Source organism: Bos taurus, chromosome 5 (assembly GCF_002263795.3).
Source record: "Bos taurus isolate L1 Dominette 01449 registration number 42190680 breed Hereford chromosome 5, ARS-UCD2.0, whole genome shotgun sequence".
Lineage (NCBI taxonomy): Eukaryota > Metazoa > Chordata > Mammalia > Artiodactyla > Bovidae > Bos > Bos taurus.
The window spans coordinates 67,265,687-67,831,230 of NC_037332.1; the positions used below are offsets into that span (position 1 = coordinate 67,265,687).

General features: G+C 42.6%; 9 protein-coding genes, 1 long non-coding RNA gene and 2 other non-coding genes across 28 annotated transcripts; 6 read left to right on the forward strand and 6 right to left on the reverse strand.

Moving 5' to 3' along the window:
• Positions 1–7,379: 7,379 nt before the first annotated feature.
• On the forward strand, positions 7,380–179,551 carry STAB2 (stabilin 2). 2 transcript variants are annotated; one of them, NM_001206679.2, is made up of 69 exons: positions 7,438–7,666; positions 11,760–11,893; positions 14,575–14,690; positions 28,465–28,550; positions 29,346–29,415; positions 39,980–40,075; positions 44,706–44,831; positions 46,100–46,296; positions 48,107–48,240; positions 52,689–52,822; positions 54,410–54,492; positions 55,913–56,062; positions 57,557–57,700; positions 58,730–58,786; positions 58,941–59,066; positions 64,726–64,779; positions 65,053–65,133; positions 67,232–67,384; positions 69,078–69,140; positions 73,028–73,114; positions 73,927–74,013; positions 75,649–75,760; positions 78,809–78,989; positions 81,802–81,895; positions 83,089–83,247; positions 87,551–87,646; positions 89,906–90,001; positions 93,193–93,240; positions 94,727–94,863; positions 95,293–95,407; positions 97,598–97,675; positions 99,937–100,035; positions 100,123–100,230; positions 105,684–105,815; positions 108,570–108,698; positions 109,947–110,003; positions 111,051–111,146; positions 112,609–112,804; positions 114,294–114,389; positions 120,289–120,334; positions 121,494–121,570; positions 125,016–125,141; positions 125,727–125,800; positions 126,831–126,902; positions 128,748–128,867; positions 131,108–131,155; positions 132,169–132,252; positions 132,753–132,899; positions 134,123–134,263; positions 137,380–137,439; positions 138,712–138,888; positions 140,455–140,544; positions 143,605–143,751; positions 145,017–145,073; positions 146,208–146,334; positions 149,341–149,490; positions 151,385–151,489; positions 154,014–154,121; positions 156,379–156,572; positions 157,653–157,794; positions 162,329–162,462; positions 164,495–164,660; positions 164,804–164,910; positions 169,164–169,283; positions 170,058–170,198; positions 173,447–173,554; positions 174,374–174,502; positions 175,436–175,552; positions 179,013–179,548. In NM_001206679.2, exons 1-69 carry the CDS (start codon positions 7,589–7,591, stop codon positions 179,061–179,063), a joined length of 7,650 nt encoding a protein of 2,549 aa, NP_001193608.2. In that variant the 5' UTR covers positions 7,438–7,588; the 3' UTR covers positions 179,064–179,548. The 2 variants fall into 2 exon arrangements, with proteins under 2 accessions (XP_059742124.1, NP_001193608.2); XM_059886141.1 differs by lacking the exon at positions 83,089–83,247 and having other exon boundaries at positions 7,380–7,666; positions 179,013–179,551.
• LOC112446718 (uncharacterized) lies at positions 65,389–78,864 on the reverse strand. Of its 2 annotated transcripts, none has more exons than XR_003034781.2 (3): positions 78,072–78,864; positions 76,062–76,184; positions 65,389–65,587 (listed from the first exon to the last, which is right to left on the reverse strand). It is a non-coding gene; the product is annotated as an uncharacterized lncRNA (long non-coding RNA). The 2 variants fall into 2 exon arrangements; XR_009494563.1 differs by lacking the exon at positions 78,072–78,864 and adding an exon at positions 78,019–78,056.
• Positions 179,552–181,277: 1,726 nt separating the features above from the next.
• On the reverse strand, positions 181,278–245,655 carry NT5DC3 (5'-nucleotidase domain containing 3). The gene is made up of 14 exons (XM_002687532.6): positions 245,397–245,655; positions 227,012–227,196; positions 218,687–218,761; positions 218,167–218,222; positions 212,503–212,593; positions 211,412–211,546; positions 209,170–209,230; positions 208,324–208,426; positions 208,080–208,181; positions 205,340–205,421; positions 204,100–204,186; positions 198,920–199,060; positions 191,407–191,471; positions 181,278–186,306 (listed from the first exon to the last, which is right to left on the reverse strand). Exons 1-14 carry the CDS (start codon positions 245,596–245,598, stop codon positions 186,054–186,056), a joined length of 1,638 nt encoding a protein of 545 aa, XP_002687578.1. The 5' UTR covers positions 245,599–245,655; the 3' UTR covers positions 181,278–186,053.
• On the forward strand, positions 182,359–182,431 carry TRNAC-ACA (transfer RNA cysteine (anticodon ACA)). Its single transcript has one exon. It is a non-coding gene; the product is annotated as a tRNA-Cys (tRNA).
• A 1,863-nt stretch (positions 245,656–247,518) lies between the features above and the next one.
• Positions 247,519–323,511, reverse strand: TTC41 (tetratricopeptide repeat domain 41). The gene is made up of 15 exons (XM_024992522.2): positions 323,283–323,511; positions 319,304–319,484; positions 317,145–317,359; positions 310,272–310,432; positions 306,052–306,493; positions 302,862–303,101; positions 297,171–297,369; positions 295,917–296,095; positions 286,710–286,849; positions 279,288–279,459; positions 272,471–272,618; positions 271,419–271,571; positions 266,970–267,103; positions 248,294–248,423; positions 247,519–248,202 (listed from the first exon to the last, which is right to left on the reverse strand). The coding sequence occupies exons 1-15, from the start codon at positions 323,509–323,511 to the stop codon at positions 247,542–247,544; spliced, it is 3,384 nt and encodes a 1,127-aa protein (XP_024848290.2). The 3' UTR covers positions 247,519–247,541.
• A 10,877-nt stretch (positions 323,512–334,388) lies between these two features.
• HSP90B1 (heat shock protein 90 beta family member 1) lies at positions 334,389–353,128 on the forward strand. The gene is made up of 18 exons (NM_174700.2): positions 334,389–334,534; positions 335,536–335,638; positions 336,325–336,466; positions 337,228–337,344; positions 338,389–338,720; positions 343,721–343,832; positions 344,058–344,177; positions 345,538–345,654; positions 347,386–347,523; positions 347,612–347,689; positions 347,818–347,883; positions 348,308–348,577; positions 348,846–349,091; positions 349,593–349,729; positions 351,281–351,359; positions 351,450–351,605; positions 351,880–352,002; positions 352,826–353,128. The coding sequence occupies exons 1-18, from the start codon at positions 334,486–334,488 to the stop codon at positions 352,853–352,855; spliced, it is 2,415 nt and encodes an 804-aa protein (NP_777125.1). The 5' UTR covers positions 334,389–334,485; the 3' UTR covers positions 352,856–353,128.
• An 826-nt stretch (positions 353,129–353,954) lies between these two features.
• Positions 353,955–366,593, reverse strand: UQCC6 (ubiquinol-cytochrome c reductase complex assembly factor 6). 9 transcript variants are annotated; one of them, XM_024991327.2, is made up of 5 exons: positions 366,511–366,593; positions 361,566–361,614; positions 360,956–361,156; positions 360,229–360,346; positions 353,955–354,356 (listed from the first exon to the last, which is right to left on the reverse strand). In XM_024991327.2, the coding sequence occupies exons 3-5, from the start codon at positions 361,012–361,014 to the stop codon at positions 354,249–354,251; spliced, it is 285 nt and encodes a 94-aa protein (XP_024847095.1). In that variant the 5' UTR covers positions 361,015–361,156; positions 361,566–361,614; positions 366,511–366,593; the 3' UTR covers positions 353,955–354,248. The 9 variants fall into 9 exon arrangements, with proteins under 9 accessions (XP_024847095.1, XP_059742059.1, XP_005206535.1 ...); XM_059886076.1 differs by having other exon boundaries at positions 361,060–361,156; positions 361,432–361,614; XM_005206478.5 differs by lacking the exon at positions 361,566–361,614 and adding an exon at positions 361,432–361,565 and having other exon boundaries at positions 361,060–361,156; positions 366,507–366,593.
• A 212-nt stretch (positions 366,594–366,805) lies between these two features.
• On the forward strand, positions 366,806–387,656 carry TDG (thymine DNA glycosylase). Of its 2 annotated transcripts, XM_024991735.2 has the most exons (11): positions 366,806–366,977; positions 372,312–372,499; positions 376,707–376,849; positions 378,786–379,030; positions 379,930–379,999; positions 381,364–381,499; positions 381,704–381,786; positions 381,867–381,961; positions 384,350–384,521; positions 384,939–385,064; positions 385,701–387,656. In XM_024991735.2, exons 3-11 carry the CDS (start codon positions 376,756–376,758, stop codon positions 385,829–385,831), a joined length of 1,152 nt encoding a protein of 383 aa, XP_024847503.1. In that variant the 5' UTR covers positions 366,806–366,977; positions 372,312–372,499; positions 376,707–376,755; the 3' UTR covers positions 385,832–387,656. The 2 variants fall into 2 exon arrangements, with proteins under 2 accessions (XP_024847503.1, NP_001077165.1); NM_001083696.2 differs by lacking the exon at positions 372,312–372,499 and having other exon boundaries at positions 366,818–366,977; positions 385,701–387,653.
• A 564-nt stretch (positions 387,657–388,220) lies between these two features.
• On the reverse strand, positions 388,221–430,222 carry GLT8D2 (glycosyltransferase 8 domain containing 2). The gene is made up of 10 exons (NM_001046266.1): positions 430,111–430,222; positions 411,307–411,353; positions 409,879–409,971; positions 403,433–403,604; positions 398,087–398,204; positions 396,566–396,650; positions 395,867–395,979; positions 393,142–393,308; positions 392,028–392,140; positions 388,221–388,652 (listed from the first exon to the last, which is right to left on the reverse strand). Exons 2-10 carry the CDS (start codon positions 411,323–411,325, stop codon positions 388,480–388,482), a joined length of 1,053 nt encoding a protein of 350 aa, NP_001039731.1. The 5' UTR covers positions 411,326–411,353; positions 430,111–430,222; the 3' UTR covers positions 388,221–388,479.
• Positions 430,223–445,754: 15,532 nt separating this feature from the next.
• Positions 445,755–490,896, forward strand: HCFC2 (host cell factor C2). The gene is made up of 15 exons (NM_001192948.1): positions 445,755–445,924; positions 447,610–447,758; positions 449,153–449,313; positions 459,931–460,139; positions 460,884–460,968; positions 463,050–463,156; positions 463,265–463,453; positions 470,005–470,172; positions 470,695–470,747; positions 476,430–476,607; positions 479,665–479,868; positions 480,413–480,486; positions 482,372–482,509; positions 484,007–484,192; positions 487,560–490,896. The coding sequence occupies exons 1-15, from the start codon at positions 445,762–445,764 to the stop codon at positions 487,872–487,874; spliced, it is 2,379 nt and encodes a 792-aa protein (NP_001179877.1). The 5' UTR covers positions 445,755–445,761; the 3' UTR covers positions 487,875–490,896.
• A 12,544-nt stretch (positions 490,897–503,440) lies between these two features.
• On the reverse strand, positions 503,441–521,601 carry NFYB (nuclear transcription factor Y subunit beta). Of its 6 annotated transcripts, none has more exons than XM_059886699.1 (9): positions 521,539–521,590; positions 518,858–518,944; positions 513,337–513,557; positions 510,902–510,995; positions 508,738–508,868; positions 506,573–506,770; positions 505,268–505,349; positions 504,497–504,576; positions 503,441–503,897 (listed from the first exon to the last, which is right to left on the reverse strand). In XM_059886699.1, exons 3-9 carry the CDS (start codon positions 513,436–513,438, stop codon positions 503,865–503,867), a joined length of 720 nt encoding a protein of 239 aa, XP_059742682.1. In that variant the 5' UTR covers positions 513,439–513,557; positions 518,858–518,944; positions 521,539–521,590; the 3' UTR covers positions 503,441–503,864.
• Positions 512,067–512,139, forward strand: TRNAE-UUC (transfer RNA glutamic acid (anticodon UUC)). Its single transcript has one exon. It is a non-coding gene; the product is annotated as a tRNA-Glu (tRNA).
• Positions 521,602–565,544: the final 43,943 nt, after the last annotated feature.

Here is a 565,544-nt window from a genome sequence, read left to right on the forward strand (position 1 = left end):
AAAGAAAGTGGGTTTCTTTTTAGTATTTTCTATATCTGGAATATAAATAGCTGTTGAACTGTTTCAATGTTACCATAAGATAAAGCTGAGACATTACTTTGACAACAAAGTTCCCTCTAGTCAAAGCTATGGTTTTTCCAGTAGTCATGTATGGATGTGAGAGTTGGACTATAAAGAAAGCTGAGCACTGAATTCAATGCTTTTGAACTGTGGTGTTGGAGAAGATTCTTGAGAGTCCTTGGACAGCAAGGAGATCCAACCAGTCCATCCTAAAGGAAATCAGTCTTGAATATTCATTGGAAGGACTGATGCTGAAGCTGAAACTCCAATACTTTGGCCACCTGATGCAAAGAACTGACTCATTTGAAAAGACCCTGATGCTGGGAAAGATTGAAGGTAGGAGGAGAAGGGAACAACAGAGGATAAGATGGTTGGATGGCATCACTGACTCAATGGACATGAATTTGAGTAAACTCCAGGAGTTAGTGATGAACAGGGAGGCCTAGCGTGTAGCAGTCCATGGGGTCGCAGAGTTGGACACAACTGAGCGACTGAAATGAACTGAATAAGATGTGAAGGAGAGAAGAAAAGATTTTATGCTCCGGCCAAGATATTTCAGATGCCAAGAATTCTACCCAATGAGTACACAGGAAGAATATCCAGGATAATCATCAGCAAGCTATTTCTATTAAAAAAAATGAATTCCACTGAAAATGCCTGCTCGGCATAAAATCCTCAAGCTATGGCACAAGCTAGTTCTCTCTTCTCCTGGGAGACTACATTTAATACTGCTTAAAATTACAAACTGCGATTTTGAAAGTCTGTTTTGTTCGTTCTGTTTGTTCCACCTTGGCCAAAATTTAAATTCATCAGCGTTCATGTTAGGCTTGGAAGGGTCTGAGTAGGGATGAGCGGCGTTTCCGGAGAGTTCTCCCTGATTTTGAAATCATGGGTTAAACCCATTTCACCTGTCATCTGCCTTCACTAATCAAGATCGTTTTCATTGTTGTTACAAAACTCACAAGTCCTCCAAGGAGCTTATGTCTAGAGAGTAAGATATCTGCCAGATTGTTTTCCAGCAACTTGAAGTCATGGGCAGCTGCTGCTGCTGCTAAGTCGCTTCAGTCGTGTCCAACTCTGTGCGACCCCATAGACAGCAGCCCACCAGGCTTCCCCGTCCCTGGCATTCTCCAGGCAAGAACGCTGGAGTGGGTTGCCATTTCCTTCTCCAATGCATGAAAGTGAAAAGTGAAAGTGAAGACGCTCAGTCGTATCCAACTCTTAGCCACCCCATGGACTGCAGCCTACCAGGCTCCCCTGTCCATGGGATCCTCCAGGCAAGAGTACTGGAGCATCCAGTTCTAATTGAGCTGGTTACGACCAGTTTGGAGAAGGCAATGGCACCCCACTCCAGTACTTTTGCCTGGAGAATCCCATGGACGGAGGAGCCTGGTAGGCTGCAGTCCATGGGGTCGCTAGAGTCGGACACGACTGAGCAACTTCACTTTCACTTTTCACTTTCATGCATTGGAGAAGGAAATGGCAACCCACTCCAGTGTTCTTGCCTGGAGAATCCCAGAGACGGGAAGCCTGGTGGGCTGACGTCTGTGGGTCGCACAGAGTTGGACACGACTGAAGCGACTTAGCAGCAGCAGCAGCAAGACCAGTTTGGACCACCCATCAGCCAACTGGGCATGCGCGGGTCTGCCTATGACCTTTTGAACTTGCAGATAGCAGTAACCTAGGAGCCTGGTGGGCTGCAGTTCATGGGGTCGCTAAGGTCGGACACGACTGAGCGATTTCACTTTCACTTTTCACTTTCATGCATTGGAGAAGGAAATGGCAACCCACTCCAGTGTTCTTGCCTGGAGAATCCCAGGGACGGGGGAGCCTGATGGGCTGCCGTCTATGGGGTCGCACAGAGTCGGACACAACTGAAGCGACTTAGCAGCAGCAGCAGCAGTTACACCTGACCTGAATGTCGATTACCACACCTTCCAATCACCTCTCCCCGTGCTCTCTATGCCTTGGACCGCCCTACTTCGTTATTCATTATCCCATAAATAACCCTGGCCTGTTGCCTTTGGGAATGCAGATTTGGGATTTCTTCTCCAGTTTCCTCTTTAGCCACCCTTTTGAATAAACCCTCCTGTTTGCTGAAAAACCTCAGCACCAGCGTTTTGGCTAACAAACATGATTCAGTACCAGTTTCTCATGCTGAAAGGTTTCAGGGATGTAGTCTTGTTTTCCCGTTTCTACATTTTTATTTCCCAAAGCACCATTTTCATTTGGAAAAATTCTAGGAGTTCTTGGAGATATTGAAGCTACGTAAAGCAACTTTTTCCGTTTTCTAGATAGCTGCTCAAGAGAGACCAACAGGTAGCCACCGTTCTGAGTTCTTTTTCTTCCTCAGTCTAGCAAAAACTGCAGAGAGAATGAAAAATAAATCTTGACCAGAAAACTCACCTTACATCTCAATTTCTGGCCTTTTTTATTCCCCTGCAAAGCAAAAGATACAGTTGATTTCCCAATAAATGATTAGGTTTTTTCTGCTTCGGAAGCATCAGCTCTAACTCTGTTGGCCGCTTCATGCAAGTCCAGAAGCACCTTGTTCAAGATTCAAGATCCAAAGCAGGACCTGTGGATGATGGCTCAGCATCTACCTGGGGCTTCACACTGCCTTCATTCGTCTCCCTCTCCATCAGTCATAGTCTTGTGACCTTGGACAAGTGAGTTAACCTCTGTCTGCCTCAGTCTCATCTGCAAAAGGGGGATGTGCATGTGTGTTAAGTCACTTCCATTGTGTCCGACTCTTTGTGACCCCATGAACTGTAGCCCACCAGGCTCCTCTGGCCATGGGAGTCTCCAGGCAAGAATATTGGAATGGGTTGCCATGCCCTTGTCCAGGGGGTTTTCCTGATCAAGGGATCAAACCTGCATCTCCTGCATTGACAGGGGGATTCTTTACCACTAGCACCACCTGGGAAGCCCAAGTGAGTTAAAAATTGAGTGCCTGGCATGTGTAAAAGTTTTTGTGTGTGTTTGTGATGGTCATGGTGAGGATGATGATTCTCCCTTCTTGGAAGGCTGCTCAAAGCACATGTGAAACATTTTATTAGTTGAAGTGGTGGTGGTTTAGTCACTAGTGTTAGCCACCAGGGAAGTTAGTTCTTAGACAGTAGGGAGTCTGCCTGCAATGTGGGAGACCCAGGTTCTATCCCTGGGTGGGGAAGATCCCCTGGAGAAGGAAATGGCAACCCACTCCAGTATTCTTGCCTGAAAGTCCCATGGACAGAGGAGCCTGGCAGGCTACAGTCCATGGGGCTGGAAAGAGTCGGACATGACTGAGCGACTTCACTCACTCATTCACAAGACTCCTACTGCCTTGACCCGTAGTCACTCAGTCATGTCCAACTCTTTCCAGCCCCATGGACTGGAGCCCACCAGGCTCCTCTGTCCATGGAATTCTCCAGACAAGAATACTGGAGTGGGCTGCCATGCCCTTCTCCAGGGGATCATCCCGACTCAGGAATCGAATCCAGGTCTCCCTCATTGCAGGCAGATTTTTTTATCATTTGAACTACCCAGGAAGCCATTAGCCACTAAGTCACGTCCAACTCTTTGTGACCCCATCGACTATAGTCTGCCAGGCTCCTCTGTCCATGGGAGTCTTCAGGCAAGAAAACTGGAGTGGGTTGCCATTCCCTTCTCCTGGAGATCTTCCCCACCCAGGGATTGAACCCAAGACTGTTGCAGTGCAGGCAGATTCTTTATCTCTGAGCTACCAGAGAAACCTGGTCAAAGTGACCAGGGACTAAAATCTCAATAACTGGCGTGATGTAGAGAAAGGAGCACTAACAATTCAGAATCCTACAGCCATAGGGGATACTTCACAGTGTAACCCAGGAAGTGTCCCCGCCCCTCTGTTGCCTTTTCCAATATGGAACAGTCTCCAGATTCCAATCAGGAAATTAACCCTCTCTCTCACAAGGAAATGATCACCCCTCATGTTGTCACCATTGAGGGCAGATCACAGGGAGCGGGGTGGGGGTGGGGGTGCTGGTAAGGAGGTGAGTGCCAGTCGAGGCGGACATGAGGAGGAAGCAGGAGAGAACAGAAGAAAGCCATTCCCAGGCCTTAAATAGCTGCCAACATCACAGTAGCGGATACTGGAGGGAACAAACTGCCTGTGAAGTACTGTTGATTAAAAATCCTTGTCTGAAAACAACTGTGATGGCTAGAGACAATTTATAACAATCAGCAAAAAGGAACAGGGTCCACTATAATGAAAATGACATCCCACCCCATGAGGCACACAGAGGTCAGCAGAACTGGGTCAACACAAGACAGAGGAAATTCAGAGCCACCTCGCAGCTCTGCTGGGCTAAGGGTAGAGACGTGTGTAGAAGTCATCTATGACATCAGCTGATTTTAATAATACAGTAATATTAAAAATGGCTGAGCACCTCACCTAGGGGTAGAGATTTGTGTAGCAGTCATCTATGACATCAGCAGATTTTAATAATACAATAATACTAAGAATGGTTGAACACTGCACCATTTTAACCACTTATTCATTGCATGTGTATTGCAGAGGCAGTGGTAGAGATTTGAAATAACTTGAAGAATCTTTTTTCACAGCAATCAAATGAGCCTAACAGAAATAAAATTAATAAACCTATTCAACTGCTAAACAAAGCCAGGTATTTAGAAATGTTTCTGATGCAATTAATAAAGTATGTGAACAGGTCCTGGACTGCGGAATCCCCATGGCCACTGGCAAGCTAATTTCTAAACCCTAATGTTGAAGTATTTAAAGATAGCATATTCAACCTGCTAAAGTCTAGGATAGTATCTCCCTTAAAAAAAAAAAAATGTAATAGAATGTAGACCTGGAGGTGTGAAGGTTAGTGTGCAAAGAGAGAAAACTCTCTTGATCTAAAACTTTTAGAAAATACTGCTTTCAGCAAAGTGAAACTCTTTGGTTTTATTACTTTATGTTTTACTGAAAGATTTCTCAAAAACTTGAAGGAGCTAATGAGCATGGTCAATCCATAAGAAAGGTACAGCAGAGGCAGGGTGTTCCAAATTATCTAATAGAATTCTTCTCCATTACCCCCTGAAGCATCTTCCACAACCATTTGCTGCTGCTGCTGCTGTCGCTTCAGTAGTGTCTGACTCTGTGTGACCCCATGGACGGCAGCCCACAAGGCTCCCCCGTCCCTGGGATTCTCCAGGCAAGAACACTGGAGTGGGTTGCCATTTCCTTCCCCAGTGCATGAAAGTGAAAAGTGAAAGGGAAGTTGCTCAGTCATGTCCAACTCTTTGCGACGCCATGGGCTGCAGCCTACCAGGCTCCTCCATCCATGGGATTTTCCAGACAAGAGTACTGGAGTGGGGTGACATCGCCTTCTTCATCCACAACCATTCAGGAAATGCAAATATGGGTTCATTCCCCCTCCCCCCACACACACACAGAAATCCAACCCATTCCTAGGCACAGACACTAATCCATGTTCTTCAGAGAGAAAAGAATCAGAAAAAAATACTTTCAACTTCTTCCCCTCAAGTATTAGTTAAGGTAACATAGCTCTGTTAACAGGTTAATCTCAATTTCATTGACTTTACACAATAAGAGTCGATTGTTAAGCAGCTGTCGCCCATGCAAGTGGAATCATCTACAAAGCTTTGTAGATTCTAAATGAGGTTGAAATACACTGAACCAAAGGATTGTGAGGACTTCCTCATCTGGTGTCTTCTCATTCAGACCTCTGGGTTAGCCTCTGAAGGGCTTATCTGTACCAGAAGTTTCTTGGATTACTGATCAATATAATGTAATGTTGTTTCAAACATCCAGAGGGAAAGATTTTGTACAGTTAGGATTATTTAACCAAAACTAGTCTTTAACTGTGAGTCTCCCAATTAACTCAGTGTCATGAGATATACCCTAAGCCTGTTTTGGTAATTGTTGTTTTTCAGTCACTCAGTCATGTCCAGCTCTTTACGACCCCATGGACTGCAGCATTCCAGGCTTCCCTGTCCTTCATTAACACCCAGAGTTTGCTCAAACTCATATCCACTGAGTCAGTGATACTATCCAGCCATCTCATTCACTGTTGCCCCTTTCTCCTCCTGCCCTCAATCCCTCCCAGGATTAAGATCTTTCCCAATGAGTCAACTTTCCCGTCAGGTGGCCAAAGTATTGGGGCTTCAGCTTCAGTCCTTCCAATGAATATTCAGGGTTGATTTCCTTTAGGATTGACTAGTTTGATCTCCTTGCTGTCCAGGGAACTCTCAAGAGTTGATTAGCCCAGACTTTATCCTTTGTGGTGCTAGGTCTGACATTTTTCCATCATGTCAATGAGACTGGAGCACCACCTGCTATTTATGTGTTAAGTATATTTTTAGGAAATAGAGGATAGTGGTTAATAGTACTAGCTCTGGAGTCACCCAGTTTGAAAACTAGATCCTCACCTACTTGCTGTGTGACCTTGGAAAAGTTGTTGCCTAACCTCTCTGCCTCAGTTACCTCATCTGTAAAATGGGGAGAACAATTCTATTTCACCAAGAATTGTGAGGATTAAATGGGTTAATCCATGGAGAAGTCTAGCAGAGTGAGTAGTAAATAGTAAGTCTTCAACAAATGTTGGCTATAGTTGTTTTTCTTATTTTCAAATACAGATCTCTGCTCTATGCTGCTGGAGTTACAAAAGTTAAAGGCTAGGCCTGCTCCTCAAGAAATTAATAATTGGTCATCGGAGACAGACATACAGTGAATTGTGGATGGAGGTGACTGGGCTTTTGTAGAATGATGTGCAAAATGCTGGGAGGGCCTCCAAGATGAATAATAGAGGAGCAGGACAGAAGCCTTCCTGGAAGAGGTGACATTAGACTTGGGCCTTGAAGCATAAGATGAGACCTGTAGACTCAGTTATTTGCTGCTAAAGTGACTTGGAAGAGGCCAAAGGATGAGTCAAAAACTCAACCAATGGCATCTTAAAAGAGACATTTCTTTGTGATAGAGTTTTCCACCACCATCACCTAAGTCAAGGACCAGCCTTCTGCCACATCCCCTCCACACCTGGAACTGTGCCCATTTATGGGTACCCCCATATATACTGCCTGATGACAAGCTCGGAACTTTGCATTCAGAGACAGAGGCTTGCAGTTTTCCATGGTGTGGTTGTGTTCATGTTGGCAGGGCCTGAGGTCAGCAGGAGGCAGGACCAGAGGAGGATGGGCAGAGCAGTGGGAGGCAGGAGCTTTTTCTTGGGAGTTTCACAAGGCACAAAAATTCCGGATCATGTCTCTGCCTCGGCCCCTTCAGGATATCCTGTCATTGAGCCAGGACATGTATACAGTTGAGAGTGGCCGATTTCACCACGACCCCTAGATTGGCCATTTTTCCTGTCTAGAGGCAGCTCTCACATATCATCTGTTACAATCCAGGAAAAAAAGGAGAGGAAAAGATTTAAAAGCAAACACTGAAATGAGAAGGAATTCACTGGGCGTTAATCAAGCTAAATTTAAGTAGCTACACAGTCCTGACAGGTGCCTGACGCGGAGAAGCAGCGAATATTTCCTCACCATGCTACAAAGTGTAATACTTTTCTTTCTTGGATTGGTGGTACAAAATCTCTGCTTCCTGTCCGAAACTGCAGAACAGGTAAGATGAAACTTATGTTTTTTAAAAGTTTGTTTACCTTCACGGTTGTGTTTGAAACCTTTTCCTTTCCTATGTGGTCATGAGTAAAGCGTACTCTCTGGGCTTCACAAAATAAAAAGCTTATGGTGAATAGGATGCTAACAAGGATCCATCTGTCTGAAGGGGTACTAACCCAGTTGGTTCTATTCTGTGCTAAAATGTGATCACTGGGATCTCTGATTTTAGTCCTAACATTCCTCTCTCCATTGTGGATTTTGCTGTCTTTTCTGTTTGTTTTAATGAATCCCTCCCATTACATCATTCTGAATGTTGAAAATAACAATGACTGTAGAGAGATGAGTAGAGAGGAGCTCTGGGGAATTCCAGGTCAGGTCATAACTGATTGAGAAACACAAGGTCACCAAAATGCCGGGAATCCATCCATCTACCTACCATGAGTTGTAGTCAAAGGACCCAGGGTAGTGGAATCAATGGCCTGATGAAGGACACCAGCACGCCTGCCTGTCCAGCAGATTCACATGAGTTGTCATCATACAGCAGGTTCAGAACCAGCTCTGCCGCAAGTCTAGGCTAGAGGAGGGTATGTGAGGGACCTCCCTGGCAGTCCAGAAGTTAGCACTTAGGGGCCATTGGTTTGATCTCTGGTCAGGAAACTTAAGATAACATAAGCTGTGCAGCCAAAAAAATATAGGAGTGTATGTGAGAGATGATCTAAGTGACTTATTTAAAATGCATTTCACAAGTTAGGATTTCTGCTTTATGACTAATAAAACATAAGCATGACTCTGCATCTGTGCCAGGCAATTTCTTTACATACATATATATAGATATAGATATAGATATATAGATATATATATACACATACATACAGTCTTTTTTCATATTCTTTTCCATGATGGTTTATCACAGGATATTGAGCATATCCTGTGCCATGCAATAAGACATTGTAGTTTATCCATTCTCTGTATACTGGTTTACATCTGCTGATCCAAAATTCCCAATACACCCCTCCCATATCCCCCCCACCCCCTTATCAACTACAATTCTGTTCTCTATGTCTGTGAGTCTGTTTTGTGACAGGCAATTTTTTATTTTATTTTATTGAAGTATAACTGATTTACCATGATGTGTTAATTTCTTCTGTACAGCAAAATGACTCAGCTATACATATCTATTTTTTTCATATTTTTTCATTATGGTTTGTCATGGGATGTTGTATAGTTCACTGTGTTACACAGTGGGGCCTTGTTGTGTACCATCCCACAGATAATAGTTTGCCCCTGCTAATCCCAACATCCCCATTGTTCCTCCCCGTGCCAGGCAAACTTTATCAATACCAATTTTACTCCAGTTGACTATACTCTGATAACGTTTTTCACTAAAATGTTGGAAGACAGCATATGGGTTAAGTGCTCCAGCTCTGAGATTAGATAGGGGCAAGATTGAGCTGGGGCTTTCTTGTTGAATCAAGATTGAACTAACAGCTATTTGAGGACCAGTGACTGGACTTCTGTAGTGATTCAGATGGTAAAGAATCTGCTTGCAATGCAGGAGACCCGGGTTCAATCCCTGGGTCAGGAAGATCCCCTGGAGAAGGGCATGGCAACCAACTCCAGTTTTCTTTCCTGGAGAATTTCATGGACAGAGGAACCTGGTGGACTACAGTCCATGAGGTCACAAAGAGTGACTGAGTGACTCACACTTTCACTCCTTTTTCACTCTCTATGCTCCATGGCTTACTAACTGTTGAACTCTGAGTGTGTTACTTAGTCCCTCTAAGCTTCAGTTTCTCCCATGACATTGCTCCACAAACAACAGTAGCTGAGTTTACTCTTCAGATAGGACCATATGAGAGAAATAATGAGCCTTTCCACTTGAAAAGAATCATTTGAAGGTCAAGGGATTTCTTGAAAAGACAGTATTAATTCTGGCTTGCTAAGATAGAAAAGACAAAGTAATGTCACCCCATATACTTATCTAAATGGTAAACCCTAATGTAAAGAAAATCCTGTTTAAAAAATGTAGATGCGCCCTAACCATTAAAGGGAAAGAATTCAAGCCATATCTAAAAGTGGCTTTTATTTGTCCACAAAGAACATTCCAGTGCTATTTTGGTTCATAATGATCACCAGATGAAACCTTCCAGTAAAAACAGATGTTTGTTTTCCATATGACACTATAGTGTGTAGGGAAGAGCAATGGCTGATCAAGGAATCAAAATCACTGACAGTGTGACCTTGGCTGAGTCACTAAACCTCCCCTACCTCAGTTTTCCCCCTGCTAAAGTGAGGATAATGATACTTCCTCTACTTACCTCTACAGTGGTCGAGATCAAATAAGATGGTGTCTTTGGAAGCTTGCATGACCATAAATTTCCCTGTAAATGTAAGCTTTCTTCTTATGCAGCCCTTACATATTTCAGTGAATTTAGAAATAGCTATGATGTTCCCACCACCCCTAGCCTAGTGCCAGACCCAAGGGATGACAAAGAAATAGGAGAAAGTGGTCCTCTCCTGCAAGGGTCTTTCTAATGGAGAGACCACAAAACATTCTTCACTGACCAGCCATAGGGAGAGGAGGAGTTGAGAGAAGAAAGATGAGTGTGGTTTTGTGGACATGGTGACACAGGGTATTAAAGGAGACAAAGTTTGGGTCACCAAGGGAAGAGGAAAGAACACTCTGATCAGTACAGGCAACAGGCCAAACACAGAGGTAAGAACAGAGAGCAGCAGGACTTCCCTGGTGGTCTAGTGGTTAAGACTGCGTTTGTGTGCAGGTGTGCCTGCTCAGTCATGCCTAACTTTCTGCGACCCCATGGACTGTAGCCTGCCAGGCTTCTCTGTCCATGGAATTTTCCAGGCAAGATCACTGGAGTGGGTTGCCATGCCCTCCTCCAGGGGATCTTCCTGATCTAGGGACTGAACCCATATCTCCCATATTGTCAGGTGTATTCTTTACCACTGAACTGTGCTACCTGGGAAGCCTCCAGTGCAGGAAGCATGGGTTCAGACCCTGATCAGAGAACTAATATCATTGAATGCTATATGATGTGGCCAAAAAAAAAAAAAACAGAGAAGCATCACAGGAACTGACGTTTATGGTCTGTGACATTCCAGATACTGGGCCAGGTGATTTGCACGTGTTATACCACTCAGTCTCAATAACCTGTAGAGTGGTTATCAATATCCCCCCTTTACAGATGATGGCAAAGAATAAGGAATTCATTTGAGACTATATACTTAGCAAGATACAGAGCTTGATTCCAATCTTAGGTCTTTTGAGTCCCAAGTTCAGTCTTTTTTCATTGTACAAAACTGCTGCTTAAGTTTGATAGGGAGATGAAGGAAACTTGAGAAAGAGGGGGAAATCCATGGAAGATCAGTACCAGAATCATGGATGAGGGACCCTGAAGACAAGGCCAAAGTGTGTCTGCATCATTCACTTTAGCAGTGAATTCTCTGCCACCTGCTGTTGCCAAATTTTTCCACAGTCATTCATTCAATCAACAAATCATTACTAAACTCTACTGTGTACTAGACACTGGTCCACGTGTTCAGAGTACAGCAGAGGACAGTATAGAAAATCATCACCACGCTCGTGGAGCCCACTTCCTAGCTGGATCGTAATGAGATTGTAAACGTCTTTGGAGCAGGAACTGTATGCTTCATTTAGCACCTGTACCACATTATGCCTATGGAATCGATGCTGAAAGAATATTCTTGAGACCTGTCGATCAATGAACGATTAACCTTGAAGAACCCGCTTACAATTTCCCATTTGAAAAGTGTACCCTGTGGTATACTTTCAGTTTCCCGTTTGAATATATGTAAATAGTGACATTGCCCTATTTTGCCAGACTCCAGACTTGAGATCCATGATGGCAAAGGCATGGTACCAGCAGCAGCTTCCCATGGCAGACACTGATCCCTGTTGATCCCAACACTCCTTTCAGATGGAAAGACTGGCCAGTCATCACCTGTCAACCTCATTGCCATTCCTGTCACTTCGTTTACATGAAGCTAATGGAGGAGATTGGCCAATCCAGGCTCTGCTAGTGGGATTTGATTTTTTTTTTTCTTTTTTGTTTTCACAGGGAAAAAGATGTGATAAGAAGTCTCTCCTTACAATTAGAACTGAGTGCCAGTCCTGCTCAGTCAACTTTGGAATGAAGTGCCCAGATGGTTACACCAAGATTACCAATGGCACTCCGGGGATCAGAGATTGCAGGTACTCATCATGAGATACTGTATATGTGTGCTGGAGTCTTGGAAATTAAGGGATTGTGAATCCAAATGGAAACTTCCCGACTTAAAACTACAAAGCATTTCCATGATTTTTTCTTGTTCTAAGGTTACATTGAGCCCAAACTTCAGCAACTTTGAGTTGTGAGTTGTGAGTCTAAAAATTATATTACGATTCACATTTTCATACAAAATTGACTACATTGTGTTGCACAGAAATATTCTTCTCTCATCTTGCCCTTCTTTATTTTGAACATCTGGGGTTTGTTTCCTCTGGAAAGAGTTCTAGTCAGAGCATGTTAAAAACCTTGGGTCTTCCTTTGAAACTAATACAACATTGTAAAGCAACTATACTCCAGTAAAAATTAATTTTTAAAAATACAATTTTAAAAGGCTTTGGGTCTGATAGTCATCTTACTAACCAGCTTTGCGCCCTGATACTATAGAACCCAGAGAAGGGAGACAGATTTGTTGCATTTTAGGTGAGTGTTGCATTCTTGAAGACCTCTTTTTGACCTTAAAACTCTCATAATTCAAATTTAATCCTTACAAATGATAACAAGCATTTCTGCCCACCAGCTCATGAATGCAGCCAGGCAGCTCAAATGCAAACACAAGTTTTAATTTACTCAGTCTCCTAATTTAAAAATTAAACTATTCAACGAGTTTGCTTTTAATTCAGGGGTGAGGGACTGGAAAATTTTTGTATAAAATGAAACAATTAACTCTGTTATATTACACTATTTTAAATTCATGTTTGCTTAATACAGCTGTGCATCATTACATGCTAAGTCACTTTAGTCATGTCCGACTTTCTCTGAGCCCATAGACTGTAGCCCACCAGGCTCCTCTGTCCATGCGATTCTCCAGGCAAGAATACTGGAGTGGGTTGTCATGCCCTCCTTTGGGGATCTTCCCAACCCAGCGATCAAACCCAAATCTCTAAAGTCTTTTGCATTGGCAGGCAGGCTCCTTACCACTAGTGCCACCTGGGAAGCCCTAATGCAGTTAACGGTACTATATTCTAAAACCCCAAGTCATCATTTTTAATAGAAGTTTCCCAGCATTAACTGGCCTGGTATTAGCAAGGATGTGCAGCAGTTGACCACTCAGTTACTAAAGCGGGCACACATTTGCAACCAGATTCTCTGAGAAAGTACATCAGAAAGATTTGGGGCTCAAAGTTAAAATTATAGGGGGACTTAGAATATTCTTTATACTGTACTCTTCACGACCAAAGTGGGCACTGGGTTATGTGTCCCCGCCCCCACTTCTTCCCCTTCCCACAAACACAAAGAATATGATTATTGCACTCACGCTGTCTATTTTAGAACTGGGGACTTTGACATGTCACTCATTTATGCTGAAACAAATCCAAGGCTGGTTTTTTTAATATAAAATTTTAATTGAAATATAGCTGATCTACAGTGTTAATTTCATGTAGACTGCAAAGTGATTCAGTTATATACATGTATTCTTTTTCTTTATGGTTTATGACAAGATACCGAATATAGTTCCCTGTGCTATACAGTAGGTCCTTATTGTTGATCTCTTGTATATATAATTGTGCATATCTGTTAATCCCTCCTAATTTACTCCCCCCCCCCCACTTTCCCCTTTGGTAACCATAAGTTTGTTTTCTATGCCATGCCTGGTTCTTGAGGGGACATTTCATTTTCTTTTGTGCTCTCCATTTCCCCTTCTTTGTGAAGAAATGTCCATGCCAGTATGTTCAGCCTTTCAAAGAAATAATCAACTCTATCTCCAACTTGAGTGCCCACAAAGCCAGTAGCTCTGCAGTTAATCAGCAATGTTCCAGGAACTGGTTTAGGGATACAGCCTTGAACTCAGCATCACACTATTCTTAATGGCCCAATGAAAAGAAATGACAGGAAGAATGCTCTAGATACACTGCAGTCATGTCCTGGAATAAGCCATCCATGCAAAGATCTCTGTAAATAGACAAATGTTTAACCTCTGTAGTATATCTGATCCTCAGCTGGTACAAAAACTGTTCTAAGGAACTCATGATTCTCTCTCAAGGAAACCATGGCAAATATTGCTCCCTACCACAATGGCACCCCACTCCAGTACTCTTGCCTGGAAAATCCCATGGACGGAGGAGCTGGGTAGGCTTCAGTCCCTGGGGTTGCTGAGGGTCGGGCACGACTGAGAGACTTTCCTTTCACTTTCACTTTTCACCTTAGAATACCTCTCACAGAAATTTTCCATCTATAGCATCTGCAAAAAATTTACAAGTCCTAAATGATCAGTTTATTTTGAAACCACAGATACTGTGCATCACATAACGCTTGAACTTTCCCTTCTTTTACTGGCTGCCAGCACAGTCAGAGACAAATCTGACTAGTCTACATCTAACATATGCCTAGAACCTAATATTATTTCTTTCATCAATTAACTTTATTTCTAACAGTTTAGATATTTCACCCTTATTTCATCCTTCCCTGATTTTTTTCATCCAGCTCTTACATTAAAGATGAATCACGATCAAGCTTTATTTTACCTAGGAAGCAAAATGTGTTCAATCTACATATTTTAAAATATAGGCAAGTGTAAAGACCTGAATAAAAACCTATGGCAACCTCACTGCCCAGAGTTCACTGAGTTGCTGTAATCATGGGTGAACACTCACTGTTTCCCTTCAAGGTACACCTTTGAGGTCAGAGCATACTCCCTCTCTCTCCCCGGATGCCGCCATATCTGTAGGAAGGACTATCTCCAGCCTCAGTGCTGCCCAGGCCATTGGGGCCCAGACTGCATGGGTAAGTGGCCTGCCATATTTCTTTGATATTTGCTTCTCAATGTCTCATTGTACAGGATATCAAGAGGAAGGAAGCCTGATAAAAGAGACTGTTAGCATCTTTTTCTAGAAGTTCCTTTTCCATCCATATGTGGAAAACCTTTTCAGCCCTGTCAGCTTTTATATTGATATCTGCTTTTTTCTCTTTAGGGATCTCTCTTTAAGACAATTCCTTTACAAGCCAGAAAAGGGGGCAACTGAAAGGATATTCATTTTTATAAAAGACTTTACTAGCCATAGAAATGGAGAAGGAAATGGCAACCCACTCCAGTACTCTTGCCTGGAGAACCCAGGGATGGAGGAGCCTGGTGGGCTGCCGTCTACAGGGTCGCACAGAGACAGACACGACTGAAGCGACTTAGCAGCAGCAGCCATAGAAAGGGAGTAAGAATGCCGGACTAGTATGATCTCAATACAATTTTCTTTAAGAAGACATTTGATTACAGTATCTCAAAGACTGTAGTTATTGTTTAGCAACCAAAATAATAATTAACTCTTCTGAAAAACTTGTCTTAGGATGCAATAGCAAACTCTGTAATGACCAGGTTCCACTGTAAGAAAAACCACCGGCCAAACCTGAGTCAGTGGTATGGTTTGAACTCCTGTGGTCCAACATAACATTTCTCAGCTGAAACTGAACTTCTTTTATAGTACAATTTTTTTTATTTATTTAATTTTTTTTTACTTTTTTTAAATTTTATTTTATTTTTAAACTTTACATAATTGTATTAGTTTTGCCAAATATCAAAATGAATCCACCACAGGTATACATGTGTTCCCCATCCTGAACCCTCCTCCCTCCTCCCTCCTCATACCCTCCCTCTGGGTCGTCCCAGTGCACTAGCCCCAAGCATCCAGTATCATGCATCGAACCTGGACTGGCATCTCGTGAAACTGAACTTCTATCTTGATTAAAGATGTTGACCCTCAAGCAGTGACTAAGTCCCTGATAACAACATGCTAATTACATGAGATCCCTTTTGGAGAGGGAAGGATAGTAAAAATCAGGCATTTTTATTCATGAATTTACCATTCATTTTCCATCTTCTAAAATGTAATGAAAACATCATAAGGATCTACTTAAAGGGAGAGATTAGTTCTCTTTTGCTTTGTGTTTTCTCATTAAAATAACATGAGCAAATTGTACATAGCTTGTAAAATTTAGAAAGATATAAAGAAAGAGGAAAAAGTAGTGACTTGTATTCTATCACACATAGAAAACTATAAATACTTTGGCTTATTTCCTTGTTCCTTTTTCTCCCCATATTGCTTGTAAATAGTTGAGCCCATATTATATGCATAACATTGCCTGTTTTTTTAACTAGTGATTAAATGAACAATAATTTCAATTTACTCAATACTGCTGACATTAGGTACTAGAGAAGTACTCGGCCTATGTAATCTGATTTAATTCTTAAAACAAATCTTTAAGTTATACTTTCTTATCCCCATCCTTCCTATGAGAAATACAATTTAAAGATTGTCTCTTGCCTCTCTCTTTGGAGTCAGTAAATAAAGCACATTCAAGTTCAGGGCTGCCTGTCACCAAAGTCTGCTCTCTTTCTACTCTGTCCCACTGCCTGGAGCAGAATTTGTCTTAAAAGAATAAAAAAGGACTTCCCAGTATATTTCTAATTTCTCTTTTTTTCTACAAGTATTTTTTATTTGTTCCCATGGTTTTATTAATTGTAATTGTTGTACAATATTATATAAGTTACAGGTATACAATACAGTGATTCACAATTTTTTAAGTTTACACTCCACTTATAAAATACTGTCTATATTCCCTGTGTTGTACAGCATATCCTTGTAGCTTATTTCGCACCAAATGGTTTGTACCTCTTCATCTCCTACCTCAATATTTGCCCTTTTTCCTTCCTTCTCTCCCACAGGTAACCACTACTTCATTCTCTATATCTGTGAGGTTGCTTATACTGACTAGTTTGTTATAATTTTAGACCCCGAATATAAGAAACATACAGTATTTGTCTTTCTCTGACTTATTTCACTTAGCATAATACCCTCCAAGTTCATCCGTGTTGTTGCTAATGGAAAAATTTAATTCTTTTTTTATGACTGAGTCATATTCCATTATATATACCATACCTTCTTTATCCATTCATCGGTTGATGGAATCTTGGGTTGCTTTAATATATTATCTTGGCAATTGTAAATAATGCTGATATGAATATTGGGGTGCGTATCTCTTTCAAATATATACCCAGGAATGGAATTGTTGGATCATATGGTAGTTCCCCGGTGGCTCAGACAGTAAAGAATCTACCTTCAATGTGGGAGACCCGAGTTTGATCCCTGGGTCGGGCAGATCCCCTGGAGAAGGAAATGACAACCCACTCCAGTATTCTTGCCTGGAGAATCCCATGGACGGAGGAGCCTGGCAGGTTACAGTCCATGGAGTCGCAAAGAGTCAGACACTACTGAGCTACTTCACTATGGTAGTTTTGATTTTAGTTTTTTGAGGAACCTCCAAAATGGTTTCCACAGTGGCTATACCAATTTACATTCCCACCAATAGTGTACAAAGGTTGCCTTTTCTCCACATCCTTCCAACATTTGTTGGCTGTGTTCTTTTTGATGATAACCATAGTGCCAGGTGTGAGGTGACATGTCATTGTGGTTTTGATGTGCATTTTCCTGATAATTAGTGGTGTTGAGCATTCTAATTTTTCTTCTGTTTGGTAGGTCCCTTCAGCCCTCCCAGTCAATTTCTGGATCACGCTCCTTACCCTGGGAAGCTCGGGGTTTAGGGTACCCTGGCCCTTCTCTGTTAACCATTCTGCTCTGTTTCACCTTAACATGTTGGCACCTTGTGTTCTAAGAGTTGGTCACATCAGAACGAAGCAATTAACCCAGACATCCAGATGAACTTTCTTTTAAGCACCAGATAGGGTCATGGTCACATCCGGTTCACAGAATCATCCTCATAAAATTGAATTTTGTATTTGCTTTTCTGTTTCTAATCCACAGAAACTAATGTGATCTTAAGTTAATTAGACACACAGTAGACGAGAAAAGGCTTTGTCTCAGATGCAGTAGTGAAAGTGAGCATATCCAGTCTAGTGAATAACAGACCACAGCCCAGAGAGCAAAAGAACCCAGGGCCCGCTACCAGAAGTTTGAGGTTTGAACCTATTCCCCTCATCACTAATTTGGGCAAATGATTTGCTGCTTCTCCAACAGTCTCCTTAGCTATCAAATGAGGGTAGAGAGTCCTACCTTACAAAACTCTAGGAGGGATTTTAAAACATCAATATAGACAAAACTACTTAATAGAGTTCCCTGGTGGCTTAGACGGTAAAGTGTCTGCCTACAATGCAGGAGACCTGGGTTCAATCCCTGGGTTGGGAAGATCTCCTGGAGAAGGAAACGGCAACCCACTCCAGTACTCTTGCCTGGAAAATCCTACGGACAGAGGAGCCTGGTAGGCTACAGTCCATGGGGTCACAAAGAGTCGGACACGACTGAGTGACTTCACTTTTCTTTCATGACACAAAGAAAGCTTTGTGTAAACATTTTATGTATGAATAAATGAGAGAATCAGAGTCAAACAGACCTCTGATCATGAAAGGCAGATAAAATGACTCCCTTTCTCTGAGCTCCTTTGAAACAACGAGGCATTCATAAAACAGTCAACAGGATTCAAAATCTCTGGTGGGTTTCATGCATCACACTGGCTATACCAAAATTGTGGCAATACTTGCACCTACAATAGAAGGAGTCACAGATTTCCTTGAATGTTCAGGCCTTTCCTTGTGATAGGTCTCAAGGCCGGAGAAGCAAAATGTGGAAACCAAGGTCAGGACATTTTTCTGCTGTTGTCTCGTTGGGGCAGAAGGGCACTCCCGTTTATCTTCATCTTCCAAACATACCAAACATCTCAAAAGGCTTCCTTCCTTTGACTCAGGAAAGAGATAAATGCTCTACTTGGCTGTGTATTTCACCTCTCCCATTTTGCAGTGATGACAAGTGAGATCTTGATTATTGCTTTACATTGCTGAAAGGATAAGGCCATTTCAGAGCCACTGACATATGTCCATCCTTCTTTTTGAGGAAGTGCAAGCCCTGGAACAGGCTTCTTTCCAAGGCAAGGGAGGAATCCACTTCCTTCTCAATGCGTCTGACAAAGACATTCACAGTCAACACCTCTGGGTTACTTTTAAAATTATTTTCATAGTGCCTTATTCAAAATTAGATAATTCGATAATAAACTCTGAAAACTTAGAAAACACAGAAAAGCACAAAGAAAAAACTGGCTCATTTTCTAAAATTAGGAATAAGGCAGGAATTCTCCCCTGGGGGAAAAAAATATGTCATCCTGATGTCAGGAAGATGTTTCTACTCAGGTTTACCTTGCTTTTCCCTCATTAAAACTTGTACAGCCTTATCAAAACTGTGTATGGGAGTCTCTTCCCATAAGCACAAAAACATTTTTAACCTTGAAACTTAATCACATTTGAACAACCAATATTCTATTTCAGAGGAAATGGATGTTTCAATTTGAACATCCCAGTTCTTTTTTATCCTACTATGAACTTTAGCAGATTTGTTCAAAATCTCAAGAGCGTCAGAAAAACAATGTGGGTGCAGGGTTACACAGAAACTCAATTGTTTCAATCTGATTATTTCATCTAGAAATGGCCTTGATGCTTTGTGAAGTCAATGTCATCAAATTAGGCACATTTATTTTTTTGCCTCATGTCACTGTATCTTCAGACTTCTTATCCTTTCCTCTTGTATGTTTCCTGCCATTCACTGCCTGGGTTGCAAATAATGGACTACGTGGATTAGAAAGCACTCTGTGAGGCATGTCCTTCTTGGCTGTGAGTGACAAATTCACACTGAGTTCGCACAAGGAAGCTAGTTTCATATCAGTTTCCCAGGCAGACAAATCCAGCTAGAGCTGTCAGTGGAATATTCACCATTTTTACGAAGCAGGACATAGCCTCTGTCTAGCACTGTGCAGCAGGCTTTGAAACAAAGACAGTGACACAAGTGGCCACCTCTGGAGTTCCTTGAGAGATAAAGGGAGGTCCCTGGCCTCTTGCTGGCCAGGAAGTTCATTATCTGCCTTTGAAAGAACAGAACGTCTGATGATTTGCTGACACCTTGTCGGGGTAAGCCTCCTGCATGAGCAAAGTCACGATGTGAGACCCTCAGAGCAGTGCTGACCAAAGGGAAATGTGATAATGACCGAAAATAGCTTTATCAGCTGCCTGAGCTCTCCCGCAGGTTTCAGAAACATGCCTTGAGAACAAATTCTAGAAGAGCTTTTTCAAGGGTGGTTGCTGAGAATGTCAAGTCTCACCAACTTTTTTTCCCTAATGAGGGCCTGTTGTTGTTGGTTCAGTTGCTCAGTCGTGTCCCTCTTTGCAACCCCGTGGATTGCAGCACGCCAGGCTGCCCTGTCCTTCACCATCTCCGGAGCTTGCTGAAACTCACGTCCATTAAGTTGGTGATGCCATCCAACCATCTCGTCCTTTGTCATCCCCTTCTCCTTCTGCCCTCAATCCCTCCCAGCATCAGAGTCTTTTCCAATGAGTCAACTCTTTACATGAAGTGGCCAAAGTATTGGAGTTTCAGCTTTAGCATCAGTCCTTCCAATGAACACCCAGGACTGATCTCTTTTAGAATGGACTGGTTGGATCTCCTTGCAGTCCAAGGGACTCTCAAGAGTCTTCTCCAACACCACAGAAGGGGCCTGAGGTGATAGAAAATGACTTGATAAGCAGAAAAGAAATGTACACTTTTAAAATTTTGATTTTAAAACCAAACAAGTTGTTTTCACAAATTGTTAAAACATTCGACATAGGACAACAGATGAGGATTCTCCATACTCTCACACTCCTGCTAGCTTTTTTCCAGAGTTCCTTCCAGGGTTGGCCAACTTATAAAATTCAAGCATTTCTTGAGCCCTTGCTGTATGCTGCTCATAGTCTTCTACATGATAAACCCAGTCTCTACCCACAAGGAGCTCACAGATTGAGAGACAGGGATGCAAAAATAGATGAGGGAAAACAGACACACCTGAGAGTCCAGGTGAGAACCCTGGTCCTTTGGGGCTTTTGAGGCCTTTTGCAGCTTGCCCAAGGAGAGCCAGCTAGTAACTGCAGAACAGAACAGGAAACAAGGGCCATCTTCTGCAGAGCCCCAGCCACAACCCATTCCTGTCTCCTTACCCAAATACCTGGTTGTGCTGCCAAGTCAACCGCTGGGAAAGCAGCCTGTCCCCCATGAGCCTCCTCCTGGAAAACTTGCTTCCACTGTTAGCTGGGAGCCTGTCACCTGTCTGGAGCTGATTCCTTGACACCAGAGTCCCCCCTAGTTCCAACCTGGCACTAAGAGGCAGTGTGGCTTTACAAATGTTGTAATCACTGAAGTTAAATTGCCTTTACCACATTCTCCTTCTGGGACTTTGCTAGTTACTTACCCTCCCTGCCCAGTTGCCAGATTTCTCAAATAACACTAGAGGATACCCAGTTAAGTCAGTTGCAGATAAACAGCAAATAGGCATACAGTATTTGGGACATGCTTATTCTAAAAAATTATTCATTGTTTATCTGCAATTGAAATTTAACTGGCATCCTATATTTTATCTGGTAAATGAATCCTTTGGTCTCAGTTTTCTCATCTGTAAAATGGAGATGGTAGTGGTAATATGCATGGGTGCTAGGTTGCTTCAGTCGTGTCCGACTTTTTGCGACCCTATGGACTATAGCCCGCCAGGCTTCTCTGTCCATGAGATTATCCAGGCAAGATTACTGGAATGGGTTGCCATTCCCTTCTCCAGGGGATCTTTCAGACTCAGGGATTGAACTCTCACGTCTCCTGCATTGGTAGGCTGGTTCTTTACCACTAGTGCCACCTAGGAAGCCCTGGTGGTATTATGCCTACCTCCAAAGGCGGTGCTGAGGACTAAGGGAGCTGGTACACATAAAGAACCTAGGATGTGCCTGGCGGATAGTAAGCATTCAGAATATGCTACTTACCAATTCTGTTTCTGTGGTTCTCAGATCACTGGCTGGCCTCTTTAGTTCAGGAGGTGTGTCTTGGTTTAGTTTTATATTCTAAGCTACTGATCTTGTATACTCCGGCTTGGTGTTAAGGACTCAAAATCTTGAGTTGGGCCTGATTGCAATGGCAACTCCAACACTTACCAGACCTGTGATCTTGGGCAAGTTACTTACCTCTCTGAGCCTCAGTTTTGTTATCTGTAACCTGGAAAGGAAGATAAGGATGAGAGTTTCCTGTACAGTTGTTTTGAGAATGAAACCACACATGCAAACTGCTTAGCAATAATATGTATTCAACAAGTTCTCTCCATCTATTGTTGAGCTGATAACTACCTCCCCACTTAGGACATTTCTGTGCATCTCATTTTTTATACGGCTTGTGATCCCTTGGGTTTATTATTTTCCTTCCCACCAGTGTCTGCCTTTCTGTGGACCCCCTGGGTCACCCTGATGCCTCAGGTCAAAGCAAAGGCCTGCCCTTCAGAAATGTGGGGACAGTAGTGGGTTGGCCTGCTGAAGTTGCTTTAACAGAATACCATAACAACAGACATTTATTTCTCATAGTTCTAGGGGCTGGGAAGTCCAAGTTCATCATGCCAGCAGTTTTTGGTTCCCAGGGAGGGTCTTCTTGCTGGCTTGCAGATAGCTGCCTTCTCTCTGTGGCCTCACATGGCAGAGAGAAAGCTCTGGTCCCTCTTTCTCTTATAAGGGCTCTAGACTCATCATGGGGTTCCCACCCTCATGATCTCATTTAAACTTGATGTCCCAAAGCCTCCCCTCCTAGTGTCATCAGGTTGGAGGTCAGGGTATTAGCATATGAACTGGGGAGCACAGATATCCAGTCCATAACAGTAAGCAATCACTTTGCCCTTTAGCCTGGTGGGTCACAAGCCCCCAGCTGAGATGGCTGGCCAGAATGAGGAACATGCTACAGAGAAAGCCTCATGTCCCCTGAAGAACATGTGATGCTTAGGCTCAGGAAGACTCCTGGAGACAGCCAATTCCAGCCAGCAGGCGACCCACCCTTAGCCCTGCCATAGGCAGACACTCAGTGGACACCGCATGGATCAGGCTGCTCATTTCAGAGAAGGAGTCATCAGGGCACCTCTTGAGAAATCAGCCTGAAGCACCGAGGTTGCCTTATCAGCCCCTCCCTGCACACAGGCCCTTTTCTGTCCTCACTAAATCTTCACTTTCTGGTGAGGACATGGAGGAAACGTTACCAGCTTTGAAGATAATTGAGGGCACTTAGTGAAGGTTTAACTGATTCATTAAATGAATGACTTATAAAATATTTAAGCCATTTAAAGTAATTATAAGCAATTCATTCAGAGAAGCACAATCACCTCCTGAACATGGATAGTTTTACAACTACACTGGAGTATTCAAATGAAAAAATTTAAAGGTTGAAGGTAGGAAATTGTTTACCATGTGTTTAAAAACAGCCGTTTCTGACTCTAGTGTCTTAATTTGTTTTCCTTTCCAGTGAGTATAAACTATGGAAGTAGACACCCCTGAGGTCTACATGGAAGTAAAGTGTGTTTATGGGGACATTGACTACTTTTTCCAAACCTGTCATTGAAGAACATGATCTGCTAATGGATTTTTCATTTATGCTTAAGTCATAATTTACATACAGTAAAATTCTCCTTTTTTGATGTAAAGTTATACACACTTTGATGAACCTAAACAGTTATGTAACAAGGACCACAATCATGATAGAGAACAGCTAGGTCACTCCCCAAAATACTCTTTGTAGTCAAGTTCTCCCTCAACCCCCAACCCCTGGCAAATACTGATCTGTTTTCTGTGCCCGTCACGGTGCCTTTGCGATTCCTATGACTGGAATCATACAGTATGTACCTTTGTGAGTCTGGTTTCTCTCACTTAGCACATGCATTTGAGATTCATCCATGTTACAAGATCAGCAGTTCATTCTTTCCTAATGTTTCATAGTCCACCATCATCTACCCAGTTCATCTATTCACCAGCTGAAAGACATTTGGGTTTCCAATTTGGTGCAACTAAGGATAAAGCTGCTATGAACATTCACATACAGGTTTTAATGTAAATATTAGTTTTCATTTCACTTGAGAGTAAATACTTAGAAGTGGGAGTCCTGGATTGTATATTGAATGTATTTTAACTTTATAAGAACTGCCAAACTCTTCCAAAGTGCCTGCATCATTTTTTCATTCCCACCGACCACATGTGAAAGTTCAAATTGTTTGGTATCCTTGATAGCACTTGGTATAATCAGATTTTTTTTCTTAATCTCAGCCAGTCTGATCAGAGGCATTTTATTGCAGCTTGTTTTAATTTCTGTGGTTCATGTGCTTATTTGTTATTAATGTATCATTCAGGTTGTTTTCTTACTACTGAGTTCTTAGGGTCCTTTAACTATTTAAGATATGTCTTTTATTTGGTATATGACTTATAAATGTTTTCTCAAAGTCTGTGGGTTGTCTTTTCATTCTCCAAACAGTACCTTTTGAGGAGCAAAAGTTCTTAATTTTGGTGATGTCAAATATTTCAATTTTTCTTTCATAAAAATTGCTTTTTGTATCACATCTAGAAATCTTTGCCTAACCTAATATCACAGAGATTTTCTTCTATATTTCCTCCTAGAAGCTTTGTAGTTTTAGGCATTACTTTTAGGTCTATCATCCATTACAAGTTAACTCTAGCATGTGACTCGTGGTCTGAATCAAAGTTCATTTATTTTTATACAAATATCTGATAATTCCAGCATCATTGCCTTTGGGCCCTTGTATAAAATAAATTAATCATCAATATGTGGATCTATTTCTGGACTCTATTCTGTTCCATTGATCTATGTGTTTATGCCTTTACCTTACCACACTATCATGATTACTGTAGCTTTATAGTAAGTCTTAAAATTAAGTAGTGTAAATCTTCAAAATTTGGTCATTTTCAAAATTAACCTGGTTACTCTAGTTCTTTTACTTTTCCATATAAAGAATCAGTTTATCAATTTCTACCCAAAAAATCCTTCTAGGATTTTAAATAAAATTGCAGTGACTCTATAAATCAGTATCAGTTCAGTTCAGTTCAGTCGCTCAGTCGTGTCCGACTCTTTGCGACCCCATGAATCGCAGCATGCCAGGCCTCCCTGTCCATCACTAACTCCCGGAGTTCACCCAGACTCACGTCCAGTGAGTCAGTGATGCCATCCAGCCATCTCATCCTCTGTCGTCCCCTTCTCCTCCTGCCCCCAATCCCGCCCAGCATCAGAGTCTTTTCCAATGAGTCAACTCTTCGCATGAGGTGGCCAAAGTACTGGAGTTTCAGCTTTAGCATCATTCCTTCCAAAGAAACCCCAGGGTTGATCTCCTTCAGAATGGACTGGTTGGATCTCCTTGCAGTCCAAGGGACTCTCAAGAGTCTTCTCAAACACCACAGTTCAAAAGCATCAATTCTTCAGCGCTCAGCCTTCTTCACAGTCCAACTCTCACATCCATACATGACCACAGGAAAAACCATAACCTTGACTAGACAAACCTTTATTGGCAAAGTAATGTCTCTGCTTTTGAATATGCTATCTAGGTTGGTCATAACTTTCCTTCCAAGGAGTAAGCATCTTTTAATTTCATGGCTGCAGTCACCATCTGCAGTGATTTTGGAGTCCAAAAATATAAAATCTGACACTGTTTCCACTGTTTCCCCATCTATTTCCCATGAAGTGATGGGACCAGATGCCATGATCTTCATTTTCTGAATGTTGAGCTTTAAGCCAACTTTTTCACTCTCCACTTTCACTTTCATCAGGAGGCTTTTGAGTTCCTCTTCACTTTCTGCCATAAGGGTGGTGTCATCTGCATATCTGAGGTTATTGATATTTCTCCCGGCAATCTTGATTCCAGTTTGTGTTTCTTCCAGTCCAGCATTTCTCATGATGTACTCTGCATATAAGTTAAATAAGCAGGGTGACAATATACAGCCTTGACGTACTCCTTTTCCTATTTGGAACCAGTCTGTTGTTCCATGTCCAGTTCTAACTGTTGCTTCTTGACCTGCATACAAATTTCTCAAGAGGCAGGTCAAGTGGTCTGGTATTCCCATCTCTTTCAGAATTTTCCACAGTTTATTGTGATCCACACAGTCAAAGGCTTTGGCATAGTCAATAAAGCAGAAATAGATGTTTTTAGGGACAACCTAAAATATTGACTCTTTTAATCCATAACCACAGTGTATCTGGGATTTTTAAATTATTTTTGTCAGTGTTTTATAGATTTCATCTTACAGATTTTGCACAATTCTTGTTGTATTCACACCTGAGTTTTGCCTTTGGTGTTAAGTTTACTTATATACTTTTATTTCAGTTATCAGCAGTTTCGTGTTAGTTTATAGAAATGTAATTGATTTTTGTTTATGTGTCCTGTGTCCTGAGAACTTATAAATTCATGTATTAGTTCTAATGAATTTTTGGAGATTGTTTTGAATTTTCTATGTGGAAAATCTTATTGTCTGAGAATCAAGAAAATTTTCATTTCTTTTCCAATCTGTATCCATTTTGAGTCTTTTTTTCTTACCTTACTGCACTGACCATGTTATGTTCTTTATACCATTGGATTCAGTGGGCATAATATTGTTTAGAATTTTTTAATGTTCAATATTTGTTCTAGATTTTAAAGAATTTACATCTATGGGGGGCTTCCCTGGTGGCTCAGATGGTAAAAGCATCTGCCTACAATGCGGGAGACCTGGGTTCGATCCCTGGGTTGGGAAGATCCCTCAGAGAAGGAAATGGCAACCCACTCCAGTATTCTTGCCTGGAAAATCCCACGGACGGAGGAGCCTGGCAGGCTACAATCCATGGGGTCGCAAAGAGTTGGACATGACTGAGTGACTTCACTTCACTTCATTAGGGACGTTGGTCTGTAGTTTTCTTGTGATGTATTTGTCAGGTTTGGGAATCAGAGTAATGATGCTCTTTGTATAGAATGAACTGGGAAGTGTTCTTTCTTCTTCAACTTTTTAGAAGAGTTTTTTTATAATTGATAAGATTTCTTCCTTAAGTGTGAGGTAATATTCACCTAGAATCCATCAGCGTGGAGTTTTCCTTGTGGGGAGGATTTTAACTTCCAATTAAACTTCTTAAATAGATACAAGGATATTCAGTTTATCTATTTTCACTTAAATGATCTCTGGTGTGTGTGTGTGTGTGTGTGTGTGTGTGTGTGTGTGTGTGTGTTAGTCACTCAGTCGTGTCCGACTCTTTGCAACCCCATGGACTGTAGCCCGCCAGGCTCCTCTGTGCACAGGACTTCCCAAGCAAGAATATTGGAGTGGGTGGCCATTTCCTTCTCCAGGGATTGAACTCAGGTCTCCCAAATTGTAGGAAGATTCTTTACCACCTGAGCCCCCAGGGAAGATCTTTGGTAGTTTGGAACAATGAATTTATTCACCTCATCTACATTGTCAAGTTTTTTGGCATAAAGTCATTCCTAGTATCTGCTTCAGATCAGATCAGATCAAATCAGTCGCTCAATTGTGTCTGACTCTTTGCGACCCCATGAATCGCAGCACACCAGGCCTCCCTGTCCATCACCAACTCCTGGAGTTCACTCAGACTCACACCTATTGAGTCAGTGATGCCATCCAGCCATCTCATCCTCTGTCGTCCCCTTCTCCTCCTGCCCCCAATCCCGCCCAGCATCAGAGTCTTTTCCAATGAGTCAACTCTTCGCATGAGGTGGCCAAAGTACTGGAGTTTCAGCTTCAGCATCATTCCTTCCAAAGAAATCCCAGGGCTGATCTCCTTCAGAATGGACTGGTTGGATCTCCTTGCAGTCCAAGGGACTCTCAAGAGTCTTCTCCAACACCACAGTTCAAAAGCATCAATTCTTCAGCACTCAGCCTTCTTCACAGTCCAACTCTCACATCCATACATGACCACAGGAAAAACCATAACCTTGACTAGACGAACCTTTGTTGGCAAAGTAATGTCTCTGCTTTTGAATATGCTATCTAGGTTGGTCATAACTTTCCTTCCAAGGAGTAAGCTCTGCTTATTATCCTTTTAATGTCTCCAAGATTTGTGGCAATGTCTCCTCTCTCATTCCTGCTATAATCTGATGAAAAATAATTTCTAAATGAAGGCATTAGACTGAGATCATCCTAAAGTTACAGAGTATACCTTTTGATCTTGTGTCCCCAGTGTTAATTGAAATCTAGAATATAGGCTCCATGTGGGCCGGACGCCTGGCCTTCCACCAGCTGCCCAGGGCTGCACTTTCCTCTGAAGCAAGTCTTGGTCCACTTAAATGTCCAGACACTCACTCCTCGCTAAGCTTGTTCACAGCAGACCCTGGCTGAAGCACTATGGACCCTGCCTGGTGCCCTGCCCATACACAACATAACCATCCCCATGCAAAGACCCACTGACTCATCACCTCCCAGCAGCCTAAGAAGCATAAAACCCCTGGGGTTGTAACAGGGATGAGTTAATTAGTTGATTGTAAAGTCAACAGCAAATGTTCAAGAAAGGGCAGAAGGTCTGACAGGTCCTAGTACAGTCCCTGACTACATTGTGATTCCTTCCTCTCCCCTAAGTAACCTTAGATGATGCCTGCACGGTCTTCAATTATTTCTTATCCCTGGCACCTAGCAGATGCTTCATGCATCTTTGCAGAATGCTTGCGTGCAGTTTCAAATGAATATATCTGCTCTTTGATTCCCCAGAGTGCCCGGGAGGAGCAAGGTCCCCCTGCAGTGGCCGGGGCCGTTGTGCTGAAGGCATGGAAGGAAATGGAAGCTGCTTATGCCAGGTAAGTTCAAAACAGTATTCTCCTCCTTCCTGACTCTGCTGTCTCCTTACCTGTTGTCCCTCTGTAAACACACACTGGGTGAAGACTCTAAGAAGCAGCGATGTTAGTGGGGGTGAGTGGGGGAAGCGTATGCATGTTACAGGCTGGGGGACCTTAGAGCAAGTCAGTTAACTGCTCAGCCTTAAGTGAATCCATCTGTAAAATGAATTTAATAATAATACTGAAGCAATTATACTTGTTGAAAAACTGAGATGAGAACAATGCAGGGCTCTAGAAATTGTGTCATTGTTACCCTTCAAAGTCACCACTATTGGCAGACTAGTCTTTGAAGCTGTACTCAGACCCATGGTGAGCGCTTGGTCTGCCAATTGAGGAATTTCTTTGCTATCCCATGAAAGGGACTTTTTGCAAGCTTCAAGCCTTACACTATGGGAATACAAAGAAACCCTCTGAAAAGAATTGAGCTCAACTGTCTTTAGAATTGCAAAACTGAGAATGTATTCATTTCACCCTTGGGTGGATTTAGGATGTGGCCATCAGTGCTGATTCTCTAGTTATACCTTTGAAGCAACTTTCTTCAGAAGAGCTCCAGATTCTTAGCTCCAGACTGATTCAAGGAATGAATGTACAAATTATAACACAAAAAAAGAGCAAAGAAGAAAGAGAGTTTCAGGACAGGCACAGAGGGAAGATCCATTTGAGAAATGAATGCTGACCGGAGAGTCAGAAATCTATGGTCTTCGTGGGTAACACAGATTGCTTGGGTCTAACACCCTCCCCTCTGGTGTCCTGCAGGAAGGATTCAGTGGAACAGCCTGTGAAATCTGCGCTGCTGACAACGTATTTGGGCCCAACTGTTCAGCAGGTATGTCTCACTTTGGTGTCATCAAATGCATTTGTGAAGGTCCAAAGTCGGACATGGTTTATACACCTCAACACCCCGGAAATAAAGTTCCTTGTGGGGGAATGCAGAACAATTCTCCAAACCAAGGCTGCACAGACAAGACAACAAGTTGACAACAAATCTTTTAAAAGGCAGTCTGAAAGGACAGACACTATGTCTGTGGTCGGCACTTGCAGGCAGCCACTCAACAAGAATGCTTCCTGACAAACTTGGGGGTATAGGATTACCTCGCTTTAGGCTCCAGGATCCAACATCCACCAGTTGTTTTCCTGCCCAGCTACTCCCTGAGGTCTTTCTAGACTGTGGTCTCAGCACTGACCTTCTCCCCAGGGGCCTCTATATCCACCACAGGTCCCAACACATTCTAACCTATCCCTTCCTTTCGGGAGTTCACAAACACCTGAGGTCATCAGAGGTTGTTGGTCCCATTTTGCAGATTATGGATTTGTCCCCAACATGGGTTTATCCACTCCCTCATTGTTGGTTCTCCCCAAAGCTGACCCATTCTGCAAACGTTCTCATGTAAGTAGCATATTTGAGAGGGGACCCAGGGAAACACTAAGAAAGTGACATAGAGGAAATAAAGGGTGTGCTGTCAAGCCAGAGACCAGCGTGGATGACTAGAGCTTAATCCCCTGGGGAACTCTGGAGTCTGCAAAGAACACTCACCTTGGAGTTACCTCACATGAGAGGAGAGGGAGCCTTGGGGTGGTGGGCAGAATAATGGAACCCCACTTCCTCGCCACCAAAATGTCCACATTCTAATACCATGGACCTGGGAATCTGTTGCCTTCCATGGCAAGGGGAAATTAACGTAGCAGATGACAGAGGATGAGATGGATGGATGGCATCACCGACTCAATGAACATGAGTATAAGCAAGCTCCAGGAGTTGGTGATGGACAGGGAAGCCTGGCATGCTGCAGTCCATGGGGTTGCAAAGAGTCAGACACGACTGAGCGACTGAACTGAACTGGAATTACAGTTGCTAATCATCTGACTTTACCATGAAGAGATTATCCAGGATTATCCTGGTGGACTCAATGTTATCACAAAGGTCCTTAAATGTGGAGGAGGGAGACAGAGACAGAAGATATAGATATGTACCTTCTGATGTGTGAAAGACTCCAGATGTGATGAGATATAAGAGTGGCAAGATGGGAGAAAGGCTCCATCTTGCTGGCTTTGAAGGTGGAGGGGGCCACGAGCCAGGCAGTGTGGGCAGCATCTCAAAGCTGAAAAAGGCAGGGAAAGAATACTCCCCTCCAGAAAGGAGTGGAACCAGCAACACCTTGATCGATCTTAGTACAACTGCTTTGGGTTTCTGACCTCCCAAACTGTAAGACAGTAAATGTGTGTGGTTTAAGACACTAGGTTTGTGGCAATTTGTTACAACAGCAACAGGAAGCTAACACATGTAGTCATTAGGGCAGAGTCATTCATTTCCCGGCACTTCCAGCCCCCAGTGAAGCAGCCGGTGGAAGAGCCATCCCAGAAAGTGTCCACAGGCTACTGCTGCTGGAGGGGAGCTGAACACATGGACTTTGTGAGGTCTGAGAATGGGAGGCATTGTAGGCATGGTAGGGACAGTGTCTGCCAGAGCCTTAGTCTCCCTTAAAAGGATAGGTCAGGTCACCTTTCTCCAACACCACTTTGGTTTGGCTTTTATGGAAAAATCATATTTGGTAGGTACTGCATTGATTTAAATATTTTTGGCAAAAAAAATACAGACATCCCACCCCTGTAAGTTTGTGCACTCTATAGCAAGTTTCCTTTGTAATAATGAAGCTATTATCTCCCTCTAATCCATGGGGTCCATGGAGGCTGATGCTGTCTTTATCTGCTTCTGTCCTGACCCAGAAGCATGGGTGTTGGGAGGCATGGTGTCGAGGTGATTAGCTTTAGACTCAGACTGGGTTTCAGTCCCAGGGCTGCTGCAAATTGTGGAAACCTTAAGTTTACTGAGCATGCTTTCTGCATCTTCTTCTGTAAAAATAGAAACAACATTGCCTCCTTTAGAATTATCATGAGGATCTAACAAGATAATCGGTGCACAAGTGTTAGCAATTATTATGACTATGATTAATACCTACTCTTTCCTAGTGTTCCCTCCCAATCTTATGTTTTTCTTAACCCATCACTTTATAAAAGAGTATTTCATAAGAGTGTTAGCAAAACCAAATTTAAACCAGATGTTAGCATTCTGAGTGTTTCTTTAACATTATATTGGATTGGCCAAAATTCCTGAATGACCTTTTTGGCCAAACTAATACATTAAAAGACAGTAAAATGTAATCAACCAATTGTTTACCAAGAACATGATAAACAAATTGTCCCTTCTTTGCCACAATACAGTTTAAATCACATATTTTAAATAAATACTGAAATGGGAAGAAAGAAGCCCACACTGCTTACTTAGCAAGAAAGCCAAGTAATTGTTTGTGGATAAAATTTAGAAAAATGAGCTCATGTCACTTCCAGGAAACTGGTGTTGGTTGCTAATGAGCATAGACATACATGGAAATTCCAAACATTTTTTAATTAAAAAAGTGGCCTCTCTTTACACCTCTTTGTGCCATGGGGAAAGGGCAAGTGAAAGGGAGCAAGGTGGTTTGTTGAAAATCCAAATTTTTGAGCCAGAAAATTGGAAACCTAAACTGAGATTTGGGAGATAAGACTCCCAGTTCTTAGTTCCAACAGAACTTTGTAAGATGATGGAATGTCCTGATCTTCATTATCCAACACGGTAGCAAGGCATGTATGCATGCTAAGTTGCTTAGTGAAAGGGAGCAAGGTGGTTTGTTGAAAATCCAAATTTTTGAGCCAGAAAATTGGAAACCTAAACTGAGATTTGGGAGATAAGACTCCCAGTTCTTAGTTCCAACAGAACTTTGTAAGATGATGGAATGTCCTGATCTTCATTATCCAACACGGTAGCAAGGCATGTATGCATGCTAAGTTGCTTCAGTTGTGTCCAACTCTTTGCGACCCCTTGGACTGTAACCCAACAGGCTCCTCTGTCCATGGGATTCTCCAGGCAAGAATACTTGAGTGGGTTGCTGTGCCCTCCTCTAAGGGATCTTCCTGACCCAGGGATTGAACCTGACTCTCTTATATCTCCTGCACTGGCAGGCAGGTTCCTTACCTCTAGCCCCACTTGGGAAGCCCCTTAGCTCATGTTACTCAATTTAAACTTAAATAGCTTCAAGTGGAGGAGAAGGCAATGGCACCCCACTCCAGTACTCTTGCCTGGAAAATCCCATGGACAGAGGAGCCTGGTAGGCTGCAGTCCATGGGGTCGCTAAGAGTTGGACACGAGTGAGTGACTTCAGTTTCATTAGAGAAGGAAATGGCAACCCACTCCAGTGTTCTTGCCTGGAGAATCTCAGGGACAGGAGAGCCAGGTGGGCTGCCGTCTATGGGGTCACACAGAGTCGGACACAACTGAAGCAACTTAGCAGCAGCAGCAGCCTCAAGGGGCTAGTGGCTCCCATATTGGATAGTGTAGCTCTAGACCATAGTGGCCAAGGGAGCAGGCTTCAAGTCACGCAGGCCTGAGTTTGAAACTAAGCCCAGTTGCTATGGGATTTGAGGCAAGCTATTGAACCTCTCTATGCCCTCCTCATCTATAAAACAGGAATAATAATACCTGCCTCATGGGATTAACTTTTAGAAAAGCTCTTAGCAGCATGTCATGAGCACTTGGTGAAAGCAAGTATTGGTATTAAGTGAGGACAAGAGCAGTTCTACAGTAAGGAGAGCATTCATTCACCTGTGACTGCAGGATGGCTCAGTGATGCTGACCATTTCCCATTGGCAAGAACTGGGGGAACCTGCGAACCTTTTTAGCCAAGCATCCACTGGGTGCCAGTGTTGTTCCACCCACTGAGGCACTGGCCATTGGCGGTGGCGATTCTGCCTGTAAGTAGGACAGCTATGAGTTGCAGTTTTATTTTTAACACTGACTTTAACCTGCTGCCGGAGCATTCTCGTACCTGATTCTTGATGTGCTCAGAGGTAATTTCAAGCTGCATTTATCAAGGGTATTCATCTCAACCACCAAGGCCCTCACCTGCTCAGTGCCTCACCCCAGGTTAAGGCAGAATACAAAGCCCCCTCTCTCTCACATGATCCCAGATCTGTCCCACAGTCATGCCTTGTTAATAATAGCTGAATGCCTGCTGGGCACCAGGCAGTGCACAAAGCTTGACACACAGAATCTCTTTGGAACAGCTCTGCAAGCTGGGTTCCTTGAGTTATGAATGAAGAAGCAGCGAGGTTGCTCAAGGTCCTGCAGCTACTTTAGGAATAGAGGCAGGGTTTGACCCCAGGTGTCTTACTCCAGAACCTGGGCACCCAACCACTGCACCATTCAGCCCCTGGCACACATCCACCTTGCGTTAGACCCCTTACAGGCGATGGGCATCCAAAGAGGGGGAAGAATAGCTCCCCACCCCCAAGGATCTGGAAATGTGGGTGATGCTTCTGAGCCAGTGCGCACCACACATGCAGGATGCTACAGGAACACAAGAGGGCAGCCTACTCTGCCAAGGGGCGTGGCACAGGGGGCTTTGTGCCCTGTCCCTCTGACCCCAATGGTCATGGCTTTGGCTGCTTTAGGGTCCCATACCCCAAGGTTCACATGTCTCTACAGATTTGCTGTAGCTGGTTTCACAAATGCCCAGGGCTCTTTCAGTGACATTTGGGAATCCCTCTGCCACTCATATCTCCTTCCCAAGGACACTTTCTGGGCAGTGACTGGCAGCAATGGGTGTCAGAAGCTCCTGAAAGCTACTGTGCCAGGTCAGTTAATCCAGTATAGAGATCGTGCCAGAGGCCAGGACACGGGGTGCCTGAAAGGGAAGCTTAGGGAGGAGGACAGCCCTTTGTAGTTAGCACTGAGGTTGAGAGCAGGGGCTGAGTCACATTCGACTCCCCTCTCCTGCCCTTGCACCCCATCCACTGGGTACATGACAACGTTTAGCACGTGCGGCATCACTGTATCTTTGAGAGTCTGGCCGTGCCACTGCACTGTGAGCAGCTTGAATCCAGATGTTGTGAATGACTTATTTGCATACCCAGTGCCTAACCCAGTGCCTGCCACTCAGTTGGAACTGGGTAGATATTTTTTTAATTGAACTAATTTACATCTTTGCTACCAAGTCCATAGAACACTCCCACGTCAACCCAGTTATCTCCACGACCAATTCGACTTCCCTCTGGAACTCTGTTCAGAAGGCTACAGCCAGAGGTTGACATCAAAGTGCTTTGCTAATATGGAAACCATGATAAATTGATTTTTGAAGGGAAGATGATAATTGCAAATCCATTTAATTCTTCAATCATTTGAATAAGTTCTGGAGCTAATTGTCTCCCATTTTGTATATGTAGCATGGGGTTAATTGTCGTGTCTCCCTGGGTGCTGTGAGCGTCAGATGAGATCATGCCTATAAAGCATGTGACAAAGTGCCTGAAGGAGAGGGAGGGCTTGATAAAGGGTCAGGCAGGGCCAGTGCTAGGCCAAGGTGATGAGGAACATGTCTTAGGTGCAAAATTTAAGGAGGCATCAAAAACTCAGTAATTGAGAGAAATCGTTTTTTAAGATTAGGGTGGCTGTGACAAACTGTGGCACACCGGGTGATTTAAAGACATGAATGTATTGTCTCAGTTCTGGAAGCGAGAAGCCCACAATCTGCATGTAAGCAGGGCCAGGCTCCTTTGGAAGCCTCTAGGAGAGAGTCCTTCCTGTCTCTTCCAGCTTCTGGAAGCCCTAGGCACTTCTGGGTTTGTGGGCACATCACTGCAGTCAGCGCCGCGGTCTTCACTCGATCATCTTCTTGCTGTCTGTGTTCTTGCCTCCTCTTATAAATCATATTGGACTGAAGCCACTCCACTCCAGCAGGACCTCATCTTAGCTACTTATATCTACAGTAATAACTCTACTTCTAAATAAGGTCTCGTTCTGAGGTCCTCGGAGTTAGGACTTTGGAGGGGATGAAATTCAACCCATGACAATGATATTTTTAAATTATCAAGCAAAGCATCAAAATGTTAAAAAAAGAGAGAGAGAGAGAGAGAAGCAGGATTCCACTCTGCATTTGAAATCCCCTGCTTCGCTGTCCTCACCCTAACCCAGCAGGATGCTGTCTTTATTCAAACTGAGCTGTGCAGTTGTCAGTATTGTTATAAGGTGCTCTAAAAGATGTTGTAGGGAAGCAGAAGGCAAGGGAAAGCCTTCCGTGGGATTCTAATGGAATAGAAGAGAAAACTAGAGAAAGAGAAACAGAGCCCCCGACAGCTGTCGGCCACTTGCTAGCCTAGTTGTTCGCAGCCAGGCCGTGGTGTGGCTCTGCTGAGCATATGCAGTGTCACAGAGTGTCACCATCCATGATGCCTCTGTCTGTGCTGGAACAAGACAAAAACTAGGCCACCAACTTGTCATGCCTGAATAGAGAAATAAACAGCGACAGAGGGCAACCCAACCGCCATCCCTCCTGGTTAACACAAGTGGCTACTGCTACTTCTCCAGGACCGCCGCACCCCACCCCCACCCCAGCACTGCCGATTTGAACCACTGCTGTGTTCCTGGTGATATTTGGCGGGCACCACAAAATGAATAGTTGCAGCAGAATGTGATAGTGAACAAGGTACAAAGAAAGTATTGCTGGAGCCCAGAGAGACACAGGTTCTGTTCTGGCACCTCTGAGATGGCACCACAGAGGAGAGGGGCTCTAGCTGGCCTGGAAGATGAGGATTTCAACTGCATGCAGAAGGGAGCACAGTGGAGGCCAAAGCATGGAGTTGTGAAGTACAGAGTGCGTGTCCTGCCACCTCCGCTGGGCACGATCTTTCCCAGGACAGCTCCACCCCCATCTCTCCCTGGACAGCCTTCCCATTTCTTCCTGGCCAGCCGTCATAGCCATTGACTCATTGCTTGTTGTGTTCAGTCAGTAAGTCTTGTCTGACTCTTTGGAACCCCATAGACTATAGCATGCCAGGCTCCTCTGTCCTCCACTGTCTCTAGGAATTTACTCAAATTCGTGTCCATTGAGTCAGTGATGCTTTCTAACCATCTCATCCTCAGTCTCCCCCTTCTCCTCCTGCCCTCAATCTTTCCCAGCAACAGGGTCTTTTCCAATGAATCGGCTCTTCACATCAGGTGGCCAAAGTACTGGAGCCTCAATATCAGTCCTTCCAATGAATATTCAGTGTTGATTTCCTTTAGGATTGACTAGTTTGATCTCCTTGCAGTCCAAGGGACTCTCAAGAGTCTTCTTGAGTACCACAGTTCGAAAGGATCAATTCTTTGACACTCAGTCTTCTTTATGGATCAATTTTCACACCTGTACTTGACTACTGTTATGTCGTATGGCTTGTATGTCATATCTTATGTCATAGCATTGATCGCGCCATGTTGTGATGGGCTGCTTTCTCCTGCCTTCCAATTGTGAGCTCTTTGTGGGCAGGGACTTCGGGTCCTCAGTCCCGAGCACAGCACCCTATGCATCCATGTTCAATACCTGTTTTGAAGAAGGTGAGCTAGTGAGTCTTCCCATGCACTTAAATACTAGGATGTATAAAATGAAATGGTGAAAGATGAACATGAAAATTGTTAAAGATTGGAGTCGGCTTGGAGAGGACCTTGTTTTCCAAACAGGAATTTAGATTTCATTAGGTTAGCAACTGGGAGTCATTGAGATATTTGAGGGAAGATCACCTTGATGCCATTACTGATCAAATGAAATGGAAAACATGCAGAGGTGAGAAGTCAGACAAGAAGTCCAGGTAAAATGCTACTGCAATAGTCTGGGCAAAATAGGATAGAACCTGCAAGAGAATGGTTCCCATGGAGATTGAAGCTCAGAGGATTAAGGGGGATATGTAACAAAGAATGCAAAGGATGTGAAGGTTTATTAGATATTTGGAATACTTAAAACTTAATTCATCTGGCTTTTCTGGCATGATTAGGATTTAAGCTGGTGTGTTCTTAATAATGTTTCACTTGAGCTAATGTTAAATTGACTTATGTATACTAAACACATGCATTGTAGTCAGGATAGTGGTCCCCTCAGAGATATCCATGTTCTAAGTCCTGAAACTTGAGAATATGGTAGGCTACAGGCAGAGGGAAATTGAGATCGCTAAATAGGTGATTTAAAATGGGAGAAGTTGCCTGGATTATCCAGGTGGGCCCAATGTGGTCACAAAGGTCCTTGTAAGTGGAAGAGGAAGGCAGAAGAGAGAGGACCAGTAGAGATGGCAATTTGAGAAGGATTTGGCCTCATGTCACTAACTTTGAAGATGGAGAAAGGGGCCAGGAGCCCAGGAATGCTGGCAACCTCTAGAGGCTGGAAAGGCAAGGGAGCAGATTGTCCTCTAGAATCTCTAGAAGAAATACAGCCCAATGAATAACTTGATTTTAGTCCAGGGAGACATAGTTCAGACTTCTGACCTTTGTTGTTCAGTCGCTAAGTCATGTCCAACTCTTTGCAACCCCATGGACAATAGCATGCCAGGCCCCTCTGTCCTCCACTATCTCCTGGAGTTTGCTCAAATTCATGTCCATTGAGTCAGAGATGCTATCTAACCATCTCTTCCTCTGCCTCCCCTGTCTCCTTTTGCCTTCAATCTTTCCCAGTGTCAGGGTCTTTTCCAATGAGTTACCTCTTTGCACCAGGTGACCAAAGTATTGGAGCTTCAGCATCAGTCCTTCCAGTAAATATTCAGGGTTGATTTTCTTTAAGATTAACTGGTTTGATCTTGTAGTCCAAGGGACTCTCCAGAGTCTTCTCTGGCACCGCAATTTGAAAGCATTAGCCCAAGGAGACATACTTCAGACTTAAAACATACAGAACTATAAAATAACAAATGTGTGTTGTTTTAAGCCACTGACTTTGTGGAAATTTGTTACAGCAGCAAAAGGAAACCCATACAATACACTTCACAGGGGGCTGGGCAGAGGATGCTGGTGACTCAGTCAGACAGTAAATCTTTCTACAAATGAACCACAAGCTGAGTGCTAAAGAGATGAATATTTATTTCAAATGTGCTTCATTTCTCATTCCTTTAAAAAAAAAAAAAAAAAACTTTATTTGGCTCCGTCAGGTCTTTGTTGCAGCATGCAGCTTCTTCATTGCTGAGCATGGGCTTCTCTCTAGTTGTGCCGGGGCTCAGTAGTTGCAGCACGTGGACTTAGATACCCAGCAGCACATGGGATCTTAGTTCCCTGACCAGGGATTGAACCTACATCCCCTGCATTGGAAGGCAGATTCTTAACCACTGGACAACTGGGAAGTCCCTCATTTCTCATTCCTGAAGGGATCTGTCGCAGGGCTGAAAAGTCATCTGTTTCAAGCTAGTCAATGTGGCTTAGTTTTTCTCTAGCCTTTAAAATTTCTTCTTTATATTTGCATTGCCCTCATCATTTGGGGAGTAGATTTCCTGTAGATTCCTCCTGCCAACAGCAATTGAGTCAGTAGCAATTCTCTTTTAAATGTGACAGGTGTGTATATAAGACATTATATTGAGGTATCGGGAGATGAAGTAACTAACTTGAAAGCAAGGAATAGCACTCCAGTACCTGTGATATGCCACCTGTGCTTTATATACATGTCCTCATTAAACTCTATAGAAATCCCATGAAGTGGGCATCATTTTCTACATGTTATAGAGGCTCGGCAGTAAAGAATCCTCCTGTCAATGCAGAAGACTTGCAGGAGATGCGGGTTCAATCCCTGGGTTGGAAAGATCCCCTGGAGCAGGAAATGGCAACCCACTCCAATATTCTTGCTTGGGAAATCCCAAGAACAGAGGAGCCAGGCAGACTGCAGTCCATGGACTTGCAAAAAGAGTCAGACACGACTGAGCAGTCACACACACATAGACAAATATAGTAAGTCCCCTTCAGGCAAGTTGTGAACTTTCAAAGATGTGAACATGCATCTGGTTCCAGTAAGAAACCAGAAACCGTGCCATGAAATTGCAGCTTGCCCTCCATCTCCTATTGCTGACAATCCTTCAGCTCTACTATTTCCCACCTACTCTCCCTCCTCCAGTCAGTAATTCTTCTTCCCTCTTCACTCAAAGCCAGCCCTTGTATGCCATCTGCTGTACTATACTATTGTACTTTTCAAGGTAGTGTACTGTAAGATTTTAAAAGCTTTCTTTATTTTTGTTTTGTATTTATTATTAGTGTGAAAATTATGATAAACCTATTATAGTACAGTATTATATAGCCTATTGTGTTAGTTGGGTACCTAGACTAACTTGGTTGGACTTACGAACAAATTGGACTAACGAACGTGTGCTCAGAAAGGAACTCATTTGTATGTAGGGGACTTACTGTAAACTGAAGCTAATAAAAAGAAGCCAAGAGTCAAGCCCAGGTCTCTAGGGCTTCACACCCATGGTTTTCCCCACTTCATCAAGCAGAATCTCAGTCTACACCATCTGAAAACAGTACCCTTCCAGAATCTCTGGAGGAAGTCTTTATCAGGTAACGAGAAGTCCCCATTTTCTGTCCACAGTGTGCAGCTGTGTGCATGGAGTATGCAACAGTGGAATACACGGTGATGGGACCTGTGAGTGCTACTCTGGGTACACTGGCCGCAACTGTGATGAGCGTAAGTATCACTAGTTTCCTTTACTCCACTGGGCTTCCCTGGTGGCTCAGATGATAAAGAATCTACCCTCAATGCAGGAGACCTGGGTTTGATCCCTGGGTCAGGAAGATCCCCAGGAGAAGAGAATGGCTACCAATTCCAGTATTCTTGCCTAGAGAATCCCATGGAGAGAGGAGCCTGGTGGGCTATAATCCATGGGGTCGCAAAGAGTAGGACATCACTGAGTGACTAACAGTTAATATATCACACAAATCAAATACACAGATGTATGCATTTTACTTGTGTGTTCATGTACTGGGGCCCTAGGTGGGTGATGTGCATCAAATGTTTTGCTGGAATATCGTCAAAAATTTTAAAAGAAAGGACAAAAAGAGAGGAAGGGAGAGGGGGAGAGGTGGGGGAGGAAGAAGAGGGGAGAGATAGTATGGAAGATGGGAAGTCCCAGAAGGTTTGGGAACAACACAGTGACATGGCTGCAGCCATGTTTTAGGAAGGCCCAAGCTGGTGGCAGTGTGAAGATGGGATGGAGAGGAAGACGCTGGGGCCATTTCAGCCAGTTAGGTCCCTTGTAAGGGAGATGAGGCGTGTTCTCACTTATAGGTCTCAAAGACAGAGCGCATCAGCAGGAAATGGAGGCTCACCAAGGTTAAATGATTCACCAAAGTTCACAAAATAATGAAGGGCTGGGTGGTACTCAAGTCACTGAAATTCTCTACACAATTGATCCCCTTGGGCTCAAGCAAGAGATAGAGGTCACAGGGTGATTGCAACAAGGGAAGTTTAATGTAAAGAATTAGTAATAGGAGAGTGGCTATAAATACACAGATTAAACCACAGGGCTGATGGGGCATAACAGAGAAGGTGACAGCCATCCCCAAGACTGGGTTCAAATCCTGTTGGAGAAGGTATGGTGGCAGCCCGCTTGGTAGGGGAGAAGTTTGCTGGTTTGCTAAACCAGCATGGGAGTGCAGTCACCCGGCAGGCAGGCGACAGCTGCCAGGGCACCGACGGGCTAAGGCTGAAGGGCACGGAAACATCATGGACACTGTGACCTGAGAATTTGGGGATGCTCTGGCTTAACACGGCAGAGATTTATTTCTTACTCAGGTAGCAGTCCGATGTGTGTGTTCCTGGCTGATACCAGCTCCCACCACATGGTGTTTAGGGATCCAGAGCTTTCCACTGTGTGTGTCTGTCAGTCTATAGAACCTCAGAATGCTCTGCACTGAGCCACAGAAGGAGGGATAGAGTGTAGAGAAAAAGCTGCTTATAAAGTCTAGAATGGTACATAGGATGGCCAATATTCCATCAATGTAAGCAAGTCGTATAATCCCACATGGATGCAAAGGAGGGGGGGATTGAAATGTGACTCTGAAAAGGCAGCCCCTTCCCAGCAACAATTTGACTTTATGGAAGAGGTGAGGGGATATTCTGTATGAATTTTTTAAATTTTAATCTTAATTGAAGGATAATTGCTTTACAATATTGTGTTGGTTTCTGCTGCACATCAGCATGCATCAGCCATAGGTATACATATTTTCCGTCCCTCCTGAGCCTCCCTCCCACCTCCCACCCCATCCCACCCCTCTAGGTTGTCACAGAGCACAGGTTTGAGCTCCCTGCATCATACAGCAAATTCCCAATGGCTATCTATCTATTTTACATATGGTAATATGTCTGTTTCCATGCTGCTTTCTCCATGAGTTCCACCATCTCCTTCCCCACATGTCCACAGGTCAGTTCTCTATGACTGCGTCCCCATTGCTGCCCTGCAAATAGGTTCATCAGCACCATCTTTCTAGATTCCATATATATGCATTAATATATCATATTTGTTTTCCTCTTTCTTACTTCACTCTGTATAATAGGCTCTAGATTCATCCATCTCATTAGAACTGACTCAGATGCATTCCTTTTGATGGCTGAGTAATATCCCATTATACATATGTACCACAGCTTCTTTATCCATTCATCTGTTGATGGATATCTAGGTTGCTTCCATGTCCTAGCTATTATAAATTAGAATACTTCCTAACACCATACACAAAGATAAACTCAAAATGGAAAAGACCTAAATGTAAGATACTCTCTCTGAATTTTTGATTCAGCCAGCCAGTATTGGGAGACAAATGTGTACCTCACATTTGTGCACATCTTGAGAGTCATTACTTTGCCAACAAAGGTCCAGGATGTGAGAGTTGGACTATAAAGTTGAGCGCCAAAGAATTGATGCTTTTGAACCGTGGTATTGGAGAAGATTCTCTTGAGAGTCTCTTGGACTGCAAGGAGATCCAACCAGTCCGTCCTAAAGGAAATCAGTCCTGAATATTCATTGGAAAGACTGATGCTGCCGCTGAAGCGCCAATACTTTGGCCACTTGATGCAAAGAAGTGACTCATTGGAAAAGACCCTGATGCTGGGAAAGATTGAAGGCGGGGGGAGAAGGGGACAACAGAGGATGAGATGGTTGTTTGGCATCACTGGCTCAATGGACATGAGTTTGAATAAACTCTGGGAGCTGGTGATGGACAGGGAGGCCTGGCATGCTGCAGTCCATGGGGTTGCAAAGAGTCAGACATGACTGAGCAACTGAACTGAGAGTCATACACTGACTACCCTTTGTTCCAACATCTTTCTGAGGATGTCTGCATAGCGACCAGCCTTGGAATATATAAGACCTCCCTTGGGAGCAAATACACGCACACTTACTGCCTGTTAATGGATTGCCTCTCAGCTCCAAATTCACCCTTCTTGCCTGCTCTGTGAATATAAAGTAGGCTTTGAAATATTTCTCATTTGCCTGCCAGCAAGATGTGAAACCTCACCAATAGAGGGCGCTAAAGGGACACCAAAGGAGGAAGGGTTTTCTTGTCTTGTTTCTGGCTTAGCACGCTCACCAGGTTCCTGAAGAACACAATTTTGCTCCACTGCTCAGCCCTGCACAGTTTCTCCAGCACTAGCTTCCTGCGGGGATTAGGATGCTCCAGTATTTGATATCTGCATGCCTTGTCTGGTGATTGACTCAGGCAGCAGCAGCATCAACCAGGAGTCCTGGACAGTGAGGCTGGTGCCCCAGTTCAGGAGTAGGCGTGCTGTTCTGCACACCCTCCCCTCAGCCGCATCCACACCAGGGGCCCCGCAGGACTGGCCACCTGGAGAACTGACCACCCACCTTCATGCCACACAGCTGGCTCCTGAAGCCACCCCGCCCCACTCACACACAGGAGTGCACCATGCTTCTGAGAGCATGGGCTTCTCAGCTCCTACTTCCAGTAACGTCCTGAGGTGAGCAGCCTGCCCAGGCGCCAGGGGAGCCCTAAGGCTTAGCACCTCCCCGTGGATGATCTTCCCTGGAGCCCCAGAGGGATGGAGTCCAATAAGTCTCACCATCGGACACCTCAGCAACCTCTCCACTATAGAAGTGACCAAGATCCTTTCCTTTCCAGTGACATCTGTGTCTCAGCTCTGGAGGGAGGAGGACTTGCTCTGATCTTAACCCAAGAGGAGTGATGGCTCTTTTTCTCCCTTCTTTCCAATTCTTTTTAACTCTCAGGGGCCATTTTAATCTGTTCATGAATCTTTATACTAAAACTTTCCCTGTTTAAATAATTGTGTGATTTCTATCTCTTACCCAGGCCCTAACTAAAACATTGCCTATTATTTAAGATAAACGAACAAAACTGCATTTCACTTCCCTAAGTCAGGGCATGTCTTCTGTAATGACACCTGTTCAGGTCTCAGTCTGGCCCTCTTTGCATTGCCTGGTGGGAACTGGGGCTTGGAAGAACTGGTTCAAAAATGCTGACCCTCTGGCTACTGTGGGTGATGTGAGTGATAAACTGTCCTTTATCTCTGACCCCGGCATGTCATATCTTCTAGCAGCATCCGTGTTACTGTGTCAGTCCCAATTGTTTGCTTTGCAAGCTGGCTCCTTATGTCAGATTCTTTATCATTTTTAAAAAGCCATCTAAGCACCATCTGTTGATATATTATAAAATACTATGCAGTCATTAGAGATCAAAGTACATCCTTAAATACGTCCATGCTGCTGCTGCTGCTAAGTTGCTTCAGTCGTGTCCAACTCTGTGCGACCCCATAGAGGGCAGCCCACCAGGCTCCTCCATCCCTGGGATTCTCCAGGCAAGAACACTGGAGTGGGTTGCCATTTCCTTCTCCAATGCATGAAAGTGAAAACTGAAAGTGAAGTTGCTCAGTTGTGTCCGACTCTTAGCGACCCCATGGACTGTAGCCCACCAGGCTCCTCTGTCCATGGGATTTTCCAGGCAAGAGTACTGGAGTGGGGTACCATTGCCTTCTCCAAAATACCTCCATAATGTTAAATTAAAAATTAAGTTCTTAAATATTTTAACAGGATTCCATTTTGTTTAAAAAATGTCTTATATGTAAATGTATTATGTTGGGTTTTGCCATTGATTATTTTGAGAGTGGGATAGGAGAATGAAACTAAAAAGACAGCTAATTTTTGCCTTACAAATCCTGTATTTTTTTAATTATTACAAGGAATCTGTGGTCACTTTTGTAATAATAGGAAATATTGTATTTGTTGAGTTGTTTTTTTAAGAACTGGTTGTACTACTAATGCAATTACCTCAACAATCTTCCTTTCCAGCCATCCTGGAATGTGCAGCCTTGCTCTGCCCAGAAAATTCCAGATGCTCACCTTCCAGCAAAGATGAAATCAAACTAGAATGCAAATGCCTTCCCAATTACAAAGGCGATGGCAAACACTGCGAGCGTGAGTAGAACCTCCATCCTGCAGGTTTATTCATTAAGATGGTTAGATTCCTCATCAGAAAAATGCCTCACAGCCTTCTTAATATTAACACAATGAACACTTCTATTTTTCTCGGTGCAGTTGAATGATATATATTAAAAATTCTAGGCAAAATGCTCATCATGTGGTAGCTCTTCAATAAATGATCATTTCTCCTGTTATCAAAGTGTATCTATAGATTTTTAGGGCTTCCCTAGTGGCTCAGACAGTAAATAATCTGCCTGCAATGCAGGATACCCAGGTTTGATCCCTTAAATATATATGTTTTTGCTTTATATTACCTGAATCAGTGTTAGGATAGGATGTACTTTGTTTGCTTCTTCCTTTCTCCCTTCTTTCCATGCTCTTTCACTTCATGAGAGGTTATAATCGGTTCTGAACATGCTATTGGAACCAGGCCATCTGTGTATACATCCCAGATCTGCCTGTTAACTGACAACATGACCTTGGACGAATTCTTGAATCTGCCTGTGCCTCCATTTTCCTGTCTATGAAATGGGCATAATAGTGGTAACTACCCTAGAGGATTGTAAGGCTTAATTGAGTTCATATATGTCAAATGCTTAGAAAAGGGCCAGTACATATTACAAATTCTATAAATGTTAGTGCTTTCTTTCATGCCACTTTATATTTAAATCCACACATAGCATGGCATAATAATACATCATCACAGTACTGGTAGTTATCTGAGGTCACTCAGTCGTGTCCAGCTCTTTGCGACCCCGTGGACTATAGCCTACCAGGAGGCTCTGAGGAGCCTCTCAGTCCATGGAATTTTCCAGGCAAGAGTACTGGAGTGGGTTGCCATTTCCTTCTCCATCATTCCTGCAAGGCATATATAAATCAATTTGGTAGGTGGAGGTGATCCAGAAGGTAAGATGAAATGTTTTTTACTCTCTCTTGAAACTGTTAGGTTGCCTGTGCAGCTTCCCTGGTGGCTCAGACGGTAGAGAGTCCACCTGCAATGCGGGAGACCTGGATTCGATCCCTGGGTTGGGAAGATACCCTGGAGAAGGGAATGGCTACACACTCCTGTATTCTTGCCTGGAGAATATAATGGACAGAGGAGCCTGGTGGGCTACAGAGTCCATGGTGTCGCAAAGAATCGGACACAACTGAGCGCCTTTCACTTTTCACTTGGTTGATTTCCCCTCTCCCTCCCTCACAGTTGATTTCCCCTCTCCCTCCCTGCATGTGGTAACCACCTTATTTGGTCATTGCTTCTCCAGCCATCAATCCGTGTTCACAAAATATCTGCCACCCTCATGCTCGGTGCACCTACCTGGGACCAAATCAGCACAGGTGCACGTGTCAAGAAGGCTACCGTGGGGATGGCCAGGTGTGCCTCCCGGTGGACCCCTGCCAGGTTAACTTCGGAAACTGCCCAACAGAGTCCACGGTATGCAGATACAGCGGGCCTGGACAGGTGAGCTAAGGGTGTCTGGAACTGACGCGAACAGGAGGAGGACCACCCACCAAAGGCCAAACTGTGCAGGGGTGTAATTTGTCATCTATGCTCTCCCACTTCTCCCTTTCCATGCTCAGGTTGGGCTTCCTCCCCAGCCAGACCCCCACATGCTTGGGGTCAACCTCAGTGAGCCCTAATCTACCCTCTGAACTTGCCTTTGCGCAGCTATCTAGTCGAAACTTCACTGTCTCTTCTATCCCCGTCCCGTTTGATGACTGACAAAATACATACATATGACTCAAATTTGACTAAGAAATTCATTGTTAACTGTTAAGTGAATATGTAATTGACTTTCGCCCACAATCCTCCATTCTCTCTAATGTCTTTTCAAAGTGATAGAGGACTCTAAGGACCAAAAAACTGTCCCCCCAAAAAAGATAAACGCTGATAAAATGTTAGGCAGCATGGACAGATTTGTAGGGAGCAATGAAGATGCCCTGCAGTAAGCCATATGTGTTTCTCTAAATCACATCATGACCTTGCCACGTAAAATTCAGCCTGGTCAGGAGACCTTTGCTGCAGAATCCTGATAAGAGATACCTTTCCCCAATATCTCATTTACCCACCAAATAGTGGGTGCCTACTGCAGCCATGTGATCTTCCCTGGTGGCTCAGTGGGTAAAGCGTCTGCCTGCAATGCGGGAGACCTGGGTTCGATCCCTGAGTCAGAAAGATCCCCTGGAGAAGGAAATGGCAACCCACTCCAGTACTCTTGCCTGGAAAATCCCATGGACAGCGGAGCCTGGCAGGCTACAGTCCATGGGGTCGCAAAGAGTCGGACACAACTGAGCGACTTCACTTTACTTACTGCAGCCATAATTGCACGTGAAGTGCCCAGTGGAGGAAATCCATCCATACAGGAGACTACAGCTGCCTGAGGGAAAGGAAAGGCTTCAGTGCCTGACCAAAACCAGCCACAGGTCCCCAGCAGTCTCATCTGCATGCCCTGGGGATGCTCCTAGAGTGCCCTGCAAAGAATCCACCAGATCTCATCTCTAAGAAGAAGAATACATCTCACAACATTTCTGCTATCGATTTCTGAGGCGGGTTGGCAAGAAATTCAAAGGGCTGAATTCCCATCTTCTAAATGAGATCCCTCGTGGGAAAAGTCATGTTACATTGTGAATCAAGGCCCCGTACCTAGGGAGTGAGATTAAAAATATATCTCGTCCCTTAAAAAAAAAAAAGTCCCCAGGCTTATTTTCAAGTCTTAGAAACATCGTTCACACAGAAACATTGTTCACATTCATTTTTCCAGAGCAAGTCATTCCTCAACCTGGGCATGATTAACACTTTGAACCTGAGACCTCTTTGTTGTAAGGAGTGTCCTGTACATTGCAGGATGGTTAGCGGCATCCCTGGCCTCTCATGACACTGGCCCCTTCTCCTGTTGTTACAATCGAAAATGTCTCCAAGCATTACCAAGGTCCCTTGGGTTGAGACTCCCAGTTGAAAACCACTATTTTAGAGAAATAATACATCTGAATGTCGATCTCCACCATCTAAATCTAAAAGCAGGAAATATGGCACCAGGGAGGCCCAGGGTTAGCAAACCAGGAAACTGAAAGGTGAATTACAAAGTGTATGAATTCCCAAATGGATGAGAAAACATGATTTCCAATTTTAGATACAATGATGAATTTTAATTTCAGCCCATGCTCTAGACCTACCCCAAGTCAGCTTGCATGCCAGGATAAAGACAGGAATTTAAGAATGTCAGCCTAAGTGACTAATGAAAACCATTCTGTTCTCTTCCCATCTGCTGAAGGCTTACTGCGAGTGTAAGCAACATTACCGCAACTTTGTCCCTGGAGTGGGATGCAGTATGACCGATGTGTGTGAATCTAACAACCCCTGCCACACGCATGCAGACTGCACCACCATCGCACCAGGCCAAACCAAGTAAGTCTTTTCAGTTCCACCACGGTGTTTCCAAGACGGGGAGGTGGTGGCCAGTCAATGCCAAAATGTCCTTGAAGGGCAGGAAGTGTGTCTTATTCGGCCTTGCATCCACCCCCACCCCCACATAGCACAATGCAAGGAGCATAGTAGAGGCTCAGTACGTCTTTGTATAATCAATGAATTGTTCAATAATGATTTCCTTGATAGTGATCTTGACACCCTGAAATATTGACCTGATCTGAAAACATGGTGTAAAGTGGTCAGAGCATGGGAGAATGAAGCCATTGCCACTGGGAAAATGAATGTCCATTGCAATGACAGGAGTGTGACCTCTAATGCACATGTCATCTATGAAACAGTGCTTGGCAGTGGTGCAAAACAAGGGGAAAGTGAAAACTGGGGAATGTGAACATATAAAAGTGGTGCTTTCTGGACTCCAGGTTTCAAAAGAAGGGGTTTACCTTGAGTAAAAAATATTTGCATGAAAATTCCTGAGACAGGCACAGTTTCCCTGGTGGGAAGATGGTACTTGGAATTTAAAGACCTGGGTTGAAGTCTCCACATTGGTATCTGTCAGATTCATGACCTTGGGAACATGATGTAGTCTTTCTAGCTTCAGTTCTTCCATCTATAAAATGAGCGGTGATGTCTGCTTCATACAGTAGTCGTGAAGATTCATGACAGAATGTTCTGGAAACTCCTCTTCAGCTGTGTTATGTTTTATCAGTGGGTGAACTAAGGCTAGAACCCAAGTCTTTTTGTCTCCGAGGCAGAGGCTTGCATCTCAAGGCTACTCTTGGTTCTCATTGTCACCACCATCTGCAAAAAGCCCATTCTGCTGTAGTGAGCTCAGAGCCACGGTAGACATAGAACAGTTTCTGTGCTTCCTCTAACATACCTTTTATATATGGGTCTTGAATGGGTGGATTTTTCCCAGGTTTGATGGTCACTGTGTTCTTTCTGGGCAAGTAAATGGATCTGTACACTCTGTGCAAAGAGAAAGAGCGTGGGTATCAGAACCCCTGGGTTCAAACCCAGCTCTGCCACCTCCCTTAACCTTTCTGACTTGTTTCTTCTGTCACAAAAGGGGAAAACTTTAGCCTCCAAGCAGGGCTGGGATGAGGATTAAATAAGATTGCATTCATCCATCTGTGAGAGGAACCTGGCACACAGAAAGCACTCCATACACACCACGCACACACAAACCCCTTCCAGACGTACACACAGGCACACACACATCCGCAGAGCACGTTCTGTGCTGAAACCCAGGTTCTGACAGTGATCACAGCACTGGCCAGCTTACATATTTTGTACTATCTTCTGAGAAAACTTGAGAACACTTTAAACATTTTATTTCTTCTGCATTTGAGAAGATAAAATAGAAAAATGAAACTGGAACATCAGAATAATAGAAGTTGCATTAAAACTTGTGTCTAGAATGTCAGTGGAACTAATCATCAATGTTAGGGGTCTGTGTGTCACTAAAAAGTCTCCTTGACTACCACCCTCAAAAGAAAACTATCCTCAGCTGGGAAGTTGTTTTTGTCATTGTTTAGTCACTGAGTCATGTCTGACCCTTTTGCAACCCCATGGACAGTAACTTACCAGGCTCCTCTGTCTGTGGGATTTCCCAGGCAAGAATACTGGAGTGGGTTGCCATTTTCTTCTCCAGGGGATCTTCCCAACCCAGGGATTGAACCCACATCTCCTGCATGGCAGGTGGATTCTTTAGCCACCAGGGAGCCTCAACAGGGACGAAGCCTAGGTTAAAGGCTGGCTGAGTGACATTGATAAAATATGGGGCCATCAGTAATTTAGTTCACCCAGAAGAGGGATTTATTTGGTCTATGCCTTCTCGATGTGGTAATCAGTCTATGCAGAATATTCTGAATCATGCTGCATTGGTCATAGAAGATGAGCCATGCATTGTCTCTTCTGTCAATAGCCCTAATGTTGTTAGTAAACCCATTTCACAGATGAGCAAACTGGGGCCCAAAGATGTTAAGTAATCTTTCTCATGTCGTCATCAATTATTTGTTTTCAGGCTTATTTCCAGCAACATGATGCTAAAAGAGCAAGATATCTGTTGTTATTGTCTTTATAGCCTTCTCGCCTAGCACAGTTTCTAGATTTCAGTAGGTACTTCAGAAATAACTGGCTCATCAATGAGGCACTGTCCCAGATGCTGGAATACAAGGAGAAGAAATAAGGTGGGATCCAGATTCTAGGAGCACTGCCAGCTAGCAAAGGGGGAAACACCTGACGGGTCCATTCTAGTAGGAACAGTTGTGGTAGGGGTACCAACAGGATGCTTCTGTGGGGAAAGTGCTGAGAGGTCAGGTAAGGCTGCCCTGAGCAGGTCACACCTGGGCTATGAGAATGGTCCTGGCAGGACACCCACCTGAGAAGAACAGAACAGTCTAGAAAAAAAGGCAAATTGTTGCTAGAATTTTGCATGAACAGCAGGAAGGAGACATAAGCAAGATTCCCCTCTTTGAAGTCTTCCATGCCTGCTAAGCACTTAAACTATATCCCATAGATCAGAAGTCTCCAACCTGTCTGGCACCAGGGACCAGTTTCATGGAAGACAACTTCTCCATGCACAGGGGTGGTTTCAGGATGATTCAAGCACACTGCATTTATTGTGCACTTTATTTCTATTATTATGACATCAACTCCACCTCAGATCATCAGGCATTTAGATTCTGGAGGTTGGGGACCCCTGCTGGAGAATTAAGCACAGAGATGCCAGATTGCCATCTAGGACAGACCACCCAGGGCTTGTGTGGAAGACTGACTTAATGGGAGGGAAACTCAGGTCAGAAAGACCAATTAGGGAGTCATTGCAGCAATCCAAGCAAGGGATTTGTTCAGAAACATTTTTTCAGCAAACATTGAAGATATATATCTTTGTGCCATGGGACTGATTTAGAAACATAACTGGATTAGCAAGAACAATTTCTTTGAAATTGTTCTACATATGAGTCATACCTGTGGTATGCTTGCTCACCCTTGCATCTCTCCTCTCTGAATTGTTCTTCCCCATCTCCTGTTTCTCACTTATCGCCAAGATCCTGGTGAATGTCACCTTCCTAAGCACCTTGCCAATTTCAGCCAGCCGCCAGCCAGTCTTTGCTAGGGAGCAGTGGTTTGCTAAAGCTAGGGCTTATTGAGTCCTGAGAGCCGATGATTAAATTCTCAGGAACTTGCTGGCTGGTTAGTGTCATGGTAGTTTGAGATTGGCCGAGGCGGGAGTGTGAACCATGGAAATTGTCAAAGGCTGCAAATCAGAGCTATTTTTTCCCCTGGAGATTTGGGTGTTTAACATCTACCAGGACACCACTGCTAGTACATCTTTAATTCCATTTCTCTTTTGCGAACCTAAACTATTATATAAAATTCTGTGACTTTCCTTGTTTATGTATTTCTGTTTATTTTACAATTATTCATTAAATACCTACTATGGACCAAGGCTTGCACTGGATCTTGGGTTTATAAGAATGAATGAATACACACATTGCCCTTGTCCTCACTTTTTTCTCAAATCAGAAGGGGAAGTAGATCTTAATCAAATAACCACTCAGATGAGGATAAAATTACAACTGGAACTGGTGCTGCAGAAAAGAGCCACTTGGTGCCACGAGCTACATGGCACACTAAGGGGGATATGGCACACCAAGTGTGGGGGGGATGGAAAATCAAGGAAGGTTCCCCTAGGAAGGGATGGTTGAGCAGAGATCTCAGAAAGGAAGAGGAGGGGAAGAAGCTTTCAAATAGGTCCACACCTCTGACTCTGTACTTGAGGCCAGCTTCAGCTTATTCTAATTCTGTGCTTCTGCAGTAGGGACTGAGACCCTACATTTGTAGCAAGTCCTAATGGTTCTGATGTACATGGGCTTTTGGTCATGTTGTTATTCAGTTGCTAAGTCATGTCTGACTCTTTGCAACCCCCTGGGACTGCAGCATGCCAGGCCTCTCTGGTCCCCACTATCTCCCTGAGTTTGCTCTTGCTCATGCTTAGAAAAAATATTGAAAACAAAGAGTATACAAAGAAATCTAGTGTAGCCGGCCAGGCTCCTCTGTCCATGGAATTCTCCAGGCAAGACTATTAGAGGGGGTTGCCATTCCCTTCTCCAGGGGATCTCCCCAACCCAGAGATCAAACCCAAGTCTCCTGCATTGCAGGCAGATTCTTTACCATCTGAGCCACCAGGGAAGCAATGTTTACATATACGCACATAATGTATTAAGTATCCATTTCTTGTGGGCTGCTGTGTGTTAACCAGAACATTAGGAAGGCTCAACTGTGTTCATCCCACTCTTCTGGCCTTGTCTCTATCCCACTCTGAGCATCATCTTCCCCTTCTGCACAGTGAGAGGTTTGAACTGTATGATCTCAACATCCAATGACTTTGGGACCCTGAAAATATGTTTTCACGCTCTCTGTAGATGCACTTGTCGGAAAGGTTACGTAGGCGATGGCTCAACCTGTTACGGAAACATCATGGAGCTACTCAGAGAATTAAACACCGAACCCAGAGGAAAATGGCAAGGAAGGCTGACCTCTTTCATCTCGCTCCTGGGTATGCAGGCATGGGTGCACATTTCCACAGAAAAGGCAGCCTTCTGGTGGGCAAGGATATCTGAGACACACAATCACTCAGAAAGGGGTGTGCAGGATAGGCAAGCCTCTTATCTAGCAGGATCAGCCCTTTCTAGGAAGGGCAAGTGGAAGGAAATGGACAGACAGATGTCCCAAGGAGACAGGAGTTAGTGCCAAGAGATCCAGTAGTGCAGCAGCTGAGGCAAAGGTCCTGGGGTCACCACTGAGTAATAGGTCTGCAACAGCAGTGAGATAGGCAGCTACAGACGTCAGGATGGATACCATCCTCTTTCCCTTGACCTTATGGGTCCTCCAGATGGGAAACAACATTGACAGGTAATACTGGCAGGCGGTATTCATGCTCTTTAGTGGAGGTGCTGTTTGAATGTAGGGCATAGTCTTGATGGCACGTGACCGACCGTCTCACTCATCGCTGGGTGTTTAGCATCCTTTCCCACCCGAACCACTAACAATCTAGAGTGACGCATTTTCCAACAGCCCCTGGACAAGGTGACAGCCAAAAACACCCTCCTGCATGTCCAAAAGCCCCCAAGAGGTCATTACCCCTCCCTCACATATGAAATAGAGCCGATTACAGCATTAGACAAGATTTTCAACAAGACACAAATTTTGGTGATCAACAGAAAATGGGCTTGAGCAATCAAACAAATCTTTAACATATCAGTCTCTAGAACTGACCAGTCAGCAAGCACAATTTCCCAGAAAGAGCACAGACAGGGAAGAAAGTGTTCTGCATGGATCGGTGCTGTGTTCTCAAGGCAGATAACATGCATCCTACACAAACAGCTTGCTCTTTGCAAGACACCCCATGGGCAGTCTGGCATCACTGGTGGGCCTCTGGGATCTCTCTCCTTCCTCTCTGTGCTTTTAGAATATCAGTGAGAGCAGACAAAGGGGGCAGTGTCCTTTGCAGGCTGTATAGACCCTCAGGCATTTCTCTGGACAAAGCCCAGTCACCCTTCACCTGCCTGGCCTACAAGGTGCTAGGACACGTGGTCTCGTGTGTGAGAGCACAGAGCCCAGCCTGCTGTCCCAGCTCCCCAGGAACATGGAAACAAGACCAGCTATGAAACTGGTAGAGCCCAGTACAAATGAAAAGACAGGGGTTCTTTGTTCAAAAAGTATTGAGCATGTCACAATGGCAGCCGCAAAGCGTTAAACCAAGCATGAGGCTCTTCTGAGCTCTTCCATCTCCTGGATGAAACAAGAGCTACATCTTTACTCACTAAGATGGTAACAGCTTGAAAAATCAGGCATAGGGGCAGAAGGTGGCCAATGATTTTTGTCACATGACCCTCAAAGAGCTTCTCATCCCAGGGTATCTTTGAGCCAAGACGGTGGTTGCAGGGAAAATCACGCAGTTGTGAGGAACATTTCACATTCTTAGCATCTCACTTCCTCTAGGGCCTGCATAATACCAGTTAGAACAGAGAAACTCAGGAGTCAGAAGGTCTAAGTGGACCACAAGGGTCATTGCCTGATTTTACTCCTCATGTGCCACTGACCCATTTGCTGTTTTCTTTCTTTGTGTATTTCGGCTCCTAAGACAAAGCCTATGCCTGGCCACTGAGTAACCTGGGACCATTTACTGTGCTGTTGCCGACAGACAAGGGATTAAAAGGATTCAATGTAAGTATTTAAAATAACTTTATTTTATAAATAGGAGCTAAGGCAAAAAAAAAAAAACCTTAGTAGACAGTATCCTCTTTATCTAAAGTAGGAAACCTCCATTAAAATTAAATCTACTGATGACAAGGATGGCAATTTCTTTTGTAAACTTTTTGTAAAATATGACACCTTTAGGGATTGTATACCGATTAGGAGTGCACAGCTCAATGAACCGTCACATGTATCTAGCAAGACCATTTGCAGCTCCCTACAAGACCCCCCAGTGCCCTCTTCCAATCATTACCCCTCAAGGGTAATCCCTAAGGGTTCTCAGCTGCTGTCACATGCTAAATAAGATTTGCTTTATGCAAAACTGCTCACTCACCACAGGAGGAATTAAACTTACGTACCAGCTAGGTATTTGTTTCTTTAAAATCACCATAAATGGCAACAAGGATAGAGGAAACTAGAAGAGAAGTGTAGTCTTCAATGGGAGCAGCCGCTATCTCAGATAATGCCCACCAGTGGGAATGAAAACCACAGTACCTGGTGTAGGTGCCCCATTGTGGTAGTATCAGCGCCATAGTTAGATACGGTTTAGTGTAGATAGTGAACATACTGATTCATATGGAATTGGTTTACCTTAATCCAAGATATTTTGTGATTGTAATGTGTGCTGAATTAAATCAACACCCAGAGAGTTTCAGACTCTCTCCTCCTAATATGCCACCGCCATTCATCTGCCCAAGATGAATATGTCATTAATCTCTGAAGATGCACTCACATCTCCCCTGTGGGGTAGGAGAGCTAGTGGATGTTGAAGGTGCCTGCGCTAGACACTTTGCATGTGATCGCCGGTTTAATATAGAGATTGAATTTACACAGGATTTTTTTTTTTTTTTTTTACTATCAACTAGGTAAGAAAAAATACACAAAGCAATAAAAAATAGGGGTGGGTAACAGAGCCTAGATTGTTGATTATATAATATTGACAAAGTGTCCATTTGGTCCAGTGGATTTAAAAATTCTTAATTTTTCTATTCAAAATCTCCATTTGTCCACTCTACCTGTTTTTTTACACAACTTCATATTTCATTCCCAACTGATTCCTGGGCTCAAGATGACTGATTCCTTGACTCTTGCCACCCACCTTGGTCCTTCTGGCCCCAGTGCTCCCCACTGGTTCCCTGCTAGAGCATGCCTCAGAGTTTGAGAGCGTACCATGTATCAGCTCCCACTCTCCAAATTTCTGCCCCCTTTACGACCTGGCCCAGGGGAGTTTAACTCTGGGATAGTCGTCTGTACCTGAAAGAGCCCAGACTCAAGTTGTACACTCACTTTGACGTTCTTGATGATGAACAAGTCATAGCCTGAGTCCCAAACCTCATTTTTCTCCTCCAAACCTCCATAGAGATGGAAGAAATAGGCTTTCTTTTCTCAGGTAAATGAATTTTTGCTGGATAACAAAGCTGCTCAGTACTTTGTGAAACTCCATATAATTGCTGGGCAGATGAGCACTGAGCAAATGAACAACACAGACACCTTCTATACTTTGACGGGGAAGTCCGGAGAGATCTTCAGTGAAGATAAGGTAAGGGGCTCTCTGATCTTCACTCTCCGAACCAAAGCGTCCACTGAGTCGATGGCCACAGCGGGCGCTCTCTTGGTGTCCAGGGGTCATGAAAGGTTATGAAGAACTTCTTTCCTTGTTCCTCATTTGTCACAGTACTTCCCTACCTAGGACAAAAACAAAGAGCCAACACTGGAAAGGCTCAGGTGCAGGCGATGCACTGTTAACAGAAATGGGATTGTAAAGTGATTTTGCCCTGGTCTGAATTAGTTTTCAAGGCAACCATCATTCAACTGCCAGCAGGAAGGAGAAAACTGACAGTAAACCCATTTCCTAGAAGCATCAGCACAAAGCCAGATCAGCACTCATCTTAGAAAAGGAAATGGATTGTTTGTTTTAGGTGGCCAAGTATCCACCCTCTCCAACTCAACACTCCATCTCTCCTAATGCCGTTAATTCTCTTTTGTTTGTTTTAAAATAATTTTTTGTGACTTTACTGAGCTGAAGGGCACATGGTCAATCAACAGACAGTGGTGGCAGGGGATGGGGTTGGGGGTGGTTATGACCTATCTGGTTGCATTTCACCAAATATCAATAGTTGATAGATCAGTGAGCACTTAGTACATGCAAGATACTGGGGTAAATCTCTATTTGTGATATTTAAGGCTCACAACAATCCCGTGAACGTTTTTCCAGTGGGAAAACTGAAAGGTCACACAATAAGGGCCAAAGGCACGATTCAAACTCAGGTCTGCCTGATCCCAAAACGTGAATCATTGTAACTTTTTTTTTTGGCTGCCCTGGGTTTTTGTTGCAGTGTGTGGGATCTTTGTCACAATACACATAGTTTCTGTCATTGTGATGTGCCGGTTTAGTTGCCCTGCAACGTATGGGATCTTAGTTCCCCAACCAGAGATCAAACTTGCACCCTTTGCATTAGACGGCTGATTCTTAACCACTGGATCCCCAGGGAAGTCCCCCAAAGCCTGAACCCTTAACCAGTATGTTGTACAGTGTGTATAAGGATGCATGGATGGGTGGGTGGGTGGATGGATGGATAGATGAGTGGATGTATGGATGCAGATGCGGTTTCCTTTCTCACAAGGACATGTATTCATTCATTTACCTATTTATTCAGCACATATTTTTTATTGTGTGCCTCTTCTGTCTGAAACACTAAAGTAGGTAAGTAATGAGTTTACAATAAATTGAAGAGTTTGGGGTCCCTTTGTAGCTTGCCGTCTTTTGGGGGGAGACTATACAGTAATTCCTTATTCCCATTTAGCAATCATTGATAGTCAGAAGTGACTTCATATGTTATCTCATTTGAGCTCAAGGAAAGACCTGTGAATTCAATGGGGCAGAAACCATCATCCACGTTTTAGGTTAGGGAACTTATCCAAGATCATACAGCCAATAAATGACAGAACCCAAGGATTTAAGACTTCTTCTAATCCAGTGCTCGATTTTCAAGGACACACATTAATTTAGTTTTATTTTTCCTTGGTGTTTTAGGACAATCAGCTAAAGCTTAAACTCTATGGAAGCAAAAAGACGGTAAAAATTATACAAGGGAATATACTTGCTTCCAACGGGCTCTTGCATATCCTCGACAGAGCCATGGACAAGGTGGTGCCCACGTTTGAGAGCAATACTGAGGTGAGAACTTCAGGTAAAAGTAATGTCAAGTCAAATCCATCTTCCCTTGTTCCTCAGAGAGTCATGTTCATGAAGAAATGCAAGCCAGCACCATGGGCTTGTATTTCTGTTTTTAGTAGAATTCTGACACCTCTGTGGAGAAAGAGAAAGGCATCGCCTGAAGTGACTTAGCAGCAGCAGGTGTAGGAAAGAGGTTGATTTTGTGATCTTTTTCATAGACACACCTGATAACTCAGACCAATTGTCACATAAATTTATCCCTTGTGCATTATGGAGGAAGACGTATCTTCCCTGTGATAAAATTAATTCCCTCTGATCTATTTGATGATGGCCAAAGACTATCCTGGGGCTTCCCAGGTGGCTCTAGTGGCAAAGAACCCACCTGCCAAACGCAGGAGACATAAGAGATGCAGGTTTGATCCCTGAGTTGGGAAGGTCCTCTGGAGGAGGGCGTGGCAACCCACTCCAGTATTCTTGCCTGGAGAATCCCATGGACAGAGGAGCCTGGCGGGCTACAGTCCACAGCGCTGCAAAGAGTCAGACATGACTGAAGTGACTTAGCACGCAAAGACTTTCAGAACATGCAGATCTGAACTACTGTTGAAATAAACACAGGAAGCACATGTATAATGTGTTGTGGTTAGCCAGATCCTTTTATAGATGTCCACTTTCCTCTTTATTTACCCTTAGCTTTCCATCAGAAAAGTGAAAGTGTTAGTCACTCAGTCGTGTCCAACTCTTTTACCTCATGGACTGTGGTCCACCAAGCTCCTCTGTCCATGCAATTCTCCAGGCAAGAATACTGGACTGGATTGCCATTACCTTCTCTAGGGGATCTTCCTGACCCAGGGATCAAACCCAGGTCTCCTGCATTGCAGGCAGATTCAGATGATTCTGAGCCACTGGGGAAGCCCATAGATGTCCACACTTCCATGAAATCCTGTCATCAGTCTTTTCATGTTAAAGCAGCTGTTTCCTAAACCACCTCCCTTTTTTGTACTGAACTTTAAGCAAAATGTCTCTTTTTAGCAAACCATAATGACCATGCTACAACCAAGATACAGCAAGTTCAGATCTTTGTTAGAGGTATGTACTTTTCATGAACTCCTAGAAAGTTTTTTATGTCTAGTCCTTGGTACAATAAAATTAGCAGGGGGTATCAATTATAAATACTTTCTGGGGAATTCATGTATCTATCTGAGATAGGTTACAGATACAAATTTTCATTTCTTAAATGCAGAAAACCAGTGTGGGACATGCCTTAAATGAAGATGGGGTTGGTGGACCATACACTGTCTTTGTTCCAAGTGATGAAGCATTGAATAACATGAAGGATGGCACTCTTGATTATCTCCTTTCTTCAGAGGTATTGTATCCTGTGTACTCTAATGGTGTCATGACAGCATCACTGCTTCAGTCTGTACCTATACAGGCTTTTTCTAAATTAAGGACAACAAATAAGTAGCACATGTACCACTTACATTTCTGCAACCAAGGCAGACATCATTAATCAATCACAGTGCTCTGGAACTAAGCCTAGATGTGGCTACAATCTCCCCAGTAGAGTTCCATGTCACTATAAGACCATTCTATGTCCTTTCTCTTCTAAGACTTCTCAATAGCAAAATCATAAATTTTAAGTTCCCTACAACTCTAAAACCATCTAAAAATGAAGCCTGGCAGGGCATTCTGTGTCAAGTCTAGGTTAAACGTAAAAATAATGTTATTTTTAGGGGCTCCCAACTCTTTCTATGGCTTTCAGTTCTCTCCACAATAACCCTCTCCTTATACATCATAAACCTTCAACTCTCGCATGTCCTCCTCAAGAAAGGAGATTTGTTTTACTCTTTCAGTCTAAGGTAAAAATAATGGACACCATTTAAAGTGTTTCCTCTTTCAGGAATAACAGCCTTAAATGGAAAAGAAAAGTGAAAGTTGCTCAGTCGTGTCCGACTCTTTGCAACCCCATGGACTGTACAGTCCATGGAATTCTCCAGGCCAGAATACTGGAGTGGGTAGCCTTCTCCAGGGGATCTTCCCAACCCAGGGATCAAATCCAGGTGTCCCACATTGCAGGCAGATTCTTTACCAGCTGAGCCACAAGGGAAGCCCAAGAATCCTGGAGTGGGTATCCTATCCCTTCTCCAGTGGATCTTCCTGACCCAGGAATCGAACCGGGATCTGCTGCATTGCAAGCGAATTCTTAACAACTGAGCTATCAGGGAAGCCCAACTGAAAAGAAGGTTAGCTAATTATGGAATTTTTTATTAGAATGACAAATAGTGAAATTATAAGAAAGGCCACAAGCTTTTCCCCAGTACCCTGAGGTCCTGCCACCATCTTGGAAATGGGGCAAAACTACTTGTGACCTCGCATAGATCGGTGTTGATTACACAGAGGGTCTGAGTCTCTTAGAGTAGTGATCCTCAAACTTCAGCGTGCTTAAGAATTACCCAGGGAGGGCTTCTCTGGTGGCTTAGTGATAAATAATCCTGCCAGTGAGGGAGACAAAGTTCAACCCTGATCCAGGAAGATCCCACATGCCACAGAGCAACTAAGCCCCTGTGTCACAACCGTTAAGCCTGTGCTCTAGAGCCAGGGAGCCACAAAAGAGAAGCTACTGCAGCGAGAAGCCTGCACACCACAACTAGGGAGTAGCCCCCACTTGCCCCAAGAAATGCCTGTGCAGCGACAAAGATCCAGCACAGCTAAAAATAAGTAAATAGTTTTTTTTAAAATAAGAGAATTACCCAGGGAACGTGTTAAATAGGTAGATTACAGAAAATTCTGATTTCATGGCATTGGAAATAGACATTTTGGTAAGCACCAGCTTTCTAACTCCGATATCAAGTCACACTGCTTTTGGCACTTGAAGCTTGTTGCCTGAATGATGCAGAGGGTCACATGGACACATCCCTTTCTGGAATACTTTCAGGTGTCTACGAGGATATCCCGATCCAGAATGCCTGCATACTTAGTCACTTCAGTCATATCTGACTCTTTGCAACCCTATGGACTGTAGTCTCCCAGACCCCCCTGTCCATTGGATTCTCCAGGCAAGAATACTGGAGTGGATTACCATTTCTTCCTCCAGGGATCTTTCCAACCCAGGGATAGAACCCGTGTCTCTGCCTCCTGCATTGGCAGGCCAGTTCTTGACCACTAGTGCCACCTGAGAAGCCCTGCATCCAGAATACTTTGCATTAAAAAAAAAAAAAAAGGTATCAAGGAAATAAGTCAGAAGGTAATCTCTTATGTTACAAGCAGATGTTAAACATATTTAGAGATTTGTTACAGGTTTTCATTGAAAAAGTCGTATTTCCCAGTGCCTTTAAAATAGGATGCTATTTTAAAAATATGATTCACACTCAGGTTTCCTGAAACCTAGCTATTATAGGAAAGCTCTTAGTCTTCTCTTTAGAACTCATACTCATATTTAATTTTAAAAGCCAAAGAAGTAATAATTTCTCCCCTGGGAATCTATTAAAATTCTGAGATTATATGGTTTTTCTTTGATACAGATACTTTTTAATAAGAATAAAGGAGTTCTCAGAAACCAAATCAGGTGAACTTAAAATTAAAACCTTTTAGCTAGAATAGAAAAAGTCACCCTTGCTGCTTTTCTGTCAAGCACTTTTGTTCGAGAAGCTTCTCTCTTTCTGTAACTCCTTCCAGCAGTGACTGGGGCTGCCTCACTCAGGCTCTTGAGAATAGAATGTAACTCTTCCCATCTCCTAGACAAACCTAGACAACATATTAAAAAGCAAAGACATCACTTTGCCGACAAAGGTCTGTGTAGTCAAAGCTTTGGTTTTCCAGTAGTCATGTACCAGTCTGAGAGTTGGACCATAAAGAAGGTTGAGCATCAAAGAATTGATGCTCTCGAACTGTGGTACTGGAGAAGACTCTTCAGAGCCCCTTGGACAGCATGGAGATCAAACCAGTCCATCCTAAAGGAAATCAGTCCTGAATATTCATTGGAAGGACTGATGCTTAAGCTGAAGCTCCACTACTTTGGCCACCTGAGTCAGAGGGCTGACTCATTGGAAAAGACCCTGATGCTGGGCAAGATTGAGGGCAGTAGGAGAAGGGGGTGACAGGGTGAGATGACTGGATGGTATCACTGACTCAATGGACATGAGTTTGAGCAAGCTCCGGGAGATGGTGAAGGACAGGGTGGCCTGGTGTGCTGCAGTCAGACACGACTTAGCGACTGAGCAACAACAACAACTTCCCAGCTCCACTCAGTGAAATCACATCAGTAGCTTGAACTCAGTCCCTGGTAGGAATATTGACACCATGGAAACTGGCCAGTACTATAAATCAGGGCTTATTTTTTCCTTATAGAATGGATTTAACAGCACAGCACTGCTCCTGGCTCTCAATCTCATTTCTCTCAAAGGCAATATCTTACTTCTCACAAAGAACATATAACTTCAAGTCTCTCAATCCTGAGTCTCAAATTGTTTTTCCACTTCCAGTTTCTAGGTGAGGAATAGAATCATCTTTTCTACCGCTTTCTCTGGTCCAGAGCCAATGTGGGTCAAGATTCCTCAACCTATAGGAAGCTCCCTCTTTCTCCACGAATCTTAATGACATCCTTCAGTTTTAACTTCAGAGAGGAGCCTCAGCTAGAGACAATAAGCTCCCCATCAGTTAGGCCAATGAAATGAAAGGTAGACTGGTTTCATTAGAAGGATGTTTTCCAGTTCTCCTTTGGAAATGCCTTGTTTCCTTCCCAGTTATCTTTCTGCTTCTCCTTGAAGCAAAATTTCAGTCCTGAACTATCTGATCCCTGCAGAGACCATAGCTACTGATCACAAGCCCCAGCGTATGACTTCATCACTGAACTAGATAGAAATAAAAGCAAAGGGAGCAAGAGACCAGCCCCTGCCAATTCACAAAGACCTTGTGAGCAAAATGGGACAAAAAGAGGTGAATTTACAGAGTTCAAAGTCGTAGTCACTATTTGGTAGAAAAACTCTCCCTTTCTGTCTCTGGCACCAAACAACTCAGTTTTGTGGTTTGTTTGTTTTCACTTAAAACAGCAAGTAGGAAGTGAATGTCCACATAAAGGAAAGAATGCATTGCACCAACAAGCTCTCCAACAGCATCACCTGTAAGCGAATCCTGTGGATCTAAGCCATCTGGACTAAACTCTGGCTGGATAATGGCCCCCAGCCAGATAAGTGGCAGGTTCAGACAATAGTAGAGTGATGCTGATCAACTCTTTGTCCCTTTCATTCTCCAGTTGCCTATAGAATGGGTCCGATGCTAATTAAGTCTTGAGGCTTTAGAAGTGGATAATCCAGCTGATAAAGTCTTTCCTATAAAATAGAGGGCTGGAAGGGGTCCAAACCAACCCTGTTATTTTGCAGTCTAGAGGTGTGAGATGCTTGCTCAGGGTCACACAGAAGAAGAATCAGGACTAAACTCAGATTCCCAAGGCCCAGCTCAGTGACCTTCTCAGGACCTCTTCCCTCCTCCCTTTAATAACTTGCTGGCACAGATGTTTATGCAGGTCCTGCTGTGCTGACTGGGGACGCAGTGATTAATAAGCCAGACAGACCCAGTTCCTGCCCTCTGGGAGTTTGAAGTCTACTTTGGTCTGGTATTTTCAAGGGTCCCCACTTTTCCCCACCCTTTCTGCCACTGAGCATTCAAGCTTGTATTGGCATTGCTTCTGCCTGCAAGTCCTCACTGCTAGGTTCCATAAAGTAGTTGTCAGGGAAAGTTAAGATGCAGAAGCTAAGTGATTTGCTCAAGGTCTTATGGTAACAGAACCAGGGTTACAGAAACCGTCACTTCCAGGGCTGGCCAGCTGGTGGTCAATTTCAACATTCTTACCAGTCACCCTGCCCTGTGCTTAATGCTGTTGACCTATAGATATGGTGGCCTTCCAAGTGTTCACACCAGGACAATTTTGAGAGTGAATGGGGCTGCCAGGATGATTGCTGTAAACCAGGGTTGTTCTAGACAAATGAGGATATGTGGTCCCTCTGCTTACAGGTAATTCCCCTGACATAGGGGCCAAGGGGAAGTGCAGAGAAGAATCTGGGTGAATGGAACTTGGGTTCAGCAGGGCTTTCTTTCTGCCTGGGACCTCACACTGTTGAAACATGTCCCTAGCAGGTCAGCCTCTTGGAGGTTATTATGATCTCAATTTGTGATCCTTTACCTTTCTAAGACACAGTAGCTATGTCTGTGCCACTGAAGTAGCAGAATTCAGGGCTTCGAAGCTTGTAACCCCTGGGTCTGACTCAGCTGGGAGATTACAGTCATGCTGTAGTCGACTGCCACTGCCTTCTTCCCCCAGAGAGTGGCCCCTGTGTGCCTTAATTCTGTCCACTGTCTCCAGGGCACCCCTCTAGGGACTGCTCATCCTGCTTAGAGTCCCAAGACTCTTTCTATTTCCTGAAGCATGAGAAACCTTGGAAAGGGCCTTGAAGGTGAGATGAACATGTTCCATAAGAACACAGAAGAAAGAGTCCTGGTCACACATTCCTAACAGGACTGTATGTTCCTAAATAAACAGTACATGGCCTGATGAGCCCACAGTTATTTATGGAGTGAGTGAAACAGAATCACAAACTGAGGCTGTCTTAGAAAATCTAGAAGGTAGCCTTAGACATTGAGAGAGGTGATGGAGCAGAGTAACTGGGACCTTGAGTTACTTCTCAGGCTTATAGTCTAAGTTATAAATAGCTTTGCAACCTTGGACGTGGCTTTAAAACTCAGTCTTATCACACATAAAATGAGTCAGTAGCATCCCCACCTCACAAGGCTGTTGGGAGGACTAAATGAGAGGTGCACATAATATTATGGGAACAGCCCCTGCCTGTCACAAAGTAAAAATGTTAGTTATTTGGGGAATGGGTTTTTCTCACCCTGGATTTCCCAAGAAAGATTATGGGTCATTTATTTTTATTAACCAAGTGACCAGAGTCACTTGAGAAATTTTATACAAGAGAGGGAAATCTGTGTTTTCCTCAATGATTTAAAGAAGTATTTTGATTCCTTTGCAGGGATCTCGGAAGCTTCTGGAACTCATCAGATACCACATTGTCCCATTTACTCAGGTTGGCCCTCCTTTCCTGCCCTATTTTTCCCCCTGTTTTCAAGATATCTGGTCTTAAATTTCAATATTTTAGTGCTAGAGAATGTGGGACAATTATTTATTATCTTAGCTCTGAGTGCATGCTTATGTGAATAATGAACCTGTCATCTAAGAACTCTTCCAAACCCATTGCAGAAAGCTCCCATTACTTATTTCATAAACTTTCAAGTTATTTTTTCCAGTGAAGACTCTGGGTACTGCTCTCAGTATCTCTATTGTTTTCTTGTTCTTGCAGCTGGAAGTGGCCACACTCATTTCAACCCCTCACATCAGGAGCATGGCCAACCAGATCATAAGATTTAACACGACCAACAACGTAAGTGAAAACTCTGTCTCTGGTGTCATTGCTCACATGTGTTTTTTCCTCTGCTTATGGCTGTCCATCGGGTTATCCTACCTCAACACTAATTCACAGGCTTCGGCTCTTTGTGATTGCTTCATTCATTCATTATGGCTTTCCGCAAATATCTGCTGAGCAACTCCAAGTGTGTGAGTCTAAACTAGAAACCAAGGATAAAGATGTGGAAAAGATAGGCCTACATTCCAGCAAGGAAAACAACCCTTAAGCAACTAATTAGTGACCAGTTAGTTATTTAGCTACAATTATAACAGGGCTCCCATGAGGAAGTTAAGAGGGCTCTGGAGCAGCAGAAGCAGCAACAGGAGTAGACAGCAGATCCGGGGTTCTAGAAGTCCTCAGTCAGGAGATGATGCTTCAAAGGATGAGTAGGAGCAAGTTCCAGGCAGAAGGCAAAGCAGGTGCAAAGGTCCTGAGGTGGGAGGGAACATGACTTATGTAAGAACCTCAAAGAAGGCAGTGTTATTCAGCTAACTTCTCAGGGTTGTAATATTAGCAGAAATCTGGCAGCAGAGAGATTATGTCTCCTGTTGGTTCACTATGGATGGTGATGGTGATGCCCCTTCAACCTTTCAACAAGTTTCTGTTGGGTGCCAAGAATGTGCCATGCCCTCAAGTTTGGAACAAACAGATAAAAGTCCCTGGTTGCATGGGACTTTCATTCTAGTAAATAAGATGATAGATCATAAGCAAATTAAATATATCGTATATCAGAGTAGTAAGTGTTAAGGTAAAAAAAAAAAAAAAAACAGCAAAGCAAAGATGGGAAATAGAAAGTGGGAATGGGGCTGACATTTTAGATACAGTGTCTAAGAAATCCTCATGGACAAGAAAACATGTGAGGAAAGACCTGATGGAAATGAAGGAATAGGCACTGTGAGTACCTGGGGGAAGAGTATTCCAGAGAGAGGAAACAGAGAATGCAAAAGTGCAAAGCAAGGAGCGTGCCGGCCTGATCAAGGAACAGCAAGGTCCTCGGGGCCAGAACAGAGGGACAGGAGGAGTGAGGTCGGAGGAGGTCCAGGCGGTAAGAGGGAGAAGGAGAGGTGTGGTCAGGTCACACGTGGCCTAAAAACTCAGGGCAAGGATGAAGGCTCTTAGTTTAAAAGAGATAAAAAGCCACTAGAGGATTTTGAGCTGTGGAATGATGTGATCGGACATACATCCGGGGAGACTATTTAGGAGGGAATGTAATAACTCAGAGAAGAGGGGCAGTGACGAGCGGGGAGTCAGGGAAAGGGGCAAAATTAGAGGTACACATTACTGGGCAAAAGACAGGCTTAAGGATGTATTACACAACCTGGGGAGCGGAGTCATTATTTTCTAATAACTGTAAGTAGAAAATAACCTGTAGAATTTGTGTCAAAGTGTTTTAGTTAAATAGAAGGAATAATGGTAACTGAGAGCAGAGTGGTAGCTGAGACCTGCTAAGGAGTGGTTGAATTCCGAAGGTGTTTTGAAGGAGACCAGCAGAATTTGCTGAGGGATCCAATGAGGGATGAGGAAAGAGGAAGCCAGAGATGTTTCCTGAGCTTCTGACTGGAGCCACCAGAAGGATGGTGTTGCCATTAGTATCACCCAGTGAGATTTGGAAGGAAAGTAGAGATCAGAATTCTTTGCCAATTTGTTCATTTTCTGCTCCCTCGCCTACAACATAAGCAGGAACTTGTCTGAGTTTGTTCACTGATATCTCCTGAGACCCCAAAGTAGAGTCGCTCCAATGTATCTGAACAAACGGATCTCCATTTCACCATGGGGGTAAAACAGTTTGCCCAAGGTCTCATAGCAAATATATCATAGAACTCAAATAGTTATACCTCCTCCCCAGTCCAAGGACCATTTCTGCAAGGACATCCTTGCTTAGAATCAGTTGAGAATTCATTCAACAGATTCATCTCTCCCTGTCAGCCAAGCCCTTCTAACCACAGTCCTCCCCTCAGCAGAAAGTTAAGTGAAGTTGAAGGCTCTTTCAGGAAGCTGCCACCATTCAGATCTGCCTGGGGGCTACCAGCGCTCCTCAGGCAGAAAGATGAAAGATGGTGTTGTTTCTCTCCAGGGACAGATTCTGGCAAATGGTGTGGCACTGGAAGAAATGGAGGTCGCTGCCAAAAACGGCCGGATTTACACGCTGACTGGAGTCCTCATACCTCCCTCCATCATCCCAATCCTGCCCCATCGATGTGATGAAACAAAGAGGGAGATGAGACTGGTAAGGAAACTAGGGAACTCAATAAGGGAACCCTAAAGAGCCCTCACAGAGCAGACCATTCCGTCCTCCTGATTCTGAGGGAACTGACAGGGAGAGTCTCACACGGGAGCCTTGTTCTAAAGGATTTTCTGTCTTCATGAAGAGGCAGCGGGACCTGAGGTCCTATTTCATTGAACACAAACCAAAATTCCTGGGGGAATTTCCACACTAACCGTTGCTACCCTGGTATATTCATTTTCTAAAGCTGCCACAACAAGTTACCACAAAACAAGTGACTCAAAGTAACAAAAATGTATTCTCTAAACAGTTCTGGAAGCCCGAAGTCAAAAATCAGGGTTTCCTATTTCCATTGCAACTTTTTGGCTCAGCTGGTTTTAATCAGAACAACTAAATTTCAACAAGCTTTTGAACAACCCGGACCAGAGCCACCCCACAACAAGGCGGGGAGTCACAGCTGCCCTTGTCTTCCACAGACTTCCTTCCCTGAACTTGAACAACAGCTGCTCAGGGTGGGAGAGCTCTAAACAAGTCTAACTGTTGACTCCCATCAAGTCTTTCCTGCAAATTGTTCAAGAGCTTATTCTCCATTTCCCCCCAAAACAGAATCAAGATGTGGGCTTGAGCCACAACCCAAAGAATTTTAGTTAAATAAGAAGAGCTTCCCCATAGCTGCCTTAGAATGAAGTCTTCTTTTACTGTTTTATCTGGATTTAAATCAAACCAATGTGCTCTGGTTTAGGGTTGTTCTGATTAGATCTATTAAAAGTAGCAGTGAATTCTCTAGAAGGTATTGAGGGCTAGTAAACAGTAGGCATAGCTAGTCCCTTCTAGAAATCTGTTTTCAGAACCCATAGCTGCCTTTGGGCATGTATACTTAGATTTAGAGGTTTAATTAATAACTCTCTATACCAGTTAAGATCCCTGCCAGATACAGAATTTATCCCAGTGGTTCAAATGAAGAGACTTTAATTAAGAATCTGTGACAGAGGGGTGGGCAGGGCTGAGGAAACAAGCAAGTGATGCTGGGCCATCCAAGGAGAAGCAGTGGCAGGAAACCAATACAACAGAGGATCAAGGGTGGGTAGGAGCGGGAATCACCTGCGGCCACTGGGAGCAGGGCAAAGGGAAGAAGAGGTGTCCACCAGGAGCTGGAGGGATGGCACTCGAGCAGAGAGGGAGCAAGAAAGAGATACCTTGACCCTGTCTTCCTCCTACCCACCGATATCCTGCTGGCCCCTCACCCAGACCAACTGGAAACTGGTGAGGAAGCCCAAGGTTGACCTGCTGAAGCAAAGAACCCAGTAGCGAAAGTCAGAGGGACTTGAGTGTGTAGTCAATGCTAATGCTTTGTCCTTGGGACAGGTGGGCAACTGCAGTGTCCCCTCAGGGACAGGGGCCTCCCTACATGGCTGAGGGTTGACCAGAAGCCTGAGGCCTGCAGACAGTCTGAACCTGAAAGAGGATGAGGAAGGGGCTCGTCTAAGCAGACCTAGTTACTTCTCCCAAACCTCTCTGGAGTTGACATCACTCGTTCTCTCTAGGGAGGAGGCAGTAGGGGCAAGGAGAGGGGCCAAGAGTGGGATGCTAGTGGGACCACCTTTCTAAGGGGCATAAGGAGACATAAGGCCAGATGCAGTGGCCTGCTGCTGCTTCTTATAGGGACCCCTGCACTGACCCCTGTCCTTCCTTCCAGGGCACATGTGTGAGCTGTTCCCTGGTTTACCGGAGCAAATGTCCGGCCGACTCCGAGCCCACAGTGAGTGTGACAGCTTCAGAGAAGCACACATCACCCCAGCAACCCCACGGGTGTGATTTCTCATCCTTCCCACCTTCCCTCTTAAAAGATAATCATTCCAACTAGGATTGGTTCTTAGCCTGCTCTGTCTGGGGGTACGGTAGAAAGATAGCTCACAGATCTGTGTTTGAGTTCTTGCTCACTTATCCAAGGTAAGTTGCTTCACATTTTTACTCTAATTTTCTTATCTTTGAGTAGTAATAATAGCAACATCCACAGCAGAAGCAGGATTAGCATAGATAAAAACCCAAGTGCAATGCCTGGATCAAATAGCCACTCAGTAAACATTCCCTCTCTAATCTTCCTCTTAAATAAAATCCATTGTTTGTTTAAGAGAGACAAAACTTTACCTCCACCCTCTTGAGGTCTGCAAGACCCTGGCTGGGCCTGCAAATTAAGTTGACATAAGATAAATTAACAGGAGAAAAGCACAATTTTTTTTTTACACATACATCAGTTGAGTGACTCAGTTGTGTCCAACTCTTTGTGACCCCATGGACTGCAGCACGCCAGGCCTCCCTGTCCAACACCAACTCCTAGAGCTTGCTCAAACTTATGTCCATTGAGTCCGTAGTGCCATCCAACCATCTCATCCTCTGTCATCCCCTTCTCCTCCTGCCCTCAATCTTTCCCAGCATCAGGGTCTTTTCAAATGAGTCAGTTCTTCACATTAGGTGGCCAAAGTATTGGAGTTTCAGCTTCAGCATCAGTCCTTCCAATGAATATTCCAGACTAATCTCCTTTAGGATGGACTGGTTGGATCTCCTTGCAGTCCAAGGGACTCTTGAGTCTTCTCCAACACCACAGTTCAAAAGCATCAATTCCTCAGCACTCAGCTTTCTTTATAGTCCAACTCTCACATCCATACATGACCACTGGAAAAACCATAGCTTTGACTAAATGGTCCTTTGTCGGCAAAGTAATGTCTCTGCTTTTTAACATGCTGTCTATGTTGGTCATAACTTTTCTTCCAAGGAGCAAATGTCTTTTAATATCATGGCTGCAGTCACCATCTACAGTGATTTTGGAGCCCAAAAAATAAAATCTGTCACTGTTTCCACTGTTTCCCTGTCTATTTGCCATGAAGTGATAGGACCAGGTGCCATATCTTCGTTTTCTGAATGTTGAGTTTTAAGCCAACTTTTTCACTCTTCTCTTTCAGTTTCATTAAGAGGCTCTTTAGTTCTTCTTCGCTTTCTGCCATACGGGTAGTGTCATCTGTGTATCTGAGGTTATTGATATTTCTCCTGGCAATCTTGATTCCAGCTTGTGCTCCATCTAGCCCAGCATTTCGCATGTACATAGGAGTTTCCATTGGAGAAGGAAATGACAACCCACTCCAGTATTCTTGCCTAGGAAATGCCATGGACAGAGTCTGAGCCTGGTGGGCTACAGTCCATGGAGTCGCAAAGAGTTGGACATGACTTAGCAACTGAACACAGGAGCTTCCATAGGAGAATGAAGACCCAGAGAAATAGCAAAACCCAAGTGTTTATAGAGTAGGTTGAACAAAGATAGGTAACTGTGGAAAAGTAACTAAAATGTGAAATATATTTCACAATATATACCTATATCAAGTCATTATCACTATGTTATATGTCTTAAACTTGTGTACAAGTTTTTTGTATCTGCTATTTTCAAGTGCCTTTAGCTCAAAATAATCCATATGGCACATTTGGAGGGGGCATGTTCTGCTACACTTCATTGGTGTCTGCTCTTCCCAGGCATCTTTCTGGAGAGAAATAAATGAAATATCAAGAAAATGACACTAGAACCATCAAAACCTTGTGATGCTTCATTGAATTCCACACCTTGTCTACTGAGGAATATAGAGTGGGTTAAGGAGCATAAGGGCTTACCTGGCAGCTAAGTGGTAAAGAATCTGCGTGCAATGCAGGAGTCCCAGGTTTGATTCCTGTCAGGAGGATCTCCTGGAGAAGGAAATGGCAACCCAGTCCAGTATTCTTGCTTGGGAAATCCCATGGATGGGGAGACTGGTGAACTACAGCCCACGGGGTTCTAAAGACACAACCTAGCAACTAAAACAACAACTATAGCTACACCAGGGGGCATAATGATGAATAAGATATTATTTCGTTTTTGTCCTGAGAAGTTCTAATCTAAAAAGGAAAACAGACCATGGTACAACGATCCATAATTCATAGGCCAGGTAAGTACTCTACTGGTTGTTAAAGCAACAAATTTGAAGATAAAATTGATGACAGAAATTCCTGCCTCTAAGTTTGTCCTAAGAAAGACCTTCCCAACTAGAGAGTTCATCCCACACTAGAATAGATGGCTAAAGAGAGTGATGAGTTTACACAATCCTACTGTGGAGCACTTCATAAAGAAACAAACACACACACACTAAAATAGGCGTAAGTGTTCAGATATTTGCTCCGTGAAGCCGGCGCCCCTGCGTCCTGCAGGATGCTGTCAACCAGTGGTTGTGGAGAGGGAGGGGGGAAGAGGAGACTGTGGTGACTGGCATCCCAGTGATTGCTATGTGCCAGACACTGTTCTAAATGCTCTGTGCAGCAAGCCTGCAAGAGAGGCACCTTATCATACCAGTGTATAACCTGAGAACTAAGGCGAGGAGACTTAACAGCCCTCGCACAAGGTCACACAGCTGATGGGCACAGACCATGAGTCTACATTGCCTCTGCCCAAGGAAAGAGAAGCAGGAGAGGAAAGGAAGAAATGAAATGCATGGGTCAGAGCCCAGAGAGCCCCAAACTGCCCCTCCCAGGCTCCTGTGGTCTGTATTTGGCTAAGTATCCTGACAGCCAAAGAGAGAGTTGAGTACTTCTTCCTCAGTGACCTCAGAATTCCTCCAGACATCTAAGATTTTAGGATTTTACTGACTGTGGAAGTTTTCATTGCTCTCTTCCTGTGTAAGAGACTAAGATGAGGAGTACCTCGATACTAGTTTTTATCTAACATAAAATTTGAGCCACGGATTAAATGCTCAGGATTAAAGTTGAGATCAGCACTTTTGCCCCATTTCACAGATTAGGCAGCTTGAGGCCCAGGAGGCAGTATGACTTGCCTCTGAGATCCTAAAGTTAGTAGGTGGTAAGACCCATTCTCTCGACTTACCACTTACCAGTAGTGTTTCCTAGAAAGAAGATTTAACCAGTCCAGACCTCAGTTGCCTCATCTATTAAGAAAAGGGATGAGAAATAGCCACACAGTTAAATAATGATGATCTCCTATGGGCAGTGTGTCTGGCCCTAGGAGGTTCTCAATAAATGGTAGTTCTCAGTCATTCTGAGTGGGTATCAGAGGTTAGAGAATGGTAGGAAATCTGCCCCTATAATCCACAGACTGCACTGTTTTGTTTGGTAGATCTTTGTACAAACTAGGATGGAAATCTCTAATAGCTCCAGAATTTCTGAATAGGAGGTTTTGTGTGTGTGCGCTAAGCTGCTTCAGTCATGTCTGACTCTTTGCAACCCTGTGGATGGTAGCCCTTCAGGCTCCTTTGTCCAGGAGGAGGTTAGAGCTGGTTATTAATTGGAAGGAGGGCTAAACCACACCCACGATGCACAGGAACATGTTCCCAGATCGATCAGCAATGTCTGCCAGGACACAAGAGGGGACAAAAGGTACCTATGCCCCAGGTCACCATGCAAACCCTGGCCTGTATTCTCCCAACAAGGAAACAGAGGCCTAACAGGTGACTGAGTTCTGCCTGGACCCGTGTGAGCTGTGTACTTTAGTGCTCTATGCTGGCATCGATGGTAAACTGGAGGAAATACATCATCTAGTCTATAGAGAAGCCAAGTGATGTCCAGATGACCTCAAAATGCAGACTGCAATGCTTTTTCTTCTTGACTTTCTTCCAGACACTCTTTGTTCACAAGTGTATCTACACCGGCCGAATCAGGAGCCCGAAGAATGGATGTGCCAGATACTGTAATGCCACCGTGAAGGTGAGGCGTGTGTGTGTGGCCGAGGACCTCATCCAGGCCACCAAGGCCCATACAGAAGCCAGCAGGCTGGGCAGTTCTTAGGCCCCAGGGTCTGTGAATCAGAGGTTGCCAGTGGGAGCTTGACCACATTTTCCTGCAAAGGAAGCTTTGAGCAGAGTTCCCTGCATCTTTGCATCCATCCCATGGTTCCTATGGCTCTTAATACAGAGCCCACACCCCTGACACTCCCCTGCCTGGTGCACACTCAGCAGTGCCCCTGGCGTGGCTCTCACCTCATTCCCACCTCAGCACGTGTGCCTTTGCTAGTTCCTCCCTCAGAATGCTTCTCCAGGTTTTCTCGGGGCTGACTCATCTCTCAAGTCTCCATTCCGCCATTGCTTCCTCTGTCACCGCCCAATCCACATGGCCCCCCAGTGTCCCCATACCTCTGTCCCCAGCCACCACTTGATAACAGCACTTCATTTTCCCAGCACATACCACTCTCTCAAATCTTTTTTTTAATTTATTATTTGTGTCTTCCCTGACTAGCTGGAACACAGGCTCCATGAGCACAAGCCCGTGTCTCTCTTGCTCGTACGGTGCCAGAGCCGGGCAGGCAGCCAGGGGCAGCCCTCAGGAGGTTCACGGTGAACTGATGGCTGAGCACAAGCCACGCTGTCATCCACCCGAGAAAAAGGCATTCTCCTGGGGAGGGGAGGAGGCCGATACTGTTTGTGATTGTAATCGAAATGAAAATGAATAAAATGAATTTCCTTTGAGAAACTGGCACTCTGCTTTGGATTCAAAAAGGCAACATGCATTTTGTTTTTCAGATTCCAAAATGCTGCAAAGGCTTCTACGGGCCAGACTGCAACCAGTGCCCAGGAGGCTTCTCGAATCCGTGCTCCGGGAACGGGCAGGTGATGAGGGCTGAGGCTTACTTTTTCACAAAGGCTGAGGTTGACCTGTGTTGTTGTTGTTCAGTTGTTCATCGGACTCTTTTCAACGCCATGGACTGAAGCACGCCAGGCTTCCCTGTCCTTCGCTATCTCCCAGAGTTTGCTCAAATTCATGTCCATTGAGTCTGTGATGCCAACCAACCATCACATCCTCTGTCGTCCCCTTCTGCTCCTGCCCTCAATCTTTGCCAGCATCAGGGTCTTTTCTAATGAGTCAGCTCTTTGCATCAGGTGGCCAAAGTATTGGAGCTTCAGCTTCACTATCAATCCTTCCAGTAAATACTCAGGATTGATTTCCTTTAGGATTAACAGGTTTCACCTCCCTGCAGTCCAAGGGACTCTCAAGAGTCTTCTCCAAAACCACAGTCCAAAAACATCAATTCTTTGGCACTCAGCTTTCTTTATGGTCCAACTCTCACATCCATACATGACTACTGGAAACACCATAGCTTTGACTAGACAGACCTTTGCCAGCAAAGTAATGTTTCTGACCTGTGTTAAGTCAAAAAAAAGAATTCTTAAAACCATTAAACCAAGAAATGATTCAATGCCAGTCACGGTTCCCAGGGAACAAAAGAAACAGATGAGTTGCTAAAAGAACAGAAGATGTCTGCAGGAGAAGGAATCTTTCCTGGGGGAGTGGCAGGGGGCAGGGTGTCCGGCAAGGTCCCTTCTGGCCCGCTTTCCTTCTGCTGAGGGCATGACCTTGAACAACTCAGCAAGGCTTTATGGACCCCACTTTCCTCCTGTGGGAGATAGAATTGTTGGCCTGTATTGATGTTCCAAGATTTTTTAGGATCAAAATTTTGTTATTCTTTAAAAAAAAAAAGAAAAACTGCTCAGTGAATGCTTTTTTAGCCCATCTAAAAACCTGGCTTAATGAAGTGTAAGAGCCAGAACCTGACTCATCTAGCATGGAGGCCAGGGCTGAACAAACAAAGGTAAAGAGGCTGTGGTTCGTTTGGGGAAATTATGAATCTGCACATATAAGAAATCCATGTCAAAAATATGCCTCTTTCAAGGGGAAGGAAAAACTGCCTGAACACCAAGGGGGACACCACACAGGCGAGGGTAATAGGGCGAAGCTGCTACGAATTAACCTCTGTAGCTGGGAGATCTGTTTGGGGCCACAAGCCCTATTGTGATGCATGTCAATCAATACAAATCTAACCTTGAAATTGCTGGAGAGCTAGGGGGCAAAACTCGCACACTGAAGGGACAAACTGCCATTTGGAGTCACATAGCTGAGCACGTGAGAATCTGCAGAGAAAGGCTGGCCTTCATTCTGAAGGTTGGAGGTTTATCAGTCTGACCCTTAAGCATTGTGTAGAGGTTCCAGCTGTGACTGGCCCCCCTCAAATGACTTCCTGTAAAGTTCTGAATCCTGGCTTGGGATTCCTATATGTCACTGTCTTAGCTTTGTACCTAATACCCACGGCTCCACTTTCCACAAGGGTTCCCAGAGAGTCATTTCAAGCAGAACTGAATCTGAGTCAAAGAAGCAGGTCAGGAAACAAGCATCCGGGACTCCTGGCCAGGGGCAGGGGGTGGGAGGTGTGTTGTCCTGACGGCCAGGGGCCCTGTCTTTGTTCCCAGTGCACCGACGGCCTTGATGGCAACGGGACGTGTGTTTGCCAGGATGGCTTCCGAGGCACCCAGTGCCAGTTCTGTTCAGACCCCAGTAAATACGGACCTCGGTGTGACACAAGTAAGTGTCGTTTCCAGAGCTGCCTTCTGCTCCTTAGCCAGGGTCCCCATGGCTCTGTGGTGCAATCCTGGTGTTGGGTGCCCCTTGGCTTGGTGGGTGCCCCTATCACAGGGCAGTTCTTAAGCCCTTGGGTCCCAAATGCTAGCATGTGCCAGGTTGCTGAGCCCCCTCACAGAGCTCTGAGATAGAAGGCCTGAGTGGTACCCTGGGGATTTGCATCTCTTAACAAGTGCCCTGGGATGTCAGCACCACTGACCCAAGAGCACCTTTAAAAACCAGTCATGTAGGGTTTCCCATGTACCTGAACTGATCATGGACTTCGTAGCAGCACACAGCCTCCCCACCTTTCAAGCAGTCGTCTTCCGTCAGCTCCTCCCTTTGCTAAATGTGTGGCCTTGGGTTAGTTAGGCCTCCGTTTCCTCATCTATAAAATGAAAGTCATATCGGTAACTACCTCATAAGGCTAGTACAAGTTATAAATGGAAAACACTTGCCCGAGAACAATGCCTGGCACCTAGTATGCACTACCAATATTATTATCTGTTATTGTTATTCTTATCTATTATTGTTATTCTTATCTATTATTGTTATTCTTATCATCTATTATTGTTGGCACTGTTGCCGTTATGCTAAGTTCAGTGACATAAATGTCAGGAAACTCAGAGAACATGTAGAAAGGTCTACAGTACTAGGTATTGAAAAATATACAGCTATATAATCTTAGAAAATACATTGTTCTTAAAAATAATACAATGTGAATATATAAGTATATAAATAAAAATATACATCTCTGTGTATCTAAGCTAAGATTAGAACTCGCTGGGGAGAAAAAAATGGCTTCCTTGGTGGCTCAGTCGGTAAAGAATCTGCCAGCAATGCAGGAGACCTGGGTTTGATCCCTGAGTCAGGAAGATCCCCTGGAGAAGGAAATGGCAACCCACTCCAGTAACCTTGCCTGGAAAACCCCATGGACAGAGAAGCCTGGCAGGCTATAGTCCATGGTTCAGAAGAGTCGGACACAACTTAGTGACTACACCACCACCACCACCAAGCTGAGATCAGAACTTGATGGGGAAAAAAAATGAATAGTTCAGAGCTTGCTGTGGAATCAGACCAACATGAAGTTAAAGCTCCATTCTGAAACTTACTGGCTCTGTGACCTTAAAGGAATTCCCTGGTAGTCCAGTGCTTAGGACTCCGTGCTTTCACTGCTAAGGGCATAGGTTCTATCCCTGGTCAGAGAATTAAGTTCCCATCAGCCACGTGGCACAGTAAAAAAAAAAAATCTGAGACCTTAGAAAGAGTCTCTCACTGAAGCTCAGTTTCCCCATTTATAAAACGGAGACAATACTGTACCCACTTCGTAGGTGGCTGATTAAGTTGGATCATAATTGAGGACTATAGCCCAGAGCACGTACCTAGCAAGTAATCAGTGAATGAAGCCGTTCTTACTACTATCACTGCTAACTCCACTCATCTGTTACAGAACACACAGCCCCTCTCCTCTCTTACTGTATCTGATTTTCACAGCTACCTCTCAAGAGGGATGGGACACCAGAGCCCAGCAGAGTCAGGGCTGCCGATCCTAGTCCAATGCTCTTTTTGCCAAATAAGGTTTCTGAGGGGAAAGAAAATAGGGGCTTATTCCAAAGCCTGTTGATAGAGGCATTTTTATGAGGCTAGCAGGCAGGATGCTAAGGCTGGGAAAAGACTGGTAGGCTTCCTGCTCCAAAGCCTCTCGTCCAGGTTTGTGACTGCCCACCACCTCACACTGGGGAGCTTCCTCTTCTTTCTGGGGTCTTGTTCCTTGCTAACTAAGCCCTGACTTTCATAAAAGTTTATGGAAAGTCTTTTTTGTTTTAAATCTCTTCCAGCCCCCACTCACTATGTTTCTTTTTCCTGGATGCTGGCTCCAAGCCCCCACACTAATTCCTCTCCCCGCAGTCCCTTCTGGGGCAAAACCACAGATTCCTTCATTTCTGATCATATTCAAACCCCCAAATCCTTGCCACCTGCCTTTGAGAATCTCTAGAGTGTGAGCCTGACTCTGATAATTGCTGCTTTTGCAGCAATTTTTAAATATTTGTAATCAAAAGCAAAATCAGCAGCTAAGATGATAACAGGCAGGCGGAAATGCCAGTCGATTTACTGATCTACTGTTAGTGACTCATGGTCACTAACTGGAATGGAAGTTGAAGGTCTGAGTTCAAGTCCCTGTATGGGAAAGTACCAGCAAGTTAGGCAAATTAGACCATCACCTCTCTGGGCTCAGTTTCCTCATTTTGAACATGGGAATGGTAAGAGTACCTACCTCTTGAAGCTGGTGACTATGAATGAGAGTGGTTTGGTTGCTAAGTCATGTCTTTGTGACCTCATGAACTGTAGCCCGCCAGGCTTCTCTGTCCATGGGATTTCCCAGGCAAGAATACTGGAGTAGGTTGCCATTTCCTTCTCCAGGAGATCTTCCTGACCCAGGGATCAAACCCAGGTCTCCTGCATTGCAGGCAGATTCTTTTACTGCCTAAGCCACCAGGGAAACACCGTAATTGAGAGGGTACAGGTTGAAGACTGGTTCAGTGCCTAGAACAAGGTCAGTGTGCAAATACTGGCCATGAGTGGCACTGGTCTGCTATGATAGAGTGGAGAACAATACATAAGCCGCACATCAGAGGCTGTGCTGGCAGGAGAAATCACTTCTGTTTACTCCAGAACATCTTCAAGAGAAGGCAGAAAATGTCAGACTAAACTCTCCAACAGGAAGTAGGTGAAAATTGAGTTCCTTGGCCTCTTTCGTTCATCACACTCCCCCTCCCACTGCACCGCACACGCAGACATACACAGCAGTACCGAGGTCGAGCTCTTCTCTCTGAAAGCTGTCCTGGCACAGGGACAAAGATGCTCCCAGAGTCTTCCCAGGCTCAGCCACCAGTTCTGTCCTGACAGGAGTGAGGAGATGGGGGTTGAAGATGGGGGACTTCCTCTGTGGCCCATGTGCCCACTGCTAAGCTTGTCCCCAAGCCCTGAATGGCCCTTTTCCTTCTCCCTCAGCATGTCCGTGCATTTTCGGAACGTGTGATAACAGGATTGACAGCGACGGCGCCTGCCTTCCTGGGAGCTGCAGGAACGGCTCTGCGGGGAGATTCTGCCACAAGCAGACCTCAGCCTGTGGGCCCTACGTGCAGTTCTGTCACATCCATGGCACCTGTGAATACAGTGATGGAACGGCAAGGTAGGCGCAAGGCAGGCGTGCCACCCTGTTACCTGCAGACAGACCCAACCCATGTCTAACTTCTCCATAAACAAAGGCCTATTCTCTCCAGCTGCCAGCATGGCTTTAGTGGAGAAAAGCTCAGACTGAGATGGGTTCAAACTGTAGCACTTCCTACTTTTGAAACTTAACCAGCTGTGTGACCTTGGGCAGTTACTTAACCTCTCTGAGCCTCACTTTCCTCATCAGTACAATAAGGGTGATGTTGCATACCTGGCAGGGCAGTTGTGGAGGTTAGATCAACTGAATGCCCAAGCACCCAGCACCAGGGCTAGTACATCATAGGTCTTCAGTCATGGAAACTGCAATAATTACCATCACTCAAGTAAAAGAAATGAAGATTTACCCACCAACTTTCCAACCCTTTAAAATCTCTTTTACTTCCTAAGATCATTAATAATAACTCCCATATTAAAGACATCTTACAGGAAAACTGGGTCTTTGGATCACCAGTTGATGTCTTAATGTTGTCTAAACTATCGCACAATTGCACTCATCTCACATGCTAGTAAAGTAATCCTCAAAATTCTCCAGGCCAGGCTTCAACAATACGGGAACCGTGAACTTCCTGATGTTCAAGCTGGTTTTAGAAAAGGCAGAGGAACCAGAGATCAAATTGCCAACATCCGCTGAATCATCAAAAAAGCAAGAGAGTTCCAGAAAAACATCTATTTCTGCTTTATGGACTATGCCAAAGCCTTTGACTGTGTGGATCACAATAAACTGTGGAAAATTCTTCAAGAGATGGGAATACCAGACCACCTGACCTGCCTCTTGAGAAACCTGTATGCAGGTCAGGAAGCAACAGTCAGAACTGGACATGGAACAACAGACTGGTTCCAAATAGGAAAAGGAGTACGTCAAGGCTGTATATTATCACCCTGCTTATTTAACTTATATGCAGAGTACATCATGAGAAATGCTGGACTGGAAGAAACAAGCTGGAATCAAGATTGCCAGGAGAAATATCAATAACCTCAGATATGCAGATGACACCACCCTTATGGCAGAAAGTGAAGAGGGACTAAAAAGCCTCTTGATGAAAGTGAAAGTGGAGAGTGAAAAAGTTGGCTTAAAGCTCAACATTCAGAAAACGAAGATCATGGCATCCGGTCCCATCACTTCATGGCAAATAGATGGGGAAACAGTGGAAACAGTGTCAGACTTTATTTTTTGGGGCTCCAAAATCACTACAGATGGTGACTGCAGCCATGAAATTAAAAGACACTTCCTCCTTGGAAGGAAAGTTATGACCAACCTAGATAGCATATTGAAAAGAAGAGACATTACTTTGCCAACAGAGGTCCATCTAGTCAAGGCTATGGTTTTTCCTGTGGTCATGTATGGATGTGAGAGTTGGACTGTGAAGAAGGCTGAGCGCCGAAGAATTGATGCTTTTGAACTGTGGTGTTGGAGAAGACTCTTGAGAGTCCCTTGGACTGCAAGGAGATCCAACCAGTCCATTCTGAAGGAGATCAGCCCTGGGATTTCTTTGGAGGGAGTGATGCTGAAACAAACTCCAGTACTTTGGCCACCTCATGCGAAGAGTTGACTCATTGGAAAAGACTCTGATGCTGGGAGGGATTGGGGGCAGGAGGAGAAGGGGACGACAGAGGATGAGATGGCTGGATGGCATCACCGACTTGATGGACATGAGTCTGAGTGAACTCCGGGAGTTGGTGATGGACAGGGAGGCCTGGCGTGCTGCGATTCATGGGGTCGCGAAGAGTCAGACACGACTGAGCAACTGAACTGAACTGAACTGAACATATGCAATGGGCTGGGGGGAGGAAAGTCAGAGAAAATTTTCCTCTCTGGGAATATATGGTTCAAAAGCAGCACCTACACAAAAAAATTTCCTGGAAAATGCAGACCTGAGGAATTCTTGGCCTCATTTTTGCAGCACTTTTCTTAATTTGGGCTTCCCCTGTGGCTCAGCTGGTAAAGAATCTGCCTGCAGTGCAGGAGACCTGGGTTCAGTCCCTGGGTTGGGAAGATCCCCTGGAGAAGGAAAAGGCTACCCACTCCAGTATTCTGGCCTGGAGAATTCCATGGACTTTATAGTCCATCACGTCACAGAATCAGACACTGAGCGACTTTCACTTTTCTTAATTTGGAGTTGCCTAGTTAAGTGCATCCATCCCTGTTTATGGCCAACCTCCCCCACCAGTCTGCAGGCGGCATAGGGAGAGACTGGCTTTGCTCCTCCATGGTGGTACAACAGAAATGCATCTCCCTAAGGGCTTATATGGACTTCCCTGTGGCTCAGACAGTAAAGCATCTGCCTGCAATTCGGAACACCTGGGTTCAATCTCTGGTTGGAAAGATCCCCTGGAGAAGAGAATGGCCACCCACTCCAGTATTCTTGCCTGGAGAATCCCATGGACAGAGGAGCCTGGCAGGCTATGGTCCATAGGGTCGCAAAGAGTCGGACACTACGGAGCAACTAACATTTTCACGTTCACACATAGCTTTATAAAGATGTTAAACTCATTTTCCAGATAAGGAAACAGGCTCCCAAAGGTTAAGGGACTCACCCAGGGTCCCACAACCACTGAAAGGTGGGGCCTGGATTCCCGGCCAGCCGTGTCTGACTACAGAGCCAGGAGTGGCCATGACCACTATGCCATTTGCTCCCCTCATAAGGGCAAAGCGTCAGAGTGCTGAGCCATGAACCCGTCCACCTCTAGCTAGCTGGTCTTTTGGGGAGTGGGGTGGGGATAGTTGCTACTTATATTTCTGGGGCTGACTGTGTGCTCACTCTTCTTTGCAGCTGTGTTTGCAAACCAGGATACGAAGGAGATGGAAGCTTCTGTGTGGAGATGGACCCTTGTTCAGGATCAATCCCAGGGGGCTGCAGCCGCTATGTGAGTGTTGCCCTTTATCTCCAGGCTGCCGGGTGTTTTAGGAAATCCTGAAGGAAGGCCTTCCAAAGGCAGTGTTGAATGACTTCCTGGCATGAGGCATATTTGCTTGAACCCTGCATTTTAAAGATGGTGCCAGGTGCTTTCTGTGACCCTCCACTTCTGAAATCCATGTGTGCTTGGGGTCCAGGACTCTCGGGCTCCTAAAAATACAAACAGAATCAGATAGTTTAGATCATTAGTCATAAACTTGTGATTCAGACGTTACAACTTACAAGTGACTTTCATGTAACATGATCTCATTTGCTTCTCTCACCAACCCAATGAAACAGATGTTGTTTATTGCCATTTTACTGATCAGGAAACTGAGGCTCGGGGACATCAAGTGACTTGCCTTAAGACCTATTGGTGTCAGCGGTGTACCCCAAACTGACCATCACTTTCATTAATAACTCTGGAATATCACCACCACCACCTAGCCAAGGTCACCTCCATTCCTTCCCTACAGTTTAATAACTGCTGTCCCTGCTGCTTCTCTATAGCCACAGCCAGAGTGGATCAGATCCTGTTTCCCCTGCATGCTGAAACCCCTTCGGGAACTTGCCCTGGCTCTGACGGTGAAATCAGGTGCAAGTGCCTTGCCCAACTCCAGACTCCCTTTGGACAAGCCTCACCCACTCAGCCTCATCTGCACAGCTCTCCTTGCACTTCTCACTCTGTCCTTCAGCCTCCTGGTGTGGTCATCCTGAAAGGCCTGGAACTCGTACAGATAGGAGCTTGGGTTAAAACATCCTATATACCTGGGTTTATGCCCCTTTATGGCTGTGTGACCTTGGGCAAGTCACTTAGCTCCTCTGAGCCTCAGTTCCCTTATCTGTAAATAGAGATAATCACAGTACCTTTCTCAAGATGAAGGCTTACACCTGCAAAACATTCAGAACCATCCCTGACTCAATAAATGGCAGTGATGTTAGCAACGCTGGCCATTAGCTGGCCAACAACAAGGCAATTTGTTCTTTAAATCATCTTAGCTTTTCCGTCGATCTCAATGCAAGTGTGTATTTTAATCATTTCCTTTGTACTCCATGCAAATATATACCTCTTCAGGGGACCTCTGAAAATCTTTCTTTTGCACTTAACGATCATGTGGCTGGCCTGGGGTTTCAAAGGCTTTGTTGCTGCTTTTCCTCTTGTAGGCAGAATGCATCAGAACTGGCAGGGGGACCCACACCTGCGTATGCCGTGAGGGATGGACCGGGGATGGAAGAGATTGCTCAGAGATCAACCCTTGCTTGCTGCCCAGTGCTGGCAGCTGCCACCACAATGCGACCTGCTTGTATGTAGGCCCCGGGCAGGTAGGCGTGATTAGGTGGAGGGCAAAGCGGAAACACGATTCCTGCAGTGGATTTTCTTTTTTTCTCTAAACACAGAAGTACTCTGGCTAGAACTTACTGCAGCTCTTTAATCATTTGTAACAGTGGGAAGGAGTTAATTGTCACAGCAAACCTATGACTAGGCAGTTATTTTCTTTTACCTTTTGATCCCATTCACCCACACCCCACCTCTGGCAGCCACCAATCTGTTCTCCATATCTGTGAGCTTGGTTTTGTTTGATTTTTAGATTCCACATATACGTGAGATCATATGTTGTTTGTCTTTTTCTCACCTGTTTCACTTAGCATAGTGTCCTCAAGGTCCATCCATGATGTTACAAATGGCAAGATTTCACTCTTTCTTTGGCCGAATAGTATTCTAATGTATACATACACCACATATTCTTTATCCATTCATCTGTTGATGGTCAGTTTGGTTGCTTCCATGTCTTGGCTATTGTAAATAAAGCTGCAATGAACATGGGGGTGCATATATCCTATCAAGTTAGTGTTTTTGTATTTTTCAGATAAATATCCAAAAGTGGAATTGCTGGAACATATGGTAGTTCTGTTTTTAACTTTTTTGAGGAAACTCCATACTATTTTCCACAGTGATTGCACCAATTTGCATTCATATCAATAGTGCACAAGAATTCCTTTTCTTCACATCCTCGCCAACACTTTATTATTTCTTGTCTTTTTGATGATAGCCTTTCTTGCAGATATGAGATGAGATACCTCATTGTGGTTTTGATTTGCATTTCTCTGATTATCAGTGATGTCGAGCATCTTTTCATGTACTTATTGGTTATCTATATGTCATCTTTGGGAAAATGTCTGTTCAGATCTTTTACCCATTTTTTTAAATTTGGTTGGTTTTTCAGGGATTTTTTTTTGGTTTTTTTGGCTGTTGAGTTATATGAGTTCTTCATATATTTTAGATATTAACCCCTTAACAGATTATGATTTGTAACTATTTTCTCCCATCCCATAAGTTTCCTTTTCATTTTATTGTTGCTTTTCTTTGCTATACAGAAGCTTTTTCATTTGATGTAATCCCACTTGCTTTTTTTCGCTTTTGCTACCATACAGGTACTATTACATAAAAAAGAAGACTGAGGCATGGAGAAGTTACATACTTTGCTCATGTTACACAGAAACCAAATTGTGGTGTGAAATTCACACCCAGACAGTCTGACTCCGGAACTTCCCTCTTGGTCTTCCCTTGATCTCACTCTGTATTTCTCCATAACACTCTACAGTTTGTTGATCACTTTCACTTAACCTCATTTAAGGGACACTGAGGCAGAATGAGCTACTTCTTAGAAATTAATTTCGCTCCAAGTGAGGTGATGACAGTGTATCATGACTGTAGCCATGAAGAAGTCCTAATCATAAAAGAACTCACTGCATTCTTATCTCTTGCCAACCATTTGGCCAACAATTCCATTCATTTTGGACTCACCAGAGTTGCCACATTGCACTTGAGGAAGAAAAACAATTTCTTGGTATCAGTATTAGTTTGCTAAGACTGCCGTCACAAAATATCACTAACTGGACGTCATAGAGCAACAACACTGTATTGTCTGACAGTGTGGGAGGCTCGAGGTCCAAGATCGTGGTGTCAGCAGGTTTGGTTCCCTTTAAGGGCCGTGATGATGAATCTGTTCCATGCCTCTTGGTGTCCTTGGCTTACACATGCATCACCCTGATCTCTGCCTTCATGTTCACATGACCTTCTCCCTCTGTGCCTGCCTATGTACAAATCTCCCCTTTCTGTAATGACACCAATCATGCTGGATTAGGGACCCACCTTACTCCAGTGTGACCTCATCTTAACTAATTCATATTAACAATCCTTTTTCCAATAAGGTTACATTCTGAGTTGCTGGGAGTCAGAACTTCTACATAAGAGTGAGGAGGTCTGGAGAGGGACACAATCCAACCTGTATAGTATCTGTTCCCTTCTGTCTATCATCCTTTCTACAAACAAATATGAAAAACTTCTAATGGGGGTGATGGAGGAAGAGAAAGGACTTTTTAGGGTGTTACGTAAGAAATAAAATAGGCTGATTCTAGGATTGCCCTCAGTAATGTTACTAGTTGCCTTGAAATCTTGTAGATATTCCAACTAGGCAAAAGTCCTAATTACCATGAATGTTCATTTTAAAAGACAGACCATGTTGGGGTCAATATATTAGTCTTGGGGGTGCAGGAAGGTGCTACCCCAAGAAGATTAAACACTCTTGTTGATAAGGTCTTGCCCTAACTTGTAAAGTTGTATAGATGAGCATATATTTACATATATAAATGAGCATATATTTACATATAAGATACCCAATTTACCTTATAAAGCATATACAGCAAATAATACTTAAACCCTTAAAGATGAAAATTCATAAATAGAGGTTCTGTTCATTTCTTCTCACAACTTAGTGGGTCATCTTGTATCACCTCTAAATGTAACCACTCTCTAGACCAGCCCCTCAGTAAACCTCCTCCAATCAAAAGCTCCTGCTTTCCCACCTCCGTTCTTTTTTCTCTAACATGTGACCTCAGTTTGCATGGACTCCCCACTCCCCCCACCCTCTCTTAAGGTCCATCCACACCACACTTCCCAGAAGAATCTTCCCAGCTCATCCCCCCTCCTCTGAACAGCTCTGGTCTTCATCACAGAAGCATCTCATGTGCCACTTCATCCATAAAACTTACAGCATCTCTTGTTTTCCAGTGTTTGTTAAAGATCGGATTCTTCTTACTTACTTGGTATGCTTTGTCCTCCTCGCTTCAGAGAAAGCAGCTTCAAGGTTCATTGCTGGTTCCATAATGGTCACTCAGTACCTCTGTTGAAATGATTACTTCTTTTTAAGTTGAGTTTTTTAACTTCAAAATAATGTTGGAAGACATTTGGGAATAAAAGTGAAGAGAAAAATTAACACCATTCACAGTGTACCCGCAGTCACCATTTGTGTGCTGATGTATTTTTTCCTTCTGGTCTTTTTAATGCAGAGGTTTTTACTTTCCTCTCCATTGTTGCAATCCATTACATTTTTGTTTGGTTCCTGTTCTGTACTTAGCACACACATTTCCCCATTTTGTCATACAAGCCATCACTATCATATTTAATAACTGCGTGATCGGGGCCGCTGCTTCCTTGTAGTTTGTATGCTACACAAAGTATCCAGCCTATGGGGCAAGCCGGGGCTGAAACCCAGCCTGCACCCTGCTCGCCAAGGTGTGGACCCTGGTGTGGACCCAAACCTTCCCAGAAGAAGGGGGGCATTTTTTTTTTTGCATGATGAAACTGCCTGCCTGCTGAGCCACTTGCCATGTGTTGTTCACGTAGAGATGGTACCTTCCTTACTCAGATCTGCCTGCTCAGAGGGGATGACTGTTCAAAATTACACAGTGTGCCTTATAGACCAGCAGTGGCCTTGTGCGTGGATTTCCACTAAGTGGATGCCTCATAACTTACTTCATCTTTCCCTCTTAGCTGAAGGGGCCAATTTTTTCAGTGGAATGTTCTTTAGGGTCTCTCTGAGATAAATCTCCATATGGTCCCTCTAGGGTAAGGAATTCAAAAAAGAAGTAACAACCAGCAAGAACCTACTGTATAGCACAGGGAGCACTGCTCAATGTTATGTGGCAGCCTGGATGGGAAGGGAGCTTGGGGAAGAATGGATACATTTGTCCCTATGGCTGAGTCCCTTTGTTGTCTACCTGAAACTATCACAGCATTGTTAATCAGCTCTGCTGCTGCTGCAGCGGCACTTCAGTCGTGTCCGACTCTGTGCGACCCCATAGACAGCAGCCCACCAGGCTCCGCCGTCCCTTGGATTCTCCAGACAAGAACACTGGAGTGGGTTTCCATTTCCTTCTCCAATGCATGAAAGTGAAAAGTGAAAGTGAAGTCGCTCAGTCGTGTCCGACTCTTAGCGACCCCATGGACTGCAGCCTACCAGGTTTCTCCATCCATGGGATCTTCCAGGCAAGAGTACTGGAGTGGGTTGCCATTGCCTACTCCAATACAAAATTAAAAGTTTTAAAACCTTTTTAAAGGTCTTTTAAAAAGGAAAGTAACAAGGAGCTTTAGACTGGGAAATGTAACATAGAATGCGGAGACCAATAGCTCTGGAGTCAGAGAGTAACAAAGACATTACTGGTGTTCTCTAAAAGGGTCAAACAGCTATGGTTTCCATACTTCATTTCTTGGTGCTGTGAGAGGGCAAGGTATGAAAGTCTGTTGTTTTCAATAGTCTCTTTTACTTTGCTCTTTGAATTACAGAATGAGTGTGAGTGCAAAAAAGGATTTCAAGGCAATGGGATTGACTGTGAACCAATAACATCATGCTTAGAACAAACTGAGAAATGTCATCCACTGGTGAGTTACTTGATTTTTCTCATTAGTACTTTAAAACAATTACTTGAGAAAGAAAGAAGTTTGGATTATTTTTTACCTGGGCCCAGTAATGAACAAAATCTCTCTTACTCCCAAAGGGAGTCCCTAAGTAGAATGTGAGTAATTATTGCAAATTTCTCTCCATTCCAAAGCATGGAAGAATCAACACACAATTGCCAGAAAAGATTCCCAGATAAATCTGAATTTCAAATAAATGACAATCCTTCAGGACAAGCAGGACCCAAATATTATATCAGTTCAGTTCAGTTCAGTTGCTCAGTCGTGTCCAACTCTTTGCAACCCCATGAATCGCAGCATGCCAGGCCTCCCTGTCCATCACCATCTCCCGGAGTTCACTCAGACTCACGTCCATCGAGTCAGTGATGCCATCCAGCCATCTCATCCTCTGTTGTCCCCATTTCCTCCTGCCCCCAATCCCTCCCAGCATCAGAGTCTTTTCCAATGAGTCAACTCTTCACATGAGGTGGCCAAAGTATTGGAGTTTCAGCTTTAGCATCATTCCTTCCAAAGAAATCCCAGGGCTGATCTCCTTTAGAATGGACTGGTTGGATCTCCTTGCACTCCAAGGGACTCTCAAGAGTCTTCTCCAACACCACAGTTCAAAAGCATCAATTCTTCGGTGCTCAGCTTTCTTCACAGTCCAACTCTCACATCCATACATGACCACTAGAAAAACTATAGCTTTGACTAAACGGACCTTTGTTGGCAAAGTAATGTCTCTACTTTTCAATATGCTATCTAGGTTGGTCATAACTTTTCTTCCAAGGAGTAAGCGTCTTTTAATTTCATGGCTGCAATCACCATCTGCAGTGATTTTGGAGCCCAAAAAGATAAAGTCTGACACTGTTTCCACTGTTTGCCCATCTAAACAAAAAATTATTCATGACTTATCTAAAATTCATTCTTGGTATTTTTATTTGCTAAATCTGGCAATTCTAAATCAACAGAATAGTTGAAAGGGTAACTAGATTCTCATTTTGAATGTCATAACAGAGTTTAACCCAAATTACTGGTGAAAATGCCCATTCAAGGATAGGTTGAGCCTTGTGTCTAAATTAGGGAAAAGCAGGCACAGATGTTAGAGCTGGTCATGGTCATGTTTTTAAGAGAACATCACTAAGCACCCAGCATCAAAACCGATGAAAACACTTAATCACAATGCTTTGGGTTGCAAATAACAGAATCCACAAAAATCAACTTAAGCGAAAAAGGAATTTGTTGGACACATGCCCCAAGGGTAGCTCCATAGGCAGGAATTACAAAACTTCCCAAGGGCTTAGAATCAGGATCAAGGCAGCTTTTTCCATCAATCCTCTGAGACCACACAATTTCTCATTTTGCTATTCTCTGTGCTTTTACTTTCTCTGTATCTGTCTCTGTCTCGTTCTCTCAAATTTAAGTGCAGTTTTTTGCATCTTGGAATATCTGACTCCCCATTCTTAGAGGGCATCTACCAGTGATGCCCACTAACTCAACAGCATCCCATGTCCTAATTCTTACTCATAGGAGAAAGGATCTGACCAGGGTCTGGACCAGAAAGGTTCCAGCCCAGCTGGGTCCAGGTGTCCACATATGAGCCAGTCAGTGCTTGCCAGGGAGTAGGATGACATGAGCAGGACTACCAGACCCAGCCCTAGTATATGTGGGGAGGTGGGTGATTTTCAAAGAAGAAAAAATGGGAGATGTCCCTACAGTATCTGTTACCCAAGAGTCATAAGAGCACTTCACAAAGCTGAAGAAACTCCAACAGTCTTAATTTAAGGCTGACTAAGCCCTGATATTCCAAACATGATAGGTTATTGGAACTTCCACTTCATTCCAAGCTGTGGAAGAATGAGCATAGGGTTGCCGATAAAGTGCAAGACACCTAGTTAAATTTGAATTTCAGATACACAGTGAATTCTTTTCCAGCACAAGCATGCCCCCAAATCGTATATGGGACATACGTATACAAAAGCCTCTTTGTTTGTCTGAAATTCACATTAACCATGTGTCCTGATTTCTGCTCACTAAATCTTGACAGGGATGAAAAGAATCTAATTGTGATTCCATAAGAGCTATACCAAACCTGCAGGAAGGGCTGAGGGCCTGTGGGTTACTTCTAGTAATCTTTCAGTCCTGAATTTCACTGTAGACAGAGCCCAAGTATTCACAGGTACATCTCAGATCTAATGCTTTACTTAGGAAAGCAGATCACTTCTCTCATCTCCTTTGTATCAGGCAACCTGTCAGCTTACTTCCTCCGGCATCTGGAGTTGTGTTTGCCAAGAGGGCTATGAAGGAGACGGCCTTCTGTGCTATGGAAATGCTGCAGTGGTAAGTCCTCTGAGAGCAACTTCAGGACAGAATCATAAAGACAAAAATCTTCCAGTTTAAAAGAAAAAGACAAACACTCTTGGCTAGGATGCCTTTAAAGTTCTCTACCAATCACGTGCTCCAGGAGATTCTGTCTGAAACAAGCAACTTCTCACAAATGGCATATGTGCTCTATGGGTCACAAATTTTCTACAAATTGGAGGGAGGGAACTTTTATTTGGCACCTTCTGTGTACCAAAGCAGTCTTGTCTTCTTTTTCTTGCCATTCTGCCTCTTTCCAGTCCCAGACTTCCCAAACGAGCAAATAACTGGCACCTGCTGAGTTCCTGGGCAATCCTGTCCAGGTTGTAGGCCTTCTATAGGTATCCAGAGCACGCTGTGCTTACCCTTATCTAGGGTATGTGTGTGTGCACCTGTATGCACCTTCTGTGTACCAGCATCTTACTAAATCCTTAACAGGCAGCCACACTTCATTTAAACCTCATCACAACCCTCTGGGCTTACGCTGTTATTATGCCCATTTTACTGATGAGGAAACTGAGAGCCTAAGCAAACTTTCCTCAGCTCACTCAGCTGTCTGTGTGCAGAGCCCAGCTCTTAACCATCAGCACAATCTGTCAATATAGGACACACCCCACTGGACTATCACCTCTGGAGGGCAGGTCTTTGTCATGTTTCCTACTTCATTCCTACTGTTCATAAAGATCTTTTGCAATGAGAAAGTAAGTTGGTGAATTTTCTCCTCACTCACTTTTTGCTCAGCTCACTGGCGTTTAGTTCCTGCGCCTCCTCTCAAGAGGAACCACTGGTCTCACAGTGCCAGGGCTGCGCCTGCCCTAACATGCTCTTTGATGGCTGCAGCATCTGACCATGGCCGCCCTGCTGTCAGGGTCCTTCCCACCCTTCACTGCACCTGTTTCTCCTCTTCATCCCATTAGGCCCATCTCCCAACACCCATACCATGGAGCTTAAACCCAACATTTTCTCTGCACTGTCCATGGCCACATTTTCTAAAATTTTAGAACCCTAAAATCCTGCTCTCACAATGCTTTTCTCCTCCCTGGGAAAACAAGATCAAGTCCAAGTCCTCCGCCTGGCACTGCGAGGACCTCACAGGGCCTCAACTCAGTTTCCTTCCAACCATTTTACCTGAGCTGTCACCTTCCCAGTTCAACACCAGCTCTGTTCCCCTCCCCCACAGACCCTGCCTTGGGTCTTTCTCCCCTGTGTTCAGTTCCAGCTCGCACCCTCCTCTCCCTGAAGGGATTACTCGAGCACCTCAGTTCTTGTATCACTTACTAAACTGGTTTACTTTTTAACCAGGGTTTACCAACTTACTCAATAACCTCAACTACTTTCAAAAAGTAGTTAAGACATCTCTGAGATATATTGTCTTTTGGTAAATTTGCACATGCTGCTGCTGCTGCTGCTAAGTCACTTCAGTCATGTCTGACTCTGTGCGACCCCACAGACGGCAGCCCACCAGGCTCCCCCATCCCTGGGATTCTCCAGGCAAGAACACTGGAGTGGGTTGCCATTTCCTTCTCCAGTGGGTGAAAGTGAAAAGTGAAAGTGAAGTCGCTCAGTCGTGTCTGACTCTTTGCGACCCCATGGACTGCAGCCTACCAGGCTCCTCAGTCCATGGGATTTTCCAGGCAAGAGTACTGGAGTGGGTTACCAAATTGTTATTGCCATTTTCATGGTGTTCAATAGTTTTTAAAATGTTTTCACATACATTAATGCATGTAATGTTCATAATCCCAGGAGCAAGCTGTCATTATAATCATTATTCAGGTGATGCTCTTGCATTCTCAGAGAGGTTAAGCCCAAGATCATACAGCTGGTAAATGGCAGACCCGGGAACTGAACCCAGCCTTTTTAAACTCAAAGTCCAGAGCTTTCCTTACTCTATCACACCTTCAAATGTCACTAATCTACTAGCCTTCTGGGTTATCTTTTCAAATCTTAAAATCCCCAAAACAGCTATAAGTTGCATAAGGTCAGGGGCCAGCTTTTCTCTTTCATATCTTACGGCCTCCCTCACTCCAACCTGGTGCCAATTGTGATGGTTCAGTATATATGTTCATTAACAAACCCCATGGTGGATAAGGAGAAGGCAATGGCACCCCACTCCAGTACTCTTGCCTGGCAAATCCCATGGATGGAGGAGCCTGGTAGGCTGCAGTCCATGGGGTCTCGAAGAGTCAGACAAGACTGAGCGACTTCACTTTCCCTTTTCACTTTCATGCATTGGAGAAGGAAATGGCAACCCACTCCAGCGTTCTTGCCTGGAGAATCCCAGGGACGACGGAGCCTGGTGGGCTGCCATCTATGGGGTCGCACAGAGTCAGACACAACTGAAGCGACTTAGCAGCAGCAGCAGCATGGTGGATTAGTTAGAAATAACAGTGGCTAAAACTTACTGTGTCCTACATGCCAGCCTCTATTCTAAGCACTTTAAAAACATTAACCTTTCCAACTGCCACATCAACCCTAACAGTCAGAGCTTTTATCATCCCTATTTTACAGCTGGGAACATTGAGGCCCAGAGAGATGAAGTAGCTTGCCTAAGGCAGCAGCCCCCAGCCTTTTTGGCTCCAGGGACCAGTTTCGTGGAAGACAGGTTTTCCACAAATTGGGGATGGAGGGATGGTTTCAGGATGATTCAAGCATGTTACACTTATTGTGCACTTTATTTCTATTATTATTATTCAGCTCCACCTCAGAGAATCAGGCATTAGATCTCAGAGGTTAGGGACCCCTGACCTAAGGAACTATGAAAGGGCCAAACCAGAAAGAAAACCCAGGTGGTTTGGTTCCATGTCCCAAGGCCCTGCTCAATGCTGGCTCTGAAAGCGGGCAGTTTACTGAGCCCTGTGACCCTTCTGAGGGACTGGGTGGCCATGTCCTTACAACCAAAATAGATTTGGACAAACTTGAGGTTGTTGTCTCATTTGAATTTTCTGGAAATACTCCTTTACCTTGAATATAGAAGATAATTTGAGCCAATAAGCATGAAAGAAACTGCATGGCTCTGGCAACATGGGGATTCATCCAGCCTGGGCATCATTCATGTCGACATGGGCAAGGCTGGCAAGGATGATGCCCAGAGCTGCCCAGATGTGCCTCTCACTGATCCTCCTCTGTGTTCTCTCTCCTCTCTCCTCCCTCTCTTGCACGAAATGAATAAGGAATTGTCCTTTCTCTCCGCTGCAGCTGTATTTAACCAGTGGATAAATGTGAGTACCTTTGTTGAAAATAGGATTGGAAATATATATAATTTTAGAGATACGGACCGCATGTAATAGAAGACTGAAAATGGTGGGGGAGGGAAGGCAGTCATCTAGAGCAGTGGTTCTCAGCCCTGAGTCCACTTTAGAACCATGTGGAACACACGTCTTTCAATAGCCATGCCTAGGCTCCCACCCCCAGATGCTCTGATCTGATTGGCAGAGGTTTGACCTGGGCATCCGTGTATACCAGGAACCTCACAGGTGATTCTAGCATGCAACCAGGGCTCAGTACTTCTAGTCTAGGATAAGCTGGGGTGATCGACTTTTCAACCAACCTGAATATATATGTATGGCTTCATTCTTCATTGAAAAAAAAGGTCTTTTTATAAACTCAATATACTTCATCATTAGTAATTTGCCAAGTTAGATTTGGCATTTATAGCTACAATCCTAGCACACTTCATGTGGGTTTTGCCCTCAGCCCAACATGTCCTGAGGAACTGTCCCCTCTCCCTTGGAAAGTTCTAAAACCAAGAATCTGATCTCCAGCATCCCCAATTGTCTGAATCTCTGTCATCTTTGCCCAAGTGGCCCAAGATGGCAGGCTCAGCAGCCATTGTGACAAGTGTTTAGTCCCGTTTAAGAAGACAGGTGCCAAGACACGCAGTGTGTGGTCAGCGGCCACTGAAGGACAGCTTCCTGTTGCTTCCACGTGGGGTCTCTCCTACTCCCATCACGTGGGAGAGGAGGGCCCTACAGCAGGTGCTGATTTCCATAGGACCCACCCACATGCGTGAGTTTGCCCATGGTGTGCTGTATCCCGCTCATCCCAGCTTGCAAGAGCACAGCTTTCCCAGCCCCTCTTTCAATGCTGTCGTGATGGCAGCTGGAAATCAGCCGTGATGGGAGAAGTTACACCACAGAAATCAGCAAGCATTGCAAACCAGGGCTTTTGTTTGTTTTTTCTGGAGAGCCAGTTGTTAAACATAAGCCCGTCAAAGCTTCTACCCAGAACTTTTAATACTTCTAGGCAAATAGATAAAGTTTGATTTCAGGCCTCCAGTCTCTCTCTCTTGCTGAAACTGTTTCTGGAGTCTTCCTACCATCCTTATTCCAAAGGCATCCAAGGATTCTCAGGGTCTCTGCACACATGTGTGCACATACACACACACACATGATCCTGTCAAGACTGTTCTCTGCCTCTTCGTTTAAACTAAAGGGTAAATGACAGATAATGATTTGAAGTGTGACCTGATTAGGAAGATATACCTTTTGTCAAGGCTCACACATTTAAATAAAAGTAATGAGTCTCAGAAGGAATGTGGAGGCATCAGTCAGTAGGTGGGATGGATTTGGGAATGGAATCCCTAGGACCTTCCCAGTATCTCTGAAATGATATCACATGGGATATTGGATTTCTGCCAAGGATTAAGTCAGCCCCGTTTGTCCTCTGACATGAGTCAGGCCACTTTCTTTTCCTTCTGGGATTCAGAATGCTTCCCTACAACACCTGTTGTCGACCACCTCAAATCTTACTGTCCTTGTGCCCTCCCGACAAGCCATTGCGGACATGGACCAAGAAGAGAAAGCCTTTTGGTTGACCAAGAGCAACATCCCTGTCCTCATAAAGTACGTATTATGTATTTTGTTCTTCACGATGTCTTACTAGCATCAGTGTGAATGAAGTGCAGTGGAGGTGGGCCCCATGGGCCTTGAGGTCCATGCAACTGAACATGTTCTAGGGCTGCCGCTGCCCCGCTCTTTCCCCCAGGATGGAAGTAGTCAACATGACTGACAGCCAACTCTGCTAACTGCTTTTACATACAACCTAGTTAATCCTATCTGTGAAATAGACATTATAATTATTCCCATTTTACAGATGTGGAAACCAAGGCACAGAGTGATTAAATAACTGACCCCAGAGGCCATGGCCAATAGTTTCAAGAGGAGATTTTGAATCTGGTAGTCTGGCTCCAGAACCTACCCTCTTAACTACTCCCGACACCACTGTCTCAAGCATCAATATCTCATTACAGCCCTTATGGACTATTGTTATAGGTACCATACACTACTGGGCACATACGGAGTGGCCGATCTGCAGGCCCTGTCACCTTCTGACATGCTGGCAACATCTTTGCAGGGCAACTTCCTTCAGCTGGTGAAGGCAGATGGGGTAAGAGAGCACCGTATTGGGTCTGTTCAATGGAAACTTGTGACATATGTTCATATCATACTTTGAAGTTTTTATGTTATGGAAATTTCCAAACATGAGCAAAAATAGATGGAGAATAAACCTCCATGGTTGGCATCACCCAGCTTCAACAACTATCAACATATATTGATACACACACTCACAGAGTTACTGTATAGCAGGGCTCCTATAAGATGAGGCTCTCTCCCCACTGGTTGGCCACAGGTCTTCTATTAGACCACAGACTGATCCAGAAAGACAAATATTTCACTTCTTCTGGGTGAAGGCAGTGGAGTTTCACAACTTGGATTTTTATGTGTGGCTAAGAACTTGTTATTGGTAACCTACTTATTGAGTCATTAGAGATCACTACAATATTATACTAAGTTAGGGTCAGTCAGTCAGTCTGCAGATGTTTACTGAACACCTACTGTATGTCAGGAACTGATCAGAGGGCTGGAGACAGGATAGTGCACAGGAAGAGGGGAGCCCTATAGATGCTCACCTTCTGGCATTTTCTATAGCATTTCAAGGACTTGGATTCGGTTTTCTATAAGGAGGTCTGGCTGCCCTGCTGAATGCAGCAGTGATTTAAAGCTCTTTCTATGAACTGCACAAAATGAGGATAGATGGTCTACTGGGAAGTGAGAACTACCCCATCAGTGGATTGTGGGCCACGGTCAGAATGCTCTAGAATTGCAGCTCTAAAGCATTTCTGCCTTCCTACCCATCAGCAGTGGTGCTGTGAAAAGGTTCTATCTATTTAGGTATTACATAAACGTATGTGCTTCATCAGAATAGTCCTTTTAGAAAGCAGGAAAGAGTTACATAGGGCCGCATGGTCTCTACATTTTGTTACAATAATTCTAGAACCTTACTTGCATATATCAGTCAATGGGTGGTTTTCCACTAGTGTTTTAAATCATTGACTCTCTGAGCAAGCATTAACTGAACACTCACCTTGGGAAGGTTCGTCCCAGGGTTGTAGCTTCAGAAGTAAATCAATTAAGACCTGTGAATTAGAGGCGGTAACTATCAAAGACACAATCATAATGAATTCTTTCTTATGTCTGATATAAATGTCCCCCTGTAACCAAGAGAGAGGTGCAAGGTGGCCAGTGTTATTTGCTTCAGGACCTCTGCTGATGTGCCTAGGATGAGACAAGTCCCCTCAGGATCCAGGGTTCCCAGGAAGAATTTCAAAGTGCAGTGGTGGGAGAAGAGGAGAGGAACCCCAAGACAGCAGAGGCCAGTTGTGTCATACTTGGTTGGTGGCTGCATGAGCCTGCATTTAGGCTTGCTCACCTCCATTCCCCATGCATTTCATATTCCTGTAAAGTTGGTAACTGTCTGCATTATTTTGCTAAGGCTGCTGTAACCAAGAACCACAGACTAGGTGGCTTAGACAACAGAAATTGTTGTCTCAAAGTTCTGCAGGCTGGAAGTCCAAGGTCAAGGTGTGGACAGGGTTGGTTCTGTCTGAGGACTGGGAGGTCAGGCTCTCTCCTTGGCTTGCAGATGGCAGTCCTCGTGTTCACATGGTGTTCTGCCTACATAGTTCCTATGTCCAAATTTCCTCTTCTTATAAGGACACTGGTCATATTGGATTAGGGTCCACCCTATGACCTCAATGGATATGAATTTGAGCAAACTCCGGGAGATAGTGAGGGCCAGGGGAGCCTGGCATGCTACAGTCCGTGGGGTCGCAAAGAGTCAGACATGACTAAGTGACCGAGCAATGACAACGACCTCATGTTAACTCAGTTACCTGGTATAAAGACTTTGTCTCCAAATAAGGTCACATTCTGAGGCACTGGGGGTTAGGACTCCAATATGTGAATTTGGGGGACACAATTCAACCCACCATGCTATCTACAGTGCTTTTCCAACTGCAGGGTCTGTTTAGTGAGCCTCAGCCAGCACTTTTTTAATGAAATAGAATGGAGTAGAATCAGATGCCTCCCACATGGTAGAGGAAATTATTATTTCATTTCAGTTGTGTGTGTGAGAGAGAGAGATCAAATGGCTCACAGTTTTAAGATATTTCTAACTGTACGTCATGGTCCAAAAGTGAGAAGGTCACTACTGTTCAAAATGTGGAAACCCTAGAAATCACTCAGTCCCCGGGTGTACTCTATAGGGACTCACCTTCTCACTGTGGTGCATTTACAGAACATCACAATCGAAGGAGCATCCGTCATTGACGGCGACAATGCAGCCACAAATGGAGTGATACACATCATCAACAAGGTACAGAATCGCTCCCTCCTGCACATCTGGCCTCTCCTCCTTGTGTTATTTATCCTCCTACACAGTATCATTTGTGGGGTGGGGGGGGAGTACTTAGCCTTAATATAAAAGTAACCTACTTCATTATTTTTATTTTAAAACCGTTTAGAGGCTCTACTCATTCAGTAAGACTCAGTTATTCTTTACTTATGCCTGTATCCTGCAGTGGGTTCATATAAAGTGTAGTCGTGTATATCTCTTATTTATGAGACCATCTTACAAGGCGCCCAAGAACCTTAGTATTAGGAAGTCCATAACCCACACGGGACTTAATCAAGAACTGGAAGAAAGGCAGCTATGTATGTGTCACTGGTCCTCTCCTGTCTGCGTTATTGTGCCCAAGAAAAAAAAAAGGAAAATGGTAGAAAAGATATTGTGGAATTTTTATTTTCTCTTCAAATGCAATTCAACAGTATTCAAGGCATGACATAGAAAAAAATTAAATGGAAAATGAGTTTTTAGACTATCCTATAATTTTTAGTTACTATGTTAAGAACTTCATTTAAATTTAAAGTTAGAATTTAGGGTATATTGGAAAATTTTGAAAAGTAGAAGATTAGAAAAGACAATTAACTAATTGCATTTTAACTAAAATTACTCTCATTTGACACTTATATACTCCCTTTTTTTATTTCAAGTTACAGAATATGTTAACAGTTTCTGTTCAGGAAAGGGAGACTTCTTATAAGACTTCTGAGTGCAATATTTTGCAAAGACCTTGCAAGTCTCTTGTATTAACAAGAGGCATAAAGAAATACATTTTATGAGCAAGTGGTAGGTCACTTGCAGAGAACCATGCTGAGTTTATGGCTTCATTTATCAGAAAGCAACATTACCAAGAGTGCTTTTTTTCTCCAATCCTGGCTTTTCAAAGTACACTTTTTTAAAAAAAATCATGAAATTACCTCTTCTTATCATTTATATTTTTATTTCTGATGAACACAACCCCATCAGTAAAATGGCACCCCAACCCATCTCCTATACTGAGTGTTATTATCATGGGACCAATTCAAAGTCCCACCTCCTCCATGAAAGCCTTCCCTGATCTCTACAACCCACATCACCGAGATTAACATAGTGGCAAGCACGTAAGTCCTAGAATCATACAGGATCTGGGTTCAGGCATTCAGCTAACTCTATAACCTTGGGCAAGTTACCCAACCTCTCTGAGCTTCATTTTCCCTCCCTTTGAGGATTGAGCGACACCGTCTCTCTCAATGTGTGCTGCCTAGTGAGGCCACAGTAAATCTCAGTTTTATTCCCTTTTCCTTCCCCTGAAATCCTGTGGGATTTCTGATATGGAACCCATCTGACATAAGTGCACCCCTGTCTGATGGCCTTTATGGACTAGGTCACGCGCACCGTTCTTGTGTGACGGCTCGTCCTGAGGGGCGGAGCTGCGTCTTCTCTCTGTCCTGCATCAGCATTACCACCTCACCTGACATGCAGTAAAATCGGAATGATTGACAGCCCGTTAGGTGCCAGGCATCATGCCAAGTATCATGCATCCCGTTTGGTTTTTACAACAACCCTAAGAAAGTATGTACCATTCTCCTCACTTGCCAAATGGGACACATGAGGCTCCTATGGCTAAGCAACTGGGTTGAAGAAGAAATTTGTGTGAACACAAAGGTTCATGGATGTGTGTCAACTGATTCAAGTTTGCTACTTAGCCTCTGGGTTGCACTGGCTCCTCGAGGAGCGCCTTTTCTATCTATCCATTGGATTCTGTGGTCCCTCTTGTCAGGGCCACCACAAACAGCTATGCAGGCTGTTCCCTGCCTAGAGGGGCCTGGTCTACAGGTGGAATGGGGCTGAAATCCAACCCACTTCATGCCCCAAGCTATACACTCCTGTTTAGTCTTGCAAACTATCAGAGAATGCCTTGTTTCAACTTGAAGTGGCCTCAGGATCACATGGGGTTCCCTGGCGGTTCAGTGGTAAAGAATCCACCTGCCAATGCAGGAGATGTGAATTTAATCCCTGGGTCAGGAGGTCCTCTGAAGGAGGAAATGGCAACTCACTTCAGTACTCTTGCCTGGGAAATCCCATGGACAGAGGAGCCTGGTGGGCTATAGTCCTTGGTGTCACAAGAACAGACACTACTTAACAACTAAACAACAACATTATAATTACATACTGTTGTGACATGAACCAGTATATTGGAGAGCAGGAAGCCCTACCAACACAAGTTAACAGAATTTTGGGACTTTCTTTCCCAGGTTCTGATTCCCCAGAGAGGTCTAACTGGCTCCTTACCAAACCTGCTCACCCGACTGGACCAGATGCCTGACTATTCCAGCTTCCGGGGCTACATCATTGCAAGTACCACATCCTCTGCATGACCCTCTGCTCAGGTTACCTGGGAACAGAAGTCCCTCACGTGCTCCTGTCTCTCTCCATCACAGCAATATAACCTGGCGACTGCGATCGAGGCTGCTGATGCTTACACGGTGTTTGCTCCAAACAATGATGCCATCGAGAGTTACATCCGAGAGAAGAAGGTCACAACTCTGGTAGGTATTAGCAGTAATAACCCAGGAAATTATTTTCCAGAAATTCAAGCACTTAAAGTTTTCAGTCGATCTACCATGTACCATGTCACTCTTTCATCAAAACTGCCTTGTGAGTATCCACTTATTTAACAGAAACTCAAGCAGAGACTCTGGAGAAGGAAATGGTAACCCACTCCAGTATTCTTGCCTGGAGAATCCCATGGATGGAGAAGCCTGGTAGGCTACAGTCCACGGGGTCACAAAGAGTCGGACACGACTGAGTGACTTCACTTTCACTTTCACTTTCAAGCAGAGACTCTCATACCCAAACCTCCCCCAGGCCAGAGCTGCTCATGTATTTCATCCGTACCCCTGGAAGCACACACTCAGGCTCATAGACACAAAGATGCAGTCTCCCCAGGAATCTGGAAGCATCTTCATTGCCACCCCTCCTCCCCTCCCTGGCTTCTCCCCTGTCCCGCACAGTGAGCTGTCAGCACAAGGGACCTAGAGGGAATGGACTGTCTCCATCTTCCTCCTAGTCGCCCCATCTCTGTCTGCCCTGATTCCTAACATCTGGAGATAAACAGTCAAAACTTTTTCAAAGGACTTTGTGAAATAATACTGGGTTGGCCAAAAGGTTCATTTGTGTTTTTCTGTGACATCTTATGGAAAAACTCAAACGAACTTTTGGGCCAACCCAATGAAAAGCTCCAATCCCTTCACTCTCTGGCTCAAAACCCTTAGGTGGCTCTCCATTTCCTCAGTGACTAAGTCCAGACTGTCTCCCCAGGTACTTACAGCCTCCACAAACTGGTCACAATTACCTTCTATTCAGTGCTGGTAGCAGACTTTCCATTTAGAAGGATCCCAGGGGTGTCCCACCCCCAGCCCCATAGCAAGGGAACAAGTTTAAAGTTGTAATTGCACAGCAAGTGTGCTGTTTTCACTTCTAACTTAATATGGGGTAAGGGATGCTAAGGAGACAGGGCTGGTACTTGAAGTCCCGCTAAGCCGCTGTTGGTCCACTGCTCTCTCCCTACCCATTCTCTGCAGACACCATGTGGTCTAACCAGAGTGATGTCATATAGACCTAAAGATGGAAAACGTGTGTTTGCTCCTGTCTACACACACACACACACACACACACACACAGGAACCCTCCAGGCTCTTCTGTCCATGGGATTTTCCAGGCAAGAATACTGGAGTGGGTTGCCATTTCCTCCTCCAGGGGATTGTCCCCACCCAAGGATTGAACTGGGTCTTCTACACTGCAGGCAGATTCTTTACCAACTGAGCCACCAGGGAAGCCCCCACCACACACACACACCACCACCTCATTCAGGAGGGCTGCCCTTCCTCCTTCCTTGCCTCCTGAATCCTCTCCATCCATCAAGTCCAGTCTCACCTTCCTCGGGAAAGCTGGTTCTAGCCCCTTCAGTTCAGTTCAGTCGCTCAGTCATGTCTGACTCTTTGCAACCCTGTGGACTGCAGCATGCCAGGCTTCCCTGTCCATCACCAACTCATGGAGCTTGCTCAAACTCATGTCCATCGAGTTGGTAATGCCATCCAACCATCTCATCCTCTGTCGTCCCCTTCTCCTCCCACCTTCAATCGTTCCCAGTATCAGAGGCTTTTCAAATGAGTCAATTCTTTGCATCAGGTGGCCAAAGTATTGGAGTTTCAGCTTTAGCATCAGTCCTTCCAATGAATATTCAGGACTGATTTCCTTTAGGATTGACTGGTTGGATCTCCTTGCTGTCCAAGGGACTCTCAAGAGTCTTCTCCAACACCACAGTTCAAGAGCATCAATTCTTCAGTGCTCAGCTTTCCTTATAATTCAACTCTCATATCCATCCGTGCTGCTGCTGCTGCTGCTGCTGCTGCGTCACTTCAGTTGTATCCGACTCTGTGCGACCCCATAGACAGCAGCCAACCAGGCTTCCTGTCCCTGGGATTCTCCAGGCAAGAACACTGGAGTGGGTTGCCATTTCCTTCTCCAATGCATGAAAGTGAAAAGTGAAAGTGAAGTCGCTTAGTCGTGTCCAACTCCAGCGACCCCATGAACTGCAGCCTACCAGGCTCCTCCGTCCATGGGATTTTCCAGGCAAAAGTACTGGAGTGGGGTGCCATTGCCTTCTCCGATCCATACATGACTACTGTAAAAACCATAGCTTTGACTAGATGGACCTTTGTTGGCAAAGTAATGTCTCTGCTTTTTAATATGTTGTCTAGGTTGGCCACAACTTTTCTTCCAAGGAGCAAGTGTCTTTTAATTTCATGGCTGCAGTCACCATCTGCAGTGATTTTAGAGCCCCCCAAAATAAATTCTGTCACTGTTTCCATTGTTTCCCCACCTATTTGCCATAAAATGATGGGACCAGATGCCAAGATCTTCATTTTTTGAATGTTGGGTTTTAAGCCAGCTTTTCCACTCTCCTCTTTCATTTTCATCAAGAGGCTCTTCAGTTCCTCTTCACTTTCTACCATAAGGGTGGTATTATCTGCATGTCTGAGATTATTGACATTTCTCCCGGCTATCTTGATTCCAGCTTGTGCTTCATTCAGCCTGGTATATAAGTTAACTAAGCAGGGTGACAATATACAGCCTTGACGTACTCCTTTCCCAATTTAGAACCAGTCTGCTGTTCCATGTCCAGTTCTAACTGTTGCTTCTTGACCTGCATACAGATTTCTCAGGAGGCAGGTCAGGTAGTCTGGTATTCCCTTCTCTTGAAGAGTTTTCCATAGTTTGTTGTGATATACACAAAAGCTTTGGCATAATCAATAAAGCAAAAATAGATGTTTTTCTGGAACTCTCTTGCTTTTTTGATGATCCAATGGATGTTGGCAATTTGATTTCTGGTTCCTCTGCCTTTTCTAAATCCAGCTTGAACATCTGGAAGTTCATGGTTTACATACTGTTGAAGCCTGACTTGGAGAATTCTGAGCATTACTTTTGCTAGCATGTGAGATGAGTGCAATTGTGCGGTAGTTTGAACATTCTTTGGCATTGCCTTTCTTTAGGATTGGAATAAAAACTGACCTTTTCCAGTCCTGTGGCCATTGCTGAGTTTTCCAAATTTGCTGGCATATTGAGTGCAGCACTTCAACAGCATCATCTTTTAGGATTTGAAGTAGCTCAAGTGGAATTCCATCACCTCCACTAGCTTTGTTCTTAGTGATGCTTCCTAAGGCCCACTTGACTTTGCATTCCAGGATGTCTGGCTCTAGTTGAGTGATCACACCATCATGATTATCTGGGTCATGAAGATCTTTTCGGTATAGTTCTTCTGTGTATTCTTGCCACCTCTTCTTAGTATCTTCTGCTTCTGTTAGGTCTATACGATTTGTGTCCTTTATTGAGCCCATCTTTGCATGAAATGTTCCCTTGGTATCTCTAATTATCTTGAAGAGATCTCTAGTCTTTCCTATTCTATTGTTTTCCTCTGTTTCTTTGCATTAATCACTGAGGAAGGCTTTCTTATCCTCTTTGCTATTCTTTGGAGCTCTGCATTCAAATGGGTATATCTTTCCTTTTCTCCTATGCCTTTCACTTCTTTTCTCAGCTATTTGTAAGGCCTTCTTAGACAGCCATTTTGCCTTTTTGCATTTCTTTTTCTTGGGGATGGTCTTGATCACTGCCTCCTGTACAATGTCATGAACCTCTGTCCATAGTTCTTCAGGCACTCTATCAGATCTAATCCCTTGAATCTATTTGTCACTTCCACTGTATAATTTTAAGGGATTTGGTTTAGGTCATACCTGAATGGTCTAGTGGTTTTCCCTACTTTCTTCAATTTAAGTCTGAATTTGGCAATAAAGAGTTCATGATCTAAGCCATAGTCAGTTCCCAGTCTTGTTTTTGCTGACTGTATAGAGCTTCTCCATCTTTGGCTGCAAAGAATATAGTCAATCTGATTTTGGTATTGACTCTCTGGTGATGTCCATGTGTAGAGTCTTCTCTTGTGTTGTTGGAAGAGGGTATTTGCTATGATCACTTCGTTCTCTTAGCAAAACTCTATTAGCCTTTTCCCTGCTTCATTCTGTACTCCAAGGCCAAATTTTCCTGTTACTCCAGGTATCTCTTGACTTTCTACTTTTGCATTCCAGTCCCCTATGATGAAAAGGACATCTTTTTTGGGTGTTAGTTCTAGAAGGTCTTGTAGATCTTCATAGAACCATTCAACTTCAGCTTCTTCAGCATTACTGGTTGGGGCATAGTCTTGAATTACTGTGATATTGAATTGTTTGCCTTTGAAACAAACAGAGATCACTCTGTCATTTTTGAGATTGCACCCAAGTACTGTATTTCGGACTCTTTTGTTGACTATGAGGCCCTTAACTGGCCCCTTAGCTGCAGATAATCTCTTCTGCCTCTGAGTTCAGACCATCTGTACACCCCATAGCACTTCTACACCTCATATAAGGAAATGTCTTTGCAGGTGAGTAGGTCTTAGTTCTCCAATTAGATGAAAACTCTGGGCATTAGATTTTTGTAACTGGAATGTTGAGCGAGCAGCACTCCTGGAACAGAAGTGGAAATCATCTTTTCTTTGTCTCCCCACTCCTCCCCCATCCCTTTGAACATGTGTAGCAGAGAACATTCATTAACTGCCCTGGGATAAAACCTCAGGCAATCTCGCAGAAAGGCTTATCACTTTCAGCCACAAACACAATCTCAATTAAGTAAAAATTAAAAAAAAAATTTTTTTTTAACCAGCCCCTTGTAGTTATCAACATTTTGAATTGGATTTAAAATTAAATCTTCTTTCCTCGCTTGTCCCATGCTGGTACTTTGTCCCAATAGGACATTAGAGGAGGGGGCTTGGTCCTTGCACCAATCAGAGTCTATCAGAGTGTGGGGAGGGGGATAGATTGGGAGTTTGAGATTGACATGTATTCACAAGTCTATTTAAAGTGCCCTTCCATGAAAAAGATATTAGTATAGAAAGGTAAAAATTATTACTAAAAAAAAAAAAAAAATTAGGGTCCATCAGGAGACAGAAACCATACCAGGAAAAATTTAATATTATGAATTGTTTATTGGGTATAAAGCTATATAAATATAATTGAAAGGTAAAATAGAGATAGCATAGAAGCATCTATAACCCCAAAGGCTGGGAGAAGAAAAGAAAGAGGTCAGGACAACTAAAACTTAGAAACATGGAGGGGCCCAGAGAAGCAGTGACTCAGACCTGTGAGGGGCAGGGCCCATTCGTCTAGTGGCTCTGATGTTGGAGGAGGGTCCCTGGGGGCCCTTGGAGAAGGCATTGCCAGGCTGGTGCTGGCGTCTTGAAGAAGAGGGGAACATGATAAAACCACTCTGGGAGTCACAGGTCTCTGCCATTCAGATTCAGCTGCCACTGCAAGCGTGATGAGATGCAGCTGGGATGATGCCCAGTGAGTAGCCCAGTGAGTGCCCAGGGACTGGTGGACCTGTGGGCTGACTTTCCCTTCTGTGTGTCATCCAGGAGGAAGACATACTCAGGTATCACGTGGTCTTAGAGGAGAAGCTGCTGAAGAATGACCTGCACAATGGCATGCACCGGGAGACCATGCTGGGCTTCTCCTACCTCCTCGGCTTCTTCCTCCATGATGACCAGGTGCGATCCTTCCTCTGAAAACACAATGGGCGTCCTAGCTCTGCCATCCGCCATCACTTTCGCATTGGATAATCTTCATGACCACTTCCTCAGCCTTATCCACAGCAGACAGCTGTCTGTGTTCCACCACAAAGTAATGACTGGGCCAGACTGGGAAGCTCCTCCTTGTCCACCCCATCACCAGCCCTCAGACCATCAGTGTGGTCTGACTGGTCTGGGGATTGAATCCCAACAGTCACAGGGCCCTTCAGTTCTGCTTCCTAATAACAGACAGTCCCCAAGCCACCTCCAAGATGGCAGGGAACCTGGCAGCCAAACGTAACCCCCCAAAGTGGCATGGCCCCAGGGTGTAAGGAGCCACCTGACATGTGAAGGAAGGATCCAGCAGCCACATGAATGAACAATATTACCATTGCTTGTTCATACAGACTGCAGACCTAGGGCCAACTGCCCCCACCCCAGTATCCCAGTATTAATCTCACACAACCTCTAAGCACTTAAAGTGTTTAGAATTTGTAAAAAGAATTGAGACTAAATACATATTTTAAACATTTCAGTATGCAATTCTATGTACCTATGTCAAATAACCAGTGAAACAATCAATTGGAAAATTCAATAAGAAATTCACTATGTGACTCTGGTATAAATTCTCACAAGAAAAGGTAATAAAAACTAATGATTATTTAGGAGAAACTAAGCATTATATTAAAATGATGAAAATTTAATCCCAAATTTTTAAGCGGTAATATTGTTCCCTGTAAAAAAGTGAATTTTTTTTAAAAAGCACAATTTTAGAATCAATATTCTCAGTGTTATCATCACTGAAGCCCAAGTGAATTTTGTGTACAGTTGCTTTTTTTCTTAACATGCTCAGGTTTTGGGTTGTTTTTTTTTTAAGTCTTTCTGGTTTTTCATTACTTAGAGAATAATCGAACGCCAAATATTTCCCTCTGACTCCTATAAATAATCTTACCTATTGTGTAATAATTTTGAGGAGATCCTTTTAAATACATTTCCTTTTTTTTTTTCCAGGTAAGGCAATTTTTGTTGATAAGGACCTTATATGTTTGTTTTTATCTTTGTTATCGTTTATTTCTTCATGTAGAAATGAATATTCTGGTTAGTTGAATCAGTTTTGATTCTGTCATGTTTATTTTCCATGTGTTTGAAAAGTCTTTGATCTAGAGCTTTTTTTTTTGTCTTTTACAATAGAGACTTTATCTTAAATAGTTCTATCTTACAATAGAGGTTTTGCTTTTATTGATAACTCATTCACTCTCAGGACAACAGAGATGTGGGAAAATGCTGTCTAAATGAAGAGATTTGTGTTCAGATCAAAATTCTAATGTAGCTTGTAATTCTTCAAGTATATCTCATAATAAAAATGGTTCAGATTTTTTTATGCCAAATCAACAGTATTACAACATCAGAAGTTCTGACATTTTGATATTTTAAATCAGCTCAGCCTCTTGGAATTCTGCAGATTTGTTTTGTGATCACCCTTTGACTCCACAAGTGAGGCCCCTGCTGCTTCTCCAAACCTCCACAGGCCCTGGACCACTTCTGTGCACCTCAGTCATGATTCTGCCCAACATCCCACGGAAATTCACTTGAGTCCAAGTAAATCATCAGGGACTTTAACAGTCGGTGGAAGTTCAAGTTTAAACACTTAATAGCGTCACTTCACTCTTGATGCATTGGGGAGTTTGGGAGATGGTAATCATTTTTAAATGCTCATTAGATATGAAGTTGACATCTGTTTAGTACAACAAAGAATTCCCTCTTCTCCCAACCTCAGCCCTGCTACAGCTATACACACACACAAGTATGACCCCTCAGGTTTTCAAACAGCCATTTGTTTTCAGTTATATTAATTATACTCAGGAATGAATTAATGGCTTTACTTATTTTGCACTAAACAATCATTAAGATATCCTCCGATTTAAAAAAATCAAAACCAAACAAGTTATAACTCAAAGTTGAATTTAAGTTAGAAATTTAGTTCCCATGTCTTACACACTTACTGACACACTAGGCAAAGACGGTACAAACAAAGACAGTACAAACGTCCTGCGGACACCAGAGAAGCCCCAAGGAAAACATGATACGGTTAATGCAGACCTCTGAGCAGTCGCCACACCCTAGAAAGTGGTCTATCTGGTAGAACACATTTTTGCAAACTCTAAAACACTCAAATACTATTTTTACTCTCGTGTAACGGTAATTTAGTCTTACTGAGGGGTGCTTGCAAGGTAACCAGGAAGCAGAGATATGCTAAAAGGGTGCTAAGTTTCATTCTCTATGTCTTGGCTGTGGAAGGCATCTACACCTCTGAGGCCACCAATAACTAGCACAGCTGAGCACATCCTTGGAGACATATTATCAATGGCACTAACATAGTGATCGTGATTCAGAATTTTTTGAACAGTGAAAACTGATCATTTGGATGATGGAGAGAAAACTTAGAGATTATCAGGAACAACCTCTTCTTTTTACAAAGGAGGAAATTGAGGTTCAAAGAGGAAAAGCAACTGGCCCAAGGTCACACAGATAGAAGGCACCAGGTGCAGAACTGTCACTCAGACTCCCCTCTCCTAGGGCAGAGCTGTCTCCTGTACAATGTGCTGTACCTGCCAGGTGAATATTGCAGAATCTCCTAGGCTAGCGTCATGTTGACATCCTCCAATCCCTATCGTCCTTATTTCCCTTAAAACCACTGTAGTAAAAATTGATAGTTAACCTTCCTGTTCACAGCTCTATGTAAATGAGGCTCCGATAAACTACACCAATGTAGCCACTGACAAGGGAGTGATCCATGGCTTGGGGAAAGTGCTGGAAATTCAGAAGAATAGATGTGACATTAACGACACTACTATCGTACGAGTAAGTTCTATCCAAGACCAATGATGTAACTAAAGAGTGTTGGCTTATTTTTTATAATTTTGAAAGCCTGGGACTCATCTATCAGAGTATCTCAATTCAGTTCAAAAAACCACTAAAGGAACATCTCTAAGAGCATACTTGGTTGTGGGTCTACAGAAATAAATAAGACATGACCCTTGCCCTCAATGGGCTCACAGTCTAGTGCCTTGTGTGCCTTGGAAAGGCTGCCTGAAGGGTTGTGTTGAGCAGGATTTCAAAGCCATGGTCTTCCTCAAGAGGAAAATGTGTCATGCCCAGCATAGGCATAGGGAAGGAGCCCTGTACACCCATGGGCAGGGTTGGGCCCACCATCATCTACCAGGAGAGAAAATATGGAAATGGATCATTTCAGTATAATATAGGACAAGTAACTGAGACTTTTTACTCCATGAGATGGTATAGGTTCTCTCAGTAATAATGATAACTGTTAACATCTGTTGGGCACTTTTTATGTGCTAGGCACTGCTCCAAACATTTTACATGTATTAACTCATGGAATCCTCACAACACCCTACAGAGTAAGCACTATCACTCTGCCCATTTTGCAGATGGGGAAAATGAGCCATAGAGAGATTAAGTGACACCCCCAGGTTCACAGAGCTACCAAGTGGCAAAGAAGGAGTTCAAGTCCAGGCAGTCTGGCCCCAGAGCGAGAGCTGTGAATGACCAAGCTATACCATCCATAGGTGCCAAGTTAAGAACTAGTCACATTGGCCTCCTCCTGTTTTGCAACAGGCTGATACTTTTAAAATGTTTGTTATTCTTCACCTGCAAATCTTTGTCTCATGACAGTGGGTATTATCTCCATGCTGACCTCTCAGTTGGACAGTGTGCCCCTAGGGCTGGGGGCACTGTGGGTGATGCATTCTTTAATCTCACAGTCTGGCCCAATTCACTAAATAGCGGGTTTTCAATAAATGAGAGTTGGTGTTAAAGGAATTAGGATTTAATTGAGTTAAGACTCGCACATGTTACAAAATTACATGCATCTGAAATGTATAGTGGAGAAAGTGATGCTCCAATGTCCATGACCCGAAGTAGCTGAAGTGTTTGGCTCAAAGGACAGGAAAGAGGTTAGCCAGATGAGCTTCTGATTTGCATTTCTATAGCCTGAAACCTTCAGCCTCAAGTCTGGAAAATATTTGCAGCCTTGTTTTGATTAAAAGTAATAACCATGAAATACTCACTTTGCCTCTGTGTTTTACCAAGGGAAAGTGTGGAAAGTGTCCCCAGCCGCCCATCTGCCCATTTGGAACTAAACCGCTAGTAAGTATTTCTTTGATATCTTCTTTGATAAAACTGTTTCTGGATCACAGGAAGGTCTGAATTAGAAAGTGAGTCTCCAGCACACCTCATTTCACTGCCCTCCTTCCTTCACTGGGTTTTAATTTAATCTCACCTTCTTAATCTTGTATGCATCTTTCTAAAGTCTTGAATCCACTGTTTTGAACCAAAGCAAATTTGAACCAAATTTTTATTAATAAATAAATAGAAACAGGAGCTCATCTCAATCAGCGCCCAATGGAAGAAGGGATTTTTCAGTTTCTACATCTTTCATATCCCAGTAGCTGGTTGAGGACAGGAGCAGGAAATCTTATCAGAGGAAGTGGACTTCACAGAAACACTGTTTCAAGCCTTGAGGAGTCCCACCTTCCTGATTCCCTTTATGGTTGAAGTTATAACTAACTTTCGCAAAGAAACACATGACAGACTTGGGGGGCGATACACATATCTCTGAATGAATGACCTGTCTATGTTTCTTATACCTGTTTACAGGAAAAAAGTGCTTCAGAGGATCCAACAATTACAAAGGATCAACACACACGCACCTTCCATGGCACAATCGCAATTTATGACAATAACAATGCTGACTCTTCTTACTTGAGTTTGCATTTACTCTTGTATAAGTCTTTGTAAACAGCTTTAATCCTGCCTCAGACCAGGCAACCATCAACCAATAAATAAAAAGAAACTAAGTCTCAGTTCAATGTGGAGGGTTGGGAAGATGCTTTTATCTGAGATACTCTATGATTCTTCCTAACCTGAATTAATCTTCTAAAGAAAAGTTCTGTTTATGGAGTATCACTTTAAGGGATAATTATCTGCATTTTGCCACCTAGTATTCTGGCAGCCAACATTTCAATGTTGCATTTTCTTTTTTATGAAGCAGCTCCAAGAAGCCAACCCCCTCCCTTTCCAGAACATTTCAATTAGAGAGACAGCAATGTATCACCCACCCCCTTGCTTTCAGAGATTGGAAAGCTTTGTCCTAACTGAAAAGCTAATATTAATATAATTGCTGTTATTTCATAGGGCCAAGAGATGAGGAGATGTCTCTATACCATTTATTTCATGGGCAGGCGATCCCCGTTCTTAGGGTGCCAGCCAAAGTGTGTGAAAACCGTCATTGTGAGTATAACAATTTAATAAGCCTTCTAACAATGGCAGTAATATTGAGAAACATGATCATATGCTATACTTTTCAAAGTGCTTTTGCATGGATTCCTTCTGCCATCTTGCCTTCCTTCTCATTATTTTTAAATATTTATTTATTTAGCTGCATCAGGTCTTAGTTGCAGCATATGAGACCTTCACTGCATCATGTAGGATCTTTCGTTGTGGCACATGGGCTCTCTAGTTCTGGTGCATGAGCTGAGTTGCCCCATGATATGTGGGATCTTAGTTCCCTGACCAGGGCTGAAACCCACATGCCTTGCATTACAAGGCGGATTCTTAACCAGTGGACCTCCAGGGAAGTCCCCTCATTATCTCCATTACAGTGGTCACTCAAAATAGCCAGAGTAGCACTAAAACTCAGGATAGCCCTACAAGTCAGTACATTGGTGACAGCTGCAATTTTCAGTCTCATGATGAAGAAACAGAGGGACCAGGAGGCTAAGAGGATCTTCCTGTTCTCACAAGAAAGGGAAAGAGACAGGAAATGGGCAACTCCCTAAAGCAAGAACAGGGGCGCCTGGTCATTTAGAAAAGTGGAACCCCAGGGCTAGGGACCTCTCGGCTGTGGCTTTGGAATCTGCAGGTAAATTCTCTATAACATCCTGTCCCGCTCCTTTCACAGAAGACACAGCCTCTGCCAATCCTAGAGGCAAGTGATTCAGCTGTTAAGTTGTGGAGCATGCAGCTGCAGGAGATGTTGTGTTTTAGTGCACTCAAGAATAAAAGCAGGCCCAAGCAAGCAGATAATCCTGCAGGGCTTCCCGGAAATAAGAGTCATTATAGAACATCAGGGGTCTCACCTGCCTCCCAACCTTCAGTACCAGATGAAATAACACAACACACAGAGGCCAGGTTTGGGGATGGCCAGGGCCCCTCCCAGGTGGCTCAGTGGTAAAGAATCCGCCTGCAATGCAGGAGACATGGGTTCCATCCCTGGGTCGGGAAGATCCCCTGCAGAAGGAAATGGCAACCCGCTCCAGTATTCTTGCCTGGGAAATCCCATGGACAGAGGAGTCTGGCAGACTACAGTCTATGGAGTCGCAAAGAGTCGGAGACCACTTAGCGACTAAACAACAACAGGGCCCATTTGGCATCACCTACATGACTCTTTCTTCCTGCTGCCCCTCCTCCCTTCTCACTTTTCTTCACCCTCTCTTCCTGCTTGCCTTTTTCCTTCAGGTCCTTCCTAGCTCTTCAGCAGAAGCTTCCATGCTGGTGCTGGCACCCGTGGAAATTGCATGCCCCCTGCCCCGTTCTTGGGGGATGCTGTCCCCGTCCCTTATAACCATTCCACATGTTTAAGGCTACGGGCACGCATCCAGTCCCGCCTGCAAGATGTCCACACTGTGGCTGGACACGTCCAAAGGACAGCGGTATGGCCCTGTCCCCACCCAGCCTGGCCCTTCTGTTTCAGACAAGAGAATGCTGCGCGGGCTACTTTGGCCCCCAGTGCCAGCCTTGCCCAGGGAAACCTGAGAACGTCTGCTTCGGAAATGGGATCTGCTTGGACGGAGTCAATGGCACAGGCGTGTGTGAGTGTGGGCGGGGCTTCAGCGGGACGGCCTGTGAGACCTGCGCTGAGGGCAAGTACGGCATCCACTGCGACCAAGGTGCGTACCCCACCACCCCCAGCGGGCTCCCCAAACCAACCGGAAGTGCAGGAGGAAAGAGTCTAAATACGTGCTCCCTAACCAGCTGGTGTCCAGGGCAGGCTGGAATCCACACCCCACCACCTCGCCCCCGCCGCCATTATCATGTAAATTACAAGAACTTCCGTGTTGTGTAATTTGCACTGGCAGAAACTCCAAACATTTTCTGTACTGACTAACCTGCATCTACCAGCCCACTCCAGTCTGCTCATTGACATTGTCCAACCCACCCATGTTTCTGTATTAGTCTGTGGGCCCTGGTCTCTGTGGTTACACTCAGTTTTGGACATTGTGTGATTGTTTGAAAATCAACTCTGTGCACATTATCTCATTTAATCCACACGGAAACCATATATACTGGAGTGTTCATGCCCCCTTTTTACAAATGAAGACTTAAGGCAAAGAGGTTGAATGACTTCCCCCAACGTCACACCTGGTGAGATTTGAATGCACACCCTGCTGCCCTCCAAAGCCTTGTTCTTGAATCAGGCCCTTTATGTGATGGTCACTCTATTGATCCACACAGCCAGCCACATGCTTTATGTTGTTTTTACGAAAATTGTGATCTGTTTTAGCTAAGTCACCTGCAGTCTCTCACCCTGACTTTCTTGTGGCCAGGGGCACACACTTATGAGGGGGCTGACAGGAAAGAAGGGATTTTCTAATCCATGATGGGAAAACAAAGCATTTTTTCTACCTTCTATTGAGAGTCATGCGTGTGACCTGGCTATCACTGTTTTCTCATCAGCCAGCCCAAGCCAGACAAAATCAATATATAATTGAATCATTATAATTGGGCTGTATAATATGTAATTGGCATTACTGTGCTGATTTTTTCTGTGTTATATGGGAGAATTATATACTTGCATTTATGCAGGATTTCCTAACCTAGGATCCACAGATGATCCTCACAGGGCCCAGCAAACCCCCAAGGCTGAATGCTTTTTTCTGAGAAAGGCATCCTTAGCTTTCTTCCAGTTCCTAAAGACACTCACCACACTGCTGCATAACAAAGGAATCTGCATTTCTGTGTAGTCAATGAAGGCAGTGCCTCGCCAGGTTTATAGGATCCTAGCAGACTTCTCTCTGAAACCTACTCCTAGGGAATAAACATGGTTCCATCCCAAGGGATCCCACATAACCTTGGCTCCTCTGATAACCTGAGCCAAGGACGCTCTCACACTGCTTGGGTCACTGCCCCGCAGTGCTACACAGTCCCCAAAGGGTGGTCTTTGTTGAAGCACAACCTGTTTCACCATTTAGCACACTCCTATGCCCCCTGCCCTTCCTGGGAATCCAATCCCTTCCCGCACCCACCCATTAGTGACACTAATTATCTGGAAGTGGACTGGAGAATTCAAATGCAGAAGTGAACCTTTGTAGTAAATCAAAAGTGAGTTATTGAACACAGGTCAAAAACCTGACAATGCATGGCTGTGTTTCCACTTAGTGTGTACTTGTGTCCATGGGAGATGCAATCAAGGACTCTTGGGTGATGGTTCCTGCGACTGTGACGTGGGCTGGCGAGGAGTGAAATGTGACAGTGGTAAGAGCCAACCTTCTGGTACTTGTGATCTGTTCTCTATTTTTTCCTCCTAAAACGGAAATGGCATCTTCATTTCTTTCTTTGGCAATAATTCCTACTGGCAGCAAAAATAGTTTGTAAAATAAAAGCATTAAAAAGAAAATAAAAATTATTCATACTCCCAAGGCAGGGAGAAAACTATCATTAGTATTTCATATTGGCCTTCCAGCCTTTTTCTAGGTATAGACATGTGTATGGGGCCATGCTCTGCACACAGTTTTGTGAGTCTCTCACTTCACATAATATATATGATCAATATCTTTTCATGTGAATAAATACATAGAGAAATATCATTTTTTCTTAATTTCTATATAATATCCGATCATCAGACTGTGTTAGTGGCTCAGTCGTGTCTGACTCTTTGCAACACCATGGACTGTACCCCACCAGGTTCCTCTGTCCATGGAATCTTCCAGGCAGGAATACTGGAGTGGGTAGCCATTCTGTTTACCATGTTCTTAAAATTAGTTTTCTGCTATCATAAACAATGCTGCAAAGACTATTTCATTCATATATATATATATATATATATATATATATATATTCATGCATATGTGTGTATATATTCATATATATTTGCATTTATCTTATTAATCCATTTGGTTAGATTCCTTGAGATGGAATTTCTGAGTTAGCAGTTGGTACTTTGGGGGAAAAGTTTGCTACTTATTGCCAAGAGATTATATCAATTTATTTCCCACTCTCAGTAGGGTCTGAGCCAGTCCATTTTCCTGAACCCTCCCCCTTCCTACTGCACTGATGATTCCTTATGTGTCCCTGTGAGAGTGATGAGGAGAGAAAATTTCACACAGAAAGAAGCTTATGGAAAAGCCCAAAGATGTGGGGGAGTTCTGCACATCTACAGAACCACAGGATTGCAGGATGAGAGGAATATAGGGGCAAAGAGGAACGTGGAATGAGAACAGGCTAGAAATGTGGGCAGGAGTCAGGTCATGGAAGCCTAAGGGTGATGGACCTTCTGCTGAAGCTTCCTGTTGGGAAGCCTTTTAAGGGTTTTGAGCAAGTCAGCAGTATGGTGTGATTTGTGTTTTAGAAAGGTCATTCTGACACTGGACTGGAGAAATTACCCCTGGAAGCAGGTATCAGAGAGTCCCCCTCTTCTGGGGCGGGAGCTAGAGAGGAGTCACAGGTGCCTGACAGCCCAATGAAAGCTCCAGGGATATGGAGTTATCAGAAAGAGTGTCTTTGCCCAAAACTTCAGGTGATGCTAAAAATCAGGGTAACACAGATTTCATTGAAAAGCTAAAGTTGGAAGTGTAAATGGTCGCAAGCCAAGGAGATACCCTAGAACAGATGTAAAATGCTGGTGTTCCAAGCAAGGGTTTAGAGGGTCTGGGAGAGGGAAGTAGGGAGCAATGGGGTCACATAAACAGGAAGACAGCCTGGGGGAATCCCTGAAATAGAGCAAGACAAAAGTGACAGCCAAGGATAATCAGGAGGTCATCTGTTGTATCATAAACTATCCTCGTGTGCACAGGAGGACCAACAACGTTTAAAGGACAGGGAACAACCTGGAGGCTGCACAGGTTTTCAGGAGGCAGTTAACAAAAATCTGAACCAAGGTGGTGGCCTGACTGTGGCAGGGAAAATGAAGACACTTAATTGCCAAATGAGTTAAAATCAAGAGCACGAGGTGACTAGAGATACAGAAGAAAGGAAGAGGGAGGGAGGGGTCCACTGTGTAGATGATGGGCAAGTTCTGGAAGAGTCCAGCTTAGGGGCAGGAGGGTGAGATTGAGGGGCGGGAGAACACCCAGGTGGAGATTCCCAGGAGGTATTAGCTCACTCATTCATTCATCAGACACATGGAGCTCCTGCTGGAGGACACGGCAATGAGTAGTGTGTGGTCCCTGCCCCAGCAGCCGGCAGTCTGGGGAAAATGTGGGTTTCCAGACAGTCACTGTAGAGCAGATGTGAGTGTGTGGGTGGAAGTCTCAAGAGTGAGGCCAAGGCTGGAGACATAGGTGTCATTAAGCAGGTGGAGGTGTATTTGTGCCATGAGGGGAAGAAAGCGGGGCCAACGATGAACCACCAGACTCATCTTCTTCCTGCTTTCTCTACTGTGGAGAAAGACCCCAGTCCACCCCCGCCTGCTCACCCAGTCTTGGAGCCACCCTCTCAGCCTCCCCCTGCTCTGTCCCTAGTACCATAGGTGAACTATTTCAGCTCCTTCCTTCTGCTGTTCCTCTCACCAGTACCCTTGTGATCCATCTCTTTGCCTTCTGTCACATTTTCCTCCATTCCATTCTTCACGCTGCTGCCACACAGAACCATCTAAAGCATAGATGTCTTGGTCTGTTCAGGCTATAACAAAGTACCATAGACTGAGTGGCTTATAAACAACAGAAAGTTATTTTGTTCTGGAGGCTAGCATTCAGAATCAGGGTGCCAGCATGGCTGGGTTCTGGTGACGGCCCTCTTCTGGGTTGTAGAGGGCTGTCTTCCCACGTGATGGCAGAAGGGGCAAGGGAACTCTCCAGGGTCTCACTTATAAGGACATTAGTTTCATTCATGAAGATTCCACACTCATGACCTAATCACCTAAGTCCCCACCTTCAAGTACAAACATATTACAGATTACATTTCAAAGTATGAACTGGGGACAGGGGACATAAACATCTTGACTAGTATTATTTCCCACCCACGCCCCAGGACTTAGTGACCTGCTGTGATTCTCCATTGCTTCCAGGAGGAGAAATTTCATTGCCTATAGGAAAAACACCTTAGGAGGGTGTTCAGTTCAGTCACTCAGTCATGTCAGACTCTTTGCAACCGCATGGACTGCAGCACCCCAGACCTTCCTGTCCATCACCAACTCCCAGAGTTTACTCAAACTCATGTCCATTGAGTCAGTTATGTCATCCAACCATCTCATCCTTTGTTGTCCCCTTCTCCTCCCACCTTCCATCTTTCCCAGCATCAGGGTCTTTTCCAATGAGTCAGTTCCTTGGATCAGGTGGCCAAAGTATTGGAGTTTCAGCTTCAGCATCAGTACTTCCAATGGATATTCAGGACTGATTTCCTTTAGGATGGACTGGTTGGATCTCCTTGCAGTCCAAGGGACTCTTAACAGTCTTCTTCAACACCACAGTTCAAAAGCATCAATTCTTCGGCTCTCAGCTTTCTTTATAGTCCAACTCTCATATCCATACATGACTACTGGAAAAACCATAGCTTTGACTAGATGGAACTTTGTCAGCAAAGTAATATCTCTGCTTTTTAATATGCTGTCTAGGTTGGTCATAACTTTTCTTCCAAGGAGCAAGCATCTTAATTTCATGGCTACAGTCACCATCTGCAGTGATTTTGGAGCCCCCAAAAATATAAAGTCTCTCACTGTTTCTACTGTTTCCCCATCTACTTGTCATGAAGTGATGGGACCAGATGCCATGATCTTAGTTTTCTGAATGTTGAGTTTTAAGCCAACCTTTTCCCTCTCCTCTTTCACTTTCATCAAGAGGTTCTTTAGTTCTTCTTCACTTTCTGCCATAAGGGTGGTATCATCTGCATATCTGAGGTTATTGATATTTCTCCCAGGAATCTTGATTCCAGCTTGTGCTTCATCCAGCCCAGCATTTCTCATGATGTACTCTGCATATAAGTTAACTAAGCAGGGTGACAGTATACAGCCTTGATGTACTCCTTTCCCAATTTGGAACCAGTCTGTTGTTCCATGTCCGGTTCTAACTGTTGCTTCTTGACCTGCATACAGATTTCTCAGGAGACAGGTCAGGTGGCCTGGTATTCCCATCTCTTTCAGAATTTTCCACAGTTTATTGTGATCCACACAGTCAAAGGCTTTGGTGTAGTCAATAAAACAGAAGTAGATGTTTTTCTGGAACTCTCTTGCTTTTTCAGTGATCCAGCGGATGTCGGCAATTTGATCTCTGGTTCCTCTGCTTTTTCTAAATCCAGCTTGAACATCTGGAAGTTCATGGTTCACATACTGTTGAAGCCTGGCTTGGAGAATTTTGCATCACTTTACTAGCGTGTGAGATGAGTGCAATTGTGCGGTAGTTTGAGCATTCTTTGGCATTGCCTTTCTTTGGGATTGGAATGAAAACTGACCTTTTCCAGTCCTATAGCCACTGCTGAGTCTTCCAAATTTGCTGACATATTCAATGTAGCACTTTCACAACATCTTTTTAGGATTTGACATAGCTTAAGTGGAATTCCATCACCTCCACTAGCTTTGTTCTTAGTGATGCTTCCTAAAGCCCACTTGACTTTGCATTCCAGGATGTCTGGCTCTAGGTGAGTGATCACACTATCATAGTTATCTGGATCATAAAGATCTTTTTTGTATAGTTCTTCTGTATATTCTTACCACTTCTTCTTAATATCTTCTGTTTCTGTTAGGAGGGTGTAGTACAAAGCTATTTGCCAGTTGGCACTTGCCCAGTTTTCCAGCCTGATCTCCAGTGCACAGTCTGTACAAGGAGCACAATCTGTACAAGGAGCTTCAGCCTAGTAATGGAAATAAATGTTCAGTCATATTCAAAAAATTGCAATATAAGAGTGCAGAGTAAAGCACCTCTCCACCAGACTAGATTATCCTTTGTTCGAATGCAAACTCCCCACTCCCGAGTCATGTCAGACATCGTTAATTGGTTAATTGATCATTGCACTCTTCCCTCTGAGGTCAGATAGGGGCGCCACATCCTTCTCAAAAGAGCACACCACGTGGTCTCTATCAATTAACTGAATCAAAGGTCTAGAGCAGATTCCAGCAAGGGGGTCCTAAAAGGTGGCTGGGATTTCAGAAACAGAACAGAGAGAAAGAGATTTCCGGACTCAGGGACTAGCGCACATAAAGGCACAGAATGGCACTGCATCCACCTAGTTCATCGGAGTCTGTAAATGTTCCCTCTCACAGAAGCACGACCACTCTCACAGCCAGGCCTCTGTTTCAGGACCTTCTATATAATTTGGCCAGGCCTAACAGGATTTCTTTCCCAAAAGCTCTTAGCCTGAGCAACCAGCCCAGTGGGTACTTTTCCATCATCTCTAACAATTTCTTGCCTGATCCTCCCCTGCCAGGAAGTATGTTAGCTGGGCATCCAAGAATAAGAATGTAATATTGTTCCAGGAAACTTAGGAATTCATTCAGCAAATAGGTGGTGAGTACCTGCTGCATGCCAGGCTCTGGGCTATTTTTGCACATGCAAAACAACAACAACTTAATTATAATTAGGTATTTGCTTATTTGGGCTTCCCTGGTGGCTCAGCAGTAAAGAATACACTTGCCAGTGGTGATGGGGGTTGTGGGTTTGATCCCTGGATTGGGAAGATCCCCTAGAGAAGGAAATGGCAACCCACCCCAGTATTCTTGCCTGAGAAATCCCATAGATTGAGGAGCCTGGGGAGCTACAGTCCATGGGGTCACAAAAGAGTAGGACATATCTTAGTGACCAAACAAGAAATTTGCTTGTTTATATCACTCTGTAGCAAAATGATGGAAAAAAAGAATAAGGAACATAGAAGGTATAAACATTGGGTTGGCCAAAAAATTCATTTGGGGCCTTCCTAAGCTCTTACAAAAACCCACATGAACTTTGTGGCCAACCCAATAAAATAGGAAATTAAACCCCGGGGAGCAGTGTGCAGCCTCACCACCTAGCACACAGGAGACACTCCATCGGTGTATTTGACCTTCAGATTTGTCTCAGCTTCCTAGAAACCAAGGTAAAAGAGAACTTACATGGTCACATAGTTCCCATGATGTGTACCAGTTAACTTGTGAGGAACTAAATCATTTCCTATCACCAAGTACTAAAAGAATATTCTTGAGTGAGATTTATTTTAAAAAGTCTGACAGCATTTGGTTCTCTTTTTGCAGCGATCACAAAAGACAACTGCAACGGGACCTGCCACACCAGTGCCAAGTAGGTGCCCTCTGGCCACCTTTGGGAGTGATGCAAAGGAGATTTTTCCTAATAGTATGTGTTCACCAGACCCCATCTTTAGGGAAGAAGCTTCCTGAGACCATTTCTGAGGATTTATGATCAGATCAGATCAGATCAGTCACTCAGTTGTGTCCAACTCTTTGCGACCCCATGAATCGCAGCACGCCAGGCCTCCCTGTCCATCACCAACTCCCGGAGTTCACTGAGACTCACGTCCATCAAGTCAGTGATGCCATCCAGCCATCTCATCCTCTGTCGTCCCCTTCTCCTCCTGCCCCCAATCCCTCCAAGCATCAGAGTCTTTTCCAATGAGTCAACTCTTCGCATGAGGTGGCCAAAGTACTGGAGTTTCAGCTTTAGCATCATTCCTTCCAAAGAAATCCCAGGGCTGATTTAAGTAAAAACTAAAAATGAGGCCACCGTCAGTTTGCCAGATCCAGCCTTTTGAACAAGCTGCCCCCTGTGCTACCTGACACGTTGGCAGAGTGCCAGTTGTTACCCCCGTTCAAGCCACAGGGACCCTTTCACAGAAGCAGAGGGAGCCTGGTGGGCCTCCATTTCATCAAACCTTACTTGCAATTCACAGCCAAGCCTTCTGTCTTCATAAGTGAACTTCATATTCATAACACTCAGAGGAGCTAATGGGTTAATTCATTAAGAATCCAGAAGCTGGAGTTAGACTTGAATCAGCCTCTGTCGTTTCCATTGATTGTATAACCTTGATCCACTTATTTAAGGCCTCTAAGCCTTGGTCTCCTCATCTGTAAAATGGGAAGAATGATAGACCTACCGGTTAGGGCTACTGGATATTGTGTAGGTTACGTCAAATAGTGTGTGAAGTATAGGTTTGAGCACATAGGATGCTCTCTGAAGATGGGCAGCTGCCCTCCGTATCCTTGGACCAATGCCTCCATGTACACACTCTGTTGTTTGCCTGACAAGTGACTGCAGTTTTAGCTGCCCATGGCAGGGCTGTGCTAGGGATCAACTCTCCTCCCAAGCCTTAGGGAGGACCTCTGAGTGCCTCATGGGGCAGGAGCTGGGATCCTAGGGGGAAGGGTATTGTGAGTCCCATCCAGGCAGGAGGCGGGATGTTGTGCATTTTTCTGTAAACACCACTTGCCCTTTCTCTTGGCAGCTGTCTTCTCAATCTGGATGGCACAGCCTTGTGCAAATGTGCAGCAGGGTTCCAGGGGAATGGGACCATCTGCACAGGTAAGTAAGGAATTTGCTAGGTGGAGGGTAACCCAAGCTATTGAGAGATCTGTGTTTCTGCAGACTAACTGGGCAGCTGCAGGACTTCCCTGGTGGTCCTGTGGTTAAGACTTCATGCTGCCAATGCAAGGGGTGTGGATTCGATCCCTAGTCAGGGAACTAAGATCCCACTTGCCATGTGATGAGGCCAAAAATAAATAAATGGACAGCTGCTAATGAGCAGTGATGGGGAACCGGATGTGGTAGGGTGGCTGACCTCATTCAGGGGCAGGACACCTACTATTCACGGATTAGATGTGTTGGTTTTGGAACGTCCGGGGCCACTGCCCTGGTTCTCTTCTCTAAGTCTTGGCCACAATTGGAATCACCTGGAGAGCTTTAAAAATCATGGATTTGGCTGACCAAGGGTGTGGCATGGGCATGGGGACTCTGAAATGGGACACGAAGAGGCTTGAGCCCTGGTTCTTTTTCCCATTCCCCACATGGCCTTGGGTGGTCTCTAAACTACCCTTAAAGTAAACATAAAACTATGTCCCTTGCAGAGCAATTTGGGATGAAATGACCTCTCCACGTACAACAACAGAATGAGACAGCTGTCAAAAACAGCCCCGATGTTAGACTCCTTGGGTTCAAATCCATGTTCTTACACTTTGTGTTACCTGGGGACAGTTGCTTGACTGCTCTTTGCATCATTTTGTCATCTGTAAGTTGTAGGTCATAAGAGAATCTTGCTCAGTGGATTGTTGGATGGCAGCATGACTTAATTAATACCTGTGAACATTCCTGGAACAGAGCACTCAATAAATATGAGCTAACGCTCTTATGGTGACCAATACATATTCAGTGCTAGAAAAAAATGGAAACAGCATCATTTTCTCTTGACACTGTGTCCACGAGGGCTTCAGTCCAGACTGTGGTGGAGCTAGACAATGATTGCACCAGTTTGCTTTCTTTTTTTATTAATTAATTAAATTTGGGCTTGCGTTAGCTTTTTCTGGTTGTGGTGAGTGGGAGGCTACTCTCTAGCTGTGGTGCACAGGTTTCTTATTATGGTGGCTTCTCTTGTTGCAGAGCACAGGCTCTAGCACATGCGGGCTTCAGTACTTGTGGCACACGGGCTTAGTTGCCCTGCAGCACATGGAATCTTCCCAGAGCAGGGATTGGACCCATGTCCCTTGCTTTATAAAGCAGGTGGACGCTTAACCACTGGATCACCAGGGAAGTCCTCACCAATTTGCATTCTAGACCATCTGACCCTGGGGATTGTCTCAGGTGTTCCCTGAAGTAGGATGTGTTCAACATACCAGTGAAAACAATGGAAAGACAAGTAACTGTGATTTCTCTTGCCCCCTGTTTTTCGGGGAGATAGCAAAACGGCAGCTGTTATAAACAGTCCTGTCGTCAGACTCCCTGGGTTTAAGTCTATGTTCTTATAGTGTATGTTACCTGGGGACAGCTGCTTGACTTCTCTTTGCATCATTTTGTCATCTGTAAGTTAATATAATGCTCAATATTTCTATAAAACTTTCATATACATTATCCAAACCTGTGCATAAGCTTGTATGGGTGTACCCCAAAATTCATACTAATTAAGTCATTTGTCTAAAGTCACATGTTGAATGAAGGGCAAGCCAGGACTCATACACACACCTTGGGACTCCAGATCTTAGATCTACTTGGAATTGATTTTTGTATACATGCCTGCATACTCAGTCTCTTCAGTCTGTCCGACTCTTTGCAACCCTATGGACTGTAGCCCGCCAGGCTCCTCAGTCCATGGGATTCTCCAGACAAGAATACTGGAGTAGGTTGTCATGCCCTCCTCCAGGAATCGTCTCCACCCGGGGATCGAACCCATGTCTCCTGCTTTACAGGTGGATTCTTTACCACTGAGCCATCAGAGAAGCTCTTTTGTGTATATAGTGAGGTCCAAATTCATTCTTTCACATGTGGATATCTAATTGTCTCAGTATCAATTTTTAAAAAGATCATTCTTCCTGTGATGGAAATAACATATTGGCACCTTTGTGGCAAATCAGTTGACCACAGATGTTTGAGTTTATTTCTGGACTCTTAATTCCATATGGATCCTTCTGCCAGTTCCACTCTGTCTTTATTACTGAAGCTTTGTAGTAAGTTTTGAAATTAGGGAATGTGAGTCCTCCAACTCTGCTCTTTTTTTTAAAGATTGTTTTGACTGTTCTGGGCCCTTTGAATTGATATACAAGTTTTAGAATAATCTTGTCAGTTTTTGCAAAGAAATCAACTGGGATTTTGACAGATTGTGTTTAATCTGTAGATCAGATATAGGGAGTAATGTCACCTTAACAATATTAATTCTCTCCATCAATGAACATGGAACGTCTTTCTATTATTTAGGTTATCTTTTCTTTCTTTCCACAATGTTTGCAGATTGCAGAGTGTTTTATAATTTGTTAATGGAGTCCATCTTTTGATGCTATTGTAAGTGGACTTGTTTTCTTAATTTCATTTTCAGTTTGCTCATTGCTATGGTCTAGAAGTACAATTGATTTTTGACTGTTGATCCTGTGGCCTACAACATTGTTGAATTCAGTGATTCACTCTAATTCTTTTTAGTGGATTCTTCAGGATTTTCCATAGCACATCATGTTATCTGCAAATAGAAATGCCTTTACATATTTTCTAATCTGAATGCCTTTTATTTCTTTCTTGCCTAATTGCCCTGACCAGAACCTTCATTCAACACAGTGTTGAACAGAAGTGGTAAAAGCAGACCTACTTGCCTTATTCCTAATCATGGGAGAAAGCATTTGGTCTGCCATCATTAAGCACGATCTTAGCTGTGGGTTTTTCATAAGTGAAAAATGTCCTCTATCAGGTTAAGGAAGTTGCCTTCTATTCCTAGTCTATTGAGTGTTTTTATCATTAACAATATTGAATTTTGACAAAAGGCTTCACTCCTTATACTAGGATGATTGTGTTTTTGTCTTTCATTCTGTTGCTGTGCTCTATTACATTAATTGACTTGGGGGTTGTTAATCTTGTATTCCTATATTAGTACCTCTTTCTTATAGTATGTAATCACGTTTATATATTTCTAAATTTGACCTGCAAGTATTTTCTTGAGGATATTGAATCTATATTCATGAAGGATATTAGTCTATAGTTGTTTTGTGATAGCTTTTCCTGGTTTTGGTATCAGAGTAATACTGGTCTCATAGAATGAGTTGAGAGTCTTCCCTCCTCTTTCAGTTTTTAGGAGAGCATGTGAAATTTTGGTATTTATTAAATGTTTGGTAGAATTCACCAGTGACATCTAGTGCTTTGCATTCTTTTGAATTATCTATATTTAATCCAATGCCTGCCATTTTGAAGTAACTTCTATTTCTCAATCACTCAAGTAAAAACACATCAATTTTCCCCCTCCTCCTCTACTGCTCTGTGTCATCTTTCTCTTCTATAGCAATCAATGCCTGTGAGATCAGCAATGGAGGTTGCTCTGCCAAGGCTGTCTGTAAAAGAACCACCCCAGGAAGCCGGGTGTGTGTGTGCAAGGCAGGCTATACTGGCGATGGCATCGTGTGCATAGGTAGGTACCACCTCTCACCTGCGATTTCCAACTGCCTTTAGTTTTGACCCCTCGGTCAAGGTGCTGTCTGATCCTTCCACTTGCTTTCCATTTACTTGTTTTCCCTTGGCTGCTTATAAGCAATCGGATAGGAAATGCTTTCACACCAAGCAAACATCCTGCTTCCCATCAAAATGTCCTCCTAAATTGAGCATCTACTGATGATTCTTCTCTGAGCAAATTACACTGTGATGGTTATAAATGTGTTTTTTTTTTAAATTCCTACGTCTCTTCATTCATAACATGCTGAATTAGACTCCAAAATCTATTATTTCAAGTTCTTGGCTGCAAACACTCATATTCATTCAATAGAGGGACAGAGTCAAGCCTGCAGATACGCCTCTGCTGGCACAGTCCCGTCCCAGAGGAGTCAGTTTTGAGAAACCACAGCCAGCACCCTCCCTGTTGGGTTCTTTCAGCCACAGAGTTGCCAAGAAAACCGACTCATGCTTTGACACCTGCTCTGCTTGGTTGGATCCATCGAGATGCCTTTACTTAAAAATAAGGCTCAATTCTCATGCCAGGTGTGGGATTTTTGTTTTAAAGAGATCAACCCCTGCTTGGAGAACCATGGTGGCTGCCACAGGCATGCAGAGTGCACACAGACGGGACCCAACCAGGTGAGCTCTGTCTCTCTGGGGGGTTACATTTTCCTAGGAGCCAATTCCTGCAGATACAGACCCAGGACTGAGGGAGAGGGGCTGAGAACAGACCTCTAGGGAGCAACAGGATGAAATAAATACATTAGAGGGAATTCTGAAACAATTCCCCTAGAGATGGTTGTTTTGGAAAGAGGAGGAAGGTAGGAGGAGCAGGGAACAAAGGGTTCATGGGAAAAAGGCCTTTCCTAAAGTGGGGCTTCCCTGGTAGCTCAGCTGGTAAAAAATCCACCTGCAATGCAGGAGACCCCGGTTCAATTCCTGGGTCAGGAAGATCCCCTGGAGAAGGGTTAGACTACCCACTCCAGTATTCTTGGGCTTCCCTGGTAGCTCAGATGGTAAAGAATCTGCCTGCAATGTGGGAGACCTGAGTTCAGTCCCTGGGTTGGGAAGATCCCCTGAAGGAGGGCTTGGCAACCACTCCAGTATTCTTGCCTAGAGAATCCCCATGGACAGAGGAGCCTGATGGGCTATAGTCCATGGGGTCACAAAGAGTCGGACACGACTGAGCGACTAACACAGCACAGCGCAGTGGGAAGAAGTGGGCATGTGCAAACACCACATGGCTCCAGAAACATGAAGGTCTCCAGCCACACTCTCCTTTCTTTCAGCTTTCTGATGCCCAGAATCTTACCATTTTTCTTGGGCTTGAGCCTCTGAAATACATGTACAACAGCAGAAGATAACGGTTTTAAGCCCTCTCTTGGTCACATACTCCCCAGCGCTGTGGCCAAGGCATTGCCTTCCTAGGGAGAAGGTTAGGTGGGGTGGGAGCATGTGAGGACTCCACATAAAGGAGGGGAGGGGTTGAGGGGCGAAAAGACTGGGTAGGGAAGCTGGAGGCTCAGGAACCCGGACTCTGCCTCCCTCGGTCCCTGTCAAACTGTGAGCAAGCGGGAAACTGTGCATCAGAAACTGGACAGATGATGATGGAGTGAGAGCCAGCAGGACCTGACTGTGAAATGCCCCGTTCTGCCTTCTTCCTGGACAGGCTGTCTGTAACTGTTTGCCGAAGTACACTGGAGATGGGAAAGTCTGCACCCTCATCAACGTCTGCTTGACCGTGAGTACCGCCCCCTCCCTGCATCTAGGGTATGGTGTTGAGGTGCCCTCCATCAGAGCTGCTTCTGGGCCATTCCTCATGTCCCAGTTGCAGAGTTGGAGACACTGCAGTCTCTGCCTCCGTCTTCATGTGACCTCACCTCTGTGTCTGGATCTCCTCTTCCAGTGAGGACACTAGCAGACTTAAGACCCCCTGATTAATCTAAGACATCGCATCTCCGAGATCCTTCATTGCATCTGCAAAGACTGTTTTTCTAAATAAGGTCCCATTCACAGAGATCAGGGCTTAGGATGTAGACATAGCTTTGGGGAGGACATAATTCAACCCACCCCAGAGCAGGAGGAGAAGGGGTCTCTGGCCCTGGTCACAGAACAAGCACATGGCAGAGTCAGAACTTGAACCCCTGTCTGTCTGACTCACAGGTCACACCCTTGGCCACTTCTCGTGCTTGTTCCTCCACGAGGCTCTGATCCCCAGCAGAGGCCCAGTTCATACACCTTCCCTCCTCATCCATATCTCTGCCCACCTGAGAGTCTCCTGCAAGCATGAAAACAGCACAGATACTCCATAATTAAAGCCCTTTCTCTCCAGACGAGGTCCCTACTGTCCCCCATGACGGTCTGTCTATTTTACACCAACTACCTTCTGGCTGGTGACTATTACTTTGCTATGATGGATTAGAGTTTAGCCTTTAGCTGAGAAGTGTCAAACAAGATTGATGCCTTCCTAGTTAACTGCCGGGTGCTGATAAACTTCCCATTTGGCAACTCTGGACTGATCTCTTCAGGGCTGGAGATCTGCTGGGATGGACTTGCCATCTTGAGATATGGGCACACCTCAGAGACATTGTGGCTTCGGTTCCACCACCAAAATACAGTGGCTATTACAATAAAGCAAGTCACAAGAATTTTTGGTGTCCCAATACATAAAAAGTTATATTTATACTATATTGAGATCTGTTAAGTATGCAATAACATTATGTCTAAAAAAATACAATGTATGTAAGCCAACCATACTTCAATTTTAAAAAGAAGACAGTAAGAGTTAAATAAATAAATAATGTATTGGGTTGCCCAGAAAGTTCATTAGGATTCACTTGTGACATCTTATGGAAAAGCCCAAACGAACTTTTTGGCAAACCCAATACATACCTTAATTAAAAAAATACTTCATTACTAAACATTGCTAACCATCATCCAACAACACAAAGTCATCACAAACTTCCAATCTGTAAAAATCACAGTACCTGCAAAGTTCAGTAAAATGAGGTATGCCTGTGTAAGGCTGGGTGAGTAGGATGACTCTTACAACTTTAGGGAGATGGAACACAAATTCAGGAAAAGAGCAAATAATGCAAACCAGTCAGTTCAGTTCAGTCACTCAGTTGTGTTCAACTCTTTGCGACTCCATGGACTGCAGCACGCCAGGCTTCCCTGTCCATCACCAACTCCCAGAGCTTACTCAGACTCATGTCTGTCGAGTTGGTGATGCCATCCAACCGTCTCATCCTCTGTTGTCCCCTTCTCCTGCCTTCAATCTTTCCCAGCATCAGGGTCTCTTTTCCAATGAGTCAGTTCTTCGCATCAGGTGGCCAAACTATTAGAGCTTCAGCATCAGTCCTCCCAATGAATATTCAGGACTGATTTCCCTTAGGATTGATTGGTTTGATCTCCTTGCTGTCCAAGGGACTCTCAAGAGTCTTCTCCAATACCACAGTTCAAAAGAAACCAGTCAGAGAGTAAGACAAAAAGTGAATGTCAATACAGAATTGCTTTGTGAGCATTGGCAGGGCTGGCAAGCTAACTGGTCTGATTCCTATCCCCCACTCCTTGGAAATTTTACCAGAATAATGGCGGCTGTAGTGAATTTGCTATCTGCAACCACACTGGACAAGACGAAAGGACTTGTACTTGCAAACCAGACTACGTTGGGGATGGGTTTACCTGCCGTGGCAACATCCATCAGGTAACGCAAGGCATGTTTCTGTAAAGTGAACTCTACTTTCCTCCTTGTGTGAAGAATCTAAGGCACTGAGAAGGGTGCAAGAGTTTTGTTCCATATAAAACTAAAATGTGAGGGAGGTCCCTGGAGGGACCTGGAGGTCTAGTGGTTAAGACTTTGCACTTCCATCAAAGGGTTTGATCCCTGGTCTGGGAACTAAGATCACACATGCCACACAGTTCAGTTCAGTCATTCAGTCATGTCTGACTCTTTGCATCCCCATGGGCTGCAGCACGCCAGGCCTTCCTGTCCATCACCAACTCCTGGAGTTTATTCAAACTTGTCCATTGAGTCAGTGATGCCATCCAACCATCTCATCCTCTGTCTCCTCCTGCCTTCAATCTTTCCCAGCATCAGGGTCTTTCCCAATGAGTCAGTTCTTTGCATCAGGTGGCCAAAGTATTGGAGTTTGAGCATCAGTCCTTCCAATGAATATTCAGGACTGATTTCCTTTAGAATGGACTGGCTGGATCTCCTTGCAGTCCAAGGGACTCTCAACAGTCTTCTTCAACACCACAGTTCAAAAGCATCAATTCTTCGGTGCTCAGCTTTCCTTATAGTCCAACTCTCATATCCATACATGACTACTGGAAAAACCATAGCTTTGACTAGGCGGACCTTTGTTGGCAAAGTAATGTTTCTGCTTTTTAATACGCTGTCTAGATTGATCATAACTTTTCTTCCAAGGAGCAAGCGTTTTTTAATTTCATGGCTGCAATCACCATCTGCAGTGATTTGGGAGCCCAAAAAATAAAGTCTGTCACTGTTTTCATTGTTTCCCCATCTATTTGCCATGAAGTAATGTGACCAGATGCCATGATCTTAGTTTTCTGAATGTTGAGCTTGAAGCCAACTTTTTCACTCTCCTCTTTCACTTTCATCAAGAGGTTTTTAGTTCCTCTCCACTTTCTGCCATAAGAGTGGTGTCATCTGCGTATCTGAGGTTATTGATATTTCTCCCGGCAATCTTGATTCCAACTTGTTCTTCATCCAGCCCACCATTTCTCATGATGTACTCTGCATAAAAGTTAAATAAGCAGGGTGACAATATATAGGCTTGATGTACTCCTTTCCCAGTTTGGAACCAGTCTGTTGTTCCATTTCCAGTTCTACATGTTCCATGTCCAGTTCTACATGTTCCATGTCCACACAGCATGGCCAAAATGTAAAACAAACAAACAAAACTATAAAACATGGAAATTTTATCTTCCCATGAGAATTCACTTGATCTGGCATGCAGTGATTCAGATTAACAGTTCTCAAGTCAGAAAATGCCTGGGTATGAATTCAGCTCAGCCAGTTATTATGGTAATGTGACTTTAGGCAGATTATATCATCTCTTTGTGATATATCTGTTTTCTAGCCTTTAAAAGAAAATAATGGTAGCATTCCAAGCAAGTTGTTATACGATTTCAATGAGACAACGTGTGTAGCAGGCACAGAGTATATAGTAACTCAAAGACATGGCCATGATGTAGGCTGTTGTTGGTGTGTGTGTGCGTGTGAACACACCTGAACATCTGTACTTGGTAGAGAGATGCTTGGATGTGATACCTGTAGATTTCTACCTATTATAAAGTGAACATCCTATTATTTGGTTTAAAGAGGGACCAGAGCATTCTGGCTGATTGAAATATTCTTGTTAGTAGAGAAAATAAATCTTCCATAAACCTATGAAAGATTTTTTAAATACTTGAACTTGCAAAAATGCTCTTAAAGCTCAGGTACTTTTATAAATGGCTGAACCTTTCCAAGGTAAATCAGATGGTGACTCCAGGAAGCTTTTAGAGCTCACGGTATATCCGCATCATCATTCTGAACATCAGTCGTGAGCCTACAGATGAGACTTGTTTAAGAAGCCTGCCATGGCAGTGTATTCATGTGTGCTCAGTCACTCAGTTATGTCAGACTCTTTGCGACCCCATGGACCGTAACCCATAAGCAGGCTCCTCTGTTCATGGGATTTCCCAGGCAAGAATACTGAAGTAGGTTGTCATTTCCTACTCCAAGGTATCTTCCCAACCCAGGGATCGAACTCACATCTCCTGTATTGGCAGGCAAAGTCTTTACCACTGAGCCACCTGTTAAGCTCTAAAAAGATAGTAGATTCTCTCAATCTTGGAGAAATTGCCCTGTGATAACCCTATATTGTTCTTGTGTTTAATTCAGAGCCATTAAGTGGACCTTTTTGTCTTTGTTTCCAGGAGCTTCCCAAGAATCCAAAAACATCTCAGTTTTACTTCCAGTTGCTGGTAAGAATGCATATGTATGTCTAACTAGAAGAATTGGGTCTCAAACCCCTGATATGGGTTAAAGATATGAGTTAAATCTGTAACCTCTGGAGTAGGTAAAGATAGAAGACAGTCCTGGAACCTACATTTCTGCAGTACTCTCTGTGTTGGTCATCTGTGAACTTCTCAGGCCCCAGGTGGGCAGCATACAAGTGGAGTAATGGTTGCCCTTGCCCGTTGCACATGTGAGAATGTATTTTATGAAAAAACTGCCATCCAACCCGTTTAGACAAGAAGCATTACTGGGGCAATCAGCTAACTCTTTGGGTGAAAATATTAAGTTAAATCTTACATCAGAATACAGTCCAGAGATACTGAAGAAAAAGAATAAAAATCTAGAAGAGTAAAATCTAATTACTTTACAATATTGTATTGGTTTCACTAGCCTCCAATTAAAATAAATCAAATTATTTTTTTTAAAATATAGATTAAAATCTAGAAGAAAATATAAGTAACCATAGGTCCTTAACCTTGGCAAGAACATAGAACAGTTGAGTAAATTGTCCTATTACTTAACATTTGCATTCTTATCTCAACCATAGAAAACATTTAGTGTGTGAAAGAGACACACTGGCAAAAAGTTATCTGGAAATAACAGAGATCTTTCTAGGTGGTGGGATTATGGGTAGTTATTTTCTTTTTTATACTATATTTTCAAATCTTTCATACCAGTCAACATATGTCATTCTACAACCAGATAAAAATAAACATTATTTCCATGTCTAAGGAAGTAGGTGATTCTGAATCTAAGGCTAAATGAAACACGAGTCTCCCCTTTTGGTTTTTCTCTCCCCTCTGCCATCATGTACTCTCTCTCCGTTATTTGTCTGAGCCCCTGCCTTTACTTACGTTACGTATTGGGTTGGCCAAAAAGTTCATTTGGGTTTTCCCATACGACGGTACAAAAAAGCTTGAACGAACTTTTTTAGCCAACACAATACATGGCATGTGGCCCCCACCTGCCTTCCCCACAGGAACATTCTGTGCGAGACCTGGTTGGCCCTGGCCCCTTCACCGTCCTGGCACCTTTATCTGCAGCCTTTGATGAGGAACCCCAGGTAAGCATGAAGCTAGAGGCAGGTAGGTAGAAGAGTTTTGGGACTGGAACACAGTCTTTGGGCATCACCCTGGAACCAACACGAAAGACATTTCTAAACAGGAGATTTAGAATCAGCTGGAGGTGACCACCAATGAAAGGGGTTGCCTGTCAGTGTGGGAAGCCCCATCATTTAAGTGGATTTGGGGTCACCACTAGCATAGACTTCTAGAGGACATCCCTAAGTAGGGTAGGAGGTTGGGAAAGACCAACCATTCTTAAATAATTTAAACCCTGATAGACACCCCTCAAAAAAAAAAAAAAAAAAAAGGGAATGCTAGATTAATGGGATATAAATAGGTTCTTTTCTTGCAGAATTTATCAGAGCCTTTACTATCTAACATTCACTTGGACTCTTCATGCTGGATTATCCATTAATATGTAATAATGTAGCAAGCATTTATTGAATGTTTCCAACCAGAGGGCTGCTAGCTCTGGCTGGAACCCTCGGATCTATTGCAGATTAAGGACTGGGACAAAGGGGGCCTGATGCCCCAGATTCTTCGGTATCACGTGATCGCCTGCCACCAGCTTCTTCTGGAAAACCTGAAATTGACCCCAAATGCTACTTCTCTCCAAGGGGAGTCACTTGTCATCTCCGTGTCTCAGGTAGGAGAAGCCACTTCAGGAAGGTGCTCATTTTCCTTGGGCCCTCTCTCTTTCCTCTTCCTTAGAGCAGTAAGAGTAATAATAATAATAACAACTAACACACTCGGGAATGACTGCTCTATCCCGGCTACTATCCTAAGTGTCTGATGTGTGTGTGCTAAGTCACTTCAGTCATGTCCAACTCTTTGAGACACATGGACTGTAACCTGCCAAACTCCTGTCCATGCGATTTTCCAGGCAACAATACTGGAGTGGGTTGCCATGCCCTCCTCCAGGGGATCTTCCCACCCAAGAATCAAACCTGTGTCTCCTATGACTCCTGCATTGCAGGCAGATTCTTTATCCCTGAGCCACCAGGGATATGTACTAACTGATTTAATCCCCATAATGTAGATATTATTATTTTCCTCAATTTAAAAATTAGGAAACTGAACTCAGGTTAAGTAGCTTTTCCAAGATCACACAGCAAGTCAATATTAATATTAGAGCTGGAATTGAAACTCAGAGGCAAGGCAGCTTCAGGTGGTCAAGAGAACTGCTTTCAGCAATAGCTGGGGAGGGATGAAAGCTTTTGTTCAAAGCCTTGACCAAGCTGATGCCTTCCCTCACCACAAAAAGAAACACATGGTGACTGTGGAATTCATGACAAAGGGGGAAAGTGTCTGGTGGGGTCAGAAGGGGGGTTGCTAGAGAAGACATATGAAAGAGAAGGAAGGCAATTTTGATCAGCTTATTATTTCATATTAGAGAATCGCAGTGAAATAACTGTTCTGGTTAATTGTTCAATCACTGAGTTGTGTCTGACTCTTTGCAACCCCATGGACTGTAGCATGCCAGGCTTCCCTGTCCTTCACTGTCTCCCAGAGTTTGCTCAGACTCATGTCCATTGAGTTGGTGATGCCATCCAACCATCTCATCCCCTGTCGCCCACTTCTCTTCCTGCCCTCCATCTTTCCCAGCATCAGGGTCTTTTCCAATGAGTTGGCTCTTCACATCAGGTAGCCAAAGTATTGGAGATGATTTGCTATTAACTTCTCCAGGTGAAAATTATATTCTTGACATATGCTTAAGTAATTTGGATCTTCAGATTTTGCTCACAGCTCTACTTGAACATTCACTTTCATGATGATTTAATATGTTCACAGAATATTTTGGAAGAAGTGATTTTGTGTCTATTTCTCTATGTGCTCATTTCCTCTTTTTTCTTTTTTGGTTGATTTCAGGACATGGTATTGATAAATAATAAAGCCAGGATCATATCCAGTGATATCCTCTGTACAAATGGAATCATCCACGTCATAGACAAACTGCTGTCTCCCCAAAACTTGCTTATCACCCCTAAAGATGCCTCTGGAATGATTCTGGTGGGTGAACTCATTGTCAGACTCTTAGCATGGAGTGACTCACAAGATGTAATTTATTATCTCAATTCTGCTTTTGAGGCATTGTTCAAGACAGTTAAATTTTGCTGCTTCAATCTCAAGTTACTATTAAAAACCTCACTGGGGCTTCCCTGGCAGTTTAGTGGTTAAGACTCTGCACGGGAGATGCTGGTTTCGATCCCTAGTCAGAAATAAGATCCCACAAGCCACATGTCATGCTACCCCCCAAAAAACAAAACCTCATTAATACTGTTCTTGCGTGCACACTAAGTCGCTTCAGTCATATCCGACTCTTTGCGACGCTATGGACTGTAGCCCGCCAGGCTCCTCTGTCCATGGGATTCTCCAGGCAAGAATTCTGGAGTGGGTTGCCATGCCCTCCTCCGGGGGATCTTCTCATACCAGGAATCGAGCCTGAGTCTCTTATGTCTCCTGCATTGTCAAGCAGGTTCTTTACCAGTAGAGTCACCTGAGAAGCCCATAAGAAATACTATTCCTAGTAAGAAGTAAATAGGTGAAAGTAAATAGTTGAATGGATTTTGTAAATTATTCTTTAGTTTCCACAAGGGCAGGTTGTGCATAGATTTGGAAGATGGAGAAATTACATAGATGGATGATAACGATGATGAGAGAAATGATAGATGATCCACAGGTAGGTAAGCACGTAGGTAGATAAACAGATAGATGGACAGATACCATTAAAACTAAACCAGGAGTAAAACATCTTCTCAATGGACAGAAAAGACACTTTCAACTTTTTTGTTACTTATTAGTGTTGGGTTCTTCATTGCAGACAGCTGAATCCACTGTACCTCATTTAAATAAAAAGGAGTTTCTAAAGATGTTAAGTATATCACCAAATCTCTTGGAAAGCAATAGAGCCTAATTCAGACACTACACAGTTCAGTTCAGTTCAGTTCAGTTGCTCAGTCATGTCCGACTCTTTGCGACCCCATGAATCACAGCACGCCAGGCCTCCCTGTCCATCACCAACTCCCGAGTTCACCCAGACTCACATCCATCGAGTCAGTGATGCCATCCAGCCATCTCACCCTCTGTCGTCCCCTTCTCCTCCTGCCCCCAATCCCTCCCAGCATCAGAATCTTTTCCAATGAGTAAACTCTTCCCATGAGGTGGCCAAAGTACTGGAGTTTCAGCTGTAGCATCATTCCTTCCAAAGAAATGCCAGAGCTGATCTCCTTCAGAATGGACTGGTTGGATCTCCTTGTAGTCCAAGGGACTCTCAAGAGTCTTCTCCAACACCACAGTTCAAAAGCATTAATTCTTCAGCGCTCAGCCTTCTTTACAGTCCAACTCTCACATCCATACATGACCACAGGAAAAACCATAGCCTTGACTAGATGGACCTTTGTTGGCAAAGTAATGTCTCTGCTTTTGAATATTCTATCTAGGTTAGTCATAACTTTCCTTCCAAGGAGTAAGTGTCTTTTAATTTCATGGCTACAGTCACCATCTGCATTTTCACCATCATCTGCAGAATCACCATCTGTGATTTTGGAGCCCCAAAAAATAAAGTATGACACTGTTTCCACTGTTTCCCCATCTATTTCCCATGAAGTGATGGGACCAGATGCCATGATCTTCGTTTTCTGAATGTTGAGCTTTAAGCCAACTTTTTCACTTTCCACTTTCACTTTCATCAAGAGGCTTTTTAGTTCCTCTTCACTTTCTGCCATAAGGATGGTGTTATCTGCATATCTGAGGTTATTGATATTTCTCCCGGCAATCTTGATTCCAGCTTGTGCTTCTTCCAGCCCAGTATTTCTCATGATGTACTCTGCATAGAAGTTAAATAAGCAGGGTGACAATATACAGCTTTGACATACTCCTTTTCCTATTTGGAACCAGTCTGTTGTTCCATGTCCAGTTCTAACTGTTGCTTCTTGACCTGCATACAAATTTCTCAAGAGGCAGATCAGGTGGTATTCCCATCTCTTTCAGAATTTTCCACAGTTTATTGTGATCCACACAGTCAAAGGCTTTGGCATAGTCAATAAAGCAGAAATAGATGTTTTTCTGGAACTCTCTTGCTTTTTCCATGATCCAGAGGATGTTGGCAATTTGATCTCTGGTTCCTCTGCCTTTTCTAAAACCAGCTTGAACATCAGGAAGTTCACAGTTCACATATTGCTGAAGCCTGGCTTGGAGAATTTTGAGCATTACTTTACTAGCATGTGAGATGAGTGCAATTGTATGGTAGTTTGAGCATTCTTTGGCATTGCCTTTCTTTGGGATTGGAATGAAAACTGACCTTTCCCAGTCCTGTGGGCACTGCTGAGTTTTCCAGATTTGCTGGCATATTGAGTGTAGCACTTTCACAGCATCATCTTTCAGGATTTGAAATAGCTCAAGTGGAATTCTATCACCTCCACTAGCTTTGTTCGTAGTGATGCTTTCTAAGGCCCACTTGACTTCACATTCCAGGATGTCTGGCTCTAGGTCAGTGATCACACCTTTGTGATTATCTGGGTCATGAAGATCTTCTTTGTACAGTTCTTCTTTGTATTCTTGCCATCTCTTCTTAATATCTTCTGCTTCTGTTCGGTCCATACCATTTCTGTCCTTTATCGAGCCTATCTTTGCATGAAATATTCCCTTAGACACTACACAGCTGGGGACAAAGCTGGGGACAAAGCAGCTGGGGACACTTGTGAAGGGAGGACACCTGACTTCCCCACAGGGCTGCCCAGAACCAGCTCTGCCTGTGCCCTCTGTCTCCAGCCCCATCTCTAGGAAACAAGAGTCTGCACACCAGATGCCTCCAGCCCTGTGACCATCAGAAGATCTAATATCCCTGCTAGCAGCCACCACTTCCTCGTGTCATGTCTTTCTACCTATAAGTTTTGTACAAGCACTTCTGCTTGGGGGATGCCATATCACATGTGGGACTCTAGCTGCAGGGCAGTCTGGGAAAATGCAGTGCTTAGCCATCCAGCCCCTGTGTTACAGAAAGGCAGGCGTACAACCTAGAGTCTCCTATGTTATCTTCCCCTCATTTTATTCAGTTGAGCGTTTGTTAAAGTGCTTTGTGAACTGTACGAATAAAAGTTTCATTCCCATTCTTACTATCTTTGCAGCAAAATCTTACGACAGTGGCCATGAACCACGGCTACGGCAAATTTAGCAACTTGATTCAGGTAAAAGCCTAGGAGAAAAGTTGCCTCGGGGGATGTAAGCTACCGTAGTTTTTGTTTGCGGCACTAGCCAGCTGTTGTGGGGTTTTAAGGAAGTCTAATGTTCTGGAGAACAAAGTCATACTCTGCCCCTCCATCCCCCAAATGTTTCCTAGCTGAGTTAGAAGTTGAAGTATTTGAGGCTAGAGTGAGGGAAAGGAATTAGGATGTGCCCATTCCTAAAACAGGGGCTTCATGTCTGGAATGATCACCCCCTTTACTGAGATGGGGAAAGCTGAAAGGCAAAGATGGGAAATCTCTGCCCGTTAGACAGGCAGAAATTACATTTCAAACCACGTTTTTCTGACTTCAGAGACAAGTCCCACGAATTGTGTAGAGAAACTTCTTGTTCAAAGATTTCAGAGAATAATCAGGAAGGAGCAGGTTCTTCCACGACTTCCTCCACCACCTACCCCAGCAGTCTCAGGAGGTCTCTAAGAACCCTGGGGTCCCCATAGCACAGACTGCAAAACCTCTGTGCAGACCAGCAATTTCCAAAGGGGTCTCGGGCTCAGACTGTCTGGGGAGCTGTTTAGAAAAGGAGATTGGAAGGTGCTCATAATAAGACTCTCCAGTGATCTTTGCCCACCCACCCACTCCCTAAACCTTCTAATGCCCCCACCCCTGGGCATCAGGTCTGCTTGAACACAAGCTTTTGTAGCAAGTTAAAAGTCTCTCTGGGTCTCAAAAAGAGGGAATAATAAAGCTTACTTCATAGGGTTGTTGGGAAAACTACAAGAAAAAATGTATATGATGTACAAGAAAAAATGTAGAAGATTCTCAAAATGATTCTTTGCCAGTCACCTGGCAATTTCTTTTTTGAGTCTATGTGATCTAGAAATCCTCTAAATATATACAAGTATCTCAATATTGTATAGGTTTCACATTTTTAAAGGAAATGTGGGGAAAGTGCTAAGTGGGTCTTCCAGAAATTAAAACGTTTGGACAAGAGTAGTGGCAAAAAAGAGTCTTGCTAAAGTGTGTTTCCCTATTAACAAAGTCCAGAATTGGCCTTTCTGTTTTACTTTCTAAGAAAATGAGAGTCAAAATGACGGGAGTGTGAAGAAAGCCTTCAGTTTCAGGCTGAATCTCGTTTAAACTAGCCAAAGGCCTGAGAAGCCCCATGGCGGGCACAGAGAGGGCCCCAGGCTGGCTTTTGCTCTGGCCCTTGGGTTCCAGAGCTAGTGCTTCTTGGCTGGGCTTTGGGGCGCACCTGACCAACTCCTTGTGTTTCAGGACTCCGGCTTGCTGAGCGTCATCACAGACCCCATCCACACCCCAGTCACACTTTTCTGGCCCAGCGACCAAGCCCTCCAAGCCCTGCCCCGTGAACAACAGGATTTCCTGTTCAACCAAGACAACAAGGACAAGCTGAAGGAGTACTTAAAGTTCCACGTGATCCGAGATGCCAAGGTATTCTGTTTTCACACAGACGGGAATGGCAAGGTTGCCCTCGAGGTGATCAAATCCAGGAATTGTCTTTACCTCTCAGTCTCCATGGTGTTGGGAGGTCTGAGCATCCCCTGCCCCCACTGTGTCCTCCTCTGACTGGCTGTGGGGAACTGACCACAAGAGTATAGCTCATCTGGTTCTGTTTCTCCCCTGCCATTGTTTTATTTCCCCTAACTTTAACCAATACTCAAAAGCATCCTTCCCCTCTTCTACTGCAGACCAGCTCCCTCCCTTCCCTAGTTCACAAGGCAAAGTGTCTCAACAATTCCCAAGTTTCTCCCAGATGGACTCTTTCTCCCCCATTTCCAGAGTTTCTAGGCAAAGGATGGATTCATCCAGCTGTGACCAGTTGTTGGCTCGTGTACCAATCTACTGTGATTAGGGAAGCAGGATCTTGCAGAAACATGGCAGCTCTTGCTAAAACCCTGTCCCTCTGAATCCTCCTCCAGGACCCTGTTTCCTCCCAGGAGTGAGACATCTAATCCAAGAGGGCCTATTATCCTCACTTTGGTTAATTTGTAGGTCCTGTGTTAGTTTCCTAGGCTGCCATAACCAATGACCACAAACTGGGTGACCTAAAACAGTAGAAATAAATCCCCTCAGAGTTCTGGGGACTGGAAGTCTGAGATCAAGGTGTTGACAAGGTTGTTTCTGCTGGAACTCCTGAGGGAGAGGCTGTTCCCTGCTTTCTTCCTGGCTTCTGGTGGTGTCCAGACATTCTCGGCATCCCAGGCTTGTAGCTACATCCCTCCAGTCTCTGCTTCTGTTGTCACATGGCTGGCTGTCCTCTCCCTGTGTGTTTCTATGTCTTCACATGGCACTCTCCTCTTCTCTCTTCTTCTTAAGATGACACCAATATCTTTGGATTAAGGGCCCACTCACTTCCCTGGTGGCTCAGACATTAAAGAATCTGCCTGTAATGCAGGATATCCGGGTTCGATCTCTGGATCAGGAAGATGCCCTGGAGAAGGGAATGGCTACCCACTCCAGTATTCTTGCCTGGAGAATTCCAGGGGACATAGAAGCCCAGCAGTCCATGGGGCCACAGAGAGTCGGACATGACTGAGTGACTAACACTCTCACTACTCTCATGTGGCTTCATCTCAACCAATTACATCTGCAATGATCTCATTTCCAAGGAAGATGACATTTTGAGGTAATGGGGACCTAGACTTCAGTGAAACTTTTGAGGGGTCACAATTCAACCCATCGCAGTGCCCTAATGCAATTTCCCTAACCCTGGTCTGCCGCAGGCTTCATGCAGCAACACAGCACCTTCCATGGACTTCTGAACACAGAAGGGGAAGGAAGGGTGACTGAAACAGGCCGGAGGAGACTTTCCTACAGAAAAAAAGTCCAACTTCCTAGAGAATCCATACTTATTCTTCCTTTTGATTCTATCTGCTGTCATTTTGAAGCTGGAATTTAGAACTCAGAAAAAAAACTTGTATCTAAATTTGGTTTGTTAGCAAAGCTCCTTCTTCAACCCAAATTCAGGGTATTAATGTGATCCCATCACCCCTACAGGTCTTGGCAGTGGATCTCCCCAAATTTGCTCCCTGGAAGACCCTGCAGGGTTCTGAGCTGAGTGTGAAGTGTGGAGCTGGCAGTGACATCGTGAGTATTATCACCCACAGCAGGGGCGGGGGCAGAGAATGCATGCCCCAACCGTTGCCACTTCCAGGAGATGTTTCATTTTTTCCCACATTGGCAGCAAGTTCTTTCTCTCACTGCTTTTATGACTGTATCCCCTGAATAAGTGAATATGCAAACCCTGATAAATCCTGGCCAGCCCAAGCCCTCACCAGGTGTCAGGGAGCCCCCCTTACACTTGTAGAAAGTAGCTTCTGATTGATTTTTCAGAAGATTTATTTTCTGGTGTGAGACACTTCCCTGAAACAAGAAAGAACACTGTCATTCCTTTCCCTTCCTTCCTGGCCCCTCTGCAACCTCCCCTCCAGCCCTCTCTTGGCAGTCAGAGCCAGCTCTGGGCTATATCTAACTAGATCAGCAAACAGAGAGAAAATTTGCAATTTTCACCTTCTTTGGCTAGTTCCTGACAATATTACCTTCCTGTAATTCCACATGATAAGTAGATTTGGTGGGATAATAGTAGCTACATCCTGTATCTTATATTTAGTGGAAAATGACAATGGCTTAAATATATAAGGGTTTCAGTTCAGTTCAGTTCAGTCGCTCAGTAGTGTCCGACTCTTTGCGACCCCATGAATTGCAGCACGCCAGGCCTCCCTGTCCATCACCAACTCCTGGAGTTCACTCAGACTCACGTCCATCAAGTCAGTGATGCTATCCAGCCATCTCACCCTCTGTCGTCCCCTTCTCCTCCTGCCCCCAATCCCTCCCAGCATCAGAGTCTTTTCCAATGAGTCAACTCTTTGCATGAGGTGGCCAAAGTACTGGAGTTTCAGCTTTAGCATCATTCCTTCCAAAGAAATCCCAGGGCTGATCTCCTTCAGAATGGACTGGTTGGATCTCCTTGCAGTCCAAGGGACTCTCAAGAGTCTTCTCCAACACCACAGTTCAAAAGCATTAATTCTTCAGCACTCAGCTTTAGCTGTCTTTAAAAAAAAAAAAAACTACAGTAGCCAATCCAGCTAGTATGATAGCTCACTGAGGGAACTCCTTCTGTCTTTCTGCTCTGTAGCATGTATTTCTAGCCTCACAGTCACCTCAAGGTCCAACATGACTGCTGGAGGTCCAGCCATCACATTTACTCTCTAGGCAGGAGAAAGTGAAAAAGCGATTTACCTCCAAACTGAGTTGGTTACCTTCAAGGAGCCTTCAGAGAAGTCTCAAACAACATTTTGTTTACATCTTCTGACAAGCAAGAATCCCTCTTGATGATTGGATTGGAATGGCATTAAATTTGTTTCTGAATCCAAAGAGTGTTAACATCTTTACATCCCAACTTCTGGAAAGTTATCCCAATGTAGTTATACTCTTGAGATCAGCTACACTACCTCCATAGAAACTGGACACTTATCAAAAGAATATCAACTGTTCATCCTGAGTGCTCAGAGAAAGCAATGGCACCCCACTCCAGTACTCTTGCCTGGAAAATCCCATGGATGGAGGAGCCTGGTAGGCTGCTGTCCATGGGGTCGCTACAAGTTGGACATGACTGAGCGACTTCACTTTCACTTTTCACTTTCATGCATTGGAGAAGGAAATGGCAAACCCACTCCAGTATTCTTGCCTGGAGAATCCCAGGGACGGGGGAGCCTGGTTGGGCGCACAGAGTCGGACACAACTGAAGTGACTTAGCAGCAGCATCCTGAGTGCTAATAAGGCTTTCAGAGCACTTTGTATTCAGAGTACCATTTAGTTAAACTTTATATGCAATGTAATCATTAATCCTATCTACCTGGTGAAAACAATTAAACCTCAGTGAAGTTTAGGGACTGGCTCATATAGTGCAAGAGTGAAAGTGCAGGGATTCACAGTTTTCTAGTGTTCTTTCCACTGAATCACACTGTGTGCATCCTATCAAACACTACTGAGCTGTCTTTTTCTTTTCATAGAACTTTCTAAAAGCATTTTGCTTCCTGTTTGTTGGGGGGTGGGGTGGGGAATATACCCATCAATTTACTAGCTGTGTAGACTTTAGGAAGAGATGCTCAAGGATTGTTGCAAGAATTAAACAAAACAATGTGTCTAGAACATGATTTAGACAATGTCTTGTTGTTCAGTCAATAAGTTGTGTGACTCTTTGAGATCCCATGGACTGCAGCATGCTAGGCTCCTCTATCCTTCACTATTTCCCAGAATTTGCTCAAACTCATATTCATTGTGTCAATGATGCCATCCAACCATCTCATCCTCTGTTACCCGCTTCTCATGCCCTCAATCTTTCCCAGCATCAGGGTATTTCCAATGAGTTGACTCTCTGCATCAGGTGGCCAAAATATTAGAGCTTCAGCTTCAGTATCAGTCCTTCTAATGAATGTTCAGGGTTGATTTCCTTTAGGATTGACTGGTTTGATCCCCTTGCAGCCCAAGGGACTCTCAAGAATCCTCTCCAGCACTACAATTCAAAAGCATCAATGCCTAGTGCATGTGAAAAAGAAGTTGCTATCAATATAAGGTTAAAGCCCGTCACTGTATATTTTGGAAGGGAAGTGGTACTGGAGCTTTGCTAGGTGCTGGCACTAAATAAGAAAACTGGGTAACTGCCCATGAAGTGGCCGTGTCAACCAAGTTTGTCCTGAGCCAGGGTCAGGCCACATCTGCTCCACCTTGTCACCCCCACCACTACCATCTACACTTTGATGGAGCAGTATTGCCGAGTGGCCAGGAGTAGGGGGCTGAGGCTGCCAGCCTGGGCGTGAATACCCACACCAGCATTTTACTGATCGTGTGACCTTGGTGAGTTACCTAACCACTCACTGCCTCAGTTTCCTCATCTGTAAATGGGAATACCGGCAATAGTAGCCACGTCATAGGGTGGCTGTGAGGATTGAAGGAACTTGCATAGGTAAAGCACAAAGAACAGTACTTGGATATAATACATTCTAAGCATTTGTGATGTAGACATTTATATCAATACGTATCAGTTCTTTCTGACTCTGGTAGGTTCTGGCCACATTTCATGGCTTGAGAAGAGGAGAAGTCTGAGGATCACAGACTGTTCACCCTCTCTCTCTCCCTGTCTTGCAGGGCGACCTCTTCCTGAACAGCCAAACGTGCAGAATTGTGCAGCGGGAGCTCTTATTTGACTTGGGTGTGGCCTACGGTATCGACTGTCTACTGATTGACCCCACCTTGGGGGGCCGTTGTGACACATTTACCACTTTCGATGTCTCGGTCAGTCCTGAAAACACTACTGTAGAAAGAGACCCTTGGGCCAACAAACAGCCCTTGTGACCTAGCGTGGACCCCGCTCTGAAGACTCAGAGGGCTGGTCCCCAGCGAACATGGGAACCAGGGGCTCAGGAGGCCATAGGACAGGGCTTTTCAGATTCACCATCAACAAGCATCTACTCAGTCCCGTACAGACCTTTCCCATTCTCATTTATCCACCCACCCGTTCATCCCCTCACCATTAAGCGAGCAGCTGTTGGGGACCAACAGTATGCCCTGTTCTGCCAGTCATTTTCTAACCCACCCATCCACTCAGTCATTCACTTATCCATTCAACAAGCAGTTTTTGAGCCTCTGCCAGAATAAACCAGGTGAAACTGCCATGTTTGACAGAGTATGGCTACAAAAATGACCGTGTCATATGGTTCTAATATCTAATATATGTGGCCCATACTTCCATTCACTTGCTCAGGCAGTAACACTGGTTGGACCTCTGTCCTGGGCCCTGCACTGTGCGAGGCACATGTGCATTTCACACTCGTTCATCCATCCAGTACCATTTATTGAGTGTGACCTTTGAGCCTACTATTTGGCCCAATGCCCATCTTACCCCTATCCAACAATAGAAGTAGTGATCATCAACTCCGTTATGTCAATTTGGAAATTGAGTCTCAAAGAGATGAAGTGACTTAAATGGCAAAGTCTGTGACCAGTTGATTTCTATACCAGGTGACTTATAGGCATTCAATAAATACCCAAATTACTAGAATACCAATCAGCCAAAGTAAGGGATGAAAAAACAGTTGTTAACTTCTTAACTTCCAAAGTACATATACGCACATTTTTTTTTTTCAGTTAATCATTTTTCCTCACAAATCCCCTGAAAATCAATAGCAAGAATTAGTATCCCTATTTTATAGGTTAGAAGACTAAGGATCAAAGAATGTGATTCACAAAAATTTCACAGCTGATCTCTAAGGGAACTGACACTTGTATCCACATTTCCCATGGCTGCTGTGCCATGTGCCATGTGCGCCTGCCCTGTTGCCCCTTCATCTAATAGGGAACTTATCACCTCAAAGAGCTAACCAAGGAGCTGAGGTCCAAGACAGACCTTAAGAATTCTCTATGGCAAAATTGCAGTGCATTTGTTTTTATATTCTTAATCATAGCTTGAGTCTTAATCAAGATTAAGTTCTTAGTCAAATAATCTTTGCTTTGTTTCCTGATATTCTGGATTTTTAAGTGTTTCTTTTCTTGCATACTAGGGGAATTGTGGAAACTGTATCTTTACTCCCAGTTGCCCCAAGTGGACTAAACCAAAGGTAACTATGAACACGGTGATAATGTTTGGAGAGTGATAGGTTTGTTTCTTTATTAGACCCCAGTTTCCTTATAGGTATGGGTGTGTGTGCATCTGTGTGCATCTGTGAGTGTGTTATAACTGCATGTAACTAATTCATGTCTTTCTTTCAACAATCAGGCCACTGGGATGAGAGGTGAACATTCTTAGCCCAGGGAAACTGTCAGCCCACATTTAAAATCTAGAAGAGTCATGAGATTAAAGACCTAGAAGGGGTTACAAAAACAATGCTAATTATAAAAAATAATAGCTGCCTTTAGTTGGTTGCTGCTTATGTCCCTGGCTCCGTGTTGAATTCTTTATTTTGACATTATCCCCTATTCCCATTATAATACTGAAAAATATATTACTACAATTTATGACAAATGAGTCTCAGAGAGGGTAAGCAATCAGCCCAAGACCACACAGCTATAAGGAACAAAGCTAGGATTAGAGCCTAAAATACAATGTAAGAGTAATGGTTAAGACAATTAAATTCGGAGTCCACAGTTATGGGGACAAATTGCAGTGGGTGATCTTTGACAAGTCACTTAATCTATACGCCTTTGCCCCTGCACATGGAGCTAATAATAGTTCTGTGTGTGATTATTAGGAAAGTAAGTTTTCAAATGTGGGTACAGAGCCTGGCACATAGTAAGTACTAAATATTGGTTTAAGCACTTACTCCAAAGTCAAGCTCTTTCTACCCTACTAGTAACACGTCTAACAGAAACACCCCTACAAAAATGAACTGTAACCCCATACCCTCTCTACTGATGATCTTGGGGGCTTGCCAGACCTCTCTCCTGATAGAAATCTACCTCTTCCCCACTTCCTCCCCAGGTAAACTCATCTTTTGCAAACAGCTCTAAAGGCCCCCAAGTCCTTCTTAAAATGGGGCAAAATCTTTTTTCCGTGGACTCCACCTCTGTCCCCTCCCCCATTCATTTGCCTCTCTATGCCCCTGAGAAACGAATTCCCTGCACAGGGCTCATGGCCATTTGAGGCCTATTTTCTACTTGGGCAGTACCTAGGATCCTCCACTGGGGGAAGACTAGAGCCAAGAGCCCAAGTACAGGGATGGAAGGTGGAGGGATGGTTGGATCTCTTCCTTTAGGGCCAGAAGCAGAAGTGTCTGTACGACTTGCCCTTCAAGAGGAACCTGGAAGGCTGCAGACAGCTTTGCACTCTGGTGATACAGCTCCCCAAGTGCTGCAAGGGCTACTTCTGGCCAGACTGTCAGGGTAAGAGTGCTCTTATTATCTTGTGATTCTGAAGTGATTGCACAATCACTATGGAGCATTTGAAAGTACCAGAAGTATAAAGTGGAAGGTGAGGATGGGGGAGCAAGGGAGTATATTGTTCTTAATGATTCTACTAAGAAAAGATCCAAAAGCAATTATTCTAAAGAGTTGTGTAGCTTTCCTTCTCCATTTTTTTTTTTCTTATCATATTTGGTTTTTACAGAGTTGAGATTCTGCTGTACAAAGGTTGTAAATCATGTGTTTTCTGCTTAATGTTATAGAATAAGACATTTCCCATGATGCTAGAAACCCTATATTTTATTTTTGAAATGATACTGATTCCAGTCTATGATACTGATAAGCACACTAGTTTAAATGCATCTAAGGACATCCAGCTCAGCAGGGTGCTATATCAATGTGGTATATGTGGGCCACTATTTCCTAAAAACTCCCCTGATAAAAGATGTATAACATCACCCTTCCTCCCTAAGCTCGCCCTTTCAGGAAAGGGCTCCTGAAACCCCTGGGTCTAGATACAACTTCTACCCAATAATGCAGCAGCAACAGCATAACAAATGCCATAGAACTTCCTGACCACCATGCACTGTTTTAAATGAACACATTTATTGAGTGCTACTTCCCATACAGGGCTTCCCTGGTGGCTCAGTGGTAAAGAATCCTCCTGCCAGTGGAGGAGACGCAGGTTCGATCCCTGGGTCAGGACGATCCCCTGGAGAAGGAAATGGCAATCTACTCCAGTATTCTTGCCTGTGAAATCCCATGGATAGAGAAGCCTGGCAGGCTATAGTCTAGTCAGTCGACTTGAAGACCAAAGAACAAAACAATTTCCCATATATGGCAATACATCTGAACCTCTCAACAAACCCTAAGAAGCAGCTTCCATTGTCACCCCCATTTTACAGATGAGAAAGTGGAGGTGCACATTGAATAAGAAGCAAGTCCAAGTTCCCCCATTGTGTCTCCAGGAGCCATGATTTTAGGTATAATGGGCTTTCCTGGTGTCTCAGTGGTAAATAATCCATCTGTTATATAGGAGACATAAGAGTTCAGTTCAGTTCAGTCACTCAGTCATGTCTGACTCTTTGCGACTCCATGGACTGCAGCATGCCAGGCCTGCCTGTCCATCACCAACTCCCAGAGTTTATTCAAATTCATGTCCATTAAGTCCGTGATCCCATCCAGCCATCTCATCCTCTGTCGTCCCCTTCTCCTCCTGCTTTCAGTCTTTCCCAGCATCAGGGTCTTTCCCAATGAGTCAGTTCTTCACATCAGGTGGCCAGAGTATTGGAGTTTACACTTCAACATCAGTCCTTCCAATGAATATTCAGGACTGATTTCCTTTAGGATGGACTGGTTGGATCTCCTTGCTGTCCAAGGGACTCTCAAGAGTCTTCTCCAACACCACAGTTCAAAAACATCCATTCTTCAGCACTCAGCTTTCTTTATAGTCCAACTCTTACATCCATACATGACTATTGGAAAAACCATAGCTTTGACTAGATGGAACTTTGTTGGTAAAGTAATGTCTCTGCTTTTAATATGCTATCTAGGTTGGTCATAACTTTTCTTCCAAGTAGCAAGTGTCTTTTAATTTCATGGCTGCAGTCACTATCTGCACTGGTTTTGGAGCCCAAAAAAATAAAGTCTCTCACTGTTTCCACTGTTTCCCCATCTGTTTGCCATGAAGTGATGGGACTAGATGCCATGATCTTCGTTTTCTGAATGTTGAGTTTTAAGCCAACTTTTTAACTCTCATCTTTCACTTTCATCAAGAGGCTTTTTAGTTCCTCTTCACTTTCTGCCATAAGGGTGGTGTCATCTGCATATCTGAGGTTATTGATATTTCTCCCGGCAATCTTGATTCTAGCTTGTGCTTCATCCAGCCCAGGTTTCTCATGATGTACTCTGCATATAAGTTAAATAAGCAGGGTGACAATATACAGCTTTGACATGCTCTTTCCCTATTTGGAACCAGTCTGTTGTTCCATGTCCAGTTCTAACTGTTGCTTCCTGACCTGCATACAGACATAAAAGATGTGGGCTCAATCCCTGGATGGGGGAAGATCCCTGGGAGAAGGAGATGGCAATCCACTCCAGTATTCTTGCCTGGGAAATCCCATGAACAGAGGAGCCTGGCAGGCTACAGTACATGGGGTTACAAAGAGTTGAACTCGACTTAGTAAATCACCACCATACTTTATTTATCATGATCCAGTTGAGAAAATTCCAGGCTGAGAGTCTACACAATTACTCAACCTTCAGTCCATTCTCCATCACTAAAGCATAGACCATTCACCAAAGTCAGTGCCATCCCATACGTTTGTTCAGTGCTTTATATTTTCAAATGCTGCTGGTTACAGTATTTCATTTGATCCTCATAGTCACAACATGGAATAGGGCAAGGGGACATCATCATCACCATCTTAACATCATCCTCATCTTAACTCTAGAGTTAAGAAAACTCTGAAGCTCAGAGCAAATTCATTATTCAGCCCAGACCAGCAAGCCCAGGTCCACGTGTGTGCTCAGTCACTTCGAATGTGTCCGACTCTTTGCAACCCCATGGACTGTGTAGCACACCAGGCTCCCCTGTCCTGGAGATTCTCCAGGCAAGAATACTGGAATGCATTGCCATTTCCTCCTCCAGGGGATTGTCCTGACCCAGGGATGAAACCCACGTCTCTGATGTCTCCTGCATTGGCAGGAGGTTTCTTTGCCAAATCCAGGTCTCCTGACCCCCAAATACAGCACACAGTTCAATACATCACCCTTCCAGTCCTATCAGATACATTTAAACTATCAGCCAGTGGCTTACCCTAAACATCCAGTGACACTATATGGATGTGTCCCCAGGAAAACAGACCTCCTAGACTAATAGAGGACAGAACCCACAGCTGAGGTCAGGTTAGCAGCACATTTACAAAGGCACTGAGCTGCTCTGGGCCTAGGGAGACTGTTCAGTCACTGCTGTTTCATCTCTTCCAGCCTGCCCTGGAGGCCCAGATACCCCATGTAATAACCGGGGTATCTGCCTGGATCCGTACTCACCCAGCAGACAGTGTCAATGCAACAGCGGCTTCAACGGGACAACATGTGAGCTGTGCTGGCCGGGGAGATTCGGGCCTGACTGCCAGCGTACGTGGCATCCCCTCCACTGAGTTTTCGCCTGTCATCAGCTGGGCGTGCATCCTTGCCTGATGCGTACCATCCACCTGGGCTAGAAGCATCCGTCCTCTTTTTTCCCAGCCTCCCATTTGCCTGCTCTTTTTTCCTCCTCGGATATTTTCCCAATTTCCATCCACCAATTGAAATTCACATCCCCAGGAGCCACCCAGGCAAGCTGTAGCCAACCAATGCTCATTCAGTCATTTGACTACCATGTATATGCTGAGTCTTTACTAATATCAATAGCTCACGTGTATGAAGTGCCTGCCATGTGCCCGGCAGGTATGTAGTAGCATCTTATCCTCACAACAAGCCTTCGAAGTGGGAGCTATTATTATCTCTCCTTACAGATGGATAAGGTGAGGCACAAAGAGCCTAAGTGACTTGATCAAAAGCCAGGAATAGTTCTAAATTGTAGGGGTACAGGGTATGAGAAGGGGATAGAATCTCAGCTTTCAAGGAGTTACACTCAAAGGGAAGAAATAAAAATAACAGAAACAAAAATAGACATAAAGGTACAAAGAGAAAAAGGCAGGTGAAGGAGATCAAGAAAGAAAGGAAATACAACTCCAGAAAACATCTCACAAAATATTTGAGTAGAGACCTAGCCGAGATGAGGACTTCGGTGGCTCAGACGGTAAAGTGTCTGTCTACAATGCGGGAGACCCGGGTTCGATCCCTGGGTCGGGAAGATCCGCTGGAGAAGGAAATGGCAATCCACTCCAGTACTATTGCCTGGAAAATCCCATGGACAGAGGAGCCTGGTAGGCTACAGTCCGTGGGGTCGCAAAGAGTCGGACACGACTGAGCGACTTCACTTTCACTTTCGCTTTCTAGCAGAGATGAAGGGGCCAGGTGTGGGGATATCCATAATAGCTCTATCCAGTCAAATTTCAGTGATGCTGGAAATGCTGCCTAACTCTGCCATGAGGAAGCCACTAGCCATGTGTGGATATGGAACACACAGAGTCTGTGACTGAGGGGCTGATTTTTGTTAATTTTAATTAGTTTATATTTAAATAGCCATGTATGATGACTGGCTGCTCTGTGGGACAGTGCAGACTAAAGGAATGACTTTGTGGGAAGAGAGGCAAGTGCAAAGGCCCTGAGGTAGGACAATGTTCAGCATGCAAGGCCCAGCCAAGCGGCCGAGGTAGCTGAGCAGAGTGGGCAAAGAAGAGAGAGGGAACACAGAGGTGGGCTCAGAAGGTCGCCAGGGGCCAGATAATATGGGGGCTGCTTGGCCAGAGACAGATCTTCAGCATCTCATCTAAGTGCGGTGGCGGCCAGTGAAGGATTGTGAAAGGGCCACCCCAGCTGCCCTGTGCAGAGAGTACCATGGGAAAGCAGGAGCAAAAGAAGGGCCGGCTTTGGGGACGCTAATGCCCCAATCCAGGTGAGAGATGGCAGTGCCTTGGGCTAAGGTGTTGGTGCTGGAGGTGGTCAGAAGCAGAAGGAATGTTTCTTGAAGCTTTGACTTTTAAATGGATTTCTGTTAGGAGGCCCAGATAAGGTTCCCTTCCCTTTCTGTTCTATTTCATACCCCATGACACCCTCTACTTCTGTAATTTACAACACTCAGCATATTTATCATTACATGTTCAATAGCCCATTACCCCTAGACTGTAAGCTCCCTGAGAATAGGGACCTTATGTCTTATGTTTTCCACTGTAACCTCATTGCCTGGTAGCCTGTGCCTCATGGTAGCCACTAAGTTTATTTTTTGTAAGTTTGAATGAATGAATGTGAATAAGCACGGGGCCTCCCACACTGACCACACAGCCAGCACATGGCCAGTGAGCTGGCAGATTGGACTTCAATCCCAGATCCCTGCTGACTGACCACATTCCAACTTGCTCTACAGCTTGTGGCTGCTCAGACCATGGACAGTGCGATGACGGGATCACAGGCTCTGGAGAGTGCATCTGCGAGACAGGGTGGACGGGCCGCTTCTGCGACACCCAGACAGGTCTGTTGTGAGGGTGATTGGCTGCCAGCAGCCCCTCGCTGCAGCAGACCTTGCCAAGAGCAGCCGACTGAGGGTGGGGGTCTGAGTGACATCTGAAAAAAACAGCTGAGCAGGGGTTCACTTATCCACGAGGAAAGATGGCTACGCGGCCCTGGGGTCAGGAGGTCTGGGGACCCAGAGGAAACGAGATGAAAAGATTGAACGCAAACCCAGGAAACCAGCCTGCAGTCCTGTCTGTCATGGAAGGACCCACCTCAAGCAAAGGACTATTGGGCAGGAATGGTCCCTCAGGATCACTGCCCAGGTCTGGTTGTGTGTGAACACAGAGTTGGAGGGTTTCATGGAAAATACAGTATTCCGTGGAGGCCAGGATCTGACCCTGAACTCTGCTACTTACTAGACAAATGGCCTCAGCAAAGCCACCCTCTCGGAATCTTGATATACTCGTCCGTAAACAGAGAGCCTCTTGCACGGCTTGTAGGGAAGGACTGTTGTGAGGGTCAGGGTCATGGGTTTGGAGCGCCAGTGCATGTGGGCACTCAGGAACAGTAGCTGCCAGTATCATCGTCAGTTACTGTCATCTTTGTCATGACCTCAGTCCTTACTGAGCTGTCAGTTTTCTGAGTTCTCCCTTGCACCCTGAGCCCTATGTTCCAGTCAAAAGGTCTAAGGTGTGAAGGTTGATGATCCAGTTGTCACTTCATCGTCCCTGGGGGCAGAAGGGCGTGACCAAGCTTTTCTTTTGAGTAACAGCAACCCAAATAGCCAGAATCCTGGCAGTCCTCATAACTTCAGTCCCTCCCCCTCCTTCCCTCCCTGCTTCTCCCCCTCCCCCTTCTTCCTCCGCTCTCCTCCCCCTCCTTCTCTCCTAACCATCCCATGGCTTCATGCTGCCCCTGGATACTGCAGCCCCTTTCAATTACCAAAGCCCCAGATTAGTGGTACCTAAGAAGGCCCTTGAAATTCCAGATGTTCAAGTTGGATTTAGAAGAGGCAGAGGAACCAGAGTTAGAATTGCCAACATCCATTGGAGCATAGAAAAATAAGAGAATTCCAGAAAAATATCTACTTCTGCTTCATTGACTACACTAATGCCTTTGACTGTGCAGATCACAACAAACTGGAAATTTCTCAAAGAGATGGGAATACCAGACCACCTTACCTGCCTCCTGAGAAATCTGTATGCAGGTCAGGAAGCAACAGTTAGAATCAGACATGGAACAATGGACTGGTTCCAAATGGGGAAAGGAGTAAATCAAGGCTGTATACTGTCACCCTGCTTATTTAACTTCTATGCAGAGTACATCAGGCAAAATGCTGGGCTGAATGAAGCACAAGCAGGAATCAAGATTGCTGGGAGAAATATCAATAACCTCAGACACACAGATGATACACCCTTATGGCAGAAAGCAAAGAAGAACTAAAGAGCCTCTTGATGGAGGTGAAAGAGGAGAGTGATAAACTTGGCTTAAAAACATTCAAAAGATGAAGATCATGGTATCCAGTCCCATCACTTCATGGCAATGAGATGGGGAAACAATGGAAACAGTGAGAGACTTTATTTTCTTGGGCTCCAAATCACTGCAGATGGTGACTGCAGCCATGAAATTAAAAGACACTTGCTCCTTGGAAGAAAAGCTATGACCAACTTAGCATATTAAAAAGCAGAGACATTACTTTGCCGACAAAGGTCTGTATTGTCAAAGCTGTGGTTTTTCCAGTAGTCATGTATGGATGTGAGAATTGGGCCATAAAGAAGGCTGAATGCCGAAGAATTGATGCTTTTGAACTGTGGTGTTGGAGAAGACCCTCGAGAGCCCCTTGGACTGCAAGGAGACGAAACCAGTCAGTCTTAAAGGAAATCAGTCCTGAATATTCATTGGAAGGACTGATGCTGGAGCTGAAGCTCTAATACTTTGGCCACCTGATGTGAAGAGCTGACTCACTGGAAAAGACACTGATGCTGGGAAATACTGAAGGCAGGAGGAAAAGGCGGTGACAGAGGATGAGATGGTTAAATAGCATCACCCACTCAATAGATATGTGTTTAAGGAAACTCCGGGAGATAGTGAAGGACACGGAAGCCTGGCGTGCTGCAGTCAATGACATCACAAAGAGTTGGAGACAAGAACAAAGAAGACCCTGGAATTTCTGCTCCAATTTAACCATCTCTTCTGGAATCCCGTGCTCTCAGGGCCAAAGAGCTAGTCTGCAAAATTCATCCTTGATGGCAGACTTTGAGGTATAAAGTTTTCACTGGTTGCCCCTAAGGTTAACATCTTTGCATTTTGATCTGGATAACATGGCAGAAATAAAGTCTTAATACAAAAGAATAATTCTGGAATCTCAGAATCCCAGGCTGGGAGGGACCTTAGTAAATCACCCCATTATGACCCATCTTGCAGCTGTAAGGGGGCACTTTAGAAACACAGGGGCAGCCAGATGGCATCTTGGAAGATGCCTTAGCTGGATCCCAACGCCTCACATCACGGTGGGAGATGAATTATGACTTCTTTCTTTTCAGCTTTGGCTCCCGTGTGCACGCCTCCTTGTTCTGCTCATGCTACCTGTAAGAACAACAACACATGCGAATGTAACCTGAACTATGAAGGAGACGGAATAACGTGCACAGGTAAGTCCCGTCTGTGCACGGGTGGACCAGCAGCGGGGTGCAGGGGTGGAGTGGAACTCAGTCAGGGGACCTGGGCTCCGTCCCAGCCCTTCTGCTTCCTGCTTGGGCTGCTTCAGCAACACCTACCCTCTCTGTGATGGGTTTGCTCATGCCTAACCTGCCCACTTCCCAGGCCATGACTTTGAACTTGCTTTGCAAACTGCAATGCACTTCGTTTTACGGTGTTTTTGTAACTTTACAAATAATCCAGTCTTATTTTATTGAGAAAATATTCTATAGTATCTTAAGACAGTGCTTCCCTCAGATACAACTTAGCAACTAAACAGCAATTGTATTTTTTTTTCAAGTAGGTCACGCATTTTATTTCTTTTTTTTTTTTGATTCATTCTTTTTTTTTAATTTTATTTTATTTTTAAACTTTACATAATTGTATTAGTTTTGCCAAATATCAAAATGAATCAAAACAACAGTGAAACCTACACTTACTCTCACCACTCAGTGAGAATCACTCTGCACACAGCTATGTCTGTCTCTAGTAGTTAGGATATGGGTTCAGCCACACAGAGATCCAAATAAACAGTGGCATAAACAAAGCCGGTGTTTAGATATTTATTTTTATCTTGTTTAGTACTTTGGATGGAGGTATCCAGAGCTAACATAGGGTTTCTCTGTGAAAGTCTGGGGCCCAGACTCCTTCTGTCTTGTTGCTCTGCCATTGTTCACTCACCTGGCCTGAGATGGCCACGACCAAAAGCACATCCCAGGAAGCAGAAGGAAAGAAAGTCAGGGTGGGGGGAAGCAAACCTCATTCCCTTTAAGGACATACCTAGAGCTTTCCATGTGGCATGGCGCTAGTGGTAAAGAACCCACCTGCCAATGCAGAAGACGCGGTTCAGTCCCTGGGTCAGGAAGATCCCCTGGAGGAGGAAATGGCAACCCACTCCAGTATTCTTGCCTGGAGAATCTCATGGACAGGGGAGCCTGGTGGGCTATAGTCCATGGGGTCACAAAGAGTCAGACACGGCTGAGGCAACTTAGCACACACAGAAGTTGCTAAACTCCTGTCTGCTCCATCACATTGTCTAGAACCTCATTCTCTGTCACACCTGGGACAAAGGAACCTGAGAAATAGAGTCTTCAGTTGGCCAACCATGAGCTAAGCTATAAATCTCAGATAGAAAAAGGAGACAGGAGATATTAGGGGAAAACTAGCAGTCTCAGACACATGTACCTTCTGTTTTCATGAACATTAATGAAAACATGAATGTCCCTATTCATATAGGGACAGATACTTTCTTTACAGAACTGAGATCTTGCTATTCCCGCTACTTTATAATCTGCCACAAGGCAGTCCAGAATTGGCTTAGCATCCTCAGTGGCAGCAAAGACCTAGGTTCTGTCTGTCCGCTCTGCCAGCCTCGGGCCTTCTGTCCTCATGTTCATGCTCTCAGCCAGAGAGGCAGAGGAGAGAAGCCAAAGGGCTTTCCAGCTACTCCTGGGCCTGGAGCTAATCTATTAGTAAGTTGAAATTTGGGGGCTTGTGAAAACAAAGGTTAAGAGGCAACACAAAAGAGTGGGGGAAATGTGGGCTTTGGAATCAAACCACCCTGGGTTTAAAACCAGCCCCTCCACGTTGTAGCTAGTTTGCCTTTGATGGTCAGTTAAGCTCTGAGTTTCAGTTTCTTCATCTGTAGAATGGAGGTAACAGTGTCTGTGTCACAAGGTGCTCAGTAGTGCCTTAACCCTACACACACACACACACACACACAACTGTGTCCTATGTTAAAAACCCAAACTCATTAGAAAACTACTATCAAAATGGAGCCTAGAAGTTTATGATTAAAAAGGGCAGAGGTGGACAGATATCCCCAGGCCTGGTCTATCAGGGCGGGGTCCCCAGCCTCCAGAATCTAACACCTGATGATCTAAGGTGGAACTGATGTAATGATAATAGAAACAAGGTGCACAGTAAACGTAATGAGCTTGAATCACCCTGAAACCAACCCCCGGCCCCTGGGAAGATTGTCTTCCATGGAACCAGTCCCTGGTGCCAAAAAGGTTGGGGACCATAGTGTTAGGGTGTTAGCCACAGGACACTAGTGTTGGCAGAGGTAGCACAGAGGCCACCAGGCACCGGGAGAGGCGGCACTGACATGTTGGGGCCCATTTCCTTGCCTGGTGCACCTGGTCCTGGGGTGACCCACACCCTGATCTGAAGCCCCTGTTACACAGAGTCTACCTTTCTCTGCTCTTGCAGTTGTGGATTTCTGCAAACAGAACAACGGCGGGTGTGCAAAGGTCGCCAAGTGCTCCCAGAAGGGCACGAAGGTCTCCTGCAGCTGTCAGAAGGGCTACCAGGGGGATGGCCACAGCTGCACGGCGATTGACCCCTGTGCAGACGGCCTCAATGGCAGGTGTCACGAGCATGCCACCTGCAAGATGACTGGCCCGGTGAGTCTCTGTCCCAGGGAAATGGGGGGTGGGGTACCACCTGTGCCTCCCTCAGCCTGGCTTCTCCACTCAGGTCACCACTGGCCTCTTCCTAAGCCTTCTTCCCACCCAAGTCTATTTCTCTATTTCTTGATAAGTCAACAAGCTAAATACAACATGGAACCTGATGCAGGAAAAGGACCTTCCTGGAAAAACTGGTTAGGTCCACTTAAAGTCTATTGTTTAGTTAATAGTAACACATCAACACTAGTTTTTTAATTTTGACAATGAACTGTAATTAGGTAAGATGTTAACATTAGGAAAGACTGGGTGGAGAGTATAAGGGAACTACTCTCTGCATCTTTTTTTTTTTAATTTTTTTTTTTTGCGTCTTTTCTATAAATCTAAAATTATTCAAAATACAAATCAAAAAAGTAAGAAGTGGCAGGAAAAGTGCACTCACACCTTTTTAGAGTGCAGTCAGTGCCCTGTTGCCCCTTTCTCTGATGGGAAGGGAAGACGGTGGGAGATGATGTCCATTAGGGCTACAAATGTGAACTCAACAGTCAGGCAGCCTCTGAGTCTTGGCTCCTGGCCTGATATGCTGTGCAGTCTGGGGCTGGCTGCTTAACCTCTCTGAGCCTCAGTTTCCTTAGCCACAAATTATGAGCCTTATAATAATGCAGACCTCACAGGATCGTTCATGGGGATTAAAGGACATCATTCATTGGCTCAACAAATGGTCATCAAGCACCTACTGTGTGCTGTTGTAGCTGTCAGGGATGTAGCGATCAAAAGTTTATACGTGATAGAAGGAAGAGGCATGCTCAGTTCTGAAATCAGTCCAGTGTGATAAAAGGGATCAGGAGACAGGGAGGGTCTCTCTGAGGAAGTGACAACTGAGCTGAGATGTAAAGGAGGACACTCCATCCTGAGTCTGGACAAAAGCAAGACAGAGCAGTAACTCAACTCCCACTGGCCAGGAGGGGCATGTTGCTCATCCTTCTGAGCATCTCCTATGCTGGATGGTAGCCCGTGGAGCACATGGGATTCTGGGGGCCCAGAGAAAAGGCTCTTTCATCTTTCCTGTTCTCCCCCTAGGGCAAGCACAAATGTGAATGTAAAAGTCATTATGTGGGAGACGGGCTGGACTGTGAGCCAGAGCAGCTACCCATCGACCGCTGCCTGCAGGACAACGGGCAGTGCCATGCCAATGCCGACTGTGCCGACCTCCACTTCCAAGGTCAGAGTGATCTTGACCCAAAGTGCCTGATCTTAAGGGTTGGGGAAGGAAGCTCTGTAAGAGCAAAAGGGAAAAGTCTTAAAAACTGGGACCAAACAGCCCATGCATTGCCCAGGAAGTAGTGGGCTTCTGCAGTCCAGGGGCAGAGTACACTCAGAACTGGACTGTGAATGTTAGAACTAGGAGCTCGCTCGCAGGTTGGCTACTATACTCACTCTTCCCTGGTTGCTTAGCAACCCTTGCCACTGTGGATTGGAAGTGAATCTGAGGAGCATAGTTTAAGATATTAAATAACAAAGAGATAGTGCCTCCCACAAGCAGAGCAGCAGTTTCTTAGTAGTTGTTTTAATAATAGCACATCAATCAGCATATATACTACATTCATTTCCATGGATGATTTGAATGGTTTATCATAAACCCACAGGTAGAATCACACTAAGAATCATAACACACAATAAAAAGCCAGGTAGCACTGCAGAGATGTGGGTAGTGGGGCATCTTGACCCCTGATGGAGAAAAGCCATTTGGGACCCATGAGTGGGGTTCTGAACATGGGGCAAGGAGTGACCGCAGTGGTTCAGAAGGCGATTCAGAGCATCGTGCATTGTGGCTGATCGGGATTTACTGTTTGTTTTATAGACATGGTAATTTTAGTGGCGCAGCTTTCTGACATCTCAGTAATAACTGTTAATTTAACACCTGCTATGTACTGGCTTGGTCTGTTTGGGCTGCTGCAATATAGCCCAGGTGGCATATAAACAACAGAAATTTATTTCTCAGCTCTGGAGGCTGGAAACCTGAGATCAGGGTGCCCACGTGGTGGGGTTCTGCTGAGGACTGTCTTCCAGGTTGCAGACCACTGACTTCTCCTAGTGTCTGCACAAGCCGAAGGAACAGGGAGCTCTCTGGGGTCCCTTTTATAAGGACTCTGCCCACTCATTGTGGTTCCAACCTCCTTACCTAATAATCTCCCAAAGGCCCCGCCTTCATCATTGGCCATTGTTAGCATCATGATGCTAACAACATCATTGTTAGCAAATCAGGTCTCACTGCTCACCACTTACAAAATCAATATTCACAAACGTTGGTCGAAAGGAAAGGTACCAGCAATCTGGGTACGTGGTGGACTCAGTGTCCCCCTCCCCAAACCAACCTCCAACGAGTCTGCTCGGCCATGAAAGCTTTGAAAGGGAAACAGGGACGTAATCTCAGTTAATCATTGCGATGAGCGGGGACAGAGTTGTCACTATCCCCCACTGTGTGCAGGTCGACTTCTTATGATTTTTCTGTAGATGCTCTCTTGTTCACACAGTCGGTTCATGAAATGACTGAAGGGGAAGCTGGGGAAGGGGAAGCTGGGGAAGAGATCTGGTCATCTGTTAATTACTTATTCTTCATTTCTACTTCTTCGATCTACAGAAGAAACCAACACATTAGGGGAAGGTATTATGTGATCAAAAGATTTGAAAGCTGGTCTAGGGTTGGAGATGGGTAGAACTTGGGGATGCCTGGTTTAAGGTTAGTGACAAGACAAGGGGGCCTCCTGCAGAGAGCTCTGCCTGCCAAAAGCTGCTTGCTTACATGAGATAAATTGCTATCGTCTGTCTTACTACTTTTCTTCCCCCAGTTTTATTAATCTTAAAAAGGCTTCAACTACACTGGGAATCTCCTTTAAAAAAGAGACTGTCACATATTGTCATATATCCTATGTATTTCTCCTGCTTATATACCCTCTATTTCATCCCCCAAATGAGTTGGAGGTATCTTAGGACTTAATACATATTATGGACTAAATGTTTGTGTTCCTCACAAATTCATGTGTTAAAATTCTAACCCTCAAAGTAATGATATAAGCAGTCTTGGGCAGGAAACAGCTCCCCGGGGGCTACAGTGGAGGCTTAAAAGATGCTTGAGCTGATTAAGCAGAGAGGAGCTGGCAAGGCATTTCTGCTGGGAGGACTCGTGGACAGCAGAGAATTATCAAGGGTAGTTGGGAAGGATGAGGCAATGAGGGGGTATGGTGTATTATCAAGGCTATGACCCCAAGGTAGCAGGGTCTCTACTGGGAAGAGGAATGATACCAGGAGAGAAGGGCACTCTGTAGACATGGAGAGTGAAGAAAAGGAAAGGATCCACCATAATGTAAGGTTTCCATCTCGAGAGGTCAATTCAATGGTGGTATTAAAGCAATCTGGGAGAGGGGGACCCAAGAACTTTGAAAGCTTGGTTGGGGACATTCTATGTTCAAAGTGATTGTGGATCTTCCAAGTTCTATCACAAGGTGATGGTAGGACTTCAAAGCAGAGATTCTGTAGGCAGTTGCTATGTAGGATGGGGTCAAGAATGATCAGCTGGATAAGAGATGTTGACTCATGAGTCATTTGCCAGGAGGAATGTGGAATTAAGTGATACTTGGGTTTTTTTTTTCTTTAGAGCACAGTTCATTTAGCCAGTCCTGCCTGTTTCCACAGCTCACAGAATCTATTCATTGCCTAGAGCATTACCCATCTTCTCCCGGGGGCTTCACTCTTCTACTTTATTATGAATACCAAGAAAATTATGGTAGTGATACTGAGCGACCAGGAGTCACATCTGGATCCACCTTCTGTTGTAGCTGAGTGGTTACCCTTAGCAAGACAAGACAGCATTGGGATAATGGCCCAGCCGTCCTGGTGGGCAGGTCACAGAGTCATCCCACACTCAGGGGGACATGCCTAGTCTCACATAGTTCAGAGGAGGGCAAACCAGCATAGCCTTTGAGGCAACAAGTTTGGCAATGTGTACGGAAAGCAATACAATAATTCATGCCAAGACTCAGAGCACCATTTCAAGGGACACATCCTATAGGAATAATCTAAGAATTGAATAAAGTTAACCTGGTGGCTCAGACAGTAAAGAATCTGCCTGCAATGCAGGAGACCTGGGTTTGAACCCTGGGTCAGGAAGATCCCCTGGAGAAGGGAATGGCAACCCACTTCAGTATTCTTGCCAGGAGAATTCCATGGATAGAGGAGCCTGGCACGCTATAGTCCATGGGCTCACAAGGAGTCGGACACTACTGAGTAACTAACACTTTCACTTCACACCACCCCAGCATTACCTAACATCACAAAAAAATGAGAAATTACAAATTGGTAAATGATGATTGAATATACTGTTATATCCTCTCAAAGACACAATTAAGAATTGTCATGGCAAGGATACGAGGCTAAACACCTGTCCATTCCTCCCCAAGCTGTTCTGTTGGTGAGTGTTTATGTTCCAGATCTGGCTGACAATATTATATGGCCGTGGAATGAATATACCATTGGCTATGATCAAAGAAGAAAATCTTGTGCATTTCCTGTTGGTAAAGAATCTGCCAGTAATGTAGGAGATCCTGGTTCAATTCCTGGGTTGGGAAGATCTGCTGGAGAAAGGATAGGCTACCCACTCCAGTGTTCTTGGGCTTCCCTTATGGCTCAGATGGTAAAGAATCTGCCTGCAATGCGGGAGACCTGGGTTCAATCCCTGGGTTGCGAAGATCCCCTGGAGAAGGGAAAGGCTACCCACTCCAGTGTTCTGGCCTGGAGAATTCCATGGACTGTATAGTCCATGGGGTGACAAAGAATCAGACATGACTAAGCGACTTTCACTTTCACTGGTTTGGTCTCCACACTTCCCCTGCAGGGGGCATAGGTTTGATCCCTAGTCAGAAAACTAAGATCCCACAGACAGAGCAGCCAAAAAGAATAAAGAAAACCTTAATCTTAGCTCTTTTTGGAGGGTAGAATGTACCCTTTTAGTGGCATCTGATAATGAACTTGACAATATAAAAATGTGACTTGGTTCTTGATCTATTTCAGATCTCTGCATTAATTGGTTTAAAAGAGATATCATATATTTTAAAGATGAATATTTTCTAGTATCTAAGGGGTAAATGGCTAGAAAACTTTTTTAAAGGCATAATGGCAATCAGAAAATACGTGTGTTCTGTGGCAGAAACTCATTTTAATGTATTTTTTTTTCATGGCTGTGAAGTTCACAAAAAGTGTTCAACTAAAAGTATCAAGGTAAAATCATGTTGTCAGAGAAAATGTATAATATTGGGAAAGAATCCTCAGAAAGAATGTTATAAGAAAGACTTCTAAAAACTATACATGCAGCATACTGCCGTATTTGTGATATACGTGACCCGCAAATGAATAGAAAAAAGACTGAAGGGGTGAAATTACATCAAAATTAAAAGTTACAAAAATGAAAATTCTGGACCAGAAGTACATCAAAATGTTAGCCATGGAGTAATGATTATTTCCAGCGAGCAGGAAGATGGGTGCTTTTTATTTCTTTTCTTTACTGTCTGGCCCCATTTCCACCTTGAACACTTGCTACTTTCATAGTTAGAAAAGAAATAAGTATTTTAAATGACATCTCAAAGGAAAGTGACATCCCAAGAAACTCTGGGATGTGGCCAGCATTCCACTTTGAAAATCTCTGCTGGGAGAACTGTCAGCTGAGGTGTGGGGCTGAACAATTCCTCTCCTGCCGCTTCTAGATACCACCGTCGGAGTGTTCCATCTACGCTCCCCGCTCGGCCAGTACAAGCTGACCTTTGACAAAGCCAGAGAGGCCTGTGCTCAGGAAGCTGCAACTATGGCAACCTACAACCAGCTCTCCTATGCCCAGAAGGTGGGTTGCCAGTCTGTGGGTGCCATGCAGGCAGGGTCTTCTGGGTGCATATGGTGGGTTTGCCACTTTCTCTTAACACAGGGGAGTCTTTGGCTGTTGCCTTCCTGGATGGGGGAGTTCAGGGAGCTCCCGAGCATGTCCACTGGGGGTCTGTCATGTGTCAGCACAGAGTGGGTGCTTCACTGACATTATCGTCCATTCTTACAACATCCCTGGAGGTAGGTGTTCCTACTGCCATCTTACAGATAGGGCAACTGAGGTTCGGAAAGGTAACATGTCCAATGTCACCCAACCAAGAAGTGGCAGATCCAGGACTCAACATACCCCGACTCCACAAGTCTGCTCCCAATCATGACATGCAACCACCAAGGCAGAGGCACTGACTGGAAGTGTGCACCTCACGGGTGGAAACCAGAAGAAGATCAGTTACCCACAAGCCTAGGGTGTCCCTGAGCCCAAAGGCAGCCAAGTGTCTCTGGAATAGCCCAGGTTCCCTATGCCTGGGGGCATTGCAAAGGGCGTACAGAGAAATTGCCCCAGCTGTCAGCCAGGTAGGAAATGAAGCTCTGTCCAGAGCTCTCTCAGCCTCTAACATCAGAAGCCCAGCCCATTTGGAAAGGTCAGCAACTCGGAGTAGCCTACCAGTGAGTGCTCACAAGATCACTGCCCATCCTCGTGATTTTACTGCCCTTCCTCCAACCTCCATCACGACCAGATCTTCAGACCTGACATTTCTTTACAAGGAACAAAGCCCTTGATGCCAGGACCCAGCATCTTGGAGGGTCAGAATTTCTTGTTTCTCCTTCTTGCTCGAGCTTCCCAGGTGGCTCAGCAGTAAGAATCCACCTGCCAGTGCAGGAGCTGCAGGAGACTTGGATTTAGGAATCTCTGAGTTAGGAAGATCCTCTGGAGGAGGAAATGGCAACCTGCTCCAGTATTCTTACTGGGATATTCCCATGGACAGAGGAGCCTGGCGGGCTACTGTCCATGGAGTTGCAAAGAGTCAGACACTACTGAGCAACTGAGCATGCGGACACATGCCTGCTTGTTCATTGTGTGACCTCAATCAAGGCATTGAAACCCCTGTCCCACCTGGCATGTTTATAAAGGACTAAAGATAATAAGCCACACAAGGGCTTCCCTTGTGACTCAGCTGGTAAAGAATCTGCCTACAATGTGGGAGACCTGGGTTCAATCCCTGGGTTAGGAAGATCCCAGGGAGAAGGGAAAGGCTATGAACTCCAGTATTCTGGCCTAGAGAATTCCATGGACTGTATAGTCCACAATGTCGCAAAGAGTCAGACACAACTGAGCGACTTTCACTTCACTTCACTTCAGAGGAAATAAGACAGAATGACTGACACACATGGGAACTCAGGTTTTAAGATTAAGAGCTCTGGAGTAGAGAGCCTGGGTTTGAATCTCAGCCCTGCTACTTGCTGGCTCTGTGACTTGGAGCAAGTTACTTAACCCATTTCGCCTCTATTTTCTCAATTATAGAGACCTTTTTTTTTAAGGTTCTATCGCAAAGGGTTGATGTAGGTGATAAAGGTTTTGACACATGAAAAGTGCTTGCAAAAGGACCTGGCCCAGGATAAGCTCTCAGTAAGTGTTGGGATGATGATGATGGTGATGCTGGCCATGATGGTGGTCATGATGAGGATGATGATGGTGAGGATAGTGATGGCCATCAACTGGAGTTCCATTGACCCATAAGCAGAGGAATTTGCACCTAGGGGTAACTAGCTATTTGTAAATCCTTTCTCAAGAGCAGAGGGAATAAAAATGGGTATGAAGGACTTGAGCACTTACAGGGAAGAGAAGGCACCACTTTCATTCATCCAGTGGCTCAATCAACAAAAATGTAATGAACACCTACTATGTTCCAGGCACAGGGGTACAATAGACAAAATGAGCCATAACTCCTGACTCCATGGAGTTTTCAGTCTGATGGGGGAGTCAGACATTAGCCACAAAACTCCACAATACATATGAAATCACAGCTGACCAGCATCCATCTTTGTCTCTACAGGCCAAGTACCACCTCTGCTCAGCAGGTTGGCTAGACAGTGGGCGAGTAGCCTACCCCACATCCTATGCCTCCCAGAACTGCGGCTCTGGTATCGTTGGGATAGTGGACTATGGACCAAGAAACAACAAGAGCGAGATGTGGGATGTCTTCTGCTACCGGATGAAAGGTAATGGCCCCAACCTTGCTTCAGATTCCAGGCCATGCAGCTGCTAAGCCTTCCTCAGCTGGGCTGGCCAACCTCCCAGCGTGAGATGGGGTAGCCAAGACGCCTGCCGCACCAGTGTGACTCTGTGTGTTTCTGCCTTCCAGATGTGAACTGCACCTGCAAGGTGGGCTACGTGGGAGATGGCTTCTCGTGCAGTGGAAATCTGTTGCAGGTCCTAATGTCCTTCCCCTCACTCACAAACTTCCTAAAGGTCTGTACCACATCTGTTCGCTTTCACCTTGGGGTGGAGGGGTGAACTCAAAGCAGATATGAGAGAGTCTAGTCCTTGAGAGAAGGCGGAGGCTCACAGTCACGGTTGAGAGTGTGGACACAGCCGCACTGCCCAAATTTGACACTTAGATTTGCCACTTACTTGGTGCGTCACCTTAAATGAGTTGCTTTCCCTTCTGGGCCTCAGTTTGCTCATCTGTAAAATGGAGATGACACAATCTCATAGGGTAAGGTGATAAATAAATGACTTGATATTTGTAAAGTGCTTAGCCCTGTGGCCAGCAGATGGAAAATGCTATCCTGGTGTTAGCTGGTAACTCATCTATCTGTTTGCGACTACAGCAGCTTCAGAGTCTGCCCTGTAGAAATAAGTTGCTCTTCTGTCTTCATGGACAGGGTGGGGCACAGTTAAGTCTGCCTGGTGATCACCCAGTGGCCAAATTCTCAATATATAGTCAACTTGCATTCTTCACTGTACTTTTATCTTTAAAAAAAAAAAAATTTAGTTTTGCCCATGCTACATGGCTTGCAAGATCTTAGTTCCCCAACTAAGGATCAAACCCACACCCTCAGCAGTGAAAGCACTGAGTCCTAACCATTAGCCCACCAGGGAATTCCTGCACTGCATTTAAAGTCACTTTAATATGCTACAAGTCATGTCCAATGAAGAGAAAGTCCCTGTTAGAGAAAGAATTGGTGTTGACTATGAATATGAGAGTTGGACTATGAAGAAAGCTGAGCACCAAAGAATTGATGCTTTTGAACTGTGGTGTTGGAGAAGACTCTTGAGAGTCCCATGGACTGCCAGGAGATCCAACCAGTTCATTCTAAAGATCAGTCCTGGGTGTTCTTTGGAAGGAATGATGCTGGGGCTGACACTCCAGTACTTCGGCCACCTCATGCAAATAGTTGACTCATGGAAAAGACTCTGATCCTGGGAGGGATTGGGGGCAGGAGGAAAGGGGGATGACAGAGGATGAGATGGCTGGATGGTATCACCAACTCAATGGACGTGGGTTTGGGTGAACTCCGGGAGTTGGTGATGGACAGGGAGGCTTGGCATGCTGCAATTCATGGGGTCACAAAGAGTTGGACACAACTGAGCAACTGAACTGAACTGAACTGAACTGATGGGAAGACTACACAGAAGAAATATATTAAAAAGATCTTCATGACCCAGGTAACCATGATGGTGTGATCACTCACCTAGAGCCAGACATCCTGGAATGTGAAGTCAAGTGGGCCTTAGAAAGCATTACTATGAACAAAGCTAGTGGAAGTGATGGAATTCCAGTTGCGCCATACTGTTAAAGTGCTGCACTCAATATACTAGCGAATTTGAAAAACTCAGCAATGGCCACAAGACTGGAAAAGGTCAATTTTCATTCCAATCCCAAAGAAAGGTAATGCCAAAGAATGTTCAAACTATTGCACAATTGCACTCATCTCACAATTGCACTCATCTCATACACTAGCAAAGTAATGCTCAAAATTCTCCAAGCCAGGCTTCAACAGTTCATGAACCATGAACTTCCAGGTGTTCAAGCTAGATTTAGAAAAGAGATCAAATTTCCAACATCCATTAGATCATCAAAAAAGCAAGAGAGTTCCAGAAAACTATCTACTTCTGCTACACCAAAGCCTTTGACTGTGTGGATCACAATAAACTGTGGAAAATTCTTCAAGAGATGGGAATACCAGACCACCTGACCTGCCTCCTGAGAAATCTGTATGCAGGTCAAGAAGCAACAGTTAGAACCAGACATGGAATAACAGACTGGTTCCAAATTGGGAAAGGAGTACATCAAGGTTGTATATTGTCACCCTGCTTATTTAACTTATATGAGTACATCATGTGATATGCTGGGCTGGATGAAGCACAAGCTGGAATCAAGATTGCTGGGAAAAATATCAATAACATCAGATATACAGATGACACCACTCTTATGGCAGAAAGCGAATAAGAACTAAAGAGCCTCTTGATGAAAGTGAAAGAGGAGAGTGAAAAAGTTGGTTTGAAACTCAATATTCACCAAACTAAGATCATGGCATCTGGTCCCATCACTTCATGGCAAATAGATGGGGAAACAATGGAAACAGTGAGAGACTTTATTTTCTTGTGCTCTAAAATCATTGCAGATGTTGACTGCAGCCATGAAATTAAAAGAGGCTTGCTCCTTGAAAAAAAAAGTTATGACCAACCTAGACAGCATATTAAAAAGCAGAGACATTACTTTGCCAACAAAGGTCCATCTAGTCAAAGCTATGGTTTTTCCAGTAGTCATGTATGGATGTGAGAGTTGGACTATAAAGAAAGCTGAGCACCAAAGAATTGATGCTTTTGAATTGTGGTGTTGGAGGAGACTCTTGAGAGTCTCTTGGACTGCAAGGAGCTCAAACCAGTCCATCCTAAAAGAAATCAGTCCTGAATATTCATTGGAAGGGCTGATGCTGAACCTGAAACTCCAATACTTTGGCCACCTGATGTGAAGAACTGACTCACTGGAAAAGACCCTAATGCTAGGACAGATGGAGAAGGCAATGGCAACCCACTCTAGTGTTCTTGCCTGGAGAATCCCAGGGATGGGGGAGCCTGGTGGGCTGCAGTCCATGAGGTCACACAGAGTCGGACACGACTGAAGCAACTTAGCAGCAGCAGCTGGGACAGACTGAAGGCAGGAGGTGAAGGGGATGACAGAGGATGAGATGGTTGGATGGCATCACTGACTCGATGCACATGAGTATATGCAAGCTCCAGGAGTTGGTGATGGACAGGAAAGCCTGGTGTGCTGCAGTCCATGGGGTCACAAAGAGTCAAACACAACTGAACAACTGAGCAACTGAACTGAACTTATCAAAGAACTGAGCTTTGATATTAATAACAGCAATAATAACAATAGCTAACATGTCCTGTGCATTTTCTTCACACGAGGCATTCTCTGAGGCCGTTCAGGTTACTTTTCACTTGCTTCACAAAACATAAGCTCCATAAGGGAAATTATTTTCTCCGCCTTGTGGCTAGCATATAGTAGGTGCTCAGTAATACTTGTTACACAGAATAAATCCTTATGCAACCTTATGAAGTCACTTTTGCCATTATTTCCATTTTGCAGATAAAGAAACTGAGGCTTAGCAAGGTCAAGGACACAGCCAAGGAGAGGGGACAGAGCATAAGTACAGGGCTTGTAGGAACAGGGCAGAAGCTAGACCCAGGACCCCAAAATAGTGAGTCTTTGTCCACAGACCACTTAACTAGCCTAAAAACTCAGGGTTACTGTAAATATTCTAAAGATGAACACCCAAACCAATGTTTGTGCTGTGTGGGAGTGTGGCTTGTGACAGCATCTCAGATAAGACTTTGTAGAACAAAACCCACTGGCTGTGTGCCCTTCAGCAAATTCTCAACTTCTCTGGGCAGCAGCAGGGCTCTCTGCACGATGACAGTGCTGAAGTGCATAGTGCGATTTCTTAAAATCTGTTCAGTGAATATTTATTGAGTACTTAACAATGTGCTTGAGATATATCAGTGAACAAAACAGACAAGAAACAGAATAAAGCGAATAGTATTGAATGCTAGAAGGTGATCTAGACTATGGGGGTGGGGAGGGGACCCACAGGGTTCCCATGTTGCCTAGAGTGATGAGAGAAGGCCTTAGTGAGAAGGTAAGATGTAAACAAAGTGTGGACAGAAGAGAGGAAGTTAGCCATGCAGATTTCAAGGAAGAATATTCCAGGCGTAAGGAACAGCCAGGCAAAGGATGAAAGGCAGGACGTTGCTGAGCAAGCCTGAGGAACGTCAAGGAGGCCAGTGTGGCTGGGGCAGGGTGAGCAAGAGGACAGCTGGGTGCAGGGTCAGAGGAGCAAGACTCCAGGTGGTTTGGGCCTCGTGGGCACTGTAAGGACTTTGGCTTTTCCTCTGGGTGAAGCGGGCGCCTTGCAAATTTTTGGCAAAAGAAGACTCCGGAATTCACTTAAGATTTCAAAGCCTACACAAGCTGCCTTGTTGAGAATGGCCTGTGATCTGGCTGTGTCTTAGGACCATAAGATTTATCAAGGAAAGGAAAAATCCTCCTAAAATTTTCCCAAGGGGCAGTCAGAAAGATGAGCAGATGAGTGGCAGCCTGAGCTGGGGTGATCATCAGGAATACTCCAAAGGGGTGATGCCGCCCTCTCCAGCCAGTCCCTCCCTAAACACCACGCTGACCCTTCTGACCACCTCCTTCCTATCCCCAGGAAGTGCTGGTGTATTCCAACAGCTCAGCCAGAGGCCGGGCATTCCTGAAACACCTGACTGACCTGTCAATCCGAAGCACCCTCTTTGTGCCCCAGAACGGTGGGCTCGGGGAAAACGAGGTGAGCTGGGTTCCTGGTATCTGCGTTTAGTGCTTCTAGGCAGTATCAGTTATCACCTCAACGATGCAGTGTCACAAATGACCCCACAGTGCAGTAGCTACATTTATGTGGCTCACACAGCTGCAGATCAACTGGCAGTTCTGGGCTTGGCCAGGCATGCTTGCGTGTCTGAGCTGGGCTGGCCATCAGCCGATCTAGCCTGGCCTGTCTGGGACTCTGCTCCACAGGGCTCTCAGGCTTCAGCAGGTTATCTCAGGCATGTTCTTCTGGCAGAAAATGCCAGCACTTTCTAAGACCCTGTCTGGTCTCATTTGCTAACATACCACACACCCAAAAAGTCACGTAGCTGAACCCAAAGCCAGAGTGGGAGGCCCTCAGAGTTATAGGGCAAAGGGCAAGGATACAGGGAGAGGTGAAGAACTGGGGCCAGGGATGCAACTGATCTACCACACCAACCTCCTTCGTGTCATGGCACACAGAGGAGCTGGCAGCGTTTATTAAGTCTGCCCACAGGCTCCGACAGCCTCGAGCCCTTATCCCACTGAGGGCTGAGAAAAGCAATACCTCTGCTCACTTGTTACCCACTCGAGACCCACTCCTCTCAGGACATCACTGGGAAGCTTTGCTTAGACCATTAAAATGACTTCCAAGTAGAGGCAGAAAAGTCAAGGCCTTGAGAAGTGATTTTTTTTTTCTGTGTCATCCTTATCACGAAAATGAAAAAATATTGCTTGACTTTTAAAGACCATTCTTATGTCTCTCCTCTCCTCTTAGACCCTGTCTGGGCGGGACATAGAGCACCACCTCTCCAACATCAACATCTTTTTTTACAATGACCTTGTCAATGGTACCATCGTGCACACGAGGCTGGGAAGCCAGCTGCTCATCACCTCCAGCCAGGACCAGCGCCAACTGGTATGAAAAGTCTTCTGGGCTTATTGGGAGAAATGGAGATAATAAATGCAAAGTTTCTAGCATAGAGTAGGTGCTTAATAGATGGCAACGCTTATAATGTGAAAGAAAACTCTAAAGCTACAGTAAGATGGTACTGGCTGAACACCAGAACACACCATACTGACTGTCAGGCAGCCCCTACTCCTTGAGCACTAAGCCCCTGGTGACCGCCAGCCCCAGAAGCTGATAATGAGGACCTATAAATGAAACCATTCTAAAGCTGTCTGATTCTCTGCCTTTATTTCTGTCAGATTTTCAGCCTATCCCAGGTATTAACACGTGAGCCTTGAAGTCAAATGACCTTAGTATGTCTGCCGCCCACTAGCTCTAGGACTTTAGGTAACTTGTCTGAACTTCTCTGGGTCCCAATTTCCTCATCTGAAAGACAGGGGTGTTGGTGATGTGTTGATGATGGCGATAGCAGTGATGATGCTTATGATGGTAACAGTGAAATTATTTTGATAATGGTGGTGTTGATAATTGCAATGACGATGGTGGGGATGATGGTGGTGGTTGTGATATTAGAAGTGGTGATAGTGGTGGTGGTAACATGACCATGATGTTCAAATCAGAGGCTTCTAAAGTATTCTTTCAACTGAAGTCTAGTTGATTTACATGTTGTATTAGTTTTAGGAGCACAGCAAGATGATTCAGTTTTTTATAGATATATTCAGGTATATACGTATTTTCAGGTTCTTTTCCTATATAAGTTATTACAAAATATTGACCCTCTGACCAATTGGTGGCTCAGACAATAGCACAGGGAACTATATAGTTCCTGTGAGAAGGAACCTTGGAGAAGGGAATGGCTACCCACTCCAGTATTTTTGCCTGGTGAATTCCATGGACAGAGAAGCCTGGCAGGCTACAGTCTGTGGGGTCACAAAGAGTCAGACACAACTGACACTTTTTTCACATTATGTATGTTAATCCTGTACTCCTAATCTATCCCTCCTCCCACCTTTCCATTTTGTTAACCATTCAGTTCATTTCAGTCGTTCAGTCGCATCCAACTCTTTGCAATCCCATGAACCGCAGCACGCCAGGCTTCCCTGTCCATCACCAACTGCCGGAGTCTACCAATATCCATGTCCATTGAGTCGGTGATGCCATCCAACCATCTCATCCTCTGTCGTCCCCTTCTCCTCCTGCCCTCAATCTTTCCCAACATCAGGGTCTTTTCAAATGAGTCAGCTCTTCGCATCAGGTGGCCAAAGTATTGGAGTTTCAGCTTCAACATCAGTCCTTCCAATGAACACCCAGGACGGACCTTTAGGATGGACTGGTTGGATCTCCTTGCAGTCCAAGGGACTCTCAAGAGTCTTCTCCAACACCACAGTTCAAAAGCATCAATTCTTCAGCGCTCAGCTTTCTTCACAGTCCAACTCTCACATCCATACATGACCACTGGAAAAACCATAGCCTTGACTAGACAGACCTTTGTTGGCAAAGTAATGTCTCTGCTTTTAAATATGCTGTCAAATTTTAACCATAAGTTTACAGAAATAGTCTATGAGTCTATTTCTGTTTTGGAGACAAGTTCATCTTTTTCTTTTAGATTCCATATATGACACATTCAAAATTTACCTTTCTGACTTACTAAGATAATCTGGGTCCATCCATGTTGCTGCAGATGGCACTATTTCATTCTTTTTATGGCTGAGTAATAGTCCATTGTTTATATGTACCACATCTTCTTTATTCATTCATCTGTTGATGCTCATTTAAGTGGCTTCCAAGTCTTGGCTACTGTAATAGTGCTACCATAAACATTAGGCTGCATGTATCATTTGGAATTATGGTTTTCTCTAGCAATTTGCCCAAGAGTGGGGTTGCAAGATCATGTGGTTGCTCTAATTTTAGTATTTTGAGGAAACTCCATACTGTTCTCCATAGTTGTTGCGCCAATTTATATTCCCACCAGCACTGTAGGAGGGTTCCCTTTTTTGCACACCCTCAACAGCATTAATAATTATTTGTAGACTTTTTGATGATGGCCATTCTCACTGGTGTGAAGTGATACCTCATTGTGGTTTTGTCAGATCATATGCTTTTATGGAGATTCAGTGATTCAGGGATTTTGACATGTGATAATGGTATCTGACATGTAGCAAGGGCTAAATGAATATTTTTTATAAACACTGAGTATTTTTTAAATTTTATTTAGTTATTTTTGGCTGCACTGGGTCTTCGTTGCTGCACATGGGCTTCTCATTGCAGTGGCTTCTCTTGTTGCAGAGCATGGGCTCTGGGGCACACAGGCTTCAGCAATTATGGTGTATGGGCTCAGTATTTGTGGCTTGCAGGCTCTAGGGCACGGGTTCAGTAATTGTGGCACCTGGGTCCAGTTGCTCCAAGGCACGTGGGATCTTCCTGGGCCAGGGATCGAACCTGCGTCCCCTGCACTGGAAGGTGGACTGACTTCTAATCATTGGACCACCAGGGAAGCCCTAATGAATACTTTTAATACTTACCTAATAAATGATCTTTATTATTGAAGATCAGTACTTTAGACCAGTACTTCTCAAACTTTAACAGGCACTTAAATCACTTATGAGTTTGTTAAAATGCATATTGTAATTCAGCAGGTGGGTTGTGGGGCCCCAGGTTCTGCATTTCTAATCAATTCCCGGGTGTCTGCCCACACCACAAGCCAGTGGCTCACACTTTGATTAGCGAGGAATTAGCTCACTTAACATCCCTTTCTTGTGTGGTGTGCCCACACCACAAGCCAGTGGCTCACACTTTGATTAGCGAGGAATTAGCTCACTTAACATCCCTTTCTTGTGTGGTGTGATGTTCACAGCAGTGGGTCTGGAATTGGGGCATGGGGTTTGCCACCTACTACCTATGTGATCTTGGTATGTGTGATCACGAACTATGTGATCACACCATTTTCCTTCTGACCCCTCATCTGTTAAACAAGAGGGCTGGATAGAATGACCTCCTGGGTTCTCTGCAGCCCAGAACAGTTTGTTGGCACAAGAACTACTAATGTACTGTTCTGGGCTGTCCAGAGGGCGAGCACAAGCCCCATACTGCCCATCAGTGAGGATGGGCCTGAAACCCAGGCTCCCGGACCTCAGGGAAACTGGACAACTTTCTTCCATGGAAGGGCTGCTGCTGCTGCTGCTAAGTCTGCCCACATGGAAAGAAAGAATCAGATAGTCAGAGATATCTGATAGACAGCCCTCTTTTCACCTCCTTAGGAGACCAGGTTCGTGGATGGAAGAGCCATTCTGCAGTGGGACATCTTTGCCTCCAATGGAATTATTCATGTCATTTCCAAGCCTTTAAAAGCTCCCTCTATCCCAGGGGTGAGTATACAGCATTCCTGGTAAGGAGGAGCCTCGATGTCCACTCCCCAAGTAGCGAGCTACTCCTGGGAGCCCTGCCACCCCATCCATGGCAGCTGGCCTCAGGGATGCCCAGCCCGCATCCAGTGTGTCAGTGACATAACACGTGTCAGCACCAATATTTGCTGAATGAAAAGGGCAGGAAGTGCCAGTGGAGAAACCACTGGAAGGGGAGTGAAAATCCTGAGCCCCTCCACCTCGTAACCATGTGAATTCAGACAAGCCCCAGAAACATCATCGAGCCTCATTTTTCTTATCTGCAAAATGGAGGTCAAAATGCCTTCTTCCCTGGATTCTTGGAAAGACAATGAGTTAATGTAAAATAATAAAGACAGTTCCTGGCACTTGCTTTATAAGAGTTGGTCAGCTGGCTGTGGTCAGTTGGTGGTGATGTTAGTTTTCTAACTTTGTTCTAAAGGTATGAAGCTCCAAAACCAGGCTGGCTTCAAAGCCCACCTCTACCACTTACGGGCTGTGTGACACTGGGCAAGTGCTTACCCTCTCTGTGTCTCTGTTCTCCTGTATAAAAATGGAAACAGTAGAAACTGTTCTTATCTCTTTGTGTTATTATACATTTAATTGGATTATTTTATGTAAGGGGGCTTAGAACAGACCCTGGAAGTAGTAAGGGCTAGAAACATATTGACAGCTTTATCATTATTTTTATCCCAGCCGGCACAAGATGCCTCAGGCAAGCCAGAATGGGGTGGGCTCCAGGAAGCATGCCTCTATGGGGAAGTCACTAGTTCTGGTACCAACCGCTGCCCTTTCTGTGTGTAGACGCCAGGCCACACCGGCCTGGGAACAGGGGTGTTCTTTGCCATCATCCTGGTCATCGGAGCCATTGCTTTGGCAGTGTACTCCTACTTTCGACTAAACCGGAGAACGATTGGCTTCCAGCATTTTGAGGTAAGACAGAGAAAAACAGGACCATGGGGATGGGGGTCCATTCTGAAACCCAGCTCCAGCTCTGGGCTACTCCAGCAGACCGGCTGCTTCCTCGATGAGCACTTGGCACACTTTTCCTGTCTCCTGGATGGGGCCTCTGCCCCGAAGAGATCAGCAGTGGCAGCTCCAGGGCCCTCTACCTGGCTGAATCAGAGGATGGAGGAGGGCGAAGGGCAGCCAGTAGCCCTTCATGCCACAGGTGTGGCTTGGAGCCAAATTCACCAGGGGCCCAGGAGGCCACTCACCTTGGAGGAATCACAAGACAAGCTTCAAAGCTGACTCTGAGGGTGGGGACACGTTGGGGGTCTGCACAGCCAGAGGCCTCAGGTCACAGCCAGTGAAACACACTGGCCCTATTTGAACAGCTGAACCCACATCCAGGTCAGTGGGTCTTAGTTCACCATGGGAGACCCTGCGGGCCGGATACGGCTGCAGCCCCCAAGCAGTAGGTCACTTCCTTCTGGCAGATAACCTATACAAGGATTATATACACCACATTTAACAAAAGTGCCATGCTGCACGATTCCTTTTATACTAAGTTCAAGGATAGGTAAAACCATTCCAGGTGATGGGAGTCAGAAAAGCAGTTTACCATGGGTGGGACCAGATATTGGCAGGCAGGGGGCATGAGGGCACCTCCTGGAGGATGGAGATGCCCTGTATGCTGATTTGGGTGGTGGTCACACATGGGTGAACATATTTAAGAAGTCATTGAGCTGAACACTTAAGATTGGTGCATGATATTACATCTAGATCAGATCTCAATAAAAGGACAACAGAAAAGTTCCCGGAGGTGGAGGTGGGGGCGGGGCTTGCCTTAGCTTCCGACTTGGCTGCGACACCCTACCTTGGGGACTTCGTGGTGCTCAGCCCTGTGCTTGTCTGTCCGAGCAGTCGGAAGAGGACATTGACGTTGCAGCTCTTGGCAAGCAGCAGCCCGAGAATATCTCGAACCCCATGTACGAGAGCACAACTTCAGCAACCCCGGAACCTTCCTACGACCCGTTCACAGTGAGTTTGTCTTTTCATCTAAAACAGGTTCAGCTGAGGTTGGTGGGGGGCGGCGGGTAGGGCAATGATGTCTTTCAGCAGACCTGTGTAGAGCACTGCGCCAAGAAATCTCACTTCTAGGACACGTCTCCAGGCTACAAGCCTAGAAGCAAGCTGGGTGAAGCCCTGTGGTCGTTCTGTGTTCTGAGCTCTCCTGGGTGGATTGTGGATTGCAGAGGCGTCCATCGGTTAGATCTAGAAAAGAACTAGGGGTTGCACAACCCCAACCTTGGGACCGGGTGAGAGGTGACAAGGAGAAGAAACCTTGGGCTGAATTCTGCCACAACCACTGACGAGGTAGCAGGCTCAAAGGAAGACCTGAAACTGCTTCAACATTTACACTGTTGTCCGGGATTCTTCTGCCTGTTGTCAGAGCTGCTTCTTACTTTAGGAGCTACGTCTCTTTGACGAGGTTTTTTTTTTTTTATCTAGGGGCATGGGTCCTGCTCTGGTCTTCCAAGAAAGGGCCACTTGTTTCTAGAATTAGTGACCCTTGAGCTTGGATGGAGCCGCCACTGACCGCAGCGCTGTGGCAGGGAACCCATTCACATCAAATGTGCGAGACACACTCTGCCTATGTTACCAGGTCTGGACTGAGAAGCTAAGAGTGAAATAAGAGAAAACATACTGGTCTTTGCCCCAGAGCTCATAAACTCCTCTGATTTCTTAAGTGGTGAGAATACCAGGGGCATCTTTTGTTCTGAGATTCTGGGTTGGCTCCTGTATGCCTTCTGGTCACCAGAAAGACCAAACCATGATTCGAAGGTTGGGATTTTTCAGTTCAACCCTTCACTCTCCAGAGGGAGAGGCCAGAAATGTAGCTGATAGTCGATGTGAGGAAGTCTCCATAAAAATTCCCCCCCCTTTTTTTAAATGTGTGTGTAATCTATTATAGATTTCAGTTTGTAGTTACCGTGATGTTTTGTTATAGCAGTCCATATATAAACAAGATTATCTTAACTTGCTGGTCTTTTAATTTCAAATACATTTCCCATATCCTGCATTTGTGTTCTCCTCATGACTGCTGGTTTTGATATCACTTCTGTGTGATATCCATCCTTTACTGGATGTTTGCCTTTACCAATGAGCTTTTCTAGTCATAATTTTGTTTCTAGTTGTGGCCTTGTCCACTTAAGAGTAGTTCCTTTAGCATTTGTTAGAAAGGTGGTCTGGTGGTGCTGAATTCTTAGCTTTTGCTTGTCTGCAAAGCTTTTGATTTCTCTGTTAAATCTGAATGAAAGCCTTACTTGTAATTTTGGTGTTTTCATAAGAGGTGAGCTCAAATCCTTCTATTCTACCATCATCCATAAATCCCAGTGGTAGGGGGTTCAGACATCTTCCAGGGTGGTGAACATATCCACACTGGGAGGGTGATGCACCTGAAGTCCACGGGGCAGTGGCTATACTGAATTTTTATAAGTTGGCATTGAAACATTACAGCATTCTATTGTACCATTTTAAGCTTATAGAATGCAACACTTGTTGTTATTTTTCTAGTGAACCAAATGCAACTCTCCCATGGTTCTCAGTGCCTGTGGTAACGTAGATTTAATATATTTGCAATACGGAAAATAATCAGATCATAAGTCCTATTGCTTTTTAATCAAACCCATGTAAAAGTTTCTAGTCCAGATTCAAGGGCAAGTTCAGTTAAGCTGCATTTATTAACCATCTATTTCTATAAGCCTTGTGATATGGAAATCAACCTCATTTTAAAAGCAAGGGGAGTCCAAATGCTTGGGGCTGGTGCACTGGGACGACCCAGAGGGATGGTATGGGGAGGGAGGAGGGAGGAGGGTTCAGGATGGGAAGCACATGTATACCTGTGGTGGATTCATTTCGATATATGGCAAAACCAATACAATATTGTAAAGTTTAAAAATAAAATAAAATTTTAAAAAGTAACATAAAAGCAAGGGGAAAAATTTCATATTCTGTTCAGGGCTCTCCATGGCCTCTCAGCTGTCTGGCTTTTCTCGGGGCCCCATGAGCACTGTCAATGGAATACTCACCTGAGGCAGGTGAGAGTACCCTAAGAGACAGGACTCGGTTCAACCTTCCTAATCAGACCAGGTGGCAAAAATATTCCAGTTACAGGAATCCTAAGCTGAGGGCACCAGCCCCAAATCTGCTTTATTCTCATGCCTTTTATACTGAAGGAGCAGATGTTGCCTCTAGACGACCTGGAGCCAATCCACACATTGTGAGCATCCATTATGTGAATGGACAGAGCTGCGGTCTGATCAGAGCCACAGACAGCAGGAGGTTCAGGAGGCCGCCTCTGGACTGTTGCTTCTGATCAGACCCAGTTCAGGATGAACTGTCAACCGGAAAGGATTTTTTTTGTAACCAGAGTAACAGCCATGTTTTGTGGGGTGGTTTTATTTTCCTTAGAGTAGTATCTAACTTAATTCACACACCTCCCTGTCAGGTAAATATTATTAGGCCCCTTAATACATGAGAAAAATTCTGCAGAGGTGAAATGACTTGTCCACATGTTCAGGCCGAGACCATACCCCATCTTCAGGCCACGAGCCAGGACAGCAGCGTGAAGCCACCCTCGCTCCCACCGGATGTATTCACAAGAGACTGCAGGAAAAATAGTGTTTTTAGGCTGAAAGAGAGGAAAAGTTTTCCTTGACCCTCTGATGATTCGTGGCTGGGCCTGAAAAGTAAACTGGTAAAGACAGACTCACAGAAGAACATATATATTTTATTGAACATTTATGTGTACATGGGAGCCTTCATGAGAAAATGAAGACCCAAAGAAGGGACCAGAACAGGAAGCCTTTGCACCTTTTAGACTAAATGTGTGAGGAATTGACGAGAGAGCTTTGGACCTAGAGGTAGTAAATGGTGAAGAAGTCACTAGGAAGATAAGGGTTAGTGAACAAGGTTTGTTTGTACAGGTTTCTTGGCCCCCAGCTCCCCAGAAGTGATGCATCTTCTTTCCTCTAAAAATTTCATGAGGGAATTTTATTACCTGTTTCAGGGGAAAAGGGTAGGGGGCAGAGTTAGTCAGAGTGACCTTCCTGCTTCTGTCATGTAAAAGAATTCCTTCAGTTTGACATATAACAAGCCAAGTTACTGGATTGGGGGTAGCATGTCCTAAGGGCTTTCCCCAGGGCTTCAGTGGTAAAGAATTCACCTGCCAATACAGGAGATACAGGTTCAATCCCTGGGTCGGGAAGATCCCCTGGAGAAGGAAATGGCAACCCACTCCAGTATTCTTGCTTGGAAAATCACATGGACAAAGTAGCCTGGTGGGCTAGTCCACGGGGTCACCAAAGAGTTGGCCATGACTTAGCAACTAAACAACCAGTGTGCCCTAAACCCGCCAAGGCCTAAGACCAGTAGCCAATATTATGTTCAACCTCGAAGGATGCACCTTCTGCCTGGTTCACAGACTTCTCTTTTCCAGGACCCTGCCGACCAGCTGCTGGACAGCAGTGACCCCCTGGGGGCACTATGAGGGCTGGACCTGCCCCCTCCAGACATCACCGCTGCCACCTGGGTCCCCAGAGCCACCTCAGAAAGGCCATCAACTGTGAATCCTCAGCCCCAGTTGACTGTGGGAAATGTAAGCTCCTTTAACATTTCAAAGTCTGGAGCACTCAAGCCATACCTCATCGCTTCAGTTGATCCAGGGGATATTCTGTTTCTGTGGGTGAGAGACCATATTAAGCCTACCCACCACCCAGGGGACTGCTCCCTCCCTGACCCTCTGCTATCTTCCCTAACCTTCAGTAGCACCTTTTACCTTTTGCCCAGCACTCTAGTGACCTTGTCTTATTTCCCTGTTAAGACTGTAAGCTTCCAAAAAAAAAAAAAAGACTGTAAGCTTCCGAAGGTAGAGACCTTCCTCATTCGTCTTTTTATCTTGGCACCCAGCACAGTGTGTGGCATGTGAAATGTGCTCAATTATTGGTTACAGAACAGAAATAAAGTCAGTGGAACAAATCCAGTGTCTGGGAAACAAATCAACCATTTGCCATAGGAGGGGTCAAACTCTGAAGGTAAAATCAACTCATTAGGGCTCATTAGGGCTGTTAGTTAGCCAACATCTGCATTATGAGTGCTTCTTTCTTAATTCTGTTTGGTTTGCTTGTTTGTGTGAAGAAGACATAATAACCACAAGGAGATACCACTTCACACCCACGAGGACGGCCATCCTTAAAACACAGACAATAACCAGTATCCTCGAGGGTGTGGAGAAACTGGATCCCTTCTACTTTGTTGGTAGGAATGTAAAATTGTGCCCCTACCGTGGAAAACAGTCCAGCAGTTCCTCAAAAAGTTAAACATAGAATTACCATGTGATCCAGAAATTCCACTCCTAGGTACAGACCCAAGAGAAGTGAACACATGTCCATACTACAACTTATAGAGGTAGCATTATTAGTATTATTCATAATAGCCAAAACATGGAAACAAGCCAAGTGTCTACTGACTTACAAATGAATAACCAAACTGTGTCTTGCCACACAATGAAATAGCATTCCTAAAACAGAACTAAGTAGATACATGCAACACCATGGATGAACCTTGAAAATATGATGCTCAGTGAAAGAAGTCATCAGACACAGAAGACCACATACCAGATGATTCCATTTATATGAAACGTCCAGAATCGGGCCAGTTCTTCTCCATGCAGGACTCTGTGCAAGGCTGGATGTCCACCGGACCCTCAAAAGGCCCGAAGTGGCCTCTCCATCACTGTGACAACCAAGTGCCTCCAGCCCACCCGCCACCCTTTTGCAAGCTACCCCGGGGGTAGCACTGGCCAGGCTCGGGAGCCCCCTCTGGGCAATGGAGATGGGAAAGGCTGGGATGAGCAGATCTCAGACCCCCCTCCATCACCCTCACGGCCCAAACAACTTTGTTCCAAATCATCAGGGTTTTTGCTGAGCCAAGTCCAAAGTTCATAAGCCCCTGGAGTCTCAGAAGCTTCCTCACAACTCCAGGAAAGGGCATTTATTCAGGCAGAGGAATGATTTACCACCTCCTCTTGGACAACGTGCCGTGATAGGGCAATGCTGGCTCTCCAGGAACTCGCTCCCCAAGGGGACCGTGGGACGGGTTCATTAGTGAGTCCACCAACTCCACCATCAAGGGGACAGAAAGGCACATGATTAAGAGGAAAAACAGCAGGCACCCACGAGAGGAATGAAGGAGATGAAGGTCCTAGCACAATAGAGGTCAAGGATATTAAGTTTAAACACATTCAAACAGTTTAAAAAGGCTCTTCAAAATATAAGTATATCCAAACCCAGCAGTGAACTGACTTCACAACATGCACTCCTCATTCAGTATTAATATTTTCTTCCCTTAAAACACTGCTTCCAATTTTCCATTCTCCCAGTACTTTGCAGACAAACAGGTGGATCGCTGTCTTCTCCTTGTTTTCAAGGAGGGAACTGTCTGTGAGAGATAGAAATTCTAGGTGGGTCACCTGCTGCCACCTAAGGCCAAATTCACACCCGTTTTCCTTCTGTGGCTTCACTACATGGTCTTCAAGCTCTGAGAACAGGCAGGTGTGCTCTCCTGAGGGTGGGGAGACCAGGGTGGTAAGGAAGGAACCATCAACCTTTTGCCCCTTTACTCAGGGATATTCTTTTTTGGGTACATTAGAATGTGATATGACTTTTGCCACTAACTGAAGCACACAAAAGCAGATGACTGGGAGTAAACTGGACAATACAATTCAAACTTTTATTTGGCAGTAAGTTCGACATCATGTTAACATAAAATCAGTATTTAGAATAAATAGCAAATTCACATTCAGGATAAATAGCAAGTCTACCTAATTTGCATTTACCATGCCTGAAATTAAACAGGCACCATCTGTCCTTCTACTAAATAATTAGAAAACAGTGTCCTAAGTCAGAGTTCAAGGCTGCAGTGTAGAAAAGTACAGAGCAGTGTTGTGGGTCGGTTCCAGAGAGCAGGCATGAGGTGGGGAGTCTCACACGGGAAGTTTACAGGGAACTGTCCTTGGGATGCACACCTGGGAAAAAGGAAGGAGGGGTGGGGCAGGAAGGAGCTGATGGGCCTCAGAGTTGCTCCAGGGAGGGAGTCTGAACACACCCTTCATCCTAGGCAGGACTCTTCAATAGGGGGAAGCTCCCAGAGAGGACCTACAGCTGCAGACAGTGAGCCAGCAGCAACCAACCCCCACAGCAGCTGGGGGATAAAGTCCTTCAGGGTAGCCAAGCCCATCACAACGCTACTAACACAATCACAGATGAGCACAACGAGAGGTATATTCAATGAGTGCCAAGCCTGGCCGCTCAGTCACACAACTGAGAATCATGCCATGTGCCGGAAACACAGTATGTTACCACTGGCCACATAAGTGAATATGTCCCGAGAGAAGCTCCTAGGGGAAGTGCGAGCTTACCTACAGAACTTCTTTCCACTGGCTGCACACAACTGTGTTCTGTGGTTGCTTACCACCCTGCACACTTTCAGCAAAATCATCTCATCATGGCCACCCACACAATCTGTTGATGTGGGGGTCAGCAAACCACCGCCCGAGGGCCAAATCCAGCCTGCAGCCTGTCTTCAGAGGCCAGGCTGCCCTGGACCACAGGCAGGCCCAGTCCCAGAGGAGGGGCTGCAGCAAACGGCCTGCAAAGCCAGAAGTCTTTCCTGTCCGGTCCTTGCCAGGGAAAGTGTGCTGAGCCTTACATCAGGGAAACTTCACTCCCTTTTTCTTCCTCCATCCACTAGGGTATTAAAGGTAAGCTAAGCTAAACTTGGGGGCTTCCCTGGTGGCTCAGATGGTAAAGCATCTGCCTACAATGCGGGAGGACCCAGGTTCAATCCCTGGGTTGGGAAGATCCCCTGGAGAAGGAAATGGCAACCCACTCTAGTACTCTTGCCTGGAAAATTCCATGGAGAGAGGAGCCTGGTGGGCTACAGTCCATGGGGTCGCAAAGAGTCGGACACTCTAGTACTCCTGTCTGGAAAATTCCATGGACAGAGGAGCCTGGTGGGCTACAGTCCATGGGATCACAAAGAGTCAGACACGACTGAGCAACTTTACTTTTCACTTAAGCCAGGCTTGGAGCCTAGCTCCCATATGCTAACGGAGAAAAGAAAGGAAATTAGTACAAAAGGAAATCAGTACTAAGCCAGCACAACACAGGCTCCGTGGTAGTTGAATGGAGCAATCAAGGAACCCTCCCTGCCTCTACCCAGACTGAGTCTGAGAGCATATTCCAGACCAGGGCCCCCAAGTGGGTCTTTGGCAACAGATGAGCATTTGGCAGAGCAGATCCAATTCCAACGTTTAGCACACTCTACGGCTTTAGAGGCCTTTGGGGAGGAAAAGGGGCGGGGGAAGCTATTTAGTTCACCCAAAGCTAAATTAGCTAGCAGGAAAGAGGACTTTGCATTTCTCCTTGGCACTAATTAAGAGAACCAATGCCTTCAAAGCAACTAGGAATTCAGTCATAGATGGGCCTGAATCAGTAACAGGTGGTTTATGTTAGCTGGCAGTAGTGGAGCTGAAGGGAATTTTTAAAAGAAAAAAAAATTTTAAAGGCTATGTTAGGAGGAAAGTGGGAGCTCTCCAAACTCCTAAAATATATTAAAAGCCAGGTTTCATCTACTTAAAAAAACGATTCTGGAAAAAACAGTTGTGCAGGTCCCTTCCAGGACAACCGGCTACAGCTATGGTGAGCCTTAGGGGCACAGATAGCCGCCCCTGGACTATGAATTTTTGTTCACATCCTTCCGGGAAAATCAGTCTAACTGATGCTAAAAAGGGAAAATATTTTTCAATGTGCAAGCTAATTTTATTCTGCTCACTTTCCAAACTGATCTTTTAAGTGGTAGAAAATAGACTCCCTTCCCTTGCACCCAAATGCATTCATCAGCGGGCTCACCAGAGGCTAAACCAGGAGGAACAGAATGCTGTACAGGGTGCTGAATCCCGGCTGAGTCATGACAGTGACAAATTAAAATGAACAAGCACAGACAAAGAGAAGCCCTCAGTCCTTCATACAGAGATGGCCGTCCTGACCCTGACTGTGCGCTGGCCCCAGCGCATGCTCAGTGGGTCCTCCGCAGACAGACTTCAATACCGTCATGTGCCATGGCCTTCAGTTGTTGTTCAGTCGCTCAGTCATGTCTGACTCTGCGACCCCATGGACTGCAGCATGCCAGGCTTCCCTATTCTTCACTATATCCTGGAGCTTGCTCAACCTTAATTGGTGATAAGTCATTAAAATTCCTTATTCACACACCTAGAAAATGTATTTCTCGCCCCAGGCTTGGGTCTCCTAACCCAGACATACATGAAAGCAGTAAGAATAGCTGTACTGAGTTGTTGTTGGGTAACAACTTTCTTGAGTAAACAAAACACCCTATCACTGGCACGTAGGATATATCCAGTGAATACCTGATTAGAAAGAGTTTTAAAATACCTACTTCCTCAACCAGCTTCTCCAAAGCAGAAACTATCAGCCCAAAGCACCAGCATATCCTCTGAGGACCCCAACACTGAGCAGTTCTGGGCGCCTCCTGCACCCCTGAAATGCCAGTCTCCAATGCACTCTGATGCTTAAAACCCCCAGGCACTAACAAACAGCCAACAAAATGCCTCCTGCAGCCTGAAAAGGGAATGGACACCTGTATTTATAATAAAGGGAAAAAAGAAGGCCAACTGGGCCTATTAGGTCTAGAGAGTCACCTTCACTATTTTAGTTAAATATAAGAAAAGATCACAGGTATGCCTGGTGGCTCAGTCAGTAAAGAATCCACCTGCCAATGCAGGAGATGTGCATTCGACCCCTGGGTCAGGAAGATCCCCTGGAGAAGGAAATCACAACCCACTCCAGTATTCCTGGTTGGGAAATCCCATGGACAGAGGAGCCTGGTGGGCTACAGTTCATGGGGTTGCCAAGAGTTGACTAAACAACAACAGTCCCATTAAAACACTTCTATAGCGTTAAAAAACTATAGCGTTAAACATTAAAAAACTTCTATAGCGTGACTTAGCATAGCATAGCATAGAAGTCACCTAATTTCTGCACTCAGGCAGGTAGCCTGTGGCAGGCCAAGCTCACATTTCCTCAACAGCTGGCTCCACACAAATTCATTAAAAACGCTGAATAAGCGAGGAGTCTCTCCTCAAGCCCCTTTCCTCTGCCCCTGCATCCTCCAGGTTTAAGGACAGGTGCCACTTGCCTTGTCCTCAGAAATGGGAACACTCACTCAGTGAGGCTATTTCCAACTCTGTTTCTCTCAACGTCAATGTCCTTGATCTGCTCCCACCTTAAACACAGACACTACAGAAATTCCCAAAACAGACATAAACATGGCAGGAAAGCGATCTACAGGGAGAAGGTGGGAGACAGCTAAGCAGAGAGGGCCACCTCCCTCGCTCTGGCTGGATTCAAGCCCGTCTCCTCGGCTGATGAATCACTGCCCTCCAACGAGGAGGGTTTCTGGTAACACACAGTTTAACAAGATTGCAAAACACCTGGGGGCTGGGGGGTCGCCACACGGCACTAAGTTACGAGGACATTTTTCTTCGTTTCATTTTTCATCCTCCAATGAGCAGGTTCAAGCAACACACGTGTGGTGGTAGTGTCAGGGGTTATAAAGTCCTGGGATACCCACCACAAACGCACTGGTTCCTCTCGCTCGTTGGCATGTAGCAGCCTCATTCTACAGTCTGTTCTGCTGGCAGGACATTAAACCAGAAGCTTTTCTCTCCTTGTCCTCCTTTTCTGAGAGAAAAGAGTGAACCTGCCCACCACTTGGGACACCATGGTCCTTCCCCCGTGTGGGGCAAGACAAAGGAAATGGATACTGAGGACAATCAAGGCCAAGGACTTGCAACTTCTCCTGTTCCTTCTCACATAAGACCTCCAGGGAGGCTGAGTCTGCTGTTAAGGGAGGCACCAGTGTGCCAGAGCCCTAGTACCAGGTGTGTGGGAACCAGCTGCCGACTGGGCTCCATCTCAGTTGCTGACACCACGGTACCCCATCCAAGCGCCCACTAAAGCATCAGCAGTTCACCAGGGATGCACGTCACTGGGTCCGGCACTGTCTGTGCGTGTTCAGCATTTTCCATGCACTTTCCACAGAAGAGTTAAGAAGAGTTTCAAAACATCACCTGCTGGAATACAGAGCAGACATCAAGAAGACTCCCCATCCCAGGAAGTCCGATGCTGGATACAGTACCTTGGGAAACAAGAAGGCTGATCACAGGGTGTCGACAGGAGGCCAGCCGCTGTCCCCTCCCCACGTGCATAGGAGGGCGGGCTCTGCGAGCTGTGAGCTCCCTTCTCCACGAGCTTCGGGGTATCCTCCATAATGTACAAAACAGGTATCACTAAGACTATCTGTATCATTTCCAAAAGGGACGCTCACATCCCCGCAGAGTCTGCCCAGCGTGGGGCCATCACCGGTCCTGGCTTTTGGTGCCCAGGGGTTTGGGGGCCGCCAGCTACTTGGCCTGGGCCTCTTGCAGCAGTGGCAGCCGGGCGGCCGGGGGCCGATCAGACCAGGCGGGCAGCTCGTGCTGCAGTGGGGTACGCCGGGGGTAGAAGGTGTGGCTGACGTCGTAGTTCAGCAGGCAGCTCAGGGACGCCATGTAGATGTCGGCAAACCGTGACAGGCGCCGCAGGAAGTACGTGGGGTTCTGGTCTGTGCGGAACAAGCTCCCAAACTGGGCATTGAAGAAACCTTTGGTCATTTCCCTGAAGAGGCGAGAGAAGAGCAAAGCAACAGTGTGACTCCCCGAAGGTCTGCTTTTAGTTACTGACATCAGATGACACCAAAATCACTGTTTCACAGAGAAGAGATACATGTAGGACCTTCCCGGCAATCCAGTGGTTAAGAATCCACCTGCAGATGCAGGGTACGTGCCTGTGATCCCTGGTCTGAGAAGATTCCACATGCCGCTGGGCAACTAAGCCCACGTGCCACAACTACTGAGCCCACGCAATGCAACTCCTGAAGCCAGAGCACCCTAGAGCCTGTGCTCTGCAACAAGAGAAGCCACTGCAATGAGAAGCCCGCACACCGCACCTAGAGAAAGCCCGCGCATAGCAACAAAAACCCAGTGCAGCCAAAACCAAATTTATTTAAAGATACATTAAAAGAAGTTATACATATATATCTATATAAATGAATCACTTTACTGTACATCTGAAACTAACACAATGTTAATTACACTCCAATATAAAAGTTAAAAAAAGTTACAAAATCCATAAAAATTTTGAATCACTATGTTGTATACCTGAAACTAATATAATATTGTACATCAACTATACATCAATAAAAAAAATTTTTTAATCACTGTTTCATATGCTTCAGTTCAGTCGCTCAGTTGTGTCCGACTCTTGCAACCCCATGGACTGCAGCACGCCAGGCCTCCCTGTCCATCACCAACTCCCGGAGTTTACTCAAACACATCAATTGAGTCAGTGATGCCATCCAACCACCTTATGCTTGGTGGTCCCCTTCTCCTCCCACCTTCAATCTTTCCCAGCATCAGGGTCTTTTTAAATGAGTCAGTTCTTCACATCAGGTGGCCAAAGTATTGGAGTTTCAGCTTTAATATCAGTCCTATCAATGAATATTCAGGACTGATTTCCTTTAGGATGGACTGGGTGGATTTCCTTGCAGTCCAAGGGACTCTCAAGAGTGTCTTCCGACACCACAGTTCAAAAGCATCAATCTTTGGTGCTCAGCTTTCTTTATAGTCCAACTCTCACATCTATACACGACTACTGGAAAAACCATAGCTTTGACCAGACAGACTTTTGTTGGCAAGTAATGTCTCTGCTTTTTAATATACTAACTAGGTTGGTCATAACTTTTCTTCCAAGGAGTAAGCATCTTTTAATTTCATGGCTGCAGTGATTTTGAAGCCCCAAAAAATAAAGTGTGCCACTGTTTCCACTGTTTCCCCATCTATTTTCCATGAAGTGATGGGACCGGATGCCATGATGTTAGGCATGTTTCTGAATATTAGGCTTTAAGCAAACTTTTTCACTCTCTTTCACTTTTATCAAGAGGCTCTTTAGTTCTTTGCTTTCTGCCATAATGGTGGTATCATCTGCATATCTGAGGTTATTGATATTTCTCCTGAAAATCTTGATTCCAGCTTGTGCTTCATCCAGCCCAGCATTTCTCATGATGTACTCTGCATATAAGTTAAATAAGCAGGGTGACAGTATACAGCCTTGACGTACTCCTTTTCGTTTTTGGAACCAGTCTGTTGTTCCATGTCTAGTTCTAACTATTGTTTCCGGACCTGCATACAGATTTCTCAAGAGGCAGGTCAGGTGATCTGGTATTCCCTTCTCTTTCAGAATTTTCCACAGTTTGTGGTGATCCACACTGTCAAAGGTTTTGGCATAGTCAATAAAGCAGAAATAGATGTTTTTCTGGAACTCATGTGCTTTTTCGATGATCCAACAGATGGTGGCAATTTGATCTCTGGTTCCTCTGCCTTTTCTAAAACCAGCTTGAACATCAGGAAGTTCACAGTTCACGTATTGCTGAAGTCTGGCTTGGAGAATTTTGAGCATTTCTTTACTAGCATGTGAGATGAGTGCAATTGTGCAGTAGTTTGAGCATTCTTTGGCATTGCCTTTCTTTGGGACTGGAATGAAAACTGACCTTTTCCAGTCCTGTGGCCACTGCTGAGTTTTCCAAATTTGCTGGCATATTGAGTGCAGCACTTTCACAGCATAATCTTTCAGGATTTAAAACAGCTCAACTGGAATTCCATCACCTCCACTAGCTTTGTTTGTAGTGATGCTTCCTAAGGCCCACTTGACTTTGCATTCCAGGATGTCTGGTTCTGGGTGAGTGATCACACCATCATGATTATCTGGGTTGTAAAGATCTTTTTTGTATAGTTCTTCTGTGTATTCTTGCCACCTCTTCTTAATATCTTCTGCTTCTGTTAGGTCCATACCATTTCTGTCCTTTATCGAGCCCATCTTTTCATGAAATGTTCCCTTGGTATCTCTAATTTTCTTGAAGAGATCTCTAGTCTTTCCCATTCTATTGTTTTCCTCTATTTCTTTGCATTGATCACTGAGGAAGGCTTTCTTATCTCTCCTTGCTATTCTTTGAAACTATGCTCAAATGGGTATATCTTTTCTTTTCTCCTTTGCTTTTAGGTTCTTTTCTTTACACAGCTATTTTAAGGCCTCCTCAGACAGCCATTTTGCCTTTTTGCATTTCTTTTTCTTGGGGATGGTGTTGATCCCTGTCTCCTGTACAATGTCACGAACCTCCATCCATAGTTCATCAGGCACTCTGTCTATCAGATCTAGTCCCTTAAATCTATTTCTCATTTCCACTGTATAATCGTAAGGGATTTGATTTAGGTCATACCTGAATGGTCTAGTGATTTTCCCTACTTTCTTCAATTTAAGTCTGAATTTGGCAATAAGGAGTTCATGATCTGAGCCACAGTCAGCTCCCGGTCTTGTTTTTGCTGACTGTATAGAGCTTCTCCATCTTTGGCTGCAAAGAATATAATCAATCTGATTTTGGTGTTGACCATCTGGTGATGTCCATGTGTAGAGTCTTCTCTTGTGTTGTCGGAAGAGGGTGTTTGCTATGACCAGTGAGTTCTCTTGGCAAAACTCTATTAGCCTTTGCCCTTCTTCATTCTGTACTCCAAGGCCAAATTTGCCTGTTACTCCAGATGTTTCTTGACTTCCTACTTCATATGCATAGGACTCAAATTAGCCTAGAGCAGCCCTGACTTCTAATTGGGAAAACAGTCTGTTCATCCATCAAAATGGTTCTGACCACATTCCCCACTTAGGCCAGTGGAGAGAACACAGCTGAAGGCTCCAGAGGCAAGGTGAGAGCCCCTAAACATGCACACCGCATTTCCCAAACAAAAATGGAAGGTGAAAGAGCCACTTCTGAAGGTCCACAGAAATGGAGAATATTCTCAGAGTCTCCAAACTTCCCTCATCTACAGAACAAGATCAAGGCCCCCTTCTAGTGAGGTTATAGTGAGAACTCCATAAGGTAAGAGAAATAAGAGTGTATCATAAACTTGAAAGTACTTTATATCTAAGAGATTAAGCATTCTATTACAGCAATGTAAGCACACCTCTGGCATCCAATACAGAGCTTCAAGCACCTCCTTGAAGCCTGAATTATAAGCATATATGCATCATATGCCCATCACCCTCTCACCCAACATTTCAGACCAATAATCCCATTATAATAACCAATACACTCCCAATAACCAACACGTTGAGAGGGAGGAGGATCAAATCAGTACAGCCGTGGCTTCTGCAGCCCAGAGGAATGGACTCTCCCTGCTTTCCAGGCACACCAGTCCCACCAGACTGCCCACTGCTCAGAGATCAGAACCAGGCAGTGAGTGCTACCTCCAAACCTTAGAGACAGCTGTGCTGCCTGGGAAGGAGGCGTGGGGGGACCACAAGAGCAGAAATGGCCACATCAACACTGCCCACATACACAGCACCCTCTTCTACAGGGAAGCACAACTGTCCACAAGGCCTCTTGAGAATAATTCTCCTTTAAAATCTTTACCATCTAGCCTGAATTAAGTGCCAAATGCTCTGAGCCAAGCCATGGCTCAGATGGTAAAGAATCTCCCTGCAATGCAGGAGACGCAGATTCAATCCCTGGGTCAGGAAGATCCCCTGGAGAAGGGAATGGCTACCCTCTCCAGTATTCTTGCCTGGAGAATTCCAAGGACAGAAGAACCTGGCACACTACAGTCCAAGAGGTCGCAAAGAGTTGGACACGACTGAGCGACTAACACCCTCACTTTCACTTTTCATACACATACACACACATATACTAGACTATTCAGTTCAGTTCAGTTCAGTCGCTCAGTCATGTCAGCCATAAAAAAAAAAAAAAAAAAAATAATGTCATCTGCAGCAACATGGGCAGACCTAGACATTATCACACTAAGTGAAGGAAGTCAGACAGAGAAAGACAAATACCACATATCACTTATATGTGGAATCTAAAAAATAAAACAAATGAACTTATTTACAAAACAGAAACAGATTCACAGACAGAGAAAACAAATTTATGGGTACCAAAGGGAAAAGAAGAGGGGAAGGGATAAATTAGGAGTGTGAGATGAAGAGATACACGCTACTATATAAAATACATACACAAAGAGGATTTACTTACTATATAGAACATGGAACTCTATTTGATATCACTGTTCAACATATTCAGTCTTTCCTATAATGGAGAAGAATCTGCAGCTGTACACTTGAAACTAACACAACACTGTAAATCAGCTATAGTTTAATAAAAAGAAAAAACAACTCAAGAATAACTATTCCCTTAAGACAAACACCCATCTGACAGCAGACAGCTTTCTTCATCAATCAGCATCATGATTTGAGTGACTGCACATACCTAACACAGCAGTGTTACAAATGAACACCAGCACTGTAGGAGCCCCAAGGATTCACTGCGGTTCACAGCCACCTCCAACACTGTCCCACTGGCCACGCTGGGCTGCTGGCTGCCCAAAGAGGGAAGTTAAGTGGGACAGAAGGAGGGATGGATGCGGGGAGGGACAGACAGACAACAAACTCAGGGGTGGGCAGAAGGTGGGAGGGAGCTCTCTGCTGCCTCGAGGAAATGTCACTCATCACTAACGGCAGCTGGCTCATTCTGGATCCTGGGGGTCACAGTCACCCCTGGCAACTAAGTAAGGCTGTTTCGAGTCCCACCTCTGGCTGGCCTTGGGGAAGGCGTGTGGGCTGAGTGCACGGGGCCACAGTGAAGGATTCACTCCGTTCACAACAGGCCACTCTTACCTCATATCCTTCCTCTCCTTCTTCCACTCCTGCAAAACCAGCTGTGATTCCGCATCTCTGTGAACCTGCAGGACACAACCCAATTACTGAGAAGGTTCTGGATATGAATAAACTCATTAGGTAGTGAGAATTTTCTAGCAGGTAGTTCTTCTGGGAGGAATTTTATTCAGATCTAAGAGATAGGGACTTGCATGAAATAATACATTTTCAGACTTCCCAGCTGCTGCCCTTCTTCACCAAACGTAGACATAATACAATGACGCAAACAGGGATGCAAGGTCCCTGTTAAACTAGAGATATTAAAGAATTATTAAAGGCTTTGTATGAGCATAATACATATTATTATGTAGGGCAAAGGTTAATAGAGTTTTTCCAAAAGAACACGCTGGTCATAGCAAATACCCTCTTCCAACAACACAAGAGAAGATTCTACACATGGACATCACCAGATGGTCAACACTGAAATCAGATTGATTATATTCTTTGCAGCCAAAGATGGAGAAGCTGTATACAGTCAGCAAAAACAAGACCGGGAGCTGACTGTGACTCGGATCATGAACACCTTATTGCCAAACTCAGACTTAAATTGAAGAAAGTAGGGAAAACCACTAGACCATTCAGGTATGACTTAAATCCCCTACAATTATACAGTCAAAGTGAGAAATAAATTTAAGGGACTAGATCTGATAGAGAGAGTGCCTGATGAACTATGGACAGAGGTTCGTGACACTGTACAGGAGACAGGGATCAAGACCATCCCCAAGAAAAAGAAATGCAAAAAAGCAAAATGGCTGTCTGGGGAGGCCTTACAAATAGCTGTGAAAAGAAGGGAAGTGAAAAGCAAAGGAGAAAAGGAAAGATATAAGCATCTGAATCCAGAGTTCCAAAGAATACCAAGGAGAGATAAGAAAGCCTTCCTCAGCGATCAAAGCAAAGAAATAGAGGAAAACAACAGAATGAGAAGGACTAGAGATCTCGTCAACAAAATTAGAGATACCAAGGGAACATTTCATGCAAAGACGGGCTTGATAAAGGACAGAAATGGTATAGACCTAACAGAAGCATAAGATATTAAGAAGAGGTGGCAAGAATACACAGAAGAACTATACAAAAAAGATCTTCACGACCCAGATAATCACGATGGTGTGATCACTGACCTAGAGCCAGACATCCTGGAATGTGAAGTCAAGTGGGCCTTAGAAAGCATCACTACAAACAAAGCTAGTGGAGGTGATGGAATTCCAGTGAGGCTATTTCAAATCCTGAAAGATTATACTGTGAAAGTGCTGTACTCAATATGCCAGCAAATTTGGAAAACTCAGCAGTGGCCACAGGACTGGAAAAGGTCAGTTTTCATTCCCAAAGAAGGGCAATGCCAAAGAATGCTCAAACTACCGCACAATTGCACTCATCTCACATGCTAGTAAAGTAACGCACAAAATTCTCTAAGCCAGGCTTCAGCAATACGTGAACCGTGAACTTCCAGATGTTCAAGCTGCTTTTAGAAAAGGCAGAGGAACCAGAGATCAAATTGCCAACATCCACTGGATCATCAAAAAAGCAAGAGAGTTCCAGAAAAACATCTATTTCTGCTTTCTTGACTATGCCAAAACCTTTGACTGTGTGGCTCACAATAAACTGTGGAAAATTCTGAAAGAGAAGGGAATACCAGACCACCTGACCTGCCTCTTGAGAAATCTATATGCAGGTCAAGAAACAACAGTTAGAACTCGACATGGAACAGACTGGTTCCAAATTGGGAAAGGAGTACGTCAAGGCTGTATATTGTCACCCTGCTTATTTAACTTATATGCAGAGTACATCATGAGAAATGCTGGGCTGGATGAAGCACAAGCTGGAATCAAGATTTCAGGGAAAAATATCAATAACCTCAGATATGCAGATGACACCACCCTTATGGCAGAAAGTGAAGAGGAACTAAAGAGCCTCTTGATGAAAGTGAAAGAGGAGAGTGAAAAATTTGACTTAAAGCTCAACATTCAGAAAACTAAGATTATGGCATCTAGTCCCATCATTTCATGGGAAATAGATGGGGAAACAGTGGAAACAGTGTCAGACTTTATTTCTGGGGGCTCCAAAAACACTGCACATGGTGATTGCAGCCATGAAATTAAAAGATGCTTACTCCTTGGAAGGAAAGTTATGACCAACCTAGTTAGCATATAAAAAGCAGACATTACTTTGCCAACAAAGGTCTGTCTAGTCAAAGCTATGGTTTTTCCAGTGGTCCTGTATGGATGTGAGAGTTGGACTGTGAAGAAAGCTGAGTGCTGAAGAATTGATGCTTTTGAACTGTGGTGTTGGAGAAGACTCTTGAGAGTCCCCTGGACTACAAGGAGATCCAACCAGTCCATTCTAAAGGAGATCAGTCCTGGGTGTTCATTGGAAGGACTGATGCTGAAGCTGAAACTCCAATACTTTGGCCACCTCATGTGAAGAGTTGACTCATTGAAAAAGACTCTGATGCTGGGAGGGATTGGGGGCAGGAGGAGAAGGGGACGACAGAGGATGAGATGACTGGATGGCATCACCGACTCGATGGACATGAGTTTGAGTGAACTCCGGGAGTTGGTGATGGACAGGGAGGTCTGGCATGCTGCCATTCATGGGGTCACAAAGAGTTGGACACGACTGAGTGACTGAACTAGAACTGGAATACATGTATGTCCACATAAAATGTGTGTATTATATGCGTGTCATGTATCCGTTATTCATGTGTGTTACACATATAAATATATACCTAATACACACTACCTAGCAGACCCATTTATATATATCATAAATATATGTCCTATACACACACACACATAAAACATCAGTGAGTGGAAACAGCAGATGTAACAGTGCATCCACAAATTTCAAGCATGTAAAAACATGTGCATTTGGAAATTAACATGAAATTTTTTCTTTAATTTGTTCAAGGGTAACAGTTATAATTGGCTTAATCTTTTTCCTCAATATTATTTTATTAATACCTTTTAAAGTGTTTAAGAGAAAAAAAACTGTTTTTGTAAAAGGCAAGAAGGCAGAACACCTCAACCAGATGGAAAGTGGAGAATTCTCCAGGTGGACTGAAATGTGAGCAAAAGGCAAAAAGAAAATGACAGCTGTACGCACCCTAACATGGAATCTCACAAGTCTCTCTCCAAGCCTCCTAGGGTTAAACCGAACACACGAACCAGAGCCAGAGGTGCACGTGACTGCAGGGGCCAGGCAGGGTTGGGGCAGCCTCAGGACCCGGAGGAAAATGCCAAATGAGCAAACCATCTGCTTTGACATGGGAGCCAAGGCCCTTCTGTTTATCACGTATGCCCAGATCAAGAGCTTGCCCAAGTCACCCGCTACAGGCTGCTGCCGCTCAAATCAAAACCCTGAGCTTGTAATCTCGATTTCCTGCCTGCCACTGTTGTCTACACCAGCAGGAAGCAGCCACCTCTGAATGACCACTGGATGTGTGTTACTGGAGCACCAGAAGACTGGTCCCTTCTGGGGGTGTCAAGGCAGGTCCTATGAGTTTGATTTCAATAAGCTCTCATATTTTAAGTCAACAAATCACTCACCATAGAATTGAGGCACTACAAAATGTAAGACTAGATCAAAACTGTGGTAGGGTGCCACAGAGAATTTGTTTATACATATATATATAAACATAAATACACATACACACACACGTATGCACACAAACATACCTATACAGATACACATGCATACATATGGATATACATGTATACATATATGCATACATATATACACACAGGTACATATTCAGCACCTCTGTGTGGCAAGTGCTGTGCTAGATACTGAAGATATAAGAGAACGAGATGCGGACCCTGGCAGGGGGCACCCAGGTAAGCAGACCAGGACAAAACAGTGTGACACTGCACAGAACGGGACACCAGTCTTCCTCCCACCTCTGCCCACCTCTCGGCCCACGATCAGGGCCCCTGTGTCCAGTGTGAAGGAGCAGCTTCTCCCTGCGCTTGCAGGAGGAGGATTCTCTGACTAGCGACCAGAAGCAAGATAACCAAAGTGCACTAGTGCTTTCTCCTTTGGGAAGCCAGCAGCCATAGGCCACGTGACTGCGCCTCTCCACTCTCCCCTCAGCAGGGCCCCTACCCGAGGGCGGGCTACACAGACATGAAGAGCCAGCTTGGGTCTCCAAGTCTACGGCACCTTCTCCAGCTCAGCTTTTCCAGAACAGGGCGGGGCCAGGGATGCGGGATCATCTCCAGCAAAGCCCAAGACTGCTGAAGGGATAAGCGAAGGAGGAAGGCCCCAGAGAGCTGAACCAGGGAGCACCCCCTCGAGCAGGGGGCACCTGAGCTCTGGGTGTGTGCACCGCAGCCCAGCCTCCCCTCACACCCTCCCATCCAAGGCCCACCCACGCCCACCCACGGCTCCCTCCCACCTGCCCTTTCTTCATCGTTTATCATCTCTCCCAAGTGATCAACCTCCTCCCCTGGAGTCTACCCATCAGCTTTTAAACATGCTGAAGGCTCTTCCATTAGAAGAAAAAGCAGTTTCTCCTTGAGCCACCCCTTTCTCCAGCTTGGATCCTCCTACAAGGCCAAACTTTGTAAGACAGCAATCTTAGGAGTCTGATACCTACTTTAAAATACTTCAAACACTGGGTTTACTTAGCTATAATTAACCTTTAAGTGATACCATGCACTCAAGGATGGGGACCTGGCACGGGAAAAGACTAACCAGAAGCCCACACCAGAAGCTGATCCTACAGACACCTCAGCCACCTTCAGCCCCTCTCGTTCATTAGCTCACTCAGCCATTTATGGCTACAATCTATGAAAATATACTGTACAGGCTAGCCCACTCCTGCATGGGCAGAATTATTGCCATCTAGCCAGAAGGCTGATAACCTGTACCAATGGAGACCAAATCCAGCCCACTGCCCACCTTTCTATCATCCCAATGAGCTCAAGAATGGATTTTCCTTTTGAAGTTGTTGAAAAAAATTCAAAAGAAAAATAACTTCATGATGCATAAAAATGATATGAAATTAAAATTTTAGTGTCCCCCAATAAAATGTCAGGGATACAGCTACAACTGGTTGCTCACATATTGTCCAAGGCTGCTTTCACGCTACCAGCATGGAGCTGAGACCGTACGACCTGCACGACCTCACACAATGGCTAGCTAGCTTGTTGCAGAAGTCTGTCCAACCCAGGCTAAATATGGCTCTAACATGGTTACCTAAAAGACTTAATACCAGCACATCATCCATCAGCATGACCACCATGAACAGTACCACTCAGGAGGGCACTTCAAGGCTAATGAACAAAAATTCTTCTTTATAGCTACTTCCTTAAATCCAAAAATTAAATACTTCCAGTTAATTCATCAGACCCAGCTCCAGGTAACACTTTTGGCTTCCAAAATGAAAAAGGAAAAAAAAAAAAATCATACCCAAGTTCAAGGACCAATTTCTCTTCTCAGAAAATAGTGTCCAGATAATGTGCTATGTGCCCATTATCAGAAAAAGAGGAGCTATAGAAACGTCTGACACAGAATCACTGGAATAATGTATAGTTTTCTAGGTGAACGCAGGGATCGGGGGAGAGGAGAAAGGGAACAGGAAGCACAGTGAGAAATGCTGCTCATTCGGGTAATTTTTTAATCATCAATCACCTTCCTCTACGTCCTAGAGAATCCACCCAGACAGAAAGCTGGAAAAGGAAACCAAAGCTAAACCATCTACCTGCAGGCTGCATCTGTGTATCTGACCAGCTGCCTGCATCACAGAGAGACCGCACCTAAGGGGAGGGCTCTAGCTATACACGAAAGCTCTAAACCGCCAAGTAAAACAGCACTTCCATGCACTGCCCCAAAGCAGGGACTCGGGCACCACACAACCCAGGTTCAAGTCCTTGCTCTGTTGTTTTATGACCTTGGACATGTTACCTAACCTCTCAGACACCCAGTTTCCTCATTCTAAAGTGGAAAATTGTACACAGGACAGCTGGGACGAGTGAGGAGTAATGTTGCAGAGCAAGCGCTCAGCACAATGCCTGGCATCTAGAGAGTAACTATTATTACGTGTGACCTATGCACAGACTTGAAGCTGCATTAACCCAGAATCCATGCCTTTTATTTTTAGACAAACACCTCACAGACAAGCACAGGGAGGGAAACAGAACCAGTCCTCGTCAGAGGCGAGCCAAAGAGCAACACAGCCAAGACGAGCTGGAAGCAAGGCCCGGGGGACGTGCGGGGCCCCATGCCCTGGAAGGTGTGTGCCCTGGAGTGAGGGCCTGGCACTCCCTGCATCCCTGCCTGAGCTTGCTGCCAGCTGGGCCAAGCAAGGCAGTTCCCTGGCCCATTTCCAAAGCAGGCTGGCAGGCTGTGGGCACCAGGCCATGGCCAGAGGCTACAGGTGTGTTAGCCAACAAAGCAGGCATCCACGCCCCTTATCCTAAGAGTCAGCATTCACGCTGAGACGCTGAGAGCCAGGCCAGCTAAATCAGGTGAGAAAGCAAGGTGTCTCATGAGTCTTGGCGGGGCGGGGTGGGGGGAGAGGTGGGGAGGGGGGCAGTCACAGCTGCAACAGAGGGCATAGTCCATGGGCCAGGAAATTACCAAAATGACTTTCCTCACTATCTGCCTAAAACTGGCTATGTAACTCACAGAAAGAAAAAAAAAAAAACCACCACTGAACTCCAGTGAGCCAGCAAACTGATCCAAAGTCAGATGGAAGCTGCAGGCAGAGATCTCGATTCTTGCTCTGAGACTCTTCCCAGCAAGCCGTGGTGTCCGGCCTGAAGTGTTCATTCCCTTTCACAGATGGGGAAACTGAGGCCCAGAAAGGAGAAGTCCCACAGCAGGCAAAAGGCAGCAGGAGGACTGGACCCAAACACTAGGCAGAGGTTCTCGAATCCCACTACCCACAGAATATCTCCCAGTGGGGCTTGGGTGGAGAAGTAAGGACTCTGGAATTCCCCACATGGGCCCCACAAAACTTTCTCCAAATGGCTTTGGCAGTCATTTTTAAAATTCTCTTTAGGGAAAGTGGCAAGATTCTTTCAGGGGCAAAATCACCCCAGTGGTTATTCTGCAGGATAGCTTCTGCCTCATACTTTAGGACCTCAACTGAACAGAAAAATATCTGAAATAACTCTGATCAGTGGACTAACCTCAGGCTTAAAGAAAAAGTAGGGGAGGATTTCCCTGGCGGCCCAGTGGTTAAGAATCCACCTGCCACTGCAGGGGACACAGGTTCAATCCCTGGTCCAGGAAAATCCCACATGCTGAGGAGGAACTAGGCCTCCTATAAATGTGCCACAATTATACTGAGCCTGTGCATTCTAGAGCCTGTGCTCCACAACAAGAAAAGCCACCGCAATGAGAAGCCTGTGCACCACAACAAGAGAAATTCCGCACGTAGCAATGAAGACGGAGCAGAGCCAAAAACAAATAAATAATTCTTTTAAAAAAAAAAGAAAGAAAGAAAAAGTAGAAGAGAAAAAGAATTCCAAACCTGCATCTGCTCCAATAACCCGGTCAGGGTCTGTAGCCAGGCCACAGTTTGAATGTACTGCTCCGTGTTCATGGTTTTGAGCTCGGATCTTAATTCAGGGATAATCGCACCCGTTCGCCAGCCATGCTTCAGGGTCAAGTCCTGATTGCAAAGATCACAAAAAGTCAACATTCATCACAACAGAATTGAAACCATTTCATTACCTTTCCCAGACACAACAGGCATTCACTGAATTAATTTTAATTGTAATGGTTGGTCATTAACCAAGCTGAACTCAATGAATTACACTTAATTAAAGCCAATTTTGCCCCAGGCTTTGGCCATTCCCCACCCCCTCCAAAGAAAGTTTCTGTTCCAGAAATAATTGCTTGAGTCACAGCCCCCACAGAAACACAGGATCTTGAATCGTTAACCACAGTCTCTAAAACAACAATTAGGTCAGGGGCAGAAGGAGGGTAAATTGAAATGCTTCTGAAGGTTTTTATTCAATCCACCCACAGAAGGCTGGGGAACACCCATGGCATGCCAAGCCTCCTGGGTTATGAAAAATTTCAGACTTGGAATGATCATTCAGGACCAACCAACATACATGATCGTATCTTCATTCCAAATATTTTACTCCTGTGATATGACAATAAGCCAGAATATCTGATATAAGTTCAGTTCAGTAGCTCAGTCGTGTCCAACTCTTCGCAACCTCATGAATTGCAGCACGCCAGGCCTCCCTGTCCATCACCAACTCCCAAAGTTCACCCAAACTCCTGTCCGTCGAGTCGGTGATGCCATCCAGCCATCTCATCCTCTGTCGTCCCCTTCTCCTCCTGCCCCCAGTCCCTCCCAGCATCAGAGTCTTTTCCAATGAGTCAACTCTTCGCATGAGGTGGCCAAAGTACTGGAGTTTCAGCTTTAGCATAAGTCCTTCCAAAGAACACCCAGGACTGATCTCCTTTAGAATGGACTGGTTGGATCTCCTTGAAGTCCAAGGGACTCTCAAGAGTCTTCTCCAACACCACAGTTCAAAAGCATCAATTCTTCGGCGCTCAGTCTTCTTCACAGTCCAACTCTCACATCCATACACGACTACTGGAAAAACCATAGCCTTGACTAGACAGACCTTTGTTGGCAAAGTAATGTCTCTGCTTTTTAATATGCTGTCTAGGTTGGTCATAACTTTCCTTCCAAGGAGTAAGCATCTTTTAATTTCATGGCTGCAGTCACCATCTGCAGTGATTTTGGAGCCCAAAAAAATAAAGTCAGCCACTGTTTCCATTGTTTCCCCATCTATTTCCCATGAAGTGATGGGACCAGATGCCATGATCTTCGTTTTCTGAATGTTGAGCTTTAAGCCAACTTTTTCACTCTCTTCTTTCACTTCCATCAAGAGGCTCTTTAGTTCCTCTTCACTTTCTGCCATAAGGGTGGTGTCATCTGCATATCTGAGGTTATTGATATTTCTCCTGGCAATCTTGACTCCAGCTTGTGCTTCTTCCAGCCCAGAGTTTCTCATGATGTACTCTGCATATAAGTTAAATAAGCAGGGTGACAATATACAGCCTTGATGTACTCCTTTTCCTATTTGGAACCAGTCTGTTATTCCATGTCCAGTTCTAACTGTTGCTTCCTGACCTGCATATAGGTTTCTCAAGAGGCAGGTCAGGTGGTCTGGTATTCCCATCTCTTTCATATAAGTTATGTCCTGGCAAATTTAAGATATACAATCACCATACTGAATGGCTGTTCATTTTCTCATTTGACAAACATTTATTAAATACTACTGTTTGCCAGGCCCTGTGCTAGAAACTGAGAATAAAATAGTGAACAAAAATAACAAACCTCTGCTCTCATGGGAAATACGGACCAAAAAAAAATAAGCAAGCCAATACACAATGGCAGGTGGTAAGAAACACAATGGACAAAAATCAAGCAAAATAAGGAGTTACCATTTTATAGAGAGTAAGAAGGCCAGGCTAACAAAGGGACATTCAAGCAGTAAAAGTACGTAAATGTATGGGAAGAGAAAAATTCTGGCTGGAAAAAGGTCAAGTGCAAAGATCCCGGGGCAGGAACATGCTGGGAGCAGGGTGTGCTAAGAAACAGCAAGGCAAGCAACCTAGGGCAGAGAAGGAGAGAGGGCAGAGGCAGGAGGTGCCTTCAGAGAGGGAGGAGAGGTTGGGGAGACAGAGCTTGAGCACAGCAACTGCAGGAAGCCAGGCGTTTACTCTAAGGGAGAAAGGGATACTTCTAAGGAGAGCGCTTTTAAGGACAGAAGTGGTATATAGTTTACTATTTTGAAAATTCACCCTGGTTACTCCCCTAAAGCTAGAATCCCTGCTCTACAAGTCCTAAGGATGCCTATCTTCTTCCATGGTTGAATTTCTTTAAATCTTTCAATAATTCTCTTTCTCCTAAAATATATGAAACCCTACATACAGCACAGTTTTCTAAATATTCCCAGTGGTGGCAAACTTTTCAAGATGCATCTTATTTCTGACAATAGGTAAAAAGTCAACTGGAACACTCCTAAGACTAAAGTACATGACAATGAATTAATGATAATGAAATTAATTTTCTCCAGTGCCTCAAGCTGGCTCTCAAATATATCCCAAAGGGGGCATCTAAATTTATTTTGAGAAACTGCAGCAACATTGGAAGCATCTACATTCTCAAGGGATTCCTTTGACGGGTAATATTCATTGCCCACATAATCTCTGACACATTAATCAATTCTGGTCTGATCACTCCAGGATGGATCCAAATATATGCTGTCTACAAGACAATTTATTTTAGATCTAAGAACACACAGAGTTGAAAGTGAAAAGACTAAAAAAGACATTCCACACAAATAGTAACCAAAACAAAAGTGGCTATCCTAGTATCAGGCAAAACAGACTTTGGGTCAAAAATAGTTACAAGACACAAAGAATGACATTACATCATGATAAAAGGATCAATTCACCAAAAATATATAACAATTAAAAGCACATATGAACCAAACATCAGAGGTCCAAAATATATGACGCGAACATTAACAGAACTGAAGGGAACAAGAGACAGCTTTACAATAATAATAGGAAACATCAGTAGCCCACTTTCTATAATGGATAAAAATAGGAGACAGAAGAACAAGAAATACAGGACCTGAACACCACCACAGATCAATTAGAACACTCCATCCAACAAAAGTAGAATACAATATTTTTCTCAAACGCACATGGAGCATTCTCCAGCAGCAGCTGTATTTTAGGCCACAAAACAAGTCTTGATTAATTTTAGAAGACTGAAATCATATGAAGTATCTTTTCTTATCACTAAGAATGAAACTAGACATCAATAGCAAAAGGAGAAACTGAAAAATTCAGAAATATGTGGAAATTAAAAGACACACTCTTCAACAACCAATAGGTCAAAAGAGAAATCACATGGAAAATTAGAAAACTTGGGACAAGTTAAAATGCAAACACAACATACCCAAGTTTATGGGATACAAAAAAAGCAAGACTAAAATGAAAATTAACACCTCTAGCCATTTAGATTGAAAAACAAAGATCTCAAAACAACAACTTAACTTTAAACCTAAAAGAACTAGAAAAAGAACAAACTAAACTGAAAGCTAGCAGCACAAAAAGAAATGGTAAAGATCGGAGCAAAAATAAATAAAATAGAGAATATAAAAAAAACAGAGAAAAATCAATAAAACTAAGAATTGGTTTTTCAAAAAAAAATTCAACAAAATTGAAAAACCATCAAGTTTGATAAGAAAACAAGAAGACTCAAATTACTAAAATCAGAAATGTAAGTGCTGACATTACCACCAATTCTACAGATTAAAAAAAAAGATTATAAAAGAGGACTGTAAACTACTGTATGCCAACAACTTGAATAATCTAGATGAAATGGACAAATTCCTAGAAACACACAACCTACCAAGACTGAATCATGAAGAATTGGTAAATCTGAACAGACCTCTTACTAGGAAGAAGACTGAATCAGGAATCAAAAACCTTCCAACAGTGAAAAGTCCAGAACTGGATGGCTTCACTATTAAACATAAAAGAATGAACACCAATCCTTCTCAAACTCTTCCAAAAACTGAGGAAGACGAAACAACTCATTCCATGAGGCCAGCAACACTGTGACATCAAGTTTTAGCGTGGAAAGCTGAGAACAACACTGATGGCTGGGCCCCAACCCCAGAGCTTCTTTATAACTCGGTAAGTCCGGGGTGAGGCCAAGAATGTGCAGTTTGAGCAAGTTCCCAGGTGATGCCAATGTCACGGGGACAACACTGGACAAACAACTGCAGTGTGAAGCTTCGCACGGCACTAGGACCTGTCTCTGTGCGGGGGACCTCACGGGGCCAAGCACCCACATGCCTCCAGGGTCACAGTTATCTCCTCAAGGCCCACAGACCACACAGCAAGAGCTATGTCTTGTGACGCCATGGCACTTGGTCGGACATCCTGGGAGTGCCAGCATCCTGACAGGAGCACTTTAGGTTTCTACTTTACTAAGCACTTTTGTATACAGTCACGTATTTCACTCTTCGTATAAATGAATTTTATTTATATATAAATATATATATATATATATATATATATTCATTCCACAAGGAACCAAGGGTGGTAATAAGTGTGACTCACTCACTCCTGTGCCAATTATAAATTAAGTCATAATTCAAGTCCTGGGACACTCCAGTCATTCCAAAGGGCATGAAAGCCTCATTTTCACCTACTAGCCATTTCCTAGAAATAGCTATTGTACTTTTTACATTTTGTACTCTTTCAAAATGACTATCAGGCAAAAGAAACCCAGACTGATGTTTACAAGCTTTTACAGACCATTTGTATGTTTCTGATGCTTAATAAAGAAAGGAAAAGGAAAAAACACTGTCATTTATTTCTGACCTTTTTAAATGGAAAGACTTTTTTCTGAGTAAAGATTTTTTTCTGATAACCTGAGTAAATTGTTAATTTCCATCATTTTCCCAAAATTCCTCTACTTCATGACTCTGATTCATTTGGTTTGGTAAAATATGAGAAATTAAAGAAAAAGCAGCAAGAAATGTGGCCCAGTCCTCATTTTTATGAAAGCATGAAAATAGTCTTAAATAATAAATAAACTCCTCAATAAGTGGGCCTAACACTGTACCCAACAAAGAAATAGGAAATAAGATTTCTCACCGCCAGGTCACTATATATGTGGTCACCAAAATACAACACTTTGGAGCCCCTCCATCCAGTAAGCTTCAAAAATTCATATAAATTGCCCTGCAATAACAGAAAAATACAGGTGTTATATTGCATTATATGACAGATAAAAGGCCTGTACACCCCATGGCCCAAGATATCTACTTTTTTTTTTAAACTTAAAATATTTTTGCTTTTACAGTTTAAGTATCGAAATATTAAGATAAAAAACATTTATGTGAAATCTTTGAGCCCTTTCTTCTAAGTCAAATGCACTTTTCAGGAGGGATTCATATTGTATACCTTCTTAAGGATCTTTTTTTTACATTTAATATTCTGTAATTTATTGACCATGTCAATAAGTATTCGCCTGCCATGTAATTTCAGCAGCTGAGACCTACCCATGATTCGTTTCATCAATTATCTGATACTAGACATTTACCTTCCTACCTATTTTGTAAGTAACATCATGATAAACATTCTTTAGCAAAGCTTTAGCTACCTCTTAATAGTGTTCTTCAGCTAGCTACATCTTAATCATTTTCTTCCCCTAGCTTCCTAGATGGGGAATGGCTGTATCCAAGCTAATCTTTCAGGCCTAGAAAATATACTTAGTGCCAAATCCATCAGTCTGTTACATATACAACAGGTATAAGCCAGTTGGACAGTATATAATACAAGGAATGTACTACACAGTTCAAAAAAAACTATATCATGCTCTTCTGTAATTTTATGTTATAAATATTATACAAATATAAAATGTTAAAAGGATAAAATTTAAAAAACTAATTTCAGTAACACAAAAATGGACAGCGATTCAATCATTTACTCGACATGGGAGAGCTTTACGTGAAACCAAAATATATCAAAACTGTACCTGAAACACAGTTCATCAGGAAATAATTACTAATTGGGGCAAGACGCCATGTGATTAAACACTTCTTAAAGAGAAACTTCCATTTTACTACCGGCATTCTAAATTTTATATCCTACAGAAAAAATGCTTAAAAATATATTTTTTTAAAGCTGCTCAATTCTGAGTTAATTCACACAGAGCACATTGAAAATACATTGACTTAAGCTTAAATTCTGCCACCAAGTTACAAACAGTCGATTCAAGCAGAGCCCCCAGGACTGTGCCTGACTACGTGAGCCTCAGTGAATGCCAGCTGTGACATCCTTATAACTGATCACAAAGCACAGCGACTAAGAGGACAGACGGGTCACGAGATACCTGCTTGTAAATCTGGCCTTTCTGCAGCTTGTAGATCTTATCCCAGAGTAAGACACCTTTCTCATTCACCTTTCGGAAAGGTCTAACAACAGAAACAGGAAACGTTACCATGTGTGGTGGCAGTGCAGGCTGTGTGCTGGATGAAAGACTCCACGGTTACTCCCCGGAGAGAGAAACGAGCCCCACAACCCAAACCAAACCCCACCACCACGTTCCCCAGCCTCGTGCAAAACATCCCGTGCTGCAGACCACGGGACCCAGAAAGGGCTAGTGAAAAACTAACGCCAGAGTCAGATGAATCTGGAAAACACTGTGCACTAGACATGTCCCTCTTTAAAAGTTACTGGTGGTTCTGAAAAGCCCTCCTACAAAGAAACTTTCTTTAACCCAGATTTTCCAACCTTATTCAACCATGCAGACAACATTTTACCAAAAATAAAGCTTATAGAAATACTGCTTATTACATTCATCCAGCTTTGCATTTGAAATGCAGCCAGTCTAGATACAAGACACATCAGAGAATCGGGCATATTATTTTATGATGGAAAATAGGAAAAACAGAACAAAGGCCTCATTCCTCAACCTGGGTGTGCTACTCCAAAAAAAACACAAGGTTTATTTGTCCTTTTTCTTTATTTAGGTAATACTTATTTGAACTGCTTTTCTGGTGAGAAAAATATAAACTCACTGCAAAAAACATCTGGAAAATGTAGACAAATACAATAAAGAAAAAGAAAATCATCCATAATTCCAGTACCCAGGTAGAAACACATGAGTTCAGTCCATATCTTTTGGTCTTTATGTATCTTTCTCTTTTTTATGAATATAAAATGAGGATCATTTCTGGATACTGCTATGTATCTTCTCTTCTCCAAGGCTGTGAGCAATTTCCCATGTGATTCATACATCATTTTTTACAGTCAGGAGATATGTTCACTGCCTTTAAAAAAAAAAAACCTCATTTTTAATGACTGCATACTATCCTCTCATATGGATGTTTCTTCACCTTCATCATCATAAATAACAGAAGGATGAATACAGGGAGAGGATTTTTAATCCAGACATCTAGAGTGAGAGTGAGTGAGCCGTGCTGGGTTCCTCCAGGGAAAATCTAATAATCTAAGACATCATCCTGCCACTGTGCATAAACATGACACAGGAGGGAGGTCCATGGTGAAAGGGGAGATGAGGTCCTTCCCCTGACCACCTCCCTGAGATCCAAAAAGAAAAGGCCAGAGAGCATTTTATCAGTGACCAAGCAGCCAGGCAGTGATTACAGCTACAGGCACATCTACATCTAACTCTAAAACGTACAGATTGAACATTCTCTTAAATTCTCAGTCTCTGCACATGGTTCCTGGTTTTGCCTTTTCTTCCAGGAGTCACTGTGACACTCAGGAAACTGGAATTTAGCATCACAAGAGGAATTTAATCCACTCAACACTGACTACAGGACACCGAATTATCAAGCTTTAAATCACCTAGCATAGGAACTTCCCTGGCAGTCCAGTGGTTGAGATTTTTGCCTTCCGATGAAGAGGGTACAGGTTCGAGCCCTGCTCAGGAAACTAAGTTCCCATGTGCCTTGCAGCCAAAAACCAAAACATAAAACAGAAGCAATACAAATTCAAAAAAGATCTTCAAAATGGTCCACATCAAAAAGATCTTGAAAATAGAAAAAAGAAAAAAGACACATCCCATCATGGATATAGTGTTACTGTTAAAAAATAAATCACCTAGCAGAGCAGGGAAGACTGCATGGTTACCTATTGCAGGACAGAGAAATGTAGGTAAAAGTGTTTCAAATGTGGGCCATTACTACACAAATACGAATCATTCTTATAATCCCAGTGCAGTACCTCGCAATGCCACTGACATTTGGGGACGATGACTTCCCTGGTGGCTCAGATGGTGAAGAATCTGCCTGCAATGTGGGAGACCTATGTTTGTTTCTGACTTGGAAGATCCCTAGGCGAAGGGGATGGCTACGCACTCCAGTATTCTTGCCTGGAAAACTCCATGGACAGAGGATCGTGGCAGACTGAGCTACAGTCCATGCGTCACAAAGAGCTGGACACAACTGAGCGACTAATACACTCTTGGTGAACAGGTCAGTCCAGGATGTTAAAAAGACATTTTAGGACACTTGACCCTACCCTCACCCCACCCACCACTAAATGCTAAGAGTGCAACCCAAACTCCCATGCCTCTATTTCCCAAAGCTACCATGGCAGAAAGTCTTTATCTAAGTCTGGGTAGAGATTTACTCCATTTGATGCAAAACCTGTGTAGCAGAGAAGTTTTGCAAAATCTAAGGACACTTAGTGCACCATTTAGAGTTCTATTTAAGGAGCTACTCACCAGGTGGTTTGTTGTTGCTATTTTGTTACACTTCACAATGCATCCACAGAGAGAGATCTAATTTACTATGTAATGTTAAGTTTGGATTCTAACTGCTGTCCATCATTTTCTTAAGGACTGACTCATAGGACTGACTAGCCTGAGTTAAATTGAGAACTGTTTCAATAATAAGCTATCTGCTATGTACATACTCATCCTACCTTTATTCCAATTACTTGTTAGGAGGTTAATGTTAAGTATCAAAAGCTATAATGTCAGATGCTTGTGACTTTCCAATTGTATTTCACCAAGACACATTATCACAATATCACCAAGACACAGTTCAGTATTCAGAGTATCAGATGAATAAAATCTGGTCTCTAAAAAGACAGACACTTACCGCCGCTTATCGTTAAAGAAGTTGGGCTTCTCAGCCTGAACGATGACCACATCAAACAGGTCCCTCCAGTCTTTTCCAACAATATACCTCATCCCTTTGTCCCTAGAACAACATGGCAGCCAGGTTAGCCTAACATTAAAGGGATTAACTATTCTTGCGATTTTTTTCTTTCAAATTTTCCACTATTTAAATACACAGAACATCGGAAGTGAGCCAGAAACTAGGCAGGAAACACAGAACTTACACAAAGCTACTGGGGCTGTTGGTGATAAGAAACATCTTCTTGCCATGATCAGCCAGCTTGGCCAACACCGCACGGGTCTGCTCAGCATAGCAGATGTACTTTTCTAAAGAGCAAGAGGAAAACGCACACAGGGTTTCAGGGTGAAGTCAGCCAATCTGCAAGCACTTCCTAAAGGGGGCAAATGGATCCAGCACTGTCTGGGGCCTTCAAGACGCCTGGTTCAAGTCAGTATACTGGTGCCCAGTGAATCAGAAACCAAGACCTTGCCTCTTCAGTCTAAGTGGGAAAAACTTAAGTGGCTGTCACTGCCTGCTCCTCTAGAGTCAGGATTATGTCAACTTCTGAGACAAAGGGGAGGGAGACATGTGAGGTGCAAGGAGGCAAGGTCCCTGCACTGCACGCAGAAGAGGTACTGCGGGGGCTTCCCTGGTGATCCAGTGGTTAGGAATCTGCCGGCCAACGCAGGAGACACAGGTTCGATCCCTGGTCTAGGAGCTAAAATCCCCCATGCCACAGAGCAACTCAGCCCATGTGCTACAACTACTGAGCCTGCGCTCTAGAGCCCGTGAGCCACACTGAATCTTGGGTGCTTTACAGCCCTTGCTCCACAACAAGAAGACACTGCAATGAGAAGCCGTCAAACCCCAACCAGAGTAGCCTCCACTCGCCACAGCTAGAGAAAGACTGAACACAGCAATGAAGACCCAGCATAGCCAAAAATAAATTTTTTTCTTTTTTAAAGAAGAGCTACAGACCCTGCTCAGCACCTGGAGTGATATGCCTACAAAATTATACAACAAAAGGAAATGCTGATCTTTTGTTATGTACATAACATCTGGTACATACCAATATCTGCTTCAATTGCTCTGTACATGATTCCTTTGGTGTGCACGTCCCGAATTGAATCCTGTCAAAAGATAGGTTTTTAATCGGTCTGAGTATAACTGGGATAGTCTGAGCGAGAGGACAAGCGAAAGGTCATGTAGGATAATGTCTGTCTGCAGAGCCTGGCAACCAAGGCACTAAATGAAATCTACATTCTGGTCCATTTATCATGGACAGGAAGAAACTTAAGTTTCCATGGTGATAGCAGCAGGTTCCAGTGCAATTTTCAAAAGAGTCACTTGGAGGAGGCAATTTATGTGAACAATTCTGAATGAAGTCCCACAGGATGAACAGTCATTTATATGCCGAATGAGGACCAGGTAATTTCAGGTCACCAGACAAAGGGAAGGACTGCTGCTTTCCTCTTTGCACCCTTCTCTGGACCCCAACAACAGATTCTGTGCCCTAAAAAAAGAGGCAGAGACCAGTCGGATAGGATCCTCCTCTCTTCAGTGCTACCAAAAGGCAAGGAGCTGTCAAGGAGCTCAGAACGCAGGCAGAGCTTTGATCCAGCAGGCAGACACAAGGAAGAGCCTGGCAGAGCGGCAGCCTGATGCCTAGCACGTGTCAAAGCACAGCCCTGCTCTTAGGGGGGCTCTGAGCAGGTCTACTACATAGGTGGGCATTCCTGAAAGCACATCGAAACTTTCTGGAGCCTGTAGCAGAGGACTGGGCTGCAGGAAAAACTGGGCCATAAGAAATCCCATGGAGAGAGGAGTCTGGCGGGCTACAACTCATGAGGTTGCAAGAGAGTCAGACATGACTTAGTGACTAAACAACAACCACAAAACCTTGGAAAACTGATAGGTGCTTACTGTCAGGAACAAGCATCTCCTGATTGTAAACTCAACCTCAATTACCTTCCAGCAGAGGCCTGTTTCAACGGCACATCGGCAGAAGGCAGTGGTTAAGAGCAAGCCGATGTGCAGCTTCCTGGCCTGAAATCCAGGCTCTGCTACTTACTAACTGGATGTCCTTGGGCGACTTACTCAGCCTCTCTGTGCCTCAATTTCTCTATCTGTAAAATGAAGGCGATGATATCTCATGACATTCTTGTAAGGATTTGATTAATTAATAGGCATATAGTATTCAGAAAAATAGTGCCTGGAACACAGTACCTGAACACAGAACATAGTGCCTGAATACACAAATGTAGAGGTAGTTAACACTTCATAGTAAAAACTGAACTTTGTAGTAAACAACTTTCCTCTTGAATGCTAAGGGTTACATAACTCCAGTAATTCTTAAAACTTCTTAAAGATAAAGTATCTGTGTGAGCCTAAACAGAGAATGGAAATTAAATATTTAAATTTAGTTAAAACAATACCAAACTGGTATTGAGAAACTGTAATTCACCCTGTATTTTCTAAAACCCATGATTTGAGGCAGTCAATATTTAAACCTACCCATGAACACATAATAAAAACACTGTAGTATGTATATACAGATCTTCTAAAAGTCTGCATGCTCAGTCTCTCAGTTACGGCCGACTCTTTGGGACCCATGGACTGTAGCCCGCCAGGCACGTCTGTCCATGGCATTTTCCAGGCAAGAATACCAGAGCAGGTTGCCATTTCATTCTCCAGGGGATTGTCCTGACCCAGGGATTTAACCCTCAAATCTTGAGCCTCCTATATTGGCAGGTGGATTTTTTATCACTCCACCACCTGGGAAGCCCCTTTTAAAAATACAGATATTTAAATTTTATATATATAAAGATGCTTAGAAATATGCATTAAAAGTATATATTAAATAAGCAATATATAAACACATTTTTAAGTGCTGAAAAAAGCTCAGACAGCTTAAACAATGCATCTATAAACACAGGTAAATGTGAACATAAATTAAAATACATAAATACAAAATTATTTAAATGATGTGGGTATGTATATGCACACAGAAGTCTAGGTAACAAGTACCCTCTTCTTTTAACAAACAATTTGACTCATTTCTAATTCTCCTAACCCCTTTCTTAGGATTTCCAAGGTTAAATGGCAAATAAAAGAGATTCGAGACGAAGGACGATCTCAAACACCCAGCCGACAATGGAAGCCAGAGGATTTCCAAGGTTAAATAGCAAATAAAAGAGATTCAAGAGGAAGGACGATCTCAAACACCCAGCTGACAATGGAAGCCAGAGATTCTATTACTTCTGAGGAGCTGGAAGAGGTGCAGCATGGTGACCCCCCCATGTCTACACAACCTTGACATCTTTGTACAGGTGCACAGGTTCATAGTCGATGTTGTTCTTCAGAAAGTACTCGTTCACACAGGACAGCAGAGTCATCTCGGGCAGGGAGAAGATGTCCATGAACTGCTTCATGGTGTTTCCAGAACTCTGCAGACAGGGAGGGAGGCTTTAGCAAGGGAGCCAACACCACAGCAGACTTTACATCCACCCGGGGGATCCTGGTCATCAACATCTGGCTCCCTCCCCACAAGGAAAGAAAAACTCTAAGTAAAAAAGTTCACCCTGTTTCTTGTCCTTCATGGCAGAGCTGATGTCTCACTCTAAGTGCAAATGGGCTTTCCAAGGAAATGCCCTGACTTCCCCTCAAAAGTCTAGCCAGCCTTCCCTTTCTGTTCTCCTTTGGGTTCCATCCAATTTTCAGCTCACACTCTTTCATCATACACAGAGGAAAGGCAGTAAATTGATTTTTGCCCATGTGAATGACACAAAAAGCCACTAACTCTCCTGAATTTGAGCACCACCACTCCCACCCCGTCAAAAGCCCACATGGGAGCTTGGAAAAGAGCCTTTCCCTGAACACTTGCGATTTATAAGACTAAGTTTACCAGGTGACTAGGCATCTTCCTTGCATTTTGGTAACATAAATAAGAGACTGCATCTAACAGGACAAGAAGCAAAAATTCTAAGGCAAAGAGGACCACAGAAGTTAGAAAGGCAGAGGCCTCCCTTAGGCACAGAGCAGTGTGCTGCCTGCTCTTAATCTCAGGGGAGGCAGCAGCTGCTACAGTGACGACCCCAGTGACTCCTCCAGAGAGTGGGGACACGCCTGGGGAGGTGGTGGCAAATGGGGGAGGGCTACAAGGAAGGTGCAAAGAGCCTTCAGCAGGTAGGGAGGAAGGGCCGAGAAAGGAGAACCATGAAAGAACCCAGGAGCGACTCGAACATACTCACCTATCTCAAATCGAGGGTCTCTCAAAACACAACCTCAATTGCCTTCTTGAGTCCTTGTGAGCAGAGTCTAGTAGTTTAAGATCCTAAAGCTACCAGGCCACATTTTGTAAAGGAAAAAGATAGGTTACTTTAAATAAATAATTTCTCATTACCTTCCCATAGAAGTCGCTCATCTGTTCCAAAGGCACATGGGAACCCTCGTACATCTCAATGACCTCCTCATCGGGGACCACACTGAGGCCTCTGGGAAATCACAGGCAGGGCAGTTAGCATCAATTAGAGACAGACAGCAGCGATATTCAGACCTCCAGTGACTGCTGAAATTTTTCAACTGAGGTGCAAGACGCTGTTGTCACAAGGAAGCAGGAGGAGGTGCCACTGGTAACTGCTACAAATAACAGGCATGGTGCTGCTACTATTACTACTACTATCGTTCTGCTGGAAATGAGAGCAGGAAAGACAGTAGCTGACACCACATGGTACCCACTGAATGCCAGAAGTGAATTCCACAGTCATTCACTTCATTCTCAGCAGTCTAAGGAGTGAGGCACTATTATTCTTCCCAATTTCCAGCAGAAGCCACCAAAGCATAGAAAGGTCACAGATCCTGCTCCAGGCACCAAAGTAGAAAGTGCTGGGTCAGGACTGGCTCCTGGGCTCTGCAACCACCACATCACACTGCCTCCTTTAACAAGGCACACGGTCTCCTAATGACTTGCTTCGGGTGGGTTTTTTTTTAATGTTTTAACTACGTTAGGGGGAGAGGCTGGTCTGTCCCCATCACTCTCCTGCCCTCCGACGCTCTACCCTAAGAAGATTAGTGCTGACGCAGAAAGAGTCAGGCAGCAGGCTCAGGCGGACTAACCCCCACGGTCAGGATGCCGGACACCACCTCTAGCAGGGAATGATCCCAAATGCTGTATCACAGTGAGGGCCAGGTTCCCCATCTGTAAAAAGCAGAGGTAACATGCACCACCGGCCTGCTTCTGCGGGCTGCACCAGAATCTGTAAATGAATCCAGCTCATCCGAACAGAGGGAACAAACACTATGGCGTGAGTGGCCCAGATTCTACCCCTGCCTCTGGCGCCTGTGCTGCGAGCAGGTGCTTTCACCTGCAACTTAATGGTCTCAGACGTCCTCCCCTGGAATCGCCTCTAGAGCACTGTGAAGGGAAACGTCTGCTCCCCGCCCCCTTCTCTAAGGAGAAGGCACCAGAGAAACAGACACCAGTGGTGAGGAAACCACAGAATGAATGATGGCAATACCAGGCCGTGCTACAGTCGGTGTAAAAATAACTCAGCTCGAATTTCAGTTACTCATACAGCTTATCACACAAAATCACTGGTCAATATTTAAGTACATATAAAACATAATTTATATTTGACATGTAACTTTAATGAAAACATCATCTCGGCCTCTTTCCTCCATTCTCCACTCTTGTCTTACTTTTTAAAATATCCAAGGAGATTCACTGATGTTTTGCGTCCGACCTTGATTAACTTGAAACAACTACTGGCCTTTGAAAACAAAAAAGCACTGTGCTTCCCTTCCATCTTTACTCCAGAAATCAGATAAGACACCGGGACCACACCAGCTTCTTCTAGACAGTGACCCTGGAAAACCACTCTGGCTAAAGCAGCAGCAGTAAGCAGTAAACACCCTGAAGGATCTAACACCTAGAAAGAGACTCAACACAGTAAAAAGGAACTCTGCTGGGTGAATTACCTTTCTTTCCCCACACGAGGACACTTCCAGTCCTTCAGCAGCCACTGCCACCTCCAGGACACATGTCCAGGCATGTGGCCACAAAAACCACAGCTTTAAGGTCCACATAACCAAGTATCAGCTCAAAAGATGCACTGAACTCAGTGGGCCACACTCAGCTGAATTCTGCTGCAGGCAGTACCCACAACACACAGACCTGCTGGAGCCGGGCTCGGATGGACAGTCAACTGCACCTGCATGTGGCCTAAACCAGAGCTGAAGTCACAATGAAAACTACTTTACACACCCCGTGTGTTTCTGAGAAATACAGGGTAGGAGCACAGATCTGAACGAGTCTGCCCTGGGTTCAAGTCCCAGCTCCCTCAACTGCTAAGGGATTACCTGGACGAGGAACAAGTAATTTAACCTCTTTGGGTCTTAGTGTCATTTTTTAAATGAGCAGCAAAACCAGTACCCAATTCCTGGTGCTGCTGAGAAGATTAAATGAGTTGCTATAAAGAGAACGGCACCCAGTGCCTGAGAAGCGCCATCCAGGTTCCGCACTATGGCTACGGTGGGAACAACCCTAGCTTTTCACCAGATTCCTAAAGAGACTTAAAATGTGGGTGCTAAACAGGCCTGTGGTGGGAAGTCAGTCTCCCCCTCGGCCCAGCAGTGCTCACGTGCACAGCCCACATGCAACCTGAAAGCCACCCAATGGAGGGGACGCAAGGGCACGGGGCTCAGAGGGGAGCGAGGCTGAGGTGTGAGCGCTCTTCCCCTCCTTCTGCTCACTCATTATCCCTTCAGAGGGCCGAGAGGAGGAAAGGGACATTTTCCCAGGTGCCGCTGGGAAAGAACTCACCTGCCAATGCAGGAGCTGTAAGAGACACAGGCTCGATTCCTGAGTCAGGAAGATCCCCTGGAGGAGGAAATGGCAACCTACTCCAGTACCCTTGCCTGGAGAATCCCATGGACAGAGGAATCCGGTAGGCTACAGTGCACAGGGTCACAAAGGGTCAGATATCACTGAAGCAACTTAGCGCACATGATGTTCCAAGCCTGCTCTAGTCCAAACAACCAGCCACCCTGAGGTGGGTGTTGGAATCATGCCCATTTTAGAGAGCAGCAGGGGTAGGGTTCACACTCAGGAAGTGTGACTCCAGAGCCACACGCACACCCCTGCTGCCTCAGCCGCCACACCCCCTTCTCAGCACTGAGGCCCCAGCGATCTTCCCAGGACCTCAACCTGAGCACTCCTTCCCTTTTAAATGCCTCAGTGGCCCCTCCTACCTAGTCCAATCCATACCTCTAACATAATAGACAATTTATCTGGAGAAGAAGGAACAAGGTAATTAGGAGCCACAGGATGGTGTGGCCCAGAAGAGAGGAAAGAAAGACCATGTCAAGCTGAGAGGGTGAGGAGAAGCCTTGCCACCTGTCAGCCATGCAGAAAGATGAGTGAGATTTCAAGAAGCAGAAAGGAAGGAAAACCGCATCCTGGAAGAATGCCAGCCTGCACAGATGCAGAGCAGTGAAAAGGAGAACTCAGAGGAAAGGTATTTATCTGCTATTTGCACAAATCTGGCATCCACTCCCTCTGAGACTGGCTGAAACTGTTAGAAAGAATAACTCCCTTTCTCTGCTTGACCTGGAGCTGAGGGTGGAAGCCTGGTACTGCCAGGGTTCACCACGTGGAGGTGCCTGCTGTGAGCAAACCCAGACAGGAGGAGTGTCAAGAGACAGAAAGAGCACTGACAACAACCATTTGGGCCTCTGGAGCCAGCTACACCTGCAACCAGATCTGTCCCTGGACTACACCATTAGTGAGTCCAGACTGGGTTTTTGTTTATGCCAGCTTGAGTTGTGTCTCAGTCACTTGCAACCAAGAGTTTTAACCAATCAAGGAAGTGAAGGAGCTGTGTATGGAAGAGGAGAAAGCTAAGGGTTTGTTTAGAGAAGGTTGATGGAATATTTAAGAGATCTGGGCTCTATTTCTTAGACAATGGGGAGCCATCCAGGATTCAGAAGAGACAAGGGGGTTATTGAAGGCAATGCTTTAGGTAAATCAGTCTAGCAAAACGTCCAGTCTGTGGGCTGTGCTGCAAAAAACCACAGGAGCCCAGGAGAGAAGGGGTAAGTGTCTGAGTCCAAAAGCAGATGGCAGACAGATTCGAAAGATCCGCTGAAGACTACCAGGTAACCCTCAGACATTCAGAAACGCTGCACATGGCCCAAGAGCACAGTCAGGAGCCAGACTGTCTGGGTCTGAATTCTACTTCCGTGTGGCCTTGGGCAAGTTACTGATTAACATCTCTGGGACCAATAGCAGTACCTACCTTATAAGATTATTTTGAGGATCAAATGAGTTAACTCAAAACCCTTACGGCAGTATCTGTTGCACTGCAAAACTCAACATTGTTGAGTTGCTATTTATTATTACTACTACTATTATTATTTGCATCATCACCACCACCTCTTCTCCCTCTTGAAACACCATTAAAATGACAGTAAAAGATAAATTGCTCAAAAGGTCAAAGGAAATGAGAGCAAAGACATCAGCACATAAGACATTTCAACATGTTTTTGGAAAACAGTTGGTAAAAGGAGGCCCCTTACTCAACAACATTGAGAACAGAGCCTGCAATGGGACCCCAAAGAGAGGAACTCATGAACCACCACAGATCCCCAGAAAGACTCAGCCATAAGAGGCACCAGGAAGCTACTGTAGGATGTGCTCTAGCAAAATGAGGGAGTAAAGTTAGAAAGAGGAAGAGATGAGAGCCAGGAAACAGAAAAAGTAGCAAACTTAAGTCCCTGGATGAGCAATCAGAGCAGATCAGAGTAGGAGGCAGTAGTCAAAAAAAAAAAAAGTGAGAGATTATGTAAAACATTTGAGTTGTGGGGAAATAAATGCCTGCTTGATATCTGTGAAGGAACATTTAGGGAAAAAACTAGATAGCTACATAGGAAACTAAGCAAATAAAAACTGAGGTTATTATTAAACCTAGGAAAAACCAAATGCTGCACAAGAAAGAGAACAGTGCACTACTTGCTTAAGAATGAACACGACCTGTGGAATCATAATGCAAACAAGATGGTGAAGCAAGCAGAGAGGGATCGTAATGAGGTTAGGAAAATGAGGCTGGAGACAGGGCTGCATGTGCGGGAGGGCCAAGTCCTCAGTCCTCACAGCAGGGACAATGTCCAGAATTAATAAGTTAGGAAACAGAAGTATGAGCACATTATTTAGGAACAGAAAGAAAATACCAAATATTTATACATATGTATAAATGTATAAATATTTATACATATGGTAAAGAACCTGCCTTCAATGTTGGAATCCTGGGTTTGATCCCTGGGTTGGGACGATCCGCTGGAGAAGGGAAAGGCTACCCACTCCAGTATTCTAGCCTGGAGAATCCCATGGACAGAGGAGCCTGGTGGGCTACAGTACATGGGGTCACAAACAGCCAGACACGACTGAGTGACTAACACTTTCACTTTCACATACCTATATACACACACACACAAACCACAATCCTCAACAGCATCCCCAAATTTGAGAATTAGAAAAGGCAAAACCCTTTATTTCAAAGTTACAAAGATCTCTCACTGAGCTCAGTACTTCTACTAATTCTAATAAACAGGAAGAAAAGAGACAATGTTCAAACTACTCAACTATCACGGTGGGAACAACCTGCCTCCACCATCCTTCCCCACCTCCTCTGCAGGACCCTCACTCAGGGGGCCACCATCGCCTCTGGAGAGCTCGCCCTCCCCAGAGTCCTCCAAAGTGGCCCCCAGTGGCCTGAGCACACAGCCATCGTAGCCTGGGTCACTGTGGACTGCACGCACTGGTTTCCTTGTGTGGATTCCCACCTACATTCCAAGCCCCTTGAGGACATCCTCACAAGCCAAACCATTAGCATCTAACACGGTAGTGGCCCGATCAATGTTCCTGAATGACGGATGGAGCGGGCAAATGAATGAATGCTTTACAGATACACACTGCAGGCCCCCAACACTAAACAGTGAGGGAGTCTTGAAAGCCAAAGCACTTTGCTTACTTGAAGGGGAGGGGGTTAAATTTACCTCCTCCTACTCTTACCTGTAGACGGTTCCCAGCTGGATATAATGAAAAGCATCGATCTTCATCAAGACCGCCTTCAAAAACACAAGCACATGCAGGTAAATTAACGCACCACAAATTGCACATTTAATGAAAGTTCCAGGTGTCACTGTGAATCCTATCAACATTAAGTCATCATACACAAAGAAACACTGTATGTTTTTGAAAGGTTTGCTTGCTAATTAAAGCACTGTGCAGCCCATTAAGGAAATGACCTGTCTGCAAAAAAAAAAAAATATGACAACCAGCTTCTCCTCAAAACATCGAAATTGACTATTTGGACATAAGTAGTATTGCCCAGAGGCTAAATGCATTCATGCTCTTCCAATATACAGTCTCCTGAAAAAGACTTCATCCAAAAGTGTTTTGCACTTTTAGTTCTGCAGCCCCAGAGAATATAATTTCAAATCAATTCATGCATGCAGCAAAGAAAAGCACCAAGAATACATTTTATTCCCGAACGTGCTAAACTGTAGAAAAACATGAGAATTACACCTACCCGCTGCACGTCATAATGCAGTCCACGAATTGCAAAGTTTGGGTCATACTCATACTTCCTGATTTCCACGGGATACTAAGAAGGAAGAAAGGAACTGGTTTTAGCTAATGATGTACTAAGGTCGAGGTCAAGATAGCATCCACACTTGGCCTTTGTTCGGAGGTTGAGGAGGCTGGTGCACCTGGGTAGGAAGCTGTGGTCAGAAAAGATGGACCGCAGCTGGCCTCCTGCTTCAGGCCAAGTGCCTCCGGGCCACAGAGCCCCCTCCTCTTTATCTGCCCACACACAGGGAAGGCCTCAGCCCCCCAACCTCCCCAGTCTTATATTCTCCCCTCAGCTGCAGGAATCCCTTGGCCATCCATACAGCCTTCCTCCCCCTGGGGCCAGAGACATCCTCTCTCAGCACATGGTTCCCTGTTATGGCTCCAATGCTGGTTCAGAACGCGTGGCCTGGCTCCCCTGCTATTTCCTAGTCATAAACTTGTCCCTCCCACTACACAAAAATCCCAGCCCCTTCTTTTTTTTTTTTTTTCCAGCCCCTTCTTTATCCACTACTTTCCTCTCTCCCCAGATCTCAGAAGTAGAATACCAGTGACCCCACTGGTAGCAGGCCCCACCATGCCCATTAACAGAAGGGACCTCAGAGACTTCTAATGAGACAACCTGGCCCAGGCCACACAGCAGGGATGTGGAGGGGCATGGGGGTCAGGGTCTCCCCACTGCCCCTGCGCTCAGAACATGGACCTACCAGCCAGAATATCCACTCCTGAGTCCAGGGAGGCTGTGTCCCCACGATCTCCCAATCATGATGGAATCTGCTTATGTAAAGGCCTAGACAACCATCAACCAGCACAGCAGCCCCTCTGCGTGACTGCACTGCCATCTCCTCGTGCACAGCCAAGGTCACGCGTGTGCGAGAACACCTCCTGGAATCACCAGGCTGACCCACACGCAATGAGTAATTCCAGCCAAACTGCAGGGAGCGCTGAGTCAAATGTCACATTTGAGCTCATTTATCTAACACCCTTCACATGTGCCAAGAAATCACTCAATGCTATTTCCACTCCTGGGCGTTTCCAAGAATCCTGCACACAGTGTATGGTCCTTCATTTTTACTAATACACTTCACACACAGACACACATACACGGAAACTCTGGTTGGGAACACTGTTAACAGTAACATCTAGTCGAGGAAGTCAAAGACGCTCCCATCAGCCAGGAAGTGACACATTTCTCCAATGACCTATGGCTAGATTTTCTGGACTCATAGAGCTTAGAAAGTGCCTACCAGCCAGAAAAACATGACTCACCCAACGTGTCATGAAAATGACTGGTGTCCCTGACAGCAGAAGAACTATAAACAATAAAAGACCTTTACTTGGGGTTTTATTAAAAAATCTTCTGATTTGGGCTTTGTCTGGGTTTCCTTCAGTTCCTAGATTTGTTCTCATTCTGAGTGCAATCTGGACAGGCTAGTGTGTGCAGGCAAAGATCAAAGTTTCCCCTTAAAATGCTACAGAACTGTCCTTTACAGCTTTAAGTAAAGTTAATACTAAAATGCTGCAGAGAAACCCAGCAATTCCCTGTGCATAATTTCTAAAATTCTGTAGCCTGTCCACATGGCCCCCTTCCTGGATAATCAATCACGGAGCTCTGGAAAGAGCTGCGAACCTCCACATTACAACACTGCCTGTGAGTTCCTGAGGTCCCAATGCCTATAAATATGATATATCTGCTTTTCAGAGGTCTCAGTTTGATATTTAAAGTAACCTAAATTATGAGTCTAATTAGAGGAGAGCAAAAGCGTATAGAAACAAAGTTCTCCAAGATCCACAAAGAATATGAAGCCAGGACAAAACTACCTGCATCATGATACTCTCTTAACAGGTGGAATTCAACGAGTATGTCAAGTGTTTACTGAGCATGTACCTTGTGCCAAGGCCTAGGAATGCAGTAGTGAACAAAACTGACACCATCAGGACTTCCCTTGCGGTCCAGTGGTTAAGACTCTGAACTTCTGCCACAGGGGGCATGGGTTCGATCCCTGGTCAGGGAACTAACATCCTGTATGCTGTGCGGCATGGCCAAAAAAATTAAAACAATAACAACATATCAAAAAAAAATTTTTTAAACTGACACCATCTCTGCCCCTAAGAAGTTTCCATCCTATGGTGGGCAGGCAAAACAAATCAACACTTGTACAGTGCTTCATAGTGGTAAGTAAAGGGTTTGGAAATCTGGCGGAAAAAAAAAAATAAAGAGCAAGGCTTCAGGCTACCCGGAGCCAGGCAGGACATTCCACCAGAGGAACTGGAAAGCACAGAGGCCCAAAGGTAGGAGCGTGTGTGGCGGTTCAAGGAGTAGCCAGGTGCCTGCTGTGGTTGGAGCGCAGTGAAAGCAGGTGGGAGGAGGCGAGGCGGGTGAGGAAGCCAGGGTCCAGGAGCACTGGAGGCCTTCAGTGTCACTCCAAGCGTGATGGGAAGGCTCGGGGGGATTCTGAGTCCACAAGTGAAATGACTAGTGTTTAAAGGTTCACTCTTGCTGCCGAATGGAGAACAGACTAAGGGGCATGAATGGAAGCGAGGGGCCTAGTTTAAGGCTACTGCACCATCGGGTGGGAGGTGATGGTGGCGTAGACCAGGGTGGAGGCAGCGCGGGAGGTGAGAAGTGGATGGAGGCAGGACATATTTCCATTGAATATTCTTCTGAATGAGTGAAAAGAGAGCTCACAGCTGCAGAGACTAACTTCCTCTCATACAGTGCAGCACCCGAAGGGAGATTAAGAGTCATCCCTGGTTCGGGAAGATTCCACGTGCCATGAAGCCACAATTACTGAAGCCTGCACCCTAGAGTCCGTGCTCCACAACAAGAGAAGTCACTGCAACGGGAAGCCTGCGTACCACAACGAAGGGTAGCCCTCCCCCGCCCACCCCACCCCACCCCACCCCTACCACCCCATCCGCCCCCCTCACTGCAGGGACAGAGAGCCTGCATGCAGCAGTGAAGACCCACCACAGCCGAAAAAATAAATAAATCTTTAAAAAAAACTCTCACTCTCTTTTAACAAAAGACGAGAGAATGGATAATTATGAAGAGGCTGGAACATTCACATCTGCTTTTAGGGAAGATGCTAAATTGCAAACTTGCTGCTCTATTACTGGGCATCTCAAAAGCAGATGTCTCTCATCTTCTCAAGTACTTTTAGTCTTTAGCAGAAAAAAAAAAATGGAACCACACTCAGTGCTTCCAACAGCATCGTGGAAGAATCATTTCAGATCCAAAACCAGAGAAAAATTTGCATAAGCATAATTGCCTCTATTAATATGTCTGATATAATTAGTGTTAGGACATACTTCTTTTATTAAAGCAACAAACAGACATAATGGGAATGAAATTTCAACTATCTTAAATCAAGAAGCTTTTCCAATCAGAATGAGTATACCTTTATTTCATCCCTCTTTGCCCTCAAAGTTCATAAATTTTTAATCTTCATGAATATTTTATTTTTATGTGAACAATAAACCCATAGGATAGAAAGAAAAGGTGTTACTAATCCCACAAGGGCCAATGTAAACAGAAGACAGCATCTGTGCCTTGCAAACAGACAGACTGAAGTTCAAATTCGAGGACTTCCCTGGTGGCCCAGTGGTTAAGACTCCACCCTTCCAATGCAGGGGGCACAGATTTGACCCCCAGTTGGGGAACTAAGATTCTACACGCCATGTGGTTTGGCCAAGAAATAAATAAATCAATGAATTTTTTTTTGTAAGTTCAAATTCTGGTTCTGCCTTCTTTCTTGTCTTGTGGCTTTGAACTACTAGCTGGACTCTGTAAGTCTCAGTTTGCTCAACTGTAAAACAGAGACACTATCTGTCTGCAGGGCTGTCACGCAGATTAGCAATAACAGTAACAACAGCTAATAACAGTAGTAATAGTTAACCTTTAATGAGTGTTTTCTATGTGCCAGGCACTTCACATAAATCAACTCCTTTAATTATGACAATAACATTGTGAGGAAAGTACTACTGCTGTGCCCATTTCACAGAGGACAATACTGAGGCCCAGAAGCATTAAGTCTGTTACTCAAGATTACCTAAAGGATAAGTAGTAAAAGCCAGGATTCAAAATCCAGAAGTCAGGCTCCAGAGCCTGTGCTTTTGGCACTGAGCAGACAATGAACAGACGGGGTGCTGTTAGCATAATGACTTTCATTTTATAAGTAATATCACAGCAATGATATTTTATTTTTTTTAATGAGTTTTATACGTAATGTCACAGCAAACACTGCAGACGACCTAGAATTCAAACACCAGCTACGGTGCAAGACCCCTTCAGCTCGGAGTGCAAGACTCTCCAGCAGGGAGGTGGAGAGATGGTGGGGCGAGCTGGCAGACAGGCCAGCAAGGGCAGGACCACCTCACTCTTACTGTGCTGCCATCCTCAAAGTCAAGGGAAAGGTCCGTAGGTTATATCGAAGAGAAGGGAATCTCTTGAACAAATGGAGACATGCAGCTGGGTGAAGAGTAGCTAGATGAGTTTACCTCTGATCGAGTGGCCATAACTAAAGAGAGCCTGGTGGATGAGGGAATGTTACTTTGGGCAAGCACCATTTCTGCATTGTGAATAAGGACAGATGAGTTTCTTATTAATCCCACTGACAGCCAAAAGCTGAGGGGAATCAGGAAATACACTGCATCAAATGGCAAGGACCCAGAACTTATGGACCCTTTAACAACAGTACTGAAGGTCTGCTATCCAGAACCAGGAAGCCGATGGTCACCCCCTGTTCCACACTAGTCAGACCCCACCTGCAGGAACAGCTTCAGTTTGGAGCCTCATACTTGAGGGGGATAAACCAGAGGACACACAAAATGATGAAAAAGAAAGGAGGTCAAAGGGGAATGGCTGGGAAAACCAAGAATAATCCAACTGGGAAAAGAGAAGACCGGAGGGCATAACAGTCCATTATAACACCCAGCCCGTGACTCAAATAGTCAGGTAGAAAACATTCGTGTTCATGATTTAGGTTTCTAGGCTACTCATGTCCATCCTTGCTCACCCCCAGCCCACCTCTGTGGATAAACTCCTTCCAGACTCCACTGAAATGTCACCTTCTTGGCTCTTTCCTCAGGCAGGAGGAATTCCTGCAGAGAAATTCTCTCAGGCAGAGAAAACTGTTCAAACCATCCTCCACACAGGTCTAGCTCTCTGTTCAGATGTCTGTAGGGCTCCACCAGGTGGTTCAGTTCAGTTCAGTCGCTCAGTTGTGTCTGACTCTTTGCGACCCCATGAATCGAAGCACGCCAGGCCTCCCTGTCCATCACCAACTCCCGGAGTTCACTCAGACTCACGTCCATTGAGTCAGTGATGCCATCCAGCCATCTCATCCTCTGTCGTCCCCTTCTCCTTCTGCCCCCAGTCCCTCCCAGCATCAGAGTCTTTTCCAATGAGTCAACTCTCCGCATGAGGTGGCTAAAGTACTGGAGTTTCAGCTTTAGCATCATTCCTTCCAAAGAAATCCCGGGGCTGATCTCCTTCAGAATGGACTGGTTGGATCTCCTTGCAGTCCAAGGGACTCTCAAGAGTCTTCTCCAACACCACAGTTCAAAAGCATCAATTCTTCGGCGCTCAGCCTTCTTCACAGTCCAACTCTCACATCCATACATGACCACTGGAAAAACCATAGCCTTGACTAGATGGACCTTTGTTGGCAAAGTAATATCTGTGCTTTTGAATATGCTATCTAGGTTGGGCATAACTTTCCTTCCAAGGAGTAAGCGTCTTTTAATTTCATGGCTGAAATCACCACCTGCAGTGATTTTGGAGCCCAAAAAAATAAAGTCTGACACTGTTTCCACTGTTTCCCCATCTATTTGCCATGAAATGATGGGACCAGATGACATGATCTTCGTTTTCTGAATGTTGAGCTTTAAGCCAACTTTTTTACTCCCCTCTTTCACTTTCATCAAGAGGCTTTTGAGTTCCTCTTCACTTTCTGCCATAAGGGTGCTGTCATCTGCATATCTGAGGTTATTGATATTTCTCCCGGCAATCTTGATTCCAGCTTGTGTTTCTTCCAGTCCAGCGTTTCTCATGATGTACTCTGCATATAAGTTAAATAAGCAGGGTGACAACATACAGCCTTGACGTACTCCTTTTCCTATTTGGAACCAGTCTGTTATTCCATGTCCAGTTCTAACTGTTGCTTCCTGACCTGCATACAGATTTCTCAAGAGGCAGGTCAGTAGGTGCCCAATATGCTACTGGAGATCAGTGGAGAAATAACTCCAGAAAGAATGAAGGGATGGAGCCAAAGCAAAAGCAATACCCAGCTGTGGATGTGACTGGTGACAGAAGCAAGGTCCGATGCTGTAAAGAGCAATATTGCATAGGAACCTGGAATGTCAGGTCCATGAATCAGGCAAATTGGAAGTGGTCAAACAAGAGATGGCAAGAGTGAATGTCGACATTCTAGGAATCAGCCAACTAAAATGGACTGGAATGGGTGAATTTAACTCAGATGACCATTATATCTACTACTGCGGGCAGGAATCCCTCAGAAGAAATGGAGTAGCCATCATGGTCAACAAGAGAGTCCATAATTCAGTACTTGGATGCAATCTCAAAAACGACAGAATGATTTCTGTTCGTTTCCAAGGCAAACCATTCAATATCACAGTAATCCAAGTCTATGTCCCAACCAGTAACGCTGAAGAAGCTGAAGTTGAACGGTTCTATGAAGACCTACAAGACCTTTTAGAACACCCAAAAGATGTCCTTTTCATTATAGGGGACTGGAATGCAAAAGTAGGAAGTCAATAAACACCTGGAGTGACAGGCAAATTTGGCCTTGGAATACGGAATGAAGCAGGGCAAAGACTAATAGAGTTTTGCCAAGAAAATGCACTGGTCATAGCAAACACCCTCTTCTAACAACACAAGAGAAGACTCTACACATGGACATCACCAGATGGTCAACACCGAAATCAGACTGATTATATTCTTTGCAGCCAAAGATGGAGAAGCTCATACAGTCAACAAAAACAAGACCAGCAGCTGACTGTGGCTCAGATCATGAACTCCTTACTACCAAATTCAGACTTAAATTGAAGAAAGTAGGGAAAACCACCAGACGGAGGCTTCATAATTTAGCTGCCCACAGGACAGACACCTCCACTAGACTGCTGGTTCTCCAAGGGCAGCACCTGTGTCCTACTCACCTTCACCCTGCCTGCTCCATGAGAGCTCAGCACAGAAGAGACACTGAGTCAAGGATGAAGGAATGTGTGAAGGGACAAATGAAGGAAAAAGCAGGTATCAGTGGAAGAACTCCCCAAGTTCAGAACACCTCTGGGAGGGATGCCCTCCAGTCACCTCTCTTGGAATGCTGTGGGGCGTTTTCAAAGGGCGCTGGTCCAGACGACCTCTGAAGATGCTTCTCATCCTGGTTCCTGAAATGTATTCCAACTAGACTAGAGAAAACCACGTTCAGTTTAGAGTGTTTCTTTCTTCCTTCTTTATTATAAGCTCTCAGCAATACTAAGCATCAGAAGACATTGAAATATTCCTTATCTAAGAATGCAATTCAGTTCAGTGATGAGGGCAGAACACTGCCCATGATTTGAAGAATTCCTTCTAACCAGAAATTAACAGGCTGCCCCTTCATTAGACTTTGGGAGGACGTGTGTCACTTGCTCTGTGAGACAGCATAGTGCAAATGACCACGGCTGAATCTCCACTAATGAGTAACTTGGTACAGTCTTCTATCAGAGACATCTAAAGATTTTTTTAAACATACAACTACCTTCCAGGTACAAAGTTTCAGTTAGGCAAGATAAATAAGTTCTGGAGATCTATTATACAGCATAGTACCTAGAGCTAACAATATTGTATTCTATACTTGAAATTTGCTAAATGGGTGTATCTTAGCTAAGCACTGCACCACACACACATGCATACACCCAACAATAACAATAAAGGGAGCAGGAGGAAACTTAGGTAAGTGATGGATAGTTTATGACCTTGATGGTGATTTATACACTTATCCCAAAACTCAATGAGCTTTATATATATATATGTGTGTATATACATATGTATGTGTATATATGTGTAAATATATATAGCTTTTTACATGTCAATCATAACTCAAAAAAGCATTTTTTAAAAAAAACTATTTTCCAGATAGTCATTTGGAATGGAACCACATCTACTCGTACATTCAGCAACAATTTACTAAGTAACATCTACTGTGCCGGGCATGAGGCCAGGTCAGCTCAAATCCCCACGGGGGGCGGGCGGGGAGACTGGAAGTCCCTGTGCTCTTACCCGGTGTTCGTTGATGAGAAGGTCCCGAGCAGCATTAAATATCAGTGTGTGGAGGTGTTTTGAATAAAACACCAAGGTGTAGTCATAATCAAAGCCATAGATTTCAATGTCTGACAGGCTCATCTCATTGTTTGAGAAGATGGCATCTGGATTTAACAAGTTGTTCATAATCGAAGGAACCAGTTCTAGAAGTAAAGGGGGAGAAAAGACGTTACACCCTATGATAAATAAAAGTTAGCATGAAGTAAACAAAATGAGTAAATTACAGCACAAGAGTAATTAGCTTTACCTTGAAAACATGATGCTAAGTGAAAGAAGCCAGTCACAAAGAGTTGCACACTGTAGGACTCGATTTAAATGAAATGTCTAGAACAGGCAAACCCCTTGAGACAGAAACTAGATTGAGTGGTTGCCTAGAACTGGCAGGATGGAGAGAAACAGAGTGAATGCTAATGGGCATAGAGTTTCTTTGGGGGGTGATGAAATGTTTTAAAGTTGATTGTGGTGATGGCTGAACAGTGGCTTTGATGACACTAAAACCCACTGAATGGGAAACTGAGTGAGTGAATTGTATGGTAGGTACATGACATCCTAATAAGACTGTTATAAAAAATAATTTGCTTCGACATCACAAAAAGATTTGTTTTTGTTTATAAAAGAATATATGCCAGTTACAGATTTTAGAAGATAGAGAACCATGTAGATAATTAAGTATCACCCATCATATATCATCCAGAAAAAAAATTGTATGTATTTGCTACTGATATTGTTCTATGTATACAGTGTACATAGGTGACCTCACACTGTACACACATCTTTGTACTCCACTCTAATATTCTATCATAATGTGTTCTATCATGCAGAGTTTCTGAGAATATAACTTTAAACCATCATATACGACTGGTATATTGCTCCAAATCAGCCTTTTACCCATACACATTTATGACTTTTCCTATTTAAGAAACAAAAGCAAAAAAAAAAAAAAAAAAACCCACAGTAATAAGTACCTTCAGATGTTCACCTTTGCCTTTCTGGTGATTTCCTCCAGATAGATTATTAGAAATATAATTAACCCCAGGATACCATCAGGGTCCCCTGGATTCAATGTTAGTTTCGAGTTCCTGTTTTAAGCACTTCTATTTGTAAGGATTGCTATTTCATGACTTGTATTCTTTCTTGCAGGTTTTTCAAAAACTCATCTTGCTATACAACTTTCATGAGTTCACCACACCCTTTTAAAAATCTAAGATGCAAGATGGGAGGTCAGTGACTTTATTTTGCAACATCTTGAAACATTTTGCTATTTTACCATCGCAGGAATCATTTCACCACTGTGCGTAAGGAAGGTGCGGGTGGGTGTGTACTCAGTCGCTTAGTCATGTCTGACTTTTTGCAACCTCCTGGACTATACTGCAGGCTTCTTTGTCCATGGGATTTTCCAGGCAAGAATACTGGAGTGGGTTGCCACTTCCTTCTCCAGGGGATCTTCCCAACCCAGAGATTGAACTTGTGTCTCCTGCATTGACAGGAGGATTCCTCACAAGTGAGCCACCTGGAAAGCCTATTTCATCATTATCCCTCAATTATTCCCAACCATGATTTTTAATCTGCTTGCCAATGCAGAAGACATGCATTCAATCCCTGGGTTGGGAAGATTCCCTGGAGAAAGAAATGGAAACCCACCCCAGTATTCTAGACTGGAAAATTCCATGGACAGAGGAGCCTGAGGGCCTGTCCATGGGGTCACAGTGTCAGACACAACTGAGCAACTGAGCGTACACATACACAAGAAAGCAAGAGAATGACAGGAACTTGGCCAAGATATTGCAAAAGTAAAAGAAATTATCACTACAACATCACCCTTCAGTTTCCTCATCGCCCTGCCTGAAGTATCGCATCATTTTCAGGAAAGTATATCAAAGAAGTCTGAAGATACCATCTTTGCTGTCATTTCCTTAGCTTTCATGAAACACAGTTGAGAATTCACTGTGTGGAATTCTATTTTCCACCCAGAGTGGCAAAAAGCATAAACCTGTCAGAAGAAAGCACTTCACAATTATCAGATGAGTCAAAAGATGAACACAAAGATATAGAAAGCAACTCTCTAGAGTCTAGTAATGATGGAGAAATTAATCACATAAGTGAAACAGACTATGAGTCTTCAATAACCACATCCCAGATGAAATTTAGGATCAGAGGCTGCATACTATATTTTTAAAGACAATGAAATATGATATTGTCATCCAGTCATTTCACAAGTAGTTATTTAACACAAAGAACCTCCTCATGCAACATTCTGTGACAAGCACACAGACCATCCCATTTTGCTAAAAGGATATGGGACAGCATTCTCTCACTTTTTACAATGCTTGTGCACCAAAAATTTACGTGAAGCAGTTCATCAATAGACAAATGCTGAAGACAGGTGACTTCATGGAAATAGGTACAAAACCACCAACACATGCACACAGAAAGTGAACTGGCCACATCTTATGAATGAATTGAACTGTGTGTATTCTACTGCTCTTTACATTAATAAGAACCACTTCTGACTCCATCATAAGAGCTAACACTTATTAAGGTCTTATATTTATTAAGATCTTAACCATGTATTAGGGGCTTCCCTGGTAGCTCAGATGGCAAAGGATCTGCCTGCAGTGCGGGAGACCTGAGTTTGATCCCTGGGTTGGGAAGATTCCTTGGAGAAGGTGATGGCAACCCACTCCAATATTCTTGCCTGGAGGATTCCACAGATAGAGGCACCTGGCGGGCTACAGTCCAAGAGATCGCAAAGAGTTGGACATGACTGAGCGACTTAACTTTCTTTCTTTTTCTTTCTTACCATGTATTACATACTCAGAAGCACTTTGTATCACCTCATTTAATCCTTATGACAACCTTAGCAAGCAAAAGCTCTATCATCTCCATCTGATGTAGGAAAACATTAGAGACACACAGAAATTATACAATTCACCAAAGGACACACAGCCACTAAATGGCAGAGGTAGGATTTGAACCTGGGAAGTCTGGCTTCAGAATCTATACTCTTGATGCTCTTCTGCAAGATTAGGGGAGTCAACAAGCATTTGAGAAGCAAGTATTTATTTTCTAAATAAAGTGGAGTCAATCTTTCATCATTTTAATGCTTACCACAGAGTCTACAGTGTTCTGTCCTTCCCTCTGCTCACCTTTTTCTCACATTATCCACTTCTAAAGAGCCACCTGAAATATCCAAAAAGTACTTACTTTCACAGGGTGACAACTCTAATTAGGGGGCCATATGAGCCACAGTGACATATTCTGAGCATTTCAGAAGGCTCCTTAACACCGGCAGGGTTGGATCCCTTTGAGAACCTAACAGAAGCCATAGAATTCTCGCCCCTCAGAAAAACACAAACACAAACCTTGTGGAAAACTTCAGGGAGCTTGACTCCGAAGCCTATTCATGGTCGCCAAGAAAGATGCCACATTACACTAACTTTAAAACCAAGCCTTCACATCCCCACACAGCATATCCAGACCAAAGACAGCAAATGAAGGAATGAACGAATGAATGAATTTCTCTCCCATTGACAACCTAGATATGACTGAGTCTACTGAAAATCACAGTCAAGATTCACCAACGATTTCATTTCTTCATTAGTTTCTTTTGTCAAAATCAATGAGATAATAACCCTGGTCTTGTTTTTCTTTTTTACATATAAGATTCATCTGAAGACAGGAAACACATTTTAAGAAACTTGAAGGCAGACAGTTCACAGGAACTAATCCTGAGGAAGGGAGAAACCAGTGGCTCTTCAGCATCCAACATCGAAGAGCATCTGGCCATTATCAACAGGTCACTGCCCAGAATGTCACTTTCCGAATAGGACTGCATGGCACTGTCCGAACGAAGTCAGTGAAACAGGATCACTTACAGAATGACCAAAAGCTCCTCTTTCACAAATGACCTTTCCAAGGGAAGTTCTCACAGCCTGCTGCCATTAGAAGTTTCTATTTAGAACTGGTGCTGGCAGGAAAATCTTTCCCCCTTTCTGCTACCTGAGAAGAGTATGCAAGGCCCTCAAGGAAACACGACTATGCTGGAACACAGTGCTGACAGTCAGCACATCTCCAGGGGCTGCCCAGGAATGAATTCTCCACTGGCGGGAAAGCCCGCGGTGTAGCCATCACATGAACATCACCAGAAAGCGTGCGTGTTTAATTAGTCATCACTTGAAATAAACACCAGGAACATCAGTAGCTTAAAAGGAGCTCAACACCCCATGCAACCACTTCAAGAAAGTGCTAAGAATTAATGCAAGTCATTACAAGGCAAAAGCAAAGAATGCCAACCACTCAGACAGAGAGAAACGGTCTGTCTAAACTGTGGACTCCAAACATAAACAGAAGGGCCCTTGACGAGTCAGTTATGTACTTGCCCAAAGCAGAGACAAGAGTGGGTACGAATTAAGAGAGCGAATTTCTTTTGCACTCAATAGATAATAAGAGCAAGATGCCACAATGAGGACAAAGATGTGGAGAGACAGTTCTGTCACTCTGCCCAAAGCCCCAACCATAGCCAAGTTTCAAGGCAGCCACCCTGAACCGGGAGGTGACTGCCTTTCCTCGGGCAAGGCAGCAAGCTGGGCAACCCCCGCACACTCACAGGTCACCCACTTGCTCATCCCATGGAGCACTGGGACACCCAGTGGACCACCTACAGGAGTCATCTGTCAGCTTTCTGAGACTCTGTTTTTGCTTATTTTTATGGTGGTAAAAAAAGCATAACATAAAATTTACCATTTTAACCATTTCAGTGTACAGCACAGTGGCACTAAGGTGATTCACACTGCTGTGAGACCATCACCACCACCCATCTCCAGAACTCTTTCATCTTGCAAAACTGAAACTCCACACTCGTTCAACACTAACTCCCCGTTCTTCCTCCCCCAGCCCCTGGCAATCACCGTTCTACATTCTGTCTCTAGGAATGTGACTCATATAAGGAGAATCATAGAGCAGCTGTCTTTTGGGGCTGGCTTATTTTATTTAGCATAATATCTTCAAGATGCATTCATGTTGGGGCATGGGTCAGAAGTTTACTCCTTTTTAAGCCTATGTAATATTCCATTTTATGTCTATCCACATTTTGTTTACCCATTCACCCACTGAAGGACATTTAGACTGCTTCCACCCATTGGCTATTGTGAATAACGCTGCTATGCACATGTGTGGACAAATATCTCTTTGAGCCCCTGCTTTCACTTCTTGAGGGTATATATCCAGAAGTGGAATTGCTGGCATATGGTAAACTGGATTGTAATTTTTTGAGGAACCATCATACTGTCTTTCACAGCCACTGCAGCATTTTCTGTTGTTTGGAGTCCTGGTTTTCTTGTTTGTAAGATCACCACAGAAGAATTCCTCCCTTGCCTTAATTTTATCTTTACTACTGACAGAGAAAATGAATGAAATCAGAACTTAGGTATAGAAGTCAGACATTTTCTACCTATTTAAGGAAATATTGTTAAACTGTATAAATATCTAAGTTTGGGAAATACAATCTTTGCCAAGTACTTCATGATGGTACTTTTCTGAATCCTGTGATGTTCAGAAATGCACGATGACTCTTCTTAAAAGGTCTCCAGTCTAACAGAGCAGCGTATGGGGACAGTGCTGAGTAGAAATCTATGGCCTGAGTCACGTCAAGAAATACTCATAATGTCCTCAGAAAGGCAACATGACTGTCCCTCAGCCCTTGGGGACACAACCCTGGGAAGCTCTGAAGGGATCCATTTCCTGTTCTCAGCACTGTCCCAGGAACAAGTCAGATAAAATCAGGAGGAGGGGCATAAGGGATGAGCTGAACCAACTGAGGTCCTCCAGGGAGCCTGTGGTGGGTGGTGACAGGGTGCCCTGGCCTTCTGTGTCACCCAGTGTTGCTGGGCCACCTCGTGCTCACTCACATTCTCTCCTTCCAGGCACTTGGGGATTACAACCCTCTCTTCACCCCTTATCCTGGCCACCAACTTCTGCTCTGGCCAACGGGCTGTGGGCAGACGTAAGGCACATCACTTCCAGATCACAGCACGCTCCCTCCCCCACTCCATCTATCACAGAGCCATGCACAAGGCTTCCATGACACATGCAGCAGGGGATGGAGGAGACCGACAGGCCTGGTAGGCGAGGTCACCACACGGAGCACAACTGCCCTGGAGAGGAGCCTGAGGCTCCAGAAAACAGCACAGGAGAGAGAAATAAACCGTGGTTACAGCTGCCTATATTAAGCCACTGAGATTTCCGGCATCACTGGTCACTGCAGCACGACTGAGCCTAACCTGGCTGACATACCTTCTATTTCTCCAGTATGCTCAATTTTCCTGAGAAACTACCCCAAGCCCAGCATTCAGACTGTGTGGTCTTGGGGAGGTTCTGTTTCTGACTCTAAGAGGAAATACGTGATCCAGACCTGGTCAAAGAGATCCCCAGAGTTACCAACATGGATTCATCTGGGACAGCCACAGAACACCCTCTAGCCAAACATCTTCGAATGTACCCTAAAGCCACAGGGAACCAACTGAGTCCAATCAAGAAAATTTCTGGATTTATAAGGGAATTTCAAGAAAGAAACATTCATTTTTCCCAAACATGGACCTAAGAGGATATAAATCTGGAGATATGAGGAGGTCACCTCTAGGAACCTAAAAAAGAGGCCAGTGGGAAAGAGAGCAAGGTCAAGAGACAGAGAGAAGCCACCCGACCACATTATCTGAACTTGGAACAAGTCACACTTGAAGCTGAACCAACCCACAAAATATCTTTCCAAGTTTCCCTTGTAATTAAATCAGTTTGACTCAGGCTTTTTTATTTTTTTAATATTGCCTGTAGCTGAAGGACTCCTAACTAAAGGTTCATTTCAAGGATATTCAGGTTCTCAAACTTCTTACTGCCTACAAATTTCAACTTTTGACGTGGCATCAAAGGCAGTCCCCACTTAGACTTTTAACTGTCTTCCCAATCTGAAATCCTCCTTCATATGCCCTATTTTCAACAAGATGGGCCATCTACTAATCTGTGTTTTCCAGAACATACTGTAACTGAATACCAGCTTGAATAATATTCTGTCTCTTTGCCTAACTAAACAAACACTGCTATGCTGTATGGGAAGGATGTTAAGTAAGATTCTCTTTCACACTATGCTGTAAAACTAACACCATGTGAATGAGTTATGGTTTTTTTTAACCATTAAAAAGGTAGGGAAAACATACGGATTACTATTTATTTCATCTAAGAACAGAACATAACTTCCCAATGTAAAAGCAATAGAATAAATCACAAAAGAAAAATATCAACAGATTTACAGTATAAAAATTGTAAACATCTGTGTATCAAAAACAGGGAAGGGTTACATTAGACAAAAAGATAAACAGCAGACGACTAATATCCTTAGGGTAATAAGAAGTCATACAAATCCAAAAAATAAAAAGATAAGAGTCTCTCTCTTACAGGAAGGGAAATTATGGAGATGCAGACATAAAGAACAGACTTATGGACACGGGCCATGGGGAGGAAGGAGAGAGTAAGACAAATGGAGAGAGTCGCACGGAAGCATATACAGTAACACACGAAAAATAGACAGTGGAAATCTGCTGTATGCCTCATGAAACTCAAATCAGGGCTCTGCTACAGTCTACAAGGGTGGCAAAGGGTGGGAGGTGGGGAGGAGGTCCAAGAGGGAGGGGACATATGTATACCCATGGCTAATTCATGTTGGTGCGTGGCAGAAAACAAACCAAACTGCAAAGCAATTATGCATCAATTAAAAATAAATAAATTTTTTAAGAAGGAAATTAAATGGCTTATAAACATAAATGCTCAACCATTTCAATTATTTTTTAAAGAGCAAATTAAAACAATTGGATAGTTATGAGCCGCTCTCTCTGAAAAGGGATTACAAATGGTTTTAGTGTCTTTATTTCAACATTTTTTTCCTATAATAAGCATGTGTTGCTTGGTTAAACAAAACTAGGATGCAACTTTTCTCTGATAAGACTGCTGTTGTTATTTGTATGTGGTTTCTTTTTGTTTTTAATGACAGAACACAGAGTGAGTATTGGTGCTAAGACTAGGCAGCCTCATTCCCTGCTGTTTGAGAATATAAGTTGGTTCAACCTTTCTGGAAAGAAGGCTGGTGATAAGTACCAAGAGCCTTTTAAAAATATTCATACCCTTTGACCTAGTAATTCTCCTTCTAGGAATGCATGCTAAGGACATATTCAGAGATACTGTCAAAGATTTATATGAAAGATTTCACTGCAGTTATATTAAAAAAGCAAAACTTGGAAGAAAACATACTCTACTTGGAGGCCCAAACATACACATCTCAGATACCTGAACTCAGGAACCACACATGGCAACACGAAAATGTTGAAAGAGAAAAGCTGAAATGCATTTGAAAATCCTTGAAGTTCAATTTTTTGGTAATGCAAAATCCAGAATCCTAGAGACATTAAGATGACATTTTTCTATAACTAATTAGTTTTTCTTTTTGGAATATATCCTAGACATCAAGCTGGTCGCCTAAAAAAAAATTTAACAAAAAAGAATATAAAGATATGAAGTCTCTTAGGAAGAAAAGGAAGAAGCAAAGTGGGAAAAAGAAACAACTTTTTTCATGGAGAATTTTAGAGCTTCAAAAAACAGAAGGAAAGTCTCCATTTTTCCCCATTTACAGTCAGTCTTCCAAATCCTTAGGTTCCACCTTCACAAATACAACCAAATGCACATAGAAAATATCCCCAAAAGAAAAAATTCCAGAAAGTCCCAAAAAGCAAAACTTGAATTTGCCACATGTCAGAAACTATATGCATAGCCTTCACACTGTACTCACAACTATTTACACAGCATTTACATTGTATTTACAACTATTGACATAGGATTTATATTTATTAAGTATTACGAATAATCCCGGAGAAGGCAATGGCACCCCACTCCAGTACTCTTGCCTGGAAAATCCCATGGACGGAGGAGCCTGGTAGGCTGCAGTCCATGGGGTCATGAAGAGTCGGACACGACTGAACAACTTCACTTTCACTTTTCACTTTCATGCATTGGAGAAGGAAATGGCAACCCACTCCAGTGTTCTTGCCTGGAGAATCCCAGGGACGGGGGAGCCTGGTGGGCTGCTGTCTATGGGGTTGCACAGAGTCGGACACGACTGAAGTGACTTAGCAGCAGCAGCACAAATAATCCAGAGATGATTTAATGCATATGTTACAACGTGCCAGGTACCATATGGACTTCCCTGGTGGCTCAGTGGTAAAGAATCCGCCTGCCAATGCAGAAGACCCAGGTTCAATCCCTGGGTCAGGAAGATGCCCTGGAAGAGGAAATGACAACCCACTCCAGTATTCTTGCCTAGAGAATCCCATGGACAGAGGAGCCTAGCAGGCCAAGTCAATGGGGGTCACAAAACAGTCAGACATGACTTAGCAACAACAGGCACCGTGTGAAGCATATACATGGACCCACTTAACATGAGACACTAGTTATCCTCACTTTACAGCAGGAAAATGAAGATGAAACAAGATTACCAGCTTGAGGTCATAATTAACTGCTTGCAACATATCTCGATGCTTCTCCATCGACGAAAGTGAGGGCAAATTTTAAATATTTGTTCTCTCAAATCTTAACTTCAGTTTATATTTCATAATACTCCTATATTTCATGAATATTCATAAATATTCAAAATCAATTACAAATTAGTTCGTATTTACTTAACACAGCTTCAAATTCTTTTAACGTTCACAGGTAGATTGAAAACAAGGGTTCAAAATTTCTTTTAAAACTATACATACAGATTGAAAACACATTTTAAAAAGTGAAGGGACTTTTTGTTTCTAACATGAAGCAGTATTTACATCTCCCCCAAATGTTTCCACAAATGAACTCAAGGTTCCATACCCAAATTATAAACACTTAAACTTCTCATCTACAAATGCCAATTAAAAATAACAAGAAAAAGGCAACCCCCACGATAGGTGATTTTCTGTTAGCAAACCACCACATTACAACTTCCTTCTGACAAGTAAGACTTGGGAAAGGCCAATCAGTTCTGCCACTGACAATTTCACATTCTCTGAAAAATGTTAATTTGTTCTGGTGTAACTAATATGTTAGGGAACAATATGACCACAACACAAGTTTCACAAGTACCTTTAGAATATGCTTTCCTGTCAACAAATGTTGCTTGATATGTGTTCACTTAATGTACTTTCTGTTGATACTTTGGCCACCTGATGCGAAGAACTGATTCATTTGAAAAGACCCTGATGCTAGGAAGGCAGGAGGAGAAGGGGACAACAGAGGATGAGATGGTTGGATGGCATCACTGACTCAATGGACATGAGTTTGAGTAAACTCCAGGAATTGGTGATGGACAGGGAAGCCTGGTGTGCTACAGTCCATAGGGTCGCAAAGAGTCAGACACGACTGAGTAAGTGAACTGAACTGTTGATAATTACAGTCAGAGAAATAAAATTGCATGGCAAGTATGACCTGCAATCAGACAATTCATAAGAGCACAATACTATTAGTCTTTAGAGATTTTAAAACAACCATTTTTATACAGATGGTCAACAGGCATGTAAAAAGATGCTCAACATCGCTAATATTGGAGAAATACAAATCAAAACTCCAAGGAGGTACCATCTCACACTGGTCAGAATGACCATCATCAAAAAGTCTACAAGTAACAAATGCTGGAGAGGGTGTGGAGAAAAGGGAGCCCTCCTATCCTGTTGGTGGGAATGGAAGTTGGTGCCATAACTATGGAAAACAGTATGGAGGTTCCTTAGAAAACTAAAAAAAGATTTACCTTATGATCCAGCAAACTCACTCATGGGCATATATCCAGAAAAAACAAAAACTATAATTCAAATAGATACACGTACCCCTCTGTTCATAACAGCACTATTCACAACAGCCAAGACATGGAGGCAACCTAAGTGTCCACAGACGGACGAATGGATGAGTAAGATGTGGCGCCTCTATATAAAGAAACACTACTTGGCCATAAAAAAGAACAAAATAATGCCATTTGCAGCAATTTGGATGCAATGAGAGATTCCTAAGTGAAGTAAGTGAGAAAAACAAATACCACATGATATCACTTACACAGAGAATCTAAAATACAACACAAACAAATCTATCCGCGGAACAGAAACAGACTCACAGACACAGAACAGACGGTGGTTGCACAGAGGGGGCAGGGGGGGAGGAAGGGATGGAGTGGGAGGTTGTGGTTAGCAGATGGTTACAGTAACAAGGTCCTGCAGTAAGGACAGGGAACTGTATTAAATATCCTATGATTAACAATAATGGAGAAGAATGTTTAGAAAAAGAATGTATATATGTATAACTGAATCATTTTTTTGCACAACAGAAATCAGCATACATGACCACTGGAAAAACCATGGCCTTGACTAGACGGACCTTTGTTGGCAAAGTAATGTCTCTGTTTTTCAATATGCTATCTAGGTTGGTCATAACTTTTCTTCCAAGGAGTAAGCGTCTTTTAATTTCATGGCTGCAGTCACCATCTGCAGTGATTTTGGAAAAAAATAAAGTCTGACACTGTTTCCACTGTTTCCCCATCTATTTCCCATGAAGTGATGGGACCAGATGCCATGATCTTCGTTTTCTGAATGTTGAGCTTTAAGCCAACTTTTTCATTCTCCTCTAACTTCATCAAGAGGCTTTTTAGTTCCTCTTCACTTTCTGCCATAAGGGTGGTGTCATCTGCATATCTGAGGTTATTGATATTTCTCCCGGCAATCTTGATTCCAGCTTGTGCTTCTTCCAGCCCAGCATTTCTCATGATGTACTCTGCATATAAGTTAAATAAGCATGGTGACAATATACATCTTTGACGTACTCCTTTTCCTATTTGGAACCAGTCTGTTTTTCCATGTCCAGTTCTAACTGTTGCTTCCTGACCTGCATACAAATTTCTCAAGAGCCGAAGAATTGATGCTTTTGAACTGTGGTGTTGGAGAAGACTCTTGAGAGTCCCTTGGACTGCAAGGAGATCCAACCAGTCCATTCTGAAGGAGATCAGCCCTGGGATTTCTTTGGAAGGAATGATGCTAAAGCTGAAACTCCAGTACTTTGGCCACCTCATGCGAAGAGTTGACTCATTGGAAAAGACCCTGATGCTGGGAGGGATTGGGGGCAGGAGGAGAAGGGGACGACAGAGGATGAGATGGCTGGATGGCATCATTGACACAATGGACATGAGTCTGAGTGAACTCGGGGAGTTGGTGATGGACAGGGAGGCCTGGCGTGCTGCAATTCATGGGGTCGCAAAGAGTCGGACAGGACTGAGCTACTGAACTGAACTGAAGAGCTTCTTCTAACACTTTGTACTAATCCCCACACTTCTTTCCACAACTTAATATCCTTAGTAGCCCTGGCAAAGTAGCCAAACATTCTAAATAAACCAAGCTCTGAGATGACCTCTGCAGGGGGAAAATCCACCAGGCTACCCAACTGTACAGCTGGAGTAACTTCTCTTGAAGGCACAGGAACGTTCCATCCTGTACCTAACAGGACAGGATAATTATCTGATCAGCACACAGGGACACCCAGGCTTAAGTTCAAAGAAGTCACACACAACATATAAATAACTGAAAATAACAGACCACACACAGGTATATTCATATCTTTAAATTACAGTCACATAGTGATTTCTCAGACTTTCACCATTTTAGGACAAGGTTTCTCAATCTTGGCACTATTGAAACCTGGAGCTTGATGGTTCCTGGGGGAGGGTGTACTATACTTTGTAGGATGTTTAGCAGCATCTCTGGCCTCCCCACTTCCCTTCCCCGACCCCGGCCGGAGGCCAACATCACCCTCTTTCTCCCAGTTTCGACAATTAGAAATGTCTTCTGATACTGCCAAACATCCACTGGGAGTCAAAATCCCCCCTCCCTTGCTCCAGGTGAGAGCCATAATTCTATAGGAAATTTTTGCTAGAGGTAACCAAAAAGGAAATGAACTAGCATTTCTTTTCCTAACAAAACAAAGAACCTTTTCTTCAGGCTGAGTTTGACTTCAGATACATAACTATTACATGTCCAGAAATCTCAAGTTTAAAAAAAAAAAGGAACAAATTCCAAGTGAGGGACATCCTACAAGGTATGTGACCAGTATTCCTCAAAACTGTCAAGGTGATGGTAAACAGGGAAACTGAGCCACTGTCACAGCCAAGAGGGGCCCAAGGAGACATGGTAAGTAAATGCAGTGTGCTATTCTGGATGGGATCCTGGTGGAGAAAAGGAAACTAGCTTAAACATTAAGGAATTCTCAACTAAACAGGGACTTTGCTTAACACTGATACATACTGACCATGGATCAGTATTGGTTAACTGTGACAAATGTACTCATTTTATACCCAACTCAGGTGTGAGTTTTTTCCCCAGGCCACTAATGCGTGGACACAACAGGGTGTCCTACAAGACAACTCACTTCTGACACCTCCTGCAGAGAGCGTCAGACCCTATAGGTTAAAGGCTCAGTCCTACAAGACCACCCCAGCCCAACTTCAATCACCAGTGCTGGTGGTCACCTGCGCCTCTGACAGGCCGGCGATAGATGGGAGGGTCCACTGACTACTCCTCAGATTCAAGTAATTGACTAGAGTGGCTCACAGACCTCAGGGAAACATTTTACTTTCTAGATCGCTGGTTTACTGTAAAGGGATACAACCCAGGCAGAGCCCGATGGAAGAGATGCACAGGGCAAAGTTTGTAGACAGCACAAGGAATTTCCATGTCCTCAATGGATGTACCACTCTCCCCACGTGAATCTCCATGGCAGTCCTGTAGGACTGAACCCTTGGAGGATCCGACGCTTTCCCCAGCAGGTGTCAGGAGTGATCTGTGTGGAAGGACACTCAGATGTGTCCAAGAATTGGTGGCCTGGGGAAAAACGCATATCTGAATTGGGTGCAGAATCTTTTAGATACATTTGTCACCCAGAAGCCCTCAGAACCTGTCCTTCTGGGTTTTTATGGAGACATTTTTGGAGTCGTCTTCATTACGCAGGCATTTATGGAGTCTTCATTACAAGGGCAATGATTGAATCATTGGCCACTGGTGATCCATTCATTCTCCAGCCCCTCTCCCTCCCTGAGGAGTAGGGGGACTAGAAGACATAAGTGCTAAATCTCCAATCACAGGGCTAGGTCCCCCTGGCAACCAGGCCCCCCTCCTTGGTTGCCTAGGAGTACTCCAAAAGTCACCTAATTAATATAACAAAGGATACCTTTATCCATCTGTATACTTAGGAAATTCCAAGGGTTTAGAAGCTCTGCGCCATATTTCTGATTTTAAAAAATCGCAATATCACCATCCCATAGTCATGAGGTTTACAGAAACATGCAATTTTCCTGTAAATCTAAAACCGATCTAAACAATAGTCTTTTTTAATTTGGGGGGAAAAAGGAGGGTGGGAGAGAAAGAGTAAAACTAAGGGTAAAAATCATCTCCTCCCCAAGCAGGCTTCATTCTGGGAGTCTCTTCAAAGAGAAGACACCTGAAAGGATTTTCCAATTAAGGCAAGAGATCAAACACCAGAAAGCAATAATCAGGAAGGGAGAGAATAAAATTTTGTCCTCTAGGAAACTAGGGGGATGGGAGGATCAGGGGGTAGGTTTTTGTATGAACATCAGTATCTCCTCTGAGTCTTTACTTCTATACACACACAGTGTCAAGCATTTCCTGCATATCCCCTGGGGCTGGTTATTTATTAATATCTTCCCCAAGCTGGACCGACACTTATCTGTTTACCAACTTCCCCATCCGTACAAATTGGGTCCTCCTCCCTTGGCCCCAGCAGGTGCTCAGCCTCTAAGGGCCCCTCCCACTCAGTCCTGTCCATCTATGAAATCAATAGCTTTTAAGCCCACTGAAAGTAAAAAGTAAAAGTGAAGTCGCTCAGATGTGTCCGACTCTTTGCAACCCCATGGATTGTAGCCAACGGAATTTTCCAGGAAAGAGTACTGGAGTGGGTTGCCATTTCCTTCTCCAGGGGATCTTCCTGACCCAGGGATCAAACCCAGGTTTCCCTGCAGGCAGAGGCTTTACCTCTGAGCCACCAGGGAAGCCCTAAGCCCACTGCTACCTGCGTAGTAAATGTCTGGTGAATACAAATGCTTGGTGAATGAATGCAGGTTGGGCACATGTACAGACTTCAGCTAAAGTGGTGGTGCAGACCCAGACAGGGTGAAGGAAGAAAGTCCCTGTGTCCTCTGTGGTGAGACAGGGACCACGTGGGCACATGCTGGGAGGTGAAGACAGGACCCTGAATATTGATTCACAGACCTGTAACACTGAAAAAGCTCACATATTATTTACTCCAGCGGCCTCATTCTATAGAAAGACGACTAAAGAGATTAGGTGACTTGTTCAACGCCGCATATGGTGCTCCGCTAAACAAAAGGAGACATAGACCCTAGTGCTAACTAGCCCATCTCCACAGTTTACTAAGCATGACTAAGACTGAGTTATTTACTAACTAGCCACAAGAGCTACTATCCCCTGAGTGTCTGCCAAGCCTACTCTAAAAATCCTCGCTTTATCCCCACTCCAGTATTCCTGGGCTTCTCAGCTGGTAAAGAATGTGCCTGCTTTGCAGGAGACCTGGGTTCAATCCCTGGGTTGAGATCCCCTGGAGAAGGCAACAGCTACCCCCTCTAGTATTCTGGCTTGGAGAATTCCATGGACTGTATAGTCCATGGGGTCACAAAGAGTCAGACACGACTGAGCAACTTTCACTGGCAAATGAGAGCTGGAGGATTGAGTGATAAAGATCAGATTCAGGCCAGAGTTGGGCTTTGGTGTGGGATAATCCCAGGGGATCTGGAGTAGGTCAACTTGAGGAGATTTTGAGATTTGTTAGCTCTGGTGTTAAGTTCCTTTTCTCTGACCTCAGTTTCCCCAAGCAGATTCTTTACCAGATGAGCCACCAGGGAAGCCCAAGATACTGGAGTGGGTAGGCTATCCCTTCTCTAGAGGATCTTCCCAACCCAGGAATCAACCCAGGGTCTCCTGCATTGCAGGTGGATTCTTTACCAGCTAAGCTGCCAGGGAATTTCATTCACCAGGCACTGTTCTAAATACCTTTCATGATGGACCCACTCATTCCTCACCACAGCCCTCTGATGTGGGCACAACCAGCATCCATCCCCATTTTACAGATAAGGAAACTGGAGCTTTGTGATGTCCCCAGAGTCACAATCTACAGCAGCAAACCTTGTCTGTAAAATCGGAATGGCAAAAATTTTGCCTGTAGTGTCACATGACAGAGAAGGCAATGGCACCCCACTCCAGTACTCTTGCCTGGAAAATCCCATGGACAGAGGAGCCTGGTAGGCTGCAGTCCATGGGGTTGCAAAGAGCCAGACATGACTGGGCAACTTCACTTTCACTTTTCCTTTCATGCACTGGAGAAGGAAATGGCAACCCACTCCACTGTTCTTGCCTGGAGAATCCCAGGGACAGCGGAGCCTGGTGGGCTGCCATCTATGGGGTCGTACAGAGTCGGACACGACTGAAGCGACTTAGCAGCAGCAGTGTCATATAAAACACACAACTGCCATTCAACCAAACAATGGCATTTAGAGAAATGAAAACGTGTTCACACAAAAACCTGTACACAAAGGTTTACAGGCGCTTTATTTATCTGTCATGATCAAAAACTAGGAGCAACCTTGTAGCGAACTGTTCCGTATCTTGACCCATGCTGAATACACGAACCTGCATGTGATAAAACTGTGTAGAACGAAATACACACTCATAAGTAGAGTAAAACTAGGAGATTCTGAATAAGATCTGTGGGTTGTATCAATGTTGATACACTGGTTGTGATACTGTGCTGTTATTTTGCAAAATGTTGCCAGTGGGAGAAACAGGTTAAAGGTTATGCTAGATCTCCCTGTATTAATTCTTACAACTGCACAGGATACAATTATCACAACTGAAAACTTCAATTAAAAAGTCTTGCCTACCCATCAGGCTTGATGATCTTTTATATTCCTTTCACTTAAGATCTGCAATTCTCAATGTCTCAAAAGCCAATCTTCTTGCCACCCACACCACCTCAAAAATCCATGCAAAATTAAACTCTGAGCAAAGGAAAACTAAGACAACAAACCCTATTTCACAGAATTTTGCACTGCTGGTCACTTTGAGTTCCCTCAGAAAATTATCTTGTGTTCTTTCATGACTTCTGGACAAAAGATGGAAAATGTGATTCTACAAAATGTTCTCTCCACTAAATATTTTCTCCCTCTCTCTGCCATCTCCACTAGCACACATCCCCCCGCCCCAACACACACACACACAAAATATGAGTACAAAAATTTCTATTCTAAATCCTCCCTGAAAAAGCAGCACGCATGGATTATCATTGGCCCTTTACACCAGTTCCCAAATGATGAGCTGCTACTGCAAGGCAGGCGGGAAACAGGACAATGGCTGTGGGCCTGAGACAGACTCAAGATGAAGACTGCACCTTGGCCAGGTTTCTTAAACTTGAGTCTGGCCTCTCTCATCTATAGGATGAGGATGTGGCACCTCCTTCCTAGGTATGGGGAAGAATTCCGGGACACAATTTATGTGTCTGATATTAGTATTTACTGGGTCCTCTTTCTATTATCCGTGTTTCCCTTACCAACAATCAAATCAAGCTCATTTTCTGACCACAAAGAGGTCACGCCCTGGAACACCTCCTCGCTGAAGTTAGTAGATAACTCGGGACACTCCCAACCTGGATCCCTCTTATTACAAGTACGGCAAATCTTACCCTATCCTCTAAAACAAAGAAGGAAGATAAACCAGCCTCCGGACCCTGGGCACCTGCCCAGCAGCCGGAATCCAGGGTAACTCGCCGCCTGCTGGACTCCGGCGGTTACTATTATTGCTGTTTATTAATAACAATACCTAACGATGCGTGGCGGTGACCGTCTCCCAAAAGATGTGCGTGGAACCCCCCAGGAGGGTCCAAAGCGCTTTCGATGTGGATTTCTGGCTAAAAAATTCTCAGGAATTTATAAAGAGGCTTTCCCGACAGGAGAAAGGCAAGAGTTGTAAAGTTTCTCTGCAGGCGCGTTTTTCCGCGTTTCCCGGAATCGCACTGCAGAGGCGTTGTCGCCCGCGGTTTTGGTTGGGGACGACCGAGGGTGAGGATGGGGAGGTGGGGTCTGGCGGTCAGCAGCGGACCTCGCGGCTCCGAGGGTGCCGGCTTCCCGGATGGCCGCGTGGGACGGTACCTGGCGCCCCAGCCCGGCGGAGAGGGACCCCACACGTCCAGAGGACTCGGGGGCCGCAACCCCACTCACCTTCCGTGCTCCTCTTCGCCTCCCGGTAGCGCTCCCATAGGTAGCGCTTCATGTCCGGGGCGGTCCCAGGTGCTGTGCACAAGGGCCGTGTGGGGCCCGTGCGCGACCGCCCCCGGGCCGCAGTCCGGCAACCATCCCGCAGGGCGGTCACTGCCCTTGCACCGGCTCCACGAGCCGCCGCTGTTACCGCCGCCGTGGCCATGCCTGCCGCCGCCCGGCCGCGAGTGGTGCCCCAAGGCCGGTGCTCCGCCGGCGCTCTGCCCAGCGGGCGGGCGGTCCCTGCGTCTGAGCACGTGGCGGCGCGGCCCGCCCCTCCGGCCGCCGCGGGGGCGGGGCCTCAGTTGGGGCGGAGTCCTGGAGGGGCGGGCCGGAGTCCTGGAGGGCCGGGCCGGGCCGGGCCGGGACCTGGGTGGGGCGGAGTCCTGGAGGGGCGGGCTGGGGCGGGGCCTGGGTGGGGTGTCCTGGGGCAGGACGTATTTCGCCAGGCAGGGCAGCAGCTTCCAGACACCCGAGACCACTAGCGAAACATGCTACAGTCACTTCTTGATCGTGTGACGCGCAGAGGTGGCTGTGCGGTAGCGTGAACGTCCCATCAGCCGAGGTCACATGAAATGGAGTGACTCTTTGCTGGCCCTGGACCACGAGTCGGGATCCCGGCGCCCTATGGCGACCCCGCAGCACCTTCCTGTGACTGTCCCCCGACCCTGGCTGTACGGACAGCGCGCCTCTGGCCCTGACTCCAGGAGGCGACCTCTCTGCATTTATGACCTCCACGGCCTGGACCTCCCCTGGATCGTGGGGACGGGTCTGGGAGGTCCCGCGTCCCTGGCTTGGATCCTTCCGGTGCCACCGAGGAGCCAGCATCTGGGCCCAGGTCCCACACGTAGGCCGATGCGCCTGACGGACACCCCCCCCCCCACCGCTGCATAGCCTGGCAGGCCAGTGCCCCCCGCCCCCCAACACACAAGATTTCTGGCTCGCGAGGGAAGCCCTCGGGACATCAGTCCCCCTGCTCCAGCAAACGCTCGCACGGCGCGGTGGATGGGTCTTCTCTCAGACCTACAAGTCTGCACCTGTTGTGTGCGTTACGGTTCCACCAAAGCCAAATAAACAGTAAACCTCACGACACGACGTTTCAGTGTCGACTGAATCAGACTTGGCCCCTGCGGGAAAGTCTGATGCGGCCCACCCAGAACCCAACTGAGAATCCCTGGACTGCGAGGGCTCGCCGAGCTACCCGGGGTTTCAGTGCAGTGCAAAGCAAACCACACTACCACCTGTGACATAGGTGGGGCACGATTTAAGACAAATAACCCAAAGCATTCCTGTATGCTTAAGTTGTGGGCTGAGGGGATCAATTGTTTTCATGGGAAAAGGTGGGCTCTGGGCTAGATCGTGACAGACAGTAATTACTATTCACTGAAGGCTTGCAATGTGCATTTTCTCATGCAGTCCTCTCAGAAATCCTAAAAAGTTGGCACTATAATTTCTCCCATCTTCTAAGTGATGAAACTGAGGTTAAGTGCAATAGTGCTGTTAAAGTCGCACAGCTAAGCCCATTCTTTCACTTGGATTCCTAATGTAATAGGTAGGATTTCGCTGGGTGATAAGCAAGAAGGAAGTCAATAATTAATCCTCAGCAGTTAACAGGTAATATCTTACAAATCACCGATAAAATGAGAGGCAATTAAAATGTTTAAGATAGATAAGGTATCAAATCTGTGGACTCTAGTACTTTAAACTAACTTTATGGTTTTAGTTTATTCCAATTTATGTCTTTCCTTATGTTACTTAAGAGATGCAGTGACAGCAATTATAAATTTTGTGTACATGAAACATTAATTCATAAATTCATAGACAAATGATAGTAAAAGTAACACAATTAGAACTTTAGAAACATTATCTCCACATATTTTTAGATATGGAACCCTGTGATATCAACAGTTTTCTACTTACCACAGAAATATGAATGACTTAAAAAGTGTTCTTTTTAGCTACAGTCAGTTACAATATTTCAAGGGGCTAAAAAATAAAAATAAAATCCCCGACCTTGATTATCACCAGAAAATATCTCATCGAAGAATTCTAAATAATGACAAGTCGAAAAAACTTACACAGAAGAGCCCATGAAAATCTTTATTAGTATCATTTGAGGTCTTCCATCAACTTTGTTTCAAACTGAGATCTTCTCTGCAAAAAACACTTGTGAGAAACTGAACTGTAATCTGGGCTATGAAAAAGCCACTTCTCTGAGATGAGCTCAGATACAGATTTCCAGGGATTATTTGCGCTAAGAGACTCTACCAGGGGATGCTGGTAATTTGCATTAATTAGGCCTTTTTCACTCTCACTTTTAGCTGACAAAATCTGTTGCCATGAAAGCTTTACTACACCATCCATTTTACCCAAAGGTAAAGTTTTAGAGGAATAATCTTTCTTTTTCTTCACTGCTGCTTTTTCCGGGCCATTCCATATTTCAACATTACTCTGTGTCTTCCATCGAGTCTTTTCCACAGCCGAAATGGAAACAATGGGTCTCAAGAGCTTTTTTCCTTGTCCTGAAGCATGTTTTGATTTATCTGAAATTGTCTCAGCCACCAAGTCCAAGCTTTTAGCCCCCTGTAGCTTATCTGCTTTGGTGCACATTGCTGAGCTCACCGTGTCTGAACTCTGAGCACTATGATAGTTTAATTTAAGCAAGTGCTCCAAAAATGAGGCGCCATGCCTAGGACCTTCAGAAGACTGCTGGCTCAAACCTTGAGGCCAATATCTCCTACCCCGAGTCCGCTCAATTTCCCTTAGAAGGCTGCAAAGGAATGAAAGTTGTCAAGAGGTCATTTACAGGACAAGAATAACCTGAAGTATACTTCTTGTTGAGACACAGAACAGAAACTCACTGTAGGATCCCAGGGATCGATGAATGAGAATATCCGAGGTAGGTGGCCCTTAAATCAAGTGATTTGTACAAATAGCCCACAGCCTCCATCATGACTTGATGACAGGAGTCACTTACCAGTAACTGACCTGCTAGATATTTGAAAATGAGAATATTAGAAATTTTTAAAAGACTCCTGGCTTCAAACATTTAAAGGGAATAAAAAGTATTCTTAAAAGTGGCACTGGAACATTACCTATTGTAGTATTTTTGCCAAAAACGTTTAACCTGAGTCTAATATCAGAAAACAATCAGATACAAATTCAAGACATATGGGACAGGGAGGGGAGGGTAAAAACTGACCTAGGCTCTTCAAAGATATCAATGTCAATGAAAGGCAAAACAAGTCCTACTAAAATGTTCTTAACTAAAGAAGGCAACCAAATGCAATGGAAGATCCTCAACAGAATTCTGGATCAAAAAGTAAACAGCTATAAGGAACATTTAATGGGACACTCTGGAATATTTGAATATGAACTGTAAGTAAGATAACAGTCTTGTGTAATGGTTAAATTTCCTGTGTTTGATAATTCCCAGTGGCTCAGCAGGTAAAGAATCTGCCTGCAATACAGGTGACACAGGAGATGCAGGTTCAATCCCTGGGTCAGGAAGATCCCCTGGAGAAAGAAATGGCACCCCACACCAGTATCCTTGCCTTAAAAGTCCTATGGACAGAAGAGTCTGGCGGTCTACAGTCCAAAGGGTCTTGGAAGAGTAGGACAGGACTGAGCCACTAAGCAAGCAAGAACTTCCCTGGTGGCTCAGACAGTAAAGGATCCACCAGCATGCGGGAGACCTGGCTTTGATCCCTGGGCTGGGAAGATCCCCTGGAAAAGGGAAAGGCAACCCACTGCAGTATTCTGGCCTGGAGAATTCCATGGACAGAGCCTAGTGGGCCACAGTCCATGGGATCACAGAGTCAGACACAACTGAGTGACTTTTACTTATGTATGGGAATGTCCTATTCTCAGAAGACACATGCTGAAGTATTTAGAAATAAAAATGTCACATCTGTAACTAACTTTCAAATAATCCAGAAAATACATATATATTTGTGTGTGTGTGAAAGGAAAAATACAAATGTGACCAGAATGTTAACAATTAGTGATCACAGATGGAGTATGTAGGTGTTCATTACACAGTGCCCTCTGCCATTGTCAACAATTAATATAATTCTCTAAAATATGTGAAAAGTAAAAAAAAAAATTAGTCAATTTGCAAGTGGTGCTCATTTATTCATTTTACCCATTTACAAGACTGCTTTTAAGGGGCTAAATTGATATTGTTGATTACAAACATAATGTAAGGCCAGTGCCTGTAGGGCACATTTTTATTCTAAATACTTCAGCATTTTTATTTCTAAATACTTCAGCATGTCTTCTGAGAATACGACATTTCCCTACATAAGTGAAAGTCACTCAGTTGTGTCTGACTCTTTGTCATCCCATGGACTGTAGCCCACTAGGCTCTGTCCATGGAATTCTTCCAGGCCAGAATACTGCAGTGGGTTGCCTTATCTGGATACTTGATAAGAGACTGAAAGTGAAAAAGTGTTAGTCACTTAGTCATGTCTGACTCTTTGAGACCCCATGCACTGTAGCCTGCCAGGCTCTTCTATCCAAATAATTCTCCAAGCAAGAATACTGGAATGGATAGCCATTCCCCTCTCCAGGGGATCTCCCTGACCCAGCGATCAAACCCAGGTCTCCTGCATTGCAGGCAGATTCTTTACTGTCTGAGTCACCAGGGAAACCCAATACAAGACTATTGAGTATTTAAGGGTAAAAAATACTGACAGATGGCCTAGCCAGCATCCCTGTATTAATACTAATAACAATAAACACTGCAATTTATGTAATTACCATCTATCCAGTGTGTGTAATCCTATAAGGTACAAACTATCATCACTTGTCTTTTTTTTTGTCATTATTAATGTAGCTCAGTCGGTAAAGAATCTGCCTGCAGTGCAAGAGACCCAGGTTCGATCCCTGGGGTGGGAAGATCCCCCAGAGAAGGAAATGGCAATCCACTCCAGTATCCTTGCCTGGAAAATCTCATGGACAGAGGAGCCTGGTGGGCTGCAGTCCATGGGGTCGCAAAGAGTCAGACACGACTGAGCAGCTAACACTAACATTAACACTCTCTTTAACAGGACACACATCCACAGGATTCAAAGATGAAAACGTATAAAGATGTGAAATAAAAAGCATCTCTCCCATCTTGGTCCCCATCTGTGCAGTCTTCTCCAAAAACAGGTGTTCTTTCAAAGAATATTTTGTGCATGTCACTGGCTTTTAAAGATGAGAAAACTGAAACAGGTCTAGTCATTCACTCCGGTTTGTGGTCAAATGGACAGACATTGGGGCAGCCTCATCCACCAGCCCATGCCCCTGACTCTATGTGAGGCCCCCTCTTCCCCACTCCTGGACTGACCTTCTGCATATCTGCACTGTGACTCTGTCTGCAGAGAGGTTCTCTCTGTAGCTCTGCTGCAGGGGTCATAGCACAGATCTCACAGTGCTTCTGCTGCTAATAGGGAGTTTCAGCTGTTGGCTCCACTTAGCAATCAATGGCTATTTTTCTTCTTTGGGAATTATTTTCATGACCCTCTATGAGGTTCTCAGTTGCCCCAACAAAGCTCAGCAGAAAGCACTTGCAAATTTCCCTGCTCAGGATGACCACGTTGTATTGGCCATGCGTGCGTGAGTGCTAAATCGCTTCAATCCTGTCCGACTCTTTGCAACCCTACTGACTATAGCCTGCCAGGTTCCTCTGTTCATGGGTTTCTCTAGGCAAGAATACTGGAGTGAGGTGCCATGCCCTTCTCCAGGTGGTCTTCCCAACCCAGGGATCAAACCTGCATCTCTTCCGTCTCCTGCATTGGCAGGCAGGTTCTTTACCACTAGCACCACCTGGGCCTGAACACGCCTTAAAAGGTCAAGTAGAAAAGCACAGAGCCAGAATGTCTCAGGTGCTGGCAGCTGAGCAAGAACTCATTCCTAGAGTTCCTGTGGATGCTGATAACCAGCACACAGACTGTTCCTTCTGCCCGAAGGCCCTTTAAGAGGTTCTGACTTGCTGGGAGGTTGAAACTGTCCCCCAGACCAGCTGCTGATGCCCCTGACACACTCTTTCATGCCTGTGCTCCCCACACTCCCTTTTGGCCACATACTTTGGCTCCTCAGGCCCCTTTACCCTTATGACCCATCTGGACCTGTATCGACAGCTTTGACCTCAGAACTTTTTTAAATGCAACCTATCTCTTTCTGGCAGCAAGCAGAGTAGTTGCCAGGAGTGGACATTCTTAGCTCAGGCCCAACCACAGTTCACCCCATCTTCCCCCAGGGGTGGTACCAACTGGACAGCACTATCCAGCTCGGTCAGTCCTTTCAATCCAAGTAAGAAGAAAGACCGGGATGAGTTCATTTGCATACAAAAGAGGTCACTGAACCTCCTGCCTACTTCAAATTTCCATTCTGGGGATCTCCCTGGTGGTCCAGCGGCTAAGACTCCAGGTCCTCAATGTAAGGGGTCCAGATTCGATCTCTGGTCAGGGAACTAGATTCCACATGCCACAACTAAGAGTTTGCATTGCCACTGCAAAGATGGAAGACCCCAACTGCTGCAACTAAGACTCAGGACAGCCGAATTAACTAATTTATTAATTTAAAAAATTTTTCATTCTGGATGGGGAGGGAACCTAACTTTCATTGCAGACTCTGTTGGTCGTTTTACATACAGCGTCTCATTAAGTCTTCAGAATAACCCTGTGGGCAGAGATGATCATCCTCTTTCTGCCATTAGACAATTGAGACTCAGAGAGCTCGTGTCCACAAGCTCAGAAAATAGCAGAACTGGGATTTAAACCCAGGTCCCGAGATCCAAGGACCATAACTTCTAGAAAAGGGAAAAGAGAACATTCTTCTCCCTCTCACATTGGTTCCTTAGGAGATTTTCTGTAAAACCACAACCAGGAAGGAAGCGTCCGTTACCTTTTCCACTGCGTACCTCCCAGCCACATCTGCCCTGTTTCCAAGGGAGAGTGAATTGGGGATGGGAGTGACGGAAGGTCCTAGGACCTAGCTTCCTTGAGAATCTGTTCTTGTATTTTAAACAATAAATTTTCCTAGTTCCCCCACCTTTTTTTCAGTGCTTAATAGTAAAAAATAAAGTGGCATCATTATTATTTTAGTATTTCCTCTGGAAATACATCTTTAGTATTTCCTCTGGAAAAAGAAAGTAAGATACCTTCTCCAAAGGCAGTCCTCCTCTTTTTAAGTAATCTTCTAAGGTACAACTTCTTCTAACCTTTAGTCTACTGAAATTTAAGCCTGTTCCTCTTGCTTCATATGGCTGGATGGCATCACTGACTAGATGGACGTGAGTCTGAGTGAACTCCGGGAGTTGGTGATGGACAGGGAGGCCTGGCATTGCTGTGATTCATGGGGTCGCAAAGAGTCAGACACGACTGAGCGACTGAACTAAACTGAACTAACTGAATAGGTAGAGTTTTATACTGCCAGTCCTGTGTTCATTTCCTCCCCAGGGCACACAACTATAATTTAGGCTGCTGTCACCAGGTAACAAGCGAAATTGCAGGGGTTTGTGGAGAGCCTCAGGAAGTTTTCCCTGAATGAGTACAGCCTATGGACCCTGCCCACCAACGAGCTTCCCCACTGTGCTTGGAGCAAATAGTTAAGAAGTGGAAACAATCACAGCCTATATTCTCTATCCAGAAGACAGGCTGCCGACATGTAATGAGAAAGGAGAATTATGCAGGATTTCAAGGTTCTCTGTTTAAACGTTCCTTTTGTTTCATAAGTATGACTAGGCACAGTTGGGCCCATGTAAGTATGACTAAAGTTTGTTAGAAGTCTTTCCATTTGAGAAATGAAGCTTGTTGACTCCTCCTTTCAATAAATGTGTGTCTATAAACAGACTAGGGAGGGGAAAAGCTGTCGATCATTGTCCCAAATGAAGTAATAAAAGCTTGCAATGGGATGTTTCCTTGCACTGTATTTCCACCCTATGCTGCTGCTGCTGCTAAGTCGCTTCCAGGCAAGAGTACTGGAGTGGGGTGCCATTGCCTTCTCCGTTTCCACCCTCTAGAAAACAATAAAAAGTTATGGGGATGTGGGGGTGGGGGAGGGGAGTGGATCTTTCCCTTTACCCTCCCCACTAAGGCCACTGGCTAGTCTGCTCAGAGGGACCTGGAAGCAGATGGCGGGCAGCGCCCTCTATCTTCTGCCCCAAGTACAGAGGGAACTCACTCTTCCAATTCAAGGGGCTGGGCCTCTGCAGACCCTATCTCTGGGGAGAAGGAACAGATGCATTGTTCTCTTTTACACAGCTTTTGTTCCTATCACTCTACCAAAATTTATGGTTCCCTATGACCATTCTTGGAGAAGGCAATGGCACCCCACTCCAGTACTCTTGCCTGGAAAATCCCATGGATGGAGGAGCCTGGAAGGCTGCAGTCCATGGGGTCACTGAGGGTCGGACACGACTGAGCAACTTCACTTTCACTTTTCACTTTCATGCATTGGAGAAGGAAATGGCAACCCACTCCAGTATTCTTGCCTGGAGAATCCCAGGGACAGGGGAGCCTGGTGGGCTGCCGTCTATGGGGTTGCACATAGTCGGACACGACTGAAGCAACTTAGTAGCAGTAGCAGCAGCAGCATGACCATTCTGCTGCTAAATGCAATGGTGTGTCTTAGATCTGGTGGTCAGTTCTCAGCCCCCTCCTTTCTTGGCATCCATGATTTTACTGATTCTCTGCTACCTCTAGAGCCATTCCTCACTTCTCGCTACAACACTTTCCTCAGCCCCTTTCTTTTTTTTCCACTTTATTTTTTTAATTGAAAGATAATTGCTTTACAGAATTTTGTGGTTTTCTCATCCCAGGGAGCCTAGCTTGCCCCCCTGAAGGCCTGGGGTCTTCTGCTGTCACCTAAAGGTTGTTTTGTAGAAGTTATTCCATATCTTGAGTTTTTGATGTGTCTGTGGGGAGGCTGGTGATCTCTCTGTCTTACTCCTCCACCATTTTCTTCCGTCTCTTTGGCCCATCTCCTAAGTTCTGTCTCCTGCCATCTTCTTGTCTTATATTCTTCTTGGCTCTTTCAACTCTTCTACAGGGTTTGCCCATCACCTGCGTACTAAGGACTTCTAAAGGTTTTTCTCCATTTCAGTCTGCTAGCTTCTAAGCACCATATTCTGCCTACTGAACATCTCCACTCAGATAAGAGATTCAAGTTCAACAGGCCCCAAATTAGCTCATCGTGGCTCCCATTCCACCTCTCAACTTTGTGCTTCCTGCCTTGGAATGCCCACAGCTCCAGCCACCCAGCTGCACTGGCCATGGATATAGCCATAAACTGGAGAAGGCCTCTGACTAGTCCCTTTCCCTCACCTGCTATATACCACATCAGGCACTGAGCCCTGTAGGATTTATCTACTAAATCACAAATACACGCTTTTCTATTTATCTTGGCCCTCTCTTAGTGAACACAGGAGAGTTTCCATTCTCCTCTTGATCAATTCCATCCTCTATTCAGCCTTGAGAGTGCTGGATCTAAAATGCAAAATCTAGGGACTTCTGTGGTGGTTCAGTGACTAAGACTCCAGGCTCCCAATGCAAGGGGGTGGGGTTCAATCTATGGTCAGGGAAATAGATCCCACATGCCACAACTAAGACCCAGCACAGCCAAATAAATAAAAATAAATAAATACTTTTTAAAAATAGGTAAGATTCTTCCCCATAAGACCACAAACTCCCAGACCCCAAAAACAGTAGAAAGAGTTCAGAATTTCAGGTCAGGTGCCTGGGTTCCAAGTAATAAGTCTACTGCTTACTAGCTGCAAAGTTCTGGAATGTCACTTGGTCTTTCTGAGCCTCGAGGATTCTACAATAATATCTAACTGATAAGATGCTCTGATAAGCTGTATTGGGATAAGTCATATGAAATATCTTCTATTTCCTCAGCTTTAAAATTGCTGAGTCATATCTAGAGTCCGTTTCAGGTTTAAAAGTTTAAGCTTATAAGGGATATTTGACATTCTCTTGCAACCAAGAGCATTTACAAATATACAACCATTGTATTGTATAGTATATAATATGTTATTGTACTGTATAACAATAATGTTAAAAATCATTCAACATATATAACATGTAAAAAAGAAGCTCTGCTAACAGACATAAACTGGATTGCTGGATTAACCAAGGGCCCTCTATTTCCTCTGTAGGACTTTCCACTCGATGCCCAGGACACATTAAAAGCCTGCACCTATGGGGCTCATCTCCACTGTGCTAGCATGCTTCTGCTCCTAACTGTGCAATTCTAACATAAACAGGACTCAACTGCATTTGTTAAGTCAGTTCACTTCAGTTGCTCAGTCATGTCCAACTCTTTGCAACCCCATGGACTGCAGCATACCAGGCTTCTCTGTCCATCAGAAACTCCCAGAGCTTGCTGAAACTCATTTCCATTGAGTCATTGACACCATCCAACCATCTCATCCTCTGTCCTCCCCTTCTCCTCCTGCCTTTGTTCTTTCCCAGCATCACATCTTTTCCAATGAGTCAGTTCTTCGCATCACGTGGCCAAAGTATTGGAGTTTCAGCTTCAGCATCAGTCCTTCCAATGAACACCCAGGACTGATCTCCTTTAGGATGGACTGGTTGGATCTCCTTGCTGTCCAAGGAACTCTCAAGAGTCTTCTCCAACACCACAGTTCAAAACCATCAGTTCTTCGGCACTCAGTTTTCTTTATGGCCCAACTCTCACATCCATACATGACCACTGGAAAAACCATACCTTTGACTAGACGGACCTTTGCCGGCAAAGTAATGTCTCTGCCTTTTTTTTTTTTTTTATTGAAGGATAATTGCTTTACAGAATTTTGCTGTTTTGTCAAACCTCAATATGAATCAGCCATAGGTATACATATATCACCTCCCTTTTGAACCTCCCTCCCATCTCCCTCCCCATCCCACCCCTCTAGGTTGATACAGAGCACCTGTTTGAGTTTCCTGAGCCATATAGCAAATTCCCATTGGCTATCTATTTTACATATGGTAATGTAAGTTTCCATGTTACTCTTCCTATACATCTCACCCTCTCCTTACCTCTCTCCATGTCCATAAATCTATTCTCTATGTCTGTTTCTCCACTGCTGCCCTGTAAATAAATTCTTCAGTACCATTTTTCTAGATTCCATATATGTGTGTTAGAATACGGTGTTTATTGTTCTCTTTCTGACTCACCTCACTCTGTATAATAGGTTCTAGGTTCATCTACCTCATTAGAACTGACTCAAATATGTTCCTTTTTATGGCTGAGTAATATTGCATTGTGTCTATATACCACAACTTCTTTATCCATTCATCTGTTGATGGATATCTAGGTTGCTTCCATGTTCTAGCTATTGTAAATAGTGCTGCAATGAATAATGGGATACATATGTCTCATTCAATTTTGGTTTCCTCAGGGTATATGCCTAGGAGTGGGATTGCTGGGTCATATGGTGGTTTTATTCCTAGTTTTTTTAAGGAATCTCTATACTGTCTTTCATAGTGGCTGTATCAGTTTACATTCCCACCAACAGTGCAAGAATGTTCCCTTTTCTCCACACCCTCTCCAGCATTTATTGTCTGTAGACTTTATGATGAGGGCCATTCTGACTGGTGTGAGGTGATATCTCATTGTACTTTTGATTTGCCTTTCTCTATTAAAGAACGATGTTGAGCATCTTTTCATGTGTTAGCCTTCTGTATGTCTTCTTTGGAGAAATGTCTGTTTAGGTCTTTTTCCCACTTTTTGATTGGGTTGTTTGTTTTTCTGGTATTGAGTTGTATGAGCTGCTTGTATATTTTGGAAATTAATCCTTTGTCAGTTGTTTCACTTGCTATTATTTTCTCCCATTCTGAGAGTTGTCTTTTCACCTTGCTTATAGTTTCCTTTGCTATGCAAAAGCTTTTAAGTTTAATCAGGTCCCACTTGTTTATTTTTGTTTTTATTTCCATTACTCTAGGAGGTGGGTGGTAGAGGATCTTGCTTTGATTTATGTCATTGAGTGTTCTGCCTATGTTTTCCTCTAAGAGTTTTATAGTTTCTGGTCTTACATTTAGGTCTTTAATCCATTTTGAGTTTATCTGTGTGTATTGTGTTAGGAAGTGTTCTAATTTCATTCTTTTACATGTAGCTGTCCAGTTTTCCCAGCACCATTTATTGAAGAGGCTGTCTTTGCCCCATTGTATATTCTTGCCTCCTTTGTCAAAAATAGCCCATAAATGCATGGGCTTATTTCTGGGCTTTCTATCTTGTTCCATTGGCCTATATTTCTGTTTTTGTGCCAGTACCACACTGTCTTGATGACTGTAACTTTGTAGTATAATCTGAAGTCAGGAAGCTTGATTCCCCCAGCTCCATTCTTCCTTATCAAGACTGCTTTGGCTATTTGGGGTCTTTTGTGTTTCTATATGAGTTGTGAAATTTTTTGTTCTAGTTCTGTGAAAAATGCCGTTGGTAATTTGATAGGGATCACATTGAATCTGTAGATTGCATTTGGTAGTATAGTCATTTTCACAATATTGATTCTTCCTACCCAGGAACATGGACTATCTCTCCATCTGTTTATGTCATCTTTGATTTCTTTCATTAGTATCTTATAATTTTCTGTGTACAGTTCTTTCGTCTCTTTAGGTAAGTTTATTCCTAGATATTTAATTGTTTTTGTTACAATGGTGAATGGGATTGATTCCTTAATTGCTCTTTCTGATTTTTCATTGTTAGTTTATAGAAATGCAAGTGATTTCTGTGTATTGATTTTGTATCCTGCAACGTTGCTAATTCACTGATTAGCTCTAGCAATTTTCTGATACTATCTTTAAGGTCTTCTATATACAGTATCGTGTCATCTGCAAACAGTGAGAGCTTTACTTCTTTTCCAATCTGGATTCCTTTTATTTCTTTTTCTTCTCTGATTGCTGTAGCTAGGACTTCCAGAACTATGTTGAATAACAGTGGCAAAAGTGGACACTCTTCTCCTGTTCCTGATCTTAGTGGGAACGCTTTCAGTTTTTCACCATTGAGAATAATGCTTGCTGTAGGCTTATCAAATATGGCCTTTACTCAGTTGAGATAGGTTCCTTCTATGCCCATTTTTTGAAGAGTTTTAAACATAAATGGGTGCTGAATTTTGTCAAAGGCTTTTTCTGCATCTATTGAGATGACCATATGGTTTTCATCTTTCAATTTGTTAATATGGTGTATCACATTGATTTATTTTCATATATTGAAGAATCCCTGCATCCCTGAATAAACCTAAATTGATCATGGGTTTTTTGATGTGTTGCTGAATTCTATTTGCTAAAATTTTGTTGCGTCTATGTTCATCAGTGATACTGGGCTGTAGTTTTCTTTTTCTGTGTTGTGTTTGTCTGGTTTTGGTATCAGGGTGATGGTGGCCTCATAGTTTGGAAGTGTTCCTTCTTCTGCAATTTTTTGAAAGAGTTTTAGAAGGATAGGCATTAGCTCTTCTCTAAATGTTTAAAAGAATTCTCCTGTGAAGCCATCTGGTCCTGTACTTTTGTGTTGGAGATTTTTGATCACAGCTTCAATTTCAGAGTTGTTCATAATTTATATTTCTTCCTGGTTCAGTCTTGAAAGATTGAACTTTTCTAAGAATCTATCCATTTCTTCCAGGTTATCTATTTTATTGCCATATAGTTGTTCACAATAGTCTCTTATAATCCTTTGTATTTCTGCACTGTCTGTTGTAACCTCTCTTTTTTCATTTCTAATTTTGTTGATTTGATTCTTCTCTCTTTTTTTCTTGATGAGTCTGACTAAGGATTTGTCAATTTTGTTTATCTTCTCAAAGAACCAGCTTTTAGAGTTTTATTCATCTTTACTATTGTTTCTTTCATTTCTTTTTCATTTATTTCTGCTCGGATCTTTATGATTTCTTTCCTTCTACTAATTCTGCTTTTTAATATGCTGTCTAGGTTGGTCATAGCTTTTCTTCCAAGGAGCAAGCATCTTTTTGTTTCATGGATGCAGTCACCATCCACAGTGATTTTGGAGCCCCAGAAAAGAAAGTTTGTCACCTTTTCCATTGTTTCCCACCTATTTGCCATGAAGTGATGGGACCAGAAACCATGATCTTAGTTTTCTGAACGTTGAGCCAGCCTTTTCACTCTCCTGTTTCACCTTCATCAAGAGGGTCTTTAGTTCCTCTTCACTTTCTGCCGTAAAGGTGGTATTACCCTTATTTGTTAGTCTAATTTTGGTAATTGACCTAAGTATGGTACACACTAGTAACATAAGACTGTGAAGTGAAAGAGAGCTGTTTTCTATGAAAAATAGTCTGAATGTTTTGGAATTATGAACAAGAAAACCGTAAAAGATTGAAGGCAGAAAAAGTCAACCGTTGAAAGGATCCTGCCCAGAAGTATCATAACTGCCTGAAGTTCTCATCCTCCAGAAACCCAAACTAAAAACTGTGGATGAGGCATTTTGAGAGATATGACATTCAATTCCAATCAGAGGACCCATTAAAAACAAAGATCTAACTTCAAATTTTAAAGTTGAGGCAAAGAATTACATGTATATGTTTAAGTTAAAATGAAAATGTAAAGTTTGTCGGATTCAGGGACCTCCTGCTAGCAAGAAGGGGACTCTGGCTGAGCCAAGCATTTTAAAATCAAATGAGGAAAAGAGGACTGACTCACCCCATTGAAAGTCACCCACTAGCGCCTTTGTTTAAGCTCTTCCAAGTATGACTGAGATACTTGGCATTTCTTCTGTAAAAGATTCCCAGAGAGAGGGGAGTAACAGAATGTTCATCTACCATACTTCATCCAAAATACACAATTCCATATACAACACTCATTAGGACAGAATGGAACATGAAAGCCACAGTTGTTTTTTCCTCCCACTGAAATGATTTCTCAATATGTGGATGTAAACATTTGTAAGAGAAGAAGAATTGAAGAAAAAAAGATTGTTCTGTGTCAAAGGTGGCAGAAAACAATCACAAAAACCCTCTCTCCATATCCGGGTTTGTCTTAAGTGTCTAGGACTAGCAGTTTTAGGAGATTAAGGTTTGTTCTTGAAACTGGATCAAAGTGGAGAGGAGAAGAGCTATAAAAGAAATATTGAACATAAAGAGATTTCATTTTTGAATAAGTGCCTCATGAAAATGTGATCAGAAGAAGAAATAAACCTGAGGATTATCACCCTCTCAGGAACCCACCGTTTTACTATGTCATTTGCATGCTTAGTCACAGTCTTGTCCAACTTTCTGCGACCCTATGGACTGTAGCCCGCCAGGTTCCCCTGTCCATGGGATTTCCCAGACAAGAATACTGGGGTGGGTTACCATTTCCTCCTCCAGGGAATCTTCCCAACCCAGGAACTGAATCTGTGTCTCTTATGTCTCCTACATTGGCATGTGGGTTCCTTACCACTACTGCCACCCGGGAAGCCAATTTCTTTTCCAATATGTGCTCAGTATAATCTCATGTATAAAATTGTCATGAGCATAATTAAAACATGAATGATCATTGCTGGATGCCCACTATTTTTATACCCCTTGGAAGATTATATTGTAGCCTATACATTGATTAAATGTAATAAAAGACTAAGGAAGATGCAGGTGCCAAGACTTTCAAGCTAGTAATTATCATCATTAATCTATAATCCAAACTGATATCTAAAATGTCCCCTAAAGATTATTGTTCTCAATAGGCTAAAATATAATTACAGTCACTTCTTTTAATGTTGTTATCCTGGAGCAGAGCCATCACTTCTATAGGAAAGCCAGGCAAATTGTGTAACCCCCTAGAAAGAAGCTGTCTATCCACTTCCCTCACACTTCCTGTACTGATAAGAGCACAGTGATAGACCCACACAGCTAGTACTCTTTCTGATGCTTTGAAGATACAAGGAATAAATGACAAGACTCTTGCCCCTGGCAGTTCATAGTCTGTTTGAAAGGTCAAAATACTCACAGAAATAGAAATGGGGTCAAAAATGGGTTCTTTGAGCTCCTTCATGACACTGGACATATAAGACGATTTGAGCATCTTGTGTGAGAAATCTCTGGTGATGACGATGCTGGAGGAATGCAGGACTCTAGGTTCCTAATACTCCCTGGCTTTGCAAAAACCCTGCAGCTCTTAAGGCAACATCCCAAGTCACTGACCCAGCCCTCAGGGCCTGTGACACCTCTCTGGTATCCCCCTAGTGCACCCTCTCCCCTCTACATTAGTTTCTGCATCCCAGCCCCATTGGTCCTTTTTGTTCTTCCCAATTTGCAAATTCTGTCCTCACTATCTAGATGACTCCTTTCCCTTCCCACCACTTACCAAGCAAGTCCTCCTCCTCCAGATTCAGTTTCAGCATCACTTCCTAAGAAGCACCCTCCACCCATGCCCCTCCATCTAACAGATCGAGGTCCCCCGTTAGTACTTGTACTTTGCCATGATAGCACTTTGCCAAATTGTAGCCCAACCATTGTGTGTTTAGCTATCCAACCGCCATCTCTATTGTGGCATTTTCCACAATTGCAGCTAAACAGTCTTGTATTTATTAATGGTTGTGTGACAGCTTGTTGGCCTCAATGTGAGCTCAGTGAAGATAGTGTGGGTCTACCTGTCCTTCTCACTGCTCTGTCTCCAGGAATTAAAACAGAGATTGTCATCTAACAATCTCACTGGCCAAACTCTACTCAGGCTCTCTGAGCTTTTTCAAGTAGGCTTGACTTTGGGGCTTCTATGTTCATCTCTATAGAGTCCAATTCTTCCAATCAGGAAGAATCCTGCTAAGTAAGTTTAGCCCTCCTCCAACCTGATCACCCTTGGTATCTAGGCAGATTTCTCACCTTCCACCACTTGCCAGGTGATGTCTGAAGCCAAGCCTGGCTTCATGCTTGGATAGAGGAGCCTAGTGGGCTACAGTCCATGGGGGTCTCAAAGAGTCGGACACAACTGAAGCGACTTGGCATACAAGAAAGCATCATATACCATAGTTCTCTTTTTTCCTCAATGAAACAACTCTTAAAGAGGATTGCTTTGATGACTAATGTTCAGTAACACTTTTACTACAGAGGCCTCTTGACTTCTTTAAAAATGACTAGTGATGAATCCCAGCCACATGTGGCTCTGGCTTCCTTCTTATTTTATGGAGTCCCTTGGGCACACTCCCTGTAGATAGGCTTTTTTCATTAAAGGTAGATCAAGGGGATCACTGGGGCTTCCCTGATGGCTCCAGATGGTAAAGTATCTGCCTGCAATGCAGGAGATCCAGGTTTGATCCCTGGGTTGGGAAGAACTCATGGAGAAGGGAACAGCTACCCACTCCAGTATTGTTGCCTACAGAATTTCATGGATAGAGGAGCCTGGTGGACTATGGTTCAAAGGGTCACAGAGTCAGACACAACTGAGCGACTCACACTTTCACTTTCTCAAGGGGATCACACTATGCCACCCCAAAGTAGGCCATGCTGACATGGGACATATGAGCCGAGTTATTTGAGTTCCTAGGATCCCTTCTGTGCCTGAAACCAGAGCCTGTCACAAGGACTCAAGTGTTGTAAGTCCCCTCCCTGGGGCAACAGGAAGCCAGCACCACACCCAGCCAGACATTGTCACAAACTGCCATATCATCTATTCTCCTAAGGATCTATTTATGCTTCCAAAGAGTCATCTGCCCTCCCATGAGTGCCCTTTCCCCGCCTCCCTCTCCCCTAAGTTAGTACACAGATCGCAAGTTCAAGCCACCTCTTGGAGTTGTCATTCCTGAGTGTGTGTGCAAGTGTGATGCACACACAAATAAACTTCTGTTTGATTTTTCTCTTGTTAATCAATCTTTTAGCTTCCCTGGTGGCTCAGCTGGTAAAGAATCTTCCTGCAATGCAGGAGACCGGGGTCCAATCCCTGGGTTGGGAAGATCCACTGAAGAAGGGAATGGCTACCCACGCCAGTATTCTGGCCTGGAGAATTCCATGGACTGTACAGTCCATGGGGTCGCAAAGAGTCAGACACAACTGAACAACTTTCAGTTCACTTCACCTCAATCAATCTTTGCTGAGGCTAATTTTACAGGGCCCCAGCAGGAGAACCTAGGAGGGTAAAGGAAAAAAAATTTTTCTCCTTTAGAGTTTTGGTGACAAACGTGGAATTCTATCATCCAGGGCTCCTTACTAGGTCCAAAAGCTGCAATTTAGAGATCCTGGGCCTCTGACAAAAGTCTGTTGAAGACAATATTTCTTAACAAAATAGGCTCTCAAATTTCTGCCCACAGAGTCAGGTGGAATTAGGGTGGTGAAAGTCAGTCTTTTCAATTTAATTTTCAAGCTCAGCCAGGGACCCTGAGAGGATGGAGGAAAAGTTTTTCTACCTCCACGTAGGAAAACCAAAAATATGTCAAAGAACAAATGATTCCAAGGTCTCTATAAACAGTCTATTTCCCTCCCAAGGTCCTCCTCCTCTTGTACTGAAGATACACATCAGCTCTCACCACCAGGGACTGCAACAAAAGCACAAGAATCCTGCCTTGACAGCTGACCTAACCACCCACAGTGTTCCTGTAAGCCTGGAGCAGGCCTTCTGCAAAAGGAATCAACTTCAATCACCAGTGGGAGAGAAAAATAATAAAATGATGGCGAGAAAGTGCTCCTTACAGAAAAATACTTCCTCGGAACCACACTGAACCACACTGAAAATGGACTGCAGAACTGAAACATACCATGAAGACTTATTTAAGACATCACCAAATATGACAACTGCCATTACAGAGGCCCTGTTGCTGCTGCTGCTAAGTTGCTTCAGTCATGCCCAACTCTGTGCAACCCCATAGACAGCAGCCCACCAGGCTCTCCCGTCCCTGGGATTCTCCAGGCAAGAACACTGGAGTGGGTTGCCATTTCCTTCTCCAATGCACGAAAGTGAAAAGTGAGAGTGAAGTCTCTCAGTCGTGTCCGACTCTTAGCGACCGCATGGACTGCAGCCTACCAGGCTCCTCCATCCATGGGATTTTCCAGGCAAGAGTACTGGAGTGGGTTGCCATTGCCTTCTCCACAGAGGCCCTGTTATCAGAAAGCAAATGAATACATTATATTTTCATCATAGACAAGTCACCAAAACTGAGAACAAAACATAGGCAACCAGATCAGGTAAACTAGTTCCTTTCCCACTAACATTCTCTAGATTTGCATCTACATTTTCTCTTTACAAACATAAATCTTTCTTTCATGTACTCAGCATGGAAACCCTTACCTGAAAAAAAAAAAGTATACACACACACATGGGCACACTCATTCCTAAATCTACAGAGTGAAAACAGAAAATATTCTTTCCCTGCAGATATCAAGAATTTTAAGCCTTTTTTGTCAGTAAATGACTAGGCTGAAAGCAATCCTGTTTTATTGTAATATGGATGCCAATCGTACCTGCTGGGGAAAGTGGCTGGTTTAGATCAGGGTTTCTTTGTCTCAGCACTATTCTCACCTTGGACTGGATAATTTTCACTGTGGGGGCACTTTCCTGGGCACGCATGATGTTTAGCAACCACTCCGGCCTCCACTGACTAAATGACTAACACTCTCCACCCCCAGCCATGACATCAAACATTTCTCCAGCTTTTTTGTCCTGAGGGTCAAAATCAGCCTGTGTTGAAAACAACTGTTTAAAGCTGAAGTAGACTGTCCTGTGGCGATGAGATTTCAGAGCTCTGAGAGTGTTTCACAATTTTTCTAGTTGTGGCATTTACAGAAACTGCAATTTCTAGTGCAGCCTGCTAGAAGAAATCAACAAAGCTGCCCAAGGGCGAAGAGATATCTATTTGACCATCATTGAACCCTCTCTCTAAGTGAACCTACTCCTTGGAGGCACAAAGGTTGGCAAGTGCTGTCTATCGGAATCACATCCCTGATTCCCCCCAGCCCACCTTCCTGCGCTGGCCTGTCTCCAGCTGACTACCAACCAGCATTTGCAGCCTCCAATTCAACTCTCATTCTCCTCCATTCCCAGGTTTGGTGGTGATGCTGTAGGAACATGACAGAATTCAACATGTGACTATTTCCAAAACATGGGAATGGGCTACTGAATGCAATAAGTACTGAGGCAGTAAAAGATGTGGTCCTGTTACCCTTGTCTCTGGCAACAGCAGAGCCTGGAAAACAGGCCCTTTGTCTCAGAGGCTCTCAGTTCTTCAACAGTGGCCCTTAAAATGTAAGTAAATTCCACCTAACTGAGCTAGTAGGGCTTCCCACAGGGTGCTAGCAGTTAAGAAACCACCTGCCAGTGCAGGAGACAAAAGAGACAGAGGTTCGATCCCTGGGTCAGGAAGATCCCCTGGAGGAGAACATGGCAACCCACTCCAGTATTCTTGCCTGGAAAATCCCATAGACGGAGGAGCCTGGTGGGGTACAGTTCATGGGGTCATTTGTTGATGTTGGCAATTTGATCTCTGGTTCCTCTGCCTTTTCTAAATCCAGCTTGAACACCTGGAGGTTCACAGTTCATATACTGTTGAAGCCTGGCTTGGAAAATTTTGAGCATTACTTTACTAGCGTGTGAGATGAGTGCAATTGTGTGGTAGTTTGAACATTTTTTGGCATTGCCTTTCTTAAGGATTAAAATGAAAACTGACCTCTTTCAGTCCTGTGGCCACTGCTGAGTTTTCCAAATTTGCTGGCATATTGAGTGCAGCACTTTCACAGCATCATCTTTTAGGATTTGAAATAGCTCAACTGGAATTCCATCACCTCCACTAGCTTTGTTTGTAGTGATGCTGCCTAAGGCCTCCTTGACTTCACATTCCAGGATGTCTGGCTCTCACTAGGTGAGTGATCACACCATTGTGACTATCTGGGTTATGAAGATCTTTTTTGTATAGGTCTATGTATTCTTGCCACCTCTTCTTAATATGTTCTGCTTCTGTTAGGTCATACCATTTCTGTCCCTTATTGTGCACATCTTTGCATGAACTGGATTAGTGCCGTTATAAAAGAGACCTCCAGAGAGCTCTCGGGCTCTTTCTTCCACTATGTGAGGGCCTGCCAAGAAAACAGCTGTCTCTGAACCAGTAGATAGGCCTTGAGCTCAGTTGCTCAATCCTGTCCAACTGTTTGCAACCCCATGGAAAGCAGCCCACCAGGCTCCTCTGTCCACAGAATTTTCCAGGCAAGAATAGTGAAGTGGGTTGCCATTTCCTACTCCAGAGACTCTTCCCTACCCAGGGATCAAACCCACATCACCTACATTGGCAGACAGATTCTTTACCACTGTGCCACCTGAGAAGCCCAAGATAGGCACTCACCAGACATTTAATCTGCTGACACCTTGATCTTGGACTTCCAAGGCTCCAGAACTATGAGAAATAAAATTCTGTTGTTTAACCCACCCAGTCTATTCTGTTATAGCAACAGACTAAGACACTTATCTAATGAGGGAAAGTAAATAAGCAGCAAAAAAAAAAAAAAAGAGAGAGACAGAGAGAGAAAGTTGAAAATAATATGGAACAGGAGTTGCTGACTTCAGAGATGAAGACTGTTTAAAAATAAGCAAAGTATGCAAGTGAGATGGAGGGGAAAGTCATCTGCTTCTAATAGAAATATGTCAAAGCAATTACCTAATTTACACAAGGTATCACTTAGGCTAATGCTCAGTTGATTCCTTACGAGTGAGGAGTTGGCCAGAGTGCCCGCATTTTCCTTTATTTTTATCACTTGTTTATAATATTCAATTGCTTGCTTCCTTTGGAATCTAGAAAAGAGAAATTTAATCAAAGTTTTGCATCGAAGAAGCATGGCGTTCATCCATGTATCCAACAAACATTCATGGAATGCTGGTGCTGGGCCCCAGGTGCAAAGATAAGGAAGACTAACCTCTGCCCTCAGAGAGTGTCCCCGGGCAGAAGGAGAGATTGGAGAGTGAAACATAGGACCAACCACTTGTTAAGAGTATTGAGTGGGAACCTAGGAGTTTGGGACTTCAATATTGAAGCATTTTCATTAAGACTGACGTGGTTCAGGGACTTCCCTGGTGGTCCAGTGGCTAAGTCTCTGTGCTCCTAATGCAGAAGCCCAGGTTCGACCTCTGGTCAGGGAACTAGATCCCACATGCTGCAACTAAAGATCCTGCATGCTGCAAATAAGACCCAGCACAGCTTAATAAATAATAAATAATTTTTTTTAAAAAGAGTGATATGATTAAATTTGCTTGTTAGAAACTTCACCTGGGTGCAAGTGAAGTAGCAGATGACAATTTATGCAGTGAGACCAGTTGGTCCAGACAAAGAATGATGAGGGTCTGAGCTAATGCAGTGGCCACAGATGTGACAGGAGACCTGCTAAGACTTGGCATCACATGGAAGGTAGTGGGCCTGGTGCCAGGAGCCCTGACATCCTCTTGGGCAGTAGGATGACGAGGTTAGGAGCTAGAGCTCTGAAGTCAGGCGGGCTTGGCAGTGACACAGTGGTTAGGCATCAAGGCTCCTAAACCTTGGTTTTCTCATGTTCTCAATGAGGATAACAGACCTGTGGTGAGGATTAAGTGAGAAAATGTATGGAGTGTGTTTAGCATGGTGACTGATTATAATAAATATCACCCAGATGAATCATTAAGATGCTGCCCTGGGGTCTGCACTGGGTGACATGGGAGAAGATGCATTTTCTCATGGAGAGGGGGTGGATGTGTTCACTGTTGATAATGTTCACTCTGAACTGCCCTAATATGCTGGCTACCTGAAGGGAGAGGGCCAATGGATGCACATGTGTGCAGCTGATGATGGAGGTCTGAAGAGACAGAGACAAGAAGCCATCGCCTTACTGAATGCTGGCTGCAGCCCGAGGCACAGGCAAGGCTGGGGCACTGTGACTGAGACATGCAGAGTTCAAGAACTGAACCCAAGAGAACACTGCCATCTGGTCGAGAGTTGGGAAAGAAAGAGAAAACCCACAAGAGAACCCGAGAAGGTGTCATCAGAGAAGATGGCCATGATGGAGGGTAGCTCAGAAACCAGGAGAGCACAGTTTCAGGAATGACTGATGCTGTCAAACGCTCCCAGAGCAGAGGACCCTCAAGATCAAAGTGCAAAGACACAGAACTAGGATGTTCCTGATGACATTCATAAGGATGGACAAAACAGAGCTGGGTGGAGGGAGAAGGTGAATGACATCAACAGGAAGTGAGGCAGTGGAAACACTTGTCTGTGGAGGGCACACAATGAAAAGACGGCTGCTGCTGAATGGATTCAAAGTTGAGAGACAGCAATGACATTGACTTCACTGAGAATACATCCCTGTTTCTCTTATGACCCTTTGTTCATCTTTCTCCTTCCTGGGGTACAGGGGGTTACTTCTAACTCTGTGATTTGACCTCATGTATCCATCCCTACCTATCCCCACTCCCCAGGGCCCTCAGGACCCTCGGATTATTTCTGTAGGGCATGAGAGCTGTTTCAAGAGCCCCTGACCACCAGGAGACAGGATCTTCATATGTCTGAGAGGTGAGCTGAGTCCCACTGCAAAATATTTCCTGGTCTTAACCAATGTGGAAAATGAGGTCACCTGAGGACAACCTTCAGCAAGGAAAAAGGCTTCTCGGTCGTTTCAGAAGGTTGACCATTGACAATGACGTCTGGAAAGAAGGACACCAAGTATGGTCAGCTCCTCCAACGCAGAGGCCACGCGCGTGGAACAGCAGCAGGGTTCAGGGTCCCGTGAGTCACGAGCCGCCAGCCCTGGATTTGAGATGGGGCAGCCCAGGCCTAGCGATGACTCAGTCAGTATGCTACGTGTTTAGATTTCTCTTTTACGAGGCAATGGTTCTACTGTCAAGCCTTTTGCTTCTCTAAAGAAAGGCCTGTTCTCTACTCGCAGTCCTGGTCTTAAGAGGAACAAAAGGAGGTTTATGTGGTGTCAAGTGCCTGAAAAATTCCCTGCTGGGGAGCAAAATAATAATACTAAGAACTCAATTTATCAACTCTTTCAGTGTGCCAGGCATTCTGCTCAGCACTTCACACAGAGGATCTCTCAGTTCTCAGCATCGTTCTGCGAGGAAGAGACTGTCACTGCTCTCATTTAACCAAGAAGGAGATGAATGAGACACCAACACGTTAAGTATGTGCCCAGGCTCTCACTGTTACCAGGCGGTAGAAACAAAATTTGAACCGAGGCAACTGAACCCCAGAGCCCAACATTTCAGCACTGCTATAGAGCACTGGTAACGACTCTTAGAAGCACCTTTACTGGAGCTAGTCTTTTTTTGTTGTTTATTGGAGGATAATTGCTTTACAATGTTGTGTTAGTTTCTGCTGACAAGAAAGTGAATCAGTTATGTGTATACATCTCTCCCCTCCCCCATGAGCCTCCCCACCCCCCACCCCAATTCTCTCCTTTTAGGTCATCACAGAGCACTGAGCCAGCTTGCTGTGCTGTCCAGCATTTTCCCATTAGGGACTACTCTTTGAAAGGTAAATACTCTTGGAAAGGGCTTCCCAGGTGGCTCACTGGTAAAGAATCCACCTGCCAATGCAGGAGATGTAGGAGACACAAAATCCCTGGGTCAGGAAGATCCCCTGGAGGAGGGAATGGCTACTCACTCTAGTATTCTTGCCTGGGAAATCCCATGGACAAAGGAACCTGGCAGGCTGCAGTCCATAGGGTCGCAGACAGTCAGACACTATTGAGCATGCACACCACTCTTGGAAAGGGTTAATAGTGATCTGCAGTTCAATGCCAGAGATGACTCATGTCATATTCTTCTTGGGAGCAAAAGCCAGAAGAGGTCCTCTCCCTGGTGTAAGTAACATGCTCTCCAGGATGGCAGACAGTGGAAAGTGAAAGGCAAGGCAGGGAATAGGGAGGAGAGGGAGAGGCTGCAAAAGCAAAACCTCAAAACTTTATAATTTCACTTAGAGCATCCCTGACCCTTCAGTCAGCTCACCTGTGTGTGAAACAGTGCAGGCCAGGCCGAAGGAAGGGTGTGATGGACTCTCTGTGGACTCACAGAGAACCTTCGCTCACACCAGCCTGTCAAAGGAAGACGTGGTCTTGCCTGGCAGGTCCTAACAGGAATTGGACCCTGAGGGTGATAGCTACAACCTGCTTTAAAACACAGGTGCTGACAGAGTCTCCTGACCAAACTCTACGCAGGCTCTCCTGAGCAGTTCCCAACTGGACCTCAACTTCTGGCCTTCTGTGTTCATCTCTGCCTTGTCCGGCTTCAGCAAGGATCCTGCTCAGTCAGTTCAGCCCTGCTTGATACCTGATTACCGTCCTTCTCCGATTCCTCACCCTCACTGTCCCACAGTGACCTCTGCTCCCCCCGACCTGCCTTAGCAAGAATCCTGTTAGATCAGTTTACCCAGAGTCTACCCCCACCCCGCCCTTCATGTCTCCTCTTAGTAACTGTCCATCCACTATGGATCACCCCCCTCCTCCACCCAATCCTTCTTGATTCAGAGCTGAGTCCTGTCTGTCTCAACTGCAGAACCCCACTTCGGGGGTCCATATGCCTCTCATGAAAGGTCTGAATAAAGGCTGCCCTACCTTTCTTTAACAAGTTCTATGAATACAGCTTTAGCAGTGCCTTGTATGAGGAGCTGAGGAAAGCCCCACACATGGCAAGAGAGCAAGAGGTCTTCCCCAGCGAGGAGGGGTATCAGGACAGCGCAGTGTGAGACAGCAGCAGGCTCTTGAACAAAACAGACCAGCAGGCATGATGCTACAGACCCACACTCCACAGAGGCCTCAAGCACAACCCCTTTCCTCACAAGACCCAGGAGTGATACTGGGAGTGTGACCCCGTACTCCTTTTTACTTTTCCTCCTGCCAAAACCTCTACATGGTTTGTGAGCTAAGAGTGCCTTTCAAATTCATGATGCTCAGTGTCCTAACAAATAGATCAGGGCGAAATCTCAGGCCTGGTGAGTCTCTCATTTTCTGGACAAGGCTGGAGCCAAAGAAGTGAGATACCCCTATGAGTGAGTACAGATCTCCCTGCCAAACGTGGGCTTTTTTTTAGGGGGAGCGGGGGGAAGGAGACACACGACTTGAAACATTTCATAAAAACTTACCTTTCACTGTGTCTCAGTGGGAAAAACAGTAAATCTGCTAAAAATTCCATAATTTCTCCGACTAGGATGCTTTTCTCACCAAACAAATTTCTCCTGATATTTAAGCATTCCTGAAGTTTCATTTTTGCAAGACAAGCGTTTCCAGCAGCAAATCTGAAAACAAAATGCACACGTGTGTGACTTACCGGGCACGATACATGTTGGCTACCTTTGTTGTGCTTCCAAAACCAAATCTCATAAACGTCCTTTGTATTCAAGACACAAAACAGCACAATAGTTTGCATCAGCAGAGATTTGAGGCTTTCAAAGTGATTGATAAGATGTGCATACATCATGAGACACTGGGACACTATTTTCCTCCTTCCTCTCAAGCCTCCCTTCCACCACCACCCCAATCCCATCAGTCTAGGTCATCACAGAGCACCGAGCTGAGCTCCCTGTGCAAAACTGCAGGTTCCCACTAGCTATCTATTTCACACCTGCTAGTGTATACATATATGAATGCACTCTCTCGACTCATCCCACCCTCTCCTTCCCGAACTGTGTCCACAAGTCCATTCTCCACATCTGCATCTCCACTGCTGCCCTGCAAACAGGTTCCTCTCTACCATCTTCCAGATCCCATATATGTGCATTAACATTCAATATTTGGTTTTTCTCTTTCTGACTTACTCCACTTTGTATGACAGACTCTAGGTTCATCCACATCTCTACTATTGACCTTTAGGGTTGGACAGTTTGTTGTGGAGGGTCCTGTGCCGTGTATAATGTTTAGTAGCATTCCTGGCCTGTACCCGCTAGCTGCCAGGAGCAATGCCCCCAGTCATGACAAGCTAACATGTCTCCAGACCTTTGCCAAAGGTTCCAGGGGGAAAAAATTGCCCATGGTTGAGAATACTGAACCCGAGGATAGAAATGCTAAAATTCAGCCTTTCTTAACCCAGTCAGTCAGGTGGGACATGGATGGGCAAGTATGGATTAAGTAGATTAATTGTAACAATAACAGCTAGTACAGAAAACTAAGACATTTTTCAAGAAAAACACATGCTTACGTTAGAACACCTTCAGTGTATTTCATGGTGGCCTGGTCGCAGGGATTGCTGTCCAGTAAGCTGGAAATTTCGGTAGCACATTGCAAAATATGGTTTTCTTTTAAGTACTCCTCAGATGCTGACTTTGCCAGGTTGTTCAGTACTCTGCCTGCAGGGAATAAATTTTGGCAAAGAAGATGATGCTCCAGGCTTTTTCCTACAGAAGAGTTAAGAAGTCACTAGGCAGAGCATTTGGTAGCATTTCTTCATCGCTGCCAATAGTTGGGTTTTTTCCTTAATAAATCAATTACTGATCTACATTGCACAGGACTTGGTTTTCAAGTAACAAATTTTGTATGTGGGCAGCAGTTATGGGGCCAAGGAACAAAGACAATAGATTGAAACCGAATTAGAGTCTATTTTACAAATGAACAGGTCAGAAATAGAGAATATGGATGTGGTGAGACCAACTATCATCGTGGTAACTGAGTTCTACAAAAGGCAGCTGGTACAGGCTTGAATAAGGAACAACAAAACATTACAGCCTTATGACAGAAACACATGAATAAGCCCCATAAACCTAATTAATAAATAATGTGCTGTACCTAGATACACATCAAATGTACCCTTTGCAAAGGCCTAAGATTTTGCTAGTTATTTTGAGTTAGATATGCTAACAATAAGAGACTTCTAAAAAGTAGAAGGTTTTATGGTTTTCCAAAGTGGAAATGAAAGTCACTCAGTCATGTCCAACTCTTTGTGACCCCATGAACTATACAGTCCATGGAATTCTCCAGGCTAGAATACTGGAGTGGGCCGCCATTCACTTCTCCAGGCAATCTTCCCAACCCAGAGATCAAATCCAGGTGTCCCACATTGCATGCAGATTCTTTACCAGCTGAGCCACCAGGGAAGTCCACGGTTTTCCAAGCCACACTCTGTAATACTGAAGTGAAGTCGCTCAATCATGTCCGACTCTGCGACCCCATGGACTGTAGCCTACCAGGCTCCTCCATCCATGGAATTTTCCAGGCAAGAGTACTGGAGTGGGTTGCCATTTCCTTCTCCAGGCCACCTTCCCGACCCAGGGATCGAACCCGGGTCTCCCACACTGCAGATAGATGCTTTACCGCTTAACCGTCTGAGCCACCAGGGAAGCCCACACTCTATTATGCAAAGAGATAAAACTATAATTATGCTTCCAGAAGGTGTTATTAGAGCATTGCTAGCAGTAAACAAGGCAGATTTAACTCCCTATACTATGGAATTCAGCTTTAACTATAAAAGATTACCATTAAATTATCAAAAAAGCATCCCATCATCAATAGCACTCCATTCGTTGCCCAACTGGCTCTAGGAGGCCAGTCCCGGAACCCACAGAAGTATCCCTGGTGAAAGGTTGTTGTTGAATCACGTGAATACACCAGGATTCTTGGCCCCCGGAGGAGAAGAATTCAATCCGGGGCCAGAGACGAGGCTTGATCGCTCAGAGCTTTTGTGTAATAAAGTTTTATTAAAGTATAAAGGAGATAGAGAAAGCTTCTGACATAGGCATCAGAAGGGGGCAGAAAGAGTACCCACTTGCTAGTGTTAACAATGAAGTTATATAATCCAAAGAATATCTGGAGGTTGTAAAGACCTCATCAGACCTACTCCCATAATTTACATTTTAAGATAACACGGTCCTCAGGCAAGATACATCCTTGTAAAGACCAGGTCTACTCCCATAATTAACATTTTAAGATAACAGAAGGTTGAATCCAAAGACTGTCCTTAGGCAGGATACATTATTGTTATATAATCCTAAGGAATGTGGAGAAAGAAAAAAAGTTTGTCCTTTCTTCCTCCTTGAGAATTCCAGACCCCTCTCTCCTTGGGGACCCCTAGATTTCCTATCAACCTGCCTAGGAAATGACTCTCTCACTGGTTTCCACATGGCTTTCCTCCGCTCACCAAGGTCCCAGCATGCCTGAAACCAGGCCTGCCTGCATTAGGATGATGACTTAGAAGCCAGCCTCTACATGTGGAGCATTAGAGCTTTATAAAGGCCAACACTAGAAGAGATTCTGCGCAGCAATGAGTTGTGCAGACAGGTCTTAGGGCCAGATGGGCCCAGATAAGTAGTCAGATAGGCCTCTCAGACTCCTGGCACCAGAGGTGCCAGCGCTGGGAGCTGACGTACTTTATTTCATCTCTCTGACCTTCAGTTTCCTCATCTGTGAAATGGGAGTAACTGTATGTGTATATATATATACACACATATATATACCTCCTATATATATATCACAGGAGGTATACCAGAAGACAAAAGAGATCAACATGAAGTGCTTTGTACATGGTAAGCACGAAACGAATGTTAACTATTACTGTCAAGGTGGATTTACAGGTGAAATGCAGAGAGGGTAAGTAACTTTCCCAAGGTGACCTTAAATCTTACATCAGACTGTGAAGATATCTGTAATTCTCCACGCCAACCTGTACCCAACTCTCCCCTTGGCCATGCCACCCGGCACCTCCTCCCATGCAGAGGTCAGAGTCTCTTTCTTGGCCCCAGACTGAAGCCTGGCGACTTGCTGTGACCAACCACATGCAGAGTAAGAGGGTGCTGTGCCAGTTCTCAGTTGAGGCGTAAACATGGGCTCTCACTCTTGGAATTCTGCGGGCCCCCAGGGGAGCAGGACTGGGCTATTTCCTGAATGATGAGCAGCTCGTGCCCAGAACCCTGTTGCCACCAGACATCAGGGTGAGGTGTTCTGAGAGTTGGAGCCCACTGGCCCTGCCAGCTGGGTTGCAGAAGCTTGCATGAGCCCAGCCCAGACGAAGGGGATCCGCTTGGTGGCCCGTACACACGGGCAACAACAAGCGGTTGTTGGTTTTTGACCTGTTGAGTTTCAGGGTGGTTTGCTATACAACAGAAGCTAATTGACATAGCTATTTAAATACGACATAAGTCTAGAGTCCTTATTCCTTGTCTGATTGTAAACCTTTCCCAGCATCAGAGTCTTTTCAAATGAGTCAGCTCTTCTCATCAGGTGGCCAAAGTATTGGAGTTTCAGCTTCAACATCAATCCTTCCAATGAACACTCAGGACTGATCTCCTTTAGGATGGACTGGTTGGATCTCCTTGCAGTCCAAGGGACTCTTAAGACTCTTCTCCAACACCACAGTTCAAAAGCATCAATTCTTGCCTCCTTTGTCAAAGATAAGGTGTCCATATGTGCATGGATTTATCTCTGGGCTTTCTATTTTGTTCCATTGATCAATATTTCTGTCTTTTTGCCAGTACCATACTGTCTTGATAACTGTGGCTTTGTAATAGAGCCTGAATATACAATGGATTAAACACAATCTCTTTAACAAGTGGTGCTGGGAAAACTGGTCAACCACTTGTAAAAGAATGAAACTAGAACACTTTCTAACACTATACACAAATGGATTAAAGATCTCAACGTAAGACCAGAAACTATAAAACTCCTAGAGGAGAACATAGGCAAAACACTCTTCGACATACATCACAGCAGGATCCTCTATGACCCACCTCCCAGAATATTGGAAATAAAAACAAAAATAAACAAATGGGACCTAATTAAAATTAAAAGCTTCTGCACAACAAAGGAAACTATTAGTAAGGTGAAAAGGCAGCCTTCAGAATGGGAGAAAATAATAGCAAATGAAGCAACTGACAAACAACTAATCTCAAAAATATAAAAGCAACTCCTACAGCTCAACTCCAGAAAAATAAATGACCCAATCAAAAAATGGGCCAAAGAACTAAATAGACATTTCTCCAAAGAAGACATACACATGGCTAACAAACACATGAAAAGATGCTCAACATCACTCATTATCAGAGAAATGCAAATCAAAACCACTATGAGGTACCATTTCACGCCAGTCAGAATGGCTGTGATCCAAAAGTCTACAAGCAATAAATGCTGGAGAGGGTGTGGAGAAAAGGGAACTCTCTTACACTGTTGGTGGGAATGCAAATTAGTACAGCCACTATGAAGAACAGTGTGGAGATTCCTTAAAAAACTGGAAATAGAACTGCCTTATGATCCAGCAATCCCACTGCTGGGCATACACACTGAGGAAACCAGAAGGGAAAGAGACACGTGTACCCCAATGTTCATCGCAGCACTGTTTATAATAGCCAGGACATGGAAGCAACCTAGATGCCCATCAGCAGATGAATGGATAAGAAAGCTGTGGTACATATACACAATGGAGTATTACTCAGCTATTAAAAAGAATTCATTTGAATCAGTTCTAATGAGGTGGATGAAACTGGAACCTATTATACAGAGTGAAGTAAGCCAGAAAGAAAAACACCAATACAGTATACTAACACATATATATGGAATTTAGAAAGATGGTAACAATAACCCTGTGTACGAGACAGCAAAAGAGACACCGATGTATAGATCAGTCTTATGGACTCTGTGGGAGAGGGAGAGGGTGGGGAGATTTGGGAGAATGGCGTTGAAACATGTAGAATATCATATATGAAATGAGTCGCCAGTCCAGGTTCGATGCACGATACTGGATGCTTGGGGCTGGTGCACTGGGATGACCCAGAGGGAGGGTATGGGGAGGGAGGAGGGAGGAGGGTTCAGGATGGGGAACACAGGTATACCTGTGGTGGATTCATTTCGATATTTGGCAAAACTAATACAATATTGTAAAGTTTAAAAATAAAATAAAATTTTATAAAAAAAGCATCAATTCTTTGGCGCTCAGCTTTCTTTATAGTCCAACTCTCACATACATACATGACTATTGGAAAAACCATAGGAAAAACCATAGCTTTGACTAGATGGACCTTTGTTGGCAAAGTAATATCTCTACTTTTTAATATGCTGTCTAGGTTGGTCATAACTTTCCTTCCAAGGAGTAAGCATCTTTTAATGTCATGGCTGCAGTCACCATCTGCAGTGATTTTGGAGCCCAAATACATAAAGTCTGACACTGTTTCCCCATCTATTTTCCATGAAGTGATGGGACCGGGTCCCATGATCTTAGTTTTCTGAATATTGAGATTTAAGCAAACTTTTTCACTCTCCTCCTTCACTTTCATCATGACGCTCTTTGGTTCTTCTTCACTTTCTGCCATAAGGGTGGTGTCATCTGCATATCTGACGTTATTGATATTTTTCCCAGCAATCTTGATTCCAGCTTGTGCTTCTTCCAGTCCAACATTTCTCATGATGTACTCTGCAATAAAGTTAAATAAGCAGGGTGACAATATACAGCCTTGACGTACTCCTTTTCCTATTTGGAACCAGTCTGTTGTTCCATGTCCAGTTCTAACTGTTGCTTCCTGACCTGCATATAGGTTTCTCAAGAGGCAGGTCAGGTGCTCTGGTATTCCCATCTCTTTCAGAATTTTCCACAGTTCGTTGTGACCCACACAGTCAAAGGCTTTGGCATAGTCAATAAAGCATAAATAGATGTTTTTCTGGAACTCTCTTGCTTTTTCCATGAACCAGCGGATGTTGGCAATTTGATCTCTGGTTCCTCTGCCTTTTCTAAATCCAGCTGGAACATCTTGAAGTTCATGGTTCACGTATTGCTGAAGCCTGGCTTGGAGACTTTTGAGCATTACTTTGCTAGCGTGTGCGATGAGTACAATTGTGCGGTAGTTTGAGCATTCTTTGGCATTGCCTTTCTTTGGGATTGGAATGAAAATGGACCTTTCCCAGTCCTGTGGCCACTGCTGAGTTTTCCAAATTTGCTGGCATATTGAGTGCAGCACTTTCATAGCATTATCTTTTAGGATTTGAAATAGCTCAACTGGAATTCCATCACCTCCACTAGCTTTGTTCGTAGTGATACTTCCTAAGGCTCACTTGACATCGAATTCCAGGATGTCTGGCTCTAGGTGAGTGACCACAGCATCGTGATTATCTGGGTCGTGAAAATCTTTTTTGTACAGTTCTATGTATTCTCACCTCCTCTTTTTAAGATCTTCTGCTTCTGTTGGGCCCATACCGTTTCTGTCCTTTATGGAGCCCATCTTTGCGTGAAATGTTCCCTTGGTATCTCTAATTTTCTTGAAGAGATCTCTAGTCTTTCCCATTCTATTGTTTTCCTCTATTTCTTTGCACTGATCGTTGAGGAAGACTTCTTATCTCTCCTTGCTATTCTTTGGAACTCTGCATTCAAATGGGTATATCTTTTCTTTTCTCCTTTGTTTTTCACATCTCTTCTTTTCACAGCTATTTGTAAGGCCTCCTCAGACAGCCATTTTGCTTTTTTGCATTTCTTTTTCTTGGGGATGGTCTTGATCCCTGTCTCCTGTACAATGTCACGAACCTCCGTCCATAGTTCATCAGGCACTCTGTCTAATCAGATCTAGTCCCTTAAATCTATTTCCCACTTCCACTGCGTAATCATAAGGGATTTGATTTAGGTCATACCTGAATGGTGTAGTGGTTTTCCCTACTTTCTTCAATTTAAGTCTGAGAGTCAAAAAATAAAAACAAACTTAACAAGTAAATAAAAGCATAGAGCCTAAAAATAAAAATAATAGATAAATTAAATAAGAGCAAAAGGACAGTAAGTGGAGAGGTGGGATTTGAACACAGAAAGGCTGGCTTCACAGCCAGTGGTCCCCTTAGTGCTCAAAGCAGTATGAGGTGTGTCACAACAGCCTCCCACATGCCAAAAGGATGGTCTGTCAAAGGAGGAGTGCTCAGGGTCAACCCTCACACGCCCACCAAAAAAATCAAGCAAACACAGCTCGCATGCCCAGTTCCCTGTCTTCATGGTTTGTAAGAGCCCAGGAGTCTGACTCTGAACCAGAAGAAGTGATGCCCTCTCCATGTGCCCACCCTACCTTTTTGCTTCACCAAGTCCTGGTTGTCTTTTAAATTTCTGGATGAAAATTCCAGCAGGTTGAACCACGCTTTCTGGAAATACTGGAAGCCTTCCTGAGTCATCCCTACTTCCAGACAGAGCTCCCCAATAGCATTCTGTACTCTGGGAAGCATTTTGGTCATGGACTGACTCTACACACAAGGAAAAAGAACACACTCATGAGGGGACACAGCATTAGACCAGGCACAGCCACCAGATACCTGCCGGAGAAAGCTCATTACATAGTGAATTCGCAAAAGATGGCACACTTCACAGCAGGTCTCGGGGAACTGTAAATACTTACGGAGTGATTATTACAGTGACACATTTATGGGGAGACACTGCAAACCAAAACTAAGCTTTGGAACATGTTTTCACAAGTTGTTAGTTAATGGTAATTTTTTTTGAAGGTGAGAATAACATGGTGATGTCTCACATCTATTAAAGCTCACGGAGGAGGTGTTATCTAAAATTCAATCGAACACCTAAAATCACCATCTGCATGACTCTTGAATTCAATTGTGACCAGAGATCTGCTAACTTTATAGGGTTTTGTTTGGTTTGGGTTTTTTTGATTATGTTTTTGGGTTTTTTTTTGTTTGTTTTTTTTGTTTTTTTGCTGAATTGGCTCTTAGTTGCAGCATGTAGAGTCTTGCGTTGCAGCACACGGACTCTCTAGTTGTGGTGCATGGTCTTAGTTGCTCTGGGCAAGTGGAATCTTACTTTCTTGACCAGGGATCAAACCCACGTACCCTGCATTGCAAGGCAGATTCTTAACCACTGGACCACTAGGGAAGTCCCTGTTAACTTCATGTTTGATACATTTTTGCTTAAAGACATGAACTTCAATTCTCCTTCCTGGTTTAGCATGTTTATTTCAGGGATACTTAAACTTCATTACCGTAAATCAAACCTCTATCAAAACCTTATCAATACATAAGAATACACTGCTGCTGCTGCTGCTAAGTCACTTCAGTTGTGTCCGACTCTGTGCGACCCCATAGACAGCAGCCCACCAGGCTCCCCCGTCCCTGGGATTCTCCAGGCAAGAACACTGGAGTGGGTTGCCATTTCCTTCTCCAATGCATGAAAGTGAAAAGTGAAAGTGAAGTCGCTCAGTCGTGTCCAACCCTTAGCATGGACTGCAGCCCACCAGGCTCCTCTGTCCATAGGATTTTCCAGGCAAGAGTACTGGAGCGGGGTGCCATTGCCTTCTCCTAAGAATACACTAGTTGGTTATAATCTTTTTTAGAGCTAGTGATGAGTTATCTTATTATTAATATCTCATTTCAGAAGACTTTATATTAACAAGAGTATCTGTGAATATGTTTGGCAATTAATAGGTCCTATTCAAATAGACAGCAGTAGCATTATCAATGGTTATGTAATACTTCATGCTGTACTGAAATGTACTCACTGACTGAGCCTGTCTCCATCATGGGAATTCTTTCTGCTCTCCTGTACCAATTGAAAGTTACCTTCTGCGGCTTAACCCAGAGCTTTCCAGTAAGTGTCCTTCAAACAGGTTACACCTACTCTGAAATACTGACCTCAGTCCTGAAGGCAGCTATGAGTGGTGTGGAGTCCCTGGGCACATAGCCCTGTAGTCTTTTACATTCCCTCATGGGTATCTTTCAAAGAGCCCCCCTTCTCAGCAGCCGTCCTAGATCTCAGCCCTAATGTTCACACTGTCCATCCTCCACTTTAAGATGGCCTGCATGCTGACTTTACTGAGATCAAGACTACTCTGAAAGATTGCCCTCAGATATTGATTAAGATTATGACTGGGTACAAGTAACAGAAAACCCATATTAACAGTGGCTTGATTTCTCTCTAATGCAACCATTAGGAAGTGGATGACACACCATAATGTCAGAGACATGGTTTCTCTTATCTCACTGTTTGACCTTGCCTGACCTCCATTCCCAAGGATGCCTCTTGGTCTAAAATGGCTGCTCCATCTCCAGCCATCACATCCACAATCCAAACAGCAGCAAGGAGAAAAGAGGAAAGGAAAGCCACACCCTTCACTTCATGGAAACTTCTCAGAAGTTATCCTCAGCACCTCGATTTAAATCCCATGAGCCAAAACTTAGGCAGGTACTCATATCTTGCTTCAACAGATGATAGAAAATGTAGTCTTCTTTCCCGTCATTTGATGAGGAGGGTGGGGACATAACTTACTATGAAAGGGGGACCAGATATTGGGAAATTACAGTCTCTGGTATACCTCACTTCCCTTTTCTTTTCAATTTAAAATTAGCAGTGCTTTCACCCATTTTCTTCCTTCCTGTCTATTCCAGAGGAAGAGATACCCAACCTCCTTACCAAGGGCCTGCTCCTTCCCTAGCTCTTGGGAGTCAAGTCCTCCTCACCACGTCCCCACCAGCATCTCCAATCCACCCCTCTCTCTGGGTCATTTCCTGCTCCACACAAATACATATCAAACCTAACCTGATCAAACCTAACCTGAACCTGGTAATATCCTGATTGTTCATCTTTTACCTTTTACTGACACTTCTCAAATGGGTATCTGTTGGGGGCCAGAGTGAGGTACTCCGCCCGTGACAAAGGTCATGAGGAAGGAGGCTCAACATACGCAAAGGCGGGATCGAGCCTCAGGAGTCCCCCTGGAACTCCTCGAGCATCTACCCCCATAACCAGAGCCTGCCTACTTTACTACTTTGTGCTCTCACCTACATCTCTGACTTTACGGGGGGCTGTTCCCCACCACCTCTTTCGGAGAAGGAGTTAACCTAGAGCTCCAGTCAATAAAAACTCTTGGGTGTGACAAGAGTGTTTTAACCTACAAACTCCTCTGAAGGTTCTCTAGCCTGCCTGACAGGCTCGTCCGGCCACATGTGATTGCTCACAGCCTCCCAACCGTGAGAGGCACGAGATGCTTTAAACCCTCTAAAAACAGGTTCCTTAGAAAAGTTAGAAAACTATAAGTATAGTGGGCTAATTAGAAATTGTGTTGGTGAAGGGTTTTTCATTTGTTGAGCCAATGTTTGTTGCTAAGTCTCCACATCCCCTGCCCTTACACATGTTAATGAGTATATAGAAGAAATAAGTATTAACCTTTGATATTAATCACGTTAGACCTTAGGCTAAGTAAATTCTTTCCTTAACTAAAACCCACTACACCCTCACCCTATAGGAACGTAACTTTATTTGGGTGGTGTCTGTTTTGAGAATAATCAGCCCTGGAGAAATAAGTGTCCTGGTTGACTGACTGCTGTCACAAGGAGAGGGTCGTAAATTGTCAGCAGGCCCCCCTGGCCAGAAGATGATGTAACACCCCTAAGACCTCTGTATACATTTGTATGAAGCACCTGACTTTGATAAAAGTCAGGACTGCTGACCCCGTGTGACTTTTGCATAACATCTCAGCGTATAAAAGTAGACCATGGAAAATAAAGAATTGGGATCAGTTTCTCGAAATACTGGTCTCCCCATGTCGCTCTCTCTCTCACTCTGGTTGAGTCTCCATCTGGAGCGCGGAACCCGCCATGCTTACTAATTATGCCTGGGCTTCTAAGATCCGACCGGGGAGGCCTCAGTGTCTCCTCTCCTTCGGGAGAACGGAAGGATGCCTGCGGCCTACATAAGTGGTGCACACTTCTTGTCTTGAAGTTTTATTGGTCTCCCGCGTAAACCAAGCTACTCAGCCTCTTTTCTCCACTGAATTTTCCTACTGAGCTATCCTCATTCTATTACTCTTTATATCCTTAATTAACATTTAATTAAGCAATTGTTTCCTGATCTTCGCCTACGCCGTCTCTCCTTCGAATACCCTGGATCAGCCGGGGCTGGACCCCGGCAGGTATCAATACATGCACATTCCCATTTCATTACCACACATTCACCTCTTAAGCTCTGCAGAATGGTTCTTCCCACCACACCCCGCTTCTATCTCAGGGGTTACCACTGACCTTCAATCACCAGGCCCAGGGTCCTTCTTTCAGTCCTCATTTATCCAGACCTCTAAGCAGCAACTGATGCTATCAGCCACTCCCTCTTTGATTTGGGGGAACAAGGCTGTCCTGATTCTCTTCCAATATCTCACTCCTGTACAGGTTCTTTCCCTTTCCTCCTTTTAAGGGTAAGTAATTTCCCAGTAACCAATTCCTACTGTCAATCAGAGATCCTGTTTCCTCCTGTGGTTTCAGCATCCACATGTATGCAGACATCTCTCCAGTCTCTTTCCAGATTTCCAATCCTGCATTTCCCAGCTGGCTTGACACTCCACCTGGTTATCTTTCCTGAACTGCAGACTCAGCAGTGTAAATTTTAAAAATTCATCATCGTCCCTCCAAAACCAGCTTCCTCTTTGAATTCCCCCAAGTCCATCAACCAGACGCAAATCCTCAGGGTTTCCTTGGTTTCTCCCCATGTCATGGCCATGTTTTCAATCAGTCTGAGTGGGGCAGAACCCCCTATCCCAGGGAGAATGACAGCTCCCAACACACCACCAGGCCATGGTGGTCCTTTCTCCCCAACCACATTGCCAGAAATACTAATTGGTCAAATGCAACTATATACCGTCAGCATCTTCTTTACGAAGACATGCCTTTTATTTCCCTCTTGCTCCAGACCATCTGCTTCTTGAGGGCAGAGACCCCATGCGCAAGAATTGAGCCTTGTGGTTTGTGGGTATTCAGTAAACATTTGTTGATCTGCACAGTGATTGTGAAGCATTCTTGGGCCATGGTCTGTACTGGCTACCACCTATGGAGCCCTGACCAAGCGAAACTCTCACCATACATGACTTCAGTGGATATTTACAGAAACCCTAGGAAATGGGGATTATTACTTCTCTCTTACAGGCAGGGAAGCTGAGGCTCAGTGAGGTTACATCAATCACCCGAGTTCACATGGCTAGCAAATAGGAGAACAAGGGTGTCCAACACAGACTAGCCTGTCTCCAAAACTCTGCTCTACACTTTTTCTTAACAAGTGAGCCTCTGATGCACAAACAGAGGCCCCTTCACACAGGCATCCTTTAGTTTTCCTGTGGCCCAGTGCACCTACTGGTAAGTACTAAAGAGAGGGTCATGAGACTTAGTTTCTTAGTAAGCATACTTACTACTTTAAATCAGGGTTTCTCAGCTTCAGCACTATTGACTTCTGTGCCATATAATACTTTGCTCTGGGTGGGTGTGGGCTGAGGGGCAGGCTGGTCTGGGCAGTGTAAAACGTGTAGAGCATCCCTGGCCTCTACTCACTGGGTGCCATTAGCAACCACCCCTCGCAGGTTGAGACCACCAAAAATGTCTTTAACATCGCCAATCTTCCTTCAGAAACAAAGCTGTCTCCCAGTGGAGATGCTTGCATCAAATTTTAAAATAACCTAATCGAAAGAAATTACAAAAGTGGTGTGGTACAGAATGTATATAGCACAAATAACAAGCTCTTTCCCCTCAAAAATATTCAGCACATGTTTCAAAGAAGTTGTTATTGCCAAAAATAGTTTTAGAACTTCTCTTTTGGAAATGCCTTCAGAGCCTAAAAATAATTCTTTTAGTCTCCGTGGTAGTTAGTCCTAAAGCACTGTTGCAAAAATATTTTGAGAATAAAATCATAAGATTGATGCCTCCGAAAGGAGTGCTCTGAAGTGGGAAATCCTCTCTGAATGTCTCAGCTTTGTCACACTTCCTGAGCAGCCACCACCTCCCTTCACCCCACCTACTCCACAGGTTACGCTTCATCACTGATGGAAATGCTGGCAGTGACTTCTAGCTAGACTAGGAGCTCTATGAGGGTAGAAACTGTGTCTGCCTCACCTGCTGCTATCATCCCAACCCCCAGCACAGAGCTCAGGCTGGGCAAGACCCTCAGTGAAGGTTTGCTGAGTGAATGTCTGAGTGACCAGGTGAATGAATAAATGAATGGCCAAATGAGAGAACGAGTGAGTAAATAAGTGACTGGCTAAGTGGATAGATGACTGAATGAATGAGGGAACGAGTGAGTGAGTGGATGAATTAGCAAATGGCTCAGTGAATAAATAAGGCAATGACTGGATGAATGAGTAAATGGAGGACTGAGTGAGAAAATGAGTGAGTGGGTGAGTGAGCGACTGACTGAGTGAATGAATACGTGACTGACTGAGAGAAAGGCTGAAATCAGGCCCTCAGTGATGACCTAATAACATAATTGGTGCTTTCCAAGAAGACACGTCAGTGATGAAAACTTAGACCTCATGACGAAAAAAATTTGCTGCAGGGGGAATTCCATAATCATAAGATATCAGAGAATCACTGGACTCTACTCTGTCAAAATGCAAGAGAGGTCGAGATAGCTCAAATCAAACGCATTATCTGTAGCCTAGGCCTCGGTTACTTTTTAACCCATGGAAGGTAATAAAAAGAGCTTAAGACCTCATTATGTGCACACATTGTGAGAAGTGCTTTGTGCACCTGCTTATTTCACCCTGTTAACAGCTCAGGAGACAGATCTCAGAACCCTCAACAATGAAGAACTCTGAGTCAGAGGTTCACATTCTTGCCAAAGTTGCACAGCATTAAGTGCCAAAGCACTTTAAATTTGGGTCAGTCTGTAAATAGCCCAGGCTCCTGCACTACTCCAATGCTACCTTCTAAGGACACAAAGTATTGCAAATTCAAGTTAGCTCATTGATTCATTTGTCACATTTACTAAGCACTGAAGAGGTTGTAATACAGCATGGAAGATAAATAAGCACGGCCTCTGCAATAAAGGGGCTTGCAGATCTAGAGTCTTAGGCATCTCTTTAGATGGAATTCCTTTTAGAAAGATGTGTGTTGATGGGACACAGATAGACCTTTATGAGAAGGTGAAGGCCTTTGTTTTCAAGCAAAAATAGCTTTGTCTTGGGTTATACTACCCTTGGTCCAAAAACTACTACAACTGGTAAATAGTTTCTAAAGGGCCATTAAATGTCATCCTAAGAACAGTTATAGTTTTATGTTATGAGTGAAAGTTTCATTGTGTTCAACAAGCCCAAAAGTTTCTATTTTGAGAAATGTAAATCAATAATAGGAACAAGATAATCAACCTTCCCCAACATCTTTCTGAAAAGTATAACCAACTCTTTAACCAGTATTTTATTAGTTTATTTCAATCACTACTCACTTCACCCCTTGTTTTTTACATTCCTCTTCTCCAAAATGACACCTAGGGGTATTCATTCATTCAGTCGTACCTCCCATCTATTTATTGCTTGTCATCACTAATACACAGTTTGGCGCACAGATTAAAATCAAAGATTCTTCACTGATCAACATAAGTAATGATTATTTATTATTCATTACTTCATCTCTTTGTGGATGAAATTGCAAGTGAACAAAGGTAAATGATACCTGAAAATATCTAACATAAATTGAATACAGTAGAGGATTTTAAAAATTATTTCCCAATTTACCTGCAGTAACATGTTCTCAATGCTCAAGAATAACTCTTCCGCTTCACTGGTCTTGCCCAGAAACTTCAGAAATCTTGCAATAAAAAATATTAATCGGCATTTGTCAGCAGCAGTAACCTTAAAAAGCCTGCATTCCAACACTAGAATAGAAAGAAAAGTCAATAATCCTAAAGCATATTTGGAGAGGAACAAAGAATGCCTATCATTTAATCTTGATAAAAGAGTTAAACATTAAATACTTATCTCTATTTCACTGTTTTTCTCTCAAAGGATCAGCACACCTGCTTTTATTAATATTAAAGTTTACATATATTACTGAGTATCTTAAACTACCACATGAAAAATAAGTCAAGGCCTTTGACTAACTTCCATAAGTAAATTTTGAAAACCAAGGAGTCAAAAAAGCGTATTTCTATAGCTCAATCCATATGTTGTTGCCATTTGTATTCGGGAGTGATTTTCGGGCAATAAATAAAAGGCATTTAAATTTCTTACACAATTCTGCCCTCTGTTGCAAATGTCTTGAATTACTGGCTTTAGCAGAAAGAACAAAATGCTAGAAGAACAAAATAGGGAGCATACATGTGTGTGTGCGCGCACGCGCGCGCACGCACGTGCACGCGTGTGTGCTCACACACAGTTACACCTTATCATGTGCTTAGTCATTCAGTCGTGTCTAACCCTTTTGTGACCTCATGGACTGTAGGCCACCAGGCTCCTCTGTCCATGGAACTTTCCAGGCAAGAATACTGGTGGGTTGCCATTTCCTATTCCACACCTTATCATATACAAATGAAAAAAATACAGAATTTTTGAATTTGAAGACTCACATACATGGTAGCACAGAGTCATCATTTTCAGAAATTCTCTTTCCAAACATTCCAGGATCTAAATGCTACATTTGTCCATTTGTTACATTTCAAACTGTTGTGCCTAATGTGTCTGGAACAAATAAATTCTTTTTTGCAAACAGACAGATCTTTTATTAAACAGTCAATGGATAGTACACTCCAAAGACCTCGGATGGGCCAACCCCAAAGGCTAAAATAAATATATTCTTATTCCTCATCTGTTTCTGTGGACAAACTGTTGGCCACCCAGACCTCGGGTATCCTCTTGCTTGCTTTCTGCCAACTTTTTGGTGGATCCTCATTCATGCACAGAATAAATGTTCTGTGAGCATCAACATGTCAGGCAGCATTCCAGGCTCTGAACACCAAGCAAAGCAAACAAGGGTGTAGGCCTCAGCATTGGGCGGCCTCCAGGAGCCTCTGAACCACAGCTCTGGTACCTCAGGCTGGGGAGCAAAACTAAACAGAGCCAGGGGAGAAAGAGCGCTGAGGGCCGGAGTCCAAGATGCCTGTCTGCGGTGGTTATCTGAGCAAAGTGGCCTGAGGTGCGTAAGAGAACTGAGGGGTTCAGCTAAGTGATGGGGGAACCCTAAGAACCAGAAGTAGCTGCTCAGAGCGGACAGAAAAGGGCAGTGTGGGGGGCTTCCCTGGTGATTTGCTGCTGCTGCTGCTGCTGCCGCTAAGTCGCTTCAGTCTTAGCAGACTCTTAGCGGACAAGTCTAGGCAAACAACTAGGCTCCCCTGTCCCTGAGATTCTCCAGGCAAGAACACTGGAGTGGGTTGCCATTTCCTTCTCCAGTGCATGAAAGTGAAAAGTGAAAGTGAAGTCGCTCAGTCGTGTCCGACTCTTAGCGACCCCATGGACTGCAGACTTCCAGGCTCCTCCGTCCATGGGATTTTCCAGGCAAGAGTACTGGAGTGGGGTGCCACTGCCTTTTCCGTCCCTGGTGATTTACTCAGTGGTAAAGAATCCGCCTGCCAATGCAGCAGACATAGGTCTGATCTCTGATCCGGGAAAATCCCTCATGTCATGGAGCAACTAAGCCTGGGTGCCACAACTACCAAGCCTGTGCTCTAGAACCCACTCCAGTGTTCTTGCCTGGAGAATCTCAGGGACAGGGGAGCCTGGTGGTCTGCTGTCTATGGGGACTGCCCGAGTCCCCATAGACGTGTCTGCTAAGAGTCTGCTAAGACTGAAGCGACTTAGCAGCAGCAGCAACAAGAGAAGCCGCCTCAAGGAGGAGCCATGCACTGCAACTAGAGCGTAGCCCCTGCTCACCAAAACTAGAGCAAAGCTGTGCAGCAAGGACCTAGCACAGTCAATAAAAAAAGAAAATTATAAATCACCTGCCTCCATCCACTAAAATAAGACCATGTTTTTTAAAAGGGGGAAAAAAAGAAAAGAGTAGTGTGGACACAACTAAGGGATGAGATCCTGCCCACAAGTGGGCCTCTTACACACTCCAGGGGGCTACTGAGTCCAGGTTCCCGTCAAGAGCTCGGGTTGGGAAGGATGCTGTCCATCAATAAGGTACTATTCAGCATCTCCATCGTGCTTGGTGCTATTCCAGGCACTGGAGATACAGCAGTGAACAGGAGAGAGGAGAGCCCTACTCTTCAGGAGCTTCTACTGCAGCAGCTGAAAGAGTGAGAGTCAGGGTAGAGGGGAACAGAGATCCAGGATTAAAAGAGGAAACAAGGCAAACTCTGGCAGCTGTGATAGTTATGCCAAGAATTCAAACACGCTAACACAACAGAGAATGACCACGTACAACGTTCAACTCCAAGGCCACCCTGAGACGGTGACACTGCGGCTGAGATCTAAAGAACCAGAAAGAACCGGCACTACAATGAGTGGGAGAAACATTCCAGGCAGAGGGAAGAACATTCCTGGCAGAGGGAACAGCTGATGCCAAGGCCCAAAGGCAGAATGTACTTGAAGGACAGAAAGGCCAAGGAGGCTGGCACCCTGAGGCCAAGGGGAAGAATCATACGAAAGGATGCTACCCAGGCACGCAGGGGCCAGGCTGTACCAGGCAGTGTAGGCTAAAGTGAGGTGTTTAGATTTTAGTATAAGTTCAACAGCAGGCCAGTGGAATTTTCTTAATCTGCAACGTGACATGATCTGGTTTATGTTCCTAAAAACTCATCTTGACGACTATGCAGACAATTGATTTTGTAGGAACAACAGTGAAAGTAGGGAGGGGGGTTGGGAGGTCGAAGGGGAGGGGATGTAGGTATATAAATAGCTGATTCTCATCACTGCAGAGACTGACAACATTATAAAGCAATTATACTCCAATAAAAAACAAAAAATGGAAGTAGGAAGACCAGTTAGGAGGCTGTTACAACAGGCCAAGGGAGAGGTGATAGTGACCAAGGCTCACTAGAGTGATCCCATTGTAGACCTGAGGTTAACATGACCCCTCTAACTTCAACAGCATCCTGAGAGTCCCAGCTAGTGCAATAAGATAGGAAAAGGAAATAAAAGATATACACATTCAGTTCCGTTCAGTCGCTCAGTCGTGTCAGACTCTGCGACCCCATGAATTGCAGCACGCCAGGCCTCCCTGTCCATCACCAACTCCCAGAGTTCACTCAAACTCGTGTCCGTCGAGTCGGTGATGCCATCCAGCCATCTCATCCTCTGTCATCCCCTTCTCCTGCCCCCAATCCCTCCCAGCATTAGAGTCTTTTCCAATGAGTCATCTCTTTACATGAGGTGGCCAAAGTATTGGAGTTTCAGCTTTAGCATCAGTCCTTCCAAAGAACACCCAGGACTGATCTCCTTTAGAATGGACTGGTTGGATCTCCTTGCAGTCCAAGGGACTCTCAAGAGTCTTCTCCAACACCACAGTTCAAAAGCATCAATTCTTCAGTGCTCAGCTTTCTTCACAGTCCAAATCTCACATCCATACTTAGTTGTTATTTAAAAAAAACTTCTGGAACTAGAAAGCAATTATAGCAAGGTTATAGGATACAAGATTAATATTCAAAAGTCATTGCTCTCTTATGAAACAGCAATGAACGGGAATTAGACATTTAAAACATAATAGCACACCAAAAATGAAGTACTTAGGTATAAATCTAACAAAATATGTATATAATCTATATGCATACTACTAAATTCTGATCAAAGATATTAAATAAAATCTAAATAAATAGATGCAGCTTCCCTAATAGCTCAGTTGGTAAAGAATCTGCCTGCAATGCAGGAGACTCCAGTTTGATTCCTGGGTTGGGACGATCCCCTGGAGAAGGGAAAAAGCTACTCACTCCAGTATTCTGGCCTGGAGAACTCCCTGGACGGTATAATCCATGGAGTCATAAAGAGTTGGACAGGACTAAGCAACTTTCACTTTCATTTGGGCTTCCCTGGTGGCTCAGACAGTAAAGCATCTGCCTGCAATGCAGGAGACCCAGGTTCGATCCCTGGGTTGGGAAGATCCCCTGGAGAAGGAAATAGCAATCCACTCCAGTACTCTTGCCTGGAAAATCCCATGGACGGAGGAGCCTGGTAGGCTACAGTCCATGGGGTTGCAAAGAGTCAGACATGACTGGGCGAAAAATAGATATACCATGTTGATGGATTGGAATACTCAACACTGTTAAGATATTTGACCAATAGATTCAATGCAATCCCATTAAAAATCTTCTATAGATGTCCAACCAACTTTTGACAAAGTAGCAGGAACAGTTCAATAGAGATAATCAACAAATGGTGCTGGAAAAATTGAACATCCATGTGTAAAAAGAAATTAATCTAGACACAGACATTACACTTTTCACAAAAAATTACTCAAAATGGATAACAGACCTAAATATAAAATGAAATATTAGAAAACGTTTAGAAGGAAATGCTGAAGAAAGGTCATGTAACCTCGGATTTGGTGATGACTTTAAACACAACATCAAAAGCACAATTCATGAAAAAACATTGTTAGACTTTATTAAAATTTAAAACTTCTTCTCTGTGAAAAGTACTATTAAGAGACTGAAAAAACAAGCCACATATTTGTGGATAAAATATATGTTTTATAAAATATATATCTGATAAAAGATTTCTATCCAAAATATACAAAAAACTCAAACTCAACAATAAGACATGTAAAGATGTTCAACATTGTCATTAGGTAATTGCAAATTAAAACAACAATGGAAGGTATCACCACATACTTATTAGAATGTCTAAAATTTAAAAATTGACATACCAAATACTAGCAAGGATACAGAAAAACAGAAACTCATTCATTGCTAGTGAGTCTGGCAGTTTCTTACAAAGGTAAACACGGTCTTACCATGAATCCAGCAATCATGTTTCTAGGTATTTACTCAACTGATTTAAAAACTTGCATGCAAATGTGTATAGCAAATGTTTGTCCTTCAATAAGTGAACAGGTAAACTGTGGTACATTTGTACCCTGGAGTATTATTCAGCATTAAAAAGAAATGAAGTGTCAAGCCATGAAAGGAAACTTAAATGCATATTCGAATCACAATTGTGAATAGGATTCCTGACAGCTTAGAGAAAGGCAGTAGTGGTAGAGGTGGACACGTTTGAGAAACATTTAAGAAGTAAAAATTGCCAGGACTCAATAATAAAATGCATTTGGGGAGAGGAAAAGGAGAGATAAGTGTCAGGATTACTCCCACGTGGTAAATTGAGAGACAGCCCTGAAACAGATCCTGTTTTGGAGAGACGTTCATGAGTTCAGTTTTAGATGTGTTGGGTTTGAGGAGCTTTGAAGGCATCAGCCAAGTGGAATTAAGTAGGTAGCTGGATAGATGGATTTGGGACTCAGAGGATACGTGTAGCTGGGCAAGTAAATCTGTGAGTCATATGCATATGAACTATCACGAAAGCCATGGACACAGATAATATTCCTATGGTGAAAATAACAATGAGAGGAAAAGAGCTTTAAGGAATTCTAACAGTTGGGAGCCAGGAAGAAGAGGAGGAACGAACAAAAGAAACAGAAAAGCTGCAGCCAGGGAGATGGAAGATGAACCAGGGGATGTATTACCAATAAAACCAAGACCAGAATGTTTATTAGAGGAGGGCCAGGTCAAAAGTATCCACGGATGCTAACAAGTAAGTCAGACAAGGACTGAAAACATTCTTTGGATGATCTGTTCATGATTTTCCGTATTTTTATTGAAGTGTTCATCATTTTCTTATTGATTTTAAAAGCATTTTTACATATTAGAAATATTAATCCTTTGCCTGTTGTATATGTTACAAATATTTTTCCCAGTTAGCACTTGTAGTTGTGTTTCTGCTCTCCTCAGGGTTGATTTGTGTTATTTTACACGTAGAAACTTCATGTGTTTATGTTGGCAGATTTATCAATTATCTTCTCTTTCATGAGTTACCCTTTTGCTTTCTTGCTTAGACTCATCTACATTTTCTTATAGTGTATAGTTTTCTTAATATAAAACCTCACTTTCTTATATTTAATTCTAATCCTCCTGGAGTTTATTTTGGTGCAATATTTCAGATAACAACTTTTTACCAAATAGTGTATCATTATCACAACACTATTTATTCCATAATCCATCTAATTTGAAAAGCATCTATCATTTACTATATTTTTTACATCTGCAACTGAATCTGAGCTTTCTATTTTGTTCCACTGAGCTATTTTTGCTCCCAGTAGTATTTTAAAAACTATTATTGCTTCATAATATGTTTAAATAACTTGACATTCAAATTGCCCTCATTATTTTAAGCTCTTATTCTTGTATATTTTTTCTCCAAAAACTGTGGAATCATTTTGAAAATTCAAAAATGACTTCATCCCATTGGGATTTTAGATAAAATCATCTTATGTCTATATGCCTGAGTCAGGAAGATCCCCTGGAGGAGGAAATGGCCATTCCAGTATTCTTGCCTGGAAAATCCCAAGGATAGAGGAGCGTGGTGGGCTACAGTCCATGGGGTCGCAAAGAGTCGGACATGACTGAGCGTGCACACACTCACACATCTTATGTCTATAAATCAATTGGGGAAGAATTAATAGCTTTATAACACTGAGTTGTCCTATCCTAGAATATGGTATATCTCCCTACAAACTGAAATCTTATTTTCTGTAATTCTGAAGTTGTTTATAAAAATAAAGATTTGCAGATTTCTTATTAAATTTATTCTTAGATATTTCATATTTTCTATGGCCATAGCAAACTGTATCTTTTATACTTTAAATTTTTCTGTAGAGCTATTTTGGCCCACAAAATATTTAGAGATTCTGAAGGTATCAAGGTCAAAGCTTCACACATTTGTCATGACAAGCTGATGTTCTCCCATTTACTACAAACTTCTGACAAGATCCAGTAATGTAATGCATTTACCCTTTGCCCTAAAACCCGCCCCTTAAATTTAAAAACATATGACTCTCCTCAACCCCACCACAGCCACCACCTGGAGGGCATCCAGCCATCTAGTGGTCAAGATGGAGCCAGGCTGGGACTCTTCCTTCTGCCGTGTCTTCCTGCCTTTGGCACTGTCCTAAAAATGTGATGGCAGCCAGAAATGGGTTTTCTTTACTTTGATGTGACTTAGGACTCCAGCCAAAACCCAAAGTATCATGTCAAAGGGAACCTATAAAAACTGACCTGACTATAAAAGTTGTCTTTTTGAGTCAAAGACCTCTCTTCCAGCCCATCAATCAGAGACGCAGCTTTCCCAGCCAGCGCCGCTGGGTACCGTAGCGCGACCAGGAAGCATCAGCCAAGAAGTGAGTCCCAAACTCAGGACTGCACATCGTTCCACCAACCCAAGAAATCAGGTGTCTTGTTCTCATCGGAGCCACCAGGGGGAGCCAAACCACACGAGAGGGAGGGATAACGAAGGAGCCGGGCCGGCGCTCCTTAATGGACAGACAGCCTGGTGGAGGCAGGAGAGATGTCTTCGGCTCTCAAACTAAAGCCACTGGGCACTCTTAGAAAACTCTCACTTTTTAAGGAACCTACCAGAAGCAGGTCGGGGTCAAAAGTATAAGTAGCCTATTTACCTTCCACATGGAAGATGAGTGGATCAGACAAATTTCAAAATTATATAAATCATACACGGTCATAAGAACAAAATCTAGATGTCTAAGGACAAAAGAAGATAGAGTATTGCCCCAATCCTGGTGGCTCAGGGGTAAGGATTCCACCTGCAATGCAGGAGCTGCAGGTTTGATCCTTGGGTTGGGAAGATTCCCTAGAGGAGGGCATGGCAACCCACTCCAGTATTCTTGCCTGGAGAATCCCATCCACTGAGGAGCCTGGCAGGCTACAGTCCATGGGGTCACACAGAGTCAGACATGGCCAAAGCGATTTAGCAGGCACGCACGCAACTCCCCAATCCATTCCTAGCTATCCGAGACTTACCTCACCCTGTCTAAGGCTCGGTTCCCTTAACTTCAAGAAAAATATTAATAGTATTATAAAGGTCTTATGAGAATTAAAATAATACATACAGTATATTAAACTTATAGCCTGGCCTATGAGAAATGCTCAAAATTTGTTCTTATGATCACTAGATGATAAACCCCACGGGGTTTTTTTAGAGCAGGGATTCGTTCTTTTGAACTCGTTCTGAACTCATTTGCCTTGTTCGCTGCTCTGTCAGCAGTGCCCTGTGAGTCCATGTCCCAGGGAAGGCACACAGTTACTATTTGCTGAAAGCAGGAAATAAAGGATGAGAGAGTGAGAGAGAGAGAGAGACAAGAGGGGCCTACTGTGGATAGCAAAATAAAAAAAGAAGAAAATTAACCAAAGTGTTGTCTAAACCCAAGTCAATAGACAGAAAGTCAAAGAAGAACTGTCCCAGTGTGGACTGAGGCCACACTTGACAGCAATTGCATGTTTCCAGCACTGAGTGATGGGTAGATTAGTGGTAACATCAGTAGACAGAGGAACTATAGAGGGCAAGCTTGAAGCAGGTCAATCTGAAACAGTTTAGGCTTTGCATCTCTTTAATTTGCACTGGTCATTCAGGAAAGCCATTGGTCAAGCAACAAAATTATTAGCAGCTCTCGGGAAAGGGGGCATGGACCCTGATACTACAAAAGGTCACAACTCCAAACACAGATAAAAAAGGAAGGTGTCAGGGGTGTGGCTAAAGCCATGAGAAAGTAGAGAGAAAGAACACGACTAACGCTTGGAGAAATAGCCACCACAAGACAACAAAGAGGAGCCATTTCCAATTTCATACTAACTCTGCCTATCTCCAGAACTGTGGGTTTAAGTGGTGGGGAGAAGGGCTCCGAGGTCTGGTGAGTTGATCAGAATGATGTGTGAATACAGAACAGTAACCCTGGGCCACACTACAGCCCAGCAGAATGGACCATGGAGACATTGGTACTCACTGTACCTGAGAGCGTACATCTCTTCTTCATTTTCTGGCACTGATCTGCTTTGATCTTGGCCGCTGTGAGCAAATAGGCTTCAGTAGCATCATATCCCACTTCTGATAATACATTCCAGTAGTGGATGAGGTGCAGCCTTGTCCAGAAGCTCGGGCTTTGGGTCTTTGTTATAAAGTCGGTGATGCTTGTAACACAACGTATTAGTGGAGGTTGTTTTAGTATTTCATGCCTTCAAGGCAGCTGTTCTGTTTACCACATCCCATTAGCCTCTCTGTAAACTTCTTCGCTAATGTGACTTTAGTAGGTCACCAGATAAACCAGCTGAAGCCAATGCCAGTCCTCTGGCCCCTCCTCAGGCCAGGATCCCTGAATCTGCCAGCAGAGCCAGCCCCTCCCTCTTCTGAGCTCACCTAGGTCTGTGTGAAGCATTTCCCACCATGGATAGCAATTCTCTGGCTCCACACCTTCCCTTCTAGAAGGAGAGCCATAGCTCCTTCACTCCTGAATTCCCAGGACCTGGAACAGCCTGGGAGACAGCAGGGGTCAGTGAGAGATGTCTGCTGAATGAATGTGCAAGGGGGACAAGGAGAAAGGGGAGGGACGGAAGGAAGTGGGGTGGAGGGGAAGAGAAGGAAAGAAACAAGGGAAGGAGGCAGGAGGGCACAGCAGGAGAGCACAGTCTAGGCTTCATCCTTGCTCAACTCCAGGTCCTCCTCTCCTCGGAAGCCTCTTAACTTTGAGGGGAATCCAGGGAAGTTGAGAGAGGAAAAGAACCCTCTGCAGAGCCAGATGGGGCAACCCCAGGGATCCACAGGCCATAGATCAAATGATGGTCCCATCTGAATGAATGAACTGGTGTTGAATGAATATATATGAATGGGTGTGTCTTGCTCAAGGGCATTATGGTACCTTAGTGCTGCTACTGCTGCTAAGTCATTTCAGTTGTGTCTGACTCTGTGCGACCCCATAGACAGCAGCCCACCAGGCTCCCCTATCCCTGGGATTCTCCAGGCAAGAACACTGGAGTGGGTTGCCATTTCCTTCTCCAATGCATGAAAGTGAAAAGTGAAAGTGAAGTCGCTCAGTCATGTCCGACTCTTCGAGACTCCATGGACTGCAGCCCACCAGGCTCCTCTGCCCAGGGGTTTTCCAGGCAAGAGTACTGGAGTGGGTTGCCATTGCCTTCTCCGTACCTCAGTGCAGGGCTTAGCAAAAGGAAGAGAGAAATCTGCCAAATGTAACATCAAAACGAGACTCACCTGGGACTTGAGAGGAAGCTGCTCAGATCTTCCCAGCAGCCGCTCATCTTCAAGTGCCAGGGAAGCTCCTGATACACTCTCCAGAAATCAGTTTGCCTTTGGAAGTATTTGACCAAAATTCGGTGGAAATGTGTTTTCTTGTGATTCGTTGGGTCCTGGAAGCTATATGGACTGCTCTCTCTGACGGGAGTGATGACACCTATTCACAGATCAGTTACAGAGTCACTCTGCTGTACAGCAGAAATTAACAATTATTTATGAAGTAAATCAACTATACTTCAATTTTTTTAACAAAATATAAATCAGTTACAGTAGAATGCATCTGACTTTTTAAGACTGTGAAAACACTATAGCAAACAGATAACAGTTCGGTGGCCATATTCAGACAAAAAAAGTCAAAGTATCTGGGGGAAAAAAAACTGAAACATCACAAATGTATCCTCTTATAAGGCATTAAGAGTTTACCAAAGAATTAGTTACAGCTATGATCACTGACCTAGCTTTTGAGAAACTCTGTGAGCATGTTGACTTTTCATGTTGAGTCTTCCCCCTCCCCCAAGGAAATATTTGTAACCTACTTTGCAGTTTTAAATGTATACCATGGTTACTGCTTAAATAAGCACTTTGAAATATTAGAGGGCATGCATTTTTGGAGAAGTTAATCTCCTGCCTGCAGCTCACATAGGGCAAGGGGTAGCCAAGCAAATTAATTGCAAATTGGATGTTTGAGTCAAGATTATGATACTGAGTTTCCAAATAGAAAGGGTTCCAATAGATCATACCCCCCATAAACAAGCTTCTTAAAAACAAAACGGTTTTGTTTAGTTCAGTCTTGGTGATATATAGCCTTGAAAACTGAAGCAGAAGTATTTTTAATTTTCTGCTTGACACTTTTTCTTGCAAGATAAATGAGACACACAGCTGGACGACACACCAAGCCCAGCTCTTCAGAAGAAATGTAACCAAAAAAAGAAGCCCATTGTTCAAGTTATCATCCTGCATTTCTTGTGAAATGAATTCTAGGTCTTCTACCCACTTGGAGAGATGCCATGCTAGCTGGTCTAAAATGTGCTGATGTGCCTAGATGGCATGTGTGGTGCTTAAAAGACCCCTGGAAGACAACTCCCCTCCCACACAGGGTGTGGAGAAGGCATTTTTGTGGGTAGGAAATTGGGAAAGTGGCATGGAGAATGAGAGAAAATGAGAACTAGGACAAATGCCACCCTGAGTCCAAGATTTGGAGTGTTAAACGCAATGTGTAAAGTGCACAAAATGTTTTCCTATCAAACATTGCATTTAATTTTACTCTTTTACAGAATAATCTCTTGAGGAGGATGTGGAAACCCCTGTGCTGGTGAATTTTACATGTTCACTGACAGGGCGAAGGGAAGTCCAGATAGCTGGTGAAACTTTATCTCTGGGTGTGTACTGTGAGGGTGTTTCTGGAAGAGATTAGCGTTTGAATCAGTAGACTGAATAAAAAAGATGGCCAGTCTTCACACCAAAGCAACTGGGATGCGGGCCTGCACAGTTTGCTCTCTCTAGAATATCTCCTGCCCTCAGATCTCAGCAGTCCTGGTTCTCAGACCTTCATTCTCTGACTGGGATTTATACCACTGACTCCCCTGGTTCTCAGGCCTTTGAACTTGGACTCTAACTGTATGTACCAGGGGCTTTCCTGGGCCTCTAGCTTGTAGATGGCAGATAACAGGACTTCTCAGCCTCCATGATAGCATGAGCCAAGCCTTCCTAACAAATCTCTTTCTATAACTCTATCTGTCTACTGTTGGTGCTGTTTCTCTGGAGAGCCCTGGCTAGGGACTTCCCTCATGGTTCAGTGGTTAAGACTCTGTGCTTCCACTCCAGGGCACACAGATTCGGTCCATGGTCAGGGAATGAAGATCCCGCATGCTGTGAAGCATGGCAAAAAAAAAAGAGAGAGAGACAACCCTTGCTAATACAGTTCCCATATAATAAACAAAACCTGTTTGAAATCAGAGAGACCAAGTGGCTTGTCCCTGGTCAGCACATGATCTGGGTGAAATAAAATTCATATTTTATGGCAAGACAAGGAAAATTTAAACACAAAAGTTCTCTACCCTCAGGCCTCCTCTCTCCCTGCTCTGTGCATAGTGTGTCTGCATTATGTACCAACCAGACCTCCCCCATCGGCAGGAAAACCTGCTCAACATTCTCCTGGCATCAACAAGACAGCTCCTTAAAAGATAACATTCCTTCCTGATCTTGTAAAGGGGTCACATGGCCCACCACAATGGTGCTTAGATCTGGATTATGTAAACTGTCAATAATATGTCTTTTGATACCACTCCAATATTCTTGCCTGGAGAATCCCATGGACAGAGGAGCCTGATGGGCTATAATCCATAGGGTTGCAAAGAGTTGGACACGGCTGAAGCAACTTAGCACAGCACCCATTTACACATATATGCAGAATCTAGAAAAATGGTACGGATGAACCTGTTTGCAGGGCAGGAAGAGAGATACAGATGTATAGAGCAGACATGTAGACACAGAGCAGGAAGTGGATGGTGGGACGAATTGGGAGAGTAGCACTGACATGTTAATATTACAGTCATGCTTGTGCTCAGTCGCTCAGTTGTGCCCGATTCTTTGTGACCCTATCAACTGAAGCCCGCCAGGTTCCTCTGTCCATGAGACTTTACAGACAAGAATACTAGAGTAGATTGGCGTTTACTCCTCCAGAGGATCTGCCTGACCCAAGGATTGAACCCGCATCTCCTGAGTCTCCAGCATTGGCAGGTGGATTTTTCTACAACTGAGCCACTTGGGAAGCCCATCCTGGGAAGCCCATATACCCATTACCATGTGTAAAATAGATAGCTAGTGGGAAGCTGCTATACAGCACAGGGAGCTCAGCTCAGTGCTCTGTGATGACCGAGAGAGGTGGGATGGGGGTGGGTGGGAGGGAAGTTCAAGAGGGAGGGGATATATGTATATGTATAGCTGATTCATTTTGTTATACAGCAGTTCAGTCATGTCCGACTCTTTATGGCCCCATGGACTGCAGCACGCCAGGCTTCCCTCTCCTTCACCATCTCCTTGAGCTTGCTCAAACTCATGTCCAATAAGTTGGTGATGCCATCCAACCATCTCATCCTCTGACATCCCCTTCTCCTCTTGCCTTCAACCTTTTCCAGCATCAGGGTCTTTTCCAATGAGTCCCTTTCTCCCATCAAGTGGCCAAAATATTGGAGCTTCAGATTGTAAAGAAATTATACTCTAATAAAAAAATACATTTTTTATGTATTTTTATGTATTTGATGCTATACATCAAAATCACATTTGATGTATAGCACTTTGTTTCAAAAAACTTATATAACTGTGCCTGGTGACGGACTGGGAAGTCTGGTGTGCTGCAGTCCATGGGGTCACAGAGTCGGATACGACTGAGTGACTGAACTGAACTGAACAGGTGGAACAGTTCTCAGAGTCTTCTGAGATGCTCTTTCCGGGTTTTAATCCTCAAATTTGACTTGAATAAAATTTTTCAATTCTTTCTTAGATCGACTGATTAATTTTTCATTGACACTTCTAAATATAGAAGGATTCAAACCTTCTGACTTAATGTCAGTGCTCTTCCAATTACATGTGGGATGTGAGGAATGGCTTGACCACGGGATCATCTGTGTTACAAAGTTCAGTGTAGTTCTCATAGACAGACTAACTGGCTGACACTTACATTGTCTCTTACGGGCCCCCCAGGTGGCACAGTGGTAAAGAATCCGCCTGCCAGTTCAGGAGACCCAAGAGACACAGGTTCGACTGCTGGGTCCAGAAGATCCCCTGGAGAAGGAAATGGCAACCCGTTCCAGTATTCTTGCCCAGAAAATCCCATGGACAGAGGAGCCTGGTGGTCTGTATAGTTCATGCGTTCACAAAGAGTCCGACACAGTTAAGGCTAGATTTCACCGTGTGGATGAACATCCCCCCAATTCTCAGTGGCTTAAAAGAGCAAAGGTTAATCATGTCCACCGCATGTTGGCTGGAACCCCAAATCCAGGTGGATCTCCTCAACCCAGGATGGATGGAGCAGTCGCCATCTTGAACATGGCCAGTCAGCACTCACAACTCATGGGCAGAATTAGCCACAAGCACCACTCAATAAGAGGCAGAGTATTAATTTCAAACAAAAGCAGCCTGCAGGTATATGTGTCTAAGAGACCAGTTTGCCTCAAAATGACTGACTTGACATCTGGACAAAAGACGTAAAAACGTAGCCCTTCACCAAAATATCACAGCAGACAAATGCTGTAGCTCCAGGCTTTGGGATATTTTTCATCCTTTAGGAATGGGCTTGCTTCTTATGCCAAGGCTGCATGGAAGTGAATTATCGAAACTACAATTCCTGGTGCTTCTAACAAAAACTAGTATTCACAGCCTGATTCTGAAGCAAGCAAACTTGCAGTTCTAACCACAGTGAATAGTGCCAGCAGTGCTTTATTTGGGGCTCATGTTACAGAGGAGTACAGCATGAACCCACAATTTTACCAGTAACACCATGCCCCTTCAATCCCTAGGCCTCCAAGAATGTTACTGTTCTTGGTCAGATGGAGAGATTGAGAGCCTTGTAAACCATCATAAAATGGAGTGAATAGAAAAGCTGACACTACATCCGAGAACATCCTCATTCCTCACCCTGCTCTTCTCTGCCTTATGTAACTTAAGAGATGGTGGGAATGATGTCAATGTGGGAGGGGAAAAATAAAAAGGATTCATGTGGGCTTTTTGAAAAAAAAAAAAAAAGTAAGAGAGAACACAGTAAACTGGAAAGGAAATTTAAGCTTAGAATCTTGCCAGAGGCTGTCATTTAAAGGGTTTTAAAGTCCTGAGACGTGAGGTCCCCTGTGTGAGCGATGCTCAGAGAGTGCTCTGACTCCAGGTAAGGTTCTGTGACTGCTGTTTCTCCGATTCAGATCTGCAGTTCTTTTCAGGAGGGGATAAGAATTTTATTTCAGAACAAAGGCAGAGACTGCTAATTCCACCCTAAATCCATTTCCCTCATCCTTCTTAGTGACAGAGTCCCACTTTGGTTGAGGGGAGCAATACACCCAGTTGAAACCTCTGTCCCCAAACTCCCTTGTAACTGTGTGCTGTGCTTAGTCGCTCAGTTGTGTCCGACTCTTTGCGACTCCATGTAACTAGCTATGGCCAAATGACGAAGTCCCGGGTCAAAGAGACTTAAGTGAAAATGTTGGTGGAAAACTTCTAGGAAAACTCCTTAAAAGGAAACGCAAGCCCTTCTCCCACACCAGCCCCTGTCCTTCCTATTGTTTGAAATATGATGGCTGGAGCTCCAGCAGCCATACTATTTCCAGTAGTCATGAACATGAGGTAACCTTGAGAATGTAAACCAGTGTAACAGATCAGGGACAGGGAAGGAGCTGGGCTCCAGATGACTCTGAAGAGCAACAGCATAGGCTTGGACTGCTGACCTCCAGAAGTCTTTTAAATGAAAGAATAAACCCTGGTATATTAAGCCGTTGAAATCATGTCTCTGTTACAGCCACATACAAATCTTAATTTATACAACCATTTTAATGCATATTTATAGACTCATTTCTACTCAAGAAATCCCAGCTATAACTTTCCCTTGGATGCGACTCTCACCTCCCCTTAGCCAGCAGGTGTCTGCACAGATTATAGCCTTACCCAGCAGCTTGTGTTCCACGGCACTTCGCAGGGACTGGTGCCGGAAGTACAGGAGGCCATTGGGCTTCTCCTGGAGCCAGTGTCTGGTGGCATTGCGGAAGGCAGCCCAGTGCAACGTGGTCACTTTGTAATGCCCCTTGTAGCCCAGCATGTCCAAGAGCTGGTATATCTCGTCTTCGGCCAGCCCACAATGTGAGATGCTCAGCAGACACAGGGTGTCAGACACCCAGCCGTCCAACCCTGTGCAGACAACACACTGATGATGGTGACAAAGGACGGCTCACACATGCCAGGCATCATTCTACATGTTGTGTGTGATCAACCAACTCATTTCCTTCCATCATCCTTTAGGTAGATACTATAACCGCCCCATCTTACAAATAAGAAAAATGAAGCCCAGAGAGGTTAAGTAACTTAGCCCATGTCACACAGAAACCAGTGCAGAACTGGGATTTGAATGCAGACGGTGCGGCTACAGAATCCACGTTCTTGACCATTGAATTATTACCTACATTGTCACAATGAATCCATCCGTGTCAGCTATGGTTACCAAGTGGCAAGCTTGCCAGTTCTGACACTTAGCATTTCCCCTGAGCTGTCTTTAAAGATTTCCAACATCAGATTTGCATGTACAGGTATGAGAGGCTTTTCTGTCTGGCTGCTGCCTACTGCAAATTCATACACACCACACAAGCCAGCCACCTGTTACTCACCTGACCCCCTAGATGTTTCCACCGTAGTAGGATCTCCCACTGGATCAACCAACTCTAAAGAGAGCCTTAAGACCACGGAGAGAAATGAGAGCAAGGTCTACCATTCGAAATGGATTTCTTATGCTAGGACTGGGGAATGAGGCCCCAGATGCCTGCATCCTTTCAGCAGAGGCAGTTGTTCAGACTGATGTGCACAAGCTTCCTCTGAGGTTTGCCCCAGTTGAACTAAGCTCTCCCGGACCTGTGGTTGAACTTGGCGGGCCTGAGTCGGGTTAGCAGACAGCACTGGGAGGAGGAAAATTGCCTATAAAAGGAACAGTCCCTATGGGGTGCAGGGTGGGGAGGACCCGGGCTTTCCTGCACAATCCTGGAGACATGGGTCTAGCCAAGGGCACAGCTGTGGGCAGTTTTGTCTGATTCTTCCTGTGGGACAGAGACCTTGTTTTCACCTCTGTGCGGGTCAGGGAGGGCACACTAAACTTGAAGTTAACTTTCTCTGCAGAAATGCAAGCTCTAGAGCAAAAAAAAGGGTGGGGGGAGGTACGGGATAATATGCTGGAGCAACAAACAATGTGCCTTTCATTCCCAGTATATTCTGCTTCTCTCTCAGAGCTCCACCTCCCCATCCCTGCTCCCTTCTAATTCACTTAAAAGACAGCTGTCACAGCAGAAATGAAGAGAGAAAAACTCAAGTTTCAAGAGACTTTTGAGGCTCACAGTAGAGCCCATGGCTTGTGAGAATAAACTTGGGTTTTTGAAAGCCTGATTGTTGAATATTGAACCACAGATTCCTGGCCAACTCTTGGAATAATTTTTTTTTAACCACAAAGAGCCTCAGACAATTACAGGAAGATGCAAAGAGGACATTTTTTTCCCACCCAGGAAGAAAAGAGATTTTGCTGAATTCAAAAAAGTGTTAAAAAAGAGACAGATCACCTATTCCATTTTTCTAGATGATCTCTCTGCCTCTCTTTTAACACCTTCCTAAGTTCAGCAAAATTTGCAAAACAGACACACAGTCATAGAGAACAAATGTGTGGATGCCAACAGGGAAAGGGAGGTAGGTGGGAGGAAGTGGGAGTTTGGGATTGACATAAATTATTGATACTATGTATATATAGATGACTAATGAGAACCTACTGTTTGGCACAGGGAACTCAGTGCTCTGTGGTGACCTGAATGGGAAGAAAGTCCAAAAGGGTGAGAATATATGTATGGCTGATTCATTTTGTTGTACAGTAGAAACTATCACAACATTGTAAAGCAACTATACTCCAATAAAAATTGATTTAAAAAAGAAAGAGAAAAGAAAGCAATAAAGTTGCTCAAGTGGGTTTCTGAACAGGGGCCAGAGCCCTCCCTGTGAAGAAAACCAGCTTGGAGCAGAGACAGACCGGCCTCTGGATGCATCTGAGACTAGATGAGAGAGAGGACCTGAGCTTCCAGAAGCTCTACAGATTTCCCAGTGCCACAGGAAGAAGTGGGGAGGAGAAATGGCTAATGGGGACACCGGGGGAGACCTATAGGCCCCGGACCTCTGAGTGGCGCAATGCACGGCCACGTTCTCTGTCGGGCACGTAGATACCCACAAGACTGGAGGCTCTAGCAGAGGGAAGGAGTGAGCCGACGATGCCCGTGAGGATGAGGGCACGTGGCAGCAGATGGTGGCATAGATGGAACCGCCCCAGAGCAGATGGGAACACAGGCATGCCCGAGGATGCCAAAAACAGGGCACGTCAGTGTCCATGGACCATCTGGAGCCACGACCACCTCAGTGGAAGACAGCGGGGACAGGTGACAACCAAGGTGACCCAGCACCAAGGCCTTCAGATCTGAGCTCACCCCAGCGGGGTCACGGCGAGGACACAAACCCTCACACAGCTGAAAAAATCTTGAATCGACTGAAAATACACTAAACGGACGAGCTTAACCAGAATTAACCTAGATTCTGCCATCAGTGGGACTGTAGACTCAAAAGAGAGATTAAATTGAATCACAGAAATCATAAAGGCTCATTTCTTAGACCTCTGAGAAATGTGACTAAAATCTATGCTTAATGTATTTCTCCTTATGATCAACACACAGAGCTCCCTGGGTGGGGCTGCCAGATTTAGCAAATAAAAATATAGAGCCTCTAGCTACATCTGAATTCAGGTAAACAATAAATCCATTTTTGGCATAAGTATATTCCAAGCAATATTTGGGATATACTTATATACAAGATTATTTGTTACTTATCTGTAGTTTAAATAATTTTTAGTATATTTCCCATGCAATATCTGGGATATACTAAAAGATAATTTGTTGTTTATCTGAAATTCAAATTAAACTGGGCAAACTGTACTTTCTCTGACAATCCTCTCCCTCAACCTTCCTCCCTGGAGACGAAGGCAGGTGTGGGGTGGGGGTGGGGGGGTGGGGGGGGATCTTCCTCCCTGTGGACTCAGACCAGGTGGTTAATACTGCTTTATGCCTACCTTCTCCTGAAGCCACAGTGTCAGAATTTGCCTTTTTTTGTTTCAAAGTCCAACTATAGTCTTCAACCCAGCGTTTCAGAATCAACGCCCAGAGCTCCTGAATCGAGGCCACCCCCAAGTACTCCTTCAGGCACTGGAACTCGTTTCGGTAGATTCTGCATTCTTGGTATTCATTTGCCAGGATTGTGAGCTTTAAAGGACTTAGGTTTGTCTTTTTCCTCAAGCTGTATCTGCTCTGTCGGAAGGGGTCTCTACTGGTAAAAGAGAGATACTCCCTAAAGATGTGTAGCTGGGCTTCTTTGTCCACTGCGCTGACGAGCTCCACTGTCCTCACGTCAGGGCGGGCACACAGCGACTTGTAGGACAGGCTGGAGGAGACGGTGCTCACGATCAACTTGCAGTGAGGAGACAGCGAGCCTGGCAGCCAGGAGATATCTTTCACCTGATGAAAAGAGTCAAAGACGGTTGAAAACTTCACAACTTTAAAACTACTTTGCTGGTGTAGGTGGTGGAGAAAAAGGAACCCTCCTATGCTGGAGGAACCCCTCTCCACTATGGAGAACAGTATGGAGGTTCTTTAAAAATCGAAAAATAGAGCTACCACATGATCCTGCCCCCCCCCCCCGCCACTACTGAGTATATATCTAGAGAAAAACATAATTCAAAAAGATACACGCCCCCCAGTGTTCACAGCAGCACTGTTTACAATAGCCAAGACATGGAAGCAACCTAAAGTCCATCAACAAATACAAGGATAAAGAAGATGTGGTACATATGTACAATGGGATATTAGTCACTCATAGAAAGAGTGAAAAAAAGTCATTTGCAGCAACCTGGATGGACCTAGAGACTGTAATACTAAGTGAAGTAAATCAGAGAGAAAAAGAAACAAAATATGATATCACTAGTAACTGGAATTTTAAAAAAGAAACAAACTGATTTATAAAACAGAAACAGACAAGATATAGAAAATATACTTACAGTTACCAAGGAGGAAGGAGGGAGGGATAAATTAGGAGTTTGGGATTAAAATATACACACTACTACATATAAAATGGATAACTAACAAGGACCTACTGTATAGCACAGGGAACTATATTCAATATCTTGTAATAACCTAAAATGGAAGAGGATGCAAAAAAGAATATACATATATATGTATAACTGAATCACTTTGTTGTACACCTGAAACTAACACATTGTAAATCAACTATATTTCAATTTTTTAAATTTTTAATAGATTCAGTGGAATGTAGTAAGAAAGTATAGGGTAACGATTGAGGTTCCAGTTATTAACAGTAACTTGGATAGCAAGCAATATGGTGCTAAGACAATACCAATTCACACTCCATATTGACAGATTCACCTCTCCATTAGGGATTTGACAGTACAAATGCAGACTCTGAAGAGGTTCCTACAAGTAAGTACTTTAACAAAATCATAGACTTCTGAAGAATGACCTACAGTGTTGGCCAGAGTACAAATTGAAACATTCAACTGAAAAAGAAGATACTATCCTGTGCTGAAGAACTGTCATTTTGGGTAGCAATACTATCATAAATTAAATGGTTTCATTTGGAATAAAAGGAACACCTAATAAAATCTTTCTTGATTCCTTTAACAAACAGCCTTTCCCATCCCTCTTTGCCTAATAATAGCAACTCTCATGGAGAAGGCAATGGCACCCCACTCCAGTACTCTTGCCTGGAAAATCCCACGGACGGAGGAGCCTGGTGGGCTGCAGTCCATGGGGTCGTTAAGAGTCAGACACGACTGAGCAACTTCACTTTCACTTTTCACTTTCATGCATTCGAGAAGGAAATGGCAACCCACTCCAGTGTTCTTGCCTGGAGAATCCCAGGGTCGGGGGAGCCTGGTGGGCTGCTGTCTATGGGGTGGCACAGAGTCGGACACGACTGAAGTGACTTAGCAGCAGCAGCAGCTCTCATATCCTGACTGCTTACTCTGAGCCGGGCACTGTGTTGAGTGTGGACCAACTGCACTGGTTACTTACATTTTTAAAATCTTCTGTATCTTACGTTGTTTCCACATCTCTCGGGGGAATTTACAGATCCAGGGAAATTGCTCCTCCCAAGGCCAGCCAATTCCTGGGAGCGGTGGGCAGATTGCATGAAACATACCTTCTGTGTGCAGACAAGCCAACCCATGACCAACCACACCCCGACTCACCTTCTTATTCAACTTGCTCACCAAGCCAGTACTTCCTCTGCCCTAAGTCATCCAAGGGTCAGGTGCCAGACAGTGAGGGAAAGCCCCTATGCCCCAAAGTCCACTAGAATGATTCAAACTCACAATCCGAGACTGTGTCCTCTGCCCTGCCTTGCCTTTCCCATGAAAACCCCCAAAGTAATTTTGTTGTATATTCTGATCTGCCTTATCTATACTGATTTTTCCATATATCAAATGCCATTGATTGGTTGCTATCTTTAGTTTTTCTTCTGTTTAAAGGGATACTGGATCAATGGCACCTCTAATGCTTTTTAGTGTCAGTCATTGCTTTGGCCCCGGGCTCCTGTCTTCTGCCTTCTGACACCCTAATATTTCCCCCCAGAGCCCTGCGTGACAAGGCATGTCTTCTCTCCAAAACTGTAAATCATAAATAATTCTTTCAATGCCATTGGTTTCTCCATGACATCAACTCAGTTATCCCCCTATAAATTAAATCCTAGGTATAATTTTATTTCATTAACTCATTCAGTCCCCCTAACAACCCTCCAGAAAGGCCGAGGAGGAAACTGAAGCACAGAGGGCCTAAACATTTTATCAAATTCATTACGAGGGTAAGCAGCAGAGCTGGGATTCAAACTAAGGGTCTGGCTGCAGGGGCTGGCTCCTCACCACTGCATTGATGCCTTAGAGAATTGCCTGACAGTCCCTCCTCCTGAAGAGCTCTCCCTGTTCCCCTCTTCCAGGAAGCCTTTTCCAAAGGTCAAATGCTTTCGTTAGAGGCCTTCACAATACTACGTACTGATCCCTGCCAGCACTTAGCACAGATGTAATTTTATATTTATTTATGTGATGATATTACTAATATCTGCCATTCCCTGCTAGAATGAAAGCTCTATTTCTTAGACTATGTCTGTCTGCTTACAGTGCTTTTCCCATGGTAAGTGGTCAATAATTATTTGTTGGATGTATGGTGGTCACCATGTACTGAATTAAAAAGCAGATTACAAAATAATATGGTATATAACTTCACTTATATAAGCGTATGTATGTGTATACAGCTATCCATAGAAAAAAGAAGGTTTAACAATGGTGAGGCTGTGAGGATATTTAATTTTCTATTTTCTTCTTCTTTTTTATATGTTCTATGAGAAATATACGTGAATTACACAATTTATAATTATGCATGTATAAGTTTTATAGAAAATGCTTCACAAAGTAATGACTAATACTAAAAAGCATTGGAGGTGCCATTGATCCAATATCATGTCAAACAGAAGAAAAACTAAAGATATAAAAAAAAAAAAAAAAAAAACTAAAGATAGCAAACAATTGATAGAATTTGATATATGAAAAATTAAGTATAGATAAGGCAAATCAAAATATACAAGCTAAAGAATATAATAGGGGCCCGATAAATGTCTGATTGAAGTATAAAATAGCAGGGCAGAACTGTGCAGCAGTAATGGCCAGTTTCTAGAACCAGGCTTCCCATGCTTGAATTCCAAGTCCACCATCACCTTAGGACCTTCAGCAAGTTGTCTAATATCTCCAAGTCCAATCCCATTTATATAAATAGGGATGATGATCCCAGTCTATCAAGGATTGCTGTGAGAATTCAATGTAAATATCTCTAAAGTTTCTAGAATAATGCCTGGCTCGTTGTGTTATGTATTTGTTTCGTAAAATATTCAGAAGTAACTAGAAGCAGCATTGCCTATAACTATAGATATGCAATGCAAGGGAATGGTATTGTGTACATTCTAAATCAAGCCGTTTTCCAACAAGGACCTACTGTATAGCACATAGAACTCCACTCAATATTATGTGGCAGCCTGGAGGAGAGGGGGGTTTAGAGGAGAATGGCTCCATGTATATGTATGGCTGAGTCCCTTCTCTGTTCACCTGAAATTATTACAACATTGTTAATTGGCTATATCCCAATACAAAATAAAAAGTTCAAAAAAATTAATTAAGGGGTTTTCTTTTTATTAAATAATAATAAAATGGATATTATTTTGAAAAGAGATTACCTTCTCTCCTGAAATCCCATATATACCAGCCAATTCTTCAATTCCATCCAGTACAAGTATACATGGCTTTACATTGATGGAAGCAATGAATACGTCTAAAAGAAGTGAAAAGGCCAAGATATTTGCATCTTCATTGAGAATATCAGTTTCAAGCTGGGTACCTACAGCATAGAAATGTGCTCAAATTAGGTATATGTTAATGGGTTGGGGAAGCAGAAGGGGTTGGGAACAAGGAGTGCTACCCACAGCTGTATGACACATACAGATGGTGTAGGATGGTGTGTGCATGCTCAGCCACTCAGTCTTGTCTGACTCTTTGTGACTCCATGGACTGCCCGCCAAGGTCCTCTGTCCACAGGATTTTCCAGGCAAGAATGCTGGAGTGGGTTGCCATTCCCTTCTCCAGGGGATCTTCTCGACCCAGGGATCGAACTCAAGTATCCTGTGTCTCTTGAATTGGCAGGCAGGCGCTTTACCACTGAGCCACCTGGGAAGGCCATATGTGTGATGAGCAGTCTCAAAATATTCAACCCTAAAGAGGTAATGATATTTACCACCACGTGTCTCCTACATATTTTGAGGATTTTATATAAAAAATATTATGTATGATCCAAAGCGCTACTCTCACTTTCCAAAATGCAAAAATTGATCATGTTACAAAGAACTGGATGGGAAGAATGAGAAGTCAGGCTATGTGATCTGTGAAGCTTCTGCACCGCCTTAAGATCAGTTCCTGTTTAGAGGTCACAGCCACCACTCTGGGGGTCCAGCTGTGTGAGTGCATGCACACACACACACACACACACACAATATCTCCCACCCACCACCTAGTTTCTTTGGTCCTGGCTCATTTTAAACCTAACACAACTGATCCTAAATAACTCTACCCTTAGTAATGGACTCCAGACCTTGGATTCTGGAAATTACTAGGAAGAATTAAGTTATGAATCAGCAAAGACTAAAGGAAGTAATTTGAGAGGACCAACTTGCAGGATGTGATTAAGTGACACACTAGCAGCAACCCAAAATGGTAATCACCTACCTAATATTCTAAGAGCACTTTGGGACATACAATTTCTGCCTTGCTTTTAATTTTCAAAACTAATATTTTTCAAATAAATTAAGACCTGTTAGGATCTAGAAATCAAGTTATGCAAAGAAACTGGACTGGATTAAGTTTCTTAAGTATATGAAGATTTAATCTATTTAAGAATCCACCTGCCAATGCAGGGGATACAGGTTTGATCCCTGATCCAGGAAGATCCCACATGCCTTGGAGCAACTAAGCCCACGCGCCCCAACTACTGAGGCTGTGCTCTAGAGCCTTTGAGCCGCAATACTGAGCCCACATGCTACAACCACTAAAGCCCACGTGCCTAGAGCCTGTGCTCTGCAACAAGAGAAGCCACCGCAATTAGAAGCCCATACGTTGCAACTAGAGAATAGCTCCTGCTCCCCACAACTAGAGAAATCCCTGGGGCAGCAACAAAGACTCAGCACAGCCAAAAATTCATTAATTTTTAAAAAATTTACTCTATTTTGTCCAAGCAGGGAGAGTAACTGTATTACACAGAAGCATAACTGTGCTAACATCAAGACAGACCTCTTGGGGAAAAACAATGAGATGTTGATGAAGCCCTCAGCACAGCATCTGGCCCCCAGAAAGCCTTTGATAAAAGGAGCTCCTTGTTAGTTAGGGCTGCTGCTAGGGTCTGGAGTAATAGAGTGAGGAAACATGAAAAGAGGAAAGGCGGAGGCTCTTCTCTGACCTTCTATGAAGCCTGTCATGAGGGGGACGTCAGCTGCAGCTGCCTAGCAGGCAAGGGCACTTGGGTCAGAGACTTGGCCACGGGTGGGCAGTTCTCCTCTGCTAGATCGCTATTTCCTGGCCAGCAGGGGTGGGGACGGAGGAGCAGAAATGTCAGCTTCACCCAGGGGAGTTTTAGCGTCCCCATGATGGGGAGGGAGGGCAGGGCTCACAGCCCACACAGGCGCTGCAGCTGCGGACAGCTGAGTTGGGTACAAGAAAATGCTCTCTGCCTGCATCTTCATGTGACCTCTCAGGCCTGGCTGTGCTCTCAGCAGTGGCTCCTCCTCTTCCCACGTCCACCTCCCTCAGGTGAAAGCCAGCTTCCAAGCCAAGGTGGTGATGCTAAACGATGCTGGAGCCAGCCAGCCCTGCTCATCCTGGCTTCCCCTGAGCTTCCGTGTAGCATGCATGCGTGCTCAGTCGTGTTTGACTCTCTGCGACCCCACGGACTGTAGCCTGCCAGGCTCCCCTGTCCGTGGGATTTTCCAGGCAAGAATACTAGAGTGGGTTGCCATTTCCTTCTCCAGGGGATCTTCCTGACCCAGGAATTGAACCCACATCTCCTGCGCTGCAGGTGGATTCTTTACCATGGAGACACTGGAGAACAGCTACCAACTCTCTTGCTTTCCATCCTTGCACCCCTTAGTTTAGATAATGAATAGGACTTTCTTGTTTCCCTCAGCTGTCCCCCACTCCCTGCTTCTTTCTCCAGTTCAGCTCAGAGGAATAATAACAAAAGCAATAACAGCAAACTATGCCAAGGACCCATTTAAGTTCTTTACATGTATCATCTGTTAACCCTGACACAGCTTTCTGTAGGTACTATTATTCCCATCCCCATTTTAGAGATGAGAAACTGAGGCACAGATTGCTTAAGTGAACTGCCTAAGATCACACAGCTAGTAAATAGTGGAGCCAGAACTGAAAATCCAGGCGGGCCAAGTCCAGAACCACTGCCTTCCCATTAACAAGGAGAGGTGGTGCCTGACTGTCAAGTGTTCACAGGCTGTTAATGAATTTATTCTGCTTTGTCAGCTTAAAGATTTGTTTGTTTGAAAGACAGCAGCTGTTTTTATTAGGCGCTTTCCATACCTAAAAAGACACTCAAGAAAACAGCAATTTATTTGGGGAATAAAATCATAATTGCATGTGTACAGTTGAGCATCTAATCATCAGCCTTGCCAGAATGAACACCTTTGGGATGAGCCTGAGTGGTACTAGTCGCTTTCACTTAGAATCAGACACACCTGCTGCTACTGATTTTGACTTTACCCACTTAGCACACTCTGAGAAATGCAGCCACTAAAAACTCACACCCACGTGATCACTTTATTTACTCACAGACACACCTACACACACACACGCAGAAGGGAACACATATTTGTCCCTTCATCCAGAGATGATCTACACCTATCAAAACTCCCCCAGGGCCCCGACACTCGCTCAGTACCCAGAGGCTCATGTGGGTACAAGCCCTGGGTGAGAAAGGATGAAGTCTCCAAAGCAGGAAGGGTCAGACACATACAAACATGCAAATACACAGAAGGCACCTAATGATGATAATAATAATATCTAATATCTGTTGGTGCTGTGGTTTCCCTGGTAGCTCAGCCAGTAAAGAATCTGCCTGCAAAGCAGGAGACCCCGGTTCAATTTCTGGGTTGGGAAGATCCCCTGGAGAAGGGATAGGCTACCCACTCCAGTATTCTTGAGCTTCCCTGGTGACTCAAATGGTAAAGAATCCACCTGCAGTACAGGAGACCTTGGTTCGATCCCTGCAATCGGAAGAGCCCCTGGAGGAGGGCATGGCAACCCAGTCCAGTATTCTTGCCTGAAGAATCCCCATAGACAGAGGAGCCTGACGGGCTACAGTCCATGGGGTCACAAAGAGTCAGACATGATTGAGAAACCAAGCACAGCACAGCACTATATGCCAAGCATTGTGTTAAGTGTCTTTGTTTCTCAGACTTTATCTTAGTTCATCCTCTCAACTACCTACAAGACATCTTTTTCCTTCCTATCCATATTTCACAAATGGGAAAACTGAGCCAGAGAGAGTTAAATAACTCGCCCAGGTCTCACAGCTAATAGAAGCCATCGGGCTCCCCAGCTTCTCCTAGAACAGAGGTGGATCCCATAGGATTGTTCTCTCTGTCCACGTAAGCCTTGCATCTTCAATCTCTCCTGACCAAAGCAGAATTCTTGATTACCCTCGAAACCTGCTGCCCCATCAACGTTGTCCCATTTCAGTGAACCACCCTGACTGTCCACCTAGTTTCCTTAAGCCGAAAACTAGGAGAATCCGTAATCTCTCCCTGTCCTTCAGTTCTCACATTCAATTCCTCAGTGTGCTCCCATCCATCCCCTTGCTCCTCCGCTCCCCCAAGCTATCACCTCTTCCCACTTGGACCACTGTGATAGCCTCTAACAAGTGTCACTGCCACCATGCTGACTCCCCCACACCTATTTCTACACAGGAGACGATTTTGAGCTTTGACAAATACCAACCAAATCATGCCAGTTCCCTGCTCAAAATCCTCCACTGGCCTCCCACTGCACACAATAGAATCTAACCCAAGATCCTGTTCTACAAAACTCAGATACAAAGTGGCCCATCCTCTATCTTATCCTGCTTCATCTGGTAGCACTCCCCTCATCCCCCACCAGAGTCTGGACACACTGCCTCTTTACCTTTCTGACTCACTCCACTTTGTTTTCAGCTTAGGGACCTTAGTTGTCCCTTCTGTCTGGAATGTTCTGATCTCCTCATGGCTGGCTCCTTCTTGTCTGTGAGATCTCCCAAGAGTGTAGCAGAGATGGCCGCCTGTCCTGTGAAAGTTTATGCTCCCTCTTAAAGACGGTGAGGGTAGCTTTCTATTCCTACCTGACTCCTTCCCAGTGTGGCCATGGGAGCCTAGGGTGGCTGACTTCTTGCCAAAAGAATGAGGGTGGAAGTGACTCGTGTCACAACCTGGCTGAGACTTTTAAGGAAAGGTGTGCCTTTTCCACTCGATTTCCTCTTCCTCTAGCCAAAAGCAGATGACTCTGAGGCCCTAGAAGATGACACAGCCTCAAGATGGAAAGAGCCTGCGGCCCCAAATCACCACGTGGGAAAAAGCCACTCGTTCTCTAACTAGGAACCCTGAACTGAACTGTTGCATGAGCTAGAAATGGCTCAGATGGTAAAGAATCTGCCTGCAGTGCAGGAGACCTGGGTTCGATCCCTGGGTTGGGAAGATTCCTTGGAGAAGGGACTAGCAACCCACTCCAGTATTCTTGCCTAGAGAATCCCATGGACAGAGGAGCCTGGCAGACTACAGTCCATGGGAGTCTCAAAGAATCAGACACGACTGAGTGACTAACACAAACACGAGCTAGAAATAAACTTCGAGAAGCCACTGAAATGGGATGTATAAACAGCAGCCAAAGTTATTCCAACTAATACAGAGATACAGTTCATGACCCCTCAACCTCAACAGCCAGCCCATCGTCTCAGCACATCACTCTGTGTGGCATTCATCATTATTTGAAACATCTCTTGATTATTGGCTATCTGCCTTTCTCAACAGAACATTAGACCTATGGGAGTCATGATCTTGTTTGCCAGACTAGTGTTATGTCCCCATAACCCAAACCAATGACAGGCACAGAACAGGCAACCAATAAATACTTTGTAATGAATGAGTGAGTAAACATGCTTAGTAGAGAGCTACTGAACTGACCGGGAGGAGCAATAGCTGAAAACGAAGAACTATGGCAGCCTCTTGATGAAAGTAAAAGAGGAGAGTGAAAAGTTGGCTTAAAGCTCAACATTCAAAAAACTAAGATGATGGCATCTGGTCCCATCACTTCAAGGCAAATAGACGGGGAAACAGCGGAAACAGTCGCAGACTCTTTTGGGGGGGCTCCAAAACCACTGCAGATGGTGACTGCAGCCATGATATTAAAAGCTGCTTACTCCTTGGAAGGAAAATTATGACCAACCTAGACAGCATATTAAGAAGCAGAGACATTACTTTGCCAACAAAGGTCCGTCTAGTCAAGGCTATGGTTTTTCCAGTGGTCATGTATGGATGTGAGAGTTGGACTATAAAGAAAGCTGAGCGCTGAAGAATTGATGCTTTTGAACTGTGGTGTTGGAGAAGACTCCTGAGAGCCCCTTGGACTGCAAGGAGATCCAACCAGTCCATCCTAAAGGAAATCAGTCCTGGGTGTTCATTGGAAGGACTGATGTTGAAGCTGAAACTCTAATATTTTGGCCACCTGATGTGAAGAACTGACTCATTTGAAAAAACTCTGATGCTTGGAAAGATTGAAGGTGGGAGGAGAAGGGGGCAACAGAGGATGAGATGGTTGGATGGCATCACTGACTCAATGGACATGAGTTTGAGTGAACTCTGGGAGTTGGTGATGGACAGGGAGGCCTGGCCTGCTGCAGTCCACAGGGTCGCAAAGAGTCAGACACGACTGAGTGACTGAACTGAACTGAACGGAACCTGAGCAATAGCTGAGAGGCATATCCTGCCTTGGAGCCCTTGCAACTGTTCCCATTGACTGGAATGTTCTCCCTGAGATAATCTGCCTGGCTCCCTCTTTCAAGTATTTATTCAAATGTCCCTTCCTCAGTGAAGCTTGCCCAGACGATACCTTTAAAGTCCTAAAATCCTTACACATACACACTGCCTACTTTCTTTCTCTGATTTATTTTTCTTCATAGAACTTAACCTCTTCCAAACATTCTATATTTTTTAGTCATTAACTCTTTGTCCCCTTTGCTCTCCAATAACAGGAAAACCCCATGAGGCTAACGTATTCTGTCCACTTTTTTCACGGTTGTATCCCCACTGGCATATAAGGCACTCAGTTCACATTTGGGGAAGGAAAGAAGAAAGAAAGGAAGAAAAGAAACAATTCTGAGAGCAGAAGAGGTGGGCGGATACATAGGCAAGACTATATAAGGGTTTAGATTGGAACAAGAGAAAAATAGCCTCGTGGGCAGAAGACAGAATGATCACTTTTAAACAAAATTTTTCTGAATGAATTTCAAAGTCTAATTCCATTACCATAGTGTTTGTACTGCAATTCTGTGATGAAGTAATGGATCACGGACATGATGTCACTGCTTTCACAGGTGCTGCCCACAAAATGAGGGATCAGCACCATGTTCGGGTATTTCGTCTTGAAACAGTTCACCCAGTTGGCAAGTAGAGTGGACTTGCCACAACCACGTTCTCCAGACAACAGCAAAATAGACTTGTAAGCTGGAAGAGGATTTATTCTGAAAAACAAACGGGGGAAATGTAGTCAAGAATAACTACCCAAAAAGAGGGAGGGAGGGAAATTTTTCCTGCATACATCTGTCTCTAAGAGATGAAATTCTAGTCTCTCTGGGAGGGAGCTTCATGAGGGAGGGAATACATGTATATATATTGCATGTGTGTTCAGTCATGTCCAGCTCTTTGCAACTCCATGAACTATAGCCCGCCAGGCTCCTCTGTCCATGGGATTTCCCAGGTAAGAATACTGGAGCAGGTTGCCATTTCTTTCTCCAGGGATGTACACATATAGCTGATTCATTTCATTGTACAGCAGAAACTAACACAACATTATAAAGCAATTATATTCCAATCTTTTAAAAGTTAAAAGAAATTCCAGTCTCTCCACTGTGAACTCACTTGCTTCCAAACAAGACATTCTCTCTCTGGGTTCAGCTCTGTCCTGTATAAAATTAGGAGAGTGGAAAGATGGTAACCTTGGAAGGCTCCTCCAACTACCATAGACTCTAGGGTTGTCCAACATGAACCTGGGGTTATGTCAAGGGCCCAACCTGCCCAAAGATCCTGGAAGGGAGACTCTGCACGATCAGGAGAGAGAATAAAAAATCAAAACACTCATATGCCAAGGATTCCCATAATCCTGATGACCATGACATTAGAAATGCAACAAAATGACCACAGTTGTCAGTGACTCTCTGAGCAGTAGCCAGCTGCTCCATGGGGGTGTTTTGGCTTGTAATAAGGAATAAATGACTTCTCTGAACTGGCGTGAGCACAGTATAACTTGTCTTGTTGCACAGTCTTAGCCACTGGACCACCAGGGAAGTCCCCCGAGCACCATGTTGTTTTAACCAAATAAACTGTCTTCCTCTTGGCATGGGTTCCCGGAACCATAAGAATGTTAGTAGCTCTGCAGTCATAGTGGGTGGTGAGACTGGGGCAGAGACGGTGGAGCATAGCCCTGAGCCACCGTGGGTTTATCTCAAATCCTGAAACCCTCACAGAATAAATGATACCTGTGGTAAGAACTTGAGGATGAGAATAGAAGAAATAAAACAGTCCAAGGAACCTCCCTATTTCTAGGGTTGAAACTGGGAAGGACACCACAGACAACCCAGCTTTCTTCATGCCCCAGCCTTTTCATGCCTGTGGGTGGTGAAGAGAATACGTCACCACCCAGAAAAGGAAAAGATATGGGGGTCTGAATGAAGAGGATACTGAGAAAAAGTGAAGGAGTGCAAACTTTGGGTGAAGTGAAGTGAAAGTCACTCAGTCGTGTCCGACTCTTTGTGACCCCATGGACTATACAGTCCATGGAATTCTCCAGGCCAGAATACTGAAGTGGGTAGCCTTTCCCTTCTCCAGGGGATCTTCCCTTCCAAGGAATCAAACCAGGGTCTCCTGCATTGCAGGTGGCTTCTTTGTCTGAATGAAGAGAACACTGAAAAAAGTGAAGGAGTGCAAACTTTGAGTAAGGTAACTCAATTCCTTGCTATGGCCCATAGTCAGCCATTAACAAGTGTTGGCTGAATATCTTAATAACGAGCTGATGATGTATGTGGAAGTTCTTTGTAAATTATGCAATACTGTACAGATGCATTAGTCATGTTTCCTAATCCAACTTTTTCTCCTTAAAATCATTTCATCATTGTCAGGAATAACTTAGACAAACTTCAGACTATGGGATTAAAACAGAAGGCGAGCTCTCTGTCCTCCAGGGTTTATAATCTTCTTGAGGAGACTGGAAGAAAGAACTGAAACAGTCAGGAAAATTTAGCAGTTGCAGAGTGAGTTCTGATGAGGAGATTCTAACCCAGAGGTGGCTTTTTTAGGAAGCCTGTCTTACAGGCAGGGGCAGAAAGGGGGAGGGAAGGAAGATATTCCAAATTGGAGGAGTCTATTCACTAAAGTCAGACTGCTTTGCTTGGGATTTCTTGACGTCGTACCTGAGAACAGAGTCTAAGCTGGAGCCTGCTGCAGGACTGTTAAAATCAGATTCCATATCCTTTAAGGCAAATCTTTCCAAGATTTCAAAGATCCTGCTAGACTCCTTGGAAATAACAAACACTTCCTTGCACTTCTCAGTGAACTCTTCATGATAGAAACGTTCAAAGTTGTGCTTAAAGTCTTTAGAGACAAAAAGATATATTTTAATGTCTTAGATTTGTAGTTTAGCATTTTCCATTTCACATGGTTATTATGAATGCCCAGGGAAGTGTCCTGTGTCCCTACCACCATCTTTCTATGTTAGCACAATATTTCATAACCCACTCTACGTTGTAATGCAAGGAAGCTACAGGCAAGCAATGCTACTTGTATCTGAAATCCTACTTAGGATTCCAAGTTATTTCATGATCTCACAATGAACAGGGCAAAAGAAAAAAAAAAAAAACTGGATTTGCTACATATATTCTCTTGTATTTTTAGATTGTTAGCTAAGTATAAGTTACCTAATTCAATCTCATGGCATATGTGTTTCTATCTAGGGCAATGGTTGGGGGAGGGAGTGGGGTGTATTTTTAGGATAAGATGCCCTAATACAATGATAACCATGAGTACAGTTTCAACTCTGCCATTGGGCAAGTCCCTTAAACTCTCAGGTAAAATAAGTGGCAGCCAGACAACTGGATCTCTGAGATTCCTTCTAGCTTCAATTTAATGTGTTTCTAAACTCATTGTTAAAGCCAAGGCATTCTGGACTGCCAAAATGTACCCCCATCTCTAGAGATACCTACATCTTCCAGAGTTTGGGAATGGGTTGTTTTTTAAATGAGGCAGGAGAATGAACATCTCTGGTTTAACCTGGTAAGGTCTCAAGACATCTTATACTTCCATAGTTAACTGGGCTGCCCTCTGGTTCAGGTAAGGGCTGGAACAGACCTAGAGGACCAACAGTTTGGCCAAGGTCAGCTGCAAATTTCAAGATCTTAGAGAGAATTGGAGACGATCCCACAACCTAATGGGTCTCTTTAGCTCACCATGAACCTCACTCACCAGTCTCAGTTAACTCTAAGGACCTCAGAAGTGCTTCTAAAAGTCAAGAGTGTGACTGCCTTATGATAACCATCAGCTACCCATATGGCCTATTTTTACCCCAGCTATGAGATTTTGGAACTATGTGGGCAATTAAAGGGTACTGAAGATCCAAAAGAAAAATAATTTATCCTTCTATTCTAAAGATTTTTTAATAGTTCACCCATTCTGTACCTTCTACTGCAGACATGTAGTCCATATATTACATATTTAAAACTAAAGTCTAAAACAAACTAACCTTTCAATAGTAACCAACATCAAAGACTAAGGAGAAAACTATAGAAAAACAATTTGTCTCTCACCCAAATACACAGAAAGGTTTAATTCTTGAACATGTTAGTAAACATTAACTGACGGATGCAGTTCACACTGAGACTAGTCAAAAAATATCATTATTAACTATACTTCAGGCTTTAGTAAAATATATACTATATTCTCCCAGGACTCATTTTTTTCATGATTCACCCATTAGCATAATATATGTCAGGCACTGTTTTCGGGTGCTTGCTGCTGCTGCTGCTAAGTCGCTTCAGTCGTGTCTGACTCTGTGTGACCCCACAGATGGCAGCCCACCAGGCTCTCCTGTCCCTGGGATTCTCCAGGCAAGAACACTGGGGTGGGTTGCCATTTCCTTCTCCAATGCATGAAAGTGAAAAGTCAAAGTGAAGTCGCTCAGTTGTGTCCGACTCTTAGCGACTCCATGGACTGCAGCCTACCAGGCTCCTCTGTCCATGGGATTTTCCAGGCAAGAGTACTGGAGTGGGTTGCCACTGCCTTCTCCATTTCGGTGCTTAATATACGTTATTACTCACAAGGTGATTAATGCTAAGCAGAAATCAGAAGAAATCTAGGCTTACCAATATTATGTCATTTCCCCAAGGTCACACAGCTAGAAACTGAAAAATCTTGGATCTGAGAACATGTCTGTCTTTGGACATTCTAAAACTCCAAGGCTGTAGTGAATACTGAAGATATTTTGGCACTGCTCAACACCCTATTGAGCTACAGACTATCATTTCAGGTCCCACCTTGTCTCAACTCTCAATTCATGTTAATGTAGTGGGTCTGACTCCCTGCACCTCCAGAGGTGGCACAGGACCCAGGATTAGCCAAATCAGAGAATCATATCACATCAATCACAATACCAGTGATTGAGTCAGATACAAGCATATAGTCCAAGTCCCGCTAATCAGGAACAGAAAGACTTAATGGTAGGACTTTGAGTCATTTACTGCTGGACTCGAACCTGGAGCTACTACAGCCATCTTCCCTCCATAATGGAGAAGCCAAAGAACTGAGGCAGCAGGAGGACAGCAGAGCCATCAGAGAAACAGTGAGAAACAAGGGCCTGGAATCCTCCTTTGAGCAAGTGGATGCAGCTTGAGCTGAACAAGACCTATCCCTAGGCTTTCAAGTTATATAAACTAATAAATTCTTTCTCTTGAAGCCATTGTAAGTCATTTGCAACCCAGAGTAATGATCGATACAATATTCTTTTCTAGGACCCCAAAATGATTTGGTTTGTAGGTGGAGTCTAGTTTGACCAGCACAGGTGGGATTTCACATCTCACCCCCAACAATGAATGTGAATGACTTTAGGTAGGTCAACTCCCTCCTATTCAGCTGACCACAGATCCGCTCCCTATCATATTACAAGGACTCTGCCTGCCTGGTCCCTAAAGCATGTGAGAATGCACCATCCTCATTCCGCATTCCCACACTACTTGGGCCCTTACAATGGTAATTCATAATCTTTTTTGTGTCATTAAACCTTTTTGATCAAAGACAGTGTCTTCCTTTGATCGATGTCTTCCTACGTCCACCAAACACACATATGCATTAAAACATTCTATTTTTCATATAATTTCATGGCATCGCAGATCCCTCCCAAAGTCTATTCTAGGTGAAGAATCTATTCTAGATTCTAGGTGAAGAATCTCCACCCTATTCTGATGGTGTTCTTCCGTTTTTAATCTGTATGTGTCTACAAGACACTGCTTTCAAAATAACTATAATCATTTCAATATGATGTCAGGTAGTGCTTTTCAAACTTTGATGCATATGCAACTCACCTGTCATCTTTATTAAAATGCAAATTCTAATTCAATAGACCCAGAATGCATTTCTAGCAAGTTCCTAGGTGATGCTGAGACTACCAGTCCATGGATTACTGACTCCATGAGTAGTAAGGGTGAAAGCAAATGAGCATTGTTTTGAAGTCAGAAGGACCTGGGTTCAAATTCTAGAATGATCCCTCACTGGTGAAGTGACATTAGGTAAGTCACTTAACTGCTACACAGCTTTCATTGGTTCATCTGTAAAACAGCAATTATAGCATCTACCTTGCAGGTCTAAATCTTAAAGATTAAAAGTGATAACATGCAAAAATCACCTGACAATAAAAGTTCTCTTCCCTTTAGATTAGGGTTTCTCAACCTTGGCATTATTGACATTTGCAATTGAAAAATTCTTTATTATGAGGGGCAGTTCTGTGCACTGGAGGATGTAACAGTGACCCTGACCTCCACCTGGTAGATACCAGTAGCACACCCCCAACTGTGACACCAAAAATGTCTTCAGATGTAACCAGAAGTCCCCTGGGGGTAAAATCAGCCTTGGTCTAGAACCTCTGCTCTGGATCTACACATTAACTGCCAAACATTTTAGGTCTTCCCCAAGCTCCTTGACTTCCTAAATCGTCTTCCATGACCTACTATTTACTCTTATTCTCAGTTTCAAAAATCTTCATATGAAGTGAATGTTACGGGAATATGCTAACAATTTTAAATGCATAAATAACATTTCAACCATTTTAAAATTCCGTTCACAAGGAAGACACACAAAACACATGACCCTATGACAGTAGACTTAGCTATCTCCATATTTACTAACCTGTATTTTCCGTCATTACAGTGGCTGGGCAAAGTTTCTCTATCACGACCAACCAGTCCTTGAGAATCAGCTCACCCAACTCATGGAGATCTCTATACAACCTGACAGGGAGCCCTTTGCTAATAATCTTGGCCTTCAGCATTCCGATCTTTAATCTCTCCTCATCGTCGGTCGGACAACCCGAAGACAGCATCTCCTCTTTTTCCTCATCCCAAGTCTTCAGTGGCATGGTTCCCCTCCTAAAGTAAAAATACTGAAATTGAGACTCATTCAGAAATGCTGCTTGGATGACCTCTAACTCCATCAGACTGCAGGTGGGATACTCCAGGACCCAAGGATAACCATTTTTTGCAGCAACATAGAGATTCTGTTCCACTCTGGATAAACTTGACAAGTCAGTTGCCTTGGAGAACACGACAGGTGAGTAGTTACGGAGAAAGTCCCCGTATGTTTGACCCAGCAAGCAGATGAAAAAAGGAAAGCAGCTGTTCACGTAGTCAAGACAGAGCTTCAGGTGTTGTGACTGGAGACAAAAATGCTGTCTAAACAGATTGGAGAGTGAGGGTACTTGGGCCTCCAACCCTGACCACCTCAGGTCCACAGCTTTGAAATACGTGCCCCGGGAATTGCAGAGTTCATTCAGCTGAGGGAAGATATAGCTTGCCAAAAAGTCTCTCTCTTCTTCAAAATCACCCAGAGTCGAGCAGATGTAAGGCTGAATGGGTTTCTGCGGCTTTAAAAGGAATTGGGCAGACCTGTCTTCACTCTCATTTGCCTTCATTTCACTTTGCTCAGAGATGATATAACCCTTAAAACGGAACAATTTTTGTTCTGGTGCAGCCACCAACCTCCTCTGCTTCTACAACTTTCTCCTAATTATGTTTGCTATAAACATATTGAAATCTTTCCCCAGAATGTCTTCTTCTTATAGATACTATAATGTGATTGATGCCAAACAATGCACAGATCAGACTTGAAAAACAATCGAGTTTAAGTCAGGACTGAAAAAGAAAAAAGAAATTCTTTTTAGGATTCCAGGAAGTTCATTGAACCTCTGTTTCCCCAAAGCTTTTGCTGAAGAGCCGAGATCCACAGGTGGTAAGTGGGCACTGAATACAGTTCTTCCTGTTTGCCTCAGCATCCCCCATCCTACTTTTCCAGTGTTCCTTCTGCCCCTCCCTGTTAATTTGGAATCTATGCAAGGGAACTTGCTAAAGTGTGAAAAGGAAGGCAAATGCAGAAAAGGAGCCTAGCATACCTAGCAACAGAATAAGCCAAGACCCATGACCAGAAGCAAGAATGAAAATTGTTATGAAGTTGAGGTCAGGAAAGAGGAATACATTAAAATAGCAATATAATAAGGCCCAAGACCAATAATGCACCTGGCATCTGAGAGGCAAGGAAGTCTGGATCTAAGAACTTCATGGAGTACTGTGATTATTTCTATCTCAAGTTGTGCGGGCTCTTACAACATTGCATTCACCTACATGCATTGGTAATTCAATTCCACTGAGCTAATGGAAAAACACACACCCTCCAACAATGAGGTAGATATGCTTGCATCTTGCTCAGAAGCAAAAGATTCAATGAAAAGTACCTAGTTTTATGAGCTTTTTCTTGATGCAACTCATTTCCTTACCAAATGCTGCTTCACTGTTTGTTGCTTTCACCTATAGAGAAACATACCGTGTTATCATGAATAGGGCAATTTTCCATCAAGATCACCTGACAATATAATAATGCATTATCTTTGGAAAAAGTGTTAACCCTTTTGCATTTAATTGTAACAATAATCATACAATAGATAATATTACCACTCCGCTTCACTGATGAAGAAACAAAAGTTCAGACAGGATAAGCAACATGTCCAAAGTCACTTGGCTAGTAAGTGAAGAGCCAGGATCTAAACACAAGTCAGCCTGACTCCAGGACACATACATTATACTGCCTCCATATTATATGGATAAGACTCTAGGTCTTGAAGATACCATAGATCAATGCATAGAAAACACCTATACAATAAATGATACTGTAATAAGTAGGTGACAATTAGAAACAATTAATCTCACACAAACAAAATCTAAAAGATAACTGAAGAGGCATCATGAGCACTTTATTAAAAGACTTTTTGCCTGCCATTTAGGAGGCTAGAATTAGATTATCATTACTTGAAAATATCCATCTTTTCCTATTTCCAAGTGATCAGAGGTAATTTATATCTTGGTCTCTACCAGGCCCCAAACAGCCAGCATTAGGACTGGCTCAGAGTAGGTGACAGGTGAATATTTGTTGAACAAAAGAATTTAGTATAATTTTTAAATGAAAACATAATTAAATATTAATCAAACTGGGAAAAGATTTCCAAAACTTTTAAGCTATAGAAGAAATCACAAAAGATGTACAAATAATAACCACATTTTTAAAAGACGTAAAGGCAAACAATGGACTGTAAAAAATATTTGCCACAAAAAAATTTATCTTTATTCTAAGAAAAATACTGACATCCTAGTAGATATACAAGCAAAAGATACAAATAAGTTAAAAAAAATACAAGAATATATATAAAAGCATATTTAACCCTTCTAGAATTCAAAGAAATCTAAAATGATACAGATATTTGATACAGATATCAAATAGCTGTATATTATTATACAGATAATCAATGATACAGATATTTGAAAGTATAGCTATCGAAACCATGGAGTCCCAAAGAGTTGGACACAGCTTAGTGACTGAACAACAATAACAATCTAAATATTGGTGAAATTTATACCTTATGTATACTTATGGAATTGTAAACTGGTAATTCTGGAAAGCTATTAGAAAGTATGTTTGGAAAGTAAATAGCAATATACTTCAAAATATATTACTACTTTCTGGGAATCACTCCAAGGAACTAATCAAAATAGTGAAAAACTACAACTGTTAGGTGTTCATTGCATTGTTTATGATAGAAAAAAATAGAAAAAGAAAGAAAGCAAACTAAATGGTCTTCACAAATGATATAACTAAGAGGATAAAAGTACAGTCACTGATGGCAAGCTATATATATATATATATATATATATATATATATATATATATATTAAAAAAGAAAGTTGTGGGCTTCTGCTTCCAGCCATGATAAATAACAGGGACAAGACTTACCTACCCCCTTCAAAAAATTAGAAAACTGGACAAAACATATTAATTAGCTATTTTCAGATATTATACATCAGGCAGTAGAAAGTGTGTGATCCTAGAGAGAAGTAAAACTAAGGGAGTTATCATCACAAAAAGTAGACTTCAGAACAAGCATCACTGGTAATAGAAAGTGACATTACATAATGACAAAGTAGTCCATGAAGAAAGTACAATAATCCTAAGTATGCATGCACCTAACAACAGAGTTTTAAAACACACAAAGCAAAACTGGTAGAAATGACAGGAGAACTAGACAAACCCATAACACAAGTTACAGATTTTAAAACTTGTCTCTGAAGTAATCGATAGTTTAAGTAGTCAGATAATCAGCAAAGATGTAGAAGATCTGAAAAACACTATCAAGCAAATTGATTTTGAACATTTCACCCAAAAGCAGCAGAATACAGATTTTTCTCGCGTGCACACAGAACAATCACCAAAATGAACCAGCTTCCAGGCCAAAGTTCAGCAAAATGCAGCCTAAAGGCCAAGGCCTACCTGTTCCCTGTTTTTATAAAGAACATTTTACTGGAACTCAGCCACTTTCACTTATAGTGAATATTTAATATTACAACAGCAGAGCTGAGTAGTCATGATAGAGATTATTTGGCCCACAAAGCCTGAAATATTTTCTATCTGGCCTTTTAAGCAATAAGTGTGCTGAAGTCCATCCTAGGTCATAAACCAATACTCTAACAAATCTGAAAGAACTAAAATCATATAAATTCTGTTCTCTAACCCCAATGGAATTAAATTTGAAACTGATGACAGAAAGATACCTGAAAAACTGACAAGTTTTGGAAATTAAATAATACATTTCTGAATAACTCATGAGTCAAAGAGAAAAGCAAAAAAAAAAAAAAAACCCCACAAAACACAGCGAATGGTGAGAGAAAATAGACCATTAGTTGCCTGGTAGAGGATGGGGAGAAAATAACTGGGAAGAGAACTCTTTACAGCACTGGGAATGTTTTCTATCATAATCATAGTGGTAATTAGGTGTAGGCATTCATCAAAATTTACCAACTGACCACTTAAAATGGGTGCATTTTATATAAATTAGGCCAAAAATAGAGCTGATTCTTTAAAAATCTGAGGACTAGGACTTCCCTGGTGGTCCAGTAGCTAAGACTTCATTTTTCCAGTGCAGATGGCCCAAGTTCGATTCCTGGTCAGGGAACTAAGATCCCTGTGGTATGGCCAAGTAATAATGTTAATAACTCCACAACTGCTAATAAAGAACCTTCCCAGTGTTTGTAGAAATAGAGGATTAATGGGGACAGGAGTGGGGAAGTGGACAGAAGTAGAAGAAGAAGTTATCTTGGAGTGGAAAGATAAAAGTAGGATATGATTTTTTTATTTTACTTTAAAACAATGTAAGCAAAAAAAAAACATTAACTACAAACTTTTCATGATTACTATAAAGTGCAAAACCCTTATCACTTGTCAAAAATAGATAGTAGCCATAAAAATAGTGCATTAAAAACCAAACAGTGCTGCTATTTTTAAAATGGATAACCAATAAGGACCTACTGTACAGCACAGGGAACTCTGCTCAATGTTACCTGGCAGCCTGTGTGGGTGGGGAGTTTGGGGGAGAATGGACACATGTATATGTATGACTGAATCCCTCCGCTGTCCATTTGAAACTATCACATCATTGTTAGTTGGTTATACCCCAATACAAAATAAAAAAAGTTAAAAAAAAATTTAAATAGCAAACAGCATTGAATAAATTCTATTAGATACATTCCTCTTGTTATGGAAAAGGTAGACTAATATGTGCTTATCAGAGAGCTATTTAAGACAAACTGACTTTCTCTTGGCATAATCAGGAAGACTAAAACAGAATGGAAAGAGCCCGACAACTGCGCCAGAGAACCAAAGCTATTTAATATCTGTCCCTGGCCTACTTGATAGCAGCAAGTGGCATTAGAGTGGCACCTTCCACATTGTTGGGGATACAGAGGTTGAGTGTGGGCTCTGGAGTGACATAAACCCCCCCAAGATCTCACTCTGACGGTAGCTCTTGCAGCTGTGAGTTTGAAAACAATGACCACATCCGATACAGCAGGATTAAATGAGACTCTGCATAATAGCCAACTAATAAACATTTTTTTAAAATTTTGTTTTCTTAAAAAAAAAAATTTTTTTTGTTTTCTTTAACATCGCAAAGATGAACTTATTAAGAAAGCACATGCCCTAGTAAGGGATGAGGACTCCTGTTCCAGTGCCCTAGATGAACATTACTGCCCTGGGTATCCTGTTGATCCTGAGGCCTGGTGTCTAGCTTTTCCTTCCACTCTATGAACTGCTTCACCATCTCTTCAATAAATTCGCTGTTCTTATTTCCAAAAAGAAATGAAGAGACAAAGAGGGAGGGAGAGAGGGAATGGAGGAAGGAACAGCCTTCCCAACAGATTTGTTAAGCAAATCATCACTGCTTAGTTTACATTTTAGAATCTGCAAGGTATATATAAAGTCCTCAATCAATGTTTGCTATTCCTACTGCTGTTGTCAGTGTTAACATTACATCTACAGCAAATGTTTGACTTCAAATTTTGTGATAAAGTAGCCTCAAAGTAGTATCACTCTATTTATCACTGCAATTTAGAACTAGAAGTTATGAGACTATTTACAAACTGGTGAAAATTTCCTCTGCTTTTTATTTTTTCCAGAAATTTCTCTTAATATGCTTAGGCTTAGAAATTTTTTTTTTTTTTAGAAATTTCTATATATAAATAACATGCCCCCACCCCCACCCTTCATGATCACAGCATCTAACTTTAGTAATTTTAGTTTGACAGCCCCAAGCTGCACTTTTTCTTTTTTAAAGCTTTTTATTCTTAAAACATAATTTGGTGGGAATGTAAACTGGTACAGCTTTCCTAGAGTGATATTTATCAGTATTAAAACCCTTTAAACACAACTCATTTATTTTTATCAAGCATTTCAATGTTAAGAATTTATTCTATTTATCTATAAGGATTCAATTTCAATTTAATTTTTCTAAGTCGTGGTAGGCTCTTTGCGACCCCTTTAAAAATGGATGCTCAATCTTAGTTAAGGAGGTCTCCCCCATTCCTACTATGTACTCACAGCCTTTCTTATTTTCTCCTAAGTTGGATTTCTATTTTATATGGTATAAGATAGGAGTCAACTTTATTTTTCTTTACATGGATAACCAGTCAAGGCCAGCATCGTTTATAAAACAAACCATCCTTTCTCCTCTAAACTGAAACATCTATTTTATCATGCATTAAATTGAAACAATGTATCTCTGGATTCTCTCTTTACCTACACTGTTCTGTTTGTCTATTCAAACATGTAGTGGATATGTATCATCCTTTTTCATTGTGCAGCATTTGAATCCCCTTCCTATTTGGGGGGAAATCCCCACTTCTGGCTCTTGCCCTTGCCCCCGCCCCCTCCCCCTTTCATGAGCCCATTACTCACAAAAGAAGCTGAAGATGCCAGCTAGAACCTTTCTCAGCTTCTCTTGCAGCTAGGGTATGGTAACAGCCAGCTTCTAACAGCTTCTAACACTGGCCCCAGTGATTTCTGACTCCTGGTATTCACCTCTTTATATAATTGCCTCTTTCACTAAGTAGAGTTAATTGTAGAAATGACAGTGTGTAATTTCTGAGGTTAGTTATGAGTTATCACAGCTTCTGCCTTGTTTCTGATGTGGATCACTCACTCTGGGGAAAGCCAGCTACCATACTGTGAGCACACTCAAGCAGCCCAAGGGAGAGGGCCAAGCAGTGAGGAACTGAAAACTCTGGTAAATACCTATGTGAGTGAGTCATCACGGAGCAGGTTCTCCAGTCCCAGCCAAGCCTTTGATGTCAGCAGCAGATGCTGACATCCTGATTGCAGCTTCATGAGAGACCCAGAACCAGGACTACCAAACTACATTCCCCACAATAGATACTGTGAAGATAATCCATGCTTATTTCTTTAAACTACAGTTTGGGGGTAATTTGTTACACAGCAATAATACCCTATAGGTTATGGCACCAGACGCAACTTCTCCATTCGTTTTATATTCTTCAATAAGATTTTACAGTTTTATGTTGGAACTATGTCTTTGAAGCTTATTCCTAAGTATTTTATGGTTTTGGTCTCTAATATGAATGAAGGTGTTAGAATTTCCATTTCTGTGTTTTCTGCAAGATTCAGTTCAGTTCAGTTCAGTCGCTCAGTTGTGTCCAACTTTTTGCGACCCCATGAATCGCAGCACGCCAGGCCTCCCTGTCCATCACCAACTCCCAGAGTTCACTGAGACTCACGTCCATCGAGTCAGTGATGCCATCCAGCCATCTCATCCTCTGTCGTCCCCTTCTCCTCCTGCCCCCAACCCCTCCCAGCATCAGAGTCTTTTCCAATGAGTCAACTCTTTGTATGAAGTGGCCAAAGTACTGGAGTTTCAGCTTTAGCATCATTCCTTCCAAAGAAATCCCAGGGCTGATCTTCAGAATGGACTGGTTGGATATCCTTGCAGTCCAAGGGACTTTGCAAGATTAGGGTAAGTCTATTGATGCTTATTTTCCCCCTAGCTAGAGCCTCTTGAATTTTCGGATAGGCAATTATTTCACCAGTGAGAAGGAATTTTAAAGTGAAAGCCCACAACTGTTCTAAAATTAATGCTATGAATTGCAGCCCACCAGGCTCCTCTGTCCATGGGATTCTCCAGGCAAGAAAGAATACTGGAGTGGGTTGCCATCCCGACCCAGGAATTGAACCCAGGTCTCCTGGATTGCAGGCAGATGTTTTACCAATTGAGCTACGCAGGAAGCCCCACTTCATTTTTTTGTCTCAGACACTTTTACACAGTGTGGGACAATACTGACAACTGGGGGCATCTTTGTCTGGTTCCCGCTTCCTACTGAAATGGGTTTTAGTGTTCTTTGTTTTGGGTTTTTCTTTGTTGTTGTTCTTTAAATTAATAGTTGCTATTAGCATTTTTGGATTGAGGTATAATTAACATATGACAAAATTCACTCTTTTCAAAGTTTACAGTTTGATGAGTTCCAATCACCACGAAAATCAAGATCAAGAGCATTTCCATCACCACGCCTCAAAATTCCCTCACATTCTTTTGCATTCTTTTATATCTTTGCTTCAGTTTAAATAAGACGCATGCACTGATGACAGTAATATTTCTTCAAGTTCTGCACAGAGACCATATCTATATTGCTCTCCCTTATACTGCCAGCACTTTGCATAATCCTAGGGACATACCAGATCTCCAACACTGCTGAATTAATAAATGAAAGAGTGAACCAAAAAATGAACCGAGAAATTCATCCTGGAGCTCAGCTCCACACATCAGTGCTCTCAGATGCCAACTGCTATCCTGTCTTCATCTCCCCAGTCTGCATCCTCCCTGACTCAGCAGTAGATGACCCCTGTCAACCAGGTGAGCTATCCATTGTTCCTAATGACACCCCAGTGTGTGTCTGGTTTTTCTCTCCCAAGTTCAACCGCAAAGGAAGGTGCTATCTAGTGGAGTTAACTGTGCTCAAGAAAAAGCTTAACAACAGCAACAGTAACAATAACACAAACAACAATGGTAGCCTTTCCAGTAGTATTCGTGGACACTGTCAAAAGGGAAAAACTAAAATTAGGAAGGAAAGGACTCAGATCCAAAGGTCAGGAGCTTAATAAGAACCTGAAGTGTAAGTTCTGGAGAAGCTAGGCCAAGACAAGACCTGAGGATCAATCATGGGTCAAGTGGCAGGAGAGGTGGAGACCACAGGGGAGAAACAGAGAGGCTGGAAACAGGGTAAGCTGCCCATCCCTTGGACAGGGTGCACAGCCATGAATCATGTCTTAAAGGGACAGAGTTGAGCCTGACAACAGCCAACCATCTTTTTCCGCCAGTCTGTCTTGTGTTCTGACTGTCTTGTGCATTCATTGTTTGCAGAAACATGTGCCCACAAACAATGGATCTATTTTGGAGGGCCCATCTCACTCTCAGTTTCCTCCAGGTGCAGCACAAGTGACCCACCACTGACCAGTTAAGATGGAGTTTGCAATCTCAGAATTGGTTGCTTACTTGTTCAGAACTAGAGAAAAAGGTGAAGCAAAGTTATGAAATGCAGAAAAGTCAAGGCAGTCATCTTTTTCTAAAAGCAAAAAATAAACAAGAGTTGAAACACACAAAACACAAATACTGAGATTTATGAATGTAATTCATACCCTAGTATACTCTTAAAAAAAAAAAAAAAAAAAAGATGCAAGCACAGAAGCACGACAAAAGCTTTGTAAGCTAAACTTTTCTTACTAACGACAAAGACAGGTAATTGAGGCAGATGTAAATGAAGCACCACCACAATGGGTAAGTGCTGACCACAGATTTAAGACTGGCAAACCTAAATACGGGAAGTTATAAATAAATATGATAACCTGTCATTGAAACCTTGCCTTCAGGAATTCGGATGATGATCTGAAAACAAATTCGAAGTTCAATTACCCTGTAGGAAGCAGTAAGGAAGGCAGTGTTTTTATCAGAAACTGGGGTGCGAGTCAGGGCGGGGGGTTATGTAAAGATTAGGTTAAAGAGACAGAGAAAATATTTTCCAAGGCGCAAGCTTAGGGTGAGGGACTTCCCTCACACGAAAGACACCTGGTCTTTCTGTACTTCTACGAAGTTACAAAGCTGTACTCCCTCTCTCATTTGCAGCCCCACAGGTTTTGCTTTCAAAGATCTGCAGGTGTATCCTCCTGCACGTCAAACTGAAAGTGTTTCTTCTTTTTTGTGCTAGACTGGACTTTACTACCATGCTCTCCACCTGACTCACAGCAGGGACTCTGGGACCACCGGGTCACCGCCTTTGAACTTCATGAGGGAGTCGGGGCATTAAAGTGGCTCGCAATTTCCCTCAAGGGAAGGTGGAGGGAGCCCCGCTACTCTCTTCTGGAAATCGAATCTGGAGGCCTGGGATTCCGGTCGTGAAAGGAGCAGACGTAACAGGGATTCCGGCTGCCCAAGTGACGCACGGGAAGGCAGATTCGGAAAAGGCTCGCGAACGAGCACGAGGCTGGGGCCAGACTCAGAGAGGCCGCCCCCCAGAACACGGAGGGGTCTCGGCCAAGGCCTTGGGGGCTTTCTAGGCCCGCTTCTAAAAGATGTACACTGGAGAGTCTGGAATACGTACAAACCTCTACGGCAATGGGAACAACGGGTAAATTCCACAACACCCGGCGCAAGCTCCCGCAAAGACACGGGGGTAGAACTGCAGAAGGAAGAGCCAAACTACGCAGCTGACCAAAGACTACGATTCCCAGCATGCGCTACGGAGTTTCCTCTCTAGTACGTTGCATGCTGGGAACTGTAGTTCTTCGTCACTCGCATGGAAAAGCGCTTAGGTATTTTCAACCTCTCACGTGTGTCTCTTTACTGAGAAGCACTGTCAAATAGAAAGCTGACTGCGAAAAGTCGCTCTGGAATCATTCCCAACGTGACCCCACGCGTGGACACGGAAAAGGTGGAGAACTCGTTGCCATGGCTACCGCTTCCCCTGGGCACGGAATAAACGCGCTCTAGGATCCGGAAGTGGTTCCGCGCGACCTCTCCACAAGTGGGGATGAGTTCTGTGCTGACGTTCATTGGACGGTTTCCCTTAGAGGCCAGAAGAACCCAAGTAAAGGGGCGGTTCCGAGTGAGAGGGGCCCGCGGAACCATTTGATTGGAGAAAAGGGGCCAGGACTGGCCAATCGGGAGGAGCCACGCTTCGGGCATCGGGCACCGCACCTGGACAGCTCCGATTGGTGAACTGCGGTCCCCCCCACGAGTCCCCATTGGGTACAGCGGGTGCGTGGTGCGGTACGATTGGTGGGTTCGTGTTTCCCGTCCCCCGCCCGCGAGAAGTGGGGGTGAAAAGCGGCCGGACCCGCTCGGGGGGTAGTGGGCGGATCGCGCGGCTTGAGGTGTGAGCCTCGGAACTCCGGCGTAGGAGGGGGCGGAGGCGGCTCCTGAGCTCAAAGGGGACTTGAGACTCACCGGCCGTGCGCCATGAGGGCCCTGTGGGTGCTGGGCCTCTGCTGCGTCCTGCTGACCTTCGGTGAGTGGTCCTGGAGGAGAGGGCACCCCGGGACGCCCCCCTCTCCTCAAGCGCGGCCTCTTCTCGAAGGTTCTGGGGGCGTTGAGCCTGGGAGGAGGGGATAACAGGGTTAGGGTTTGGGCCAATGGGGGTGTCCATCGCTCTTCCTCGAAAGAGGTTGGGGGGATTTCCTTTTCTGTCACCTTCTGGAAGCATAAAAGGGGACTGGAGTCGTTTAAATCCCGTAAGATCTGGTGTCCGCTCCTAGCAGTCTCAGCCTCCTCGGGGTGGGGCCTCCCTCGGGCTCGCGCCCCCCCAGGAGCATCACTTGTGCCTTTTCCGGAGGACTTTTGTCAGACGCCGCAACCTTTGATCATCAGAGTTTGAGGGCACCCCCACCCCCACCCCCCGCCCCTAGTCTCCTCGCCAACGCGAGTTTCCTTTCTTAGCTGTTGGGCTGTGGAGCGTGGGGCCCTGGGGCAGCAGACCGGCAGTGTCAGCGGTTTGATTCACTTTTACTCTAGCTCCTTAAGGTCCTAAAATTTATTATCTCTTCCTTTTCTCAGGCCCCTGGGGCCAATTTCAGTTCTCCTGGGTAGAGGTTGCACAAACACTTTGTGCTTTCTGACCTGTGATATTGAAGGCCTAAGTTTTGGCATGGTCAGTTTGGAGGCCTTGTCTCGGCCTGCGCGCAACACGTGTGAATGTAGAAAGGACCTGGTATCAAGTCGGCTAAACAGTATTTATAAAGGATCCCGGGGCTACCCTTTTAGAGGTGATGGACACCTCCGTATTTAAAAATCTCCTGAGGGACCTCACTGTCTGAATTGAAATAAGAAATATGCCGACTTGGGTTTACATCGGTTATTTAAACCGGTGGATCCATTCTTCCATCGCCGGCTCCAATATTTACCAAGTGAATTTTGCAACCCCTACCCTGGCCCTGTTCCATCTTGGTACTTCATGAGAAGTACATGAAGCAACGATGTGTGAGAGTTTTCTGATGTTAAATCTTCCTTTAGGGTCAGTGCGGGCTGACGACGAAGTGGATGTGGATGGGACAGTGGAAGAAGATCTGGGTAAAAGTAGAGAAGGCTCAAGGACAGATGATGAAGTAGTACAGAGGTTTGTGTTCTTCTGAACCTATACATATAACCCCTTGGGAACCTGGAAGGCTGTAGCTTCTTTGTATCTCTTCTCCAAAGGCCCAGAAGTACTCTGAATTTAAATAGGTGAAAAATAAAGACATTAGAGGTAGCAACTGTGTGCATGCATAGTATCTCCTGACTTTGCCCCTAAGAATGACTGGTCAGAATAAGATGAATTAATTCCCTTGGAAACTATTTTGGTAACTATTTCAGAATACTAGCACTATAGCCTTGCTAAGATCTTAGAAAAGACTTTGGTTGTATGCTCAGTAAGTGTGTACACTTTGTAATTAAAAAGATTTACGTCTGTTGAGCAATGTTTTCATTCAGCCTTTTAGGACTTAAAACTTTGTAGAGCCTTAGAAGCCAGAGTTTCCCTGGCATGTGTCCCATGTGAGGGAACAGAAATGTGTGTGACTTTGCTTTATAATAGAGGAAAGTTGGGTTCACTTTTCTGACAATTTTAAGCATAGAGTGTTTCCAGCTTGGTATTAAAAGTAACCTATCATTGTGGAAAAATAATAGTGAGATGGTAGACTGGTAATATAAAGGTTTCCTTTTTACCCTTTCAACCTTTAAGACCATTGTGCTTTCATCACAGATGCTGTATTTTTGGAGGGAACTAAGTAATGCAATATTAGTTGATCAAATTTTTTTCCTCAGAGAGGAAGAAGCTATTCAGTTGGATGGATTAAATGCATCCCAAATAAGAGAACTTAGAGAGAAATCAGAAAAGTTTGCCTTCCAAGCTGAAGTTAACAGAATGATGAAACTCATCATCAATTCATTGTATAAAAATAAAGAGGTAAGCAGCCTGTGGTTATGATGTTATTTTGTTTCTGTATGGTAGCTAACTTGATGACTTTCACAGTTAATGTGCTTTGTTGCTGTTTAGTTGTGTAGTCCTTAAGCCATGTGTGACTCTTTGTGACCCCATGGACTGTAGCCTACCAGGCTCCTCTGTCCATGGGATTTCCCAAGCAAAAATACTAGAGTGGGTTGCCATTTCCTTCTCCAGGGAATCTTCCTGACCCAGGAATCACACCTGTAACTCCTGCCTTGGAGGCAGATTTCTTTACCACTGAACCACCAGGGAAGCCAATAGTTAATATGCTTACACAAACAGTTGTCAAAGTTTAAAGACCCAGCATGTGCACGAATGGCTACTAGATACCTATTTGTATTTGTGGGAAGGGGGAGAGACATTTTCTCTTCTTTCTCCCTTTCCCCTCCACTTGTGTTCATGGCTTGCTGAATAGTTGTGAGTCTTAAGGACATTCATACAAACTGAGTCTAAGTATTGAATACATTAAGGTCACTAAGAAGGGAAATAGAGTAGTAACTACTCTGATCAGTTCAAGTGTTCTATATAGTTGTTCCAGTCCTTTGTGTAAAGAACTGTATCTCCTTTTAGCAAGAGAGTAAAGCCACCCTTATACCATAATACTCTCTAGTCCTTAAAGAGAGTTTTTTCAGAGTACAGAGGAGAAATGAATTTGACGTTAAGTTTGATGTCATGTATTTTGAGGCTAATTGAAGTGTGTATTAAATCTGGCTTCCATTTAGATTTTCCTGCGAGAACTGATTTCAAATGCTTCTGATGCTTTAGATAAGATAAGACTAATATCACTGACTGATGAAAATGCTCTTGCTGGAAATGAGGAGTTGACGGTTAAAATTAAGGTAAGCTTAGAACAATTTTAAAGTGGAAAGAACTCTTAGAGATAGGGAATCCATTGTCAGTCAAGGTAGACTAGGTTAGGGGCAGTAACAGTTAACTACCAACTGTCAGGGACTTAAATCAGGGGTCAGTCAAATATGGCCTGTGGGCCAAATCCAACCTGCTGCCTGTTTTTATAGATAAAGTTTTATTGGAACGTAGCCATGCCCATTTGTGAATTATCTGTGACTGCTTTTGACAGAGGCCGTACGGCCTATAAAGCCTAAGATACTCTCTGGTCCTTTTCCAGAAAAAGTTTGCCAACCCCTGGCTTTAAGTCATTAATCACAGGCTGCCTTGGGGCCTCTGCTTTGCATCATCCTCACCCTAGGACACAGGCTGATGGAGCAGCTGCCATCTGGCGTATAGCTGGTTGTCATGGTGCAAAGAAAGCTTGGAGGGTCTCATACCAGTTAAAGGCTCCACCCTGAAAGCCATGCTTTTGACTCCCACTTGTAACTCATTAGCCAGAACTTGTCACATGGCCTTAACCAACTATCAGTGAGGGAAATATATTCCGGTAATATTTCCGGAAGGCAGAGAGCCGGGAATATTTAGTGAAGAACATTGATCCCCACAGATTACAAAGACAGAAAAGACATAAGTCATTTAAGTTTCAGATCCTTTTATCTTCTATCAATGAATAGAGAAAACATAAAATTTTATTTTTCTTGATTTTTTTGTTTTTCCCCTTAAATAACTTGTTCTGTTTAGGTCTATCTCTGCCCATTGACATTTAGACTGGTCCTTGCCTTCTTACATTGATCGATATTTTATCAAATACACTAAACTTAAAATTCTTCTTTATAAAGAAAGATGTTTGTACTTAAGATGTGTGCTTTTTGAAAAGACCATAAAATACTATCTGGAGGAGGGAAGGAGTTCAGTTTTTTTCCTGCATTGGATTGATGTGCTTCAAAACTGATAGCTTCTCAGTATATAGCTGAGTATTTCCTTTCCATATTGTGAGTATTAAGCAAGTGTAATTGTCTTGTTCTTGGTTTTAGTGTGACAAGGAGAAGAACCTGCTGCATGTCACAGACACTGGTGTAGGAATGACCCGGGAGGAGTTGGTGAAAAACCTTGGCACCATAGCCAAGTCTGGAACAAGCGAGTTTTTAAACAAAATGACTGAGGCACAAGAAGATGGCCAGTCAACATCGGAACTGATCGGTCAGTTTGGTGTTGGTTTCTATTCTGCCTTCCTTGTGGCAGATAAAGTTATTGTCACGTCAAAACACAACAATGACACCCAACACATCTGGGAGTCCGACTCCAATGAATTTTCTGTAATTGCTGACCCCAGAGGAAACACTCTCGGACGGGGAACAACCATTACGTGAGTATTACTCACTTGTAATGAGAATTAATAGCCATAGCCAGGCTCTTGACTCTCCAATTCTAGCTCTCTGAGCCAATGGCCTATTCTGGACCTTAATTTCTTTGCCTGTAAAAATGAGGAATGTGAGACCAGTTCTCATCATGTTAAGTATTTTGAGACCTTGCTAAGGACCAGACCCAGAGTTATGGTGGCTGCTGTCGATGGAGGGCATCAAGTAGGAAGGGTTAGCTCTTCCAGCTGAAGGCGCGTCAGAGGACTCACAGACAGGTGGCTTGTCCAGGTTTTCCAGGGAAGCAGGACTCAGAAAAGTGGTGGCAGTCTGTGGAGCATCGTGGATAAGGGCTTGGCAATACAATGTGTTCATAAGATTCAAGGAATGCATTTCAGGCAGTGGCAGTTACTCATTGAAATTGTAATGAAGTTTTTAAAGTTTTCTGAAGGTGGTATGGAGGGTGGCAGGGGCGGTTGAGAAGAGACTCTCAGTAACCTGGGTAACCGTTGAAAATATTCAAGATTGTAACTAGGGTTGGGGGCAGGTTAGAGAGAACAGGTACAGATAAAGGACCTGAAAGAGAGTTATGAAAGTTCTCTGGAAGAAAATGTCTCACTGGAGGATAGTTAGATCTTGTCTGGTGGCTCAGATGGTAAAGAATCTGCCTGCAATGCTGAGACCCTTGTTCAATCCCTGGGTTGGGAATATCCCCTGGAGAGGGAATGGCTACCCACTCCAGTATTCTTGCCTGGAGAATCCCATGGACTGAGGAGCCGGGCAGGCTACAGTCCATGGGGTTGCAAAGGGTCAGACATGACTGAGGATAGTTACAAGTCATCGAATTTGAAGTGGAATTTTAAGTCACCACCTTTGTGGGGCCGGGAGGGGCTGCATTGAGTTACAAGGGCTTCTCTTATTGTGGAGCACCGGCTCTCAAGCACACGGGCTCAGTGGTTGCCATGAATGGGCTTCTCTTGTTGCAGTGCATGGGCTCTCTAGTTACTTAGTTACCCCAAGACGTGGGGGATCTGATCTGAGTTCCCCAGTTCAGTTCAGTTCGGTCTCAGTCGTGTCCGACTCCTTGCAACCCCATGAATCGCAGCACGCCAGGCCTTCCTGTCCGTCACCAACTCCTGGGGTTCACTCAGACTTAAATCCACCGAGTCAGTGATGCCATCCAGCCATCATCCTCTGTCGTCCCCTTTTCCTCCTGCCCCCAACCAGGGTTCAAACCTGCATCCCCTTCAGTAGAAGCTTGGAGTCTTAATCACTGGGCCTCCAGGGAAATCCCAAGCCAGTAACTATTGTTGGTGTAAACAAGGCAGATCTTAGTCCCAGTTATCTCCTGGTGCTTACAGCACTGTGAAGTGTGAAGCAGACAGGAGACAGGACAGCTTTCTTGCTTTTGTTTTTTTATCTCCATCATAGAGATAAATTCCAATTTAGAAGTCAGTTGACTTACCCAGTTCTGCCAAGTGAAAATGTGCCCACAGCCCTGCTTTTTCCTTTTTTTCTTAATTCAGTTTAAAATTGTCTCAGTATAACTGATTTTTAAATATGCAAGTAGGAAACAAACATATATCTTATCATTTCAACATTTTCTTCATCCCAGAAGACATTTTTTGCCTTCACTGTCACAAATTTTCCTTTAATAAAAACTAGACAACTGCATTTTAGTATTTTTACTAATTTTTCATTGTAAACTTACCTTTCCCTCCCTTTGTTATTAACATTCACATATCCTGATCTCTTTAGGAGGCATCACTGATAGTTATACCCAAGTGCCCTCTCTGTTAGGTGGTAGGAGAATACAGGTAAATCACATCTCTTAACTAGAAAGACAGAAAATGATGTCCCAAGAGGTGTTTGTGTCTTTTGTTGCTAAGAGACAGGTGAGATGTCTAGATAGAAGTTCCACATGAGCAAACATTTTGTTGATACTCCATTCCCAGTGGCTAATGTGTGACTGGCAGATATTTGTATGAATGGATAAGGGTCATCAGGACAGTTTGCATGAAGTAGTATGGATGGTTGGTCAGTAAACGAAACTTGACAACAGGTTCTCCTTTCCTTGGGCAAAATTGCCTTTTTTCTTCAAGGCCTACCCCACCAATTCACTCAGTGGATACTTGCTTGAATGTCTATTAACTGCTAGAGTTTAGGGCTACAGTGGAGAATAAGACAGTGGCTGTTCCTCCTTTCACATGGCTCATTCAACTAAGAAAGAAAACACAAGAAATAATTTCAGAATGGCAAATGCCAGAAACGAAGCTAAGGGACAACCCCCTTATCAGAAGGTCTTTCTGAAATGGTTTTGAGTTAGGTTCAGATGTTCTAGGCAGCAAGCACTGCACGTTGGACAGTTTCAGAGGCACATTTGAGGAACTGAAAGTCTAGAATGGCCAAAGGGAAAAGAGCAAAGGCAAGGAAGTAGCAAGTTCAAGATCTTGCCCTACCTACATGTTACTTCATCTTAATACTGGGCCAGTAAAGTAGAGGCTGTCAGACGAGTGTTTCCTCCCTACTCCTGTTCTTAGCCCTAGTGAGCCACCACTTATGAGAGATTTAGTGAAGAATAAATGAGATCATGAAATCAGCATCTTGTAAATGCTAACATAAAATGGCTTCTGCCCCTCCTGCTTATTCTATCTTCTGCATTTCTCCCTAAAGCTAGTCACTGCTTCTCATCTGTTGTCTCTCATGCCGTCTCCTCAGAGATGAGAGAATTAAGTACTACTGCATCTTTTAAAGTCAGCCTTTCCTGAACACCTTCCTCTTTGCCATCAAAGTGTAAACGTATTGAAGTCTCTCTGGGAGGAGGGGCAGGCAGGTGATGCACCTTTCTGCTGTCAGGCACGTGCTGTCTCGTTTTCTTTCCTATCTACTGTTGGGCGTTTCGAAAAAGCAGACTTGCCTTTGCTGCTATTTCACCTTCTGTTCCCCCCTCAGCCCACGGTATTTTGACTTTATCCACCACTTTTCCATGGAAATAAATTACCAGTATTCCTTGTTGCTAAATCCAATGGATTCAGTCTTATTTTAGTTGCTGTGATCCCCAGCAATAGTGTCTCTCTTTCTTTTTTTTTTTTTTTTTTTGAGTTTTTCTTTTGTGTTTTCTACAGAATTTGCATTTTACTGCTCACTCCTTAAAACAATCCACTCAGTACCTAGCATCATTTTTTTAAATTTCCTTTGCCTGTTTCTTAAATGTTGATAGTCTCTTTTCTTCAGAAGTTCAGTTTTAGCCCTCTGTGTCCTGTGTCCATCATGCAGTCTTAACCACTGTTGTGGATTCAGGCTCCAGTTCCTTCTCGGGCTTCTCTAATCTATATTCTTAGCCAAGATCAGGAGTCAGCAGACTTTTAGTTAAAGGGTCAGCTAGTAAATATTTTAAGCTCATGAACTGTAGGATCGTGAGATTTCTCATGTCAGAACTCTCCTATCCATAGTTTGAAAGCGGCCATAGACAGTATATGATGAGGTTGTGTCCTGATGAAATTTCTTGTGAGTGGCAACCAGAGTTTGCCAACCCCTGGTCTAGATCTTGCTACTGGGTTCTAAGCTTATATATCTAATTGCCTCTTGAATACCTGACTAAGATGTCTAATCATCAGCTTCAATTTGCATCCAAAACTGATGCAACTTGGTACCAACCTAGGATCACTAGTATGTATACTCCGAGACCAGAGTTTAGTCCCCTCACTAGGCTGGGTCATCATGTACTGTGTACTTGCTGGAAACTCCTCCTAAACTATACGCTTTTTGAGGCAAGGAGGGGACCATGGATACAACATTATCCATTTCTATTGGGAGCACAGACATCAAGATATGGGCTACCCACTGTGTTTGAGAGTATGATGTGGCTGTTATTTTCGGTGGGTGGAGGAGAAGTTTGCAGCAAGGGTGGTAAGGAAGAAGCAGCAGCAGTGCTTCAGTTTTTGGTACTGTAGTTATTATCTCAGCCAGTGCTGTTCCTGATAGAACTTTCTGTGGTAGACATGGTCTTTCACTACTCTGTCCAGTATGGCAGCCACTTGCCACATGTGACTGTTGACTTGGAATGTGGCGATTTAACTAAAGAACTGACTTTAACTGTTACGACTATAACTATTTATAACTGACTATAACTGACTTTTAACTATTAACAAATAGTCACATATAACAGGTGGGTGGCTCCTTTTTGTTTAGTGCAAATAAACAGTAGTTCAGATTAATGTTCTAGCTATTATTTTAAATAAATTCATTTATTTATTTTTGACTGTGCTGGCTCTTTGTTGCTGCGCAGGCTTTTCTGTAGTTGCAGTGAACAGGGTCTACTCTAGTCATGGTGCGTGGGCTTCTCACTGCAGTGGCTTCTCTTGTAGAATATGGGCTCTAGGGCACGTGGGCTCAGTAGTTGCAGCGCCCAGGCTCTAGAGCGCAGGATCAATAGTTGTGATGTACAGGCTTAGTTGTTCCATGGCATGTGGGATCTTCCTGGATCAGGGATCAAAACCATGACTATTGCATTGGCATGTGAATTCTTTACTGCTGAGCCATCAGAGATGCCCTCTAGCTTTTTCTTAAGGAACGTGTTTTTATTAGGGGTTAACTGTCTATAGTATGTAATCAGTTAATTTCTAGGGAAGCTAGCAGAGTGCGTATGATTCAACTTTTCTCCAGAATATTGCAGACTTCCCACCTTCGGCTAGCTTAAGATTTCTGTTCTTCAAATGAAAAAAAATCCAGCACATTGAGGAGATTGGAAACCTTTTCATTTTTTGCTTATAATGAAGACTGTTTTCCACTTGAGGGAGTGCAAGAAAGATTCTTCCTTTTACTATACCCATATTTGGTACATTTAGCTCACAAACCTTTATTGGTGATAAGAGTTCTTAACATGAATGATGGGGGCTTTGTGGGTTATGCACAGTTGGCTATTATAATCAAATGAATATTTACACAAATTTATATATCAGAACTTTTAAATAATGACGTGTCTCTAAATGTCTTATTTTCCTTGTAGCCTTGTTTTAAAAGAAGAAGCATCTGATTACCTTGAATTGGATACAATTAAAAACCTCGTGAAAAAATATTCACAGTTCATAAACTTTCCTATTTATGTATGGAGCAGCAAGGTAAATTTATATGAATAAAATTTATATATGTATATTATCTTGGACATATTTAAATATTTAACACATAAAAATGAAGGTTAAATCTGGTTCTTCTAATGCAGGATACTCAGTATTTTCTTACTGAAGACTATTTTTTTGAGCTGTAATTTTTTTTCATATCTTATAGATAAAATCAAGAATTATGAAACATTAGCTTAACCATCATTCTATTTTCTACATAAACAGACCGAAACGGTTGAGGAACCTGCTGAAGAAGAAGAAGCAGCAAAAGAAGATAAAGAAGAATCTGATGATGAAGCTGCAGTAGAAGAAGAGGAAGACGAAAAGAAACCAAAAACTAAAAAAGTAAGCCCGGTTCATCCTCCTACTTAAAATATTGTTTAGGTTATAAGGTACCAGATTCCTAGAAAAAGGGGTAAGATTTCTTGTTGCAGGAGAGGGGTTTGGGTTGGAGGAAGGTGGTCAGAGGATACAGCCTTCCAGTTATAAACGAGCACCAGGGACACAAGAGACAGTGTGGTGGGGCCAGCACTGCTCTGGAATGTATGGAAAAGCTGTAAGAGTCTTAATTCCTGAGAGTTCTCATTATAAGGAGATTTTTTCTTTTGGTCCATTTCTTAAAATTGTTTATTCTTTTATTCTCATCTGTATGAGATGATGGAGGTTAGCTTACTGTGGTCATCATTTTCACAATATGTGTAAACCTTTATGTGGTACACCTGCAACTCGTATAGTAATGATCTCAATTGTATCTCGGTAAAACCAAGGCAGGGGAGATGGGAGAACAAAGATGGAAAATATTTTTTAGATTATGTTAGAAAAAACACAGAAACCTGGATATGCACAGACTGATTTAAGCTTCAGTTCTTCATGATCTTTTCTCAAGGCCTTGTCTGCAGGCCCAGCTTTTAAAATCCAAGCTGTTTGTGTGCGTTTTCTCTCCTTAGAAAGTTTTAAGTAGCAAACGCAGATCATTTTTATGAATTATTCTCTGACTTTTATATATTGCCCAGGACTGGTGGCTTATGATAAGTCTTGAATTTTAAAATCTTGAAATCTTTTTGCATCTTTTGTCACATAGATATGAACTATAATTAAATAAATTAAATTAATTCTCTGGTCTGCTCAGGTAGCAGAGTAGGTAGAAGTAATGGTGAATTTTGAGAAATATATAAGATGTTGGATTTCTGTAAGTCATGAAATAGAAATACATAATATGTATATCCTTCTAACCTCAAAACATATATTCAAGAAATAACATTTTAGCTAGTTAAAAATAACTGAAAAAAATCTTAATTGGATTGTTACCAATTATTACAACCATTTGCCTTTCTTGTATTAAATATCAGTCTTAAATATTTAGAGAGATACTTAAAAAAATTTTTTTTTAAATTTTGAATATTTATTTATTTATTTGGCTGTTATGGGTCTCAGTTGTGGAGCCCAGGCTTAGTTGCTTCATGGTGTGTGGGATCTTCCCAGACCAGGATCAAACCAGTGTCCCTTGAATTGCAAGGCAGATTCTTAACCACTGGACCACCAGAGAAGCCCTTTAAAAAAAATTTTGATCCATTTGGCAGGAACCATATTACAATAGAGATACCCTATATTATTTTGAAATGTTCTAAAGCTGTAGTTACTGTACTATAACTATTGATACCATTGGTGTAACTTAGGAGAAACTAATCAAATACTGTAACTTCAGGTTGAAAAAACTGTCTGGGATTGGGAACTGATGAACGATATCAAACCCATATGGCAGAGACCATCGAAAGAAGTAGAGGAGGATGAATACAAAGCTTTCTACAAATCATTTTCAAAGGTAAATGTTATTTTAAAATAATGTAATAAGAAAACATCCCTATATCAAAAATAGGTTTAAACACAGGTTTATAACTATTTCAGCACAACCAGTTTCCTTTTTAATCCTGTGTGTTTTATATTATGCATTAAAAACTTTACTCTGAGATGGAATCTATAGGCTTCTAGACTAGATCACCAAGGCTTTATGCTACAAAAAAAATTAAGAACCACCTACGTCAATAGATGCTTGATTTTTGCTACAGAACCTGTAAGGCATAAAATCATGCTATTGAATGTCCTTTACCATAATCTTAAAGGCTTGTTTACAACATCAAACATTTATTTTGAGGCCATGCCTAGAAATGATGACTAAATCTGTTGTCTTGCCTTTTTTTTTTTTTTTACTGATCATTTCTTATAACTCTTAGAATCCAAAACTAGCTTTGACTAAGATGGTTTCAAGTTAATGTTTTCTCAAACAGCATTTTGTACAAATAGAACAATTTAATGAACTTAGCATGGCTAGAGAAAACTGTGTCCATCATGCAGTCTTAACCACTGTTGTGGATTCAGGCTCCAGCTCCTTCTCGGGGTTCTCTAATCTGTATTTTTAGCCTAGATCAGGAATCAGCAGACCTTTAATTAAAGGGTCAGCTAGTAAATATTTTAAGCTCATGAACTATAGGATCTGTGACATGTCAGAACTCTCCTATCCATAGTTTGAAAGCAGCCATAGACAGTATATGATGAGGTTGTGTCCTGATGAAATTTCTTGTGAGTGGCACCCAGAGTTTGCCAACCCCTGGTCTAGATCTTGCTACTGGACTCTGATTGTTCTGTATTCTTTATTCTATCTGCTGATTTGTTACTTAACCTTTGTTTCCCTTACGTTAACATCCAACTACCTTTAAGCTTTACCTCTAAAAACTTTCCCTTGGTTCTGCCTCCTTTTTCATTCTCGTGTAACCTAAAATCCTAGCATATATAGAGGTACTTACATCTTAAAAGCCATATTAGAAATATGTGAGCAGTGTGTGATTTTAAGTCTTTTAGAGGCTACATTAAAAAAAAAATTGAAACAGGCCAAGTTAACTTTTAATAGTCTATGTTTTTTTAACCCAGTATTCCAATAGTATTTCAACAGGTAATCAATACAAAAAATTGGTCCTTTTTGGTTTTTTTGTTTGATTGGGGTTTTTTGTGGGATATTTGTTGGTGCTACATTATCAAAGTCTGGTGTATGTCTTACACTGACCAACACATCTCACTGTGGACTAGCTACATTTCAGGTGCTCAGTATGGATAATATAGGAATTTTCTGTTCTTATATACCTCTTGGATCCACTGCTGCAGTCCAAGTTTCTTGGAAAAAATCTGTTGCTGAATGCTTTTTTAGCTGAACAGTACACTCACAAAATTTCTTACGTCATTTTGTCATTTAGACAGGATGGTGGTTTTCCTGTCCTATCCTCTCACGTGTGTAGAACCTAGACTCAGCCATCCTTCCCAGGGGTAGGCAATAGAGAACTGTTGACAGCCACATCAGAATAGCCATGTCCAGCCAGTTAGAAGTGCAGTCTTAACTGTTTCTTCTTCCCTCTTTGCCTTCCTCTCCCCTTCACTTATTTGGTAAAGGAACTTTTTTGTTAGTTGACTGTTAAACTGCATGTGTACCACACCCTATGTTGCTTAGCCTTTGCACTGCCTTTTCCATGTGCCTTTTGAATGACCCAAGATACCAACTTTCTAGGAAAGCGATGACCCCATGGCATATATCCACTTTACTGCTGAAGGGGAAGTTACCTTCAAGTCAATTTTATTCGTACCCACATCTGCCCCACGTGGTCTGTTTGATGAATATGGATCCAAGAAGAGTGATTACATTAAGGTGAGTTTTTAAATAGTATAAACTGAGTTTAAAATTTGGAAGCATGATTTCCAGAAAGTGACCTTTGTTTTTTTGGTCTCCACTTTAGCTGTATGTGCGCCGAGTATTCATCACAGACGACTTCCATGATATGATGCCCAAGTACCTGAATTTTGTCAAGGGTGTTGTAAGTATCTGGAGGTTATTGGGGGAAGAGGGGAGTAGAGTGGGGGTCTTAAAGTGGGTTTTTTTTGGTCGGTTGGTTTTGTTTTTCTCTGACGTTTGTATTGCTTGTTGAACTTTTGCTGTCTGCAGGTGGACTCGGATGATCTCCCCTTGAATGTTTCCCGTGAGACACTTCAGCAACATAAACTGCTTAAGGTAAGTAAAGTGAAGTCGCTTCAGTTGTGTCCGACCCTTAGCGACCCCATAGACTGCAGCCTACCAGGCTCCTGCATCCATGGGATTCTCCAGGCAAGAACACTGGAGTGGATTGCCATTTCTTTCTCCAATCCAAATGTTCAAACATAGAAGTTGAAAGAGCTGTCCAGTGAGCACCCATATATATGTACTATCTGGTCTAAAGTTAGAATATAAACATGAAAGCAATCTTGTAACTGTTGCCAGTGACAACTTAAGTTTCCATTCAGTCTGACACAGGAATACTTGGCCATTCCCTGCCCCCCTTGGTAAATACCAGTGTCTTTGTATCTTTCTCCACTACTCCCCTGCTACCTTACATAGTGTAGGTTCTCAAAAGTTTGTGAGGAAGTTCTCTAATGAGTTATTCTGTCATTTTGTTTAGGTGATTAGAAAGAAGCTTGTCCGTAAAACTCTGGACATGATCAAGAAGATTGCTGATGAGAAATACAATGATACTTTTTGGAAAGAATTTGGTACCAACATCAAGCTTGGTGTGATAGAAGATCACTCAAATCGAACACGTCTTGCCAAACTTCTTAGATTCCAGTCTTCTCACCATCCAAGTGACATGACTAGTCTAGACCAGTATGTGGAAAGAATGAAGGAGAAGCAGGACAAAATCTACTTCATGGCTGGGGCCAGCAGGAAAGAGGTGAGAGAACTTCGACTGGTCTGCTGTGTAGCTAGGGACTGATTTATAGCCAACTCTTGAGAGAGAAAAAAAGGAAAATTTGTAAACTGAAATAGTTCTGAGACCTGGTCAGTTACTGACAGGAAGAAAAGTCATTTGTATTCTCTGCATCTCTTAATTCCCTACCCATAAAACGGGATTGTTGGTACTCTATAAATGTACCTACTTGGATGAAGAAAACATACTAAGGCCAAACTGGAAATTTGTGTTATTTCTTTTAATTTTGTAGGCCGAATCTTCTCCCTTTGTTGAGCGACTTCTGAAAAAGGGCTATGAAGTGATTTATCTCACAGAACCTGTGGACGAATACTGCATTCAGGCTCTTCCCGAGTTCGACGGGAAGAGGTTCCAGAATGTTGCCAAAGAAGGAGTGAAGTTTGATGAAAGTGAGAAAAGTAAGGAGAGTCGTGAAGCAGTTGAGAAAGAATTTGAGCCTCTGCTAAACTGGATGAAAGATAAAGCCCTCAAGGACAAGGTATTCTAGAAATTAGAAACACTGAAAATTTTAGCATCTGTGTTTTAAAAAATTGTTTTGTTAGCAAATTAAACTTTGTAACTGGTTACTTTTGTAGTCATTAAAAGTTATACAGAACACTTAATATTGTTACATTATTGGGAGGACAAGCTTAAAATTGATGAACTGAAGAATTACAGGGATATGTAATTATTCTGTATGTAGGTACTTTTTTTTTCTTTGTAACTGAAAGTTTTTCATAATTTAATATTGTCTTTACAATAGCTTAAATTTTTACAGGTTAAACTTAAGTTGTATATGTTTTTGAAAGTTTAAGTATTTCTGACTAAGAAATTCAGTTATGAAATGACAGTTTTCCTAAGAATCTGAATAAGAGGTACTTTTCTGAACTGCCTGTTTGTGATCCTAAGTGATGAGTCCTTAAGGAGTTGAAATGCAATTACTTGACGACCTTTATTGTTGATATTTAGAGATAACTAACTTTCGCTTTCTCCTCCAAAGATCGAGAAGGCTGTGGTGTCTCAGCGCCTGACAGAGTCTCCGTGTGCTCTGGTAGCCAGCCAGTACGGGTGGTCTGGCAACATGGAGAGGATCATGAAAGCCCAGGCATACCAGACAGGCAAGGACATCTCAACCAAGTAAGCATCCTCAGGGAAGGCCCTGCCAGGATGTAAGCTCTCGCCCAGCCTCCCATTAGAAGATAACACAGCTTCTACACAAAGAACTAATGGGTTTTAAGTGTCTACCACTCTCCATTATAGAGAAGTTGACAAAATGATTAGATTTACTAAAGAAAAGGTCTTGTACTTGTGATTTATATTTAGTATTTTATATACAGATGGAAATTTTCTTAATCTGTTACATATAATGTCTTTCAGCATTAGGTTTTCTGCTTGTATGTGGACTGCCTTTACATTTTCAGATAATAGTTAAAGATGAAGTTAAGGACAGTTACATTTCTTAAATGAGTTAAATCCTTTTTAATTACCCCTTCTACCCCAAGTGGTATTCTCCACTAAATACAGGGTAGAAGATGCACAACCAGCAATTGAACTCAAGGACCAAGTACTGGAGGTACACTAGGTCTTTGGTACCCTTTATTTTTAAGAAATGTGTATTTCAGGTTTATATTTTAATGTAACAACCATAGTTTTGAAAATGACTTCTTCCTTGCTTTTATTCTCTCTTCTACCTGGACTGTCTTCTAACTAGCTACCTATTGTCACACTTTTTTCCCCCAACCGTAGCTTAAGGATTCTTCTATCCGAAGTGTAGTTTACATTGTCTCAATCCCTAAACTCCATTTAAAATATACCTATATTTCATAATTAGCATGGCTCAAGTGTATAATATTTATAAAATCAGATGCCAAAGTGCTGTTTTATTTGTCTTGTACCTTGGCTAGATTGTAAATGTCAGGTGGAAAATGGGTTTCTGCTTATATTCCATTGCAACAGTACAGTAGCCATTTAAGTCCATCTTTTCAGTCATTTATTAACAGGATGGTACCTTCTATCCAACAAACATTTGAGCACCTACTGTGTCTATATACTGATGCTCCACAGTAGACATCACTACTCTTTTGCAATGTTCAGACTAGTCAGGATTGAGAAATCAAGGCATAATTCTGTAAGCCCTGTGTGTATGATAGGTATGCCAAGATGTAGGGAGAAAGGTTCCTTCCTGTCCTCAGCCTGCAACTGCAGGAAGGAGAGCAGTCATGGAGGACAGGTAGGATGCTAACAATGATGATGGTATACCCATAATGCATTGCAGCCGAGCTTAGTGAAAAGTGCCATTTTTCTTGGAACCATATTGGTTGAAGCATCATGAAGAAGGTGTTACTTAAGCAGCACCCAGAGCCTGTTCTGTTCCAGAACTCTGGGGAGACACAGCTGCAATTATGATAGTGATTACATTAAGAGGGGATGAACAGGACATGAAATCAGTTCATCCACTCAACAAAAGGCACTTGGGATTCATTAGTAAATAAAGTAGTTCTTTATTGTACTATTTGATCTAACCATGCACATTGCCCTTTAAAAGGGAAAGCATGATTTAACAATATATAAGCATGTCTTGATTTTTTAAAAGTTATCTGTAATTATGTAAGTTATACTAGAATGTGGGAAATGTATGGACCCTCAAATTTGATCTATTTGTTAACGTTCATTTCTACTCTGTAACAGTTATTATGCCAGCCAGAAGAAAACATTTGAAATTAACCCCAGACACCCACTAATCAGAGACATGCTTCGAAGAGTTAAGGTGAGCAGTATCACGGCCTTACTCCTCTTTTTAATTTGACTTCTTTGTACCCTTTAGTATTAATAAAGTGTGTGACTCCTTCCATTTCAGGAAGATGAAGATGACAAAACTGTTTCAGATCTTGCTGTGGTTTTGTTTGAAACAGCAACACTGCGGTCAGGATATCTTTTGCCAGACACTAAAGCATATGGAGACAGAATAGAAAGAATGCTTCGCCTCAGCTTAAACATCGACCCTGATGCAAAGGTTTGATGTAACTTACTGAATGTTTGAGTCCCGGTATCAGGCTCTGTGCTAAAAATGAATGAGAAATTTCCCCTTTCGCATCCATTTTCTTTTTTTGCCTGTCTCCCTTTGTTAGCTTGACTGTTAACTCTAATTACAGGGTTTCCTCTATAGTTTTGTAGTTAACAGAATTAACTGAATTAAAGTTAATTATGATCTTACACATTTAAATGAACAGAATGAACACAGAGCCAAGGTGTTTGATGCATTATGGGCTCATAAATGTTGCCCTTAGGTTGAAGAAGAACCCGAAGAAGAACCTGAGGAAACAACAGAGGACACTGCAGAAGACACAGAGCAAGATGAAGAGGAAGAGATGGACGCAGGAACAGACGAGGAAGAACAAGAAACAGCAGAGGTAGAGCAAACCAAGAGGGGGACTTGCATTTTTAGTTCTTGAAAGTCAGAACTATTGCCAAAGTCAAGAAATAGGCATCTAATATCAAATTCAAAAGCTGGAACAAATCAATTTAAATGTGTATTTTGATCCTCCCCACTGCCTTTACTTCCTTAGTTTAGCCATCCATTCAATTTTTAAATAGGCAAGGAGCCTAGGGAGGCAGGGACTGGCGGCTGCAACTTTATTTTAATCTTTTTGTTGGCTGTGCTGGGTTTTGCTGCTGTGCGGACTTTCTCTGGCTGTGGAGAGCAGGCGCTTACTCTCCTCATCGCGGTGGCTCCTCTTGTTGCAGAGCAGGGGCTTCAGTAGTTGCAGCACATGCCCTCAGTAGCTAGGGCTGCTGGGCTCCAAAGCACAGGCTCGACAGTTGTGGCTCAGCTGCTCTGTGGCACGTGGGATACTCCCAGCTCAGGAATCAAACCCGTGTCTCCTGCATTGGCAAATGGATTCTTTATTCCTGAACCACCAGGGAAGCCCTCGCCACCCATTCTTGAGGTGTTTTTAAGCAGATTACTCCTTAGTCTACTGTGCTTCCATGTTCTCTGCCACTTGCTTCTGCCTTACAGTAACATTAACCGATTCTAAATTTTTGATTGTTCAGGGACTATTGATCTTATGGGTTCTAGGTTATTTTGCAGATTACCAAGCTAAGATTCTAGCCTATAGATCCAATAATGGAAATAGGCTGGATCTATTTCCATTTTTACCATACATGAACCTTTGGTGAGCAAAGGTTTGTTGTGCTGATTTTTAATGTATTCTGATTTTTCTGTTTTCACAGAAATCTACAGCTGAAAAAGATGAACTGTAAATTATACTCTTCCAATTTGGATGCTGTGTGGAGAGGGAATGTGAAGTTTATTTCTTTTGGGAGAGACTTGTTTTGGATGTGTCCCCCACCCCCATGCCCTCAGCCCCCTTCTCCTCTGCACTGTAAAATGTTGGGATTGTGGTCACAGGAAGAAGTGGGGTTTTTAGTTGAATTTTTTTTAACATTCCTCATGAATGTAAATTTGTACTATTTAACTGACTATTCTTGGTGTAAAATCTTGTCATGTGTATAAAAATAAAAAAGGTCCCAAATATCCAATGTCTTGCTTGTCTTTTTATAATTCATTGTATAGAGCTCCCTGATACTTGATTTTTCTTGCAGTTTTTTGGTGATATACAGCATAATGTCTTGACTTACATACATCAGGAAATGGTACAAGTAGTGAACGTCCATCATCTCATAGATACAAAATAAAGTAGTTCTTAGATCCTGTGTCCTGAGTTTTCTTCTTAGAAAAGTAATGCATACTTAAGAAAAGTGGCTTTTAAAATTCTTAAAAATCACTCATAGAAGGGACATACTCTTCTTTACAGAATTCCAAATAGTACATGTAGATGCTCCCCCTTCCAGGAAGTGGAGCTGAATCCTCCTTTGCTTTTTGAACGTGGTCTGGATTTAATGACTGTCTTCTAGAGTGTGGAAAACAGGAAACAGTAACTCTAGAGCAGAGAACCTTGGCAGATGCTACCCTAATAACCAAGTGATCGAGGTTTGTATCAGCCAGTGATGTCATGTACCCCCTGACATGTGAAGGAGGGCACTTCACCTCTGGTGGTATTCAAAAACTCAGCCTAACCTAGAATATGTGAACAAAACCAAGGAAAGAAGCCTCATAGGAGGAGACTAAGGAGACATGGCAACTAAATGTCATAGTAGCCTGGATAGATGAAAGCTGGGGAAATCCAGAATCAGACCTAGTTCTGGCATGTGTGATCTGTACCACGGTCATGTTACATGAGGGCATTCATGGAAATGCAGAGGGATTTGGGAACTGTGCTGTCTTGGCAGTTTTCCTGTAAATCTAAACTTACTCCAAAAGAATCCAAACCCTAGAAATACTAACCTCTCACTAAGCACATATGGTCAATGTCACTTTTATTATAGTTAATTTACAATCCACATTTGCCATTACAGTCAAGCTTATTCAGAGAAATAAGCCAAAATTATAAGGGCAAGAGACTGTAACTACACTCTGGGTATCTATCAAACTACAGAAGCTGATGATATAAACTGGCAGTTTTCAAGATTACCTGGTCAAGCCATAACTAAATCAGTTAAATCTACTGAGCACTTCCTCTTGCAGTTTGTATTAGGTGCTTAAACACAAACAATTTCATTCATTAAATTCTAAAAATACATATTTAATTCTCATTCACAGAGTTCTTGGCACAGTTGAATTTTGATGTTCCTGTTGTCTTTCTTTCAGTCCCAAAAGCTCTGTTTTAAGTTCTCCAGGTTTGGGTGGAATTTCAGGTATTCTCTATAAAATACAAAAACAAAATATACAGATAACCGTGCTTTTTTACACTGTGAATGTGACCTGAAAAACATCAAAGAAAGTAAAAAGTAAAAAAGAACAAAAGCCCCCTGCCACTCAATGATAAATATTATGAGGACCTGCTGTTGATCTAAGTTACTTTCTAGCCCTCTGTTTACAGCTATCAGCATGGCTACAGCTTAAGTACTAAAGGACTCACAGAAAGTTTGCATCAATATTAATTGACAGGCCACAAATTTGAACAAGGTTTCCCACACTGGGAAATTCTTTCCTGCACTATTTACTGACCTCTCTAACACGCCTAGCCAGAAAACAGGTATCAGGAATCAATTCCTTTGTTAAGAAACAGTGCCTACTATGTGCAAAGCATAAAGCAGTAGGCAAAAAAAATTACAACACTGCCTTCAAGAAAAGTGACTTCTCAAATTGGTAACAGCTTTAGTAAGACAATTCACAAACCATGGTATGGTTTAAATATTGGTATTGTATCGTTAAGTGAAAGTGAAGTTGCTCAGTTGTGTCCAACTCTTTGCGACCCCGTGGACTGTAGCCCACCGGGCTCCTCCATCCATGGGATTCTCCAGGCAAGAATACTGGAGTGGGTTGCCATTTCCTTCTCCAGGGGATCTTCCCGACCCAGGGATCGCACTTAGGTCTCCTGCATTGCAGGCAGACGCTTTAACCTCTGAGCCACCAGGGAAGCCCATAGTATCGTTTAAATACCACCTATTTAAATATTCAATACCTTTGGTATAGCCACAAAGTTGCACATCCACCACTATAATAAATTTAGAGAACATTTCATCACCCCAAAAAGAAACCCCAAACCCATTAGCAGCTGTCCGCATTTCCACACAACCCTCGCACCACCACCATCAAGCCACTGCCCTGTCTATAGGCACGCCTCTTCTGAACATTTCATATAAATGTATCACACAACATGCGGTCTTTCATGACTAGTTATTTTCACTTAGCATGTTTCCAAGATTCATCCATATTGTCACCTATATCAATACTTCCTTTTAGGACCAAAAAATAACTCCATTGTATTTATTTATTTATCCACTCACCATGTATCCATTTATTTACATGGATACAAATAAATGTATCCATTTATTTATCCACGCACCAATTAATGGATATTTATTTGGATTGTTTCCACTGTTTGGCTAAAGTGACAATTCAACTTTGATTAAAATAAAGCACTTATTTACATAGAAATACATAACCAATTTTAATATGATTTTGGCATCAAAAGTTAGGAATGTTGGCACAGGTCCTAAATAGCAGTCTTTGTATATATGGCTATTTCTGGAGACAGCCAAAAATAAACGCTTTAACAAGGAACTCTGCTCAATAGTATATGGCAGCCCTGAAGGGAGAGGGGTTTGGGGGAGAATGGATACATGTAGATGTATGGTTGAGTCCCTCTGCTGTCCACCTGAAACTTATCACATTGTTAACTGGCTACACTCCAAAACAAAATTAATTAAGATGTCAAAAAAAGAAAATATCATAGTAAGTGGTGTAGAGAAAGGCTTTCAATATTTTAATTCAGAAATGTAAAATTCAAAATGTCTAAAGTGCACTTTACTTAAAATGACTCAGGATGAAAAAAAATTATGATCAACAACAAAAAAAAACAGTGCTTTAAAATGAGTCCAGAGACTGTCTTTTGACCTACTATGCCTCCAATAGTAAACAGATGACAAGTTAAGAAAAACAGAACAAGTAAAGTAATGCCGGGGAGAAGGAAATGCAAAAGGGAAGCCTGAGGAGAAAACACTCAATTCCAGGACAGAACACTGCCTTGAGTCTTTGAATCTGCTCCTGGACTGGATGATTAGGAAAAGGTCCCCTTAAAGCAGCAGTCCCAAACCTTTCTGGCACCAGGGACTGATTGTGTAGAAGACAATTTTTCCACAGCTCAGGGGTGGGGGGTGGGGGAGATGATTTCGGGATGATTTCAGCACATTATATTTATTGTGCACTTAATTTCTTAATCGAATGCTGCTGCTGATCTGACAGGAGGTACCGGTCCAAAGCCTGAAGCTCAGGGACAACTGCCTTAGAGCTTCTGCCCTAAGACAGCACTGAGCACAAGCCCCAGGCAGCCCTCCTGGTCTCCTCTGCTCTGAAATGCACCCCGACTTCTAGCTGTATAGGCTGAAAGCCTACTGCAAAGGCTGGTGATAGTTACAACAGTGACAATAACTGCTGGAACAATGCCAACAGACACAGATAAAAGAACATAAATCCCTTAAGTGTCAGCAAAGCCAACAGCCTCCTATACACAGCCTGCCAGCCCTGGCCATCAAGTCCCTACAGAGGTCCCCCACTGCTGATGTCACCACCCAGTCAGTATGAGGTGGCCTGGGACATGTCAATATGCCCCTTCTAGAGATTTCTGTCTCATGCCACCTCCTCCCAAGGTCCAGGCAGCTGCTGGTAACAACCCTTGAACGTTCTCGCTGACAAGATGGGAGAATGAGGGGTTAATTCCCAGGCATTTCTCTCTTTGTGAAACCTGTTTGATGTCTATTCCTGCACAAGCTAAAGATCAAACAAACTGCATTTCTGTGGAAGGTTCTTACCCCTTTACTAACTATCCTTGATGATTCCCTAAAATTCAAGAGAAGCCGTCTAAAGTGGTAAGAAAGAGCTACTGCCGCATTGTTTGCACAAAACCTAGATACCAACTAAATGTCCACAGAGAATTGAGTAAATAATATATGGAATATCTATATTATGAAATACTATTCAATGACCAGAAAGAAAAAAAGCTATCAATATAAACAAATCTATCCATACAGTCGTTAACCAAAACAAGGAATCCACAGAGAAACATGTATATGAGTTTATCTTTATATGAGGAAAAAGCACCCCACAAACTCTGTGTGTGTGTGTAAATCTGGAAGAATATGCCAACCAACAAATGGCAGTTAACTGGGGAGTAGACTGGAGACAGGGAGTCGTCAGTGGGGGAGGTTTTCCCTTTTAGTCTGTGTGCTATACTAAGTTGCTTTCAGTCGTGTCCAACTCTTTGCAACCTTATGGACTGTAACCCACCAGGCTCCTTGGTCCATGGAACTCTCCAGGTAAGAATACTGGAGTAGGTTGCCATGCCCTCCTCTAGGGAATCCTCCCAACCCAGGTCTCCTGTATCTCCTGCACGGCAGGTGGATTCTTTACCACTGAGCCACCAGGGAAGCCCATTCACATCCATAGCATAAAACACCAAGCACATTCCTGTAGTTATTTGCACTGTACTTCCTTGCCTCCATCTGCCCAGGACCGTAACTCCTCAGAAGTATCTCTAGTTGTCAGTTCTAATCCAAAGAATGCTTATTAAATTCCTCCCTCCTTTGAAGGCCTACATTCATTCCTTCACTCAACAAATATTCACTGGGCATCTACTACACTCTAAGATCTTTTCTAGATGATTGAGACAGGAGAGCAAACCAGACAGGCACAGTCTCCCCGCCCTGGAAATTATACGCTAGTGGAAGAAACAAAGAACAAGTAAAGAGACAAATGAATAAGATTACTGCAAATTGTGACAAGTGCTCTATCCAAAACGAAGGACTAAGATGGAATTCTTTGGGGAATTCTTTGGGGGCCATACAAAGAACACTCATTGCTGGAGGAGATCAGATCTGAGCAGAGACTTTAAAGTTCTGAAGAAGTAAACCAAAACAAAATCTGGAAAAAAAAAAAGGCATTCCAAGAAGAAAAAAAGCAGGACCCTGAGGTGAGGACAGGCTTGATGAATTGGAGAAACAGCAAGGAAGTGTGTGTGGCTGCAACAGAGGGAACAAAGAAAGAGGAGAAGATAAGGTCAGTGGCAGGCAAGTGACAGACCCAGTAAAACCTCAAAACTGCGTAGACTGTTTTAAGAGCAGGCCATGTATTGCTCTAATGGCCACGAGATGCCACTGTAAGGTTTTAGGCCCCAGGCAGATGGAATCCTAATTTCAACATCACTTTTGCAGAGTTCCAAAGAATAGCAAGGAGAGATAAGAAAGCCTTCCTAAGTGATCAACACAAAACAAGAGAGGAAAACAATAGAATGGGAAAGACTACAGATCTCTTCAAGAAAATTAAGAGCTACCAAGGGAACATTTCATGCAAAGATGGGCTCAATAAAGGACAGAAATGGTACGGACCTAACAGAAGCAGAAGATATTAAGAAGAGGTGGCAAGAATACACAAAAGAACTATACAAAAAATATCTTAATGACTCAGATAACCACAGTGGTGTGATCACTCACCTAGAGCCACACATCCTGGAGTCCGAAGTCAAGTGGGCCTTAGGAAACATCACTACGAACAAAGCTAGTGGAGGTGATGGAATTCCAGCTGAGCTATTTCAAATCCTAAAAGATGACGCTGTGAAAGTGCTGCACTCAATATGTCAGCAAATTTGGAAAACTTAGCAGGGGCCACAGGATTGGAAAAGGTCAGTTTTCATTCCAATCCCAAAGAAAGGTATTGCCAAAGAGTGTTTAAACTACCGCACAATTGCACTCATCTCACATGCTAGAAAATTAATGCTCAAAATTCTCCAAGCCAGGCTTCAACAGTACATGAACCGAGAACTTCCAGATATTCAAGCTGGATTTAGAAAAGGCAGAGGAACCAGACATCAAATTGCCAACATCCATTGGATCAAAGAAAAAGCAAATGAGTTCCAGAAAAACAATGACTTCTGCTTTATTGACTATGCCAAAACCTTTGACTGTGTGGATCACAACAAACTGTGGAAAATTCTTCAAGAGATGGGAATACCAGACCACCTGACCTGCCTCCTAAGAAATCTGTATGCAGGTCAAGAAGCAACAGTTAGAACCAGGCATGGAACAATGGACTGGTTCCAAATTGGGAAAGGAATATGTCAAGGCTGGATATTGTCACCCCGCTTATTTAACTCATACGCAGAGTACAACATGTGAAATGCAGGGCTGAAGCACAAACTGGAATCAAGACTGCCGGGAGAAACATCAATAACCTCAGATACGCAGAGGACACCACCCTTACAGCAGAAAGCAAAGAGGAGAGCGAAAGTGAGGAGAGATGAAAGTGAAAGAGGAGAGCGAAAAAGTTGGCTTAAAGCTCAACATTCAAACAACTCAGATTATGGTATCCAGTCCCATTACTTCATGGCAAACAGATGGGGAAACAATGGAAACAGTGACAGACTTTATTTTCTTGGGCTCCAAAATCACTGCAGATAGTGACTGCAGCCATGAAATTAAGACACTTGCTCCTTGGAAGAAAAGCTATGACCAACCTAGCCAGAATATTAAAAAGCAGAGACATAACTTTGCTGACAAAGGTCTGTCTGGTCAAAGCTATGGTTTTTCCAATAGTCATGTATGGATGTGAGAGTTGGACTATAAAGAAAGCTGAGCACCAAAGAATTGATGCTTTTGAACTGTGGTGCTGGAAAAGACTTGGACTGCAAGAGTCCCTTGGACTGCAAGGAGATCAGTCAATCCTAAAGGAAATCAGTCCTGAATATTTATTAGGAAGGACTGATGCTGAAGCTGAAACTCCGATACACTGGCCACCTGATGCAAAGAACTCACTCACTGGAAAAGACCCTAATGCTGGGAAAGATTGAAGGTAGGAGGAGAAGGGGATGACAGAGGATGAGATGGTTGGATGGCATCACCACTTGATGGACATGAGTTTGAGCAAGCTCCTGGAGTTAGTGATGGGCATTCGGGAAGACTGAATGCAGCAGTCCATGGGGTCGCAAAGAGTTGGACATGACTGAGCCACTGAACTGAACTTTGCCGCTGTGAAAATGAAGTGGTCCAGGAGCGAGGCGCAAGGACTCTCCGGCACTCACCAGGTCTGGTCGGTAGTACCTATGCACCACCTCGGCGCCGGCGCACATGGCCAGGAGGCTGGCAGCGAACATTTTCAGGTAAGACGACCAAGACACACCCGCGGGCATCTTCGGAGAGCTGGACGGGGAGGGAAAGCAGCCGGTGTTAGAAGGTCCTGAATAAGCCGTGAGAGGAAACGAGCCCGACTGCAGCGCAGCTGCGGAGTCAGAACACCTGGGACTTCAATTATGAAGAGGGCGCTGGGCGCACGAACGCCCCCTAGAGGCGGAAGACCAGCCCTCCACAGGTTCGGAGTGTGGGGACCCGTCCTTCGGTGTTCAAAGGTGGCCCTAGCCGAGCGAGCGGAAGGCCGCAGGGGGTGGTTCCGCACCAGATGGTTTGCCGCGCCCCTGGAACTCCAGGGAGGAGAGGGACTACAGACCGCACTGCCCAGCCTACACGTGTGCCCCGGGGGAGACTATACCGCCTGCTGCACGGGCGCTCGGCAGCGGGTCAGAGGACGGCGGAAGGGCGCTGGGGAGCCGGACGGGTGGCCGCGGGCCGGACCGAAAGTGCGGGGGATAAGAGCTGCGCCGGACCGGAAAGCGGTGTCACTGCCGGTGCGGGAACGTAACCCGGACGGAAGTGGGGCTTTCGGCCTGAGCATGCGCCTTCTCTCCCCACCCCCGCCCCCTCCCCCACCCCCCCGGGACCCCAGGATCTGGGCGCTCTCATCATTTTCTTTACAAATGAATTTTCCTTGCAGATGTCGAGTCTTGAGCTGAGCTCTGGCTGGATTGTTGCATCGTGTGTGCTTTCCCACGCACAAAGGAGGTTGCTCCCGTTTCTACCTTTCACCAGCGGGTGGAGAATCGCATACTGAGCCATGCGTGCTTAGGTGAGGCCACTCCGGAGCAAATGAAGTTAAAAAGCATTCTCTCCTGTTCCCTGTGAAGGAAAGTTACACGCTCAAAATAGCCTGGAGTTAAAACTCCCCTCTGGGTCCTCCCCACCATTCTATGCAAAACAGAACTCTCTCACCGGAAGGGAAAAAAATGGACATTAAGGTTGATTACACCCAGCTCCCAGCCGGTCCCAGTCTCTGGCTGATCTCCAGAATTCCTTGCCCCAGCCGGTTAAGAGATAACTAGCCCGAACAACTTGGAGAAGAACAGGCCCCCTTAAGACAGTAAATGTCCACATATATGCCTATGTATACTTACTCATTTCTTGGGTTAGTGCAGCAGCTCACTAATCTCACCTCATTAAAGGTGATCTGTTCTTGTACAGTGCCCCTCTCGTTCTTTTTCCGAACCTTACCTCCTCTAACTCCCTTACCCTGCACATCGTTTGTTACCTGAAACAGAGCCACACCCAGACAGCTATGACATTGTGCTGTGCTGCCACTGGAAAAATGGAAGAATGAAATCAACATTTAGCCTATGTGTTTTTAAGATTGTGTTTTGCAGACAAAGTAAACAAACTTATGGTTACCAAAAGAGGAAAGGGGTGGGAAGGACGGATAAATTGGGAGTTTGGGATTAACAGACACTACTATACATAAAATAGATAAACAGCAGGGACCTACTGTCCTACTGTATACCCCAGGGAACTATATTCAATATCTTGTAATAACCTATAATGGGAAAGATTCTGAAAAAGAATATATATTCTATATATTTGAGTTTATCTGAATCAGTTTGCTGTACACCTGAAACTAACACAACACTATAAATCAAGTAAATTTCAAGTAAAACAAAAGATTGTGTTTTGTTTCATTAAGCAAAAGGTTAATGAAAGACAATCCAAACAACCTTCTATGTATAATATATATCATGATACAGTCACATTTTTAAAAACAAGTTTATGGTGGTATATTTGACATTCCATAAACTGCACATATTTAAAGTATACAATTTCGATGAGATCTGACATACTTGTACACCTGTGAAACCATTACGAGGATCAAGATTATGAACACATCCGCCACCTTTAAAAGTTTCTTTGCACTTCTAATTCTGCCCACACAGCCTCATTTCTTAGGAAACAGTTGATCTTATTTTCTGTCACTACAGACTTGTTTGCACTTTCCAGAATGTTAAAGAAATGGAGTCATACAGAATGTACTATTTTTGGCCTGGCTTATTTCATGCAGCACAATTATTTTGAGATTCATCCACACTGTTGCATGTATCAGTTGACTCTTTTGTATTGCTGAGCATGTTTATACGACGATTGGCTTATCCATTCACCTTTGGTGGGCATGTGGGTTGTTTCCAGTTTGGGGCTAAAATGAATAAAAACTGCTCTGAACAGTGAAGAGTGCCAGAAAAACGTGTACAGATCTATGAATATATGTTTCCACTTTTTGCATACATTCCTAGGTGTAGAATGGCTGCAGCCAAGGTGGGTATGTTGTTGTTGTTGCTAAGTCACTTCAGTCGTGTCCGACTCTGTGCGACCCCGTAGACGGCAGCCCACCAGGCTCCCCCGTCCCTGGGACTCTCCAGGCAAGAACACTGGAGTGGGTTGCCATTTCCTTCTCCAATGCAGGAAAGTGAAAAGTGAAAGTGAAGTCGCACAGTCGTGTCTGACCCTCAGCGACCCCATGGACTGCAGCCTTCTTGGCTCCTCCATCCATGGGATTTTCCAGGCAAGAGTACTGGAGTGGGATGCCATTGCCTTCTCCTGGGTATGTAGCTTAACTTTTTAAGAAATTGCCAAACTGTTTTCCAAAGTAGTTATATGATTGTACATTCCCATCAACAGTGTATGAGAGTTCTAGTTTCTCCACATACTCTTCAATACAGTGTAGCACTCTTTTCAAATTTTAGATATTCTAATAGGTGGGTAATGGTATCTCATGAATAATCATGCTGAGAACCATTTGGGGAAGTGTAAGTTCAAGTCTTTTGCACATTTTAAAATTGGGTTTTTTAAATTATGAGTTTTGAATCTTCTTTATACATTATGGATCACTTCACTTCAGTTGCTCAGTCCTGTCCGACTCTGCAACCCCATGGTCTGCAGCACGCCAGGCTTCCCTGTCCAACACCAACTCCCGGAGCTTGCTCAAACTCATGTGCATCAAGTCAGTGATGCCATCCAACCATCTTATTCTCTGTCGTCCCGTTCTCCTCCTGCCTTCAATCTTTCCCAACATCAGGTCTTTTCCATTGAGTCAGTTCTTTGCATCAAGTGGCCAAAATATTGTAATATTATAAACTAATAGTGTACTTATAGTATTGGAGCTATAAGATGGATCTGATCTACAAATACTTTTTCCCAGTCTATACTTTGACTTTTCTTAATAACCTTTTGAAAAGCAGAAGTTTTAAATTTTAATGAAGTCCCATTTCCATTTTTCTCTTTAATGGGTCATGCTTTGCTGTTATATCTAAGAAATTCAACCCAAGGTCATAGATTTTCTCTTGTATTTTCTCCTAGAAGTTTTATAGATTTAGGATTTACAGTAGGTCTATGATCCATTTTGAGCAAAACATTTTGTATGGTGCGAGGTGTGGGCCCAAGTTTTGTTCTGTTTGCATGTGTGTGCTTAGTCACTCCAGTCCTGTCCAACTCTTTGCGACCCCATGGACTGTAGCCCACCAGGCTCCTCTGTCTGTGAGATTTTCTAGGCAAGAATACTGGAGTGGGTGGCAGTGCCCTCCTCCAGGGGATCTTCCCGACCCAGGGTTCAAACCAGAGTCTTTTGCACTGCAGGCAGATTACCACTGAGCCACCTGGGAAGCCTGTATGCATATGGCTATCCAATTGTTCTAGCACCATTTGTTGAAAAGATGCTAATGCTTTCTCCACGGAATTGCCTTTGTACCTTTGTGGAAAATCTGATTAATTCTCTATGTATGTGTCTTTCTGGACTCTATCTTTTTCCATTGTGATACCACACTATCTTGATTACTGTTGCCTTATAATAAAAACCAGGTAGTGTAGTCCTCCAGTTTTTTGTTTTTGCTATATTCACTATTTTGTTCTATTTTTTTAGATTACACGTATAAGTGATATTATACAGTTCTTTCTTTATAAAGAATGTTTTGGTTATTCTAGATCTTTGAGTTTCTGTATGACTTAGAATCATCTCAATTTCTACAATAAAGGCTGTAATGATTTTGATTGTCATAATACTGAATCTGTAATCATCTTGACAATATTGTCTTCTGATCTATGAATACAACGTATCTCTCCACTTATTTAGGTCTTACTTAATTTTTCTCAGCAATATTTTTTTAATTTTGGGGAAATGTTTTTTACCAGATTTATCCCTAAGTATTTCATATTTTTGGTATTATTGTGAATGGTGTTTTTCTGATGATTTGTTGGTAGTATATGGAGTACAACTGATTGTCCTATATTGATCTTTTATCCTACAACTTTAACAAAGCAGATTTCTTTCCATAATGTGAGTGGGCCTTATTCAATCAGTTGATGGCTTGAACAGAACAAGAAGGAATTCTCAAGAAGATGGCCTTCAGATTTGAACTGGAGCCTTGGCTCTTCCTGTTCTTCAGCCTGATAGCCTTCAAATTTGACCTGTGACATCTGTTCAAGAGTTTCCTCCTGAGAATTTTAAGGATTAATACACAGAAAGCACTTAAAGCAGTGCACAGTACAGTCAGTAAACGTATGCTGCTGTAAGTTCTACCATCATCATTACCACTGTTATCAATATAACTGCTGTCTTTAGTACCCATTTACCCTGCAAGACCCCCCCTATTCCACAGCGACACTGCACATTTAATCTTCCTCTTTAACACCTGTCAACAGGGTCAAGTAATAATTTGTAAACCTCAGTTCAAAGTAAAAATGCAGGCCCCTGTTAAATGAATAATTTCAAGATGTCAGTAGCAGAACAGTTAAGTCAATTATGGGGCCCTATTCAACTATTCGGGCCTCCCTAGTGGCTCAGTGGTAAAGAATCCACCTGCTAATGCTAATGGGTTCAATCCCTGGCTCAGGAAGGTCTCCTGAAGAAGGAAATGGCAACCCACTCTAGTGTTCTTGCCTGGAAAATCTCGTGGATAGAGGAGCCTGGCCGGCTACAGTCCATGGGGTCATAAAAGAGCTGGTCACAACTTAGCAGCTAGACAACAATAAATTCAACCACACAGATCACACACCCATAAAGCTAGCCCTGCCTGCCAGCATCAGAGATATTCCTATCCAAGATGATAGCTTCCTACTTCTTGAGCTTCCCATTAAAAACCTGCACTTCTACTTAATTTCCACAATATTCTCACCTAATTCAGGCATTTAAAAATATATTCAGGATGGGAAACTTCCTGGTGGTTTACAAGTTAGGACTCGCATTCCCACTGCAGGGGGTATAGGTTCCATCCCCATGGGGGAGATAAGATCCCACATGCTGTGGCAGCCAAAAAAAAAAATACAAGAATACCTTAAGAGATGTTGCTTTAAACCTTCTCCAGAACAGTTAGCAAACCCAGAGAGAAAAAGAGGATGGGCTGTTGCTGTTTTAGTCACTCAACAGATAGTCACTGAATACCGCCCATAACTCAGATTCTGAGTGATTATCTACCAATAAGCAGAATATTCATGTAAGTTCTGAAGAGTTTAAAAATGTTCGAAGTTCCACTTAAGCAATTCATAATACAAATCAAAATTTCTGTATTTACTCATGAAAGCCCTTTTCTGAACCCTAGAATGAAGAAGACAGAAACAGCAGAGCTTCCACCATTTCCCAGCTCGTATATTAATCAATGAGTGACAAAAACCCTGCTGTAAACCACTGAGATTTTGGACTCATCTAGTACGACAGCATAACCTATGGAAAGCTAATACAGCAGCCAAGTCTCCCATCATGCAAACTAGAGAAACAGCAAAGCCTATTTTCATGCAGAGTTAATGAAGTCCTTATACAAAAACCAGTGATAACTTGAGAACTAATGAAACAAACACGAGGGGCAAAGTCATCAAGAAATGAAGGGTTAGCCCAGAAGGTTGAAAGGAGGAAGTCATACTTGAATGCCATCTACTCTCATAGACTTCGAACTTTTATATTTCTATACAATGGAAGTAAAGCAGAGAACAGCTCAGGTAAAGTTTCATTTTACAAAACCCTTTTACAATCACCGTCATTTCACATATTGAGACCCAATATGGTACAGTGCCCAGGAGTCCCAAGTTTTCTGACTGTAAAGTCTCTTCTTTTTCTTACATCACAGTAATTACTTGGTAATTAATGCAAAGCACTTTTTTAATCATAATAAAATGATGGATGGAAAAGCCCGGATAGTTCTAACAAGCATAAAATCCGCACCTACACAGCGCCGAGGACTTCAACTCGCAAGCACCCCCCTACCCGGGCATCACCGAACAGTCAGGCAGGACAAAAGCTTACGTCAGCAGAGTGCTTCCCCTCCCAGACTTTTTATCCTCCACCCTTCCCGAAAGGCCAACTGGCAACCAGAAGAACCAACGAGAGGAGCGCGAACGTAACTGGACGGCTGGGCATCATGTGATAACCACAGGGCGTGGGATTTGGCTCTGAGCAGACGGAAGGGCAGCGCTGAGGGTGGGGCTGGCCTAGTGGGGGAGGGGGAATTGGAAGCTTGGGGGAGGAGCCTATGCACCAGCCACTGTCCGAGTTCTGCCAGCAATCGAGTCCGAGTGTCTGGTTACTACCGTACCGCCATTCGTGCGCCGCGGTACTACAGAGTCGCTGGGTTGCGGGCCTGAGTAGCTGCGCGCGCGAGCGGCAGCAGGGAATGGAAACAGTGAACGCGGGCAGGTAAGGCCGGGGCGGAACACCGCCCCTCCCCCCGCGCCCCTCGCCGCGGGGCAGGCCGCGGGCGCGCGCGCGCACACACGCGCACACACGCGCACGCACGCCGGGGTTCCTTAAGGCCGCGTGGTCCCTGTAGCAAGGTCCGGGCCGCGCATGCGCACTGACGGCCTGCTTAGGCCACTTTTTACCTAAGTCCTTCCAGACACCTAGCTGACATTAAAATGCGGTCGTAAGCAACCTGCAGTCTCCAATTAATGTTTCTTCCCGGATACCTTTCTCCGCTACATTTCCTTCACCCTCCATTATCATGCACAGCTGTAAGGATGAAGTGTCACGTGTGTGTGTGTGTGTGTGTGTGTGTGTGTGTGTGTGTCTGTAAGGATGAAGTGTCACGTGTGTGTGTGTGTGTGTGTGTGTGTGTGTCTGTAAGGATGAAGTGTCACGTGTGTGTGTGTGTGTGTGTGTGTGTGTGTGTGTGTGTGTGTGTGTCGCTCAGTCGTGTCCGACTCTTTGCGATTGCCATTCCCTTCTCCAGAGGAACTTCCCAACCCAGGACATGGCAGGCAGGTTCTTTACCGTTTGTGCTACAGGGAAGTCTCTAGACTTTATTTATCACTCTAGGAGTTTTCATCTCAGAGTTGTAGGTTTACTGTGGCTTTCTTCCTCAACGGTGTACCTAAGGGGCACGAGGTGGATAACGTTGCCATTCTAGAGCTCTTGAATTCTTAAACTAGGAATAACAGTTCCAATAAGTTGTCTAAAATTGTGTTCTAGTGGTCTTGGGGACGATCTTAAGTATTTACTTGTCATGTGCCCTTTGGGGAGTGTGAGGTGCGTAGGGACTTTTGCAAAAGCAGAGATTTCGAAATTGGAACCTCTGATGGAAAGCCAAATGAAAAACTAAGTATAAAGGAAAAAAAAGTTTACATCAGAATACAATACTGTTAGACCTCATTAAGAATTATCCTGATTTGGGGCTCTAAACTTGGGGAAGACACTGAAGTTCTCTGGGCCTGTTGATGTCTGTAAAATAGGGCGTCTGTGGAATCTGGTTCTGACATGCTGTGAGTCAGAGTTAGGTGGAAGGGAAGTGCTTTAGTAACCAACAGAGATTGTCTTAGAGTTTAGGGAAGGAGATAAAGTGCAGACTTCATCCTGACATGAATCAAATCCTGAAATAAAGAACTCCATTTCTTTCCCTAAAGAACTTTACAAATAAAACTTGTGGAAATCTCTTCTGTCTTTATAATCTTCATTCAGATCAGAATTGAAACCTGGGTAAACGCCTACCATCAAATAGATTGCAGTCATCTCTCTTATATCCATAGATTTGTTCCAGGCCATTCGGAGACACCAAAATCTGTATGCTCAAGTACCTTAAAAAAAATGGCAGAGTCCAGTTGGCCATTGTGTAGGTTCTAGAATGCACACGGGGAGTGTCTTACAGCAAAGTAATAGGTTTCTCTGGTACAATGTTTAACTCAAAACTGTCTGACTTCTATTTGGTCTTAACTGAATCCATTGGGTTATAGACCATTTTTTATTCTGACAATATTTTCACTTTGGGAAGTATGGGTAACTCTGTGTTAATACTCTAAGGAGTATTTTGTTGGGGATTCTGAAATGACTCAGGCCCCTGGTAATCCTGAGAAAGTAGTGCTTTGTCATCCTTGACTTTGTGCTCATCATGGAATGTTTGGTATAGTTAATTTCCTTTTTATTTTGGAAGAAATTAATTTCAAAAAACTACATCTTACAGATGTAGACCCTTTTTTTTTAAGAATGAGAAGAGAGTTCAAGAGTCTTAAAAAGTACTAACAAGAGAGAAGAAAAGGAAGAAGAGGACCCGTGTATGTTTCTAATGAGCTCAAGCATGAAAAAGAGATTTACCAGAGATGGGAAGTAGGATGCTGAATCAATAACTGGAAAGGTGTGAAACAGACCACTGAGAATACAGACAGTAACGATTAACCTTCAAATGAGATTGGAACTTTCTAGAAATGCTAAAGAGACTAAGACTCTTCATTAGTGTAGAGGTTTGGGTTTTCTTCCTAGTTCACTGACATGTTATTAGATGACAGAAAACATAAGCACTTAGTTCTGATTTTGATTTTTCTTTTCATGTTAAGAAAATTGAATGTAGATGGAAAATGGCAAATGGATGTCTGTAAGAGAGATGTAAACCTCAAGATCAATGAGGGCATTTAAGAGAAGTTTCAGCTGCTCTAGCAGAAATCATGTTTCCTGGCCCAAATCAGTTGTATTTCAAGTGAGAGACAAGATTACAACATTCTTTAAGAATCTGCAGAAAACAGCGGAGGGGCCTTAAGCCCAAACATAAACACATGGGTCCCTTTTATTTTCCAAAAGTAGACTCTACCATGGAATTTATTGACTTTGAACCTTAGTAAAATTTTTATTTCTCAGTGGTTATTGAGCATATTTAAAAGGATACGGATCATTAGGCAAAAATGTGAGTTGAATAAAGCAAGACCTACCCAGCTAGGTTCTTTCCCCTTTTGATAATGATACTAGGTTAGATAGCATCAGAAGGAGATGACAGGAGTACCTAAAATATTTCATCATCTCCTGTTTCCTCCGTTTTTGTTATGACAAATGTATTATATACCAGGCACTGTTTGGGGATTTTGTTTGCTTTTTTGTTTTGGGTCACATGGCTTATGGGATCTTAGTTCCCCAGCCTTTGCCATCGGCAGTTGAAGCTGAGTTCAAACCACTGGACCACCAGGGAATTCCCTACCAGTCTCTGTTTTAAGTGTTCTATATGTGTTAACTAATTTAATCCTCAAAATCAATAAATTAGGTGCTTTTCTTCCTATTTTACAGATGTGGAAGCGAGAATGTGAAAAGATTAAGGAACCTGCCTACAGGGTTAGTTAGTGGCAGACCTGAAGTTTGAATCCAGGCAGTGTAACTTCAAAGTCTAATTCCACTGCCTCTTGTGGGAAGATGAGGATGGGATGGTGGTGGTCATATTCAGTTCAGTTCAGTCACTCAGTCGTGTCCAACCCTTTGCGACCCCATGAACCGCAGCATACCAGGCCTCCCTGTCCATTACCAACTCCCAGAGTTCACCCAAACCCATGTCCATTGAGTCGGTGATGCCATCCAACCATCTCATTCTCTGTCATCTTCTCCTCCTGCCCTCCACCTTTCCCAGCATCAGGATCTTTTCAGATGAGTCAGCTCTTCGCATCAGGTGGCCAAAATATTGGAGTTTCAGCTTCAACATCAGTCCTTCCAATGAACACCCAGGACTGATCTCCTTTAGGATGAACTGGTTGGATCTCCTTGCAGTCCAAGGGACTCTCAAGAGTCTTCTCCAACACCACAGTTCAAAAGCATCAATTCTTCGGTGCTCAGCTTTCTTTATAGTCCAACTCTCACATCCATACATGACTATTGGAAAAACCATAGCCTTGACTAGATGGACCTTTGTTGACAAAGTAATGTCTCTCTGCTTTTTAATATGCTGTCTAGGTTGGTCATAACTTTCCTTCCAAGGAGTTAGCATCTTTTAATTTCATGGCTGCAATCACAATCTGCAGTGATTTTGGAGCCCCAAAAAATAAAGTCAGCCACTGTTTCCACTGTTTCCCCATCTATTTCCCATGAAGTGATGGGACCAGATGCCATGATCTTCATTTTCTGAATGTTGAGCTTTAAGCCAACTCTTTCACTCTCCTCTTTCACTTTCATCAAGAGGCTTTTTAGTTCCTCTTCCCTTTCTGCCATAAGGGTGGTGTCATCTGCATATCTGAGGTTATTGATATTTCTCCCGGCAATCTTGACTCCAACTTGTGCTTCTTCCAGCCCAGCGTTTCTCATGATGTACTCTGCATAGAAGTTAAATAAGCAGGGTGACAATATACAGCCTTGACGTACTCCTTTTCCTATTTGGAACCAGTCTGTTGTTCCATGTCCAGTTCCAACTGTTGCTTCCTGACCTGCATACAGGTTTCTCAAGAGGCAGGTCAGGTGGTCTGATATGCCTGTCTCTTTCAAAATTTTCTACAGTTTATTGTGATCCACACAGTCAAAGGCTTTGGCATAGTCAATAAAGCATAAATAGATGTTTTTCTGGAACTCTCTTGCTTTTTCGATGATCCAGCACATGTTGGCAATAGTGGTCATATGGGGTGAAATCAAAACTGCTTTACTACCGAGAATCAAAGGCAGACGGAAGAGAGGTCTATACTGATGTGCCATGTAGTCCTCCTACCCCAGCTTTTCACAGTTTAACAGCTTTGAGGTGGTAATGGCATGCTGATAAAATATTTGAGTGACCCAACTCTGGGAGGGGTTTCTGGAATTGATAGACTGAGTCAGAATCCAGGTTAGTCCCAACTGACTAGAATGTGAAGCATCTTTTAGTGTGAGATGAGGGAGCAGCAGTGAAGGGCAGTTTTCACTGATGATAAACTCAGTACGAATCAACAGTATAATGTGCGTGCCAGGAAAGCTAATGTAATGGATTTTGTTATGTGTCTCCAGAATGAAGAATTTGATCACTCTGCCCAGTTTCAGGTCAATGAGGCTATGGAGCATTTTTATTTTATCTTAAGCTCCAGAAAAATGATCATATAGTGAGGAAACTTGAAATTATGCTGTATGCAGAAGAGTTCAATAAATTGGGGGTTCTGGCTTGTTCTGTTTTTAAGTCCACAGTATCTAAATAGACTCTGCACAGCAAGCACCCCGTAATGCATGGTGAATGCACACATTCCCACTTAGCAATATTGAATGTAGACTTTAGATGTTTTAGTTCAGTTCAGTCGCTCAGTCATGTCTGACTCTTTGCAACCCCATGGGCTGCAGCGCACCAGGCTTCCCTGTCCATCACCAAGTCCCAGAGTTTACTCAAACTCATTGAGTCAGTGATGCCATCCAACCATCTCATCCTCTGTCGTCCCCTTCTCCTCCCCCCGTCAATCTTTCTCAGCATCAGGGTCTTTTCCAGGGAGTCAGTTCTTTGCATCAGGTGGCCAAAGTATTGGATTTTCAGCTTCAGCATCAGTCCTTCCAGTGAATATTCTGGGCTGATTTCCTTTAGGATGGACTGGTTGGATCTCCTTGCAGTCCAAGGGACTCTCAAGAGTCTTCTCCAACACCACAGTTCAAAAGCATCAATTCTTTGGCTCTCAGCTTTGTAGTCTTTTAGATAGCTAGGATAGTATTTCATCATAATTTATGTAATAGTCCCTTTTGGTTGAGCAGTTAGTTTATTCAACATTGATATTTTGTAAGTGTTCAGTGTTTATATGCTTGTTTAAATGAAGGTAATAAAATGTTGCTGTGTTGTTTGTGTCTATCCAGAATTCTTACGTTGAAACCTCTAAGCCCCAGTGTGAACATTGGGAGATGGGGTCTTTTGGAGGTGATGAGGCCATGAGGCCCAAGCCCACCTAAACGGGAGTAGTGAAAGAGGTCCCAGAGAGACCCCTCACCCCTTCTGCCATGTGAGGACACAGCAAGAAGGCAACCTAAAATGAGCCAGAAAGCAGGTACTCTCCAGACACTGAGTCTGCCAGCACTTTGAACTTGAACTTTCCAACCCCCAGAACTGTGAGACACAGATATTTGTTGTTTATAAGCCACTCAATCTGTGGTGTTTTGTATAGCAACCTGAAGGGACTAAGACAAATATATTTAGGGAAAAAGCAACTTACATCTTTTTTTTAAATTTCATTATACATTAAAAATAAATTTTATTATTTTAACCAGCTTTAAATGTTCAATTTAATGACTTTTATTATTTTTTTAAAATATAAACTTATTTTGATTAGAGGTTAATTACTTTACAATATTGTGTTGGTTTTGCCATACATCAACATAAATCTGCCACGGGTATACACGTATTCCCCATCCTGAACCCCCCTCCCACCTCCCTTCCCATTGAACTTACATCTTCAACTTACATCTTTAGAACAGTGGAAAATGACTGAGGATTAAAGAAGTTACTCATCTTAGAGAAACCTCCAAGTGTTAAGTTTTTGAAATACAGCAAAATCCAAATTAACTGGACTCCTTACTTAATCGACTGTGTGTGTTTGTATGTGTGTTTGTGTGTATTTTGAGAAAGACAGTTCAAAAATGCACAGTTCATCAAATTTCAGACAGTGGTAGAAAACCAGTCCTTTGAGCACTGTTCAAGTGAAGAGGGTGTTCTGTGGAGGCTAGGAGAGAGTAGAGGGTTAACTGCAGGCAAAGGGGAGAGGTGCAAAACCATCATCCTGAGGACAGACATAGATGATAAGGGGACAAAAGTCAACAGGGAAGTAAAATCATTTGTCATGCTCTTGAGTTGGATATCAGGGAATTACAGAAAATTACAATGTTTCAGGGCCTCTTCTGAGTCTGGACAGATTTGGTCCTATTTCCTGCACTTTCTCCTTATATGTGGAAATCACAGAAATCTCCCCCTCATTTTCATGGGGAGGGAAGGGAGGTCCTGAGAGGGTGAATGGCTTAACTAACTGCGCCTCTTCTGCTGTCTCTCACACAGAGAAAAGTATTGTTATAAACACTGCAGAATTCTGATACGAAGGGGCAGTTATCCTATGTTTATATACACAGCAAATGTATTTAGGAATTATATCCACATTAAGTTTGAAATAGGTTCATGCTGCTTCCAAACTTAACCTTTATCAGATAATAGGAATGAAATTATCCAGAATTGCAGTTCATGAAGGTTTTCGTACATGTGGAATGCCGTCTTCTGCCAAGTAGTAAGAATGTTGTAGGCCACCCTCTTTCCTTTTGTTCCAGCTATTGTTAGGAAGCTGTGAAGATGATCAAGCTAAATCAAATGCTCAGAAAGAGTCTATTTCCTCAGAACTTACACATTCTATTATCCATAGTCTTCTCTATTTCCTTTCTAATTCATCTTATGATAAAGTGCCAGGGATAATTTTAGAACAATTGAGGGACACATCTATATTATAGACAAGTTTCTGAATTTTTTTTTCTAAATTGATACACATCTCTAAAATAAGACCGCATTTTCTCTAATTTTTTTACTTTTTTGTCAGCCAGTTGACATCTAAAACTTCGATTTTCAGTTTTTGAACCTCAGAATTTAATGATCTGATAGTATGCTAACGGAGCCACATTTTGGACATTTTTTAAGTTCACAACCCTTTTGTAATGTGAACGTTGTTTCCCTGATTTATATATTTTGCTGCTGCTGCTGCTGCTGCTGCTAAGTCGCTTCAGTCATGTCCGACTCCGTGCAACCCCATAGATGGCAGCCCACCAGGCCCCGCTGTCCCTGGGATTCTCCAGGCAAGAACACTGGAGTGGGTTGCCATTTCCTTCTCCAATGCATGAAATTGAAAAGTGAAAGTGAAGTCGCTCAGTCGTGTCCGACTCTTAGCGACCCCATGGACTGCCGCCTACCAGGCTCCTCCGTCCATGGGATTTTCCAGGCAAGAGTACTGGAGTGGATTGCCATTGCCTTCTCTGTTATATGTTTTAGTAGTGGATTTTTGTGAAGTACTCAAAATGGGACAGATGGGTGAAACTCAGAGCCGTAACAGTAAACATGGGGGAGAGTAAGACGCCGTCCTGATGACGCTGTGACAAGCTAAGAACAGACCTTCCCACACGCTTTTGGCCACCCACTCACCATGACCACAGGAGTGTTCTTTTATATATTCAAGCTGAATGGGGCTCTTGGCGTCTCAGGACCCTGTTACTGGCCACAATCAAAAATCACGTTATATCTTACTAGAATTTCCAGAGGGCAGCCACACGAGATCGCTCGACTAACTCAGCTATATCTAGCTCCTTGTTAGAATATCTGAGTCTTTAACATGGAACAACTGGTTCATCCAAAAGTGCTGTGAGTGTTACTAAAGAAAAGTGTGAACAAAAAGGACATTTGACTTCGTGCCAGGCAAGGTTTAAGCCCTTCGCTTCTTTTTAATTTTACATCTTAATTTCTAGTCCTTTCCTACATGCTTTCTCTACATGCAGCCTTGGCTCACAATGCCGTTTTGTATTCTTTTCCACTTTATATTAAACATTCTCTGTGCTTTTAAATATTAATAAACTTAATTTTTGTAACTGCATAGTATTCTCATGTTGATGTTCTGTAGTGTACTAAATCACCGTATTGTCTTTATTTTTTGTATAAATCGAAAACTATATTTAAGGAAATAAAACTCTTTTAAGATAGTTTAATATCGTTCTCACTAATTCTTCACCTTTTCTTTACCATCTTACCCCTTAGAGATAGCTTGAAGCTAAAATGCTTCTCCAGTGGTTTGTCCCTTGAGTTTGGGCCCCAGTCTTTCTTTCAGTATCCAGTGCTCTAGCCTGGCTACTCCGCCAACATTCTGTGACCCTGTGTCTGCATGGGCCATTTAAGTTCCTTCTGGAAATGTTTTGGTTTGCCTTTTTAAAAAAACAAAAAGCATTTTATTAAGATATGATTTACATGTTGTGAAGCTCACCCGTTTACAATGTACTAGTTTGCCTTTTTTTTTTAAGTTCGCCTTTTTAACCTCTGCTTTCTGAGCACCCTGTTTTCTTTCTCCACACATTACAGGAAGAGAAAGCCATTAAGTAGAGTAGCTTGTCAGAGAAAACATGGCTTTTCTCTGCAAATGGTAAACGTCGTTACTCATTTTATTTCCTAGTGCTTTTCTTCCTTCTGCATGTTTAATGGCATATTTTGGCATCAGCTGTCACTCGAGTTTCATAAAACGTGTGTTTTCTTCCCTAGCTCTGTGCTGATAGCAACAGCTTGCAGTAGTAATTTATAGCCCCCAGAAATACTTTTTGGCAGTATTGTGAAGGCCTGTGTTCCTTACACTGAACAAAACACTTTAAACAGCATTTAAATTGTGTTCAGAAGAGAAGTTTAGAGTGGTCTTTCCCATAAATTCACAGATATTTATAGAAAGATATATTTCTAACCCTCATTTAATGGCAAAAAATCCAGCGACCATTAAAAAACAGATGGGGGGGTAGGATGGGGAGATGGTGGTCAAAGGGCACAAAGCTCAAGTTATAATATTGACAGGTTCTGGGGATCTAGAATGTACAGCGTGGTGATTCTAGCCAATGATCCTGAGGGATGCACTTGAAAGCTGCTGAGAGAGCAGATTTGAAACGTTCTCACCACAAAAAAGAAATGGTAATTAGGTGCCCTGGTGGAAGTGTTGGCTAAGGCTTTGGTGGTGATCATTTTGTAGTATATGTGTGTCAGGTCAGCACTGTTGTACACGTTAAACCTAAACAATGTTGCAACGTATCAAGTATATCTCAATAAAGCTGAACATAAAAAGGTTACATTGCAGAGGATTTCTGTGACAAGAGAATTAGATACTGAAGGTAGGAATACAAATTATTTTTGTGGATATTTCAACTCTGTATGGGTTCGTGGCCTTTCAGCTCTGCCGGAAAATTCCCATGATCTCATTTCAGGGAAAGTATAGGCTTGCCTAACAGGCCTGGTAAGTTTTACTGATGACACATCAGTGTGTAAGAGTTCATTACAGTTGGTTGGTAGGCACCAGGTGAAGACTGGGTAAACGTATATAGGGGGATAGATCTTCCACCTCTCTTTGCTCCTGTTGTCAACTCTAAATAAATTCTATAATCTGGTTAGAAATGATTGAATCCTGGGGGTTTTTAAGAGCAGATCATTTAAACTTACATTTGGGTAATTTTGTCTTCCTGTCTTATCCTTAATTGTTCTTTCAGCTATTCTCTTCAGCAAGCTCAAGCTTTTTATACATTTCCATTCCAACAAATGATGACTGAAGCTCCTGACATGGCAGTTATAAACGCACAAGAAATGCCAGCCGAAGTTCCTGCCCCAGCACCTGCTCAGGAACCCACACGAGGTAGTTTTCGCCAGGATAGTTTGGAAAATTGCCATGGCATCAGCCAACTTATTTAAGAAAGGGTTTAATGATGAATTTTAACTCTGTTTTTGTGTTAAAAAATTTAATCTACATTTTAAGTACTTACTAGGTTTCAGGCACTCTGATAGGTTTGGGGGGATAAAAGAACATCGCTTCTGCCCTCAAATCATCTCATAGGAGAAAATAAAAGTGAATGTGAAACTCCTCAGCACACCAAGTGGTGAAGAGGAATACAGGATGCTGTGGGGCTGGCACCTAACTCGGACTGAGGCTCAGAGGCAGCTTCATGGAGCTCTGAAGTTCAAGGGTGAGGGAGCAGTACAGGAAGAATGGGAGGAGGAAAGTTCCAGGCTGAGGGAGTGGCATGCATCAAACTATAGACGTGAGGAAGCATGACATGGTTGAAAAACCTAATTCTCTGTCATTGGAGACTGGAGTGGAGCAAAGAAGTAGTGAGAGAAGAGTCTAGATAGGGGCAAGCAAGGCTTGTTTAACCTAAAGAATGTGTGTTCTATTCTGAAGGCAATAGGAAGCTATAGACAGAATGGAAACAGAGAGTGACTTAATAAATAGACTGACATTTGAATATTCTAGAGAATAGACTGTAACAGAGAGATGTAAAATATATATCTAAAAATGTAAATAAAATAAGATGGTAGAGAGCAGGGCAGAACTTGGAGGTATGGCAATGTTAATGGATTTCATGCAGGGGGATGAGGAAGATAGAGGAGTCTAGAAGTCACTCCCAGGCAGTTGGAAGAAGGAGGTACCATTCACCAAGACAGAGAGTTGGAAGAGAAGGACAGATTAAGCAGTGGATGGTGGGGAGAGGGTAATGATTTCCCCCGTGCATCAGTGTGGTGTGAGGAGAGTGCTGAGTTTCCGTTTATGGTTGCAGAGCACGTGTAAGTCCGCTGCGTTGAAGGTCCCCCTGCCTCCACCTCCTCTGTTTTTCTGGGCAGGAAGCACTAGGACAGCTACAAGCTGATGGAGGTGGATCCCTTGGCACAGGCAGTGGCTGAAGCAATGTGAACAGAAAAGAGGATGGATGGAAGGCTCAGATGAGAAAACGCCAAATAATAGTGGAATAGGGTGGGGGCCTGAGAGATGAAGAGCCGTATTAGGGGAGTTGTGAGTAAAATGGCAAGGCTTCTTGTTGGATAATTTTATGTCACTGGTTCTTATCCACGGGTAATTTTCCCCTGAGGGGCTTATGGCATTGTCTGGAGACACTTGGTCATCATGACTGGCAGGATGCTGCTGGCATCTAGTGAGTAGAGGCCCCTGTTGCTAAATTATTCCACCTAAGATGTCAGCAGGGCCAGGGTTGACAAACTGTTTAAGGTCCTGAGATCAGAGTCCTAGTCTTACCTTTAGACAAACACTGCCAGCCCAGAGAGTTCATCCCTGGCATCTCTCAATTCACCTCCTCAACTGTGTGAAGAACAGAGTATACACTCAGTTCAGGGGAAAGAAGCCTGCAAACCATTTGAAGTTTTCTTCTGCTGGAAATTATGGGGAAACTGAGTTAAAATGTTTCCTTTCCTCCCTGTTTTTCTATTTGTTCATTTATTTATTTACATATTTACATTTAGAATTCTTATAAATGGTATGTAGCTACTTTGTGTCCCTGGAGAAGCCATGATGCCAGGTAAGAGTGTATGGAAAATCAATCTGTGATTGTTAAGGATCTCTCATCCCAAGAACTGCCAGCAGAGGAAGGAAGGTGGGGTTGGGACCACAGAGACCCAGTTCTCCGGTGACGGAAGGGGGAGACGTTAGAGAGGAGAGTGATGTCATGAAATAGAAGAGAAAGCTGAGGATATTAGAAAAGGGTGACTTTTCTGGGAAAGCTGCATAAAGTTTGTAAGTTAAGGTTTTCTGCAGCTATATCCTGGAAATCATTGTGTTTCAGAGACTCCTCCAAAAGGAAGGAAAAGAAAACCCAGAACAACAGAACCAAAAACACCAGTGGAGCCCCCAGAACCTGCTGAGGCCAAAAAATCTGGCAAGTCCACAAAGTCAAAAGAAAAGCAAGAAAAAATTACAGACACATTTAAAGTGAAAAGAAAAGTGGACCGTTTCAATGGTGTTTCAGAAGCTGAACTTCTGACCAAGACTCTACCAGACATTTTGACCTTCAATCTGGACATTGTAATTGTAAGGATTTTGTCCTCCTTTGGGTTTATAAGTAGCATTGGTGGATTAATGTGACTTAACCATATCCTTGCAAAGAGCATTTTGCTGAAAAGAACCGTTTCTGAGAATCCTTATGGTGGTAAATGGTGTCACCTTCTTCAGGTTGTATCATATGGGGTGTTTAAGATGGTGGGCTCTAGGGCAAGGCTGTCTGGTTTCAGATGTTGCTATGTGGGTGTATGACCATGGACAAGCTTTAGCCTTCCTGAACACTTAATTTGCTCGTTGATGAAGCAGGTGTGATGATAGGATGGAGTGGGTCCTCTGGCAATTACACAAAATGATCCACATGAATCACTTAGGTTGCATGACACTGTGGTTTCTCCATGAATGATAACACTGATTCTGAACTTTGATTTTTGTCAGTAACTGTAGGAAACATCAGCATGTAGACAACTATGTAGGTGATGTAGAGTCAGCTGCTTTTCGGGAACTGAGAAACAGACTTAAGCTGGACATGAGCTCTGGTTGATTGATTGTTCCAGGACAGTTGGGAGTGAGGGTGCTGGGGATATAAGGGACTCAAACTGATTTTTGAAAGCAACAGCAAGGAGTTCCCCACTGGTCTCGTGGTTAGGATTCCAGGCCTTCACTATCAGGGCCCAGGGTTAGTCTCTGGTCAGGGAACATTCCCCAAGCCACACAACGCAGCCACAAAGGAAAAAAAAAAAGGCAAAACTTTAATATAAAGGAAATCTCTTTCCTCAAAATGGAATGCTTTGTTCAGGTCAAGAGTAGATGATAAAGCTTATGATGCTGGATTAAATTTTTATTTTAATCAATTCACCACTCCTCCACAGAAGCCCTAAGACATAAGCCTACTTTTCAAGACTAAAATATATAAACATTTTGTTTTGTAGATTGGCATAAATCCAGGACTGATGGCTGCTTACAAAGGGCATCACTACCCTGGGCCTGGAAACCATTTCTGTAAGTGCTTAACCTTCTTTTACTATTTTACTTTTAAACTAGATGTCCTTGTTAATAGTTTGGGTTTGTCTGTTTGTTTTTTTTAAACCAAAATATGTTTTTAAAAAGAAACTGGTTGAGTAAGTATACATATATCTTTTCAATGTGTGTGTACAAAAAAATGAAAGGTGTGAAATCCTCTGACACTTAACATTTTGGTTTATAAGAGTGGAGGGATATGGAAAGGAATACTTTCTCTTTTGTTTGTTTTCAGTGAGTTTTACTATCTTTTTTTAAAACAATTTTTTCTTTTCTTGGTTGTTATCTACAGAATATTAACAGTAATCATGCCAATGCAGACACAAAACTTAATACCTTTCCAGAGTTCTACTCATCTTATTAATTAGGAGAAATGAAATACATTGGCCATCAAGTTGTAGTAGTTAAGAAATGCTCTGATTGTAGACATTCTCTATGGATAATTTCCATCAGGCAGAAATTAATATTTAAGACCCTCATACTTTTAGAGTGAGCTTTAAAACCAAGTATAACTCCTGTTGTATTATCTTATATATAAATCATCTTATGCGATTTATGGGGTCGCAAAGAGTCGGACACGACTGAGCGACTGATCTGATCTGATCTGAACAGACAATCAGGAGTGCAACAGATTATCAGGAAACACTAGCTGATTATCTTAGTGCAGCATTTAAAAACTTCTAGGACAGGGAACTTCCCTGGCAGTCCAGTGACTCAGCACTTACACTGCAGGGGCCATAGGTTCAGTCCATGGTCAGGGAACTAAGATCCTACATGTATGCAGTGCAGCCAAGAAAAAAGAAAAGAAAAACACTTTTAGGACAAATGATAGTAATATATTTTTAGAACTAATAACATGTTGTCTCCATTATTTGCAAAAAAAAATTTCTAGAGATATTTCACTTTTTATTTTCTCCTCTGTCAGTATGTCTGAAGCCCTGAGTCACTGGTGTATATTTTATCTGTTTGGGGTTTTCCAGGGGCAGGTGGTGTACTTCCAGTTGTTAAAAAGCTAAACAATTTCAGAGTTTACTACGCTGCCTGGCTGTATACTCAACAAGCGTTTCCTTCGACCCCCTATTAAAAAGAGATAAATAATAGTGATATCTCATAAGATAGCTATGATGATTAAATGAAATAATCCATATGAAGGACTTAGCATAGTACCCAGCACATAAAACTGCTTGGTATGGTATTTGACCTGTGTTATAATTTTTTAAATATACTAAATCTTTTTTCTTTTTTTTTAATTTCGAGAATAGACCCACATAATTCATGAGGCAGAAAAACCTTTGACTTACAGAAATAAACTGAACTTTTTCTAAATTAAACTCTCTTGTTCACAGGGAAGTGCCTATTTATGTCAGGGCTGAGTGAGGTCCAACTGAGTCACATGGATGATCACACTCTACCAGGGAAATATGGTATTGGATTTACCAATATGGTGGAAAGGACAACACCAGGCAGCAAGGATCTTTCCAGGTGATTATGGAACATTCGGTTTGATAGGTTGGTACCTTGGCCATACTTGTGCTGTACACACTCCAGGAGCATGCTAGGTATCTAACTAGTTCAAGCTGAGGATAGCAGTTTTATGATTTGCTCTTTTATTGAAAGCTGTCTGAATTTAGCACATTATAAATACTGCCATATTTATATTTTGACTACTTTTTAATTCAATTTTAGTAAAGAATTTCGTGAAGGAGGACGTATTCTAGTGCAGAAATTACAGAAATATCAGCCACGAATAGCAGTGTTTAATGGAAAATGTAAGATTTACTTTTAAATTTTATCTTTTTTCTTTGATTAACATTATGGGCAATGTAAATATATTTGTATTTCATTTTAGGTATTTACGAAATTTTTAGTAAGGAAGTTTTTGGCGTAAAGGTTAAGAACTTAGAGTTTGGACTTCAACCCCATAAGATCCCAGATACAGAAACTGTAAGTCCTTAAAACTGCATTTGTAAATCAGATAAATACAAATTTTTCTAGCTGGTTTTCCCTTTTTATTTGTTCTGTCCAATTGTAATTTTTGCCATTAAAAAAAAAAAGCACTGTATTTTGTGGAATAATATCTGCATAGTAACTTGAACTAATAGTTGCAGATTAATTCAGATACTTTTACAGTTACATTAGAAAAAGAAACATTTGTCAGATAAATGCCTTTATAACATTACATTAGTTACATTATTTGGCCAAAATATTGAGAGGAGGTTGCTCACATGCTGCATTCAAAATACATTTAACAGGATGTTCTTGCCAAATGCCAGTAGGTTAGCCCTTATTCAGTTGTGAAACAAACATGTAAATATAGACACAGTCCTGATCAGTGAAGCTGCTTATCACCCTTTGTTGGTGTATCTTGGCCCAGTCTCACATTAGAGCCATAAAAACAGAACAGTCCAGTCGCAGACAGGCATCCTGCCAACCTGACTGGCATTTGGTGCTGTTGTCCTTATACATAAGGGCATCATACAATAACACATTGGTTTTAAAACTCTATATAAATTTCTGTGGACTTTCTGCAGACATTTGGTTCAAATTTTGCTTCTTAAATATAGTTTTAAGTTTTGTTTACAACTTCTGAAATAAAAATACACACACACAGACTTCTGTGCTGTAGATGATTTTTTAAATGATAAGCCAATGTGCCAACAAGTTTCTGTGGAGACCTCGGAATACAGTTTCTGCCGCCAGTATATATTTTAACTTCGTTTGTAATTTCTTCTGTTTTTAACTAGTAAATGTGTAATTGATAAAGTAGGTTGTAGCACTGATCACTCTTTAAATAAAGGCGTACCCTTGTCTCCTTGGGTAAAATTTCAGAGATGATTCACTCCTTCCTGTAGAAAGAGCATTATTGTCCCTGAAATGCCAGAGGAGCCTTGGTATATCTCTTGGGACGTGTGATCACAGTAGTGCAATAATAAGTGAATTGGAATCATATCGAGATAGGTAGCTTTGGCTCCTACAATGAATGATCTATGAGTGCATTTGTCTTATAAAATTTACTCTTTATCATGAAATATTCATAGGTATTGATGATGTTAGTGATCCAGCTTTGAAAAACATCTGCTTTTTCAAGTTTCTGGATCACTTTAATTGAAGGCTGTCTTGAGATGGGAAAAATGTGCTATTACAAAAACCTGGTAGCATTTGTACCTCTGAATCAGGCTTTTCTAAATACTGCATAAGCAAAACAAAATAAGTCAATAATGGTTTGGGGTTTTTTTCTATAATACATGGTATAGAGGCCAATTTAAAAAGTACAAAAAATTGCAACCGGAAAGTCCATGGTTGAGCAGTCTCACTCTTTTATATATAAGATATATATTTTGATATACTCTATGAAGGACAATTTGTCACCATCATCCAAAATGATAAATATCCTGCTTTCTGGCTATTCCATTTCTAGAAATTTATCCAACAGTTACAGTCACATATATTCAAATTTAAATATGTAGAAGGTTTTTCACTACAGTTGATAATATTAAAAGATTGGAAACAGCCTAAATGCCCATAGGTAGATGCTGGTTAAATAAATTATGAAACTACTACACAGCTATAAAAAAGGGAACTTATTCTGATGTAGAGACCTGATACAGAGTTACCTCTGAGAGACATTGTTGAGTGAAAAAGCAGGGTGCAGGACAGGGAGTACAGCATGTTACCATTTGTGTGTTTTTTTCTTTTTTTAATTTGATTCTAAATTAATGGACTATCTCTGGAACTAGCAGTGTAGATTGCCTTTGGGAAGAACTAGGTGGATAGAAACATAATTAGGAGGAAAGACTTTTCATTGTATAATTATATGCCCTTTTGTACAAACACTGAGGGGGAAAAGACTCATTGGTTTTGATTTATTGACTTTGTAATAAGTAAATATTAGAAATTTGAACTCAAACACAACTGCTGTTACTGATTTTGCATATATTGATATGTGGTAAGTATCAAGTTATTGATCCAAAGAAAAAGAAGGTTTCTAATCTCAATACAGAGAAGGCGATGGCACCCCACTCCAGTACTCTTGCCTGGAAGATCCCATGGATGGAGGAGCCTGGAAGGCTGCAGTCCATGGGGTCGCTGAGGGTCGGACACGACTGAGCGACTTCACTTTCACTGTTCACTTTCATGCATTGGAGAAGCAAATGGCAACCCACCCCAGTGTTCTTGCCTGGAGAATCCCAGGGACGGGGGAGTCTGGTGGGCTGCTGTCTCTGGGGTCGCACAGAGTCGGACACGACTGAAGTGACTTAGCAGCTAATCTCAATATGAGTGGATTCAGTAGCATTATAAGATTTCTGTAACTGTAAAATGTTATGATTCTAGCTCTGCTATGTGATGCCATCATCCAGTGCAAGATGTGCGCAGTTTCCTCGCGCCCAGGACAAAGTACATTACTACATTAAGCTGAAGGACTTAAGAGACCAGTTGAAAGGCATTGAACGAAACACAGACGTTCAAGAAGTGCAATATACATTTGACCTACAGCTCGCCCAAGGTGCGTTACCGTTAATCAGTCCTGTTGTTCGCGTCATGTATATCTACCTTATAGAAAGTATGTTGTGAGTTTAAAAGCAGTAGAAAAGAAAATGATTTATTGGCAGCCAGAGTGTTCTGATAACAAGTGTTAGTCACTTATAAAATCTCCTTTTATCAAGGGCTTCCAGTCTAATATGAGTGTTCCTACACATGCTGAGAAGCCAAGCAGGAGTGTAGGTCACCTAAAATTAAACCTCATAGGCTTTTACAGTTCTTAGGAGTTTATTTTGTTAATGTTAAAAAGAGTTTAATGTGAAAGTTGTTTCCGTGGATGTGAAATTCAAGAAAAAGATTTATTCTTGATAATTGCTGAATAAGGCTATCTTCAAAATTGTTACATAAAGTCAGTTTTAAATCCCTCTTACCCTCCTCACAGAGGATGCAAAGAAGATGGCTGTGAAGGAAGAAAAATACGACCCGGGTTATGAAGCAGCGTATGGTGGTGCTTACAATGAAAACCCCTGCCTTGGTGAACCTTGCGGATTCTCTTCAAATGGGCTGGGTATGTCCCCTCCCCCTTGTTTGTTCCTTTCAAAGACTTGGTTTTGCCAGGATTCAGGGAAAGAGGGTTTTTTGTTTGTTTGTTTTAAGAGAGAGTTAATTACTGAAGAATGGGAATAGAAATACAAAAATCTATTTAGTGACTGGGGGACTTCCCTGGTAGTCCCGTGGTTAGGATATCCCCTTACAGTACAGAGGGCCTGAGTTCGAGCCCTGGTTGGGGAGCTAAGATCCCACATGCCTTGCAGCTAGGAAACCAAAATAGAAGCAATATTGTAACAAATTTAATAAAGACTTTAAAAATGGTCCACATCAAAAAAAAAATCTTTAATAAGTCTATTTAGTGATTTAGAGTGAAAATTCGATGGTTATTTGATGTTCAACTACACAGGCTTTTACAGCTCATTTACTTGAAGTTACGGACTCGAAGTCCTCCTTGGTGCATTTCCCTCCTTGAATAACAAGAATTTATCAGTCCTGTATCTTAGAATAGAAATTTAAGTTGTATTCAAGAAGCTTGCTTAGCTATTTTAGTAGCATCTCTCCTATAATAGACTGTTAAAATCTCCTAATTATATCACTTAAAGCTTTTAAATAGAGTAATGTTCTTCTCCTCCCTCCCACACCCCCATCCCAGCTGCTGACAATGGAGAATCAACTTTCAGTGACATTCCGAATGGACAGTGGATGACCCAGTCGTTTACAGACCAGATCCCTTCATTTAGTAATCACTGTGGGACGCAAGAACAAGAAGGAAACCACGTTTAAGGATGGTGTTTTTCAGCCCTGCTTAAATGCTGCAGTTTTAATGCAGTTGTCAAGTGGCCCTCGGTTTGCTAGCTGAAGCATTTTATTCGTATTTTATTCGGGTGTTGTGATCAAGGTACAGTGGAGTCAACTGTACGGACCTAAGTAGTTTGGAAGGAAAAGGGGTTTTTCTGTATATGAGTTTTTATATTTGAATTAACCATCATTCCAGCTTTTTTATAAAACTGTATTTCATTTATGAAGAAATTAATTTTCTTTTGGGAGTCACTTTTAACCTGTAATTTAAAAATGCCAGAGTCTGCATCTTGACACTTGACTATGAACTGTGCGTAAACTTAGATGCACCATTCTCCCTTTTCATGCCTAAGAAGGGCATGCTGCTAATAAGATTCCTGCTGGTCAAGAGGCAAGTGTGCTGATTTTCATCTGTGAGGTTAACCCTTGGTGGAGTCTCATCTGGTAGTTTTTCACAGTGTTTAATGGGCTTCCTGAGTTGTGTTCACACTCAGGCCTCCTTGCTTTACCAGTGGTGAGCATTTGTGAGGTTGTTTGCAGTAGAAATACAGAGTGTGGCCTTGCAGCAGCAAGGTTAACCCAGCCTTACCTGCCAGGGCGTGAGCCCCGCCTTTGGTCCTCTCACCCCCATCTGCTGATCCTCTTGTAGGAAGAAACTATTCTGCTGAGATGGTAAGTTCCAGAGAATGCAGAAAACCTTTTAAACTTCACTACTTCATCTGTGTTTTACTTGAGAGACATAACATTTGATAGGAAGGAGACTGAACTTCTCTCTCAGTATCTACCACCATTCTAATTTTATCCTCCTTGACTTTTAGCATGTAACATAGAAATGATGAGAAATGAACTTCCAGGTTGAGTAACAAGAGGCTGGAGGTTGTTTGATAATCTTATTTAAACTGGTGCTTTATGTACATGAGATGTACTAAAATAAATAATACAGAATTTTTCTTGCTAGATAAATCAAGTAAGCCAGTAATTTTAAAACAATTATCTGCATCATTGCTGTTTGTTACTGTGGACTAAGTGAACCTCATGTCAAGGTTAGTTTGAAGTAATGTACTTTTGTGATTTTCTAATGCATATTCCATGGTGCTACAAATAGTCCTGACTACTAGGCCTGGTGGATATCAAAGCTGGGTATTCAGAAATGCCGCTTGCATTTACTCCTGATCACATCTGAATATTCTGATTTTATTCTTACCCAGGGAGCATGTTGTTTCTCAATATGAAAATATTTATGAAGTTTTTTTTTTCTAAAAGATTATATAGCCTGTTCTTTTTATAATAAGAGATACAAATTCTTGTGAATTTTAACATGGTTTTTAGCTGTAGCCATGATGGATTTTATTTTTCCTTTAGGTCAAGCCATGTAAAAGTCATTCATGTTATTTAAATCATGTACTGTATTGCTGTTTACATGGATGTTTTGTGCGGGTGCTTTTACGTGCCTTGCATCAGGGATTAGGAACAATTTAATTATTTTTTCATGGGATATGTAAAGCATGTAACTAGGTATTGCTTTGGTTTTTAATGATTGTAATCTTTACATAGATTTTTGTTTGTTTGTTTTTTGAGTGGAGAAAATATTCTTTAAATTATGATGGACACTCACTAGAGAATGGGTTTAAGGATTTTTCCAAGTATACAATAATGGTGTTTTTCATTAAATATGACAGACGAATAGTACATGTTGATATACACTATACATGAGAATATGAGACTCTTTCATTAAATAATATTGAAAAAGTTTTAAAATTCATTTGAAAGTCTGATTGTTTTTTACAATAAAAAATATTGAGAATGATTATCCTTAAGTTGCAGTGTTTTCTGTAGCAAGACTCTGATTTTCTTTCCCTTGTTAATCTGAGATCAGTTTACCTGCTATTATATTTAGCATGTAGAATAATAGATTATGAAAATCATTAAAAGTCTATGAATATTTTATTTTTTTAGACATTCCTGTTTTAAATAGAATATATTGTTCTACAGAAGACAATATTGGCAACTCATTAAAAAAATACCTACATGTAAAAAATACATTTAGAAATTTTTTAAATTTATGGCTGTAATTTTCATTCAGAGTTAATAAGCAAATTGCTGAAACCTAGCTGGGTTTCGGAGAAGGCAATGGCACCCCACTCCAGTACTCTTGCCTGGAAAATCCCATGGACGGAGGAGCCTGGTAGGCTGCAGTCCATGGAGTTGCTGAGGGTCAGACACAACTGAGCGACTTCACTTTCACTTTTCACTTTCCTGCATTGGAGAAGGAAATGGCAACCCACTCCAGTGTTCTTGCCTGGAGAGTTCCAGGGCGGGGGGAGCCTGGTGGGCTGCCATCTCTGGGGTCGCACAGAGTCGGACACGACTGAAGTGACTTAGCAGCAGCAGCAGCTGGGTTTATTTCTTTGCAATAATATATTTCACTCACATAATCTTCTATAATTGTCACTTATATTTAAAGAACTAAATCAATACCTATAGGGTTCAAGGTACTATTTGTACACAGTAGGGTTTTTTGTTTTTGTGGATCATTTATATCAGGTTCTGTTCACAAAGAACAATGGTATAATAGGCTACAAATGGACAGTTCCACATATTTGTACAGGAAATATTTTAAATGTCAAGTTATATCAGCTGTTGGGGTGGTGGAGTTTAAATATCCCTGCCGGGTCAGGAACAAACCAGCTCTCCCATAAGTCATTGTGGACACTCGGGAAGTCCCACGGTTTATGTCTTCCATTCCAGTGGAGTAGTTTTGCCTCCTGCAGAAAATGCTCTGAATATCTGGTATCTGGATTCCAGCCTTGATTAGGGGACAATAATAGATTCGTTAGAAAAGTAAAATTTTATATTAAAAATTGAAGACAAGTTCATTGTTAAAAAAAAAAAAAGGGATAAATTGATGGGTATACAATGAAGAATTTACCCCAACCCTGATTTTCAAAGAAACAACTGTTAAAAAAGAGTTTCTCGTGAAATTCTTCCAGTAATGTTCTACCTGTATACCTGTGTGTGTATTTTTGTACCTTGCCTTTTTTTTCAAAGATGAATATTTTTATGATAAAAGGTACAATTCACAAAGAAAATAGACTTCATAAACCATTAGACACCTAACAACAAAGATACATAAAGCAAAAATCAGAAGAAATATAAGGGAAAAGAAAAAAATACATCATAGTGAGACATATTAACATTTCTCTGAGAATATTTTATCAAGTACAGAAAAAATAGCATCTTGAATGATGTCATTAATAATTTAATAGATTTCTATGTGTATATATCCTATACAAATATATTTAAAATTTTCTATCTCATACATTGTTATTAGATTTCCATAGGACTGTACCTTGCGTTTTGAAAATTACTATCTTGGAAAACTTTCCACAGCAGCACATGTGAAGTCACTGAATCATTTTTAATAATTGCATAGAATGGATATGATTATTTACTGAGTTCCTTATTGAGGACATTTAGGCTGTGTCCCTTCACAGGCAAAAGTTGTTACAAAGATTGCTAAGTTGTTACAAAGATTGCTACAGTAAACAGCCTTCTATGCATGTCTATACAGATGTATCTGTAGGATAAAATCTTGTAGATGGAATTGTTAGATTGAAGGGTCTGTGTCTTTTAAATTTTGATGAGGGATTGTCAAATTATCCCCCAAAGAATTTACATCATTTCCCTCCTGCCCAGAGTTCACAGGAGTTCTTTCTCTGCATTTCTGTCATTAATATGGCAGCATTTTCTTTTAAGCAGTCTCATTTTTATCCTATAAAATGTGCCTGAGAATAAGATCTGCTTTTATCAAACAACTGTCTCTATTTGAATATTTTTCCCTTCATAAGTAACTGCTTAGAGACTATGCATAACCCTGATATTGTTATTGTGGCAGGATATTTTTAGAGTGTATCTTCCAGAAGTATAGTAAGATCTTGTGAATGTAAATTTTTAAAAAATATCCTGTTGTGTTACATTTTCTTTCTATGAAAGGGAATGTGATATTTTCAAACAACTAAAAGTCCATTGAGGCAAGAGAGGATGAATAGCTAGAATATTATAGCTTTAACGTATGATGTAAGGGGGGAAAAACCCTAAACCTTTCTTCTGTTATTCATAAACATAGTTGTGTAGGAAGTTGCAGAAGAGGAGCTAGGTGTTCGGGCTATAGTAGCATCATTGGAATAATTATCATGTAGCAGAATCTACACAGGAAATGCTCATTTGGAGAGTGGAGACTTCACATGGGGTCATCTCCAGGAAGCAGAAGAGCAAGTCTCAGCCCCACAACTGAAGGACTCTGTAGGGACTTGCAGCTTTGCTTTTCACTAAGTTTCATAAATTTGTAAAACCTTAAGCCTTAACTGTTTAGACCCAAACTTAATAGCCATTAATGTTAATACTGCTTACTGCTCTAAAACATTCTAAAATGAAATCATTTTTCAAATGATTTCTGTGTAGCTTTACTTTGCAGACCACCCCCAATTCCAAAACCTTCAGCACAGATGCAGGCTCTGTTCTATAAGAAAAGATGACTCCTCTCCCTTAGAAGGTTCTGTCCCTTCCTGCTTGTCAGTAAATTAGGTAGTTTGTAAAATGTAATTCTGAGTCTCTTTTCCAAGATCATTAACTTCTCTAACCCAGTCTAAGCTCCACATCACTGTTCCTACACATATTTTATAGCTATTCTACTTTGATGGGATTTTCTCCACACTCATCACCACTTGACCTAACAGTGAGCCCAGCATTATAAAGCAAATCAAATGAAATATTAGTGTCCTCAATGTCCCCATTATCACTCTTCTGTGCATACAGATGTTCAGGAAAATCAGGGGTGATACTAGTGAGGAGACAGGAACTATTTATGCAGCATCATAAAGAGGAGACAGTCATGCAGTTTCCACAGTTCTGTGTGACCTCCCTTTTACAAGGGACAGTAGGAGACACGCCATCTTGCAGGACTGTTCTGAGAGAAGTGATGTTCACATCAACCCCCAGAGCCTAGCCCAGGGCTTGGCAGTGTGTGCCCACAATCCATTGTCTCCAATTCTAAACTAATCAATCCCCTAATGTTTGAAAGCGAAAGGCTTTTTAATAACTTTTTTGGCAGCAACATCTAGAACCCCTTCAGTGTATTGCATAATGTAAGTATATGCACATTACCTTTTAAAATTTCAGAACCTTTCTTAATTTCTAAACAGGTCTGGCCCAGTGGGTTTGGCAAATGGGTGCAGCCATACATTTGAAAGAATGTGAATGTCTTCTGTGTCAGGCTCTGTTCTAAGCAGTTTACACATTAGGTAATTTAATCCTTGTAAAAACTTAATAAGGTTACATTAGCTTCCATTTACACATGAAGAAACTAAGGCACAGAGGGCTTGAGTAACTTGCCTAAGGTCTTATATAATAGCAAAGTTGGGATTCCAGTCCATACCCCAGAGCCTGTGCTCCTGTAGTGAAGAGTGAATAAAAGACTTGAGGGACTCACATAGTATACAGTCAGCAAGCAGTTTTTTCCTAAAAGATAAATTACAGAACTTGCCTTGTGGTCCAGTGGTTAAGAATCTGCCTGGCAATGCAAGGGTCACAGGTTTGATCCCTGGTCAGGAAACTACGATCCCACATGCCTCATGGTAATAACTAAACCCACTAACTGCAATTACTGAGCCCGTGCTCTAGAGTTCATGCTCTGCAACAAGGTAAGCCATGCAAATGAGAGGCCCACACGCCACAACCAGAGAACGCCCGTGCCCTGCAACAAACACCCAGCACAGCCAAAAAAAAGATAAATTGCCAGCTATCTAAATCCATCAACTATTATGCTAATTCATTTGGTTCTGTCCACTATAGGTTACTGCAAGAGAGCAATAAAGGTATGTGGAAAAGTTCTGCCAGTGAACATTGTATCTCAAAAAAAGTTCGTGTTTATTGAGCACATACTATATGCTAAGCATGATTCCAGTTGCTTTTCCTGAAGCGCTTTTCCTAGAAACATCTCTCAGGTCATTTTTTATCAGCTGCAGTTGCAGAATCTGAGCAGTGAAGGTTAAATAATGTGTCCCAGGTGAGATCTCAGGTCACCTGGAGGATTTGAATTGAGGAAGCTGGTATAATATCACACTCGCCTCACCTTGATCCTCACCGCATCTATAAAATGTACCTGGTGTTCTAAAATACTTACCCAGGTGCCTTATGTGCCATAGGGGGTTGATGGTGGAGTATTTCCCATGAAACACAATCAGCATTGGGGAGGTGGCTACCCCTCCTCCCAGCGAGCTGCTGTAGAGATTTTCCCTGAGAAACAGAATAGAAAAGCAACAGTTGGCCTGGAGTCCCACAGACTCAGATGAAGTAGAATCTAATTAGTTTAAAAGGTTTGGCACAGTGGTAAAGAATCCGCCTGCCAAAAAGGAGACATGAGTTCAACCCCTGGGTCAGGAAGATCCCTTGGAGAAGGAAAGGGCAACCCACTCCAGTATTCTTCCCTGGGAAATCTCATGGACAGAGCAACCTGGTGGGCTACAGATCACTGGGGTTGCAAAGAGTCAGACATGACTTAACAACTCAGCATGCACAAGACAATCCCTCACTGTATAATAAGCCTATGGGCTTTGATTTTTCTCCAACTTTTTATTTTGAAAGTTGTTAAACCTACCCAAAATTGTAAGAATACCATGAACTCCTATATGCTTTACCTTGATTCACAGAATGTCAGTATTTTGCCATTTTACTTCTCAGGCTTTTTTATAGCAAACATTGAAGATCCCAAATTCTGATCCTACATTATTTACAATGACTTTACTCACAAATTCAAGGTTATGATAATATTAAAAGTATCCAGATTTAAAAGATGGATAGGATATACACTGCCATGATAACAGTGGTTGTGTTATTTTTATTATCTCTTAAAATTTCGATAATGAAAAATGATTTAATAAATTCAACCTTTAAAAAGTCGACTTTATAAAATAATTCTTAAATCTGTGTAAGGAGAAGCTCTACTAAGATAAATGATTTGTAGTTGAAAAGGTTCACTGGCATTCTGGGAGAAGATTTAAAATCACATTATTTAACAACATTAGAAAATGTTTATATTAATAAGGGATTGCACAGGATCTCACTGCCTCTGACATATCACTTGAGAATAGCTTTTTCATCCACTGATCCCTTTTTTCTCAACAGTGCCTCTGTAAGAAAACCTAACCTCAGATTTCTAACCCCTGAGCTATGCATAGAAAATTAATGGAATAATGTTGTTCCTGAGCATGGAAAAAATGATAGAGGCCCACACATACTCCACATTTTTTTGCATCCATTTCTCCAACTGTTTGGTGATCCGCTGGTGCTTCCATTCTGTCATGTTGGCAACAATCACACCAGGATTGAAAGAGCAAGTGCTGGGGCTGATGCCAAGGTCTTTTATCGTCTTCTTCCGGTAGTCCAGATAGCCCATATATGTGTTCTATAAAGGAAAAGGATACACATGCTTTTGATCAAGGAATCTTTTGTTTCTGGAAAATAACCACTTTCTTGAAACCATTAGGCAGTACCTGGGCTTCCTCCTGGGCACTGGCCACTTCCTCCAGTGCTTTCCCAGTTTTCTCTTGGTTCCCCAACCTCTAAAAGCTGGGTGCCCCTACTGGCATCTGCTCATCTCTCCAGCACAAACTCCCTCAACAGCGTCATCTGGCTCTAAATCTCTCCAGGCAGACATCCGGGACCTCTCTGGGTTTCCAGCTCCACTATATCTGCCAATTCAATTCGTCTGTCTGGTTGCTTAGTAAGGCAGGTCTCCTTAGAGCCCCAAACTGATCCCAGTCCTATCCCAAACCTGCTGTGCTACAACCTGCCCTACCTTGGTGGCCGCTCCATCCTTCCAGTTAGAAAACTTAGGGTCACAAGGTCATCCTAGACTCCTCCTCCTCACTCACTTTCCATATAGATCTCAGCAACCCTGTGGTCCCATCTTCCAAATATATTCAGAAGCCAACAACTTCTTTTTTCTTTTTTTTTGGCCGCACCATATGGCTTGTGGGATATTGCCATGTGGCTTGTGGGATCTTAGTTCCCTCACCAGGGATCAAACCCGGGCCCTTAGCAGTGAGAGCAAGGAGTCCTAACCACTGCACTGCCAGGGGATTCCCCAGAAGCCAACCACTTCTTACTGTCTCTACTACCTTCCTGGTCCAGACCATCATTACCACTCACTGGATTTCTGCCAGATCCTCCCAACCTGTGTCCTGCTTCCACCTTTCTCAACCTGCTCTGTCTCAGTGTTACTTCTCTGCTCAAAGCCCATCCAGTGGCTTCCCCTCTCATTCAGAGTAGATCCCAAACTCCCTAAAATGCCTGCCATGCCTTCCACCATCTGCCCTTGTCCCCATTACCTCTCCATCTTCTATTACCCTCCCATGTGACCCCTCTGCCAAATATACCAAATACTCCCCTGCTTGCACATTTGCTGTTACCTCTCCTGGAATGGCTTCCCCTAAATATCTGTGAAGATAGTTGCCTCAAGTCTTTCAGGTGTAGGCTCAGAAACAAGGTCTCCACAAAGACTTCCCTGATCACCCAGCTTAAATTTCAACCCCACCTCCTCTTACTTATTCTCTGTTCAATATTTTACTTGTTCGCTGACCATCTCTTCCCAGTAGAATGGAAGCTACACAAAGGCACAAATTTTAGTTTTGTTACTGTGTTGCTGCTAAGTCACTTCAGTCGTGTCCAACTCTGTGCGACCCCATAGACGGCAGCCCACCAGGCTCCCCCGTCCCTGGGATTCTCCAGGCAAGAACACTGGAGTGGGTTGCCATTTCCTTCTCCAATGCATGAAAATGAAAAGTGAAAGTGAAGTCGCTCAGTTGTGTCTGACTCTTCGCGACCCCATGGACTGCAGCCTACCAGGCTCCTCCGTCCATGGGATTTTCCAGGAAAGAGTACTGGAGTGGGTTGCCATTGCCTTCTCCGTGTTACTAGCACCTAAATCAGTGTCAGGCACATAGCAAGCACTCCATAACTGGTTGTTGAGTGAATGTAACATGAGGCAAAACACACTATTTCACCCACAGAGGCTGCCATAATCTGCCTCATGGGATGCTCAAAAGACCTCGACATAATGGAACTATCTGAGCACTTTCCTAGGTGCAGACACCGTTCTAAGAACTTCACACACTAGTTCATTAGTTGCATGCAATAACTTACATGTATTAACTAAGTTAACTCTCCCAGTAACCCTACCAGGAAGTTCTATTATTACCACTTTTGACAAATGAGGGAGAAAACGACTGGTTAAGTAACTTGCCCAAGGTCACAAAACTACTGAGTGATGGAGCCAAGATTTTGACAGGCAGGTCTGGGTCCAGGGCCTAGCCCTTAAAATGTGTCACACTTTAATGTCACACATATGTCATTATTTCCTGGATTTTTTTTTTTTTTTTTTTTTTGAAGAACAGCATTCAATTTGTAATAGCATCTTGTATTTTAAAGCCATTCTTTTGATTTCAGTGTTACATCTGGGTTTGACTTCCTTCATTTCTACAAGGGTAAGGAACTCTTTACCTTGGAACAAAGTCAATATTTTTCCTCTACTGAAAGGGGATGGGGGGGAGAGACAGTCAAAACTCTGAAAACAGAACCAAAGTTCCAGTGAGTATCTTTTAGAGAAAACACCAGTCTCTGCCACAGAGTGTGGTTACAAGTGACTTAAGTAACAACCATCATTTCTGGAGCATTTAGTGGACACTTTGACATCATGTTATTTCATCACAACCCACAAACACGACCAAGTAGGTGCTATGGTTGCCATGTTCCAGATAAGGAAAGGACTTGCAGAAGTTAAGTAACTTGACCCAGAGTCACTGGGAGCAGAACTGGGATGTGAATGGGCAACCCAGACCCCTGGCTGTGTGCTGCCCATCAGTCCTGCCCGACTGGCCAGCTTCTCAAAGGTAACAATGACACTTGCTCTGAGATGCTAGGAGGAGAAGGAGTGAAAGTAGGATTCCCAAGACGGGTGCCCACCTGCAGCCCCACGAGTCTGTGTATGTCCTGGGAGGAGGGCAGATCGCAGTCGTCGGAGAAAGCTGCTGCGTGGCCCAGGGCCAAGGTGGTATCATACAGCTCTTGTATGTCCCCTGAATTAACAAACACCAGGAGTTACAATAGTACAGCACTCATTCCAGGACTAGATAGAGCTTAGAGCATAAACAATCCCCGATTTTACTGTGGAGGAAAAGTATGTAATCTGTGGTTTCAAGTGGTTTGGCATTTTGCTTGAAAAGAATAGCTCATATCATATGAAAAGCCACTTGATAATGAGCTCCGATCTGCATTGGTCAGATTTCTTTATTTCTGTGGCTTTGTAGGCACTTGACCGATGCTCATCTTATTTCGCATGTGGGAAAGAGAGAAGACAGCATTAACACTACAGTTTAGCTTGCTTCTAATAACATCATCAATGAGGCTTTATCCCTCTGTGTTTCAGGGTTGCAGGGTACCTATTACAGACTTTGACAGGGAGTGGCTCTCAGAAAGTCGATTGTCCCAGAAAGTGAATATCAACCTTTGTTTTCAAAATATTCTCTGATTTTTTATAATACCACCAAATTTAATGAGCCATGAAAATCACTGAGCCACTAGATATTTCAAAATTGAACAGAGATGGGCATTCTACTTATCAGCTGCTCCTTTTCTGAGTATTCTTGGCATCGGCGAGTATACCTTGGACGATTACATCATCATCCAAATAGATGACTTTCTCGTGTTGGTGGATAAGCAGAGGGAGATAAAATCGAACAAAGTTCAGCTGTTAAAACAAGAAAAGAAGTAATGGTGAGGAAGAGACAGAAGTTCCAGTGTATAATAGGGGTGCTCATGGGTCAGCTTTGACCGTGACCATGGCTCAGCTCTAGGTTTGGAGCAGAATAAAACAGAGACTGCAGAGAGGCCTGCCTGAGCTTCCTAGTGCCCAGTTTACTTGGGGCCCTGGGACTGAAATCAGCACCCATCAGAGGTTCTTCTAGATCCAACCTCCGCCCCCACTGCTGAGACTGTCACTATTTTCATCGCTGTGAACTGCTACAGTGGAAGTCACAGAGTATATTAATCTTTCTGGCCACAAATTGCCGGCCTTTCTCTATACTCAGTAATTTGACACTGGTCAACTGAAACAGCCTTAAACACACACACACACACATGCATCATCCCTCACATCATCACATCACACACACAGGCTCAATGTCTTAGCTCCTTGAACCAGAGAAAAGCCAGAGATGCATGGGCTGAGGACGGGTGTCTTAATATTTTAATGTACTGTGCTCAGTTGCTTAGTTGTGTCCAACTCTTTGTAACTCTGTGGACCATAGCCTGCCAGGCTCCTCTGTCCATAGGATTCTCCAGTCAAGAATACTGGAGTGGGTTGCCATTTCTTCCTCCAGGGGATCTTCCTGACCCAGGGATCGAACTCAGGACTCTTGCATCTCCTGCACTGGCAAGCAGATTCTTTACCACTAGCATCATGTGGGAAGCTATAATAATGTATAATGCAAAATGCGAACTCAGTGAGCACTCTTGATAATAAATATCTGGAATTTGGAAAAGATCGTATCATTAGAAGGCTTAGAATTTAGTAAATTTTCAAGTATGTATTTAAATAATAATCATACATAGAAGGAAGCTGAATTTTCTGTAAACCTGCCATCAAAACACCACTTTTTATTCAGGAAAGTGTCCTTCTTGTAAGAACTCTTGCAGTGAAACACTTTAAGATTGCTAGTGCCAGGGGAAAAGTTGGTGTTGCCTGAAAATATTAGTCAATACTGTGAAGTAAATACCCAATCTTGTTACAGTTTTCCCTTAGTTGCTAGGATACTCTGAGCTAAATGTAATGTCCAGTCACAGTACACACCACTGCCAATGGGTGGGGAATATATTTTTCTCACTACTTGGCACCCCAACCACCCCTTAGGTATATTTACACATATAAAAGGATGCTACATTTTCTTATGCTTCATTTCTTGTTTCATAGCTTCATTATGTAAACTTCATAATGTAGCTTCATTATGTAAACCATCTTACATCCTTTCTGCAACAGATGCTTTATAAATGGTCAAAGCAGAGTTTGGTGGAGATCTAACACTGCGAGGCTTCAGAAACATTTCATGTGCACCCCAGTGGCTGGCCCTCTACCCTGAATAAGCATCTCACCAAGAACCATCCCCTACGTGTGTAATCCCTACTCACAGGCTGGAGCAGCTCAGGCCTTGAGGAGTCCGGTCTGATCTTTCCTTTAAGGACCACAGGGTTGAATTCCACAATTTTAAAGTTTATTTCTCTCAGTTTAGAATGTTCGATCCATTTCCTAAAGAGATAACAAAAGCAAAGAACAACATCTAGCGCACACCTCCGACCTTGCCTCAACACACCTATTGCCTTGGAGTCAATGTCTTGCCTCCTTAGAAAATTAAAAATGCAGCGTGTGTAGCCTTAGCCAATTCTAGTCTATAAATCCTTCTGATTTTTTCCCCCATCTGGTTCAGTTTTGAATCTTTTTTTTTTTTTTTCATTCACATAACTCCTTTTGCAAAGGAAATGAAGCAAAATAGTAATAACCAAATATCTCCCCAGAGCCTTATAATATCTCTGCAGGAAACTGGAAGAACAATAAGCGTTCCTTCTTTTAAAAAACAAAACAAAAAACTATTTATTTATTTAGACTGCCTTGGGTCTTGGTTGCAGCACACAGGTTTGGTTGCTCAACAGCATGTGGGATTTTAGTTCCCCAGCCAGGGATCAAACCCACGTCCTCTGCATTGGAAGGCCAATTCTTAGCCACTGGACCACCAGGGAAGTCCCAGTGTTCCTCCTTTCTTATAAAGCAGCATCTGTAGTTGTTGGTGTTCTCTTTGCCATGGGGTAAGAGCCCTGTAAGGAGGCAGGGCATCCTTTGACTGGATCGTGTTTACTCTGCTGTTTGGACTCCAAGGATGACCTAAATTTACCTTTACCTTTCACTCATCTGTCTTTCCTCCCCACCTTCATCTCCTCTTCTCCACCCTCTCCGCTTATGTGTGCTCGGTCTTACAGAAATTCTGCCTATCGTTTATCCAATTTGTAACACGATTCTTCATAGAAATGATTTCAAAATTAAATTTCCAATTTTATTTTTCATGTGGGCCACACATTTTAAAACCACACATGGTAACATTTTTGCTGATTAAAAATCAACAAGAGGGGTTTCCCTAGTGGCTCGGTGGTAAAAGAATCCACCTGCCAAGGCAGAAGACACGGGTTCGATCCCTGATCCAGGAAGATCCCACATGCCGAAGAGCATCTAAGCCCGTGTGCCACAACTACAGAGCCAGTGCTCTAGAGCCAGGGAACTGCAACTACTGAGCCCGTGTGCCGCAGCTACTGAAGCCTGTGTGAGCCGAGCCCATGTTCCACAATAAGAGAAGACACTGCAATGAGAAGCCCATGCACCGCAACAAAGAGTCGTTTCCACTCCCCGCAACTGGAGAAAAGTCCACACAAAGCAATGAAGGCCCAGCACAGCCACAACTAAATAAATAAATAAAATTCTTTTTAAAAATCGACAGAAGGATTCACTCTTCCAAACAAAATTTAGACCTGAAAATTTTGAAACATAAAAAGCAGTCATTTATACAATGTTAAATATCAAATATATCTCAATAAAGCTAGGGAGGAAAAAATCATATAAACAAGAAAAAAAGAGACAACCAACAGAAAAATAGGCCAGACACTTGAACATGTACATCGAAATGGTAAGGAAACACGTGGGAAAAAAGGGCTCAACCTTACTAGAAATCAAGGAACCTCAAATTAAAACCACAATTCAATATCCCTGAACACCATCAGAATGGCCATGCCAAAATAGGGGCGTGTTTACCAAAGGATCCCACAAAGATGATCATTAAGCTGTACGTGGGGTTTATACAATTCTCTGTTTGTGTGTTATATGGCAAAAAAAAGAATTTTCCAAACATTTTAAAATGGGGTGGTGGAGATGACAACCAAGAGCTGAGAAACAGCCCCTGCTTAAACGTCATGAAGCCCTGCAGTTCCCGCCTCCCTCTGGTTCAAGTACAAACCCTCACTCCTATTACACATGCCATCCTTCTGGTTTGGTTATCTGGTATTCATACCCACAGATAATTAAAGAGCTGTTAACAACAGGCTAAGTGAACAATCTGCAACAGTAAGTGATAAGAAGAATTTGGTGATCTGGTTTGGGGTTTGGTTATCTGGTTTTCACGTGTGTATGCTTGTGCTCAGTCACTTCAGTCGTGTCCAACTCTTAATGACCCCATGGATTGTAGCCTGCCCGGCTCCTCCATCCATGGGATTCTCCAAGCAAGAATACTGGAATGGGTTGCCATGTCCTCCTCCAGGGGATCTTCCTGACTCAGGGATCAAACCTACTGCATTGCAGCGTTTCAGTCGAATCTCTCCTGCATTGCAAGTGATTCTATACCCCCTGAAACACCTGGGAAGCCTGGTTTTCATACCCACAGATAATTAAAGAGCTGTTAACAACGTGCCATCACTTCATGGGAAATAGATGGGAAAACAGTGGAAACAGTGTCAGACTTTATTTTTTTTGGGGGGGGGGCTCCAAAATCACTGCAGATGGTGACTGCAGCCATGAAATTAAAAGACTCTTAATCCGTGGAGGAAAAGTTATGACCAACCTAGATAGCATATTGAAAAGCAGAGACATTACTTTGCCAACAAAGGTCCATCTAGTCAAGGCTATGGTTTTTCCAGTGGTCATGTAGGGATGTGAGAGTTGGACTGTGAAGAAGGCTGAGTGCTGAAGAATTGATGCTTTTGAACTGTGGTGTTGGAGAAGACTCTTGAGAGTCCCTTGGACTGCAAGGAGATCCAACCAGTCCATTCTGAGGGAGATCAGCCCTGGGATTTCTTTGGAAGGAATGATGCTAAAGCTGAAACTCCAGTACTTTGGCCACCTCATGTGAAGAGTTGACTCACTGGAAAAGACTCTGATGCTGGGAGGGATTGGGGGCAGGAGGAGAAGGGGACAACAGAGAATGAGATGGCTGGATGGCTTCACCGACTTGATGGACTTGAGTGAACTCTGGGAGTTGGTGATGGACAGGGAGGCCTGGTGTGCTGCAATTCATGGGGTCGCAAGAGTTGGACATGACTGAGCGACTGAACTGAACTGAACTGAAGTGAACAATCTGAAATAATAAGTGATAAGAAGAATCAGAAATGAGACAGAAAAACCCACAGCAACCAAGGACCGTTTAGATAAAGAGCAATTGTGTTTTATATCTTAGTACCTCCTGTGGTGCTGTTAAAAAAAAATCTGACCATAAAAATCAAACATGAATACATTCTCCTTATAAATGAAGGAAACAACACTTAAAATACCTTGAACTTCTCTTTATCACTGTTCTCTCTATTTCTTTCATCCTCCTTAAAAATAATTACTTTTTACAGCTGGGGGTGGTATTTCTGGGTCTTTTTTTTTTCTTACAGAAATACATACATGTACATGTACACATTTATAGTTTGGGGCTTTTCATTTCATTGCTTCAGATTGAATGCTGTGTCCTCCACATATTTGTATGCTGAAACCTAATCCCAAGTGTGGTGGTATTTGGAGGTGTGGCTTTTAGGAGGTGATTAGGTCTTGAGGGTGGAGCCCCCATGAATGGGGTTAGTACTCCTGTAAAAGAGACCCTGGTGAACCTCTCTTATCCCTTCTCCATGTGAGAACACAGCAAGAAGGCAGCCTGCTATGAGCCAGGAGGTGAGCCCTAACCAGACATGAATCTGCTGGCCCCTAGATCTTGGGCTTCTCGGTCTCCAGAACTTGAGAAGTAAAGTTCTCCTGTTTTTAAGCCAAACCATCCAGACTGTGGCATTTGGTTACAGCAATTCAAATGAATTAAGACATTCATAAAGTAGGTCAGTATATGAGGAGTACTGCAACTTGTATTTTCCACTTAATAATATGCCTTGGGGATCTTCTATGCCTTCTTTCTTTGTTAATAGCTGGATCATATTCCATAGTTCATTTAAATATTCCATTGATGGACATTTAAGCACTTAGCAATTTTTTTTATTATTTCATGTAATGCTGAAATTAACATTGTTGTATGTATATTTTGGTAGTATGTACTAGAATTTCTGTAGTACATATTCCCAGCTGTTGAAATGGAATGGTGAATCAAAATACATATACAATGCCATTCTATTAGATATTTCCATACTGTCCTCTCAAAATGCTTTAGTAATTAATGAAATGTGCATTGTGCAAACAAGGAATAAGCATGTCTATTTTCCTGCACAGGATGGTGCTGTCCTATTTAGATTTACCATCCTGATGAGTGGACAACTATATGTCATCGTTTTAATTTGTTTTTCCCTACTAGTAACATGGAACATCTTTTCGTGTTTGCTGGCCATTTATAGCTTTTTGTTCTGTGAATTGTCTGCATTCTGCGCTCATTTTTCTACTATATGCTTGTCTTTTAAAATTTTTTTGGTAAGAATTCTTTATACATTTTGGATAGTAATCCTTTTTCTACAATACATGTTGAAGACAGTTTTCCTAATAAGTTGTGTGATCAGTTTCACTCAGTGTTTTTCACCAGTTAACATTTTTTTAATATTAGCAGTCAAATCTGTCCATTTTTCCCCCTGAGGTCTGGGAGTCACTCTCCATACCAAAATTATACAACTATCCTGCAATTTAGTAATACATTTAGAATTTTATCTCCTGTTTATTTCTTTTAAATCCAACTCCAATTTATGGTTTAGTATGGTGTGTGATAGGAAAGAAGTCACTTTGCAGTTTATGAATTATAATTAATGATGGTTCTGAGCCATATTAGATGATTACATTAATAGCCTCTCAGGTTAAGAAAAGCAAAGAAAAGAGAAACTTTGAGAAAAAAGACTCCTGTAAATGGCTTAAGGATTGGGTTTCCTTCGTGCATTAAATAATTCGCTTCTGTAGAACAGTGCACTGCCCTACCAGATTAATGAGGCTTTGCTGAAATTTCCTTAGCCAGGCAACACATTTGTCAGGCCATCAGGTAAACCTCAGGTTATCCTCTCATTAATTTGAAGGACATTTATCAAACCCAAGAAAGAAGAGAATCCATATAAGGAAAGATAAGAACAATTAAAAGGAAGTAGAGGGACTTCCCTGGTGGTGCAGTGGATAAGAATCCAGCTGCCAATGCAGGGGACACAGTTTTGATCTCTGATCTGGGAAGATTCCACATGTCTCAGAGCAACTAACTCTGTGTGCCACAACCACTGAGCCTACGTGCTGTGACTACTGAGCCTGCACAGCTAGAGCCCGTGCTCAGCCACAAGAGAAGCCACCACAACAAAAAGTAGCCTCTGCTCGCAGCAACTACAGAAAGCCCATGAGCAACCTGGGCTCAAAATAACTACAAAAATAGTTATTATATTATTGCTACAAAAATAGCAACAAAAATAACTACATTAAAAAAAAAAAAAAAAACAAGTTGATTAAAAAAAAAAAAAGGAAGTAGAAAACTCCAGAGTCTACAGTACACATATTACCGTATTCGGGACAGAGTGTTCCGGAGCCCAACTACATAAAACAAGATGTTGGCATCAGTGTTGCTGTAGATGCTGTTGATGGCAGCCATGGCAGCGCCCATCCTGCCTGCTGCTGCACAGATCACCACCGGAATTTCATCCTCCATCTCCTCCGGGGTCTCAGAGTCATCATCTGGAAACATCAGAAGCAGAGTCTTGGAACATGAAGGAATTTCACAGTCCGGCTTGTCTTTCCCACTCCAGGGGGAAGACACACAGTGGGGAAGGGACTGTCCATCATTCTCCAATATCCAACTTTCCTTCTCTCAGAACATTGGAAATTTAGCTGGCACATAGCCAACCACTATTTTTCTAGACTCCCTTGCAGCTTTAAGTGACTAAGTGTTGACCAGTGAGATGTTGGTGTCAGTATATGTGCAACGATTGTGTTTGCCTTTAAAAAGAATGTGGGGATTTCCCTGGTGGTCCACTGGTTAAGTGGTTGAGTGAAACTATTCTATATTCTATGATAGTAGATAAATGTCATTATCAATTTCTCAAAACCTGTAGAATGAATAACACCAGGGGTAAACCCTAATGTGAACACTGGTGGGGATTCCCCAAAAGTTCAGTGCTTAGGACTCAGAGCTTCCACTGCAAGGGGTTTGATGCCTGGTCAGGGAACAAAGATCCTGCATGCCTCGTAGTATGACCAAAAAAAAGAAGAAGAAAGAAATTAACTATGGACACTGGTGATAATGATGTGTTAATGTAAGTCCATGGAATGTAATACATGTACCACTCTGGTGCAAGATGTTAATAGTGCGGGAGGCAGTGCGTATGTGTGTGTGTATGTATGTGTTTGTCTGTGTGTGTATGTGTGGTGGAAGGAGGAATGAGAGAAGTCTCTGTACCTTCTGCTCAGTTTTGCTGTGAACCTAAAACTGCCCTAAAAAGTAAAGTCTATTAAAAAATCAACACGCACTTCTCGAAAAACTCCAGCCCAAACAGAAGAGAATCCAGTAAATCGTGATTGTTTTCTGCAGCCCTCTCAGCCTCCATTTCAAAGGCAGACCTCCTGCCAGGTGGGTGTGTCTCTCTCAAACCATTCTTAATGTACACCCAAAGCATGTAAACTACACACTGTATAAATATTATATGAAATTTGATGAATTATTTTAAAACCAAAATGAAATCATACTTTCATAGTCTCTGTAACTTGCTTTTTTCATATAACATACCACAGATATCCATCTTTCAATGCCAACATTGTGTTCTTTTGGGCAGTATTTCATAGCACCGATTGCTTTTTAAAATTTTAGCACTGAATGGGATAAAAATGTGCTACTGGATAAATTTATGTGGTCCAAACACTTTATCACGTATAAATGTATGGCCAATTAAATAGTCAGGATATGTGCTTTCTAACAGTTCTTTTTAGTTCAGTTCAGTCGCTCAGTCATGTCCGACTCTTTGCGACCCCATGAATTGCAGCATGCCAGGCCTCCCTGTCCATCACCAACTCCTGGAGTTCACTCAGGCTCACGTCCATTGAGTCAGTGATGCCATCCAGCCATCTCATCCTCTGTCATCTCCTTCTCCTCCTTCCCCCAATCCCTCCCAGCATCAGAGTCTTTTCCAATGAGTCAACTCTTCACATGAGGTGGCCAAAGTACTGGAGTTTCAGCTTTAGCATCATTCCTTCCAAAGAAATCCCAGGGCTGATCTCCTTCAGAATGGACTGGTTGGATCTCCTTGTAGTCCAAGGGACTCTCAAGAGTCTTCTCCAACACCACAGTTCAAAATTATCAATTCTTCAGCACTCAGCCTTCTTCACAGTCCAACTCTCACATTCATACATGACCGCAGGAAAAACCATAGCCTTGACCAGATGGACCTTTGTTGGCAAAGTAATGTCTCTGCTTTTCAATATGCTATCTAGGTTGGTCATAACTTTCCTTCCAAGGAGTAAGCGTCTTTTAATTTCATGGCTGCAGTCATCATCTGCAGTGATTTTGGAGCCCAAAAAAATAAAATCAGCCACTGTTTCCACTGTTTCCCCATCTATTTCCCATGAAGTGATGGGACCAGATGCCATGATCTTCGTTTTCTGAATGTTGAGCTTTAAGCCAACTTTTTCACTCTCCACCTTCACCTTCATCAAGAGGCTTTTTAGTTCCTCTTCACTTTCTGCCATAAGGGTGGTGTCATCTGCATATCTGAGGTTATTGATATTTCTCCCGGCAATCTTGATTCCAGCTTGTGTTTCTTCCAGTCCGGCGTTTCTCGTGATGTACTCTGCATATAAGTTAAGCAGGGTGACAATATACAGCCTTGATGTACTCCTTTTCCTATTTGGAACCAGTCTGTTGTTCCATGTCCAGTTCTAACTGTTGCTTGCTGACCTGCATACAGGTTTCTCAAGAGGAAGGTCAGGTGGTCTGGTATTCCCATCTCTTTCAGGATTTTCCACTGTTCATTGTGATCCACACAGTCAAAGGCTTTGGCATAGTCAATAAAGCAGAAATAGACGCTTTTCTGGAACTCTCTTGCTTTTTCCATGATCCAACAGATGTTGGCAATTTGATCTCTGGTTCCTCTGCCTTTTCTAAAACCAGCTTAAACATCAGGAAGTTCACGGTTCACATATTGCTGAAACCTGGCTTGGAGAATTTTAAGCATTACTTTACTAGCGTGTGAGATGAGTGAAATTGTGTGGTAATTTGAGCATTCTTTGGCATTGCCTTTCTTTGGGATTGTAATGAAAACTGACCTTTTCCAGTCCTGTGGCCACTCCTGAGTTTTCCAAATTTGCTGGCATATTGAGTGCAGCACTTTCACAGCATCATCTTTCAGGATTTGAAATAGCTCAACTGGAATTCCATCACCTCCACTAGCTTTGTTCGTAGTGATGCTTTCTAAGGCCCACTTGACTTCACATTCCAGGATGTCTGGCTGTAGGTGAGTGATCACACCCTCGTGATTATCTGGGTCATGAAGATCTTTTTTGTACAGTTCTTCTGTGTATTCTTGCCACCTTTTCTTAATATCTTCTGCTTCTGTTAGGTCCATACCATTTCTGTCCTTTATCGAGCTCATCTTTGCACAAAATGTTCCTTTGGTATCTCTGATTTTCTTGAAGAGATCCCTAGCTTTCCCATTCTGTTGTTTTCCTCTATTTCTTTGCATTGATCGCTGAAGAAGGCTTTCTTATCTCTTCTTGCTATTCTTTGGAACTCTGCATTCAGATGTTTATATCTTTCCTTTTCTCCTTTGCTTTTCGCTTCTCTTCTTTTCACAGCTATTTGTAAGGCCTCCCCAGACAGCCATTTTGCTTTTTTGCATTTGTTTTCCATGGGGATGGTCTTGATCCCTGTCTCCTGTACAATGTCACGAACTTCATTCCATAGTTCATCAGGCACTCTATCTATCAGATCTAGGCCCTTAAATCTATTTCTCACTTCCACGGTATAATCATAAGGGATTTGATTTAGGTCATACCTGAATGGTCTAGTGGTTTTCCCTACTTTCTTCAATTTCAGTCTGAATTTGGCAATAAGGAGTTCATGGACTGAGCCACAGTCAGCTCCTGGTCTTGTTTTTGCTGACTGTATAGAGCTTCTCCATCTTTGGCTGCAAAGAATATAATCAATCTGATTTCAGTGTTGACCATCTGGTGATGTCCATGTGTAGAGTCTTCTCTTGTGTTGTTGGAAGAGGGTGTTTGTTATGACCAGTGCATTTTCTTGGCAAAACTCTATTAGTCTTTGCCCTGCTTCATTCCGTATTCCAAGGCCAAATTTGCCTGTTACTCCAGGTATTTCTTGACTTCCTACTTTTGCATTCCAGTCCCCTATTATGAAAAGGACATCTTTTTTGTGTGTTAGTTCTAAAAGGTCATGTAGGTCTTCATAGAACCGTTCAACTTCAGCTTCTTCAGCGTTACTGGTTGGGGCATAGACTTGGATTACTGTGATATTGAATGGTTTGCCTTGAAAATGAACACAGATCATTCTGTCGTTTTTGAGATTGCATCCAAGTACTGCATTTTGGACTCTTTTGTTGACCATGATGGCTACTCCATTTCTTCTGAGGGATTCTTGCCCGCAGTAGTAGATATAATGGTCATCTGAGTTAAATTCACCCATTCCAGTCTATTTTAGTTTGCTGATTCCTAGAATGTCGACATTCACTCTTGCCATCTCTTGTTTGACCACTTCCAATTTGCCTTGATTCATGGACCTGACATTCCAGGTTCCTATGCAATACTGCTCTTTACAGCATCAGACCTTGCTTCTATCACCAGTCACATCCACAGCTGGGTATTATTTTTGCTTTGGCTCCATCCCTTCATTCTTTCTGGAGTTATTTCTCCACTGATCTCCAGTAGCATATTGGGCACCTACTGACCTGGGGAGTTCCTCTTTCAGTATCCTATCATTTTGCCTTTTCATACTGTTCATGGGGTTCTCAAGGCAAGAATACTGAAGTGGTTCACCATTCCCTTCTCCAGTGGACCACAATTCTTTTAACAGCTATTATAAAAGCAACTCATTTCTTTCCATGGAGAAAGGAGTTTGCAGTGGGATCAGCCAGCTGAATGTGTTGGCCTATGGGCAGGAAATGAAATGTGAGGAGTAAAGAGCTTGAAGTTCGAAAAACATTTGGCCTTATATGACCTTCTCTCTTTCTCAAAGCAATTTACTGAGTCATTCTTTCCGTACTATTGTGGACTGAATTGTATAGCCCTAAAATGCATGATGCTGAAGCCCTAACCCCCTAGTATTAAGTTAAATGAGGCCATTTGCGTGTTCAGTCACTCATGTCCAACTTTTTGCAACCCCAAGGACTGTAGTCTGCCAGGCTCCTCTGCCCACGGAATTTTCCAGGCAAGAATACAGGAGTAGGGTGCCATTTCCTTCTGCAGGGGATCTTCCTGACCCAGCGATTTCTTGCATCTCCTGTATTGGCAGGCAGATTCTTTACCACTAGCATCACCTGGAAAGCCCTAAATGAGGCTATTTTTGCTGATTAAAAAGTGACAAATGGTGTTTCCCTGGTGGGTGGGTGATAAAGAACCCACCTGCCAATGCAGGAGATGTAGGTTTGGTCCCTGGTCCAGGAAGATCCCACAGGCCATTGTACAACTAAGCCTATGCGCCACAGCTATTGAGCCTGTGCTCTAGAGCCCTCAAACCGCAACTACTGACGCCAGCACAGAGCCCTCACTCTGCAACAAGAGAAGCCACCGCACTTAACGAAAAGCAGCCCCTGCTCTCTGCAACTAGAGAAAAGCCTGCACAGCAGCGAAGACCCAGCACAGCCAAAAATAAATTAATTAATTTTAAAAAGATAGATTGGGAAAAAAAAAACAAACAAACAAACTTGGGGCCAGGAGTGTGTTTTAACACACCCTCTGGTGGTTCTTATAAGTGTTAAAGTTTGAGTAGGAGTAATAACTCTAGAACACAACTAAAATGTTAGTCTTGGTGGGTTTTCTACAAACAAGTCCTGGGAAACTGACCAAATTTTTGCTTGGCTCTGAACCCACCTATTGAAAAGACTAAAATTGTGTCCTTAAGTATTTTGTCTCATTCATTCCTTTATTTAGCTGTCCTGGGTCTTAGTTGTGGCATGCAGAGTCTAAATTTTATTATTATTATTTATTGGAGTATAACTGTTTTTCAGTGTTAGCTTCTGCTGTACCATAAAGCAAATCAGCTATATGTATACATGTATACATGTATCCCCTCTTGGACCTCCCTTCCACTGCCTCCCCCATCCCACTCATTTAGCTCATCATCAGTTATGGCATGCAAACTCTTAGTTGTGGCATGTGGGATCTAGTTCCCTGACCAGGGATTGAACCCAGGCCCCCTGCATTTGGAAGCTCAGAGTCTTGGCCACTGGGCCAGGGAAGTCCCAATTAGGTATCTCTTCTTGGTAGACTACGTGCCTGCTTACCTGCTTCATTCTTTTCTATATTCATTTTTATTGTGGTAAAATATGCAACATGAAATTTACCATCTTGGACTTCCCTGATGGTCCAGTGGCTAAGACTCTGTTTGCCCAATGCAGGGGGCTGGGGGTTTGATCCCTGGTCAGGGAACTTGATCCCACATTCCTCAACTAAGAATTCACATGTTGCAATTAAGATCTGGTGTAGCCAAATAAATATATTACAAAAAAATCTTACCATCTTAACCATTTTCAAGTGTACAGTTCAATGGTATTAAATACATTCACAACTGTTGTACAACCATCAGTATCACCCATCCCCATAACACTTTTCATCTTGTAAAACAGAAACTCTATACCCAGTAAACACTAATTCCCTCCCCCACCCACTCAGCTCCTGGCAGTCATCACTGTGTTTTCTGTCATCATGAATTTGGCTATTCTGTCTCATATTAGTGGAATCACACAGTATTCATCTTTTTGTGATTGGCTTGCATCACTTATCATACCTGCTTCATTCCTGAGCATGGTCCCCTTATGAACTTTCTTATACAGAATCCCACAGAGGGTCACAATCAGAAGGAACAGCAACACCTGGTTAACTGAAATAAAGATAGAAACATGTTCAAGTCTAACCTGTCAAACTGAAATTGTGGATTAAGTTTAGAATAGCCAGTGTGAACACATGTGCTCCCTGACATTTCTGACATACACAGAAGTACAGATCTAGAACCTTTCTCTAAGCAGACAGCATTTGGAGTCAAGGGTTAATCTATGATACTGATGATACTCAAGGATGTCAGGTGTAGTTTAAGAAGAGACAGGGCTCTTCCCAGGCAGTCTGATGTACAGATTACTTAACCTCCCTGAGCCTCAGTTTGCTCATCTGCTAAATGGGGATTGTAATAATAATCATTACCTTTCAGAGGTGTTTTGAGAGTTAACAAAGCCCATGAAGGCCCAATAAAGACTTTAAAACTCTTATGTATTATCATTTACTATTTTTGTGCATCAAGATATTCATTTATTGGCTTCATACTGATCTATTTTCTGGCCTCTAGGCATTTGTCTTCACATTTGGAAAAGGAAGGAGTTGGACAGTCTTCATGGATACCTTTCAGAGCTACATCCTAAAGCTCAGTTGTTCTGCCTTACTGACACCCACCATCTCCTCTCTGCCTTTCTGGGTTATCAGATTCAGACAGAGACAAGCAGGTACTATACTCAGTTTAAAACAGAAATACAGAGAAGCAGAAGACAAGAGACAAAATTTAGAGTTTGTCAATACAACTGATTAACATTCCCATCCCACAGCCAGTTTGGGGAAGCAGCCCAATGCCTCTACCATCTGACCCTTTTTTAGTATAAGTATATCCCATTCAGTATTGGGGATATACTTACACTAAAAAAATTATTCATAGTTTATTAGAAATTCAAGTCTAACTGGATATTTCATCTTTTTATCTGCTACATTGGGCAGCTCTACTCTGAGGGTAACAGTAACACAATTAGGTTATTATTTTCCCACTAGATTCACAAACAAATGGATATAAAATCACAGGCAAATCCAGGTTTTAATGGTGTCATAAGATTAAATAATTTGAGATGACTCTTTAAGAATAAGAAGACAAATTACAAATTAGACACAAACATGAATATTTATTTAAAATGAGAAAATAAACCATATTTGCAACTTTTATAGAACCATCAGACCACTCTCATGAAAAATCTACCCCTGAGCAAAACACTTAACTTTCTACAGAAATCATCCTCCTATGATAATGCTAAGAATTGCCTTTGGAAAACTATCCATGAAAATCAAAGAAAATTTCAAAAATAAATAAATAAAAGAAGAAGACACAGAAGAAGACCCAGCATCAAAACAGTCCTCCAAAATATCTATTTTAATCATAACTTTCCAAAGTTTGTAATCTTACTTTTTCGTAACAAAGCCATGTGGGTTCACGTGGATAAAAACTGTGACCTGTGGATTAAAGAATAAAATTTTGTTTAAGAGATAATCAACCCGAAAGTCATAATACAATTATTAAGGACTATGTCTTTGACTGTTTGAAATATGGCAAATTTTATAATCATTCTTAACTGTTCTGAATTTAGAATTTTGGAAACTATTTCATGAATGTAGATCTCACCTCTTCAGATTGATTTCTCTGGTTGTACAAAATGTGCAAAAAGCCCCCAATGGGAATCTTTTACCTTCTTCAAGAAGCTGTGGTACATATACACAATGTATTACTCAGCTATTAAAAAGAATGCATTTGAACTAGTTCTAATGAGGTGGATCGGAGAAGGCAATGGCACCCCACTCCAGTACTCTTGCCTGGAAGATCCCATGGATGGAGGAGCCTGGTAGGCTGCAGTCCATGGGGTCGTGAAGAGTCGGACAAGACTGAGCGACTTCACTTTCACTGTTCACTTTCCTGCATTGGAGAAGGAAATGGCAACCCACTCCAGTGTTCTTGCCTGGAGAATCCCAGGGACGGGGGAGTCTGGTGGGCTGCTGTCTCTGGGGTCGCACAGAGTCGGACACGACTGAAGCGACTTAGCAGCAGCAGCAGCAGCAATGAGATGAATGAAACTGGAGCCTATTATACAGAGTGAAATAAGTCAGAAAGAAAAACAGCAATAAGTATATTAATGCATATAGTGGAATTTAGAAAGATGGTAACAATAACCCTATATGTGAGACAGCAAAAGAGACACAGATGTAAAGAACAGACTTTTGGGCTTTGTGGGAGAAGGCAAGGGTGGGATGATTTGAGAGAATAGCATTGAAACATGTATATTACCATATGTGAAATAGATTGCCAGTCCAGGTTCGATGCATGAGACAGGGCACTCGGGCCGGTTTACTGGGATGACCCTGAGGGATGGGATGGGGAGGGAGGTGGGAGGAGGGTTCAGGATGGGGGACACATGTACACCCATGGCTGATTCATGTCAATGTATGGCAAAAACCACCACAATATTGTAAAGCAATTAGCCTCCAAATAAATAACTAAATAAATAAATAAATAAAGAACAGCCATGTGAGTTCCCTGGGTTAGCAGGTCAGATGGCACTAACTAAAAGAAATGTCACATAAGAAAGTTTCCTTGATATAAACTATCAATTCCATGCCTTTTCCTCTGTTATCATAACTTCCTTCCTTTGATAAGGATGCTCCTACATCTTTAGGAAACAGTAAGAAAACAGAACCATCCTTAGAGGAGTACACTTGACACCCCATTCAATCATTCATTCAGTAAACATTTACTGAGATCCTACTAAAAGTCCAGCACTGTGCTATGTCCTGGGGATGCAGTAATGAACAAACTAGTCCTGGTCCCTAACATCATGAAGCTATATTCAGTGGGAAAACCAGATATTAAAATGTAAGAAACAAAATACTTATCAGTAGATTATGAATAAAATAATTAGACATAAAGGAAACAACAGAGCTGCTGGAATAAAGATGAATAGAGGTAGGGAAGCATCTTGAAGACAAATCAGGAAAAGCCTTGAGGAGATGACATTTGATCAGGAGAAAGAGCAGGAGGCAGTGGAGAGAATGCAGAAGAGCATACCAGGCAAAGGGAACAGCAAGTGCAAAGGCCCTGGGGCTGAGGATCCTAAGTATCACAAGAGGCTCAGTGTAGCTGGAACATAGCGGACTAAGGGAAAGACTGACCAGAAGAGGCTGAAGACAAACTGTGGGGGTCAGTAAAGGAGTATGGATTTTATTTTAAGTGCATGTAGCCCCCTTCATCCACCTTTGTCTTCCTTAAATCCCTAAAGTAATGTTTTTCAAACATTCCCACAGAGATTCTTATGATAAAGGAAAGCAGACACTCAAAGTCATCCACAGTGAGTTGAAAATATCTAACAAGTTTCTTGCTTTACCTTTAAATTCATGTCAACTGTTACAAAAATATCTGAAAAAATAGTTCCTTTCATTGTCAGAAGAGCTCTTTTTGGGAAGAAAACTTTTCATTGTGAAATCCAGGTTTTCTATGCATAGATGAATGGATAGAGGTAAGAGAAGAAGAAAGCTAAGAGTAAATGATGAGCTGGAATCTGGTGGTTTGGCCGCAGCCCCAGAAGAACAGCATATAAGGTGGAGAAAGGTCCTGGGACAGGAGCTGTCAACCACCCATTAGAACTTACTAAACAACACATTTCTAAATAACCAACAGGTTACTGAAGAAATCAAAAGGGAAATCAAAAATTTTCTAGAAACAAATGACAATGAAAACACAACTCAAAACCTATGGGATGCAGCAAAAGCAGTTCTAAGAGGGAAGTGTATAGCAATACAATCCTACCTCAAGAAACAAGAAAAACATCAAATAGACAACCTAACTTTATACCTAAAACAACTGGAAAAAGAAGGAAAAAAAAAACCCAAAATTAATGGAAGGAAAATCATAAAGATCCAAGCAGAAATAAATGAAAAAGAAATGAAAGAAATAATAGTAAAGATTAATAAAACTAAAAGCTATTTCTTTGAGAAGATAAACAAAATTGACAAACCCTTAGCCAGACTCATCAAGAACAAAAGAGAGAGGAATGAAATCAACAAAATTAGAAATGAAAAAGAAGAGGTTACAACAGACAATGCAGAAATTTAAAGGATTATGAGACTATTATGAACAACTATATGACAATGAAATGGAAAACCTGGAAGAAATGGACAGATTCTTATATAAGTTCAATCTTCCAAGACTGAACCAGGAAGAAATAAAAATTATGAACAACCCAAGTACAAGCACTGAAATTGAAGCTGTGATCAAAAATCTCCCAAAAAGCAAAAGCACAGGACCAGATGGTTTCACAGGAGAATTTTATCAAACATTTAGAGAAGGGCTAATGCCTATCCTTCTAAGTCTCTTTCAAAAAATTGCAGAGGAACACTTCCAAACTCATTCTATGAGGCCACCATCACCCTGATACTAAAACCAGACAAAGACAACACAAAATAAGAAAACTACAGGCCAATATCACTGATGAACATAGATGCAAAAATCCTCAACAAAATTTTAGCAAACAGAATTCAGCAACACATCAAAAAGCTCATACACCATGATCAAGTTGGGTTTATTCCAGGGATGCAAGGATTCTTCAATATACACAAATCAATCAATGTGTTACATCATATTAACAAATTAAAAGATAAAAACCATATGATCATCTCAAGAGATGCAGAAAAAGCCTTTGACAAAATTCAGCACCCATTTATGATTCAGTTCACTTCAGTCGCTCAGTCGTGTCCGACTCTTTGCGACCCCGTAAATCGCAGCACGCCAGGCCTCCCTGTCCATCACCAACTCCTGGAGTTCACTCAGACTCACGTCCGTCGAGTCAGTGATGCCATCCAGCCATCTCATCCTCTGTCATCCCCTTTTCCTCCTGCCCCCGATCCCTCCCAGCATCAGAGTCTTTTCCAATGAGTCAACTCTTCGCATGAGGTGGCCAAAGTACTGGAGTTTCAGCTTTAGCATCATTCCTTCCAAAGAAATCCCAGGGCTGATCTCCTTCAGAATAGACTGGTTGGATCTCCTTGCAGTCCAAGGGACTCTCAAGAGTCTTCTCCAACACCACAGTTCAAAAGCATCAGTTCTTCAGCACTCAGCCTTCTTCACAGTCCAACTCTCACATCCATACACGACCACAGGAAAAACCATAGCCTTGACTAGATGGACCTTTGCTGGCGAAGTAATGTCTCTGCTTTTGAATACGCTATCTAGGTTGGTCATAACTTTCCTTCCAAGGAGTAAACGTCTTTTAATTTCATGGCTGTAATCACCATCTGCAGTGATTTTGGAGCCCAAAAAAATAAAGTCTGACACTGTTTCCACTGTTTCCCCATCTATTTCCCATGAAGTGATGGGACCGGATGCCATGATCTTCATTTTCTGAATGTTGAGCTTTAAGCCAACTTTTTCACTCTCCACTTTCACTTTCATCAAGAGGCTTTTTAGTTCCTCTTCACTTTCTGCCATAAGGGTGGTGTCATCTGCATATCTGAGGTTGTTGATATTTCTCCCAGCAATCTTGATTCCAGCTTGTGTTTCTTCCAGTCCAGCATTTCTCATGATGTACTCTGCATAGAAGTTAAATAAGCAGGGTGACAATATACAGCCTTGACGTACTCCTTTTCCTATTTGGAACCAGTCTGTTGTTCCATGTCCAGTTCTAACCGTTGCTTGCTGACCTGCATACAGATTTCTCAAGAAAACTCTGCAAAAAATGGGCATAGAAGGAACCTACCTCAACATAGTAAAGGCCATATATGATAAGCCTACAGCAAACATTATTCTCAATGGTGAAAAACTGAAAGCATTCCCCCTAAGATCAGGAACAAGATAAGGGTATCCACTTCCACCACTATTATTCAACATAGTTCTAGAAGTCCTAGCTACAGCAATCAGAGAAGAAAAAGAAATAAAAGGAATCTAGATCAGAAAAGAAGAAGTAAAGCTCTCACTGTTTGCAGATGATATGATACTGTACATAGAAAACCCTAAAGATAGTATCAGAAAATTGCTAGAGCTACTCAGTGAATTCAGCAAAGTTGCAGAATACAAAAGCAATACACATAAATCACTTGCATTTCTATACACTAACAATGAAAAATCAGAAAGAGAAATGAAGGAATCAATTGCATTCACCACACAACAAAATGAATTAAATATCTAGGAATAAACTTACCTAAGGAGACAAAAGAACTTTATACAGAAAATGATAAGACACTGATGAAAGAAATGAAAGATGACATAAACAGAGAGATAGTCAATCTTCCTGGGTAGGAAAAGTCAATATTGTGAAAATGACTATACTATCAAATGCAATCTACAGATTCAATGTGATCAAATTACCAATGGCATTTTTCACAGAACTAGAACAAAAAATTTTACAATTCATATGGAAACACAAAAGACCCCAAATAGCCAAAGCAGTTTTGAGAAAGAAGAATGGAGCTGGAGGAATCAACCTTCCTGACTTCAGATTATACTACAAAGCTACAGTCATCAAAACAGTATGATACTGGCACAAAAACAACAATATAGACCAATGGAACAAGATAGAAAGCCCAGAAATAAATCCATACACCTATGGGTACCTTATTTTTGACAAGGGAAGCAAGAATACACAATGGGGCAAAGACAGCCTCTTCAATAAATGGTGATGGGAAAACTGGACAGCTACATGTAAAAGAATGAAATTAGAACACTTCCTAACACCATACACAAAGATAAACTCAAAATGGACTAAAGAACTAAATGTAAGACCAGAAACTATAAAACTCTTAGAGGAAAACGTAGGCAAAACACTCGATGACATAAATCAAAGCAAGATCCTCTATTACCCACCTCCTAGAGTGATGGAAATAAAAACAAAAGTAAACAAGTGGGACCTGATTAAACTTAAAAGCTTCTGCACAGCAAATGACACTATAAGCAAGGTGAAAAGACAACCCTCAGAATGGGAAGAAATAATAGCAAATGAAACAACTGACAAAGGATTAATTTCCAAAATATACAAGCAGGTCATACAACTCAATACCAGGAAAACAAACAACCCAATCAAAAAGTGGGGAAAAGACCTAAACAGACATTTCTCCAAAGAAGACACAGAGATGGCTAACAAACACATGAAAAGATGCTCAACATTGCTCATTATTAGAGAAATGCAAATCAAAACTGCAATGAGATGTCACCTCACACCAGTCAGAATGGCCATCATCAAAAAATCTACAAACAATAAGTGCTGGAGAGGGTGTGGAGAAAAGGGAACGCTCTTGCACTGTTGGTGGGAGTGTAAACTGATACAGCCACTATGGAAGACGGTATGGAGATTTTTTAAAAACCAGGAATAAAACCACCATATGACCCAGCAATCCCACTCCTAGGCATATACCCTGAGGAAACTAAAATTGAAAAAGACATATGTATCCCATTATTCATTGCAGCACTATTTACAATAGCCAGAACATGGAAGCAACCTAGATGTCCACTGACGGATGAATGGATGAAGAAGTTGTGGTACATATACACAATGGAATATTCAGTTCAGTTCAGTTCAGTAGCTCAGTGATGTCTGACTCTTTGCAACCCTATGAATCACAGCACGCCAGGCCTCAGGAATGCATTTGAGTTAGTTCTGATGAGGTGGATGAATGAATCTAGAACCTGTTATACAGAGTGAAGTGAATCAGAAAAAGAAAGATAAATATTGTATTCTAACACACGTATACATATATATATATATATGGAATCTAGAAAAATGGTACTGAAAAATTTATTTACAGGGCAGCAATGAAGAAACAGACATAGAGAATAGACTTATGGACATGGGGAGAGGGGAGGAGAGGGTGAGAAGTATGGGAAGAGTAACACGGAAAAGTTACATTACCATATGTAAAATAGATAGCCAATGGGAATTTGCTGTATGGCTCAGGAAACTCAAACAGGGGCTCTGTATCAACCTAGAGGGGTTGGGTGGGGAGGGAGATGGGAGTGAGGTTCAAAAGGGAGGGGATATATGTATACCTATGGCTGATTCATGTTGAGGTTTGACAGAAAACAAAAAATTCTGTAAAGCAATTATCCTTCAATTAAAAAATAAATTAACAGCAACAAAAAGAACTTCTTTCCCTGTACAGATGGGCTCTCAGGACTTTAAAAGAACTGGAATTTTCAATACTCAGTCTGCAGCCTCTGCCATGCTCTGCACCTTCTAATCCCCACCCTGCCTCCACACTGCTTTTCTCATGAATCTAAAGACACACGTTGCTGTATTTGAGAGGAATCAAGGGAAGAGGGCATGTTCTTTATTTTGAACATGGAGGGTGGGTGGGAGAGAGAAGCAACTGATCTATAAAGCTCTGTGGGTATTGGACAGGAGAATGGAAGCCGTCAAGGACTGGTATAAAGTTTGGAGGGAATATTGCATTGGGGAAAGGAGAGTTAATTTCCTCTGAATTGCCAAATCAATGGTAGATGGCTAGAATCTTAACCTTTTTTGACACAAATATCTCAGAAGTTTGGTGAATCCTACAGATCTCTTCCCAGAATATCTTTAAAAGCTTAAAAGGTACATTTTGTTACAAAGAAAATCAATGATAAAATGTTAAAGCAAGCCATCAGAATATTGGGGGAAAAAACATATTTGTGATCTACCAACAAACACACTTCTTTATTAAATAACAAGGAATATTAGCAGGTAGAATACTTACTGTAACTTGAGGTAGTGACGAACTTTTAAAAATGTGAGATATTTGTAACAAGTGTAATGTAATATGAAAACATCTGATTTATACTGATAATGAAGTCACAGGTACCACAATTTTTGTGGTTTGTTGCCTTTATTCACAAGGGAAGGAAATGCTCAATTTTAAGGAGAGATTAGTGAAATTAAAGATTCATTTTTTCTCATCTAAGTGCCTGAGAAAATGAAATGTATCTATGGACACTTTAAGCATCTGCACATTTTAGGTTAAAGATTACAGAATTTCTGGGGCTGATTCAATGGACAGCTAGGTTAAGGTGTCAGAGAAAACTGACGTTTTTAATGTTTCACTTCATCTAGTAAAATTGCTTCTTTGGGAAGATTTGCCAGGTTTGTGCTGTAGCTTTTTGTAGCCCCAGACTCACAGAGTGTGTGTGTGTGTGTGTGTGTGTGTGTGTGTGTGTGTGGCAGGGAATGGGGGTGGGCTGGGGAGGAACTCGGGGGTGGGCTGTTGTGCACTGCAGAATGAGAAAGTGTCCCAGGCAAACAGTAGGAGAGGAGCAGGTTGATTCTCAAGGTGACTGCCAGGGGTGAGGAGCACAAATGAAAAAGAAAGCCCTCAAAGGAAGGCTGAAGGCATGCCAGAGACTGATCTGGGATAGGATTTGCCTGTTTTTCATAGCTGTACACTGCCAGGAGTAAGTACAATATCTGTCTTTTCACAACTTCATATAGACCAGTGTTGAAACACCTGCCTCTCCACTGAACATTATAGAAAATAAAAAAGGGCCCAGGACACAAACAGAAGGAGACTTTTCACTTGGTAATCTTACAGGACTTACTAAATAACCAATATGGCTCTCAACACCAATCAATTAAAATGGGCAACACTGATGTCCCACTGGTCTGTTCTGACTGATAAACAGAAGCCTTGGCACCCATAGAATGTTGAATGACATAAACGCATTATCTACTCAGTCAAATAAATAGTTAAGTACAAGAGAAGCTAAACACACATGCGCACACGCGCGCACGCACACACACACACACACACAACAAAGAGTGTCTGTCACATCATCAACCATCCTTATCTTCTCCCAGAACAACTTCTTACTTCTTTTGCTTGAGACAAATGCATAGCAAATTCCAAGCCATCTATCAACTAGATATATTACAGGAACAATTTCTTTTAACAGGAGAGGCAACTACCTCTTCAAAGAATAAAGAATTGGCCTTATAAGAACTATTCTGCCAAGATACTTGAAATATGTTGACAAGGTCATTTCTTTGTAGTGTCCTAGATTTCCATAAATTTCCTATTGTCAACTTCCGTAATTAGAAAGAGCGTTTCACTCAGGGAAACACAACCAGTGACATATAATAAAATTCAGTATACTTGCTTTTTAAAAAAAAAAAAAGACTTCCTTCTTGTGACATGTCAGTGATTAAAGGCATATCAGATCAGCTTCAAAATTTGATTTGTTGATTTTTTTTCATGTTTAAATTTTTACTTATAGTAAAATTCACTTTTCTAGTTGTACCATTCTGTGATTCTTAACACATGCAGAAATTCTTGTGATAATCCCAGCAAATGCAATAAAGAACAATTCCAGCACCTCCAAGGAATTCCCCTGCATTGCCCTCTCGAAGATGAACTCAACCTGACACCTAGCCCCTGGTAACCCCTGATCTAGTCTCTGTCCCTATAGTTTTGCCATGTCCAGAACATCATATGAATGGAATCACACACTTTACAGTCTTTTGAGACTCTTCTTTAGTTAGTTATTTTTGGCTGTGCTGGGTCTTTGCTGCTGAGTGGGCTTTTTTCTAGTTGTGGCAATCGGGGGCTACTCTCTAGTGGCAGTGTGTGGGCTTCTCAATGCAGTGGCTTCTCTGGTTGCGGAACAAAGGCTTTAGGGCACAAGGGCTCAGTAGTTGCCACTCTCAGGCTCTAGAACACAGGTTCAGTAATTGTGGTGTACTGGCTTAGTTGCTCCACGGCATGCGGAATCTTCCCAGACCAGGGATCAAACCTGTGTCCCCTGCATTGACAGATGGATTCCCATCCACTGTACCACCAGGGAAGTCCCTGAAACTCTTCTTTTGCTTAGCAAGAGACATTTGGGATTCATACTTGCTCTTGTATGTATCCATAATTTGTTCCTTTTGATTTTTTTGGCCACACTCTGTGGCATGAGGGATCTTAGTTCCCTGACCAGGGATTGAACTCACACCCCCCTGCATTGAAAGTACAGGGTCCTAACCACTGGACCACCAAGAAAGTCCCTTTCTTATTTCTGAGTTTTGAGAGTTCTTTACATATTCTGGATACAAGTCTTTTCTTAGATATGTGATTTGCAAATACTTTCCTCCAGCAGATGGCTCTTCTTTTCAATCTTCTAATAACAAATTTTGCAAAGCAAAAGTTTTCAATATTGATGATGTCCATTTCATCAGTTTTTTTCTTTTTCATATCATGCTTTCAATGTCATATCTGAGAACTTCTAGTCTAACTCAAGGTCATGATGAGTTTCCCCTGCGTTTCCTTCTAGAGTTTTATAGTTTTATATTTCCATTTTGAGTCTTTTTTTTTTATATGGCATGAGGTATAGGTGAAAGTTCATTTTTAATCATATAAATGTCCAGTTGCTCTGGGACCATTTGTTGAGAAGACTATCCTTTCCCTCGAATTGATTTTTTTTCTTTAATGTTTAATTTATCAAGGAGTTTGAATCTAAAGGATGACATGTGTTCTAAAGAAGATTTCTTATTCTCTCCTATGCGTTTTACAAGAATTATAGATCTGGATAGCAATCAGTGGCTAAAAAGTAACTTATATCATCAAATAAAGATTCAACATTTTCCAAGTACCACCAGACTTAAGGAGACAGGAAAAGGGCTGATATATCATTAAAAAGTTTCAACCAAACATTTCCCCAAATCCATTCTATCTTTGCACAATATTCTGGAGTATTTTATCTGTGCTCTGAAAATTCAAGAGAGCTAACAAACTCTCTGCTCTCAAAATATACCTCTTATAACTCTGCTTCCCGGTTGTCCCAGTTCCCCATTTATCTATATGATTATCATAATATCTTATATGTTCATTAGAAGAAGCAGTGGGCATTAAGAGAAGCAGAAGATAGCAGGGTAAGTTAGATGAAAAAACATGAAGTATAATCATTAGAATTTTAGATTTTAAAATTCATTTTAGCTTGGAAACCTAAAATTAAAATTTGTCACATATTCAATCATTTCTTTGTGGCATTTTCCAAGAGCTGAAAACTGATTTCATTTATCTTAAAAAAAAAAAGAAGAAGAAGAAGAGAAAGAAAAATAGCTAATTTGCCATAAATAACAATTTGTCTTGAAAACTCAAAGTTTATTTTAAAATTAAATTGATGCTTCTTAATTTTTCTCCTTCTAAGGAACTTCTGAACTTGATATTTGACCAGAGGTAACAGTTGGCAAACAAAGATTATTAACCTTTAGGAATTAGCAACATGACAGAGACACCCCAAGGGATGAAATCAGGAAAGGCAAGGTATCATAGTACTCCAGGGATTCCTTATGAACCAAAGTGTTTTGAGAACTTGTTGGCAGTGATCTGGGGAAATGCTTCAACGGGGATTTGATTCAAGCCTTTAATTCACTGTAAACAACTGGCTACAATGCCTCTTTCATTTTCCCGGGGTTCAGACTGCACACCCAGGAGCTCTGAGTGCATTGGCAATGGCCCTTTTCCTTTTCTCCTCATGAACTTGGGGAAGAATTGAGTCAAAAAGCACATTATTTATGGTTGTTCTGAGACTGGTTTCAGGTACTTTTTATCCACCTACTATTCTAGATGATATGTGTTAAGCTAACTTTTTAAGGCGTTGTCAACCTAACATGGTCTTTGACCACATGTCTGTTCCATTCCAAAGACCATCTAGTACCACGGGAGAGAATGAGAGGGAGGCCAGAAGGCTCTGGGCTCTGAATTCCTGAGGCCAGCTCCTCCCTGGATATCCCAGTCAGCCAACCCAATAAATTCCTGTCTTTTCCTTAAACAGCTTTGAAATGACGTTCCATTTCTTGCAAACAAGGATCCTTACAAATGCATTCCTTGTAACCAAAACAGTACGCACATTTAGAGAGAAGCTTGCAGGGGCCAGATGATAATAATAGGTACCATTTACAGAGCTTAATTTGCACCCAGATCTATGTTGACCATTTAGGTACATTATTATCTTTTTTAATTCTTATGAATAAACTTAGATGGATATATTACTAATTCCATTTTTCAAACGAGGAAACTGTGACTTAGAGTGACTTGCTCAAAATCACGCAGCTAGTATATAAATGGTGTGACAGGGATTTGAAATTAGGGCTTTCTGACTTCAAAGCTGATGCTCTTTAACCACAGGACTCTAGAAGAGCTATTTTGGCTACCCCAGAGGCAGGGGAGGTGGGCTCCAGGTAACAGATGTCAATGTGTGTTGATGAAATTCACAGCTCCCAGGGAAGTTGGTCCACTTTCCCCTGAGTGCTCGGTTACTCTAACTACTGAGGTCATACATCTGAAAAGGGTGGTATCTTTTCCTGTCCAGCATGTTGTCAACTCTAAACTCTGTTTGAGATAAAATAAGAGGCTTCAGAAACCTGATATGGCACATCTAACTGCAAGGCACAGCAGTGGTGAGCCAAGGAAGGGAATTCCTGAAACAAATTCTTATAGGAAAACTTCTAAGGTAATTTTGAAATGCAAGGTTGAGAGGAGTTCTTGAGAAGGTTTCCAAGAAAAAACTTCTTTTGTTTACTTTTTTAAAAGAATATGAGATTGTTATAGAGATTCAGTACGCCTGATTGGCATCTTTCTCCCTCTCTTTACAATTTCATCTCATCTCTGACGGTGGCACATTCCATTTAAAGCTGCTGTAAAGTGGTGTTTCCAATACTTGCAGGCCAAAGCGTTCTAATTAAGTAGGTGCCCAAGAGATGTTTGCATCTTTTAGAGAGGAGCTGATGGTGTGGATTTGGCAGAGGGAGCAGAAGTGTAAAGGGGTAGAAGAACAATGGGAGAGATCAGGGACGAGAGCTAGAGGGAACGGCTGCAGGATACCTTAAGAAGACACAGAGTAAGAAGCAGAGATCTGGGGCCAAGAGAAACTGGGGCAGAGGATGAGAGAGCTCTTCTGAGCTAATATGGCCCCTGCCAGCAAGGCAATGCATCACAAGACTCATTCCTACGTGGAAGAAGACCCGTTGCACGGCCATGCAGACCACCTGCCAGCTCTCTCCCACTCTACACACATCCTGTGTGTAGCCTATGGAACCCCACACTTGCCTGCTTTCCCACCCACTGTGTGATCACTCATTCTCAGATTCTTCGGCTATTCCCTCATCTCCAGAACTTCTAAATGGTGGAACAACTCAGGACTCAATTTTTTATTTCTTCTCTCTCTAAACTCTTGCCTTAGGCAGTCTCACCCTGTTTCCTGGATTGAATGCATGCATGCTCAGTAGCTCAGTTTTGTCCGAGTCTTTGCAACCCTGTGGACTGTAAGCTCACCAGGCTCCTCTGTCCAAGGGATTCCCCAGGCAAGAATACTGGAGTGGGTTGTCATTTCCTTCTCCAGAGGATCTTCCCAACCCAGGAATTGAAACTGCGTCTCCTACAAACTGCGTCTCCTACGTCTCCTGCATTGGCAGGTGGATTCCTTACCACCTCACACCTGGGAAGCCCCTCCTGGCTTGAGATACCATTTACATGCTGATTACTCCCAAATTACTGCCTGCAGCCCATTTCTCTCATGTGGACTCCAGACTCCTAAAGCCAAGTGTCTTTGGGCATCTCCACTTGGAGGCATCCTCATGTCGAAATCTTCGCTCCTGATGTTTCCCCACCATCATCTTTCCCAACTCCATTCTTATAATTGCTCATGAAAATAAGCTTGGTTTTGTCCCTGACTCCTCTGTTTCTCCTTCCCTACAGATGGATTGACAACAAAGCCTGTCAGTTCCACCTTCAAAATACATCCAGAATCTTCACCACCTGTACTGCCTTCACCCTGGCCTGATCAGCATCATCACCTGTACTGTCTTCGCCCTGGCCTGATCAACATTATCCTTTGACAAGATGATACGGTCTTTGTCCCCCTTCAATTGATTATTTTTTATATTAGATTTCTGTTCAGAATTCTCCGAGGCCTCTCTATTTCTCTTAGAGTAGAAGCTGAAGTCCATACAGTGTCCTATAAGATCTCACCCGATCACACTGCCCTCCTTGCCAGACACTCTTCTGCCTCAGAGCCCCTTACACTCCTGGCACCTGGAATGATGTTCCCTTCACCCAGAACACTCCTCCCAGATATCCACATGGCCCACTTCTTCACTTTGCTCAGACTCAGGCAAAAACCCCCTAACCCCAGCAATACATGTATTACTTCGTATTTCCCCAATCAGGGATTGAATGCCCCCTGCATTGGGAGCACAGAGTCTTAACCACTGGCCTGCCAGGGAAGTCTATATTCTTCTCAGCAATGACCACCATCCAACATGCTGCTCATTTTTCACTGGCTTATTGTCTGTCTGCTGCCAACAGCAGGGGATTCCCTCGTAGCTCAATTGATAAAGAATCTGCCTGCAATGCAGGAGATCTGAGTTTGATTCCTGGGTCAGAAAGATCCCCTGGAGAAGGAAATGGCAACCCACTCCAGTATTCTTGCCTGTAGAATCGCGTGGACAGAGGAGCCTGGCAGGCTATAGTCCATGGGGTCACAAAAGTTGGACACCGACTTAGCAACTAAACCACCAACATCCAACGATAGGCTACAAGTTCCACAGATGTAGGGTATTTTGTCTGTTTTTTCATTGCCATATGCCCAGTACAAGTGACCAGAGATATAAACTCTCAAGAATATTTCCTCCTAGAGGGAGGGATAAGCAAGTGGCCCTCTCCTCCAGGAAGCTGCACAAGAACATCAAACATCATCTGTTCTCACCTGAAATCAGCAGCTGCCCCACAGAAGCTCCTTTGGTGTTCTCTGGGCATCCTCCTCTGCTTCCTCCCAATCCCTTATCCAACCAACCTCTGATTCTGACAGCTTCACCTCGTGTTTCTTAACCCCTCTCCTTTCTCTCCTGCCTCATCTCACTCATTAACTCTGCAGGAACTTCCCGCCTAGACTTTCTACATCTGGAATCTCTGCTCCCTCCCCTTCCCCAATCTATCACTGGTACAGCTGTCACAGTGACTATCTTTATTGTTTAATAATTATATCAAATTAATTGGAAACATACACTCAGCTTTAGTATCCTTATTTTTTGTTTGATTTTCCTTTTCTTTATCACTTGAAACATTTCAAGTCTACAAAAAGCTGAAAGAATGAATTTTCATATACCCTACACCAAATTCACCAATTGGTAACATGTTGCCATCTTTCCTTTCTCTCTTTCTCCCCACTTCCCGCCTCCCTCCTTACACACACATACACACACACACACGCACACACACACACACACACACATCTTCAGCCCTAAATACTTCATCATGCATCTCTTAAGGACAAGGACATCCTCCTGTATAATCACAACACCATTATCACACCTAAGAAAAATAAGAGAAAGGCCAGGAAGAAGACCCAAGCCCTCTGCTTTTATTCTTGGCCTTTCTCTTACCTTCACAACAAGGATGCCCAGAACTGTATCCTCTGCACCTCTGTAAGCTCTCCTAGGCTGAGTGACTTCTGTGTTGTGGTTTCTCTATAGTAACAGTCAAGCCTTGAACATTCAGAGCCCATAGGCCTGACTACAGGATGGCAAGAAAGAGGCAGCTGGGGTGTCACCTCACAGTCAGTGTTGGAAAGAGGGAATCCTTAGGAAAGGCCCTGAATGGTGGCAAGGAGGATCTTGCATGGGGAGTTGTTTACCAGATGCCAGACTTTGGGGCTGCGGCCAAATCTGGAAAGAATGTTTTGAGACCTGGCAGTTGCTAAGGGGATTAGCTCTGCCTTGGAAGAAAAGGCAAAACTGGGAAGGACTCCAGAAAAGTATTCCAAAAATCAGAGCCCATAAATTTTATTTTACATGCCAACTCTAATCAGTTGGTAGGAGCTTTCAGAATTGATAAATGGAGATGGCGTCTAAAGCCATCACCAGACTCAGTAAAAGAAAGAAAGAGAGAGAGAGAAAAGAAGGAAGAAAGAAAGAGAAAGAGAGCACTGTGATTGATTAATAATGTCTGCCATGGGTTCAGGTAAAGAGTAATGGGAAAGGATCTGGGAATCAAAAGGAACATAAAAGTGAGGGCTCCTAAAATGTACTTTTGAATGACTTAAATCCAGCAGAGCATATACCTGAGTGGAAACAACACAGGCTTTGTGACTTTGAATCCTGGTTCTGCCTCATTTCTTACTGTGTAATCTTGGGCAATTTACAAAACCCGATCTGTGAAATGGGACTGTTTTGCAGATTAGATGAAATAATGCATTACAAAGATAATTATTTACATAGTAATTTCCATGAACCAAACATTGTTCTAAGACCTTTGCATGTAAATTAATTTGATTCCCACAACAACCCTATAAGGTTATTCTTCCTAGTTTATCCCAGGAAACTGAATCTCAGAGAGGTTAAGAGAACTGCCAAGAAGATCTGTGATTTTACAGAATTCTATAAGACTCGACTCTGGAGTTCATAGGTGCATAAAACACAGTCAGTAGGGCACTTCAGCTTAAACCAGGCAGGCTACAGAATCATCAACAGGACAGGAGCATGGGTTCACTTGAAGAGAAGAAAAAGGACAAAACCAGGACTCAGGAATTTGACCTTCAACAAAACACCTCTGGCCCTTTTATGTTTTGCCGGAGCATGAAGGTCTTACTCCAGATCCACCAAAATACACAGGATAGGGAAGTCTTCATTTTGCAGAGGACCCATCCTGCTTTCTCCTGCATTGGATTCAAGCATTCCTTTACAACATGGCCTTAGATCAGGTGTCGACAAACTACAGCCAGATCCTGGCCATCACTGTTTGTTTTTTTCTAAATAATGTTTTGTGGGAACATAGCCAGGCTTTTTCTTTGATGTTGATGTTTGAAGTTTTTTCCATGGCCAATTCCACACTACTTCCGCAGAACAGAGCCATCATGATGGAGACCACCTGGCCTGCAAAGCCCCTTATATGGCCCTTTGCAACGAACGTTTGCTGATTCCTGCTGCCCACCTTAGGCCAGACTTTGTACATATGAATATGTTACGTATGACCAATCATCTTGGGTGTTCGCCAGGAGAGGTAGCAAGTAGGACATCCATAAGAGGAACCAAGATAAAAACAGGTGTGGGCAGAAGAAGATATTGCAAAGCTTCCCTGGAAGTCCAGGGGTTAACGCTCCAAGTGTCCATTGCAGGGGGCACAAGTTCAATACCTGGTCAAGGAACTAAGATCCCACATGCCATGTGGCATGGCCCAAAAATAAAAATTAAATTAAAAAAATAGTATATTGCAGAGTAATAACATGTTAAGCTATGTGATGTGATAAAATGGCTCGGCATCAACTGGGACCTGCAGTGTTAAACAAAGAAGCAGATTTCTGTGGAACTTCTTAGGACTTTTAGAATGCCATCACGACTTGAGCGTGCTGAGAGGAGGATATGGCTCACAGAACATATTTTCCTCATGGGACTATCTTCTTTGGAACATTCTTTGGCAGATGCTGAAATAAAAGAAGTCTTTAGAATCAAGCTCCCTGGGAACTAGGAATGAAATGGTGAAGGCTGTGGCTTGGTGAGCACATCTTTCTCTCATCAAGGGAAGAGGCAGGAGAACTAAAGAGAGGCAGAGTGGAAAAAAGAAGGAGAGGTGTTTGAAGAGAAGGAAGAACGTCGGGCCCTGGAGAGACAACTTGGGTGGATGTGAGGAACGTCTGGTGACTGGGCTATTAGGGGGAACCGTGTATCCAAAGTGGGGCTATGGCCCAGTGCAGGATGTGTGGTCACTTTCCCCGCCCCCAGCATCATCATCACTAGAGATGCACCACTAGAGAAGCTTCCCTCCCTCCCTGAGGGCTCAGTACTCTGCTGATCCTGCATTATGCCCTTCCAGACACAGTAAAGTAAAAGTGGTAGTCACTTGTCACTTGGCAAAGCCTTGGTGCTTCCCTGATGGCTCAGCTGGTAAAGAATCTGCCTGCAATGCAGGAGACCTGGATTTGATGCCTGGGTTGGGAAGATCCCCTAGAGAAGGGAATGACTACCAACTGCAGTATTCTTGCCTGGAGAATCCCATGGACAGAGTAGCCTGGCGGGCTATAGTCCATGAAGTCGCAAAGAGTCAGACATGACTGAGCGACTGCCAGTGCAGGAGACTCTGGAGACATGGGTTCAATCCCTGGGTCAGGGAATCCCTGGAATATATTCTTGCCTGGAAAATTCTACAAACAGAGGAACATGGACAGTGTGTGGGACCACAAAGAGTCGGACACAACTGAGAGACTGAGCACACAACACATTCACACATATGATGTCCCTTAATTCCTATTTTACAAATAAGAAGTCACCCAGAGTCAAAGCTTCTAAGTGGCAGTGCAAAGACTCATCTCTGTGAGTCAGACCCCAGAGCCCATGTTCTCACCACTGCCCTGCACAGCTCTGAGTTAGATAGAGACCCAGAATTCCATCATGCAGCATGCAAAAGCATTCCGTGTATGGATGCAACACCAAAACATTCGGAGGAAAAGACAAACAAACCAATGTCGCTTGGGAAATTTGGCTGCACAGGGCCAAACAGCTAGGGACTGCCTTTTCCACAGCACATTCAGATGTTTGGATATCATATTTTCTTCTTTTCCTTTTCCTCTTATATTAAGTATCCCTTCTTAAGTTATGTCATAAGTTACTTATCAGTTTTTATCAGGCTTAGCCAATGTATTATTCTTGCTCATAAAGTGAACATAAGAGGACATTTTTTGAACATTAAAAAGCATTTTTCAGCCTGAACACTATGACTACTGTATTTACAATAAGCCTTATTTAGATTTCATATGATTGCTAGTTCTTTGCAGGGGAAGTGGGGCGGTGCTTGGAGCCCTCAGAACAGCTTCCTAGGACAGATTCCGAAAACAAGATTCATAACTCAGTTAAATCTTTTGTGGCTCAGAAACATACCTGTCTTAAATGCTAGCATTTATCAAGTCCTAGCTAACCGATGATTTCCACACTGAAAATATGAGGAAAACAGTAAATCAACACTCTTTGGCGGGTAGGGAGATGGAGATAAATCCAGGTCTGGAAAAGCAATGCAGGATGTGAAAAACTTGCACACTATTTTGGATTTGCAGCAATGGCAAAAAAATGAAGCAGATTCCGCTGGCATGCTACAAACATCAGCTGGGGGCGCCTGAAGGTGGTTTGCATGGGACAGTCCACCTCAGATCTACTTTCTTGCGTCTACAGCAAAATGAAGGACAGCTGCCAGCAGGCCAGAGTGAAATAGACAGGCTGTCACCCTGTTGTAAATTTCTGTTTACCTGGTGAGCGGTGAGATCAGGATTCTGGGTTCCTCCGTCCAAAGAGCTGCAGGGCAGAGCGTTCAAATCGTAGCTGGCCCCAGGGTACTGCCCTTCATGGTGCTTCAGCTGCTTCTAAAATCCCATTGGAAATCTCAAAAGGCTGGAGAGCCTCGAGGCCAATATTCCGTTTCCAAGAGAGTCCTGCTCCCCCACTGTACCTCCCTTGCTTGCGTCGACTTTGGAGCGGGTCGGGTTTCTTCCACCCCTGCTCCAAGCAGCTGGGGATCCAGGCGCTGTGCTGGCCGAGTGAGGAGGCCTCTGAAACCACTTCCAGATGTGCTTGGCTGGCTGGCTCCGATGGGCCAGACTTCCTTTTGCAGCCTCCTCCGGCAGCCCGCAAATCATTTTGAAAACAAGGCTGCTCTGGAGGTAAAGATTCAAAACCGGAAAAAAGCAAATGCTTGGAGGGTGAATTTCCACCACACATTGGGCTCAGGTACATGTTGAGAGGGCGAAAGTGAAGAAGTTAAGTGCATACCAATTTTAAGACTGTCTTCATGGCCACTAGCTTCACCTGAAATGCCCTTGTCATTAGAATGCATTCGTGTCCAAGTCAACACCCAGATAACAACTGTGGTATCCTCTGCCAAGGCAATGATAGTGACAGAAAGTTTCTAGATGGTGTGTTTTGTGCCTGAACATGGAAAGGAATCAGGCAGTGCATCAGCCCCACCCAGTTATGTGCTGTTCTGTGTTCCTGCCATTTATTCTCAGAAACCCAGGAAACCGTGCCAGCACTTTGCCTGGGATCATGGAATGTATTCAGCAGTGGCTTCTCTCCCTAGTTCCTACAAGGAAATGAGTCTGCCTCTGCTCACTGCCTCCATCTAAAATGATATTGCCCAACAGAAATATAATGCAAGCCACATTGCCATGTAAAATTTTCCAATAGTCGCTTTAAGAAAAATATTGTGTCCACAAGTCTCTTCTCTGTGTTGGCGTCTCCACTGCTGTCCTGCAAATACGTTCATCAGTGCTATCTTTCTAGATTCCATATATGTGCGTTAATACAGTGGGGGAAGGTGGAGGAGGGACAAACTGAAAGAGTAAGAACGAAAAATACACATTACCATATGTACAAAAGATGGCCAAAGGGAATTGCTGTATTAAACAGGGAGCTCAAACCTGGTACTCTGACAACCTAGAGGGGTGGGATAGGATGGGAGGTGGGAAGGAGGTTCAGGAGGGAGGGGACATATGTATACCTATGGCTGATTCATGTTGATGTGTAGCAGAAACTAACACAATATTGTAAAGCCGTGATCTTCCAATAATTAAAAAATAAAATCTCTTAGTTTAAAAAAGGATAGTGAAGTAAGTCAGAGAAAAACAAATATTGTATAATAACGCATATATGTGGAGTCTAGAAAAATAGTACTGATGGACCTATTTGCAGTGCAGGAACAGAGATGCCGATGCAGAGAATGGACTTGTGGACATAATGGGTGAAGGGAAAGGTGGGACAAATTGAGAGAACAGCACTGATGCATATACACTACCATATGTAAGATAGCTAGCTGGAGGGAAGCTGCTGTGTGCACAGCACAGGGAGCTCAGCCTGGTGCTCTATGATGACCCAGAGGGGTGGCACGTGATGGGGGAGTGGAAGGGAGGTCTAAGAGGGAGGGGATCTATGTGTACATACAGCTGATTCACACTGTTGCAAAGCAGAAACTAACATAACATTGTAATGCAGTTATCCTCCAATTTAAAAATAAAGCATCTAAAAAATCCTTCACAAAAAAGAAAAACACAAAGAGGTCAAATTAATTTTAATGATAAATTTTATTTAACTCAATATATTAAAAATACTATTTCAACATTTCATTGGCAGAAAACTTATTAACAAGACATTTCACACTTTTTGTTTTGTATGAAGCCTTTAAAATCTGGTGTGTCTTTTACATTTGCAGCATGTCTCAATTCCAACACTAAATTTCATCAGAAACAACTGATATGTATTTAGATTTTATAAAATTTATGATTTAAAAAACAGATTTGCAGGCTCAGGTTGCTCCAAACACACTTCAAACTTTTCCAGTCACTGGATCATGAATCAGTTTTTCAACTGAAATTGATTAAGACTAGGTACAATTTAAAATTCAGTTCCTCAGTGGCACTAGTCACATTTTAAGTTCTCATAGCCAGTGTTGCTAGTGGCTACTGTAATGAACACTGTGGCTCTGAAGGATTTAGTGCGGGCTGGTTTCAGACTCGAACTTGCAGAGTCAGAGTATCTAGACCAGATCTATTTGTATAGAACTTTGAACATTAACAAAGCATTTTGATATCTTCTATTTTGTTTTATCTGTATAACATTCTTGTTAGGTAAGTTGAACAGATGTTTTTTGCCCCAGTCTGCAAATGAGCAAGCTGAGCCTTTGAGCAAGTTAAAGTCCAAGTTCCCACAGCAATATAGTAATGAAGCAGGAACTGGAATTTCTGTTCAGCGCTTTGCAACTGTTTCTTACTTGAGAAGTGTTTCAAATACTAGGATTTGGGGCAGCAACTCTGGGGTTAAATTGTATGCATAATTATTTCCTCACTTGGTCATCCTTCAAGTGAATTACCAGGCAGTCCAGAGGTTGGGACTCAGCATCTTCACCACCAAAGGCCCAGGGAACTAAGATCCTGAAGGCAGCATGGCATGGCCAAAAAAAAAAAAGCCAACAAGGTCATCCTTCAGAAGCACTGTAGAGAATGACTGGCAGCCCTGTGTCATTCTCTTGTCTACCCTATCCTAGGGCCTCCCTGGTGGCTCAGCAGTAAGAATCTGCCTGCCAGTGCAGGAAACACAGGACCCGGGTTCGATCCCTGGGTTGGGAAGATCCCCTGGAGTAGAAAATGGCAATCTGCTCTAGTATTCTTGCCTGGAAAATTCCATGGACTGAGGAGCCTGGTGGGCTACAGTCCATGAGGCTGCAAAGGAGTCAGACAGGAGTTAGTAAGTAAACAACAAAGAGCCTTTACATCACCAGCAAGCGTGCCACCTTTCTTTGGAGCAGACTCGACTTCATGCTATTCCTCTTCTCTCTTTACTTCCAGGAACCTGTTTTAAACCACAACTCTCCTCAATGTTTCAGCTAACAGCTGTGATTGTAAGATATTTATCTTAGGTTGCAGCAAAGATACATTTTATATATTGATCACCTGCAGGAAGCCAGAAGGTTCTGGGTGATAGCTTGGGGTACTGTGTGCTAAGTACTCTTGCTCCAACCCTCACTGCAACTACATGAACAAAATACCAACATTTCCTGGCTCAGGGCTGGCCACTGCCATTTCAGAAGCTCCAAGCTCCACACCTGCCCAGTCCAGTTTTCTCCAAAGGCTGGGTTTTTCTCTCCTTCCTATCTCTCATCCACTTAGCAAAATGCCTGACCCAGTGGAAGAGGTGGTGAATAAGGAGGTTCAGAGAGTATGAGAACAAAGCATCCAAGAAGGGGACTCAGAAACAAAATAATGATCATGTTGGTTCATAGACCCTGCTTGTTGATCATACTAACTTCCATATGGAGCCAAATCTCTCTATCATTGTTCTTGGTACACTTTCTCCCTGATCCCTTACTGCCTCCAACTGCAGATTCTCCTTTATTTCTGCTGGGCCATGTTCTGAGGATGCAAGAGGCTTATTATCTATGACCTGGATTTCCACACTGGATGCATAGATTCTCCTCTGTGGAAGAAATAAGAATAGAAAGAGATGCAGGATATAGGAGCACCCTGAGAAGTGCAGTGGTTACCAGCCTGGGCTCTGGAGACTGACAGAAATCTAGGTGTCAACTCAGGCGTTATATTTACACATTCCTGAAAAGCCCATTTTCAGTTTCCTCATCTCTAAGATGAAGAAGCTTCTTGTGAGGGTTAAAAAACATCACGCATGTAAAGCACTAAGGGCTAGGGTTAGGATATAAGCTATTATTAGTGTTGTTGCAGGAAGACACTTCAAAGTATGAACAAAAGAAAGACATTGTAACAGTGAGTTAGTGGTGACTTTGTTTTAAAGTCCACATTTGTTATACGCTGTTGCCAACATTGATAGCCTGGTATTACTTAGTAACCTCTCGGCTTCTTCCTTTCAAATATAAAAAGTTTTGGGGAGATAGAATTATGAACTTGCCTAAAAATGGCAGAAGGGAGTGGAACAAACCTACACAGAATATGTTGTTCAATAAAGTTCTTGGGGAAAATGAAAAATGTGTCTTTCATTTTTACTTAAAAACTGAAGGAACTTTTTGGCCAACTGATAGAAACACTCATTTGAAGTGGCGATTGTCCAGTGAAAAGCACTCATACCTCCTCCAAGGTCCTGCGGCCAGAGCAGCATGTGAGCTGAAGTCGGCTGTCTGGGACTTCCTGGAAAGCTACTGTTTTCCTGGCAAAGAGCCGTTTGGTGCCTTTTGCCCTTTCCTCCTGTCTGAAATCCAACCTTGGAGCCTGGAGGTGGAGTAGCCATCTCAACACCCTGTGGCTGAAAGGACCACCCTGTGCTGCTGCCTATGGCCCTGCTGGGTATGTGCAGAGACCACCATGTTGAATCAGTCAGGGTCCCAATAGGACACACACGGCTCACTCCAATGGGCTGATGGTGGAGACTTGGAAAACAGGCACTATTTGAAAAGGTGTAGTCGGTGTTAGGAAACATAGTTAAGAGTCAAGGCTGTAGCCTGGGGTTAGCGATGCAGGGAGCATTTCCAGTTCTGTGGGCACGAGAAGGGAGTGGTTACCAGGACCAAGAGAAAACAGCTGCGGGGAAGGGCTGCCTGAGAGGAGCAGCCTCTGTTCACCCCAAGAAAGGGATGAGGAGGTTCATTACCCCAACCTTACAATTTTCTGTGGGTAGTGACTTCCATTGGCCAAACCCAACTGGACACCAGAGACCTGGAGAGTTGAGGTGATGCAATACATTTAGGTCAATCTCAGGGCACTGAGCAAGTTAAAGAGGAGTATAGATCCAAACAAGCAAATGGAAAATATCTGTGACCTGCCATTGCGTGATTCAGTGGTCCTGAACATGATAATTAAGAAGGACAGAGCAAGAGTATACAGATGTGAGAGTTGGACCATAAAGAAGGCTGAGCACTGAAGAATTGATGCTTTTGAACTGTGGTGCTGGAGAAGGCTCTTGAGAGTCCCTTGGACTGCAAGGAGATCCAACCAGTCCATCCTAAAGGAGATCAGTCCTAAATACCTACTGGAAGGACTGATGCTGAAGCTGAAGCTCCAATACTTTGGCCACCTAATACAAAGAACTGACTCATTGGAAAAGACCCTGATGCTGGGAAAGATTGAAGGCAGAAGGAGAAGCGGTCGACAGAGAATGAGATGGTTGGATGGCATCACTGACTCAATGGACATGAGCTTGAGCAAGATCTGGGAGTTGGTGATGGACAGGGAGGCCTGGTGTGCTGCAGTCCATGGGGTCGCAAAGAGTCAGACAGGACTGAGGAACTAAACAGAACTGGACTGAGCAAGAATGGGGCTTCCCTGGCGGTTCAGCAGTAAAGAATCCACCTGCCAATGCAGGAGACTTGGGAGACACAGGATTGATTTCTGGGTTGGAAGGATCCCTGGAGAAGGAAAGGGTAATCCACTCCAGTATTCTTGCCTGGGAAATCCCATGGACTGAGAAGCCAGGCAGGCTACAGTCCACAGGTTCTGCAGAGGGTTGGACATGACTTAGCGACCAAACAAGAACAACAGGAAAGAACACAGGAGGAGCCTCAGTCCTGATGGCTCTGGGAGTCACCATAGCAGCCTGAGCTATTTATGGAGCATATAACCATGTGAGGAAGATAAACCTGGATCCAGTTAAGTTGCTCTGGTCAGGTTTCAGTTACTTGCTTGAATGCCAGCCCTATGTGATCTATATGCATTTTCCATTTGTGCTGTCATTAGTCGACACAACTCCAATTATCTGAGTTATTATTATTCCATGTTTATTTCTTATTGGTTGAAAGCCAAATGTTTATCATTTTTTACCCAATGGGCCTGCCTTAGCTGAATGTTTTACTTTGTATATAAGTTGGTAAGATAAAGTCTATAAAAGCTGATAAACATGACTGGAAGGAAAGGGAGCAGCAGCATTGGCAGTAGCACTGACTTACTGCCCTGGGACAGGCTGCTGCTGCTGCTGCTAAGTCGCTTCAGTCGTGTCCGACTCTTAGCGACCCCATGGACTACAGCCTACTAGGCTCCTCCATCCATGGGATTTTCCAGGCAAGAATACTGGAGTGGGGTGCCATTGCCTTCTCCAGGGACCGGCTAATGAGCTCTATTTACTGCCTTGGTCTCCTGGGGCTGGGCTCCAAGATCAGCTGCATGGGGGCAGGAAATACGACTCTGAGGGTTTCAATTCCCTCTCCCTGGCTGATGGGGGCTCAGTCATGGGTCATCTCCTTGTCTGGAGCTCAGACTTGCTGTCTCTTCTCTGCCACTCCCTTAGCTGCGTCAATCGCTCCTATGCTTGACTCTTAGCACGCTGGGGTCCCCTTCTCCCCCAAGAGATGACTGCTTTTCCTCCTTGGCTTCTGTGCCAGTTCCCTGCTCTAGTCATTGGTGTAGCCTCTCTCTAGCCTGGAGTCCTGTGTTGATCCTGCCAGTGCCCTCCCTCTCCATGCCTTGGCTGCTGCTCTAGCCATTGTTGGAGCCCTGTGATCTGGGAGCAGACCTCTCAAACACCATCTGCCTCCTTCATGGTGGGAACAGTGCCTGCCCACGCTCTCTGCTGTTGAGCTCTGCCCACCTGCTGGTGCTCCTCAAACCCCAGGTTCAGACTGCTGCCAATAAGCCCTTGGCCTGAGTCCTTGATTGAGATTAAGGTGTCCCTTGGACATGGCAGTTTTACAGTCTTAACTGAAAATACTGCACTGTCTGCTGCCTCTCAGCACCAGCCCCACCCTCTGTCCTATAGCTCAGGATGAGTAGAAACAGTAGTAATGTAATGAAAATGATAGAAATGAAACAATCTATTATGTACCACGTGCTGACCACATGCCAGGCACTGCTTAAGCACAGAACTTTCCTTGTTGTGCACGGTGTCAGCATACATTTCAGGCACCATGTACAAAAACTACACATTTCAGTATAGTTTAATAACATCAGTCCCCCTACAACACAGTTCAAAACTGTTACCACAGTATACCAACTGTGAGTAACTGGATAAGTATAAACTTTGCTGCTAGCTTTTCAGTCCACAAAATTATTATGCTGTTAACAGCATGATTTTGTGACCAATCATGTCACTTCTCTTACAATCTATAAGTATTGGTCACTGGGCTGTTGTTCTTCAATTTATGTACAGATAGCAAAGCATGTAGTTGTATTGCTTCCTTAATTCCCAGTGATAAACTTACGTGACATCTATAAAAACAGATAATAGAATTGGCCAACAAAAAAAAGCTAGCAAAAGAGATAAAAATGGGGACTTCCCTGACAGCCCAGGGGTTAAGAATCCATCTGCCAATGCAAGGGATGCAGGTTCGATCCCTGGTCCGGGAACTAATATTCTGCAGGCTTCGGGGCAACCAAGCCTCCTGTGCCACACCGTGCAACACAACTACTGAATCAGCACTCCAGAGCCTGCAAGCTGCAACTACTGAGCCCACCCACCTACAGCCTGTGCTCCACCACAAGAGAAGACACTGCAATGAGAAGCCCACGCACCCCAACTAGAGAGTAGCCCCAACTCATCACAACTGGAGAAAGCCTGCAAGCAGCAACGAAGACCCAACAAAGCCAAAGCAAACAACAAACAAATGATAACGGTGGGAGTGAAACTCACATCAAAGGTAAACAGAGGTAGAGAAGAAATAGCTGCTGTGGGATGATACTGTCACTATTCAACGCTAGCTATGCAGCCAGAAAAATTGAGTAAAGGTGATTTTAAAAACATAAATAAGGAAAGCTGTTGTGATGAGGGTGGAGATGTTCCAGAGGGATTGACACAGGCAAAAAAAATTCACATTAAAGAAACTCTCTAAGGTATTTCATGATGCTGAAAGTGTTAAGGATAGAATATGGGAAACTGATCCAAACTTAGAAAGGAATATGATCATTCTCTAAGGCACAGAATAGATGCTTACTCCTTACAGTATGTTATATTACAAGAACGCAAGCACTGCTCAGTTTCATACCAACAACAACAACAACAAAAAACTTTGGTAAGTTTTATACCAAAAAACTTCAACTCTTCGTTAAGTTTTGTACCAAAAAAAATGCCACAAAACCAACCCAAAACATTTAATTTTCATCTTCAATGGGTCCACTGTTTTAAATTACAGTAGAACAAATAAATACGAAGTCTACTATTCTTTCATTTCTTTAGACAGTTAAAACCAACAGCAAGAGAACTTTAAATATTTTGACAAACATTTTTAAAGATCAAGAACAGAACAACTGTAGTTTTTCCCACCGAGAATTAAGACTTCTTTGATAGAAGTGATAATGATAGTCACTCAGCCATGTCCGACTCTTTGCTACTCATGGACTGTAGCCCACCAGGTTCCTCTGTCTATGGAATTCTACAGACAAGAATACTGGAGTGGGTAGCACTTCCCTGCTCCAGAGGATCTTCCTGACCCACAGATCCAACCTGGGTCTCCTGGTTGGAGATTGGCCTCCTGGTTGCAGGCAGATTCTTTACTGTCTGAGCCACCAGGATGGCCTAAGATCTCTTTGCAGGGTTTCAACTTCTGTGGTCATTTTCACGGAACTACACTCTCTTACAATGCAAGCACAGCCTGTACTTTACATGTATTATCTCATTTGATCTTCAAAATAACCTTAAGAAATAGATGCTGTCATCATTCCCATTTTACAGACAGAGAATTTGAAGCCCAAAGAAAATACTTCGACTGAGACCACATAACTATTATTATTGTTCTTTCAATCTTCAAGTCTTTTTAGAATTCCAAATTTATAGATTTCCTTTTGCACTTTGAAGATGTTGTGCTGGGTCTTCATTGTTGCACTCGGGCCTTCTCTGGCTGTGGTGATCAGGAGCTAGTCTCCACTGCAGTGCTTGGGCTTCCCTTGCTGCAGAACACAGACTCTACTGCAGCACTAGGACCAGTAGTTGTGGTGAACCAGCGTAGTTGTGGCATGTGGAGTCTTCCCAGACCAGGACTGAACCTGTGTCCCCCGCACTGGTAGGCGCATTCTTAACCACTGGACCACTAGGGAAGTCCCCAGCTAATGTAATGTTAATATACCAAATGCCCCAGTTCTGGCCAATGAAACCTAATGGCAGGTATGCTGGGTGGTTTCTGAGTAAGATGCTTTTCCTCCTTGTAAAATGAGAGTTCTATTCCTTGTCCTGGATGTCTTCCTATGTCATGCCTTTGGGCATTGGTTGTGTGCGGACACAATGTCCAAAGCTACAACAACCTTCTTTTAACCACAAAGGAAAGGTTGAGAGAAATTCAGAGCTGCCACCTGGAACTGTAACACTGTTAAACTGCTAAGCTAACCTTAGACTTACCTACCCCAGATTTCTTGTGCAAGATAATTGTCATATCATTTAGCTACACTGTGTTGGATATTATGCTACTTGTAAGAGAGAGCATTTCCAAATGACATACTCTTTTGCTATGATTTAAACGCTTGTGTTTAAAAGGCTCCAAATTCACTGCAGATGGTGACTGTAGCCATGATATTAAAAGATGCTTGCTTCTTGGAAGAAAAGCTATTACAAACCTAGACAGCATATTACAAAGCAGAGACATTACTTTGCCAACAAACGTCCATGTAGTCAAAACTATCATTTTTCCAAGGAACATTTCATGTAAGATGGGCTCAATAAAGGACAGAAATGGTATGGACCTAACAGAAGCAGAAGATATTAAGAAGAGGTGGCAAGAATATACAGAAAAACTATACAAAAAAGATCTTCAAGACCCAGATAATCACGATGGTACTATCACTCACCCAGAGCCAGACATCCTGGAATATGAAGTCAAGTGGGCCTTAGGAAGCATCACTACAAACAAAGCTAGTGGAGGTGATGGAATTCCAGCTGAGCTATTTCAAATCCTAACAGATGATGCTGTCAAAGTGCTGCACTCAATATACGAGCAAGTTTGGAAAACTCAGGAGTGGCCATAGGACTGGAAAAGATCAGTTTTAATTCCAATCCCAAAGAAAGGCAATGCCAAAAAATGCTCAAACTACCATGCAATTGCATTCATCTCACACGTTAGTAAAGTAATGCTCAAAATTCTCTAAGCCAGGCTTCAACAGTACGTGAACCGTGAACTTCCAGATATTCAAGCTGGTTTTAGAAAAGGCAGAGGAACCAGAGATCAAATTGCCAACATCTGGTGGATCATGGAAAAAGCAAGAGAGTTCCAGAAAAACATCTATTTCTGCTTTATTGACTATGCCAAAACCTTTGAGTGTGGTGGATCACCACAAACTGGAAAATTCTTCAAGTAATGGAAATACCAGACCACCTGACCTACCTCCTGAGAAATCTGTATGCAGGTCAGGAAGCAAAGTTAGGACTGGACATGGAACAACAGACTCGTTCCAAATAAGGAAAGGAGTACGTCAAGGCTGTAAGGCTGGGCTGGATGAAGCACAAGCTGGAATCAAGATTGCTAGGAGAAATATCAATAACCTCAGATAGGCAGATGACACCACCCTTATGGCACAAAGTGAAGAAGAACTAAAGAGCCTCATGATGAAAGTGAAAGAGGAGAGTGAAAAAGTTGGCTTAAAGCTCAACATTCAGAAAACGAAGATCATGGCATCTGGTCCCATCAGTTCAGTTCAGTTAAGTTCAGTTCATTTGCTCACCGACACTTTGCGACCCCATGAATTGCAGCACTCCAGGCCTCCCTGTCCATCACCAACTCCTGGAGTTCACTCAAACACACGTCCATAGTCGGTGATGCCATCCAGCCATCTCATCCTCTGTCGTCCCCTTCTCCTTCTGCCTTCAATCTTTCCCAGCATCAAGGTCTTTTCAAATGAGTCAGTTCTTCACATCAGGTGGAGAAAATATTGACATTTCAGCTTTAACATCAGTCCTTCCAATGAATATTCATGACCGATTTCCTTTAGGATGGACTGGTTGGATCTCCTTGCAGTCCAAGGGACTCTCAAGAGTCTTCTCCAACACCACAGTTCAAAAGCATCAATTGTTCAGCGCACAGCTTTCTTCATAGTCACTTCATGGCAAATAGATGGGGAGACAGTGGAAACAGTGATAGACTACTTTTTTGGACTCCAAATCACGGCAGATGGTGACTGCAGCCATGAAATTAAAAGATGCTTATACCTTGGAAGAAAAGTTACAACCGACCTAGACAGCAGAGACATTACTCTGCCAACAAAGGTCTGTCTAGTCAAGGCTATGGTTTTTCCAGTAGTCATGTATGGATGTGAGAGTTGGACTATAAAGAAAGCTGAGCACCGAAGAATTGATGCTTTTGAACTGTGGTGTTGGAGAAGACTCTTGAGAGTCCCTTGGACTGCAAGGAGATCCAACCAGTCCATCCTAAAGGAAATCGGTCATGAATATTCATTAGAAGGATGGGTGTTGAAGCTGAAGCTCCAATACTTTGGCCACCTGATACAAAGAACTGACTCACTGGAAAAGACCCTGATGCTGGGAAAGATTGAAGGCAGAAGGAGAAGCGGGAAATAAAGGATGAGATGGTTGGACGACATTACCAACTCGATGGACATGAGTTTAAGCAAGCTCTGGGAGTCAGTGATGGACAGGGAAGCCTGGCATGCTGCAGTCCATACAGTCGCAAAGAGTCGGATACAACTGAGGGACTGAACTGAACTGAAATGTTTGTATCCCTGTCCAAATTCAAATGTTGAAATCCTCACACCCCAAAGTGATGGTGTTAGGATGTAGAACTTCTGCTCTTGATCTAAGGTCATGAAAGTGGGGCCCTCATGAATGGAATTAATGCCCTTATAAGAGATCCCAGAGAGCTCCCTCTGGGAGCAGTGAGAGGTCAGCAGTGTGAAACTTGCAAGAGAAGTCTTCATCAGAATCTGACCATGCTGGCACCCAGACCTTCCAGCCTCAAGAACTGTGAGAAATAAATGTGGGTTGTTTAGAAACCATCCAGCCTATAGTGCTACAGTAGCCTGAACCGACTAAGACATCTCTAACCTTTTCATCTGAATTCTTCCTCAGGACCACAATCATGTTCAAGTTTCATCCCTGGAAAAGAATAAGAATAGCTTGCTCTGTACCCAGCCATTCCTCCCCTCCAGCCACTGTTTTTTCTTTCCTTTCAGGGGCAAGTCTGTGTAAGAAGTAAAGTATACATGTTATCTGTGCAGCCTCACTTGTTATTCATTCTTCGATCTTCTGTGGCTTCCCTCCTCCCACTCCACTAAGTATTTTAATCTAGGCCATTAATAACCTCTTAGTCTGCAAATTCAGCAGATGCTGCTTCTTGGTCTTTTTCTTATCTGACCTTTCTATGGCTCTTGGCTTTGATAACCACTTCCGCTCTGTGAAAGCCCCTTTGCCTGCGGCTTCTTTGACATCGCCCTCACCCAGTTCCCTTTTGACTTCTCTGGCTATTTATTCCCCATTTCGTTCATGAGAGCCTCCTCTGTCTTTATCACTTAGAAGTTGGTTTCTTTAGGGTGCTATTCTGCCTCACTCTTCCCTTTCTACACTCTTCTCCTAGATGGCAACTTGCATTCTTAAAGTTTCAAAGATTGAAGGTAGCTTTCTTGAGAACTGGGGACCTATTCTAGACTTCTCACTTAAGCAGAGCTGAGCTGAGTCATAGGTACTCTGTTAAAATATCCTTCATAGTGGATTAAGCATCTTGTCATATATTGAAATGTGTCCCCCAAAAAGATATGCGGAAGTTCTAACGCCCAATAGCTGTGATTGTGACATTTGAACACAAGGTCTTTGCAGCTGTAAACAGGTTAAGATGAGGTCAGCAGGTGGGCCTTAATGTGATATGACTGATGAACTTCTAAGAAAAGGAAAAGAGACACAGACACAGGGAGGACACCATATGAGGATGGAGGCAGAAGTTGGAGTGATGTGGCTACAAACCAAGGAAGGTCTGTGGTTGAGAGTGACTACCAGAGGTTAGAAAGAGGCAAGGAAGAATCCTTCCCTACAGGTTTCAGAGGGATTATGTCCCTGCTGATACCTTAGATTTCTAGACCCCAGAAGTGTGAGACAGCACCTTTCTGTGGTTTTAATCCACATGGTTTGTGGTACTTCATTACAGCAGTCTTAGGAAACTAATACAGACGTGTCCCACCATCCTGAAGCTCCTTATCTAAGCAAGCAGTTATCACTTGTAATCTCTTTTGTCTTAACATTTTGCCTTCATCTTTCCCTTAGTTCAGAGGTTTTCAGACTTTCAAATATCATACACCAGTTTGGGTTTTTTAAAATCTGAGTATCAACATTGGGTTTGCAACTTTTAATTTTACCCTTAGTCATTTGCTATAAGGACATTAAAACAAAACAAAAACGAACTACCATTTACTTAAAAGCATCATTTATAAAAGCTAGGACATTTTAACACTAAACTCTCAGAATAAAGTACAGTTCTTTAAACTAAATATTTAATGTTTTATGAAAAACTCATTGCTCTATCCCAACTTTTCCAGTATTGTTTCAGATAAAAAATATATAACCAAAACAGTTAAAAGCACATGGTATGTATGTAACAACAACAACAAAAAATCAGTACATAAATATTCATAGCTTTCTTTTCTTTGTTTCCAGCCATCTTCCTATTCCAAGTTCTCTTTGAACATATCATGAAGTTCAGGCATTAATCAGCGAGAGTAAAAACTTGAGAAACAGGAGCTGTAAAGAATAATAAGAATTCCTTCTTAAAAGGAAGAGAATGACCTCTCAAAAGGAAGTTTAGATGAATGAGAAGGTGGGAGAGGCATGGTTAGGTTTCAGAGAGTTGGGGACAGGAGATGAGCTAGGCATATGAAAGAAACTGAAAATAAGATGAGGAAAACGAAATTTTAGGAAATTTGGTCTACACTATGTGTATTCCCTCTTTGATACCTTAAGAGTGTGAGGTAGGGATCTATATTGCTTTAAAATTTCTTTGGAAGGAATGATGCTAAAGCTTAAACTCCAATACTTTGGCCACCTCATGCGAAGAGTTGACTCATTGGAAAAGACTCTGATGCTGGGAAGGATTGGGGGCAGGAGGAGAAGGGGACGACAGAGGATGAGACGGCTGGATGGCATCACTGACTCGATGGACGTGAGTCTGAGTGAACTCTGGGAGTTGGTGATGGACAGGGAGGCCTGGCGTGCTGCGATTCATGGGGTCGCAAAGAGTCGGACACGACTGAGCGACTGAACTGAACTGAACTGAATTGCCCCCCACCTCCCACCACCCCAGCCTCCCCCTCTCCCCAGCCCCCCCGCCTCCCCGGCCCAAGACTTTGAGTGTGATTCTTTATAGGACCAGATCACAAGGCAGCCCGGACTTAAAAGGGTTACTTATGACTGCATTCAGAGGAAGTATGGTATAGTGGTTAGGGGTTGGTGCTCTGGAATCAGAAGTTGTGCCTTTGAATCCTGGCCCTACTTCTTCTCTGCTGTGGGCCCACGAGAAAATTACTTTTCTGTACCTCATTTCTCCATTCACTAAAAGGAGAAAACAGTACCCACTTCACTGGATTGTTGGGAGAATCATGAGTTAACACATAAGGCAAGGAGGACAGTGCTTGTCAATTAAACACCCTCAAACGTCTGACAACAATAAAACAGAAATCTATTCATAACCTCCCATCTGCTTAAACAAAACAACTTTCGCGGCTCACCGTTCCTAAACTTCTTGGCATGGCACCCTCCAAATCTGATCTGCCCTATTTGTCTTAGCAAGCTTAGCTCCGGTCTTCCTCCAGAGTCAGCTACAGCGGGCACGCGGCGCTCGCAGACGCTCGGTCGTGGTCCAGATTCCCTCCTGCCCTCAGACCGGCTCCCCCTACCCCCACGCCCGATCACCCCCGCCCGCCTCCCCTACCCCTCATTACCCCGCCCGGGTCGCCCCATGCCCCCGCCTTCGTGGGCATTCTCGCCGCCCTCGCGGCGCCTGGGCACGCATGTCACGCCCTCTGCGGAGACCAACTCTCCTCTCCTCTCGCCCCGCTCCCGGCACTTCAAAACCTCTAAGCGAGCTTTTCTCTTGCTGTGCTGTCATTGTTTAAAGGGTCCGACTCGCTTGCACATCTTAGATGCTCAGTTAAAGTGACCGTAAAGGGAAACGGTCTATCTTCTCCTGCAAACATAAAACTGCAGGTACTGGGTGGGGAGGGGAGACTGGTCAGCAGTAAATTTCCTTCCATCCTAAAATCCGTTGCCCCTGGTGCCCAGACCAGACACGTCGCCCGGGGATAGGGGCGGTAGTGCCTTCCAGTACTTCGCCCCCCACCCTGCCCCGCCCCGCCCCGCCCCGCTCCGCTCCTTCCAGCCTTGCCCTGGACCCCCGCGGTCACGTGACCATCATCCCCCACCTTGGGGTACCGTCCCCCGCCCCAAGCGCACAGCTGGAGGCCGGTCCCCGCCCTCCCCCGGGAGCAGCGGCGCCGGAGCGGGCGCAGTGCATTGTGGGCAGAGGGGCGGGGGTTGGGAAGATGGCGGCTCCCAGCCTCCTCAACTGGAGGCGGGTTTCTTCCTTCACGGGGCCGGTCCCCCGCGCCCGGCACGGACACCGAGCGGTGGCCATCCGGGAGCTGATGATCATCTTTGGAGGAGGCAACGAGGGCATCGCGGATGAGCTGCACGTCTACAACACCGGTAGGCGCGGCGACGGTTCTTCGGCCCCTCCTGCGGGAGCCGCGGAGGGGGAGGGGAGACGAGGCGGCGGCCGCGGCCCTGACAGCTGTCACCGCCGGGTCACTGCCTTCTCCGACCGGCGGCAAGGAGTGCGGCTCGGCCGGGTGGCCCAGCTCCCGCAGCGTCCCGGGCCGTAGCTCCGTTTCCCCGGGTTTCCCTCGGGCGAAACCGGCCCCGGAGCGGGGCGCGCCGGCCCTCTGGCAGACGGTCGTGGACACCCCCCTCCCGGCCCGCGCCAACGCTGCTGGCGGACGTAGGCGAGAGAGACAGTTTCCACCCGCCTGGGCCTCTTGCCGAAGTCTCGCCCACTCCGGTGCCCCGAGATCCCTCCCTGTCAAAACCCAACTCCAAACCAGCGCTCCTCGGGGCCTTCCCTGTCTTTGCTTTCCTTCCTTCGTAGGAAGAGAATATAGGGGAAATGAGGAGGGAAAAGGAAAGGCCATTTGGTACTTTCACCCCCAGTTGAGCCCCGTATCTGGCAGGTGGCAGTCAAGATATTTACCCCGTTCTCAGCGCTCTTAACTGGCGGGGAAGTGGTTCGTGGGTGAGACCGGCGCCTGGGTCTGCGCAGTTTGGTGTGTGTGCCCAAGCTCAGCCGTTTGGCGCTCGGCGATCTGGGAGGGCCGTCGGCTTCAGCACCGCTGCGGATGAGAAATGCCTCGGGCCGCGGAGGCCCTTGCCCTTGAGTACCTCTGTGGAATATACGGGAGGTTGGAATTTCATTTTTTTCCCACTTGTAAATGCGCCAACTGTCATAAGAAAGCTGTTTTCTTGGTGTAACGTTAATTGATGAGTTTCAGATCAACGTCGCGGTCCGTAACTTTTCTCTGGCCGAATAGCTTAACTGTAGCGGTCATTTAGAAATGAATAAAATGGTGGAGTAGGAGAAATTTTTTATTTTCTCACCTTCTCCTCCTTCTGGCACCCCAGCCTAAAAAGTTAGAAAGTTAATCGGTACTTCGGTAGAATGTGAAAATCTTGGCTTTGAAGTTAAGTTAGACCCAGTTTGAATTTTGCTCTGCCAGTTGCTTAGGATCCGCGCTAAAGTTAACCTAAGTGTCAGATTTTTCACTTGTAAAATGGAGAGGATGATACTCCCCAGGTAGGGTTTTTGTTGAGAAATTAAATGATATATAGATCAAGGTTTTTCAGCAGCATGTCTATTGACATTTGAACTGGGTAATTTTTGGTTTTAGGGGGCTTTACTGTGCATTGGGCTTCCCTGGTGGCTCAGAAGGTAAAGAATTGGCCTGCAATGCGGAGACCTGGGTTCAGTCACTGGGTTGAGAAGGTCCCCTGGAGGAGGGCATGGCAACCCACTCCAATATTCTTGCCTGGAGAATCCCCATGCACAGAGGAGCCTGGCGGGCTACAGTCCATGGCGTCGCAGAGTCAGACACGACTGAGCGACTAAGCACACGGGTACTGTGCACTGTAAGATGTTTGGCAGTCCCAGTCCTACCCACTAGCTGCTAGTAGGACTCCCGCCGTCCACTTATGACAGCTAAACATTTTTTATTTGTCTCTGACCGGGCAAAATCATTTCCAATTAAGAACCACTGATATAAACGATCCTTATAAAAGTACATACTCGTAGTTTATGATAACTTTATTATAATTGGTTTTCATTTTATTTTGGCTACTAGTTACAAATCAGTGGTTCCTACCAGCTGTTAGAGGAGACATCCCTCCAGGTTGTGCTGCCCATGGATTTGTCTGTGATGGTACCAGAATATTAGTATTTGGGGGAATGGTTGAATATGGAAGATACAGCAATGAGTTATATGAGTTACAAGTAAGTGTATTTCAAATTTATTATCTCAGACTGAAATGTTAATAATGATATTGCTCTTAATTCTTTGAAAGATTGCAAAATATTTCATTAACATGCTGAAGGTAAGTGTGAGCTCCACATTTTATAGCTTCGAGGAAAACGTTTCCACTTCACTAAAAAGCCAAAGTTTCTAATGTAATTCTTTTTCCAATACCCAGTGCAACATTTGTAACATTAAGATATCTGTTACTTAGCATCAGTTGTACAAGTTATATTTGGGCTTTTGTATTTTAGTGGAGTCCTTCTTAAGCTTGAACCTGCAACAGAAGCAGGAGGCGGGTTTGTGAAAACAGATTGCTGAGCCCCGCCCTCAGAATTTCTAAATCAGTATTGTCTACAGAGAATTTGCATTCCTACTAAATTCACACCTGCTGCTGCTGATCCCCAGACCACACCTTTTGGAAAACTTCTGCCTTAGTTATAAAAATTGTTCCTCTAACACTAATAATCCCCGCACCCCCCCCCCCCGCCCCACCCCCCACCCCCCGCCCCAGCAATGCATACAAAAGAGTAACAGTTTCAGATAGCCTTCCAAATTTGACTCTCCAGTGAACCGGACTCAGAGCCCACTGTGACAACCCTGACTAATTTTTATTCCTAAACTGTGCTTGTATTCCCAAGGCTGTGATCATGAGGGTGTTTGGTAGTTGGCAGATGTAGATGGATTATGCCTGTTTATAAGCAGTTCATTTCAAAAAATGTAAATCCATGACTAGAGAGTAAGTTTTGGAGTTTGGCTTGTTAAATGATCTTTACATTGGACTTCCCTAGCAGGCCAGTGGTTAAGACTGCATTTCCACTGCAGGGAGCACAGGTTCTATCCCTGGTTGGGGAACTAAGATCCCACATGCCCTGTGGTGTGACCAAGAAAAAAAAGTTGTTTTATATGATCTTTATGTTTATTTAAAGATTAAAATATATACCATTCATGGATTAACTAATTTCAAAAGGTGAGAGTACATAAATTGCATGTAATCTTAAAGTTGTAAATAATTTTGAATACCTCATTTGGAAAATATTGGGTTGGCCAAAAGTTTGTTTGAGTTTCCCCATGATGTGTTGCTGAAAAACTCTAACAAACTTTTGGCTAACCCAATTTTTATGATTACTAGTGTTAATGATTATTAGCTTAGTTTGCCATGTGGAAAGCTGTGAATATGGAAGACTAGACTGATTTTCTGTTGGAACACTCATTTTAATTTCAGAATTTATTTGGTTATTTGTCATTTGTCCCCGAAGTAGTTTATTGAAGCCTTCTGATTGGATTCAGATTAAAATGTATTGGTATGATATTTTAGTATTTTAACAGGAATGTTTCGTGATTTTGTCTGAGTGTATCTATGCTCTTTTTTTAGGCAAGTCGTTGGTTATGGAAAAAAGTGAAACCCCATCCCCCTTCTTCTGGTTTACCTCCTTGTCCTCGACTGGGACATAGCTTCTCTTTATATGGTAACAAATGCTATTTGTTTGGTGGCCTGGCAAATGAAAGTGAAGATTCAAACAATAATGTTCCCAGGTATGCCAACACTTTTTCAGATCAAATGTTTATTTTATGATTTAGATTAAGAACATGTGATTTCTTCCATCTTTAATTATTAAAAGCAATGAAGCTTATCCCTTTGCATTTGAACCTAACAGTGAACAAATTTGTGTCCATTTGTGATTTTTCCTTAGTCCCTGGAGTATATCACTTTTCAAAACTGTGCCTTTTTTAATCAAATCATCTTACTAAATTGGTATTAATATAACTGCTTGTGGCAGTTATATTGTATATGTTGAGCCATAATGTGTTTTAGTTGTTGTAAGTGATAATGAAAAGTAACAAATGGTTGTTTACAAATTATATTTCTCTGGGAATTTGGTGACAAAAATCTGAATATCAAATGAAGGCCATCATTTCCACTTTTCACATAGGGAGCTGTTAAGAGTGGTTCACACAAGCAAATACCTTTAGAACCAATCCTCTTCTTTTTTCGAACAGAATTAATCACTGCCTCTTTTCTTTTTGCATAATGTTTTGATCACATGGTCATTATAGCATTCAGGATTTGGAGGTTTAGAGTCCACAAGGCTGTTTTCTGATTCACTGCTTACCATGTATGTGTCCTTTAGTGGAAGTAATCTAAGCCTGTTTTCCTTCACTGTGAATGGGAGTGATTAAATCCAGTGTCATTGTGGTTGCTAAATAAGATCATTGGCATAATTTTCAAAGCACTTTCAAGTTGCCATCAGCAATATCAGTAGTTGTCATCACCATTATTAATGTGTCTTTTTATCTACATTAGATTGATTTTAGAGCCTTACCTTTTTTCCCTACAAACTTAAAAAAAATAACATATGCTAAAACTACGTAGAAAATTTGGAAACTAGAGAAAAAGAGGAAGAAAAAATGTATCCCCCACACTAATCCAGATACTTTTAGTACATGTCTTTTTTCATTTCTCCATTAAGCAGATTTATTTTGAGATACTGACTTGTGAAATTCAAGGAATCAGACAATGTAGAAAGTTCTTTTTCGCAGGATACCTATTCCCCAACATAGGAAGAAACACATAATTCAATTTGATGTGTATGTTTTGGGACCTTTTTCATATAACACATTGTATTAGTTAGTTTTTGACGTGTTAAGGGTAAGCTTCTCAAGTTTATGCTGCTTGAGAGAATAACTAGATACATGTGATGCTTTTTAAAGCCTTGATTAAAGCCAGCACATTCATTTCTGTTGACATTCCATTGTTCAAAGCAAGCTCTAAGGCCAAGACCTGAGTGGGTGATGCAAGGATACATGTTTTGCTTTCTGGGAGAAGGGACTTGGGAGTATTAATCTGATTCTACTCTTTTTTTTTTTTAATAAAGTGAGAGCTTTCCTTTTGCTTTATGACTTTGAGTGTTTACTTGTTTGGGTTTTTTTTTTTTTTTTTTTTTACCTTTAATAATATATGTTTGGGTGAACTCCGGGAGTTGGTGATGGACAGGGAGGCCTGACGTGCTATGATTCATGGGGTCGCAAAGAGTCGGACACGACTGAGCCACTGAACTGAACTGAACAGAATATATGTTTACATGGCAGTAGATATGGATTGGCCTCTTATTAACAGTGGAAAAGTAGTCTGAGTTATGCAAATTATCTAACCATTCCCCTACAGATGGACACTTAAATATTTCCATTTTGCTATTATAGTTTTTGCATAATGTGAAATTTTTTGTAGGATTGATATTTATGAATGGAATTGGGAAGGAGATGGTGGTGATCAAAGGATACATTTTAACTTTGTTCAGTTCAGTTCAGTTCAGTTCAGTTGCCGAGTCCTGTCTGACTCTCTGTGACCCCATGAACCACAGCACGCCAGGCCTCCTTGTCCATCACCAACTCCCGGAGTTTACCCAAACTCATGTCCATCGAGTTGGTGATGCCATCCAACCATCTCATCTTCTGTTGTCCGCTTCTCCTCCTGCCTTCAATCTTTTCCAACATCGGGTCTTTTCAAATGAGTCAGCTCTTTGTATCAGGTGGCCAAAATATTGGAGTTTCAGCTTCAACATCATTCCTTCCAATGAACATGCAGGACTGATTTCCTTTAGGAAGGACTGGTTGGATCCCCTTGCAGTCCAAGGGACTCTCAAGAGTGTTCTCCAACACCACAGTTCAACAGCATCAGTTCTCTGCACTCAGCTTTCTTTATAGTCCAACTCTCACATCCATACATGACCACTGGAAAAACCATAGCCTTGACTAGACAGTCCTTTGTTGACAAAGTAATGTCTCTGCTTTTGAATATGCTGTCCAAGTTGGTCATAACTTTCCTTCTAAGGAGTAAGCGTCTTTTAATTTCATGGCTGCAGTCACCATCTGCAGTGATTTTGGAGCCCCCCAAAATAAAGTCAGCCAATGTTTCCCCATCTATTTGCCATGAAGTGATGGGACCAGATGCCATGATCTTCGTTTTCTGAATGTTGAGCTTTAAGCCAACTTTTTCACTCTCCTCTTTCACTTTCATCAAGAGGCTCTTTAGTTCTTCTTCACTTTCTGCCATAAGGGTGGTGTCATCTGCATATCTGAGTTTTTGATATTTCTCCCGGCAATCTTGATTCCAGCTTGTGCTTCATCCAGCCCAGCGTTTCTCATGATGTACTCTGCATAGAAGTTAAATAAGTAGGGTGACAATATACAGCCTTGACGTACTCCTTTTCCTATTTGGAACCAGTCTGTTGTTCCATGTCCAGTTCCAACTGTTGCTTCCTGACCTGCGTACAGATTTCTCAAGAGGCAGGTCAGGTGGCCTGGTATGTCCATCGCTTGAAGAATTTTCCACAGTTTGTTGTGATCCACAGTCAAAGGCTTTGGCATAGTCAATAAAGCAGAAATAGATGCTTTTCTGGAACTCTGTTGCTTTTTCAATGATCCAGCGGATGTTGGCAATTTGATCTCTGGTTCCTCTGCCTTTTCTAAAACCAGCTTGAACATCTGAAAGTTCACAGTTCATGTATTGTTGAAGCCTGGCTTGGAGAATTTTGAGCATTAATTTACTAGCATATGATATGAATGCAATTGTGCAGTAGTTTGAGCATTCTTTGGCATTGCCTTTCTTTGGAATTGGAATGAAAACTGATCTTTTTCAGTCCTGTGGCCACTGCTGAGTTTTCCAAATTTGCTGACATATTGAGTGCAGCACTTTCACAGCATCATCTTTTAGGATTTGAAATAGCTCAACTGGAATTCCATCACCTCCACTAGCTTTGTTCGTAGTGATGCTTCCTAAGGCCCACTTGACCTCACATTCCAGGATGTCTGGCTCTAGGTGAGTGATCACACCTTCGTGATTATCTGGGTCATGAAGATCTTTTTTGTATAGTTCTTTTGTGTATTTTTGCCTCCTCTTCTTAATATCTTCTGCTTCTGTTAGGTCCATATGATTTCTGTTCTTTATTGAGCCCATCTTTGCATGAAATGTTCCCTTGGTATCTCTAATTTTCTTGAAGAGATCTCTCAGTTCAGTTCAGTTCAGTCGCTCAATCGTGTCTGACTCTTTGCGACCCCATGAATCGCAGCACGCCAGGCCTCCCTGTCCATCACCAACTCCCAGAGTTCACTCAGACTCACGTCCATCGAGTCAGTGATGCCATCCAGCCATCTCATCCTCTGTCGTCCCCTTCTCCTCCTGTCCCCAATCCCTCCCAGCATCAGAGTCTTTTCCAATGAGTCAACTCTTCGCATGAGGTGGCCAAAGTACTGGAGTTTCAGCTTTAGCATCATTCCTTCCAAAAAAATCCCAGGGCTGATCTCCTTCAGAATGGACTGGTTGGATCTCCTTGCAGTCCAAGGGACTCTCAAGAGTCTTCTCCAACACCACAGTTCAAAAGCATCAATTCTTCAGCGCTCAGCCTTCTTCACAGTCCAACTCTCACATCCGTACATGACCACAGGAAAAACCATAGCCTTGACTAGACGAAACTTTGTTGGCAAAGTAATGTCTCTGCTTTTGAATATGCTATCTAGGTTGGTCATAACTTTCCTTCCAAGGAGTTAGCATCTTTTAATTTCATGGCTGCAGTCGCCATCTCCAGTGATTTAGCATGTATCAAATGTTTTTTCCTTTTTATTGTTGAATAATACTCCATTGTACTGATATGTCAGATTTTATTTATCTGTCATCAGTTGATAGACATTTGGATTGTTTCCAATTCGGGGCTCATATAATAATGCTGTTATCATTTGCCTACAAGTCTTTCTATGGATATGTACTCATTGCTCTTGATTAGATACCTAGTAATAGAACTGATGAGGCATGTGGGAAATTTATATTTAACTTTTAAGCACTACTGGACTGTTTTCCAGTGACTACCATTTTACCTTCCCACCAGCAGTGTATAAGGGTTTCAAATTTTCCACATCCTTGTTAACATTTGTTATTGTCTGTCTTTTTGACTGTAGCCAACCTAGTGGGTATAAGGTCATGTCTTACGGTTTTGGTTTGCATTTCCCTATTGACCAATGATGTTGAGTTTCTTTTCATGAGCTTTTTAGCCATTTATATATCTTCTTTGGAGAAATTTCTGTTCAAATCTTTGTTCATTTTAAAATTAAATTGTTTGATATAGATGGCCAATAGGCACAAGAAAAGGTGCTGAACCTTGCTAATTATTAGAGAAGTGCAAATCAGAATAACAATCAGGTACCCCCTCACACTGGTCAGAATGGCCATCATTAAAAAGTCTACAAATAACAAATGCTCGAGAGGGTATGGAGAAAAGGAAACTCTCCTACACTGTTGATGGGAATATGAATTGATATAGCCACTATGGAAAACAGTATGGAAGTTTCTAAAAAAACTAAAAGTTGTCATATGATCCAACAATCCCACTCCTGGGCATTTTTCCAGAAAAAACTATAATTCAAAAAGATACATTGCACACCTATGTTCATAGCAGCACAGTTCACAATACCTAAGGCATGGAAACAACCTAAATGTCCACAGACAGATGGATGGATAAAGAAGATGTGGTACATATATACAATGGAATACTGCTCGGCCATAAAAAAGAAGGCAATACTGCTATTTGCAATAACATGGATAGACCTAGAGATGATCATACTCAGTGAAGTAAGTCAAAAAGAGAAAGACAAATACCATATAATATGACTTATATGTGGAATCTAATATATGATACAAATAAACTTATTTATGAAACAGAAGTCGACTCACAGACATAGAGAACAGGCTTGTGGTTGCCATGGGGGAGGGATGGATTGAGAGTTTCAGGTTAGCAGGTGCAAACTGTCATATAGAGCTGGGTAAACAACAAGGTTCTGCTGTGTAGCACAGGGAACTATATTCAGTATCCTGTGATAAACCATCATAGAAAGGAATATAAAAAAATGTATATAGATATGTGTAACTGAGTCACTTTGCTGTACAACAGAAATTAATGTAACATTGTAAATCAACTATACTTCAATAAAATAAATTTAAAAAATAAAATTTAGTTGCTTGTATTCTTATTATTGAGTTGTAAGACTTCTTTATATATTCTAGATACAAGTATTTTTTTACAAAATCAAATATATGATTTGCAAATATGGATTATGCTTTTAGCATCCTTTTTAAGAACTGTTTGTCTGTCTTCAAGGTCATAAAGATTTGTTCCTCTATTTTGTTCTAAAAGTTCTATAGTTTTATCCTTTACATTTATATCTGTGATTCTTTTTGAGGTAATTTTTATGCCTGAAGTTACTGAGTAAATTCATCCTTTTACATACGGCTATTCAATTTTCCCTTGTAAAGATCATTGTAAAGATTACCCTTTTCTCATTATATTGTTTTGGCATCTTTGTTGACTATCAATTGACCATAAATGTAAGGGTTTATTTGTAGACTTCTAATTCTGTTCCACTGATCTATATTTCTGGTCTTATGCCAGTACCACACTGTCTTAGTTACTGGAGCTTTGTAGTAAGTTTTGAAATAGGAAGATCTAAGTTCTCAAATTTTATTTGTTTTTCAAGAATGTTTTCGCTATTCTGAATCCTTTGCATTTCTGTGTAAATTTTAGGATCATCTTGCCAGTTTCCGCAAAAAGTTCTCCTAAGATTTTGATAGGGAATATGTCAATATTTGGAGAGTTTCTATCTTATTAGTATTGAGTCTTCTAGTCTATAAACATAGAATGTCTCTACATTTATTTAGATCTTCTTTAGGTTGTTGGTCAGCAATGTTTTCAGATTTTCAGTGTAGTAATCTTGCTCTTATTTTGTTAAATTTACTTTTCATCTTTTATTCTTTTTGACATTGTGACTAGATTTGGCTTCTTAATTTCATTTTTGGATTGTTTATTGCTCCTGCTGCTGCTGCTAAGTCGCTTCAGTCGTGTCTGACTCTGTGCGACCCCATAGACGGCAGCCCACCAGGCTCCCCTGTCCCTGGGATTCTCCAGGCAAGAACAAGGGAGTGGGTTGCCATTTCCTTCTCCAGTGTATGAAAGTGAAAAGTGAAAGTGAAGTCATTCAGTCGTGTCTGACCCCCATGGACTGCAGCCTACCAGGGCTCCTCCGTCCATGGGATTTGCCAGGCAAGAGTACTGGAGTGGGGTGCCATTGCCTTCATTGCTAGATTACAGTTTTTCTTTTTATTACTGTTTTTTATATGTTCTACATATCTATATGTTCTAAATAATACTTTCCAAGTCTTTTGTTTACTCCCCCCCTTTTAAGAGTTTTCCTTTTTCCTTTATCAAGTATGATGATACATATATTTTAATGGCTTTCTGGCTCTGTGTCTTGCTTATTAAGAAGACTTTCCTATCCCAAAACTATAAAAATAATTTTTCTATCATTTTTTCTAGTACGTTCACAGTTTTGCTTTTTATGTTTAAAATGTTAATGCACTTGCAATATATTTTTGTAGCTTTTTACTTTTTCTTCTGAATGAATTTTCAGTTCTCCCACAACCATTTGTTAAATAAGCCAATCTTCTTCCACCTCCCCACTGTTTTGAAGTCCCATCTCTGTCATATCTTAATTCTCATAGAAATGGGTCTTTTTCTAGTCTCTCCACCCCAGGGGTTACGAACTACTCTTTGTATGTAAAACTTGGCTTACTGCCTGTTTTTGCTAATAAGTTTCATTGGAACACAGCCATTCCTGTTTATATACATGTTGTCTCTGGCTGCTTTCTTATTAAAAGAACAGAATAGAATTGAACTTATTATATATAAAGTCTAAAATATTTACTATCTAAAAAATAAAATAAAATAAAATAAATAAAATATTTACTATCTAGCTCTTTATAGAAAAATATTATCAGCTTTTATTCTAAACTCTATATTCTGTTTCATTAATATACTTAATATTTACCTATCATTAAGTGATGTTTGCTATAAGCTTCCATTATATGCGTTTGGTCAGATTAAGGAAGCTTTTTTTAAAAAAAAATTATATATACATATATATATATGAAGTATGTTGTTGTTCAGTCACTGAATCGTGTCCAATTCTTTACTTGTTTATGAAATATCATGTCATGTGCCTTGTGCTCAGTTGTGTCCAACTCTTTGACCCCACAGACTGTAACCTGCCAGGCTCCTTTGTGGATGGGATTATGAAGGATAGTTGGATAATATTATATAAGTTTTAAGTGTACAATATAGTGATTCACAATTTTTTGAGGTTATACTCCATTTATAGTTGTTACAAAATATTGGCTATATTCTCTGTGTTGTACAATATATTCTTGTAGCTTATTTTGTACCTAATAGTTTGTACCTCTTCATCCCCTCCCTCTATGCCTCCTCCCTTCCCTCTTGCCACTGGTAACCATTACTTTGTCCTTTATATCTGTGAGTCTGTTTCTTTCTTGTTATACTTAGTAGTTTGTTGTATTTTTTTAAGTTCCTGTATATAAGGAAGTTTTCTTAAATCTGTAGTTTGATAATTCATTTTTTTCTCTTTTTAACCAAAAGTGTATGTTGAGCATAATTTAAAAATTTTTTCAAATGGAAAATTTTGTTATTATCACTAATATCTAGTTTTATTACACTCAATTAAAAAAATATGGTCTGTGGAGTTTCTTCTTTTTAGTGATTATTTTTGTGGTCTATTTCACAGTCATTTTTTGTAACCATTCCATAGTTGTTCATAGGATCATGAGTTCTTGACTGTTCTTAAAAGGTTCTTTATTAAATCAGTGTCTTAAATTATTATTCAAAACTGTTTTATGCTGTAGATCTTGGTCATATCAGCTTCTGAATGAGATGTTAAAATCTCCCAGTATGATTGTGAATTTGTGTTTTGTTCCTTATATATATAATTTCAACCTGTGTATATTATTTTGTTACAAACTTACCTTTCGTAAATAGAACTAACAGTTAATTAGTATGAACTGTTTACAGCATACTGGCTGGCATTCATTCTGACCTGTTTAAATCTATGCCATATCAGTTGTTAAATAGTTGTATTGTCATCCTTGCTATGCTTCCCTGGTGGCTCAGCTGGTAAAGAATCCACCTGCAATGTGGCAGACCTGGGTTTGATCCCTGGGTTGGGAATATCCCTAGGAGAAGGGAAAGGCTACCCACTTCAGTATTCTGGCCTGGAGAATTTCATGGACTGTATAGTCCTTGGAGTCGCAGAGTCGGATATATCTGAACGGCTTTCACTTTCACTTGTTGTTAATAACTTATAGTTGGATTGGGGTTCTTTTGATTCCCCTACACATTCCCTACCTTGAAGAGACTTTGTCTTATAATCAGGAAGTTTTTTCCTGCCCATGTAATTTTATGTCTTCTATAAACTCTGCTTGTTGTTGCTTCTCCATACCCCTTTGTCTACCTTTGTAGATTTGTAAAAGCTGTGATGAGGGTGAATATTTGTGTAAGTGTATTTATATAATTTTTATTTCCTGTTCTGTGAACTGCCTATTTATACCTTTTACCTATGTCTATTGTGTGATTGGTTATTATCTTGATTTCTTGATTTTATGGGTCTTTATATTAAGAAAATTTAATCTCTTTTCTGTGATGTATACTAAATTGTTTTCAGGTTTTTTTTCTCTTGACACTGTTTATAGTTGTTTTTTCCCTATCCTATCTCTATAGATTATGCTTTTTTTCCCATCTTCCTTTTTCTTGATTTATTGGTTTTTTTTCTGATTCATTCTTTCCTTCTAATGATTTGAAAATTACACATGCTATTTCTGTGCTTCCTTTTGTTGCTTGGAAATTATCACACACATTTAAACCAAAGATACGTTTTCATCTTTGGAAATAGATTATCTGTAGCCTTTTTTTGCTTACTCCCTTTTTTCTGTTTTGTAGCATTGTGAATCTTATTCCAAATGACAATAATGTTAAGAAATTAATTTTTTGATTAGTCTTCCTCAGTGATTATTTAGACCTCACAACCACAGTTATCAACATCAATTTAAATTTAATTATAAATTACTAGTTTATTTGTACAACCATTTCTTTTATTCAGTGTATTCTTTCTTGTATTTCTTTTTATTTTTCATGAATGATCTAGAATCATTTTTTCGCAAAACAAATTATATGGCTAAACTTTGAAGTTTTATATGTTCTGAAATGTTTAATTTTGCCTTCATACTTGAGTAATAATTTGATTACTCAATTTATTGAGAAATAGATTCCTATGAAAATCATTTTGCAGAAAACATAGGAAACATCCATGTCACAGATGAGAAGTCTGATGCCAATTTCTAGGATAAAAAAGCTATGTAGGACATTGCTATGACTTTATAGAGTGAAAATTTATAAAGAAAAAAAAGTTGCAAAGCAACATTTGTAGCATACCTTGCTTGTACGTATGTAGCTATCCATAGAGAGAGAGATCTTAAAGGGTATTTACTAATTATTGTCAGTAGTGATTGTTCTGGTTATCTAGTACCATATAATAAATTGCCCCAAAAGTTAGTGATGGAAAATAGCAACCATTGTATTGTGTCCATGGATTCTGTCCTTTGAAAATTCATACGGGAGACATCAGTGATGGCTAGGCCCTCAGATGGGAAGACTTGAATGGTCACTCCCATGTCTGATGCCTCAGCTGGGATGGCTGAAGGATGGACTCAACTAGGACTGTCATCCTGTGTGCCTGCGTATGTCCTGTTCAGATGGTGGTTTTCTGACAGTTGAACTTTCATGGAGGTTCAGGATTCCGAATGCAAGTGTTCAGTGGTGAAGCTGCATTGGCCTTCTGTGACTCAGCCCCAGAAGTCACATAGTGTCATTTCACTATACTCTATTAATTAAAGCAGTTGCAACCTACCCAGCACCAAGGGGAGTGGACATAAACCCTGCTTGCTGTAGGGAAGAAGGTCAGGGAATTTGAGGCTATGTTTTAAAACCATCATGGTATTGTCATGGACACGAGTGTTGGCTGTATGGTGACAGGTTTTTTTAATCTCTTCTGTTCACTGTTGATCCCCACAAGAGTGCCTGGTACACAGTAATGTTTGATAAATAGCATTGAATGAATGAGTTATGGGGTTTCTGCTCTCCTAATATTTTTCTGTACTGTATGACTTTTTCACAGTAAGCATATATTATTTTTATAAATAGAAATAAAAAGCAAATAAAAGATATATATTATATTAATGTTTTAATTTCTTTCATTATATCCTAGATATTTAAATGACTTCTATGAGTTGGAGCTACAGCATGGTTCTGGTGTTGTGGGTTGGAGCATTCCAGTGACTAAAGGGATTGTGCCTTCTCCAAGAGAATCCCACACAGCTGTTATATATTGCAAAAGAGATTCTGGAAGTCCTAAAATGTATGTTTTTGGTGGAATGTGTGGTGCTCGCCTGGATGATCTATGGCAACTTGACTTAGGTGAGCTTAAGTTGATTCAGGCTTAGAAATTCATTATGATTGATAAAGGCAAATATAAAAATTGCCTTGGAAAATATTTTTATTACAGTATTGAGTTGTACTTAGATTTAATATGAATGATTGCTGATGAGTCAAGTTGAACAAATGAATGTTTGATTTATGATAGTGACACTCCTGGGCTCCCTATAAGTAGAATCACCATATGTTCTGGTTTGCCTTTAATGGTCCTGTTTTATGCTTATTGTCCCATGTAATTATCAGTAGTACCTCCTTTCACTCTGTAAAGTGTCCCAGTTGAGGATGATTGAATTTCTGTGGTTACCCTGTCTATAGTAAACTTGGCATTAGTAATGGTACAGCTGGTCGATAAAAAAAAAACCCTTGCATAGCTATTTTAAGGTACTGTAGGAATGAATATTTGGAAGATGCATGTGCTGTCACTTCTGAGTGTCTTCTGCACAATGTGCTCTTACTTAAAATGTTAAAAACTTTAATCTAGTCTTAATTCAAAATTGTTTGCACCCTAAATACACCTCTCCATTGCAAATACTAACATTCAAGTATAAATAGATTGCTGTGATTGACAATTTGTGTCAGTTGGAAATGTTTAAGATGAAATTCAAATAATGGTTTTGAAACATTTTAGCTTCATTTTGGTAGGTCCCTTTCTTAAAAAATTTCTGGAAGTTGAGGTAATTCTCTATTATTAGATTAAGTTGCTAATATACTTGTTTTTATTTTTAGAAACTATGTCATGGTCAAAACCAGAAACTAAAGGGACAGTGCCACTTCCACGAAGCCTTCATACAGCCAGTGTTATAGGAAATAAGTATGGTGTTATTTTGTATTTTGGTCTTTTTTTCTTTTTAACAAACTTAAGAAAGATATGTACAAAGAAGAGTGATGCTGCTAGTTTCTTGAAGATGATTTGATAATGCTTGCTTGCACTAACTGAAACCAAAATAATATGTGCACAGGAGCTAAAGTAGCATGCATTTTCTTGTCACACTCTTTCTTCTGCTTCTTTGTATTCCTTACCTCATGCACAGAGTAGGTATTACATAAGGGTAAGGCAGGGTGATGTCAAACTTATCTGTCCTCCATCAATAGATTTGACACATGTAACTCATTGTTTCTTCTTACACATTTTTGGTAGTGCTTGATTCATACTCAGGTGTATATTTAGCTTCTGTGTTTAATGATTATACTTTGGATGGCATTATGGATAGAAGGTGAACTCTGTAACCAGATTACCTGAATTCAGGTCTCAGCTTGGATACTTGTACTGTCTGTTCAGGGGCAAAGAAACTTAATCTGTCTGTACTTCAGATTACTCGAGTATCAGTCAGTTCAGTTCAGTCTCTCAGTCATGTCCGACTCTTTGTGACCCCATGGACTGCAGCACACCAGGCCTCCCTGTCCATCACCAACTCCCAGAGTTTACTCAAACTCATGTCCATTGAGTCAGTAATGCCATCCAACCATCTCATCCTCTGTCATCCCCTTCTCATCCCGCCTTCAATCTTACCCAGCATCAGGGTCTTTTCAAATAAGTCAGCTCTTCACATCAGGTGGCCAAAGTATTGGAATTTAAGCTTCAGCATCAGTCCTTCCAATGAATATTCAAGACCAATTTCTTTTAGGATGGACTGGTTGGATCTCCTTGCAGTCCAAGGGACTCTCAAGAGTCTTCTCCAACACCACAGTTCAAAGCATCAATTCTTTGGTGCTCAGCTTTCTTTATAGTCCAACTCTCACATCCATACATGACCACTGGAAAAATCATAGCCTTGACTAGACAGACCTTTGTTGGCAAAGTAATGTCTCTGCTTTTGAATATGCTAAGTTGGTCATAACTTTCCTTCCAAGGAGTGAGCATCTTCTAATTTCATGGCTGCAGTCACCATCTGCAGTGATTTTGGAGCCCCAAAAAATAAAGTCAGCCACTGTTTCCACTGTTTCCCCATCTATTTGCCATGAAGTGATGGGACCAGATGCCATGATCTTTGTTTTATGAATGTTGAGCTTTAAACCAACTCAAGTATAAAATGGGGATAACAGTAAAACCTCCTTCACAAGGCTCCCATGAGGACTGAATGAATCAGTACATGCAAAATGCTTCCAACAGTGCCAGGTACATAAAGAGCACTCCTTCAAGGTTAACTGTCATCAACAAGTTCCCTTTTTTATGCAACACTGAGCCAGGATTAGGAATATTGTTTCAAGTAGAATTTAAGTAAGTACTTATCTCTGTAGAGACTTTATCTTAAAGGTAATCTTTTAGGAGACAACAGTTATAATTTAGAACCTCATTAGTTCTTCTCAAAAATAACCATAAGCAAAATCTAATAAGATATTCATTTTTTTAAACAGCAGAACTCTTTTATAAAATGTGGTTTTCTACTGGAACTATAATATAGAAAACAGATTTTAAAAAACAGAGCTTCTCTGGTTGGCGTGAGGCTACATGGCCTAATCTCTGCCTGATGAGCCTTACCTTTTCAGTAACCACTGGGTATGTCTCAAGAACCTTTAGGGCTCTGAGGAACATAGTTTAATGTTTTTTGTTTGATGATATCAGTGACCAAAGTTATATGAAACTGAATTCTCTTTGGTTACTATACACATCAATTCTAAATTTGACTTTCAATGTCCTGCTTCTGGCTGAGGTACCCCTTACTATATTGCATACAATATTGATTTTTAAATGTATTATAATAGAAATATTTCCTACTTTAAGTAACTGGCCAGAGAGCAATTATTTTGATTCTGTATGGCTTCATAAAATTATAAACTCTAGAATGAAGACCACTTTATTCATTATCGTATTTGCATTTCCTTGACAGTGATAAGTGATAAGTGATTTTAAAAAGAAAACCAGCTCCTTTATGTTTTCCTTTTGTTGTTCAGGATGTACATCTTTGGTGGATGGGTTCCACATAAGGGGGAGAATATTGAGACTTCACCTCATGATTGTGAATGGAGGTGTACCAGTTCATTTTCTTACCTGAATCTTGGTGAGTCTTTTAAGAATTATTTACTAAAATAAAATTTATTAATAAAATAATTTTTATTATTTTGTCATTTAAGAGAAGTTGATCAGTCATGGATATTTCTATGTTTAGATACAGCAGAATGGACAACCCTAGTATCAGATTCTCAGGAAGATAAAAAAAATTCAAGACCAAGACCAAGAGCTGGACACTGTGCTGTTGCAATTGGCACTCGATTATATTTTTGGAGTGGAAGAGACGGCTACAAAAAAGCACTGAATAGTCAAGTTTGCTGCAAGGATCTTTGGTATCTTGATACTGGTAGGTAAGAGTATTCAACAAACAAAGTTTTTCCTTAGATAAATAATCAAGTAATGTCTATCTTTTGAGCTCGCTATCATGTCACTACCTCTCTTTTTCATAATTAAAAATGAATGGAAGAAATGATATATATAGATATTTTCCATTCTAGAGGAGTTTCTTAATTTCCCTTTCCTTGAGTTTAGAGTGAATTTAGTGACTCCCATCTGAAGAGTAGAGTATGGAAAGAGAAAACTAGTAGCTTTGCAGTGTAGAAACCTGGTAAGCATCACCTTAAGTAATCAAGGTCAGTATCACCAGTGATAAGTTGTGTTGGTATCAGTTAGTCCCTGCCTCCCATATCATGTGATAAGAAGATACTTCACCTCTGTGGTACTTTTCCCCAAAATGCATAATACCGTTCTAAATATGAGGACATATCAGACAAATCCAAACTGAGGGACATTCTAGATGTTTTACAGGATATGTGAACAATATTGTTCAGAAGTTTAAAGTGATAAAAAACAAGGAAAGACTAAGAAATAGTCACAGATTAGAGGAGACTAAGGAGATATGATGATTAAATATAAGGTGATATCCTGGAACAAAAACCATTTATTGAAAAAGTGGTAAAACCTGAATAGTCTGTAGTTTGGCTAATAAATAGTGTTGTTTAGTTGTTCAGTTGTGTCCAGCTCTTTTGCAACCGCATGGACTGTGTAGCCTGCCAGGTTCCTCTGTCCATGGGATTTCCCAGGCAAGAATACTGGAGTGGGATGCCATTTCCTTCTCCAGGGGATCTTCCTGACCCAGGGATTGAACCTGTGTCTTCTGCATTGGCATGTAGATTCACCACTGAACCACAAGGGAAGCCTTGATAAATACTGTTATTCCAGAGTTCATTTCTTAGTTTTAACAAGTGTATTAGCATTAGGAAATAATGAGTAAAAGGTATATGGGAACTCTGCAATTCTATAAATCTAAAATTGTTCCAAAATAAAAAGTTTTTTTAAGAAGTATTATAATAAAAAACAATTTTTAGTATAGAACTCACATCCATTTTTCCATAAATGTTTATTGATTTATTGGTTGACAGCTGTGAATAGGAACTGTTCTAAATGCTGAGAATAAATCAGTGAATAAGACTGATAACATCTGTCCTCTCAAAGAACTTATATTCTATAAGAGAGTGTGAGGATAGAAGGTTGATGGGCAGTTATCAGACAAATAAACAAAATAAATTTAGTTTTGGGTAAGTATCTGAAGACAGTAAAATAGAACAATAAGATAGTATTGGGAGGTACTAGGAATGGGGTGAAGTGGGGTGGCTACTGGAGAATGGGTAGTCAGGAAAGGGTGAACTGGCATTTGAGATGTAATCCAAATGAAGAGGGCATGACAACCCATTCCAGTATTCTTGCCTGGAGAATCCCATGGACAGAGGAGCCTGGCGGTCTACAGTCTATAGGGTTGCAAAGAGTCGGACATGACTGAAGCGATTTAGCACAGCACAGCACCAAATGATGAGAGAGTGCTATCCATGTAAAAAATGGGGAGGGGACACTACAGGAAGTATGAAAAGCAAGTATGAGGGCCCTGAGATGGGAATACCTGGCATGTTTGGCACTAGATCTGAGCTGAGTAAAAGAGTGTAGGCATGGAGATTAGAGTGATGACCACAGGGCAGATCATGTAGGACCTGGAACATCATGGTCAAGATTGCATTGTTTTTAAAATACAATGGTAGAGGGATTTATTAGTTTGGAGGAGAGATGTGTCATAATCTGATGTGTATTTTGGAATTGTCAATGAACTTGTGTGGAAAATAAATTGTAGGGGGCAAAAGTAGACACAGAGAGACAAAAAGAGGCTTTTGCAGTCGTCAAAGAAATCTTCGACTCTAGAGGTGGAGAGAGTGGAGAAGTTTGAAATGTATTTTACACTTCTTGTTAACAGAACTGACTGATGAGTTGGTGTGGCAGTTGACAGAAAGAGAAAAAAACGATGACGTTTTTACCTTGAATAATGTGGCATTATTTCCATTTACTGAGATGGGAAAGATTGTGGAGAAAACAGGCTTGTGGAGAAAATGAAAAGTTCCATTTAAACCTTGCTAAGTTTGAAATAAGGAGATCAGTTAAGCAGTTGAGGGAATAAAGAAATCTGGAAGGCAGTAGAGAAATCAGATCTGGAGACATAATATGTGTTGTTTTATGAGAAAAGCAGTTATAAAACATACCTATGATTCCAGTTTTTCTTTTAAGTGTATAAACAGGAAAATCTGTAAGGGTATACTGTGTACCAAAGTGATAATAGCTAAGAGGTGAGAGTATACATTTTTTAAAAAGGTTTTCTCTCTTATCTGTATTTTCTGCAGTAGCATGTGTTGCTTTTATAATGTAGAAAGTTTAATTTTAAAATTAAGATTTAAAATTTTTTCAAGATACTTGAAAAAGTAATAAATGGAACAATTAAGTTAGAGGCTAAATGCTTTCTATGCAAAAAGTAGAAAAATGAACATATTAGGCTAGGAGTTAGGAAAAAAATACAGAAAATTGAACTTATGATTCATCTTTGAAGTTGGGAATTATGAGCTGATGTCTAAGAATAAGATTCTAATCAGTCTCTGAGATTAAAAGAAAAATGTGCACATATAAATTTTTTCCAGTAGCAACTATGTTACTCTAACAAGATTATCTAAGAGATCTGAGACTTTTAAAAGATTAAAAATCACTGTCTCTGAATGGCCAGTTTTTCATAAACCTTTCCATAAAAGGTTATAGACAGGAATATCTGTCTAAAAGTAATCATGGCCACTATCATGAAGATAAAATTTAGATTTTGCTTTTTCTCTTGCTAACTTGGCATCAGTTTGGGTAGGGGAGGGATATAAAGATTCTTCATCTTGCCTTTTTTTTAAACTTTTAGTTAAGTTTTGTGCACTTGAGAACATATAAAGATTAGTATACTTCCATAAGGTGTTTTAAAAAATGAAAAACAGCAGTCTTTTGCTCCCACTTTCCTCCCATCTTACTTGTTTCACAAGCATGTGCTTTCAGGTTTGTTAAACAGTTCCTATGGTATTTACCTTCATAGCTCCATATGACATGAATATATTACTCTTTTTTCAGTTTAGTCATAATATGCTCATTTTTCAAACTGTGGAAGTCATGGAAGTCAAGGATTTCTCACTTCTTCCCACCACTCCTTACCTCTCTCCTATGCACCTTTTCTAACCCCCACTCTCTCAGTCTGACTGATTATGATCACACCATCATTTTGTTAGATGAGAGTTCAGTGTTTTACATTCAGTTCAGTTCAGTTGCTCAGTCATGTCTGACTCTTTGAGACCCCATGAACTGCAGCATGCCAGGCCTCCCTGTCCATCACCAACTCCCAGAGTCCACCCAAACGCATGTCCATTGAGTTGATGATGCCATCCAACCATCTCATCCTCTGTTGTCCCCTTTTCCTCCTGCCCTCAATCTTTCCCAGCATCAGGGTCTTTTCAAATGAGTCAGCTCTTCCCATCAGGTGGCCAAGGTATTGGAGTTTCAGCTTCAACATCAGTCCTTCCAATGAACACCCAGGACTGATCTCTTTTAGGATGGACTGGTTGGACCTCCTTGCAGTCCATGGGATTCTCAATAACCTTCTCCAACACCACAGTTCAAAAGCATCAATTCTTGGGCGCTCAGCTCTCTTTATAGTCCAACTCTCACATACATACATGACCACTGGAAAAACCATAGCCTTGACTAGATGGACCTTTAACCATATAAACATATTAACAGGTAAGCTATGTAGAATACCTAGAGAGGTGATTATCTCTCTTGTACAACTTCTTCATTTGCTTTGGATTAGTAATGGTCACCTTGTTTTAGATTTGTATATATTTACCACTAATTCAGTCTATGCTCTCTTGTTTAAATCTTCTCTCATTATGGTTAGATGCATCAGATATTCTATCAGGTTTCCTCACCTTGAAGAAATTTCTCCTCCTCCAATCTGGGATGTAAAGGGTATATTGGAACTCTGCCTTCTACAGATTAAACACACCTATCCTCTTAGAGTTTCCCTTCATCATCTTCCTGAGGATGTCTTTGGCTTATCACCTGTGCTGGATTCCCTGCTTCCTGGATCTCTTATTTTCCCCTTTCTTAGTTTACTTCCTCATTTTTTGTAGAACACATCCCAGGAAAAGGGTGCATAGGTGATATATTTATTTTGAGATTTTGCATTGTTTGAAAATACATTCAGTATTCCTTCCCACCACATTGGCAGTTTGAGTGGAAATAGAGTTGTATATTGGAAGTCATTATCCTTCAGAATTTTGGAAGCTGGGGAAAATATTTTTCGAAAGGTGTTATATTGTATTCAAACTTCTGGTGTTTTTGTTGAGAAGTCTAAACCACTTCTGATTTTTGGCCCTTTTAAATGTGAACTTCCCCCTCATGCTTAATAGCTTTTAGGATTTTTTCCTTGTCACTACTGTTCTTAAATTTTATGATATGTGTTGTGTGTCTTGTTGTGTGTCTTTTTTTAATTCCTTGTGTTGAGTACTCAGTGAGTCCATTCAGTCTGGAAGCTCATGTTCTTCAGTTGTAGAAATTTTCTTGATTTATTTCACTGATTTACACCCTGCTGTTTTCTCTTATTTTTCTTCATGTAACTTCTGTTATGTGGGTGGTGTATCTTCTGGACTTGTCTATTTGTCTGCTTTTTCTTAGGTATGGGTTGCCTTACTTTGAGACACATAAATAAACTGAGTTGTGAATAGGATCATGGAGGAATTTACATGGGAGTAGTTGAAGGAACTTGGCTTAATTATCCTGTAAAATAGGGTCATAAGATTTTTTTTGGTAAAGACCCAGAGGGTAGATATTTTAAGTTTTGTGTGCCATATGATCTCTGTTATCGAAGTCACTCAGTCATGTCTGACTCTTTGCGACCCCGTGGACTGTAGCCCACCAAGCTCCTCCGTCCATGGGATTCTCCAGGCAAGAATACTGGAGTGGGTTGCCATTTCCTTCTCCAAGGGATCCTCCGTCCATGGGATTCTCCAGGCAAGAATACTGGAGTGGGTTGCCATTTCCTTCTCCAGGGCATCCTCCCGACCCAGGGATTGAACCCAGGTCTCCCACATTGCAGGCAGATGCTTTAACCTCTGAGCCACCAGGGAAGCCCCCATGATCTCTATTACAACTACTCAACTCTACTGGTGTAGCATAAAAGGAGTCATGTTGTTGTTTAGTTGTTTAATCCTGTCTGACTCTTTTGCAACCCTGTGGACTGTAGCCCTCCAGTCTCCTTTGTCCGTGGGATTTCCCAGGCAAGAATACTGGAGTGGACTGTCATTTCCTTCTCCAGGGGATCTTCCCTACCCAGGGATAGAGATCTTCCCTACTCTTTCCCTTCCCTTCCCTTCAAACCCACAGGGAAGCCCAAAAACTGGACTCATAGACAACGCATAAACAAATGAACATAGGTGTATTTCAGTAAAACTTTATTTACAAAAGTAGGCATAAACTGGATCTGGCCCATGAGCCATAGTTTGTTTTTGCTGACCCCTATTCTAAAAGATACAAAGAGATAGATATTAGACTTGTTATATAAAGATTATAACTTACAGATTTCGGCTCAGTGAACTGAAACTGTTAGGCGTTCAGTCGTGTCCAACTCTCTTTGTGACTGCATGAACTGTGACCCACCAGGCTTCTCTGTCCATGGAATTCTCCAGGCAAGAATACTGGAGTGGGTTGCCATTTCCTTCCCCAGGGGATCTTCCCAACCCAGGAATCAAACCTGAGTCTTCCGCTGCAGGCAGATTCTTTGCCCTCTGAGCCACCAAGGAATTTCAACTGACTAGAAGAATAGATTTTCCTTATGTAACTGTCTAGAGATGGAATATACTGCTCTGGGATTTGTGAGTTCCCTAATTTGGTAGGTAAGCAAAAAGAAAACTGGGATATTGTAGAAGTAATTTTAGGTACTTTTTTCCAGTTCTAAGAGTCCATGATTGTAACTTGTTTTAGAAATGTTGGTAATATTTTATGCCAAAATAATTACCTGTTTTGAGTAGTACAAGTTTTGATAAGAAGGTATTAACTTCAAAGAAGTTATGTTTTTCCAAAATATCAGCTCTAAATCATATTTGCTAACATTAACAGTATTTCTAACATGTATTCTCTTGGCTTAAAATTGGCTCATAAAATTAAAAGCTCCTGAAGAAGGTAAAATATTTATAGCTGTAACTGTCAAGTACTTGGTTTTCCCCCCTCTTCTAGGATTAATTTTTTTTTTTAATTTGGTGACTCAGCTTAGACCTGGATTATTTTGTTTGTAGTTTTATTTGCATAAGTAATTAGATAAATACATTGAATCAGAACTCTAAATTATTTTCATTTGACCTGCTATAGCTTTTCTTATCTGAGTAAATTTTTTCCCTCTTAGTGAACAGATGAAATATTCATTGCTTTTATTGTTTTCAGAATTCCAGGTCTGTACAAACTATATAGAGAAACTGTTGATACATTTGAAACTTAAATACTTAATCCAGTTTTGTTCTTTAGAGAAACCACCGGCACCATCACAAGTACAACTGATCAAAGCCACTACCAATTCTTTTCATGTCAAATGGGATGAAGTGCCTACAGTCGAGGGCTATCTTTTGCAGTTGAATACAGACTTGCCATACCAAGCTGTATCATCAGATCCTTCAGCATCACCAAATATGCAAGGTAGTATAATTTTCACACTTAGAGCATGTATGCTCATATGCTTTATGAAAAAAAGATAACTATAGAAAAGCTTGTGATTAGATCTGGTTTAAGAAATGTTATGCTATGATGTTTCCTACCTGGTAAATCAACTATGTTTCAACTCTGAAACTTGGCTGTATTACCATCATGATATAGTAGAACACATACATATGTAGGGTAGAATGTTTTTTTTGTAGTTCATTTCGATGTGCTTTCTTAATTTGACATGATACTTGTTTAATTAGTTTTTGTAAATATTTCAGCTTTCAAAAATATTTTTAACTAACAGGCATTTGGAAAGTAAAAGCAAATTTAATTTTACATGTTCTTCCAAAAAGGATTTAAATCAACTATTAAGCAGACTATTAAGAAAACAGATAAACTTTGATAGTTACTACTTTTTAAACCTTTAATATGTAACTTTTAAAAATATTTGATTGTAACATATTTTCTTGGAAGTTTATTTATAGCATATCAGTCTGAACTTTCCTATTCCTACAGGAGTCAGGATGGACCCTCACAGACAAGGCAGTAATAGCATCATTCCTAACAGTGTAAGTTGAAAAAATGTATAATGGTAAATGAATGTTTATGGTTATAGTGCCAGTTTTTATTAATATTTTATATTACCTTAGGATAGGGAGTCTCAACCATGGCTATACATCACATTCACCTCTGAGATGAAAAACAAATAAACACAGGTTCCCATGCCTTTCCCCAGATCCAGTGAAACAGAATCTTTAAGATGATGAACAGGTAACTGTTTTTAAGGAAAGCTCTGCATATCATTGTGACAGTAGCCTGAATTAAGAACCCTTGGCTGTGAGATTGAAGTCTCATTGCACATAGTATCAGAGGCTAATATACACATAAGCATACACACCATATATATTTAAAAAAATAAATTTAGGTGGTACTACAAGGTTTATAATAAAAAGCAACAGTCCCCTACTCTGTTCCTATTTGCTCTTGATCCTGCCTCTCTAGAAACTACTACTTTCAAATATTTTATCTTTCTTCTGTATCTACCTTTATGCGTATAAATAAAATCCTTGTGCTGCCACTTCCTGACTTTCTAGTTTTAGATCAATTGTCTTCAGTAATGGAAGATGAAGATTTTTTTTGTCTCTTAAAATATTGCTGTTTCCTCCCCTTTCTCTTCACATGCACTTATAATATTTTTAGTTGAATCATTATGTGATATTTACATTGTGATGATGACATACTCAGAGCTGAGCCCTGTAATGTGCTATGAACATTGTTCCTTTTTTCATGTAATTTTTTGTTTTTCTTGGCATTGTTAACTGCCTTACTCTTTCATTTGCTTGATTTTCTTCTTGCCTATCATTAATTCATACTCTGATTTTCCAATAAAATAATAAAACTCAAAATATTTGAACATATAGTTTCTTTTTTCTTTCTTTACCACCCCTTTGCCCCCATAACCATCCCTACAGAAACCTCTGTCTTGATGCTCTAGTTTGTACTAATTCTTCTCTAAGTCTGCTACTCAGCTGTAATCTTAAAACTTCCATTTGTTTCTTTTTTAAAAAACAAATTTTATTTATTTTTAAATTTTTGGCTGTGCTAGGTCTTCTTTGCTGCATGTAGCCTTTCTCTAGTTGTGGCTAGTAAGGGCTGCTCTCCAGTTGTGGTGCATGGGCTCTTTTTCCTCTCCCCTTTTTTCTTATTTTTTAATTGGAGGAAAATTTCTTTACAATGTGTTGGTTTCTGCTGTACAACAGTGTGAATTAGTCATAAAGAATTTGCCTGCCAATATAGGGGACATGGGTTCAATCCCTGGTCTGGCAAGATTCCACACGCTGCAGGGCAATTAAGCCTGTGCACCACAGCTACCAAAGCCTGCGCTCCCCAGAGCCAGTGCTCCTCAACAAGAGAAGCCACAGCAGTAGCTGTGGCACACAGGCTTAGTTACTCCACAGCATGTGGAATCTGCCCAGACCAGAGACTGAATCCATGTCCCCTGCAGACAACTTCTTAACCACTGGGCCACCAGGGAAGTCCCCGTTTGTTTTTTATTGTAAGCTTCTTTTATCTCTTTTCTGTGTTGGAGCCTATGTTTCTTGATCTCACGTCATTCTCTTTTTTTGATATTCTCCAATAGTTTCCTGAGAAAGGGAGTATGAAAGGTAAACTTTTTAAGGTCTTCCATATCTGAAAATGCCTCTTCTCTGTTTACATTTGGTTGGTAGTTTGGCTGTGTTATAGAATTCTATATTGGAAATGTTTTCCTGAGAAACTGAAAGGCATTTTTCTACTGTCTTGTAGCATTCAGTGATGCTGTTAAGAAGTCGGATGCCACTTGGATTCCTGATCATTTACATGAGACCTAATTGTTTCATTTTAATCCCCAGTTCTCAGAAATTTCAACAAGGATGTACCTTACAGTGTATGTCTTTGCTTTATTCACTGTGCTGTCCCTTCAATGGCCTGTGTCATTCTGGGAACTTAGGGCTTTCATTACTGATTATTTCTTCTTTCCACATTCTCTTTTTTTTGTTACTCCTGTTATTGAATGATGGTACTCCTGAACTAATCCTCTGATTTAACTTTTTATTTTCTATCTTTTCTTCTGTCTGGTCTGCTTTCTGAAAAGTTTCTTCATTTGTATTATAAATCTCTTATTCAATTTTTAAATATATTCAGCCACATAGTTACTCTCTAAAAGCCTGATCCTACTCTTTCTTTCTTTTATGGCATTTTATTTTTGCTTCAAAAATATAATATCTCTCTTATCTCTTCAAGAATTATGCTTCTTTAAAAAAAGGTTGAGTTATATTCTGCTCTCAGCATTATTTCTTTTTTTCAAGCTCCCTTTAAAAAAAGTTGGTCTTGGACTTCCATATTAGAGCCTGTCAACAAATGTCTGGTGATGCTTAGTATCCTTTCATGTTTAAAGTGAGGCATTAAAAAGGAGCTTGGAGGCTGTCTTAGTCCATTTGGTCTGCTCTAGCAAAATACCATAGCCTAGATGGCTTATAAACAAGAAAAATTTATTTCCTGCATTTCTGGAGTCTGGAAGTCCAAGATCAGGGCACCTGTATGGTCGAGTTCTGGTAAGGAACCTCTGCAGGGTTGCACACTGCTAACTTATCATTGTATCCTCACATGGTGGAAGGAACAACTGATCTTTCTTGGCCACTTTTATAAGGGCACTAGTCACAGCCCAAAGGTGCTGCTTTCTGATACCATTACCTTGGGGGTTAGATTCAACATATAATTGCAGGGGACACAAATATTCAGACCATAGTGGCTCTATGCATATGGGCATGTTTGGTTAGTAGACCTTGAAGAGGGTTTCTGAGTGAGAATCCACAAATACTAGTATCTTTTCTCTTGGACCATTGGGTTTCCTCTGAGACTTCTCCAGCCTCTTGCTTACGGGTTTTAAGCCTGGAGCTTAATGCAGGGTAAGCGGTATGTCTCTGTTCAGTGTACAGACTTAATCCCCATTTTCAGTAGGTTGCCTGTTCTCCAGCCTCACCAGAGATACTGTACCACAGTCCAGAGCCTCCCATTTCAATCTTTGTGCCTACCTTCCTTCTTCAGTTAGAATGGAGGTGTGGAATTTGTTTGCCTTTGTATACTGGAAGAGCAGAGCTGGGGCTACAACTACTTTTTTTTTAAGTTTTAAATTTAATTTTTAATTGAAGGATAATTGCTTTATAGAATTGTGTTGGTTTCTCCCAAACGTCAGCGTGAATCAGCCATAGGTATACATATGTCACCTCCCTCTTGAATCTCCTTCCCACCTCCCTCCCCATACAACCACTGTTTATATAGTCTTCCATACAATGGTCCTCTGGTGTTTATTTCCACTCTGTACTTCAGCCTCCAAAGAACCTGATGCCTCCAATTTCCAAGCCTTTCTGGGCTCTTTAGCAAAAATGGTTCACCTGTCCATGACTTTCCATCTACAGGCTCTTAGCTTCAGCCTTTTCTGCTTTATAAAGGCATGCCTCATTTTTTGCACTTCACTCTCAGATAGTATGACATGGGGAGTTCATAGTGAAATAAACTTGAGGTCAAATTCTTGCTTTGCTGCTTGCTGGCTACTTGATCATGGGTATGTTATCTAACATCTCTGAGTCTCATTATTTTCCATTTATAAGCTAGGGTGATATTATCCAATTTATAGAATTCTTGTGAAAATTAAGTGAGATTCAGACTTTATAATATGTATCATGGAGCCTATCAAGTAGTATAATGGTCCCTAATGGTTGTGCATATCATCATCATCATTTATTAACACTAGCATAATCACCATCAATTAGAATGGAGGTAGAGTGTGTATTGGGCTTCCCTGGTAGCTCAGCTGATAAAGAATCTGCCTGCAAAGCAGGAGACCCTGGTTCAATATGTGAGTTGGGAAGATCCCCTGGAGAAAGGAATGGCTACTCACTCCAGTATTCTGCCTGGAGAAGCCCCATGGCCAGAGGGGCCTGGCGGGCTACAGTCCATGCGGTTGCAAAGAGTCACACATGACTGAACGACTGAGCCCAGCACAGAGGGCATATTATGAACAAGTATCCTTTGAGCCATGAGAAATTATAATTGACTATAGTTCTAATTGACATTAAAGATGGAGACAGAAAAGTAACAAAAAACAGATAACTAAGAAGAGGCAGGAAATATTGGGGTATTTGAATGAAGCCAGATCACTTTTATGGTTCAGCAGACCTAAAGTTATTGCTATATAATAACTGATATTTACATTGGTGATTTGAATTACCAAAAGGTTTAAATGTGTTTATTATAGTATCTTTAAGAAAATAAACAGGTGATTAGGAAGATTGCTATCTAAAATGTTTAATGGTGAAGAATATTGATATATGTATGTATTAAATCTTGATGCCTGTATGGAAAACTCAGTCATACAAAATAATTCGTATGCTTGAAGGTTTCATGTAACAGATTTTTCTTTTAGGATTCAAAAGATCTTTAGTAAGGGCTTCCCAGGTGGTGGTGCTGCTGCTGCTGCTAAGTCACTTCAGTCGTGTCCGACTCTGTGTGACCCCATAGACGGCAGCCCACCAGGCTCCCCTGTCCCTGGGATTCTCCAGGCAAGAACACTGGAGTGGGTTGCCATTTCCTTATCCACTCAGGTGGTGCTATAGTTGTGAAGAATCTTCTTGCCAGTGCAGGAGACATAAGAGACACTGATCCCCAGGTGGGGAAGATCCCCTGGAGGAGGGCATGGCAACCCACTCCAGTATTCTTGCCTGGAGAATCCCATGGACAGGGGAGCCTGGCAGGCTACAGTCCATGGGGTTGCAAAGAGTTGGCAATGACTGGAGTGACTTAGCACACACACAAAATCTTTAGTATACATGTCTAATCTTGTTAAGAAAATTTGACCAGAATGTTAAACTCAGTACCTTGGGAGTTGTCACCTATTCAGTTCAGTTCAGTCGCTTAGTCATGTCCAACTCTTTGAGACCCCATGGACTGTAGCACACCAGGCCTCCCTGTCCATCACCAACTCCTGGAGCTTACTCAAACTCATGTCCATCGACTTGGTAATGCCATCCAACCATCTCATCCTCTGTCGTCCCCTTCTCCTCCTAGTTTCAGTCTTTCCCAGCATCAGTGTCTTTTCCAAGCAGTCAGTGCTTTGCATCAGGTGGCCAAAGTATTAGAGTTTCAGCTTCACCATCAGTCCTTCCAATGAATATTCAGCACTGATCTCCTTTAGGATTGACTGGTTTGATCTCCTTGCAGTCTAAGGGACTCTCAAGAGTCTTCTCCAACACAAAAGTTCAAAAGCATCAATTCTTTGGCGCTCAGCCTTCTTTATGGCCCAACTCATATCCATACATGACTACTGGAAAAAACATAGCTTTGACTAGAGGGACCTTTGTTGGGAAAGTAATGTCTCTGCTTTTTAATATGCTGTCTCGGTTGGTCTAGCTTGTCCGTATTTACTTGAATACTAGCTACCACTTGTAAAATATAAATTTTATTCCCTGGAAATTTACTGTTCCTTTTCCCTTCAGAACTGATCTTTTGAGAATGGATATTAAGTGAAAAGAAATTGTTTTCTTAAGCTATTATAAAATTTAAAGAATAATATAAGGCTATGATTTAAGCTATTTTATATTTTGGAGAATTTATTTTCAAAAGCATTTAAGTTGTAAATTGTTTTGCTTGTTTTTACATATATTTCTATTTAATTGAACATTACTTACTGCAATAAATTATTTTCTTTCTTGTAGATCAGTGATATAGTGAACAGTGTGAAATCTGAACATACAGCCGTGAAAGGAACTTCAGTGAAAAACAAACCAGATATCAAAGCATCAACTGATTCTAATGCCTCTTTGCATTCATCTTTGGCAGCTAATGCTTCTAATCATAATAGTTGTGTGGTGGATATGCTAAGGAAAAATGAAGGTATAAAGATGGCATTTTAAATAAAGCTAAAGCTTTTTATAATAATGATAGAGAATTTTAGAGTCTTTGAAAAAGTAGATGTTACATAGTTTGGATCCAGTTTCAAAAGATGATATATATTACTATATTAACCCTAATTAAAATGATGTCATGATACCAAGCAAGAACTTACCTAAGTAGTGATGATTAGTTATTAACTACAGAATTTAAATGAGGCAAGCTCTCGTATGCCATTTGAGGTTGGCCAGCGTGTTCAGTGTCACTGTTCCATTATTCTATTGTCCTAGTGCTTATAACTATCTGTAATTATTTATTTTGGGTCAGGATTTTGTCTGTCTTGTTCACATATATTTCCCAAGCACCCAGATCCATGCTTGACAAATCGTAGTCACTTAATAAATAAATAAATAAATATTTGTTTAGCAAATAACTGTATTATCCTCAGAAGGATAGTTCATGTATGAGAATTGTTGATTAGCTTGTTGAATGCATGGAACAGCTTATAATTTGATGGCTCTTATATTTAAAAGATTTTAATTTGAATATTCTGATATCATTTGTGATACATTAAATGTTACCTCTGATTTCAGTATCTAAAATTACTTTATAAATCTTATTCTGATATATCCCTGGCATAGTAATATGTGGCTTCATTTTTAATTTGAAAAAATTGTGACAGTTAATAAAAAGCTAATCCCTCTTCAGTAAATAACAAGACAAATATTCTTTTTATTTCCATTTTTCCTTAAGAATCCATGGTAGATAAAAATATTCAAGAAAAATAGTTTCCTATAGTTTTTCTGATTTCATTACTTGTGGAAGAGGAGAGACTTTGTTTTGTTGATTTGCTGATGTAAGCGACTCATTTGGTCAGAACTATAAAAGCTTGGTACTAGACATCAATTTAAATTTTTATAGTGATTTTCTATGTCCATCATGTAAAGAAGTTTACATTCTTGAAAACAAATATGAGCTTTGAGATTTTAGGATCCTAATGTACTCTAAATCATGTACTCTAAATCGTACTTATAAGGCAGTTTGGATAAAATTAATATTAGGCAAATGGGGAAACGAGTGGTTATACAATGACAGCATCTGGCACATCGTAGATATTCAAATATGTAAATGAATGGCTAGCTAGTCTCAGGTTAACAAGAGCAGATTGGGCTTTTCCTCCGTAGGTTGGAGTAACTGGTATTTTTCAAAAGTGAAAGAGTGGCACGATTAGTTTTTGTTTTTTTATTTTGGAAAGGACATTCTAGCCTCACCATCAGGAAGAGCTATTATAGGAGATGATTGGGAGACTTGTTAGAAAGAGATGCATAGAGACTAAAGCAGTGGGTGAGATGGAGAGGAGAGAATACATTAGTTCAGAGACTTTTAGAAAGTAGCACCTATTAGACTAGGAAACTGGTTGTATATGATAAATGAAAACAAGTCGAACATGACTCCCAGTTTTCTGGGTTGGATATTCAGTGGATGATGATACTCTTCATCAGGATAAGAAATACAGAAGCAAGAACAGATTTGGGAATAAGATAGGCTCAACCTTGAACTTGCTGTTTTTGAGGCACTTGAGGAACATGTTGGTAAAGATTTCTAATGGACAGTTGGATACTTAGGTCTGGAGTCTAGAAGGCAGTTCTTGGCTGGAAATACTAATTTCAAAGTTAAGAATATCTGATATCCACAAGAACAAGGACCTTCTCTGACTTGTTCACTGCTGGATTCTCAGGACCTGACACTGTACCTAGGACATACATAGTTGAGAGATGTATGATTTGTAAATGGTAGCTAAAGCACCAGGGAAATATGCAAAGGGAGACAAGATAGGGCTTGGAAAATACCTGCATTTAAAGAGTCATTTGAACAAGAGAAGTCAGCTAAAGAGATTAAAAAGGCTTCCCAAGAAGGTTAGGCAAAGAACCAAAAAAAATGGTATCATATTTTTTACCTCTGTAGTGGGTATTACCATTTATAACTATACATTTATAATGGTATCATATTTTTTTACCTCTGTAGTGGGTATTACAATTTATAACTATACATTTATGATGCATACATGAGTGAATACAAGTCATAGACAGAAACAACTTCAAAAAAAAGTATGTGGTCAGCATTGTTTATATTACAGAGAGGTCAAGTAAATGAAAATTGATCAGTATCCCTTAAAGCTAAGTATCCCTGGACATTTGTCAGAGCCACTTCCTTAGAGTGGTGTGCTCAATCAGATTGGGGTGGTCAAGAAAGTAGACTGCTCTGAAGGAAAGTAGCAAGGGAAGATGGTGACTGGAGAAGACTTGATGATGTGTATAGACTGAGGGCCAAAACTTCCACAGAAGAGTTTGAAAACCCTGAAGAGAAAGGAATGATTGATAAAAGAGGATCCCAAAATATAGGGGAAGGAATGGGACCAAGAGCACAAGAGAATAGATTAAACTTACCTTAGGGGAGAAGTCATCTTCTGAAATGGAAGAGAAGACAGAGAGGCTGGGCACAGTCATAAATACATTTCTAGTTTAGGACAAGAGAAGGCAGAAAATGGGTGGCATTCATGCCTGATGACTTCTATTTCTTTTTTTTAATTTTTTTAAAAATTTTATTTTATTTTTAAACTTTACATAATTGTATTAGTTTTGCCAAATATCAAAATGAATCCGCCACAGGTATACATGTGTTCCCCATCCTGAACCCTCCTCCCTCCTCCCTCCCCATACCATCCCTCTGGGTCGTCCCAGTGCACTAGCCTTCTTTCCCTAAAATGGAAGGCAAGGCCATTTGATCTGTCGTTGAGAAGAGTTTAAGAACAGTGATTCAGGGTTTAGAATGGAGGAAGGAGCTGAGAAGTTAGACATCCATGGATATGATGCATTTTATTTTTCTAAATGTTGACATTTTATGCCTAATGGTTAAGTCATATGGCTGATATTTGTGGTGTTCACGTTTAATGATTTTAAAATTGAAAATGCTTAGAATTGGGTGACAAGAACTCTAAGATACAGCAGTTATTTGCAGATATTCATTTGTTAACAGTTAATCTTTTCCGTTTAATTTTAGGTCCTCACACTTCAGCAAATATAGGTGTTCTAAGTAGTTGCCTGGACTTAAGAACAGTAATCCCTGAAACTTCTGTATCCAGTACTGTTTCCAGCGCACAAACTATGGTAACCCAGCAGACCATTAAAACTGAATCATCCAGTACAAATGGGGCAGTTGTTAAAGATGAAACTTCACTAACAACATTCAGTACCAAAGCTGAAGGTTTGAAATGTGTTTCACATACTGTATTTTGAGCCATTTTTGTATAGAAATTCAGCAAACTTATTTGTTTCAGATGGGAATTGCATTTCATCTTGGATTGAATTGAATATAAAAAGATAAAGGCATTTCATTTAAAATCATTATATAATATATTCTCTGCTGCACTGTAATACAATCAGACTTTATCTTTCCTACCATGAGTTTATTCAGCAAAACTTTTTTTTCTTAGAAAAGATTAGTTCTCTGCTATGGAGTAACAGTTCTTATAGCTTGATCAATTTCTGATTTTGTAAATTCTTATTTTATGATTTTGCAATAGGAATTGTATTTCATGTTTGGCAAACATTCTCTGAAGTTCCAGCTAGTCATCAAATCCTTGAAAAATGAGCTTTGTGAATTAGTTCAAGTTAGAGGGTCCATATTTCTAATTGTTGTGATTTTTTTCTCCCTCTGGCTATTTTTGCATATTTATAAGTTATATTTTACTGTGTCTGTTTGCTCAGTGCTTATATAAGTCTTATCTGATGAATTGTTTAATTTTTAGTTGATGAAACATGTGCACTACCTGCAACCAAGATAAGCCGTGTGGAGGCACACGCTGCCACGATGCCGTTTTCTGTAAGTATATGCCCTGGAGATGAGACGTGCGCACAGGTGGCTAAAGACGCTTTAAATGCTGAGCAACTTCAACCTAAATTCAGGAAAAGGCTCTTGGGTATCCTCTTAGTAATTACTTGACACAGATTGAAAAATGGAGGCTTAAAGAGAAAAATGTTCACAGTAGAATCTTAAGTGGAAAAAGTTGGATAAAAAAATAATATATATAGTGCATTCCCAATTTTATTAAAAACACGCAGTACATACATTCACATTCTCACATGAGTCCACACAAATCTACACTACAGTGCTAGATGATTTTCTTCAGGTCGTGGGGCCAAAGATAGTTTTTACTTTATGTTTTCAGTCTTTTTCTATAATGTTAACTTTCATAATCAGAAATGTGTGTATATACATAGATATATGTATATATGTAAATTACTTAACAATTTAAAGAATAAAAGGACATGTTATAGAACATAAAACTTGAATGGTTTTATTGCTAGCTGCTTAATAGGAGAACAACAAAATATTGCAATCTGGAGTCAGACATACCTGTAGGATATCCTAATAATCTCTAACATTGGATTTTTTGGTGGAAGGCCAGAATTAGTCTGCCTGGTACCAAACTTAAATGCCAGGAATGTGCCTCACAAATATTATACTAAGATTGTCTCAAGTGGATGAATAGGAGGATAATACATATATGTGGTTTTGCATGTTTTTAAATTATCAGTCATTTCAACTTTATTGCTATGAACAAGAGTTTTTATTTAACCTAACATTTACCATTTAGAACCTTCAAGAATAGTCTGTAGTTTTAGTTTTCTTTCTGTCATGATTCTGTGGATTTTGATCATGTCTTTACCTTCATCAGCTTTCACCTTTCCAGAATGTTAAGTGCTAGTAGTGTTCTAAAAACTCTTCTCAAAGAAGAATTATTAAAATGGTTTTTTTCTCTTAAATCTGTTTTACAGTGCATCAGTTGGAATGGTATCTATAGTTGCAATTGGAGCCAGTTGTTTTATAAAAGTTGTTGAAGAGCGTTTTAACAAGTTTAAAGCTATTTCTCTTTTAAAAACCTTTAAGACTCTTCTGGTTAGCTCACTTTGTCATGTGTGATAGCCTCAATAAGAAGTACTGTGAATTATAAGCATGTACCTCTGCTGTTATATATTTAAGACAGAAGTAAATAACTGAAGTACATATTTGTTTTGAGCTTCTGGAAACAGTGTCTCATTTATAAAGAAGATGGGCTTAAAAAGGATAAGTATAATTCACTTATCACTAAAAGTAATTTAAGGTACAGGAAGTTTATTTGTTAAAGCAAGATAAAAATGTCAAACTGTTTAATCTGCTCCTCTTTAGTGTATGCTAAATTATATTCAAATTGCATTTTAGTTTTGAACATTTTTTCTCCTTTTAGGTTTGGAGAATCACAGGTATTTCAAGTGCAAAGATCACTGAATTTCTGCTAGTTGTTTTTGAATCTAGAAATAAGCCAGCTTGCAGTGAATTTTTCCTTATTCGCTCCTTTTGGAGTGAATTGTAATGTCACACTAAAGGGATTATTACATTTTCTGAGAGAGTCTCTGAAATGACAATGTTCTATAAAACAGCTGGCATTTTAACGTGTCACTGATTGGAAAGCATGCTAACTCCAGCTAGGTTGATAGCACAGAGCTACTGACTTGGAGAATGCCTGTCACTCCCTGTGTTTGAATTGGCATCCCTGTCTCACTGTCAGTTGACCTAATCTGTTAAGAGTTTATTTACTTATGAGCTATTAATGTTGTGGCGTTTACCCATATATGTACTTGTAGATCACTGCATGGAGTTATTAAATCTTGGCATTTCTTGTATGTTCAGTAAGAGTCTTCATAAATTTTTCTTTCTCTGAAATTAGAAAGAGACTCCTTCAAATCCGGTGGCCATGGTGAAAGCAGGAGAACGACAGTGGTGTGACGTAGGAATTTTTAAAAATAATACAGCTTTGGTGAGCCAGTTTTATTTGCTGCCAAAAGGGAAGCAAAGCATTTCAAAGGTAGCTATTGATGTGTTTTCTACACTGTTAGTTATAAGCCTCAAACGTGGAACTTTAAGAAGTAAGCCTGATTCAGGACATTTGAATGAGTGAAATTGCGATCTGTTTAGTACCTATAATTAAGAGTTTATATTAGTTATTGTATTCTTTTTTAAGGCTCTGTTTATAGAATATATCACAAGCAGGTTATTTTTAAAAGTCTTATACACTCATTGGGCTGGATTTTGAGTCATAAATGATACAGTCTGGCCAGTACAGATAAAGATTTCTTGAAGTATCTCTAATGTTGTTACCTGGAGAGTTTAGAACGGAACTTTTTTTTAACTTAGAACTTTTGTTAGTCCCAATTTCATAATTTAAGAATGTTAAGCCCTTAACACTATTGAATACAGCGAGGACCTTATATAGATAGAGACATTAATCTTCTAAGAATTATGAAACAGATAATAGCTCCAAAGCATACTGAACTAATTTTTTTCTGGAATGGGAATTGCAGAGAGGGAATTGCCAACAAAATGGATATTCAGGTTTGAATCTCCCAAAGATCTTACAAATGGAGAATATAACATTTATCATTATATTTTAGTTTCTCTAATACTACTTTCTGGTGTCCCACTTTTACATATTGAATCTTCCAATTCTTAGCAAAAATAGACATCCTGATTAATATTATGTTAGTATTATGCCTAACAAAATTTCTGGCTGTAGTTTGATTTCATATATATGGAAATACCTGTATCTAAGGGCCTGGTAGCTATCTGTCTTTCCCAAAAGAAGGAAACATATAGTAAACTTGAGTTTGAGTTATCAGTTTCAGCACTTGACAGTGTGACCTTGGACAAATCACTTGTTTAACCTCGCTGAGACTCAGTTTCCTCATCTGTGAAATGAAGTAACTCCCTTAAAAATGGGATGAAACGTTGGCACTGTTTCACAGTGATGTAGTGATGTAAAAACTGTTTGAAAGTTGTAGGTGTTATGAGCTTCCTACCTAGAGTATGCAATCTGGTTATTTAATATTTATTCAGTATCTGCTGAATATTAATTTTTTAAATGCTCTGTGCTGGCATGCTAGTTGTTCCTTTTCTATCAAGCTTGCTTGCTGATGTCCAAAAGGTATCATTCCTGGCTAGACTGACAGTAAATCTTCTGAGACTTTTATTCCAAGTTAAATTTACATGGAGATAGTTGTTACTTTGTTAATAGTGGTTAGTTTTTTTCTCTTTTCTCTGTATTCTTGATGTGCAAAATACCTTTATATTTCTTTTTATAACCAGTGACTCTCAACTGGAAAGGCACTTTTCCTCTGGATGAGAATCACCAATTTATGGGCTTATTTACTTTTGTTTTGAGGGGGTTCATTCCATATATGAAAGAGGAAAATAAATAATGTGCACTACAACCCTAAAACTTAATTCATTCTTTAAAAGTTTTGTTATTCAATGAAAAATAATTAATTGCATCTTTTCTTTGACTTTTGCATATATTACATTTTAGATAGGAAATGCAGACGTACCTGACTACAGTTTACTTAAGAAACAAGATCTTGTTCCAGGCACAGGATACAGATTCAGGGTTGCTGCCATCAATGGTTGTGGAATAGGCCCTTTCAGCAAAATCAGTGAATTTAAAACCTGTATTCCCGGTTTTCCTGGAGCTCCTTCTGCGGTCAGAATTTCAAAGGTGAGACATCAGGTCAAGACTTAATGATTTAAATTACTGAAATGTTGTACATGAAGTAAAACTATCAGTTTAAAGATTCCTTTTAGTGTCTGATGAAATGAGAGATATCTAAAAGGGGTGGATTAAATTTTTTAAAGATATTTTTTGCTAATCACTCATGATATATATTTATTTAAAATATTTTAATTTATTTGGCTGTGCTGAGTCTTTTTTTTAATTATTTATTTATTTTTGGCTGTGCTAGGTCTTTGTTGCTGCATGGGCTTTTCTCTAGTTATGGTGAGTGGGGGCTACTCTCCCATTACGGTGAGCAGGCTTCTCATCATGATCGCGTCTCTTTTTGTGGAGCACAGGCTCTAGGGCCCAGGGTCTTCAGTTGTGGCACATGGGCTCAGTAGTTGCAGCTCGTGGGCTCTAGAGTGCTCAGTAGTTGTGTGTACTGAGTCTTAGTTGCAACAGGTAGGATCTCGTTCCCTGACCAGGGATCAACCTGGGCCCCCTGCATTGGGAGTACAGAGTCTTAGCCACTGGACTACCAGAGAAATCCTCATTCGTGATATTTTAAAAATTTATTTATTTTTAATTGGAGGATAATTGCTTTACAATGTTGTGTTGGTATCTTTTATACATCATCATGAATCAGCCATAGGTATACACATGTCCCCTCCCTCCTGAACCTCTCTCCACTGCCCACCCCCACTTCCCACCCCTCTAGATTATCACAGAGCTCCAGGCTGATTTCCCTGTAACCTCCCATTAGCTATTGGTTTTACACATGGTAATGCATATATTTCAGTGCTGCTTTCTCAATTAGTCCCATACTCTCCTTCCCCTGCTCTATCCATAAGTCTGTTTTCGATGTCTGAGTCTCTCCTCCTGCCCTACAAATAGGTTCATCAATACAATTTTTCTAGATTCCATCAGTTCAGTTCAGTTCCTCAGTTGTGTCTGACTCTTTGTGACCCCATAGATTGTGGCACACCAGGCCTTCCTGTCATCGCCAACTCCTGGAGCCTACTCAAACTCATGTCCATAGAGTTGGTGATGCCATCCAACCATCTTATCCTCTGTTGTCCCCTTCTCCTCCCACCTTCAATCTTTCCTAGCATCAGGGTCTTTTCAAATGAGTCAGTTCTTCACATCTGGTGGCCAAAGTATTGGAGTTTCAGCTTCAGCATCAGTCCTTCCAATGAATATTCAGGACTGATTTCTTTTAGATATGTGTTAATATATGATATTTGTTTTTCTGTTTCTGACTTACTTCACTCTGTATAACAGGCTCTAGGTTTATCCACCTTACTAGAACTGACTCAAATTCATTCATTTTTATGGCTTAATAATATTCCACTGTACATATATGCCATAACTTCTTTTATCCATTCTGAACAACATCTAGGGTGCTTCTATGTCCTGGCTATTGTCAGTAGTGCTCCAGTGAACATTAGGGTACATGTGTCTTTTTCAATTATGATTTTCTCAGGGTATTGTCCAGTAGTGGGATTAAAAAATGCTCAACATTGCATATTATTCAGTTCAATTCAGTCACTCAGTCATGTCCGACTGTTTGCAACCCCATGAATCACAGCACACCAGGCCTCCCTGTGCATCACCAACTCCCGGTGTTCACTCAAACTCACGTCCATTGAGTCAGTGATGCCATCCAGCCATCTCATCCTCTGTCGTCCCCTTCTCCTCCTGTCCCCAATCCCTCCCAGCATCAGAGTCTTTTCCAATGAGTCAACTCTTCGCATGAGGTGGCCAAAGTACTGGAGTTTCAGCTTTAGCATCATTCCTTCCAAAGAAATCCCAGGGCTGATCTCCTTCAGAATGGACTGGTTGGATCTCCTTGCAGTCCAAGGGACTCTCAAAGAGTCTTCTCCAACACCACAGTTCAAAAGCATCAATTATTCGGTGCTCAGCTTTCTTTACAGTCCAACTCTTCACATCCATACATGACCACTGGAAAAATCATAGCCTTGACTAGACGGACCTTTGTTGGCAAAGTAATGTCTCTGCTTTTGAATATGCTATCTAGGTTAGTCATAAATTTCCTTCCAAGGAAGAAGCGTCTTTTAATTTCATGGCTGTAGTCACCATCTGCAGTGATTTTGGAGCCCCGAAAAATAAAGTCTGACACTGTTTCCACTTTCCCCATCTATTTCCCATGAAGTGATGGGACTGGATGCCATGATCTTCGTTTTCTGAATGTTGAGCTTTAAGCCAACTTTTTCACTCTCCTCTTTCACTTTCATCAAGAGGCTCTTTAGTTCCTCTTCACCTTCTGCCATAAGGGTGGTGTCATCTGCATATCTGAGGTTATTGATATTTCTCCTGGCAATCTTGATTCCAGCTTGTGCTTCTTCTAGCCCAGCGTTTCTCATGATGTACTCTGCATAGAAGTTAAATAAGTAGGGTGACAATATACAGCCTTGACGTACTCCTTTTCTATTTGCTTATTATTAGAGAAATGCAAATCAAAACTACAACGATGTATCACCTCACACTGGTCAGAATGGCCATCATCAAAAAATCTACAAATAATAAATGCTGGAGAGGATGTGCAGAAAAGGGAACCCTCTTGCACTCTTGGTCGGAATGTAAATTTATACAGCCACTTGGAGAACAAAATGGAGATTTCTTAAAAAACAAGGAATAAAACTACTGTATGATCCAGCAATTCCACTACTGGGCATGATATTTTTAAGGACACAAATTTCAAGCAGAATTATAGCATCCAGATTTGGAAAGTCAGGGAGATCTGTGTATGCTTCTTATATTAATTTTGTTCTTGTTATAGAAACGAAAAGTATTATGCTAGAGAATTTTAATGTGTGTGTTCAGTCGCTCATTCATGTCTGACTCTTTGCCACCCCATGGACTGTAGCCTGCCAGGCTCCCCTGTCCATGAACTTTCCCAGGCATGAATACTGGATTGGGTTGCCATTTCCTACCCTTCCTAGTTGGGAAGGGGATCTTCCCAGCTTAAGGATCAATCTTGTGTCTCTTGCGTCTCTGCTATTGGCAGGCAAATTTTCACCACTGTGCCCTCTGGCTTTTAATTGGATTATATTTTATCCTAAGGTCATACCTCTGTTTAGAGAAGAAGAGGTCTGCTTTCAGATAAGAAAGATCTTGTTCTTTGGGTGTACAGGCAGACATTTAAGCCTAGTTATGTTTTTTAAAAGGGCATAAATTAAACATTATAGATCCAGGTAAGGTAAATTTTTAAAAATCAGCAACAAAAGTTGTAACATCTGATACAGTTACTTTAGTGAAAAGCATCTTGTGTTCTAAAGATAACATAATAAATGCTATTAAAGAAAACTTCAGAACCTTTATCTGTTTTTGTTTTTCTGCTCTCTTTAAGAATGTCGAGGGCATCCATCTTTCCTGGGAACCTCCAACTTCACCTTCTGGAAATATTTTGGAATATTCAGCCTACTTGGCTATCCGCACAGCACAAATACAAGATAATCCAAGTCAACTTGTGTTTATGAGGATTTATTGTGGTCTTAAGACATCATGTATAGTAACTGCTGGGCAGCTTGCAAATGCACATATTGATTATACATCCAGGCCTGCCATTGTGTTCAGGATATCAGCAAAGAATGAAAAGGGATATGGACCAGCTACACAAGTTCGATGGCTTCAAGGTAACAATAAAAAAGCACCTTTAAATTGATTTTCTTTTTTTTTACTGAAGCTATTGTGATGATTATTTATTAGTAACTGGTTTTGGAGATTTGTCATTTAAAAGAATATTCTCTGACTGTATTTCTAGCAGTTATGAATTTGAGTTTGTAAGTTGTTCTTAAAATGTATTTGCTCAATTCTAGATCCAAATAAAAATAGAAAAGAAGCAAAGCCTCTCTGAAAATCAGTATATGAATTCTTCCCCATAGTTATAGCTCTATTATAAAGAAAAATAGTAAAATTAAGATAAAAGCTAAAGGCTTTATTACCCCAATATCTTTTATAAAGGCCATGTAACTCAGTCATCCTAGAGTTATTGAGATGATTCTAGTAACTGGCTGTTGTACACTGTGCTGTCTTATATGGTAATGTTACCTACACTGAAAAGGTCCGGTCTTTGAGTACTCCCTCTCACTTTATTCTATATGAGCAGTGGTCCTCTAGCAACTTCTTCTACTGGATAATATTTGTAATACTGATTTTAGGAGCCATTTGATTCATTTCTTTGTTTATCTACAGTTAGCACAGAGCTTAAGAAATTAAAAAAAAGAAAGAAGCAAGTTCAGAAACTCTGCTTTGGAATTTTTATCATTTTCCAAGAATCATGGCAACATACAAAAAGATTAATGGGTTTTCTCGATTCATACCAGGTTGATATATTGAAATATATTTTTGGCCAAAGCACTTACCTGGCCCTCAGTTTCCTGATTAATAGATGAGGGAGTTAAAAAAAAAAGTTTACCTTTAAGGTACCTTTCAGCACTTAAATTCAGTATGTTCATTAGAAGTGAAGTTTATCCCTAAATATTTTAACATCTGTCTTAATGGATCTAATTTTGCTTTTGCTGAAATTAAAATGTTCATAATTAAAAATTCAGAGTTTTTTGTCCTCCTTATCACAGAAAGAAAGAAGCACCTTAACAGGACATGAGTTTTGAAAGTGTTTTAAACATTTGTAAGATTTTTGTAAATGCTCTAAATGTTTTATTTTTGCATTGTTTTTACCTTGAAATTGTATAAACTTTTTTACAACTGAAATATAAGCATTAGACAGCTTACTCAGGTTCCACTACAACCTTAAAGATACATATAGGCATTATGGAAAGTCTGCTACAGGTGACTTGTTTTAAACCTTTTAGGAATTTCATGGTTCCACTGCCTATTCGAATCCAGAATAAATATATAGAGCAATAATTGCAGAAAAGACATTTCAGACTAAGCTGCAGTAACTGCAGGAGCACAGGTCTGTCCTTTTTATATCATGTAACCTTTTGCCGGTTGAGGTTGACTGAGTAGCTATGTCCTCAAACTTCATGTATAATACTCCCAGCAAAGATGGATTTAATTGTGCAGAACTGATATGTATGTATGTTCCAGTTACTAATTTAAAGTGTATAGAATATTTTAATATATAATTTTTGTAAAGAACTGGGATTTTTATACTACAGTATTTGTAATTAATGTGTCTTCACTAATTAAGTTTCTCTTGAAGAAAATATGCAAACTGTTAGACACGTATTGAGAGATTTCCAAACTCTAAAGGTAAAATAAATGCACTACTGTGGTGTTGTTAGAATACCTTTTTTGTGGCTATATGAATCCTTGATCTCTAAATGTGTACTTTACAAACAGTGTTTACAAGGAGCTTCTCTGGTTTGTTAGCCCAGCACCTGCCCTGGTGAGAGCTTCATTCTGCATTTGTTTAACTCATATGCATTGCTTTTGGCATATGCTTGCTTTTTGCACTAGTAGAATTTTAACTTACCTCATTATTATGTTTGTAATCATTTGTATAGCTTCCATAATATGTCTGATATAGGCTAAAGAAGTACTTAACCAAAGTTAAAATAAATGGTAAGCAATTTTGCACATATGTGTGTATGTTTAGTTATAAAAAGAGTAAGAATGCAAAGTTACAGTAAGTATATATTTCAAGCCCAGTCATTTTATAATCTACTTGCTTTATTAGGAAAAGGTCTGGCTTTTACCCCTTATTCTCATTAAGGATTAACAGTTTGTTAATCAAACTGCATTAACAGTTCGCATCTTGAAGCACTTCTCTTAATGACAAGGAATAAGTTGACTTTAAGCAAAGAATAGAATATTTGAGTGTGTACATTTCTAACTATTTAGTATTTTGTTTTTTAGTTTACTTTGCTTAAATGCCTCTTCTGTTCCAGACTAGCAGGTGAATATGAACCTGTGGTTCTAAAATATGTCTTATTTTCTAGAGTGAAAGGCAGTCTTTGTATACCAAGGGATTTACTTTGAGAATTAGCCCAAATTCTTAACATTTTTTTTATAATTGTACATTAACTTCTAGTCATATTTATCCCTTTGATAAATGGTTGGTGACTGAAAGATGCCATAGAGAAATCTCTGTGGCTTTGACATTAATAATAAAAGATCGTTGAGCTATATGTTTATGAACAGAATGGATGGAGATAAATAATAGGAGAAGTGCATTTAGCTTCTTATGATTTGCACATTTTCTAAGTGAAGATCCTCTGGTGTTGCAGTGGGTTATAACATGCAGATATCTTTCGTAAGAGGATTTACACTGAGTTAAATTACTTTCTTTACTCCCCCTAGCTGAATAAGCAATTCAGATGTACAAGTCTTTGTGCCACAATCCTCCTGGACTCTGCAGCTTTGGTTCACATAGTAGTAAAAAGATTTTTCTGTAGCACGCTCTTAGAATTATGTTTTCTAAAATATTGTACTGACTTCATTTTAGTTTAGTAAACTTTTTGGCAACTCAACTAGAAGTAGGGTATTATAAACTCACTTTTATCCGCATTAAAAAAAAAAAAAAACAAATAATCTGATTGCATGTATGAGCCCCTGCTCCCTCTAACCCAATCACATAAATATAATCATCTGTAAGAACGTTAAACTGTTGACCCATTATTTCAAAGACTTGCAGACTAGCAGAGTTTTGTTGCAGAGATATGGTCTATATAACTGGAGATATTTTTTAAAATTGCAGCATTTGTAGCATAAAAATAACTTGTAACATTGGATATGAAGAGATTATTCGTATTTAAAAGTATTGTAGTCGTCTGATCTTAAATGAAGTAGGTTACAAAAGAGACTTGGTCCTTGACCATTGAAGGTATAAGTAACTGACAGTTACGTTTTCCAAGACTAACTTTAGGCAGTTTTATGTACTGTGTACCAGTGACATGTAAAATAAAGCACCTTCTCTACTGTAACCAGTTACAGGTGTTATTTATTTTGAATTACGTGGAAGAAAAATTAGTGATGGTATAGTAAATCTGTAGAAATGTTGATTTTGTATAAATCACCTAAAATGATATAGACAATCTTGTAAATAATGTTGCTGTTAGTTGTTTAGTCGCTAAGTCATGTCCAACTCTTTGCGACCCCATGGACCGCAGCACACCTTTTCCTGCACTATCTCCCAGAGTTTGCTCCAACTCATGTCCATTCTGTTGATGATGCCATCCAACTATGTTATCCTCTGTTGCCCCCTTCTCCTTCTGCCCTCAATCTTTCCCAGAATCAGGGTCTTTTCCATTGAGGCAGCTTTTTGCATCAGGTGGTCAAAGTATTGGAACTTCAGCATCAGCATCCTTCCAGTGAATATTCAGGGTTGATTTCCTTTAGGATTGACTGGTTTGGTCTTGCTGTCCAAGGGACTCTCAAGAGTCTTCTCCAGCACCACAATTCAAAAGCATCAGTTTTTTGGCACATAAAGAATAAAATGTGTCTAAAAACTTGTTTATGAGTTAGTGGATTGTGTTTGGGAGTCATTTTCTGATACAAATATAAAGCTTCTCTAAACTTTATTGTAGCTAAACTAGTATGCTTGAAAGTAAAAAAGCAAATGGCTGCAAGAAACAGATTAACCTAGTTGTCCCGTTCCTTTTTTTTTTTGGTCTTGTTTACTTTTAATATTTTTTCTTTGTGCTTTTCATTTTAATTCATAGCAGCCTGTCTTCTGTCCTAGCTGCTCCATCAAAATGGCTGTAGCAAAGGTCAGGGATAACATCTCATTTCCCAAATCCGGTGAATTGTTTCATTGTACTTAATCTTATCATTTGAAACTTTAACCACTTTAAACTTGACACTTGCACTTTTAGCTTCTGTCAAACTGTGCCCTCTGTCTTCTTATGTACCTCCTCTGTCTGCAGTCCTCTTTTCCACTCCCACCTGTCTCCAGAGATTCACGTAAATGTTGCCAATATGATGAAGCCTTTCCTGACATAATTTATTTCTAGGGAGATTTGACTCCTTTTTCCTGTGCCCCCACTGCCCTTTGTTCAGTCTTGTCATAGCAGCCTAAAAGCTGTTGTGCCTTTGTCAGCATTGTTCCTCTCCCTCTGCCAGGTGGTAGGTCTCTAGGGCAGAGACTGGGTCTTTATCTCTCTTCCATATCAGCCATTTAGCTGGTACTTAAATATTTTAACAAATGATTAAAGAAAATTGTCTCTTTCCATACTCCCCCTCCTCTTCTCAAATGGCATCAAAGTGCAAGGGAGGCTTTCAAACGGAAAGCGATTTTAGCAGATGTAATAAGCTTCTGGAGGAAATACAAGCTCCACCTTTGTCTTACTCTACCCTGCTGTTTCTTAAGTTCCTAAGAGAAGTTCTGAGATAAGTAAGAGATATGTTACTATGTATTTATTAGGCTAAAAAGGATTTAATAGGGGTGTGTATAGATATCAAGAGGGATTCTTTGATCTAAAAAGATATGAGCATTTAGTGAAATCGGTTGGCATTACTAGATAATGATTTTTTAATGATCAGGATTTCTAATGATTTTGGATGATAAGGAAAATGAGCTAAAAATATTTCCAAAGTCAGTCTCTGATTTCCACACAGGAAAGCCATGGACAGTTGTCTAGAAGAAGCTACCTACCTATTTAATACGTAAGCACAGGGAGCTGCTGAAGGACACAGAGCCCCAGCATTAGTACTGCACTGGAGTCTGTCAGGCCACAATGGTCACCTCTAAGCTTACAGGACAGAGGATTTTTACTTGAAAATAAAATGACAGTGGCACACCTTCCTTCCAGGTTTCCCAGTTATACTTGGGAGTTCTTATATAGTTATGCATTTCTATAACTCAGAAAAGACTTTTTAAAAATCAAGCCTGGAAAAACATGAACTACAGCATTCTGGGGAGGAACAATTAATTCTAAAAACTGAATGATGAAAGAAAAAGCTATACCAGCCTCCTTATCCAAAATAGATTTCTGTATCTTCTATTTCTGTATCTGTATATGTTAAAAAATAAATGTTTATTTTTGAACAAAGAGTTCAATTCAATTACTCTTTGAAGAAAGAGTAATCTGTCCACTAGCAATTCATGGTCCAGCAAATGTCCAGCTCTGACCAAGGGAATTATCCATTCCTCCTCCTCTCTGAAAAGACAGAGTGGAAGTTCCTTAAGAGCTTGAGGAAAGTCCCCTCCCTATTTCTCTTTTTCTTAGTGAAGGAGGGCAAAGCTACAGGTATAATAATTATATCTGATTTAACAAAGGTGTGGGTGTGCCACTTAAGGCAGCATAGCATATAAGAGAGTGGGTGAGACCCTGTAGGTTTTGTCAACTGCTTGGTCCAAAATCATCCTGCAGCCAGTTGCTGTTTAGCACTTCCTGGTGGCAGTGTCCATTCCAGTTCACATATGGATAAGATTTTGGGTCTTGCAGCCAGCAGCCTAGGATTTTAGTAATAGCATAGTGATGTCTGGAACTTTCTGAATGACTGGAACCCAGTTGGGGAGATAGGACCTAAAGGATACTCTGTCTGCTCTCCATTTCCTGGGAATGTGTTGCCAGCCATTTGCTTCCAGGCCTAGCCCACCTCTTGTACCAACTCCCTAACCCAAGATAATAACTTTGGCCTGTGTTGTTGGGTACAAGGCATAGATCCAGTGTTTCAAGATTTTTTTTCTTTCAGATTTCTAGATTGAATACCAAAATGTATAGTTAATCCCCTCAATCAGATTAAATTGCACTTTAACTGTGCCTTGTTCAATCTGCAAAATGTCACTGCTGGTGATGACTCTGGCAGAGACATGATTGCAAAATTGTTATGACACTTGTGACCAACTTGGGCACCTGTTATTGACCAGTGTGGAGAAACTAGCTACCATGCACTTTATTTTTCAATTGCTTAATACATAAATGCACTATTAGGAGAATGTGCCAAAGGGAATTTGTACTTTTGAAAGTCAACAGAATTCAGTAGAATCAATGTCTTCTCAGTTTATTTTGGGATTTGCATCACTTATCATTTTATTCTCCACTTATACAAATAATTATACCCAGTGAACAAAGTAACCGGTTAACCAGAATCATGCCAGTGGCTGAACCAACTTGGCAGAGCAGCACTGTAATACTGCCATCTCATTAGATCCCAGCTTTCTGGGAACGTAATTAACTTCTGTGAAGAATAGCTCGTATTTATTCCTTTCTTACTATGTACTTCTTCCCCACCAGTTACAGTAATTGGCTGATTTGCAATGCAGAACAGTGGCTGAAATATCAGATATTCCCTCTCTTTGTTGGTGAAATTGTATCACATAACCTTTTATTTTTTTCTTTTAAAATGTTTGTTGAGAATAAAATGATCACACATGTCTTCAGCTTAAGAATTAGAATACCCTCAGATGTATACAGCTCCCCCACTTTGCCTTCCTTCCACACATACCACATGAGGTAAACATTATTCTGGATTATTTGGTAACAACTCTCATGTTTTTATTTATGGCTTTGCATTCTATGTTATGTATCCCTAATATATTATTTAGATTTACTTGTTTCTGAACTTATATGTAAATGATATCATGTTTTATATATTCTTCTGTGACTTTTTCTGACATTGTTTTTGAGATTCCTATCAATGTTTATGCATGTAAGTGTATTTCATTTGTTTTCACTACTGTATAGTATTCCATTGTATGACTGTACCACAATTTATTTATCTGTTCCCCTGTTCATGGAGGTTTGGATTGTTTTCAGTTTTGGCTATTCTGAATGACACTGCTATGAGCATTCTACCAATTACAGTGTAAGCTCCGTGTGGGCAGGGGGTTTTGTCTTGCTTCATCTGATTTTGTCTAACACATTCACAATGTCTGGAACAAGGCTGGTACGTGGTGGATGCTTAATAAATATCTGAGGAATGAGTGAATCCTTGTACATGTCACCTGGTGCACATGTGCAAGAGTTCTCTAGGGCAGTTGTTTTCAAATATGGTCCAGGGACTCTTGAGGACCCTGACATCCCTTCAGAGGGGAGTCTGTGAGGGCAAAACAATTTTCCTAAGAGTGCTAAAACATTATTTGTCCACCTCACTCTCATTTTTCACATTTAAATGTTTTTCAGATATATGATGACATCACTCTGACAGCTTACCAAGGGTGTACCTGTATATTTTTGTTTTGAAAATGTGTTTTAACTTCTACTATGGTAAATTTTGATAAGTATAAGCCACATGAACAAGAAGCTCTTTGAGGTCCTCAATTTTTAAGGCTGTATAGAGGTTCTGGAGTAAAATTTTGAGAACTGATGCTCCAAAAAGCAGGTTTCACTTAGTCATGCTGAACTGTTTTCTTCAGCATTTGTACCAGTATGCTCCCACTGGTAGTGGTTGAGTGTCATTGCAAATGTTTAGGTCTTAGCAAACACTTAATCTTGACTATCTTTCATATTTGCCAGTTGGGTGGCGATTATATAGTATCTTACTGTGCGTTTAATTTGCGTTTCCCTGATTACTAATGAAATTGAATGTTTTTTCATATATAAACGTGTTTCCTCTTTGTGAAATACCTGTTCATGTCTTTTACCCATTTTTCTGTTGATGTCTTTTATTTCATTGATTTATATAAATTTCTTTATATATTCTGAATCCCAGTCCTTTGTCACTTAAATATGTTGTATGTATTTCTCCCAGTTTATGTATTATCTTTTGTAATTGTATTGAAACTTATTGATTAGCTTGGAGAAAATTGGTATCTTTTCAATAATGAGTCTTCCCATCCAAAAACATTGTATATTTCTCCATTTATTTAATATCTCTCAATAAACTTTTAACTATTTTTCTCCATAAAGGCCTTCATGTCTTATATTAGTTTTCTTTTTTTATATATATTTTTTAATGCTGTGGTAAATTTCTTAAAATTACACTTTCTAATCTAAGTGGTTCTTACTGATTATAGATATATTGTAGCTATGTGTTGATTTTGCATCTAGCAACCATGCTAAATTTTTATTAGTTCTTATAATATATTTAGATGTCTTTTGAGTTTTTTATATAATTGCATCATGTGAAATGGTGGCAGTTTTCTTCCTTTTCTTGAACTTTCTCCCTTTAAAAAAATTTATTACATTCTGTACTTGCTAGGACTTGTAGTACAATGTTGAAAACTGATGATGAACATCCTTGTCTCAGTCCCAGTTTAAAGGGAATGCTTTTAACATTTCAGTTGACTATGTTTTATTTTTTTTTCCACAAATGGCCTGTCCTCAGATTAAGGAGATTCTATTTTTGGTTTGCTAATTGTTTTATTTATTTTTTTAATATTTATTTATTTACCTTCATCGAGTCTTTGTTGCAGCTTGCAGGATCTTTCTTGCCTCATGCAAGATCTTTTGCAGCACAGACTGTATTTGTGGTGTGTGGGCTTAATTGCCCTGTGGCATGTGGGGTCTTAGTTCCCCAACCAGGGATCAAATTTGCATCCCCTGCATTGCAAGGTGGATTCTTAAACCAGGGAGGTCCCTGCTAATAGTTTAATATGAATGAATGTTGAATCTTATTGAATGCTTTTTTCTCATTTATTTAAAGGGATGAGTTGTTTTAATGTTACCGCATTGAATTGATAGTTGACTTTTTAACATTGAACCCATCTTTAGTTCCTAGGATAAACCCAATTTGGTCCTGGTGTGTATGTGTGTTAATACATTGTTGGACTCAACTTGCAAATATTTTCTTTAGGATATTTGCCTCTACATTCATGAGTGAAATCAGCTTATAATTCTTTTATGTCCTTCATTGTCTGTTTTGGTGTCAAGGTTATACTAATCTTACTAGATGAGTTTTTCAAGAGTGTTTAAGATTGGAACTAGTCTTAAAGCCAGTGGTCACTAAGAGCATGTAAACTGTTGATCCATTTCTTTGAGGATTATAGCATCATTAAGCTATATTATTTTTGAGTCAGTTTTATTAAATTTAATAAATTCTTCTAGTGATTTCTCCATTTCATCTTAGTTTAAAACTTCTTGATATTGTTATCCATATTATCTTTATATCATTTTAGTTTCCACAGCATATGTAGTTATGACTGTTTCTCATTCCTGTTTACTTATGCCTTCTCATTTTTTCTTCATCATTAATCCTTCCAGAGGTTTGACTGGTTAACTCACTAGTCATTTAAAAAATGTGTTTCCAAATGCTTGGGAGGGTTATAGTTGTCTTAATTTTTCTATCTAATGTCATTTTGCCAGAGAATATGAGCTATAAGATCTGAAATTTGAGACTAGCTTTATGATTTATCTTGTGACCAATTTTTATACATGTCCCATGTGTACATTGGTGAGTGTATATTCCTCAGTTGAATAGTGTCCATTAGATCAAATTTGTTAGTTGTGCTGTGCAGATCTTCTTTACTTTATTTATCTTATACTTGGTTCTTATTTACTGAAGAGCCTCGAGATTTCATTATTAGCAGATTTCTCAGTTTCTCTTGAAGCTGTTTTTGCTCTCTCTTTGGGCTTTATTTTTAGATGAATGCATGAGTGCTTAGTCACTCAGTCGTATCTGACTCTTTGCAACCCCATGGACTATACCTCACCAGGCTCCTCTGTCCATGGGGTTCCCCAGGCAAGAATACTGGAGTGGGTTGCCATTCCCTTATCCAGGGGATCTTCCTAACCCAGGGATTGAACCCACGTCTCTTGTCTCCTTCATTGGCAAGCAGTTTCTTTACCACTAGCGCCACCTGGGAAGCCCAACTTAGAACTTTTCCATCTCCCTGGTGAATTGAATTTTTTATAATTATGTAGTGACTCTGTGAATGCTGTTTGCTTTTATCTTTTTGTTGTTACCTTTATTTACTATAGCTATATTTTGGTTAGTGTTTATCTGAGTATCTTAGATATTTCTTTAGCCTCACATTTTGATACACAAGACCACAGAAAACTTCGAATAGTTTGATAACATTTACATATACTGTGATTACAAATATAATTTGGACTTATTCCTATGATTTCTATTTTTATGCTCTCATATCATCTTTTTAAAATTTTTGTCTATTTCTTATCTTTCATTTTTTCCCTCGTTTTTTTTATTTTTTATGAGTTCTATTTGTTTTACAAATGTACTTGTTCTTTTTCTGTATAATCTTTTGCTCCTTATTCATATTTTCCATGCTTCTATTAGTTTATATCAATACATCATTAATTTTTCTTGTGTTGATACCAATATTCATTGTGGGTGAGTGTACTGTCTGTTGTATAAATTTGTTGTTTTTCATTTATGGTGCCATTTCCCCTTGTTTTGTGATATCCGAAACTTGTTTTCCTTGGAAAAAATGCAAATTACATGAAATAAGGACTGAAATTGAGATCTCCAGGAGAATTTGTCTGTTCTGCCAAACACCTAGGAGCCAGTGAGACCAATTTTAATTATGATCTTGAAGGTTCTCTGATTTCAGATCATGAACCTTGAGGGCTCACCAGTGACGATGAATTGGAGGGTGGTAGTGATTTAGCCCCCTGCCACCCAGCACCAAATAGCCAGGCTCCTCGTGCCCACTTCTCAAGTGGTAGCTCAGCTAGATTCTGGCCTGAGTGAGCCTCAGGCTTTCCGTCTCATCCCCTAGCTACTGGCAGCTTCCAAGTTTGACAGAACTCTCGTGGCAAAGGCGGGCTTTTGTGCTAGCTTCCCTTATAGGTTTCCTGTTTGCACTTCAGTTTTGGCATTTTGTAGATGCCTTCTACTTTCATGTCAAATCAGTGATAAACATTTTAAAAATATATATTATTTAATACTACTTTAGATTGTTTCTTACATTTTTTCAGCATTTGTTTTTTTAAAGCAGGAGTTACTGAAGGTATCTAGACTGCCTTACTCTCGGAAAGGAAGTAGAAATTAAAATTTGCTTTACTTTGCCCTAATATAAGTAGGAAATATAATAGGTTGTAGTCTATTCAGAATTACAGGATGCCTTGTTCTCTCCATTGTACTGTCCTGCAAGACAGCACTTTTATAGTATGGAATTGTATAGAAAACTACTTTTTTAGTCACACTCTTCCTCCACAGTAAAGAATGGCTCTGCCATTTCCTTAAATGGCTATTAGCCCCAATATTACTTGTGTTGATTAGTGACTGCTTTGGTCTGGAAAAAAGGATTTGGTTTCCTATAAACCTAATATTGGGCATTATATATGCATGAATGGGCCCTTTGACATACCTGTCCTGGCTGAAAGGCACTATCTGTTATGACTTGTCTGTTCCTAGCAACTTGTTTTCAACCAATTTATTGTTTAGTACTAAGTTGTATCCAATTCTTTTTGCGACCCTCTGGACTATAGCCCATGAGGCTTCTCTATACATGGGATTTCCTAGGCAAGAATTCTGGAATGGATTTCCATTTCCTTCTCCAGGGGATCTTCCTGACCCAGGGATCAAATCCGCACTTCCTGCTTGGCATGCAGATTCTTTACCACTGAGCCACCGATTACCCAATGCTTAAAGGTTCAGGACTGTCTTTTCAGATGTGCTTTGAAATTAAGCCCTGGAAAAGAGGTGTAAAAGTAAGACACAAAATTGTTACCGTTTGCACTTAAGAGTACACTCAAGGAAGACCTAAATTATGCCTTTTTAAAAGAGGCAAAAACTTATGCTGTAGTGTGAGAGTTTTTTAATCTTTTATTTTTTTGGAAGATGGAGCATTACCTATCAACTTGTAATTTCTGCCCCTAAAACCAATACATAGCCATTAGGTCTCTACAGACACAGCCAGCACTTACTTTACTGACTTTATGTGGCATGCTTGGTGGCATTAAACTTGGCAAAGGAGTTCTTCTAGTACATCACCTTGCACAGGTGTCTATTTGATATGCAGTGCCAAAGGAAATTGTCTTTGGAGTAAGGTCAGGGAAAGCTGTAACTGTATTAATAGGCAAGCTTATATCTCAAAATGTGACGCCCAGAAGCCAGCGATATGAATCTATCCCATTGCCGTCTATGGTCCATGATTTGAAAGGATTCTGCCTTCTGGTTTTAAAATTCTTAAAATCAGGTATATAAAGCAGCACAGTCTTGAAAGAAACATCCAGGAGTCTATAGCAGCCAGCATATCGGCTATTACAATACAGTCTTGGGTGGCGCTATTTTCTGTGATGATTAGTACAGTTTTTACACAAGTTTTAAAGGCTTTCCTAATGAAGTTTAAACTAAGATCTGAAGGATGAGTAGGCCTTAGCCAGGCAGAGGAAGAGAAAGAATGTTCTAGACAGAGGGAAGTTTATGTGTTTAAAGCCATGGCAGGGTGGTGGGAAGAATCAAGGAACAGGGCACAAGGAGTCAGTGGGCCAGGATGGCAGCACAGAATGAAGCAAGAGGAAGCTCAGCTTGGTGAAATTAAGCAAAGTAACATTTCCAGCTCTAAAAGAAAGCATAAATTAAAACTGAGTATTTTTTAGACAGTGTAGTACAGCTCTTTGAAAGACAAAGTAGAGTTCTGTTTTTCACTCAAGAGCACATTGTATGCTTTATAAGTTTAATGCTATATATGTATATGTAAATTATTACATAAACTAATCTATAAATAGTCAAATTCAGGGAGACCAAAAATATACATTTAAAATTGACTGGCTTTGGGAATTCCTTGGCAGTGTTTAGGACTTGGTGCTTTCACTGCCAGGGGCCTGGGCCTTATCTCTGGTTGGGAAACTAAGATCCTGCAAGTCGTGTATGTGGCCAAAAATATAATAAATTAAAAAAAAATTTTTTTTCAGTAAAATAGACTAGGCTTTTGGTAGAAATCTCATCCAGTAACATTTAAGTGACTCAGAAGCATAATTTACTACATAAATCAACAAATAATTGTCTTGTTTTAGACTGCTGATAACAAGTTTCCCTAAAAGAAAATATATTTTCCAAGAAAATTTTACACTGCAAGATTTCATTCTTGGTGAATGGTAGAAACTATTTAAAAACACTTTCTTTAAATTTTTCATGCCTAATCGATACTGCTGTGAAATCCTTTTAGTTGGGCCTTCATAATATCTGTGTTCAGTTAGCATTATTAAAGGTTAAGTGGTATACCTGTGACCCAGTAAGGCAATCCAGAAAACTTGAAGAAAGGAAAATACTGCATAGGTAATATACACTAAGAGGAAAAGAAATACAAATAGCTTAAAACATCATTATAACCAAGCATATGACGCTAGGAAGGTAGCATTAAAAAAAAACTCTAGAGCATCTCCATTACAATGAGGTAGTGAGGGTATATAGAAGCTACTTAAGTCCTTTCTTCTATGACTTAGTCACTGATACCCATGTCTCTCTTAGATTCTCATAAAGCAGTATGTACACAATTATTTTAAAAACTCATTAACTTGCAGGTTAATGTAAGAGCTTATGTGGGCTTCCTGGTGGCTCAGACGGTAAAGAATCTGCCTGCAGTGCAGGAGGCCCAGGTTCAATCACTGGGTTGGGAAAATCCCCTGGAGAAGGAGCTTATTAACATAAGAAGTTCCAGGGAGGGAGAAAACACGACATTCAATTACATGCGACATAGCCAGGTGAGAAGGCAGCACTGTCTCTCACATGCATCAGAGGGGACTATGGACCTGACACCTGTAGGTGGCCAATGTTCTTTCAGAGTCTGAAGCCCATATAACCCAAAGTTGACCAATTTTACCTTTTCAAGTTTCGGTACTAATAGCAAATTATTAAATTTAGAATTTCGCTCTGGTATATATTGATGTAAATTTTAAAGTTGTTCAATTCCTTTTTTATCTTGATTCTTAAACAGCCCAATCTTTAAACTTTAGAGAAAGAAGCTGATAACCAAAGATCAAGTGCTTTTATCAGTTATATAATGATATACTGCCTGGATCAAATAGAAGATATTTCAAAAATACAATTATATATGCATCAAAAGCCTTAATTTTGCATATCTATTAAACCAACAATTCTGCTAATAGAATTAACTTGAAGAAAACAGTCATGTATGTACACAAGATTCAGTGAAGTGTTGTTTATAACTGAAAAGATGTATATAGTCAAAATGTCCAACAGAGGATTAAATAAATTATGTTTCAGCTATACAACAAAATAATAAAGAAATTAAAGTAGAACTTACGTAATGACCTGGGAAAGATGTTCACAATATATTGTTAAGTGAAAAAAGCATGTTACAAAACAGTATGCAAGTATGAGCCCATTTTATAAAAAATATACATATTTAGCAAAGTAAAAGGACAAATATTTACCAAAATATTAACACTGGTTACCTTTAACATTGTAGGATGATGGCTGATTTTGCTTAACCACCCTTTTTTGCCTATTTGAATTTTCTGTAATGAAGATTATTCTTTAAATGGGAAGGTAAAGCGGGAGTTATTAACTTCAGATTATCCCAGTTGTGCCCTCAAAACCTCCTTCTGGCAAAGAAAATGTTTCTGTCCAGCCCATATCTGGGAAATTGCTTCTCCATTGTAAATTTGAGTGTTCTTTCAAGATGACAGTCACTCAAAGTGTCTTTTAGGCAAACTATACAAGAGCAATTGTTGATTAAAAAATTATCACCAAAAAGAACAGGTGAGAAAATACAAATCTCCTCACTTTAAAAAAGCAACAACCCAAGTGCAGTGCTATTAAATTATACAAAGTTACATTATCTAAATTTAGTTTATTGCAAAGATCAAGACAGCACACTAGAAGTTGGCAGCTTCTCTTTCATACCATTCACAGCACTCACTCTGCTCTTCATTTCATTCACTCACCCATGCAAAAAAGGTCTGTACACACACAATGATGTCTGACATTTCCTGGTTCCCATAGTATATTAGGAAACTTGACATTTCAATTAAAAAGGTAAAATGAGGACATTTACCATCAGACTAAAATTCCTCTTCTGGAAGAGGGTATTATGTAGTATTTGAAGATATGCTTTGGAAAAATCATACACAAAATGAAAGGGGCACCATTTCTAGAGCACTAGGACTACAATAAACTTATGAATTCCAACACTCATAATAATATAACTCGAAAACAAATCTTGTCTTAACAAAAGCTCCAATAAACTAAAACTATCTTAACAGGCACAAGGAACAGTGTAAACACTGTTAACGGGCACCAAGTTGAATAGGGCAGACAATAGTTGCTTCTGCATTCACACTTAATCTCTCACTTACATTAAAAAAAAAATGGTACTGTTTAAGCTATGAATGTTTTACAAAAAAAGTTAATTTTTAATAAATATGGCAAATGCTAAAAAGCTAGCTAGGTTATCATGCAAGATATTATATAACCAAGACAAACTCAAATTTATAATAAAGGCAACTTGCATTCAAAATGAACTCTACCCTTATATTTTATTAAAAGGGCAAACATCATGAATTAACCCAGCTGCTTACTTGAATTACAAAAGTAACATGATTCAATATGAAAATAAGAAACTGTCTACAAATCTCTGACAGTAATAAATTGCAATATACAATGCATACAGGAGTCATACAGAGCAACAAACTCTCGTACAAAACAAAAATATTTTAATACCTTTAAAATCCAAATTTTTCTTTAAAATCATTCATGAAAAAGATTCTCAAGTCAGAATTAACACCTCAATTAGTCAAGCATTGGGAAGCTACATTACAGCTATTTAATATACAAAGAGACATCTTTTCACCAGTCAGTTCCTTCTAATGTCTCTGTTCCAGAATCTGTATACAGACTTGTTTTTCCATACTCTCCGTTCCATCATTTCTTCAGATCATGAAAACTGAATTTGCTGAACACCAGAAATCTAAGATTTGAAAATTTAAATTGAGCATAATTAAAGAAAATAGTTTAAAAGTAGCATGTATACTATAACATTCAAAGAATAAAAACAGAAGGCAATGAAACATAAGACTAGTTCCCATCTCAAATCTCCATTCTTTCTACCTAAGGGAGCTACTTCAATAATCTCTTGTATATCTTTATAGAAATCTGTGTGAATACACTCATTCCCTCAATATCCACGGCAGACTGGTTCCAGAATGTCCTGTGGATGCCAAAATGCACAGATGCTCAAGTCCTTTAGTCAGCTTTCAGTATCCATGGGTTCTGCACCTGCAAATTCCATCTGCGGATTCAACCAACGACAGATTGGAGACGGCATATGATCCACAGCTGGTTGAATCCATGGTGTGGAACCCGTGGATATGAAGGACAGACTAAATGAACATCTGTGTACATATCTGTAACCGTAAAAGAATACTATACACAGTTATATATTTTGAGAAAATGGTTTTTAACAACCCTCTTTATCCAGTTCTTAATAATTATGTTGATGTTAACTGTGATTAAAAAAAAAAAATGAATATAATTTAAGTAATTTAAAATACAAAAAAAGTACAGTACCTGTTGATATGATGTTGTGTAAACCATAACATTTTGTTGCTGACCATCTGCAGTTATTAAGCCAGCTGGTAACTGGTTAGCTAAAAGACAAACAAACAAATGCTAAAGTAGGCAAAGAAGTGCATCTGCTTTCTTGACCTGAATCTTAAGGCTGGGTGATTTTCCATTTAAAAAAAGTTTCCCCAAAAGCACATTTTTTCCTATAGCATTTTTTCAGTTTTCTGAAGTGTACTAACTGCTCATGTGCATAAAAGATGGATTAAGTTTCTGATTCATAAATACACCTAAACTCTAGGCTTAGGCTTGGCTGAGAACAACACTTATATAACTAAGCAGTATGTATTTTAAATATGAGAAATATATAATATATACATATAAATTTTACATGAGAAATATAGTCACCATAGACCTTTTATTTCACCAATGCCTAATGTCTCAATTTTTAAGAAACCTTCAGTTCAAATTTATTTAAATTGCAAGATTTAATATTGTAAACAATTCTCAATATTCCTATCTCATGAATCTTAAATAAAAAATTAGGGACTATGGAAATCAGAACTATTGGTAAAAGATTATAATCTCTGCATAATTAAAATGTACACACTTATCCCTCACAGACTTCAAATATAAGGGCATGAACTAGTAAGAACTGTTCAAAATAGTGCTATGTCAAAACACACAGTGCTAATATTCCAAAAGTTCCACTAAAGACATATCCTATTAATCACTGCCAACAATTTAGTTGCATAAATGTATCATAACACTGCTTACTAAATGCCTCATCTGTAAGCTCTTCGCTTAGTCCGTCTGTAGCTGTGACTGCTCCACCAATTCCTTTCTCTCCTTTCATAGCCTGGGGAAGGAAATGAAACAGTAATCACTTGTACTCAAAACAACAGCAGCAACAAAAACCTTCTTCCTAAATAAGAATGCTTACTTAGTTCCTAGAATTAGAAGCTTCTATTATTATAAAACTATTAACACTTCTGGTTAATAACATATGGAGAGGTCCTTCAAAATGCTAACTGCTATATATGCAGTAGTCATCACAAGACAGTGTTAGTAATGACCTAGAAAATCTAAAATATTTATGAGTAAAAAGAAGTTATTCTAATTCGACACTACGTCAAAAGGAAAAGTCCAATTACAGATGAAGTAGTCTGCAAAATATACTCAGCTTGCAAATCTACTACAAGTGATCCCAATATCATTTAACTATATACACATCTCTTGGCCAACTGGGCAGCACTGAGGCAGACAGCTGGGAGTTTAAAATTCCTAAATCAGAATTACAGTTTGGATCAAAGACCACTTAAGTGTCTGTCCACTCTCAGGTTCTAATGATCTAATGATGCTGAAGATCTGGAAAAGTTCTGTAAAAAATTAACATATTCTCTTCCTACTCCAGTCATTTTGTACAGATATCACAAAGTTAATGGGATTCTAACACTAAAGACATTAAGAAAATATTTTGAGAGTAGTATGAATCTGACACCCAAGTTGGAGTGTAGAATTTAAAAATATGCTGATCTCAATTCATTTTCACAAATTCATACCATAGGCAAAGTAAAACCAAACATGAGATATAGAAAAATTTAATTAATATAAGAAAATGATATAGTTGTAGTTCCCTATCTTTTTATCTAAACGGCCCCAAGCTCTGAGATACTACCTCTTTAAAATTAGTAACACTAACAGCATGTGGTATTAATGACATTATTGACCATTCAGTATGTGCCAGGCCAAGGGTTGTACATGGATTGTTTTACTTTGTCTTAAGTCCTATTATTAGCCTCACTTTACAGACCAGGAAACCAAGGCCTAAAGTACTTAGTCTGCCCAGGGTCATGGAGTTCAGCATCCAGGTGGTGTAAATCCAGAGTCCATGCTCTTTTAGTCATTATATAACTATGCTGCCATTAGTAATAAACAAAGGGAAGAAGAAAGGACTTACTATGTAAGTTCAATAATATAAGTGATTACATACTTCTGAGAAATGATTCACATGTTTAAAAAGTTAAAGGGAATAGTGTACCTTAATTTTCTTAAAAGCATAATGGGAGACACTTTACTTACCTCTCTGAACTTTTGAAGGTATAATTTCAGAGGTTCTACATAACTGTCGAAGCCTAAGGTGGACATGGCAAAAAGAATATCTTCTCCATTGATTGTCTTCCGTTTCTCTTGATGGCATCTTTCACTTGCTTCAGATGTTATAAAGCTGATGAACTCGCTTACACATTCTTGAACACATTCTTTGGCATCTTTTGCAATCTGAGGAGAAAAATCAAAGGTAAATCTGCAGGGCATATAATCACCACTTTCCTAACAACCTGCAAAAATAAAAGGCTATTCAGAAGAATATAAATTTCAGTTAATGACTGTTAACCTTTAATCTTTAAAAATATCTGCTAGTAACACTGAATAATGCATGCTATCAAAATTCAAACCCCCAGAGTGAGACTGAAAACTCAAATACAAGGAGAGAGGCTTTGACAGCTATTCACAGAAAACAGAATTTAGGTACAAAAGCAACCACTAGATGACTCTATTACCCAATAAAGATGAAAATTCTTACTAACCAAATGCTCAAGAAAATCAATCCTGTTATGTCTGGAGTGTACTGTGGGCTAGACTCAAGTCCTGCTTCTCTGCCGTGGCATTTCCACCAGTGAGGACACCAGAAAGTTTTTAAAAACAAAATAAGTTTGTGTAAGGCTTACAAGGGAGTGAAATAATGACATCTAGTGACATTTTTATTAATAAAGACACGAAGTGTCAGGAATAGGTTTTGAGTTTATGAAAAAGCCTACCAAAAGAAGCACACACCTGTCATCTCATTATAAAAACAATTCTTCACTAGGCGATCTAGGGTTTCAAAGTGAAACTGTAATAGAGTAAACCATGCAATTCCAAAGTCACGTCTAACAGCAATAACCAAATCCTTCCTGAAACACACTTTCACCTCCATGCCTATTTTACATCCTGGAGAAAAATAACAAAGAGTTACTGCATAAATGCAGTCAAGCAAGATAATATAATGTGAGCTGTATACAGGACTTTAGATTTTCTAGCAGCTACGCTAAAAAAAAAAAAAAAAGATGAAATTAATTTTAATATATTTTGTTTAACCAAATAAACCCAAAATATTATCATTTAAACATAGAATCCTTTTAAAAGTTGAAGTATACGTCAATAAAAAACATTTTAAAAATTGAGGTATCTCTATTCTTTTTTTCATACTATGCCTTCAAAATCTGGGGTATGTTTTATATTTACATCACATCTCAAGTCAGACCAGCCAACATTTCAAGTGCTCAGTAACCACAGGTGGCTGTGGCCACAGTACCTGTGGCGCGGGCCTGCTTAGGTAGCAGTCAGTAGCAGCTGTGCTTCTTTCCCCTTAACACAGGAGGACCACTCAGATTGCAACATCTAACAAGATAATTTAATAATATACTTCCTTGTAAGCCTTATTACTTTCCTAAGTATTTTCTAAGCTACAATAAAATGAGAGAAAGCTTATTATGCAATGTAAAACAATATAAAAAGTGTGGACTTCAGTTCAGACCAAGTGATAAGCAGAATGACAATAAGTTTTTAAAGCTGTTATAGGTTAACTATTTATATGGTTGTTTCTCTATGAGACAAAACAACTTAGAAATATCATGCCAAGGACTTCCCTGGTGGTCCAGTGGTTCAGACTCTAGGCTTCTATCATAGGGGATACAGGTTCAAACCCTGGTGGGGAACTAAGATCTCACATGCCATGCATGGGGCATGGCCAAAAATAAATAAAAATTTTTAAAAATCATGCCAGCTGAAATTTAAATGTATATTAACATTTACAATTATAGACAGAGTTTCCAGATATATAGACTTGGGCGGAATATCCATTAGTCCAACATGATCCAATTTTGATGCAACATTTTAGAAGTTACAACTTCACAGACCCCAAACCTGATAGTTCTAACAATGTACCTATTTTTAAAATGATTCTTAATTCTGTTTTATCTGCTTCCAGCAAGTGGGGGAGGGGGAGCTTTGGGGGATATAAGAGAACTGAAATTGGAACACTGCTCAGTAACCAAGTGTGTACCACTGAACTAAGTATTCTGCTGAAAGGCTGAATGACTGAAATCAATAGCTAACTACATTCATGAACTGTGTTCATGTAGTTTGACTTTCCCCCTCTTCACCCCTGAAAAATAAAACCTAGTTAAATTTCTCCTCTGCATTACCTTTCCCGTTTGAGGTATGGCGTTTTTCATTATCCTTGCAACATTTGCAATTGGAAGGTATATATCTTGTTCTCTAAAACTTTCTTTTGAACCGTTTGTGTCTTCATGATCATTCATGCTGTCCTCAGTATCTAAAGGAAAATAACAGGTTTATAGGTTCTCATAATTTTTACTTCAAGACAGAGAAGACTACCCTGAAACAACCTAGGATACATTCTGATTCATCTCCTAATTATTTTTCAGGATTAAAATGGCAGGTCTTTACACAAGTTTCCCACAGCCATACTGAATAAATATCCTCATTAATTTCAAACCCACTGCCTAGAATACTTTTATCCTCAACTCTGCCTATTAACTCTCCAAAAAGCTCAAATACGTCTCTACTGCACCTTCAGAAGCGATCTCTCTCACAAAATATCACATGTGCTTCTTTGTCTCTTCTCTAACACATTCTGTAATTCTTATTTCTCATTCTCCTCTTAGCTTTTGGCTGAGGCCCAGTATCAGCTTTATGTTCTTCCATTTGGTAAAGCAGCTTCAACAGAGGAGGTTGTTGAACAAATAAATATTTGTTACATAACTTAGCTATAAAACATAAGAGACTGATCTATGGCTCCATGCATATAGCTAAGAGGATGTATTAAGAGGATGTATGTTTATCCAAAGCCAAGTTTATATAGGACAGAAAAACTGGACGTGAATATTACTGACCCAATTGGATTATTACTAAGGTAGTAATAGTTTCTGAACAAAGCTATAGCGGTAATATAATCTTCTTACAAAAAGTAAATTTTCAAATTATACAGATGTAGATATAACTGAAGTGTTCACAGTACAAGTATCCTTTTATGATTAAATGCAGTATCCTGAAAGTAAACTTCCCATTCTTTTATATATGTTACATAAGAAAGGTACTTGATTCAATTTTAAAATGTTATCAAAATTAACTTGTTTGAATTGTTTAAAAATGAAGTAAATAATCAATCACCCACCGTCAACTACCTTCATCTTAGTATTTTTTAATTCTACTCATCAGAATGCCACAAAAGCAAATTATTTCTAACAGGCCAACATAATGCTGCCATTCTAATACACAGTTAATACTTAATATTGAATAAAAAATAAAACTACATATGCTCATAAGTACTGGAAATATTATTAATAGCTAGCACCCACCCACTAAAGAACTAGTTTACTCTATCAATTGAATAAGAATTTTTCATATACAATCATTCAGAAAACGAAGATCATGGCATCTGGTCCCATCACTTCATGGGAAATAGATGGGGAAACAGTGGAAACAGTGTCAGACTATATTATTTTGGGCTCCAAAATCCCCGCAGATGGTGATTGCAGCCATGAAATTAAAAGACGCTTCCTCCTTGGAAGGAAAGTTATGACCAACCTAGATAGCATATTCAAAAGCAGAGACATTACTTTGCCAACAAAGGTTCGTCTAGTCAAGGCTATGGTTTTTCCAGTGGTCATGTATGGATGTGAGAGTTGGACTGTGAAGAAAGCTGAGCGCAGAAGAATTGATGCTTTTGAACTGTGGTGTTGGAGAAGACTCTTTGAGAGTCCCTTGGACTGCAAGCAGATCCAACCAGTCCATTCTAAAGGAGATCGGTCCTGGGTATTCCTTGGAAGGACTGATGCTAAAGCTGAAACTCCAGTACTTTGGCCACCTCATGCGAAGAGTTGACTCATTGGAAAAGACTCTGATGCTGGGAGGGATTAGGGACAGGAGGAGAAGGGGATGATAGAGGATGAGATGGCTGGATGGCATTGCTGACTCGATGGACGTGAGTCTGGGTGAACTCCAGGAGTTGGTGATGGACAGGGAGGCCTGGTGTGCTGCGGTTCATGGGGTCGCAAAGAGTTGGACACCACTGAGCGACTGAACTGAAGTAGGGAACCAGTAACAAATTAAAGAAACTGTACTAGCTTTAAAAAAGCATACTATTACAGAATTCTTTTCTAAAACCCATCATTCTTTTGAAAACTATTTCTAATAAAAATAAGCAAGTACACCTTTTAGACGAACACTGAACTGTGACAAAAGATTTCAAATTTTCCTGTAAAGACAAAAGTAATCACATCAATAAAATTTCCACTTTCTCATTTTTCCTACTTGTGAATGTGTTTCTAATTGTGGCTTTCTTACCATCATGAGGCTGTATAACATAATGACTCCCTCCAATATAGTCTGCAGAAATCCCTAGTTGAGAAGCATCTGTGGTAGAACTGTCACCATCCATCTACAAGAAAAAAAAGCTTTTCAATAATCTTCAATAAAATTTATCTAAAAAACTACATAATAGATTCAGTGCTCATAAACTGTTATAGGATGAGTCAATTTTACATAGCTTTAAGCTATGGAATGTTTACTAAAAGAAACATTTACTAAAGTGTTTACTAAAGGAAAACATTTCCACTTCTTGTTTTGGAAACCTTTTAATCATATGCCAACGATTCAAGATTCTCCTACCTACACTCCATTAAGTGATAAGCCTACAGGGAAATAAATCTAAAACACACGTCTTTCTTTTCAATTGCATAATCCTCAAATACCGTATAGGCAAGCGTGACTTACAACCTAATTTATCCCTGGAATAACAAGAAGAGCCAAAATCAGCTTGTCAGTGAGTCACCTGGAAGTCACCTATATCCAGCATGTGCAGATCTCCTGCTAAAGCCAGGTGTATTCCTACACGAGCATTTTTGCTCTTGCTGCAGACTTTCTTTGCTATCTCAGAAGTTCTACAGAGACAATGTCCTGGTTCAAACTATTGTTTGGTATAAGAAACATGGATTTCTTGCACAGTTCTGTACCCAAGCAGCCCAAAAGTATACCCACATTTTGAACAAGCTCATCCCCTGGAACTGAAAGGTTCATTTTCACTCCTCCCTACCCCCTACTCCCAGACTTTTGACTTATACAGAAAAAAAGAAAAGGAGGGGTCAGGGAGATTGGAGATCTGCATATTAAAATATGAAAGTGTTATGCTGCTACTGCTGCTGCCAAGTCGTTTCAGTCGTGTCCGATTCTGTGTGACCCCATAGACGGCAGCCCACCAGGCCCCGCCGTCCCTGGGATTCTCCAGGCAAGAATACTGGAGTGGGTTGCCATTTCCTTCTCCAGTGCATGAAAGTGAAAAGTGAAAGTGAAGTCGCTCAGTCGTGTCCGACTCTTAGTGACCCCATGGACTGCAGCCTACCAGGCTCCTCCATCCATGGGATTTTCCAGGCAAGAGTACTAGAGTGGGGTGCCTGTATAACCACAGACAAAAATGAGTGTTAAAATGAGTATTTTAAAAGAACCCTGGGAGTCCCTTGGTGGTCTAGTGGTTAGGATTTGGCACTTTCACTGCTATGGCCCTGGTTCAATCCCTGGTCAGGGAACTGAGATTCCTCAAGCCATGCAGTGTGGCAAAATAAAAATAAAAGAACCCTGCTTATTTATATGTATGGCTTAGTCCCTTTGCTCTTCACCTGAAACTATCACAACATTGTTGACTGGCCACATCCCAGTACAAAATAAAAAGTTCAAACAAAACAAAATAAGAACCCTGCTTAATTTTGCTCAGAAGTAAAAGAAGGAGAATCTGGAAGGAAGAAAAACTAAAACCATAAGTCCTGAACTGTCTCCATTCCAACATGGCAAATCCTAGAAGTCTTTCTGCTTTGCAAATACTATTGAAAACAATAAGGGATTGGCTATTTGTGGGTAGAAATTTTTTGAATGTGTTATCTGAATAAAAAATATAGCAAAATTAAATCTAATTTATATATGTTTTTCAAGGAGACACCTAATCCAAAATGTTTATCAAGGTTCATGACCTAGCACAAACTTGAGGTTATTAACTGCAATATTTGAGTCCTTATGCAATACCTCTTTTCCATCTCTGTTGGATTTTTATCTATTAAATAATACTAAAATACCAAGCTAGTTTCCAAGTATTCAACAACATGGCATTTGATGCATCTGTTGAGGGGCAGAGCAAAGAATTCACCTACTTTTAATAATTTGTAGAAGTACAGGGTACCTATTTATGATGCTTCTTAGTGCCCTCTAAGAGGTGGTAAACGATAGTCAGTGAGCTTGGATTTAGACTCTCACTGATCCCTAAAAACAAGCATCCTTACCAGTTAAATGTATTTCTATACAAAATGGAAATAATAATTTCACCTTCCCCACCTTAAACAGCTAATATATGCATGAAATATTACCCAATTATAAAACGCTATTTTGATCCTAAAATGCTAAAAAGATACTAGGAGAATAGCCTTTAATAGATATGATGATGGATTTACTACCCATGAAAAAGTTCAATTAGGATAGCTGTGAATTTACTGGTTTTTACAATGCCCTAGGGAAGATTAAGGTACCAGAGACAGGATCAAAGTGGTTGTTTAAGTGTGTACAACTGGAAACAAATCCAGTTTGTTTTTTTAGGAAGGTGGGGGGGGATGAAGCAGTAACAAATCTTTTGCTAAATCAATGTCTACAAGATAGCCTGGGTTTTTAATTAGCTTTTGAGCAAGACTGTTGAAATAACCATGGTCTAAGGCAATGGCACCCCACTCCAGTACTCTTGCCTGGAAAATCCCATGGACGGAGGAGCCTGGTGGTCTGCAGTCCATGGGGTCTCGAAGAGTTGGACACAACTGAGCGACTTCACTTTCACTTTTCACTTGCATGCATTGGAGAAGGAAATGGCAACCCACTCCAGTGTTCTTGCCCGGAGAATCCCAGGGACGGGGGAGCCTGGTAGGCTGCTGTCTATGGGGTCGCACAGAGCCAGACACGACTGAAGCAACTTAGCAAGAGATTAATTAATTTATAAATACAATGTAAAAAAGTATTAAAGGCAAAAAGTTTAAGTCACATTATCTTGTCCTGAACTGGAATTAGCAGCAAGATCATCACCAGAATTAATAGCATTAGCTTCTAAACCTCAGTCTTCCAAAAAATATTTCTACAAGTATTTCATAGAGTTGTTGGAATTAAAAAAAGAACAGAAACCTACTAAGGACGGACTTTGGCACACAGTGTACTTAGGAGACATCACGTCTCGCCATCCCTCCTTTGAAGATGAGCCACACATCATCCGCTTAGTTGTGTGTGTCTTTGGTTCTGCAAGCCTTAGCTTTTCTGTCATTTCACCACTCCTGTCTTCCTCTCCTCTATTTTTCTACCATTAAAATCCTGCCTGATACTTTAATCCCAGTGTTCATCCATCTTTCTGAATCTGATTTACCCTATTCTGTAAGCCAGAAATTAGTGTTCCCGTCTTTGAATCCCCAAGGCTCTTACCATTCCACATATTAGCCTCATCTTTGATGCCTATAATATGCTAGCTATTCTCTTATTTATATGTATAAAAAATGAGGGGGGTAACTTGCTAGATACATCCCAAAGGTTTTTTCTAGTTCTAAAACTTCCTACTAAAATTTCAAAATAGTTTGTAGAGCATAAGTAAGCCAGTGAACAAATATTTACCAAGTAAGCACCTAGTATTTATCAGGTCTGTACCATGTGCTGATGACCTAACAGGTCAACAACAAAGACAAGGTCTCTGTCCTGTCTTGTAGAGAAGACAAATATTACGTAAACTGGGGGCAAGGAGAAGGGGTGGGGAGCGCAGCCCATTAACATTTCCAAGGCACAGGCTCTGGAATCAGATCATCTGATTTGAATTCCCTGCTAATAACTGGCAAGTGGGATGAGCACAGTACTATAAGAGTACTCAGTAAATGTTATATATAGCTATTAAATAATTATAAATCATTAACTAATTGCTAGTGCCCAATGCTGAGGAAAACAAAGATGTTTTATGATACACTTTTGGAGCTGACTCCATAAGGAACCTCAATCAAGGAAGGGCATCTTAAGAAGATGACATTTACACTGAGACTGAAAGGTGAACAGCAATCAGGCAAACAAAGATAGGACAAGAATGTTCCAGGCAAAGGAAACTGAGACACAATACTGGTGGCCTGGAATGAGCTAAGTAGAGGCTAGGTCAAGCAGTGCCTTGTGGACAAGAGTAAATCAAATTAGAGTTTTAACAGAAGAATGCCAGCCCGATTTCTTTTTAAAAAGATCACTCTGGTTACAGTCCCGTGTAGACAATGAACTGGAAGGAAAGCAAGAATGGGGTCAGAAGACCAGTAAGAACCATATGCTGTGTTTAGGGCAAGAGTTCAGGCCAGATGACGAACTTTCCCAGTATTGACAGGAAACAGCACTGGAGAGCAGAAGCAGAGACTACAAAGCTTTTTCATTGGTAAACTCAGCAGACTTGGTGGCTGACTAAGAGCTGGAGCAAAAACCAAGGATAATGCTGGGATTCTTACAGCTGGGGAGACAGATGGCTTTCCCTGGAGAATGCAAAAGCAAGGGGAGTGGAGTGCTGGGTGATGAAGGGAGCCCAGCTGAAGCTGGTGACCAGGCATGTCTAGTGGAACCAATAGGTCCAGCTGTGATACTTACAAGCTTGATAAGAACAGAGAAGCTAAAGTGGTGGATTCCATCCAGACAGCAAACAGGAAAGAACACAAGGGATACTGATAAGAATGATCAATCATTAGATCCAAGGGAAATGAGAAATCCCAACAAGGAGTTAAATCCCATTAAATTAACTATCCTAAGTATTTAGTTGAACTGATAATATTGTTCTCTAAAATATTAAGTGCAATAAATGGTCAGCTGATTAAGTAGTAAATTTTATTCTGTAATTTTTTGATGGGGCAGTATTTTAACTACACTAATAATCTGTTGATCAAATTGCCAACATCCGCTGGATCATGGAAAAAGGAAAAGAGTTCCAGAAAAAACATCTATTTCTGCTTTAATGACTATGCCAAAGCCTTTGACTGTGTGGATCACAATAAACTGTGGAAAATTCTGAAAGAGATGGGAATACCAGACCACCTGACCTGAAACCTATATGCAGCTCAGGAAGCAACAGTTAGAACTGGACATGGAACAGCAGACTGGTTCCAAAAAGGAAAAGGAGTATATCAAGGCTGTATATTGTCACCCTGCTTATTTAACTTCTACGCAGAGAAACACTGCATTATGAGAAACGCTGGGCTGGAAGAAGCACAAGCTGGAATCAAGATTGCCAGGAGAAATATCAATAACCTCAGATACGCAGATGACACCACCCTTAGGCAGAAAGTGAAGAGGAACTCAAAAGCCTCTTGATGAAAGTGAAAGAGGAGAGTGAAAAAGTTGGCTTAAAGCTCAACATTCAGAAAACGAAGATCATGGCATCTGGTCCCATCACTTCATGGCAAATAGATGGGGAAACAGTGGAAACAGTGTCAGACTGTATTATTTTGGGCTCCAAAATCACTGCAGATGGTGATTGCAGCTATGAAATTAAAAGACGCTTACTCCTTGGAAGGAAAGTTATGACCAACCTAGATAGCATATTGAAAAGCAGAGACATTACTTTGCCAACAAAGGTTCATCTAGTCAAGGCTATGGTTTTTCCTGTGGTCATGTATGGATGTGAGAGTTGGACTGTGAAGAAAGCTGAGTGCAGAAGAATTGATACTTTTGAATTGTGGTGTTGGAGAAGACTCCTGAGAGTCCCTTGGACTGCAAGGAGATCCAACCAGTCCATTCTAAAGATCGGTCCTGGGTGTTCTTTGGAAGGACTGATGCTAAAGCTGAAACTCCAGTACTTTGGCCACCTCATGTGAAGAGTTGACTCATTGGAAAACACTGATGCTGGGAGAGATTGGGGGCAGGAGGAGAAGGGGACGACAGAGGATGAGATGGCTGGATGGCATTGCTGACTCAATGGACATGAGTTTGGGTGAACTCGAGGAGTTGGTGATGGACAAGGAGGCCTGGCGTGCTGCAATTCATGGGGTCGCAAAGAGTCAGACATGACTGAGCGACTGAACTGAATAATTTGTTGCACAAAAGTGTAAATAGTGCTCTTTTTAATGTTTAACACTTACTGAACACTTTCTAAATATCTTATGCAATGTTCATGACCCAATGAAACACGTGAGAAAACAGAAGTTATATGAGGCTAATGACTTGCCAAAGGTGGCACCCTAAATGGGAGTAAGTCTGGAGTCTCATATGCCAAGTACTGTACAGTATTTGTTCTTGATGGGTTTTCAAATAGTCCTTAAGCCTATATCTTTAATTTGCCCCCTCTAAATTCTGAGTCTACTGACTGTATACTGAAAACATTCAAAGATGTTCCTCAAGCAAGGACAATATTAACTTTCCCATTTTCAAAATGAAGTTACTATGAAGCGAAGTACTGTATAAAAAGCACTTAGCAAAATGCATGATACAAAGTAAGAACTCAACAAATGTAACCTAGTATCATTACTGGCTCTTCAAATACAGTTCTCATCTTCTTCCCAGGCATAAGTGTTTTCTCTTTCACACAACCCCTTTCACTTGATCTCTGGATCAGTTCCTTATCTCTGTAGATAAGGAGTAACACAATGATTCCTCATCTCTGATACCAGCTTCTTCATTCTTCCTTAAACATTCTTAATCTCCCTCATTAAACACATTGAAGGACACAGACACCTACAACCTTAATTCTGTTACACATTCTGGTTCATTCTCACCCTGACAGTCCTTACACACCCTCTTCATTCCAACTGAAACTCCGTAACATGTGCGTTTCCATCCCAACAAGATAGTGAAACTGCTCACAAAAGTTGCCAGAGATTTTGCCTTCAACCTACTTGACCATTCTACTATTCTTTGTAGTGCTGGCTTCTGCTAATCCCACATTTATGCTTGGAATTCTCCTTCATTTCCAAAGCAGTATTCTTCCCCGCGCCCTCCCATCCCACTTAACTGTTAATTTTAACCAACAATCATTTTTTCTTTCTTCCCTTACTTTCTTAATAAACTCATTACATATCACTTCTATGCTCATAAATCCTGCATCTACAACCATATCGTGACTGCCACTCACGCAAGCCAGGCCTGTAAGATATGTTTGATTATCCTGCCACTGGAAACTTAAGATACTGGAAAATGAAATTCAACTTCCCCATCCCTTGCAGGGAGGCAGTGGAGGGGAGCTCCTTTTGAACTGTTCCATTAAGAACAATGCCATCTCTCTATTCCTCCAGGCTAATTATCCAGTGTCATCTTAGGCTCTTCCATCTCCTCCAAGCTCTACCTAATCTGTGACCTCTTTTTAAATGTTTTCTGGATATGCCCTTCCTTTTCTCTTTCCACTGGACTACAATCCAAGCTACTTGGGTACATAATGTTTTAAGACTAATGTCACTGAAACATTGCTTTTATAGCTCTTGAACCTATGATGGTTCTAAAAGTCTTCCATGTCAAATCCAAACCTAGTTTTCATGGCTTTACATGAGTGATTCCCTTCTTAAACCTAACTAAACTAAACCAGTTGAAAACTGATTTTCAACTCTCTTCAGGGCTAAAAAACCTTATTTATGGATCACCAGGTACAGTTCTTTTGTTTAATGAGTGAGGTAATCCTGTCTCAAGGAAGTTGTGACATGCCTCATGTCACAGACATAGTATCCCATTCAAAAGTAAGTATTCAGACAGGCCAAGTGGTATCTCTTCACTAGATTACCCTGTGAGATCCCCACCTGCACCATGCAGATCCACTTCCCTGCCACCAACAAAAGTCACTCAGCCCTGCCTTCAGGGTTCAACTTCTGGCGACAACGTCTACCTATCCAGCCCTACTCATCCTTCAAGGCTCAGTTCCAGCCCTACTAGTTCCTTCTGTGACATTCCCAGCTACCCAGCCCACCACACCTCTCTTTTCACTTGTGCTACCCTTAGAACCAGCATTTTCTGTTCCACACATAACTTGCCTCTAAATATTCAATTTGACTAAAGCCCTGCCAGCTAAACAGCCAGCCACCTGAGATGGGACAACTTTTAACCCTGCGGCCCAGAGGAAATACTTAAGACATGCAGGTCACTGAGAAGAAGGAAGCAACAGGAATGGGGAGAGGTACTATCTGGGGAAAGGCACTCATTCTAGCAGGAATCTCCAGTATAAACCAGTTATAATTTTGTTTTCAGTTAATTACAGTTCAAATCTAATTAACAACCAGAATGATAAAACATACTTACTGTCATGAAATACGCGAGAACCGTGTTGTCAGTGGTACTCAAGAACACCTGCCTAAAAAAGGTGTCTAATCTCTGCCCAATTTCACCCTAGAAGATAAACATCTATTAGTAGTTAAAAAAAAAAAAAAGGTATAGCCCATAGGCTTTCTTCCTAGTAAAAGTTTTAAAGGCATGTATAATTTTACCTACTATTATTTAATGTAATATATGGCAATAAAATGATGCAAAATGCAAGCACCCAATAAATGTTTGTTAAATTGGAAGATATATTTTGGAAAACTTACAAAAAAGTTAATGCCATTGGGGAGAGATATTGCTTTTCCAACATATATTTAGTCATGTTCATCATAAATATTCATCACAACACACCAAATTATATAATATGCAAGAGACCAAAAAAAAAAAAAAAAAATCACATCACGTATCTAAACTATTTAAAACACCAACACCCAGACTTATCAACTTAATTTTTTGCTGAGGGTTTTCTTTGTTAGGGTCCAAAAGCTCAAGGGGGAGACAAATTTATCTCAGAATATATGCTTTTAAACATCCCATATTATAGTGAGAAGACGAATGTTGCCCAGAGAACAACAAAATCAATTAAAACCTTTATTTATCATTTTAAGGCACCACCATTTTGGACTAAAATTGCATTTGGAAAGCACTTCATTCTCACTGTAAGGCATAAATAGCTGAATTAACTGGCATCAACTACAACGTTACAATCTTTCTCATTTGCTTTTCCTTTTCTCAAGTAAAACAAGTAAATGGAGAATGAGGGGGACAAAAACACACCCTTTCAGTGTTAATTTTTAAAGGAATAAAAAATATGGATATGCATTCAAGCATGAAATCTAGTAAATAGCAGAAAAAATCGTAACCACTGAATTGAATTTTAAAATGCCATTACAAGGGTCTAGGCAGCAAGATTGGCTGGCACTGTCTACTCTGCTATAATCTTAAGAGCAATTTCTAATTTCTTTTCAGATAACGTCCTCTTTCTAACCTATAGTTGCCCGGAAAATTCCTTCCTTGTAGCTTTAAGTGTTATTTTTCAAAGGGAGTCTGGAGGAGGGTAGGGGGAGAATCTTCAGAACACTTAAAATGTAGGAGCTGTATATATTTATGTATTTTGCTCGGGGAGGGGGTGCACACCTCACTACAATCGCTCACCCAAATAGTTGAGTCAGTATATATTTAGACTTGGTATATTAAAAACACAATCACCGCATACGGTATATATTTTCTTAAAGGCAGGTTATGATATATGTGAAAGCTCAAGGGAATGCATACATCTGTTTAATGTTTAAAGAAATGCAAATTTGTATCCAAGAAAAGCAGCAGACTCTTCCTCCACCCTCCAGTCTCTGGCATCAAGACCCGAGTTTTGCATCAATGCAATCCCTAAATTAAACTACAGGAGCAGTGTGAGGAAGGAATAATTGCCTTTTGAGGTATTGGGATTAAACTTTTTATTTTACAAGTAAAATTCCTATTTGTTAGTACCACTTACATTGATCAGGTTACCTCATCACTTCACATTGTTGATTAGTTTCCATATCAGAGAGCGGAAACCATCCCGGCAATTCGTGGCACGAACCGTTGAGTCCACGCAGGTTAAGAGGGATGCTATTCTTTTTTTTTTTTTTTTCAAGTCTTACATTACCTAACCTTGCTTAAATCATCTCATTAAAGTACTCTAGGCAAGATTACGACTTGTGGGTGCCCCGTAATTCTTTGTTCTCGGAGACTACTACTCCTAAGGCCCGGCACATCCTCCCCGCCTCCCACCAAAGATTAAAACCTTAGCCCAATCCGGAAAGCTTCCTTCCCACCTTCGGGGCAAGTCCAGGGACCGCAAGCCGCCAGATGGCTGCATTCTTTACGCGTAAACCAGACTGCGGGGAAACGAAATCCACTCCTTCCTCCCGGGGACCTGGCTTCCTCCCCTACGAAGGTAAGCGGGCTGGCCCCGGCCCCCCGGCCCGCTCGGCCGACCTGTCAGTCCCGCCCGCGCCGCGCGGGCTTCCCTGGCGCGCATCCCCCCGACTCGCCCGGCCCAGGCCCGGGCCCGGGCCCGCGCCCAACGCCCGCCGCCTGCCCGCCGCGCGGCGCCCGGGGTGCCGGGGCAGCAGACAAAGCGGCCCGGCCCCGCCGTGCCCCCGCGGGCGGGCGGACAGGCGCAAATGGGGGCGTCCCCGGGAACCCCCGCGAGGGGGCCAGGCCCGGGGGTGGGGGCAGGATCCGGGCCGGGGGTCCCGGCCGCGTCCCCCGCCCCCACGGCCGGCACTCCGCACAAAATGGAGCCGGTCGGGACGCAGCCGAGAGCGGGCCCGACGGTGCCCCGGTGCTCCCTCCTCGGCTTCGGGCCCTGAGCTCGGCAGCGGCGAGCAAGAGGCGGCCTGGCCCGCGTCCCGCCACTCCTCGGCCCGGCGCACAAAGAGCCGAGGAGCGGCCCCGCGCCCGCTCCCCGGCCGGGCCCGCAGCGGGACAGGCCTCGCAGGCGCCCGCCCGGCCCCGGCCCCGGCCCAGGCGGGAGGGCGGGTGGGCAGGAGGGAGGCGAGTGCCCCCGGCCGCGGCGGCGTTGGCGGCGGGGACGGCGCCGGGAGGAGACGGACATTTCATTCGAGCTAAAGTGGAGTCGGTTTAGGAGCGATCATTGGCCGAAGCGAGACACAAACCTCCAATGCAGCCCTGGTTGGCTCCCGTCTCCAATCGGCTGTTTGGTTGGACAGAAAATGGCTGCGAAGGAACCAGTCCCAGCGCGGAGCTCCGCTTCCAGGACTCGGCCTCCCCTCCCTCCGCCGCGGGCCGCTTCCCTCGGCACGACACCCTCCCTCCGCGCCTCCCGCGCGCCCTCCCGGCGCGGCCACGCCCCGGCCCCGGCCCCGCCTCCGACCCCGCCCCACGCGCCCGGTGGCCGAGGCTGTGCCAGCCTGCAGAACCGGCTGCAGGCTGCGGCGGGCCGGTCCTGCGGGGCTATCCTAGCCGTCCAGTGGCCTCCTAGTTCGGCTGGGGCTTCCAGGGACTAGGGCCGAGTGAGCTGCTGCTGAGGTCTGTGCGGAGTTGCTTCCCGCGGTGTTTTCCCCAGGCTTTGGGAAGGGTGATTTCTTAGCCCGCCCTCTTTTTTCAATCCCCTCCCTTCCCCCACGTGGAAGCGTCTCACCAGCCTGAGTGCAGCTGCCTGCGCCTCGATTTTTAAGAAGGGTAAACCAAGGTTAGAAGCCTCGGGCCAGGGCGACACCCGAGCTACAGGGTGGATCTGTGCGGCGATTGCCTCCTGGTGCTGAAAGTGCCTCGTGTTCGCCTTGTGTCGCTGTAAATGTTGCCACAAGCACAGCGGTCCTTCTCAGTCGACCACCGAGCTCCGGTGTTAGTTTTTCAGATTCCATCTAAAGATACAGTCCTCTCCTTCAGGTTTAACAAGTTGTCAGACTAGTGAGCCTTCACCCCAGCTTCAAATATTGCATATCCCTTAAAATATTGCGCATCCTTTAAAATATTGCAACACCAACGTGTGGCTTTTCCCAACCAGATGACATTTGGACTGCAAGACTCCATGGCCCGTTCTTGCTTCGGTGCAAGCTCCCTCGCTGTCTTTCCCTGAGTGCAGTCTGGATCGGTCTTCCCTGGACCGTCAACATCACAGATGGGCGGCGAGCCAGACACCACTCGCTGCAAAGCGCGCAGGGTTTTTGCAACCAGAGCCGGGAATCGCGTTCCCTTTACTTCCACTAAACAAGTGGCTCCGTGCCACATTAAACTTTCCAGCTTTAATCATTTAAAAATATATAGCTATGTTTTATTTATAAAGCTCCTACTGTTGAGCTGCATATTTTCACATTTCTGGAGCAAATAAGAAAGCAAAAACAAATGAAAGACTCCAAATTATTCCAAGAGGAGTAAGTAAGCAATACCACCCTGGGATCAGACAATTTGGCTTGAATTCCAACTCCCCCTCTTACTGGCATATGACCCTAGCCAAATTTCTTTACCTCTGGGTAAGTACCGTAACTACCTCTGCAATAGGAGTAATAGTAGCCACTTCTTAGGATTGCTTGGAATTTACTTAAAGTAAATGCACATAGAAAGCCCTTAAAAAAAAAAAAAAAAAACTTGGCCCATTAACTTAAGATATTTGTATTACATGAATTTCAATCTCCATCAAACTTTTTATTTATTTTTAAAATTTTTATTTTTAATGTGGATGATTTTTAAAGTCTTTATTGAATTTGTTACAATATTGTTTCTGTTTTATGTTTGGGTTTTTGGCCCTGAGGCATGTGGGATCTTAGCTCCCCTACCAGGGATCAAAACCACACCATTTGCATTGAAAGGCGAAGTCCCAACCAATAGACCACAATGGAAGTCCCCTCCATCAAACTGTTTTTAAACTGTTATTTGCTAAAAAGGAGTAAAGTTGGCCTATATTTTAACTCCTCCCTTTCTTTATGATTATCAATAGTTTTAGGAGTGAAATCATGTACTCAAAGGTAGAAAATATAAAAAAGGAAGAATAGAACTGGAAGTATGATGAATCCACACACTGGATGATGACTCAAAAGATGCAAAGATGACTGACTACTTTCCCTGAATTCCTATGGTATTATTTCAGTACCACTGATCTAATCTACATACTTAATTCAGAGTCAACAGATTATCCAGCTCCTACTGTCCACAAGCACAATGCTAGGAGTGTGGGGGCTACAAAGGTGAATAAAGCACTGTCTTTCCCCTGGGAGCTACCACGAGGAGACAGGAGACCCAGGCCACACCCCCTCTGCAGTTGAATGCCAGTTACCCAGCCTTGACAACCTGTGTTCTCTGTGCCTCTAAAACCTGTGTTCCAGAAGCCTCCAATCAACATCCACCATGTTTCATGATCACACGGTGAAAGAGAGGGATGTGGATCACAATTTAATGCTTAGGAAAAGACCTTCTCTGGACTAATCTTGACTTTGTATTACAGGCCAAAGGACAGGTAATTTGACTTCGTTCCTTTTCTAGTCCATGAGCTTCCCTGGTGGCTCAGATGGTAAAGAATCTGCCTGCTATGAGGGAGACCTGGGTTCGATCCCTGGCTTGGGAAGATCCCCTGGAGGAGGGCATGGCAATCCACTCCAGTATTCTTGCCTGGAGAATCCACCTGAACAGAGAAGCCTGGTGGGCTACAGTCCATGGGGTCGAAAAGAGTCAGACATGACTGATCGACTAAGGGTGCACATACTTTCCTAGTCTGTATACCACTGCTGCTGCTGCTGCTGCTAAGTCGCTTCAGTCGTGTTCGACTCTGTGCGACCCCATAGACGGCAGCCCATCAGGCTCCCCCATCCCTGGGATTCTCCAGGCAAGAACACTGGAGTGGGTTGCCATTTTCTTCTCCAATGCATGAAAGTGAAAAGTGAAAGTGAAGTCGCTTCAGTCGTATCCGACTCTTAGCGACCCCACAGACAGCAGCCCACCAGGCTCCTCCGTCCATGGGATTTTCCAGGCAAGAGTACTGGAGTGGGGTGCCATTGCCTTCTCCGGATTTCCTCTCTACTCCCCCTCTAACTTTTATATCCTATTTTCCCCTTTGCTCACTCCACTTCCTTTTATCTTTATGGCAGGAACACTCCTGCCTCAGGACCTTTGCATTTGCTATTCCATCTGCCTAGCACATGCTGCCCTCTGATAACCACACAGCTCACTCTCTTACCTCCTGCCATTTCTTTGTGACACCAGCCTGTTCTCTTATCTAAAAACTGTAATACCAGGGGCCTTCCCTGGAGGTCCATTGTTTAAGACTCTGCACTTCCAATGCAAGAGGCATGCGTTTGATCCCAGGTCAGGGAACCAAGATCCCACATGCCCTGGGGATGCAGCTAAAATAAATAAATATTAAAAATGCAATTTCAGTTCCCTTCCCCCACTCTCTCTTAACTGCTTTATTGTTTTTTTTTCAGTAACACTTTATCACCTCCGACATGCTATTTATCGGTCAGTTGAGTTCAGTTCAGTCGTTCAGTCGTGTCCAACTCTTTGCGACCCCATGAATCGAAGCACGACAGGCCTCCCTGTCCACCACCAACTCCCGGAGTTCACACAGACTCACATCCATCAAGTCAGTGATGCCATCCAGCCATCTCATCCTCTGTCATCCCCTTCTCCTCTTGCCCCCAATCCCTCCCAGCATCAGAGTCTTTTCCAATGAGTCAACTCTTGCATGAGGTGGCCAAAGCACTGGAGTTTCAGCTTTAGCATCAGTCCTTCCAAAAAAATCCCAGGGCTGATCTCCTTCAGAATGGACTGGTTGGATCTCCTTGCAGTCCAAGGGACTCTCAAAGAGTCTTCTCCAACACCACAGTTCAAGAGCATCAATTCTTCCGTGCTCAGCTTTCTTCACAGTTCAACTCTCACATCCATACATGACCACAGGAAAAACCGTAGCCTTGACCAGACGGACCTTTGTTGGCAAAGTAATGTCTCTGCTTTTCAATATGCTATCTAGGTTGGTCATAACTTTTCTTTCAAGGAGTAATTGTCTTTTAATTTCATGGCTGAAATCACCATCTGCAGTGATTTTGGAGCCCCCAAAATAAAGTCTGACACTGTTTCCACTGTTTCCCCATCTATTTCCCATGAAGTGATGGGACTAGATGCCATGATCTTCATTTTCTGGATGTTGAGTTTTAAGCCAACTTTTCCACTCTCCTCTTTCACCTTCATCAAGAGGCTTTTGAGTTCCTCTTCACTTTCTGCCGTAAGGGTGGTGTCATCTGCATATCTGAGGTTATTGATATTTCTCCCGGCAATCTTGATAACAGCTTGTGCTTCTTCCAGCCCAGCGTTTCTCATAATGTACTCTGCATAGAAGTTAAATAAGCAGGGTGACAATAGAGCTTCCTTATTTATTTTGTTTGTGTTTTGTCTGTCTTTTCCTGCTAGAATGTGAGCTCTATGAGGACAAGGAGTTTTGCTTATTTTGTGCATCCCAAGCACATAGTAGGTGTTCAAAAATACTTATTGAGTGAATGGATTTTTAACATTTCACTGTATTACAATATAGACTCCTTGAGTGCAAAGACCTTGTGTTTACTGCTGTATAGTCAGGGTCTGGAAGAGTGTCTGCACATAGTAGATGCTCCAGAGATACGTATGGGATGAGTGAATGAGCAGACGTTGGATAACACCACATGGATGGCCCCCAACCTAAAATGGTTCAATTTTTCGTTTTTCAGCTTTGCAATGGTGCAAAAGCAATATACAGTCAGTAAAAATTGTTCTTCAAATTTTGAGACTTCTGTTTTGTTTTGGCTGTGCAGCTTACAGGATCTTTAGTTTCCTGACCAGGGATCAAACCTATGCCCCCTGCAATGGAAGCATGGATCTCAAACCACTAGCCTACCAGGGAATCCACCAAATGTTGAGTTTTGATCATTTTTCAGACTGATGGTATTCATCTTCTCAGGATGCTGGGCAGTGGCAGTGAGCCACAGCTTCCAGTCAACCACAAGATCATGAGGGTAAAAACTGGTACGTTCACAACCCTTCTGTCCCCACACAGCCATTCTGCTTTTCACTTTCCGTACAGTATTCAATAAATTACATGAGATATTTAACACTTTATCGTAACATAGGCTCTGTGTTAGATAACTTTTCCCAACTATAGGCTGATTTAAGGGCTTCCTGGGTGCTCTTCACCAGGTGAGCTGGTGGTAAGAACCCACCTGCCAAAGCAGGAGCCGTAGAAGACACGGGTTCAATCCCTGGGTCAAGAATATCCCCTGGAGGAGGGCATGGCAACCCACTCCAGTATTCTTGTCTGGAGAATCCCATGGACAGAGGAGCCTGATGGGCTACACAGTTCATAGGGTCACACAGAGTCGGACACGACTGATGCAACTTACCATGCACGCACGAAGGCTGATGTAGTGTTCTGGGCGTGTTTAAGGTAGGTTAGGTTAAGCTGTGATGTTCAGTAGGTGAAGTGTATTAAATGCATTTCAACTTACAATATTTTCAGCTTCCTATGGGTTTATCTGGATGTAATGATGTAACCCCATATAAATCAAGGGAGATCTGCATTTTAATTGATAATATAAATGACCCTGAAATTACCAAAGCCATATGTATCATTTCTCTCCAGAGAAACAGAGCTAATAATCATATTTTAGATTCCTCAAGTTACTATGAAGTGTTCATCAAATATTCAAAACGTATTCATCACTAGTTCTGCATGGATTAGATAAATTAATATATGAAGATGATTAAAACATCCTTGATCCATCTGAAAAGGATCTTTCTCTGTTCTAGGGCTGCCCAGGCCGAGGACCGGTGGAAAAATTGATAGAAATGAAAGCCAGAGAACAACTTTTTCTCATTTTATTTGCTTTCGCTTCAATTGTTGTCTTCTCTGAACGAGTGACCCTGTCTGCAGTCTCTTTTGGATCTATTTACTATGACAGGTTCAGATTAATCTTCCTGAAACCCAAGTATTACCATGTTGCTGCTGCTGCTGCTAAGTCGCTTCAGTCGTGTGCAACTCTTCGCGACCCCATAGACGGCAGCCCACCAGGCTTCTCTGTCCATGGGATTCTCCAGGCAAGAACACTGGAGTGGGTTGCCATTTCCTCCTCCAATGCATGAAAGTGAAAAGTCAAAGTGAAGTCACTCAGTCATGTCCGACTCCTAGCGACCCCATGGACTGCAGCCTACCAGGCTCCTCTGCCCATGGGATTTTCCAGGCAAGAGTACTGGAGTGGGGTGCCATTGCCTTCTCCAATTACCATGTTATTACCTTTTAAAAATCATGACAATAGTTCCCACTCACAGCATGTTTACTGCATACTGGGTACTCTGGTCATTCACACGTGTTTTCTCATTTTAGTCACACAATGACCTTGTGAAGTAGGTATTATTATTCCCATTTAAAAGAATTGACAGCAGGCTCAGAATTTAAGAAACCCAGACATGACACAGCTAGTAAGTGAGGGAGCCAAGGCTAACACCTCCTCTGAGTCTCACCCCATTGCAAGTTCATTCTGACCCCAATCTCTCTTATAGAAATCCTGTTTATAAGATCTGAATAGACGATCCTCTATGAAGATGTTTAGATGGCCAATAAGCACGTGAGAAGACGTGCAGCACCCTTAATTATAAAGGAAATGCAAGTGAAAACCACAGTGTGATTCTACTTCACAACCATTAGTTTGGCTATCATAAAAAACAGCCAGTGACAAATGTTGAGGATGTGGGGAAATCCTCATACACAGAGCTCTCATACACTGCTGGTGGGCATGTAAAAGGTGCAGCTGTGGTGGAACTGTTTGGACAGTTCCTCAAACAGTTAAACATAGAGTTAACATTTGACCCAACAATCAACCCCACTCCTAAGTATATACCTAAGAACAATAGAAAGAAAAAAAAAATCTGCACAAAAACTTGTACCTGAAGCTTCATAGCAGTATTATAGCCAAAATGTGGAGATAACTCAAATGTCCATCAACTGATAAATGGATAAACAGATGAGGTGTATGAATATTATTCAGCCATAAAAATAAAGTTCTGACACATGCTACAACATGGATGAGCCTTGGAAACATCTATGCAGAAGAAGGCAGACCCAAAAGACCGTAGAGTATGTGATTTCATTTATAGTAAATGTACAGAAGAGGCAAATCCATAAAGACAGAAAGTCAACTGGTTGTTTAGAACTCCAGGAGGGGATGGGAGAATAAGGGGTGACAGTGACAGGGCACGAGGTTTCTTTTGGGGTGATGAAAATGTTCTAAAATTGATTGCGGTGATAGTTGCACAAATCTGTCAATGTACTAAAAACCATTGAATTGTACACTTTAAATGGTTAAATAGTATGGTAGGTAAACAGCATCCCAATAAAGCTGTTATTTAAAAAAATCCTACCCACTGTTAATATCTTTATGTGTGAAGTGCATACAGATTGATAAGAAAAACGCATATCTCCAACAGAAAAACAAGCAAAGGACATAAAATAGAAAACTCACAAAAGAGAAATACAAATGGCTAATAAACATGTAGTGCTTGGGGGAGGGGAGTTTCCCCTCAAATCAAAAGAAGAAGTGAAAAAGCTGGCTTAAAACTCCACATTTCAAAAACTAAGATCATGGCATCCGGTCCCATCACTTCATGGCAAATAGATGGGAAAACAATGGAAACAGTGACAGACCTTATTTTCTCGGGCATCCATCACTGCAGATGGTGATGGTACCATGAAATTAAAAGATGCTTGCTCCTTGGAAGAAAAGCTATGATAAACCTAGACAGCATATTAAAAAGCAGAGACTTTACTTTGCCAACAAAGGTTCATCTAGTCAAAGCTATGGTTTTTCCAGTAGTCATGTATGGATGTGAGGGTTGAACCATAAAGAAGGCTGAGCACCAAAGAATTCATGCTTTTTAATTGTGGTGTTGGAGAAGACTCTTGAGAGTCCCAGGGGCTGCAAGGAGATCAAACCAGTCAATCCTAAAGGAAGTCAATCCTGAATATTCATTGGAAGGACTGATGCTGAAGCTGAAGCTCCAATACTTTGGCCACCTGATGCGAAGAGCCAACTCATTAGAAAGCACCCTGATGCTGGGAAAGATATAAGGCAGGAGGAGAAGGGGACGACAGAGGATGAGATGACTGGATGGCATCACCAACTCAATGGACATGAGTTTGAGCAAGCTCCAGGAGTTGGTAAAGGCCAGGGAAAACCTGGTGTGCTGCAGTCCGTGGGGTCTCAAAGAGTCAGACACGACTGAGTGACTGAACAACAATCAAATAAGCTAAGAATTGTACAACAAAGATGAAGATGTGGTGAGATAAGTGTTCCCGTACACTGATGATAGGAAACGTTCTAGAAAGCAATTAGTGAGTGCGCATTAGCAGACTTTAAGATGCTCTTACCCTTCTAGTCAATAAATGAATCATAAGGAAATAATTTGTAATGCAAGTAATAGTATATTACCTAATAAAATAATTTTGTAATGCAGGTTATATTATATTATCTAATATAATAATTAGGTAATAAGAGATTCAGAAGAGCTCTGTCAGTAGTAGAAAAAAATTGGGGAAAAGCTATGTGGTAGGCAGACTCTAAAGTGGCCCCCATCCTACTGTATAGCATAGGGAACTAGATTCAATATCTTGTGATAAATTATAGTACAAAAGAATAAAACATAAAATGGCCTGCAGTGATCCCTACTTCCTGGTATTCATACCTTTGTGCAAATTCGCTCCCCTGTTTGCTTCCCTGGTGGTCCGGTGATTAAGACCCCAAGCTTCCAGTGCAGGGGATAAATATTGATCCCTGGTCGGGGGCCTAGGATTCCACATGCAGCCTGGTGCAGCCAAAAAATTTATAAATTCACCTCCCCTAGATTGTAGGCTGGATTTATTGATTCGCTTCCAGTGAATAGAGTATAACAGGTAAAATTAGATTACAAAAAGACTGAATTCCATCCTTTCTCTCTCTCTAATAGATACAGAGATACGTAGATAGACATAAATAGTAAATATAGAGAGGTTTGTATATAGATGAAAAGTAAAAGTGGAAGTATTAGTCACTTGGTCATGTCTGACTCTTTGTGACCCCATGGACTGTATAGCCTACCAGGCTCCTCCATCCATGGAATTTTCCAGGCAAGAGTACTGGAGTAGGTTGCCATTTCCTTCTCCAGCCACCTTGAGAAGCCTGAGCCAAAGCCACTGCCAGATTCCCACCCCATAGAAACTGTGAGATAGAAAATGTTTACTGTTTTATGCCTTTGAGTTGTAGGGTATTAATTTGTCACACAGTAATATAGCTAATACAGCCTCATTGTCTAACAGACTGAAAATGCTTAAAGTAGGTGAATAGTATGTTACACTGCTGTTAAACATCTGTTAAAGAATTTTTAGTAAGACAGGAAGATGTTCAGATTACAATGTTGAGAAATAAACTCCGAAAAGATATACAATATGATTCCAAATTGGAAAGTCTATATTTGCATGAATACTTACAGGGAAAACCTGCAAGTGAATATGTTAACAGTCAACAGTTTTTTCTGAGACACAAAATAGTTTTTCCTCACATGCGTGTGGATTTCAGTTAGGGAATCATTCATTCAGTTCATTTCTACTGAATATCTACAGTGTGCCCGCCAGCCCTGAGAACATCTTATTCTCGTAGGGAACAAGACCAAGTCACTGCTCTCCTGAAACATGCTTGATGAGATAGCTCATGGAGGTTTCTTCTATGCTAGAGGTAGAGAAATGGAGAGTAGTGGATAGATTGTCAGATATTTTAGAAATAAAACATTTTGGTGCCAAAAATGTATATGAAGAAATAGAATTTTCTCTTGGGTGGTTGGCCTGAGTAGCAGGGGAGGATTCTAGAGCTGGACTGCTTGGTATGCAATCGTGGTGTAATAACCACCAGTCTGAGTAAACTCCGGGAGTTGGTGATGGACAGGGAGGCCTGGCGTGCTGCGATTCATGGGGTCGCAAAGAGTCAGACACGACTGAGCGACTGATCTGATCTGAAGTGACCTTGGAGGCACAAGCTACATAATCTCTGTATGCCCCAGTCTTCTTATCTGCAGAATGATGGCTTTCTCATCCATTTTAGAGATAGCCATATAACTCTTAGATTGAGTTGGGGGGCATGAGTTAGTATAAAGAACTTAAAAGAGAGCCTGACACGTTGAATATTGGTCAAAATCATTAGCCATTATTATTTTATTTATTTATTTTTGGCTGTGCTGGGTCTTCGATGCTGCAAGTGCTTTTCTCTAGTTGCAGTGATCGGGGGCTACTCTTCACTGAAGGGCACGGGCTTCTCATTGCGGTGGCTTCTCCTGTTGCAGAACACAGGCTCTAGGACCCCCGAGTTTCAGTAGTCGTGGCATGTGGGCTCAGTAGTGACGGTTCCCAGGCTCTAGAGCACAGGCTCAATAGTTGTGGCACACTGGTTTAGCTGCTCCGAGTCATGTGGGATCCTCCTGGGCCAGGGATCAAACTCATGTCTCCTGCATTGGCAGGCAGATTCTTTACCCCTGAGACACCAGGGAAGCCCAGTCATTGTTATTGTTATAATTATTGAGATGGGGATGACTGAGAAAGAAATCAAGAATAACTATGAGTACGTAGTATAATTGAGAGTTATTAATGTCCTTTTTTACAGTGGAATCAGGCTATCTTTAAAGGTTATCTAGTTTGCTCAGTTATGGGAGTAATTTATATGCTGTGTGATCATTAACACCCATGTCTCTTAGATTCGAGGTGCTTGGGCGAAGGAATTAAAGGGCAGTGAATTTTAATAGGCATGTTAGGGAGTGGGCCTACAAGAGAGGTGTGATGAGGCAGGCTGAGCCCTGGAGGGGAAGGACCTGCTGGGGGAAGTAACCTGAGGGGGAGGAAATGGGGAACCAAAGACCTCCCTCCCACCTCTTGGTGCAGGACAGCTCCTGAGGATTTTCCGTGGCCCTAGGCATCGAAAAGATTATGATGCCATGTCGCTCACATCTAATTCAAAATTAAAAGGAAACTTTATTGCAAAATACATGGATAGAAGTCCCACAGAGTTTTAGCTTTCTCCCAAATGGGCACTCTGGGATGTTTTTCAATATTAAGCTCTTTCCAAAAAATATTTCCCCTCATTTTCTGATGTCCTTGTTTCGCTGGTCCTTAAGCACATTCTTGGTATGCATCATGGTTCATTCCACGTGGGAAGTTTGGGCTACTGACCTCCCCTGCGTGCATGCTCAGTCGGGTCTGACTCTCTGTAACCCCATGGATTCTAGCCTGCCAGGCTCCTCTGTCCATGGGATTCTCCAGGCAGGAATACTGGTGTGGGTTCTTATTTTCTCCTCCAGAGGATTTTCCCTACCGAGGGATCAAACCTTGGTTCCTGCATTGGCAAGCAGATTCTTTACCGCTGAGCCACCAGGGTAGCCCATTGACCTCTCACCCACTGACATTTGCCTGGCTACTGCTTACATATCCTCCAGAATTTAGTGTGGATATCACCCCCTCTAGGAAGCCTTCCTGATCCTCCAAGTCCAAGGCTTAGAATTAGATTCATCTAAATATGCCCTTCTGTGAGTGTAGATTCTGCGAGAGCCCAGCCACATCCACCGTGTTCATCATGCACCCTATGACAGTGCCTGGCTCAGAGCTGAATGGAAGTTTACTAAATGAACAGATTATCTAATGAGTGACCTCACCCCCCAACTCCTCACTGCCTACAAGCCCCTGGACAAAGCTAACAGGCCAGCTCTGTGCAGGTTACTCTGATGGGACTCTAGGACCCTTGAAGTTCTCCTGCCTCAGAGCCAGAGACCCTTCTACCACCATGCCTTTGACTTGACTCTGACCCAGTCCAGGGAGAACCCAACTCAATCAAAGGATACACAATTATGAGCTAAGACTGAATCAATATAACTGAATTTTCTGAACCTGGAGTGATAAAGTTTTCTTTTTTTTTTTTTTTTAGGCATTTGTGACTACACTCTGGGAAATCAACGAGTTTTATAAAATGTAAAGGGAAGGATGCTTAGCGGCTCCTCCCAACTTGGCACCTCCCTCATCTTCATTATCCTTCTGGGAAATAGGGTTTTCCTGGCTGCAAAGACTCCTCCCAGTTGTGTTTGCTGATAATCAAACTTACAGATTCATTTGCACAATTGTGAAGACATTCTAGGCCTTCTAGCTCCAAGATTGCAAAGTCCTACCCAGCCAATGTGGTCTCTGGAGGCAGCACACATACTTTTATGTCACTTAAACACCTGATTCAAAGAACTGACTCACTTGAAAAGAACCTGATGCTGGGAAAGATTGAAGGCGGGAGAAGGGGACAACAGAGGATGAGATGGTTGGATGGCATCACCAACTCAATGGACATGAGTTTGAGTAAACTCCGGGAGTTGGTCATGGACAGGGAGGCCTGGTGTGCTGCAGTGCATGGGGTCTCATAGAGCTGGACATGACTGAGCAACTGAACTGAACTGACGGGTACACAATTTGGAGCTTGGAGCTGGGAGGGAGGAATTTAAGTCATTTGGGAACAATGGCCTCTTTCACTTGCTCCAGGCCCCACCAATCCCTGGCTTCTACCAGACTGTTCCTTACCTTTTGTGACCTGCCTGACCTCTGAAGACAGGTCTTGGTGTTGGCAACTGATGCTAGTACAGCCTTCAACCTAACCTGAGTAAGAATGCTTGACATTAAGGAGAGCCAACGTCTGCATCTGTCTGGTGTTGAAGCTGGGAGGAACTGGCCTGGCAACTGCCTGGCCCCCAGCCCCTTGAGATAGCCAACACACACACACACACACACACACACACACAGAAGCCAAGAAAGGTCTCAGCTGGGTTCTAGTTTCTGGTTCACCACTTTGTCTAACTTTTTGCCAACTTAGTACTGGTCATCAACTTAGTACTAGCTGGTTCTTTTTTTCTTTCTTATTTTTTCTCTTTATTTCCTTTTTTTTTCATTGAAGTATAGTTGATTTACAACATTGTGTTTCAGGTATACAGAAAAGTGGTTCGATTATATACACGTGAATATATGTACATTCATTTTTTTCTGATTCTTTCCATTATAGTTTATTACAAGATATTGAATGTAGTTCTGTGCTATACAGTAAATCCTTGTTGTTTGTCTATTTTCTGTATGATAGTGTGTATCTGTTAATTTCATACTCCCAACTTATCCCTCCGCCTCTCCTTCCCCTATGGTAATCATAAGTTTGTTTTCTATGTCTGTGAGTCTTTCTGTTTTGCAAATAAGTTCATTTATACAATTTTTTAGATTCTTCATATGTGTGTGTGTTCAGTCGTATTGAGTCCTTGTGACCCCATGGATGGTAGCCCACCAGGCTCTCCATGGAATCTTCCAGGCAAGAATACTGGAGTGTGTTGCCATTCCCTACTCCAGGGGATCTTCCCAACCCAGGGATCGAACCTGTGTCTCTTGTGTCTCCTGCACTGGCAGGCAAATTCTTTATCACTGGGAAGCCCAGACACCTGGGAAGCCCAGATTCCTCATATACATGATATCGTATAATATTTGTCTGTCTCTGTTTGACTTACTTCACTTAGTACTAGCTGCTTTTTGTCCCTTGAAGTTAAGTCCTGAGTAGCACACCCTGTGTCTAATATGGTCTCAGAGGTAATAACCACAGAGGGGATGTTGATTTTGTTCTTTGTGATACTGCCTGCCAGCTCCTTTCATCTGAGTTAATATATACAGTCACCTCTCTACCACCCCAGGTGATATGTAATGCAAAAGAAATCATCACAAAGCTTATAATTAGGGAGATACCATATCCAGGAGAGAGCCGTGGGAGAGGGCAAGTACAGAGAAAGAAACAGCCAGAGGAATCAAAAAAGAGAAACACTGGGAACTGGACTTTCATTTTTCAAGTTTGCAACTGAAAAAAAATTTTATGGCACTAGAATCGAACTTTAATGGATCTAGTGTGATCATTTGGAAAACTATTCAGCACAATCTCTCACCTTATATCTTACACTAAATTGATCCCAGATGTCTTATTCACAGCTCTCTCAACTGACAACTACCCCCACCACTCCACCAACAACGGAGCAGAAATCATGTGCTCACCTTTGTCCTGTTGATTATTCTAAGGATCTTAGCGCTGTAATCGTGGCAGGCACTTGGGAAAATCGCTGTGTCGATGTGCTGAATAGAGCAGATTTGGCCTGTGCATATAGCACGCATCTCTCTGCCGAGCACGCCTTTCCATCCTTCTTCAGGTCACATCACTCTCCTTTAGTGACAAGTGCTTGTCCCCCACTCCAGCCGTGTGGTCTGAGCGGGTGTGGCCAATCAGGTGCTGTGTGTGCTGGACACAAGCTCAGCAGGTCATGGTGCCTCAGGTCCATAGCCACAGCAAGTAGCTCGGGGAGTGGGTGCCAACCCAAGTCAGGACAGACAGGACCCTTTCGTGGGGTTTTGAAATACAGCTGTAGGGGAAGAAGAGGCAAAGAACTTTCCTTTCCTCACAGGTGGTGAAGCTGTGACATGACTGAGGGTTCTCAGCAGACACCTCTCTTGAAGTATAGAAAATACTCGTCCACATAAGAAATGCAGAGAAAATAGAATATGAGTTCAGTTCCTGAAATCCATGCTTTCCTGAGGCTGAATAGTTATGTTTCAATTTGGAGAACCACTCCAGGATCCAATAAATTACTCCATCTTTCTTTTTTTTTTCTTCTTACATTAGTTTGAATTCAGTTTCTATTGCTATAAGCAAAGAATCTTCAACAGACTCACAGACTTAGACAACAAATTTATGGTTGCAGGGACGGGGTGAACAGATAAATTGGGAGTTTGGGACTGACTTGTACACCCCGCTATATTGAAAATAAAATGCCTTTCCATGAAAGAATAAGATAAAAAATAAAAAAACAAAGGATCTCCATCAGTTTATACATTGTCTGCAACCTATTTTTGATTTGCCCAAGGAGCATCAGAGAACCTAAGGGGAAAGCCTGTAGATTGGGAACAAACTTTTAGAACCAATAGTCTTCAAGAGGGGAAAAGAAAAGAGTAAGGAGAGAAAAAAGCTCTAAACAGGAATATATTTGGTTGGCCAAAAAGTTTGTTCAGATTTTTCCATCAGATGATATGGAAAATCCAAAAGGAAATTTTTGGCCAACCCAATATTTTGTGACTCCTTATAATAATAACAGCTATTGCTCCCTATGAGGTAAGGATTATCTTCGTTCAACAGATGAGAAAGCTGGCTCAGCAAGGTCAAACAACCTGTAAGTGACTGGCTTTAAACTCAGGTCTGTGTGATTTCCAAGCTTCATCTTCATTTCTCCAGACTAGAGAATGTTCCTGGCATGAAAAGCAAACCTTCCTTTTGTTCAGTCGCTAAGTCACATCCAACTCTTTGCGACCCCATGAACTGCAGTACAGCCAGGCTTCACTGTCCTTCACTGTCTCCTGGAGTTCCTTCCTTTAGTCTCACCTATTTTTAGGAAAATATTTGAGATGAAGACATTGGAGACTGGACACTGGAAATTTCTGCCGCATGTCACTTATTAGTGGTTAGTCAGACACTCATGCTTCCTTTCTTAGACATCTGTAGGAATTAAGGCAGAATCTACTGACTCATTCATTCCTGGTACACTGAAAGAAGTCCAGATTGTTTATCTGTCAGAAGCCAGAACTGGGAAAGGTCATTTGAATAGATACATCACAAGTCTACCTAAAGGCAAAATGATAAAAAAAATTCTTAAGAGTTTATAGCTTTCAGGCTTGCTGTGTTTATAAATAAACACAGTGGAGTGTCAGTGGCTCAGTCCAACTCTTTGTGTTCCCCTGGACTGTAGACCACCAGGCTCCTCTGTCCTTGGGATTCTCCCTGGAGTGGGTTGCCATTCCCTTCTGCAGGGGATCTTCCTGACCTGGGGATCAAACCCAGGTCTCCTACATTGCAGGCGGATTCTTAAGTGTCTGAGCTAAAAGGAAGCCCTGCAGATTATAAAGCTCTGTAATTTATAAAGTTATTTTGAAACACAACCAAACAATTCATTTATGTATTGTCTGAGGCTACTTTCTCACTACAATGGCAGTTGAGTAACTGTGACGAAAAAAACAAAATAGTTACCATCTGGCCCTTTGAGAAAGATCACCTCTGGCCCAGGACAATGCTCCAAACAGAAGTGAGGAAACAGCAGAATAGTTTTTAGGTCACTTCTGCTCAAAGCCCAACTGCCCCTGGGTTCTACCCCTCAGAGAACATCCTGACACTCCACAGGCAGCCACAGTATATACTGTTCCCACCCCACTTTCCTTGTTCCTGCCCTGATCCTCACCGTGGTTTTTCTTTCATTTTGACTTTCCATCCCATGCATAAATTTTCCCTCTGTCTCCTATTTTACATGCACAGCTCTATTTCCTATTCCTATTCTATACTCACCCTAATTCCACTGGGGTTCCTACTGGGGGATGCAAGCTCTACTCCTGAGTTTGACCAATGGGGAAGGAAATCAAAGGCAGAAAGAGAGTGGGTTTGGGGTGTGTATTTTCCTGATTACTTTCTCGCTGGAAGCAGTGGATTTGCTGTGTCTCTCTACCAAAGGCCACAGTCCTGTCTGGGCAGCCCTCACCCTTCAACTCCTCTCCATAGATTCTTTTTTTTAATTTATTCACTTATTTTTGGCTGCGCTGGGACTTCGTTGCTGTGCTCAGGCTTCAGTAGTTGTTACAGGACCTAGAGGACAGGCTCAGTAGCTGTGGCACACGGGTTTAGTTCCTCCCCAGCATGTGGGATCTTCTCGGATCAGGGATCGAACTCGTTTCCCCTGCATTGTCAGTCTGATTCTTAACCACTACACCACCAGGGAAGTCTCTCTCCAAAGATTCTGAAATTATTCCCTCCCATTGCTCCTTCATTGCTCATGATTTCCTGGTCTTGCTAACCCTGGGGGACCCACAGTGTCTCCTACTGATTTACAAATCCTGCTCACATCTTTGGCCATTATATATCTTCTTTGGAAAAATGTCTATTGAAACCCTTTGCCCATTTTTCAGTTGGGTTATTTATCTTGTTTATCATTGCGTTGCAATAGTTCTTTGTCTACTCTGGTTATAAACCTCTTACTAGATGTGTATGTTTTGTAAATATTCTCTCCCATTCTGTGAGTTATCTTTTCATTTTCCTGATGGTGTCCTTTGAAGCACAGAAGTTTTGTTTTAATATTATTAAAATTATTCTCTATTTTTTCTTTTTCTCTAGTGCTTTTGGTGTTATATCCTTTAAGAAGGCTTTGCCTAAGCCAAGATTCCAAAAGTTTGCTCTTATGTTTTCTTATAAGAATAGGTTTTACATTTAGGTCTGCGATCAATTTTGAGTTCATTTTTGTGCACCATATAAAGAAGAAATCCAGTTCCATTCTTTTAAATATCCATATGGATATTTAGTTTTTTCAGCACCATTTGTTGAAAAGAGAAGCCTACTATTTCCCCATTAAATTAATTGATTTTCAGCAAAAGTCTTGGCACCTTTGTTAAAAATCAAGTAACCATAAATCTAAGGGTTTGTTTCTCGACTGTTGATCTATATGTCTTTCTTAATGCCGGTATTACACTACCTTAGTAGTACATTTTTAATGTATTTTGCAAAGGTATCAAATCACAATGGACTGAAAAAGAAAAACTTTGTTGTTGGTTTTTTTTTCCCATCACCAAAAAGAAATGTGCCAACACCAGCTGTTTTTGTTCAGTTGCTCAGTCGTGTCCAACTCTCTGCGACCCCATGGACTGCAGCATACACAGGCTTCCCTGTCCTTCACTGTCTCCTGGAGCTTGCTCAAACTCATGTCCATTGAGTCAGTGATGCCATCCAACCATCTCATCCTCTGTCATCCCCTTCTCCTTTTGCCTTCAATCTTTCCCAGCACCAGCTGAGTGTCCTATAATTCAATTCAATTCTGACAATATCTACCAGGAAATAGTGTCAGGGCCCACAGGAGAAGGGCTCACACCTACAGGATACACTCCCTGCATCCCACTTCAAGACACCAGTCACAAGTCCAGCTGTCACCTGTGCTTCCAACCACTGGCTAAAGATTAGAGGGTCCTACAACACCCTCCTCAGGTTCAATTAATTTGCTGGAGTGACTTACAGAACTCAGAAAAGAACTCAGAAATATTTACTTATGTTTGCCAATTTATCATAAGGGGTATCATAAAGGAAATAGATGAACAGCCAAGTGAAGAGATGCATAGGGTAAGGTACCTGGAAAGGAACTTGGAGCTCCCATGCCCTTTCCTGTGTATCAGTCTCCCCAAATTTCAAAGTGCTCATCCACTGGAAACTCTTTGAACCCCATCCTTTCAGGTTTTAATGGATGCTTCATTCAGTTCAGTTCAGTCGCTCAGTCGTGTCTGACTCTATGCGACCCCATGAATCGCAGCACGCCAGGCCTCCCTGTCCATCACCAACTCCCGGAGTTCACTCAAACTCACGTCCATCGAGTCAGTGATACCATCCAGCCATCTCATCCTCTGTCGTCCCCTTCTCCTCCTGCCCCCAATCCCTCCCAGAATCAGAGTCTTTGATGCTTCATTACATAGGCACAATTGTTTGAATCATTGGCCTTTGGTGATTGAACTCAATCTCTAGTCCCTCTGCTGTCTTGGCAGGTCGGGGGGAGGAGCAGGAAGGACCGAGAGTTCCAACTCTCTAAACACCTGGTTGGTTCCCTTGGCAACCACCCCCCATCCTTAGGAGCTTTTAAAAAGTTGCTTCGCTGACATAAACTCAGGTGTAGTTGAAAAGAGTTTATATAAATATGAAGATACCTTTATCCCCTTAATAGGAAATTCTAAGAACTTTCAGAAGACCAAATGTCTTTCTTACTATAAATCACAATATCACAAAACCAACTCGTCCTTCACCCCAAAGAGCTTGAGACGCCCTGGCAGGTGAATTCACCCTACCTCCTCCCAGTTGATCTAAACTTCAAGGTGAATAACAGCCCAGTGTGGTGTGACCAGGGGCTATTTCTTTCAGACAAACATTGAGTTGTATGTATTGCAACGGTCTGTTTAGCTGTCTTCTTGTCTTGACTATGAATTTTCGGAGGGCTAAGACGTCTTTTGGGAGAAGGCAATGGCACCCCACTCCAGTACTCTTGCCTGGAAAATCCCATGGACGGAGGAGCCTGGTAGGCTGCAGTCCATGGGGTCGCTAAGAGTCGGACATGACTGAGCGACTTCACTTTCACTTTTCACTTTCATGCATTGGAGGAGGAAATGGCAACCCACTCCAGTGTTCTTGCCTGGAGAATCCCAGGGACGGCGGGGCCTGGTGGGCTGCCGTCTATGGGGTCGCACAGAGTCGGACACGACTGAAGCGACTTAGCAGCAGCAGCAGCAAGACGTCTTTTGTTATCCTTGTCATATGAGCCATAAACACTCCATATATGTTAGTTTAAGTGAATACACAAATGAATAAATAAGTGAAATGAGTTTTTTTTTCCCACGGGCAAACTAAAAAGGCAGGCTGGATTTGCGAATTGTGAATACAACTTGGTTTATGGACATCAAAATACTCTAGAAGTGTTTCTTAAGGGTCCGTAGAAATGCTATGCTACCACAGAGGAGGGGAAATGATCCCATGCTCAAATGAGTTTGGAAATTTTGCATTCAAAATGAAGTTAAAATGTGTTGTTTTTTTTTAATTGCAGGACCTCGTAAAGCTTGTACTGTGTAATATGCACTGTGATTTTCATGAGGAGACAGTTTGGTTGCCATGTTCACCCTCTTTGGAAAAGCTTTTTTCTAGGACTTCTGTGCTGGGGTCCACACTTCAAGAAAGGCTTGTTGGGTCTCTATATTAGAATTTAAGAGATGAGGAAACCATCCTTTGCTTTTGGCATAGTTCAATAAACATTTGTTGAGTGCCTACTACGTACCAGGCATTAGGATTACAAACATGAACAAAACAGACAACATTTCCTGTCTTCAAAAAATGATCCAGCAAGGGAGATGGCACCTAATTCTTATGATTTCAGGGTGGAATGTGAAGAAATTGTGTTTGGGGGAGAGATGGAATATAGAAGACGATGCTGTTAACTCTCTCAGGGCAGGATGCAGTATTAGGAAACCCTTGGAGAGGATGCAGACAATGAAGCAGATTCTGAAAAGTAAAGAAGCCATTACTCACTGGTTAGACAAATGGGAAAGGACTATCAGCCTGTTTGCCAAGGCATCACTCAGCTGGACTAGGGAGGTAATGGCTCCCCTACTCTCCTAGATCCCCAGGGCACACTGACCGATGCCAGAGACACTGTTGACTTGGTCTTTAACGAGCTGCGTCCTCTGTAGTTGTACAACATGGTGACTCACTCCATACACCTATCATACCTTGTTCTCCGTTTCAACTCATCCTCACCATCCCACACCACCACCCTGCTTAGAAAACTCTTGCCTAGCACAGCTGTGGACTAGTTCACATCACAACTGTAGAAAACTTCACTTGTGTACAGCTACAGTAAAGAATCTGTCTGCAAAATAGGAAACTGGGATTCGATCCCTGGGTTGGGCAGAGTCCTTGGAGAAGGGAATGTCTGTTCACACCAGTATTTTTGCCTGGAGAATCCCATGAACAAAGGAGCCTGGCAGGCTACATACAGTCCATGGGGTTGCAAAGAGTCAGATTGGGGCTTCCCTGGTGGTTCAGATGGTAAAGAATCAGCCTGCAATATAGGAGACCAGGGTTTGACCCTGGGTTGGGAAGATCCCTTGGAGAAGGGAATGGCTATCCATTCCTTTAATTGGAATGATGCAAATAGCAGCACAAACATTAACAAGATTAAATACATTGTATTTATCTCATCCTCTTCTTGTTATCTTGTCACTGATAGCAGGCTGTGTTTCTGGCTCTGAGTCTTATTTGCTTGGGCCATTTTCAAATTTCCTAAATTACATAGGATCAAACAGATCAACTCTTGAATTTCAGACACCTCCAAGTATATATAGGCAGTGCAGGACCAACAGAGGCAATTCAATAAGTGGCACTTTATTTATTCACTAAGGAATGAGGAAACTAATGCTGGTAAAACAGCCTTTGGAGCTGGCTGTGTGCTTATCAACAAAGGTCCATCTAGTCAAGACTATGGTTTTTCCAGTGGTCATGTATGGATGTGAGAGTTGGACTATAAAGAAACCTGAGCCCAAAGAATTAATGCTTTTGAACTGTGGTGTTGGAGAAGACTCTTGAGAGTCCCTTGGACTGCAAGGAGATCCAACCAGTCCATCCTAAAGGAAGTCAATCCTGAATGTTCATCAGAAGGACTGATGTTGAAGCTGAAACTCCAATACTTTGGCCACCTGATGTGAAGAGCTGACTCATGTGAAAAGACCCTGATGCTGGGAAAGACTGAAGGAGGAAGAAGGGGATGACAGAGGATAAGATGGTTGGATGGTATCACTGACTCAGTGGGCATGAGTTTGAGTAGGCTCCGGGAATTGGTGATGGACAGGGAGGCCTGGTGTGCTGCAGTCCATGGGGTCGCAAAGAGTCGGACACAACTGAGTGACTGAACTGAACTGAACTGAACTGATCTGCTTACCTATGAGACCACAAAACCGAAATCTTTCTGGTTTGCTGCCAATAAATGTTTTTAAACATATACTTTGAAGGAAAAATTGATTTAGAAGTTCAAAGTTCTACTGCTCTTTTGATCTTTGAGTCAGTCTATGCTTATCCTTTTATTTTTTGATACATTGCAGACTTCTTATTAAATCATGCTTGGAATGCATACTTATCCTGTGTTCAAAGTTATCTTTAGGAAGGGTTCATAGCTAGTAATTCTCTAGCAGGTGAGGGCCCAGGGCAAATTACACTCTGTTCCTTCTTCCCAGCACCAAACATTTATGGCAGATTAAGTGATATTAAAATAAATGCAAAGAACAGACGCAAGTGGAAAAATAAGATGCACAACAAGATGACTGAGAGCATGAGGGATCCCAAGGTCCCATAAACAGTGTCAGAGGATCCAGTATTGGAGAACTTCATAGGCTGCTGTTGTTCAATCACTAAGTCATGTCTAACTCTCTGCTACCCCAGGCTTCCCTGTCCTTCACTATCTCCTGGAGTTTGCTCATGTCCATTGAGTTAGTGATGTCATCCAACCATCTCATCCTCTGCTGCCCCCTTCTCCTGCCCTCAATCTTTCCCGGCAACAGTGTCTTTTCCCATGAGTTGGCCCTTCACATCAGACGGCCAAAGTATTGGAACTTCAGCTTCAGCATCAGTCCTTCCAATGAACAGTCAGGGTTGATTTCCCTTAGGATTGAGTGGTTTGACCTCCTTGTTGTCTAAGCAATTCTCAAGAGTCTTCTCCAGCACCACAGTTTGAAGCTGACTATGTGCAGATCTTTTTATGTTTCCTATTGCCTAGACTATTCTTACACCCAGTTAGTTGGTCACTACACAGAAACGAAATGCAGGAATCTCATTGGCTAGACTTTGTAAAGTCCTCTAGCATACAGTATGGATGGAGGTTTGTGACATTGTACAGCAGACAGGGATCAAGACCATCCCCAAGAAAAAGAAATGCAAAAAAGCAAAATGGCTGTCTGAGGAGGCCTTACAAATAGCTGTGAAAAGAAGGGAAGCCAAAAACAAAGGAGAAAGGAAAGATATACCCATTTGAATGCAGAGTTCCAAAGAATAACAAGCTGAGATAAGAAAGCCTTCCTCAGCGATCAATGCAAAGAAATAGAGGAAAACAATAGAATGGGAAAGACTAGAGATCTCTTCAAGAAAATTAAAGATACCAAGGGAACATTTCATGCAAAGATGGGCTCAATAAAGGACAGAAATGGTACGGACCTAACAGAAGCAGAAAATATTAAGAAGAGGTGGCAAGAATACACAGAAGAACTGTACAAAAAAGATCTTCATGACCCAGATAATCATGAGGGTGTGATCACTCACCTAGAGCCAGACATCCTGGAATGTGGTCAAATGGGCCTTAGGAAGCATCACTACGAACAAATCTAGTGAAGGTGATGGAATTCCAGTTGAGCTATTTCAAATCCTAAAAGATGATGCTGTGAAAGTGTTGCACTCAGTATGCCAGCAAATTTGGAAAACTCAGCAGTGGCCACAGGACTGGAAAAGGTCAGTTTTCATTCCAATCCCAAAGAAAGGCAATGCCAAAGAATGCTCAAATTACCACACAATTGCACTCATCTCACATGATAGTAAAGTGATGCTTAAAATTATCCAAGCCAGGCTTCAGCAAACGTGAACTGTGAACTTCCAGATGTTCAAGCTGGATTTAGAAAAGGCAGAGGAACCAGAGATCAAATTGCCAACATTCGCTGGATCATGGAAAAAGCAAGAGAGTTCCAGAAAAATGTCTATTTCTGCTTTATTGACTATGCCAAAGCCTTTGACTGTGTGGATCACAATAAATTATGGAAAATTCTTTAAGAGATGGAAATACCAGACTACCTGACCTGCCTCTTGAGAAATTTGTATGCAGGTCAGGAAGCAACAGTTAGAACTGGACATGGAACAACAGAATGGTTCCAAATAGGAAAAGGAATACGTCAAGGTTGTATATTGTCACCCTGCTTATTTAATTTATATGCAGGGTACATCGTGAGAAATGCCAGGCTGGATGAAGCACAAGCTGGAATCAAGATTTCCGGGAGAAATATCAATAACCTCAGATATGCAGATGACATCACCCTTATGGCAGAAAGTGAAGAAGAACTAAAGAGCCTCATGATGAAAGTGAAAGAGGAGTGAAAAAGTTGGCTTAAAGCTCAACATTCAGAAAACTAAGATCATGACATCCGGTCCCATCACTTCATGGCAAATAGATGAGGAAACAGTGGAAACAGTAGCTGACTTTATTTTTCTGGGCTCCAAAATCACTGCAGATAGTGACTACAGCCGTGAAATTAAAAGACGCTTACTCCTTGGAGGGAAAGTTATGACCAACCTAGATAGCATATTGAAAAGCAGAGACATTACTTTGCCAACAGGTCCGTCTAGTCAAGGCTATGGTTTTTCCAGTGATCATGTATGGATGTGAGAGTTGGACTGTGAAGAAAGCTGAGCGCAGAAGAATTGATGCTTTTGAACTGTGGTGTTGGAGAAGACTCTTGAGAGTCCCTTGGACTGCAAGGAGATCCAACCAGTCCATCCTAAAGGAGATCAGTCCTGGGTGTTCATTGGAAGGATTGATGTTGGAGCTGAAACGCCAATACTTTGGCCACCTGATGCAAAGAGCTGACTCATTTGAAAAGACCCTGATGCTGGGAAAGATCGAGGGCAGGAGGAGAAGGGGACAGAGGATGAGATGGTTGGATGGCATCACCGACTCAATGGACATGGGTTTGGGTCGACTCTGGGAGTTGGTGATGGACAGGGAGGCCTGGTGTGCTGTGGTTCATGGGGTCACAAAGAGTCGGACACGACTGAGCAACTGAACTGAACTGGCATACACTAAGCTCTCTCAGTGGGGATTGGGGAAAAAATTTGAGTTGATTGCCATGCCCAACTGAATGCATTTCTTAGGCTCAGAGTCTGAATTCTGACTCTACAGTGGCCAACAAACCCTGTGAGGTACGGAGAAGTGGGAAAACCAAAATGCCTTCTTTGGGAGCAAACTGAAACTCGTCTCTCAAGGAAGAATACACTGGGATCTTCATTCTGCAACTAAAGATCCCCCATGCTGCAAGTAAGACCTAGTGCAGCCTAATAAATATTTTTAAAAAACTACACTGGGATCCACTTCAGAAGGTGAGTTGCAGATATACCAAAGAGGCAGATAGAGACAATGGGGAGGGATGTTGAAAGGTGACAAGACCAGGACAGGAGATTAGGTTGATACAAACACCTAAGAACTTCTGCCCCAGACCTCAGGTGTTTTATACACTGGGCAGGAGAGGCCCAGGGCACAGGGCCTGTGAGATATTTGGAACTTTTGAAAATATTTGGGATCTTGCAAAAAATACTGCTCTAAAATACAAAGAGAAAAAGCTCAGAATGTTAGTTAATGAAGGTTGCTCTGCTGTGCTTAGTCACTCAGTCGTGTCCGACTCTGTGACACTATGGAACTGTAGCGTGCCAGGCTCTTCTGTCCATCGGATTCTCCAGGCAAGAATACTGGAGTGGGTCGCCACGCTTCACTCCAGGGGCTCTTCCTGACCCAGGGACTGAACCAGCATTTCGTTTGTCTCCTGCATTGGGCGGCAGGTTCTTTACCACTAGTGCCACTTGGGAAGCCCCTTGTATTAAAACCATGAACTGTGAAGCCACATTGCCTGTGGTCAGATCTTGGCTCCTCATTTACTTTGTGACTTCTGGCCAACAACACCTGAGTTGTTGTTTATAGTCTCCCCGAGCTTCTATTTCCTCATGTTCTGTAATCCCATATATAAGATGGGGATAGTTATACTACTAATTTCAAAGACTGTTGAAAAGGTTAAATGAGCAAAACACTTAGACGCGTGCTTGGCATACTCTAAGGATGTGTACTGACTGTTATTATCATTGCTTTCTTAGTTGGAAAGAATTCCAAAACGTGAAATTGTAGCCAAATTAAATGAATTTCTCATGAATTTCTCAAATTAAATGAAATTAAAGTAATTTCAGGGCTTCCCTGATAGCTCAGTTGGTAAAGAATCCACCTGCAATGCAGGAGACCTGGGTTCAATCCCTGGGTTGGGAAGATCCCCTGGAGAAGGAAAAGGCTACTCACTCCAGTATTCTTGGGCTTACCTTGTGGCTCAGATGGTAAAGAATCCGCCTGCAATGCAGGAAACCTGGGTTCCATCCCTGGGTTGGGAATATCCCCTGGAGAAGGGAAAGGCTACCCACTCCAATATTCTGGCCTGGAAAATTCCATGGACTATATATAGTCCATGAGGTTGCAAAGAGTCGGACACTAGTGAGTGTCCGACTGACTTTCACAGGAAAGTAATTTCAGAAGCAAAATTATAAGAACTCTTTCCAAAAGATTTCTTAAAACACTGTATCAAGCAAATACAAATGTAAAGAAAATAGTGTCAACCATGATCAACTCATGGCCCATCTTGTTTATCTACATCCCTACCCACTGCCCTGCCCCCAAGCCAGGATTATTTTCAAAAACATTCTAGACATCCATCCTATCATTTTGTTTGTAAATATTTCAACATTTACTTTGAAAAGACAAGGGCTCTTAAAAAAATATAACCACAAAAAGACAAAATATAACCCCCCAAACCCAGTAAATATAAATAAACAATAAAATTGTAATACCATCAAATATCTACCCAGAAGTTCAAATATGTGTGTTTGTTTATAGAGCTGGTTTTTTAAAAGAGTTGTTTGAATTAAGGTCCAAATAAAGTCCAGTCATTGTAAATGAATGATGTCTCTTAAATGCCTTTTGATCTTACTGACAATTTTTCTTGTTGAATAAACCAGGTGTTTGTCCCATGGAATTTGTCATAGTCTGGATTATGCTACTTTGTACCTTTCAGAGTCACTTCATACTCCTCCTTTTCCTGGTATTTCCTCTGAGTTCTTTGGTAGTCAGACCAAGTTACCTGACTAGATTCTTATGTAATCAGAATTCTTTAGAAACCTCAGTCAGAGGACCTCTATCAGGAAGCACACAGTATCTGGCTGTATTTCTTTTTGAGACATTTGCAACCATTGATGATCATTGCCTAGATCCATTAATTCATTCAATGTTGTAGAATGGTGATATTCTAATTTTATCATTCCTTCTTTTAATAATTGGAATACTATAAAAAAGAAATGTTCCTTCATCAATTAATTGGTTACCCCAAAGCATAGTTTGTATAAAAGAGGCAAGGTAAATGTTTGATTCTTTCTCTTTATTAATAGTTTTCAGAATAATGACTTAGTTCTCTAGCATCTTCCAGTACAGGGTTGTTTGCTATTTTGGTCACAGTTATTTCTTCATAGTATGGTTATATTACAATTGAATATACAGTTAACTTCTTTCTTTTTTTTTTTTTTAACTTGCTTTCACTGTTAAATATTGTTTTTTATTTAACATTATTTTTCTAATTATATAAAATATCAAAAGATCCCTTGAATCTGCAAAACAAGGTACATTCAACGACTAACTTGTATTTCTATTCTTTCCAATCAGTTTCTTTTTCTCCCTATAGATAACTGTTCATTTTAATGGTATATTTTCCCATTGTCCTTTTCTCTGCCAAATAAGTAAATATACATACATATACATAAAGATTTGTATCTCCCTCTTTTTAGATAAACATTGGCATATTAAACCCTCTTTTGCAAATAACATAGCAAAAATTTTAAAAGTATATTTAATATATGATGTGGTGTTCTTTGGAGGGAATGATGCTAAAGCTGAAGCTCCAGTACTTTGGCCACCTCATGCGAAGAGTTGACTCATTGGAAAAGACTCTGATGCTGGGAGGGATTGGGGGCAGGAGAAAGAGGGGACGACAGAGGATGAAATAGCTGGATGGCATCACCGACTCGATAGACGTGAGTTTGAGTGAACTCCGGGAGTTGGTGATGGACAGGGAGGCCTGGCATGCTGCGATTCATGGGGTCGCAAAAATCAGACATGACTGAGCGACTGAACTGAACTGAACTGAACTGTGGTGCTATTTTGATGTTTGCTATAATAAGCAAGCAGGCCTACGCAAGCTTAAAAAAAAAAAAAAAGCCCGCTGCTTTTATCTTTCCAGCCAGATAAGATCCATCTCTAAACCAGGCCAGTTTGAGGTGCATAGAGTGATTGAAACCAGCCGGCTGAACGTGGGAAGCTTCGTGGAAAGGATCCCGGCGCAGAGTTCTACCCTCAACACCTTTGTGTAGGGCTTGGGCTTTCAGAAGGTAAGATGAATGATCTCATTAGGTGGACCGCATTAGCTGTTTGACTCTTTAACAAATACAGCACCTTAGAATGAGACTTACAAAAACAGCACCTTAGCATGAACACTTTCTGTGCTGTTTTGGTTTGTAGTTTTGAGTTTTTGAGTTTGCGGCTCAAAACATCCCCTTGTATCAGGAGAGGTGGACTCTAGACCCAGAAGCCCATCGGCCAGCAGGGGGCGGGGCGGGGGCGGGGCCGCAGGTGGGTTGTGGGTGGGGCTGGGGTGGGTCTGACTGTTTAGGGGACGTGGCCGGACTCCCGCCGGGCGAGGGAGGTGGAAAGCTGGCTAGGCTGGGTGGCGTGGAGTGGGTGTCTGCTAGCCCACCGAGCTCAACGTGAGCAGCTGAGGCTCTTCCTGCAGGATGATTCTTCCGTCTAAGCCCAGTCACGCCTCCTCTCTCGCGGCCCCCAGAACCTGGTGTACCAGGCAGCCGAGAAGGAGGAGAGGCCGGTGTAGTGAAGGAGCGAAAAGTATCTAGAATAATCTGGAATACTCGTCCTCTCTTCCGCACAGTCTCAGGCTGCATCTCTGTGACCAGGTCTCGCTAGGAGGTCTGTCTTCTATTACACTCAACGTCTGCTCTCTCTGGTTCCTACGTCTGACTTGTTTGCTCAGACTAACTTTGGTTTTCATTAGAAAGTGTATTTCCCCCTGCATTGACAGCGGCTTCGTTGCTGGGTTGGAAAGAGGAGGAACATAGTAATCTAACCTCTAAAGAAGGCTCCTCCGGGGATTCTCAAGTTTCTTGACTCAGAAAAAGGGCAGGCGTGAATGATCGTAGGTAGAAGCACATTGATGAGGGCATATACCCAAGTAGAATTCTGTGTGGCTGTGAAAAAGAAAGACGGGTAGATCTATAGGTACCTATATGGAGGAATGTGTATAACATATTGATGACTACAAAATAAATCAAGTTGCAAAATTATGTGCATGTTTGTAAATGTATTGGAAAAGTGCATAGTAATGTTATCAGAGATTTCTTCTAGGAAGTGAGGTTGGAGAATAATTCTATCCCCGACAATGCTTTCTGCTGCAAGTAAAGAACACCTCAGCTCAGTGGCTCACACAATAAGAAAATGTATTGCCTTCAAAACAAGAAGTCCACGGGGAGGGGGACCCTGGGGTTGATCAGTTCAATAGTTCAGAACACCATTGGAGACCTAGGTTCTTTCCATCTCTCTGCTTTGCCATTCTCTGGGAGCAGGCCTTGTTTTCGGGCAGCTCCCTTCAAGGGGCTTAAGTGCAGCAGTCTCAGGAGAAGCATCCATACTTAGAATTCTCAGCAGAGAAGGCCAAAAGCACCGAGTGAAAGTCACCTTTGATCAAACTTCACCTGTCAGGGGAGTCTCATGTCTCCCAGGAACAAGTCTGTCTTAGCATCCCAACCGCACTTCATCACTGGCTGGAAGCCACCCTGGAAAGCAGAGCCTTAGGTGCTCAGAGACTGTCAAGTCAGTTAGGGTCCCTGTAGCTGGAGAGCTGAAAAAGAATTCTCTCTTTTTAGGAATAAATGCCCCAACAGACTTTTCCTATGTGTTACAAGGATCACATGTCCATGTGTAAGCCAGCTGAGACCACTATGATTGATAAAGGTAGATCAATAAGAACCATGCCTTCAAGATGGTCAAGTGCCCATCTCCCCAGAAGCATGTGTCTATTGGGTGGAAGATGGGAAACTGCAAAAATATTTTGTTAGGAAGAAGAAAGTGAGCACGTATTACTTATATAATGATAGAATAGGAAAGTTAAGAGAATGGGGTTTAGCATCAAAAAGAAAAATACTTGATTCCATTTTTGTGACTTATAATCTGTAGTCTTGGGCAAGTAACTTAACATCTTCAGGTCATTATTATTAAAAAGTTGAAAGTGATTTTCACATTTTAAAAAACATAGAATACATTAAAGAGATATAGGTTTCTCTTTTGTCCTAGGGAACAAATTATTCCATATCTAAAGATTCAGAAACATATGTGTTATATTATTTACTGCTTTAGGTTTAGTTATTGTTGTAATATTTCAAAGAACTGGAAAAATACATTTCTTCTATAAGCACAAAGGAAAAAAGTCACAATGATTTATTTTTAACAAGCTGAGTAAAAGGTCCTTCTAGTTCCTTTCAATTTGTTTGCTGTTTAGAATGATAGAATAATATATTTCCCAGAAGGTTGTAAGTTATGGAGTTCTGTGGCTGTTTTGAAAATGATCAGTTTAGTTCTGTTTAGTCATATAGTTAAATATAATCTTGGCTCTTAATAATTTAAAATTATATGAAAGCCCAGTATCTTAATATCACTTTAAGATATGCTAAGAAAACTAGGAAGCTGGGGAATCTTGATTTATTAGTAGGTTTAGGTTTAGATATTTTCCAAAAGATACTAGGTCTTGCAGAAATGAAGTGGTCTTTAGGATGTAAAGTAAGAATTCAGATACACCCCGAACTCTGATGAGATCTTAGTAGGATCATTTATCTTTGCTGCTTTTTAGTTTTCTTGTTTAAAAAATAATAACTAAGCTGTTTAAAGACTACCATATCAGTTATCTATTGCTGCATAAAAAGCCCCTGAAATTTAATGACTTAAAACAAGAATCCTTTAATTTCCTCAACATTTCTTTGGGTTATTCATTTAGACTGAGCTCAACTAGATGGATTTCCTGCTGGTTGTCTAGGCTCACTCCTGTGGTGACAGTCGTCTGGTTGAGAGCTGACTGATCTCTGAGGCCTCAGCTGGGATACTCGTCCTCCAGGAGGCTAGCTCAGGCTTCCTCACATGTCATTCTCAGGGAGCAAGAAAGGGCAAGCCCAGTGTTCAAGCACTTTTAATTCTCTGCTTGTATCATGTGCTGAGTTGTGCCTGCATGCTCAGTCGTGTCCGACTCTTTTCGACCCCATGAACTGCAGCCCGCCAGGCTCCTCTATCCATGGGATTCTCCAGGCAAGAATACTGGAGTGGGTTGCCATTTCCTTCTCCAGGGGATCTTCCCGACTCAGGGGTTGAACTCACGTCTCCTGTGTCTCTTGCATTGATAGGTGCATTTTTTACCACTGAGCCACCTGGGAAGCCCCTGCTTGTACCATGTCTCCTAAAGACATGATACCAATGTCTTCCATTGGTTAAAGCAAGTCCCATGGCCATACCACATGTCAGTGTGGGAGGGGTCTACCTAAGAGACTGGATCTGGGAAACAGTGATAGAGTGGGAGCCATTATTGTAACAATCTGCCCAAGGAACAGCACATAAATCAGTCAGCAAATACAGAGAATTACTGCAGATTCTAAATTCTAAATGAGTTATAGTCATAAAACTTGAGGGTAAGTAAAGCAAATTACTCAAAGTACATTTAAAACTGCACAACACCTGGAGAAAAGAGTGGTTTTGAATTCAAAATGAAATTTATTAATATAGCAAAATTGTCATTAGTTTGACATCTGCTTGTCTAGAAACACCCTCCCCAGATGAAAGGTGATGTGGACAGTCCCACTCAGAATCTAGTCTCATCTTGACCACCGATCTAAGGAGCTTCTCTGCTCCCTTCATTTCTTTTCCTTGCACCTGAAATCAATTGTCTTTATACATTTAAAAGAGTTTGTATGTTTTAACTATACATACATTTGTTTATCTTCCTTTCCTCCAGTACAGTGTATAGAAAGCTCCATGATGACAAGAGCAATGTCTGTTTCACTCCTAATTTGTATTAAGCATCTAGCATGGGACTTGGCATATAACAGGACCTAATAAATGTTTCTTGAGAAGTGAATGAAATGATGGACTTCTCTGGTGGTACAGTGAATAGGAATCTACCTGCCAGTGCAGATGACAAGGGTTTGATCCAGGGTCTAGGAAGATTCCACAAGCCGCGAAGCAACTTAGCCCATGCATTACAATGACTGAGCTGCTTTCCAGAACTTGTGAGCTGCAACTACTGAGCCCATGAGTGAGCCCATGCATCCTAAAGCCTATGCTCTGCAGCAAGAGAAGCCACTTCAGTGAGAAACCCATGCACTTCGATGAAGAGTAGCCCCTGCTCATCACAACTAGAGAAAGCCTGTGCAAAGCAACTGAGATGCAGCATGGTCAAAAATAAAAATAAATACATTTAAAAGTTTGGGAGACTTCTCCGGTAGTACAGTGGGTAAGAATCTGCCTGCCAATGCAAGGAGACACAAGTTTGATCCCTTGTTCAGGAAGATCCGACACGCACAGGAGCAACGAATCATGCACTGCAACTACTGAACCCACATGCCACAAGTACTGAAGCCTGTTCTCCACAGTGAAGGGCAGCCCCACTCTCCAAAACTAGACAAAGTCCATGTGCAGCAATGAAGACCCAGCACAGCCAAAAATAAATACATAAATATATTTTAAAAATGTTGAAAAGCGAATGAAATGAAAATCCACACAAATGCAACACATACCTCCTGATGTGTCCCAGAAACAAGCATCTTCTGTTCTGAAACTACAGTCACCTTTCCCATCTCTTAATGGATGATTCATCCTGTCAATAATTTGTCAGGGGAGGGCAGTAGTTCCTTACTTTAAACTCTGGTCTCCCTATACCTCTTCTGTGAACCAATTCTTCTCTGAACTGTGGCAGAATCAAGTCCCATGGATTCTACCTAAGCTCAACCTGAGCTCTGCCTCCCACCCTCCCTTCTGCCATTGCCTTTGGGGGCTTTGTCACTTCTCATCAGGATTCCAAACTTAGCCTCCAAACTGGGCTCCTTGCCAGCCATCTTGCCCGATCCCACCTCACCTTCTTGTCAGCTGCCAGAGACATCATCATAAAAATATTGAAAAATTAATTCTCGGGTGAAAAACCTCCCCCAAACCTAGAGATAAGATCAAGTCCGGACGTTTTGGCGTGAGGTTCAAGGCGCTTCACAGTCTGCCCTGAGGTCCCTCTCCTGGCTCCTCTCTCATCACCGGCCCTCCTTCCTCCCATCCAGCCCCTGCCCCAGCTGTGGGGAATGTTCCAGTGTTGAATAAATGTGCCTACCCTGCCAGAATGGCCATAACTTGATGCCAGCTGTCTCCTTGACCTGGCATTTCTTCACCTCTCCTCCCCCACCTCATGATCTCCTTTATCACTGCTCAGACCTGACTCAGAATTAAATTCTCAGGAAGTCTGTCCAGCCTCCACTGTTCATGTCTCTATTAAAACCCTCGAATGTGATGTTGTAAGTCTGAAATCCCAGTTCCTACTGTTGCCAGCAAGCAAGGAGATTTGTTGAATAAAATGATTGAAGAAAGGAGGAAAACAAGAAATTAGACATGGAAAAAAAAAAAAAAAGTGTGTTCCACAGTTGGCACCCCATCCTTCACCTCTTTCTTCCTTCTGCCTCTCTATTAGGCTGGATAAGTTACTCTGCAAAGTCTTTTGTGGAGAATATCTGTTGTAATTGTCTGCCTGACTGACATCCCTTCCCTCTTCTGCAAACAGCATCCTTCTTCCTTGTAGAAAAACCTTCCCATTTAGTATGAGTGTGTGTGTGTGTGTGAATGGCTTAGTTGTGTCCAACTTTTGTGACCCCCATAGACTGTAGCCCACTAGGCTCCTCTCTCCATAGAATTCTCCAGGCAAGAATACTGGAGTGGGTAGCCATTCTCTTCCTCAGGGCATCTTCTCAACCCAGGGGTTGAACCCGGGTCACCTGCATTGCAGGCAGATTTTTTTTACCATCTGCGCCACCATGGTTCTGCTCATATCCAGCTCCCAAGGGACTCTATGTCCTCAGACATAATGAATGGCTCCGGATTGGGCACATGACCCAAATGAGACCATTCAAAATCCTACTTAAAAAAAAGTCTTCCTTGAGATTTTTCTGCCAATGGGATTTGGGGAAATGCTCTCCTGCCTCTGAGGAGACTAAGCTGGTAGGAGGTAAGTTGGAGCTGCCAGTGATCATTATATTCTCCAGTAGAGAAGACCTGTTTAACAGAAAGGGAGTCCTGATAACATCATTTGAGCTCCTGGATCAAGATGTGCCTGAAGCCAACAGCCTTTCCTTCCCATGCGTCAATGAGTTGTCTTTTCATTTAATCTAGTTACTTCGGTGTTTGTGTCAATTGCACCTGAAAGAGTCCCCAATGACTTTATTTTTTTAATAAAAATGCTTCATTATTATCTCACCTTTACTCTGAGAAAGTGTGGATTAGACATGAAAAGTAAGGCACTGCTCTCACAATATCGGGTAGGAGGCAGAATCTTTGGGTGAGGAAACTATGGGTCTCTAGCCTCTCTTGGTTCGGTTTCTGTGAGTCAGAGCAGAGTCTTGGGTCACTGCAGCTTCATTCTTGTCTGGTTGTGCAAGAAATCAGGCAAACCCATTTCCAAATGTAAATACCAAAATTCATTCCTTTGGCTAAGTTTAGCTTTTTTTTGGCTTAGTTCTCTTTTGGATTGTAAACATTCTTGCTGTTGCAGATACTATCCGTATGGCCACTTTAAGATGTCTGGGTTAAGAAGCCTGGTGCTTGGTACTTCCCTAATGGACCAGTGGCTAGGATTCTGAGTTCCCAGTGAAGGGGACTAAGGTTGGATTCCTGGTCAGGGGACTAGATCCCACATGCTGCAACTAAGAGTTCACATGCGACAACTAAAGATCCTGAAACAGCACTGCCAAATAATTAAAAGAAGAATAAGAAACCTGATGTTCCTTCTCCAAGTACTAAAGCCATGGGCCTTTCCACCTCGTTCCCCCTGCTCCCAGTGATTTTCACAAACCATAAAGTTTATTCTTACTAATGTTCAGAAAAATCTAAAATGAGCACTTACTCCTAGATCCTTCTGTCAAAGTCTGTCTCAAGCACAGAAGATGTAACATGGCTGCTGAATAGAAATACTAGGAAACTTGAGAAAGGCCTCACACATTTTTGGGGAACCAGTTGGTGCCTGTGGGTGCATACTCAGTGGCTCAGTTGTGTCAGACTCTGGAATCCCATGGCCTGCAGCCTGCCAGGCTCCTCTGTCCATGGAATTTTCCAGGCAAGAATACTGGAGTGGGTTGCCATTTCCTACTTTAAGATCTCTCCATACACAGGGCTTCAAAGGGTTTTTTGTGTTTTTTTTTTTCCAAACGGAGAATCCTTCTTTAGAAGTTCTCAGTAAAATTATGGGCCATTTTTGGAAAGAGAAACTGTAAAAGAGGCAGGAGTGACAAGACTCAACTAGTACAAAAATCTGCTTTTAAACCATTGTTGGCAGCTCAAAAGAGGCCTCTGAACCCCTGGGATGATGCTGAGAAAGGAGCACAGGTGACATGCCTGCCAAATACAATCAGCTGGACTCTTTCACTTGAGGATAGCTTGTCTAAAAGGGTCCATGAAAAGCTAGCATTAGAAAGGAGTGTCCAGGAGGCCGGGAACACGAGCTATATGTGGCTTGCTCATTGACCTTCTTTTCTTTTGCTCTGTAGCAACCTTGAGATCACTGCCGAGTGAGCCCCTTCAAGGGGTTCTCGTTGAGATCAGGTGCAAATCTTCCATCTCATAGTTATCGATAAATGTGCTAGGGGACTTCCTTGGCGGTCCAGTGGTTAAGACTCCTTGCTTCCAATGCAGGGTGCATGGGTTCAATCTGGTGGGGGAACTAAGATCCCGCATGCTGCACAGTGCAGCCAAAATAAAAAAATAAACAAGGCTGGCACTAATCTCCCTGAAACTTATCTTGGGTCCATGCTTATGAAGCAATACACAAACTTGGCAGCTTACAACCACGTGCCATATACCACCTCACAGACTGGTAGCCAGGGATCTAGCCAGGGTGAGTTCTTATCTGAAGGATCAATAGAAAAACCTGCTTCCAAGCTCATTTTTCTTTTTTTAAGTTAATATATTTTTTAAAAAGTATGTGTTTATTTTGCTGCATCGGATCTTATTCTCTTCATGTGGGATCCTTCGTTGTGCTGCATGGTGGTGCATGGACTCTAGTTGTGTCCCAAGGGCTCAGTTGTTGCAGCACACAGACTTTACTGCTCTGCAGCATGTGGGATCTTATTTCCCGAACCAGGGATTGAACCCACAGTCCCTGTATTGGAAGGCAGATTCTTAGCCACTGGACCACCAGGGAAGTCCCCTTAACTTTTTAAAAGGAGTTTCTTTTTAAATATGGTTTGCATTCATGATTCAAAATTCAAGAGATACCAAAAGATATGCAGCTGAAGTCACACCCACCTCTGTCTCCACGTCCCTAGTCCCTCACTGGAAACAACTATTGTTCAGTTCAGTTCAATTCAGTTCAGTTGCTCAGTCATGTCCGACTCTTTGCGACCCCATGAATCGCAGCACGCCAGGCCTCCCTGTCCATCACCAAGTCCCGGAGTTCACTCAGACTCACGTCCATCGAGTAAGTGATGCCATCCAGCCATCTCATCCTCTGTCATCCCCTTCTCCTCCTGCCCCTAATCCCTCCCAGCATCAGAATCTTTTCCAATGAGTCAACTCTTCGCATGAGGTGGCCAAAGTACTGGAGTTTCAGCTTTAGCATCATTCCTTCCAAAGAAATCCCAGGGCTGATCTCCTTCAGAATGGACTGGTTGGATCTCCTTGCAGTCCAAGGGACTCTCAAGAGTCTTCTCCAACACCACAGTTCAAAAGTATCAATTCTTCTGCGCTCAGCTTTCTTCACAGTCCAACAATCACATCCATACATGGCCACAGGAAAAACCATAGCCTTGACTAGATGGACCTTTGTTGGCAAAGTAATGTCTCTGCTTTTCAATATGCTGTCTAGGTTGGTCATAACTTTCCTTCCAAGGAGTGTCTTAATTTCATGGCTGCAGTCATCATCTGCAGTGATTTTGGAGCCCCAAAAAATAAAGTCAGCCACTGTTTCCCCATCTATTTCCCATGAAGTGATGGGACCAGATGCCATGATCTTCGTTTTCTGAATGTTGAGCTTTAAGCCAACTTTTTCACTCTCCACCTTCACCTTCATCAAGAGGCTTTTGAGTTCCTCTTCACTTTCTGCCATAAGGGTGGTGTCATCTGCATATCTGAGGTTATTGATATTTCTCCCGGCAATCTTGATTCCAGCTTGTGTTTCTTCCAGTCCAGCGTTTCTCGCGATGTACTCTGCATGTAAGTTAAATAAGCAGGGTGACAATATACAGCCTTGACGTACTCCTTTTCCTATTTGGAACCAGTCTGTTGTTCCATGTCCAGTTCTAACTGTTGCTTCCTGACCTTCATACAAATTTCTCAAGAGGAAGGTCAGGTGGTCTGGTATTCCCATCTCTTTCAGAATTATTGTTACTACTTTGTAAATCCTTACACAGATAGAATCTGTACTTATAAGCAAGTACATATATAGATTCTTTTTCTCTTTTCTCTTTTTAAAAACAAAAAACAGAATGGTAGTATGCTGTTCATGTGGCTATATACCTTGCTCTGGCTTATTATACTTAAAAATGATTTTGGAGACTGTGCATATTAGCACATTAAAGCTTTCTCATTCTTTTTATGGAGGCCAAGCATTTCCTTTTATGGATATGTCATCATTTATTTGGACTTCCCCTGTGGCTCAGCAGTAAAGAATCTGTTTGCAATGCAGGAGACATTAGGTTCAATCCCTGGGTTGGGAAGATCCCTAGGAGAAGGAAACGGCAGCCCATCGCAGTATTCTTGCCTGGGAAATCCCATGGACAGAGGAGCCTGGTGGGCTACAGCCTAGAGGGAGTTGCAAAAGAGTGAGACATTACTAAGCAACTAAACAACAACATAATTTATTTAAATGGTCCTCTCTTGCTGGATGCTATACACTGAATGTCTGTATTTCTCCCAAATTCACGTTACATCCTAATGCCCAGTGTGATGGTATTAGGAACCAGGCCTCTGAGTGGTAATTAGGTCATGATAATGGAGCCCTCCTGAATGGGATCAATGTGTTTATAAAGATTAAGATGTGTTTACAAGACTCCACCAAGATCCCTGTCCCCTTCTACCAGGTGAGGACACTGCAAGAAGATGGCCCTCTATGAACAAGGAAGTGTGCTCACACAAGACAGATTTGTTGGTGCCTTGATCTTGGAGTTCCAGCCTCCAGAAATGTGAGGAATAAATTCATGTTTTTAAAACAACTCTCTATCCGTTTTTCCCTACTATCTTTTGTTTCCTGTCCCAGGACACAGCCAATGTTATCAGTTTCATTTGTGAATTGCCAGAGAAGGTTCATGAATATGCAACCATGGACATATATGAATAGATAGATAAACAGATGTTAGATCAGTTGATTGATCTATCGGTATCTTTTTTTACACATTATTACACAAAAGGAAATGCTAACCCACTCCAGTATTCATGCCTGGGAAATGCCATGGACAGAGAAGCCTGGCAGGCTACAGTCCATGGGGCTGCAGAGGGTCAGATACAGTTTAATTAGCAACTAAAAAACAACCACATACCATATTCATATGTACACCCTGCAGTACAATGGCTTTTTAGAAAACTGAACAATATAGAGCAATCTAGAAGAAATTGAATGCTTTTAAAAATGTATTCAGTAAGCTGATTATGTGAACATTTAAGATGCACATGGGGACATGTCAAGAATTTTGAGTTTCGGTTCTTTCTTCTTTACAGCTGTGAGGAAATGAAGTTACAGTCATGCTGCCATTCCAGCCAATCATGGAGAGGCTTCCCTGGTGGCTCAGATGGTAAAAATCTGCCTGTAATGTGGGAGACCTGCGTTCGATCCCTGGGTCAGGAAGATCCCCTGGAGAAGGAAATGGCAACCCACTCCAGCATTCTTGCTTGGAGAATTCCATGGACAGAGGAGCTTGGCAAGCTACAGTCCATGGAGTCGCAGAGTCAGACATGCCTGAGGGACTAACGCTTGATAGAGAGGTGTCACAAAAGCAGAAAGGACTGGGAGGAATTTGCCTACAGGATTCTTAAATGGGGTGACATGTGAGGCTGCAGACCAAGTGTTTCTAAGACTACAGGCTCTTCCAGGCTGGTTTTGAATGCACATTCACATACAATGGTGTGTTAGTCAGGGTTCTCCACAGAGACAGAACCAACAGAATGTGTATGTTTACATACAGAAAAGATTTTAAGAAATTTATAAGGAGCTGGCTCACATGGTTATGGAGGCTGGTAAGTCCAAAATCAGCTGTGTGGATGAGCAGTCTTAATACCCAGAATTGCTGACAATGCAGGTGAAGTCTGAAGTTTGTGCAAAAAGGAAAATGTTCTGAAGCTAGATGGTAGCACAACAATATGCATGTACTTGACACCACCAAACTATACACCTAAAAAATGGTAAATGTTATGTGGGTTTTACTGCGATTAAAAAATAAATTTCATCACTTTAAAAATAACCTTTTATTGTCTCACTATTTCTGTGAGTCAAATTTAGGAACATGAGACTTCCTGATGGTCCAGTGGTTAAGACTCTGTGTTTCCACTACAGGGGGCACAGGTTCAATCCCTGGTTGGCAAATTAAGATCCCAAATGCTGCAGTGTGGCCCTCCAAAAAAAGAGATTTAGGAGCAGCTTAGCTGGGTGGTTCTGGTACAAGGTCTCATAAAGTTACAGTCAGATGTTGGCTGGGGCTGCAGTCATTGAAGTCATCTGAAGGCTTAACTGGGGTTGGAGGATCTGCTTCCAAGATCCTTCCATGTGACTTACATGGCTGCTGGCTGAAGGCCTTGGGTCCACACCGCTTATTGGCAGGAAGCCTTAACTTCTCAACGCATGAACTTCTCCCTAGGGCTGCTTGAGCATCATCATAACATGGCAGCCAGTGTCCCCCAGAACCAGCCATCCCATTCTCGTGAGAAGCACATGTCATTTATGATTTAGCCACAGATGACTCATATTTATGCAGCATCCTGTTTGTTAGAAGTGAGTCACTGAGTCCTGTTATGCTCAGGGATATTAGTCTCCAACTTTTGAAGGAACTAGCGTTAAATAATTTGTAAACATGCTATAAATCACTCTGGCATTCAAACTGAAGTAGGAAGACATTCTAATAAAAACCACTTAATTTCTCTAAGCGTTTGTTTGCTCAAATGACATAAAGTTTCTTTTTGTTTGCTCAAATGTCAGTGACCAAAGTGATGAAGTATGTGACTGGTCTGGTCTGGGTCTCCTTGAACTTCATGGTATGTGTTGCTGCTGCTAAGTCGCTTCAGTCGTGTCTGACTCTGTGCGACCCCATAGATGGCAGCCCACTAGGCTCCCCCATCCCTGGGATTCTCCAGGCAAGAACACTGGAGTGGCTTGCCATTTCCTTCTCCAACGCATAAAAGTGTAAGGTGAAAGTGAAGTTGCTCAGTCGTGTCCGACTCGTAGCGACCCCATGGACTGCAGCCTACCAGGCTCCTCCGTCCATGGGATGTATGTATTACTCTACCAAAAAAAAGATGGATTCTGTTTCCCAGGGAAAGGGGGATGGGGTGCTAGGTAATCCAGTGTGGCCAGAAATCCATAGTACATACCACATTAACTCAGAAAGTGTCCACATGAGCATACTCCAACAAAGGCATTGCCCTCTGACCTGAGTTAATACTAATTTACCTTGTATTCATGAAGTCAGTTAAAGGAGTCAGCATTTTCCTTCTTTTTAATTTTTAAAAATTGTGATCTAGGAATTCCCTGGTAGGCCAGTGGTTAAGACTCCTCACTTCCATTGTAGGGGGCACAGGTTCAGTCCTTAGATCAGGAATTAGAATCCCACCTGCCTCTTGGTGCAGCCAAGAAAAAACAAAGTAAAAGACACAGAACAGAAAATTCACCATTTTAACCATTTTCAAGTGTCCATCTGAGTGTAATTAGGTACATTCACATTGTTGTGCAACCACCACCATCACGCATCCACAGAACTCTCTTCATTTCCTCAAACTGAAATTCTGGGCCCACTGAACACTAATTCCCTGTTTCTCCCTCCCCACAGTCTCTGGTAACCACCATTCTGCTCTGTGTCTCCACGAATTTGCCTGCTTTAAATATCTCATATAATGGAATCATGCATACTTGTTCTTTCGTGTCTGACTTATTTCACTTAGCATGATGTCCTCTCAGTTCATCTATGTGATAGTGTGTGTCAGAATTTCCTTTCTTCTTAGGCTGAATAATGTCCCATTGCAGGCCTCCCAGGTGGCACTGGTGGTAAAGAACCTGCCTGCTAATGCAGGAGACATCTAGTGTTCTTGCCTGGAGAATCCCATGGACAGAGAAGCTCGGCAGGCTACAACCCATAGGGTCGCAAAGATCTGGACACGACTGAGCCACTTAGCATGCAGGCAATGCCCCGGTGCAGGTACAGACCACATTTTGTTTCTCCATTTACCCATCAGTGAACCCGTGGATTGGCTCCACCTTTTGGCTCTTGTGAATAATGCTTCTATGAACACAGATGTGGAGTCCCAGCATTTGATCAGTCTTCAGCAATCGAAGACTTTATTCAAGGATTTAGGTCCTAGTCTCTAGCCCTTGCAGGTGTGTCAGAGGGAAAGGGCACCGGATGTGCAAGCAGAAGATGGAGGTTGACGTCTCCAACCCGCCTAACATCAGCTACATGCTCTTGAGTGAGTCACCTTACCTCTCTGAACCTCATTGGGTTTCCTGGAGACTCAAAGGAAATAATAAAAATTGAATGACTGTGCAGCCACTATGGAAAACAGTATGAAGTTTCCTCAAAAAATTAAAAATAGAACTACCATAAGTTCCAGCAATTTCACTCCTGAATTTTATCCAAAGAAAACACTAATTAGAAAAGATATGTGCACTCCTATGTTATTGCAGCATTCTTTACAATAGCCAAGATATGGAAGTGACTTAAATGTCCATTGATAGGTGAACAGATAAAGAAGAATATCGTTGCTGTTGTTCAGTCACTAAGTCGTGTCTGACTCTTTTGCAACCCCATGTACTACAGCCCTCTAGACTCTTCTGTCCATGGGATTTCCCAGACAAGAATGCTGGAGTGGGTTGCCATTTCCTTCTCCAGAGATCTTGCCGACCCAGGTATCAAACCCGTGTCTCCTGCAATGGCAGATGAAATCTTTATCACTGAGCCATCAGAGAAGCCCAAAGAAGAATAATACTCAGCCATAAATAGGAATGAAATCTTATTATTTGTGATCAACCTAGAGGATATTATGCTAAGTGAGGTAAGTCAGACAGGAAAAGACAAATACTGTATGATTTTACTTAAATATATAATCTACAAAATAACAAGTGTGCAAACAACAAAGTAGAAATAGCATCATAGATGTGGAGAACAAACAGGTAATTGCCAGAGGGGAGGGGCCTGAGGGAGAAGGAAAATAGGTAAGGCAGATTGAGGCACAAACTTCTAGCTGCAAAATAAATGAGTCATACATATGAAATGCACAGTGTAGGGAATATAGCCAATAATAATGTAATATCTCTGAGTGGTAACATAACATAGTCAGACTTATCTTGGTGATCATTTTGAAATGTATAGAAATATTGAATAACTATGGGTTTCCCCGGTGGCTTAGCAGTAAAGAATCTGCTTGCAAGGCAGGAGTCACAGGAGATGCAGGTTCAATCCCTGGGTCAGGAAGATCTCCTGGAGGAGGGTATGGAAACCCACTTCAGTATTCTTGCCTGGAGAACCCCATGGACAGAGGAGCCAGGCAGGCTACAGTCCATGAGGTTGCAAAAGAGTCTGGGTCTGGATCACGGACACAACTGAAGCGACTTATCATGCATGCACATGCGTAACAGGAACTAACAGAATGCTTTAGATCAATTATACTTCAAAACCAAACTCACCGAAAAAGAGATCAGGGTACTTCCCTGGTGTTCCAATGGTTAAGACTCCATATGTCCAATGCAGGGGGTGTGGGTGTGATCCCTGGTCAGAGAACTAAGATCCCACATGATATGTGGAGTGGCTGTGGGGAAAAAAAAAGATCAGATTTGTCAGATTTGTATTTACCAGAGACAGAGGGCTGGGGGTTTGACAGAAAGGGGAATTGATGAAGACAATCAAAAAGTACAAACTTCCAGACTTCCAGTTATAACAGAAATAAGTACTAGAGATGTAATGTGTGTGTGTGTGTGTGCTTAATTAGTCAGTTCTGGCCGACTCTTTGCGACCCCATGGACTGTAGCCCACCAGGCTCCTCTGTCCATGGGATTCTCCAGGCAAGAATACTGGAGTGGGTTGCCATTTCCTTCTCCAGGGGATCTTCCTGACCCAGGGACTGAACTCCGGTCTCCTGCATTGCAGGCAGATTCTTTACCATCTGAGCCACCAGGAAAGTCCAGGGATGAGATGTATAACATAAATATAGTTAACACTGCTGGGTGTTTTATATGAAAGTTGTTAAGAGATTAGTAAATCCTGAGTTCTCATCACAGGGAAAATTTTTTTTTCTAGTACTTGAATTTTGGTTCTGTATGAGATGACAGATGTTCACTAAACATATTGTGATCATTTCATGATCTATGTATGTAAATTGTTAGGCTGTACATCTTGAACTTATACAGTTCTGTATGTCAGCTATATCTCAATAAAACTGGAAGAAGGCTATAAAACAAAACAGGCAGGGACCAGATGCTAACTCATATGCCCAAAACTCCCTCTGCCACCAGCTCCACTGGGAGAATTTCTTGAGATAGTCTTGGAGTTTTTGTAACGTGTGCCAATGCAGCCTTTTATACATAGCAACACTGACTCAGGCAGGCTGAAATAAATATATCTATGATGATTAATTCACTTTTTAGGAACCGTGAATTTGTGCATTACTATAAATAGAGGAATATTTTAGTGCATAAGAAAACTGAGGGGACATTTTATAAGTCATCATAATAAGAATGGGCTTCCCTGGTAGCTCAGCTGGTAAAGAATCCTGCAATGCAGGAGACCCAGGTTCGATTCCTGGGTCAGGAAGATCCCCTGGAGAAGGGAATGGCATCCCACTCCACTATTCTTGCCTGGAGAATTCCATGGACAAAGGAGCTTGGCAGGCTACAGTCCATGGGGTTGCAAAGAATCAGACACAACCAAGCAACTTTCACTCACTAATGAGCATGACATTCCAGTGAAATATATAAACACCACCTGGAATATGAATAAAAATTGTCAATAACCATTGGGATAAAATTAAAGATTTAAAAACATTATTAGCTTCACTTCGATGAAATGTTGATTCATGTTACTCTGAAGAGTTTTATTCACAGAAAGTTAAAAATGAAGGAAGGACTTTCCTGGTGGTCCAGACGTTGGGACTCTGCACTTTCCCTGCAGGGGGGTTTTGGTCCCTAGTCAGGGCAGTTCTGCATGTGGATGGG

Excerpts from the sequence above, each read along its gene's own strand:
- STAB2 (NM_001206679.2), top strand. The coding sequence starts at position 7,589 with ATGCTACAAAGTGTAATACTTTTCTTTCTTGGATTGGTGGTACAAAAT. Across the intron at positions 54,493-55,912 it reads AGGGATTAAAAGGATTCAAT|GTAAATGAATTTTTGCTGGA; the intron begins GTAAGTATTTAA and ends TTCTTTTCTCAG. Across the intron at positions 87,647-89,905 it reads CTGAGAAATGTCATCCACTG|GCAACCTGTCAGCTTACTTC; the intron begins GTGAGTTACTTG and ends CCTTTGTATCAG.
- NT5DC3 (XM_002687532.6), bottom strand. The coding sequence starts at position 245,598 with ATGGCCACGGCGGCGGTAACAGCGGCGGCTCGTGGAGCCGGTGCAAGG. Across the intron at positions 218,223-218,686 it reads TGCATTATGACGTGCAGCGG|GCGGTCTTGATGAAGATCGA; the intron begins GTAGGTGTAATT and ends GTGTTTTTGAAG. Across the intron at positions 212,594-218,166 it reads CAGCTGGGAACCGTCTACAG|AGGCCTCAGTGTGGTCCCCG; the intron begins GTAAGAGTAGGA and ends GTGATTTCCCAG.
- TTC41 (XM_024992522.2), bottom strand. The coding sequence starts at position 323,511 with ATGCCACTGAAGACTTGGGATGAGGAAAAAGAGGAGATGCTGTCTTCG. Across the intron at positions 303,102-306,051 it reads CACTGTGGCTTCAGGAGAAG|GGTTGGACGGCTGGGTGTCT; the intron begins GTAGGCATAAAG and ends TTGTCTGCACAG. Across the intron at positions 248,203-248,293 it reads TCGATCCCTGGGATCCTACA|CCTTCTAAGGGAAATTGAGC; the intron begins GTGAGTTTCTGT and ends ATTCCTTTGCAG.
- HSP90B1 (NM_174700.2), top strand. The coding sequence starts at position 334,486 with ATGAGGGCCCTGTGGGTGCTGGGCCTCTGCTGCGTCCTGCTGACCTTC. Across the intron at positions 337,345-338,388 it reads AGTTGACGGTTAAAATTAAG|TGTGACAAGGAGAAGAACCT; the intron begins GTAAGCTTAGAA and ends TCTTGGTTTTAG. Across the intron at positions 349,092-349,592 it reads ATAAAGCCCTCAAGGACAAG|ATCGAGAAGGCTGTGGTGTC; the intron begins GTATTCTAGAAA and ends TCTCCTCCAAAG.
- UQCC6 (XM_059886076.1), bottom strand. Across the intron at positions 360,347-361,059 it reads TCTCCACCCGCTGGTGAAAG|CTCTCCGAAGATGCCCGCGG; the intron begins GTAGAAACGGGA and ends CTCCCCGTCCAG. Across the intron at positions 354,357-360,228 it reads GGTACTACCGACCAGACCTG|AGAATACCTGAAATTCCACC; the intron begins GTGAGTGCCGGA and ends TGTATTTTATAG.
- TDG (NM_001083696.2), top strand. The coding sequence starts at position 366,955 with ATGGAAACAGTGAACGCGGGCAG. Across the intron at positions 379,031-379,929 it reads TCAATCTGGACATTGTAATT|ATTGGCATAAATCCAGGACT; the intron begins GTAAGGATTTTG and ends TTTGTTTTGTAG. Across the intron at positions 381,962-384,349 it reads AGATCCCAGATACAGAAACT|CTCTGCTATGTGATGCCATC; the intron begins GTAAGTCCTTAA and ends TTATGATTCTAG.
- GLT8D2 (NM_001046266.1), bottom strand. Across the intron at positions 398,205-403,432 it reads AACACTCTGTCCCGAATACG|GAAATGGATCGAACATTCTA; the intron begins GTAATATGTGTA and ends TTATCTCTTTAG. Across the intron at positions 395,980-396,565 it reads TGATGATGTAATCGTCCAAG|GGGACATACAAGAGCTGTAT; the intron begins GTATACTCGCCG and ends TTGTTAATTCAG.
- HCFC2 (NM_001192948.1), top strand. The coding sequence starts at position 445,762 with ATGGCGGCTCCCAGCCTCCTCAACTGGAGGCGGGTTTCTTCCTTCACG. Across the intron at positions 449,314-459,930 it reads TCAAACAATAATGTTCCCAG|ATATTTAAATGACTTCTATG; the intron begins GTATGCCAACAC and ends ATTATATCCTAG. Across the intron at positions 480,487-482,371 it reads CTGCCACGATGCCGTTTTCT|AAAGAGACTCCTTCAAATCC; the intron begins GTAAGTATATGC and ends CTCTGAAATTAG.
- NFYB (XM_059886699.1), bottom strand. The coding sequence starts at position 513,438 with ATGCAAGTGAAAAGTGAAAGTGAAGTCGCTCAGTTGTGTCCAACTCTT. Across the intron at positions 504,577-505,267 it reads GCTTACAGATGAGGCATTTA|CTAACCAGTTACCAGCTGGC; the intron begins GTAAGCAGTGTT and ends TTTGTCTTTTAG. Across the intron at positions 503,898-504,496 it reads ACACAACATCATATCAACAG|ATTTCTGGTGTTCAGCAAAT; the intron begins GTACTGTACTTT and ends TTCAAATCTTAG.